The 576,716-nt window shown below is 41.7% G+C and overlaps 7 protein-coding genes, 2 long non-coding RNA genes and 1 pseudogene across 39 annotated transcripts; 5 read left to right on the plus strand and 5 right to left on the minus strand.

The window, feature by feature from the left end:
• Positions 1–3,458: 3,458 nt before the first annotated feature.
• Positions 3,459–4,422, minus strand: LOC123579710 (annotated as a pseudogene).
• Positions 4,423–10,557: 6,135 nt separating this feature from the next.
• AAK1 (AP2 associated kinase 1) lies at positions 10,558–181,560 on the minus strand. Of its 23 annotated transcripts, none has more exons than XM_045446324.1 (22): positions 181,363–181,558; positions 180,683–181,076; positions 102,454–102,572; positions 87,325–87,433; positions 85,428–85,570; positions 76,111–76,232; positions 74,718–74,799; positions 74,081–74,213; positions 69,905–70,008; positions 67,368–67,447; positions 63,064–63,218; positions 61,920–62,233; positions 58,648–58,926; positions 54,210–54,442; positions 52,771–52,946; positions 50,701–50,805; positions 44,363–44,458; positions 32,124–32,225; positions 31,002–31,103; positions 29,493–29,603; positions 27,643–27,753; positions 10,558–17,687 (listed from the first exon to the last, which is right to left on the minus strand). In XM_045446324.1, exons 2-22 carry the CDS (start codon positions 180,843–180,845, stop codon positions 16,558–16,560), a joined length of 3,969 nt encoding a protein of 1,322 aa, XP_045302280.1. In that variant the 5' UTR covers positions 180,846–181,076; positions 181,363–181,558; the 3' UTR covers positions 10,558–16,557. The 23 variants fall into 23 exon arrangements, with proteins under 23 accessions (XP_045302280.1, XP_045302281.1, XP_045302283.1 ...); XM_045446325.1 differs by having other exon boundaries at positions 54,210–54,439; positions 181,363–181,527; XM_045446327.1 differs by having other exon boundaries at positions 52,771–52,928; positions 54,210–54,439; positions 181,363–181,526.
• A 43-nt stretch (positions 181,561–181,603) lies between these two features.
• ANXA4 (annexin A4) lies at positions 181,604–345,593 on the plus strand. 2 transcript variants are annotated; one of them, XM_045446349.1, is made up of 15 exons: positions 181,604–181,871; positions 182,565–182,723; positions 250,276–250,349; positions 308,414–308,468; positions 317,072–317,159; positions 322,388–322,482; positions 324,651–324,764; positions 325,888–325,978; positions 327,931–328,010; positions 330,116–330,172; positions 336,021–336,114; positions 340,099–340,194; positions 340,727–340,785; positions 342,001–342,123; positions 344,521–345,593. In XM_045446349.1, the coding sequence occupies exons 4-15, from the start codon at positions 308,466–308,468 to the stop codon at positions 344,578–344,580; spliced, it is 960 nt and encodes a 319-aa protein (XP_045302305.1). In that variant the 5' UTR covers positions 181,604–181,871; positions 182,565–182,723; positions 250,276–250,349; positions 308,414–308,465; the 3' UTR covers positions 344,581–345,593. The 2 variants fall into 2 exon arrangements, with proteins under 2 accessions (XP_045302305.1, XP_045302304.1); XM_045446348.1 differs by lacking the exons at positions 181,604–181,871; positions 182,565–182,723; positions 250,276–250,349 and adding an exon at positions 282,639–283,184.
• Positions 345,594–349,963: 4,370 nt separating this feature from the next.
• GMCL1 (germ cell-less 1, spermatogenesis associated) lies at positions 349,964–387,863 on the plus strand. Its single transcript, XM_045446351.1, has 14 exons — positions 349,964–350,494; positions 357,086–357,209; positions 359,008–359,104; positions 360,709–360,806; positions 363,144–363,256; positions 363,901–363,966; positions 365,994–366,078; positions 368,247–368,337; positions 369,438–369,575; positions 371,952–372,021; positions 375,613–375,688; positions 380,495–380,640; positions 382,610–382,697; positions 386,732–387,863. Exons 1-14 carry the CDS (start codon positions 350,235–350,237, stop codon positions 386,858–386,860), a joined length of 1,581 nt encoding a protein of 526 aa, XP_045302307.1. The 5' UTR covers positions 349,964–350,234; the 3' UTR covers positions 386,861–387,863.
• A 6,462-nt stretch (positions 387,864–394,325) lies between these two features.
• Positions 394,326–405,630, plus strand: SNRNP27 (small nuclear ribonucleoprotein U4/U6.U5 subunit 27). The gene is made up of 6 exons (XM_045446352.1): positions 394,326–394,443; positions 395,451–395,571; positions 397,335–397,447; positions 398,482–398,561; positions 403,588–403,652; positions 404,663–405,630. Exons 1-6 carry the CDS (start codon positions 394,410–394,412, stop codon positions 404,715–404,717), a joined length of 468 nt encoding a protein of 155 aa, XP_045302308.1. The 5' UTR covers positions 394,326–394,409; the 3' UTR covers positions 404,718–405,630.
• Positions 405,631–408,192: 2,562 nt separating this feature from the next.
• On the minus strand, positions 408,193–408,768 carry LOC123579711. Its single transcript, XR_006702910.1, has 2 exons — positions 408,668–408,768; positions 408,193–408,610 (listed from the first exon to the last, which is right to left on the minus strand). It is a non-coding gene; the product is annotated as an uncharacterized LOC123579711 (long non-coding RNA).
• Positions 408,769–415,338: 6,570 nt separating this feature from the next.
• Positions 415,339–440,986, plus strand: MXD1 (MAX dimerization protein 1). Of its 2 annotated transcripts, none has more exons than XM_045446353.1 (6): positions 415,339–415,675; positions 416,420–416,519; positions 421,652–421,681; positions 436,366–436,480; positions 438,092–438,251; positions 438,485–440,986. In XM_045446353.1, the coding sequence occupies exons 1-6, from the start codon at positions 415,603–415,605 to the stop codon at positions 438,670–438,672; spliced, it is 666 nt and encodes a 221-aa protein (XP_045302309.1). In that variant the 5' UTR covers positions 415,339–415,602; the 3' UTR covers positions 438,673–440,986. The 2 variants fall into 2 exon arrangements, with proteins under 2 accessions (XP_045302309.1, XP_045302310.1); XM_045446354.1 differs by having other exon boundaries at positions 415,356–415,675; positions 438,488–440,986.
• Positions 440,987–457,652: 16,666 nt separating this feature from the next.
• Positions 457,653–459,262, minus strand: ASPRV1 (aspartic peptidase retroviral like 1). The gene has a single exon (XM_045446355.1). The coding sequence runs from the start codon at positions 459,026–459,028 to the stop codon at positions 458,249–458,251; it is 780 nt and encodes a 259-aa protein (XP_045302311.1). The 5' UTR covers positions 459,029–459,262; the 3' UTR covers positions 457,653–458,248.
• Positions 459,263–502,232: 42,970 nt separating this feature from the next.
• On the minus strand, positions 502,233–564,526 carry LOC123580916. Of its 7 annotated transcripts, none has more exons than XR_006703528.1 (8): positions 564,066–564,526; positions 563,163–563,251; positions 560,466–560,616; positions 546,087–546,269; positions 537,018–537,156; positions 533,538–533,733; positions 524,843–524,953; positions 502,233–502,277 (listed from the first exon to the last, which is right to left on the minus strand). It is a non-coding gene; the product is annotated as an uncharacterized LOC123580916 (long non-coding RNA). The 7 variants fall into 7 exon arrangements; XR_006703529.1 differs by lacking the exon at positions 502,233–502,277 and adding an exon at positions 509,043–509,057; XR_006703530.1 differs by lacking the exons at positions 502,233–502,277; positions 524,843–524,953 and adding an exon at positions 517,752–517,764 and having other exon boundaries at positions 564,066–564,523.
• A 559-nt stretch (positions 564,527–565,085) lies between these two features.
• On the plus strand, positions 565,086–566,868 carry PCBP1 (poly(rC) binding protein 1). The gene has a single exon (XM_045446356.1). The coding sequence runs from the start codon at positions 565,412–565,414 to the stop codon at positions 566,480–566,482; it is 1,071 nt and encodes a 356-aa protein (XP_045302312.1). The 5' UTR covers positions 565,086–565,411; the 3' UTR covers positions 566,483–566,868.
• Positions 566,869–576,716: the final 9,848 nt, after the last annotated feature.

The following is a 576,716-nucleotide window of genomic DNA, read 5'->3' on the forward strand; positions in this document are numbered from 1 at the left end:
TCCTGACACGTCTATAAGCAACAACACCTGAGGTCAGCAGCCTAGTCTGTTCTACCTAGAACAGGAATGCTCAAGCATTTCTGGGGGCCAATGTGGCAAGTTCCAGCAGATAAATGTTTACCTGAGGCATTGGAAAGCCTGCCAGGAAAGAATTTGTCCTGGGAAAGAATTCCTCTCTGGGAAAAAGTCAGTATTCAAAAGTTTGATTCATGGGGCACCTGGGTGGCTCAGTTAGTTAAGCATTCGACTCTTAATTTCGGCTCAGGTCATGGTCTCATGCTTCGTGGGATCAAGCCCTGCATTCTTTCTCTCCCTCTCTCTCTCTCTCTCTGCCCATCCCCAGTAGTGCTCTCTCTCTCTCTCTGTCTCTTTCTCTCTTAAAATAAATAAGTAAACAAACATTTTTTTAAAAGTGTGATTCAAGATCCGTGAACCTTGCTGTGCAGACGGTCTTTGGTCTAACACCCATGGACGCTGCCTGAGGCCCAGGAAGGGGGCTTGAAACCAAGGTGACACACAAAATAAGAGAGCTGCTTTGTTAAAACATCCAAGACTGTGTCCAAGACTGTGTGAGCCTTGAGCCCTGGGTCATGCGGCTTTATTAGCAGGCTGCAGCAGCCCGTCTGGACAGGAGTAGTGGGAGGATTCTACATGGTGGGTGCCTTGGCCTTCTGGGGCTGATTTGCCAGCAAGTTGCAGAGCAGTTGAAGTAAATAAGTAAATGATAGTAGAACAGAATCTGTTCCAAGCACATGTGATCCCAGGAATAGCTGGAAAGAGATGCAGGTCATTAGAGTTTCTACAGAGATGGTAGGGACAGAGAAATATTGTAATGTGACCCTATTTTTACCCAGAGATTGATTAAAGTTTCAAGAAATGTTGAAGAGGTAACAACAGAGATGATGCCATCTCCCCCTCCTCTTCCTCACACCCCTCCTCCTCCTTCTTCTTTTTGGAGATAATACCTTCTAATTATCACTCTAATTACATATAGCTCTCTCTACTCTCTGGTTTGTTGCTTAAGAGAAAAAAAAATCTGTTCCTTTTTCTTAAAAATTCTAGAATACACGTTATTTTTTTATCTTGAGAGAGTGGGGAAGGAGCAAAGAGAGAAAGAGAGAATCACAAGCAGGCTTCTCTCACAAACCATGAGATCGTGACCTGAACCAAAATCGAGAGTTGGATGATTAACCAACTGAGCCACCCAGGCGCCCCTGGTATAAACATTTTAAAAGCAAAAGTCGTACTACTTTCGAATTTCCCCATATCACTATACAAGCCTTGGAATTCCTCTATTTTATGCTCAAAGGCTTATACCAACAGCCACCTGGGCTTCCTTTATCATACTGCACCTGTCTGCTTTCATCTCCAAAGCCAGGAAAGTGTCCTTAGATTTGAGATCTGTGAGGAAGAGAAGACATGTGGGTCATTTGGGTTTGTTGCTGTGTATATGTAGCCATAGGAGCTTGGCTTCTGGCCATGCAGGTTGTGCCCTGTATAATAACCCTAGAGGCCACGGTAACATAGGCCTCAATGTGAATCACACCCCCTGAAGTTGTGCACCATAATACCCTGTGGTACAGGGTATGGTCTGGGACTTTTCCTGCTGTTTTAGAGTTTTGGCTAAAGCCTCAAAGTCAAGGACATTGGATAATAAGGGCTCCAACATTTTAAAGTGATTAGAGACAACCCTGTGGACTTCCTAAAAGACGCAGAAAAATGGTGACCACCCCCTCAACTCATCCTGGCAGGCCAACTGAAAATCATTTCATTTCATTTATTTATTTATTTATTTATTTATTTATTTATAGCATATTTTTTGTAATGTTTTATTGATTTTTGAGAGAGAGTGGGGCGGGGAGGGGGAGAGACAAAGGAGACACAGAATCTGAAGCAGGCTTCAGGCTCTGAGTGGTCAGCACGGAGCCCAATGTGGAGCTCAAACTCACAAACCATGAGATCATGACCTGAGCCGAAGTCGGATGCTTAACTGACTGAGCCACCCAGATGCCCCTGAAAATCATATTTTAAGGCCCCAGGGTGTCCACAAGGAGTGTGATGTCTCATCTACTGGCTGTAGGCTTCCTGAACTATAGGAACTCTGGGTCTGCCTCTCCAGTTACTTGGGTAAAACATGGTGAGGGAGTCTTTGGAGTATCCCCAGGAGTTTGGGGGGTGAAGCCTAAAGATAGGAGGCTATCTAGAGCCTCCCACAATGGCACAGCAAAGAGGGAAGGAATAGGGGACCAGCTTGCACTCCTGACATTTGGAGGGACAAGGATGCAGGACTTGCCATGGAACAAGGAGATGCTGCAGAAGTGAGCCAGGTTGAACTCCTGCTCACGAGGGTCCCCAGGAGGGCAAGGGGCTCCAGCTTGCTGCGTGGGTTATACCACCAGTGGCAGAAGGTGAGGGGAGTGGGTTGCAAGAGTGAGTGAAAGCAGGGCTCAGCAAACTCATCTGTAAAGGGCCAGAGAGGATATATTTTAGTCTTCCTAACCATATAGTGTCTACCACAACCACCCAACCCTGCCATTATAGAGCAAAAGCAGGCATGAGCAATACATAAATATATGGGTATAACTGTGTCCCAATACAACTTTATTTACGGACACTGCCATTTTCGTTTCATCTAACTTCATGTCATTAAATATTACTGATTTTTTTCCAGACATCAAAAAATGGAAAAACCATGCTTCTCTGCTGCTCAGATTTGCCCCGTAGGCCATTGTTTGCCAATGCCCTGAGCAAGAGGGTGTGTCACCCTGGACAGGAACAGGGCAGAGAGCCACGGGCAGCCCCAGCCAAGGAAAAGGATGCTGCACCTTGATCCCAAAGCCCCTCCTTCTGCCCCAGCCATAGGAGGCAGGTGTAGAAAGAGGAGGCTGGCTTCTGAGCCCAACCTAGGGAAAGGAGGGAAGCTCTCTGGTAGACGGAAAATGGAAGGTGTAAAGACTTAGCTAGATTTCTTACCACTGGAGAGGACTGTGGGAAATACGATCATGTTTAAAGCTGAAGGAGACCAGAAAGTGACGGCACCTGCAGGCATTTCATCAAGGAGGTGGGAAGATCACAAGGACCATAGTTAAGCCCTTTCCTGAACTCTTACCTTATCTTACTGAACTGAGTCTATTCAAAACAATGGTTGCAGATATTTTAACAATTCCCTTTACTAGCTACTCCGAACTTAACCCCTTGTGTCGTCGTTCTTAGCAGATTTAAATAAATTAAAAAAAATTTTTTTTGAGAGAGAGAAACCGAGAGTAAGCAGGGGAGGGGCAGAGACAGAAGGAGACAGAATCCAAAGCAGGCTCCAGGCTCTGAGCTGTCAGCAGAGCCTGACCCGGGGCTTCAACCCATGAACTATGAGGATCATGACCTGAGCTGAAGTCAGACACTTAACTAACTGAGCCACCCAGGTTCCCCACCCAATTTATTATTTTTTAAGTAAACTTTTTATTCTTTTTTTTTTTTTTTTTACTGTCCTAAATTGTTTATTAGGTAAGAATTTTACAAACATTACTTACATTAGCAGTAATGGCGGACCTGGAGAGTACTGTGTCTTCTCCATGCCACACGGTGAGAACCACCAAGAACATGGTGGAATTTGTGGCCCTTTTCAAGGCCACATTCTTTTTTTTTTTTTTTTTTTTTTTTTTAACATTTATTCATTTTTGAGAAACAGAGAGAGAATGTGAGCAGGGGAGGGGCAGAGAGAGAGGGAGACCCAGAATCCGAAGGAGGCTCCAGGCTCCGAGCTGTCAGCACAGAGCCCGACGCAGGGCTCGGACCCACGAACTGCAAGATCACGACCTGAGCCGAAGTCAGACGCTCAACCAACTGAGCCACTCAGGCGCCCCTCCAAGGGCACATTCTTATGGCCAGGACATGGCAGCCCTCACAGCTCCCTGTGCTTGTGGACTGGTTTGGTGATTCACTGGGCGTCAGGATTTTTTCTGATAGCTTCACGGAATGGATCAATGAGAATGACCTCAAAGAATCTGTACGTGGAATCTTCACCAACCCGGGACAAATTCAAGACTCTCAGAGCCCCACAGTGGCATCTAGCTCACTCCTCTGTGACAGACTGAAGGCTTCAGGCAAACTTCAGCTGGTCAACACCGTGATGGACAGGCTTGCCATGGGAGGCGCCCTGAGGAACTGGGTATCTGCGGCCACTGCGTCGCACACGAATATGATATGTGACATAACCTTGTTTGGCCTTGTACCCCAGTCTGTGAGCTTTATTGAGCCGGACTGGGTGGGTGGCCCTGTGGAGCACAGAGAGCTGGCATTACTGCCAGCAGCACACTCTGAGAAGAAAACGCATCGCGTGGGACTGCTTCTTCCTCCATAGCTCCTGGATGTCATAGTAAGCGCCCATCTTGGCTTGCCTTTGAGCTGATTGCTGCCAGCAGAGAGAAAGCGGTAAACTTTTTATCCCAAAGTCCTATTAGATTTACAGAAAAGTTGCAAAGACAGTACAAATTGTTTCTATCTGTCCCTTAATCGGCTTCCCCTGTTGATAGCGTTTTATGTTACAATTATACATTTGCCAAAAGTAAGGAACCAGTATTACTAATTATTATAACTAAGGAACCAACATTAACAAAACTCCTCCATGGTTTATTTGGATTTCACTACTTTTTCTTTAATTCTTTTTCTGTTCCAGGATCCTATCCAGATATATTACATTTTCTCGTCATAGCTCCTAACATCTTCTGGCCTGTGACAGTTTGTCAGACTTCCCTTGTTTTGGTGACTTGGTGACTTTTACCAGCTTTGAAGAGTGCTGGTCAAATATTTTGTAGAATGTCCCTCAGTGGGAATTTGTATGATATTATTCTCTTGGTTAGACTGGGGTTATGGGTTTTGGAGAGGAAGACCACAGAGGTCAAATACCCTTCTTATCACATCATGTCACGGTTGTCACAACAGTGTCATAACATACTGCTGTTGATGTTAACTTTGATCCTCTGGCTGAGGTGGTGTTTGTCAGGTTTTTCCACTGCAAAGTTACTCTTTCCATCTTCCCTTTCCAACACTATGTTGTCCATAGACAACATTCAAAGTGTGTGGAATTAAGCTCTACTTTGGAGGCAGGGGAGTCTACACAAATTAGTTGAAATTCTTCTATGTGCGATATGTCTTTTCTTCCCCCATTTATTTTTTCAATGACTTTTATATCAGTATGGGCTGATATCAGGTTGGTGCCTGTGTCTCTGTGACTTTTTTTTTTTAAGCACTTCTTTACTTTCTGGCAATACAAGGTGCTCCGAGTTCACCTTGTATATTTCCTGCCCCCAGCCCTAGAATCAGCCATTCTCTGTGGAGTCTTGGTTCCTTTCATTTAGAAACCAAGATCTGGGTGTAGTGCTGAGTGTGCTTGTCCATTTACTTTTCACTCTCTTATTCCTTCATCTTCATCTGTTCCTTCTCTACAGGTGGTTTCTCCTTAGCCGATAAGGAACAACCATATTCAAGCACTTCCCCCATTAATCCTTCTTCATCCATGTCCCCCACTGGCAAGCTCCCTAGCTCTCTTTTCATTTCCATTCAAGCTCATAGCATGGTCACATCTTATATGAATTTGAAAGGGCTACATAAAAAGAGTAATAAAGTGTCACCTCATATGCAAAATATGAAATAAATGCAAATATTAAAAATTGTCAGATAAAGCACAGCTTCGGAGCTGGTAGGCTCAAGGGAATTGTGCCATTACCACATGGTGGTGCCACCAAAGCTGGTGAGTCAAACAGAAATCAGTAATACTGAATGAGCACTTAAAATGGGCCACTCTTCTAAGTACAACTCATAACAATCTGTGATGTGGGCATTAAATGTTATCCCTGGTTTACGGATGAAGAAACAGACTCAGAAGTTCAGTGATTTGTTCAAGTTTACACAGCTAGGAAGTGATGGACAAGGAACGTAACCCTAAGCAGTTTAAACTTGTGTTCACCTCCACTCCTCAACACAAGGTATCCGTTGCCCTTTGTCAGTAAGAACGGTGCTGTTATTAACTTGTCTGAGAACTTTGGGAGTAGCTTTAGTGACTAGATTAGTTTCCTACTACTGCTATAACAAATTATCACAACTGGAATGGCTTAAAACAGCAAATTTATTCTCTTATAGTCTGGAGGTCAGATACAGTCTGATACAGGTACAGGTACATCCTGAAGCCCATTTTCACTGGACTAAAGTCAAGTTGTTAGCAAGGCTGGTTCCATCTAGAGGCTCTGAGGGGAGAATCTGTTTCCTTGTGTTTTTCACCTCTGGTGGCTACCTGAATTCTTTGGCTTCCTACATCTTCAAAGTATCACTCCAGACTTTGTTTCTGTCACCACGTTGCCGTCTTCTCTTTTCCTACATCTTTTTTTTTTAATGCCTCTTACCCATTGAGCCCATCCCCCCTCCCACAACCCCTCAGGCAACCTTCTGTTTTTTCTCCATATTTAAGAGCCTCTTATGTTTTGTCCCCCTCCCTATATTTATGTTATTTTTGCTTCCCTTTCCTTATGTTCATCTGTTTTGTATCTTAAATTCCTCATATGAGTGAAGTCATATGATATTTGTCTTTCTCAGACTAATTTCACTTAGTATAGTACCCTCTAGTTCCATCCACGTAGTTGCAAATGGCAATCTTTTGATTGCCGAGTAATACTCCATTGTATATATATACATTTTCTTTATCCATTCATCCGTCAATGGACATTTGGGCTCTTTCCATACTTTGGCTATTGTCAATAGCGCTGCTATAAACATTGGGATGCATGTGCCCCTTCGAAACAGCACACCTGTATCCCTCGGATAATTACCTAGTAGTGCAATTGCTAGGTCATAGGGTAGTTCTATTTTTAATTTTTTGAGGAACCTCCATACTGTTTTCCAGAGTGGCTGCATCAGTCTGCATTCCCATTTCCTGCATCTCTCTTGAAGCTGTGATTACGTTGGGCCCACCTGACTAATTTAGAACAGTCTTCCCATTTTAAGACCCTTAATTTAATCATCACATGTGCTAAATCCCTTTGGCTATATAAGGTATCCTTCACCGGTTCTGGGGGTTATGACATGGATGTAGGAGGCATTATTCAGCCTACCATAGTGAATACAGTGTTTTGTTTTTAATGTTTATTTACTTTGTGAGTGCACGTGCACGCTTACACAGGGAAGGGACAGAGAGAAGAGAAAGAATCCCAAGCAGGCTCTGTGCCATCAGCACAGAGCCCAACACATGGCTCAATCCTGTGAACGATGAGAGCATGACTTGAGCCAAAATTAAGAGCTGGACGCTCAACCAACTGAGCTACCCAGGTGCCCCCATTTTTTTTTTTTAAATTCACTGATATTATAGTGTAATTTTCCTTTTCTATCCTACAAACATTCTGTGATGTTATTAGTATGAGAACTGGAGGGAAAAAACATCCAAATCAATGATATTGGAATGCAAGTTAGATATAATAAGATATGGAGAAGGCTATTAATTTAAGAAGGATAAATCTTTTAAGAAAAAAAACATATAATGTAAAAAAAAAATTGGGGACCAGGTTGCTCTCCTGGGGAAAAGAACAGTGCAGCTGTGGTGCCCTTAAATTGTGGGTTATTATTTATACAAGGTCCTTGTATAAAATAGAACCACCTTGTTCTTTAAAATATATCCTTCCTTCTTTACAGCCCACTCAGTCCTCAATGCACTGCAGTCTGCCCTATTTTACTGAAATTGCTCTTGCTTGAGTTCACCTCTGACCTCCAAATGACAAATCCAATTAACATTTTTCTATCTCTTTTGATCTCTCTGTGGCATTTAAAAACTACTGACCACTTCTCAGTCTGGAAAAGGTTTCCTCTCTTAGCTTTGGTATCCCCCTTCTGTTCGTCTACGTTTGTGACTCAGTTTCCTTCATGGCTTTGTTTCTCCACCCGTCCTTGAAGTGTTGTCATTCCCAAAGGGTGTTGTAAATGTTCCTCTCATTCTGCATTCTCCTCATCCAGGACTCACTGATAGACTCACTGATGACTTTCCTCTACCAGCAGTCAAGACTTCTCTCCTGATTCATACTACTAATGGCCATCTGGACTTTACTTCAGCAGCCCATGTGCAGGCACAAGAAAGACATATTGAACTACTGTGGCTGTTTCATCTTGTGTTTTTGAACACGTATTTTAACTGGGCTAGCATTGATGAATTTTCATCAAGAAATTCTTCTAAGAAATCCTACTAACTCTATTAGGCTAATTTAATTTTTGATCAATTTCCTAGGCAATGTATTTCCAGAGATCCAGTCTTTTCTTTCTTTTTATTTTTAATGTTTATTTATTTTTGAGAAAGAGAGACAGAGCATGAGCAGGGGAGGGGCACAGAGAGAGGAAGACAACGAATCTGAAGCAGGCTCCAGGCTCTGAGCGCAGAGCCCAACACAGGGCTTGAAACCACAAACCACAAGATCATGACCTGAGCCAAAGTTAGATGCTTAACCGACTGAGCCACCCAGAAGCCCTGGGATCCAGTCTTTTCTGTATGCATTTTATAATGGAGACTTATTAGTCAATTTTTGGTTCATTTCAAATTTTACCAATGTACCTTCTGCTACTAAGTTCTCTTGTGGCTACTAAACCTACTAAATTCAAATTTCCTGAGTCAAAATTTTCATTCAAATTTTGTCAAAATTTCATTCTTCCATCAATTTTCACTGATGCGTGGTTTTAACTGATTTGAATTTTACTTGAACTGGATATTTCTACTAGTAATAGTCATTAGAAACTGAACAAAGTCTGACAGTTTATATTTAATTTTTGGTTACTCCATTAGAAAACTGTGATCAATTCCCTTCCAATAACCTAGGGTTCTCTAAAGAGTAAAAACAGAGTCTGTTCTTGGGTTAAAGGTCCTGCTCAGAAACAGGATGAGGCTGGGGAGATCAGGTAGAAATACTAATTTCACCATATGTGACTTCACCATATTCTCTCAGTGCTAGAGAACTGAGCTGCCTCGGAAGAGTATACTTGGATTCTTTTGGGCCCTCCAGACTTAACTTGCATAAAAGGTTGAGGAATTATTTGTCTTCTTCCATGTAAGCTGAGATGCTAACTGAGGCCCTCTAGACCTTACCACCCCAATATAAGGATAGATAAACTCAAGGAAAAATTCTTGTGATGGAAGGAAAAAGATCTCTGTCTCCAAATCCAGAGAGACGGGTCTAAATTATCTGCTCGCGGCTTTTCTCTGGGCCTCACTCTGGTTTTTCCCACTTGGTTTTCGATTAGGGGGTAATACTTCCCTGGCTGGTCTCTTATTAACCAGTCTCAAAGCTAGCAAAAGTAAGCCACCAAAGGGTGAATGCAAACGATAGCGTCCTGTGGGAGCCAGAGTGTCTAACTCTGGCTCTCCCTACAAGGAAGGCAGAGCTAAGTCACTGCAGGTGAGTCGGTCCACATGTGCAGAAGGCTCTGATTCCTGCATCTATCTTAGTGGGAATAATGCATCTATCTGAAATGGCTTCCCCCAGAGCAGTCCAAGTCACAGACAAGGAAGATTGTACTCTTGGTTAATGATAACTTGAAATAGAAAAAGCAAAGGAACTTCACACTGTAGAACTAGGCAGGACATATATTTAAAGACAGGTGAATCAGATGTTAAATGAATCTTCAGAAAAAGTAGGCACCTTTGGTTTTACTTATATATATTATACCATAACTCTCTGGATCCCTGGATCTTCTTTGAACCATTATCAGTTTGAATTCAGAACTGAACTCAGCCCTTTGCCAATTCTCCCTGAATGATGGATGTCAAACTCGTTAAAGCTCAAATGTTACTATTATTTTCTCAAATTTGGAGAGGAAACAGGCAGGCGGTTTCTCTCCCACAGTATAGATTTAGAAATTCTTAGGAATAACTCATTTCCCCCCAAGACTTCTGTGTGTGTGTGTGTGTACTTTTTAATGTTATTTTAATTCCAGTATAATTAATGTACAGTGTTCTATTAGTTGCAGGTGTACAGTATAGCAATTTTACAATTCTCTACATTACTCAGTGTTCATCATGGTAAGTGTACTCTTAATCCTCTTCACCTATTTCACTCAGCCCCCCACCAACCTCCCTCTGGTAATCACCAGTTACTTTTCCATAGTTAAGACTCTGGCTTTTTTGTTTGTTGTTTCTGAGACTTCTTTCTTTGTTATGTTAACGCTGGTGTCTCTTAAGGGATTTTTGTGTGTGTTTTTAAAGACTGAATATTGATGCCGGTCATATTCAAATAACATATTTTAGGAGCTCACAATAAAGTTTACAATAGCAGGGAGCTCTGTGGTTTTTCTAGCTCAATCCATATGGCCCCATTGTCTTGTATTATTTCATTTACGTCTCCATGGAACATCTAGAATGGAAAGAAGTTGTCAGGAAATAACAATGTTGGCATTGGAAACCTAGCAACCAACCAACCAAAAGTTGTCCTTTGAAACTTAAAAACATAAAACGAGGCTTGCTACTATAAAAGGTGCTTATGGAGCCCTTCAATCCTAGGAAGATCTGGCTTAAGAAATAATACAAAATATAAGTCATTTATTTTTATTAGGTCCATTTTAATAAAGTGTATAAGAGTTTACAACTCAAAAAATTATTCATAAAAACTATCAGATACAGAAGATAGATCACACGAAGAGTGCAATAACATAAATCCAATAGTCTGCAAATAAGAGGTATTGCAAAAACTGTTAAGATTGACTTTATAAATGTCTTTTTCCCTTCCTTTCCCATGTTCACAGCCCTTGAGATTGCATGCACATATTGTCTTCTGAGGTCTGAGAACTTCAGTATTCCTTATAGCTGGGTCGACTTCCTCATTCAGTCAACTCAGAATGTTTTGTCAGCAGAGGGGTTCGCCTCTTCTCCATGGAATGAGCATGGTCCTTGGCCTTTATTTGGTTTCTGTCCCCTAACAAATGGCATCAGACACTTTCTCTTTCAAAGGAACATCTTGCAGGCCTTGTGCTATCTGGTCACTGTTGCCAGTCCAACACCACACATGAGCCAAGGGTTCAGGTCAAACCCTACTGAGTTTCATCTTTGTGGATGAGACGAGCATGCTTACTGTGGAAACAGGCTGAGGCAATGGCTGATTTTCCCACCTTTATCTACAACAACTCCAGTTCTAACTCAAGAGTTGTTGGCCAATGGGACTAAATTTACTCAAGCCAGCTACCTACTGTCACCACTTGGTATTCTTTGGATGCCTTCATAAGGAGGTCTTCACACCATGGCAAAAAGCATGAGGACACACTCACACACACACACACACACACACACACACACACACACACACATCGACACAGACACACACACCCTTCTCCATTCACAATCCTCAAATAGGAGTCTTTGGTAGACTCAGAGAATACAACTGGATTTGCCATTTCAGAGTGAAAAGGCTACATTGTTTTCTCTCACTCCCAAAGTCTCATTTTAACTGACATGGTTAAAAAGCATTTCTGCAATTCCTTGCCAAAAGGAATCAGACAGATCCCTTTAACACATATATGCAGTTCTATTACAACGCAATGCAGATAATATTGACTTGATTTCAAGGACAGAACACTGTTACTATAAACTCAAAACAGTGCCACCCATACTGAGACTGCTGGGAAATAGCTCAGACTACATTTCTTACAGAATTATAAATTACGGGAATCCTGGACTAAGCCACCCGTGTGCTGGTAAGCATTTAGCCATTTTTTACAAGCTATTCCAGAGTCCCTTCACACCTAAACTTGCCCCTGCATTCTGGAGCGCATTGGGCCTGTGTTAGATCATGGTGGAGAGATGCCTTTGGGTTGTCTCCAGAGTAAAGCTGGACTTCTGCCAGCCTTCCTTCATCTGTTCTTCTAGTCCATAAGAAATGGGGAAGGTGAGCCATTTCATTCTTATTTGGAATTATTCCAGTGTGGTGAGATTATCATAGGTTAGGCTGAAGCTTAAGAAACTGTTTACAGTAACAAAGGCACATAAAAATTAACATGATCATTTGGTCCCACCTCTCTTTCATCCACTTATTGGTATGGTCATAATAGGGTAATGTTAAGTGAGGAAATGAAGGGGTGGGAACAGGTACAAGGAAGGTGAGCCAAGAAGATTTGCAGGAATAAAGAAGCAGGAAAGAGCTGTGTCTGGCTGTGTCTTAGTGATAGGATCTTGGATACCACACGTGGGAGGCCTGTTTCCTAATAAAGGTCAAGGTACAAAGGAGGCAGTAGAACAGGAAGTCGGAGAGGAGGGTGGCACCTCGGGAATCAAGACACCGCCAGTGTGGATTTTCACATCTAAGCTGAGGCAGCTAGTTGTTTGCAGCAACCTAGAAAATTTATTTTTGTAGGAAAAGAACACAAAAACAATTCCCAACCAGATACTACTTTTATTTTCAAGCATCTTGAAACCCTTAAGTGAACTTCACAAGTTTGCAAATATTCTGATGGTTTAAAAAAACAAAACAAAAAACTCCAAAACCACAAGTAGTAGTTCACAAAGGGACTGAAAAATGAAGAATTTAAATGACATGATTCCATTTAAATTCTTCATGTTTACTCCATCAGGCAGGATGGGAGGACTGGAACCCAGGAGTGACTGCAGGCATTTACAAAGCACTTCCACCTCCTCAAAAGCTGCGGTCTTTCCAGCGGCTCTCCTATGTTTCCTTTATTAAAATAACCCGGGTTCTAAATTTCTCAGCTAAAACTGCACCTGTGTGACCAGCAGCCATTCCACAGTTGACTGGCATGTGTTTTCCAATTTCAGTTCCAAAGACACAGCAGAGAATGACATCTTCCTTTATGAAAGGCACCCAATGACTCCATTCTCATGCTGGAGAATGAGTTGGCTCTCACTCTTCTCCCGTTTCCTATAAAATTTCCTATTTGATAAAATGCATACAAATTACATGATCTATGTTCTGATGACGTTTCCTTATGGTATCAAATACAGCATGATTCAATTTCTATTGTCAGATCACTCTGGCGATTATATTTATTTTAAATAAAACTGAGATCTGCGACTTTATGAGTCAGTGAAATATCCACCAAATAGCTGAAAACACTGATGTACATGTACTCTAAAACTTACTAAATCAACAACGGGCAAATAAGATGCCGATATTTTTCTTGAAAGTTTAGAAAGAAACGCCAGTCACCAGATTAAACTCAGACCTAATGTGGCCACGTGAACATGTACACACCAGTCCACACATAGGAAGTTTTCAACTCATTAATAATGAGTGAGCCCAAAATGAAATTGAGTTTAAGATCCAGGTTCCCTTAGGCTCTGCCCAGCATCTGCTTCCACATCAAATTTTGTTCATTCCACTTCCCAATCTAACAAGGACTGGGAGCCTAAAGGGTCATATGTAGCTCAAGAAACAGCTATGTTAAATATTTTCCACCACACATAGTAAAACTTCATTAATTTAATAGCGACTGTTAGTCAATTAACATAGATTCTTTAAAAGTTCATCAGTGCATGTTGTGGTTCAATGCTTTACATCTAAATATATTCTGGCTCATCGCGCTCCACTGAAATGAAAGATCACAAGTTCCCGCATTCCCTAACAAATGTGTAAAAGCAAATAACACATAAAAGTAGAAAGTACAGTATTTTGTTGACTATATATCTTCTTTTTCTCTTTAATGTTAACCTGTTGCAGTATAGTTTTTGGAAACATGCATTTGGTACTAACTCAAAGCACCCTGAGCACTCCTAATTCCCTTAATGCTAAATTTTCTAGAATTCCAGATTCAGAATGGCCTCTGGCAAGAATATTTTATCTTTATTTTTTTAAATGTTTATTTATTTTGAGAGAGAGAGAGAGAGAGAGAGAGAGGGAATGAGCAGGGGAGGGGCATAGAGGGGAGAGAGAATTCCAAGCAGGCTCTGCACTGTTAGCATGGAGCCCGATGCAGGGCTCAATCCCACGAACCTTGAGGTCATGACCTGAGCAGAAATCGAGAGTCGGACACTTAACCGACTGAGCCACCCAGGTGCCCCAGCAAGAATGTTTAACCTTTAAATGATGCATTTACCCTATACGATCCAAAGATCAGTGCAGAATTTACTAGTTATTAGCTAATAATTAATGTAATTTAGTCAAACAATTTTCATGCATCACTCAATAAAAACACAAAAGTAATTTGCATGTTTTTACATTCATTTCCTATTCAAAGAATGTATTTAGAGTCTCCACCCACAATAGATCTCCAGTGAGAATAAAAAACATTGCAAGCCCATGCTTGACAAATGATTCAACTACGTGATAAAATCACCATGATTTTATCTATTTTACCTCGAGAGCTAACATGGCTACTTGATTAGGAAGAAGTGATCAAATAACCAAAGGAAAGACATTTTGCAGGGCTATTACGGAGGTAATCCTGAATATCTGGAAGAGTGAGTGAGAGCGACCTTCTCCTTTAAGAGTTTCTGACATGGGGTGAGTGCCTCCCTGAATATTCCTATCCTCTTAGCTCCTGCTTTTGAGGCCTTTAATTGATAATGGCCAAGGGAAGAGTCTGGGGTGCAAAGTTCCATATGCATTAGCTCAAACTACTTATTCAACTGAAAAAATGATTTTGCATCAATTGTTACACAGAAAAATCAGAAATAATCACTGGGAGAAAAGCAAACTTTTAGAGGGAACATTTCGCATTCCCCGAAGTGAAAAAGACTGGTGTGGCTGAAAACTCGGTGGAAAACCACTGCTGATAGCCCTGATCCAGTGCCAATGATCAAAGTTTATCTTTTAACATGGACATTTGAAATAGGTGGAGACTACACTAGAAAAAGTCTTGAAAGTTGCCATTCATATCCTACCACCAAGACCCCTGAGCTTCAAATTTAAACAGTGTGATACCTAATCAACTGCAGTATGAGTCTAGCATTCTGGCTTGAATCTTGGATGAATTTCGAACTCTTTTACATCATTAATTTGGTTTGGTAAGTAACCCTCCCAACCTCTCCAGCTAACAGAGACATCACTAACATCTATTATTACAAGTAACAGGAAGCTTTTGGGTTGAAACATGGCCCAGCAGCTCTTTCCATTAAATTGAACTTCCTCAGCAGAAATCTTCCCATAGAGACACGAATTTCACCTTAAGGCACTATAATAAAGGGTATGAAAACAGCCGGGAATGAGTCAGATCTTTCCAGAAATAGAAGACATTTCAAAACCACAACTCAGTCACCTACCTGGCCTACTTCAACATCTACAGAGGACAGAGAATTGAAAGGTTTTCATGGCTAGCTGATTCAGCTCTTTTCTCTTCTTCCAAACTGACTTACATGTCTCAGATTTCTATTTCCTCAAGAGGCAGTGGAGAAAGAAAGCAAGGAATTGGAAAAAACAAATAAGGAAGCAAATCTAGTTTGTAGCCTAGTCTCATGATGAATTCCATAGTGACAGCATGGAGTGCTCACAGGTTTTTAAGTAGTTAATAAAATATTACTAACACCATATACCCAATGGTTAGAGCTGTAACAAGGTGCTCTTTTCTATCGTTCTGGGGGGCGGGGAGAATTATAAAGATAATTAATTTTTCAAGACCATGTACAGGGAATTTGTTAATAGCAAATAGCACATTTTGGAGAAAGAAAAATCTATTCTAAAGCCTCAGTTGCAGTAGGACTTTCCTACACATTCCAATGAATTCAATTTTGCCACAAGAAAAGAACTAAATAAAAACAGGGCTCAGATCAATTAGGTCAGGAGACAAATGCCAGTAAATGAGTGATTGTGGAGGTAGGTATAGTATGACAGGATTTACCTAAAGGAAAAATGCTCCCTGTGCACACACACATGGCACACACATACCTGTGCACTCCTGGTGATTTAAAAAGCGTGGGCATGGGAAGGCTCAACACTGTTAGACATGAGCACAGATATCTCATCTGTTTGCATTTCTATGTAGGAAAGGATCTGACACACGTTACACACCCACACTCATATGTGTGAGAGGCCAGCCTGGCTCGCACAGACTCAGAAACAGATCCAGAGAATCCTTGTAGAGTTGCTGGTTTTACAGGAATGATTAGTATCTGCAGGATCACACTTCCTTTTGATTTGCAGGATTTTTATCTTGCATTTCCTTCCAGAAATATGCCCTTTGCAAGAGCATTAAGTCAAGTCCTGAAGGGACTAATCTTGCATCCTCCAATGGACATGACTCAGAACAGAAACTGCAGGAATAAACCTTGCAGTAACATGGCCCCTTTTGGTTTGGGGTGAAGTATTTCTAGATTCAAGCAGTTTTGGGGCAAACAAAGAAAGCAGAGTTCTGGGTGGAGGTGGAGATGGAAATGCCTGGAAGTCCAGAAATCAATATAAACAAAAGAAATGAGCATAACTTAAAGGGGTTTCAGTTAAGTATCACTGCAACGGAGTTTGTTGAGCACACAAGTTCTGCTGATACGTGGAACTGAAAGATAATAATTGGTGTATTTCTTGAGATAGGCTCAGCTGGGAGTGACGTGGTAGGTACTGAGGGTGGGGTAAAGACAGACGCCTAAGGCTCAGGTTATTGCTCCTAAGGTTTCTGCTTGCCTGATTTTGAAGGAAAGGGTGCTAAAGCAAAAGGATCTGCAGGTGGCAGCTCCATAGTCCTGGAGGAAAGGGATGTGATGGAAACAGAGCCAGCTATCGACTGTTTGTTGGTCTGTGAAACAATTTTGTAGGCAGCAATGGGCTGGGCTTCTGGATTTGGCTCATCTTCTGGGCTATAGTGACGGGAATATTTGGATAAAGACTGGGGGCGGAATGGTTTGCCAGCCATGGGGCCTGAGACAGCTTCTTTCTGGGGCTGAGGTCCTTTGTTTCTGTCGTTAGGATGACCCCCAGGTTCCAGGGAGGATCCCCTGGGAGAGATGCTGTCTAGATGGTCTGCTGCTTGTACAGAATGGGAGGGGTGGTTAGACTGTTGGACAAAAGCAGCCATGGAATACTGAGCTCGGACGGGGGCATACGCTGCCCTCTCTAGGCCTGGGAGCAAAGGAACATCGTCAGTCTGGTTGAGGAGACTGGCCTGCACGGGCAACTCCTGGGAGGCGCTCTGGGCAACTGCTAATTCCTCCATGCTCTTCTTCTTGGTAAAAGGAGCTCTCAAGAACACGTCCGCCTCCTCTGGCTGGGAAGGAGCCACACTGCCCTTGGAGACAAATGGAGCTTTGGAGAAAATATCCATGTCATCAGTTGGAACCCTTGAGCTCCTGAAGGGAGCTGTGGCAAAAACATCTGGCTCCCCGAGACCATCAGTGGTCGGTTGTGTGAGGGCTTGGAACTGGTTCTTTCTTCCACCTTGGCCTGCTTTTGCTTGCTCAGTAGAGACTTCTGGCTGGGTGAATGGAATGGCTCCTCCCAGTTTCCCTTGCGGAGGCTTGCAGCTCTCATCCTCTTCTTCAGACTCCATGAGGAGAGGTCGGGACCCACTGCAGTCTAGCATGTCCCCCTCGAGATCAGTCCCTTCCTCTTCGCTGCTGTGGAATGAACTGTTGCTTGAAGGGCCATCTCGGGCCAAGTAGTCAGATTCTAAATTGTTCTGAGTTTTCATGCCAGGTACTCTGGAGGGATCTGGATACAAGGGAAGGCCTTTAACACCCGCTGAGTCTTTAAAGTGCTCTACAGTTATTACAGGACAGGGATTGGGCTCTCTCTGGAGACCTAGAAAAGCACAAAATGCAGAATTAATGCACAGATCAGTCCAACTCTCCTTGGAACATTTAACGGTCAACCCGCGGCAGAAACATTGTGGGACCAAATAATAAAGGTTGAAAATGGAAAAGGAAAAACAGAAAAATAAAAGTCAGGCAAGGAAACTGCACACAAACTGGAACACAAGCAATCACTGTATCACATTTTGGAACATGATCGGCACAATGTACAGGAAAGGAGATGAAGATGTTAGGCACACAGACATTCAGCATAACTATGAGCTGCTCCTACTCGCGGGGCCAGACACGGACACCTGCTCTACCTGGCACTGGCTCACGATGGAATGAAAACAAACCCAGTCACTCATGTCCACATACACCATGGCAGTTCTGCATTATGTAGAAGTACTGTCTGGGGACAAATGCAATTCAGTATCTGACATGTGGTCATCTGCTCCATGCTGCCTGTATCTGAGGACAGATTCCTCCCAAACCACCCCTTCCCCGCCCCCACCACCACCCTGGAAAAGCAGCAGAACACGGCTGCTTGATAAATACAAGATTTACATCATAAGCACTACTCAAAGAGCACAAGAGTGCCCCAAATACCAATACTGAAGGCACTTTCTAAGGGGTGGAGACATAGTCAAACTCATATTAAATAAATCACCTTCAGCTGGAATTGCTCTGGAATTTTGTTTTCAGTCTTCTAAGTTACCAAAGATCTCCTCTGCTTAAATGAATCTATGATAAAGTCCTTTAGGCAGAAGGAGTAAAATACAAGGATAATTACAGAAATATTTGCAAACTCTAGTCTACCAGTCTACTTCTATCTAGATAGAGGTGCCTCAGGGTGCTCTGGCTTTTAAAATCAAATAGACAATTATCAGAATGCAAGACAGCTTACCTTCCAAGAAATATTAGCAGGTTAGAAGTATGTCATTGGGCACATGTTAGCAAGAGGGCAGGAAAAAGGCATATGTAACTAAGCAAGAAGAATCCAGAGAAAGGGTGGTTGGGGGTAAAGATATCATTTCATCATGGGTTTCCCAACCCACCAGGCATTTGGTACAATGGTTTGGATTCTGTAGACGACTTGGAACCTCTGTACAGAGGTAATTCCATCATCCCCTCCCCACATTACCCTCTCCCCTTCCGGGCAAATCATTAGCTAGTAGAAACTTCTGCTAACAATTATCCCCTGCTAAGGTTTCTGCTTGAATTAAGCACACAGAACACAGCAGAAGCGGCATCAAAATCAGTTTATTGGGAAACCAGTCACTTAGAGGCATTACATTGTATGCAAAGAGATGTAGAGAGAGATCGGAACATTTTAGAAGATACGGTACAAAAATACTCGTTTCTCGGAATTCTATTAACTTTTTAGCAGTGCTTCTTTTTAAACAGCTCTGACCTTAAATATCGTCTTCAGAAATAAAAAAAAGGTGGGTGCCCCCCTCATTTTCTAAGAGTTCAAATGCATTCAGTGAATTCCTGATTAGAATCTTTAAGTAAAATTCTGTACTGGTGCCAAATGGCTTTCTGAGTAGTGTTTGAAGAATATGATTTTGAAGAGGATAAGTTTTTTCTTTGAGCGGCAGCTTTAGTATGTGTACCTACACGGTGACTTGAAAGCATTAGTCAGCTGACAGGAAGTAAACGGAACACCTTCTTTCTTGCATGGTCAAGCTAATAATGGCATCATAGCCATCAATAATGAAAACTGAACAGTTTGACAGGAGTTGGTGTTTTGGGGAAATTTAAATTGAATTCCGTCAGATCAGTTTGTGTGTAGAGAATGCCAAAAAGCAGCTACCTATAGAACCAGGGGCATTTCGGATGCCTGCGGTCTTAGATTACATTTCAAGAACTATCAGGTACCAAATAGAGATGCCCACGTCCAGAGCTGGACAGGATGGAAGAACATGCTTAACCTTTCTAGATTACTTAAAAAGTGGGTTCTTGGTCGACTGGAAACCTGGCACACTAGCATATTCTAGGATTTTGATGGTAATAGGAAAACTACACCTAAAACTTCAAGAACTTTTAAAAATTCACAAGCACAGTCACAAAACCCCTATAACATTGAGTTTGCAGGGAAAACTTACTTCCTGTTCTTCAAAACAAGGCCAGATCCATTTCTATTTTTCAGCATTCTTCTGCCTTCTAGGGTTGGAAAACTAATTTAAAGGATTTTCCTGAGAAGGCCAAGTCTCTTAACCGCTTCATTCTTTTTAGAGAAGGTGTGGTGTGACTACAGCAGAGAGCAACTACCCTTTGCAGCTCTCCAAGCCGGGCATTCTGGAGACCAAAGAATGCCGGTGGGTTTGGGGATGCACAGATATCCACGCTCTCTCAGCGCAAGAAACAAAATGGTCAAGAGAAGGAGAGGTTCTAAATAACTGTGAGCAGAAGATGGACATTAAGTCTTTTTGGCAGTTACAGGTTCTTTCTGGAATATGAGTGTGTTCTAGTAGGGTAGGGAAAGCACATGTTTTCAAGGTGAACAGTCCTTGTAGATGAGGATGGCCTTGCACTATTAGGAAAACATGTTTGCAGAGGTCTGGCTACTAGCAATGAAGGATTTGCACTAATTTAACCTCACGTCTTGGCCCCGTTCCTCTGGTAACCAACCATGCATAGCAGATGCCCCATGACCACAGAGCTCAATGAAGTTAGCCCGTTGTCCCTGAGGGGCGGAGGGCTTAAATCCAGGACATGGTCCTACAGTCTGCACAAGGGTCTTTCATATCATAAAGCCTAAAGTAGGGCATTTTGTTCTCATTCCCTCAAACTGTGTTATGTCTCTTTTCACTGTGGTTTTGTGCGTTAAATTAAGCAAGAAGGCAAGACACGCTTCTTTTTCTTGCTCTCATGTAGGGCTGTGTGCAAAGTTAAGGTTAAGCACAGTTTTTGAAACTTCTATCAGGGATAATGCCATTTTAGTCTATTTTGAGGCTCCAAATTGTATAGATTTCCCTAAGAGTTCATATGCTTGACAGAGTAGGAAAGAAGTCCCCAAAAGTATCTGATGACTTAGCAACTCTCCTCACTAACTGCCTATTAACTTCCAAAGCAACCATCAGTGTTGAGTGATTTGGGGTACCGGAATTTTATCTGATGAACACAGTGAGAGGGTCATCAGAGTGCTTTCAAAAAAATCAAAATCTGAAGACTTAAATTTTAGGCTGGATACTCTTTAGTGCTATATATCATGCACAATCCAGCATTTTTCTTTCCTCCATACTACAAACTGAAATAACAGGTACAGGGAGTATCAAAGACCTAATTCTTGCTAAAAACAGAAAAATGAAGACTTGGGGAGTACTGAGAAACCTTCTCATACATTTAGCAAATAGAAAGCAAAATACCCCTTCATAAGAACGTCAGAAATGCAGCACCAATTGAAAGTCACACTCTTAGAGCCAAATCAGGGAATCAAGAGGTGTACATCAAATTAATAATTTCCACGACCTTTTAGCTTCGATAATAAAATTAAGGGTTCTACCATATGTTGTGCAGTGGCATTAAGACCCATGACTGGGGAATAGGGATTTGACGGGAGCCAGCATGGGCCAGTGATGCCGTGCCTCTCAAGCCAGTGGAGCAATTAAATGAGATTTCTCCCTGGGCATAAAACTGCTGTTGCCAACATAAAATGTTTAATTAAACTGGCCTGGGTATATTAAAGATTAAATTAGAGGAGGATAGCTGCAAATCTGTGCTCCGTTTTCAAACCCGCATCTCGTCATATCAAATGCAGGCTCACAAGGGTTTTATTCTCCCTGACTCCATGGTAGCCATGATTCATTAAAATGTCCTCAGCAGGTGTCCGCACTTTCCTTGTGCACAGCTACTTACTGCCACTCAACAATGGGTTTAAATCCTTTGTGCAAAAGTAGGTTTTCAGATTAGGAAAACAGCAGCTATTTTAAGTTATTTACATCTGTGAACATCAGGCTCCTGGTTGAACAGATAAGTCTTTATTCCCCTGTATGTTTACATAATAAATTGTTTACAGACTTTTTTTATACAATATTTGCGTAGCAGTGTTTAAATTTCATATTTTTACTGTACAAGGTAGCTTCGTGTACCTGTTTGCTTTGTCTTCTTAGGGAGGACATGATAAAGACCTGTGGTAAATATACAACCATGTGATAAGGCGGGGGGCGGGGGGGGGGAGGTGCAATAGGGTAGAGCAGAATACTCACAGGAAGAAGAGTAAGGTCAGGATACTACCATCAAAGTGGGAACCAAGGAAGTGTCTTCCATTCAAGCAACTACCACCATTTGGCAACTCTGCATAAGTTAGCATTACCCAAAGAAACTCCTTCCTCCACCTTGGTGAAAGGAAACCCGGGATAAACAAAGTAGTATCTTGTTACAGATTATTTGAAATGGAGGCCATCTGGGATTCATTTTGACTCAAGAAACCCAAGTACATCCAACTTCAGGAACATGACTAGGGTGGAAAATGAAAAGACTAACTTTGTGTTGGTAAAATTATAGTCTCTAGAGAGGAATAAAAGACAGTTTTATATTATCTGGAGTGTTTCAGTAAAGATTTCATTTTAAATATCCCTCTGCTAGTATCTCTGTTCTGCCCGGCATCCTCTAATTCACTTAATTCAGTACTTTGGGCAATCCTATCATTTTTGTCCCCAAACTAAGTTAGTGGCTACACGAGCCTGGTAATCTTACAGTCAGAGAAAGTTAAAGACTCCTGGAAATTTAGACAAACATCATCATGGGAGACTTTACTTTGGCCCAAGATACCTATAGTGTGCATTTATTCAGGTGAACTCAGATCCCTCCATACTTCTGGGCTGAGGTCAACCCAGAAGGTCCTCCCCTTCCCATACAATTGCTGAAGGCAGACTGTTCCTGACTTGGGGAAAACTGTGTTAGTTCGAATCAAAATGATCAATTACCTGTCAGCAGAGCAGGAAAAGAGTATTATAAACAAAACTAATTATTTCATCTTGAGAAAATTTTTCTTGAGTTTGTTTCCCTGTAATTATTAGCAATCCAAGTTCTATAATTCTACTTCAGAAAGAGCCAAGTCCAGTGTCAAATGACACTGAACAAAGTGACAACCTTTCGGAGGTATTTTAAAATTCACATCTTTCCATTTTCTAAACTACTAAAGACAGGTGAAATTATGGAAGTTCCCTTATTCAGAGGATCAAGGAAATTAAGAATGATAGTTGTCGCTTTCCATTATAAGCTCCTCTCTGGGAATTTTCTGTGGATTATTCCTTTTACTGTCTTTAATAGTAACCACATTTCATCTGAGGTGGGTGGGTGATTTTGCTAAATGTTACCCTAAACCAGGAGTCATGGAAAAAGATCAAGAAAGAGGTGCTTCCAGATGCTGAAAGCAATACTAAATGGATAATAATTCAACTGATTTTCCTATACCTTATTACCTTCCTTGATGGTATTTCTAAAGAGAGGAGTTTCAAAAATAACTTAAATGATGGCAGCATCATTAGAGTAAGTATTAGCTTCCCAAGTAAAACCAGATGCCTTTGAATGGAACAACACTCAATTAGCTGTCAAAATTCTGGTATGTCTGCTAAAGAAGTCATTAATTATGATCATAGTTAGAAGTGTCTATTTAAACCTTATCTCCTCCGAGTCCCGTGTTTTTAGAAACACTGGGACTTGAATTTGGTGATCTAGTTATTTGAATGCTTTAAAGAAAAAAAAAAAATACGCCAACAATTTGTTCTGTGTTCTGGTATAGTTACTACTCTTACACAGTTGGATTAAAGCAAATCAGAAACATATGCTTATAGTATCTGCCCATTTTTAAGTGTCAGATCACCGATTTTATGTTTTAAAAGAATTGAAATCTTCTGACACTGTTTTGTTGGAATAGGTAGGGGTGTGTGAGTGATATTAAAAAAAAGAATCTATGTCCCAAACTGTCCAGTAATGTAGGCTTCTATTCAGTTAACCAAGAAAGAGCAACCCAAGTTAGTAAAAAGTCCATTATAATTCTCTAAAATGTAAATACTGCTACAGTAACAGTAAGAACTACAGAAGGTAACTGAAGAACATCCAGATTATACAAATCCTTCATAGTCCTTCCAAAGCATAATAGTATGTGCGTAGAAGTCTAGAATTCCATAAGCTTAAAGACCATCTAGTCCAAACTCATCATTGTATAAAAAAGGAACAATAGCTCTTAGAAGTGAAGAGCCTGCTGAAGGCTGCTTGGCCAGTGACCGGAAAAGGTCAGGGAGAGATCCCAGGTGACCTGGCCTGTCCTGCCCAGGCCTCTTCAGCTGGCCCGGCCTCAGGTTCCATGTGAAATGAAGTGGATGGACTAGAGACTGGTCTCTCCAATCCCTCTTGTGGAGTTTGTATGTCTATCAGTTATCAGCATATCTCACTCATATCAAATAAACCCTTTTAGCTTAGGGATGAAGCTATAAACTAAGGGAGGTCCCATTTGCTGAGTCACTCACATGGATACCTTAGCAGAAAAATAGTTCTTCTCTATGAGGCCCCATTCCTAAAGAACAAACCCAAGATGATTTCATGTCATTATCTCCCTCAGACTTCCTCCATCCAGTCTCTGGCTGCTAGTCTGTTCATTTTCATTAACAGTCTCCATTAAGCTTTATTGAGCCAGATGACTAGATAATATATCTCAATGTGATTACGGGTAATACATGAAAGGAACAATTTAGAGATACCTAATTTCTAAACTGTACTCTTCATGGTTTCAATTAAATTGAGAAACTAGATATTTCATTATATTTCTAACATGTATATGTATGAAAAAAATCAAATTGAAAAACACAGGCATAAAACATTGTTCTTATTTAAAAATAAACATTTCCTTCATTAGATTATACATTCTTTCTATGTCCAGGAAAAAGAATACAGTTTTGATCTTCAGTAATATTCCTGTCCACAAAGGTGCAAACCGAGTCCCACTTTCACTGCTATCCAATCATGGAGAGCTCTTCAAGATATCTTTTTTTTTTTTTTTTTTTTTTTTATCTTCAGCAGGAAGGTGGTGCCTCCCTCAATTTTGGAAATGATCCATTATCCTAATAGAGGGCTTTACTTAGCTCATCTAGTTTCAGCTGGCACAGGAAGTATTTAAAGTCAGGAGGAAGACTGAAAGATTCAGACTTTTCCTCCGCTGCCTTTCAAAGGCTGCTCTCACATTTCTGGGGTCAAAGCTTGACCTCCAAAGTGCAGTGTTTTGCAGGCTGTTGTTGCTGCTCAACTCCCTTCCGCCCCCCCCCCCCCCCCCCCACTAAAGTGCAAACGTGAAGAAGGAGAAACAAAAGTACTAGATAGAGAAACAGGCAAGTGGGCTTGGAATTTTATTTGTACAAATCTGATCAACTAAGAGTTTCCCTTCTGATCATGGAAAACGGCACTCGAGGAAGAGAACCACAGCGGGTTGCTCTGTGCCCACCTCTTTTTCAAAAGGGCAATTTTATAAAATTGCTTTCTATGTAAGGAAAAAAAGATACACTTTAATGAGTAAGTACATATACAGAGGGTGACCATGAGGCATGTTGTCATGTCAGTGCAGGGTCCTTTATTTATTTTATGAACAATATTCTAAGGTTAGTGAGGAACTACGCTTTGTTTTGTTTTTTAATCTAGGAAGCCAAGGAAAACCAACTGAACATATTTCATTGGCTGCATCCTTCAGTTCCAACATCAGAGAGAAAGAAAGGTAAGTAGCCAGAGTCAAATTGTGCCCAGCTTGTAGGCACACTTATTTCTGATTATCTGAAAATAAACAACATGCTTATTCTACAAAGACAGAGGACCTGCTGAAAGCTTAAAGCAACACACAAGTCTACTCAAAATGATTCCATATGTTACACTGTAGGATTGCTGTGTGGTTATACAAGGGAAAGAGGTCAAAACCCTGTACAGACACCTGATATCAGACTTGAAACGCCAAGTGGAAACAGAACTATTCAGCGTCTTCATTTATACACAATTTACAATATTTGATTCAAAATAAAAATCACAAGAAAAATACATCTGTTTCTGCTACAATTCCTTCCCCTCCCCCATCCACCCCCCAGTGAAAAGTCTTCTAATAAAAGGTATCATATTACCACCATTGTCTTGTTTTGGTCTAATTCTGAGATCCCGGCTTGGGACAGTTAACATGAAAAGGAATGGCAATACTTGGGTTTTATATAATGTACACATTTTATCCAAGGATCTCAAGTACTTGCAGTCACGTCTCCAGATCTGAGAAATCACGGTTCAATGGAAGCCAGAATGCTGGATGAATGCTGGGCAGGTTGCATGGGGTGTAAAATCCCTTGGCTAAGTCTATGATCAAACAAGGTCAAAGCTGGTTGGCTAGAGCTGGGCTCAATTTCTCTTTTCAAACATATCCCATCCGTCAGTCAGTTTTACCCTCTCTTAAATCACACACTCATCTCCAGGCTACTGCCTAGAGTTAAGACCAACTGAAGAAGCCATGTCCTCATGATAATGCAGCAGCGTAAAAAGCAAAAACAGAGAAACACATTCATCAGCATCTGGCCAAAGGAGACAGGGGTTGGGAGGACTGGTGTGGGAGGCCATTCCTAGCAAGAATGAGACAAAGGTGTCAGTTCACTAGTTTCAGTTACAGTTAAGCTTTTGGTGGAGTTGATTCCAGCAGAGGTGAAGCTCATGGCATCTAGCGCTTGATTTAAGATAATGCTATTGAAGAGGGGTAATGAGAAAACACAGCAAACTAACAGGGAGGAACTGGCCAAGGAATATCTGGAGGGCCAAAGTGATTTTCTTTCCTTATCATTTCTACAGGAGAAGGCAAGGGGTAGGAGATAAGGGCTGGAGGGCCCCTTATTAGCAGATTTTTTAAAAAATCATTTTTCTTATAACTCCGTAATGAAAATGTATATTACGGTATGAAGGTTACAGAACTGCATCTGCTACTGGGTCACGGCTACAGGTCTATGAGCTGATCCACCAGCAGTAAAGACCTGGCTAGGTTGGGAAGACTGGACTCAGAGCTCCCACTGCTGTTTCTAGAGTGCCCACCTGGAAGTGGAGAAATAGGAGTTCAGTACAAAACACAGAGGGTTAAGGTTTAGATGTGCAGAGCAAGCAAAGGAGAAACAAAACAAAACCCTGGAGAAGCAACAATTTACATCTGCAAACTCTTACGTGTTGATTTTTAAACATATGAGTCGGATATGCGCCACCTCCCACCAGAACTTCAGGCACTGTGTGCACACCATACCACAGGCAGAACACCTTGCAGAGAGGATGCTGTTTTCAAATGCCTATACATTTTGCCTGAGAACTGCTGGCTGTACACTAACTTCCTCATGATATCGACTCATCTCCCTGATAAAGTAAAAATCAACAGCTGTTGCTTTGGGGAAAAATCTGTTATTAAGACCACCGCGATAGAAACATGCTTTAAGAAATATAGAGATGGTCCCATGGTAATTCAGTGTCTCATGGCACATTCAAATGGTTATAATCCATCAAAGAGGAAAAAAGATGCTCCACAAATGTCCAAAAGATACAAATGATATCAAAGCACCATGCTTAATCTCTTTGGGAAGAATATTTGTTATAGATTATTCAAATCATGCTAAAAAATGTTCAGTGCTTTTTTTTTTTTTAATATATGTATATATGACTTCAGGTTTCTACTGACTAAAGGTCACTTTATTTTTGGCTTGCCACTTTGTAAAACCGGGTTTTAGTCAGAGTTAAATACTCTTCTTCTCTCTGAATAAACACCACAGTGACGTGTTAAGGTAACTACATCTCCATCTGTATCTGTGTCTCTATCTTATACTGGTCCAGCCCCAAGGCCTGTCATTACCCCAGTTCCCTTCACTAAGTGTTGATGCTTTCTTCCCTCTTGCAGATTAGGCACATTACTATTTTGTAAACAGCTGTGATGCCAAGTTCTTCTCTTTTCCCCATCCTCTCTTTCTTACCTTGTGGGTTTTTGGTTATCAATACAGGAATAGGGTCAAACTCATCTTCTGCCACCTTGTCCGAGCCCTCAGGGACATCAAAACCTGAGATGAGATTACTATCTTCTGCAGCTTAATACAGAATGCAAGTACACAAGCAGAAACAACAGAGGCAGAGATTAGCAAATGAGAGAACATGTCAGAGGCATAAAGTTCCACCTATACAATCACTGTTGTTTTTGAAGATGAAAATGCTTATTTTCATGAGTGGAAACAAAGGTAGCAAAACTGAAAAATAGGGAAACAGAAAAAAAATGGTTTCAGGCTGGCCATGTTAAGACTTTCATAAATGATTAGGGAGAAGGGTTATAGAATGGTCTCCACTACCATTTTAAGACCTTTAATTGTAGTTATTGTGAAATCTCTCTTCAACGTCAGTAATTCACAAAGGCACAGGAGTTAGTCATTTATCTTCCTTATTGAGCAAACAGGGGCCTGACTAACAAACAATATTCAAGAAACTCAAAGTTAGGGGCAGGGGGGAGGTAATTAGTAGTTACTGCTGTATCCAAGGCAAACAAAATCTTTCTGAAAAGACTTGCTGTCCTATGATTGGGAAGAAAGACTTTCCAACAACTCTGATGCCTCAGGGAATGTTGGGGCCCAAGATCACATGCACTGAGATTTCAAGCAGAAGTCTGTTGGATATCCTTCTCCATTTTGATAAAGACTATCCTACCAGCACAAGCGCTAGCTGAGCACCTATTCTGCAAATGCTGCTTCTCTGTAATTACACATTACTGCTGACACACTCCTGCCAGACATAATTGGTTAAAAACGCATACTGTATAAAAACATAATCATTTTAATGTTGTCAAGGGTAAAAACAAAACCTCAGCTCTTACCACTGCAAACCATAAACTAATTTTGTTTTGTTTTGTTTTGTTTTTTAAGTAGGCTGTATGCCCAGCGTGAAGCCCAATAAGGGGCTTGAACCACAGCTCTGCGATCAACACCTGAGCTGTTATCAAGAGTTGGACACTTAACTGACTAAGCCACCTGAGAGCCCCAAACTAACTGTTTTTTAGTCATCTCAGGGAGGCTTACTTCTTGAATCTCCTTCAGAAGAAACTTACATTGTTCCTCTTCTATATATGTGCTCCTTCCAGAAAACCAATTTCACTACCCAAGTACAGAAAGAAGGTTAGTGAATGCCTGCATAGAGTAAGCCAGGCTCTGTGCCTCTCACTTCTACGAACAACTCACTGAAGAGAGCCCAATTCAAGCTACTTCTGTCCAGGAGCATTTCACACCAGTATTAACCCAAGAGTAAGAAGTGAAAATGGTAGATCAGAAAGAGAAATCTAGTAACCAATCATGACTCAAAATTCGCAACTTTTATAAGTTCAATCTTTGAAGACTGACTTTGAGGACTTGGCCTGCTTCTTTAACATAGCAATCCCTACTCAAAAACTTTAAATCGGATTTGATGAAACAATTTTAAGGTCTCAGGCTAACAAGTATCGTATTAATTAATACTAAAAGGGAGTCAGTGGATAGTCAACGCAACCATCTACATGCGCGGACCGCAAAGGTACGTAGCTCTGCCTTTAATGGAGACCATGGACTATGTGCATTCCAGGAGACTGCCAGAAAGCAATGCCTACACCAACCTGTTGTCTAAGCCTTATTAGGTACTCTTCCTGAGAGGGATTCTAACACAGAGGCTAAGAGTACAAACTCAAGTTTTCCATATAGAGGAGGGGGCTAAAAAACTTCACTGCCAAAGACTTTTGGTAAGAACAATTCTCAGAAATCATTCAGATCTCCTTTAAGGATACACGTGCCCCAGAGGACAGGAAAGCATTTACCTTTATGGGCTGGAGCGGATATCGCTATGGGGGCAAACTCTTCCAGCAGGTCAGTAGTAGGGTTAGAAAGCAAGGAGCAATCAATCAGGGAATCTTCCCCGGTGAGAGAATCTGAGTCCAGATTAACAGCATCCCAGGTCAGTGATGGCATTAAATGGCACACACAATACCATGAGATTAGATCTTAGCCTTTAAGTTACTGCATTTACATGTTATACATATAAGCCAAGGCGAGAAAAGAAAACCAAAAGTAACATATTAAGCCCGCCGAATTTTCATCTATAGTAAGATATATTTCTAGATTCTCTTAACATTAACATATAAATATGGAATAATTCTTTGCTCAGAGGTTGCTGGGTAAGCAAGTATGTGATTTGGATGCCAATAAAACTTTAGCAACTTAGTTCGCAGCAAATGCTATTTGGGAAAAAGGACTTTGCAACTAAAGAGTTTCATTTAAACTTTCCCTAAACATTTATGGGAAAAGGTATTATAGGATGAAGTATCTAAGTTGACTAGGAGGGGATTGTCCCTGACTTATTATTAGCAGAATATGACACGGTTAAACAATACTTTCTAGAACTCAACTAGATCCCCATTTGAAACAAAACAATCTTGCTTCTTACTAGTATTCTTTAAATTTGAATTGCTCCTCTGGACACATGACTTTCACTTTTAGTTAAGGAACAGAAGGAAGGCAAAATTCAGAGTTCAAGTATTTTCACATACAAATTGTTCTCTGGGAAAGTTTTCTAAGAGAAAACAGTCAAGTACGCACAAGAGAAAGGAACCACATTATCTTTTATGTTCATTTTTTTCCCACTTAAATGTAAGTTTATTTTCACAGTTCCTAGACTTCCAATGGTTTCTGTTCCAAGTTACAAAATCAGACTCTTTTACCAAGGTTGACTATGGACTCGATAAAAATGCAGGTTATCAACTCTGTATTTATGGGCCGTTGAGGAATTCTATTAAGAGCGAATTTTGAAATTCGGGTGAAAGCAATGCTGAATCCAGGGGAAGATTTCAACTCTGCCTACAATTTAACAGCAAACCACCTATCTAGGATTAAAGCACTGTGCTGAGGACAGAATGTCAACACACAGAGCAGTAGCTCCGTGAAGTCACTGACACGGTTGTATAGAAAGACTGAACAGACACCTTAGCGGAGTTAAGGCCATCCTTGTAGCTCAACAGAATTCTTTGGGGAAGGAGGTGGAGGGAACCTGCCACCAGTGAAAAGAATCTTGAATAAATAAACACTGTAACCAGAGAAAGCCCAAGGACCACTCTATAAAGAACATGGCTCCAAAAAGCACTCTGCTCTTTAGCAAGTAAACACGTCACTAAACAGTGAGAAGCTGGGGCTGTAACCATACAGAGCATCCATTCTAGGAGGAACTAACCAGGCTGCAAACTAAGCCCAGGATCATCTGCTACAGGTGGAAAGGCTGGCTCCGAGGGCCACAACAATGACCAGTCCCTGCAGCTGCAGGACACCTGACTGACCTGTGCGGTTCGAGGTCACAGATTCCGTCTGGGATGGAAGGCGCTGGGGTACCGGGGGCTCCAGTCCCGGTATGAGACTCTCAACAGCAACATCGGCTTTTTCTTTTGTGACAGAGCATTAAGAAAGGAGAACAGATGGTAAGGTAAAAGGAGTCAAAACGTTCTTCAGACAATTCTGTGAAGGCTTCCTTCTACAGGTGTCTAAAATGCCAGTCTCAGGCAAGATGGACAGCACAGTAAGTTACTTTATTTCTGCTGCTTTGAGTGTCTGGGCTTCACTGATTGAGCAGGCATGTGCAAGGTTAACCACTATAACTAATCTTGGTGAGTTTCAGTTTTTATAGATAAATGTAGAACATGAGTCACCCAGCAGATTTCTTCCATGTCAGAAGACATAGGCTGAAAGGCACCATAGTATCTTCTGGTAATTTTGCTTTTCTTAAGGGATAAACTTGGGGGCAGACATCCTCTGTGCCTGGCGAAGGTAACTAGTCCATTTGAAATCCCACCCCATGATGTGGCCGGGAGGTATTCTGCACTGTGTCACATCCCGCAGCTGAAGGCCCATCTCTACAGGGTCATGGCTTTCCTGGGTTCAAGGACTATGTGCCCTGGAGTACAGGGGCCCTGCACATCTTGTAGTTCATGCCTGCCTTGCTGTAGAAGCACAGGGAAATACCAAACTGAGCAGACTAAGCCCCTGTCCCAGACTCTACTCATGGGGCTTCACCACTGGGCAAGTGTTTTCTGTTACTGATACGGGGCACATACAGAGGCCTTCTAAAGAAGTATCTGCTAAAGGTAAGGTCCCAGCTTGAAAGCAACTTCTTTCATGAAGCTTTTGTAATTAAATGTGAATTTTTCCATTCCTCCTCATTCATAAGAAATTCCTTTTGGAAATCTGAGGCTATCAAGCAAAGCAAAAATAACAGTGTGGTGCCCCTGGAAAGGCAGGGAAAACACTTCATTTGGGGCGATAACAAATGAGATTAAAGGAGGCTTTGGGGCATTTCCACTCCCCAGCAGGGCCATTCAATAGGGATCTGTTAACCAGGTAGTTATCATTCTCGAAACAGACACATAGATCATGCAGGGCTGAAGAAACAGAGATGATGACTTTACCAATTACAGCATCGGAAGTGCTACCAAAAGGGTCTGTCATAGGCAAGAGGTCAGGGAGCAGGAGAGAAGTGTCAGGAGATTTGAGTCCCTCAATTAGTTTTTCTAGGTTGGGCAGAGAGGTAAAGAGAAAGCAAAAATGCAGTGAGATATTAAAGCAAGCTGAACATTTATCATTTTCTATGCAAACACATTTTGGGGTCAAAATTTTGTATAGATTCATCATAAAAATAAATACTGTTAGTATCTTTTACTGTTAATCACAAATAAGCTTTCAAAGTTCAAAGTTTAAAAATGATTATTTCCCCAACTGAGGTTCATTTTGTAAGTCATTCAAAATACTTCCCTAGGTTTGTTTGTTTTAAAGTTTGAGATATAGGGGTGCCTGGGTGGCTCAGTCAGTTAACCGTCCGACTTCGGCTCAGGTCATGATCTCATGGTTCGTGGTTTTGGGTCCTGCAGCAGGCTCTGTGCTGGCAGCTCAGAGCCTGGAACCTGTTTCAGATTCTGGGCCTCCCTCTCTCAGCCCCTCCCCGCTTGTGCTCTGTCTCTCTTTCTCTCTTTCAAAAATAAATAAACAGTTTCAAAAAAATTTTTTTTAAAAATAAATAAAATTTGAAGTATAAAAATTTACCCAAAGGATACAAAGATACATATTCGAAGGGGCACATGTACCCTGACGTTTATAGCAGCACTATCAACAATAGCTAAATTATGGAAGGAGTCCAAATGTCCATTGACTGATGAATGGATAAAGTAGATGTGATGTGTGTGTGTGTGTGTGTACACATATATACACATACATATGTATATATGCATGTGTGTGTATATATGTATATGCATATGTATATATGCGTGTATATGTGTGTATGTATATATATGTGTGTGTGTGTATGTATATATATAAACAAACAATGGAATATTACTCAGCCATAAAAAGAATGAAATCTTGTCATCTGTAACAATGAGGACGGCATTAGAGTGTACTATGCGAAGTGAAATAAGTCAGAGAAAGATAAATACCATATGATTTCATTCATATGTGGAATTTAAGAAGCAAAACAGATGAACATAGTAGGGAAGAGAGAGAGAGAAAGAGAGAGAGAGAGAGAGAGAGAGAGAGAGAGAGAGAGAGAGAGAGGCAAACCATAAAACAGACTCTTAACCATAGGAACAAACTCAGGGTTGCTGGAGGGGAGGTTGGAGGGGGATGGGTTAAAAGGGTGATGGGTATTAAGGAGGGCACTTGTTGTGATGAGCACTGGGTGTTGTACATAAGCGATGAATCCCTAAATTCTACACCTGAAATTAATATTACACTGTATGCTAACTGGAATTTAAAACTTGAAAAAGAAAAAAATTTTTTGAGGTATAATTTATACTGAATAAAAGTCAACAATTTCAAGGGCACAATTTGCTGAGTTTTGACAAATATACACACTCATGTAAGCACCACTGAAATGATGTAAAACATTTCCGTCACCCCCCAAAATACCCTTGTGCCTTATTCTGGTCAGTGCCTTCCTTTTACCCACAGGCCCTGGCAACAACTGATCTGCTTTCTGTCCCTACAGCTTTGCCTTTTCTAGAATTTCCTATAAATGGAACCATGCAGTATGTCGTCTCTTCGGTCTGATGTCCTTGATTTAGCATAATGCTTCTGAGACTTCTCCCCGGTGTGGCATGTATCGGTAATTTGTTCTGTCTTATGTGGTAGGAGTGTTCCACTGTATGAACGTACCACATTTTATTCAATCATTCACCAGTTGATAAGACATTTGGTTGTTTCTAATAGTTTTTAGCTATTAAAAATAAAGCTGCCATAAACATATCCATGTAAGTATACGTTCATACCCCTTCCTTAGTTGTGAACATTTTTTTTGGACTTGCATTTAGAAATGGTTCATAACTCAGCAAGTGAATCAAAATATGCCTAAATTAACTTCAACCATCACTTATTGTCTGCCAACGGAGAGTGTGTGACAGGCTGGCACTCTTATCATTCTATGGTCAAATCTCATGAAATTCACGTACACCTGAAGATGGATTACTTTTGATGTCATTTGGCTAAGAAACAAAAGGACGTAAGAAGCCATCAGATTTGTCACACCTAATAACTTAATGTGTGATAAGTGCACACATTAAGATTCCTTCACGATTCTTTCAGCCTTGATCCATCAATAAATCTCTATTTACCTTCAACTTATTAATGGTAGAGCATTAACTTGAAACAAAATAATGAGTCGTCGAATCTTACAGAAAGAAGGGAATTAAGGTCTCTAACCTCCTTTTACTTGCAAGGAGGTTAAGGCCACATAAATTCTATAACTTGCCCAGTTAAAGCCTGTTGACATTTTTTTTTTCTATCACAGAAATACCATGCCATTAAGATAAAACTAAAATTAAAATGTTTGAGAAAAAGAAGTGACTTAAAGTTCAAGTATGTGTATATAACGTTTTAATGAATCTGCATTCTTCCAGGCTATCAGGAATCAAGTAAAGATGAAATTGATATTCGTTGAGTGACTGAAACTGAAATTTAGGTGACCTGTAATTTAAGGTGATCTATAACTACACAGATGAAACAAAATAATGGATTTTAGTGTCTTGGCAAGGTAATTTGCTTTCGTCCACTTAATATACTGCCGGAAAAGGTATTTTTATATGTGAGACCAATTTACCATCTTTGGAGTATATGGCATGTAGGTTATCTTTGAATTAAATGACAATATGCTACATTGCTCATTTACACCTGATTTATATTGAAGAAAGGAAGGAAGGAAAAAAAACAACTTTTCAACAGCAGGGAAAAAAACCCCAGGGTACTAACCAAGTATACCAGTCTAATCACATCAGCATTAATCTTGCATCGTGCATAACATTCTATTAGCAGACAAGATGTTAAAAATATCTGACAATTTTTAGCATACTGGCAAAAAGAAGATGTTTCCCCAAAAAATTCAAATTTTGATTATTCTGAACACCAGCTTTTGTTTTATTCCCAAAAGAGCCTCTTTCACATACAGAAAAGTAATTATTTGCTTCTTTCACTTTCAGCACTCATATATTTGCAATCTTATGAAGCAACAGATAAAAAGCAATGACCCCAAATTACTTGCTTATCTTTCATACAGCAGTTTATCCAGGTGCAAAACCTTAGGCTAGCCACACTCAGAGTGTGAATTCTAGCCACTCCAGTGACTGGTTGTGACCGTGAGGCTGTTCCTTTAACTTCTGTCATTACCTCAACTGTAAAATGGGAGATACCTCCCACCATCCTTCTGTATTGGTCACTCAAGTATCATCTCTTCTAAGCCTTTCCCTGTCCTCCCTGCCACATCAGGAAACTTCTGGAGCCCTCTTGCACTCTCTTCTCTTGCAGCCCTTACAAGGTGACTGAAGGCAGAGAAGGTATGCTATTAATCTCTGTATCCCCAGTTCTCGGTTTCCTCTCATACCCTATGTCACATGTCTGTGGCCTCACTGGGGAGGTGGGGAGAATGGGCGATCAAGTGGAAAGTCAGGTACCTCAGCAAGAATCGACTATTTTCATTAGCCGTTAGCAAAAAGCTGATGTGAGGGGATAAAAAAGTGTGTGTGTGCATACATGTGTGCATGTGTTGTGTGGTGAGACAGAACAGGGTGGGGATGGGCTAAGCTGCCAAATGTAGAGAGGCTTATCTTCTGACCAAACAGTAACATGCTATTCACATGGATGATCTGTGATGACACTCGAATACTGGAATGTGGGAAGGAGGAGCAGGGACAGAGCAATAGCAGACAGAGAACTAGGAGTGGGAGCACAGAGCCACGGCCTAAGTAAGGTGGACAGCATGTACAAAACCAGCCTGTCCCACCCTCAGCACTACTGAAATGACAGAAGACTCTCAGTTACTCCGTGCGGGTGCCCAGGTGCCACTGGAACTACCGTCATCACTTCCATTTGCAGTTCAAGGTCAAACATTTTCATTCATTATTCACAAAACACCCTGGGTGTGGGAATACTGATAGAGTCGAGAAGAATGGACATAGACACTGTGAGAATGTGTGACTTGCCCAAAGTCATAGATGGGACATGGTAGAGCCCGCACTTGATTTCACGGTTTCCCTCACGTGCTGCCTACAGGGTGTGCCTGTCTCCATTGACACAGGAGAACAGGTCTTCACATAGACATGGTCCCATGCCCAACGGCCAAGTTATCAAAGACACGTTGGCCCTGGAAGGAGTCTCGGATCTTATTCAATTAGCCTTCTCATTTACAGATGAAGAAACTAGCTCCAGAAAGGTGAAGCCACCTGCCTGAGAGCTAACAGCGGGTCAGCCACAGAGCTAGCTAGGACTGTGGCCCAGACCTTCTACACACTAGAGATTCAGTCCTCTGGCTTAACTAAAGCTTTGGTTGCTTCAAAATGTAAAGCCATTAGAAGAAGTCACACCTCAAGCTATTACGGCTCATTTTTGGTCACTGTAAATGAAGAACTTGAGAACAGGGTATCATGGGATGCATGAGAAAGGCTACAGGAGGCTGAGAGTTTATAGCCACAGCCTGCAGGCCTCACACGTGAATCAAGGGCCAGCCTTGATATCACTCGTGTTAGGACTTCCGTTTTATGAAGACACTCTGAGACTATGTGGCATGAAGGGGATGGGTGGGGAGGAGCAGTGCAGAGAAGAGAGTGGTAAATTTAGGAACGTGTGCAGGAAGCATTAAGATCCCAAACCTTAAACAAGTTCTCCACAGGCATTTTGCAACCTGTTGATATCTAATGGAGCCACAGATGCCTGGGATAACACTAGTGAGAATGGGTGAGATTCCAGGTTTTACTCAAATGCCTTGGTATGAGACCAGAAAAAGCAGAATTCCTTGAATAAAGTGAAATGTGAGAGGAGGCAGCATGGTCCGCCAGACAGAAAGAAAAGGCACAAAGAGACAGAGACCTGGGCTCTGCACTAAGTTGATGTGACACTTTGGGCAAACCATCATTGTTCTCTGGATCTAAGTTTTTCTTATTGATAATATGATAAAATGAAGATACACTTAAAGGTCCTATCCACCTCTAAAAGCCAATCGTCCAAGGGAAAAACAGGGAGCAGGAACTAACCAGCTACTTAGAAGACGGACTGCTTAGAGAAGAAACTGGAGATCTGAACTGGCAGCGGCTGTGGGGAAGGACCCTGGAGGGCACCGTGGCAGAATGGGCAGGAAGGAAGATGACTGCCCCAAGACAGCTGTTCAACACACAAACTCAGCCCAGACACCCATGGCCAGGGGAACAGGGTGAGAAGGTGGGGGAATATTTAAGCTAGATCCTCATTTGAAACAAAGAATGGATGTCTTAAAAAAAAAAAAAAAAAAAAAAAAAAAAGCAAAGGGAAAAAAAACCAGAAACCAAGAAACAGAATCTTTAATTTTTTTTTAATGTTTATTTATTTTTGGCAGAGAGAGACAGAGCGTGAGGGGGGAGGGGCAGAGAGAGGGGGACACAGAATCTGAAGCAGGCTCCAGGCTCTGAGCTGTCAGCACAGAGCCCAACATGGGGCTCGAACTCACAGACAGCGAGATCATGACCTGAGCCAAAGTCAGATGCTCAACCGATTAGCCACACAGGTGCCTTGCAGACTCTTAACTATAGAGAACAAACTGATAGTTACCAGAGGGGAGGTGGGTGAACTAGGTGATGGGGATTAAGGAGTCCACTTGTGATAAGCACCGGGTGACGGAACTGTGGAATCATGATATTGTACGTGTGAAACTAATGTAACATTGTATGTTAACTATACTGGAATTTAAAATAAAATTACAGGGGCGCCTGAGTGGCGCAGTCGGTTAAGCGCCCGACTTCAGCCAGGTCACGATCTCGCAGTCCGTGAATTCGAGCCCCGTGTCAGGCTCTGGGCTGATGGCTCAGAGCCTGGAGCCTGCTTCCGATTCTGTGTCTCCCTCTCTCTCTGACCCTCCCCCGTTCATGCTCTGTCACTCTCTGTCCCAAAAATAAATAAACGTTGAAAAAAAAAAACTAAAAAAAAAAAATAAAATTACATTTAGAAAAAAGGAAAAAACACATGTTTCTTGTTTGATCCCTTATTACAAAAGTAATACATGTTTATTGTGGAAACTTGGGAAATACGGAGAAAACAAAGGGTAAAAGTAAAAACGACCCATAATCTCACTTCGAGAGATACCCGCTATTAACAGTTTTTAGAGAATACCCTTCCAATCTTTTCCTCTAAATTCTGATTGTTTGATAAATATTTCAGCATACCCATATTTTCTCAGAATAATATTTTAGGAAAGAAAAGAGAAAGTAAACGATTAGGATCTGAGTGTAGTCCGTTTTATCACACATTCATCAAGCCCAAGGTGGTGGGGTCTTCATTCTTTACCAAGCTAATGGCAGAGGTTATGGCATCCCATTGTTTCATAATTGGCTCTTCTTGGATTCATCATAATGATGAACTTTAAAATATATATCTATATTGTTGGTAATTTCTATCTCTTCTTTTATGAAGAATATCTACTCATATTTTTCTGTTGGTGGTATTTCTTATCACATCCCCATTACTATACTCGGTTCTTTCTCAAGTTTCTAGGGTTCCCAAATAAGAATGAGTCAGGTTAAGAGCATGGAGTTGGGCTGAAATCACAGTGAAAGGACCGAGAAGGTGGACCCGTGAAGCAAAGTGGGCACAGAGTGAGTTAGCCCGGCCAATGGAAGCTGAGAATGCTTTTCAAGGAGAGGGTTGCTAGTACTTTGAAAAATTAAGAGCAGACTTAGAAAAAGGATCTTTTGAGCACCTTCCTCTCTCCTCTCAAGCATAATAAGTCAAGTGGCATTGGGGACTAGGGAAGAGAGGAAAAGGTAGGAATCAATCCACTCCAAAGTCTTCTCTTAGGTTTCTCTCAAGACTTACTGAAAGTATCAACCACAAAGCAAGAAGGTAATAAATCCTTCATAAAAGCATCTAAGGTTAGATAATCAAAACTGCTTCCTGATGGGAGACTGGAATATAGTACAAGTTGTGAGCTTTCTCTCTTTCCAAACATCAAAAGAGAGGACAGGTATCTATTTAGAGGCTAAAAAGGTTAAGGGTTTGCTCAAGAGCCATTCCAGGCCTAATGAGGAATTTGACCACGAACAGTAAAGCAGGTTGATCTAATGAACAGGAAAAGCCTGATGCCAGTCCCCATCAGAAAAGATGATTTGGCAGCTACAGCTTTGTGGCTTCGGAAATTTACATCTTGTCTGAAGTCTTGTGATGAGAGATGCTGTTTTTAAAATGCAGTCACTCTAAATAGTTCCTATCATTGAGAAACTAGACACTAAACTGTCTGTAACATCTGCAAGATGGAAGCAAAAGTCAGCCACCATGCCCCATTCCAGGTTCATTTTAGGGAACTGAATCTGCGGAAAGAGAAACTTTCCAGAGCAAAGACACATAGGTGATCAACCTTGGACTTTTCAATATCATGAAATAGCAGTTGGAAGTGAGGAATATGCCAGGAAGATAGCTCTGAGAGGAATGCTTATCTTCACAACAAACCACTAAGAAAACACAGCTTCTCCTGTGGACTTTTTGAGAGATGATGAACTACCATAAACCAGGAGGTACATTTTTAAAAAGCTGTTGATTCTAGGAAGTGGCACTTATGAGGCAACCAATGCCTGCTTGCTGAGTCTTGTGGAACACTGATGTTGAGAAGTCAGCATTAAGGAGCTGCTATGAAAATCTTTTCCTCAAACTCTAGTGCTCTGCCCGTAGGGATGTAAAAAGATGTAGTCGCTATGGAAAATAATATGGTGGTTCCTCAAAAAGTAAAAACTAGAATTACCATAGGACCTGGCAATTCCATATCCGGATATATACCCAAAAGAATCTCGGGTCTTGAAGAGACATTTGCATACCCATGTTCATGGGAGCATTTTCACAATAACCCAAGTGAAGCAACCCAAGTGGCTGTGGAAGCAACCCAAGTGGCCAACAAAAGAGGAATGGATAAACAGAATGTGGTGCACATATACAATGGAATGTTATTCAGCCTTCAAAAGGAAGGAAATTCTGACATATTCTTCAACATGGATGAACCTTGAGGACATTATGTTAAGTGAAATAAGCCAGTCACAAAAAGACAAATACTGTATGATTCTACCTATATGAGGTATCTAGAGTAGTCAAATTCAGAGAGGAAGAAAGCAGAATGTGGTTGCCAGGGGCTGCAGGAAAGGAGGAAGGAGAGTTACAGGTGGAGAGTTTCAGTTTTGTGAGATTAAAACAGTTCCGTGGATGGATGATGATGGTTGCAAAACAATGTGAAGACTAAATGCCACTGAACTGTCCACTTTAAAACGGTAAATTTCGTGTTATGTGTATTTTACCAGTTTAAAAAAACAAAAGATTAAATCCTTCAGCCAATTTTCAGAGAAAATTCCCCATTCTCTTCTACTGTATTTTAAATTTGGTACCACCTATAGCTTATCTAACACAAAGAGAAGGAAAAATAAACACACAGCATATGAGCATCAATGAAATACTTTGAGACTCACCAGAGCTAGGCTTCATTTGGCAGCTCTGTGAGCACACAAATGCTCATGGCTGTGATTTTTTTTAATGCCAGATTTTCTAAGAAAATGTGTTTTATGATGCTTTGGAAAATAGAAATGGTCCTAAAAAAAATAAAACCCAAACAAATCCAATTACCCAATGCCCCTTTACCCACAGTTTAATAATCATTATATCAAGGAAGTCTATTTCAATGGCTCTCAGTTGTGCAAAGGTCAAAGGTTATAAAGCATGTTTAATTTCTGTAAGAGAAAAACATTATTGTCTAAGACTTTTCATAACTAGGACTGCCCCATGGGGAATAAGGGCTCAGAACCAAAGTCTACAACATTTCCTATCTTTATACTAATTTAAAGTTTACAGAGCAATTCCAAATACATGCTTCCATCTGGCCCTCACAAGCCACTCCATGAGGTAGGTTTTAAAATAGTTTTAATTTTGAGGAGAAGAACACAGAGTTTAAGTGATTTGATCAAAATCACCAAGCCACTATGTGGGTAGAGCCCAGGTCTGAAAAGTTCAAGCCCACTTTTGTATTTCCCTAAACCTTAATTTTAGCTTTGCAGTCGAAGGCTTTATTGACCCCCAGACAGGGAGGTTTCACTGGCTGGGGCCTGGGGCCATTAAAAGGAATGTGTGCAGCAGCACAGTCCCAACAGCACCAGTGTATCACCTTCTCACCCGGAACATGAAATTATTACTTGACAAACCTACCAGTCAATCTTCTTTGTAGAATCAGAGGAAATTACATGGGAGGGCATTTTAAAAGCATCAAATAAAATGTTAAGTCATTAAAAGGCATAGAGTGGTCAGGAGACGAAGATTTCATGACTCTTTTATCATCAGGAAGGTAGAGTGTGGAGGGAAGCATGTATGCAAAACAAACAGCCCTAAAAGCGTGACTGGTACCCACGGTGGTCTGGAAGTAGTGACAAACTGGGTGTTTTAGGGGGGCAGGAAGAGGGGAGAAAAACTTGCAGTTTGTTGAGGTCCCAGAGCCCTCCACTCTCAGGCCTCGCCTCAGACATTTCAAGATGCTAAGGAAGGAGGTAGGGTAATCCCATCCATATCCTATCGATGTCCTTGGATTAAAAGGCTACAGAATTGAATGGTGTTACAGGCAGAACATTACAGTACATACATTAATCAGACACAGCTGCAAGACACCATGCTCAGCCCAGATTCTGGGGGGCTCGACAAAGGGCTGGAGGTGAAGAATCTTCTAAACCTAGCTACTGCTTTCACTCCAGGGTTTGTGAGCTGTACCTTCATTTATTCACCCTCCGAGAGTGGGTGAGAGGCCTGGCTGGGAGTTGGCAGAGGCCCAGGTAGAAAACTATGAAGCCAGTAGTCTGGTGTTTGGGAGTTGGGGACACAAATGGAGAGCAATGGGGCTGCCATAAGCCTTTCAGCCTCAGGTTTTACTTTGTTCATTCATCCAATCTGCAAATATTCATAGAGTACCAATCTACCCGCCAGTGTTCTTAGTGCTGGCAAAGCAGTGCTGGATCAGACAGCAAGGTCGCTCCCTCAGGACACGGACATCCTGGTGGGGAAAGACAGATAATGGACCAATGAAAACAATGTCATGACAAATGCTATGAAGAAAAAAGCCAGGAAGTGTGACTGAGAGTGCTGTGGGATCACGACAGGCCTGAGAAGATAGCATTTAAGCTGAGACCCAAATGTCAGATGATAAGAAGGAACAGATACAGAGAAAAAGCTTTCCAGGCAGAGTATCAGCACGTGCAAAGGCCCTGAAGTGGGAACAAGCTGAGACTGTTGGAAGAAAGACTAAAGAAAAGAATATTATGAGCTCAGGTTAGAGGGGTGGCCAGAGAGCTAATCAGATTAGTTAGGGCCTTTTAGGTCTTGGTAAAAAGTCTGGATTTTACTCTCAGTGATATGGAAATTCATGGGAGCACAAAGGAGTGACATATCTAATTTATGTTTTCAGATGAGTCTGGTCTGACAGATCATAAAACAAATAAGATACCCCTGTAATTCTCAATTAGAATATTCCATTAATAGATCTCTTATTAAAATCCAAGAGGAGTCATGGCTTAATTGGTATGAAAGTGTATACCAGTATCACTTTAGCAGGAATCTACCAGAAAAAGAGAAATATGGAGGATCAGGAGACAGGAAAGATAACAATGTAGAAGGCAGGATGGCAGCCGGCTACCTATGGTGCCTCCCAGGCTTATCTTTACAACTCATCTCTACAACTGGGAGTTGATATCCTGAGCCACCTTACGTCTGTGCCTGGCTCGTCATCCCGATCCAGAGGGCACCTGTGACAGTTGTGGGGGACAGCTACCTGCCTGTGGGCCCTCATCTTCTGTGCCAAGAGGTGTCCCTTCCAGCGTCTGCAGCCCACGGGCCATCTGGGAAAGAGCAAGGCAAGAGCCTGAGGGGTATCAAAGGGAAAATGCCTCAATAACCCCTTTCTTTGTCTGATCCCATGACTGCCACAACAGGGAGGAAAAAGAGGCCAGTGGGCTCAAGCCTGAGTTCACAGCCCATACCTTTCTAGCTTGAAAATGGCTTGTCTAGGTACTGCCCAGCATGCCTGAATGATACAACAGAGAAAAGGACCTCTACTTGATTCCTTCTTCCCTTTCCTTTAACCATCCTATACTGAATCATTTCTCAGCGACCTTAGGTATTTTTGACCTACATCCAGCTCCAGCAAGCTATGAAGTTACACAATACTACTTTATCAAGGCAAGTTTTTGCTTCCCCTAAGGAGAGTCAACAGATTGCCTAAAGAAATAAAAACTGTCATGGTACCCTTGCTGCAGTCTGTCTTAGTACATAGATGATACAAACGTCACAATCATTTCCAATCTTGAATCAAATACCTTTAACATTCTGGGAGAGAAGAAGAACCAAGCAGATCCTATTAGTTTAAAACCAAGAGAATAGGCAAAGGTAAGAATAAGAAGAAAAACTACCAGAAACAAAATGACTGGTAGATGCTTCTAAAGAGTTGGATCTATTCAAAAAGACTGGTAGAGAAAAGAAAGGGTGGCTTCTGTGTCTCACATCATGCTCCCCACCCCCCACCCCTAAAAGGATGGGGAAGAGAGTAGGGAGAGAAATCACTGGCAGTCATGAAATGCTAGTATCCAATTGGCAAGTATCCAATTATTTTCAAAAGCTATCTCAATCAGAACACACTAACAATTTCTTCCTTTTTTAGACTGCTCACTTAAAAATCAGATATGGTAGACCTAAAGCGATATTCGAACTCATGCAGTCCAAATTACTTCACTGATGAAGACTCAAGTCCAGAAGGTTTTCAGATAGGTGAAGTGCCAGGAAGGGAACCTGGGTCTCCTGACTCATATTCCCTTTAACTTTTATTACGTATTTTTATTTAGAAAATAAAAGCCCATTATAGGAAAATCAGTACCGGCCAGGAAATTATCATATAACCACTATTGGCATTTTGTTCCTTCTATCACATGCTTACAGGTCCCCCTCGACATGTTACAATCATATTAGACTAATGTTCTTTCCAATACACAGGCCCTCCCATTACCAAAAAATATACAATAGAACCTATTAATAGGCCTTGGAATTCGCATCCTTTTCATGGAGTGTTTAAACAACTCTCAAGAAACCCTGGAACACAAGAATCAACCTGCTTAGGCTCAGAGCAGCTCTGTTTACCTACCTGGTGCATCAGGTACTTGAAGAGGGATAAAAGGATCAGATACACTTAGAAGTGGGAGGCTAGAGTCCACAGTCTGCCCACCCTTCCTTTTTTCAGCTGGAGTGGGTTGGAGGGGAAGAAAGGGTCAAGGAGAGAGAAAAAAAAAAAGGGAAAAGCAGAAAACATCAAGTAAATCTAGATGAATTTAGCATCTATTAACCCAACAGCTCAAATTGCAGAGTAAATCTAAACTTAGAGGCAGAATAAAGATGGATGAGCGGATATAATCCAGGGGAAAGGCAAAATATGTATGAGATATATAATCCAGTCCTTGCAACATACTCAAAGATGTAATTAATGATAAAACTAGTACTATATTCATACCCCTGAAATTCTACTTCTTTGTGTGGAAGCCTATGGTGGTCTCTTCTAGAATTCCTGTAGCAATTATTATCCATATCACACATTTTGGCATATAAACAAACACTGCCTGTTTTGTAATCTAGCACATATGTATACATACTTCCAACGTGCCCTTTACCCTCTTGAGGTCATGGTATCACCAAATGTCTAGGCATGCTAGGCAGAAAGACAGAAAGAAACAGCAATAGACTTCCTGCCTGTTGCAAGCCCTAACCTCTGGACTACATCTAACATTTATTGACATTTATTCTGTATCTGGCAAACTCACAGATTTATAGAAATCTATACACCGTATGGGATATCAGGGCTTAAAGGGATCTTAGGATTTTCTAGCACAATTTTCTTCCTTTACAGAAAAGAAAACGAAGCCCAGAAGTTAAAAGACTAGCCAGAGGTCTATCAGCAAACCCAGGATCAGAACACAGGTTTGCTGCTTTCTACTTTACTATTCTTTACGCTGCATTTTGATATTCAGTTTGCTCAGTAATTAAAATCTCTATAGAGTGGGTTTTTCAAAACTTTTTATTTTCAAATAATTATGAAATCATAGGAAATTGCTGTACATAGAGTCCTGGGAACCTTCTTCAACCAGTTTCCTTCCATGGTGAGATCTTTTACAACTGTAGAACAAAATCGCTGACATTGTTACAATATTGTCAACTAATTTTATTCAGTTTTCACATACACTCGTCTGGGTGTGTATAGTTCTTTGCAATTAGACCCTATGTATAAATTAGCATAGGCACCACCACAATGATATAGAATTGTTCCATCAAACAAAAGGACCTCCTTGTTGTTCTCCTTTATAGTCACACACTCCTTATTCCAGTCCCTACCTCTTGGAATTCACTAATCTGTTCTCAATCTCTATAATTTTGTCATTTTGAGAAGGTTATTAAAGTGGGTTTTTAAGTTGCTTTAAAGGTAGGTGGAGGAAGACAGGGATAAAATCACTGCTCTTGAAATCTCTAAAAAATTTTTTAAACGAGGGGCGCCTGGGTGGCGCAGTCGGTTAAGCGTCCGACTTCAGCCAGGTCACGATCTCGCGGTCCGTGAGTTCGAGCCCCGCGTCGGGCTCTGGGCTGATGGCTCGGAGCCTGGAGCCTGTTTCCGATTCTGTGTCTCCCTCTCTCTCTGCCCCTCCCCCGTTCATGCTCTGTCTCTCTCTGTCCCAAAAATAAATAAACGTTGAAAAAAAAAAAATAAATAAAAAAAAAATTTTTTTTTAAACGAGACACAATGAAATATATTAAAAGAAAAAAAAAACAAATTATATAACTGGATACATTCATCTTCAAAAAAAGTATATATGTGTAGAAATAAAATTATGGACACAAATATTGTAAAATGTCAGCAATGTTCTCCTCTTGGAGTGGGACTGTGAGTTCTTTTATCTTGCTTCTTTGGGCTTTTAGTCATTTTTCCAAAATTACACTAACGAATGTATATAACTTAACAGAAAAATATGTTAAATAAAGAGGCACAATGTCAAGTTCCAGATGTCTGTTGCAACATATGGACACAGTTCATCAACATTTTTGCAGCTTTTACCATAAAAAATGTTTAAAATAACCCTTCTGCCATCCTCCCTGACTTATGAAATTTCCTGTTTATTTCCTTCCTTGTTGATCAGATGGTTTAAAATCAGTGAACAGTCTGAGCTTGGTTAGAAAACTTGTAGAAAATGGTGCTATCCTATATTTCATACAAATGAGGACATATTAATTTCTGGGGTTTAGATATAATTTTCTTTCTTTAAAAATTTTCTTTTAACGTTGATTTATTTCTGAGAGAGAGACAGAGCATGAGCAGGGGAGGGGCAGAGAGAGAGGGAGACACAGAATCCGAAGCAGGCTCCAGGCTCTGAGCTGTCAGCACAGAGCCCGACGCGGGGCTCGAACTCACAAACCATGAGATCATGACCTGAGTTGAAGTTGTATGCTTAACTGACTGAGCCACTCAGGAGCCCCTATAATTTTCCTTCTTGTGTAAAGAATGAAAACTGTCACAAACACAAAAAGTTTATACCACAGACAAGAAAGAAGGAAAAATACCACATGTTCATTTAAAAAGACTGGATAAGATGAAAAAAATATGAAGATGTTTTATAATGTTTGTAAAAAGCTTAGTGTCACTGATTTACAAAGGTTCTTGAGATATGGTTATGACTAGAGCTGTTGGACTGGGCTGTTTGGGTTCAAATCTCTATCCTGTCATTCTCCAGTTGTGACCTTGGGCAGGTCACTTTAATTTCCCATGGGCTGTTTTAAGGGTCACCTGAGATAATGCATAAAAAAGCACTTAACCAGTGGGCTTATTAGCACGTAGCAAGTGCTCAGTACATTTTCACTGCTGTTACCGTCGTAACTCTACTCAAATGTGTTTAAGGTGTTTAAGTCCCTCAAGAAAAATATGGCCATTTATAGACTACAAAGTAAGCATAAAGGGGAAGAAGACGCTACAACAAAAATAAAAACTGTCTTAAAAACAGTTCATACAGGGGCACCTGAGTGGCTCAGTTGGTTGAGCGACCACTTCGGCTCAGGCCAAGATCTTGAGGTTTGTGAGTTTGAGCCCCGCGTCGGGCTCTGTGCTGACAGCTCAGAGTCTGGAGCCTGCTTCTGATTCTGTGTCTACCTCTCTCTCTGCCCCTCCCCCACTCATGCTCTGTCTCAGAAATAAACATTAAAAAAAAAATTTAAAAAACCAGTTCATACAGACAAATGAACAACAAAACAAACAACAAAACGTGATAAGTAGGAATCAAAGGCACTGAAACTGGGAGCAGATGGGAAATGTGTAGGGGCCTCTGCCATTAACAGTGGTAAATCCAAGCTCCTATCCTTTGGCAAAAAGTAGCTTTTCATTCATTCAACAATCTGTATGGAACCAAACACTATACTAAATGCTAGGATTCAACAGCAAAGAAGACTTTCCTAAAGCTTACTTATTCCATGACCCCCTTTCTGGGGAAACTATATTCTACCCAGTACCATAGCTGGACATTATTGTGATGCTTTATCCCAAGGACAACAGTCAATGCTTCATACATTTGGTACATTTAGGCAACTGTGTGGCATATCAAACTTTAAGCACTTTAAACCAGATCAAATTATTAGTGCATTTAAAAATCACACAGGCAAGGGGCGCCTGGGTGGCTCAGTCAGTTAAGTGTCCGACTTCAGCTCAGGTCATGATCTCATGGTCCGTGGGTTCAAGCCCCACATCGGGCTCTGTGCTGACAGCTCAGAGCCTAGAGCCTGCTTCAGATTGTGTCCCCCTTTCTCTCTGCCCTCTCCCTCTCATGCTCTCTGTCTCTCTCTCTCTCAAAAATAAATAAACATTAAAAAAAAAAAATCACACAGGCAAGAGAACAAAGCTGAAAATGGAAAATAACACAAAGAATTTTAACTATTTAATATTAAAAAGCACATCCCCCAAAGAAGTCCAATGTGTATTCCAAAATAATAACATGAGAATATCATCTGAAGGCTTACAGGATACGGTTAAAACTCCAGTTTTTTTCCGACGAGGGAAACACACACCTATTAGAAAGCACTCTCAATAATCAGTTTAATCTTCAAAGGTCAGGGTGGGGTAGGCAATTAAAGAGAGGAGAAAAGAGAATATTGAAATATCTGTGGAGAAGTCTTCCTGCAGATTATAATTAGTCTCTCTCCCCACTCTCACGCTGGTTGAAAATCACTGCTATAGTGGGAGAAAAACTCTAAACACTTTTATTATATTTTTAAAAATTTTACTAGATGTTCCTTTTAATACTGGCAAAGCAAACCTAAGAAAAACAGGGATCTGTAATCAAAAACAATAAAAGTTAAAGAATTAGAAGACAGAAAAACGGGAGATTTTATAAATCTAAGAGCTGTCTCTGAAAGATACTAAAACAGCAAAATCTCTACTAAAGTTACTAAGTAAAAGAGAAATACAAATACATACAATTAAAATTGATGTATACAAATATTATAAAAGGTTTAAATGCACTATCTTATTTTACTTAAAAAAATTTAAACCTGCAGATGATTTTTAAAAAAGATATTAGTAAATTTGCCTCATTCTGTGGCAGGAAACTTGAGAGAGGAACTTCTGGAGCCAGAGGGTTGGTGTCCCAGCTCTGTCACATCCTAGCTCTGTGACCCTGGAAAAGAGACTAGACTGTGCTCAGTTACCTCAACTGTGACTAATGTAGAGATGGTGTTGAGGGTCAGAAGAGATAATAGGGTTGTTGAGAGGGTCAGATGAGATGATACTTGTGTAGGACAAATGACAGGCTGGGGAAAATGTTTACAATATAGGACATAGGAAGAGCTCTTACAAATTAATAAGAACAAAATGAATACAGGACCAAAAAAAAAAAAAAAGAAAAAGAAAAGAAAAGAAAAAAAGGCAAAGGACATGAACAATACATATCCCAGAAGAAATAAAAATGGCCAGTAGATACTGTCCTCTGTGTACAGCCTCTGAACTGGGCTGGGTGAGGAAATGGCAGAAAAATTACTCTCATTCACTATTGATCAAAATAAAATTTGTACAGCGTTCCCAGAGGCCAATTTAAAAGCAGGTACCAAAGCCTTAAAAGACACATATCTTCTGATTGAATAAATAATCTCCTACAAGTTATCTTAAAGAAACTGTAAAGGATATTATGTAATGACAGCCAAAGTTCCAATAAGAAATGTATACATGAAGTTAGAAAAACTACACACCTAAAGAAAGCAGGAAGAAAGAAAGAATATATAAGGTTAAAATCAGAAATTAATCCATATAAGTAAAATGATCAATTTCAGAATTATATCACATTCCATATGTACACAGAATATATATATACACATATACATATATACATACATATGTACGTACAAACATATATATATATATACATACATATACATATACATACACACACATACACTCAAAACCTCACACCTGCCACTGAGGGAAATATAATAGTAAAACACTGAAAGCAAATTAATGTTTAAAAAAGAGGTTACTTGGTTAAATACATTAGGACAAATGCATATGAAGCAATTTAATGCAGATCTTTTTAAAATTTAAGAGCTTCTTTAATGATGTGGGAAATGTGCCAGATTTAGTAAGTGAGAAAATTTGGTTTTAAAATAGGACGATAAAGATGTACATTAGAGTCTTAAGCTGAGGTTAAAAACTGTGTACAAAATTGTGGTCATGTATTTTCACGAAGGAGAAGATCTATAACTTTCATTAGATTCACAAGATATCTGTGACCCTAAAAATGTCAAATGCCACTAACAGGAACCAAAATGGTATCCCTGAGCTGTTTCTCAGTGGTGAGATTATGGGCATTTTAACTTTCTTCCCTATGCTTTTCTATAAATATTACTTTTATATAATAAATATGTATCATTTTTTTAATTTTTAAGAAATGTTAATCGAAGTATAGTTTACTATGTATAAATTCTGTTAATAAAGGAGAAAATTAATTTTTTACTATTGCTTCTTTAATTTAAAAAAGGCCTAATTTTTTAAAAAAGATATCTCCCTCTCCCCATAAACACACACACATGCACAAAAACACAGCTCAGTAGAGTCTTGGATACAGGATAGAACATCTAATTCTTAGAATTCTTCAAGTCATTCCACAGAACCTAAATAACTAACCTAAAAGAGATTAACAGAATGATGTTCTTAAATTTAGAAATATTTGCTTAAAGTATGTATGTGAACCAAAGAGAACAAATCCTGTATATTACTGACATATCATCCTGTCATTTGAATTCAAGTGATTCCAGATTTTTTTTTCCCTCCAATCTTTAATATTGGAAATCTTGTGAATAAAAGAAAACATAAGTTAACACCAAGATTTGGGGCTCACTGGTGTGCCAGAGTTATCTGTGGAGGTTAACAACGGTAAGCCCTGTGTTTCACATGTTTGCTATACTAACCTGTTCCAGCAGAAAATGAGGGAGTGGCAAAGGCATCACCTTGAGTTGGTTGAAAGCCTGGGATCAAACTCTCAGCTGAGCCTCCAAGCTTCTCAGCATGTTTGCCTGGAGAGACAAAATACCACTCAGTTCATTCCAGCAAAATCCCATGATGTGCACATACATGCAGGAGATGAAGGGCACCTTCTGAAATGACTTCTAGACTTTTTTTTACTGCATTATGGCAACACCTCAGCTATTCAAAGGTCTCTGTCTAGTCACTGCAATAACGGAGATAACAGTGAGAAAAGGAAGGAAGTTTTAAGAATCAAAGATCGCACATTGGTTTTGCAAGGCAAAAAAGAGTTCTGGAGATTGGATGCACGACAGTGAGTATGTAACTAACACTACTGAACTGTACAGTTAACAATGGTTAAGAAGCTAATGTTTATGTTATGTATATTTATCATCACTAAAAATTTTTTCAAATAAGTAAGTAAAAAGCCACAAAAGAGATGGCTGGAGCGAAAGCCCGAAGGTTCAAGCACCTTACTCAGAGCAGGATGCCTCCAGTCCTTATTCCAAATCCATTTATTTTTATGTAATTCTAATGAGTTTGCCAATCTGTTTTCTGTGGTGGAAACAGTTCAGGAGTGGACATGAGAAGGGGGCGTGGGGGAAACGGCGGGACTGAGACATCACAAGGGACAGGAACAATGGTAGCAGTTCAATGTGACAGAAGAGAGACAGGAAATTATTAAAAATAGACACAAGAATTTTAAAACCTAGGAGTCTCTTTTTTTTAATGTTTACTTATTTTGAGAGAGAGAGAGAGAGAGAAAGAGAGAGAGCAGGAGCAGGGGAAAGTCAGAGAGAGAGGGAAACACAGAATCTGAAGGTTCCAGGCTCTGAGCTGTCAGCACAGAGCCTGACATGGGGCTCGAACCCACAAACCACGAGATCATCACCTGAGCCGAGGTTGGATGGTTAACCAACTGAGCCACCCAGGCAGCCCTAAGCTTGGCAGTCTTTTAATCGAGTGCAAAAATACTAGAGTTTTCAATAGCCCATGAAGGTATTTCTGTTATTCTAGAACAATAACTGGCATACATAACAATGAAATAATTTGACAATGAGTTAGTTGTCTGTCAGAGTTAAATCCTATACCCTATCTTTGGCTTAAAAGGATAAGAAGGCGCACGTGGATGGCTCAGTTGGATAAGCATCCAACTTTGGCTCAGGCCATGATCTCACCGTTCATGAGTTTGAGCCCCACATCGGATCGTCTGCTGTCAGCTCAGAGCACACATCAGATCCCCCCTCTCTGCCCCTCTCCTACTTATGCATGCATTTGTGTGTGTACTCTCAACCCAAAAATAAATAAATAAACTACCAAAAAATAAATAAATAAAAGGATAAGAAAGTAATACAAATTTTTAAAAGATATCTATAAAATAATAGCTAAAGTTAAAATGTCTGGTCAAAGTCCGTATCATTCACTCGGTTCTGATCATTCCTTTACCCTGTGCTCTTGTCTAATGCTGAGGTACTCTTCTCGAAGGGTTTTCCCAACGTGCTGTTGTTTTCCCAAAGCGCATGTTGCAGGCCTGTGTGTGTATCTGTGTCCTGCCTTCCAAAACAGACTGTGGGTTTTTGAGAGTAGAAATGGTGCCTTCTATTCATTTGATTGTCTTTTCGCAGTCAGAATTCTAATCATGGTGAGAGATTCAATGTTCACGTGAGGGCAGCACTCTCTCCTGGGTGAGCAGTAACAACTTTCTGTGACAATAAACACACGTAGGACGAGAAACCCATCACACTTGTCTGAGGAGTGACCGTGCTTGACACTACCATCCTGAGCTCTGCTACCAAGTCCTTCCTAAAAGAGTCCCGCTCTCCGTGCCCCTGCCTGCAACAGGCCAGGAGTTCCTGAGGATGGAAAGACGTCAGTGCCCTGGTAAACATACCAGTTTGCACACGTACTTCAAAATCAAGCCTTTGAGGGAAAGAAAGAGCCAACCCTCCATTTTCACAGGCATGCCCCTCTGGAGCTAGGGTTTTAAGAATCACAGAAAGACACCAATCGCTCACCTTCCCCCAGCTTGGCAAAGTCCTTGTTCAGTAGTTCTTCAGCGGTGAGTTTGGAGAAATTGTCGTCATCGAAGGGATTCCACGTAGAACCTTCTGAAGCATTATAAACATTTTGCTGGGAGGTCCGAGGAGAGCCTGATGGAGTGGTGGTTGCAGACCTAGGTAGGTTCCCACCCCCACGAAATGAAAAAGTTGAAAAAGGGTCAATCTGCTGTCTCTGTTTGAGATCAATTTGTTTTCTAGGTCCAACCGTTATTAGCAAGCGCTTTCTCCAGCAATCGGACACTTTCCACAGATACTTTTCTCACTGTGTGAAATGAATGTCTCCCGTTCCTTCACGATCATTTATCTCCCACTACTTCTTTTATCTCTTGCTTAGATTTTTGGTCTCATCTGCAAGTCCTTTCAATCCAGAATCCCAAAGCAACCTGTTCTTAGGCTTGTGCCTTCTATGGCACCCACTGTAACATCCACAATAACTGACCCCAGAGGGGCCAGGACTGGTGTCTTTTCAGGTGCCTCCCATCTGTCAGGATCTAGCCCGCAGAGAATGAAGGGCCACCGTGAGTGGTCATCATCACAGTTAAAGGGAAACAAAGACGGTTATCACCATCTTGTGGTATCATTACCTAATTTTCTTCTAAAGTCTCTCTTGAGACTTTGCATTTAATTAATGACTTAAAGATTTTTAACATTAGAGTGCATGATTCCAAGAAAGCTGAGGGTCTGAAATTGCATTTTACCTAGCGAGCACTCATTGCTATCTACTTTATTTCAGGCACAAAGCCAGTCACTGGATTTACAAAGGTTAAGACATGGTCCTTGTCTTGGAGGAATTTACAGGCTAGATCAGCTGGATATACAAACAAATAATGATGATACAATGTGATGCATGCTCAAAAAAGGTTGAGACAAGCTTATATATGATACCAAGGGGTCAAAGAAAAGGTCATCTCTAAATGGATCTTGATGAAAAAAATAAGCATTTCCTAGGTGGACAAGGAGGGTAGTGGCAGTCTGGGGAGAGGGCACAGGATGAACAAAGTGCTTGTGATGATGGAGAGTGACAAGTCCACCAATGTGATACAACAGCCTTTGGTCTGTTAACCAATGAGTTCAGATATAACCCACAGGCAATGGGGAGCCAAATGAGAGATTTTCAGCATGGAGATTTGATCAGACTACAAGTTTAAAAAATACTCTGTGGAACATCAAATGGGTGAGAGAATAGAAAACAGTCAAGCAAATGTGAAATTATTCCTTAAGATCAGTATGGTCTACGTACTACAGGCAAATTCAGTTTCTTAACAAACACAGACACCTACCATTATATGTACATCTACACACATCGACACGCAGATGCCAAGAATTACACAGCCCTGGCATACAGCAGCCCTGGCCCACAGCAGTAAGAAAAATAAAGAGGAAGCACCGCATACTTGGACTTATTGAGGCTGGCCTCAGCTGCAGCTGCCTGGAGCAGCTGGGTTGATTTGCTGGCAGGGACCCCGAAGACCGCACTATGGGTTACGTCACTGAGAATCCGCCTGTGCCCAGCACGCTGGGTCTTGGGGGATGATGGAGGAGTGAGAGATCCGAGTTTCTGTCCCTGGACGGCAGGAGGTGGGGTTGTTTGAACTTTTGGCTGTTGTCTTACTGGGGCTTGAATCTGCTAGGAAGAAAAATGACAAGTGTTCCCCACCCCCCCAAAAAAAAGTGGGGGGGGGGGGAGGAAAAAACAAATAAACAGACAAGCATAATAAAAAATCCCACATGAGAGCTACTATGGGATTCAAATGGCTGAATTTACCAATAACAACCAGAAAGAAAGAAACCCAGTTTTTGACAATCTGAGCTTTAACTCTGGGACTGATACCAACATGCTATTTATCTGATGCTTCTATGTAAATTTCAGTGTTCATCAGCAATGATATCCAGACTAATCATGCATACAGTCCAGAGCATAAGACTGCAGAAGCTATTTCTAACTCCAAAAATCGAGAATGTATCAGCTTCCAAGGTCACAAAGGAACTCATTCAGAATGCCTCCAAAGAGCGTGCATGTTTTAAACAATCTACCACCACGGTCAGAAGCCAATGACGGCACACCTCCCGCTAAAACACATTTGAGCTAAATAATTCCTGCTAAGAGACCCCTGACTCTGATATAGCTCAGACTACTGGTTAGGAATAAGTTAGGATTCCACTGTGATTCATAAATGGTAGTGCTTTTTTTGTTCATTTTGTTCTTAAGCCTCTTTATTTCATTGATAAGGTGGGTCTACACGATTCTATTTCTGTGCCTCCCCTGAGAAAATGTGTACAGCATCGGGGTAGTAGGGTTAACCTGTTCCACCCTTCAGTTTGGAAAAGGCACTGAAGAACCAGGTAGATAATATTAGTAAGAAATAAAAAATTTGAAAAGCGCTTGATGATAACTGATCTAATAACACAAGGAGTCTTGAGATTTGGGCCATTTTCAGGAGGTAGAACAAACCATCACCACAGAAAACCCAATAGGAACATCTTTGTGGCCACTTGGTTACACTTGAAGCCTAAGTCACAATCTACAAAGTGCTATTATCAATAAGAGGAACAAAAAATAGTATTAACAAGGCCACCTAACCCTTTAATTTTGTCAGTCCAGAGACAGAATTATTTAGAATCTTGAAGGCCCCAGGTATTTCACTATCGCTTCCCTCTAGTCCCTCATCTCAGATTAAGATGCCCCGTCCATGCTATAGCTCAGTTTTCACATTCTGCGTCTTCGAAGGTAGGTCCTGAGAGAGAAAGGGAACCAGAGGGTCCAGCTACTTGGGTCAGGATGCTGACCAGCCCGGGACTTTCTGTCCTTATATTGATTCAGAGTCTGAATTTTACTGAGGTAGGTGATGTGCACGTTTGAGTACACAATCACCCACCAATTGAATGGATGACAATATAAAGGTCAAACATCAGTCAAACGAAGGTCAGAGGGTAAAGCAGCTGAGGCACCTCTGAGGGAGAAGCAGAATGCCCTGTAAAGATCAGAGCTCTGGCTCCAAAACTTCCTTCAGGGGTTTAGGATGTGCCTGCAACAGCCAACCTTAAGCCAGTACCCACGGAGACCAGAATGGCTTTACAAACAGAACTGGATTAGCTTATTTTTTGGAGGTTAAGATAATTCATTGCTTTGAGAAAGGTATACTTAACTGTTGAGTCTCTTTATTTTGAAGAGTCCAGACTCCCTGGAGAACACTGTCCCTTCCTCTTACCTATCCCTGTATGCAGCACACTGAAGAACAGAGCTTCTATTGTCAGGACACCTTACCTATCACAGCAATCTATGAATACAAAATGACTCCAACCCATTCAGCTACTCCTCCCAACAACCATGTCGGGCAGACAGGTTTTTTTTTTGTTTGTTTTTTAATTTTAGAGAGTGCACAAGTGAGGGGGGGGGGCGGGGAGAAAGGGGGAGAGAGAGAGAGAGAGAGAGAGAGAGAGAGAGAGAGAGAATCCTAAGCAGGCTCCACGCTCAGCACAGAGCCCAACACAGGGCTCAATCCCAGCTGCTCAGAAGCAACTGGCTGAGCCACCCAAGCACTCCCAGGCAGAAAGTTTTACTGCCATTTCAAATCTAAGAATGTGAGAGTCAAAGGGACCTTGGAGAGCACAGATTCCAACTCCCACACTTCAAAGGAACCGAGACCAAGGCACCCTAAGGCTATGTGCTTGCTTGTTCAAGGTCACAGGGTCAACCGGGGACAGAATCCTTGTCTCCTTACTAGGCTCAGGACTTTTTTCTTCACCATCGTGTCTCCGCCAAAGATTAGGAAGCGGGAGGAGGAACACACAAACCACGGTGGAAGGGGAAGTAAAGCAGACTCAGACTCAGATGTCGGTCTTGCTAAAGATTTTTTTAAAGAACAAAATATGTAATTATACAAGGAGTACAGTCAGATCTAGGAACGCAAGAATATATACAAAAGGGGGAAAAACACTCCGACTTCCATTCCACAATTAGTACTGTATTCTACTACAACTCTTCTTATCTTCTTGGTATCTTATATTTAAGTCTCTTGTCAAGTACATACTTTCCCCACAATTTCAACATTACCTCATGAGTGCGTTCATACTGTTGTACAGACTTTATAACCATGATTTTTAATGGCTGCACAGTTGGGTTCTTGAACAATTAGGTGACTTTCATTCTTTTGGCTATTACTAATAAGACTGCAATAAAGTATCTACGTTAGGCTGCCATTTCCCTTTGCAGATTATTGCTTTAAGGTGGCTGCAGGGTATCTTTTACATGCACTCACTTGCTTCTCCAGGGAAGTCCTGCCAAGGGTCACTGGAGAAAGGCAAATTTGGGAAGCTCTCTGGCTCCTGGCTAGAAGCATGCTCTGCTCCCGTTCCTTCTTCGTCCCCTCAACAGAATACTCTCAAGCCAAGTGCTCAAAGTATGTTTTCAGCCAAGGAACATGGAGAAGGTTCATAATTTCATTCCCAAAAGAGGGACAGCAAGGGGGAACCTTATAAGAAGTGTAGTCAATGGCTGTTGATCATTTCATCCCCCTGGATGAGCATCTTTGCTATTATCCTTGAACGCAGATCAGGATTCTTTGGTTCCTTCCCTTGCTCTGCTGTTGTCAGTCTGTGTGTCTTGAGTAATCCCTTGCTGGCCTGGGCCTAGTTTCCAATTCCATTAAACAAGGGGATTAGACTAGACAATTAATATCTCAACTACCTACATCATATAATAATTTTTTAAAAACCCTTTTTTCCATTAACAAAAGGAACTTTAGGTCTTGTTAAAAACACAGAGAGTGGCTGTCTACCACACGCCTGCAGGAAGACTGTGCTGTTTTGGAAACGAAGGTGTAAAGACACTGAATACACACTTAGCTGAGACTCAAAGAAGATAATCTATTTACGGTACTGCTTCCTTTTGAAGGAATAAAGGTTTTTTTTGGTTTGAGATGGGCGACGAGACTATTGGAAACCAATCCTCAGAAAGATGGCTTCTTACTTTTCTTTCATTTGTCTAGTAGCTGGGCTTCCCTGGGAATAAGAGAGTAGCTGTGATACTCTATTGGCTGGATACATAAAGTGCCTTTTTTCTATCACCATGATATTTTCTTCACTATCACTCAGAAATATGTGGGTACAGAATTAAAAGCACTTAGTGGAGGCCAAACACCATGTGCCTGAGAATGCCGAAGCTGTACAGATCAATCAGGAGAGGAGGCAGGGGTTCTGATGCTGTAGTCAGGCAGTCTCTAGAAGGGGACATGCCCAGTTTCTAGCATGACAAGGCGGCTCAAACAGTACTCAGATGCCTAGAGATCCAGAGGGTTAGGCCTCGGTCAACAGTCCCAGCAAGGAGGCCCCCGAAGGCGGCTGCACAGTAGACTTCAATGAGGTGGCGGGTAATGTCATCCAAGACAAAGAATAAATAAAGCACCCTCAGGACTCAGGGTAAAGCTGGGAGCCCACACCAACCTCCAGAGATTGAAAAGGTCACGATGGCCAAACTGGCCCTCGAAGGGAAAGGGGTTAGCTCTAATCCTACCCAGGTCCTTGACTGCTCATCAGTGGCACTGATAGAGACAACATGGAACTCTTTCTGCCAGTCTAATTTTAGAATTACAAATAAAAATGTTCACTTCATCAGTGGCCTAGGATCATCTTTTTTAGAACCTCTATCTTCTACAGAATACTTCATCATGACCTTGTAAAATATCAAGAAAAAAAAATCAAATATTTGAACTATAAGAATGGGGAAGAGGCCCAGCCGAAACAGGGGCCCCGCCCCAGCCCCCCGCCAGGTTTCCACCTTCTCGCCCGCCCTCACTGGGTGCTCTTCTGCTCTGAGCCCTGGCTGGCTCTTACCGCTGGCTCCTGGGCCGGTGGTGGCTGTGGGGCTGCGGCCGGCTGTGTCTGGGGCTGCTGTGCTGCTGCCACAGCACTCTTCTGCTGCAAGGCGGCCTGCTGAGTCAGCAGCTGCTGCTGATGCAGGGTCGTGGCCAGCTGCTGCTGCTGCTGCTGCTGCTGCTGCTGCTGTTGTTGCTGGTAGAAGTTCTGTATCAGCTGCTGTTGAGAGCCTCCTTGGGACACCACAGGGAACTGGGCAATTGCTGGTTGCTGGGCTGCTGGGTGTACTGCCTGAAACTAAGCAGGGGGAGCGGCAAGAAAGCGGGAGGTGAAGAAAGCCTGTCTCTGAACAATGTTCCGCAAGACACAAATGTCTCAGTCACAACTAAGCCCAGTCCGAGGCCAAAGGCAAGGGTGGGCAGAAGTCTTTTCGCTTGGCCTGACAACTCACGAGGGGAACCTTGGGGCATTACAATGGACCCGGCGGCACTTTCCACTGCCAGGCTGCATCCACTGCACGGTGCTGCCTCCTGCACTGCACACTGGCTTCCGGGTGGGTTTCTACGGCGAGCCTGAGGGCTTCCATTTGACTGGGCAGCTTGTGACTCCCCATGCTGGAGTGTAACAGAAGCTAATAAATCATCTCCCAATCACAGAGGTAATCCCGCTTATAAAGGGATTTGGGAGCAGCCACGATCAAAATGCTTCGTGAACAGGATGAAGCAGTGATGACACCGAAAAGAATGACCTAAATCCTAGCCCAGCTAATAGAGTCCTTCCAAGCCCTTCTGAAAATTATGTCCCGACGGCTCTATCTTACTAACTCTTCCACCGTTAAACATTCAAAATGTTCAGTACACTCTACCGCACTTACGGATATTTGATCTCACACTGATAACTAATTGTTTCAAGTTATATTCTCCCTGCCTCAGGATACAGATACTTCTTATCCCGTCCCTCTACTCTGCACTGCTAAGCACTGTGTGCTACACACACACACACACACACACACACACACACACACACACACACACAGAGTAAGCATACACGCACAGAGGTCAAACAAGGGCCTACTGGTTAACGAAAGTCAAGATCTTGTCTTTGAACTTCCCAAACACTGTTACTTAGTTGTAGAGTTAACTGAGAGGACACTGTTTGCCTCCTGGGGCAAAGGTAAGAAGCTGATGTCAATAAATAGCTGCCTGTTTATAAATGCAAAATGCTGGAAACAACCAAATGTTTATCAACAGGGGACTGGTTGAATAAACCATGCTATGTGTCTTTAAAAGGGAATACTCTTAAGTTGTAAACAGGAATGAGGGCTCTCTCTATTACAGGATGGAGTGGACAGAATTCTGTAGATTTAACTTTGAAATTCTGTTACTGTTTTATATTTTAATGAAACAAAATTAAACCAAAATTCAGCAATAACTATAAATCAAAAGCAAAATGAAACAAATAAACCTGTATATCAAATTTATAGCCAAACTCTGCAGAAAATAATGAGCTAAACATTCTAAGAATGAAAAAGGCAAAGAAATCTTAATACCATGGATTCATGGTGTATATTCTATTAACAGAACAAAACGAACAAAATACATTTCCCAAGTATCCACTGAAAAGGCTTAAAAACAATAACCAACCTATTAGCAAATGAATATCTTTAGTAACAAGATTGTGGTCTCTAAATACGATTTCCATTAAAAGGAAATGGAGCTCCTTCAGAGAAATCCAGGTCGAGGTCAAGGGCAGAGTGACCCTGGAAGGGCTTGTTACACTAAATAGCAAGGAAACCATTAAAGACGGCTGGGTCACCACCAAAGGACCCAAGAGTCAATCTGAAAAGACTTCCACTGGCCAAAGCTGGGGCAATTCAAGCATCAAAATAAAATGTTTAAAATGGCAATGCATGGAAATGTATCAAATATGTTAAAATCCCTGAGTTCATGACGATGCTAAAACAGAACAGAAACCTCTTTGTTCACCATCAGATGACACTAGGAACAAACCCATTCTGAAAACTGGTAAACACAGGGGAAAAGAATCAAGCATTTTTTCTACCTTTTCTGTATAAACAGTACTTCAGGGTCATCAAGTAGTTGAGAAAAATTCTTCACAGAAAAATTCCAGCCCCTCAGGGAAGAGGGGGAAGGTTAGCATACCACCAAGTTGCCATCCCTAAGGAGTTAATGGACTTAGGAAATGATCAGCAGTGGCTGCTAAACTGATCAGGGGCATTAAATGAATGGATCAGACAGACACCAAACTCACTGACTGATCTTAATATTAATAAAAGAGAAGACAACCAGACTTTATACGCCTCCTGATGTGACACAACCAGAAGAACAAAGAATGAGTCAACTGAATCAAATATGGAGCAAGCCTCAAAAAATGACCAGTTTACACAGAGGATGGAGGAACATATTAAGTGACCACACAGATGCATCAGCCAAATCCAGAGATGGAAAATACTACAGGACAAATGACCCAGTTTCTTCAAAAAACTGAATGGCAGCGGGGGGAAAAAAAGAGGGAGGGAGATGGCATATGTGAATAAAAGGAGACTTAAAAGATATGTCAATTATTATAAAATGAATACGTTCATAGTAAAAAAATGTAGAAAAGATATATGAAAAGATAATGATAGAAAAAAGATATATCACAACTAAATATAACATGTGGTGGACCTTGTTTGGATCCTGAGTCTAACAAGCCAACTTAAATCATGAGACATCAGGAAGAGTTAAATGTTACTGGATATTTTATAATAAGAAGAAATTATTTTAGTATGGTAACGATACAGTTGTATTAGAAAAAGAAGAGAGAAGAGTTCTTAAAATATTTCCCTTGAGGGGCACCTGGGTGGCTCAGTCAGTTAAGTGTCGGACTTCGGCTCAGGTCATGGTCTCGAGGTTTGTGAGTTCGAGCCCCACATCAGGCTCTGTGCTGACAGTGCAGAGCCTGCTTTGGATCCTCTGTCTCCCTCTCTCTCTGCCCCTTCCCTGCTCATGCTCTTTTGCTTGTGCACTCACTCTCTCTCTCTCTCTCTCAAGAAATATCTCCCTTGCCGAGGTTCCTCCATCCACGCGAAGAGAAAGGGGTGTGAGTGTCCCAGTGACGGCTCCACTACTCAGTGTTTTCTAGTATTTACCTCTGGGAGAAGCAATGATGTCATGTCTAGTGGCTCTCTGTCTTCCCAGGGCTTCTCAAGGAAGATGCCTGTACCTACTGGGCCTTTTCGCAGCACTGTCTCAGATATGCCAAGCAAAAGAAGACGGTGAACAGCTTACCTGTTGAGCCTGCTGAGCCTGCTGCTGCTGCTGCTGCTGCTGGTAAAACGTGCCTGCAGGCTGCTGGGAAGATGGCGGTGGCTGCTGCTGCTGTGGCTGTGGCTGCTGTTGCTGCTTGAGGAAGAGTTGCTGCTGGTGCTGGGGGGTGGCCTGGGCTGGAGTGGGCAGAGCCTGGGCTGGAGTGGGAGGCGTCTGCTGTGGGGTGGGTGGAGCCTGTGGCTGCTTGGGCTGAGACTGCGGTAGAGGCTGGCTGGGTTGGGGCTGGGTTTTGGGTTGGGGAACACTGGCTAAAAGGCCAGGCTGATTGCTGGATCCTGCAATGAGAATAAACTCCATATAAAGGCCCAAAATTCTTCCAGACGAAAACGGCTTGCTTTCTCTCTTGCCAAAGCAATAAAGAGGGGGGTGATAAGTGGACCAACAGCCCCAAGATCCACGCGCTCCTGTCTTCGCACTTCTTCTTGCTAAACTATGTGCTTCATATTTTTCAAAACAAGGTTCAGTAAGATGCCCCTGCACACAAACATGATCTTTGCACTTACTGGCATGCTTTAGGACAAAAGCATTCTTTGATGTAAGTTATGCAACCCCAGTCTAGATGCCTGGCTATAAGCAGATAACTACCAAATTCATCAAAAACAGCTTCCTAATAGGGGAAGTAATGACTAAGTTCAGTTACTTGATAATTTAGATCCTCTAAACTAAGTTATCTTATTAGAACCAGAATACCAAAACAGAGTGGTAACAGATACTTTAAGAGACAGAACATTAAAGAAACAATTCCTCTGTCAAAAAGAAGAGGGTCTTGTTTCTTTAAAAGCAAAGAGAAATATAGGAAATAAAAAGGAAGGCATGGGATGAATGGACCAAGCCACAAAATGAGGACCAAGACTAGAAAAAATGAGTTATCAGGCTTCAGTGGTCATGGAGGTCCCCCACAAAATTCAGTGAGAGGATTCTCCTTTGGACAGCCACTTGCCATATAATTTCAATGGGAGTTCACCTCTTGTTCCTGAAGGCAAACCATTATTTCTTTTGTGCCTCTGAATTCCATTCCTGAAGCAAAAGTAGGCTTCCCAAGACTTGTGTAATGTCCAGGATAACAAAGAGGTATACCAAATTTCAAACCAACCTAGTTACTGACCTGCAACCTGGGGCAGGGGCTGAACTGTGGCCCTCTTTCGAGGTGTCAAAGCTGGCTGGATGGGAAGGATTCCCGGGTTTGGCTGAGTCTGCCCAGCCTTAGGCCTCTGACGTGGTGCAATTGAAGTCTCTGTTGTGGGAATGGGATCTGTCAGTCTAGGAAAGGAAAGGGGAGAAAACAGATTCATGTTAAAGTGTGGGAAGGTGGGGAGGGGTAGACAGAGTACTTGACAGATTGATTGGCTTTCCCATCCACACCTATTCAAATCTTCCAAATCTGCTTAATCGACATCTGCCAAAGGGTGTTCCACAGGGTATTATGTATTACAAGATGTTATGAAGAAAGGTTTGGTGGGAAATAAGTTTTAACACACTGTTCAAAATATACCAAGCAGACTTCTTTCCAGAAGAACTTTTCACCTGTGAATGTGTATGCAGAACTTCAAAGACAGCACTATACAGAATACAATGTTTCTCTAGCTAATCTGACCTTGGGACCCTTCTAATACCATGTCAAAACAGTCTCTCTACCATAAAAAGCATGCAAATGAGTGAATCCAATAAGGCAACTAAAAGGAATAAGTAAATAGTTTAAGATAAAGGATTTGGGGAATATGACACATATCTATTTCCTCCAATACACGTGTTCTTCTTTCCAGGGTAATGAAATGCTTAGCTCTTGTACACATTAAATTTATACAATGTTATACGTCAAATATATTTCAATTAAAATTTTTTTTAGCTGGGCACCGGGCCACAGAGTAAAAATCACATTGCCTAGCCTCTCTTATAATCAGGTGTGGCCAATGCATCTAAGTTTTGGCCCTACATGGGAAACCAGATTGTTCTATGGTAATTTCTAGAAACCTTAAGAAATAAGTAGTGTATGCCATTTGTCTCTCTTCTTCTTTGGCTATTCCTTCATCCTGTTGCTTGGAGCAGGGATGCTACCATCTTGGTCTGTGAGGTCACGGCCACAATCATAGAGATGGCATGGACTACTTACCTCCAGACTTTGCTTACTTGAAAGAAAAGATAAACATCTATCTTATATGACCCACTATCATTTTGGACTTTCTTTAACTCACAGCCAAATCTAATCCAAATTAATACAGGGAGGACTGCTGTATGGTCTACTTGTTCCTGATGATGGTGCTCAAGTTCAGATGGTAACTTCCATTCATTTAGAGCAGTCCAGGCAGCTGGCTACTACCTAACTCAGATCAGAGTAGTTGACATTTTTTTTTTTTTTAACATATTTTAAATTAAAAACATTTTTATTTTATTTTAAAAAATTTTTTAAAAGTTTATTTATTTTAGAGAGAGAGGGAGAGAGAGAGAGACACAGAGTGAGCAGGGGAGGGGCAGAGAGAGAGGGAGACACAGAATCGGAAGCAGGCTCTAGGCTCTGAGCTGTCAGCACAGAGCCTGACATGGGGCTCAAACCCACGAACCGTGAGATCATCACCTGAGCCGAAGTCGGATGCTTAACTGACTGAGCCACCCAGGTGCCCCTCCAAGAATATTTTAGAGAGAGAGCATGAGCAGGGGAGAGGGGGAGAGAGAGAGAGAGAGAGAGAGAGAGAGAGAGAGAGAGAGAATCTTAAGCAGGTTCCATGCTCAGCATCCCAATGCAGAGCTTGATCCCACAACCCTGGCATCATGACCTGAGCCAAGACTCAGGCATTCAATCAACTAAGCCACCCAGGTACATCACAGTAGTTGTCTTTTGAAAAAGCACTTTAGAGTATCACTAAAGTTAAGGCCAAAAAAGCTTCATGAATATTTCCAAAATATGTCTGGCACAGCCTCCATGAAATGCAAAGCAGGAAGCAAAGCAGCCGGCCCCATGTCCTTCCCTATGACATATCTCCATTGTGGACCCTGAGGCTTTTCCTCTGAAATCCTGCTAGAAGGATGTTCTTGTACGGGGTAGAAAAGTGATAATATAAAAGCTATTTTATTTAGGGGGGCTGTAACCTGGGGAAGGGTAGGAAGGAAAACGGGACAGATTTGGAGAAGAGGAAAAAGGTGTAAGAAAAATACAGCTAAGGGTGAGAGAGTCAAAGAGACTTCTATAGAAACCAAATACTAAGAACCTCCACACTGGATGGATTTCTCTTAAGGGTAACATCCTAGAGATAAAGGGATTTGGAGTCCAACAAAACTGTATTTGAGTTTAGCTCCCCATTAACTGTGCAATAATAGGTATGTCATTTTACTTCTTCTTGCCTTGGGTCCCTTATGTGTAAAAATGAGAAAATAATACATCATGAGGCAGATGTGAACATCAAATGCATCAATGACTGTAAACCTGTTCTTATGAACTGTAGAGTACTCAAAATGTTAGTCTATATGACTTCAATGTGCTGTGAAAAAATGCAGACCCTGAGGCCAGAAGCTCTGGCTCTACGTTGTCCTATCTATGTGCTTGTGAACAAATCACTTAACGTACAGAGCAGAGTATGGATGCTGAAGTTCTGGGTTTCTTACTAACCACATTGATTAACTGCCTTGGGCAACTTAAAATTCGGAGTCTGTTTCCTCATCTGTAAAATGAGAACAACAACAATAACTCATAGATTCATTTCAAGGAAAATAAAGTCATCTTATTTACATAAAGAACTTGGTATGGTCTGGTACACATGATGCCTCAGTGAAGAGTGGTTACTTCAAAACTAGAGTTAGAAAGAAAAACTCACCTCTCGGGACTGGGGAGTAAATATGAGAACACAAATGAAATCATTGTAAATTATAGATAACCCAAATCTCTTGGCTGTAAGGTCTGTGTATTCTCGCAGCATTACTGAATCCATACAAACCAACAGCTTGGGCACTCTACAGCTTATAGAACAGTTTCACGGGACTGATGCATTTGCTGTTCACATCTGCCATATGATGCAGGTATTATTTTCTCCATTTTACACTCAGAGCACCACTCAAATGGTAGGTTACTGTCATTGTTATAAATGTGTGGGCTTTGCGGGAATGGATCCTTGCTTAGCCTCAGTACCCACCATATTTGGGCCTGGTGAAATATGCTCATAAACCCAAATGCTCAGCTAATCAAATCAGCCCCCAAAGAAATTTCCAGAGGTGAGTACGGCAGAGTTAGGTAAGAAAGACTACAAAATAACAACATGGATATAGTTTGCTAAGTTTGTTAAAAAGAAGTATTTTAGAGCCACGTCAGCATTTATATTTATTCTATAAATATTTAAGAATGTTTTAAAACGTAGAAATTATTTTACTCTTCTATGAAAATTCACATATTCCCATGTAAGGTACCCTGTTGATAGTTTGCTGGTAATGTTTCCTTGGCATAGGAACACGGTAGAAAAAAAAAGGCATAAAACGTCTCCTCGACTACCCTCAGCATTTGCCATTTGGAAGCATGGCAGCCATGAGGATATGCCCTGCAGACCTTCAACATGTAAGGGGTGCAAAGACCATGTGCCCCAGCTGCTGTGCTCCTGAAATCCACTGCCATGTTTGCTCTGAGGCCATGCTTTCCACAGGCTGCTGTCAGCCTTCGCACCCCAGTCACAGGGACATTAAGTTGGCCTGTGTCTGGAACACCGGGACTCCTCTGGTAGCTGACCTTGGCTTGAGGATTCCCGGACACCTTTGGTGAACCTTCTGTAAATTGTGTGGCAGTTTCTAGGTCACTTCCACCCAATCTTCCTTCCTCTCTCTGGTCTAGACTTCCACTGCCTTCTGATGATTCTCCCAGCCTTCTGTGGCTCCCTCCCTAATTTCTCTCACAGCCAAATAAAATCCTAGCTTCTTCAATCCTCTCTTGGCATTTGTTTCTTCAAAGACCCCACACCCCATGGTATGCGATTAACTAAGCTCCACAAGCTCTCCTGCTGTTGTTCATGGAGTCAGTGCCTTGACCTGCACTCTCCTGATATGGCCAGGGCCACAGGAAGTAAGAAAGAAGGGGAGGTGAAGGACTAGGGTGGTGAACCAGGCTACACGAGGGTCAGGACACACGTCTAGGACCCTCTGGTACTAGCAGTATTTAAAGTCAGCTGTTGCCTCATCTCTGAATGCCCCTGTGCCTCTTCCCAAGCAAAAGAAACAGCTGCGGAGTTCTTGATTCTCTTTCAAATGTATATCACTGTGTTTCACTATGTTCCTCCCTGCACTCCCACAGAACAGTTTCTGCCTAGAAGAGACAGAACTTGCTCTCTTGCTCTGTGTGGCCTCGGGCCGCAGCAGAGTAACAGTCACAAGGCACCTTCCCTTGCCACTGTGGCAGCGGGTGCAGGACATGTGCATGCTCAGGCAGGCACTTCTTACCTGGCCTTTGGCTGGGTCTTTTTTGCAGCTGCCTCACTGGCTTTCACTGGTTCAGGAAGCTTTGCAGGAATGGGAGAGTTCTAGAAAATTGAAAGGAAACCAGAAAAGGACATTGCAGATTTCTTTATAAAAGAATAACCAATATGACTGGGCTGATGGAAATACATGTCAGGGTGTTCCAGAGGGGCTTCCAGACCCTGATGTCTATTAGAGGGAAGGGAAGTCAACCAAAGGTAGATCGCACCAGACTCAGCCCCACTCAGGGAGGCAGCATATCGGAGAGGAGTACAGAGCAGCCTGTGTGCAGCGCACTCCACCCCTGCCTCCTCCCAACCTTCTGGACCCTTCGCTTCCTTGTGCACAGCTTAGAGGTGATGTTACGAAAGGAATGGGAAAGAGATGTCTGTAACCTGTGTTAGCATTTAAGCTATCAGCTAGACCTTAGAGAAGTCAGCGCTAACCATCAGTGCACCCAGCCGGGGTTCACTCTGTCTTCTGCTTGAACGCTGGGAGAAAACCACGGCTATGACCCATCTGGTTGCTGAGCCAGTGCCTCTCACGGTGCGTGAGGCACCCCTCAACCCACAAGGCCAGTAGAACTCCTCCCAGCTGGATTCTGCACTGGCCACCTAATACCGGCTCTCAAGGGAGTCCTATTGTCCCTGACCACATGACAACTGCTTAGCACTGCTGAGAACCAAATGGCCTGAGACTTGTGAAGCCTTTTCTTTTTTTTTTTAATGTTTATTTATTTGAGAAAGAGAGAGACAGTGTGAGCAGGGGAGGGGCAGAGAGAGAGGGAGACAGAATCTGAAGCAGGCTCTAGGCTCTGAGCTGTGAGCACAGAGCCTGATGCGGGGCTTAAACTCATGAACCGCAAGTTCATGACCTGAGCTGAAGTCGGACACTTAACCAACTGAGCCACCCAGGTGTCTCACGCAGCTGACTCTTTAAAAACTGGTTACTTGGGGCGCCTAGGTGGCGCAGTCGGTTAAGCGTCCGACTTCAGCCAGGTCACGATCTCGCAGTCCATGAGTTCGAGCCCCGCGTCGGGCTCTGGGCTGATGGCTCAGAGCGTGGAGCCTGTTTCCAATTCTGTGTCTCCTTCTCTCTCTGACCCTCCCCCGTTCATGCTCTGTCTCTCTCTGTCCCAAAAATAAATAAACGTTGAAAAAATAAATAAATAAATAAATAAAAAATAAAATAAAATAAAAACTGGTTACCAATCTGAATGCTTTCAATTATGTTTCAGGTTATTTAACTTTATGAATGGGGAAGGAGGACAGCAAAAGAAAAACAAGGCCATGTTGGGTTCCTGTACAGGGTTCCTCATTTTAACCTGGAAACCCAACAAATGGAATACTAGCAATAGTACATATTTAGGCTTTTAGGAGGGACCACCCATTTCCTTCATGTTTCCAGGTGGGGAGAATTTCTGCTAGAATATCTCTCCTTGCTTCTCTTCCACTCTCCAAACATTCCTCTCCCAAGAGAGGAGCATAACTTATTTGACTGATAGGACCGGGAGAAAAAAGTGAGCTTGCCTGGCTCACCTGTGTGCTCCCTCCTTTAGGGTAGAGCCTTCTCTCCAGAATCAGGCACTCCCAGCTCAGTCATGTGGATCTAATGTTAGGGAGCCTGACTGGTCAAGCTACATTCTCTGACTCAATCTTATTAGTAATAAAGCCAATATTCTGAGTTCCGTCTGAATGATTTCCACATCTGATTCCAAATGTGGGAGTGAAAGAGGAGTGTTCTTTATCAGCACCCTCAAGCCCCCACAGTGACATCAAAAGTTCATTATTGGGAAAATTGAGAAGATAATTTCAGATTAGAACTTATTTATTACGGCAGCCATTAGTAAGATGTTCAAGGGAGCTGGATCACAATATGACATGAAAAATATGCTAAGACCATAAAAAGGGTGTTTGCAAGCACTGTACTCTGAAAGCTGCTGAGTGTAGAGCTTAGGACTACTAAAGTGTAGAAAACATTCCTATGGCCTGATGTGTGTGGGGAGGGTGGTGGAAAAGGAGTGTCTTATAGGTGGCAGACAACAGAAGCAGAATCAAGAAAGTTCTGCTGCAATAAAGGAGAAAAGGGACAAGGGACAAGAGGCTTGCGTTCCAGTAGGTATGTGGGCAAGTCCAGAGTCCTGCCTCAGGAAACCAGCCTGCCTTACTACTGCTAGGTAAATACAGTAGGTACTTGGATCTTAGTGAACTGAGGAAGTTGACAAGACAGTAAGTTGGTCAATCTTCACCCAAAGTGTTCAACTCAGTCCTGAGGGAGCTTTCTCTTTTTTTTTTTTTTTTTTTTTTTGGTGTAATTGCCTTAGTTTAAATTGCCATAGTTAAATTCTATGGGAAAATTGGGTTCTCTTTATAGTAATTGCTTCCTACTTAGCTTTGCTTGAACACCTCCTATCAGATAAAACAAAGGACATCTATAATTGTTAAGCAGCTGGTTAACACCTCAGGAATTTTAAACAACAATTTGATAATGTTTACTTCCCCTAAAAAGCATCTTTCACATACCTGTACATTAGGAATTGGGCATTCTTTCTTGAGTAGTTTGAATGAGAAGTAGGACACCTGGTAAATATCTGGCCTTTTGTCAGGGTCTGGTTCCAACATATACCCTAAGGCAAACATATGTGAATTTACTTAATAATATTCTAATACTTATTATATTAGCTAGGAAGTATAATTTCTGTTACCAAATGTTATTTTCATTTTTATTTCTCATAAAAGTCAGACAGTATAATTAGCTCTTTTCCTCCCCTCTCAGAAATGAAAGCTATAACTTCCCGAACATTTGTAACATCCACAAGAAAGTAACAAAATTTCTGAACTGTAACAAAGATACCTGAAGTTCACCTTCTGTGACTTGTGCAACAGGGACTCAAGCAAACTCTCAATATGAAAGTTACCACCTTCATATTCTGGTACCTAGGAAGTTATGGAGTCTTGCTTCTGCCTTCCTTAGTTCATGATATCTTGCTAAACAAATGATTATCCTTGATAATTATAATCAAAACTCAGTGGGGTTTTTTTTTTTTTCACTTTCTTTTCTTCTTCCTCTTCCTCCTCCTCCTTTTCTTCTTCTTCTTTTAGTAATCTCTACTCCTTATGTGGGGCTAGAACTCACAGCCCTGAGATCAAGAATCTCATGTTCCACTGAATGAGCCAGTCAGGTGCCCTTCAAAACTCAAACTTTAAGAACTGACTATAGACATTGGGGTACAAGTGCCCCTATGCATCAGCACTCCTGTATCCCTTGGGTAAATTCCCAGCAGTGCTATTGCTGGGTCACAGGGTAAATCTATTTTTAATTTTTTGAGGAACCTCCACACTGTTTTCCAGAGTGGAGTTTGCATTCCCACCAACAGTGCAAGAGGGTTCCCGTTTCTCCACATCCTCTCCAGCATCTATAGTCTCCTGATTTGTTCATTTTAGCCACTCTGACTGGCATGAGGTGGTATCTCAGTGTGGTTTTGATTTGTATTTCCCTGATATATACACAATGGAATACTACGTGGCAATGAGAAAGAATGAAATATGGCCTTTTGTAGCAACGTGGATGGAACTGGAGAGTGTTATGCTAAGTGAAATAAGTCATACAGAGAAAGACAGATACCATATGTTTTCACTCTTATGTGGATCCTGAGAAACTTAACAGAAGACCATGGGGGAGGGGAAGGAAAAAAAAATAGTTAGAGAGGGAGAGAGCCAAACCATAAGAGACTCTTAAAAACTGAGAACAAACTGAGGGTTGATGGGGGGTGGGAGGGAGGGGAGGGTGGGTGATGGGCATCGAGGAGGGCACCTGTTGGGATGAGCACTGGGTGTTGTATAAAAACAAATTTGACAATAAATTTCATATTTAAAAAAAAGAAAAAAAATTTAAGAACTGACTTATTATTCCTTTGTTGGAGATATTAACCGGTTTCCATTCTAAAAGAAATTACAAAATAATAAACACATCTCTACTTTTACATGATCTATAGAACACTTGTTTATTTCCAGGTCCTTTAAGCTTCTGCCCTGAAGCTGGAAAAATCCCCAGGAAAAAATCTTTCTGAAGACACAAAGACAGACACATGCATACACACCAACAACAATGCAAGGCAATTTACTGTTTAAGGAATCAAATGAATGGTTTGAACACCAAGTGCAGGCAAGACTGATGAGGCTGCAGTCTTGCAGAGGACTTACAGAAGAAGCAGGGTTTGGGCTGGGCCTTGAAGGCAGGAAAGAGTTTAGTCAGTCAGGGGAAAGAGGAGAAAAAGATATTCTCGATGAGAGAACAGTCTGTCTGGCAAAAACAGACTTGAAGGAAGGCAAAAGAGTGCCCTGTTGTGAGGAAATGCAGGTGCCAGAAGGACAGAACAGATTTCCTTGTCAGGGAACACAGGGAAATAAGGCCGGGTGGGTGGGGGTGGGGAACCAGAGCATGAAGGGTCTGAAATGCCACGCTGAGAAGCTGGGCCCTACTGTAGGACCACTGGCAAATCATGACGTTTACTAATAGGGACCTGACAGGGTGGCATTCTGTAAGACTGATCTCATGGTGAAGCGGTGCTCGGACGACTGAGGGAGGAGGGAGACAGCTGGCCAGTCCACCAGTACAGGCATGAGTTGGCCAAGTCTCTATATACCGTGGTGACAGTGATGGGAACAGAGAATGGGATGGGACCAGGAGAAACTCCAAAGAAAGAATGCTGCTTAGAAAATGGCTGACTCTTTACTCTGTCTTATGAGCCAGACCTAAACCTTAAACTTCAGTTATCCAGGCTTGAATGGTGACACCACTGATAGAAACTGAAAACAGAGGGGAACTGTGTATTGGGAGTAAATGGGCAATCACAATAAATTTTAGAACTGTGACGTTAGAGAGACCATGGAATCTTCAAGTAGTTTGTAAACTGAAATAGGTCAGAGCTTGGAAAGATGTCAGTGTCAACTTGCTTTTCCCAGTATGAACGTGCTGTCCAAATGTGAAAAAAAAAATGTATTACAAAATTATCCTACCATTCTAGCATCAAATTTGGCCATTTTCTTATCTATCTCCTTCCAACCTTCATTTACGAAGCTGCAATTCTAGAACAGTAGTCCCTCCTTATCCATGGGGGACACGGTCCAAGACCCCCAGTGGACGGCCTGAAACTGCGGATAGTACTGAATCCCATATATACTATGTTTTCTCTTCTACACACACACCTATGACAAAGCTCAATTTATAAGTTAGGTACAGTCAGAGATTAACAACAATAATAAAGTAGAGCCATTATAACAATATGCTGCAATAAAAGTTATGTGAATGTGGCCTCTCTCTCTCTCTCTCTCAAAACATCTCATTATACTGTACTCACCCTTCTTGTGACAATGTGAGAGCACAACATGCCTACGTGGTGAGATGAAATGAGGTGAATGACACAGGCACAGTGACATAATGTTAGGTTACTACTGACCTTTCTGACTAGATGTCAAAAGAAGGATCATCTGCTTCCTACTGCAGTCAACTGCGGGTAACTAAAACCATGGAAGGCCAAACCACAGATAAGGAGGGACTACTCTAATGCTTTACCTCTGAAAACAGTTCAACAACCATTGAATGCCATAGTCCATTTGTTTAAATACCCTCTCCCTCCTTTTTTTGGTTAATAAACAGAAGAAACTGATTGATAAAATTGGCACTGTGGAATAGGTAGTCATCTCAAAGCTGTAACTATGTTTTTATTTTGGGGGTTTTTTGTTTGTTTGTTTGTTTTGAGAAAAGCTGTAACTATGTTTTTATTTTGGGGGTTTTTTGTTTGTTTGTTTGTTTTGAGAAAAGCTGTAACTATGTTAACTTGGGTAAGTTACCTATACTGTCTCAGCCTCAGTTTCCTCATTTGTATAACGGGGATAATTATATTTACTACATAAGACTTGAAGAATTAAATAAGGTACAAGTAGGCCCTTAACAAATGTCAGGTGCTCCACCCCACATTTGCTTCTGTTTTCTTCAGTACAGCCCCACCCAGGACCCAAACTGGGTCACTCAAGATTTATAACCCATAATGGTTAAAATTCAGATGCTGAATCCCTCGACCAATGCAAAAAGATGACAAAATATCTCTTTCACATTTGCGCACAAGGGCTTGTGCAAAGATTGCTTGTTCTGCCATCTGGTTAATGAATTAGTACATATGCTTGCTGTGACGATGCAAAAGAGTGGGGAATCTTAAAAAACATTTCAAACAAAGCGTTGAGCTTAAATGCTTGTTATCAAAATCCAGGGATTAACCTAAAGAGAGAAAAAAAACCTAGTCCCACAGAGTTATACAGTCTTAATTATGTATTCACTCCAGCCAACGCACAGCAATCATTTCAATTTGAGTTGCTTCCAGTTTTGCAGAGATGAATTTCTTATCACTTGATAGGAGTCAGCTGGACTCTTTCATACTGACTGCAAGAGAACAGAGCGGTACTGTACTGCTCAAAGCACTGTTAGGATTTCTGCTCAAGCCTAAGAGAGTTTAGATTTCTAGCAAAAAGACCTACCACTCTAACTAGACACTGTGGTATTATCTTTGAGTGACCCACTATTATCGACTTATCTATCTTTGCATCCAACCCATCACTCCTGGGATCTAATCCCTTTGTCCCCCCAGTTCATTCCTAGAGATTGAAGATAAAAATATGAAACCAGAAACTTGAGATACTTACTAATTAGGCAGTGCATGTCTTGGGAATATCGAGAGTTATCAGGAATTGTGAAGTTTCCGTCACAAATTGCCACCTGACTCTCTCCAAATGGCAAAGTGAAGTAGCATAATTTATACAACAAACATCCAAGAGCCTAAAAAAAAATAAAGCAGATTGCTACGAGTGGTTTATTTACCATAACTGCAAATGGGTCTACTGAGACATACTGGCATCATCCACACTTACTAGCAGATATAAAAGCTACGTACTATTAACCTATTAGAAGAAACCTGAATTTAGAACTCAGTACCACTATTTAGCTGCTGAGTTACGATATTTCTACCAGCGTTACCAAATGGTGTTCCGAAAAAGAACAAGTATTTCAGTTATTTTGCTCTTAGGAACTAGTAACACATATATGAAAACCACCTAAATAATGGGCAGGTCACCTGAATAATTTTCACAGAGCTCTAAAATAATTTCCTTTGACATGCTTCACGGAGCAGTGGCAGGTCACCCCGAGAATAACTCTGAGAGATAGGAAGACAGTGATATGGTACAGTGGCCACGCTTGCTATGGCACTGCCTGGATTAGACTTGGGAATTTACAGTCAAGACTGCTGGTATCTGAGATGCGGATAGGTTAGTTGACACCTACCCAAATGTCTGCCTTCGTAGTGATGATTTTGCCACTGTACAGGTTGACCATTTCTGGTGCTCGATAGGACAGCGTTGTGTATCTACAATCAAGAGATTTGGTTTTTGTTAAATATGTCAATGCTATCGTTAAAAACCAGGGGTAGCAGAAATACCTTTTAAATACATTTATGTTTCTATTAATAAAGTCTAGTTCCCTGGGAGCAATCTGCAGAAGAGAGTAGGAAATAGTAGTGTAGATAAAATGAAAAGCTGTCCTGGGTACACACCCATGGCCCTTTAGAAGCAGCCCTTCTATCTGAGAGCATGTGGCAACCCAGACGCTAAGGCACTTAAATAAACTCTAAAAGCAACTTTTCTTGGGTCCTCAAATGAAAAAATCTTCTTCTGCAAATCCTTACTGTTCGATATCATGTCTTGCTGATTTGTTTTGAAAAATAGTAATTTCCTTAAGTGTGGCTCAATGCTGATGTGTAATACTGGCTGAGACACTGCACAACAGCGGAAAGAATAGCTGAGGTGGGAGGTGGACGAATCTCTGCTGCCGGAAGAGGAATGAAGCAAGAGTTTTCCCCTTATCTCTGGCTCAAGGAAAGAGGAGTACAAGCTCCGCTTCAAAGAGCGTCTTGGTGTGGCCAAGCATGTGACTTATGCTGCTTGAGTCTCTAAAGCCCACAGGGCACCGTGCTCTAGGTGTCCACCAGAGCCTTGGACCGGAAGTCTTCCCACCCCAGGCTTGGCTGCCAAGAGTGATGCAGGAAAGGAGACTGAGGGTCAGGATACAGGTGTGCATACTAGACTTCTGGATTATTAGTAGTATTATGGCCTGTGAACAATCTCACACTCTTGACAATAGGGGAAAATGGGTCAGGTTCTTAACTGGAGCCAGAAATTTAAAGAAGCTTTTTCTCATGGCAGTCAGTGATTCAGTATCTGTAGAGACTTCACATTCCTACTTACCATTAATTCCATTAGATTGGTGACCTCCTTAGGAGCAAGAAGGAATACACAGCAATGCGGGGTTCAGTGAAAAGCACCTCCAACCGACTGATAATGTCATAGTTGTTGTGATTCCGCTTAAAAACATCACAGTACCTCTATGGTTTGTGTACCATTCAGCTTTTTAAGGGCTGTGTGACTTAAGTCAAAATATCTATGTACAGTGACCACTGGTCCATTGATAAAGCGCTGTATGATTCCTTCATTTTACGCAAACCACTTCCACATCCTCCTCTTAAAATCAAACAATCCCACTGCCCAACACGATGCTCTGAGACAAGGGGGGCCATGACTAGCACCCTGGTCTTTCCACCCTGACCTTCTCATCCAGAAGCTGAAAGTAATGTTGCTGATCTGCAAATGGACGAAACTCCAAGAGAAGAGGAAAGGCTTACTTCTTAATCTCATCTTCTACTGCATTGACTCCCTCAGTTTGTGGATTCTGAAATTTGTTGGTGGCGCTTCCAAAGTCACACAGGACGTAGTGGCCTCGGTCATGCAAGAGGATATTTTCAACCTGAAAAACATTCCCCAACCACCCGATCCAAGATATTATTTAGTAATGCATATGAAAATCTGGTTCATAGTCACATAAATATTCTATTTCTGATAATCCCACTAATATGCACAGGAAAGTTCTTCCCCACCAAGTATCTCGCCAGGGGTCATCCCAAGTGAACAAAAAGAAAAGCACAGTAACAGGGTAAAATGAGAGTAGAGGGGGTAAATAGAGGAAAGTCCACAATGGGGAAATGAGTCCCACTTACCTAGATTTCCAGCTACATTTCTCACCTTGGCAGAAACAGTCCTAATACTTTTAAGTCTCTGTATCTTTTTTCATGCTTTTCTCTCCATCTAGAACACTCTCTATGACCTCCACCCCCTTAGCCAACTATCAATATCCCATTCATCTTCCGAACTCCAGTTCAGATGCCACGTCTTCTTTGAAGCCTTCCTCAAGCACCCAGACAAATGTCACTCTTTCCCCATGGCCCTTCAGTACTTCATTCTTCCTGACATCAGTGATTTCACTTGAGTCTTATACATGCATATATCAATTTCTTTACTACAGTAAGTTAGAATTTCCAGAATTAATAAACATTTGCTGTATTTTAGTTACTTCTCAAAGTGATTAAAGGCCTGTGGGCAAATGTCCAGTTTTCCTGTTGAAGTATTACCTTATCTTTCTGTAGATGAATGCTTTGGGCAGCGAGTTAGCAGTTCCAGGTAGAAGGGAGCTTACAAAGACCAGAATCTACAGAAATCTCTGGTATCAAAGGAGTATGCCAGTGCAAGAATAACTCCAAAATAGTGGGCACTGCTGTACTCAGGATGTACTGAGTCATTTTTGGTCTAGGTGAATTGCGTTGACCGGTATGTTGGAGGACAGACCTAGCTATGCGTGGGCAGTAAAATGGCGGCCAAAAAATCTTGTTAGGCCAGTAAGTCTATAGTCTCCATTGTCTTTTGTCTTCAGCCTTCCAAAGACTGATCACCTTCGGAAAACAAAGGCCAGAGTCTACTATAGGCTCCTTAAAGACAAACACCATCTCGGGGCGGCTCAGCCACCCATCTGGGTGGCTCAGTCGGGTTGGGCGTCTGCCTTCGGCTCAGGTCATGATCTCACGGTTTGTGAGTTCGAGCCCCGCGTCAGGCTCTGTGCTGACAGCTCAGAGCCTGGAGCCTGCTTCAGATTCTGTGTCCGCTTCTCTCTCTGCCCCTTGCCAACTTGTGCTCTGTCTTTCTCTCTCAAAAAATAAATAAATGTAAAAAAAAAAAAAAAGAAAAAAAGACAAGCACCATCTCTTCATTGCGTTTGTAGTCTTCTCTGCCAGTGCCTACCATTGTGCTTGGTACAGAAATTTTGGTTGAATGGTATAAGTTAAAAAAGAGGAACACATTTAATACTGTGTTTGTGTGTACGTGTGTCTGTCAGAAGCAAGATGGGAGCCACCAAATACCCAGACCCTATTACTGCATATATTGGTTCTTTAAAAAAACAAACAAACAAAAATCTGGTCAACTGTGATAGTCTCTTGTTCCAATACTCGTTTCTACCTATACTTGCTTTAATTCTCCTAAAAATTACATTATGTATTATAAAAATGTTTATAGTTTGTATCTGCTAAATCTAATACCTAAAGTCTTTGCTGCAAACTGATTCTTTTATTTGTTGTCTCTTACTCCTACTGAGTCTCACTCCTGGTACTGTTATGAGGGGTTTTGTTACTGTTGCTGTTAACTCATGTTCCTTGGAATTCATCTGGGGGAAGCCTATGAGGCCTGAGTTTAAAGTCTATTGTTCTTCCAGAAAGGATATGCTTTTGCACCTGGGGCACTACTAACCTACAATCACTTTAACCTAGAATTTTGACCTTGGGATTTTTAGCCACATAAGGCAGTATGAACTACGGCTATCATCTCTCATGGATACGCTCTTGTTCTCCAGAGACAAGGCTAAGGGAAGCAAATATTTCTACCATCTACAGCTTTTCAAAAACTCATCAGTTTAACCTATTTACACAGAGTAAAACAGTCAAGCTATCCTGAACATATACTCGCTTTAGGAATCCAAAATAATTCCGACAAAACAATACTAATATTTCTAATCTACTTTAGAGGTTATAAACAGAACAGCTACGATTTCCTGAGCTTTTACTATTACGAGTACTACTGTACTCATCACTTTACATGGATTATCCTCATAATAATATAATAATATCCCTGTTTTACAGATGTGGAGAGTGAGACTCACAGTGATGAAGCTGGGAAGCAAACCTAGGCAATTTAATTCTAGAGAAAGGCAGGTAATTACCTTTCTGCCAGGGTAGGAAGCAGATGAATTACTCACAGTCCCCACCCATAAGTATCCACCAACTGAGGTGGGTATGATGACTATATTTGCCCAGTGTACTGGATACAAGCTTAAGGACAGGGCTGCCTCGGTCCTTTATGTTCACAAATATCCCATAACAGGAATCTAGTCAATGAGGAACCAGGTGTCTAACCACTAGCTAGGCTGCTTTGCTCAGTGTCTCATAAACATTCCCTGTATCTCCTGGTTTATCATTTTATTCAATTGCTCATTCTCTACCTGTCAAATCGTAGCCATTCTTCAGGGCTTTGCTCAAGTCGCAAGTCCTCAGTAAAACCTTCCATGGTTATCCTACAAAATCTGCAGAACTTACTGTCCATAGGAGGGGCTGCCAAATTAAGACCTTTGGGCCAAATACAGCCATGCCCATTGGTTACTTATCCTCTAGTCTATGGTTGCTTTTGAGCTCCAGTGGCAGAGGTGAGTAGTTGTGACAGACTATCTGGCTGACAAGCCAAAATATTTACTATCTGGTCCTTTGCAGAAGTTTGCCAACTTCTGGTCTATAATTACACTATGCCTGTGTGTCTCCTGCAATACCCAGTCAAGTATTTTACATACACCAGATACCCTTCCATCCCTTATTCAGTATCCATTAGCAGTGATCTTCCTTCCTGGTCTCATGTGAAACCATGCATCTCCCATTATATGTGTTTAGTCCCTTCCCAAATTAGTTTCTATTCTTCTAATGCTAGATTGTACATTCTAAAACACTGTTAAGTGAGTTCACGTCAAAATACAAATAAGGTAGTTCCAGGGACCAAAATCACTGGGTTGGGCCAGAGGCAGTGGGGGTGGGGGTGAGGGGGTCAGCGGGAAGGAAAACTGAGTAGACAAAAGACAGAATAACGATGAGGCACATAAGGGTTTTTGTCTTGTTTTTATCCCCCTCACCTAAAAAACTCGGTTTGTATTTCTGGTTAGCTCCAGAGTGGCAGCACTCAGCAGTTATACCGTTATCAACCTTCCCATAAAGGTAACATTGCACAAGACTGGATTTGCAGGAAAAGCAGTTAAAAAGTAAAGGTGTGTACAAAAGTGGACCTAAAGCCAGAAATACCAACGTAGGGGAAAGCCTTATCAATATCAAAGAAATACTAATGCAGGTAAGAACCATAAGCCCTGCTCCGGTGGCTCTGCAGGTTTGCTGGGAGGATCATGAGACTGCGAAGGTGAACTCGCTTAGCAGCAGCCACCTCAGCAGCGGCCACACCCTCTGCGCCTTCTCAGTTTGTCCCTGTGACTTGTAACACCCATGGAAACCTCCAAGATCGAGCTGGCCGCTGCCGTTCGTCACCACCAGCACACTTAACACAGAGCCTGGTGCGCGGCAACCACATTGGACCTGGGGGTCAGAAGAGCTCAGGGACTGTTTAGATGTCTGACCTTGGACAAACCTTTAAACCTCTTTGGGCTTGTTTCTCATCTGCAAAGTACAGCTAATACTATTTCTATCATGGTTTTTATGAAGCAAGCAAGAGAATGTATGTTGAGAGCAAACTATAAGTCTCCCTATATAAACCTAAGAAGTTATTACCACTCATTTTAGAGAGACACACACACATTTGAACTCCTACTATATGCCAAGTAGCTTCTGGAGATAAGGTTATGAACAAATCCAAGTTCAGCTGCTCGTGTCGTGTAGAGTCTAGTGGAAGAGAGTAAGGAAGTAAGTATAATTGCCAGGTGGTGATAACTGTTATAAAAAAAAAAAGCCAACAGGTTAAATATATGTAAGGGGAGGAGGGATGCTACTGCAAATGGCACAGTTGGAAAGGTCACTGGGATGAGGGGAGCAGAGACCCAAATGAAGGGCAGCCACAGACCCCCTGGGGGAGGGGCACTCTCAGAGGAGAGGAGGGAGCAGGTCTGAGGCATCTGAGGCACAGAAGCAGGCCACCTTGGCTGGGACAGTACTGTGCTGGGCACCGGTGCCACAAAGAAAACTGAGGACATGGGACTGGGTATACTAAGGGCTAGAGCCCTTGTGAATGGGGAGGCCGGATACTGCTGGGCCTTGGGGAAGTGAAGGACTTAGGTGAGTGAAACTCATAATAGAACCAAAGGCAGAGAAGCAGGAATGATGACAGTAACAATAGCAATACAATAGTATCAGCAACTAGCAGCACTCACTAGGAGGCACTTTTACCTACAGGATTTCATGAAATTCTTACAAATTCTTACAAAGTCTTATTGTCCCCAGTTAAGAGATGAGAAAATGGAGCCCAGTTACCTAACATGCCTGAGGTCACTAGGCTGGTAGGGCAGGATGGGGCTCAGTCTGCCTGCGTGCTGAAGCTACACCCTCACCGCTGCACTGATACACATCATGCCATCAAGGAATGAGGGCAGTTCACACCGGCAACCATGAAGGGAGAAAGCGAGAGGACCAGAGCAGCTGACAGAGGGCAGACTGAGGAAGGCCACTAGGGAGACACTCAGCAGATGGAGAGAGGTGTTTTAGGAAGGTTAGCATGGTGAGAGAGGAGAAGGGAGAACACGAGGGCGGGTGCAATTGTCTAGAGGGGAGGCGACTCAGGCCAGGTCTAGAGCAGGGCCCAGAGGAATTAAGGTGGACAAGGAAGGGAGACAACCAACTGGACATTCGTGTATCATCTTCTGGAAGCTCCAGAGAACTTTCCCAGTGATCTGTTTTTGGCAAAGTCCCTTAGGATGTAAGCCTAATGGTGGTGACCCTGCTTACAATCCTACAGTCTTCCAGCTCTTTGAGGGTTTAATGCTGCTGACCTTATTTCCCAACCCATCGGCTTAAGAGGGTTATTAAAGCTGTCACTCCCAAACTCTGCTTACAGCTATAGCTAAAAGGTCTGGAAAGCCACCTCCTACTGACCCTTCCTCTTCACATTATTCCAAACAGATATGGCATTCAGGCATTTCAATCACCAGAAATTTTGGAGGATTAGATAAATGTAGGTGTTCAAACTTGTGATTCTAAAAATGGGACAAGAATCTTCATCCTATTGTACTTCACGAAATCAAAATCTCTTTTCTGACGAAAGAGGACACATTCATGACTTTCTCAATCTGAATGCACTTATTAAATCTTAACCCCTTCTTAAGTGCCTGGACAGACAGCATGGTGTAACAGAGCAAAAACAAACAAACACCAAAATGGGGGGTAAAAACCCTTGGTATTTGTTCTAGTTTGACCACAGAATTAGCTGTGCAGGTCACAGCCTTTCTGGACAGAGGATTCCTCATTGGTAATAGGAGAGGGCTGGCTTAGGTGACCTTCCCAGCTCTATGACCCCATGATCTGCAATGATCTCTTTCTTTCCTCAGGGAAATAAAAATTAAACAAAAACAGGGAAATGATTAATATGCTAAAATATCGTATTTGAAGAAAGACCTCCAAGAACGAACAGAACTTTGGTAATGGTTATTTTTATAACATAAGCTGCTTCAGGATAGGGACCGCTTTCAGTTTATTTCCCACACATAATTTGAAAGAAAGACCACACACGTGGCAGGCAGGGCAAGAGGGGCTTTTTCTCTGTTCTGCGTGTGAACAAGCAGACCCAGGGTGGCACTGACTCCACAAGGGGATCTGCAGCTGGCCTGGCCTGTGCTCTTTTCCATGTCGTACTGACTTTTGTTCAAGATGGTGCCTCCTCACCAAATGTAAATCTGCTTAGAGAAGCAACTACAGATCAGCAACCAGCACCTCCTCTAGCCAACAGGAGAATTAAGAACTTCTAGGCTCTGGCTACCGCTAGGACTGTAGTGGCTGGACATGTAGCTCAGAGTGTCCGAGACTACGTGATGGCAAACAATAGGTACACAGGGACTTTTTGGTCAGGCCTTAGGAGGCTGGCAGTGTGGGAGGCAAATGGACTGACTGCCCACCGGGCACATATTAGTAGAAATCAATAAAATCTAATTTGCTAACCAAAACAGCTATACGGCACAGAGTATAAGATATGGGGAGTCTGGGAAACCTTCAGTCAAAACAACCAGGAGTCAATAACTGCAATTAACAGCCACAGGACTTTTTTGGAACAATCACAATCGAGGCCTCCTCCCAGGGGCCCCTATTTACACTCCCTATTTCCAAGGTAGAGGAGAAATGGAAACAAAGTCTCCTGAATCACTCCCGGCAACCCAGCAGCAGGCCTCACCGTCTTCCCGATGCATTAAAACACAACTACAGAGCCCCAGAGCGTGTTGCCAGCACTGTGCTGACTTTCAGGAGCACCGAGGAGGGTCAAGGGGTACAGGGCTACGGATGAGCTGGGAACCAGCGTGGCAGCCTCTCCTCCAATTCCACTTTGCTCCATGTTCTTCTGCTAAAATATCTCATGGACCATTCAGGGCAGCGAAGAAAGAGTCCGGGGCTCCTACTCCCATCCTACTTCCTGTCCCCAGGTGGACCCTGAGCTCCGTACTTCAGGCTCCTATCACTGGACGACACTTAACCAACCACCTCACAGCAGCATTGAGATGCTGGGAATGTGAAAATTAGGTAGGTGTTATTTACAGGTATGAAATGATTCATCATTGAGGCCTCATTTAATCCAGTTAAAATAAAGGAAGATTCTGTTCGAGAACACGGGATCAGCACTCTCTGCAAGGATGCTCAGTGGCCCTCTCTACCTCCTTCCTTTGCCCTCACCTTCATGCCCTGGCAGGCACTTGCTGTGTCACAGGTGTGCCTGGAGACAGACACGCATGCTCTAAGGCCTCCTTGTCCCCTTCTCTAGGTAGCCCTCAGCATCTGCTCTCTGCCTGACATGTCCTTCGTCCTCTTTGTGACTACTTAAATCCCGCAAGCCTGTAAAATCCCACTTTTCCAGAAGATCCCAACTTCCATTACCTGGGCCCGCGATCCGATCGTACGTTAAGCAGCTTGATAACTCTGCTTGTTCGTCACTTTGTTCTACAAAGTTCTGTATTTCACCTGTCTCTGTTTCAAATCTAAACGTTTCATTTGTTTCATTTATATCCTGTCACCGATACCAAAGCATCTGGGAAGTAGGAACCATATTATACCGTGTTACTGTACCCCGTTCCACAGAATTATGTACTTGTACTCTGCTAGGCTCATAATACTTGCTGAAATGTATTCTCCCTTTCCTACTAGAAAAAGGGCTGACTGTGGGTAGAGGGACACTGGAGGAGGCTATCTAAGGCTTTTGAAGTTATGTACCTATCTTCCCTTAAGCTCACTGCTTTACTACAGAAACGCCGGGATGTAAGTACCACTTTACACTAACCGGGATGGCTAAAATAAAAAAGGACGGTAAGGGTTGGTGAGGATGTGGAGAAAACGGCACCCTCATGTGTTGCTGGTGGCATAGAAACAGCACAGCCACTCTACAAAACAGTTTGGCAGTTCCCCAGGGAGTTAACCGTAGTTACCACACGACCCAACGATTCCACCTCTAGGTAGATGCTCAAGAGAACGGACCTGTGCCCGCTTGAAACGGGTACACAGGTGTTCACAGTCTCGTTCGGAATATCCAAGGTCAAAACAACTCAAATGTCCATCAGTGACCAGATAAACAAAATGTAGTCTATCTACACTGTGAATATCATGCCATGAGAAGAAATGAAGTGGTGCTACACGCTGCAACACCGATAAGCCTTGACAACATCATTACGTTAGGTGAAAGACGTCAGACACAAGAGGCCTCTTACTGAATGAGCCCGTTTATATGAAACGCACAGAACAGGCAACAGAAAGCAGATTAGTGTTTGCCTGGGGCCGAGGTGAGGTGGGAGTAAAGAGTGACTGCTGATGGATACACACGGTTTCCTTTGGGGAGACGAAATGTTATGGAATCAGATAGTGTGATGGTTACACAGCCTGGTAAATACAGTAAAAGCCACTGAACTGTATGCTTTGAAAGGGTGAGTTTTATGGTATATGAATTATATCTCCATTTTTTAAAAAAAGCTAAGAAGAAAAAAAAATCCCTCAAAACAAATGCTGGCATGCCCCTTGTGTTCCTCAAACTTTAAAACACACAAAACCCACCCAGGGCGATTATTAAGCTATGAATTCCTGGGCTTCCCTGACACCACCATAAAAATTATAGCCCAACAGATTCAGTACAGAATCCAGTAGCCTGCACTTAACAAGTACACCAGGGGCTGCTGATATAAGTTATTAGCCATGAAGCATGTTTCTCAAAACACAGGGATAATGAAAAGAAATTGTAATTTAGAATCAGAAGAGCTAGCTTCACATTCTGGTGCTGCTCCTTCCCGGTTGTATGACCTCAGTCAAGTCATGTGACCTGAGTTTCCTTGACTATACAATGTAAAGAAGAACATCTTCCTCCAAAGAGTGCGCATAAAGCGTCTAGTAGGGTACATGGCACGTGTCAGTGAATCCTAACCGGGTGCCAATGCCATTCAACAAACGCTGTCAAATGACTAGAATAGGAAAGGCCAGCTACAAGGAGATGGTAATTAGTAGAACAAAATTTTTAAATAATCACTTAATGGATTTTGCAAAATACGAGAGAGACTTTAAAAACCAAGCATCACTGTTCACAAACCATTTAAATGAGCGTATTATTTTCTATAACCCTGGAAAAGTAAAACTGGGACTCTATCAGGAAAAACAAGAACAGCATGTATTCAGGCAGTTGATGATTATAAAGAATTTCTAAAGGCTACCTAAGTAATAAAAGTGATACCTGTTTTATACTTTCTTTATTTTAATTTCTATTTTCTCTCCCCAGGCAGAATGTAAGACATGTAAGGTTTCCATACCTGAAGCTTCTCTCACATGCCCAAAGCATCTCCCCCATCCCCGGGGCAGATGGAAAATACCCTGAACACACTTCATGAAACAGTGCGGCCTGTTACCTTCAGGTCACGGTGGATAATAGGAGTTTTGCACTGGTGCAGGCGGGCAACGGCTTCACAAGTGTCACAAAATATCTGGAGCACTTCATTCTCTGTAAAACCTGTCTGCAGGCGCTGATTCATCAAGTTGACCACCTGGCCTCCTGGAGGGGACACAGAGCAAGGGAGAGGTTAGAAACACTCAGACTCACGACTTACCCAAGACAATGAACGGCTGTCCACAGAGAAGCAACCTGGCCCAAGGTATCAGAGCTGATTGCTGGCTGAGGCACCCAAGTGTCTTGGTTCCCGGGCCCATATTTGTCTTCTTGCGATCCAGTGCCTCTTCTAACGCATCAAAAACAGTCTATTTTATAAAGCACTCCAGACGTGAGCTGCCTTCATTACATCTTCAAGATTAGTAGAAGCGACAATATGGTCCTGCTATAACCGCTTGGGTCTACTGTCCCCATTTGTATGAGATGAGGCCCCAAGGTTCAACCTGTCATATCTTTTAGTAGGAATCAGACTACATAATAGACTCCAAGAGCAAGAAGAAGACAGCTTTTTATTTATTTTTTTTATTTAAAAAAAAAATTTTTTTTAACGTTTATTTATTTTTGAGACAGAGACAGAGCATGAATGGGGGAAGGTCAGAGAGAGAGGGAGACACAGAATCTGAAACAGGCTCCAGGCTCTGAGCTGTCAGCACAGAGCCCAACGCGGGGCTTGAACTCAAGGACCGCGAGATCATGACCTGAGCCGAAATGGGATGCTTAACCGACTGAGCCACCCAGGCGCCCCAGAAGACAGCTTTTTAGCCTGTGCTTTAGGAATGGCGTGGTATCTCTGGCTTCACTAACTACTTGCTGCCAAGAATGTAGAAATGCTACCCCAACATTTATTCTCCAGGACAGTAAGATTGATGACCTCACTTACAAAATTATCCAGATCCCTGGATGCTCCTACTGCCACGTCTCTAAATATTTTAACACCCAAAAGGGAATGGACAGGACGAAACAAACTGTCAAGTTCAAATTTGGTAGTATTTTATAAAATCAGCTTAAGAGTTCTTACAGGACAGGCTAAAATTATTGGTTAACATCACATTTTGAGGGTTAACAACATATTTAACTTACGGACAGTATCTTTAAAGGCAAGGAAAATGTCAGTGGAAGTAAGGATGATTATAAAACAGGGCACCAAACAGGAGACAGTGACCCAAGCCTATAAGTGGCAGCTGCTTAAGCCAAAAAAAAGTCAAACCTCCAGGCTGGCTGTTTGAAACGCAGTCAAATCTGAATCAATTCATGCTACAGTCTGGATTTCCGGAGATAAATGTGGCTTGAAACTCCAAGCTTTCAACTACTTAACTCTACTGGTAACAGCAGCATCGTTTGAATGGAGCCTTACTGGCAATTACAGCTTGCAAGCAAGGAGAGGAAAGGTCATTTCCATTAGACGAAAAGGATTATGTCCCACCCACCCCCTCCCCAACACAAGGTGGTGTGGGTGGAGAAGAGAACACAGGAGGGAGGGAGTTGAGACGCTGAATCGTTTCTTCAGTCCATCTGGAGTTGGGTCTTTATTATGTGCCTTCATCACTTGTTTTAAAGCATCACAAATAACACATTCATTCTCCCCCTCAGCCTTTCTCATTCATACACAAGCACTAAACCTTCCTAAATCTAACAAAAAGGGAGTTTTGTATTATCCACCATTTCAAACTGTTTGCCACCATAAGAATAACCAAGACGTGACAGCATGCTCTGTATCTTTTAGCCTCACAGTTTCTACATCTTTAAAACCACAACAACATACATTAGGGCACAGTGCACATTAACTGAAATGATCCCCATGCCCTTGACAATCAAAGTTCCAGAGCAATGCGAGCTTAAGGTATGGGTCATATACTCACCCCTACAGAAGTCCATCAGAATGAGCACTTCCCATACATCACCACTGCTCACGTTGTTGATACTGGAGTCAATGTAGCCCACAATGTTCTTGTGCCCCGACAGGTCTCTCTATAAAGAAGAGTAGAGAAATATAGTATTAGTTACAGATACCAATACAGACAAAATGAGCCAGTCAGTTCCATTAGCACAGATAATTTAAATACAAAGAGGGGGAGCCTGGGTGGCTCAGTCGGTTAAGCATCCGACTTCGGCTCAGGTCATGATCTCACAGTCCGTGAGTTCGAGCCCCGCGTCAGGCTCTGTGCTGACAGCTCAGAGCCTGGAGCCTGCTTCAGATTCTGTGTCTCCCTCTCTCTCTGCCCCTCCCCTGCTCATGCTCTGTCTCTCTGTGTCTTAAAAATAAATAAAAACATTTAAAAAAAAAAATTCGGGAAGAGGGGAGTGGAAAAAGAGGTGGTTCTGTGAGTCACCATACAAACATGGCAGTTTAGACCATAAAAACGGTAACTACCACCACACTAACCAGAGATTTGGCTGCTTAGAGTGATAAATAAAGTCTCTTTTAATTTGAAATTATATACCAAGACAAGAAGAAATCTCATAGTATCAAATGAATATCCTGAACTCTGAGCATCAAAGTTAAAACTCATTAGAACTTTCCACTGAGTGAAGGAGTAAGAATGACTGTTGCCTCAGAAAGGTAGACAAAAACAGAAATGTGACACTGGAACTAACAGTGGAAAGTCACTGGAGCCCTATGAGAGAACAGTTTCAGAGAAGGGATGGGATGGCGGTGGTGGGGAGAGCAGAAATGGACTTGCAAAGAGTTGAGCACATAGAGCTGGTGACTACAAATCAGTCCTCTAGAACATCTCGTGCTTCAGAAAGGAACAGCATGGAGGGAAGGAATTCTTAGGATGGGAAAGAAGTGAGCCTGGGAGAGTGGAAGCAGCCAGGAGCAGAAACCTTTAGCATACAGGAGAGGACAAAGGATAACTGCTGGAACCAAGTCCTGCAGGAAGAAGGGGCAGGGACTGAGAGCACTGTTAAAGGGACTGGTCTTAGAAAGAAGAGCAGGAAGGAAACAAAGATGGATATGCATACTGGTTTACAGCTGGAGAAAAGGGAATTTCATTGAGTTCCGATCTATTGTTCTGTTTTTGGTAGAGAGCAAGACCACGTTTGCAGTGTAAGGGAATGAGAAAGAAGCTTGATGAGAGAAATAAAAGGCTTCGAGCAACTACTTTGGATAACAGACAAGGGAGATGATGAAGCAGAAAAGCGGTCTCTCTTCTTCAACTTCCTCCACAACAGAAAATGACTTCAGGGTTCATGTCACAAGGCCTGTTCTTCCCACTGCTTTTCAGTCTCATCGCCAACTCTTCAAAAACTTGATTTCGTTTACACAGTCTGGGAAGTGGGAAGAACTGGAGAGAAGTTTTTGAAGCCAAAATAGAGCAGAAGATCATGTTCTCCAAATGTTCACAAGACGAATGAAAAACTAATGTTTCCACATTAGTAATTCATCTACATTTAACTGTTTGAAAAAGAATCAGCAGTGTTACCTCTGATTTGTCTCACCCCAAGAGGAATAATAAAAAATCAGGAAGGAAAAAAAGCATTTGGTAGAGCCAAGAGGAGGTCAAGAGCTATTAGAAGACCCAAACTGGATAATTAACATCTGCAGATGGCATCCTAGAACAGTTGCCAAGCTGTCTGCTGATCAGTTCAAGCCCAAATTCCTGTTCATGTCTTCTGCAGAGTTCCTGAGATATGTCCAAGCAGAAAAGATCTCCTCTTTGGAGAGAGACGATGGAACTCACTTTTAACGACTTGATGATACAGCAGCATCTCAGATTTTACAGTAAAACCTCACTAGTCTGTAACTGATGGAGAAGATCAATTTGAATGGATGTGAAATGCAGAAAAGGTCAGGAGAAAAATCTTACCGCAAAGTGAGACTGACTCACACAGGGGGTACACTGCTCAGTTCTCCATACTAATAGGCCAGAGGAGGTCCAAGATTCCCCGACTTTCATTACAAGCCCGGTCCTAGGCTTGGAGAACAGAAATGGACATAGAGGTATGGGATGGAACCCACATGGTATTGGAGCTCAAGGCCTCAGGAAAAGACAGGATATAGAGAAGATACCTTGATGCCCTTGGCTACAATTATTATTTGTGGTATTGAGATAAAAGTCTATATGATGAATCTAAGTCAAAACCTGATTTTTAGGGGAGTGGGAAATGTTCAGTTAAATTACAGATCGGATCAGTTTATATTTTACAATTTAATCAGTGATAAGTCTAAGGAGTTTGAGTTGTTATTTTAAACCTTATTTTTAAACTAACATTATATAGGGAGTTCCTGGGACGCTCAGTCAGTAAAGCATCTGACTCTTGATTTGGGCTCAAGTCATGATCTCATGGTTTGCAGAGTTGAGTCCTGCATCAGGCTCTGGGCTGACAGATTCTCGCTCTCCCTCTCTCTCTGCCCCTCCCTGGCTCACTCATGCTCCTTCTCTCTCAAAATAAATAAATAAACTTCATATATATAATGTATGTATATATGCATATGTACATATATGTGTAATACGCACACACATATATATATGTGTAATATATACATATATGATATACATACATACATATAATACACACACACACACATACATAAAGAATGGGAAAAGAAATATGTGCAAATCATACACATGATAAGGATCCAGTATCCAGACTATAAAGAAGCCTTAAAGCTCAACAATAAAAAGGCAACACAATGTAAAAACTGGTAAAGGATCTGAATGTAAATTTCTCCAAAGAGCATATACAAATGGCTGATAGGCACATGAAAAGATGCTCAACGCCATTAATCACTTGGAAAACACAAATCAAAACCATAATGAGATATCACTCTACAACCACGAGGATGACTATAATTAAAAACAGAAATAATAAAAAATGTTGGCAAGGATGTGGAGACTGGGACCTTCATACATTGCTGATAGAATATAAAATAGTGCAGCTTCTGTGGAAAATGGTTTGGCATTTTCTCAAAGAGTAGACTTACCACTTGACCCAACAATTTCACTTCTGTGTATATACCCAAGGGAAATGAAATATCATATTCACACAAAAATTTGAACGCAAATGTCCTTAGCAGCATTATTCATAATACCAAAAAGCAGAAACAACCCCAATGTCCATTAGGATATACAAAATGTTATATATACATAGAATGGAATATGACGTCGCCAAAATGGGCTAAATATACCCACTTTCAATGTCACGTTTTTTAGTTGCATCACCATTTTGGCTGCTCCCATTTAAATGCTTTGCTTTGTCTATATCCATTTTATAAGCATGGCCCCAGTTAATACTCCAGGTGTCGTTGGACTCCTGCAGAGTAGATGAGTACTATCACCTACTATTAATTTTATTAATGTAGCTAAAAATGGTATTCTTTTTCTTTTGGCAGCCACATTACACTACATATTCATACTGAGTTAACTGACCACTAAAATACTTGAGTCTTTTTCCACTTATGCTGCTTTAAATCTCTACCTTCCCAGAACTATGCTTGTAAAGTTGTTAAAATAAAATAAAAATCCAAGTGTATGACCTTGCCTCGTTATTTCATCTCATTAGAATCACTCCATTGCTTCAATTGGTAAGGATTGTTTTAGACCCTGATTCTATTGCCCAATGTAGTTGTTATATTTTCCAACTTTGTATTAGGTACATAATTGATAAGTATGTCTTCTACCTCTTTAATCAAGTTCTTTATTAAATGTAAAATAACATAAAGCTAATGGTAAGCTGCAGGGCTTTTTTCTTAGAAAGTTTCTAAGATTAATATCAAATCACTGGTCAGAAATCATTATACACAGTAGCTATTATTCCTGGCATCCAGCCTAGACTCTCCAACTTGCTCACAGATCTCTGGTGAGTGTCCTTACCCAAATGATACGATCCACAGACACTGGACCTAGTGCACAATCCTGAGCTTCCTATCCAGAAACCTTCCCAGAGAAACCATGATGTTGATATGACATGGCCTGCTCTTATCCAACCTGAAGGCTCTTTGGATCCCTGCTTATTTACCCAAGTGACTACAAAATAACTTAAAATTTTATTTTATTTTAAAAATAAAATATATTGGGGTGCCTGGGTGGCTCAGTCGGTTGGGCCTCTGACTTCGGCTCAGGTCATGATCTCACGGTTCGTGGGTTCGAGCCCTGCATCAGGCTCTGTGCCGACAGCTCAGAGCCTGGAGCCTGCTTTAAATTCTGTCTCCCTCTCTGACCCTCCCACCCCCCTCATGCTGTCTCTCTCTCTCTCTCTCAAAAATAAATAAACATTAAAAAATTATTTTAAATAAGTAATACATTAGCATTCAAAAAGAAAGAAATATATAGTAGGAAATTATTTTCTTTTCCAATACTCATCCCCTATAAGGAACCCTCCCTTCCTCCCTTTTACCCTCCCTCTCTCTATCTCTCCTTCTCCCTCATCTTTTCAGTGTTTTGTTCAGGCAAATCCAAACAGTATGTATTACGTATGTACACAGACACACACACACCTTTTCTTACACAAAAAATAGCATCAAAGCATCTTTTTTTTTTTAATTTTTTTTTAACGTTTATTTATTTTTGAGACAGAGAGAGACAGAGCATGAACGAGGGAGGGTCACAGAGAGAGGGAGACACAGAATCCGAAACAGGCTCCAGGCTCTGAGCTGTCAGCACAGAGCCCGACGCGGGGCTCGAACTCACGGACCGCGAGATCATGAACTGAGCCGAAGTCGGCCGCTTAACTGACTGAGCCACCCAGGCGCCCCTCAAAGCATCTTTTATACGTTCCAGATTCTTGTCCCCCATCTATCTCGATGTCCCTACTGTACGCATTCTACCTTTCTCCCTTTTAGGAATATGGAAACATTTTCCTGCCTCAAATCTTTTGATATCTCTTTTGTTGAAAGAAGGTCTGCAAACATGACTGGTGGCACCTCAGTGTCCTCACTATCAAGCTCGCTGCGGATGTAATCCATCTGGGCCAGGAGATGTGAACACAGAACAGCACTTGATCCATCTTGAGCTAGAGATCTTATCCCTTTAAGTCTGAAGATAATTAATCTTTTCCTGCCTTTAGGCAAAGGAACCTGAAGCCCAAAACCCAACTTCCAACTGTTCATCAGAAACCAAATCTTTTTGATTTCATCAGGGCACATATCCCAGATGTACCCAAAGACTCATACCACACTCTGGTAAATGGCACATAGCATTTGTCAAAATTAAATGTCTCTAGTGAAACCACTGATCATTCTTGAGTTTGGGTGAGATGTGGGTATATATCCTTACTCTGGGGTAAGTGCAGAGAGGACTCTGCTTCTTCGATCATTAACACATAAGCTTTAGCATGTTATAAAGCACATTATCCCTTCCAACTCCTTTCACAATCCTGACACCATTTGAGAGAGGAAGGGCTAGGGTATGGCCTATATTGCACAGAAGTCTGAGCCTAGAGGGTTAAAGATATCACGCGGGGCTTTTGATTAAAAATGGTAGGAAAAAAACTGTAAGTAAGTTGAATACTTGCTTTAATCTCTGCTTCCTTCTAAAGCCTTACTAAATGTTGTAATGAATTTGTTTTTTAAAAAGCATAAACTGAAGACTTCCATTTCTGGGAAAATGGAGATGTATTTTCACCTATTCTTCCTTCTAAGAACAACTAAACACTCTGGACACTAGTATACATTTTAAAAAGCATAACAAAAAGGGTCTGAAATGTGGACAGAAAGCAGACAGACTAGAAACTTTGGAACCCAAGGAATGAGATGATGGTGAGCTCTCTGTGTTATCTTCTTGTCCCATACATCCCAGACGAGAAACTGAAGAAGCCGGCTAACTAAGAACATTAATGGGCGTAGATAAAAAAAAGCCCCAGTAAAAGCCTGCTCTCTCTAGCCAAACCCAGGAAGGGGGCAGCCCGGCAAGACAGAAACGTACAGCCACTAACTACTCTACTCCAGCCAAAACCACAGAAAAAACTGCAGCCCCTCCCCACAATGTGCCAGCAAAACCCAAGTGCAGAGCCTAGACTTCTGTCTTCGCACAAACACACGGTATATGTATAAAACATTAATATATAAAAAACATACATAAGTACATATTACATATAACACATATATCTAATATCTATATTATATATAACATTAATTAGAATAAATATTTAAAAGTTTTACAAAAAAACGGCTAACAAGTATAGGAAAAGATGCTCAACATCACTAAGCATCAGGAAAATGCAAATCAAAATCACAAGGAGAGAACATTTCATGCCTATTAGGATGCCATCATTAAACAAACAAAAAATAACAAGTGCTGGCAAGAATGTGGAGATATTAGAATCCTTGTGGCACTGTTGGTGGGAATGTAAATTGGTATAGCCACTGTGAAAAACAGAAAATTAAACACAGAATTACCATATTACCCAGCAATCCCACTTCTTGGTGTAAATCCAAAAGAATTAAAAACAGGATCTTGAAGAGATATTTGCACACCCACGTTCATTACATTATTCACACTAACCAAGGGGCAGAAGCAGCCTAAATGTCCATCGATGGATAAACGGCTAAAGAAAATGTGGCATATACATATAGTGGAATATGACTCAATCTTAAAAGAGAAAGAAATCTTGTCATTTCTACAATATGGATGAACCTCGAGAATATTACAGTAAGTGAAATAAGCCAGTCATAGAAGGACAAATACTGTATGATTCCACTTACATGAAGTATATAAACAGCTGAACTCATAGAAGCTGAGACTAGAATGGTAGTTGTCAGGAGCTGGGGCGGGAGGAGAAACGGGGAATTGCTATTCAATGGTATAAAGCTTCAGTTATACTAGATAAATAAGTTCTCCAAATCTGCTGCATAACACTGTGCCAACAGTTAATACTATACCCTTAAAAATGGTTAAGTTGCTGGGCACCTGGGGGGCTCAGTCAGGTAAGCGTCCAACTCAGAATTTTGGCTTAGGTCATACAATTTGATAGAGCCCCGCATCAGTGCAGAGCCTGCTTGGGATTCTCTCTCTCCTCTCTCTCTGATCCTCCCCCTGCACTCACGCACCCATGCTCGCTCTCTCGCGCTCTCAAAATACGTAAGTATTTTAAAAAACGGTTAAGATGGTAAATTTTAAGTTGTATGGTTTTGACCACAATAAAAAAAAAATATTTTTAAAAGTTAGAGTAAAATTAAAATAAAATAAAATTTAAATATTGGCTTACAAACAGAAAGATCTTCAAAATTGAAATAATAATTCCTTAGTTGATAATCTATGAAATATATCCAAATGAGTTGAAAACTTATACCCACACAAAATCTGCACACAGATGTTTATGACAGCTTTATTCACAATTGCTAACACTTGGAAGCAACCAAGATGTTCTTCAACAGACCAATGGATGAACTGTGAAATAACCATACAATGGAATATCATTCTGCTCTACAAAGAAATGAGCCATCAAAGCATGAAAAGACATGGAAGAACCCAAAATGCATATTAAGTGAAAGAAGCTAATCTGTTAAGGTTACACACTGAATAATTCCAACTACACGATGTTTTGAAAAAGGCAAAACTAATAGGGCAATAAAATAAAAATCAATGGTTATCGAGTGTTGGGAGATTTGGTGGAATAAACAGGCAGAGCACAGGAGATGTCTGGAGCAGTGAAACTGTCCCATATGATACTATAATGGTAGATACATGCTATACATTTGTCAAACCCCTAATACAATTCCAAACTCAATGTACAATACCAAGAGTAAACCTTAATATAAACTATAGACTCTAGGTGATAATGATATGTCAATATGTCAACTCCCACCTCAAGTATCTAGGAAAAGAAGAACAAAATAAACCTAGGGCGCCTGGGTGGCTCAGCTGGTTAAGCATCCGACTTTGGCTCAGGTCATGATCTCGTGGTTCAGGAGCTCAAGCCCAGCGTTCGGCTCTGCACTGACAGCTCAGAGCCTGGCGCCTGCTTCAGATCTGTGCCTCCCTCTCTCTCTCTACCCCACCCTCACTTACTGTCTCTCTCTTTCTCTCTCAAAACTAAATAAGCATTAAATAAATAAATAAATAAATAGATAGATAGATAGATAGATAAATCAACCCAGAGCAAAAAGAAAGAGAGAAATAATAAATATAAGAATAAAAATCAATGAAGTAAAAAATGAAAAAATAGAGAAATCAATAAAACAAAGAGATGGTCCTTTGAAAACATCAATTGGCAAATCTCTAGCAACACCAATAAAGAAAAAAAGAAATACAAGATATAAGTTATCAATAACAGGAATGAATCAGGGGATATTGCCATAGACATGGCACACATCAACAGAGATAATACAAGAATATCACTAACAACTAACTCTACATGCATACATTTGACTTAAATGAAATGGACCAATTCCTCAAAAATACAAGCTATCACAACTTACCCAATATAAAATGGATAATCTGAATAGCCCCATAACTATTGTTTTTGTTTTTATTTTTGTTTTTATAATTTATTGTCAAGTTAGCTAACATACAGGGTGCTCTTGGCTTCAGGAGTAGATTCCTATGATTCTTCACTTACATACAACACTCAGTGCTTATCCCAACAACTGCCCTCCTCAGTGCCCATCACCCATTTTCCCCACCCCCCATAACTCCCAACCCCCATCAACCCTCAGTTTGTTCTCTGTATTTAAGAGTCGCTTATGGTTTGCCTCCCTCTCTGTATATAACTTATTTTTCCTTCCCTTCCCCTATAGCCTTCTGTTAGGTTTCTCAAATTACACATATGAGTGAAAACATATGATACCTGTCTTTCTCTGACTGGTTTATTTCATTTAGCATAGTACCCTCCAGTTCCATCCACATTGTTGCAAATGGCAAAATTTTATTTTTTTTCATCGCTGAGTAGTGTTCCATTGCATATATATACCGCATCTTCTTTACCCATTCATCAGTTGATGGACATTTGTGAATAGCCTTATAACTATTAAGGAAACTGAATTTGTAACTTAATAACTCCCAAAAAAGAAATCCCCAGGCCCAGATGGTTTCACTGGAGAATTCCAACAAATGCTTAAGGAAGAATAAACACCAATTCTACAAAATCTCTCTTCCACAAAACAGAAGAGAAGGGTACACTTCCTAACTCATGTTATAAATCCAGAATTACCCTAATACCAAAACCAGAAAAAGCTGAATAAAACCAAAAATCTGCATGCCATTATCCCTCACGATTATAGATGTAAAAATCCTAACCAAAATATTCACAAATAGAATTCAAAAACATAAAAATAATTATAGGCCATGACCAAGTGGGGATTATCACAGGGATGTAAGGCTGATTCAATATTTGAAAATCAGTCAATACAATGCCCTATATTAAAGCTAAATAAGAAAAATCATGAGCATATCAATCAATGCAGAAAAAATATTTAACAAATTTCAACTCTCATTCATGGTTAAAAAAAAAAAAAAAAAACCCTTAGAAAAATAGGAATAGAGGGAAACTTCCTCAAATTTATTTTTTTTTTAATGTAATTTAAAAACTACAGGGGCACCTGAGTGGCTCAGTTGGCTGAGGTCATGATTTCAGGTCAGGCCATGATCTTATGGTTCATGGGTTTGATCCTTGCATCAGGCTCTGTGCTGACAGCTTGGAGCCTGCTTGGGATGCTCTCTCTGTCCCTCTCTCTCTGCCCTTCCCCCAGGCGCTCTCTCTCTCTCTCTCTCTCTTAAAATAAATAAATATTAAAGAAAAAATTTTAGGCATGCCTGAATGGCTCAGTTAGTTAAGTGTCCGACTCTTAGTTTCAGCTCAGGTCATGATCTTGCAGTTTTGTGAGTTCAAGTCCCCCACTGGGCTCTGTGCTGGCAGTATGGAGCCTGCTTGGGATTCTCCCTCTCTCTCTCTGCCTCTCCCCCACTCATGCTGTCTCTGACTCTCTCAAAATAAATAAACTTTAAAAATAAAAAAAAAAAAAAGAAAGAAAAATTTTTAAAAACTACAGCTAACCATATGCTTAATGGTGAAAGTCTTCTTTCCTCCTAAGACTTGGGAAGAAGACAAGGATGTCCACTCACCATTGTTACTCAGCATAGTACTGCAAATTCTAGCCAATGCAATTAAGGCTAGAAAAGGAAATTAAAAGGATGCAGATTAGAAAGGAAGAAATAAAACTGCCTCTCTTTGCAGATGACACAATGGTCTATATAGAAACTCCTAAGTAATCTAGAAAAAAATTCAAGAAGTAGTAAACAAGTTCATCAAGGTTAAAGGATATGATAAATACAGAATAATCAATTGGTTTTCTACATACTAGTAATAAACACAGGGACACCAAAATGAAAAATCCAATACCATTTATAATCACTCAAAACAAAACAAAGAAAACCTATGTATAAATCTAAGAACATGTACAAATCCTACATAACACTGATGAAAAAAAATCAAAGATGCAAATAAGTGGAGAGATGCACCATGTTCATTTATTGGAAAACTACAGAGAAAAGATGTTAATTCTCCCCAAGTTCATAAAAAGGTTTAATGGATTTCCTATCAAAATACTTGCCAGATATTCTGTAGATAAAGATTATTCTAAAATTTATATGAAAAGGCAAAAGAACGAGAATAGGTAAAACAATTTTAGAAAGAAAAAAAAAAGAAGTAGGTGGAATCAGTCTGATTTCAAGACTTATTATAAAGCTACAGTAATGAAGGTTGTGTGGTACTGGTGGAGGGACAGACATATAGATTAATGGAACAGCATAAAGAAGGGTCTGGAGATGGACCCTCACAAATACGCCCAACTGAGTTCTGACAAACATATTCAATGGAGGAAAGACAGCCTTTCAACAAAGGGTGCTAGGGCAAATGGAGACCCATAGGCAAAAAAAATGAACCTCAACCTAAGTCTCATACCTGCCATAAAAATTTATTCAAAATGAATCACAGACTTAAATGTAAAATGTAAAACTATAAAACTTTTAGGAAAAAAACAGGACAAAAATCTTCAGAAGCAAGGGGTAGGCAGAGTTCTTAGAAATGACACCAAAAACATGTTCCACAAAAAGGAGAAATGATAAACTGCATTTCATCAAAATTAAACATAAAACAAAACAAAAACAAACACAAAGGTCTTAAACATTTTAAAGCCTGATAAATAAAAAATTCAACGGCATGGCTGTAAAGCTGAGGAAATCACCAGAATGTAGAGGGGGAAAAAAAGAAAACAAAGAAATGAAAAATAAAAGGGAGAAAATAAGAACATTAGAAAATCAATTCAGCAAGAACCAACATCTGAATAACAGCAATTTCAGCCAAAAGGAAGACAGAAAAGGAAATCACCAAATGAGACAAACTAAAATTCCTCACAGTGCAAGGATGGGAGTCTCTGGACTACATGGGAACACCACTTATTAATAAATAAAAAGTGTATACAGCAAAGTATATCATCAAGATATTTCAGAACACTGTAAACAAAAGGGAAACTGATAAATTTCTAGGGAGAAATTTCTAGGGTCACACCCAAAGGGCCAAATATTAGAATGACTCAAGACTTCCTATGTACAACAATGAAAGCTAAAATATGGTACAGTAATGCTTCCAAGAAATATCTAAATGAAATGATTTCTAAGCCAGAATTTTTTTTTTTTTTAAATAAGATTTCACATGGGATGCCTGGGGTGGCTCAGTCAGTTGGGCGTCCAACTTCGGCTCAGGTCATGATCTCGCAGTTTGTGGGTTCGAACCCCACGTCGGACTCTGTGCTGACAGCTCGGAGCCTAGAGCCTGCTTCCAATTCTGTGTCTCCTTCTCTCTCTGCCCCTCCCCCACTTGTGCTCTGTCTCTCTCTATCAAAAATAAATAAACGTAAAAAATATATCTATTTTTTTAAATAAGATTCTACATGTGTGAGCATAAAATAAAGACACTTCTAGACCTTGAAGGTCTCAAAACTTTACCTACCATGCATAAGGAAGCTACCACAGGATAAGCTCCACCACAATGAGGAAGTAAAACAAAAAACGAGTCAGGAAATCTAACAAAAAAGTGAGGCAAAGGGAATGACTAAGAAATTCCAAGATAAGACTGTAAATCAGGCCTAGAGAGCAACCAATTCAGATTTCATGGAGTTAGAAGACAGATTTCTTCAAGAAGATAAAATGGGCAGAGCACATAAATGCATTTAAAAGTATTAAAAAAAATGATTTCGACAACCTAGAGAGAGTTTGGGATTAAACTGCTGAAAAGTACACAGAGAAGACAGACAAAAAAATTGAAAAAGATCGTTAATTCCAATGGAAAGAGAGTTATATAGAAAAGGGATAGTAATCCTAGTCCACAAGAAGATTCTGCAAGAATAGTGTTTTCTTACATGTAAAAACTCATACTACTGTAACTAACACACTGCCAAAATTTAACTGCTGTTGTAGCAGAATGGAAAATGAGAATGACTGCAAGGTATTTGGGGAAAAGGGTATACAGGGGATGAAAACGCTAAATATTTACATTCCATACCATATAATACCTAAAAGGGAGAAAAAAAAATCAGGAGCTGGCAATATCAGCATGTTATTCAGAAACATATCAAATAAATCAACAAAAAGGGGTTGCCCCTGGAACCTTGAAATGACAGAGCAGGGCCCCTCAGGGAATTGCTTGAAGTTTTTAGTAATAAGCTTAGTTCATCTATTTGAGTATTTAAGTCTTGAAAAAAATATAAACTAAAAACAACTCAAAACAGAATCTTTCACAACTATTATATGGCTGGGCCAGAACTTGAACATACATATTTGTGAGCTCTAAGGGGCCTGTGTCTTCTTAGTTCCTCTATTCCAAAGCCTGCCTAGCACAAAGCCAGCTCTCAAACATGTTTCTGAATGAGTAGGAGAAAGTTAAAGAATAGGATTACTTTCATAACACTAGAAAATGAATGAGAAGGGCACTCTAGGCAGAGGAAATAGCAGAAGCAAAGACAGGAAATGGAGTGTGTGAGAGCTTAGCAAGGCAGGGACAAGGGGGAGGAGGGACAAAGAGAAGCAGCCAGAAAACCTAATGCTACTGAAGGGAGATGCAGTGAGGCTAGTCATTTGGAGTCGTGGGGTAGGGAAGTGGGCGCTCACTGGTGCCTGTGGACAGATCCATGTGGCCCTGAGTATGTACTTGGGGTCTTGGGGTTTTTTGTTTCGCAATGATGACAGCAACACTTCCATCAGCAAATGGTTTCTTCTCAAATGGTTTCAGCTTTTTGAAATCTAAAATAGTACCAGACTCTGTAAAATCCTGAGGTCTTTTTCAGTAGCCCAACTACAGTACAGCTAGTTACTCTTAAGTAGCCCCTGAAAGGTCAACCCCACAAGGGATGGACAGGGCCAAGGAAAGCCTGATGAAATTCCTACAATGGCACCTCCACCCATTTTTTTGGACCTCTTTCTTCTCTTTATAAAAGCATTAAACTCCAGGGCATAGAGAAATCATCACCTCTAGGTGAATATATGCATCTGATATTACCATTATTCATATTCATTTCATCCAAAGCCTACTAAGTACAGTTAACACTTGAACAACATGAGTTCAGACCGTGCAAATCCAGACATGGATTTCTTCCCCTTAAATACAGTACAGTGTGTAAATGTATCATCCTTATGATTTTCTTAATAACATTTTCTTTTCTCTAGCTTACTTTATTGTAAGAATACAGTATATAATACATATAACATACAAAATATGAGTTAATTGACTGTTTATGTTAAGACTTGCAGTCAACAGCAGGCTATTAGTTGTTAAGTTTCGGGTGATCAAAAGTTAATATGCGGATTTTCAATGGTTCAGGGGACAGCACCCCCACCCCCGTATTGTTCAAGGATCAACTATATTATGTCACACAGTCTGCTGGAATGTAAAGCTCCCGATTTAAAATGAGTTACTTTCTGATGGCAAAATTACTTATAAGATTACACATAGGCAATATAAACAAAATTTTGCTTTGGTGAAAACAAAAGTATTTTGTGGAAGCAAAATGGAATAAAAGACTATTTAAAATTTTTATGTATAATGTCAAACAGAAGTGAAAGTGAGAAACTAACTCCCACATACCCAGTGATCTGCTTCGATCAGTAACCCTTTGCCAGTTTTGTTTCTCTTCTATATCCACTCATCAACTTCAAGACATCATCTTATTTCATCCGTAAATATTTCAGCATATATCTCTAACAGAAAAGTACTTTCTTTAAACATCATATGAATATGAATTGTGAAAATGAAGTTTTTAAGATATGAGGTACAATTAACATATAATAAAATGCACAGATCTTAAGGTGTTCAGCTGAGTTCTGACACTTATATGGTCCTGGGTAACCACTACCCAAAACAAGACATAGAACATTTCCATGGCCCAGAAAATTCCCACATGCCCCTTTCTGGTCCATTTCCCACAGTCAGATGACCACTTTCTGATCTGTTACCATAGATCACTTTTGCCTGTTCTTGGACTTTTATATATGGGATCGTAGAGTATGTGTGAATAAGAGGTTTCTAGTCCAAAAAAGGAGAAAACCATTCCAGGAGGAAAGAACTACATGTATAAAATATAAAAGTGTAGAAGGATACATTCAAGGAATGCTGAAAAGCTCAAGATGGACGAAGACCAGGTTTGGGAACTGACAGAAGACAAGACTAGCAGATGAGGCTCACTGGAGAGCTAGGGTTTCTGGATTAAACCCCATACTTCATTCTGGGAATGAATTTATGAAAGAAATGTTTCCCAGTGCCCAAACTTCTTCCTCTGACCTAAAAAATTGGTCAACTGCTCTCAATATGCTCCTTTCTCTTCAACCCTCCAGCTAAGGGTGACCAAGATGGGAGAAGCATGTTGCACCCCACGACTCTTCATTCTCATCTTGTGTGAGGCTCCTCTGCCATCTCAGGGAAGGGAACAAGACCCACTGCCCCAACACACACACACACACACACACACACACACACACACACACACACACACACACACACCTTTCTTATCGGAGGGCACATTTTAAACAAGAAGTCCCAAGTCTGAGGGGCAGCCTTACCATTATCTGGATTTCTCTCTTGCACACCTGGAGATCATGCTCATTGTTGACAAACATGCGTTTCAAGGCACATTTCATTCCATTGCTTGTCCTCACCAGAAACACGATAGCAAATCCACCTGTGAAGGAAACACACATACAAGCTCTTTTGAGTGATGTTCAAAAAGTCAAATAACCACAGTGGCTATAGCTTTCTGCTGTCACTGTTAATGGTACTGATGCCATCATCAGCTAGACCTAGGGCTTGCCTGGGCTAGAAGGCACTCTTACATTCAAGGGACTCAGAGATATTACCACGGGATTGGGTGGCAAGAGTCAGAAAAATTGTTCCTGAACACCTATACCAGGAAGAAGGAAGAACAGTAATTATCTTCCAAAGTACCTACAAATAAACAGATAAAAGAAAAAAGAACTACATTCCAATCACTGTCCTAGGCACTTTGAGCTCTTATTTAATTCTTACTACAATCCTATGAGGCTGGGTATTATTTTTCCCTTGTAGACGATTATTAGCTAGAGAAAACAGAGGCCCAAAGAGATTAGATTCAACCAAAAACTTAAAAAAAAAAAATTGTAAGTCCAGCACTTAACCAGAGAGGCCTGGAAGTTATTTTAATAATTGTTGTAATAATAGTTGTCAATTTCAAGAAGCTTTTTCTTCCTTCCTTCTAATCCCTCCTCAGATCTAACAATCGACCCTGAGGATTCTTCCTGCCTTTCCTACTTCACAGGCTGTTGAGAAGACACAAAATATAGGTATGAAAGGTTCCTCGACACAGCAGACACCAGGAAAGTAGAACTCGATTACAGGGCAGATGTTTTAATGTCCACACTAACCTTTCTCTTAAAGAAAGTCCAAAATTCATTAAAAAATTTTATGTAACTCCAACAGAAATTCTTAAATGCTCTGGATTGGTTATATTTTAGCGTTTCACAAATTCTTACAACTCCTTACTTCAATCTCATCCCCCAAATGCTGTATGAGGTGCTCAGTACCATTGTTAACAGGGGTTACAGATAGATAAGGTGCAGGAAAGCTGTCAAAGCTGAAGGCTTCATAAGCAGTATAAGCAGTGAAGGCAGTGTAAGCAGCAGTTATACTGGGCACTTTGTCCATCTACTTGCTCATACACCATCATAATTTAGCTTGAACTATCCTGTGCAATGACCCTGGGGACCAAAAAAAAAAAAAAAAAAAAAAAAAATTCTTTTGCTAGGCTATTATTTGCATATAGGTGATGACTAATTGGATGAAGGTGAACACAGAGGGAAGTCCCTAGTGTGGGAACTTGAGCTGAGGCTGTGGCATAGTGCTAAGGCTAGCAGCCACATGCAAAATTGATAGAGAGCAAAGTAGTGATTCTAGAGACTTCACACCCGAGACAGAGACTTCAGCCCTGTTGAATCTCTCTGCAACCTCTGAGGCCCAGTGGCACTTCAGCAACTGTCTGCTGATGTCCATAGCATTTCCTCGTGTCTCTTCACAATGTTTACTCTTTTTCAAGTCTGCTTGGATAGGTTTTTCTGCTCCTTGTAACCAGAGAGCCTTAATCATAGAGCACTATTGTATGTTTTCATACAATACACACAGAATTCTGTTTAAAAAAATGTTAATGGACTCAAATGTTCCAAGTGTGCATTTTGATAATGATTTAGCAGCCATTGCATGTTTGTGTATCTCCTGCCACACTGTCCTTCTTCAGTATTCAGATAAACACTAAAATTTGCCATGAAGTCTTTTTTCCACTGTCATCTTGAATCTTGTATCTCAGTAACATTTTCCATTTTCTTATAATACTTTAAAGTCTACTTGCACTGTTCAACTGTCAATTTAAATTCTAGAAATTTACTTTAAAAATACGTTTAAGGGTGCCTAGGTGGCTCTGTCGGGTGGGCGACCGACTTTGGCTCAGGTCATGATCTCACCATTCGTGAGTTCGAGCCCCGCATAGGTCTCTGTGCTGACAGCTCGGAGCCTGGATACTGCTTCAGATTCTGTGTCTCCCTCTCTCTCTACCCCTCCCCTGCTCACGCTCTGTGTCTCTCTGTCTCTCAATAATGAATAAACGTTAAAAAAATTTTTTTAAATAAATAAAATAAAATAAAATAATGTTTAAACCCCTACCACATATTGGCTAGCAGAGGTCTTGTAACACACACACATACACACAAAGTCTCAATGTTAAGATGCATATTTTTTACATTTTAATTTTTAGGATATCAGAATTTTTCTTGTAATAAGTATGTACGTTTAATGCAGTAGTATTTAATCTTCTTTTCCCCAAAAAGCTGTTAAATTCATGATGTGTCTTATTATCAATCAGAAGTGTTAATTATAAAGTTTCTATGTGTATTCATAATTATTTTGTAAACAGTTCAAGTGAGTATTCATTTTATAGGTATTTGAATTTGTTTAAAGAATCACAGAACTACAGACTTTGTACCAATATGCTCTTAGAGAGCATTAAATCCAAGCATTTTGCTTTATGAGTAGAGGAATGGAATGAGGCTTAGGAATCTCATGGCTAATTATGTAGAACCTGGAATGGTGTCACTCTGCTGGCTGTCCACAACATGTCCTTCCCACTTTACTTACCTTAGAGAAAACCTGTGTCACACCCCATTTACATAATGAGGAGACACATGATCGGGCTGCAGAACACAAGTTGGGAATGACTGTTTCCTACAGTGGAATGCACAGAACCACTAAAGGACAGGGCAGCCCTTTCAGCAGGCTGATGATACAGCAATCCAAGATACCTGCCAGCAGATGGGAGCAGTACAGTTTTCTTTACCAGGTAGCAAGATGACCTTTCCAGCCTGCACTCAAGAAATGAGTCAGATGCCTACCACACAATCCAGGCAGGCACAATGGGTTGAGAAGGGCCAGCCGAGACTCTCAAAGCCTATGACCATCACAGATCTAAAGGCAAAGCAATGAACCTGCATTATCCCTAACACAGATGGAACCACACTGTTTAGCATCAATGCCCATAAAAGAGCTTATGTGCAGATGGGACGCATTTAAATCACAGGTCCTTGATCATGAGACAAAATTCAAAGTCTGATAGGATTTGTCAGTTTAAAGATATTGGTCACTATCAATGTGTAACTGACCAACTGGAGATGTAAATAACCCAGTTAGAAAGAAGAGGGCATACAGCACCACTCGAGATACTTCTCTGGCACAGGCCCATGTCCACCAGACAGATCAGGGTATGAAGATTCTCGGCCACACCTAAACAGAGTTTGGGCTGTTAGAGAAGAAGGCAATTATAAGACTGTAAATAGAGAGGCTTATTTCAGATTGAGTTGCATCCCGAGATCTGGATTAAATGGAAAAATCTAAAGCTGAGCTTGGCATAGTTTGGACAGAGGTAGAAAAGCTAATATTCACTAGAGCCTGTGCCAGTCTGCCCACTGGAACCTGGGCCAGTCCTTTCGCCTACCTGCATGTTTTTTTGAAACACTAAGATAGGGGCATCTGGGTGGCTCAGTGGGGTAAACGTCTGACTTCGGCTCAGGTCATGATCTCGCAGCTCGTGAGTTCCGGCCCCACTTTGGGCACTGTGCTGACAGCTCAGAGCCTGGAGCCTACCTTGGATTCTGTGTTTCCCTCTCTTTCTCTGTCCCTCCCCCATTTGCATCTGTCTCTGTCTCTCTCTAAAATAAATAAAAGCATTAAAAAATTTTTTTTGAAAAGCTAAGATATTCCCTATGATTTCCCTGGAATCCCTTTTGGGGGAAAATTCATGAATTTACTGAACCACAAAGGGAAAAAGGATTCATTCCATTATGTGAGGTAAGCAAGTAAAAAGCAATGGTTCACGTAAAGGAATAGCCACTCCACAACTCCAGATAGGCATAATAATTTTGACACAGACACACTTTAGCCTCTTAAATATGTGGGAACACTTTTTTATTTCCGCAAAGAAACATGCTTTCTCCCACTTTCCCTCAAATACATAGCACTCTTGGGTCTAACTTTATCCCCCTAATTTTTAATGATATGGATGGGTACTTAACACTCACTATGAAAGTAGAGATTTTGTCTCTTTAGTTCCCCTCTGTACCCTTATGCCCTAGAATAGTGCCTAACACACAGTGGGCACAGTCAAAACTTAATTCATTTTCCTCTCCTTGTTACTACAGAGAATAGAAAAGGTTACAGACAGCAGGGGAGACCACAGAAAATAAAGCAATGGTTCACGTAAAGGAATAGCCACTCCACAACTCCAGATAATGGGTGCCATGGGAATACGGACCCAGCTTTGTCAGATGTGCTAGTATCTAAAAACAAGCTGGAAACCCAAAATTTTATGTGAAATATCTAGATGTAAACACTGGCAACAATCGCATTTTAAATTAACACTGGACAGGCCAACACTGCAGAGGCTAAAGGAAACACATCTGAAAGGCTGAGTCTCTGAGCCTACAGTTTCTTACTCTGATCTAATCTAACACCTCATCTTACTGAAGGCCAGGGGATGAAGTGCCACAGCCAGTGGTACACAAAGTGAAAAAATATATACACATATATAAGCTCATACACTGGTTGTCACAGTTCTTGACCCTCTTCCCTGAAGTGAAGTTTTTGGAATTTGCCTCCACCCAGCATTTGTATTTGACTTTATACTTTTTCAAAGGCATTTCAAAATAGGGGCGCCTGGGTGGCTCAGTCAGTTAAGCGTCTGGCTCTTTATTTTGGCATTTTGGCTCAGGTCATGATCTCATGGTTCATGGGTTTGAATCCTGCATCAGGCTCTGCACTGACAGTGTGAAACCCGCTTGGGATTCTCTCTCTCTGACCCTCCCTCTAACTCTCCCTCTCTTTCTCTCAAAATAAATAAGTAAACTTTTTTTTAAAAGGCATTTCAGGTGCCTGGGTGGCTCAGTCAGTTAAGCATCCGACTGGCTCAGGTCATGATCTTGCAGTCCATGAGTTCGAGCCCCATGTCAAGCTCTGTGCTGACAGCTCAGAGCCTGGAGCCTGCCTGGGATTCTGTGTGAATAAATGCAATCATACAGTATGTATCCTTGTGTCTGGCTTCTTCTGTATAATATTTCTGATATTCATCCTCATTGTTACATGTATCAGTAGCTGGGTTGTTGGCTTTTTTAATTGCAGACTAGTATTCCATTATATAAATATTCCATGATTAGTTTATCCATTCACCTGTTGAAGAACATTTAAATTGTTTCCAGTTTGGGACTATGACAAATAAAGTGTTCATATAGACGTCCATTTTTTTGTAGATATAAGTGTTTATTTCTCTTAGGTAAATAAGTAGGAATGGAATTTGCTGGTATATATGGTAAGTGCATATTCAGCTTTATAAGAAACTACTAAATAGTTCTCCACAATAGTTATACCATTTTGCATTCCCAACAGCCACACATGAGAGTTCTGGTTGTTCCACACCCTCATCAATACTTAGTATGGTTAATACAATTGTTAATATTGTTTCCTTTTAGGAACGCCTGGGTGGCTCAGTCGGTTAAGTGGCCGACTTCGGCTCAGGTCATGATCTCGCGGTCTGTGGGTTCGAGCACCGCGTCGGGCTCTGTGCTGACAGCTCGGAGCCTGGAGCCTGTTTCAGATTCTGTGTCTCCCTCCCTCTGACCCTCCCCTGTTCATGCTCTGTCTCTCCCTGTCTCAAAAATAAATAAAACATTAAAAAAATATATTGTTTCCTTTTAGCCATTCTAGTGAGTGTGTAATGATATTTCATTACGGTTTTAATGTGCATATCCCTATAGATCCTTCAACATTTAAACTCCTAGGATTAGCTGCTTTCTAACACTTTCCTGCTAAAAGGCTATTAATAAGGGCAGGATCACAGAATTACTGATGAAACTACTGCGGTAACTTGGACTTCTATCTCTCAAGCAAAGATGAGAGAAGTGCCTAATTCTCTTCTGCAAGAGGCAGACAAGTGAGATTTGAGGGGGAATTATATAATCTCTAAAAACTCAACTCTGATATCAACAAGAGATCATGGTACTCAATATCATTACCATGGCTGACCCTTTTTAAGCAGAATGTCGTCAGGAGCCTAAGCGTGATGTTCGACATCAGCAACGGGGCTTTTGAGGAACTAAGTGTTCCTCTCCTGGCTTCGTCTCAAATACTGAATCATGCTAGATAGCACCAGGCCCCAGGGGCTGCTCTGAATGAATCAAGACACGAGTGGCTTCCACTTAGCAAAGAAAAGTGAGGGATGGGGGCAGTAAGGTAACAGGGAAGAGAAGAAAAACACCAAAGCGACAATCTCCATAGCGGTGTGCGCACAGATGGGGACCAGCTGGGCAGACAATGAGCATGATTAGACCCAGGACTGAGATGCAAAAGAAGCCCCGCATGGTGCTGAGACAGGGTTTCTGGATTTGCTGCCAAAGAGGTTTGGGTGGATATTTTAATATCGGGCACAGATTCTAGCCACTAAAAATCTGCTACCTGCTTATTTCCTACAGGGGAAGGAAACTTCATTTCGTAACTTAAGTCCCATCTACACTTTTAGGAATGCCTTCTACTTGTCTCAGATGAAAGGAGACACAAACCAAAGGAACCAGAGGGTACTGAGAAAAACCTCGTCCGGATCCATATTCTGCTCCTGTCTTCCAGTTTTTCGCCCCACAAACTCTTGTTTCTCTTCTAAAATAAGATTTAACCCAATGAATGCTGTTGACTTAATGCAATTTCTCTCCAAATGATGAGGAAGAGAAAATAAGCATACAACAACCTTCAGAAGCTGGTCTAAAGAATCAGACAGAGAACCCAGTTAAAGTGGAATTTATCCAGGAGCTATAAAAGAAAGGGCAATACTAGACAAGTTGCTAGATCTCTTTGGCCTGTTTTCTCAATTGCAGAAATTAAAACTAAATCAGTGGTTTTTAAACAGTTCCTCAGAGCCTTAGGACACAGGAGGTACTTCCAGTGGCCCCAGGAGGAAAAAAAAAATCCATTTATTAAGGGTGGGATGGTCCACACAGCTTCCTTTTATCTGTTTAATATTAATTCTGAAAAAGACACTGGGGAAAAAAGCGGGGGACTCCTGCTTTAAAGGAGAAGGAGAAAAGTAGTTCTTTATAAAAGAATGCTCTATAGTTCTATATAAAAGTATTTTATAAAGAAAAAAGGACTACACCACTACTAGTCCTACAACGGACCCTTCCTTGCCTACATGACTACTGCAGATAGAAATACGTACAGGCAGTTCTGGGGCGGGGGCTGTGCCACTACATCCCCCTGCCCCCCACTTACATTGAGATCACATAGTATTCCTTTTCAGTCCAACGGGTTAGGCTCAAACAGGCCACAATCTCCATGAAGCCCTGTCCTCACATCTGCCGAGGGTAGCTGATATCCACCTCATACTTTAGGGGAGGATTACATGATAAACAGAGCACCAAGCACAGCAAAGATATGTGATGAATATTAAAGGTTCCATCTCCCCCCCGCCCCGCCCCCAACACCAAATCCTTTGTATTTGTATGATACCTAATTTATCGTAAAGTTCTAAATCTGGAATATCTTCTGGAAATCAAGGGCATAAATCCAAACGCCAACAGGGGCCAGGAGATCATGCAAAGGAGGGAAACAGTCCAGGTATAGCAAAATGTATAGACAGAGTCCAACACAGACTCACTGTCATAAAGATGATGAAGAAGCATGGGGACTGCACAAACCAGAAAGTGCATGCCCCAGCTCACAGGCAGCCACTCCTCAAATCCAGCCGATAATTGCCATGGAGGAATGTGGGCTGAGGGTTGCCAAGTTTTTTTTTTTACTTCCAAGAAAAGCTAGAGTTTTCTCTGAAATCTCCTGATTTTTAAATCCGGGCAACAAACTTTAAAAAGAAATCTCTTAAACCCTGTGCAGTGAAGGAACTCTATTTCTGGGCTAGGACTGAACTAGAGAACCCTGCTTTGATCTTTGGGAGCCTTGTGAAGTAAGCAGGGCATATATTACAATCTGCACTTGACCGGCTAGAAAATTGAGGCATAGAGAAAAGCCTAGGTGGTTTTAGTTTTGCCACTTAGTGGCAGGGCCAGGGCTAAAATGCTGGTGTGCCAGCTCCTGGCCCTCATCTCAGTCTACACTCTCCCCTGCCACCATCCCCTCCCCGCAACAGTGAACCACGCAGGCACACCTCCACTATCAGGGCAGGGGAGGGAAAAGACACAGGAAAGGCCAGGGGGCCTCTCCAGCGGACCAGGCAGGAGAGAGTCCTCTGTTCGGGAAGAATTTGGGTGCACAGTCTGCAGTGTATGTGAGCTCCCGCAGGGAGTGACAACCAAGAGGCCAACAAACACCCATGTATCGAATATTCACATTGAGGACAACTTTGTCAAAAGTTGCAGGAGGAACAAAAATTTTCACAGCTCTGTAACAGATGGCAAAGAGCACAGCAAAGATTTTATAAGAGAAAAGGCCAGTCTGCATCATTTGTCAACACTGATTTCAGTGGGGACCCGGGGTTTGTTTTTTAACGTCAATCTCTCCTCACTTGCTGCAGATTAAAAACCACCATGTGCCAGCTCCTTCTGGGGGAACATGTCTAAGCAGTCCTTTCCCCAGGCAGAAAGAACACCCAGATGGGGGAAGACTAGAGACATTCACCTCCCTCTCCCATCAGGAACCATGGGCACAAAGTCAGAGACTGGCAAACTCTGGCAGCGGCACTGCAACAGCAACCGGACCCAGTAAGCCCACAGCCCAGGCTGAATGTGGGGCAGCTCGTATTGGCTCTTCCTTTCCAGGACTGGGACACTTGGAGAGCATCTCCAGTTCAGGCGGTTCTCTTTAGGGGTTTGGCAAGAGTCTTAAAAAAAAAAAAAAAAAAAAGACATTTCTAGGGACGGTACCTGTCTGCCTGGGAACAAAAAGTTAGAGTTCAAGAAATCAAGTTGGCTCACACACACCACAGGCGTGTGAAGTACTGCACATAGGACCAGAACCAGAGCATGTGGGGCCTCATCTGTCACCAGCTCCAGCCAACCAGAAGAGAGCCTTCCCAGAGCTGCCCGGCCCCACCTTCGCTGCAGTGTCACCACGGGGTTAGCTCTCGGACAAAGGGTGAGAGACATCAGTAGGGCCACATTCTGTGTTCACTTAAATCCACTGAGCAGCTTTCCTGGGTCAGAATGAGCCATTTCCTCTTCTCTATACCACAGCCAGGGGGATGATCTTTTAAAAACAGAAAGTGAACTAGCTAAATGCTAGCATTCCTCTGTTTGGAACTCCCCAGGGGCTTACTGCCCCTCTGAATAAAATTCCAAACGCTGGCTCCAGCCCGCAAGGCCCTACATGAAGTGACGTGATCTCTCCGCAGCCTCACTCACACACCACAGCCCGCCACTGCTCACTCTGGTCCAGCCCTGGTTGCATTCTTTCTTCCTCGGTGTTGCTTATACTCCACCCTCCCTAAAGATTTCTGTGCCTGCTTCACCCTTTGCCCTGTTCGTTCTTGGCCTGACCAGCTCCTACTAAGCATTCTTTAGGTTTCAGGCTGTGACTCCCGATGAGGCTCCCTTGATGCCCTGGCCCCACCCCCTTCTTCTGATTTAAATTAAATCCCTTGTTACTCACAGTACCCTCTACTTTTCCTTTGGGACATGTCAGGAGTATAATTAAATATTTAGGTGGTGATTCCTGGTTTGATGTCTTCTTCCCCCCAAATCCTATAAACTGCACAAAGTCAGGGACAATGTCACTGAGTACCATGGTGCTGTCACCCAGTACCATGCCCACCGCATGAAAGATACTCAAGTGCGTGTTACACACTGTGTTTGCCTAGCACCATAAAGGATACGCTCCCCACCCCCCCCCCCCACTGCCGCCAAAAAAAAACCACAACAACAAAAACAAAACAACAGAAAACATTACATGGTCCTAGGCTTTCAGAAGGTTAAACTCTAGTTTGGAATAGAAGGGACACATTGGAAGAAAAGGGGTAAAGTAGTCTACCCTAACGGGAAAAGCCCTGAATGCTCAGCCTAGCACAACCGAGAGCTGTGTGAGACTAGAGCCGACTAGACACTTAGGTCCGCAGCATGCTCACAGTGCGGCGTTATGGAGAGTTGTACAGAAATCTCTGCTGTTACAGAGTGACACTTAATTCTGTGCGCTGTCCCTTCTTTTGAAAGTAGCACTTGAGCTGGAAACGAAAACCCTCTTCAGTTAAGAAGGAAAAGAAATCAACACCCCCCTGCTCCATCCTGCGTCATCCCTCACCTGAAGAAGTGGAGAGCCTCTTGGGCCCGAACCGTCTCACTCCCTCTAAGCCACTGGTGCCAGCAATCTTCTAATAAGTGGTGTGCAACCAGAGCGGCTGAGGTCAGATCCGCCAGCCCCTGCCTGCACACACCCAAGCTCCGGCTCTTAATCATCTCCACCAAGCCGTGATGTGTGTTACTGGTCCACACTCTCCAAAGGAGAACTGGGGTTTTTGGGAAAGGCAAATATGGCTGACATTCTGTCAGCTCCCAACTGTTCATTCTAGAGCATTCCATCTTAACTTCATGCTAAAGCCTTTTCTCTGAGGTTAAAGATTTCTGAATGTACTACCCATCACCGCATAGACCAGCCCCTAGGTCGTGGTCCCTCCCCCAGGACTTGTGCACCAGTTCACAATTTCCTCCTCATCCCAACTCCTGCCATCACCAAGTTGATTTCACTGAGACTTAACAATTCTATGCCCTAAACTTCCTCTACTCCATCCTGGGTGCTCCTTCATACTCTCCTTTTTTCTTACCAAGAGAACTAAAATAGAATCCTCAGCTTCTGTGCCTTGGACCTCTTTCTCTTTTAAAATTCACTCGGGGCGCCTGGGTGGCGCAGTCGGTTAAGCGTCCGACTTCAGCCAGGTCACCATCTCGCGGTCCGTGAGTTCGAGCCCCGTGTCAGGCTCTGGGCTGATGGCTCAGAGCCTGGAGCCTGTTTCCGATTCTGTGTCTCCCTCTCTCTCTGCCCCTCCCCCGTTCATGCTCTGTCTCTCTCTGTCCCCAAAATAAATAAACGTTGAAAAAAAAATAAAAAAAAATAAAATTCACATATAAGAACTCCCCTTGAAAGTATTCACTAGTTCTCCAAAGCCAGAATAAACACCAAATTCTTCACACAGTAGTATGTAAGAACCTTTATATTTTCCCCCATTTTATGAAAAATGTCAAACATACAGTAAAGTTGAGATCATACTTCCAATAGCCACATATCCACCTCCTAAAGTGTACAAATGTTAACATTTTGGTATACTTATTTTATCACATATATATCATCCATCTATGTAAACATAACTCCTCTTACTTTTGACCCATTTCCAAGTAAAGTGCAGACCTCAGTGCTCTTCACCCTAAATGCTTCAGCATGCACATCTTTAACTTGTGTTCAGAGTTCACAGGTATTTTGGTGGGGGGGAGGGAGAGAAGAAATAAAAGTCTATTTACAGTGAAATGTACAAATCTTAAGTTTATTATTGGATGGGTTTTGATAAATACATTTATTGTAACCCAGACCCCTACAGAGATATCAAACCTTTCCATCACTCAGAAAGTTGGCTCATTACCCCTTCCAGAGAATCCCATCCTTGTATTCCCCCTAGAGACAACCACTGTTTTGACTTTATCATCTATTACTAGTTTTGTGAACTTTAAAACTTCATACAAATGGAATCATACAGTATAGGCATTTTTTGCGTAAGGATCTTTTACTCACCATAATAGTTTGTTGAGTGTATCAGTATATTACTTTTACCTCTGACCTGCTTATCTTTTTCCTTACAGAAAGACATTGAGTTATTTCAAATTTGGAACTATTATGAAGGAAGCTCTATACACATTCTTCTGTAAGTCTTTTGTATCATAAAATAAATATTTCTCTTGGGTAAATACCTAATACTCAAGAGTGTAAGTGCTGGACCACCAGGCAGATACATAATTAATAGGAAATTGCCAGAACTTTTCCCAAAGGGGTTATATCATTTTATACTCCCACCAACAACATATGACAGTTCTAGACTCTTTAGAATCTAAAGACAGCCCTGCCTCACCCAGCTCCATTTCCCAATGCTCTTTCCTCCTCCATCACCACGGTATCAGAACTTGAACCTTTCTGTTGCTTTATTCCCGGGAGGTTTACATGTGCTATTCCCTCTGCCTGGAACATCCTGTCCTAATCTTCTGCTTGATAAAAGGAGTTGAAGATTGTCAAAATAACACCTCTTCTGTGAAGTCCTCCCTTTCCCTGACAATCATCCCCAAGCTTTCTTATTACCACCCATTTGGCCATTACCTCCACTGTCTTACTTATCACAATGTACTGTGATTATCTGTGAGACGTTAATCTCTTCACTAGATAAGCTGAGGTGAAGAGGGAGCCACTCTTTTCTGCCTTGGTAGAATAATGCTTGTTATGTTATCATAATGTTTTGTGACATACTAAATGATACTTTGCAAAGCATTTTTTTTTACATAAAGTGTACTATTTATACTTTATGATACTTTAATATTATCATTAAACACGAGTTTAAGGACTCTGAATACTGTGAAATTCTAAGGACAACATTCTACATTGTTTTCCACAGGTGGGACGCTTGAAAAATGGATCACCAAAGAAAATTAAAATGGCAAAAGAACTTCTTGGAATCCTCAGGACTAGCACAATGCTTGGTACATGATAGATGATTAACAGATGTCTCATAAATAGCAAATCCAATAATGTTGTTTCCGTGCTTATAATTCTCTGCTAGCTCTCAACCAGCTGTGAGATCAAAATCCAAGTCTTCATGTGGCATACAAGGCCCATCATAATCTGCAGCCCACATTGAACTGAGTTGCCTGGATAGCATCCTCTGATGCCTCTATGCTTTTTCCTTATATTCTCTATCTGGAAAACCTGCCTTCTGTTTATTAGTAAACTTGTAGCTGTAAGTACAAGCGTCGCTCAACCCAGGACTCCTATGTGAACGTTCACCTCACAGAATGTCCATCTTCGCATTATTTTCTTACCCTGATTATATCCCACTTGCTTGCATACCAGTCTGTCTCACTAGGACTATATTCTCTCAGACGGCAAAGATTTTACTTTATTATTATGCATTGTAAAAGAACAGTGGTCCGGCTTACCATACTCTTCAACCCATGCTGAAATAATGATTAGATATGTTGTATCAAGTGACCCCCTTCTCCTAGCCACACCAAAGTGGACCAGGAGTGGGCAGCTGTTGCACATTCTCCCTTGAGCGCCCAAGGCAAGAAAATGGCTTCCAGTCATGAAATAAATAAGTTATGAGGATAAAAGATATAACACAGGGAATGTAGTCAACGGTGGTGTATGGTGACAGATGGTAGCTACACTTGTGGTCAGCATTACACAATGTACAGACTTGTAAAATCACTATGTCGTACACCTGAAACTAACGTAACATTGTGTGTCAGCTATACTTCAATTAAAAAAAAAATTCTGTAAAAAAAACAAAAAAAAAAGCAAGAAAATGGAGCACTTATAAGAAGTTGCAATCCAAGACTATGTGCCTCCAAGGGGAAAGAAACCGACAAAAGAGCCATCTGATAACTTTCCGACACTCATAAAATCCAGCTTCATTTCCTACTGTTGGATTCTGTATTTATCCAATAAATTCCTTGTTACTTAATCTAATGTGGATTAAATTTCTGTGTCTTGACCCTGATGACCCAAAGAAAACTTGTACCAATATGATTATAAAATACACGCTCTGGTACAATCTAAGTTTTAATCATTTTAACCAATTCAGGCTCCTTTAACAAAAAGTATCCAGAAGAGAATGTTAAAACAGAGTACTGAAAACCGCACTTGAAGAGTGAGAATGTTTAAGTTAAGACTACATTTACATTAAAGTAGAACCTGCAATCATACACAAAGATCTATGGCAGAAAGTGGTCAAATCTATTTGGGAAAGGACAGCCACAAGGAATTTGAACAGGGGAACATGGTCTGCATTATAACCTTTGTTGGGCTCACAGATCAGGGTCAGGGAATAGGGGACCCTCCGCTCTCAGAACACTTATTAACCAGGGAAGCCAGGAAGATGGTTTTTACCTGGGTTTATCAGAAAGCAATCATAAACAAGAGGACTTAGCTCTCCAATGAGAGGAAGGAAACAGGGTGGAACCTTTCGTATCGAGTGAAGAGAAGAGCTCCGGCATGGACAGCCCCGAGAGGCCTGTCAAAAGATCAGGTGTAACCAGCAGTGACTGACGCACTGAATTACACGCAGAGAAAACTTCCTCTGCTTTGCTGTACAACCAGGGTCGGGACCAGGATGAGCAGAGAGAGACACATGCCATAGACACAAAAGACAAAGTCCATATTGATGATTTTTCCTTTCCACTCAGGCTGTGGTATGGCTGGACACAGCAATGTTATTAAACTGATCCTGTATTTTAAACTTGATACTTGGTTCATTATTGCATTCACTTTTATTTCTTTAACGTTGCATAAAATATTACTTAGGCTGATTACTGAGTTTTAGGGTGCCCCTAAATTCTGTACTTGACATAAGCTCCTCACTCTAGTCTCAGCTCTACATGAAACTGCTGTCTGCATGGGAGAGAAATCTGCTCGGGCACCAGTGTCCACGCTGTCCTTGCACTCTACTCCACAGCAGATCTCAGAGGTCAACACAGTAGCGGGGGAGGGTAGAGAAACTCAGTGAGTGACTCTAAAGGGAGTGGGGGCTGGGCCACAGGAAGAAACGCTGAATTGTGGAGTCTGTTTCTGGCTCTCTGTGGGAACTACCGTGATGCCGTAGAGCTCCAGGGACAGCCTACTCCCAATCCCTCTTGGGACACCGTGGGGATCAGACCTGACTCAGGCACCAAACAAACATAAAGAAACCAAGTCTCGCTGAAGCAGAGGTCAAGTACTAACAGCCCAGATACCAAATGTGTATAAGCTCATGGACTAGACTAATAACAAATGAGTACCAATCACAGCAGAACAGAGAAACGTAAGTTAGGGAGAAAGGTGGGTGTTCTAATAACAAGCCTCTTTTAGCTCTCAACAAAGGGTTGAAGAAAGAGGCTACAGGGTCGAGTGCAACCCGAAGCTTACAGAAGAAATATCTGAAGCTTCATTAGGGAAGTGTTCACTCTCTCAGGAACCCACACAGGGCACTAGCAAAAACCAAGACGTCACAGGATTCCAAGAGGTTTATGCCAAACAAGGAAGGAAGTAGATCTGAAGACCAGAGGGTCCCACCCGACCTGGAAGAGGAGGACAAGGATCCAGTACTCCTATAAAGAAAGTTGAGGAAAGAGTTCAGCACTGCCTGAGCTACATCAGCGAGCAGGGCAAGTTAGGCAGTCATACTTTCTAGTAGGAATGGCAGCTGGCATGTGGCTAAAAGGCAACATGGAAGTAGCATAAAAAAACTTGACAGATCTTTTGACTCATAAGTTTCATTTCTGGGGGCACCTGGGTGGCTCAGTCGGTTGAGCGCCCAACTCTTGACTTCAGCTCAGGTCAGGATGCCAGGGTCTTGGGATTGAGCCCCATGTCAGGTTCTGCACCTAGCATGGAGCTTGCTTAAGATTCTCTCTCTCTCTCCCTAGGCCTCTCTCCTCCACTTGTACACATACTCTCTCTCTAAAAAAATTAAAAATTAAAATTCAGAAGATTAAAAAAATTTTCATTTCTGGTAATCTTTTTAAAGAAATAATCTGAAATATATTTTGTACAAAATGTGCAAAATGTGTACAAAAGTGCTCAAGACAAAAAAAAAAAAACATGAGAAAAGAACATTACCTAAATGTCCAATAAAGAAAAATTTGGTTAAAAGATTAGTTTGGTCAGACACAAAAACACTGTATAGCTATTAAAATATTTACCATTAAAAAAAAAATTTTTTTTTAGTTGATTTATTTATTTTGAGAGAGAGAGAGAGCAGGGGGAGGGGCAGATAAGGAGAGAGAATCCCAAGCAGGCTCCACACTGTCAGTGCAGAGCCTCAGGTGGGGCTCCATCTCATGAACCAAGAGATGATGGCCTGAGCCGAGATCAAGAGTCAGACGCTTAACCGACTAAGGCACCCGGGCACCCCTATTTAACATTTTTAATATGCTAGCATGTACACAATATAGCAAATTTAAAAAACAAGATAAAAAGTTCTTTGTTGGGAACACAACTATGTGAAAATGCATATGTGGAAAAAAAAAAAGAAAACACATACGTATAGCAAAAACACTAGAAGAAAATAAAACGAAATGTTATGACTAAAACACAACAAGATGTTATGACTAAAACACGCAAAAATTTTCCAAGACTGAGTTGCCTATAGATGATGGGGTTACAGATGATTGCTTTCTTCCTTATCCTTTTCTCTATTTTCCAAATTTTTTTATAATGACCACATATTACCTTTCTTAAGTTATTAAAAAAAAAGAAAAAAAAAAAAAAAACAACTTCTAGTTGTTTGTTTTTAAAGAAAAGCCTGCCCTCCAAACCTGGGGAGGCATGTTGAGAAGCTAAGTCTCCAAAAAGGACCAGAAGCACACCAGCGCCAACCGGTGCACTAAATTACCTGTGGAGAAAATTTTCTCTGTCTTTGATGTAAATCTAGGGCTGGGACTAGGATACGGGGAGAGAGGCACCTGCCTGGGGCACAAAACTTAAGGGAGTGCCAAAAAGCTCTGTATTCAAAGTAAATAATCCTTCCCTCCAGCGGGCGCTGCTGGTCACATCGCTAGTCACCAGATGAAGTGAGGGGCTCACCCCAAGGCGGCCTTAGCTTCCTTGAAAGGACGGAGCACCTCAGCAGCGGCTGAGAAAAGCTCAAAGTAAATAATATTTTTAACATACTTTGTAAATGAACATTAATGCAAAAAATTCACAAGTTTCAATTTTTTTTCAGGTTTCAAATTTTTCAATAAAGACAGGGTCAGTGTTTATTTTTTTTCCTTCTGCCTCAGGTTCCAACATGGCTGGGCACAACACTGTTATTGATCCTGTCTTATTTAAAAGTCCGACGTTTTGCCCATCAGGGATACTTTGCATTAATTTGTTTCTACACTTACGGTAGTCCTGACTGGCTAATTTCCTAGGAAATGCTTCCACCCCTCCGTCACGGTAAGGGCAGTGAGGTGGACCAGTGCCTATCTGGTCTGATGGCAGTACTAAGCAGGAACACAAGAGTGGTGATGGCCTTGAGGGGAATAATCTGGTCCAGAGTGCCCCACACACTCTCCCAGGTTCCCCTGACTCAACTCTAATCCAGTCTCTCTCTCCAGTGATATTCTGGGATCAAAATAGAAAATGCCTTTCTATTAAGAAAATTTACAATACACAATGACTGACACCCCCATTCAATTATAAAAGGAGCATCAGTCCTTAACAGAATGCTAGTTTAAAATTTTGCATGTTAAGGGAGTGCCTGGGTGGCTGTGTCGGTTGAGCATCCGACTTCCGCTCAGGTCATGATCTCGCGGTCCATGAGTTTAAGTCCCATGTTGTGTTCTGTGCTGACACTGCAGAGCCTGCTTGGGATTTTCTGTCTCCTTCTCTCTCTGCCCTCCCCTGCTCACGCCTGTCTCTCTCTCTCAAAAATAAACATTAAAAAAAATTGCACATTAACAATTATGCTTGAGTCTAATGGTGGTATAAAAACATGATGCACAGATAAACATCCAGGACGCAAGGGAATGACGATGAATTATAATAATGAGCTCAACTAACCATGCTTATGAGAAGTTTATCAAGGCCTGGGTCCTCATGGTGACAAGCAGAGGCACATATCTAGATGAAAATGGCCTCCAGAGCTCAAGAGCTCCAGTCAATGATCACAGAAGCCCCATCACTCTGGACAGCAGTCTGAAAAACTGCTCTGCCAAATATAATGTGACTATAAGGGAAAGAAACATACACCCAATATAATGTGACATGGTCTTTTCTCCATCAGACCTTCACATCTTCCAGCTACTTCATAGCACATCTGTTTAGGACACATCCAGAAATAGCACTACTGAGATTCAGCTCTGTGCCAAGCACTTTCACATGCATCATCTAATTGCATCCTCATGACAATCCTGTGAGGCTAAGTATTATTATATGCATTTATCCAAAGGGGAACCACAGGTTCATTCTGTGAGCAGCAGGACCCCAATAACCTGGGCATGTTTGGGCCCAGTGCCCTGGATCTTTGCCTCATAGGCTCATTTCTCAAAGCCGACCTACAAAACGGGCTTCCAAAGCACCCCCCACCCCAGCATATTCTACTCTTCACCCACTCAGGGACTCAAATCTCATTTCACCAATAAAGAAATGTGAGACACAGCAAAGCAGAAACAATTCACTAAACATTCTATGACCTGACCCCTGGTACCATGCACCTAAGAGTGGGCCACTGTGCTGTCCTGAGGAACCAGGGGGAGTGGGATTTACTCCCCCCCTGTAAGAAATGGTGCCCTAACACTCCCATCGGGTTCCATTCTAGGTAAAAAACAAAAAGGAACAACAAAAAACCCCACACCCCATCGCAAGGAGAGCTGAGTGACAGTATGGGAGAGTGCCAAGTCACTCCTGGTGCGCCAGCTTTCAGCACATCATCTTCTACCTACCAGCATGGTGGAAGAGATCATTTTCCTGGACCTGCTGCACAAGCAGACTGTGGGAGGGACTTGAGCTACAAAGCTTCGGTTACATTCTGTCCTTCCAGGCCCTAACCCCTCTCCTCCTGCCCTTTGTATTCACTCTAACAGCAGGAGGCCAGGTACTGGCAAGAGACCTCTTCTCATCTCTACCACACTTGTTTCCACAGGAGACATAAGAGACCCAGACCCAGCAGCAGCAGCACCTTTGGCTGGGGACTAGCATTTTAGGTGGGGAAGGTAGTGAGATGGTGAAGACGCTAATCGCATTCTTAAATTCTACTTCTTTTCACCGGCCTTGAGTATCTCTCTCACCTTCACCTTCACTAAGGCTCCCTGAGGAATGCAGCCTCCCTGGGCAATGTGGTCTCAGTTGAAGGAGAAGGCCTGCGTTCTCCTCCTCCTCCTCGCAGTTCTTCCCTCCAGCTCCCAGGGCTGTAGAGGGAAACGGGGTGCCTTACCCCTCCGCTTTCAAGCAGTAATTATGCCAAAGTCAAGGGTTTGGGCTGAAGTAAAAAACAGCGTTAGACAAAATCAGAGCATACACCTCCCAATGGGCCTATATTAGTTAAGAGTATGTGGGGCTGTGGGAACTATTTCCACTGAAATTTTGAACAGATAAAGAAGCCTTTAGACTTTTCTCTGAATGCTGAATATTAAGAGATGCTGACTGGTCTGAGCCTGCTTCATTGTAATTAGTGATTCAATCCTAAGGAAACCGGAGAATCCAATGCTGAGCGCATCTACAACCTGGCTCAGATAAGAGTTCAAGTGCAAGGAGATCCTACTCCCGGGTGTACTACCTTCCCCCCAACTCCCACTGATCTATGCAGCATAGACACCCACTTTCACTTCTAAAATTATTCTCTGGGTCAAAAGCATCATTTAAAAAAAATCTTAACACTGAAAGGGGCCTCAACTCCTCCCTTTCCACCTCCCCAAACTACCAACAGTTCTAGAGTCCCCAAAAGTCCTGAATCCAGCCAGTGTCCTCGACTTTCACAACCCTCCCTCTTCCAAGTTCCTTCCATCAGCCAGCCTGCCTCCATCCCTCCTCCTGTCTCTGGAGCCCTTCGCTGTGTCTTTAAGGATTTCTCGCCAGGGGCGCCTGGATGGCTCAGTCAGTCGGGCTTCCAACTTCAGCTCAGGTCACATTTTCACAGTTTGTGGTTCGGTTCATGGTTCAGGCCCCGCGTCGGGCTCTGTACTGACAGCTCAGAGCCTGGAGCCTGCTTCTGATTCTGTGTCTCCCTCTCTCTGGCCCTCCCTGGCTCATGCTGTGTCACTCTCTCAAAAATAAAATAAAAAAAACATTAAAAAAAATTTAAGGATTTCACTCCAGAAACTGTCCCTCCTCTCCTGTATTTACAGTGGCTCCTCTCCACTGCCTCTTTCCCACCAGTATTTAAACATGCTCTAAGTCTCTCTGATCTTAAAAAGAAAAAAGGAAAAAAAACTCTTCGCCCCCCCCCTTTTTTTTTTATTTTTGAGAGAGACAGAGCACAAGCGGAGAAGGGACAGAGAGAGAGAAGAGAGGGGCAGAAGATCCGAAGCAGGCTCTGTGCTAAGCCCAATGTGGGGCTCAAACTCAAGAGCTGTGACATCATAACCTGAGCCGAAGTCGGACACTCAACCAACCGAGCCACCCAGGTGCCCCCTTCACCCTTTTCTTTTCTTTTTTTTTTTTTTTTTAATTTTTTTTTTTCAACGTTTATTTATTTTTGGGACAGAGAGAGACAGAGCATGAACGGGGGAGGGGCAGAGAGAGAGGGAGACACAGAATCGGAAACAGGCTCCAGGCTCTGAGCCATCAGCCCAGGGCCGGACGCGGGGCTCGAACTCACGGACCGCGAGATCGTGACCTGGCTGAAGTCAGACGCCCAACCGACTGCACCACCCAGGTGCCCCCTTCACCCTTTTCTTAATCCAACTAGCTACCACCTCTTTCCTCTTTTACACTCAGACATTTTTAACGGCCTAATACTCTTCTCTCTCTCCACATTCCACTTCCCACTCATTCAAAAGCCTCTTGTAATCTGGTTTCTGCCCTTTGCAAGGCCCTCTCCATGGCTCAATCAAGCACACTGCTTTTCAGGCATTGTCTCACATGTCAGCCACACAGCACATTTCAGTGGCGACACTCTTGAATCATGCACTCTTTCCACTGGGCTTCCAAAAAAAAGGACATTACATACTCAGCTTTCCTCTTACATCTCTGTCCACTTCTTGATCTCCTTTAGAAGTCCTCATCTTCAGGGTGCCTGGGTGGCTCAGTCTTTTAAGCGTCTGACTTCAGCTCAGGTAATGATCTCATGGTTTGTGAGTTTGGGCCCCGCGTCGGGCTCTGTGCTGACAGCTCAGAACCTGGAGCCTGCTTCGGATTCTGTGTCTCCCTCTCTCTCTGCTCCTCCCCCGCTTGCACTCTGTCTCTCTCTCTGTCTCTCTGTCTCTCTCTGTCTCAAAAATAAACAAACACTAAAAACAATTAAAAAAAAAAAAAGAATTCCTCATCTTCCTGCTTCTTAAATGCTATAGTGTTTCTTCAGGGTTCAGTCCTGAGCCATCTCTATTCACTCTATAAACGCTCCCTGGGCAAGCTCACCCATTAAGAATCCTTTAATTACATTCTTAATATTGACAACTCTCCCCAGAGGTCCAGACCCATACATTTTTGACTTACTCAATTAACCTGACAGACATTTCCACCTGTAATTTTCATAGGCACTCTCAACTCAACATATTTAAAACTGAAATCAAGCCCCATATGCCCCCCTCACACCTCCCAAGCCCTCCTTCCTGTTTTCCCAGTTACTGTGAATGTGACCACTCCCTACCCCATTTCCCATCTTCGACAACTCCCATTCCCCAATATCCAATGCCTTACCTCAGATCATTCTCATTTTTCCCCCAGAATACTACAATTTATTAGTTGTACTCTCAGAAAAAATGTGGGGTATCTGCCCAACTCAGTGACTCACCTTCCTCTGAACATTCCCTCTCCTCCATCAGTCATGTCTGACTAAATAATACCCTCACCTCCACCTCGTTACAGTTGATGGAACCAACTGACCCAAGCTTGGATCAATCAGATTCTTTCTCCCACAGAAGTGGAATTATTGGTATAAGTCTAGGCAGGCAACTTCAAGTGTAAGTAAAAGTGCAAGGTGTACAGTAACCATAGTGAGCCACATGAATGAATGAACAGAGAAAGTCCACCTGCAAGAGAGAAAAGACCAACACAGAGGCACAAAAAGGCAGAGATGAGAGAGACAGCCAGCCAGCCAGCCAGACAGAAACCCCTGAGAGCTTTCTTGTTCCTAATCTCTTCCTAAGGGTCAGTGACACCCCTGCTCCTAGGTTCCAGAACAGACCCCTCCCTACCTTATCTTTTTATCATTTTCCTTTTTAAATGTCAGCTAGTTTAAGTAGGTGACTACTATGTGCCTATTAAGCTCCTGACTAGGGGCGCCCGTGTGGCTCAGTCGGTTGAGCGTCAGACTTCTGCTCGGGTCATGATCTCACAGTTCATGAGTTCAGGCCCCGTGTCAGACTCTGTGCTGACAGCTCAGAGCCTGGAGCCTGCTTTGGATTCTGTGTCTCCCTCTCTCTCTCTGCCCTTCCCCTGCTCATGCTCTATCTCTCTCTCTCTCTCAAAAATAAATTTTAAAAAAATTTTAGAAAGTCTTAATACTTTTGGATTAACTTACTCTTCCTTCCTGGGTCTTAGCTCCCCCATTCATAAAAGTAGAAGACTGAATTAGATAAGCTTTATGAAGACAGTAAACATTAACATGCTACAATTTTCATATTCAGTCTATGTACAAAATCATGGACAACCAAATGAATATTTTAGAACTCTTTCTTTAAATGTTTATTTATTTTTCAGAGAGAGAGAGAGAGAGGACAGTAGAGGAAGGGCAGAGAGAGAGGGAGACACAGAATCCAAAGCAGGCTCCACTCTCTGAGCTGTCAGCACAGAGCCCGATGTGGGGCTCAAACTCATGAACTGTGAGATTGTAAGCTGAGCCAAAGTCGGACGCTTAACCAACTGAGCCACCCAGGAGCCCCAGGATTATGCTTTTTAATAATCAAGTTTTTAAAAGATGTGCTATTTAAAAGCAAATAAAATATCTAATTTAACTCAAAGGAAGTGTTTTATTTGTGTCAATTTTCTACCTATTTATCATAAGTGTATTTTAAAATTACTTCCTTTTTTTAAAGCCCTACATTAAAACATTTCTCTGTACTTTAGTGGAAAACATTTAGCACATTGCAGGTAGCCCAGTCCATTTTCAAATGGCCCAATTCAAAAGATATTTAGAGAATGATTTCACTATTCATTCTTACATTATTGCAGAAAAAAATAGATTCACTTTACAATGCCACATTGAAGTGCACTAAGTGTTCTAAAAAAACAAAACCTTTTGTCCTCCCAACAGACTCTAGATAAATTTGTAAGCCACGTATTAAGTACCCAATATACAAAGTACACCTTACATCACTGATAACGTACTTGGTAAATAGCTAAATGCTGATAAAGAGTCTGATTCAGTAGGCCTGAGTAAGGCCCTGAGATCTATTCTTTTTCTTAAAGCCTCCCAGGCAATACAGATCATCTGCCATTTTGGGGAACCACTGCCCGGGATCAGAGGCATTTCAGATCTTTTTGAAATAAGTAAAAACTGCAGTATACTATGAACACTTAGGACAGAATCAGAGTAACTCTTTATTTGAAAAACGTGTGTGTGTGACCAAATTAAGTAAAGCCTATCAGTGGTTTAAGGGTAAGAGAAGTGGCAAGGAAGTCTGACCATGCTGCCTGTCTTTGTGGAGGAAAGGAAGCTAATGACTGCAAATTTCTGTTCTCCTGAAGAGATCTGCCACTGGAGAAAACAAAATATACCATAATCTCCATTTTACATAGCTATTCAAGATCCTACAGAGAAACCTCTTTGCTGGATGTTTGCTCAAGCTCAAGTTTGAATGCTAGGAAAGTCAAGCAAAAGAGAAAGGCTATCCCAAAGTTGTTCCAGAAACAGGGTCTGACAAGAAGTGGTGGTCAAAGGGAAGATGAGAGGCAGGCTTAGTTGTGGAAATAAAACTTTCTGCTCCAAAGTCTTGGCAAACTCATGGAAAAAGAATGCTGATGTTCTAGCACCTTAAAAGTCTTTCCCGCTGGGGCGCCTGGGTGGCTCAGTCGGTTAAGCGTCTGACTTCAACTCAGGTCATGATCTCACAGCTCATGGGTTCACGCCCCATGTCGGGCTCTGTTCTGACAGCTCAGAGCCTGGAGCCTGCTCCGGATTCTGTGTCACCCTGTCTCTCCGCCTCACACCCCCTCTGTCTCTCTTTCTCAAAAATAAATAAACTTTTTTTTAAATTAAAAAAAAAAAAAAAAAAGTCTTTCCTGCTGCTCTGAGAACTGTGCTGGAAGTTGAACCAGTGAGAGCCCTCATAATGTCCAAAGGGTTATGTCCACAGACTGTGAGTGATTACATACTCACTGTGATCAGGTGTGACTGCCACCGCCACAGAAATCCTGGCAACATTTCAAATAAATCTCCACGTGAGAGATACCAACGGGCAACAGAAAGAACAGGCTAGGAGTCAGGAGACCTAGTTGTGGTCCAAGTTCCACAAATGACAAGCTATGACCTTGAGCAAGTCACTACACTTTTCTGGGCCTCCACTTTCTCATCTGTAAAATAGAAATGTGGCACTGGTTTAAAAGGATATGAAAACCTCTGACCCTGGGAGGTGGGTGTCTGCCATATTTTGGTGATTCTTTAGGGATAGAAAACACATCAAACAACCTCCTCAATTCTGTGCAGGACTTTGAATTATTATTCTTTAGAGGACAACATTGCTTTCATATTGGAGGGTAGTGGGTGGAGCAGAAGAAAATAAATTTTAAAGAACTCTCTGATAGGTGGAAGTAGGGGTAGGGATTGGCAAAACATTACTTCCTCTGGGATGTTCGCTACAATCACTTGCTAATCGTCCTGACATATGCACATTTCTTAAACCTGAAGGCAAAGAGATTTTCTGTTAAAGATTGTCCTAAAGAGTGTTTGGAAAGTTTGATATTTAAGACAAAAAAAAAGTCTGAAATTTTCCCTATATGTCTAGTATACCAGCAGTGTGTGGATACCCTCCTGGGTCTCAGCCTCATGGCTCATAGTCCAAAGACTCCTTTCCAGCTGAGCACAATACCCACAGCAGGCCCCAAAGGCACACTCCCTTCACCTGACACCTTCCTGCTACCTGCATGATTTTTTCATTGATTCTTGGACCTAAGTCCCTTCAGAAGCAACTGACTCATCAGGTGCCCTGAGCACAGTGGTTTACATTTCAGTTCTATATTGAATATTTTTCCTATTTTTCCAGGATCCTGGATTTAATGTTTTTACCCCTAGTAGGAAACCACCCACTGAAAAAACAGCGCATTTTCCATTCTTTCTCCTTCATAGAGAAAAATGTCTCGGTTGGTTCTCCAGGTAGACTTGAGGTCTCTGGCCACATCCTGACAGCCACCTTCACCTGACTGCCCCTCCCCTAATATGTGGAGCCCCTTCTACAAAATAATTAACCTTCCACTAGTGTTCTCTATGCTTATGGGTAACATCTGCTTAGAAGCCCTCCAAGGCTGTTTCGACTCCCTCCCCCCAACAACCTACCAACCTCCTTCAAGAAAAGCATTAATATTTCTAGTGCCATTTACCTACACCACACACACACACACACACACACACGTATACACACACGGCTCCCTAAACAATCTAGCATCCTCCTTGAAAAACACAATCAGGGAATCCTAAGCAGACAGGCGTGACTCCTAAGCAGATGGCAGGCCTCATAATTAGGTCATTACATAATACCTCTTCTCTAACCAGCTTCTCTACTCCACTTGGAGACCCTGGGTTGATGAGCTTTACACTGTGTTACTTTAATTATAATTCGCTCTTGAAAACATAGTAATACCATGTTTTGATAAAAGAAAAGAAACAGGGTGAGAGAGTGTGGGAGACGGTAGAGCCAAATATTGCTTTTAGCTTCAGCTTTGAGTAGTACAGACTTACATAGATAACTGTCTTGGTACCTCGGTCTTCCAATTTGTCACAGAGACTCATGCCAATCCCCAGTTGCAACTGGTTCCACTACAAGACTCACATATAAATGTTATAGTACATGATTCAATTTCTATAGGATACTCCAATACATTTAGGTATAATGTCAGGCTCTCAACAACTCATCACTGAGCTAAAGACTGCACAAGATGGTGTCCACAAGCACATGGCAACAGCTACTTGGAGTAAGACCCCAGGTCAGCATCAAATCAGGTTAAGTCTTTGATCTCCCAAGACCTCCAACTCTAGGCACTCAGAGATCTTATTTACAGCCCCTCCACCCCCAGGAAATCTAAAGCTTTCCACCCCACCCCCAGTGCAGCTTCCCACTCTGGTTTTGCTTCTCCTGGAGTATTCACGCTCTAAAAATTACTTCTCCCTTCACCCAATATCAAAACTGCTGTCCTTACCAGTCTGTTAGTTTTTAGGGAAGCTGGGGTCTCATACCTGGTATCCGTATGGATAGTCTACAGTTTGCAACAATCATTCACATATATGTTCTCATTTCCTCATTACAATAAACTTGAATTATTTTCAATTAAAAAAATTTTGTTACTGTTTATTTCTTTTGAGAGAGAGACAGACAGTGCCAGCGGGGGAAGGGCAGAGAGGGAGACGCAGAATCTGAAGCAGGTTCCAGGCTCTGAGCTATCAGCAGAGAGCCCGACGCGGGGCTTGAACTCACCAATGGTGAGATCATGACCTGAGCTGAGGTCGGACATTTAACCGACTGAGCCACCTAGGTGCCCCTGAATTATTTTCAAGATTCAAAATTATTTCAGATACAAAAACTGAGAGCCAGGTAAGTATTACCAAAAAAAGGCAGATATGTAAAAAGTCAAGCTATAATTTAAGAATAAAAGAAAACACTATTCTATTAAAGGAGAGATTAGTGATCTCTGTTTGGCATAATGTGTAACAGGAGATACTTCTGAGATGAAGGCCCATCCCTCCACACCACTACCCCAAGGCCCTCAGCCTAGCATTTATGCTTTGGTCACAATGAGTATTCCAAGTTCTGACACTGGCCTGTGAGCATGGCTCTGTTGGCCCCTGGTTCTGATGGACTGGCTTGTGGACTCAGTGTCTAGCCTCACCGCAATTCTCAGACTATGACACCTAATGCTACCCTGTCTGGAGTCCGGTCCCAACTACTATATCCCTCCTGGACTGTTAAATCAAAACCTTGATTTCTAAAACTTACTGAGGATATCAGAAATCAAATTTAGAGTCACTTATCCAAAAAGTAGGTTTGGACTAGAGTAAAAGCTTTACATACGATGTGACATGTGGTATTAAGGAAAAGAGCATGACCCTTAGGCCAGAAGCTTCTAAGGCTGGATTTCTAGCAACAAAACTTGTTTACATAACCTTGAAAAAGTTACTGAACTCCTATAAGGCTCAGTTATTGTCCCTATTTTGCAGATACAGAAACTTTCTCTGCCAAGGCTACTGAGAGAAAAAAAGGGCTACGGAAGAAAAAAAAAATACACAGAAAAGAGTCTAGCACAGTGCTCGGCACACACATTGCCTTCCTTCCCCCTTGCCTCCCCAGTGACTGGGGGTAATGGCTCTCTGCCCTCTGCTGTGTTCACTGCCCGGAGAGGTCTGGGGAAAACTCTGAAAAACATGCAGCCCACAAAAACACTGTAGGATGAGTCAGATGACTGTGAACTAATTAGAGAGCACAGCAAAGAGATCAGGATGACCACCAGTAGGGCAGGTTTCATCCAAGCATTGCATTTCTAAAATAATCATTCTGCAGCTTTTCAGGCCTTTTCCAGGTGAGACACTTAAAAATGAACCAAGAACAAAGAAGTCAACTAAAAAGCTGTGGGCTTGTGAACCTAAGGCAAAATGGGTGGTTGAATACCAGGCTGGTAATGAGGCAGAAAGGCAGGCAGGAGACTTCTGGAACAGGGAGCCATGGGCTTTGGAGGCCACTTACCACAGTGTTAACGGGAACCATTGACACAGCTTGGAGGGATCTCAAAGAGGACCTGGCAATGATAATATTCAAAAGGCTTTGTAACACCAATGAAGTCAGGAAACCTGGATTCCAAATGTGGCACTCCATTCATCAACTGTGTGGCCGTTAGCTAAAAACTCTTCAAAGGCAGAGAAAGCATTTTTTCCTTGTTTTCTGAAATCACCTAAAATAACAAACAGTTAATGCTGCGTAAGTGCTATACTGAATAAAGAAATATCTGGCTTCTGAACTCTCTGGGCCTCAGTTTTCTCTCACAAGATTGTTGGAGATATATCTCCAGGATCACTCCAGGGCTCATAACCATTTCATCGTTCTCCATACATAAACATTTCTCAATCCTAAAAGCACAACAGAATCACCTTGGCAGTCAGCCCCACATCCAGAAACCACTGAGATTCAGAATCCTCGGGGTGGTGGGCTTCTGTTTTTGTTTTTTGAAATCTCCATAGGTGATCCTAACAGCTGGTGTCTGAAACTAACGTACCCTGCTTTCAAATGCAGCAATCTTTACGAAATGAGGGAATTCAGACTGAGTCCTTCCTATCGCCCGCCTTTCTGCCAAAATCAGCAGCTTTCATTTTCAAAAGCAATCCTGCCTCATTCTAAGGAGCAAGGGTTTGTCGTTAGATCTAGAGTCAAAGCCCAGTGCAAACACTCCACAGTAATGTGACCTCAGCCTATTTATACAATGAGGAACCACCAGCTACTCCACTGAGGTGTTATAAAGATTATATAAGATAGCATCATAAAGCACGTAGCACATGTCTAACCACAGAAAACAGCCAACAAATGTTCATCCCTATCTCCCCTAACCCCTTCCTTCCTAAATAATGTCCATTAGGTGCATGTCTCACCCTGCCTGCAGCCTTCAGTAAAACTCTGGTTACAGGAGTTTTGCTGATATAAACTTTGCTCCAATTTCAATATTTGCCATGAGCATCAGTTTCTCTATTCCTTGTATTAAGAGGGAAGTCTAAATGACTCTCGATATATTATACTGGTTTGTTGTCAGTAAAAGATGGCTTCGAATGATGCAAGCAGTCAGAAATCCAACTCTCTGAATGGTCAAGATGAGGCCTCGTACTGGGTGGCTGCGGCATCTGAGCATCTGTGAAACGTCCTTGGTGCTGAGCTGTGCAGTTTTGTGACTCCTCAGTTTGACACCCGTTTTATACTTGCTACCACGGCTACATGCTTTTTTTGTTTTTTCCACACAAGTTTTTATGACGCTTCCATTAAACAGGCTAGTTTTATTGAGTTCATATACATTATTTATTTTTATCAAATGGCACAACTGATCTGTGGATCAAGGTTCACTATTGTTAGTATATTATATGGAAGAAAATCTTATAAAGAGCTCAACCTGGATCTCCAACAGAATAAATGAAAGAACTGCTACCAAAAAAGGCACCTTCTGATTTTCTGTTGCTTTTTAGGTGTCTTTTAGAAAAGGCAGACTCAGTCTTGAGAAACATATAAGCAATATGCTCATATGGTATACAATACGGGTCAGTCTCATAACCCAATCACAAAGCCATCACTAGTGTCATCTGGGGTCAGAGTACAGACAGGAAACCAGAATTTTCACTGAATGCCTTGGTCAAGATTGAGGCGCAGAGATGTACCAGGTTGTTAAAGAGTTAAACAGTTCTTAGACTAGTTAACGCCAGTTGGGAGACCCGTCAAGGTCAGGAATAAATCAAATAGAGCCCAGACAATTAGCTAATTGTATGCTGAACAGGGCAGATGATCCAATTACTGGACTCCGAAGCTGGCTAATGGTTAAGCACTGAGGTACTGATCCTAGACCTAGAAAGAAAATCAGCAGGAAAAGGAAGCCTACGGGATGTGAACAGAATAGATATACAATATTCAAAATTAAAGCAAAGGAATATCATGTCAGAGAAGCTAAGGGTCCTTGAAAGCAGAAACAATCTCTAGGCATGACCCATCTCAGGCATTCAAGTACAGATAGCAGAGCACCTACACTGGGTAGTTCAGGCACATGGAAGTTAGCAGCTCCTAGTTTGTTTCAAGGTAGCTTCCATTTTATCTCACAGAAGGAAGCCAAGCAATATGATTTAAAAACAAAACAAACAAAAAAAGCACTGCCCAACTGGTTTGGATAAAATAATCTATACAAACTAGCTCTGCCAGGCCACAGGAATAAGTCAAAACCTCTACATGACTCTGTTCAATGCATGAGATGACCAACAACAGAGGTCAGACATGTAGACAAGCTGGGAGTTTCATTCTCCATTCTGTGAGCTGAGCTAAAAACAAGGCTTCATCCCCTTACACCAGCAGAGCTATTCTCTGTGGTTTCCACACTGGTTGAGGCATACTAACTTCCTGGTCAGGGCACACTGGAGCCTGTCCCTAAAACACTCGGTTTTAGCTGGTATCATCACAAAGCTATATCAGTAGCAGCAGAAATGCTGAGGATTAAAGCAAAGGACATTGGGGACTTTGGTCAGCAAAGGTGCCTGAAAACAGGAAAGAGCACACCTTCCAAGAAGGCTTTATAGAGCAACTGTGGTATGATCAGACTCTGCGTACCCACCCCCAGATTGCTATTCCGCAGTGCCTGTCCTTCGTGGAGGACACAGCCAGGGCAGGAGTGATTCAGCATAAGCCATCCCCACTAACCTTGTACACAGCCTACTTAATATAGCAGGCTTAGATGTCTCAATACTTTAACAGGCAACACTAAGATTCTGTACCTTGCAAACATAATGGCAAATCAAAAACAGTTTTTAGGTTTGAACAATTTTTCTAGTTAGGAATTCTAATACCTAATGGGTACTACCCTTGGTTTAACCAGCTATTAACTGGATAACGTTGGATAAGTCTTGACTTCTCTAAAACTCCATTTTCACAGTTGTAAAATGGGAATAATTATATCTGTTCTAACAATCTTACAGTAGGAAGATCAAATGATATAAAGTATTAAAGGGATTTAATATTGCATAAAAATGTGATGTCCCTTCCAATTCCCACTCCTACCTCCCTAAAACAAAAACAAAAACAAAAACAAAAACAACTTGCAGTTTTGTTGGAGAGATAAGACACAAAACATTGAGCAAAAAAATGTAAGCCTATGGAAAGACCCATATTAGCTAGAACTGTTAGGGAAAGTTTCTTGAGAAAAATGGAACTTTGGATGAATTCTGAACGACTGGTAAGATTTGGAAAGGCAAATCCATTTTGTATGTCCAGATTTCATAGAGCATTTACTCACACTGCAGTTCGACTATTTATAGTTAAGAGGGTAACATTATAAATATCACTGCAATTTTATTATTCTCAATGACTTTGAGAAATAGGTAGATTTAAGGCATAAAGTAGATAAAGGACTCAATTCAAAAGGTCACAGTCGCAAAGCAAAAAATGAAGTCCGGTTCAGCAACTTATGTTACCTGGCTCAGTTAGAGCATGAAATAACTGGAAATCATCCGAAACTAGTAAGGTCTACTGATCATCCACACCACCACTCTGATCCTACGTGAGAGATTCTACTGTGTGCCACCAGAGTATATAAGTACTATTCCTCATAGTGAACCAAGGCAGGAGAAATAAGACCATGTTTGAGGAAGTCTGTGTAAATGACTTATAAATCACTTTAATCTGGAACCAAAAGAGTTAGAGTTGGTTCTATATTTCAAACCACAACAACCACAGACAGTTTAATGGAGCTTAAATAGGAAAGTTGGGGCAAGATGTCATCAAGGGATCTTCTGATAACTTTCCTAACATTTTATCAATAGCTCCCAGTTACCCTCTCCTGGTTCTCCTATTCCACAGAGGGGTCAATAAAAGAAGATGAGGAAGTGACTCGGGGAATCCACAAACTGGGACAAAAGGAAGACTATTCCTCCAAATTCCCAGTTCCTCCAATCTCTAGACTAGAACACAATTCTCAATAAATGGTCCATTTGGGTATTCAACGAGCCAATGAACTAATCATATGTCCTGCCAGTATTTCTAGTTCGGTAGTGCCTAAACCCACTTCAAGATCTGTCACACCACTGTTTCTCAAGAGAGGGCTACTTTGCCCGCAAGAGGAGATATTTGCTAAAGTCTGGAGACATTTCTGATTTGGGGGGCATGGGGTGGGTGGGAGGGTAGTAGGGACCTACTGGCATCAAGTGGGTAGAGGCCAGGAATGCTGCTAGCATCCTACAATGCACAGGATAGCACAACACAACAAAAAATTATCCAGCCCTATATGTCAGTAGTCTCAAGGTTAAAAAATCCTGCTCTAGGGGCACCTGGATGGCTCAGTCAGTTAAGCATCTGACTCTTGATTTCAGTTCAAGTCATGATCTCAGGGTTCATAGATCAAGCCCCTTGTCAGACTCTGGGCTGATAGTGTGGAGCCTGTTTGGGATTCTTTCTCCCTCTCTCTGTGCCCCTCCCCCATTTGCATGCATGCATATTCTCTCTCTCTCTCTCTCTCAAAATAAACATAAAAAAAACTTTAAATAAAGAAAAAAAAAATCCTGCTCTAGGCAATGTTCTATCACATATATATCCCAGAATCACAAAGCCATTACCTGTTAACTCATAAATGTTGGCAGTGACTAGGACAAGCAGGTAATAACTATTTATAAAAACTGAACATATACCTTTAAAAAAAATCCATCAGAGAATTTCTACAACATGTAACAAATAGGTACGTTAAAATGCTTTTAGGGGTTGTACACACTTCTGAACTTGTCATGGGGATAAACTTAGAGAATTTATTTATCCTTCAAAAGTTTGTATTTAATTGATAATGAGCTTACAGATATTTAATAAGTTAGAAAGAGCTCATTCACACTACATCACTAAAGAATGAGTTGTTTTGAGTTTTTCAACTGACTCTTTCAAAGAATGCCAACATATTTGTATTTTAATTATTTTGATGAAATTCTTTTTCAAATTTATTAAACCTATTTTGGAAGTTTAAGTCAATGAGGTTCAGCTGGAAGAAAAACTAAAGAGAGAAATACTGAAAATGTTCAGATCAAATTTCTATTACTTACAGATGATATGGTTGTCTACTTGGAAAACTCAAGACAATGAGATCAGAAACAACTAATAAAAGTTCAGTAAGAAAACTAGTATAGAGGCACATGGGGTGACTTAGTTGGTTGAGCGTCCAACTTCAGCTCAGGTCATGATCTCCCAGTTGGTGAGTTCGAGCCCCACATTGGGCTCGCTGCTGTCAGCCAGTCAGTGCAGAGCCCCCTTCATATCCTCTATCCCCACCTTCCCATCCCTCCCCGCCTGTGCTCTCTCAAAAAAAAAAAATATTTAAAAAATAAAGAAACAAAACTAGTTATAAAACCAACACCAACACAAAAAAAAAAAATCCATAGCTTTCCAAAAGTAAAAGGCTGACAATCCAAGAACTTGGTGAGAATGGACAGCAATAAAAACGTTCATACATTGCTAGCATTAATGTAAAACCGTACAACTTTATAAAAGACTATTTTTCCAAAGTTAAATGTACACTTACCCTATGAACCAGCAATCCCACTTCCAGAGAAGGGAAACAAATAGTCACACACAGACTTGCGTGAGAATGTTAACAGCCAAAACTGGAAAAATTCAACTGTCTTTCAAAAGTTGAATGGATAAATAAATTGGGGAATATCAACATAATGAAATACCACACAGAAATAAGATATCATATTGATACTGAGTCCATGGGTGAACCTCAAAATGTGTAAAAGTAGCCAGGGAGAAAAAAAAAAGTACATGCTAAACACCTCAATTAAAATGTAGAGATTGTCAGACTGGATAAAAAATAAAGATCCAACTATATTATGCCTATAAGGAACCCACTTTAAATATAAAGATACAGATAAGTTAAAGTAAAAGGATAAAAAAGACATGCAATGCTAACACTAATCAAAAGAAAGCTGAAGAGACTATATTAATATCAAAGTAGATTTCAGAGCAAAGCTAATACAGGGCTATTTCATAATCATAAAGAGGTCAATTCACCAACAAATGTCTACCTAATAACAGAAATTCAAAGTACATGAAGCAAAAATTAATAGAACTACAAGGAGAAATGAACAAATCTATAATAATAGTCAAAGATTCTAATACCCTGCCCTCAATAATTGATAGAACAAATCAACAGAAAATTAATATGGATATAAAAGACTTGAACAACACTACCAACCAACTTGACCTAATAACCATCTTGACCTAATTGACATTTATAGAACACTCCATTTAACAACAGAATACATTGTTTTCAAGTGCCCACAGAAGATCAGGATATGCCATATTCTATGGCTATAAAAGAATTCTCAATAAATTTAAAAGGATTTAAATCAAAGTATGTTCTGTGACTAATATGATCTTAAATGGAACTAAATTAGAAATCAGCAACAGAAAGATCTCTGGGGAAAGCCACAAATATTTGGAAACTACTTAGTTTCCAAATACTCCTATAACTTATGGGTCAAACATGAAATCAAAAGGGAAATTAGAAAGTATTTTGAACTGAATGAAAATTAAAACTAAAATTTCAATAGGTTACTTTTGTTTTTGGGTGAAATTATTCAAAATTTCACCTAGGAAAAAAAATGCACTGGAATACTGACATAGTCAAATGAGAGCAGGGGTGGGGTCCCACCAGACATTAAAATTTAGAAACATATAATTTAGATATAAAATTATAAAATGTGATTGCTGCAACAACAAACAGAAAAATGAAAAGACCTCAAGAACATGTAAGAATTTAATATGTATGGGAATTATCCAATAAAAACTGTTGGTACCATTAACTAGTCACTGGGGGGGGGGGGGGGGGCGGAATTTCAAGTCAATTCCCTCTATTACCCAAATACCAAAATAAACTCTGGATTAACTAATTACGGGTCACAAACTCAAATGTCTTTAAGGATCATGTAAGTAAAATAAAATGTTCAAATCTAAATATGTGAAGTATAAGACAAATAAAGCTGTGAGGACTGGGACAAATTAGAGGATAATCCCAACTGAGAAAAACACTATGGGGGCAGGGGGAATCAACAACCCCCACCTCTTCTAACCTGTGAAATTCAACCTATTAGAAAAAAATGTTTGCAATTTCTGACATAAATGTAAAACCTGAAACTACATCAGTACTAAAAGGAAATTAAGGTAATACTATAGCCTTGAGATAGGGAAAGTTTTCTACAAACATACTATGAAAGGAATAACCAAAATTTTATTGATTTCCCCTCATTAAAATTTGAAATTTACTTGTGGTGAACAAAACACACTAAGAAAGGGACACCTGGGTGGCTCAGTCCATTTAGCATCCCATTCTTGATTTCAGCTCAGGTCATGATCTTGCAGTTCATGAGACTGAGTCCTGCATCAGGCTCTATGCTAACAGTGAGGAACCTGCTTGGGATTCTCTCTCTCCCTCTCTCTCAGCCCCTTCCCTGCTTGCTCTCTCTTTCTCTCTCAAAATAAATAAACATTAAAAAAAAAAGTTAAAAGCAACAGAAAAAAAAGTTTTACCATAAAAAAGTTACACAAAAGTCAATACATCCTGGGGCACCTGGGTGGCTCAATCGGTTAAGCCTCCGACTTCAGCTCAGGTCATGATCTCATAGTTCGTGAGTTCAAGCCCCACATCCAGCTCTCTGCTATCAGTGCAAAGCCTGCTTTGGATCCTGTCTGCCTCTCTCTCTGCTCCTCCCCTGCTTGTGCTCTCTCTCTCTCTCCCTGCCTCAAAAATAATCATTAAAAAAAAATCAATACATCCTATCTTGAGACCCACCCATTTGGGTTATGAGAATTAGACTCACTTAAACCTCTTCTTCAAATTCTGAGGCATTTCTTCTCATTCATGAGGACTGGTTCAGATTTTGTATACTCCAAGAATGTATGTCTGAAGACAAAAGTTACCATGCTTGTGCACTGAGGAGTTAATCTGTTAAATTCTTCTTGTAAAGAACCAATAATTTGCTAGTTTATAAACCATAATAACCTCATGCATCCCAGTCCCTAAAATGCATTTTTTCTAGGGGTGCCTGTGTGGCTCAGCGCGCCCGACTTCGGCTCAGGTCAGGATCTCACAGTTTGTGAGTTCAAGCCCCACATCGGGCTCTGTGCTGACAGCTCAGAGCCTGGAGCCGGTTTCAGATTCTGTGTCTCCCTCTCTCTGCCCCTTCCCCGCTCATGCTCTGTCTCTCTCTGTCTCTCAAAAATGAATAAAATGTTTAAAAAGATGCATTTTTTTCTAACTGACTTCTTTAGCTTTTACTCCTGTTAGCATATTTTTTGGCATGAAAGATAGTATTACATAAACACTGATTTAAAAGAATTCTAACATCAAATACTGGCAGGAATACAACAAAAGGGGCCCTTAAACATGGTGATAAAAGTGCAATCTGTCAATATACATTGGAAGTCCTGAGAAAGTCCACATCCATTAATCCAACAATTCTCCTGGAACTTTATCTTGATGAAAGGTGCAGTTATATATATTTACATATATGTATGTATATGTAATGCTTTATGCAGCATTAATATCCAAATCGGAAACCTAAATATTTGACAATAGGAAATTAACTCAATTACTGTACATCCACACCCCTTCAAAAATGAACATCTGTACTCACGTATGGGAAAAAGTTCACACTATATTGTTTAGCAAAGGAAAGCATACTTCGCACTGTGAATATTGTTAATACTACTAAACTGTACACTTAAAAACAGTTAAGAGGGTATATTTTACATTATGTGTTTTTTACAATTTTAAGAAGAAAAAAGAAAACAAAAGCAGGCCTCAAGTTGTCACAAATTTGGCATAAATATCTATTACATAATATATAGTTCCTATATAATATAAAAATACATAATATGTTTTATATTTCATATATTTATACATAGAAAAAGGCTAGAGAGTTAAATACTAATATGCTGTGTAGTAAATCTGTGGATGTAAGATGTGGGCTGTTTTTCGTATTTTTTCTTTTTTTAAAAAATTTTTTAATGTTTATTTATTTATTTATTTTTTTTTTTTTAATTTTTTTTTCAACGTTTATTTATTTTTGGGACAGAGAGAGACAGAGTATGAACGGGGGAGGGGCAGAGAGAGAGGGAGACACAGAATCGGAAACAGGCTCCAGGCTCTGAGCCATCAGCCCAGAGCCCGACGCGGGGCTCGAACTCACGGAGCCGCGAGATCGTGACCTGGCTGAAGTCGGACGCTTAACCGACTGCGCCACCCAGGCGCCCCTAATGTTTATTTATTTTTAAGAGAGAGAGCATGAGTGGGGGAAAGGCAGAGAGAGAGGGAGACAGAGGATCTGAAGTGGGTTCTGCACTGACAGCAGAGAGCCGGATGTGGGGCTCAAACCCATGAACCATGAAATCATGACCTGAGCCAAAATCAAGAGTCGGACACTTAAGTGACTGAGCCACCCAGGCACCCCAAGCAGTGATATATTTCTGAAGTCGAATCTATTGTAGCCCAGCCACTCAACTGTCTTCTACCATGATACACATGCCCAATAACAGTCACAAATAAGACATACACCCCTGGACATTCACACAAGGGCTAGTTCAAGCAGGAACATCCTGTAGGCTGTGTTTAACTCCTAAGGGGTAAAAGCTGTACCTCCACATCACCCTTTGGTACTCAAGAGAAGTCAAAATGTGAGGGACAGTCAGGTTATGGAAGGGATAACCTTGAATTTACTCAGGTGCCTATACATGACTGTGTTTCAAAATAAACTATAAAATAATTATAAAATAAAACAAAACAAAATTTGGTGTTTTGTACCTAACAACATGACAGAGGTGTGGGGTGACACCATGGCAGAGAGCTGTGTTTTCAAGGTCACATCTATCAGGAATGTGGCTGCTGAATACCATGGAAATTAATCATATCTTCATTGATGTCTCATGAATAGAAGTCACCAGCTTTCCCCAAAAGGACTCTGGTCCTGGTGAGGTCAGAAACTTACAAATTCTGAGAAACCGCGCTCTAAAAAAGGGTGAGGTAGCTTGTTGAGTAAGTGCATGCGTTTGAGGAGGGAGTGAGGCAAAGAAACCAACTTTCTTTGTCTCAATCTGCAATATAACCTCTGGTTCAACTAAAAAGCTGGAAAGCACTACAACCAGAAACCAGAAGCAGTGTGGCTGTTACAAACGCCTGCAAACTAGCACAGAAACAACTAGCATGTGGCTTTCTGAATGTTCCTGGTGCTAGAAGTCCACCAAAGGGAAGTACTACCACTCTGCCTCAGCCCCCTACTTCTCAGCTTCTGGTTCAGGTGTGCTAGAAAGGATGGATTCCTCTCCTCGTGTAGAGGCTGCACATCCCTACCTTAGTGCCTTTTCTCACATCCCTACCAATCTTATCATTCAAGGCTCACTTTCCCCAAGGAGTCTGCCTTGGGTTATTTTTGCTGCACTCACCTTTCTCTTAACTTCTACAGCATCTAATTGTAAGAACCGGAGGTTAATTATATACCACATGTTATCTTTTAAAATTTCTCCATATTACACTTTATATCTTGTGCTGGACTCTAATGTACCAAAAACTGGCTTCTGTGACTCATACAACTTCAGCCTTAGCACAGCATGGCATACATAACTGGGGCTCAGAACATAGTTGTCTGATTAGAAAGGCCTGGTAGGGGCGCCTGGATGGCTCAGTCGGTTAGACGTCCAACTCTCGATTTTGGCTCAGGTCATGACCTCAAGGTTCCTGGGATCGAGCCCCTGTGTCAGGCTATGTGCTGTTGGCATGGAGCCGCTTGGGATTTTTTCTCTCTCCCTCTCTCCCTGCCCCTTCCATGCTTACGCTCCTTCTCTCTCTCAAAAGATATAAACTTAAAAAAAAAAGAAAGAAGAAAAAGAAAAGAGGGGAACCTGGGTGGCTCAGTTGGTTGAGCATCTGGCTCTTGATCTCAGCTCAGCTTGTGATCTCACTGTTAGTGACATCAAGCCCTGCGTCAGGCTCTGCATTGACAGTACAGAGCCTCCTTGGGATTCTGTCTCACCCTCTCTCTGCCCCTAACCCACTTGCTCACGCGCTTACTCTCTCTCTCTCTCAAAATAAATAAATGAACTTTCAAAAAAAGAAGGGAAGGGAAGGGGAGAAGAAGGGAAGGGAGGGGAGGAAAGGGGAGGGAAGAAAGGTCTGGTAGTCAGAAGCAATGCTTGTTCACAAGTGATTCAACACATAAGCAATTTACTCTGGCCTCCAACTGATGGCATCTTAATCAGATGCAATGATAAGGGGTCAAAGACCGAATAAAACCATAGGCCAAAGACCCAAAGGGCACTTTTGACCAAATTAACTGGTTGGATGGATCTTGGGCCCTGAGTGACCAAACCAGGAGCCCAAAGGTTATAGGTTACAGCCAACCACTTATTCTCAAGACTATCACTAAAGTTAAATTAACATATGTAAAGACAAAACTCAAACACAGAAGGCAGTGGTTTAAAAACAAAACAAAACAAAACAAAACAAAACAAAACAAAACAAAACATGGCTGATCTGCCTAACAGACTGAATACGTCACTTTCTCCTGGCTTCACTTTAGCTCCAAGGGAAGCAAGTCAATATTCACTTTGAGCATCCTTGCGTGTTGCCTCAAAGATATTTTGCATGCTAAAAATTACTGAGTGAAAGTTTGGTGAGGAACAGGATATTTATAGTCTGTAAAGTACTGTACCACAAAATACTTATTAACTACAAAGTAAAAAATAGTAACCTCACAGTAGAGAAGCCTGGCAGATAGCATTTAACCAGGTGATTAAAGTTAATCACCAGTGACAGGACAAACAGACATCGTGTGTCTCTTGATATGTTGCAGTGAGAAGGACACAATGACCCTGTGGTATTCCAGCCAAAAACACATGACCTGTCTCTAATCATAGGAAACATAAGACTTAGCAAATTAAGGGACATCTTACAAAAAAGGAACTTATCTGTACTCTATAAAAATCAAATCATGAAAGCCAAAGCAAGATTAAGAGCTGGCCCAGATTTAAAAAGATTTTAAAAGATTGAAGAGACAGGACAAGTAAATACAATGTTTCATCCTGGATTAGATCCTGGACTGGGGGGCGAATGTTTTTCTTTTCCTATGAAGAACATTGGCAGGACAACTGGTAAACTTTGAATAATTACATAACAGTATTATATCAAAGTTAATCCCCTGATTTTGACAACTGTACAGTGGTTCTTTTTTTAATTTTTTTTTCAATGTTTATTTATTTTTGAGAGACAGAGAGAGACAGAGCATGAGTAGGGAAGGGGCAAAGAGAGAATCTGAAGCAGGCTGTCAGTTGAGAGCTGTCAGCACAGGGCCCAACGTGGGGCTCAAACCCATGAACTATGAGATCATGACCTGAGCCAAAGTTGGACGTTCAACCGACTGAGCCACCCAAGCGTCCCCTGTTTTTTTTTTGTTTATTTGTTTCTTTTGCTTTTTTGTTTTTTCTTAATAAAACAAAAAATGAAGTACTTAGGGGAAAGGGATATATCTGTAACTGTCGGATGGTTCAGAAAAAAAATGTATGTATATATAGATAGAATGAAAAGCAAAGGTAGCAAAACGTTAGCCTTTGGTAAATGTGGGTAAAGGGTGTATAGGAATTTCTGCACTATTTTTAAACTGCTTCTGTAACTCTGAATTATTTCAAAATCTGAAGAAGGAAGGGAGGGAAGGAGGGAAGAAGATGGAGGGAGGAAGGGAGGGAGGGAGGAAGGGAAAGACAGAAAGACAGACAGACAAGGTGTGTTAGAGACCAGGCCTTCTGAGCACAGAGACCCAGATTCCAAGACTGGCCTTTCTCCTTTGTTGTGGGCAGCAATGATGAACTGGAGGAGTACACAAATCTGGGTCTAAGCACTCTGCTTTGCACAAACTAAGCTTACAATAAATGATATTTACTATTTCAAATTTAAAAATAAAACAAAAAATGTAAAGTGCTGACAGCACTTTTATTTTATGGGAGCAAGTATGTAATTTTACAGAGCAAGAAAGTAAAGCCTTATTACCAAAACTCTGGCTTTCAATACAGGAAAAAAAAAAAAAAACCTACACATTACCCATTTATGAATAAAGATGCAGAGATACTCAATAAAATGCTAGCAAATTGAATCTGACAGTATGTTAAAAGAATAATAGACCATGGCAAAATCAAGTTCGCTCAGAAAGGTAAGGTTGGATGGATGGACAGATGGATGGGTAGATAGATGGATGGATGAAATCAAGAAATTCATAAAAATAATTCATCATAGATGTAAAAAAAAAAAAAGGAAAGGATTTATAGATTTCATAAAGAGAAATTCTCAATATTTAAACATCTTTTCCTGGTTTTTAAGTGTTTATTTTTCCACTGGGAATATCTGTAACTTTTCTGATTATAAAAGTAATTATGATTATTATGAAATTTTTCAAATAATGCAAAAGCAGGTAGAGTAGAAAGTTTTCTGACTAGTCCATGATAATGTGGAGTAAGTCTTTCCAGTCTGTGGAAGCATATTTATAGGTAGATAGCAAGCCACTGAGCAAGACAGAGAGAAAAAACCCCATTCTGAGAACAAAACATGGACCCTGACCCCACCAATTACTCTGTTAGAACTGGGGCTCTCAAGAAGAGTGCCACTGATAAAGCAGAATCCCATATCCTCCCGCTTCCTGCCTGACCAATCACCATCAATCCAGACAGTAGCAAACTACCCATGAGTCATTTCAGGGAAGCGCTCATCACAAATAGGTCCCCACCACTGTTACTAGCCATCCTCAGTTATCAATGAGTTCTGTTGTAAAAAGATAAGAGGATGAAGTTAAAAAAAAGAAAAAAAACTTTTTTTTAAAAGAGAGAACATTTAGGTATAACATTTAAAAGTAAAGATGGAAAAATTTAAAGCATTAAGGAGATCTTGTATAATAGAACCCAAGCTAAAATCATCATCTTCATTGTCATCTGCTTTGGGCACTACACAGTGTAAAAAGCATATTATTCTGAGTACACTTGTGTTTCAGGAATAGGAGGTAGTTTCTCAGAACTCAGACAACACACTTTATCATTCAAGTCATGGGCAGAAGAGGAAGTGGTCAGGGGAGTAGAAGCCCCAGTCACTGATGCTCTTCTCTATCTGTGGCCACAAAATAAGGCATTTCCCAATAATAAAAGGCACAGCATCCAACAGGAAGTATACTACTCACTCCCAATTCCAAATAACTTGCCCTGCAAAAGGTGAAGAGCCTTCTGGAACCAGGGAAGTTAAAGAGTCTGATCTCATCCCTTCAGAACAACCAGAGCTCAAGGTCACAGTAACTTAACTCCCCAGTATTATTTTGACGAACTTCATAAAAACAAAAGCTGCCATTGATACACTTCAACGCCCAGCCACTGCACCAGAGAAGCAGATATTAAAAATTAATCCAGCTAGCAAAGCACCATTCAATGTCAGGCAGCTCTACATAGGAGATGAAGCTCCAAATAGGCTTGGACTGAATACTGATCGTCCGTTGTCAAGAACTTCTACAATTTAGACCATGGCCTACTTCTTCTCCTCGTATGTCTACTTCTGGTTGGTCAGCTCTGCTGCAGCTGTGCAAGCAAACTTCCGTTTGGCCTCACTACTTTCCTGGTTCTTCCACTCTCCCACTGCTCATCTTCCCTAGGGCTCACCACCTCCAAATGCAGGCTGCTAACTCACCTTCTCTTCATGCCCTTCTGCAGTATCCGTGGCAAAATTCACACACTAACAGAGTGCCAGCCATCACCCCTATCCTGGAGTAGACATTAATGGGAGTAGGATTTTACTATATGGGAAAGAAAGACAGGGAAGGACCAGGCCAACAGAGACTTAAAAACCATGCTGAGGGTGGATGATTGAGGAAGTAGCAAGTGGTTCAGCATGGATGCAGCTTAACATCTAATACATCTCCACCTCTAGGGTCTGCTTGTCCTGAGCATCACACAAAACACCAGGCTCTCCGCATGGGGTTCTTCAGATACCTCAAACCTAACATATTCTTGCCCAAACTTTTCTCCTTCTCTACTCTAAATCTTGGCTAATAGAGCCACCATGCATTCAATCAAGCTCAAAACGTCAGTCATATCTTATCAGACTCTTCCCTCTCTGTCCAGAGTACATCAACAACTGGTGTCGATACTATTCCAAAATGGTTGTGAATCTATTCCCTGTCGCTTCCTACTACCACTAATTTTAGCCATATCTTTCACCTAGACTACTGTAGAACCCAGTGTGTGCTACCCAAACTCCCACTCTTCTCTGAATCCACTCTGTCACTGTGTCACTATGAAGCCTTCCTCACCACCAGCAGTTTGTCCCTTTTCCTTGCTTTCATAGTGCTTCGTCCCTATCTTTACCAGTACAAAACCAGAACATGGTATGATCATTATTTAAAACATGTCTGTCTCTCACAGAGAGGAAGGGAGGCAAACCATAAGAGACTCTTAAATACTGAGAACAAACTGAGGGCTGATGGGGGGGGTGGGGGAGAGGGGAAAGCAGGTGATGGGCACTGAGGAGGGCACCTGTTGGGATGAGCGCTGGGTGTTGTATGGAAACCAATTTGACAATAAATTATATTTAATAAAAAAAATAATAATTAAAATAAAATAAAATAAAATAAAATAAAATAAAATAAAATAAAAAACATGTCTGTCCCCTTCGCTCAATAAATTCCTCAAGGGTAGGCACCATGTTTTATAACTTCTCAAGCATCTTACGTAGTATCTGAACATAGCATTTTACAACAAAATATTATTAAATAAATAAAAAAAAATCCTAATCAGTCTCCCTGCTCCAGCTTCTCCTTCATCAAATTTTCCTTCTTATACACTTTTTTCTAACTTTTTACTTTGAAATAATTATAGATTCATAGAAGTTGGAAAAATAGTACAGAGAGGACCCATGTAACCTTCATCCAGTTTCCCCCAAAGGAACATCTTACATAACTATAGTATGATATCAAAGCCAGGAAATTGACATTGGCATAATCTTCAGACCTTATTCAGATTTTACCAATTTTTACATGTGTTAATAGCTCTGTGTAAACTTACTACGTGTATAGATTCACATAACCACCATCACAATCAAGATACAGAATTGTTCCATTGTTCTATCACTACAACGATCCTTGTGCCTCTTTACCGTCAATTCATCCTACTCCCTACCTTCCTCCCACCCCACCTTTGGCACCAACCCTAATTCCCGACAACCACGAATGTTCTCTACTTTCACAACTAACATTTTTTGTTTGTTTGTTTTTTTATTTGTTTTGGGAGGGGGGAGAGAGAAAACAGCAGAGGGGCAGAGAGAGAGGGAGAGACAAAATCTCAAGCAGCCTCCACACTGTCAGCACAGAGCCCAACACGGGGCTCGATCTAACAAACCTGAGATTATGACCTGAACCAAAATCAATAGTCGGATGCTTAACCAACTGAGCCACCCAGGCGCACCTCCAAAACTGACATTTTTAAGTGTCCCACTGCCTACAGAATAAAGTTCACAGATCTCAGCATGGCATTCAAGGCCTTCATGATGTGGTCTGGATCTACTGTTCCAGAGTATTCCTCACCTCCACTCCTATGAAATCACTATTCCAGCAAGAGAAGACAACACACTCCCTAGGAACGTGCTTTGCACTTTCCTGCCTTTGTATCTTTGCTTGTGTTGTTCCTATGCCTATTCCGTTCCCTCCCTGGTTTTTCCACTCAGAAAAAAACATTTCCAAAGGCTCAGTTCAAATGTCATATTTACAAAAAACTCTTCCTGACCTCCAACATCCCCAAGCAATTGACTTTTCTCTTCTCTGTAATCCCTCTGTTATAGAACTCAGAGCACAGAATTGTTGTGTGTCCATGTCTTCCCCTCTTTACCACAACCCAGCTAAACACAAGGGATATGGATTATTCATTTCTGTCTTCAAGACCCAGTGGTTTGGTTCAACAGACTTTCACAAATCCTTCCTTTGTGCTGTCACTAGCAGCACTTAGTACTGGAAATGCAAAAATAAATATGCTTTATAAGGGGCTAATGAGCTGGTACCTCAGTGCCTGACTTACTGAGGATATACACCAAAAACTTCTGGAATGAATGAATCCTGAAAATCTGCAGATCAACTGAAAACACTTTTAAGACACAGTGACCTAGAGTAGGCATACATCAGCCATGATCCTGATGCCAAATGACACAGAAGCCACTAATCACTGATCATTCAATAAATGCTTACTGAGTGACTATATGTCAGGTACTTTTCAAGGTACTGGGGACACACAGTCAACAAAACTGACAAAAATACCTGCCCTCATGGAGTTTTCAAGTGCAGGGATACAGGAAATAAAATACATATATAAATTTAAAAGATTAGATTGTGGTATGGAGTGTTTTGGAGAAACACAAAATATGAAGGTTGACAGGGGGTTATGTATGTTGAGGGGAAGGTGGACAATTTTAAATCGATGGTCAGGAAAGGACTCCCTGAGGTGACAGTTGAACAAAATCATGAAGGAGGTGAGGGAGCATGCCATGAGGCTACTTGGGAGGAAGACTATCCCAGGCAGAGGGAAAATCAGGCAGGAGCACATCGATCATATTCAAGGACTAGCAAGAAGGCTCACAAGTGTTAGGAAATGAGCTCAGAAAGGAGGAGGATTGGGGGGTTGGGGGAAAGGGAGAAGGAGGGGATATCATGCAGGACCTTGTAGGACAGAGAAGGACTTTGCCTTGATTACTGATGACACTTTAACTCTTTATTCTTTTCTACTTGTTATGTCTTTGCTATGTAATTTGGCTACTCTTTCCTACTCCCTCAAGCCCCCAAAATAGCATTCAGTGGGTATAATAATTTATCAAATACAGATAACAAATACTACTAGCTACCAGCATGCAAAACCTATTGGACATGGCCATCAAAAGGTGAGAATGCATCATCAAAGCCTCCTAGATTAGACTTACACTAAATCAGCCCATTTCTAAATTCAGTAATTCTTTTCTTTTAAATTTTTTTTTTTTCAACGTTTATTTATTTTTGGGACAGAGAGAGACAGAGCATGAACGGGGGAGGGGCAGAGAAAGAGGGAGACACAGAATCGGAAACAGGCTCCAGGCTCTGAGCCATCAGCCCAGAGCCTGACGCGGGGCTCGAACTCACGGGCCGCGAGATCGTGACCTGGCTGAAGTCGGACGCTTAACCGACTGCGCCACCCAGGCACCCCTCAGTAATTCTTTTCTAAAAAAAAACATTATTCCCTGAAATACTGGAGTAATACAGTAGAAGCTCTCTCTTCTACAATTAATCAGTGCTTGAAATCATTGAAGGTGTGGGTATAGCAGAGACTAGACATCATGACCCCTCACTCTGTTGTGAGCAGTCATGCATTTTACAGAAAGAATGAGGGGAGCCTGCTAATCTCATCATGTGGATTACTTAAGAGAACTTCTATCTAACAGAACGTCTGGGCAACATGGTAACAGGAGGCAGGTGTCTCCTGCCCCCAGTTTCCTATAAAATAAAGGAACACAAAAATTAGAGAGAAACCTGTATCTGAGCTAGAAACCAGGAAAAATGCCATCCTGCCTCCCCAGAACATTGAGGAATTTCTGCTAGATATTGTCAAGATGGAGCAGGAGCAAAGAAGGGCTAGCAACCTCTTATGGAGAAACAAGTGTTCTGGCAACAAATGTAGGCAACACCAGCAAAACACACAAGAGGGCAAGAGCAGCACACACAGAACTGCTACGGCATTGGTCAAGGCCCACACTCAAGGGCCTCTCTCAGAGCCTTGGGCCTGAATTATTCCACCCAGGCCAGGAAGTCTGGCAGAGGGGATAGCACAAAAGGGCATGGGCAGCCCCCAAATAAATTCAATCAACCTAAAATGTTCCTTTGTTCCTTTACTTGGATAGACAGACACTCAGTTGTCTGTGTAAGAATCCGTCCCTCATGAGATTATGGTGATGGTTGCAAAACTCTGTTCATAGTAAGATTTAAAGAATCAACGTAACTATGGTACTAAAGTAAACTGTTACTTTATTTTTTTTTTATTTATTTTTTTTTGTATATTTTTTTTTTCAACGTTTATTTATTTTTTGGGACAGAGAGAGACAGAGCATGAACGGGGGAGGGGCAGAGAGAGGGAGACACAGAATCGGAAACAGGCTCCAGGCTCTGAGCCATCAGCCCAGAGCCTGATGCGGGGCTCGAACTCACGGACCGCGAGATCGTGACCTGGCTGAAGTCGGACGCTTAACCGACTGCGCCACCCAGGCGCCCCGTAAACTGTTACTTTAAAAGGAATTTCTAGGGGCACCTGGGTGGCTCAGTTGGTTGAGCATCTGACTTCGGTTCAGGTCATGATCTCGTGTTCACAGGTTCGAGTCCCACCTCTCAGGCTCTGTGCTGACAGCTCAGAACCTGGAGCCTGCTTCAGATTCTGTGCCTCCCTCTCTCTCTGCCCCTCCCCTGCTTGTGCTGTCTCTGTCTCTCTCACAAAAAAATAAAAATAAAATGTTAAAAAAAATTTTTTAAAGAATTTCTAAACCAGGAAAGACCGAATGGTACTTAAAACTTTGAATGCCATGGGGCGCCTGGGTGGCGCAGTCGGTTAAGCGTCCGACTTCAGCCAGGTGACGATCCCGCGGTCCGGGAGTTCGAGCCCCGCGTCGGGCTCTGGGCTGATGGCTGAGAGCCTGGAGCCTGTTTCCGATTCTGTGTCTCCCTCTCTCTCTGCCCCTCCCCCGTTCATGCTCTGTCTCACTCTGTCCCAAAAATAAATAAACGTTGAAAAAAAAAATTAAAAAAAAAAAAAAAAAAAAACTTTGAATGCCAATTTAAACAGTCATAGAGGAAAGGAATACCAAATTGAGAGCTATAGAAAATCAAATTAGTAAAGTAAAACTTAAATTCCTCAAGAACTCAGAGAAGTTAAAGAAGATAAAAATGAGGTAGGAAAATGTTAAAAGGACAGGATAGGGAAAGAGCACAGCATGTTAAAAGCCTGGGCTCAACAAAAAAAAAGGTTAAAACTAATAAATCCATTAAAGTTGCAGGATACAAAACCAACATGCCAACATCAGCTATATTTCTATACACTAACAATGAACAATCCCAAAGCATATTAAGGAAAGAATCCCATTTATAATACCATCAAAAAGAATGGAATACTTAGGAATGAACTAAACCTAAACAGTCAAGAAGGTTACAGACTTATAAGCTGAAAATGGTAACACAATTCTGAAGGAAATTAAAGACACAAATAAATGGAAAGACATCCTATGTATGTGGGCTGGAAGATTTAATATTGTCTTCCAATAGATTTTTACATGGGAAAGTCAATATTACCCAAAGCAATCTACAGATTCAATGCAATTCCCATCAAAATCCCAGTAAAACAGAAAAATTTATCCTAGGGGCGCCTGGGTGGCGCAGACGGTTAAGCGTCCGACTTCAGCCAGGTCACGATCTCGCGGTCCGTGAGTTCGAGCCCCGCGTCGGGCTCTGGGCTGACGCTCAGAGCCTGGAGCCTGTTTCCGATTCTGTGTCTCCCTCTCTCTCTGCCCCTCCCCCATTCATGCTCTGTCTCTCTCTCTGTCCCAAAAATAAATAAAACGTTGAAAAAAAAAAAATTAAAAAAAAAAGAAAAATTTATCCTAAAATTCCTAAATATTCTCAAGAGACTCTGAATAGCCAACACAATCTTCAAAAAGAACAAAGTTAAGGGCACCTGGATGGCTCAGTTGGTTAAATGTCTGACTTCAGCTAATGTCATGATTTTGCAGTTCATGAGTTGGAGCCCCACATCGGGCTCTGTGCTGACAGCTCAGAGCCTGGAGCCTGCTTTGGATTCTGTGTCTCCCTCTCTCTCTGCCCCGCCCCTGCTCACGCTCTGTCTCTCTCAGTCTCTCAAATATAAAAAAAAATAAACGTTGAAAAAAATTAAAAAGAACAAAGTTGGAGCTCTCACACCTTCTGATTTCAAAGCTACTATAAAACTATGGTTAATAGAAACAGTGTGGTACTGGCATAAAGACAGATACAGAAACTGGTGAAATAGACTAGAGAACCCAGAAATAAACTCACATATACAGTCAAAGAATTTTTCAACAAGGGTGTCAAGACAATTCAAGGGGAAAATGACAGACTTTCAACAAATGGTGTTGAGAAACTGGTATCCACAAATCCACAAGAAAAAAAAAAAAAAAGAGTGGTGCCTGGGTGGCCCAGTCAGTTAAGCATCCATCCATCTCAGCTCAGGTCTTAATCTCAGGATCCAGAGTTCAAGCCCAGCGTTGGGCTCTGTGCTAGGCGTGGAGGCTACTTAAAAAAAGAGGGAGGGGGAGGGGGGAGGGGGAGCCTGGGTGGCTCAGTGGATTGAGCATCTGACTTAGGCTCAGGTCATGATCTTGCGGTTTTTGAGTTCAAGCCCCACATCAGGCTCTCCGCTATCTTCTCTCTGCCCCTTCCCTGCTCTCTCTTTGTCTTTCTCTCTCTCAAAAACAAATAAACAAAAAAAATTTTCTTGAAAAAGGAAGAAAGAAAGAAAATGGAGACCCTTACAACATATATAAAAATTAACTCAAAATGGAACAAAGATCTAAACATAAGAGCTCAATCATAAAACTTTCAGAAGAAATCATATGGGAAAAGCTTCATGAAAGTGAATTTGGCATCAGGATCTTGGGAATGACACCAAATGCACATAAGGAAATATAGATAAATGGGACTACATCAAAATTAAAGTTTTTTGCATCACATGACCCTATCAACAGAATGAAAAGGCAACCCTCAGAATGTGACAAAATATTTGTAAATCATATATCTGATTGAGTTAATATCCAGAATATATAAAGGAATCTTACAATTCAACAATAAAAAACCAAACAACCCTATTAAAAAATGGAAAAGGGACTTAAAAATACATCTCTCCAAAGAAGATATACAAAGATATACAAATGACTAATAAGGCACATGAAAAGATCCTCTACATCATTAGCCTTTTGGGAAATGCAAATCAAAATAACAATGACATACTATTTCACTCCCAGTGGCATGGCCATTAAGAAACAGCAACACTTGAGTGGCTCAGTTGGTTAAGCATTTGACATTGGCTCGGGTCAAGCCCTGCATTGGGCTGTGCTGACAGCTCGGAGCCTGGAGTCTGCTTCAGAGCCTGTATCTCCCTCTCTCTCTGCCCCTGCCCTGCTCACGCTCTGCCTCTCTCTCTCTCTCTCAAAAATGAATAAATACTAAAATAAATATTTTTAAATAAAAAAAAAGCAACAGAAACACTACACACACACACACACACACACACACATACACACATGCACACAGAAAATAACAAGTATTGGCAAGGATGTAGAAAAACTGGAACCCTTATGCCTTGTTGGTGGGAATGAAATGGTGTAGCTGTTGTGAAAAATTAAAGAAAAATTAAAGAAAAAAATTAAAGAAAAATTATCATTTGATCCAGCAACCCTACTTCTAGGTATTTACCAAAAAGAAGTGACAGTAAGGACTTGAATAGATATTTGTATATTTGTGTTCACAGCAGCATTATTCACAATAGTCAAAAGAGAAGCAAGCCAAGCGTCCATCAACAGATGAATGGACAAACATAATGTTGTACATATGTACAATGGAATATTAGTTAACCTTAAAGAGGAAACTCTGATACCTGCTACAACAAGGATGAAACTTGAAGACATTATGCTAAGTGAAATAAACCAGATACAGATATCATATGGTTCCACTTACAGGTGGTACATAAAGCAGTCTAATTCATAGAGACCGAAAGTGGAAAGGTGGCTGCCAGGGGGTAGGGAGGGAAGAGGAAGTTAGTATTTAATGGGTACAGAGTTCAGTTGGAGAAAATGAAAAAGTTGTGGAGATGGATGGTGGTGATGGTTGCACAAAGGGAATGTACTTAATACCCCAGAACTGCACACTTAAACACAGTTAAAATGATTAATTTTACAGTATGTGTTTTTTACAACAGAAAAACAAAAAACAAAAAACAAGCCTTGGGCTTAGAGTCGGCAGTCCCTTTACCCACAACAGATAACTCTGCCGCCTCAGGCAAGTTGCTTAACCTCTCTCAGATGTAACGTGAGGTAATATCAGTACCTACTTCATAGGGCTGAGATAATTCCAGTAAAGAACTCACCACGTAAGCACGAAAAGTCAGCTCCTAGTATTTTAAGATGACCCTGAGGGTGGCACCGCTGACTCCTGGGAGTCTGACCAGAAAAGGACTGTACATTTCTGAGTCACTATCGAGGGAAGGATGCTTTCATTCTTGTTTGGTATTTTACTGATTAAGATCCTTTGACCCTTGCCCCCTTCACCATTCAACCCTTCTAGGATTGAACTACATCCTGTATAATTTTTACCCAGCAAGCCTCAATGTTGCCTAAGGAGGCAACACATTCCTCAGAAAAATTAAGAACTGGCACCTTCATACCACAGCGGAAGATATGATCCAGTTTATAAAAAGCAACTCAGTGATGATTTCCAAGCTAAGCAAAGATTTCAGATCCTCTGTGTCCTCCACTCTACCTACAATGTCAACTTTATGGATTTGGCAGTGTTTTGTCAATCTTAAAGTGTTATTTGGAGAAGTGCTGACTAGGTTTTTGACCTTTAGAATAAAAGTAGTATCATCCTTAGAGGAGATTTGCATTTAACCATATGTGATGGCCAAGCTCTGGAAGGGGGTAGGGGGGTTGGAGGGGCAGGAAAATCTAATGGAAGTGGGTAATTCAAGGTCTCTGGAGGCCCATCCCCTCCCCAAATTCAATGGCTCTTTTAAGAAAGGTACTCTTGTCAAGGGAAGTGAGATGCAAACATCTGAAGGCACATGCTTTGTGCAGTCCCAATAGCTCCTAGAATCACATCCCAAATTATGTGGCCAAAGATCAAGACCCTAGGAAGGAAGGCTCTAGCACCATCATCTGCTCAGTGAGCTCAGAAAACAAGAAGCAGAGTTACTTAGTAAACATTAAAATTGCTAACATGCACACTTCTGTTTCATTTATCAACCATGATGAAGACAGAAAAGTATCAAAGGAAAACAAAATACCAGAGAAAACACCTGGCAAGGAAGGAAAGAGAAAAAAGGAAGGGTTCAAAGAAGACAGACATAAGGTCACAAGGAGACAGGTTCAGTAGGTATGAGGCAAGGTCTAATAAACTACCTCTGGTGAAGCCAGGCCTAGTCAGGCTGCCACAGTCCTTTCCCTGTGGAGCTGACATTTCAAGCTAAGAGCTTCCAGGGAGGGTAACAGCAATGTTGCAGTAAAATATGCCACTCACCATCATAACCTGTCTCCTTCTCTACCAATCGGGAAAACAAGGCTTTCCTGTATTCCCACAACCTTGTCTCCTTCACCCTTAGAGTGAGATGAATGAGATCCATGTCCTAACCCTAAAATCCTATAAATGTGACCTTATTTGGAAGAAGAGTCTTTACACTGTAATTAAGTCAAAGATCTCAAAATCAGATCATCCTGGATGATACGTAGGCCCTAAATCCAGTGACAAGTGTCCTGAGACCAAGGCACTTAGAGGAGAGACACAAAAGAGAAGGTCATGTGAAGACAGGAGCAGAGATTGGAGTGATGCAACCAGAAGCAAAGGAGCCACCAGAAGCTGCGAGAGGCAAGGAAGGATCCTCCGCTCGAGACTTTAGAGTGAGGAAGTGTGGCCCTGTCAACATCTCAGTCTCAGGCCTGGCCTCCAGAACTATGAGAAGGTAAATCTCTGCTGTGGTCATTTGTCACAGCAGCCCTAAAAAAATAATATGACCCCAAGCATGGGAGAAAGAAAGACAAACACTATGCTGTACTCCTTCATGAGCACTATCAAAAGTCTTCCTTCCGGGCAATCTTCACTTACGTGGTCTAGCAAGGAAATTCCATGTTCATTGGTATTGTGCTTTCCAGGTGGACTTGGACCTTGGCTTCGCCTACGTCCCAGGGACCTCCCAGGGGAAAGAAACTCCACACACTAGAACAGTTCAGTCCTGCCAGGCACCTAGCCCACCACATCTCACCTGGACTCTGATCCTTACAGAAGACACAGATGGGGAGAGGGGGGCGGGGTATGCAATTCTGCTGTGAAACCAATTCAAAAGAAAATAAGATTGTCCCGTCTATACTGGCTCAAAAGGTAAAAGACAGACCACAGTGGAAGATGTTCTAAGAACCAGCTTGGGGAGTTTCTAAAGGAATGTGAAACACAGGAATTTCCCAGCAGACTATGGGGCAGGGACAAATGCCACTGCACCAGCCCTCCTTCCTCCTCACTGCTGTGTCTTGTATTTCTCTTCATTTACTTTTTCCCTATGTCTTGTATACTCTGAATATATGAAAGGATCGACACACGCAATGTGGAAACCAAAAAATTGTGACAGTCAAAACTGATGCAGTAGCTACACCTAGACTTTTTGCTGAAACCACTTCCAGGATTTGACAGTTGGTGAGAGTTCACTAAAGTCTTGCCTGTTCAGGGCCCATACCTGTTCTGCTCATCATAATTTAAGCAACATTTGCCCTCATGAATAAGGCCTCAAAATATGTTTGTTGAATGGCCAGTCTGTACCATAAGGTGAAATATCAAAATGGTAAATTTTATGTTATGCATATTTTACCACAATAAAACAATTTACAGCCACAACGAGATACTACTTGACATCTAGGCTATTATCAAAAAGTAAAATCAAAGAACAAGTGTCGGCGAGGATGTAGAATCATAAGAACAACCGTGCCTTACTAGTGGGGATGTAAAATTGTTCCGCCGCTATGGAAAACAGCTTGGAGGTTTCTCAGAAAGCTAAACATAGAATTACCATCTGACCTAGCAATTCCACTCCTGGGTATGTATTCAAAATAAATAAAAAAGAATTTTGTTTTTCAAACAAAAACACGTACACAAATCTTCATAGCTACATTATTCACAATAGCCAAAGGTGGAAAACAACCTAAATATCCATCAATGGATGAACGGATTAACAAACTGTGATATAACTATACAATGGAACATTATTCAGGCATAAAAAGGGACAGACTACTAATACATACTACAACATGAATGAACCACAAAAATATTATGCTCAGTGAAAGAAGCCAGTCACAAAAGACAATCGGATATTGTATGATTCCATTTACATGAAATATCCAGAATACGTAAATCCATAGAGACAGAAATCAAATTGGTGGCTTCCAGTGGCTGGGGAAGAAGGAATCGGGAGTAACTGCCTAATGGGTACACGTTCCCTTTTACGGTGATGTGAAAATATTTTGGAACTAGACAGAGGTGTAGGTGCACAACACTGGGAGTGTACCAGATGCAAATTATTTAATTAATCATTAATTAAATAATTAAATGTGGGATGCCTGGGTGGCTCAGTCAGTTAAGCATCCAACTCTTAGTTTCAGCTCAGGTCATGATCTCAAAGTTCGTGAGTTCGTGCCCTGCATCAGGCTCTGCGCTGACAGTGTGGAGCCTGCTTGGGATTCTCTCTCTCCCTTTCTCTCTGCGCCTCCCCTGTACACATGCTCACTCTCTCTCTCAAAATAAATAAACTTAAAAAATTTTTAAATGATTAAATATTATATGAATTTCACTCCAATTAAAAAAGAATAAAAAGAAAAAGGTGAAATAAATCCAACTTTGCCATTTAACCACAGAATTCAAAGCAAAGAATACATACAGGGGCGCCTGGATGGCTCAGTCGGTTGAGCGTCTGACTTTGGCTCAGGTCATGATCTTGTCGTTCTCGAGTTAGGACCCCGCGTCAGGCTCTGTGCTGACAGCTCAGAGCCTATAGCCTGTTTCAGATTTTGTGTCTCCCTCTCGCTCTCTGCCCCTCCCCTACTCATGCTCTGTCTCGCTCTCTCTCAAAAATAATAAACATTAAAAAAATTTAAAGAAAAAAAAAGAATACATATAAAACATCTGTTTTAATGACTGAAGTAATCATCAGGGTTTCTCAACCTGAGCACTCTTGGCTTCGGGCTGGATAAATAATTTGTCATGAGGGGCTGTTCTGTCGACTGCAGGAGGTTCGGAAGCATCCCTGGCCTCTACCCATCTGATGCCAGTAACACACACACACACACACCACTTGCCAAATTGTGACAACCTAAAATGTCTCCAGATATTGCCAAATGTCCCTTGGCAGGCAAAATAGCCCCCGCTTAAGAAACACTGGTCTAAATGGAAAAAGGGCTCTCCCAGCAATTACTAAGAATTTGTTCTTTTTCAATCCCCTGTCAACCTGCCAGTGTGACTCACTATTTCCTGCCAACCCTACCAGCCACAAATGACCTATCTATGAACTTCTGGCACCTGATTATAATGTCCTTTCTTCTAATCCCAAGTTCCCCCAAACCACTCACAAGTGCCCCAGATATGCTGCTTTCTGTCTGCCAGGCCAGAGATTATCCAGTACCCTCGACAGGTTCCCAGTGTATGGCTCTGGCCTCCATGAGCACCCCTGAGACAGAAGGGCACCCTGAAGGTTCAGGTCAGGGAAAAAGCAAACCTACCAGTTTTACAAGTAGGACAGAACCTTCCTGCATCCAGGCCCTCATCCTCCAATCTCAGTAGTTAATTAAAGAACAATGAAAGTCCCACCCATCATCCCATCCCCCAAATAGGGTGACAGGTGAAATGAGGCTGACAGGTGAAATGAGAAGCTAAAAGCCCCTAACCCTAGGAGATATGATTAAATTTTCAAGAAGTTCAATTATCTCTAGCTTTGGAGAACACAATCAATTTAGGCCTAGTTGTTCTGACACTAATCTTTTAGAAAGCCCCAAACCCTGAGAGGAGAATTGGATTCTAATTCCATCTGAATCTATGTAGTTTTGGACAGATCACTGAATCCTCTGGGCACAGTTTCTCCTTTGCAAAATGTATGAGTAAGGTTGTTTGAATTCTAAGGGTTTTTGTTTTTTGTTTTTTAATGTTTAGTTATTTTTGAGAGAAAGAGAGACACTGAACCTGAAGCAGGCTCCAGACTCCGAGCTGTCAGCACAGAGCCTGACACGGGGCTTGAATTCACGAACTTCGAGTGGCTCATGACCTGAGCCAAAGTCGGATGCTGAACCGACTGAGCCACCCAGGCACCCTGAATTCTAGGTTTAATGCATTAATTCAATACCTACTTACTAAGTATCTACATATTAAAAGCACATAAAAGATGGAAAGCTAACCACATCTTTTAGGGGCCCAAGTTGGGTCGGGGTGGGTGGAGAACAGCTTAGATGACAGAGAGATAAATAAATAGAGTATGATGGAACAAAAACTAAAGAGATATATGCCAGGCACTCAAGTGTATGAAAGAACAAATACTGGGAACAACTAAACACATGTAATATAAGTCAACAGATATTCTCAGGAGCACCCTTGATCTGTGCAGAAAGTGAAGTGAGGTGCTTGAAGTGTTAGGGGTATGGGGGAGGCAGCATTTAATGGAGATTTGTCAGCTAACTATTTTGGTTCCTGAATAGCTGGAAATATGCAAGATACCATTTCTAACTCACAGACTGAGCATTTTTGCTGACACAGACCTTTTCCTTTATCTAGAGGCTGGCAAAGACTCAGGGAGAAATGGTCCTTCATCACTCAGCAACCTCTGAGGTAATGGGCTCCCATAAGAGTTAATCATTAATCCAGTGCAACAAAAGAACCAAGTGGCAACCAACCTGACCAGGAGGGCCGAAAAGTTAAAGGTGAGCAGAAAGTCCCAGCAATTTGCAAAATACAAAAGGTAAGTACTGAGGTATCTCTATAGTGACCATGACAAGTCTTTTTTTTTCCCTCAAAGTCAGGACCCAAAGGAGAATTTTTTTTAATTTAAATATAAGTGCATATGTAAATAAAGAAAATGTAAGTAAAAAACAAGTTTATTCCTTTTAATGAGAGGAAACACAAAGCTGTCAAATAAATGCCATAAACAACAACTTAGTTCCATAACCTGGCCAAAAGATACGTCATCCAAACTGCTCTGGCCTGCTTCCGCACCAGCCAACGTTGCTTGCATCACCAGTCCTCTCATGCCAGATTTTTCTACACCTCACGAATCTCAGGGCAGGAGGTCAGGATTTTCCTTGCTCTCTTAATTCCAGATCATTAGTGCTTCCAACTTCCACTCTCATATAAAACTTCCTGCCCCTCTGGGCTCTTGCCACCAGGCCCCATGGCTTCCACTCTGCCTTGCCTCTGTACCTCCAACCTTCTCCTCATTTCCTCAAATTCACTGAAGATTTGGCATCTTGGCTTCCTCTCTGCCATAACTCTTAACATCATCTTAGATGGTTTCAAAATCTACAAGGATGATTTACTCCTATACTTTAAATTTCTTCACTACAGTGACCTTTGGTCGTTTCAAACACCTACATCCATGGCCACACCTTAGACCTTGTCAACACAAATCTTAAATGTCAGTTGTTTACTTTCTGACACACCTTCCAACCCTTCTGATCTCTCATGCCTTCACTCTGGTCTGATGTGTTCTTCAAACTTATCCATCCTCCAAACTCTGACTCTTTCCATTTTCTCCCATCAAACAACCTGCTTTTTAGACAGTTTTCTCTCCCCATTCTTGCCCCATGGTTGACAATGTGGACTGCTCCTTTGATTCTTCTGTACCCCTGGCCTCCCATCACATCTCTCCAACCCTGGATAATGTTAAATCCACCTACTCTGCTCCTAACCCCAGTCTCCTGAGTTCTACCAGAGAAAAATCACACAATCTTGCAGAACTATATGACTATCAATTCATGGTCTTCATCGTGGCCTAGGTCCTTTACTTGTCTTTGGATAGCTCCCAGTCCTATTCCTCTCAATGACTAACCCAAACCCTCAGGAGTCTCCTCAGCCCCACACTCATCACTACCCTCTGTGGACAACCTTGCCTCCTTATTCCAGAAAAGTGAGGGCATCTGCCATGACTACCTTCAAATTCCTATCTCCCCCACACAACCCCAGCCTTCCCACTACAAACTTAACTACATCCACACTGATTCATTTATGTCCTCCTGTCTCTGAGGGTGAGATTTCCTCCCCCTTTTCCAATGGCCAGCCTTGATCCCATTCATTCATTTACCAATTTAATCAACAAATATTTACTAAGCCTACCCTGTGACAGCCTGTGAACAAGGACACACTCATGAAGCTTACATTCTAAAGAAGGAAGACAATAAACAAATAAATAAATTACAGACCATATAGAAGCAGGGAAAAGGAATAAAGAGCTGAGGGAATGGAGGCTTACGATTTTTAATAGAATAGTCAGGGAATGACTCTCTGAGAAAGTGAAATTTAAACCAACAGGTAAGGGAGAGCAAATTTTGGGGTTACCTAGAAGAAGAGTATTGTAGGCAGAAGGAAGAGTGAGTACAAAAACCCTGAGGCAGGGCCATGAATCTACCCTGCTTTAAGGAGCCATGAGGAGGCCAGGGTGAAGACAGTGCAATAACCAAAGAGAAAAGTAATAAAATAGGAGACAGGAGAAGCAATTGTGGGCCAGAGCAGAGCACTTTCTAGGCCCATGTCAGGATTTGCAGTTTTGCTTTCAGTGAGATGGGTAGTCACTGGATGGCTCTGAGCAGAGGAGTCACATGAAATGATCTGCATTTTGAAGGATCATTCTGGCTACTTCAGTGGAGTAGACTGAGGAGGCTCAGGGAGAAGTAGAGACCAATAAAGAAACAGCTTGTGCAATCCAGGCCAATGACAGCTTGACCCAGGGAGATAACAGGTGAGGAAGTTAGAAGTGGTTGGGTTCGGGGATGTATTGTGAATGGCAACCAGGGTTTTCTTAGAAAGCAGATGACAGATAAGAGGTTTGGGGCCTGAGAATATGGAAGGACCCAGTTAGATCACTGGAGGAAATGTTTTTGACCTGAATAACTAATAGAATAGAGCCGCAATTCAAAAAACTGAAGACGTCATCTCCACCAGTCTCTCCTGGAACCTCATTCCAATAGGCAACTGCCCTTACTTTTGTTTTAATCTCTTTCTCTCTCCCCCTCTGCCTCCCGGTGCCTTCCTATTAGCCTATTACCATGCTCAAGGATCTCCCAATCTAGCTACCACACAATCTGCCCTTTTGTCTTCTTATTCACACTTCTTGAAGAAATAGCATAATCTTGGTGCACCCACCCATCAACTCACCATTCTTCTGAAACCACTCTTGTGGAGGTCAAGGCCATCCCACCATCCAATCTGGAGGACACTTGCCAGTCTTTATCCTAGCCGACCACTGTAGGGGCACCTAATCCTCTTATAGACTCCAGTTTTTTACCTCTATAGGATCCCATGTATGCAAGACACTGCAATCCACTGATTCTCCTCAAACTTCTCTGGACATTCTCAGTCTCCTTTGAGGGCTTTCCTTACCAAGCTATTGCTTAAATCTTGCTAAACCTCAATTCCATTTTCAGCTTATTGGTCTTCTCACTCTCTACTTTTCAAACTTGAGCACAAGTATCTCCACATGGACAACTCCAAACAAATAAATTTCATAATATTCAACTTGCCTAGGTACTCTCTCCTAAAAATGATTTGCCCAAGTTCTCCAAGGCCCTTATCCCACTTTACCAGAAATAAATAAACAAGCAAAATTTTTAAAAGGCACACCTTCACTCAATTCTCACTGTGGTACATCCCACAGAGTGTAAAAAAACACCAGAGCTCTGTGTATAAAATCCATAGGGTTTCCCATGTTTCTCTAACATATATATTTTTGTTAAGGATACAGCAGGGTGTTAGAAATGTGATGTACTAGTCCATGTTGGGATATTCTGAATCCAGGTATAGAGTGGTAGGAGTAAAGACAATTAAAAAAAAAATTTTTTTAATGTTTATATTCTTGACAGTGACAGAGACAGTGCCAGCAGGGGAGGGGGCAGGGAGAGAAAGGGAGACATAGAATCCTGAGCAGGCTCCAGGATCCAAGCTGTCAGCACAGAGCCCGACGCAGAGCTTGAACTCACGAGCCTTGAGATCATGACCTGAGCCAAAGTTGGACGCTTAACCGACTAAGCCACCCAGGTGCCCCAGGAGTAAAGACAATTTCAACAGATCCCAAATTAGATGAGCAGAACCCCCAGCAGAACCTCAGCTGAGCTCCCAGTCAACCTACAGAATCATGAAAAATCATAAATCGTTGTTTTAAGTCATTGGATTGTAGGTAGTTTGTCACACATCCCAGAAAACCCAAACACACCCAAACACAATGCAAACTGATCATATTAAACTCATTATCTCCCTCATTAAACCTGTGTCTTCCCTCTTTCCACCATTCCTCTCTTCCTGAATAATACAGCTCAGCTAGTGCCACTTGTGTCTCATGTACCTAGGCACTCAAACTAGAAGCCTAGAATCATTCTTGATTCTATACCTCTCTTTCAACCTCTAATCCAATCAAGTACCAAGTCCTGACAATATGACCTAAATATGTCTGCCTTCTCCTCTGTCCTGTTACCATTCTGCCACTTAGACCCTCACTGCCTTTAACCTGGATCATGGCAACAGCCTCCCAGATGCCCTATACTCAGCTTCTCCATGTCATCCTCCACAAATCCAACTAAACTACAAATCTGATCACGATATCCCCTCTTAAAACACTGACTGGTTGACGCACCTGGGTGGCTCAGTTAGTTAAGCGTCCGACTTTGGCTCAGGTCATGATTTCATCATTTGTGGGTTTGAGCCCCACTTCGGGCTCTGTGTTCAGAGCTTGGAGCCTGCTTCAGAATCTGTCTCCTCTCTCTCTCTCTGCCCCTCCCCCACTTGTGCGCGCACGCTCTCTCTCTCTCTCTCTCTCAAAAATAAATAGACGTCAAAAAATTTTTTTTCAATTTGACTGGCTTCCCTACTGCTCAAAAATAAACTTCAGACACACAGAGTCCCTGTCATCTAGGCCCTATCTTTCTCCTCAGGCCTTTCCAAGTATGACTTTAGACAAAAATCATAAAGGAAAAGATCGACATACTTGATTGCACAAGAATTAAAAATATTTACAAAGGGGCACCTGGGTGGCTCAGTTAGTTCAGCACCAGACTCCTGATTTTGGCGTGGGTCACGATCTCACAGTCATGAGATCAAGCCCCACATCGCACTCTGCACTGAGTTTGGAGCCTGCTTGGGATTCTCTCTGCCTCTCCCTCTGCCTCTCCCCTGCTTGCACATGCATGTGCTCACTCTCTCTCAAAATAAATAAATTAATATATAAATGAATAAATAAATCTACAAAATCCCACTTTAACAGAAAGTAAATGACAAAATGGAAAAAAAGGCTGCGATGTATACATGTATGAAAGGATTAACATCTTAAATATGTAAAGAACTGTAAATTGTTAAGATGAACACTCTAACAGGAATATGAGCAAAGAAACATAAACAAAAAAATCACCACAGAAAAATATAAAAGACAGATAAAAAGACATACACACAGATGGAAAGAAAGAAAACATGTCCAACCTCATAAAGAAGATACTTCTTATGGGAGTACGTATTGATTTAATCTTTCTGGAGGCTGTTTTATTATATGTATCAAAAGTTAAAATATGCGTATCTTTTAATCCAGCCATTTCACATTTAGAAATTTATCCTAAGGAAGTAATAGAACAAGTGCCCAAAGGCTTGAAAAATACTCATCGTGGTTGTTCTGTAATAGCTATGAATAACTTCTAAATCTCTAATGTAGATTGGCTAAATAAACCACAACACATTCACATGATGAACTAAAATGGATGATGCAGACATTTAACACAAAAAAACAGGTATACTACTAAATGAGAAAGCAGATTATAGGGGATAATGTGAAATATATTCTTAATTTTATAAAAATACACAGGTCTGGAAGGCACACACCAAAATGTTAACAATGGTGATCTTTAGGGTTATAGGTAGTATTTTCTCTCTTAGTCTGACTTTATCTTCTAACTATTCTCTTTATGGATTAACATGTGTTAAAAATATTTTAAGACTTCATGATAGCTTTCTTCCATATCAACCACAGATTATATATGGAACTTGTGTTCGTTTCATTGTTTCAAGTCTTCCAGCCCCCAACAGCAAATACCAGTTGAGTCTCCAGTAGGACCCTTACTGAGATACAAACATATAGCACTGAACACTGAATTATAATCCTGGAAACTTTTCTACGGTTTCAAGTACATGGAAACTGAATGACTGGAATAATGTTATAATGGTGCCTAGAACGTTGCCTTACATTGGAAGTGTGGAGAAGGGATTTCTGTGTATGAGGAGGGCAGGTGGGAGAGAGGAGAAGAAAGGATAGAAAGTGAGAAGGAAAATGGAAATAGGTTAAATCCCTATGGCATTGATACTCAACGATACTCATTTTCAGACAAATGCTTATAAGCACATTTAATTAATAAGAAATATCAAGTGGTAACTCGTCATCTCTTCAGAACTCAACCTTTCTGGAACACAAGGCACAAAAAACTAATTTCTGTGCCAACAGGAGACAAAGCCCATGGTCAGCAGCTCATGTCCCTTAATCACAGACAAGACCCTCAAATTCTCACTAACAGCCTCTTCGTTGTTGCACACAGTTCTAGAACAGGCTTAGTCATCTAGTTTCCAAGTCCATACAGATTAAAAGCAGCAAATTAGAGAAACACTAATTCAGGAAGGCACGCAGATAGCAGTGAGAGGTAACAAGGGACAGTCTCATAAGAAAGAAACCAGAAACATGAAATTCACAAACACGAAATTCAAAAAGCAGTGCAAGTTTATTCAGGAGCAAACTGCCTAACCCCCATCAAGCAAAGATCCTAAGACCTCTAGTAACAATGTATTTGAGAAATAAAGGATGGTGAGATGTTACTCTTGGAAAGAAACTTCATCATCATCTCGTTTTACAGAACAAGGAACATGATAGGCAGGGTGGGGAAGCAACTGTCCAGAGTAAGGCGTAGGGGTCACCAGACAGGCTCTGATCAGGCATATTTTCTACCTATATCATGCTGCCTCTGTGACATATAATCTAGAAGACAGGAAATATATAATGTGTTTCAGAAAAAGTCCTATCCAGGGACGCCTGGGTGACTCAGTCAGTTAAGTGTCTGACTTTGGCTCAGGTCATGATTTCATGGTTTAGGAGTTTGAGACCCGCGTTGGGCTCTTTGCTGTCAGCACAAAGCCTGCTTCAGATCCTCTGTCCCCCTCTCTCTCTGTCCCTCCCCCACTCACTCTCTCTCAAAAATAATAAACATTAAAAAAAAAGAAAAAAGAAAAAGTCCTATACAAAACAGTACATTTCCAAAATCAATAAACCCTCAGGGGTCAGGAAACCGGTCTTCCAATGGTGACTTATCTTGAATGGGCTTTCCAAATGACCAGGCCACTTTCCTATTTTATCCTTTGTTAGTTCTTCTCTTCATAGACTTAAGGAAAATTCTCCCTGTCCTTCCTTACTCTCTTTAAAAACCCCAATTCAACTCCCACCCCACAGCATTCAATAGAAAACAAAATCCATGAGGCAAGAACTCCTTCAACCTGTCAGACCTTACCAATTTCTTATCTTCTGTATCCATTCTTTCTCCAGTTCCTTCCAAGTCAGTGAATGGAATGCCCTTTCTCTTGTTCAAAGTCCTCTCCTGCACCTGAGTTGAGGATTCTATCCATGACCTGTCACCATGTTCTCAGTCCTATTCTATCAATAATCCCCCCTATATTTCCAACCTCTTTCTACTAGCTACTTTTCTGCTTAATGTGCTCAAGACTCTGCCACCATTAAAAATAATAAATCCCTCCATGACTCAGCATCCAACTGACTTCCCATTCTCTCATTTCACTGCCTCCTGACTCCACTCCACTCTACCACTCCACTTAAACTGCTCTAACAAAGCTCATGAATAATCTTCATGTTTCCAAATCCAATAAATATACTTCCATCCTTATCATGACCTTACTGATTGCTAACACCCCAAAGTATCCACACCCTCCTTCTTTTAAATCTACTTAGTATTAATTGCCATCACTTATTCTCTCCTGGTTCTATATCTATATCTCCAATCATTCTTCTGCCTCCTTCACCTGCTTACTCTTTCCTTCAACTGGCTTTCACTGAGTTCCTCAGAGGTGTCAGGCACCACACATGGAACAGGGGATATACAAGTAACAAGTCAATGAAGGTCTCTGTTTTCATGATGGTGATATTCTTGTGGAGGGAGATACACAACGAGCAAGAATCAACTGACACAGGCCAGCTGGCAGAATAAAACATGATTGAGTTCCTTATATTGGATGGTGAAGGAAGGTCTCTCTGAGGTGAGTCTTAAGTGAGGTCTGAATGGCAAGAAGCAGCCAGCGATGGAAAGATCGGGAAGAAGAACATTCCAGGCATTAAAGACCTAAAGAGACCTCAAACTATAAAACTCCTAGAAGAAAACATGGGCAGCAATTTCTTTGACATTAGTCGTAGCAATATTTTTTCTAGATAGGTCTCCTAAGGCAAGGGAAACACAAGCAAAAATAAAGTATTGGGACTACACCAAAATAAGAAGCTTTTGCACAGTGAAAAATCTTTGTATTGTTTCATACAAAACAAAAAGACAGCCTACCAAATGAGAGAAGATATTTGCAAATGATATATCTGCTAAGGGGTTAATATCCAAAATATATAAATATCTTACATAACTCAACACCAAAAAACCACAAATAATCCAAGTAAAAAATGGGCAGAAGACCAGAATAGACATTTTTTCCAAAGACAACACACAGATGACCAAGAGACACAGGAAAAGATGGTAAAAAAAAAAAAAAAAAAAAAAACTCAACAGCAAACATCACTAATCCTAACGCAAATCAAAACCATGAGATATCATTACACCTGTCAGAAAGGCTAGAATCAAAAAGACATGAAATAACAAATGTTGGCAAGGATAAGGAGAAAAAGAAACTTTTGTGCACTGTTAGTGGGAATGTAAATTGGTGCATGCACTGTGGAAAACAGTATGGAGGTTCCTCAAAAAAATTAAAAATAGAAATACCATGTAATGCAGTATTTCCACTATTGGGTACTTACCCAAAGAAAACAAAAATACTAATTCAAAAAGATATAAGTGTCCCATGTTTATTGCAACATTATTTACAATAGCCAAGATATGGAAGCAACCCAACTGTCCATCAACAAATGAATGGATAAAGAAGATGTGATATGTGTGTATGTATGTGTATATGTACGTATATATATATATACGTGTGTATGTATATATATGTATACACACACACACACACACACACAAAATGGAGTATTACTCAGCCATAGAAAAAAATGAGATCTTGCCATTTGCAACACGGATGAACCTAGAGGGTATTATGCTAAGTGAAACAAGTCAGGCAGAGAAAGGCAAATTTCACTCATATGGGGAATCTAGAAAACAAAACAAATGAACAAAGAAACACAAAAAAACAGACTCTTAAATACAGAGAGCAAGCTGGTGGCCGTCAGAAGGAAGGTGGGTGGGGTTGAAACAGATAAAGGGGATCAAAAGGTACAAACTTCCAGTTATAAAATAAACGAACAGCATAGGAAATACAGTCAATAATATTGTTATAACATTGTTGGGTGACAGATGGTGATTACACTCACCACCAGTGAGTGAGCACTGAGAAATGTACAAAATTGTTGAGTCACTATGTTGTACACCTGAAACTGTTAATTATACTTCAATAAAAAATTAATTAATTTTAAAAATAGATTTTAATATATTTTTCTATCCAGGTATCTTTCTTCCTTCTCTCTTTCTCTTTCCTTCCTTATTTCATTCCTTCCTTTTGTATTTCCTTTGTTCTTTTTTCCCTTCTTCCTTCATTTCTTCCTATCTTAAAAAAAAAGAAAAGAAAAGAAAAGATTCCAGGCAAAGGGACCAGCCAAGCCTAAGATGCCAAAGAGGAAACGATGTTAAATGCTCAAAAAAATAAAGGGGAATCACTGTTGCTAAAGAGTCACAGGTTGAGGTGAAGAGAGATACAAGTTCTTGCAGGGGTTTGCAGGTCAGAGTGAGGAGTTTGGATATCACTCCAGGTGTGCTCCTCTTCCTCCACCTCCCCACAGCCCGCTTCTCTCTTTTTCCACACAGTCTCCTTGTGAGATCTCATTCCATTTCACTTTACATTAATATCATGTGGTTATAGAACAACTCTCACCAAACTTTTCTCTAAAATCCAGGCCAGTCCTATCCACCAGTGTCCTAAACCATATCCACACTTGGATTTTCATTGGTGCTTCACGCTAAAAAGTCCTAAACCAAACTCATCCTCTTCCCCTCATACACTGTTCTTTCTTCATTCTGTTGACACCATTATCCACCCAGTCACTTAAGCCAGGATTCATCCCAGCTTCCTCTCACCTCCAACATCTAATTGTGAACACTGATTTTTCTAGTTTAAAGGAAAGATATGGAAAAAGGTAAGTAGAAAAGGAATGGGATCTTTTGCCTCACTGATATTGACACATCCAGCATGGCTCATACATAACCCAAGGTTAACAACCCATCTCAAGAAGGTTGTCTTAGTCCCAGCTACGCAAGTCTAACACTTCAGCCTAATCAACCCCATGTCGCCGTCCCTCTCAAATGGTCTCAACAGAAACTAGAGAACTTAAACATCATGTCTTGCAGTTAGAAGGTATCTTTGAGGTCATCCAGCGATCTCCATATTTATATAAGGAAAACCATAGTAGCGGAAGGGAACCCACATGTCCCAGATCACTGAGAAGGAGACTACACAATCTACTTTCCTTACTTTATACAGCTCTTTGTTCAGATGAGCTAAACCTAAAACCAGAACTTGAATATGCATAGACCTGGACATTATTCTATCATACCACCTTCAAATCACTTTAAAATCGCTGGCTGAGCCACTTATATGACCCATTTTATGTTATGAACATAACATTAATATTCTAAAACTATTATTTTAAAAGAGAAAGAAATACTTCATTTTCTGCGAAAGTTTACCTTATCCAAAGTAACTTTTTTCAAGTGAATTCTCATCATTGATCAGAGAGCCACCAAGATCTGATCTTTCAACAAGGTCACAGAACTCACAGGGCAAACCACCAGGAAAGGCTTAAGGACGAGTCCCCTTTTCACTACTCCTCTCTGAAAGCAGCAAGAACAGGGAGAAATGAGTTCCTATCTATGTTCTAAGAGCTACATATAGTGACCAGTTTTAGGAACTACCTCTCTAGACTCAATTTATAACTGAGCTGCTAGTGCCATACCTACAAGCCTTTTAAAAACAATATGCTCTCTGATAAACATAAAAGTCTCATATCCTCTCCCTCCCCCCAGCGCTTAAGACTACAATGTGCCTCTTAAGAGGGTATACCACCATTCCCCATACTATTTGAGGTCCCTCCTTTCCTACCTAGGCCTGGGGTTAGTATGTGCTTTTTCAGATTATATATTCCTTTCCTATCTGTCCCCTGCTCCCATGCCCACTACCCTAAATGTAAGTTGAGAATCACTATCCTAATTTACCACAGGCCAACAACCACCACAAGCTAGAAAATTAATGCATGCTTTGCTTAAAGAGAAATTTTAGTAACTTCTGGGTTTTTGATACTTGACCTAATCTTCTCCATCTTTACAATATAGCACTGAAATCGTTTTAGAATTCTTTTATATAGTTAAGATACTTGTACTTTATATCTCTACTTTTGAGATTGATAGAATTAGTCATCCATAACTGAATTGAATCAGTAAAGAAATTTACACAATTTTCAGGAAGTCTGGAAGGTGTTCTATTTTGCTTTGAATTTTGTTATTTTTCAACTTTACCAAAAACCTAGATTTGAGAGCTCTTATCATTGTATTAAGGTCCCAAACATAGATCTGTTATATTATTGGAATAGGAACAGGGAGGTCTATATATCTCACATCTGTCTGGTCTGTATTGCCTGCCCAGTGAATGTGATTTAGTACTGATTTACTGTATTATTTCTTCAGTTAATTTATTCTCCAGTACCCTCTGTTACAGTGTTCAAATTTAAGAGTCCTTAATTGGATACAAAATAAACCTAAGGTTTACACCTTGCCTCCTAAAAATTATCTAACACTAGAAAGTAGATACAAATGAAGTAAATAGCAAAACACAACTTTGGGATTATGGGCCCAAACAGTCCACAAAGGCAGCAAGTATGGCCAGCACCCACAGAACAGAAGGAGAGAGGGATCAAATGTGGTAAGTGCTGCGGTTAGGTGGGAGTAAGGTAGGTGAGCAGGGCAGAGCAGGGGATCCCAGGTACAGGGAACGCTACGAGGAAAGCACTGGAAAGAACTAAACCCATGATTCATGGGAGAGGAGGAGTGCACAGGCCTGAATGAAGCAGACGACCTATATTAGAGCCTAAGAATGTGAAGCTGGATAGGCAGCTGGGATCAGGTGTTCCTCAGGGGCAGAGAGGCAGAGGCCCTTCATACTAATCGCAACATGACAGGCTGGGGAAATTTTCCAACACACAGGTGGCTTTCAAGCATGAAAAAAAAAAAAAAAATCAAACCACAACATTCATCTGAGATTCTCTTTCTTATCTTTATTCCTCATCTGTATCTATCTACACAATATAGCATTTATTTAAATAGTTTGAGTCCCTGTATATAGTTAAGACACTCATACCTTACATTTCTACTTTTTAGATTAATAGTTATATATATATATTACTAACATTAGTTACATGTGTATATATATATATATATATATATATATACACACACGCACACACACACATATATATATATCTACACATACATATACATCTATATGTGTATATATATATCCATGACTAACTTCACCAGCTTATTCACACAGCAAAGCAAATACTGCCTGATTAAAACAAAATTCATGCACTCAAATGTTAAGAGTTACCATTTGCAGACTGCTAACTATATGCTAGGCACTATGCTAAGTGCTTTACGTAATTTCATCTAATCCTTACAACCAACCACAATATTACCTGCATTTTATAAATGAGAAGCCTGGATGTTAGTTGCCCAACATCACAGGGACAGGTCCAGGATTCAGTCCAAGGGCTGCCTACCCCCAATTCCCATGCTTTTAAACCACCGCACATGGGTCTAACCTTGGAGGTCTTCTGAGAAGAACATCACAGTGTTCCCGTTATTCTGGGGGACAGGGAAGGAAAGACAGTACTGGATAGCAGGTTTTCCCCAATCATTACTGAGTTACTCCTTCTGATCAAACCAAGATTATTCCATAGCTGAAAAGCCAGTTGGAATTATTTCTCCCAACACTGCCCACTCTCCACCACCAAGAGGCCCAGGCTTCTAAAACTAGAGGACAAAGGTCTGAGGAGAAGGACTAGGCAAGTGGAAATTAAACAAAGCTAACAAACTGGTAAGATAATCAGCACTTCCTGAACAAACAAGATTTCATGAGCAGGGAAAATGATGACTTGAGGGTCCTAGCAGGAGACCTGCCCCCTCTGTAAATGCTGCTCAACCCTCAGTCCTCCAGGAGGGGACCAGCTGACAAGGCCTGAGTCCTCTCCTTTTTTTTTTTTTTTTTTTTTTTCTTGTTTCTGAAGGGTAATAAAGTCTCCGTTTTGTTCTCAAATTCATGCTCAGTAGCACAGGGACAACAATCTCTCTCTTACCCTAAAAGTCCCAGTACAATAGCTGTAAGCATCCTCAAAAACAGGCAGCAAGCAAAATTACATGGCATTATATTGCTTTCTCTAAGATTCAAGTCCTAGATGAAAGGCATCATTATTTAAGATCATTATAATTACAAATGATAATCTAACATCAATGCTATGCTATGCTAGGCCTTCTATAATAATAATGTGCCATAAACTCTTGCATCCAATAAATAATCTCTCAGCTCTTCAGAAATCATAAATAACAAAGCTTCAATTGGCATTGCCATCCACTGTCTGCCAAGGTTAACTCAGGACCCAAGGAGAAAACTGACCATGGTGTTCAAGCTGATTCACTCACAGCAGCCCTCGAATGAAGCTCCAGATTTGCACTCTTTCAACTTTGTTCCAACTTGAAGAACTTGCCCTCTGCCAGGGTGGAAGTCTCGTTCATAAGAAGGACTCCTCTTTCCTAACAATTGTTCATAACTCAAAAGAAGAACTGAGATTGTTTGAAGTATATATAATACACTAAAAATAAAGATAGCAAACTGGTAATAATAAAGATACCGGAGGGGGGAAGGAGGCACAAAATACTGCAGCCAGTATTGCTGAGTGATTCAAAATCACATGGAATAAAAAGGCTTTTTTGCTTTCGTTATAAGCACAGAACATATGATTTATTTATGTAGGCAATTTTGTTCCTCAAAAGAAACCAAAAATGTTGCAATACTTACTTCAACTTTACTAAGAATATAACATATGCAAACGTGCAGAACTAGATGTGTTCCCTAAATAAAACAAGGTTACTCGAAGAAGGGGTTCCGGAGAAGACTCACAGTTAAGAACAATCCAGCTTCACAAAATCTTCCTAACCAATTCAGTCCTCACTACTCTCTTTCCCCTCAACACCTCCAGAATTTAGAGACTACACCACCCACCCTATTGTCTTATAGGGCGTTTTTGTTTCTTGTGTGTTGGTCACATTATGTCATCAAAGAGGGCAGGAGCCAAATCTTCCGTTATTTTTCTATGTGTCACAGCATCTTAGAGCTGAAAATACCATAGATGCTCAATAAACCTTGCTACTCCTGGCTGGCAGGGCAAGCTGTCTCATGCACTCTACATTATACCTACATCCTCTCAGAGGAAGAGGATGTTTATTATAAATGAGGGACCAGTGGCTCCTATTGGTTAAATTACTTCCCCAAAGGCATACTGGCAAACAGAAGTCAAACAACTTGAACCCACTATCCCTAATTGCAAGTGCTAGACTCTTCCTGAAAATTCTTCCTTGTACAAAGGATTATCTACATCTTCCCTCACAACATTCTGATTTTTAATGACCCTTCCCAACTGAACCTCCCTGTGAGCAATTGAAGTCAGAAAATGCTTCCACAATATTTTGGGGTTGCTCAGATATGAGCAATGAGAACATTGGGAGAATTTTCTAAAACTCATAATCCATATTCAGTCAGTGGTAGAGCCTACAAACCCTTGCCATTCTACCTCCTTTAGTTTACTGATTTATTTCTGGAAGTAGCTATTTTACACAGAAAATGACATAAAGATTTTCAACCATATTAGGTTAAGAAAGATTACTGCCTCACTGATCCTAAGAAAATGAATTTAAAAATTAAAGGATTTGCCTAAAGTCAGATTAGACCCTTCCGAGCCATCTCCGACTCCTCTCTCTTTCCCCACATTGGTCAACACATCACGTTGTGCCACCTTGGCACAACTGACATTTTGGGCTAGATAATTGCTTGTTGTGGTGGGGAGGGAGAGCTGTTGGGTATGCTGTAGGATATTCAGCAATATCCTTAGCCTATACCCACTAGATGCCAGTATTACCTCCCACCTGTAACAATCAAAAATGTCTCCAGACATTATTAAATGTCACCCGGGATAATCGCTGTTGGGTGAGAACCACTGCTCAAGACCAGTGGTCTCCAGAGGGCCACAAAACAATCCACTGGGGAAGAAAAAAATATATATGAGACTCTGTACTTATATTAATTTCCATCTTAGAAAATAAGATTTTATCTTTATTTACTAGATGGCCCAACACTAGTGCTGCCATCCAGTCTCTATATCAGTCACATGTCTCCTATGAATCTGATGGAATCATGAGGAAAGAGTGGAAGCTCCAAAGCACAGGCTGCACAGTTCATGTGCTTAGTTAAGTGGATTTACTGATTACATCTCTTTTAAGTGAATTAATCTTCATAAAGCAAACAAGGGGCAAAGATTCCTGCAAAGATATATTGGATTAAAGATAATAGGAGCGCCTGGGTGGCTCAGTCGGTTAAGCGTCCGACTTCGGCTCAGGTCATGATCTCACGGTCCGTGAGTTCGAGCCCCGCGTCGGGCTCTGTGCTGACAGCTCAGAGCCTGGAGCCCGTTTCAGATTCTGTGTCTCCCTCTCTCTCTGCCCCTCCCCTGTTCATGCTCTGTCTCTCTGTCTCAAAAATAAATAAACGTTTAAAAAAAAAAAAAAAGATAACAGAAGCATACATGAACAACAAGAGAACGGTAGAGCCTCAATTCTATTTGTGGTATACTTAACTCTCCATCAGTCACATTACGATGTACAAACAGTCACAATCTAATATGACAAAAAGTTTACCAAAACCTATCTAGAGGACTTAAAAGACAGATTTGCATCTATGATCAAAAATGATGAATTTCATTTTACGTATATACTGTGCCTTTGGATATTAGTTAATGACAGCAGGACATAAATAAATAAGCATGTATATAATGAAGGAATTAAATGTTTAACTGATAGTGCCATTCTATCCAAAGAGTTTAGAGACTATTGCTCTAAATCAACACTGTCTAATAGAACTTTCTGTGATGATGAAATATCTTCTATCTGTGCTGTCCGAAATCATAGGCACTAGCCACATGTGGCTATTAAGCAACTGAAAAGTGGCTAGTGTGCCTGAAGAATTAAAGTTATATTTTAATTTAGATAATTTAAATTTAAGCAGCCATATGTGGCTCTGGCTACTTTATTGGACAATGTAGCCCTGGACCACTAATAGATTATGCTATCTCAACACATAAAGCTCCCAGCAAGCAGTGCACTTCCCTAACTTTTGTCTTGGGCCATGTTATTCTGCCTAGAAAATTCTCTCAATCTTTTCCATCTAGTAATAAGTTCTTGTTTCTGAAGACATACCTCAAATATCCCCTTTCTTCAGCTTTTCCTGACTATTCCTGACCCCACAAAATTCATGGCTGCCTCTTATCTGTTCCCCTCCCCTTTTTACATCCTTCCATTATTGCACTTGGAGGTATCGGCTCACGTACCTGAAGTGCTATCACTGTGAATTCCTCAAGGCAGTCTTATTTCTCACTGGCTGATGCCCAGCACATAGTGAGGGCTCAGCAACAGTTACTGGATATGGCAATGAACGAACCACCAAACCTTGACCTCCCCACTTATACTACAGTGCCCCTTCCACCACACCAAAAAATGGCTCCAGAAAAGCAGACTGAAGGCCACTCTTTGCTACTTCACAGTGCCAGATGCTACTTCAATAGACAATACCATTTCTATTATTATCACTGTTTGGCTCTTTCAGATGCAGATGTCACAGTTATTTCTTCAGCAGGCTTAGAAAGCATTTATCCTTGCAAGAGTACAAGATGAAGGTACACGGTGGTGTTAGTCCCCTTTCTGAGATGTCAACTTTCAAACACTGCAACGACTGCTCTGATGCCGTAATGTTCCGTATGTACTTTATGAATGTTTATCAAGCTGTCCCCATGTACTCTACATGCAGCTTTAGCTACTGAGGTACAAGTATATGTCTCCCCTCATCATCTCCCACTCAAAACCCACGTGAAACTGTTTCTCTTCATCATCTCTCATTAAATGAGTGTGACTTTGGTAGACCAAAAGAAAGGCTTTGACCATGCAACTAACTGCTTATTCTGGATTTCATTTCTGAATTCCAGATTTGGCTATATTTAGCAAAGCTATAACCGTCATCATGCCTGAAGCCAGGAAGAAGACACCATTCACAAACCACCCCCTGAAAATCTGCAGTTGCCACTAAAAAACCAGACTTCCCAGCAGGCAAAGACATCTGAAGTGGGAGGGATCAAACTGGTGTCTGCGTCAGAGAAGACCTCAGGTGCTTGTAACTAACTCTCTGCCTGGCACTAAAGCTCTCCATAACCTTATTTCCTCTTTTCTCTCCAACCTACCTTCTGCTCTGGTCAATCATCGTCATTATTTCCCCTGTCCACTCTCTTCTGTAACACTGGTCATCCCTCTCCCCCACCTACTTCTCCTTCAAGCTGCCTGCCTCTCACGGAACCTTCAGGACCATCCTTCTCCCAGACACTATCCCCTCCCTTGCCCCACAAATAGCACAGGGTTGAGGCACACAGGGTAGCAATGCATAATGGAGAGCTACTCAATGGTTACTCAAAAAACCCAGCAAGTGAAGAAAGTGAACAGCAAGGGAATAGCCAGGGAAAAAATGCAGAATTTCCTTCTACCATTCTATGCCCTTCTTTCCTTGATTCTGGAAGGGAAACTTGTGCTAACCCAAATGATAACACTGGACTCGTCAGTATTCCTGAACTCATCATACTGTTTCACCACTCCACACTTGCATATGCTCCTCTTTCTGCGGGAAAGGCATTGGGCAACCCTCATCTGGACCATCTGCTGGGCAATTTCCATTCCTGTTCAAACCAGACATCATCTATAAACCCTCACCCTCAGGCCCTCTCTTTATCACCGCATAACATCTTTTTACCATCTAGTATGTACCAAGAGCCATGCTAAGTGCTGGCCACTGATCTTGGGGTTATTTGTTGGTCTGTGAGCACCTGAAGACCCAGGCCCACATCCTGTTCTTCTCAGTAGCTCTGGAACCTAATGCAGTGCCTACCACAAAGGCCTAACGAAAAGTCACTAAATGAGTACATGTATGTATCACATCAATACCAACACAATAGAATTATGCTGCACATGCATGTGTATACACATACGTACATACACGTATACATATGTTTGTTTTAGGTCGTTTCACACACACTTTTAAGCCTCACTACCTTGTGATGTTGGGAGGAGAAATCGTCAGCTTACTGGTATGGAAACTCACTTAGTAGTTCTTGTTAACTCTAGACCTGGATTCCTTTAGTATAAGTAAGGAAACTGCTCTGCAGGGGCACGTGACCCACCTTATACAGAACTGATGCAGTTCTGGAATGTGGTCTTAGACACAGTAGGAATTTGACAAACATGTACTGTTTAAAGCTTAGAACGTAAGGCCTCACATAGCTAAGGATGTATGACAAAGGCACTACTCTTCAGTCCTTCTCTGAGCACTGCTCCTATTTTCCCATGGAGCTTATTCTGGAAGCTTAAACCAAGTCTTTCCTTGACATCACATGCCCATTACCTTAGACATGATTAGGAAGTCATCATGGCATCTTTACTAAGGAAGCTAAAGAGAAAATATCTCCCTCTACACCCAGCCTAGAGATAGCCATATCCTTCTGAATTCATGGTGTAGAGCCTTCACTTCTCCCAAACAAGCCCTCAGTGACTAGTTAGTGAAAGCAGATGAACAGTGCTGATGCTGCTGATGGAGACGGCAGCCCAGACGTTCTCCTTTATTACTACAGCAGCTCCTCCTCGGTGTTCCTGCATTCCTCACTATAAAGCAGAGACCAACACCCACATCAGAGAAACAGGGGTGATAGGTGGGATGTGGTGGGAAAAGAGTCTATGTTTAAAGCCCACCCTCCCCATACTGCCTGGCCACTGTCCTGGGCGCTCGCACAGTTGTCCTTGGACAACTCTGGCTGGGACTGGTGGTTAGGGCAGCACCTGGACACTCAAAAAGGAAAGGGTACAGGAAGGAACATGGCTACCCAAAATATCTATTGACCCTTGACGGAGCTAGTGAGGCTTCTGCAGAAAAATATCTGACTCTGTCCACCCACAATAGGGAACGGGATGGCTGCAGATCGCTGTAGCCAAACTAGCCTTCACAATGCCCCTTCACTTCCCCTGAACTATATATATAGGATGTAATGTTGCTGGCAAATAATGGCTGCCGCTCGTTGAACACCTGAAAAATGTTAAATAATTCATATACATTGCTTCATTTAATCTTCACAACCACTCCATAGGACAAGGGTTCTTGATCTTTTGCTTGCATCAGAATCTCTCCAGAAATCTGTTAAAGCCCCACACTCTTGGTTTATGGGGTGAGGCCTAATTCGCATTTCTAATAAGCTTCCAGATGATGCTGATGCTCCTGATCCAGTCTCTACACTTTGAGAACCACTGTCATAGGGAAACAGATTTGAGAGAGGCTTGAAAAGTCTTATCCAAGGTTTCAAAGCTAGTAAAGAACAGATGCAGAATTCGAACCTAGATCTGCCTGACTACACAGACACTGCTGGTAACCATGCTGTACTGTATGTGTGAGTGTCTGCCTTGTCTTCCCAAATTGTGACAGCTCCTTAAAAGCAGACATCACCCTTTAGAACTCCCATATCCCTCTCAGAACCTAGCAGTGCCTTTTTACTTAGTGGACGCTACATAAATACTTTGTATACTGACTCCTACATAGCTATATACTTCTAAGAGCCACAAATGCAAAGTCTCAGTTAAAGAACATAAAAAGAACAATATCACCAGACCCAGTTTTACGTGAGACTCTCTCCTGCTGCTCTGAGTCTTTGTCCATGCTGTCTCCACACTTGGATAACTCCTACTCATTTGGTCAGTCGCTTCCTGCAGAAAGCAATCCTTGGCTCTCTAAAACTGAGGGCCGCTGCACCCTAAGCTCATCTCCATAGCACATATCACTCTATTCTAACTGGCTGTTTTCCATCCCTCAAAGTAGTTTGTAAACTCTAGCATCTAGTTTTATGTCATACCTCCAGGGTCTAGCACAGTGCCTGGTACATCATAGACACTCCATAACTGCTTGTTGAATGAACAAATAAATGAATGCAGAGCTGCAAGCCCTAAGTTCCACTTAAAAATATCATAATGCGTGATGTGCAATTCTCAGGGATGAATTCCAGGGAAGAGGAGGACAGCCTAGATGACAAAGACCAATTTTCTTTTTATCTTCCCCATCATTCAGATTCTGAGAACAGGTACTGCTTAGGGTAGCCCCACGTACAAGGAGACAATATCCTAGCTGAACCAGATGCTCCCGGGCTATAAAGTCAGCAGAGGCCATTCAAAGAGAAGGAAAGAGCTCTGTGCCCCTCATTCCTCCTGATTTCTCTCTCACACACTCCTTCTCCATTTCTCCATCCCACTGCAGTCAAGGGCTTTGGCACGGGAATGAAAGAGACAGATCAGACTCAAGGGTGCGGATCTGGCAGCGGGCACAGAAGCATCTCCCATCCTGCACCAAAGCCCACAAGGAAAGATCCAGAGGGACAGTGACTCAGGCCCCGGATTAAGTCCAGCTAGAGCAGTGCTGAGAATGGAAAAGAGCAACAATTTCACAAGGACATTAATTGTCAGATCTTTTTGTTTCTAAAGTGCTTTTAAAGTAAAGGCTTCCACCCTAACCCCAGAAAACTGGGCCCGGTTGAACCCAGTACTTGCACGAGCTGAGAGTCAAACACAGCTTTTTCCTCCTCCTAACCCACCCGCCCACAACACTCACCATGACAGGGATCTCCCAGGCCCAGGTTGGGACCCTTGCTTCAACCTTAGCTTGCAAAAAAGGCTCCACTCCAGCTAATAAACTGTCCCCCCACAGCCACCATGTTGCAGTAACAGTGGCATCCCCCTTCCCCAATCCCCTCTCAACCGATAACACAACCTACAGCAGGTTGGCCCCATTCAATTAGCTTGAATAGCTTCATGCCAAGGAAATCGCTGCTTTTATTAAAAATAAAAGCACACAAGGCAGGCAATGGGCTGTGAAAAGTATGAGTCTGGTGTAATTATGAAGGTCGAGGTTAAGGTTACCAAAAGAGACATGCAAAGATTTCCAGAAAGCCTGGAGGATAAAAAACATATATTTACATATCTATAGATACGCAGATGAACACACATGTAGGGAATTTACACAGCAGATCTATATAACATCTTCTCCAACAGAAGAAAAATAAAAATCAGATGTCACTCTCAAGTAATTCTTTTGGCTAAAAAATAAAAACTAAAACAGGAGGAAGAGGGGCCTAGTGGACTGGTTTCAAAATAACCACATTCATCTCGTGTAATTTCTGTTATCTTAGCTACATCCTGGGGACCTGATTACAGTTGGGTCAGGAAACAAAACTAGTCAAATCCACCAAGAGCCTTGGCTATTAGAAAAACATATTCCCATTCTTTGAAAATCCTCTCTTCCTCCAGTGCGTGCTCATGGGAGTGGGAAAGTTGGGTAGAAGGAGAAACCCCTCTCCCTTCTTAAAGGTACTCCATCTCCACCCTTCAGCCCTCACATCAATATTTCAAGTTTAAGGAGGATGACAAGCCCAGCACCCTACATTTGATGTGAAGCTTTACACTTTCACACCTACGTTTTCCCTCTGATCCTTGTAATTCAGTGAGGCAGACAAGAATTGGCTTGTCAATTTTTAAAAAATAATAAAAGGTCACTGAGGTAAACAATTTCCAGCAACGTCCTTCCACCCCATAAGCCCTGTCACTTCCAAACCTCAGTTTTAAATTTTTCAAGGACAATGATTCACCGAGCAAGGGAAGGGGGAAGGGGGAAGGGAGGGTCAACTGGTCAAAACCCATTCATACACTGAACAACTAGAAACCAGTCTTGCTGCATCAGCACAAGATTTTAATTCACGGCGCACTCAAAGAGTCCCACCATACCTTCCGCCAACACCTCGTCCACAGTGACCTGCTGTCGCCCAATGCCAAAGACCCTTCCGATGTAGCCACTGCCCAGGCCCGAGGTGCTGCCCCCACCTCCGCTGGAGCCAGAGCCCAGGCCAGAGCCGCCCTGCTCTCGCCGGGAGTCGAAAAACTTCTTCATCTTGAGAATAGGAAGCAGTAAAGCAAAATACCGAAGGTTTCTGGATTTTTTTTTTTTTTTTTCTAAGAAAACAAGAGATCCAAGGATTTCTTCTCGGATTTCAGCTCGGAGAGGAGCCACCCGAATCCGGCCGTGGGGGTGGGGGCTGAGGGAGGATGCCAATAGGAATATGCGTGTCAATCGCGCCGCGGTCCCCTCCTCCTCAAGAGAGCGATTCGCGTAAGTTTAAACCTGTGATGACAGAAGAAGAGAGGATGAATCAGTAACACACTTACGAATTCAACCGCTGAGTCCTAGAGGGAGCAAAAGCCATCATCCCGGGGAAACGCTTCATGCATTTTCCTAGCGAGAAAAATTCTGGTGCTGAAATCCCGGCAGAGCGCCGGACCCCGTCCCCGCGGCTCGGAAAAAGGAAGGATCTGGCCGCCTCGGGCAGCGCCGACCCAGCCGATCACTGCCTTCCCCTCCTCCTCGGTCTCCCCGCCGCCCCGCGAGGCAGCATCCCGGCGGCACCCACTTGAGAAGGCTCGGCGGCTGGCGCCCAGCTACCAGCCCTGCAACATTGTCACGGCCGCGGGGCCGGCCTGCGACGCGGAGAGGAGGCGGCGCTGCAGCGAGAGCCGGGGCCGCGTTCGGCGCCCGCCCGCCCGCCAGCTGATCCCCGGAGCGCCCAGCGGAGACTGACCCGCCGCCCCTCCCCCGCGCGCGCTCCCGCCCGGCTCCATCCACCCAACCAGGAAGTGAACCGCCGCCGGAAGTGCCTCTCGGGACGGCGCGGCGAGGGGCCGAGGCCCTCCTATTGCTGCCACCCGGTCGCGACAGACGAGAAGGAGTCGTGGGAGAGAAGGGGACCCAGGAGGGGGGTGTCTCAGTGTGTACAGAGTTTTGTAAAAGAACTTTTATCACCCGATCCGCAGTGCACCATGGGAAAGGTAGTTCGGCGCAAGCCACCGGCTGGACTACAACTCCCAGGATGCCCCTGACGGAGCGAGCAAAGCGGCTGCGGTGGCCTCCTTGGCCTCGAAGGTGGTTAGTGGGGTGGTGCATTTGTGGGGATTCGGTTATTTAAACATATCCGGTAAAGAAACCGCCAAGGACTAGGAAACTGCTGTGTGTTCCACCCTTTTGAAGCCATCTTATTTGCGGTTTGACCTCCCTGCACAAGGGATTCTGGGGGTTGTTGTTTCCAAACGGATCGAGAGGCTGACACCTGAAGGACGCGGCTTAACCGCTTAGCCTCTGGCCGGTCCTGCGGGGCTTACCGACGTCACCTGGGCAGAAGGTGGAAGACGAGGGGTAATCGGAAGAATTTTGCTGGCAATTGGTCCGAGGCCACAGTCGAACGCCAACTCTGAGTAGAACCTGTGCCCTTCCGCCGCCAATCTCAAAAAGCCGTTTTTGCTCCCAAATGTTGTTGAGAACCGCTCGGCGGTCAGCTCTGAGCTAGGCGCAGTGAGAGCGCTTAATAAGACGGTGTCTAGGCTGGGAATCTACAGGCAGGACTCAAACCGAGAAACTTAAACGTTGTGTTCAGGGCAGATTCTAGGGTACCAGCAGATCCAAGCCGTTGGCTGTGACCCCAAACTGGGGCTGGCTCGTCTGCCGACAGTGACCCTCAGTTCTTCCACGTTTGCTGATGCTGTGGGTGGGCCTTACCTTCACATATCCCCTCACACAAGAACCCAAGACTGATCTGTTGTTATTTCTTTTTCACTCAAGATTCCCTCCTTCCTTGATGCTGATTTTTACCCTGATACCGCCTGAGTGCCAAAGTCCACTTGGCGGACAATGTGATTTTCATCTGCCAAATGCAGAAGACTTGGAAGGCCAGTTACTACCCTTCTACATCCCTAGATTTCCTGATGGACGGTGCTTAAGGTAGTTCCAAATCCTTGCTCCCTCCCCATCCATGATTTTTCTAACTACCCGAATATAGGTTCTTTCTCACCTCCACCTGCTCTCCCTAATTCTCCGACCGCGTTCTTGACTTGTACTTCGTCCCAGAATTTTTCGACAAGCATTTAAGGAGAGGAGAAAAGGGTACTCTGGGGGGGAGTGGAGGCCGGGGGCGGGGATGGTTCTTGTTTTCTCTAATCTGAATATTGAACTGTGCTGTGACTGGGTTGGCAGCAGCGTTGCTGTGCTTTCTCTTTTCCTTCTTCCTCTCCTCCTCCTCCTCCCCCCCTCCTCCTCTTCCTCCTCCTCCTCCTCCTCCCCTTTTCAAGTAGTGCCTTTGCAGTTAAGCTTCCTGTGTAGAGACAGCATTTCTTCTTCCAGAGGGAGTCAATGTTGTCACCTCAGTTCACAAATTCATGCAGCCACCTCCAGGGTGGAATGCAGCACCTGCTAAAACATTCCCTGAAAGGAAGCCCAGGGAGCATTTCTCTGCACTTGCCTTAAAAGGCTAGATTTTGTCTTAAGGAAGTTTGGAATAGACCTTAAAATAGATGGGAAATCTCATTTGGAATTAGATTCATTGACCTCCATCTTTCTCTACATCTATTGATCTTGACTGACTTTTTAAGTTTATTTATTTATTTTGAGAGAATGAGTGAGTGTGAGGGCTCTGGAGCAGGGGAGGGGCAGAGAGATGAGAGAGAGAGATAATATTCCAAGCAGGCTCCAAGCCCAGTGTGGAGCCCAACGTGGGGCTTTATCTCACTACCGTGAGATCATGACCTGAGCCAAAATCAAGAGTCAGTTGCCCAACTGACTGAGCCACCCAGGTGCCCCTTGACTGACTTTTTTGAAGAAATTCTGTTGGTCCTAGAATCTGTTTCTATCTCACTTTTTACCTTCCTAGACTTCCTGTTACCAGACTAGGCCAGACTTAGGCAAATTCCAACTCTCACTTCTGAGATACAAAAACTTGTTTTTATCTGATAGGATTAAGGTAGCTAACAAGCAGCCATCTGGACGATTTAAGGACGTTTTTAAAGAAGCAAAAGAAAGAAAAAAACATTAGAACACTGGATTTCTTGCTTTCCATTCTCTCAGAGACTAATAGCAATTATAATGATAAAACTACAGTTTTTCATCCTTTACATATAACAAGTTATTTGTTGGTAATGTTGAAATAAGGTAGTATTGTTTTACTCATTTTTTTTAAATTTTTTTAATGTTTTTATTTATTTTTGAAGGAGAGAGAGAGAGCATGAGCTGGAGAGGAGCAGAGAGAGAGAGGGAGACACAGAATTCTAAGCAGGCTCCAGGCTCTGAGCTGTCAGCACAGAGCCTGATGCAGGGCTGAAACTCACGAACTGGGAGATCATGACCTGAGCCAAAGCTGGACACTCAACCGGCTGAGCCACCCAGGCGCCCCTGTTATACTCATTTTATAGATGGGGGAACTGAAGCATAGAGATAAATGACATGCCCAAAGTCACACAGATAGTGACTGGCAAAGCCAGGGCTCAAACCCAAACATTTTGGCTTTAGAGCCCAGTGCTTAACTAGCTACACTGAACTGTCAACTTAGAAAGAACAACTGTAAACTGATTAAAAATACTTTAAAATATTTAGAAACAGCAACAGACCAGGAAACAGGGAATCTTTGCCCTCCATAGCTGTGCCCCTAGACCACTTATATCTCTGGACCTATTTTCTCAGCCATAATACCAGTGCTGTCCTGCAACTCTTAGTAATTCTCTTGTTCCTGAGTGTAGAATAATCAGATTTTTTAAAAAATCAAAGATCAACCACGATAATCTCAAACTCCTACCACACTTGCTGTATAATTTGCCCCACCCTTCCTTGTGTTCCTTCCTATTCATCTTTTCATGTATATTGTCACCTCAAGTACTAAAAGAGAGCAGTCTTCTACTTATCTCCACTTATCTCCTCGAACACTCAATACAGTAGTTTGTATCCTTACCAGTTCTTAAATAAGCCAAGTAATTGACTTCAAATGAAATGTGACATAGAAGAGAGCAATCTGATTAAGGTAGAAAAAATTGATTTGAAGTAGTCTGAACTAGGTAAGCTTGAACTCAGTCCAGGAGATACTATGGATAAATAATCAAAAAGAAGAGGGAAAGAGACATTACCGTGTATTTTCCATATGCTAGTTACTGTATTAAGCACTTAAAATATTATCTTGTTTAATCCTCATGTATGCATCTCTTGTGAGGTAGATACTATCTATTACCTATTATTAAAGTAGATGCGGGGCGCCTGGGTGGCGCAGTCGGTTAAGCGTCCGACTTCAGCCAGGTCACGATCTCGCGGTCCGTGAGTTCTAGCCCCGCGTCGGGCTCTGGGCTGATGGCTCAGAGCCTGGAGCCTGTTTCCGATTCTGTGTCTCCCTCTCTCTCTGCCCCTCCCCCGTTCATGCTCTGTCTCTCTCTGTCCCAAAAATAAATAAACGTTGAAAAAAAAAATTTTTTTTTTAAATAAAGTAGATGCTATTATACTATTATCCCCAGTTTTATAGATGAATGGTGAAGATTTTATTAGTAGCAGAGGGATGTGTATGGTTTGTGAGGTTTGCAGAAAATTATTTGTTCTGTGATGTGGCTAACTCATGTCACAGTAAACCCAGTTATGGCAAATGTGTGGTGCATCCTTAGAGGAAATCAAAGGGAAGAGGACCAACATGATTTAACTACCTTAACTAAGGCCCCCACTGTGTTGGATATTTAATTATATCATATCGTAATACACCTATGAGGTGTTCATTGCTTTTATTTTGTCAATGTGGAAACAGGCTCAGTGGGGTTAATGTATGTCAACTGTTGCTACATAGAGCCTATAAAGGGCAGAGGCAGAATCAAAACCTGACTCACCTCAAAACCTTTGTAATTTTCACTATACCATGTAGCCATTCTATATTGCCAGCTTTTAGTCCAATGGAATTTATTAGAAATGCAGATTATCAGGCCCTACTCAGATCATTAACTGATTATTAAATAATGAACTAATCTAATGCATCACTTAAGGGAAAGAACCATATACATTTTTCTCCACTTTTGGTTTAGCATTTTTAAAAACTTTTTTAAATTTAAATGTTTGTCCTGTTCAACTGAAGCATAATTGACATATTTATCATCGTTGTCTTTTCTCCAGCACTAAAAATGATACACAGGGATACAGTTTTCAGAAATTCATTTTCAGCAATTCCTTAATGCTTAATATGAGAGCAGAGGGTTAAAAGTGAATAAAATATAATCCTCACTTTCAAGGAATTTCAAATATCCTGTAAAATTAAGTGTATTAAAATGATAGAGGGAGGGGCACCTGGGTGGCGCAGTCGGTTAAGCGTCCGACTTCAGCCAGGTCACCATCTCGCGGTCCGTGAGTTCGAGCCCCGCGTCGGGCTCTGGGCTGATGGCTCAGAGCCTGGAGCCTGTTTCCGATTCTGTGTCTCCCTCTCTCTCTGCCCCTCCCCCATTCATGCTCTGTCTCTCTCTGTCCCAAAAATAAATAAACGTTGAAAAAAAAATTTTTTTTTTAAATAAATAAATAAAATGATAGAGGGAACTAACTCTGGTAAGAAAGGCACAATCAGAGTTAAAACAGCTAGAATATATTTATGTAGGGACAGGGGCAGTAATCCCCTTTCACCAACCATCCAGGTGATTCTGATTCATATTCAAGTTTGAGAACCACTGTTTAGCAGAAGGGAAATTATGACAACCATCTTCCTCCTTTGAAAAGGACATTCATTGTTTTTTGTTTTCTGGTTAGAAAAGTAATTACATAATCATTGAAGAAAGTAAGTCAGCTCAGAATAAAAATCACTCAGAGATAACTGCTATTGACTTTTTTTTTTTTTTTTTTTTTTTTTTTTTGCATTGACTGATTTCGTGAAGCTCAAATTTTTCAGGGACTTTTCAACATATCCAGTCCAACAGCCTATTGGAGGTCTTAATCCCCTTTCTCTTTTTAGTTGCCCTATAAATCTTTCAGCTATTCCTCCTGCTGTGTTTTGCTACTTACTGTTACTGCAGAACTTTGAATGTGCCTCCATTATAGCCCAAATCAGTTTGTACTGTCATTGTTGGTTAACCTGTTTATCCCTTCAGGATTACATTACACTCATCTTTCTTTTTTTTTTTAGATTTTTTAAAAATGTTTATTTATTTTTGAGAGAGCGAGAGAGAGACAGAGTGAGAGCAGGGGAGGGGCAGAGAGAGGGAGACACAGAATCTGAAGCAGGCACCAGGCTTGAACTGTCAGCACAGAGCCCAATGTGAGACTGGAACTCATGAACCCCAAGATCACGACCTGAGCCAAAGTCAGAAGCTTAACCGACTAAGCCACCCAGGCGCCCCCACATTCATCTTTCTGTCCTAAGCAATGGACTCACACATACGTAGCAGATGTTTAATAAATATTTTGAACAAATGAATTAGTAACTCAATGGAAAAAAATCTATCAAAATACTGAAATGTATTTAATGCTTCTTAGCAGCGTCCTAATTAGATTTGAGCTCTAATAGTCTAATTAACCACAGAAATGTTCTTTTAGAAGAATTTTTTCTAAAACTTTCTAGACCTGAAAGTCCACGTTTAAGATCAGTAAATCTCAGAGAATTAATAAAGAAAATGTATGGGTTATTCAGTCCTCCCTAACAACATAAAAGGCACCTGAGACGTTCTAGGTCACTCATGTTTCTACTTTCTCCAGCAGTTTATTTCGATGTCATTAGTTTAATATCAATTTACCTTGAATTTTCATTCTCCTCCAGCAACTACTGCATTTTTCTGCACCTCTTTCCAACAGAGTACATCAGTGCAACTGTCTATCCTTGCCATCTCTACCAATTCTCATTACTACGTCCAATAAGCAGTTCTCAGTCCCTTTTTAAAGAATTCATTTTATTTAAGGGCGCCAGGATGGCTCAGTCAGTTAAGCGGCCAACTCTTAATCTCAGCTCAGGTGTTGATCTTAGGGTTGTGAGTTCAAGCTTTGTGTTAGGAATCTATGCTGGATGTGAAGCCTACTTAAAAAAAAATAAAAATAATTTTAAAAATAAAAAATAAATAAAAACTCATTTCAATTTATTTAAACAAACAGACAAAAAACCTTGTTCACCGATTTCTCCCACCCGTCACCCCCTGCCTCTGGCAACCATCAATCTGTTATCTGTACCTATGAGCTTAAAATATATGTTTTTTAGATTCCACATGTAAGAAAGATCATATGGTATTTTGTTTTGTCAGACTTATTTCACTTAGCATAATGCCCTCGAGGTCCATCCATGTTGTTGCAAATGGCAAGATCTCATTCTTTTCTATGGATGAATAATATTCCATTGTATATATACCACAATTTCTTTATTCATTTTCCACTGATGGACACTTAGGTTTCCATATCTTGGCTATTGTAAATAATGCCGTAATGAACATGGGAGTGCAGATCTTTTTGAATTAGTGGTTTTGTTACCTTTGGATAAATATGCAGAGGCAAAATTGCTGGGTCATGTGGTATTTCTATTTTTAATATTTTTGAGGAACCTCCACACTATTATCCATAGTGTCTACACCAACTTACATTCCCACCAGCAGTGCATAAGTGTTCCTTTTTCTCTACATCCTCACCAACATTTGTTATTTCTTGTCTTTTTGATATTAGTCATTCTAACAGGTGTGAGGTGATACCTCATTGTGGTTTTAATTTGCATTTCTCAGATGATTAATAATATAGATCATCTTGGGGCATCTGGATGGCTCAGTAAGTTAAGCATCTAACTGAGGCTCAGGTCATGATCTCATAGTTCATGAGTTTGAGTCCTGCATGGGATGAGCTTGAGCCCCACATCGGGTGAGCATGAGCCCCACTTTGGGTGAGCCCTGCTCTCTCTTTCTCCCTCCCCTCTCTTTCTTTCACCTGGAGGATTCTCTCTCTCTCTCTCCCTCTCCCTCTCCCTCTCCCTCTCTCCTCCTTCCCCTCTCCCCCTCTCTCTCCCTCTCACTCATTTGCTCCCTCTGTCTCTCTCAGGAAAAATAATAATAATAATATAGAGCATTCTTTTATGTACCTATTGGTTATCTGTATGGTGTGGTTTTTTTGGAAAAATGTTCAGATCTTCTGCCCATCTTTTACTTGGATTGTTTGAGGGTTTTTTTTCTTTTGGTTGTTGTTGTTTTTTTGATTTTTGTTTGTTTGTTTGTTTTTTGCTACTGAATTGTATGAGTTCTTTATGTTGTGGGTATTAGCCCAGTATCAGATATATGATTTGCAAATATTTTTGCCCATTCAGAAGGTTGCCTTTTCATTTTGTTGATGATTTCCCTTGCTGTGCAGAAGCTTTTTAGTTTGGTGTTTATTTTTGCTCTTGTTACTTGTGGTGTCAGATTTTTTAAAAAATCACCTCCAAGATCTATGTCAAGGAGCTTATTACCTCTGTTTTCTTCTAGTTTTATGGTTTCAGTTTCAAGTCTTTAATCCATTTTGAGGTAATTTTTGTGTATGATGTAAGATAGTGTTCCAGTTTCATTCCTGCATTCTTATGCATGTTTTTCCAACACTATTTATTGAAGAGAGTTTTTTCCCCATTGCATATTCTTGGCTTCTTTGTATTAAATTAATTGGCCATATGTGCATGGGTTTATTTCTGGGCTTGCTGTTCTGTTCCAGTGATATGTTTGTTTTAGCTCAATACCATACTGTTTTAATTAGTATAGTTTTGTAACATAGTTTGAAATTAGGGGGCGTGATGCTTTTGTTCTTCTTTCTCAAGATTGCTTTGGCTATTTGGGGTCTTATATGGTTCCATACAAATTTTAGGATTTTTGTTCTATTTCTGTGAAATATGCCATTGATATTTTGATAGTGATTGTCCTGAATCTGCAGATTGCTTTGAGTAGTATAAATATTTTAACAATGTTAATTCTTCCAATCCATGAGCATGGAATATCTTTCCATTTATTTCTGCTATGACATTTTGATCAATTTCCTTTTAGAATTTTTTTCTGTATAAAATACAGTTGGGTTTTGTTTGTTTTTTTGCCATATTGAATCCCATTGCATATTTGACATATTCTGTTTTTTCATTTAATAGTTTCTCACTTCATTATATATTCCACAGAAACATTATTTTTAATGAATGCTTAATGATCAGTTCTTTACTATTGAATATTTTGTTTTATTTTCAAATTTTTACTATTTTATGTATATATTATGTATATGTATATTACATTTACATATTATATTATATATATTTATATATATGTATTTAATTATGTTTCCTCCAGGAAAATTATACTGATTTGCTCTCCACTCTTTGATTCAGTTAATATATATTAAACACTTACCATGGGTTATACCCCAGAAATTTTATTGCAATGAACAAAATTCACTCCTTGACCTCAAGGAACTTTTGGTCTGAAAAGAAGACATTGAATCCTAGGTATTCCCATACCCTTGCAAAACACTGAATTTGTACAGTGAAAAGAGAAATCTATCCCATTTTGATAGGTAGAGATGGTGCTCATTGTTTTAATTGCCATTGTTTAAGTTAGTGAGCTTGGACACTTTTTCATTGACAGGGACTCTCTCTCTCTCTCTTTTTTTTTTTTTTTTTCCTAATGTTTATTTATTTTGAGGGAGAGAGACAGGGTGTGAGCAGGGGAGGGGCAGAGAGAGAGAGGGAGACACAGAATCCGAAGAAGGCTCCAGGCTCCGACTGTCAGCACAGAGCCAGTTGTGGGGCTCAAACTCGTCAATCGTGAGATCATGACCTGAGCCAAAGTCAGACACTTAACGGACTGAGCCACCCAGGCACCCCAGGGACTCTCTCTTTAACCAAACTTAAGCCAAGTTCCTCTGAGTCCTCTTTTTGACTAGATCTGGACCTTGGGCTCTGTGCTTGGCCCACTTAGTCCAGATTTAGCAAGAAACCTGCTGAGTCAGTTTAGAAAAACTCCCCCACCCTTGATATCTGATCAGATTTCTCATCCCACACTCTCCATATCTTATCACCTTGGCCTGCCTTCAGTAAGAATCCTATTGAGTCTGTCTAGCAAGAATCCCCCTAACCTTGATGTTTCTCCTCATAGTAATTTTCTATCCACTGACCCCCACCCTTGACTATAAATCTATACCTCTCCTGGTTGAATTTGGACTTGAGCTCCATCTCTCTCCCCTACTACAAAACCCTTATTGCAATAGTCCCTCCTGAATAAAATCTTCCTTACTGTCTTTGACAAGCATCATGAAAGTTTTTTCTTTAACATCATACTCACTCATCAGTTGTTTAAAGTGCCTGTTACATGCTAGGAGTTGGAAACATGATGATAAATAAGGTAAATGTATCCCTTCCCTTACAGAATTTATAGTCTAATACTCATTGGATGTGTATATTTCTTCATTTTAAAATTAAATCCTTTTCCATTTTTCTATTGGAGCATTTCTTCTGAATAGTTGATTTGAAAATGTTTTTTATGTATTCAATTCAATCAGTTTACTCAATATTGAGCTACTCCAGTGTACAAGGCACTGTTCTAGGTTTAGAGAGGATGATAGGGTACAAGATAAACAAGGTTTCTTCTTGTAAGAGAGTTTACATTGGGTCAGAGTGAGAGGAACACAATAAGCAAACAAGTCAAGGAAAATGTTAGATAGGATTGAATGCCATACAGATAATTAGACTAGGGTGATGTGATAGAGTGTCTGAATGACTACTTCAAATTGGATGTTCAATTCTTTATATATTAAAAAAAAAATTTTTTTTGTTAATGTTTGTTTATTTTTGAGAGAAAGAGAGACAGAGCATGAGCAGGAGAGGGGCAGAATCCCTCCCCTGAGAGAGAGGGAGACAGAATCCAAAGCAGGCTCAAGGCTCTGAGCTGTCAGCATAAAGCCAGATGCAGGGCTCGAACCCACAAACCTTGAGATCATGACCTGACCTGAAGTCAGACATTTAACCAACTGAGCTACCCAGGCGCCCCTCACCTTTTTATATATTAACAACATTAATTAAAACCCACTTCACATAAATGGGAAACCTTTTTCCCCAATTTGATCATAGGCTTTTTTTTTATAAGTTAAGACTTTTTCTAGTTATAATACATAATCATTTTGTAAAATGATTGGAAATATAGAAAAGCAGAAAGAAGAAAATAAAAATAATTGATCTTATTATTCACAAGTAAACCCTACAAGAGTCAGATGGATATCCTCCTGTCATTTTCAGTATGCATATAAATTACCTATGTACTTGTGTGTTAATAGTTTTGGAAAGAATATACTGCACTACAGCCTGCTTTTTCCACCATGCCAAGGACCTCTAACAGGCACTGAAAAATTTTTAAGTGATAAAATGATAAGCAAAATAGACGTGAGGTTTACATACTTAAAACATTATAAATTTTTCAGTTTAGCTTAGATAGAGTAGGCAAGAAGATGGTTGGGCTATAAATGTTAATCAAACAAATAAATGTGAAATTTGAAGGTAAAAATTTTATCTCATTAACCACTCTATCCTCAGCACATAAAATAGTTCTAGGGAATCAGTGGTTTATTTTCATTCATTTGTATTTTTCATTCTCATGAGTATAAAAATATTCTGTCTCTTTTTTATTATATCCATTTCTCTTTCCAATTTTGTATGTTTATGTTTTCTCTCATTTAATAATTTATCAGACCAACTGTGTTTTCAAAGAAACTGGTAGATTTTTAAAAATCAACTGTGGAGAGTTTTCTATTTTCTAATTCATTATTTTCTACTTTTATATATGTTTTTCCTTTAGCTTTACTTAGCTTTATTTTGTTATGTTTCTAATTATTCAGATGGATATTTGGTTTATTTCCTTTTTTCTTATTTCAAAATAAAACCATTATAAGCTCAAAGTTTCGTTCAATCAATATAGCTTTCATGTGTCACAGAAGTTTTCACTTGTCTCTCATCAAATAAGTTCTAGATACTCTGACGGTGCCTGGACAGTGCCTGAGCCCCACATTAGATGTAGAGATTACTTAAAAAAAAAAAAAAGTTAAAAAATAACACACACACACACACACACACACACACACACACACACACACACACAAGAAACCTGTGGATGTGTCTTTGTTGCCCTTACAAGTTAGAGAGAAGATAACATTGGTTAACTATAGAATTCCTGAACATATTTTTTTCCTTCAAATCTTTAGAAATTTCCCCATTGTCCTCTAATGTTTATTGTTACAGAAAAGTCTAAAACCTTCCCCTTTTTTGTTCCTTTATAGTAAATTTTACTGTGGGATTCTTTATCCTTAAAATTCAAAACTTACAAGAGTAGGTCTAGGTAGTAGTTTCTTTTAATTAACCATGCCTGTAGATTCAGGTGTTTTTTTCTCCTTAAGGAAGTTGTGTTCTATTATATATTAAAATACAATCTTTGATTATTTGCTTTAATTTTTTTAAGTTTTTATTTATATCAAAGTTATATTTGTCATAGTTTAAAGAGTCAAAGAGTTCCCTCTGGTTTGTTGTAAAAAACAGGAGTCCCCCATTCCCTTCCCTCCTATTTCTCCCTTCCAGGAAGTAATTATTCTCACCTCTCTTGGCTGATTGTTTTGGTGTTTGTATTTAAATAATATACCTTTATTGCCACATTTAGATTTTTTAACTTTTTGTCATAATCTATTAATTTCCCACTCTGGTAGAAAATAACTTTGCTTCCTTTTTTCTCCAGCATCCACCACATTCAATTACCGTTCCCATGTCCATCTTGCAATATGGCTATATCATAATTATGGTTAGATTAGTAGTCCGTGTTTACATTATCATTAATAAGTAAACATTATTCACAGCTGAGCCACAGGGTATGATTATTTCTTTTCTTTTGTCATATAATGTTTTGGTTTTCCTGGAGTCAATAACTGTCTTCTTTTTTCATTTTCTTAGTTTTCTATATACTTTTTACTAATTCAACTCTGAACTCTTACCCAGTTGTCAAGATGATCATTCACTTTAGGTGTCCTATCAATTTCATCTTTCTATATATTTCTAGGGGTCTTCTGACTGCTTTAGTTTGGCCTGCTTGCCTTCTGAGCCTGATAGGCAGTTGACATCCTATGATTTTCCTTCACCATCATCTTGGGAATTCCCTTTGCCCTCCTCCTATGCTGGAACCTCTGTTTTCTGTATCCCGTGTCTTCTTCCTGCTTCATCCTCTCATTTTGATGGAGCATACCCCCAGTACCTTCTCTAGAATAGTGTACAGAAGGTAAATTTTTGGAAAAATACTATGTTTGACATGTTTTTATTCTACTCTGACATCTAATTATTTGGTTAATATACAATTCTCAGACAGAAACAATTTTTTGCAGAATTTTTAAGGCATCACTCTGTTATCTTCTAGCTTTCAGGGTTGTTCTTAGGCAGTATAAAGCCATTCTGATAACTGATTCTTTGTAAGTGAATCTTCCGCTCTCTCCCTCTCTCTCTTTCTTTCTTTCTCACTGCCTATAGGATTTTCTATTTGTCCCCAGTATTATTCTAGAAATACATATCCTGCAGTTTTGGAAATTTTTCTTAAATTATTTCACTGATGATTTTTACTAATCTCTTTTTTTCCTTTTTTCTTTCTTTCTTTTTTTTTTTTTTTTTATTTTCTCCTCAATTTTCTATCTTTCTGTTTAAAAAGATTTTTTTTTGGTGGGGCACCTGGGTGGCTCAGTCAGTTAAGTGTCCAACTCTTGGTTTCGGCTCAGGTCATGATCTCATGGTTCATGATTTCGAGCCCCACATCAGTCTCTCTACCGAGAGTGAAGATCCTGCTTGGGATTCTCTCCCTCTCTCTGCCCCTCCCACACACACACTCTCTCTCTCAGAATAAATAAACTTAAAAAATGAAAATATTTTTGTTTGTTTTATTTTACTTGTAGAATAAGTTCTCACCTTTACCTTCCAGTTCTTCCATAGAATATTTGAGATATTTATCATATTTTTAATTTTAAGAACTCTTTCTTATTCTTTCCTTTTTTATATGATTCAGTTCTTATTTCATGAATATAATATCTCCTTGAGGATTAATGATTTTTGTTAGTTTATTTTCTTTTCCTTAGGTGGTCCCTTAGAGAAAGATCCTTGCCTTTTTCTATTTATTTAGCTGACTCCGTCTCTTTATTTCATATCAAGATTTTGCCTAACATGTGATAAACCTTGACTGTGTATTCAGATTTAAGACTGGGGATTTGATTAGCTGACTGGAAACTGAGTGCTTAGATAGGATTTGTTGACTGTAATCAACACTACAGGGTAGCTCTAAAGTTCATTTCTTTCTTTTTTTTTTTTTTAATTTATTTTTTTTCAACGTTTATTTATTTTTGGGACAGAGAGAGACAGAGCATGAACGGGGGAGGGGCAGAGAGAGAGGGAGACACAGAATCGGAAACAGGCTCCAGGCTCTGAGCCATCAGCCCAGAGCCTGACGCGGGGCTCAAACTCACGGACCGCGAGATCGTGACCTGGCTGAAGTTGGACGCTTAACCGACTGCGCCACCCAGGCGCCCCTAAAGTTCATTTCTTTAGACCTAAGCTGGTCAGATATCCCCAGAAAAAATGCTTCTAATATACTGCCTGGAGGCAAAGACCAAGTCATCTGTGTTAGAGAACCCCATCAGGGGAGAGACCGAGAGGAGCCAGAATGCAGCGTACAGTTGCTTAATCTCAGCATCAGTGCTGTGCTTTGGTTTGTCAGAGGAGAGCTCCTCTGTTTTACTCTTTTCAGAGAAAAACTGTTAGTCTTTTACCAGGACTGGAGAGGGCAGTCACTTGGCCACTCAAAGACAGGGGGAAGATCCAGACTGCTTCTTAAACTTTCAACCAGTTCTTCCACAGGTATCTTTTACAGCCAACTCCAGAGTCTTTTGGAGACTCGGTAGTATACATAAAGTTTATTGTCAGCTTTCTCCACTGCTGCCTTTGGAGGTACTCTTCCCTGGTCTGCTAAAGATTTGCTACTCTTTTATTCTCTCAAAAGTTTAGTGCTGTTGTCCCCTGTACTTTTTTGTCTTGCTGTTATGGGTTTATGCCCCTAAAATCTCATATTTTCTTTGCAACGACTATGTACATGTCAGATCTCCATTCTCTGTCCTTTTGAGTCCGTGATCTCATCTCTCATCAGTGTCATGCCTTTGTTCATTTCCTCTACTTTCTCAAGTTTGCCCAACATACCATTCAGCTTGTTATTGCTTCTAATGTAGCTTTAAATTGTACATTTTAGTTTCCTTATAGATTCCCCTTACCTCATCTGCCTTCCTTTGATTCTTACCTACCTGACTCCCAGCTCCCCCTTTTCATGTCCATTTGTATGTTTGATCTGTTATCTCCTTTTTGTGTGTGTCCACTTCTTTTGAATTTTTATTACAAATATAAAGTCGATGCTTTTTTAAGAAATTGCTTTTAGTAAATCTTGTCAAAAGGTAGCCTTCTACATCTTGAGTGCTGAATTTTCCTTTTTTATGTGGTAGAATCCTTTCATAAACCTATCAGAGGTTTTTTTTCCTGTTTAGTTATCCTTAGATAAGCAATGTTATTATGAGTCTTAATCTTTTTCTGAGTCGCTTAAGGTTGTTGGGTGAAGCTAATGGCCATCTACCTGGATGCCTTCTTAAATTGGGACTCAACCTTTTCACTTTGGAAATTTGTTGCATTGACTTAAAAAGGCACAGTAAAGAATTGAACTAAGATGTACTTGTTATAAGTGATATAAAATGTAAACTGAAGTTCCTGAATTGGTCAGGGATGAATGTCCCTGGCCCATCCTTAGTGAGGCATGTATTCTTGAGATCTCTTTGCCATCAGTCCATATCCTCTTAGTTAGACTTTGAAGGTGAATGGTCTATGTCTAGGGAACAATAGGAAGCTACCCCTCATCCACATGGGCATTAAATCTAGGACTCTGGTCTAAATGCTTGAGCACTATTTGCCTGAATACTCATTGAACACCAGCATTAAGGATGTATTCCTAGGCATCTTATTCTGACTGCTTAGAATTGTGATACTGAAAGTGTGGTCTGTACACTAGTACCACCCCTTTAATCCTTCCTGGTGGGTCCACAATGAGATAAGCCCAGGAATTGATAATCAACACTTATAATATATACATTACACATAATTTACAATATCACCAATGTACATCACCAACACTTTGGAGATGAAAGGGGATATGATTCTGCATCCCCAGTTCTAGTATGTGGTTTTTTTCCCCCACACCACTAATTCTCTGACACCAGCTGGGTATCCTACAGTTTTACTCAATTCTGATCCTATTTACCTAGAGATAGCATCGGGTCCCACAGGTTATGGGCTCAGTCCTACAAGACTGCCCACCCCTTCAGATGCCAGTCACAAGCCGGGTTGCCCCCGTGCATATGACTGACTGATTATAAATCGGAGGTTACAAAGACCCCCCTCCTTGGTTCCATTAGTATGTTAGATGGGCTCACAGAACTCAGAGAAACATTTTACTTTCAAGATCGCCATTTATCATAAAAGGATATAACTCCAGAATAGTGAGATGGAAAAGATGTGTAGGGCAAGGTACATGGGAAGGGGCACAGAGCTTCCATGCTCTCTCAGAGTCGTTCTCTTGGCATCTCCACATGTTTACCAATATACAATCTCTCTAAAGCCCGTCCAATTGGGTTTTTATGGAGGCTTTGTTACATAGGCATGATTGATTAAATCATTGGCCAATGGCAATTATTCAACCTCTGGCCCTGAGCCTATCCCAAGAGGTAAGGGGAGGAGGGCACTGAAAATCCCAACCTTTCAGTCACATGGTTGGTTCCCCTGGCAACCAGCCCCAATCTTTAGGTGCTTTCCAAAAGTCACTTTACTGACAGAAACTCAGGTGTGGTTGAAAAGGAGTTGTTAGGAATAAAGACACCTTTATCACTGCTATCACTTTGGAAATTCCAAGGGTTTTAGGAGCTCTGTGGCAGAAGCAGGGATGAAACCCAAATACATATTTCTTATTATAAACCACAGTATCACAGGGGACGATTAATACTTATGCCAGAACAGTAGATATCATTTGTGCTTTCCACGCAAACTGGAATATGGTTTCTTCATCCTTAGATTTTACTAGTGGTGGAGCCCTGTGGACACACCTATCAAATGACCTCCTGAGTCTGTCTTTTCCTGAGTGTAATATACCCTAATTCCGAAGTGCCAGACCCCACACACTGATAATATAGCCCCACAATTATACTTAAACCCCTTATGCCTACCACTTCCTAAACCATTCCTGGAAACTGACTTGATTGGACACTGGGCCTTGCCCACTTGACCCAAGGAGAGATTTTCTGCAGTGACTGTCCTTCCCCAAGAGGTATCTTTGAGGCTCTAGTCCTTAGCCATACCTCAATGAGGAGTCTTAATATATCATTCAAGGTCATGACCTTTGAATAAACCATTGAATGTTGCATTGACCTCAATTCAAGTGCTTCTCAGCAAATATTTTCCAAATAGTTCCTTTTGGACTTGGTATAACAAGAGAGCAGATTAGACCATGTTGAAATCTACAGTCTTTCAGCTGGGCCTCTGCTAGGAATATCTGTGAAATATCATGCAGTACTTGGGAATTATTACAATGTTCTTCAAATGTTTTCACTGACATAATCACTAATTTCATTTATTTATTTATTTTTTAACATTTATTCATTTTTTTAAAAATTTACATCCAAGTTAGTTAGCATATAGTACAACAGTGATCCCCAGGAGTAGATTCCTTAATGCATCTTACCCATTTAGCCCATCCCCCCTCCCACAACCCCTCCAGTAACCCTCTGTTTTTCTCCATATTTATGAGTCTCTTATGTTTTGTCCCCCTCCCTGTTTTTATATTCTTTTTGTTTCCCTTCCCTTATGTTCATCTGTTTTGTCTCTTAAAGTCCTCATATGAGTGAAGTCATATATTTGTCCTTCTCTGACTAATTTCACTTAGCATAATACCCTCCAGTTCCATCCATGTAGTTGCAAATGGCAAGATTTCACCCTTTCTGATTACCAAGTAATACTCTATTGTGTGTATATATATATATATATATATATATATACCACTTCTTTATCCATTCATCCGTCGATGGACATGTGGGCTCTTTCCATACTTTGGCTATTGTTGATAACGCTACTGTAAACATTGGGGTGCATGTGTCCCTTTGAAACAGCACACCTGTATCCCTTGGATAAATGCCTAGTAGTGCAACTGCTGGGTTGTAGGGTAGTTCTAGTTTTTGTTTTTTGAGGAACCTGCATACTGTTTTCCAGAGTGGCTGCACCAGTTTGCATTCCCACCAGCAGTGCGAAAGAGATCCTCTTCCTCCGCATCCTCACCAACATCTGTTGTTGCCTGCGTTGTTATGTTAGCCATTCTGACAGGTGTGAGGTGGTATCTCCTTGTGGTTTTGATTTGTATTTCCCTGATGATGAGTGATGTTGAGCATTTTTTCACGTGTCGGTTGGCCATCTCGATGTTTTCTTTGGAGAAGTGTCTATTCATGTCTTTGGCCCATTTCTTCACTAGATTATTTGTTCTTCGGGTGTTGAGTTTATAAGTTCTTTATAGATTTTGGATACTAATCCTTTATCTCATATGTCATTGGTAAATATCTTCTCCCATTCCATCGGTTGCCTTTTAGTTTTGCTGATTGTTTCCTTCACTGTGCAGAAGGTTTTCATTTTGATGAGGTCCCAATAATTCATTTTTGCTTTTGTTTCCCTTGCCTCTGGGGACATGTTGAGTGAGAAGTTGCTGTGGCCGAGGTCAAAGAGATTTTTGCCTGCTTTCTCCTCGAGGATTTTAATGGCTTCCTGTTTTACAGTTAGGTCTTTCATCCATTTTGATTTTATTTTTGTGTGTGGTGTAAGAAAGTGGTCCAGGTTCATTTTTCTGCATGTCGCTGTCCAGTTTTCCCAGCACCATTTGCTGAAGAGACTGTCTTTGTGCCATTGGGTATTCTTTCCTGCCTTGTCTGTGGGTCCATTTCTGGGTTTTCTGTTCTGTTCCAGTGATCTGAGTGTCTGTTCTTATGCCAGTACCATACTGTCTTGATGATAACAGCTTTGTAACACAGCTTGAAGTCTGAGATTGTGATGCCTCCAGCCTCAGTTTTCTTTTTCAAGGTTGCTTTGGCTTGGAAATTAGGGATCTTTTCTGGTTCCATACAAATTTTAGGATTGTTTGTTCTAGCTCTGTGAAGAATGCTGGTGTTATTTTGATAGGGGTTGCATAAAATCACCTTTTTTGCACCAAAGATGTCTTCAAGAATTATTTCTTGGGCTCTGGAAATCCCCACCACCACTCTAAAACCTCATCAATTATATTTCACTACAGCAAAATAAACTTAAGTTTTTAATCTCTTATAAGTTGAAATCTCTTAAGTGTTAAAAAATTCTTCTGGTTGGCTTTTCTGTATATCATGACAATTTTTAGCTTGTACAATTGGTTAAAACAACAAATGTAATACAAATTTTAGTAATTTGATAAAAAGCAAAAATATTTTGGGAATGCACTTCTTCACAGAGTAAATGAGCTTTTTAAAATTTAGTTCATTAATTCCATCAGTTCTATGCCTGTTTTTTATTTTTAAGATGCAAGCCCTGGGGAATTTTTTTTTTTTTTTCTTTTTTCTTGAGTAGGCTCCACACTGGGGCTTGGACTCATGACCCTGAGATCAAGACCTGAGCTGAGATCAAGAGCTGGACACTTAACCAACTGAACCACCCAGGTTCCCCAGAAAAATTTTGTAAATACATAAATGGATGAGACTTGAAGAAATTTTCCTTTAGCCCTATCACTTATTCCTTTGCATTCCTGAGATATTCACACACACAAAATTCAACAGGATCTACTCTCAAAAATTACTTCTAACAATATATCAACTTTAACTTAATTAGTTCTCTTAAAATTTGACCAAAAGCAGAAAAATAGAAATTATCACTTGTGGAAATTTGTTATTCAGTCATTGGAGCCACTTTCTTCCTCCACTTCTGGGAAATAAATAAAGATTTTACCAAGATTTAGCACAGGACTGCTATTTCTTTCCCTTAGAGATATCTTGTTTAACCTAATATTCTCAAAAAGTGTTAAGAAAATAGAAGTAATGTTAATTTCTTTTTTTTCTTTATCCAGAAGTAATATTAATTTCAAAGCACCTTTGCCAATACAATATTTCTTAATAAGATGCTATTTTTATAAGGTGATTTAAATATATTTTTGTTAAAACCATGGATATAAATTTTACTCATTTAATTTATGAAAATATTTGTCACATAATCTAACTAGTGAACTCAGTCCTCTTTGTCAAACCACAAGGTAAGTCAGACTTACTTTGTGAGTCAAGTCTAGCTTCCTTTTTTCCCCAACTTTATTTTCAATACAAATATGTGTTTAAATGTATCAAAAAAGATTATAAAGCATTGAGAAGTAAATTATAGATAGTATCTAACAATATTACTAAAAGTAATCAAGTTTAAAATAATATAGGTCTACTATAGCTGGCTTTCCATTTTAGGTTAAAACAAGATGAAAAGAGTACACTATTTCTTTGTTACTATTTTGAAATAATGAACTAAAATGTGTAGCTAAAGTTATAAGTAAGTCTAGTTAACTAACTAGAATTTAAAGTAAAATTTTAAGGAAAAAAATAGACATTAAAAAAATTTTTAATTAAAAAAATTTTTGTAATGTTTATTTTTGAGAGAGACAGAGCATGAGTGGGGGAGGGGCAGAGAGAGAGAGAGAGAGAGAGAGAGAGAGAGAGAGAGAGAGATACACAGAATCCAAAGCAGGCTCCAGGCTCCAAGCTATCAGCAGAGAGCCTGACGCAGGGCTCTAAATCCCGAACCGCGAGATGATGACCTGAGCTGAAGTCAGACGTTTGACAGACTGAGCCACCCAGGTGCCCCAAAATTTTTAAATTAAAAAAAATTTTTTTTAAGAATTTAAAAAATAAAAATAAAAAATAAAGTTACAAGTAAGTCATTTATTAAGCAAGGGGTAGGATAAGAGGCACTGCATGCATTTTGTTAAATTTGTGGAATGTATGAAATATGTGTTTAGCTTTTCAGAATAAGAATCATGTATCAAACTCAGAAATAGCCCTGTTAACTCTTTAGATATCATGTTGAAACTTTGTGTGTATTTAACAAGAGAGAAAGGTTACAAACTAAAAAATTATAGGCCTGGTAGCTAGCATACACTTTAATTTTCTATTTTAAATAAGAGATAGAAAATATTAAGCATTTAATTGGATGAAACAGATATTTCATTGTATTTATAAAATAGATTTTAATTTATAGAATCACACTGAATTTTTTTTAAATAAGTTTTTCATCAAAAATCATATATAGTAGTCCCAGAAAACACTCAACTTATATTTAAAAGAGTTAGTGTCACCAGCTTATCCTGCTTATTCAGTATGAAGATGCCTTTCTTTCCAGCTACTGATGTGTCCTAAGGATGAGTGTTAAGAGTAGCCCAGTGGAAGGGGCACCTGGGTGGCTCAGTCAGTTAAGAGCATCCTAGTGGATGGGGCGCCTGGGTGGCTCAGTCAGTTGAGTGTCTCACTTCGGCTCAGGTCATGATCTCACAGCTTGTGAGTTCGAGCCCCGCGTCAGGCTCTGTGCTAACTGCTAGGAGCCTGCAGCCTCCCTCAGATTCTGTGCCTCCCTCTCTCCCTGCCCCAACCCACTCGCATTCTGTCTCTGTCTCTCTCAAAAATAAATAAACATCAAAAAAAAAAAAAAAAAGGAAAGAAAAGAGTAGAGTAGTGGTACCTGGGTGGCTCAGTTGGTTAAGCATCCAACTCTTGATCTCAGCTCAGGTCATGACCTCATGGTTCATGGGTTTGAGCCCACATCAGACTCTGCTGGCAGTGCAGAGCCTGCTTAGGATTCTGTCCCTCCCTCCCTCTCTGCCCCTTCCCCACTTGCGCTGTCTCTGTCTCTCTCAAAATAAATAAAAATAAACTAAAATAAGAGCAGCCTAAAAGAACTGCTTATGTTTAAAAAGTTCCTTATAGCCTTCAGTATTTTTTACCAACACTTTGTTTTTCCTTCATGGGACTCCTCAAAAGTGATGCCTCCTTTGACAGTGGTGGGGGTGTGGGTAGCAGAGGCAAAGTCATTAAATACAAATTGTCATTACTCCTCCAGACTCATACTGAATTAGGTACTTCCCAACATGAACAAAATATTCCTTTTCTAACCTAGCTTCACCCTTGAAAGAAATAAGTGTAAAATACAAAGCCTTCAAGTATAGTTTTGGTGATTTGATTAGTAATTAAACGATGCTTCCTGTATACCAGTATTTCCCATCATCCTTTTGTTTGGCTGTCTGGAGGGTTTTGCACAACGAGATAAATGATGACAAGTATGCCTTCCTTTTTGTAAAGTGAGAAAGGGCTATTTTGAAAGGGAAGGTGGGACAGAGTCAACATAAACCTTTATCACAGGTCAATTTTAGGATACAATTCATATGAAAATGGAAACAAGTTAATTCCCCTAAAATTATATGCTCGTGACCCCCTTGGCTTACAATGTATGCATTCGTCCCAACTTTACCACAGTTAATGTGTTCCTAAGACATTTTTCAGAAAACGTAGAAATTAATAGGTGCCGATGGTTCTGGAAATATGGAACATCTCCCATTATAAATACTTAGAACTGCTGGATAAAGTATAAGAAAAAGTCTTTAAATAGACAGCTGAGCTTGCAAGAAAGAAAAGCTGCAGATAACAGAAAGGAAGCAGGTGCTGAAATCTGAGGGAAAAGGCCCCAGCTACCATTGCAGTTTCTGGGGGTGTAGAGGGGTGGGGAGTGTTGCCATAAGCTAGGGACTTTAAGGCATATGCAAGAATAAGAAACATGGTCTTGGACCTGCTCTAGATAGGGAATTAGAACAGAAGTCTCTATGAGAAGCTAGAACTTTCAAACAGTGACATCCTCAATGAAAAGGTAGTAAAAAAAATCTCACCAGCATGGGGTGGTGACAAGAAAATATATATTTCTTTACCCATGCACAGGGTAAGAAACAATTTTTTCACTGAAACATCAAAAACCCAGGCCTACTTCTCACATTGGTTTTGGCTTTGACTTAACACTACCCTTGTAGTCAGGAATCCCTAAATTAAGAAATTAACATAATAATTGATCCCAAGACAATGGAAAACCCTGAGGCACTTATAGAAGCAAATGTAAAACCATTCTGGAAGGGTGCTCCTTCACAAGGTCACATGAGAGTCTCAGGTAATAAAACCAATCCAGGCCAAAAAAAAAGAGTTTTATAATAAAAAAAGCATAAAACACAAAAAGAAATCAACCGTGAGCTCAGTTAGGAGACATAAAACATAGACATAAAAGGAGAGATCAAAACCCTAAGATTAAAGGAAAGACCTTATGAAGAAACATCAGATGGATGTAGGGAACCACCAAAGAGAAAATTTAGAAATGGAGGGACAAAATCCTAGAAATTTAAAACAACTGGTTAAACAGCAGATTACACAAAATTGAAGAGAAGTACTAATTAACTAGAAGCTAACTCTGAGGATCTTAGAAGGCAGCAAAAAAGGATATAAAAAATATGAATGAAAAGTTTAGTCATGGAGAAAAGGTACATACTTATAATAGAAGACAGTAGGGAAGAGGTGCCTGGGTGATTCAGTCTGTTGAACAACGGACTTCAGCTCGGGTCATGATATCACAGTTCATGAGTTCAAGCCCCGCATCACGCTCACTGCTGTCAGTGCAGAGCCTGCTTCAGATCCTCTGTCTGCCTCTCTCTCTGCTCCTCTTTGCTTGTACTGTCTCCCTCAAAAATAAATAAAACCTAAAAAAAAAGAAGAAGACTACAGTAGGGGAGACACTATCTTTAAAATGATAATGGCTGACAATTTCCAGCACTGATAAAAAGATGTAACTCCGCAGATTCCAGAAGCACAATAGGTCCTATAAAGTAGAAATAAAAGTAAATCCATATGTAGCTACCTTCAGTAACAAAGACCTAAAGATTTAAAAACTCAAAGAGAAGAAATAATTATCCCCCAAGACACAACAATTAGAAGACTATTCACTTATAAAAATTAATCCAGAATTATGTACCCAGCTAACGCATCTTTCAAGCATAAGCATGAAATGAAGGAAACTTCAGACCAAAAAAAAAAAAGTCTGAGAAAATTTGTACTTATAGACCTCCCCCTAAAAGAGCTACTAAAAGTTGTATTCAGAAGAAGCAAATTAGTCTCAGAGAAAGAAAAGGGATGTAAGAAGGTGATTAAAAGAAAGCAGATTAGGACTTTGCCTTTGTAGATAGGCACAAACACCAAAGGAAAAATAAAAAAGATTAATTGTACTTCATCAAAATTGAAAAGTTCTTCAAAAGACACTATTAAGAGAATGAAAAATAGCCCACAGAATGGGAGAAAACATTTGCAAATTATATGTCTGATAAGGGACTTGTATCCAGAACATATAAATAACTCCTACAACTCAACAATAAAAAGACAACCTAATTTTAAAATGTGCATAATATCTGAATTGTTATTTCTTTTTTTTTTTTTTTTTTTTTTTCAACGTTTATTTATTTTGGGGACAGAGAGAGACAGAGCATGAACGGGGGAGGGGCAGCGAGAGAGGGAGTCACAGAATTGGAAACAGGCTCCAGGCTCTGAGCCATCAGCCCAGAGCCTGACGCGGGGCTCGAACTCACGGACGGCGAGATCGTGACCTGGCTGAAGTCGGACGCTTAACCGACTGCGCCACCCAGGCGCCCCAGAATTGTTATTTCTTCAAAGAAGATATACAAATGACTAATAGATACATAAAAGATGTTAACGTCATTAGTTATTAGGGAAATGCAAATAAAACCACAGTGAGATACTGACTAGTAAATGAGACAAACAATAACAAGTGTTAGCAAAGAACCCTCATATACTGCTGGTAGAAATGTAAAATGTGCAGCCAGTGAAAAACAGCTGGCGGTTTCTCAAAAGGTTAAACATAGCATATATATCCTAGCAATTCCACTCCTAGTTACATACTCAAGAGTTGTATATACATCTGTATACAAAAATATACATGAATGTTCAGAGAAGCATTATTCTATATTATACTATATATAGTATATAATAGCATATATAATATACGTTATAATATGTATTATATATAATATAGTACATAACAATATATAAGCATATATGCTATAAACCAAATACAGTATATTAGTATATATTGTATATTATGTAAATTAGTATATAACATATTAGTATATTATACCAGCCAAAAAGTGGTAACAACTCAATGTCCATCATCTGATGAATGAATAAGTAAAATATAATCCATACAGTGGAATATTATTCAGCAATATAAAGGAATTGACATGCTATTGACATGCTATACTGTGGATGAGCCTGTAAAGCATTATGCTAATTGAAAGAAGCCAGTCAGTCACAAAGGACCACATATTCATTCAATATATATGAAATATCCCCAATAAGCATATCTATACAGGCAAGAAGTAGATTAGTGGTTTCCTAGGGCTGCAGTTGGAGCGTTCTGTTGGAAGGAAATGGGGAGTGGCTGCTCACAGGTACAGGATTTCTTTTTGGAGTGATGAAATGTTCTAAAACTGATTGTTATAAAGGATACACAACTCTGCAAATATACTAAAAACCACTGAATTGTACATTTCAAATGGGTGAGCTGTGTGGTGCATGAAAATCTCAATAAAGCTATTGAAAAAAAGTCCCGTGAGAGTGTTATAGACTACAGGGCACCTGGGTGGCTCAGTCCGTTAAGCGTCTGGCTCTTGATCTCAGCTCTGGTCTTGGATCTCAGGGTCATGAGTTCAAGTCCCATGTTGGGCTCCATGTATCATAGACTAAGATTTAGTCTAATTTACAAAGTACTCCAGCCTGTCCTTAGAGAAGAGGACAGAATATTCTGTAATGTGATGTCTGGGAATGCTGTGACAAAATTTATATAAACTCTCTCTCCTTTTTTGTCTGTTGGTTTTCTCCTCTCTACACAGCATATTATTTATTCTTTGTTGTATCAGTTATCCCTGGACACAATAATCTGATGATAAACCAACCTGAAGACTTATTCTTGTTTCTCACATGTCTATGGTAGCTAAGCCATTATCTGATCTTGACTCATTCATGTGTCTGCAGTCAGCCATTGATCTTGGCTGGGCTCTCCCACATGTTGGAGATTGGCTGGCTGTTTTCTGGACTAGGATGGTCTCTGCTTTTCTTCACCTCTCTCTTACATCCCTCAAATGGACAAGCTGGGGCAGGTTCTCATGCTGAGGCAGAGATGCAAAAGTGAACAAGTTCAGTGCACAAGAGAGCAAGCAAAAATGCACAGGTGCTTTTCAAGCCCCTGCTTGTTTACGTCTGTTAACATTCCATTGGCCTAGATAAATTACATGGCTGAACCCTTAGTTAGAGGGTAAGGGGACTACAAAGTTACAAGGCAAAGGGTATGGAGACAAGACGCCCTTAATGTGGGCCATTAATATAATACACAGTTTGTGTTTGTATAATTTTTGCTTATCTGTTTAATAAACTCAATATAGTTGGGGCACCTGGGTGGCTCAGTCGGTTAAGGTCAGATCTCATGGTTCATGAGTTCAAGCCCCACGTCAGGCTCTGTGCTGACAGCTCAGAGCCTGGAGCCTGCTTGGGATTCTGTGTCTCCCTCTCTCTCTGTCCCTCCCCTGCTTACACTCTGTCTCTCTCTCTCAAAAATGAATAAACATTAGGGGCGCCTGGGTGGCGCAGTCGGTTAAGCGTCTGACTTCAGCCAGGTCACGATCTCGCGATCCGTGAGTTCGAGCCCCGCGTCAGGCTCTGGGCTGATGGCTCAGAGCCTGGAGCCTGTTTCCGATTCTGTGTCTCCCTCTCTGTCTGCCCCTCCCCCGTTCATGCTCTGTCTCTCTCTGTCCCAAAAATAAATAAATGTTGAAAAAAAAATTAAAAAAAAAATGAATAAACATTAAAGAAAAATTTAAGTAAAAAATAAAAATAAATAAACTCAATATAGTTTATTTCACATTGTGAATTTAGTCTTGAAGTAAAGAATTATCTCTTGAAGTAAAATTTCTTTTGTTGTTACTTGTTATTACAGAAGTATAATGAACAAAGAAAATATAGAAAAGTGAAATGAGCATAAGGAAATGTGATAATTTCCCCTACCTATAGCGACCATCTCTCTTGATGTCTATTCTTCCAGATCTCTCCTTTTCCATCTCTAATAAAAGTTACATGTTCATTATAAATTTTCTTGAGAAATGAAAAATAAGTATTTAATTTTTTATTAAACCTGAACTTGCTTTTTTTTCCCCCTTGAGCTCATTTTTGGCAAAGAGCTTGTTGCACAAAATAAAAGTGTTACCAAATAGTAACCTAAAGAATGGTTTATCATCACCATACAATGAATGACAAAATCACTGTGCCAAGAGTGTCCAGTCTACTTTCTATATACTTTGTTGCAGCGCTGTTCAGCTTCTATTTCTTGTGCATAGTTCACATGATCTCACCTCGAATTTCCCATGTTTCCCACTGACTGGTGGCCCAGCAGGACTGGCACTACTGCACGGTGCACCAAATAGTTGTCAGGGGCAGCAACCTCTAACACTTCTATCCCCACCACCCAAGATCACAAAGAGTTCACTGTCCTCGCCTTTTTAGTCATTTCCCAGCACGTTGTTGAAGGGGAATTAATAGGTATCTTAACTCTGGAAAGGGTTGGAAAAAGACATACAGATTATTGCTGGTTATATTTCTATTTTAACCATGAGTTACAGAGAGAATTCTGTTTGCTGCATATGTCTCCCACACTAGAGATGGCAGAAGCTGAAATATGAAGTGGAGGTTTACCAAGTTCATTCTAGCATATTACAATGCAACTATTAATGATGGTATGTGGTTTTAAAAAAATGACAAATCTGAGACAAATGCCAAAGCGGATGGCAGCTGGACCTCAGTAAGCCTGAAGTATTGTTGCTCTAATGATAAAGCTGTAGAAATTAAGACAATGCAGTGTGGGCACAGAGACAGACAATCAGGCCATTGGCACAATCGAGAGACCAGAAACTGACCTACAGATAAATGGACACGCAGTATATGATAGATCTGTAGGGAAAGAGCAAATGGTACTGGGAAATTTGGTTATTATATGGGAAAAAATGAAGGTGGACCTTTACCTTACACCAATCATAAAAACAATTCAGAACGGACTCAAATGTGAAGGGCAAATGTTTAAAATATTTAGAAAAAAAAAATGAATAGAAGAGCTTTATGACTTTGGGGTGAGAAAGAATTCCTTTAAGGAAAACTAAGGAAAAAAAGTGATAAATTTGACTACATTAAAATCAATAACTTCTGTTCATGAAAAGATACCATAAAGAGCAAAAAGACAGACTACAAACTCAAGATATCTGCAACTCAGGTAACAGAGGTTTAGGATCCAGAATATGTAAAGAATTCTTATGAGTGAATAAGAAAAAGATAACACAATAGAAAAATGCACAAAAATACAAGTGTCAATCAGAACACAAAAAGATGATTGACCTCATTCATAGTTAAGGGCATGGAACACAAAACCATAGTAAGATATTTTATCATGGGGCACCTGGATGGCTCAGTTGGTTAAGTGTCTGACTTTGGCTCAGGTCATGATCTCACGGTTTCTGGGTTCAAGCCCAGAATTGAGTTTTCTGCTGTCAGCACAGAGCCTGCTTCAGATTCTCTGTCCTCCCACTCTCCGTCCCTCCCCAACTTGCATTCTCTCTCTCAAAAATAAATAAACACTAAAAGAATTTTTTTTAAGATATTTTATCAGATTGGCACAAAATTAAAATGTCAGAAAATGCCAAGTGTTGATGAAGATGAATGCTCATTCAACTGTTGAGACTGTACAAGTTTGGAAAATAGTTCGAAATTTTCTGCCAAAGATACACAAACATTATGACTAGTGATTCAATTTTATGGTTATATGTCCTAGAGAAACGTTTGTACATGTGTAACAGAAGACATGTGGGAAATGATCTAAGTGGGGTGCCTGGCTGGCTTAGAAGAGCATGTGACTCTTGATCTCAGGGTTGTGAGTTCGAGCCCCACATTGGGCATAGAGAGAACTTAAAAATACAATTTCTTTTTAAAAAAAGGATAAAGAAAACGATCTTAAAGTATTGTTTTTAATAACAAACAAAAATTATCGGAAGCGACCTACTTTTTATAGATTGGAGACAAATTGTGGAATATTCTTAAACTGCAGTTACATGAATCAACATGGTTGAATATAAAACGTACTACTGAGTAAAAACAAAAAAGTCTCAAAGAAATAAATAATAATTTAATTACACTTTTACAAACATACATTTCAGGGGCACCTGGGTGGCTCTGTCGGTTAAGTGTCTGACTCTTGATTTTGGCTCAGGTCATGATCCCAGGGTCCTGGGATCGAGCCCTGTGCTCCATGCTGAGCATGGAGCCTGCTTAAGAGTCTCTCCCTCCCTCTCTCTCTGCCCCTCTCCACTGCTCATGCACTCTCTCTCTCTAAAATAAAAAATTAGGGGCGCCTGGGTGGCGCAGTCGGTTAAGCGTCCGACTTCAGCCAGGTCACGATCTCGCGGTCCGTGAGTTCGAGCCCCGCGTCAGGCTCTGGGCTGATGGCTCGGAGCCTGGAGCCTGTTTCCGATTCTGTGTCTCCCTCTCTCTCTGCCCCTCCCCCGTTCATGCTCTGTCTCTCTCTGTCCCAAAAATAAATAAAAACGTTGAAAAAAAAATTTTTTTTAATAAAAAATTAAATAATATACATACATTTCAAAGACAGCAAAAGCAATATCTTTTTTCTGCATGGACAGAAAAGTTTAAAAGCATACTCATGGGGCACCTGGGTGGCTCAGTCAGTTGAGCGTCCAACTTTGGCTCAGGTCATGATCTTGCAGTCTGTGGGTTCGAGCCCCATGTCAGGCTCTGTGCTGAAAGCTCAGAGCCTGGAGCCTGCTTTGGATTCTGTGTCTCCCTCTCTCTCTGCCCCTCCGCCGGTCATGCTCTGTCTCTCTCTCTGTCAAAAATAAATAAACATTAAAAAAAATTTTTTTAAAGCATACTCATGAATAACACCACTTTCAAAATCATAGTTACCCATGGGGATAGAAGTAAGGAAATGGATTTAGGACGAAATTAATACACTTTTTCAACTGTGGTATTACTTTATTTCTTTTTCAAAAATTTGAAGCAATTATGGGAACAATAAAAGATTTGATAAAGCTAGTGGTAGATATCCGATACTCAGTGCATTATTTTTTTTTTCTATACAATCAATTGATATACATAATAAAAACGTTTTCCAAAGAACAAAATGCAAAAGGAATAGCACAGACCTGCTGTCTCCTTCATTGGAAGCTGACTTTCGCACCATCTCTCTCCTTGGCCCAGCTGGCCCCCACACCTAGCACCAAACATGACTGAGCTGGAAGGACCCCTTAGGATTCTTTTTTTTTTTTTAAGTTTATTTTTATTTATTTTGAGAGAGAGAGCGAGCAGGGGAGGGGCAGAGAGAGAGGGAGACAGAATCCCAAGCAGGCTCTGCACTGTCAGCGCAGAGCCCAACTCAGAGCTCGAACTCACGAAACGTGAGATCACGACCTGAGCCAAAGTCAAGAGCCAGGCACTTAACCGACTGAGCCACCCTCTGTTCTGGGATTCTACCTCCTTGCAGACTAAGGCACAAGGCTGGACTGAATCTAGCGTACCTTGATATTCTGAATTTTTCCCAAGGGTAGCCAGCGGGGCTTAGAGGCTTGAAGGAAACTGGCTTTCCACCATACTTTTTGCACTATGCCTGGCACCAAGGAGGTGTCCAAGATGTGTTTTTTGAGTCAACCCGAGGATCGTCAGCACTTCTGTGAGCAACTGGTAGGACATGAAAATAGCTATATGATGAAGTGGTGTTTACTAGCGTCTGTCGCGTTTGCCTACCTCTGCCAGCACTCTCGCTAACGTTCTCCGGGAAACCTGCCCCATTTGCAGGAGGCTGACAGCAGGTATTCAGAATTTTTAGGATTTGGGCTTAATTTCAGAAAAGCAGGACAATCTGGGCTCTATGCCAATGAGAAGCAGATTCTGCTGTCTTTTCCTGCCTTTTTAATATTTCAAGCCAAGTTCTTACACCCATCCATCCATATAAAACTTTCTTGTTCAGAAAGTCATCTGAGTAACTGGCAAAAGCACCATCTCAGAGGTTTCTATTTTTATCCCTGTGTGTAATCAGTGGGAACATAGTGTGACAAAAATGGAGAATTATGAATTGATAAGAACAAACTATTCACACTTGTTTTTGTTCCTGGGCAAGCTAACAAAGGAAAATGTACCTAATGTGTAGAAGTATAATGGATATTATATGGGTCAGCCTTTCTACAGATATACCCGGTGATTTCTGTGTCTATTTTCAGGAAGGAAAAAAATATATATGCTTTCAACATTCAAATTGGTTAGGCTTGGAAAAAGTTTTCACAAGAGCTGATTTTCTAGAAACATTAAGATATAAGGTACTATTAGTACCTCTAAATTATTAACCTGTGATTTCAGTTATCTGATTTCTGCCATCCTCTTATAATCAAAAAATATCTGTTCTCCAACTTGATAACACTATTGATAATTTTTTTTTAATCTCATTTCAAAAATTGTACCACTTTAAAAATAAGCCATGTTTATTTTCCATGGTCTTCCTTTCCATTCTTGCTCCATACAAAGGTATTCCTTTTACACAGTGCGATCACAACATGTAGATTTGTCTGCTATTTCATTTAGGTGGATAATTTGACTTCAAAATAAAATGGCACACAAACCTCATGAGTTTATAGTCATGCTGACATATACATTCCCATAATATAGATAAAAATTTGTATATTTTTAAGTATCTATGAATTTTATTATATGTAAGTATCACCTTTGTTTAAAAATTTTTGGACTTTTTAAGTTGACTCTTTCAAACTAACAATATTCTCAACCAAGATAGAGAAGAGATTTATTTAGGGCTTAAAACTGAATAGGGGCACCTGGATGGCTCAGTCACTGATTTTGGCTCAGATCATGATCTCACAGTTCGTGAGTTCAAGCCCCCAGTCAGGCTCTGCACCGACAGCATGGAGCCTGCTTGGGATTCTGTCTCTCTCAACCTGTGTCTGTGCCCCTCTCCTGCTCATGCATGTGTGCACTCTTTTCTCTTTCTCAAAAAAAAAAAAAAAAAAACTGAATAAAGTTGAAGAACCTAGAATAGTGAAATCATAGAGATGGAAAGTAGAGTGGGAGTGGTGTGGGTGGCAGGATGGGGAGCTACTGTTTAATGGGAGTTTCAGTTTGGGAAGATGAAAATGTTCTGGAGGTTGATGGTGATGATGGTTGTATAAACATGTGAATATACTCAATGCCACTGAACTTTAAAATGGTTAAAATGGTAAGTTTTATGTTTGTATATTTTACCACAGTAAAGGATGTTTAAAAAAAAAAAACCTAAACAAAGTTAATTGCCAAATAATAACATCTGCTGCCTCATATTTATTTTGAAATGTGACAATATGTAAATAATACATTAATGTTAAAATGCATTGCATTTCAGAATAATAGGTTCAGAAACAAATGAATAAAGGAATTTAACCTTAAAATTAAAAATTAAACAGATATGGTTTGTAGAGGCAGGAGAATTGAAGAAGAACTTTGAAATTGTGGGAGGCCCAGAATGGATAATTAATTCACTTGTTCAAAATCTTAGTCCATTCAGGCTGCTATAACAAAATACCAGAGTCTGGGTGGCTTATAAGCAACATAATTTTTTTTTTTCTTTTTTGAGAGAGAAAGCGCACACCAGTAAGGGAGAGACAGAGAGAGAAGGAGAGAAACCCAAGCAGGCTCCACACTGTCAGCGCAGAGCTCAATGCAGGCTTGAACTCACAAACCGTGAGATCATGACCTGAACTTACATCAAAAGTCGGATGCTTAACCGACTGAGCCACTCATTAATTTGTATCTCACAGTCCTGGAGGCTGGAAGTCAGAGACCAGGGTGCCAGCATGGTCAAATGAGGGTTCTTTTCTGGGTCACAAACTTCTCATCGTGTCTTCACTTGGCAGATGTGGGTAGGCAGCTCTGAGCGATCTCTTTTATAAGGGCACTTACTCATTCCCCAGGGCTCCCGCCTCATGACCTAATCACCTCCCAAAGTCCCCACCTCCAAATACCATCACATTGCAAGTTAGGAATTCAATGTAGGAATTCTGGGGGGGGACACAAATATCCCATCCGTAGCAAAGTCTAACCCTTTGCGAATGACAGAGAAGTGAAAATCCAGGCAATTTTTACTAAACGGTAAAAAATGATTAAGATTTTTAATACTGTCATAGATACAGATTTTTAAATGTTGTTTTATTGTGTTTAAATTTGTTTTTAAATTCATTAAATATGTATTAGCTTCAATATGTTTGTAAAAAATTATTTTTCTTGGGGCGCCTGGGTGGCGCAGTCGGTTAAGCGTCCGACTTCAGCCAGGTCACGATCTCGCGGTCCGTGAGTTCGAGCCCCGCGTCGGGCTCTGGGCTGATGGCTCAGAGCCTGGAGCCTGTTTCTGATTCTGTGTCTCCCTCTCTCTCTGCCCCTCCCCCGTTCATGCTCTGTCTCTCTCTGTCCCAAAAATAAATAAACGTTGAAAAAAAAATTTTTTTTTTTAATTATTTTTCTGGTTATAAGAGTATATATGATCTTTGTGGAAAATTTGGGAAATGAGAAAATTTAAAAAAAATTTTTAAATCATCCATACTCCCCCCCCCCCAATAGGTACTTGTTAATATTTTGGTATATTTTCTTCCAGGCTATTTCATATACATAGCTGAAATTACTGTACATAAAATTTTGTGTTCTCTTTTTTTCACTCAATATTATATCTTTAGCTATTAAAGCATCTTTATAAATATAATTTTAAACATCTTCAACATGTTCTAACTTATGGCTGCATCATACTTTGCTTACTCATTCCTTTATTATTGGACATTTAGGCCATTTACAATTTTGTGTTATAAATAACATGAAACGCTTCTTTGTGCCGAAAGGTGTTATCTGCATTTCAAATTATTATTTAGGAGAGAGTTCTAGAAGTAGAATTACTAAGTAAAGATTATAAATATTTTTAAGATACTTGGCTTATATTGAGCTATATTTTATTTTTAAGCCATTTTAAGTGTTATTTATAAATCATTAGTTGCCTATTTTTCTATTGTGAGTTACTGTCCTTTTTGGTTTATATGAGCTCTTTATGTATTAGTACATTAACCTTTGTCATATTTGCTATAACTAATTTACAAGTTGTTTCTTATTTTTTAATTTTCTTTATGATATTTTATCTTTCTGTGTTATAAAAACTATCGAGTTTTACTTTGTAATTCATCCTTGCTTTTTAAAATGTTTGATTTTATTAATGGTTCAGTAATAATAAAGCTACATCTTACAGGTCTAACTCACTATTTCCATACACTATTTCAAGCTTTTGCAGTAGGAACAACCAAACCAGATTCTTGTGCAAATGTGTTACTTTACATAACTTTGTATTTTTTACATAACAGTTCTTTTGAAGCTTAAAAAAGTTCCTTCTCAACAACCTATATTTTCATCCATATGGAATTGACTAAGTATATGGAACAAACAAAATAAAATGGAAAACTACAGATCCTTTCAAAGTCATGCAATATAGCTATATTTGGTGACACATAAAGATGTTAATGACACTATTGAGGAAGAAGGAAGAATATAATGCAGGAAATAAGGAACATGCCACTTGTGTAAAATTAAACATATAAACACACAGAAAAATGTCTGGAGAGACTTTACCAGAAATCTGTCAATGTTTATTTCCAGATCATGAGACTTCAGGTGATTATTTAATATTTTCTTTGTGCTTTTCTGATTTGTTTCAATATTTTACAATGAGCACGAATAATTTTTACTAAAACAACCAAGTTATTTTTATTTCTTAATTTTTTTATTATTTTTTTAAATGTTTATTTTTGAGAGAGAGAGAGTAAGCAGGGGAGGGGGCAGACTGAGAGGGAGACACAGAATCACAAGCAGGCTCCAGGCTCTGAGCTGTCAGCACAGAGTCCAACACGGGACTCGAGAGCATGACCTAAGCTGAAGTTGGATGCTAAGCTGACTGAGCCACCCAGGCACCCCTAAAACAACCAAGTTATTTTTAAAAGGGTGTACAAAACTTTTTTACCTACAGAGGGACAATAATATCTCCCTATTTTTTTCCCAGTCTTTAAATATTTACACACACAAATAACATTTTCCTTAGCATTTGAGCACCTTTCAGAAAGGTATATACATTTCTACGCATGATCAAATATACACACATATCAATAAATACATTTTCTGAGAAACTTGGGACTTCTAAATATTAGATAAAACTTCTGAATAAAAAGAACTCTTAGGTGAACTATTCTTCTAATCTGAGACCTTCATACTGCATAATTCTCTGAATGATGTCATACAAACTTCTTCCTGCATCTGGGAATGTTTCCAGTGGCTACACGTGGGAGCTTCCAGTTTTTGTTCTAAGGAGTGATGTTTACTGGAAATGAAGGTGCACTAACGAGATCTCAGTTGAGATTGCTTTGTGGGTGCAGGAAAGAATGATTGTGAGGTGAATTTGGCCAAAAACTTTTACTTTCTCCCTTGTCATTATCTTGTTTTGATAGGTTGACTTAGTTTTGTTTTGAAATTACCTCTTGTGAAAAACCTAGGAGGAATGGAGCTCCTGGGTGGCTCAGTTGGTTAGGTTTCTGACTCTTGATTTGGGCTTGGGTCATGATCTCACAGTTTGTGAGATCAAGCCCCACCTCCTGCTCTGTGGTGATGGTGTGGAGCCTGCTTGGGATTCTCTGTCTGCCCCTTCCCTACCCACTCTCTCTCCTTCTCTCTCTCAAAAACAAATAAACATTTTTTTAAATGCCCTATGAGAAAAGAAAAAGAAAATCCTTTGGAGGAATATATTCTATGCCTAAAAAGAATCATTAAAAAAAATTAAATGAAACCTAGGAGGATTATGGGCTATATTCCTCCCCCTCCTCCTCCTTCTCTCCCTACCAAGACTCTCAACTCAAATCTTTCTTCCCCATTCCTCCATAGAAAACCCAGACGCTCATGTCAAGTACAGAGAGTACATGGTGATGTCCCAGAACCGACAGACAGGATAGCTGGGTATTTTACTGTTCTCTTAGAGATGAAAGGGACTTACAACAATAATTAGATGTGAACAAAAGAGGGGTTTGTCCAGGATTGTACAGTTGAGTGGTAGAACAAAGTGGAAAACCTAGGTTTCACATTTCTTAGTTCAGGGCCCATAAACATTGTTAGCATTTTTTTTGGAACTGTGAGTAAGGGCAACATAGAGAGTTTCATGTAAAAGAATGCTGTATAACAAGAGTTGCTTCTATTAAGAGGTTTTATGTTAAAGATCAGCTAAGTAAAATTAAAGACAAAAGCACCTAAATATACTGAGTTCTTCTATATTTGCAGGCCCCTTTGATTGTGATTTTGTGATATCAGAACTACCTATAGTTTTTTGTCAAAAAACTTCAAGATAAAAAATTCCCCACACCAAATTAATTACATTCTAAAGATTAATATATACAATGCTGCACTTTAGGAAATGAGGAGCTTGCTGCAAATTCAAACAAGGATGTGATTTCACAGCTTCTGAAAAGGTCATGAATCTCTTATCAAATATCTATCCTACCATCAAATTGCCATGATCTGTGCTGGACTATCCATGGGACACATTTGTAAGTATCAGAGAGGCTAAAGCTGCGAATAGCTCAAGTTATTCCCAAAGTACAACTTCATCAACTTCATGTTATGTTATTTGGGTGTTCCACTGCTTTTAGTGAAGTTTGAGGAATAACTTCAAGTAAAGGACAGACCTACACCTTGGGGCCCACAGTCAAAGGGAAATAGAGAAAACAGAGCTCTTCCATTTTCTTGTGTTACTGATTTTCAGGGTGAGGACACTTCTCCACATGGAATGAGTAAGGTGAAGACGAATAGAAAAATGGAATGAACCCAGACTTTAAGCTGTATTACAAAGCTGTCATCATCAAGACAGTATGGTACTGGCACAAGAACAGACACTCAGATCACTGGAACAGAACAGAGAACCCAGAAATAGACCCACAGACGTATGGCCAACTAATCTTTGACAAGGCAGGAAAGAATACCCAATGGCACAAAGACAGTCTCTTCAGCAAATGGTGCTGGGAAAACTGGACAGCGACATGCAGAAAAATGAACCTGGACCACTTTCTTACACCACACACAAAAATAAAATCAAAATGGATGAAAGACCTAACTGTAAGACAGGAAGCCACCAAAATCCTTGAGGAGAAAGCAGGTAAAAATCTCTTTGACCTCGGCCACAGCAATTTCTCACTCAACATGTCCCCAGAGGCAAGGGAAACAAAAGCAAAAATGAATTATTGGGACCTCATCAAAATGAAAATCTTCTGCACAGTGAAGGAAACAATCAGCAAAACTAAAAGGCAACCGATGGAATGGGAGAAGATATTTACCAATGACATATGAGATAAAGGATTAGTATCCAAAATCTATAAAGAACTTATAAACTCAACACCCGAAGAACAAATAATCTAGTGAAGAAATGGGCCAAAGACATGAATAGACACTTCTCCAAAGAAAACATCGAGATGGCCAACCGACACGTGAAAAAATGCTCAACATCACTCATCATCAGGGAAATACAAATCAAAACCACAAGGAGATACCACCTCACACCTGTCAGAATGGCTAACATAACAACGCAGGCAACAACAGATGTTGGTGAGGATGCGGAGGAAGAGGATCTCTTTCGCACTGCTGGTGGGAATGCAAACTGGTGCAGCCACTCTGGAAAACAGTATGCAGGTTCCTCAAAAAACAAAAACTAGAACTACCCTACAACCCAGCAGTTGCACTACTAGGCATTTATCCAAGGGATACAGGTGTGCTGTTTCAAAGGGACACATGCACCCCAATGCTTATAGCAGCGTTATCAACAATAGCCAAAGTATGGAAAGAGCCCACATGTCCATCGACGGATGAATGGATAAAGAAGTGGTATATATATATATATACACAATAGAGTATTACTTGGTAATCAGAAAGGGTGAAATCTTGCCATTTGCAACTACATGGATGGAACTGGAGGGTATTATGCTAAGTGAAATTAGTCAGAGAAGGACAAATATATGACTTCACTCATATGAGGACTTTAAGACACAAAACAGATGAACATAAGGGAAGGGAAACAAAAAGAATATAAAAACAGGGAGGGGGACAAAACATAAGAGACTCATAAATATGGAGAAAAACAGAGGGTTACTGGAGGGGTTGTGGGAGGGGGGAATGGGCTAAATGGGTAAGAGGCACTAAGGAATCTACTCCTGAAATCATTGTTACACTGTATGCTAACTAACTTGGATGTAAATTAAAAAAATAAAATAAAGTAATTTAAAAATAAAAAGGGGGGGGGGAAGAAAAATTAAATGAACCTTGGTAAGGGAAGATGGAAGCCCAAGATGGAGTAATAGAATGTGACAAAGCTCAGAGCTGCTCCAAGTGAGTTCCAGTGCTCAGCTCTGAGGAATAATGTCATAGAGCCCTGAGAAAATGTTATTATGGGATCACCAAACAATTGTCAGTGATCTTTGGGCTCCATGGAGAATGTGATACATATCAGAAGACTGGAGACAGTGGTATATTCTAATTTTCAGAAAGAGAAGCCAGAGCCAGAAAAATTGCAGTCACTTCAATCTCAGGCAAGACTCTACAATGCATTACTAGAGAAATAGTTTCAGGCACTACATGAAGAAGTAATGATTAAGACCCAGAATGAATTCACTAAGAACAAGCCAAGGCTAATTTATCAACTTCCCTCTTTGACAGGGTTATGAGCCTTGTAGCTTTGGGAAAGCCCATACACAGAGAGTATTTTATCATTGGTTAGATATTTAATGAGCTTTTAGGGGTGCCTGGGTGGCTCAGTCGGTTGGGCGTCCGACTTTGGGTTAGGTCATGATCTCCCATTAGTGGGTTTGAACACCGCATCGGGCTCTGTGCTGACAGCTTGGAGCCTGGAGCCTGCTTTGGATTCTGTGTCTCCCTCTCTCGCTGCCTCTCTCCTGCTTGTGCTCTGTCTCTCTGTCTCTCAAAAACTAAAATAAAAAATGTTAAAAAAAAAAAAAAAAAGGATATTTAGTGAACTTTTTATTACATTCTTTAGGAAAAGAAGGAGAAATATGAATTGGACTCTAGCATACTGGATAGATTAGTAACCACTTGATTATATGCTGACTAATGAATGCTGACTAATGAATTGATACTGACTACAAAGAAGTATATAATGATGAGTGCTAGGGCTGTGCCCTTCCTCTGCCCCTCATAAATGCTTTCGTAATAAATACACAGAAGATATGCTCATCAAATTTATAGGTAACCTGAAATTAGAGGGATAGTGAATACTTGGATGACAGAATGAGAATCAGTGACTTGAATCTACAAGGATGCATTTAAAAGCAATTAATACGAAATCTAAGGAATTAATTGTATCAGTAAGAATGGCTTATACTTGCTTAACAGTAGCTAAGAGCGTTAGCCCAATTTGAGTCAAAAGTGTAATGTGGTTGCCAAAAAAACCCTAAGATTTTAAGCTGTATCCAGTGGTAAATGTTTAACAACTGGCTCTCTGGAGGAAAAAGGCACCTTGATTTATAGCACTTGCCAATTTCTGTCATGTAATTACTTTCATCATGGCCAATTTCAAGCTACCAACATAATGTCACTGAACACGGTTTGGAAGAGATTCTTAGTAGCACACCATTATATAGTATTTCCACTGCACAAATGCAATAAATGCCAATAAGCTCAAGAGAAGAGATGATAGGAATATGTAGTAAAATATTAGGAAGTGATGAATTTTAAGGAATATAAGGAAATTTATATTTATTTCCTTTGTTTTTAATAAAATGTATGTAACTGTAAGTTTATGTAATTTAACTTTTAATAATTGACTGCATTTAACAATTGGTTCAAAGAATTCTTGAAAATTTAACACTCAGCTCTTGGAACTTTGTTTATGCATGCCCCAGCCCGTGGTAAGAAGAAATGCCGTAACTGGCACAAGGGAGGCAATAGCCCTGTTGTTCTCTGCAATTGTCAGGCCACACCCAGATCTCTTCATTCCAGAACACATAACTTAGAAGTCAAACTGTTCCAAGATCAGAGCAGCCAGGATGACAGGGGACCAAAGTCATAGGTCTGTGGAACAGGGGACAGAATGAGGGCTGGAGCTCAAAAGCCCTGTGTATGGGATTAGGGGGAGAGGAACAGGTGAATGCTGTTTTCAAATATCTGAGGGACTGTTTTGTGAGGAAGGGCCAGGCCTAAAATCTATGGGTAGAAGAAAGATACAGGGAGACAAATTTCTGCTCAACATAAGAAAGAACTTTCAAAGCTGTCACAGGGGATGGGCTGAGGGCAACCCAGCGGAATGTGGGAAACAAACTTCAGGAGCAATGGAGGGATGGTTCAAGCCTTGGAACTTCAAACTTCAAACTTCAGAGTCTCCCTGAAGTCTATGATTTCCTGATTTTGATCAACTGCCCTTTCTAGGTACATGCAAAGAGGCATCCCCCACTCCTGGCTTTCTTGGCTTATATTAGAAGAGTGGCACTGTGCACTTTAAATAAAGACTTCTTATTAAGGAAAATAAAAGAGTAATATAATGAATTCATCACCATGTTTCTACAAGTATCAATTTATGTCTGATCTTTTACCGTCTATACCCACACCCACCTCCTACCCTGGATTGTTGTGAAACAAATCCCTGACATCATGTCATTGTTGCCATGAATACTTCAGTATGTTCTCTAAAATATAAAGACTGTTTGAAAATATACCCATAATACTTTTATCACATTGAAGAAATTAATTTTTGTTTTTTAGAGAGCGAGAGGGCACAAGTGAGTGAGGGACAGAGAGAGAGAGAGAGAGAGGGAGAGAGAAGTGGGACTCGTACTCACCACAAGCAGGGCGTGAGCTCACCCAGAGCGGGACTTGAACTGACAAACCATGAGATCATGACCTGAGCTGAAGTCAGATGCTTAACCGACTGAGCCACCCAGGCACCCTGAAGAATTTAATATTGATTCCCTAATATCATCTAATATCCAGTCAGTGTTTAAATTTTACCAGTTGTCTCATGAGTTTTTATTTGAATTCGCTCAAATCAGGATCTAAGGCCTACAGATTGCAATTGGTTGTGTTTCTTGAGTTTCTTTTAATCTATAGGTTTTCTTTTCATTATTTTTTCCCTTTTCAATTTATTGAAGGTGCTGAGTCGTCTATCCTCTAGATCTTCCCTATCTGGATTTTTCTAACTGCATTATCATGATGTGTTTAACATGTTCCTCTCTCCCCTGTATTTCCTGTGAGCAGATCCATGTTTGATTTGGGGGAGCAGAAACACTTCGTGGGATGGTATTGTTTATTTCTCATTAGGAAACAAATAATGTCTGGCTCTCTTTTTGCTATGTCAACAGCCACTGATAAGTGTCTAGACCCATTAATTAATTAGGAGGTGATATTCTAATTCTATCATTCCTTTGTTTATTAAAGTACTTCTGTAAAGAGAAATACCTGTTCCTCAACTATTTCTACCCTGAAATGCATATTACACAGGAAACATGAGATAAATGCTTATTTACTAATTTTCAAACTGATGCATTGGTTTCCTAGTATCTGCCAAACTTGACCAGTGAGGTATTTGATTTTTTTTCGTGTGTCCATGGTGTACTTATCTCCTGACTTGCTTTATTTTTTTTAATTTTAATTCCAGTATAGTGAACATACAGTGTTACATTAGTTTCAGGTGTACGATACAGTGATTCAATAATTCTATACATTACTCAGTGCTCATCAGGGTAAGAATATTCTTAATCCCCTTTACCTATCTCACCCATCCCCTCACCCACTTTTCCCTCTTTAGGATCCTCCCCATCTTCCCTGGAAGTTGGTATTTGATTTTGTTTTAAGTATCATTATGAACTCACGGATTTTTTTTTTTAATTTTTTAACGTTTATTTATTTTTGAGAGAGAGAGAGAGCACAAGTTGAGGAGGGGCAGAGAGAGAGGGAGACACAGAATCCAAAGCAGTATCCAGTCTCTGAGCTGTCAGCACAGAGCCCGATGCAGGGCTCAAACCCACGAACTGTGAGATCATGACCTGAGCTGAAGTCGGACACTCAACCAAGAGAGCCACCCAGGCGCCCCTTGTGGATTTTTTTTTAATACTTATTTATTTATTTTGAGAGAGAGAGAAAGAGAGCAAGCATGAGTGGAGGAGGGGCAAAGAGAGAGGGAGAGAGAGAATCCCAAGCAGGCTCCACACTGTTAGCACAGAGCCTGAAATGGGGCTTAATCCCATGAACTGTGAGATCATGACTTGAGCTGAAATCAAGAGTTGGACACATAACCAACTGAGCCACCCAGGTGCCCTGTGAACTCATGGATTTTTAAAAATGTATTTCAAGCCATTGCTATTTTTATTCTTATTAATATTCAACTTGTGCCATCTTTGACCAGTGGGAGTTTATTCATATTGGCTCCTGAGTATTTTTAACAAGATCCTAGTAATTTTCTTGACTTCTAGTATGAAAGATTCCTTATATTCTAGACTCAGTTTATGTATTTTCTGCCTCAAATCTGAAATCAGCCATTTCTCCAAGGAAATTCTTTTTTTTTTTTTTTTTTTTTCCAACGTTTATTTATTTTTGGGACAGAGAGAGACAGAGCATGAACGGGGGAGGGGCAGAGAGAGAGGGAGACACAGAATCGGAAACAGGCTCCAGGCTCTGAGCCATCAGCCCAGAGCCCGACGCGGGGCTCGAACTCACGGACAGCGAGATCGTGACCTGGCTGAAGTCGGACGCTTAACCGACTGCGCCACCCAGGCGCCCCAGGACCCCAATTCTTTTTAATGGGAAATGAGATTTAGAGATAATACTCTGGACTCTAGGGTTGTCAGGCCACTGAGTTTATCATAGTTTCTAAGCCATTTCAGTACAAAGAGTTGGGAAATACTTTTCTTCTCTACCTCCTCCTTTTTCTTTCCTTTTTTTTTTTTTTAATGTTTATTTTTTAGTGAGAGAGACAGGGTACAAGTGGGGGAAGGGCACTACCTCCTCCTTTTTCTTTCCTTTTTTTTTTTTTTTAATGTTTATTTTTTAGTGAGAGAGACAGGGTACAAGTGGGGGAAGGGGCTGTCAGCACAGAGCCCGATGTGGGGCTCAAACCCCACGAACCATGAGATCATGACCTGAGCTGAAGTCAGACGCTTAGCTGACTGAGCCACCCAGGTGCCCCTTCCTCCTTCTTTATCAAGAGAAAATACATAGTGAGTTCACATGACGTTTTCAAACAGGACTATAAGATGCCTCCTGAACTTCACCAATGTTGCATTTATATTTTCTTTCTCCCTTATCAAAAATCCCAGTTCTCGGGGCGCCTGGGTGGCTCAGTCGGTTAAGTGGCCGACTTCGGCCCAGGTCATGATCTCGCGGTCCGTGAGTTTGATCCCCGCGTCGGGCTCTGTGCTAACAGCTCAGAGCCTGGAGCCTGTTTCAGATTCTGTGTCTCCCTCTCTCTGACCCTCCCCCATTCATGCTTTGTCTCTCTCTGTCTCAAAAATAAATAAACGCTAAAAAAAAAAAAAAAAATCCCAGTTCTCAAAGACATTAGCACCGTTACTTATTTGCTTTCTTTCACAATAAACATGCAGCAACTGTCTTAGAATAACTGTTCCAACACCATCACTAGTAATATGATTACTGAAATCCATTTAATATTGTTATGTAGTTATTTTTATTTTTAGGGTTCACAATAATGAAAATCCTATTAAAGTCACTTGAGGTAGTTGCTGTGTGGTTATCCCATAGACTCAGAGTATACATTTCAGTTCATTGGTTTCATTTTGATTTTGGTTTTTAGGAATTGCTTTTTATATTTTTTAAATCTATTATTATTTATTATATTATATTATGATTTTTGAGAGAGAGAGAAAGAGCACGAGTGGGGGAGAGGCAGAAGGGGAGACAGAGAAAGGAAGAGAGAGAGAGAGAGAGAGAGAGAATTCTAAGCAGGCCCCACACTCAGAGCAGAGCCTGACACAGGGCCAGATCGCATGACCCCAGGACCATGACCTGAGCCAAAACCAAGAGCCGGACATTCAATTGACTAAGCCACCCAGGCACCACTTTGGGAATTGTTTTTTTTTTTTTTTTAATTATAAAATTATGTAAAATGTTTACAAGTTTCCAAATCTATGATACCAGGGGTGCCTGAGTGGCTCAGTCGGTTGAGTGTCCAACTTTGGCTCAGGTCATGATCTCGAGGTTTGTGGGTTTGAGCCCCACGTCGGGCTCTGTGCTGACAGCTCAGAGCCTAGAGCCTGCTTCAGAATCTGTGTCTCCTTCTCTCTCTGCCCCTCCCCTGCACTCTCTCTCTCTCTGTCTCAAAAATAAATAAACATTTAAAAATCTTTTTAAAAAATCTATAATACCAGGTGTATTCAGAGGAGTGTGTTTTCTACTCTAATCCTCTCCACCTTGTTCCTCCTCTTCCACATGGATAATCTTTTTTTATTTTATTTATTTATTTTGAGAGAGATAGAGATCAGGGGAGGGGCAGAGAGAGAGGGAGAGAGGGAGTCCAAGCAGGCTCCACACTGTCAGTGCAGAACCCGACACAGGGCTCAAACTTACGAACTGTGAGATCATGACCTGAGCTGAAACCAAGAGTTGGATGCTTAACCGACTGAGCCACCCTGCCCTCCCCCAGATATTCTTTCTTAAAAACAAAGTTTTATGGTTTATTCCTTCATTTAAAAAATAAGCAAATATTTTCATATATTGAATATTCCTTCCTTAGATACAGGAGCACGCTATAGATACTTTTATCTACTTTGTTTTCACTAACCATATGGTTTCAGGATTGCTCCCTGTAGTCCTAATTCACTTTACAGTTGTGTAGTACTCCATTGTGTGAATCGAACATAGTGTTATTTGAATGTTAGACACATTTAATCAAACTAGAAATCTAAACCATTTTAGCACGTAGCGTGGTCTGCTGAGATAAAATTAAGGCACCCCTTGAAATATGCCCTCAGTTTCTCGCTCCCACGTGTTTAGAGGCCCTGCTTTTTGTCCAGTTCCTATACCCTTATCCCTGGAACACTCTGTAGCCTGAGCAAATGTCCTATATTTTTCAAATAATTCTTGCAGGCATCTAAGCTAAGCTTTCTTTTTTGTCCATCCCCTTAAAGTCCTGCTCTTTTTCAGGTGACAATGCATGCTGAGGAGTTCATTTAAAAATAACTCCTGCAAAAGCTTTACCCACTTAATGAGTCACCTCCCCAGGGTAACATGAGGCCTTGACTTCAAATGTGCATATGTCAGGGCATCACTGGTTGCTTTATTAAGCACCATATTTTAATTAATAGTGCTTTATAAACAAAGTAACTCACAGTGAAAATTATCCTACAACCTTATTGGGCACAAACATCCTGAAATAACTGATAAATAACAATAATAGTAAATTACCAAATGGTACATTATGAATGCTGGGGATGGAGGTTGTAGCAGCTATTTTTCTGGCCTTTAAATATGGCAAGTTTTTTTTTGCCTTATGTAGGTAACAGAAATACAAAGTTTACTAATCCTCTGCCCAGGAGAACCACCGCTCGGAACTTCATTTTCCTAGTGTAGTCTTTGCACTGGAAAACAGGTGATCCGGGGTGCCTGGGTGGCTCAGTCGGTTAAGTGTCCGACTCTTGGTTTAGGCCCAGGTCATGATCTCATGGTCCCTGGGACTGGGCTTGTGCTGACCGTGCAGAGCCTGCTTGGGATTCTCTCTCTCTGTCTCTCTCTGCCCCACCCCTGCTCTCTCCCTCTGTCTCTCTCTCTCAAAATAAATAAACTTAAAAGAAAAAAGAAAAACAGATAACCTACCACAGGATAAAGATGAGAGTTTATTCTGCAGACAGAAGAGAAAAGGGAACTAGAATAAAAATTAGAGGCTCAAAGTTAAAATATGAGAGGCCTCAGTGATTTTACACACGCACACACACAACCATAAGCTACTTCATCAGAACCAGTCACCAAACCCTGAAAGCTGCCATTGGAAGCCAGAGAGCTGTGGAGTACAATCTGGATAGGCCTGGGGCATAGGGTCTGGAGTAACCCTCCTGAGACGTCCAGACATCGCACTAGAAGGACAGAAGTTAGCAAATAGGATCAGCTAGCAGGGCAAAGCTGCTTGGCTACCATGGCTGGACTTCTTGGCACATGTAAACCTTAAAGGGAAATGGGATAAGTTATGATCCAGTAACTTGTTTTCCTTAAGAAAAGCCCAGACTGTTACCTCAGATGGAGCCACTGTATGGAGATTTAAGACATATGGAGTTCTATATATTAACATATAGAACTCTGAATTTAAAAATATAAATTTGGGCATGATCATTTGTATTATGCAATTTACTACAACATGTATAAAATTAAGGAATTTAGACCTAGAAATGTCTTAGAAAAATTTTGTGCTTTAGACCTCTAAGCGTTTATACATTCTGTGTACTTAGCTGGGAATTCCCTGTCCCCATATCTTTTTGTCCTAACAAACCCCTGATCATACTTTAAGACCCAACTTAGTGTTACTTCCTCTCTATTCTCCCATAACACTTAGTATATATCTCTTGTAACAGTATCATATTGTATTACAACTATTTGTCTATCGCTCATTTTCTACTAGACTGTGAGTTCTTTTGGAGGAGGAAACTGTTCTTTACACCCTAGTGCCTGGCTAAGTGCCTGGCTTAAAAAACACTGAGTATTTATTAAGTGGCTTTAGAGACCAACTCAGGACCAACTAATCCTCTAAGTATAAGAAGCTGAGACCCAAAGAGTTTCTTTAAATTCAGTAATGCAGCAAGTATCTGCTGATTATCTACCTCCCTCCTAGTTGTAGAGGCTAAATGTCTTTAGTGTATTTTAAATGTGATTCAAAGTAAGCTTAATTTCTACTTGTCCACAGATCAAAAGGTAAATGCCAGAATCTTACAAGTCCTCAAGGAAAGATTAAATTATATTCAGAATTGGTTTATATCAATTTATTATATTCTAAGTAAGCATGACCCAAGAAGACTATTGCAGAATGCTGTGTGTGTGTGTGTGTGTGTGTGAGAGAGAGAGAGAGATGGGGAGGGGGGAAGGGTGAATGCCCAATTTAATTTAGGAAACACTGGGTTAGTTTCTTCCCTGAACTTTCAACATACTTAATAGCAATTTATTAAAACCCCAAGAAAAACATCTAATTTGTGGTGTTTCCCAAATTCATTTGACTAGGGAATCCCCCTCTTTGTTGTTGTGCTTATTAATAAACTCCAGAAATGGTGCTCTGAAAAGCACAGAGCTGTTCTTTGAAAACTGCCCATCCATGGTTAGTGAGGACCTGAGAGGAAAACAGGAGCTGGAGTCAAAGGGCTGATGATAAAGCTCTAGGGTAGAAGGCAGAAGGTGGCTGGAGAAGGGGAGGTTTACACCAGAGGCAGGGGCAGGGAGACTGGGGAGGTAGCTGGTCCTATCTAGGGTCTGAGAGAGGGGAGAGACGCCACAAGCAGACATTTAAGAAGCTGTTTTCTTGCTGAGCTCTGTGAAGGATGTGAGGCACAAGCAGATGAACTCCAGGACGAGATCTAAAATGCGTCACAAAGAGAGCCCTTCTGCAGGAACATGCAGCATGACTCCAGCCCTCTGAGGACTCCAGAGGACATAGGCACCTTGCTTGTAGCTCCCCACAAGCTGCCACACATCCCAGCCACGGTGTCTGTCTGTGGGGACAGGAGGGGAAGGAAATGCAGTGACACAAAGTAGATGACCAGGTGATTTTCATGAAATCTGTGAAACCCACCCACCAGGGAGCTAGCTGCCGGACAGAATTGGGGTTGGTTTTAACAAGGGGTTGTCACACTCAGATATCACCTCATGCCAGTCAGAGTGGCCAAAATGAACAAATCAGGAGACCATAGATGCTGGAGAGGATGTGGAGAAATGGGAACCCTCTTGCACTGTTGGTGGGAATGCAAACTGGTGCAGCCACTCTGGAAAACAGTGTGGAGGTTCCTCAGAAAATTAAAAATAGACCTACCCTATGACCCAGCAATAGCACTGCTAGGAATTTACCCAAGGGATACAGGAGTGCTGATGCATAGGGGCACTTGTACCCCAATGTTTATAGCAGCACTCTCAACAATAGCCAAATTATGGAAAGAGCCTAAATGTCCATCAACTGATGAATGGATAAAGAAATTGTGGTTTATATACACAATGGAGTACTACGTGGCAATGAGAAAGAATGAAATATGGCCTTTTGTAGCAACGTGGATAGAACTAGAGAGTGTTATGCTAAGTGAAATAAGTCATACAGAGAAAGACAGATACCATATGTTTTCACTCTTATGTGGATCCTGAGAAACTTAACAGAAACCCATGGGGGAGGGGAAGGAAAAAAAAAAAAAGGTTAGAGTGGGAGAGAGCCAAAGCATAAGAGACTCTTAAAAACTGAGAACAAACTGAGGGTTGATGGGGGGTGGGAGGGGGGGAGGGTAGGTGATGGGCATTGAAGAGGGCATCTTTTGGGATGAGCACTGGGTGTTGTATGGAAACTAATTTGACAATAAATTTCATATAATAAAAAATAAAAATAAATAAAACAAAAATAAATATTACAAAAATTTTAAAAAATCCATCCTAAAAAAAATAAAAATAAAAAAATAAAAAAAATAACAAGGGGTTGTAACAATGGGCAACAAAAGTAGATGGAACCAGAGCCAGGAAACAGGATTGGCTACAGAATTTGCAGGGCCCAAAGCAAAACTGAAAATGCGGACCTCTTGTTTTTACGTTAAGAATTTCATGACAGCCACAGCGGGGAGTCACAAGCACAGGGCCTGTCTGAGTGTGGAGCCTACGTGACTGCATAAGTTGTTCGATCACAAAGCTGCCCCTGCCAGAGAGTTATCGCTGGTCCTGTGACCCCATTCAAATCGTCTGGCTAATGTGGCCTGGAGAAACCAGGTTACACATGTGTTCTGTAGAAGGTAGGTTTCCTTCTCTCAAGATACTCGATTATCATGGAAACCCTATTTACCAGTCATGCTGGGTAGGCTTGACTTTGCTGCAAGATCAATCCATGTACACATTAAATTTCAGGCACATATCTAGTGCAAAAATCCATGCACATCGAGGCTATTCCCATATATACTGCTCACATCACAATATCATTTTTTCTCATGCCAAGAATAAAGACAGCTTTACAGCTGCATAGTAGAAATGTACAACCTTTGACTTTGTCCTGGGGTTAAATACCAGTATTTAGTAGGTGCTGAGGCAGCACTCAGCGCCATGCTGCGTTCGCTCAAAATGAAAAACAAGCTCAGGTGGAAAATCTGGGCAAGCAATGTCATTTGCTATTTTTGGAGGTGGGGGAGAGAAAGTTGTGGAAAGTGTTATAACAAACAACATAGAGCAGCACATCATGAGTGTGAAATAAAACAACACCCGCATGCTCTTCCTGTTGATTGGCTGGAAGCCACTGAGTTAAGGAAAAACCATCCTGGGAGAGCTGGTATCTTCTCATGAGTGGCCACTGGCCTCTCAAACAGTGGAATGAAAGCATGACTCACCTGACCCTGTAAGATTAATCTCCAACTAACGAGCAACCCTATCTCTGAGATAATTCAGAATGTCCATTGGGGAAATAGTGTGGGGCCTTAGTGGGCATTAGGACCAGCCCCCCAGGGAACCACTTCACACTGAATGTTTTGGGACTGAAAAGCTGCCTTCACCTCCTCTCATTCATCTCCTTTACACCACCTTCCACCTGCTCCTCCCCATTGTTTCTGCACAGAGAGCTCCAGCTGGCTAAGAGGACAGGCTCTAGTGTAGTAAGCCAGAAGGTGCAGTTACTGGGAGAGGAGAAGGAATGCCTGTGAGCCTGGGAGCTGGGGGGTGTCACCTATAGAGAGGACAGATCCTAGGGACAAACTGAGTTGTAAGCTCTGACTAGGTAGGGCAGGGCAGGCCTGGGTGATGGGTAAGCCTGACAATTTATTGCCCATAATACAGATGGCCCCAGACTTACGAAGGTTGGATGAACAATTTTTTTTACTTTTTAACTTTACCATGGTGCAAAAGCAATACATGGTCGGTAGCAACCCTACTGAATTTTGAATCTAGATCCTTTCCTAGGCTAGTAATATGCAGTAGGGTCCTCTCTCATGATGCTGGGCAGAGGCAGCAAGACACAGCTTCCAGTCAGCCACGTGATCACAGGGTCAACAACGCATACACTTACCCCCGTTCTGTACCCATACCACCATCCTGTGTTTCACTTTTCAGTACAGTATTCAATAAATTACATGACGTATGCAACACTTTATTATAAAATAAGCTTTGTGTTAGATGATTTTGCCCAACTGTAAGCTAATGTAAGTGTTGTGAGCATGTTTAAGTTAGGCTAGGTTATGATGTTGTGTAGGTTACTTGAATTTTTTGAAATGTTTATTTATTTATTTTGAGATAGAAAGTGAGAGAGAGCAGGGGAGGGGCAGAGAGAGAGGGAAAGAGGGAGAATCCCAAGCAGGCTTAGCACTGTCAGTGCAGAGCCTGACATGGGGCTTGATCTCACAAACTATGAGATCATGACCTGAGCCAAAATCAAGAGGTGGATGCCTAACCAACTGAGCCACCCAGGTGCTCCAAGTAGGTTACTTGCATTAAATGCATTTTTGACTTAGGCTATTTTCAATTTATGATGGGTTTGTTGGGACATAACCCCACTATAAGGCAGGAAAGATCTGTACGGTGATGGACCGGAGGCCCAGGGACATCAAGAACATAAATGGTAATATTAGAGTCTGTTTTAGTCCTTGTTCCTCTAGGACTCATGCTCTTTCTGCCGTATCGAGCTTTACCCCTACTTTCCAACACTGTAATGTAAGCTACAAATGATCTGCAAGGGGTGGTTTTGAGTTGTAATTTCAATTAAGAGTGGAAAGAAAAGATAGAAACTAGCTTTGTTTTTATGACTTGAAACATTGAATAAAGGAGTCAGCATCAAAGGAGTCAGAAGGAAATAAGAGGATAAGAAGAGAAATCAGGGAAAAAATGCTAAACAACAAATTCTGGAAAATATACTGTTCTGATATCTCAGAGAGCTAATGAATTAAAAGAAAGACTCTGGGGGTGAGGAAGATACCCCAGAATAAGATATGTATAAGTTGATGGGTAATAAGTTGGTGACCACGCTGGGACTAAACTTTGGTCTGCTGGTTCAGTGGTCCAGGGCTCTTTACCTTGCTTATCCTGAGAAGGGAGCTAACTCACCAAAGACGTGGGAAACCATCCGTGAAAGGTTAGAGGATGCCCACACACAAAGCGGTGTAGGCTTACCACTTGCAGTGAACATGACACTACTAAAAACGGAGGGGGCCCTGAGTGAAAAGAGGTGCAGGGCTAAGGTGCCGGGAACAAAGTTTCAGGACTACCGCTTGGAGGCCTTCAAAGCAAAAGCACCAAGAAAAATTTATTTTTCGAATAGGTATTGAACTTTCAGTACATGCTATGCATGTACTGGCTGTAAGGAGAGCTACAGAAAGTTCGAGACAGCGTTTCCAAAGACATCCCAGCACAGCGTCTGACAGCCACAGGCAAGGTGGTAGTTAAGTTTAGACAGGGAAGTGAGCACCCAGGAGTAATGGAAGGAGAGAAGGAAAAACAGAAGAAAGGTATTGCCAGTCAAAATAATGTTCAACATTATGATTTTGAAATTTGGCCTTTTTAATAAGGATGGTTAGATAAGGCACTCAGATGGAAATACATCTTGCAAACCGTATGCCAAGACTCAGCATCTGAGTACAAAACGTTACGTTTCATTTATACTTAGAACTAAAAACTAATACGTTCAAATGGGGGAGGGGGGAATCCACGCACTACAAAAAGGTTTAATGTTCAGTCTTACTGTCACCTGGACCACCATCACTACCCTTCTCCCCCAATATTATTTATAATTGCAGAAAACTATTTTACGGTTGTATAAAATTATTATGAATAAATCTCACACACGCAGAGCACACATGCTTTTAAAAACGTGTACACATGGGCCATACAACACACACTCTGTGGAACTCTATTGCCTTGATTACATAGTTACATATTCCAGAATTCAATCTACCTTTTAGAAATCTCTGCAGAGGTGCTGTAACATTTATTTAACCAGCTTACTATTGTTGGACACTTAGGCGGTTTGAAATTTTTGCTGTTGGAATGGGAATGAAATACTTTGCATATTTCTGCTTTCTAACATAAGGTAAATGTTTGGAAGTGAAACTGCTGAGTCAAGGGGTATTTTTTTTCCCAAATTTTAAAAATTGTGGCAAAATACGCATAATGTAGAATTTACGGTCTTAAAGACTAAGTGTACAATTCAGTGGTATTAAGTACATTCATACTAATCTGCAACCATCACCACCATCTACTTCCAGAACTCCTTTCCTCTTGCAAAAACGGAAGCTCTAGATCCATGAAACAGTAATTCTCACCCATAAATACAGAGAATGCACTGATGGCTGCCAGAGGGGAGAGGGATGGAAGGATGGACAAAGTGAGTGAAGGGGAATGGGAGATACAGGCTTCCAATTATGCAATGAATAAGTCAGGATGAAAGATACAGCATGGGGAATATAGTCAAACTTTTGTAATAGCATTGCATGGTGACAGATGGTTAGCTGCACTTGCAGTGAGCACAGCATAAGGTATAAACTTGTTGAATCTCTATGTTGTACACCTGGAACCAATGTAACATTGTGTGTCAACTATACTTCAGTAAAACAAACAAATGTAACAGCAACTCTCTATGACCCCCTGCCTCTAGCCCTAGCTACCACCATTCTGCTATCTGTCTCTATGAATCTGACTATTCTGGGTCCTCATAGAAGTAGAATCATATATCATTTTCCTTTTGTGTCTGGCTTCCTTCACTTAGCATAATGTCTTCAAGGTTCATCCATGTTGTCTTATATGTCAGAATTTCCTTCAACTGTAGGACTGAATAATATTCCATTATACATATAGTGGTACGTGTTTTAACATGTTGACATATATTGTGAAATTGTCTTTTTAATAGGTGGTACCAACCTACACTCCCACCGTAGTGTGTAGGTCCAACTATCTCCCTCCTATACCAATACTGCTTTTTATCAAAACTCTTCATGTTTGCCAGCTTGCTAGGTGAGAAGTGGCATCTCGTTACTGTTTTCCTTTGCATGTTTGAGTGAGATTGATCATCTTTTCTCAAGTTTATTGGCTATTTTGTTTCCTTTTCATTGTTCTGCCTGTTGATATTTTCACCCACTTTTTTTCTTTTGGGTCATCTTAGTGATTTTTATGAGCTCTTTATAAATTAAGGCATTAGCCCTTTTAATATCTTATGCTGCAAATATTTGTTTCTAGTTCATCTTTTAAATTTGTACATAGATTTTTTTTCTTGCCTTTTTTTTTTTTTTACTTTTTATTATGGAAAAAATCAAACGTAAAAAAGCAGGTAGAAGAGTACCTCATGTACTAATTACCAAGCTTCAACCCCAAATTATTCTGAAGCAGATCTCAGATATCATCTCATTTCATCCACAAGTATTTCAGTATACACCTGTAAAGATAAAACCTTTTGTAAAGCAATTATAGTATTAGCACAAATATGTGTCTTTTTAACATAAAAACTGCTGATTTCTATGCAAACGCATCAGTCATTTTTCATTTGACTTGTGGGTTTTGGCTTAGAAATGTCTTTATGAAAAGATTATAAACGAATTCACCCATTTTTTCTTCTAGCATTTTTTAAAGTTCATTTATTTATTCTCAGAGAGCGGGCACGCAAGTGGGGGAGGAGCAGAAAGAGGAGAGTCCCAAGCTCTGTGCTAACAGCACGGAGCCCAACATGGGGCTCGATCCCACGAGCTGTGAGATTATGACCTGAGCCGAAATCAAGAGTGGGACACTTAACCGACTGAGCCACTGGTCACCCCTCAACCCAAAAACAATATAGTAAGTTTAGAGTGATTATCCAGGGCATGCAGAGTCCTCAGTTCTTGGAAAAAGGCAGAGTCATGGAATCATCAGAGCCAGGAGAGGTTAATCCCTTTTCTCCCCGGCTCACCTATAAATTGTAACATCTGCTTCTTGAAAACATAACATTATAACATCTGTTTCCAGACCCAGCTCCAGTGTCCCTGACCTAACACCTGGGGTCAGAGTCCCCTGTGGACTCTCCAGTCTCTGGGTTCTTTCTTCTTCTCCTTCTTTATCTTCTCTAAATGTAAGTTTTATTGAAATAGAATTGACATACTATTAAATTTGCTGTTTAAAAGTGTACAGTGCAGGGGCACCCGGGTGGCTCCATCAGTTAAGTGTCCGATTTCAGCTCAGGTCATGATCTTGCAGTTCCTGAGTTCCAGCCCTGCGTTAGTCTCTGTGCTGACAGCTCTGAGCCTGGAGCCTGCTTTGGATTCTGTGTCTCCCTCCCTCTCTGCCCCTCCCTTGCTTGCACTCCATATGTCTCTCTCAAAAATAAAGATTAAAAAAAAATTTTTTTTAAGTAAATAAATAGGGGCACCTGGGTGGCTCAGTCGGTTGAGCGTCTGGCTTCAGCTCAGGTCATGATCTCACAGTTTGTGAGTTTGAGCCCCGCATCGGGCTCTGTGCTGACAGCTCAGAGCCTGGAGCCTGTTTCAGATTCTGTGTCTCCCTCTCTCTCTGCTCCTCCCCCGTTCGTGCTCTGTCTCTCTCTCAAAAACAAATAAACATTAAAAAAATTTTTTTAATAAATAAATAAAAGTGTATGATGCAGTGGTTTTTGGTGTTTCCAAAGTTGTGCAACCATTGCCACTAATTTTACAGCTTTTTCTTTACCCCCAAAGAAACCTCATATACATTAAGCAGTCATTCCCCATTTCCCTGTCCCCCCAGCCCCTGGCAAATCAGTAATCTACTTTCTCTATGGATTTTCAGGACATTTCCTATAAATGGAATCATACAATATGTGGCCTTTTCTATCTGGCTTCTTTATTGCCGGTACCTTTGTTAGTTTCGTTTTAACATTTTATTACTTTCCTTTGGGAATTTGCTTTGATGAAATGAGTGGGGTTATACAGCTTAATTTTTTCCCCTAAATAGTCCCAACACTGTTTTAAATAATCCATCTTTTCTCCCGTGATTTGGAAATGTCACCTATCATCTACTAAAATCTCATGTGTATTTCAGTCTATTTCTGGATTCTCTATGTTATTCCATTGATCTATCTAAATTTTTTCTAGAACCAAATTTTTTAATCTAGTATCTTTAAAATTCATTTAAGTGGGGCGCCTGGGTGGCTTGGTCGGTTAAGCGTCTGACTTCGGCTCAGATCATGATCTCACGGTCCGTGAGTTCGAGCCCCGCGTCGGGCTCTGTGCTGACAGCTCAGAGCCTGGAGCCTGTTTCAGATTCTGTGTCTCCCTCTCTCTCTGACCCTCCCCCGTTCATGCTCTGTCTCTCTCTGTCTTAAAAATAAATAAACGTTAAAAAAAATAATAAAAAATAAAAAAAATAAATAAAATGCATTTAAGTATCTAATCTGACCACCTTCTTGCCAATATCTTTCTGTTCAGATTTTCCTGTTTATTTCTACAGATAAACTCGGTATCTTTTTTTAATGTTTAAATTTTTTTTGATTGAGACCACACTGAGTTTATAGATTAATTTATCAAGAAATAATATCCTATAATAGAGATATTACATTTTCCTTATTTAGGTCCTCCCTATTTCTGGTTAAGTTTATTTTCAGATAAATTGGTGGTAGTATTGCTATTGTAAATGAGATCTTTTCTTCCGTTGTATTTTCTAAGAGTGTATCAATTCTGTGTATTAATTGTACAAAAAGAAACCAACCACTTTAATAAATTCTTAAATCGGGACACCTGGGTGTCTCAGTCGGTTAAGCGTCTGACTTTGGCTCAGGTCATGATCTCATGGTTCGTGAGTTCGAGTCCTGCATCCAGCTCTGTGCTAACAGCTCAGAGCCTGGAGCCTGTTTCAGATTCTGTGTCTCCTTCTCTCTCTGCCCCTGCTCTGCTCACACTCTGTCTCTGTCTCTCAAAAAGTGAATAAACATTTAAAAAAATAATAATAAAAATAAAAAATAAACATTTTTAAAAATTTAAAAATTAAAAAAATAAACATTTATATAATTTCTGTTCCAGTTAGCTTTTGCTGCATAACAAACCACCCCAAAGTTTAGTAGCTTCAGATAACAAGCATCTGTTATTTCTCTCACCTCTGTGAGTCAACTGTTGTTCTTCTGGTCTAGGCCAGCTTGGTTTATCTCTTCAGTCAATTGACACCTTAGCTAATATAGCTAGTCCAGGATGGCCTTACTCATTTATGTGTTTAGTAGTTGGTTCTGTGTCCACTGGGCCTGTGGGGTGACTTAGCCATATGTCTCTCACCACCCAGCAGGCTAGCAGTAGGCTCAATTCACAGAATAGTTGTTTTGAAGTTCCTTAAAATGGTTAAAGAGGGCAAGTTCCATTGCATAATAACTTTGCAAGTTTCTGCTTGCATCATGTTTACCAATGTTCCATTATCCTAAAGAAAGTCAATGGTCCAGCTCAGATTCAATGTGTGGAGAAATAAACTCCACTTCTGAGAAGAGCTGCAAAATAGTGTAGCCATTCTTGCAATTTCCCACAACTTTCTAGGATTTCTTTGGCCTATTCTCTTCAGATTTCTAGTTATTCTTTTATATCATTTCAAATAATACATCTTTCTTACTTTAAGAAGTACTTTACCTCTTAAATTATTTCCTTACTGAATTATGTTGGTTAGGATCTTCAGAACACTATTAAGGTATGATATCTTCTTCCTTACTTTCATGGGAATTAAAGTATGATGCCAGATTTTTATGATGGAAAAAAAAAATCTGGCTATTCCTAAGATACCAAGACTTTCTGGGTTTTGTTTTGATTTTGGGTTGTTTGTTTAATCAGGAATGGATGTTCCATTCTGCTAAGTGGCTTTTCAGTATTTACTGAGATGATTGTATTGTTTTTCTCCTTTGATCTATTAATTCAGTGGCACATTAAAATAAATCCCAGTAATGAGCCAGACTTGCATTTCTGGAATGACACTTGCTTGAGGTGTGTTTTTCTGTTACAACTGGGGTAGAAAACTTTTGTTTCAGTGGATCTGCCTATTCTGGACACTTCATATAAATAGAACCATATAATTTGTGGCTTCGTCTTCTTTCACTTAGCATAATGTTTTCGGGGTTGTTCCATCATTCTTTTCCATGGGTGACTAATATCTCATAAATGGGAATAATAATCCACTTATGTGTGGTATGGATCTGTACTTCTGTGTTGTCTACTGAGTGGTGATCATATCATCTTCCTCTTTTATTTTGCTTTTCCAGTGGATTGCATTCTAGGTATTCTGGTGTTGAAACACCTTTTCATTCCTGGGATAAATCTTTCTATTATTACCATTTTCATATGTTTTTTTTAGAGAGGGAGAGAGGGGATGGGGGAGAGGGGGAGAGGGACAGAGAGAGGATCTGAAGCAGTCTCCATGCTCAGCAGAGAGCCTGATGCAGGGCACAATCAATCCCATGACCCTGGGATCATGACCTAAGCCAAAACCAAGAGTTGGATGCTCAACCGACTAAGCCACCCAGGTGCCCCTCATTCCTAGGATTAATCTTATGTGATCATAATTATGATTCTTTTAATGAATTGCAAGTTTTGACTTGAACAACAAGGGAATTAGGGGTGCTAACCCCTGTGCAGTTGGAAGTCTGTGTATAATTTTTGACTCTCAAAAAACTTACTACTAATAGCCTACTGTTAACTGGAAGCCTCACTGATAACATAAACAGTCTATTGAAACATATTGTGACTGCTATATGTATTATATGTTGTATTCCTTCAATAAAGTAAGCCAGAGAAAAGAAAATGTTATTAAGAATATCATAAGGAAGAGAAAATACATTTACAGTACTTTACATATATTTATTGAAAAAAATCCCTGTATTCGTAGACCCATGCAGTTCAAACTGATGTTGTTCAAGGGTCAAGTGTATTTTATTTAGAATGCTGGGATCTTTTTACAAGTGAGCTTAACTTGTTTTTTTAATTTCTTCTGATTTTCTTATTTAGTTCTGTTATAAGATGATGCCAGCACAGGAACAGTTGTATAAGATAGGAAACATTTGTTCCTCGAAAGTTTGTTAGAATATAAAATTTTTTTTAACGTGTATTTATTTTTGAGAGAAAGAGACAGAGCGTGAGGGGGAGAGGGACAGAGAGAGAGGGAGACACAGAATTGGAAGCAGGCTCCCGGCTCTGAGCTGTCAGCACAGAGCCCAGTGCGGGGCTCGAACTCACAAACTATGAGATCGTGACCTGAGCTGAAGTCGGATGCTCAACCGACTGAGCCACCCAGGTGCCCCAAAAGTTTGTTAGAATATAAACGGGGATGTCTGGGTGGCTCAGTTGGTTAAGTGTCTGACTCTTAATCTTGGCTTAGGTCATGACCTCATGGTTCATGACATTGAGCCCCCATATTGGGCTCTGCTCAATGCTTGGGATTCTCTCTCTCTCTCTGTCAAAAATAAATAAATAAACATTAAAAAAAAAAAGAATCTAAACATAGAGCCACAAGATATGGTTCATTTTAGGAAGTAGATCTTTGGCTACCATCTTCTATGGTTATTGGTTTACTCAAAATTTTCTCTATCTTCTAGGGCCCATCTGATACACAAACAGTAAAGTCTATGAAACAACTTGCTGACATTTCACAAAGCAATACCCAGATCAAAAGCTCCAAAATTGCCAATGCTCCAAAAATCCCCAAAGTCATTGCTCCCAATCAGTATTTCTTTTCTTTTCAAAGATAATTATAACCTTAACTTCTGTGATAACTATTTTCTTGCTTTTCTGTATAGTTTTATCTTCTAAGTGTGGAACCCTAAACAGTATTTTTTTTTTTTTTGCCTGTATTTAACTTTATATAAATAGAATGATGCAATATATATTCTTGTTGATCTGGTCTCTTTTATTCAATAATATATTTTTAAGACTCACACAGGTTATGTATAGCTGTTGTTTTTACTTTGCTTAATAGCATTGTATTATATGAATATACATGCTCTTTGTTTATTCATTCTTCTGTTGATGGACTTTGAGGCAGTTTCCAATTTGAGATGATTACAAACAGAGATGCTATGATCATTCTTGTATATGTCTTATAGAGAACATGTATGCATATTTTGTTGGGTATATTTCCTATCAATGATATTAGTATTTGTAAGTTAGATGTAACTTCAATTTTATTAGATACTATCAAGAATTTTCTAAAGTATCATGGGGCGCCTGGGTGGCGCAGTCGGTTAAGCGTCCGACTTCAGCCAGGTCACGATCTCGCGGTCCGTGAGTTCGAGCCCCGCATCAGGCTCTGGGTTGATGGCTCAGAGCCTGGAGCCTGTTTCCAATTCTGTGTCTCCCTCTCTCTCTGCCCCTCCCCCGTTCATGCTCTGTCTCTCTCTGTCCCAAAAATAAATAAACGTTGAAAAAAAAAATTAAAAAAAAAAAAAGAATTTTCTAAAGTATCATACTAACTTACACTCCTGTAGCAGCAGATAAAACTATTCCTTGTTCACAACTTCAGTTGTGGTAGGGCTGGTCTTTTAATTTTAGCCATTCATGGTGTCTTGTTATATTATTTACATTGCCCTGATTATTAGTGATGTTAAGTATCTTTTCATATGTCTGTTATCCATTAGCTATCCTTTTTTTCTCCCAAAAAATGTCTGTTCAAGTCTTTTACCCATTTTTCTTTTGGGTTGGCTGTCAGTTTCTTATTGGTTTGTAGAATTTCTTTAAATATTCCATACTTGAGCTCTTTGTAAGTTATAAGTGTTACAAATATCTTATCCATAGTCCATATCTTTTAATGAATAGTTCTTAATATTAATGTTAAATTTATATTGTTTATAATGTTAAATAAATGCCAAATTTATCCACCTTTTTCTTTATGATTAGTTCTTTTGTGTCCTATTTAAAAAGTTTTTTCTTATCTTTAATGAGGTTTAAATTTTTAATGTATTCAAATGTATCAATCTTTTTCTTTATGGCTAGTACTTATTAAGTAATCTTTCTCTACTTTGAAGTCCTTTTGTTTTATATAGCCCTCTAGAAGCTATATTTGCCTTTTGCATTTATGTCTATGATACGTCTAGAATGAATTTTTATGTATGGTGTAAGGTAGGGGTCAAGATTCCCCTCATAATTATCCAATTGTCACAGCACCTTTTATTGAAAGTTATCTTTTCTTTACTGCTTTGCAGTGCCTTTTTTGTTTTTGTTTTTTTTTTTTTTTGCAATGCCTCTTTTGTCATTATTAAAATATCCACATATACATGGATCTCTTTCCAGATTTATATTCTGTTCCACTGGTCAGTATGTCCATCCTTGTGCCAAAATTATTTATAGTACATATAAATATCCAGTAGAGGAAGCCCTCCTATACTTTGTTCTTCACAATTGTGTGGGTTATTCTTGGCCCCTTGCATTTCCATCATAGCAAGCTTCAAACAAAAAAAAAATCTTGGTTAGATTTTATTGGCTAACAAATTTAAAAAAAAATAAAGCAAACCTCTACTAGATCTTCTGAATAATCATTTAAATATCATTTCTTGTTTTCATGGGTGACTCATCAGCAAACATATATACTGTGCCTGCCTTAGGTAAAGCAACTGACCAGGTTCAAAAATATCTCTGCTATGAGCTGATTCATTGGCCTCAAGACATATTACCTTAGGAAATTGTCTTCTGACATCTGAGTTCCTTCTTCTCAATAAACCCAGTAGTAAATGTACTTTCTTTCCAGGCTTCATAAGATAACAACTTCGGAAAGAGAAATGAAAATGAGTAAAAAGTTACAAATTATTTACAGGCTAAGACTTCACAGGGGTAAAATGTATCTACAAAGTTCTGATTCAGAGTCTGAACTTTCTCAGGGCAGAGACCTGTTTGCTTCCATTCTCCATTCTTTCCTCCATTTCCTCTTTCCCCTCCTGTCTGTCCTCTTCTTAGCTCCAATATCTTCTTCAACCCAAGCTTTTCTTTTTGCCTATACTGTGTTCCCTACAGCTCTCTGGGTCCGCATCTCTTTGGTCTTGTTCTCTATTGACAAACACAGATTTTCTCTCTTCTAAGTATAAAAAAAAAAAGTCATGTCTGACTGCTCAAGGTCTTCCCAAGTCATTGAACATAAGCTCAGGAAGGTTTGCATATTTTAGAGCACATACTTGGGAAGCAGTTCCTCAGAAAGCTACAAGGCAACCTTGCTAGATACTTCACAGTTCTGAATCCCATTTTAATTTTTTTTTTTAATGTTTATTTATTTTGAGAGAGGGAGAGAGATTTAGAGAGACAGAGTGCGAGCAAGGGAGGGGCAGAGAGAGAGAGGGAGACACAGAATCCGAAGCGGGCTTCAGGCTCTGAGCTGTCGGCACAGAGCCTGAAACAGCGCTCGAACCCACGAGCCGAAGTCAGAAGCTTAACCGACTGAGCCACCCGGGTGCCCCCTGAATCCCATTTTAGATGGGAAAGAGAACTGCCTAGAGTTCAAGGACAGAGCTGGAATTATAGTTCAAAGCTCTTGGGCAGTCTGTGAAGCAATTAACAAACTCACTTGGTACTAATGGTATCACAAATCATGCCAAAATTCAGGTGAGCTTGTAAAGGAAGTGTGAACCACTCCTTTAACCATGTACTTTATGAGATGCTTTTCCTTTTAATTTAATTTAATTTAATTTAATCTTATTTTATTTTATTTTATTTTATTTTATTTTATTTTATTTTAGTAGGCTTCATGACTAGCGTAGAGCCCAACACAGGGCTTGAACTCACAATCCTGAGATCAAGACCTGAGCTGAGATCAAGAGTCAGACACTTAACCAACTGAGCCACCCAGGCACCCTGGATGCTTTTCCTTTTTTAACTAAGGCATGCTTCCTGTATAAATCTTGAAAAATATAGAAAATGAGACTATCATTCTTATTATTTCAGCACATACTTCTAGGCTTTTCAAATGCATGGCTGATATTATATGTAATTTTATTTTCTGCTTAAAATTATATCAAAAAGCAAGTTTTCAAATCTTTACAATTGTAATATCATTAAATGACTGTAAAATATTTCTTTGAATCATAAGGAAGCAGACAGGCTTCATTTTATTAGATTGTAACTTGCTTCCAATTTCATCATGATTGTAAAGAACATTGATGGGAAAAAGTTGTTCATGACTCTGTATTTCAGGTTACTTTCATAGGCAAAATATGTATCTGATAAAGGACTTATATACAGAATATGTAAAGAACTCTTACAAAATCAATAATAAGAAAACAAACAACCCAATATTTAAATGAGCAAAGAATCTGGACAATTTACCAAAGAAGTTATACTTAAGACAAATGAGCACGTGAAAATATGCTCAACAACATGAGTCATCTGGAAAATATAAATTAAAAGGACAATGGGGTAATACTATACCCCACAAAATTGTAAAAATTTTAAAAACTGATCATATAAAGTGTTGACAATGATATGGAGCAACTGGAAGTTTCATACATTGCTGGTGGGAATGAAAATAATGGACTCCCTTTGAAAAACACTTTATTCATGTTTTATAAAGTTAAACTACACTTACCATCCAACCCAGCAATTCTTTCCTAGAAATGAAACAAAAATTCTACTCCCAAGAGAAGTGAAAATATATGTCCATGAAAGACCTATATGTGAATACTCATTGCTGTTAATTCACAATAACCCCAAACTGAAAACAATGCAAATGTCCATCAACAGGTGAATGGATAAACAAACAACTGTGATGTTTCTGAACAGTACAATGTTTCTCAGCAATAAAAATGAATGAGCTACCAATACGTGCAACAACATAGACAAAGCTCAAAAGCAACATGCTGAGAAAAGAAGCCAGACACAAAAGACTACCTACCACTTAATTCCATTTATATGACATTCTAGGAAAGGCAAAACTGTGGTGATAGAAAGAAAACTTTCTGGAGTGATGGAAATATTTTATGTCTTAATTATACTGATGGTTGGGGCGCCTGGGTGGCGCAGTCGGTTAAGCGTCCGACTTCAGCCAGGTCACGATCTCGCAGTCCGTGAGTTCGAGCCCCGCGTCAGGCTCTGGGCTGATGGCTCAGAGCCTGGAGCCTGTTTCCGATTCTGTGTCTCCCTCTCTCTCTGACCCTCCCCCGTTCATGCTCTGTCTCTCTCTGTCCCAAAAATAAATAAAAAAACGTTGAAAAAAAAAATTAAAAAAAATTATACTGATGGTTATATAACTACATACATTTCTGGAAAATGAGTTAAGCTGAACACTTAAAATGGGCGAGGTTTTGTTACAGGTAAATTACATCTTGATAAAGCAGATTTTAAAAATAAGGAATGATTCTGAGTTTTTTAGTTTTTGTTTTTTGGTTTTTTTTTTTAACTTAGGCAGCTGACCTAAAGTGGAACCTGAGAACAGATGGAATTCAGACAGAGAAGTAGGACTTGAGGGCAGCGGATGGTGTCAGGATAATGACTTCTGGTTTTGGAAGTGTTAATGAGGTTGAGTTAATGAGGGCACAGAGAGAGAAAAGAGATGTATAGAAATGAGAAGGGAAAAAAATCCTGAATTCAGTAAAAAAGGAAAAAAGACAGCATGAAATTGAGAAAAGGAAAAACTTGGGTTTTGTACATAGGCTTTTCCATGTTGCCTATCTTCGTCTCAGTTTATTTTCATTTTTTCCTTCTTTGTTCTCTTGGTCTTTCCTTTTCCTGGGGTGTGTGTGTCTGAGGTTGGGGGGGGGGGTGTTACACACCATGTGTTACCACTGTGTGCTTCTAAAGTCTGTCTCCCTCTAAACAGACCGCATATAAGCATTCCTGTACACACATACCCACGTGTGCCCATGCACACACGCACACACACACACACACACGCACACACATCAATAATACTACCAAATGAGAATAGTAGGAGGAAAGAGTAAATCGGGCTTCTGGGTGGCTCAGTTAGTTAAGCATCCGACTTCAGCTCAGGTCATGATCTCACAGTTCATGAGTTTGAGCCCTGCGTCAGGCTCTGTGCTGACTGCTCAGAGCCTGGAACCTGCTTCGATTTCTGTGTCTCCCTCTCTCTCTGCCCCGCCCCACTTGCTCTCTCTCTCTCTCTCTCTCTCTCTCTCTCTCAAAAATGAATAAACATTTAAAAAAGAGAAAGAGTAAATCAAGAAAACAAAAAGGTAAAGAAGTTTGGCACCTGCCTTAACATGCATTGGTAGGGAGGGTTCACTTTTGGTCCTTCACATTCTGTGGAGAAAAGCAATAGAAAAAAAGTACCGGGTTATTTAAACCAGCTTACCAACTGTTTAAACTCTGAGTAGGAAAATAGCTTTAACAGTTCCATTAGGATCTGGGCCAAGGACTTTTCCTTTGGATTTGTGGTGAATAATTAAAGGTTAATGGTGGTATTTTTCTTTCAGCCAAGGAAAAGCAACCACACCAGTCATGATCCTAATTTAATCCAACTGGGAAACTCTAGAAAACCTCAGTAACAAATTTGCAATGGTTAAAAGGTTCTGGGCCTCTTAATTTGTATCCACAAAAGGCAACGAGGCTGTATTTTTATTTCCATCCTATGGATGAGGAAATTAAAATTCAGAAAAGCCATGGGATCTACCAACTCCCTCATTAAGAAGAACCAAAGACATTAGGAGCAGGATCTCCACTTTGGCATTTTGTTTTTGGATGTGCCTGGAAAAGAGGCAGACAAGAGAACTTCTTGGGCTTTTGAGGCCTGAGTTCTGCACGAATTGTCAGGCTATCACCTGGATCTATCCACATTTCTGTGGACAACTACCACCATTCAACACAGTGGCTCCGAGAAGGTATGGGCAGGACGGGCTGCTTGGGACCTGACAAGACTCTCTGAGAGAGGTGATGAACAGAGCATATCATGGTATTTCTCATTCTAACTCTCCTCCACTTTATGCAACATCACATGGAGAGTGTGAGATCTAGGTTGCAAACCCAAATTCTGTCTGACTCCAAAGCCGTCCTCTCAACTGCCATACCCTGCTGCCTTCTATTCTTTTCTAACATTTCCAGTATGTGTGAGGTAAAAAGGAAAAAGAAAGGAAGGAAGGACAGTGGTAGGACACCCTCTATCTCCATCTCATTTGTTTCCAGGAGGAACCTTCCAGTCTGCTTTTTAGGAGAGAAGCACTGTTAGTGATATCTCCCACCCCTGTCACTCATTCTCCCCAAGGAAGGAGCCATTTACCTGAAGAAGATTGGGAAAAGGTCACTCTTGCTTTGGTTTGCAGGTAAACGTTTAGCCAACAAGCTTTGGGACAAGGGCGGAGCCCTGACTTACAGCCAATTCTCCACCGTTGTCACTTCTTCCCTGAAGGCATCGCCTGTGTCTCCCCTTCCCCTGAGGCATCTAACTCTTTAAGGAGTTTAGGACTTTAAGAAGTTTAGCCTTTATACACAACACCCCCACCCCAAATAAAAAAAAAAAAAAAGTGTTTTTTTTTTTATTTTTTTTTTTCAACGTTTTATTTATTTTTGGGACAGAGAGAGACAGAGCATGAACGGGGGAGGGTCAGAGAGAGAGGGAGACACAGAATCGGAAACAGGCTCCAGGCTCTGAGCTGTCAGCACAGAGCCCGACGCGGGGCTCGAACTCACGGACCGCGAGATCGTGACCTGGCTGAAGTCGGACGCTTAACCGACTGCGCCACCCAGGCGCCCCCCAAAAAAGTGTTTTAGCAGCTTTTGCTTTCTACCTTAACAGCACAACTGCACCTGATGAAAGAACACAAGGGCCTGGCTGCTTGCCTTGAATAGGAGAAAGAGACAAAAGACCCCACTTCAAAAAAACTTTATTTTTCACTGCTCTCTCTTCCACTAAAAAAAGGGGGTATAAACAGTCTTCAGTCCTCATCTCTGTCCCAAATGAAGTCCTAGTGGGACAGCAGTGTCTGGTGGATGACATCTCTCCAAATTTTTAAAGACACCTGACCCTGGGGCACCTGGGTGGCTCAGTCAGTTAAGTGTCCAACTTCCGCTCAGGTCATGATCTCATGATTTGTGAGTTCGACCCTTGAATCGGGCTCTGTATTGACAGCTCAGAACCTGGAGCCTGCTTCAGATTCTGTGTCTCCCCCTCTCTCTGCCCCTCCCCTGCTCATGTTGTCTCTATCTCTCATAAATAAAGAAACTTAAAAAAAATTTAAAAACAAATTTAAAGACAACTGAGACTAGATTCTGAGCATGTTTCTCCCTCTTTTTGAGACTTCTCCTTCAGGTCTGCCTTCCTATAAGCCCTGGCTCTTTCCTGCTTTGAGGCTGGGGTCAGGGTGGATATGTGAGAACATTGTATTGTCAGCCCCACTCGAATCCCATAGACTTTCTCCAAAGGAGGGGACTATTCTGTTTCCAGGAGGAAGGAAGGATGCTGTGGAACCCAAGGCACCCACCCCAGGATTCAGGTATAAACAAGTCTGTACAATGTAAGCACATATTCCTGAGAATCAAAGCAGGAGGAAGCATAAGAAGACTGGATACTGTGGGGGTGCCCGAGTGGCTCAGTCAGTTGGGCATCCAACTTTGGCTCAGGTCATGATCTCACAGTGCATGAGTTCAGGCCCCGCGTCGGGCTCTGTACTGATAGCTCAGAGCCTGAAGCCTGCTTCAGATTCTGTGTCTCCCTCTCTCTGTCCCTCCCCCGCTCACGATTTGTCTCTCTTTCTCTCTTTCAAAAATAAATAAACATAACAATTTAAGAAGACTGGACACTGGGGCTGAAGTGAGGGCATGTGACTGAGACCTCTCACAATACTCAAGCCTCCTCCAGTGCCAGTCTGCTGTCCATAGTGTGTCCACCCCCCCCCCCCAACCCACTGCCACCCCTGTGGACACAGGCTTTATCAAATATTAGTATTTTATTTCCTGAGACTCAGGCAGGGTTGAAAGGCTGGCTGGGTTCCCACTGAACATCCTGTGTTGTCTGCTCAGCTCATATGCATGGGAGAATGTTTACACTGGGTAAGGTCCCAGGGCTGGGACATAATTTGTGATGAGATGTCCTGAGAGGACAACCATGGTTCAGCTTGAGCCCAACCAATAGTCAGGCCATTGGTATGATGCTGTGTCTGCTCCAGGTCTAAGTTCAAAACTACAGCGCTTGGATTTCCCAGGGCTTGTTCACAGCGCCCCCTGCTGACCATTTTTTGTTAACCCTATGTCTTTGGATCCCTGGTCAATCCTGTTCAGGAAATCTAATTCAGAAAGGAAGAAAGAAACGAAGGAAAGAAGGAAAGAAGGAAGGAAGGAAAGGAAGGAAGGAAGGGAAAGAAAGAAAAGAAAGAAAGAAAGAAAGAAAGAAAGAAAGAAAGAAAGAAAGAAAGAAAGAAAGAGAAAGAAAGAGCCCTCTGGGATAGCACAGTAAAATCAAGTAATAGATGTGAAGGTGCTTTGGAGAATCAAAAAAAGAAGACTACATAAAAATGGATCATTATTATAAAGCCAATATTGAGAAGGATAGAACTAAATGGCTCCCTTATCCTCAAAACTTGCCTTATCATACATGCCTTTTCAGTAATGTCTTGGGCAGAAGTGAATTCTAATGGGCTGAATTGTGTCCCTGCAAAATTCACATGACCTCCAGTACCTCTGAATGTGACTGTGTTTGGAGATAGCACATAACACACATGGAGGGAAGACCATGTGAAGACATAGAGAGAAGGCAACCATCTACAAGCCAAAGAAAAAAGTCTTCAGATGAAACCAACCCCATCGACGTCTTGATCCCAGACTTCTAGCCTCCAGATCTGTAAAAAATAAATCTCTGGTGCTCAAACCACATAGTCTCTGGTACTTATAGCAGCCCTAGCAAGCTGACACACAAGTCTATGACATATTTGAGCCCTGCTAATATAATTGAGTTTCATTGTACCTAAAACAAGGCCCTGCCTAAAGTAATTCTTGGGCTAGAAGGAGGAGATGGGCAAATACAATTAAGTGTTACAAGTATTAATAATATTGGTACCTGTTGTGTACCAGTCACTTTGCCTTTGTTGTCTTTAATCCCCACAACTATCCTAAAATACTGTATAGATGAGAAAGTAAAGGCACAAAGAGGATTAAAACTTTTCTCAAGGTCACACAGTTACTGTAAAGCTAATAATTGAATCTATGTTTGACTCAGAAACCTGTTTTGTCTCCCATTGATTCCTCTGCCTCTGCACAGAGGACAATGGGAACAAGAAAGGAGAAAGAGGGAAGGGTGAGAAGGTGATTATAGGTAGACATCAGTGGTCTATTCTGTTTTCCTGATAACAGTACTCTCTTTTATTGGAGAATGCCTCCACAACAAAAAGAATACACATTCTCCCTCCCCACGTCAAGAGGAACAGTCCAAGTCCTGGCCAATCATAATGTTTTCCCTCCAGCCACAGGTCAATAGCTGGGTACATGTCTACAGCTAAACTAATCTTAGATTCTCCCATAATTTTTATAAGCTGAAACCAGGGGGAAAAAAGACTTCATTCTCCCCTGGGGGTGACCGAAGTGTATGTAAGCCTGGATCTCCCTTGACCACATTTTCCCCTAACAAGAGAGAATGAAGTCAACTCATAACAAGAAGCCAAAATATGTCTGTGTGTGTGTGTGTGTGTGTGTGTGTGTGTGTGTGTGTGTGTAGATGAGACAGAGAGAGTGATAACAGCTTCATTTGAGTATCTGGATCCAGCCATTCCTGAGGCTGCCTCCATCCAGTCCTTACTTATATGAATTAATATATCCCCTTTTAAAAGAAGCTAGTTTGTGTTGGGTTTCTATCGCTCAAAATCAAGAGTCTTGAGAAATACAAATACTGGTCAAACAAGTTTTCATAGATGAAGTGACCCAAGAAAGAAGGGATTCACCAGAAAGGTAAAGCGGAAGAGAGGCAGAGGCTGAGGAATGTAATAGCAGCTACACTTGGAACGGCAAGCAGCTCAGTATGGCTAAAGCTGAGACGTGTGGAATGGCTAGAGAGGTGGGCAATAGCCACATCAGCAAAGATCTTTGTGCCCCGCCAAGATAATTTGGGGTCTGTATATGGGGTCGATAAGGATCTGCCGAAGAGTTTTAAGCAGTGGTGTAACATCAAACTTGGGTTTCAGGTCACTCGGGAGATGAATCTGAGGGAGAACACAACAGGAGGCAGTTTCAGCAGGAGTTTGCTACAGGAATCCAGGTGAGAGGTCCTGGTGGAAAATGGCTCCCAAGGTCTTGGCTTAGCCATTGGCTGGAGGGAAGGGCAGGCACAAAAAGAATTGCAGTTTGGTCATTTCGAGGTCGAAGTATCTGTGAGACATTTAGGGGGAATTGTCCAATTGGTATATCAAAAGAGGTGCCTGAGTTGGAGATTTAAAGAAAATGTTTTTGAATCATCAATGCAACTATTGACTGCATGCCTACTACTTGCCAGGCACTGTGCTGAGAAAAATACGGTCAGATCTCTGCTCCCCCAGGGTTACACTCTGGCAAAGACAAAACAGATAATAAACACGTAAAAAATAAAGAAACAAGGTAAGTGCCTGACAGACAATAAAGCAGTGTCGTGTGGTAGAGGCCGTGGAGTAGGGGCCTCCATTAGTTTGGATGCTCGGCAGATAGCAGATGCAGAGGCCCTGAGGGGGACAGAAGCAGCCACAAGATGAATATTCTCAAATTCACACAAATATAAACACATCCATTAAAAAATTCCATCTGTTTTGTGAAGTTGCCTTCTCTGCCTGGTCATGCCCTCAGGGCTGGCCAGGACGTGTGAGAGGCTTCAGTGCCAAAAGCTGAGGCTGGTACTTGGGAGACACCTACCAGAGCTCCTTTGTTCTTACCCAGCGCCTTTCATCCCACATTCACAAAGCCCATCCTGGCATCCATGCTGTCGGGCCTGGTTCATTGACACAGACAGGTGGCTTTTGATCATTATCCCTGTGTCATAAATAGGGGCAACAAAGGTCTGAGTTTACAGAGCACTGGCCAAAATTATTTGATGAGTCAAGGAATCTTCCTTTGAGTTGGGCCAGTAATACCTGATGTCTGGGCCTTCCAGCTTCCTGAAATTGCCAGCTGCTGCATCTTTCTATTACAGTTGTTTTCTCTTTCACTCCATGCATCTGACTAAAACCTTAGTTTTTCTTCAAGGACCCTGAAGTCATGTTGCTTTATTCCACCTACCCCAGGCCTGCTACTCAAGCCAATCAGCTTTTCTCCCCAGAATACCCTTTAAATTAAAGTGCTATGTAAAATTCTAACTATACATTATGACTTACTTCTTTTTTTAGGGCCTTCAGTATGATGGCATAATTTACATTACACTTATTTTTTTATTTTTAAATTTATTTTATATATACGTGTATATGTGTGTGTGTGTGTGTGTGTGTGTGTGTGTGTGTGTATTTTTTTTTTTTTTTGAGAGAGAGAGAGAGAGCGCAGGAGGAGTGGGGGAGAGGAGCAAAAGAAGAGAGAGAGAGGAGAATTTTCAGCAGGCTCTATGCTTGGCACAAAAGCCCAACATGGGGCTCAATCCCACGACCCTGGGATCATGACCTGAGCTGAAATCAAGAGTCAAATGCTCAACCAACTGAGCCACGCAGGCACCCCACATTACACTTATTATTTTTTTTAAGTTTTTTATTTATTTATTTTGAGAGAGAGAGAGAGCATGCATGCGCAAGCATGGGAGGGGCAGAGAGACAGAAGGAGAGAATCCCAGGCAGGCTCCATGCTGTCAGCACAGAGCCCGATGCAGGGGCTTGAACTCAGGAACCATGAGATCATGACCTTAGCCAAAATTAAGAGTTGGACGCTTAACTGACTGAGCCACCCAGGTGTCCCTACCCTTAGTTTTTAAATGTACAGTTTTTAATGTATAGTTTAAATATTTTTAAGTGTTCAGTGTGTTTTAGTACTTGTGTATACCAACATAACCACTACCTCATTTAGAACATAGAAAATATTTGCAGTCATATATTTGATTAGAGTCTAGTATCCAGAATCTACAACTCAATGGTAAAAAGACAAATAACTTAATTTTTAAATGGGCAAAGGATTTGAATAGACATTTCTCCCAAGGACATATATAAATGGCCACTAAACTCAACATCATTACTTTTTAGGAAAATGCAAACCAAAACCATTTGAGATAGTACTTCACACACACACATGATTAGAATTTTAAAAAACGGACAATAACAAATGTTGGCTAGGATACGGAGAAATTGGAAGCTTTGCATGTTGCTGTTAGGACTGTAAAATGTTGCAGCTGCTGTGGAAAACAATATGGCAGTTTCTCAAAAAGTTAAACATAGAGTTAAAACATGGCCTAGCAATTCCACGCCAAGGTATATATGCCCAGGAGAATTGAAAACACCTGTCCATACAAAAACTTGCACACAAATGTTCACAGTAGCATTCACAATAGCCAAAAAGTGGAAACAACGCAAATGTCCATAATCTAAGGAATGGATAAATAAAATGTGACATATCCATACAGTGGAGTATTATTCATCCACAAAAAGGAATAAAGTATTAATAAATGCTACAATTTGGATGAGCCTTGAAAACAATATGCTACACAAAAGAAGCCAGAAACAAAAGGCTGCCTGATATTCCATTTATAAGAAATATTTAGAATAAACAAATCCATGGAGACAGAATATAACTTAGTAGTTCAGGGGATGAGAAGGGGAAGGAATGGAGGGTGACTGCTAATGGGTAAACGGTTTCTTTTGTGGATGATGGAAATGTTCTGGAAGTGGATAGTGGCAGTGGTTTTACAACCTTGTGGCTATACTAAAAAGCATTTAATTGTACACTTTGTTTTTTTTAATGTTTACTTATTTTTGAGAGACAGAAAGAAACTGCATGTGCATGTGCATATGAGCGGAGGGGGCAGAGAGAAAGAGAGAGAAAGAATGACAAGCAGGCTCCGTGCTGTCCGCACAGAGCCTGATTCGGGGCTCGTGTGAGATCATGACCTGAGCCGAAACCAAAAGTTGGATACTTAACCAGTTGAGCCACCCAAGTGCCCTAACTATACACTTGAAAAGGGTGAAATTTGGGGCTCCTGGGTGAGTCAGTCGGTTGGGTGTCTGATTTCGGCTCAGGTCATGATCTCACAGCTCACGGGTTCAAGCCCGGTGTTAGGCTCTGGGCTGACAGCTCACAGCCTGGAGTCTGCTTTGGATTCTGTGTCTCCCTCTCTCTCTGCCCTTCCCCGGCTCATGCTCTGTCTCTCTAAATAAATAAATAAATAAATAAATAAATAAATAAATAAATGGGTGAATTTTATGGCATGTGAATTATATACTGATAAAAAATAGTTTAGGGGCGCCTGGTGGCTCAGTTGGTTAAACGTCTGATTTCGGCTCAGGTCATGATGTCATAGTTCATGCGTTGGAGACTTGCATCAGGCTCTGTGCTGACAGCTCAGAGCCTGAAGCCTGCTTCAGATTCTGTGTTGCCCTCTCTCTCTGCTCCTCCCCCTCTCACGCTCTCTCTCTCTCTCTCAAAAATAAACATTAAAATATTTTTTTAAATAAAAAAATAGTTTAAAACTTTGCACTTCAAAAGACATCATTAAGAAATGCAAATACAGGGGCGCCTGGGTGGCTCAGTAGGTTAAGCAGCCAACTTCGGCTCAGGTCATTATCTCTCGGTCCGTGAGTTCGAGCCCCGCGTCAGGCTCTGTGCTGACAGCTTGGGGCCTGGAGCCTGTTTCGGATTCTGTGTCTCCCTCTCTCTGACCCTCCCCTGTTCGTGCTCTGTCTCTCCGTGTCTCAAAAATAAATAAAACGTTAAAAAAAAAAAAAAAAAAAGAAATGCAAATACAAAGTAGATTGGGAGAAAATATTTATGCAGCATATATCTGATAAAGAACTACTATCCAGAACACATTAAGAACTACAACACAATAACAGAAAGACAAACAATCCAATAAAAAATAAGGCAAAAGACTTAAGTAGACATCAGAGAAGATACTCAAATGGCTAATAATCATATGCAGAAATCTTCTACAGCATTAATCCCAAAGGAAATGAAAGTTAGTACGACAGGGAACTACAGACTCACGAGAATGCCTGTAAGCAAAAAGACTGAAAATAAGCACTGGTGAGATTGTGGAGCAACTGGAACTCTCAGACATTCCTGGTGGGAATGTAAAGTGAGAATTACTTGGGAAAAGTTTGGTATTTTCCTAAGTTAAATACAAATACAACCTAGCAACCTAATACAACCTAGCAATACAAATACAACCTTTTATGTATGTATCTAAGAGAAATGAAAACACATGTCCAAATAAATACTGGCTCACAAATATTCATAGTAGCATTATTCATAGCAGCCTCAAACTGGAAATGATCCAAATGTCCATCAATTGATGAATAAACTGCGTGGTATATCTATACAATAATATATATCTTAGCAATAAAAAGAGACAAATTACTGACGCATGCAACAAATGTATGAACTTCAAAAATATCATGCTAAGGAAAGAACACAATGATTCCATTTGTATGAAATTTCTAGAAAAAGCAGAACCATAGAGATAGAAAGCAAATCAGTGGTTGCCTGGAGCTGATGCCGAGAGGGAACTTTTTGGAATGAGAGAAGTGTTCTAAAAGCGGATTGGGTGGCTCAGTCGGTTAGGCATCCCACTAGATCTCAGCTCACGTCTTGATCTCAAAGTCAAGTTCAAGCCTCACCTTGGGCTCTGCACAGGGCATGAAGCCTACTTAAAAAATAACAATAATATAAAAGTGGATGGTGGTGATGGTTATGCAACAGTATAAATTTACTTAAAATCAATGAACTGTTAACCAAAAAGAACAACAACAAAAAAAATCACAAGGAAATGGACACAGAGAAGCTTTGGGATAAAGGTAATATTCTTTTCCTTGGCTTGGATGGTAGGTGGCTATTTGGATGTGTTCACTTGATGATAATCCATATGCCTATATATAAATTTTTTTCTCAAATGTATGATTTATTCCCTTTATGTATGTAATTCTTTTAAAAAGTTTAAAATAAAAAATTAACCATTCAGACAGTCTAAGCGATTCATTGATGAAAGAAAAATCAGGATGAAGTTTAGTGTATTGCTGATGCCTAGTGGGCCTGATTTGTGCTATCAAAAACAGCCAAGATCATCCATTCTACCCATAAATTAACATTAACACATTTTCTACCCATGGTGTCTGTTTACTCTTCTCTCAGGGGGTCATCTCACTACATTTTTTGCTTTATTTCCATACCTACTGACTCTTACCTGTTCTGAATCCTCTAAGAGAGGAGAGAGGCAGATGCTTCTCACACAGATTTGTTTGTTTTGGTTTTTGTTTTTAGATATAACTTGTAGACAATAAAGTGAGCAAATATGACATGCACAGCAAGGTGAATTTTTATGCATGTATACAGCTGCGTAACCATCCTCTCTATAGAAAGTATTTCCAACACTCCAGAAACTCCTTTGTGTCCCTCTCAGTCAGCAGATCCCCACCAAGTGTAACCACTGAATACCCAGACCCACCAAGTATAACATCCTGACTTTTGTTATCATAGGTTACTTTTGCCTGTTTTTGAACTTCATTTGAGGATCGAGACATGTTCGCTTCTGACTTCTTTCATTCAACTTTATGTCTGTGAGATTCATCCATGTTGCTGCATTGTAAGAATAGTTCACTCTTTTATATTGCTATGTGGTATTCTATTGTATGACTAGGTCACAACTTACTTTGATGGACATTAGGTTTTTCTAGTTTTTGGCTTCACAGATAAAAGTGTGCGTATCTTTTGATGGATATAAGCACTCATTTCTGTTGTCACCTAATGATATTTTATACTAGGTTTTATTTTGTTTTATTTTATTTTTTACACCAAGTTTTAATAAAGTAAGGTGCAGCATCCAGATCAGAGTAGGTCCATGGCATTTGGACTTAGAATACCTGATCTCTACCATGTAAGAGTAACACCAAAAGGCTACAAATGGCGGTAATTTTGAAAACAGAAATAATACCCATATCGCAAGTCTATATGAGATCTAAATAAGAAGGAAACTGTGAAGATCCCAGCACAAATTGAAATCTGTCATGTCTTTTCTCAGCTAGTATCTAAGACTTATTGCTTCACTAGTGAGTGAGCCCAAGACTTCTCCGCTAAAGAGGAGGGACAAAGACAATGGATTTAATAATGACTCAGGTATCGGTCAGTCCTAGAGAAAATTGTAAAGTAGGTTAGGTGCCTTTAAGGACCTTCTCCACCCAAGCTTTCCTCTTCTTTGGAATATCTTCTCCCCTGTGACCCCCTCCTTCCAAAGCCAGGGTCCTTCCTAATGCCAAGGTCATAATGCCCTGGACTGGTACCTCATCCAACCAGTCATCTTAGGTGACTCGTAAACTCTGAATCTGCCTGCAACCCTACAGCACACACCTTTGGAGCTTGGCTTCCTACCAGGTGACAGGAAATCTGAGAAACTTACACCATCTATGTGATCCCTTTCCTCTAGGATATTTCAGTAGGAGTCATCTAGGAAGAAAGCTAGAATTTAAAAGAGCTGTTTTAAGGGTGGACAATCTGGCTGGGGATAAGCTCTCATGGGAACCACAGGGCTGTGTGTCTAGCTGGCTAGCTCAGGCATAGCTCAGCAGGTCCTGCATTTCATTGCAGATGTTTGGTTTGGAAAGTCCCCCAGCTATTTGGCTTCTGGAGTCCTTTCTCACCATGGGGCTCCTCTGTGGGAGGACAGAACTCATCAGTCACATTCCCCAAATGTCAGGCTCCTGCTGTGTGACCCCAGGAGAACCTTGCTTCCCATCTACATAACAGAAGCAAGGACTCTGCAAGTTTGAACTGTTGGGCAAAGGTCCTCCCTGATGGTTAGAGTTCCCAAACAAGGTGACTGTTGGGAGATAAATTGCAATATAAATGTCACCTCCATCCTCTGACTGTTTGTCATTTCACCCTTCCTCCTTCTCTTCTCTATGGTCTCTTAAGACATTCTTGGGGAATGTCTCACACACACACACACACACACACACACACACACACACACACCACACAGACCTGAGACTTCAGCTTGTCCCTCAGGACTCAATTAAGCATTATCTCTTTGGTAAAATTTTCTCGGATATCCCAAATCTGAGCTAGCTTCCCTTTCTCCCAACCCTTTGCACAGTTTTCTTTTTTCTTTTTAAATATAATTTATTGACAGGTTGGTTTCCATACAACACCCAGTGCTCATCCCAACAAATGCCCTCCTAAATGCCCATCACCCACTTTCCCCTCTCCCCCACTCCCCATCAACCCTCAGTTTGTTCTCAGTATCCAAGAGTCTCTTATGGTTTGCCTCCTTCCCTCTCTGTAACTTTTTTTTTCCTTCCCTTCCCTTCTCCCCATAGTCTTCTGTTAAGTTTCTCAAGATCCACCTATGAGTGAAAACGTATGGTATCTGTCTTTCTCTGACTGACTTACTTCACTTAGCTTAATACCTTCCAGTTCCATCCACGTTGCTGCAAGTGGCCAGATTTCATTCTTTATCATTGCCAAGTAATATTCAATTGTATATATAAACCACATCTTCTTTATCCATTCATCAGTTAGTAGACATTTAGGCTCTTTCCATAATTTGGCTATTGTCGAGAGTGCTGCTATAAACACTGAGGTACATATACCCCTATGCATCAGCACTCCTGTATCCCTTGGGTAAATTCCTAGCAGTGCTATTGCTGGGTCATAGGGTAGTTCTATATTTAATTTTTTAAGGAACCTCCACCCTGTTTTCCAGAGTGGCTGCACCAGTTTGCATTCCCACCAACAGTGCAAGAGGGTTCCTGCTTCTCCACATCCTCGCCAGCATCTATAGTCTCCTGATGTATTCATTTTGGCCACTCTGACCGGCATGAGGTGGTATCTCAGTGTGGTTTTGATTTGTATTTCCCTGATGAGGAGTGATGTTGAGCATCGTTTCATGTGTCTGTTGGCCATCCAGATGTCTTCTTTGGAAAAGTGTCTATTCATGTTCTCTGCCCATTTCTTCACTGGGTTATTTATTTTTTGGGTGTGGAGTTTGGTGAGTTCTTTATAGGTTTTGGATACTAACCCTTTATCCGATATGTCATTTGCAAATATCTTTTCCCATTCTGTTGGTTGTCTTTTAGTTTTGTTGATTGTTTTCCTTTGCAGTGCAGAAGCTTTTTGTCTTCATGAGGTCCCAATAGTTCATTTTTGCTTTAAATTCCCTTGGCTTTGGAGATGTGTCAAGTAAGAAATTGCTGCGGCTGATGTCAAAGAGGCTTTTTCCTGCTTTCTCCTCTAGGGTTTTGATGGTTTCCTGTATCACATTCAGGTCCTTTATCCATTTTGAGTTTATGTTTGTGTATGGTGTAAGAAAGTGGTCCAGTTTCATTCTTCTACATATTGCTGTTCAGTTCTCCCAGCACCATTTGTTACAGAGACTTTTTTCCAATGGATACGCTTTCCTGCTTTGTCAAAGATTAGTTGGCCATACATTTGTGGGTCCAATTCTGGGTTCTCTATTCTATTCCATTGGTCTATGTGTCTGTTTTTGCCCTTTGCACAGTTTTCTAATCATTGATGGATTTTCCAGTCTTAACCAATTGGCAGTAAACCCCCTAATTGTGTTTATAGACCCAACATGCCAGGCACACAGTAAATGACCAATAAATATTCGTATAGTTGAATGAATAAACAGCTTGTTACTGCTACTGTTGTATTCTGACTCTCATTCTGGTTAAAAATGAACCTCCTCCCTAGTTTGCCATTATTCCCAACAAGAAGCTTCACAACAAGACACCAGGGTATGTCATATCTGATGAAGCAGATTCAGAGAGGCCCGGTGAGAGGGATCTCATCAAGCTGCAGGAGGAGAAGAGAGAAAGGAGGGATAATTACAGATCTGAGGTCTCAGCACTGGATCAGGAGATCATTGAAGTAGATCCTGACGCTTCAGGAAATGTTGAAACTCTCAGACCCTGAGAGTCTATCTGCAGGTCAGTCAGCCTGCAGCTGGAATGAATCTCAAAACACCACAGGGAGCCGATGAATCTTTCTGCTGTGCTGTAATATCTTTAATAAACCTTGGACGATAAAAAAAAAAAAAAAAAAGAATGAGCCTCCTCCCAAAATAACCCAGCAGCCTAGAGAATATTTTTCGAAAATATAATTCAATTGTATTCACTTCAATTCAGAATTTGCCACATATACTCAAGGCTCGGCCCTAGAGGATTGGGAAAATAGCAATACTAATTATAATCTCCGCCTTTAAGAAACTTGCCATCTTTGGGGCGCCTGGGTGGTTCAGTCGGTTAAGTGTCGGACTTCAGCGCAGGTCGTGATCTCGCAGTTTGGGGAGTTCAAGCCCCACATCGGGCTCTGTGCTGACGGCTCAGAGCCTGGAGTCTGCTTCGGATTCTGTGTCTCCCTCTCTCTCTGCCCCTCCCCTGCTCATGCTCTGTCTCTCTCTCTCAAAAATAAACAAAATTTATTTAAAAAAAAAAAAAAAAGAAGCTTTCCATCTTTTTGAGGATGACACTAGTGTTGGTCTCCTCCCTATACCATTTCAGATCCTCTCACCTGCCCCCCTCACCCCAACTACTCTCATGCAGGCTCCTCCAATTGTACATATTCCAAGGCTCATGGGTGAAGGAGTACAGCATGGATCTTCAGAAGTTCAGGGCAGCTGAAATAAAGTGCATTCGTAGTGGGGAGGAGCAGAGATGATAGGGAGAGATGAGGCTGGAAGGCTCAGCAGGGGTCAGAGCTTAAAGGACCTCCCAATCATGCAAAGTAATTGATCCTGATGTTAAGGAGCAACCCGGGTAGGGTTTTGAGCAGGCAAGTGACTTGATCAGATTTATGTTTTAAAAAGATTCCTCTTGCTGCAGTGCAGAAAATTAACCAGAGGAGGGCAAAGCTGGAGGCAGAAGTCTGGTTGGCAATTACATACTGTCGATCCTGCCTTACATGAGCATCACCTGGGGAGCCTTAATGATAAATATCTAGAAGTGCGACCCAGGCATCACCTTTTTTTCCTTCCAGCTCCCCAGTAATTCTCACATGCAGCCAATGTCAAGAACCACTGCATTAGAAGTATTGGAAGATGTCCAGCAGGGTCAGAGAATAGAGGGACGTAGGCCAAGACAGGAGAAACATGCGGGGAGAGAGCTGAGGTCCTTGTGCCCTGTGGGTAGCATCTAGCCTGTTCCATTTTCTCGGATTCACATTCATTTTGGCTCAGCTGATTTTTATTTTATTTTAATTGTTATTTTTTACAGTAGGCTCCATGCCTGGAGCACCTGGGTGACTTAGTCAGTTAAGTGTCTGACCTAGGTTCAGGTCATGATCTCATGGTTCATGCGTTCCAGCCCTGCATCAGACTCTCTGCTGACAGTGCAGAGTCTCCTTGGGATTTCCTCTCTCTCTCTCTCTCTCTCTCTGCCCTTCTCCCACTTGTGCTTTTTCTCTCTCTCAAATAAATAAACTTAAAAAAATTTACCTGTGATCTTTAAAATTTGGAACACCCATCAGTAAATCAGAGCCTTCGTTCACTCTGCAATATAACAATGTTAGACATTTAAAATGGAAGCATCAAGTGAACATACCAGTTAATAATACTTTGCAGTGTAGTTTAGTTAAGTGCTCTGACGACCATCACTTCTTAGCCGTTTCAAATCTCACTCCTCAAAAAAGCAGCCACTGGACCTCTTCTACTTTCTGTGTATTCAAAACATAAGGCGTTATGGTTGCCACAAAATATGTCAACAAAAGAAAGCAACTGTTACTTACTCTTGTCCAAGATCAGCCTTAGGAAGAGGACAGAGTTCAGACACAAATCACTTGGGTCTTTCAGAAAGGTGGTGGCTGGATTGGCATGTTTTCCTGGTGAAACACTGAGAGGCAGAGATGGAGACACCCAAAAGCGTCAGCCTGACACTTTCCACTGCGAGATCCCCACCACTATGATAGACACTGTCTCATGATGGGGCAGATGGAGACAAGAGCTGGCTAACCTGTTAGATTTCTCCTGCACTTAACTTCTCCAACAGAAAAATGAGCCCAGAAAGATGAATCTGTCAAGTATTCTACTTTAAGAGTGTTTGTACCTATTTTTAAAGTAAATAATATCTGAAAATATACAAAGACCTTGTTCTGTCCTACCCGAGGAGTGAGGAAAGTGAACAGCTCTTTGGACCTGCTTACTCAGTGGAAAATGCTAGAAGACCTCCCCTTTGGCTATTCTATATCCCTTGGATACTGAATGTCTTCTCTATGGTACATCTTTGCTTCAGAGGAAACAGAAATGGCAGAGAAAAAAAATGAGGTTTAAAATGAAACCTAAATCTTTCAGTGCCTTAGAAGTATTTTGAAGAGAGCTTTGTTTGATGAGAGTACTCATTCATTATATAAACTTAAAATCTGAATTGTATTCATAATGAAAGAAATAATTCACCTGATTGTTAATGATTAAAACAAAAAAATTTTTTTTTTTTTTAAAAGTAGGCTCCATGCCCAATGTGGGGCTTGATCTCACGACCCTGAAATCAAGAGTCACACACTCTTCCAACTGAGCCAGCCAGGCACCCCAAGCCCAACTAGGTTTTTGTTTTGTTTTGGTTTGTTTTTTTTTAATTTTTATTTATTTATTTTGAGAGAGAGGGCAGGGGAGGGGCAGAGAGAGAGAGGGAGAGAGAGAATCCCAAGCAGGCTCCATGCTGTTAGCACAGACCCCTATGTGGGACTTGATCTCATGAACCATGAGATCATGATCTGAGCAGAAATCAAGAGAGGGATACTTAACCAACAGAGGCACCCAGGTGCCCCCAAGTGGTTTTTAAATTTAAATTAGTTGCACAGAAGATTTTAGGGGATGCTATGTCCACGTAGATTCATCAATTATAACAAATACACCACTCTGGTAGAGGATGTCGATAATAGGGGAGGCTGTGCATGAGTGAGGACAGGAGGTAAATGAGAAATCTCTATACCTTCCTCTCAATTTTGCCGTGAACCTAAAATACCTCTAAAAAGTAAAGTCTATTAAAAATATATAAAATTCACACAAAATATCCAAATTTCTGTTTCTCTAAGAAGTCTGAAGATCTGGCCACACTGGGTCTGATTGCCCCCAGGGCAACACACCAAATACTGGCTGACTGCCTTAGAAGTAGCCCAAGTGAGCCAAGCCATCCCAGTCTCCACCACTCGCTGTCCGTTCCCACCATTGCTGCTGGGTGTCAGGGGCTATGCCACCTCACCCCCCAGCCAGCCCACTCATTTAAGTGAATTGCCTGGTCCCTCTCAGGATTGGAGTTTAGAATTTAAGAGCTAGACTCTACAGAGTGGGTAAACTGGTTAAGGTTTGTGTTGGTGTTGTTGTTGTTGTTGTTGTTGTTGTTGTTGTTTTTCACCTTGGGAGCAGTGTGAAGCCGTTGAAAGGTTTTACAGGAGGCAATGACACAATCAAATCTGCAGAGTTAGACGATCAGTCTGGATTGTTTAAATTCCAAGTACAGGAACTATTTTACTAGGGAATGAGGACAAATCAGGACACCTCAGACTCCCCTGCTCTTTTACAGACAAGCCTTTATCACGTTCAGGGTATGGGCAATCAATTTTCAGTAAAAATGGAGGTTTTCCACCAGTGATTTGTCCAAAATAATAGGCAAAATAACAAGACAGAATGAAAATAGAGTTGAGCTAGGAGGCAAAAGACCTGGCTTTGAATCATAAGCGTCTTAGACACTGATCCTCTTCCCTTCACTGTCCTCCTCTGGAAAATGGAAACAACACAAGCAGATTCTCCTACATGCTTCATAGGGTGAAGATCAGAGTAAAAAAAAAAATGATACTTTATAAACTGACACATGATTCATAAATGTAAAGAATTATCATTATTCATTTATTTATGAAACTCATACCCCTTTCTACTGTGGCCTTGCTAGACCTGGGGACACAAAAATGAATGGGACAATCCCTGGGGGTCTGTGGTCTACTAGAACTACCAATGATATAAAGAGGTAATTATACATATATACCCAAAAGTATTAAAAACAAAGATTTGTTGTATGCCCGGGTATTAAAAACAGAGATGCTTGGGGCACCTGGGTGGCTCAGTCGGTTGAGCATCCAACTTCGACTCAGGTCATGACCTCACGGTTCATGAGTTCGAGCCCCACGTCGGGCTCAGTGCTGACAGCTCAGAGCCTGGAGCCTGCTTCGGATTCTGTGTCTCCCTCTCTCCCTGCTCCTCCCTCACTCATGCTCCCTCTCTCTCTCTCTCTCAAAAATAAACATTAAAAAACAACAACAACAAAGAGATGCTTGTATGCCAATGTTCATACCAGCATTATGCACAATAACTAAAAGGTAGAAACAACCAAAGTAGTATTCATCAACAGATGAATGAATAATCAAAATGTGGCATGTACATACAAAGGAATATTATTCTGCCGTGAAAAGGAATGAAGTTCTGATACATGGATAAACCTTGAAAACATGCTAAGTAAAACACGAGAACAAGCAGTGTATGATTTTACTCATGTGAAGCATCTAGAGTAGACAAATCAGTAGATACAGGAAGTAGGTAAGAAGTTACCAGGGGCTTGGGGTGAAGATGGGGCTGGGGACTTACTGCTTAATGGGTACAGAGTTTCCATTTGGGGTGGTGAAAATTTGGGGCAATAGTAGTGACGATGGCACAACATTGTGTATTTAATTAATGTCACTGAATTGTACCTTAAAAATGGTTAAAATGGGGGCGCCTGGGTGGCGCAGTCGGTTAAGCGTCCGGCTTCAGCCAGGTCACGATCTCACGGTCCGTGGGTTCGAGCCCCGCGTCAGGCTCTGGGCTAATGGCTCAGAGCCTGGAGCCTGTTTCCGATTCTGTGTCTCCCTCTCTCTCTGTCCCTCCCCCATTCATGCTCTGTCTCTCTCTGTCCCAAAAATAAATAAACGTTGAAAAAAAAAATTAAAAAAAAATGGTTAAAATGTCAAGTTTTATTTTATATATATTTTACTACAGTAACAAGGAATGAAAGACTGACTGACAGACTGAGTGAGTGAATGAATGAATGAATGGGTCAAAGTTCAACTAAAGACACCAGAAGAACAACAGAGTAAATCTAAAGAGAGTATAATAAAAGAAATAATAAAAGTAAAAGAAAAACGAATGAAATAGAAAACAAACAATAACGTCAAGAGACCAAAAGCTCATTCAAAGGTAGAGTAAAGCTAATAAAATAAATAAACATAAACAAGTAAAATAGAAGTAACTATATTATGATAAATGCTAAAAGAGATGCACTGTGAAGAAGTCCTAATTGGAGGGGAAAGTAGGAGAGGGCTCCACAAAAGATATGCTTGTGGAGGTGTGAACTCAGGAGGGGAGAGAAGCGGTGTTCTATAGCACAGAGTTGGGCTGGTGTGTGTGTGTGTGTGTGTGTGTGTGTGTGTGTGTGTGTGTGTGTGCTGGGCAGAAGGACTCCTGTTGGAGTCACCATTGTATACCCTTCCTAACCTGGTGTCTCAAACCAGGGTATTTAATAAATGTTTGCTAAATGTATAAATGTCCCAGTGTCATATTCTACAGTGTGCCTTTTATCTGTTCATGGGTTTTAAAGTATAAAATTCCCTAAGCCCTTGATCTATCAATTATGGATTTGGGCACTCCATGCTATACTCTTTCATGACAAAGCTATGTGATGTTATTCTCCTTAGAGGCTCCCAAACTTTTCTTTATTTCACCTGAAGTGAGTCCTTTAACACATAGGCCTGAATAGAAAGCTAAGATTGACAGCGACTATTTAAAAGAAAACTGAAATTCAAGTATAACGGTGGCTGCCCAAGTATGTATCTTAAGGATGCACATGATGGTGGGATGTGTCTATCTTCTGCCCCAGTTTTTAGGTATTAGTGATTGCTGTGGGCATTTGAGGGGCCAGGAGAAGGTACTGTTGTTGCATCAGGGATGCAGTGCATGGTTGTGCAGGTTGCTCACTGCACAAGAACTCCTGGTAGAGGTGGGGAGGAGGGCTGAAATGTAGCCTATTTTCCACTTAACAAGCCATGCAGTCTGGGGCTTTGTCCATCCAGATGAAAGAATCCTTTTTTTTAAATTTGGTACAGATGTGTCAGGGAGTATGGGAAAATTGCAGCCCTGTTGCCCTTGGTCGTCATCACTATTGCTGCCCTGGTTGGGAGAAGGGTCGGTGCCTGAGAGTCTCCCATCTGTCCTTTCAAAAGAGTTCCCTCGATTCTCTTCAGCTTCTAAGCATCTCTTCAGATCTTTTCAAGCGCTTTGGTGGGTGACTAACCCATCACTGGTAATCCGTAGATGGAGAATTATCTTCTTCCAGGAGACCTTGTAAGTTCTGTAAAAAAGCAAAGATAGGGGCACCTGGGTGGCTCAGTCGGTTAAGCGGCCGACTTCAGCTCAGTTCACGATCTCGCGGTTTGTGAGTTCGAGCCCCGCGTCAGGCTCTGGGCTGATGGCTCAGAGCCTGGAGCCTGTTTCCGATTCTGTGTCTCCCTCTCTCTCTGCCCCTCCCCCGTTCATGCTCTGTCTCTCTCTGTCTCAAAAATAAATAAAACGTTAAAAAAAAAAATTAAAAAAAAAAAAAAAAAAAGCAAAGATAAGCTCACTTCCCCACGCTGCTTTTGGTCCTGTCCCGCCACTAGATGGCAACCTCCCCCAGGTACTGGAAGATAACTTTCCTGAAGACTAAACTGGGGAAGCAGGAAGCGGGGAGGCAGGGCTGCCTGTATAGAAAGGACTTTAGTTTGATCTCAGGTTTCTTAGTATGTGATTTGGAAATACATGATCATTCTGTCATTCAATTTTATTAAATTGAATACCAGTTTTACAGCACTCATCAAGCTCATATAGAGCCTCTTCTTGTTCATCTGACTGTTTCAAACTGTAGATGTTTAAATGCAGGAGACACAGGGGCACCTGGGTGGCTCAGTCAGTAAAGCCTCTGACTCTTGGTTTCACCTCAGGTCATGATGTCTCAGGTTGGTGAGTTCGAGCCCTGCATCAGGCTCTGCATGACAGTACAGAGACTGCTTGAGATTCTGTCTCCTTGTCTCTTTGCCACTCCCCTGCTTGTACTCTCTCTCTCTCAAAAATAAATGAATAAACTTTAAAAATAAATAAATAAATAAATTAGAGGGACACAGGCCAAATTATAGAGAACTCAACTCCCTGAGAACTAATATTTCTGGGAAATACCGAAGGCCTTATTAGTAACATAATGGGGTATTAGTTAAATAAATTCTGACTCCAGGCAAAACAAAAGCTATTAATTATTTTTAACATTCTTCTTTTTTATTTTACTTTTTAAGCTTTTTTGAAAGTTTGTTTATTTACTTTGAGAGAGAGAAAGAGAGAGAGTGCGAGGGAGAGGCAGAGATAGAGGGAGAGAGAATCTCAAGCAGGCTCTGCACTGTCAGGGCAGAGCCCGATGCAGGATTCGAATTCACGAACCGTGAGATCATGACCTGAGCCAAAATCAAGAGTTGGACACTTAACCGACTGAGCCAGCCAGGCGTCCCTCTTCTTCTTTTTTAATGGGGGCATAATTTATGTTACACTCGAAGGTGTAATTTTTAAGTATACAGTTAAGTGAGATTTAATAAATGTATACACCAGTGTAATCACCACCCCAATTAGGACACAGAAGTTTTCTGTCAAAATGGTAAAATCTCTTGTCTGCCTTCAAGTCAATCCCCATGACCTGAAGCAGGCTCAAGGCCCAGAGGAATACAAACAGTTGGTTGAGCAGGGAGTCTGTAGCCTTGAGGATAATGTGCCCTGTAAGAGGCTAAATACAACTCGTAATTACTCACAGCTTTTGCGCTTTTGTGTTTTCCTGGTAAAATCAACCATTTATTTTTAAGCAAGAAATGACATTTTAAGAATCAGTTTATTTTACACAGCATTTTATAACATAATTTTCTTCCAAATAGGTAAATACACAAAATTCGCAAAAATATGCTTAGTCCTTGCTTCATGGTTTGTTTCTTATGAAGTTTTTTTACTTTGCAGTTGTTAGGCTATGGCTGGGAAGTTTATCAAAACCATTCAGTGAGACTATTGATTTGTTTTAAAGGTCTTTTTTCCTGAAGAACCAGTCAAAGCATTCTTCAGTCCAGGAGTTAAATTTATTTGTCAGCTTGCACCAGACTGTGGCTTTATTACTATGCTACAGAAATGCAATGATTTCTCTTTTATTTTTTATTTAAATCTAAGTTAGTTAACACATAGTCTAATAATGATTTCAGGAATAGAATTTAGTGATTCATCACTTACATATAACACCCAGTGCTCATCCCAGCAATTGTCCTCCTTAATGCCTCTCGTCCATTTAGCCCATCCCCCCAACCAGCACCCCTCCAGCAATCCTGTTTGTTCTCTGTATTTAAGACTCTCTTATGGTTGTCTCCCTCTCTGTTTTATCTTATTTTTACTTCCCTTCCCCTATGTTCATCTGTTTTGTTTCTTAAATTCCACGTATGAGTGAAATCATATATTTGTCTTTCTCTGACTTTGCTTAGCATTGTACACTCTGGTTCCATCCACGTAGTTGCAAATGGCAAGATTTCATTCTTTTTGATAGCTGAATAATATTCCATTGTGTGTATACATATATATGTATATATACATATACGTATACGTATACGTATACATATACGTATACGTATACCACATCTTCTCTAACCACTCATCAGTCAATGGACATTTGGGTTCTTTCCATACTTTGGCTATTGTTGATAGTGCTATTATAAACATTGGGGTACACGTGCCCCTTCGAAACAGCATTCCTGTATCCTTTGGACAAATCCTTAGTAACACAATTGCTGGGTCATAGGATAGGTCTATTTTGAATTTTTTGAGGAAACTCCGTGCTGCTTTCCACAGTGGCTGTACCAGTTTGCATTCCCACCAGCAGTACAAAAGAGATCCACTTTCTCCACATCCTTGCCAACATCTGTTGTTGCCTGAGTTGTTAATTTTAGCCAATCTGACTGGTGTGAGATGATATCTCAAGAAATGCAGCGATTTCTACTAAGAGATTCTTCCTTTATTGTCGACTTCTGATGGAAGCATAGCATACATGCAGAAAAGTGCATAGCTCCATGAACTTGCATAAAATGAACACACCCATGTAATCAGCACGCAGGTCAAGTAACAGACTAGTAGAACCATAGACTTCCTTCTAATCACTCCAGAGGTAACCATTACTTTGACTTCTAAAAGCATAGATGCATTTTACCTGCCTTTGAACTTCCCATAATAGAATCATATATTAGGTGCTGTGTTATGCCTGGCTTCCATCACTCAGTGTTTTATTTGAGAAAGACATTCATATTGTTATGTTGTAATTTGTTCTTTCTCTTGCTGTGTAGTATTCCATGGTGTCACCATCCCACCACTTAATTATCCTTTTCATATTGATGGACGTGTATATTGTTTCTGGTTATTGGCTGTTACAAATAAAGCTGCTATGAAAAAATTTTAAACACCTCTCGATGCATATTACCTACATAAGGCTGGGATCTACATTTGTTCAGCTTGAACTGATGCTGCCAAAGTGTTTCCCAGTATGGTTGTACAAATTATACTCCCACCAGCAATGCACGAGAATAGTAGTTGTTCCATTTTGACAACATTTGTTATAACTAATCTTCTTCATTTTAGATATTCTGGTATGTAGAGTGATATCTCATCAGGGCTTTTCTCTGAAACTAAAGCTGAACACTTTTCTCATGCTAGATTGGCTATTTGTATATCTTCTTTTGTAAAGTGCCTGTTCAAGTCTTTTGCCAACTTTCTGTAAAACACTTAAATGGGTACTTTACATATGTTTTTAATTTCTCTTTCATTTTAACTTTTCATTGTGAAATAATTTCAGACTTTTGCAAAAATAGTACCAAAAAATCCTATATTCCCTTTACCTAACTTCTTATCTCCATATCTTGCATGACTTTATAATCCGCTTATCAAAATCAAGAAATCAACATTACTCATCTATAGACCTCTTTAAAGTGTCATCAGTTGTCTCTCTAATATCTTTTTTCAGAACAAGATTCAATCCAGAATTACACATGGCTTTTCATTGTCACATTGTCTTGGTCTCCATTAACCTGGGATAGTTCTTTAGTCTTTGTCTTTAATGACTTTAACACTTTAAAAGAATATTGACCATTATTGTGTAAAATGCCCTCGATTTGCATTTGTCTGATGTTGTCTCAAGATTAAGTTCAGGTTATGCATCTTTGAAGGAGTGATGCTGTATTCTCAGTGCATGGTAGCAGGAGGAACATGATGCCAATATATCTTACCAGTGGTGATGTGTACTTGACCACTGGGTTAGGCTGATGTCTGCCAGGTGTCTCCACTTTGAAGTTACTGTTTTTCCCTTTGTAGTTAGTAAATATCTAGTAATGCATTAGGTGCATATCCTGTTTCTTGTCATTCTTTTGCTCTACAATGTTTTTAATTTATAGTATTCACTCATGTCTTCTGAAAAGTTTGTTTTTCCTTTCATGTTTGGATCTACAGTTCATCTGCAATCGATTCTCTTTTAGGTAAGTATCAAGATTTATTACTGTCTCATCTGATATCAAATTGACCTGGCACCATTGGTGGAAAATCCATCCTTTTCCCATGGTGCTGCCACCTTTGTTACAAATCAGGTGACTATATGGGTGAAGGTCTCTTTCTGCCCTCTCTTGTTACATTTGTTCATTTGTCTATCTTTGTGCGACTACCACACTGACTTAAGAACCATATTGCTAACTCTTAATATCTTCACATTTCTGGCTTTGATCTCTTTCAAGACAGACTTGCTATTTTTGGCCTTTTTCATTTCAGTTTAAATTTCAGAATCCGTTTGTCAATCTCCACGTGCACACCATAAACCTCTGATAGGATGATTTGGATTGTGTTAAATCTTTAGGTCGTTTTGGGAGCATTACCTACTTACAATATTGAATCTTCAAATTTCCAACGCAGTACTTCCCTCCATTTAATTAGATCTTTATTTCCCTTAATGTTTTATTGTTTTCGGTGTAGCGGTCTTGCGCAGCTTTCATTGATTTTTTTCTAAATATTTGAGGTTTAACAATTAATTTTTGAAATATGACTACCTGAGAAGAGAATAGCATAGATCAGTGGTTCTCAGTGGGAGGTGACTTTGCTCCCAGGACAACTCTGGACAACTCAGGACAACTTTTGGTTGTCACACTGGGGATAGTGCTACTGACATCTAGTGGGTAAAAGCTGGGGATGCTGTTAAACATCCTACAAAGCCCAGGCCAGTCTCCCACAATGAGCCTGTCATACAGCCCAAAATGTCAAATAATGCCACTTTCAAGAAACTTCAGTATAGAATTAAGAAGTTCCAGAAAAATGTCACTTAAGAGTCATTATTTTTTATACATTGTTTATGGATTTTTGTATGTCACGTACATAGCGATCTACAATGACGGTTTCATCATATTAAAGTTATTCTTTCCTGCTGGGGTGTGAATAAAGCTTGACAGTTTCAGAACTTTATGAAAAGAGTTTTATAATTGTTGGGAGATAATTCTCCATGGGTTCTGGGTTTCCACACATTTTCTGAGAGAAAGACATAGGCCGTTTTTTGTTCAAAGATGTTTGCATAACAGACAGCCTTAGAAACGTAAAGACAGGGGTGCTCTCTAGAGAGTTGGAGACAACTCTTCCTGGAGATATTCCAGGGTAATAAAGCTAGAGACCTTGTCCTTCCTTCTCTGGAGATTATTTGCTTACACTCTAGGGTAATAAAAGATAATACCCCCTCCAGGGAGGATAGGCAGGTTTGTTAGCAGCCCCCCATATAAGATTATAAGGGGTTTCCTGGGCTCACTGTTCCTCAGCTATGTCACAGATCCACAGTTTGCCCAGCATCACCTCAGCCTACCTCTCCATGGCCCCCATGGGACTTGGAGGCAAGGTGGAGCCCATGCTTGCCTGCTGTGCTGTGAGTAATAAAACTGTCTAAATCTATTTGGGCTGGTTGTCACTTTACTGGCTGAATCTAGCAGGCCTAACTAGAAGCTGCAGTAATCTTGGCTGCATAGGGATTGCTGGATAAAGTCCCATTAGCAAGGCTTACCACCAACGTAGGAAAAGGAGGAGGCACCGTTAATGCCATACATGTATTTTCTCTCTCTTATATGATGATAGGGAGTTGGCAGTTAAGTAAGGCAAAATCATCTCCATGAAGGGTTCCCACGATCTGCCTTTTAGGTAGATGGGTTTGAGGTGCTGGTCCTGAGACAGCCACAGAAACAAATAGCTGCCATATTACTGTCTCTATTCAAATTCACAACATAGTTGTTGTCATCAAAGGCCTACCTGTGTCTTCGAGGATGCTGACGGTGACAGTACAAGGCTTGGTTTGATCCCACTCAGTATTTTGGACTTATTTCCTAGAGGCTGGGTCCTAGTTCTGTTCTTGGGGTCCTGATTCCCCTGAAATGACCAGGTCTTTGTTATTTACTTAGATTCACCATGGCCCCTTTTTCCCTCTTGCACGAGGTTTCTCGGATCTTTGGTGGACTTTTCCCACCAATTTGCGACCAACCCAGACTTACCTGAACTTACCAGTGGCCATAACCTCAATTCAAGCTAAAAGCCTAGCCTCTACCAAAACAGAACAAAACAACACAAAACAAACATACTATATATATACATATATAGTATATATGTATATATATATAGTGTGTGTGTGTGTGTGTGTGTGTGTTATCATAGTAACCCTCACCTTGTACTATTTATTTGCAGCTGCTGTGTTTTTGTGAACGCTAACTTAACTGAAGTTACATCAGGGCTGTCCATATTCACTTGAATATTTGCAAAAACAAATGAGACCATGCTGATTACAGCTAATTTTCTAATGATGGTTTGATTTCACAAGGAATATACGGAGCTATAGGACAGCAGCAGGAAAGGTCCAAGTGAGAAGAACAGACGTTAGAAGTCAACATTCTTTTTTTCTTTTTTTTTAATTAAAAAAATGTTTATTTCTTTGTTTTGAGAGAGAGAGAGAGAGAGCTCATGCAGGCAAGAGTGGGGAAGAGCCAGGGAGGGGCAGGGAGAGAGGGAGAAAGAGAGAGAATCCCAAGCATGCTCCGTGCTGGATATGAGGCTCGAACTCACGTACCATGAGATCATGACCTGAACCAAAATCAGGAGTTGGAAGGTCAACTGACTGAGCCACCCAGGCAACCCAGAAGTCAACATTCTTGAAGTCTTCCTTCTTCTGTAGCTGCCATGCATCTGAAGGGGGTGAGGGGTGGGGGCGGGGCAGTGATCTGCAAAAGCATTGTCATTGGATTATAAATCTTTGTGAAGTTTCTATTCATATTATGCACATGATTAACCTCCATGTGATCAAATCAGGTTTCTATTTTGGTTGAGCTGTAGCAGCTTGTGGTAACCAAAAGAGGTTTTAGAGAAGAAGGGGAAAAAAAGGCATTCTTCTTTGGAAGAATGGAAAAAGGAAAATAGCCAATGTTGCTACTTTTTATTAGATGTATTTCCTATAGAATATTAGACTACTTCTTGATGAAGAACGGGGTTCATAGAAGATTGACTGCCTTTGCTCATGCTGTCAGCAAACACAAATTCTGAGATCCTAACATCTAACAGTGCAATAAATTGGGCAATACCTCTCTCTAAACACCAGTGAAGTTTCAGGTATACAGCACAATGATTTGATATTTATATACACGATCACCACAGTAAGTCTGATTAACATCTGTCACCATATATAGTTACAGAAATTTTTTTCTTTTTCTTCTTGTGATGAGAATTTTTGATCTATGCTCTTTTTTTTTTCTTGTGATGAGCAACTTTTAAATATGCAGCAGAGTACTATTAACTATGGCTAATAATGCTGTACATTACATCTCCATGACTTAGTTATTTTATAGCTGGAAGTATGTACCTTCTGACACCCTTCACGCATTTTGTCCCCAGTCCACTCCCCACCCCTGTAGCAACCACTGAGCTGTTCCCTGCAGTGAGGTTTGTTTTTTAGACTCCACATATAAGTGAAATCATATGGTATTTGTCTTTCTCTGTCTGATTTATTTCACTTAGCATAATGCCTTCAAGGTCCATCCATGTTGTCACAAACAGCAAGATTTCATTCCTTTTCATGGCTGTATAGTATTCCTGTGTGTGTGTGTGTGTGTGTGTGTGTGTGTGTGCATCTGTGTATGCACGCGTGCACATATGCCACATCTCTGCATTCACCTATCAGTGGACACTTAGGTTGTTTCCATATCTTGGCTATTATAAATAATCATGCAGTGAACATGGGGGGGTTCATATGATATATCTTTTCAAATTAGGAAACACAGATTTTCTGCATGAGCATCCCTCTTGCAAACCTTTCATATACTGTTTTTTAAGCAAGCCTAATACACTGCTGTGGCCTGTGATTGGGATGCCCTGTTACATAACCTCAGGAATTGGTGGATATTATGGTCCCCGGAGGGGTTTGTGCCTGAAGCAGTACTAGTTGCCTGGCAGAAAGATGGAGGAGAGGAGATGGAACACTGCTGTTCTTGTTGGAACATGCCTTGCAGAACTATTTGCCTCTTAAAATTCTGTATGTTTGCAACTTTGATAAAAATGAAAGCTATCTTTTAAAAAAAATTGGTAGATGGGCTGAATAAAATGGACAGAACTGAAAATGGAATGAGTGAACATGTAAGGTTAATCCTAGTCTCTCAAATTCAGAGGTAAAGGGATAAAACAAAAATGAAAACAAAAGAAACAATAACCAATAAAAGAAAGGTTAAGTGACATGGAGGATAAAGTCAAAAGTTCCTACAGCATCAAACAAATTCCTGACCAAAAGAATGGAGATAATGGAAGAGAGATAACATAATAAAAGACCTTTTCTGAATTTGGAAAAGATTCAAGTCTTCGGAGTGAACAGACCTACGAGTGCCAACCAGGACTAGAGAAACAAATCCCACTCCTAAACACATTCTTCAATGGAAAGGGAAAAAAAATCTTAAATTTTTCTAGTGAGAAAAACTAGATTACCTACAAAGGAACAAGAATCAGTTTAACATCAGATTTTTCTTTGATCCCAGTGGATTCTAGGAGACATGGAGAAATATTTTGAAGGATGGTGTCAAAATTTGTTTTCTCTGGAGTCCCCAAACATGACATTTATATACATTTTAGGTAGTAGCAAATACTGTTGATTGAGGAAGGGACTCATTCATTAAAAGTTTTGTTATTTAAGTTTTATTTAGCTCTGATCAGATAAATAGCCAACACCAATATAAAGCTTATAATGGACTAAGAACTCTAAAAATTTACATATATTAAGTCATTTAATTCTTATGACCCCTATGAGTTAGGTACTATCATTATCCTCATTCTACAGATGAAAAAACTGAGGCACAGAAAAGATAAGTGACTTTCTTTTTTTTTTTAATGTGGTGTATACATACAATGGAATATTATTCAATATTTTTTAAAAAAATGTTTATTTATTTTTGACAGAGAGAGAGAGAGAGAGAATGAGTTGGGGAGGGGCAAAGAGAGAGGGATACTGAGGATCCGAAGAGGGTCTGTGCTGAGAGTGGAGAGCCCGATGTGGGGCTCAAACTCATGAACCATGAGATCATGACCTGAGCCGAAGTCAGATGTTTAACCAACTGAGCCACCTAGGTGCCCCAATAAATGACTTTCTTTAGGCCTCCAGCTAATAAATGGTAGAGCTGAGATTGAAACCCTCATTTTATTTTGGAATTTAATGAGGTTTTCCTTGCAAATAAATATTTTGTCAGTTTTTGTAAATATACAGTAGAGTGTGGGAAGGAAGGTGCTTTCTCTGTAGAACATGTAGTCCAGTCCAGCCCATAACTATTAATTCTACATCATTAAAATATTGTTCAGATTACTGCTATGTTTTTTGGTGTGTTTTCTCTATCAAAGTCACAGCAGAGATAGTTTAAAATTTATTTCTGCTTCATATTGTAAAAACACTTTTTTAAGTTTCTTCTTCTACCTCTTAGATGCTGTTTTCTTTTCTACGTTCCAGAATTTTGTCATAGTTCTAAATACTTTTTTTGTGCTTACTCATCCTCGAATGTTAAAAGTTGTATATATGCTTTGCATTTGTTCCCAAACAGGATGAGCTAATTCTTCTTGGCTCCCAGCCTGTCTATTTGGATGCTGTTAGAATCTTCTTCTCATATCTTAAGCTGAAGGATTGGTTACCTTCTGGCAGCCTGAAGAGATTGTGGAGGGAGCCAGCTGGCAAGGAATGTCACCCCTGCAGGATTTCTTCCCAATGTTCTACAAAGCCACTGTCCCAAGGGGCCAAAGGTTATCTGGCCTTTGTCCTTGCCTCTTTCCTGGTTAACAGCCAGACTGAATATCAGAGAAGAGCTTGCTACTCAGGGTAAAAGTTCTCCCTTTTTGCCTTGGGCCACTTCAATAAGTATTGGGAAGGGAGAGTCAGAAGACTGGCCTAAACCCCACTCTTATCTGGAAGTGTTTTGGTTATCTATTGCTCTATAAAATAACACCAGCAATCATTTACTATTGTTACCCCTCATGATTCTGGTGAGTGACTGGGCTCAGCCAGGTGGTTCTTATGTAGGGTCTCTCAGTTGACTTCCATGAGACAGAGAAGATGCTGGAGTCATCTCAAAGGCTCTTTCATCCACATGTCTGGCACTGGGACTGGGGAAGTTCAGACTACTGGGGCTGGAAGAGCTGGGGCTTCTCTGTCTCTCTTCATGTGGTCTGTCCATGTGCTCTCTGCAGCATGGTGACTTCAGGGTGGCTATACTTGCTACACAGCCACCACCCAAGGGTCCTCAAGCATTTGTTCTGAGTGAGAGAACTAGATGGAAGCTGTATCACTTTTTAAGACCCAGCCTTGAAAGCCACATAGCGTTACTTTTGTTCTGCACTCACAGAAGCCCACCCAAGGAGCCCACTCAATTTCAAAGAGACCATCTCTTGACTAGGGGTGGGGGGGGGGCAGGGTATTAGAAGAGCATGTGAGACTGAATATATTGTGACCAATTTTGAAAAATACAATTTGAGGGGCGCCTGGGTGGCGCAGTCGGTTAAGCGTCCGACTTCAGCCAGGTCACGATCTCGCGGTCCGTGAGTTCGAGCCCCGCGTCGGGCTCTGGGCTGATGGCTCAGAGCCTGGAGCCTGTTTCCGATTCTGTGTCTCCCTCTCTCTCTGCCCCTCCCCCGTTCATACTCTGTCTCTCTCTGTCCCAAAAATAAATAAACGTTGAAAAAAAAAATTTAAAAAAAAAAAAAAAAAAAAAGAAAAATACAATTTGTTACAGGAAGTTTAATACAATTTTGTTGAATTAGTAAGGGATTGTAGGGGCGCCTAGGTGGCTCAGTAGGTTAAAAGCCTGACTTTGGCTCAGGTCATGATCTCATGGTTAGTGAGGTCAAGCCCTGTGTCAGGCTCTGCACTGTCAGTACTTAGGATTCTCTCTCTCTGCCCCTCCCCCACTTGCGCTCTCTCTCTCTCTCTCTCTCTCTCTCAAAAATAAATAAATAAACTTAAAAAAAATGATGGTATACCATCCATAGTAATACTTATTGGCACCTACTCTATGCAAGCATCTAACTGATAAAGCTGTGAGAATTAATTGATTAAAACTGTATATCTGAAGTACTTGGAATAGTGACTGTCACATGGTAAGTGCTTATGTAAATGTTAGCTATACTCTACAGTTAAAGAAAATTAGAGCTCAATGACTATAGTGTCAACTGACCACTCTTCCCTGCCATTCAGTTTCTGTTGTCCAATCCACTATTCAAGAATTTTTTTAAAAAATCTTCTTGGTTTACCTCCTTATTTTGATGGAACATACCATCTGAAAGCTTCTTAAGAAAAGGCACATGGGAGGGGACCCTCGGTGGTTCAGTTGGTTAAGTGTCTGACTCTTGATTTCAGCTCAAGCCATGATCTCATGGTTTGTGAGATCAAGCCCCACATTGGGCTCTGTGCTGACAGTGCAGAGCCTGCTTGGGATCCTCTCTCTCTCCCTCTCTCTCTGCCCCTCCCCCACTTGTGCCATCTCTATCAAAATTAATACATAAACTTTAAAAAATAAAAATAAAGAAAAGGTGCTTGGGAGATCAATTTTTTGAAATCTTGCATGGCTGAAAATATCTTTATGAACCCCCAGATTTGACCAATGGCTTGAGTGGCTATGAGAATCTATGTTGGAAATTGTCTCTCAGAATTGTAAAGGCATTATTCCATTGTCTTTCAGTTTGATGTGTTGCAATAGAGAAATCTGATGCCATTCTGGCTCTTGATCCTTGGTTTTGTAGGGGTCAATGGCAGGTTGCTCCAAAATGGGCTGCTTTGGCATGAACATTATTTTCAGTTAAACAATCGAAACCCAGGAGATTGAAGAAAAGCTCTTTACCTCCCCCTCAACTGCCTGCCTGTACCAGGAAGAGAGCTATTAACATATTCCTCTTTACCCAAGAAACTTATCCACATAATAGGGCAACTTTTGTTTTCCAAACACCTCCTCTCACCTTCCTGCTAATGGTCTTTCTCCCCTTTGTATCCTCAGACCCCTACCCCTCTTCTTACCTCATATAAGTGTCATATAACACCACTGTCTTTGGAATTTCCATGTCTGTGTGGATTTTGTGTATGTATGCTACTAAATTTGACTTTCTCCTGTTAACCTGTCTCATGTTGATTTGATTCTTAGTCCACCTAGAAGGACCCTGAAGGGCAGAGGAAATTCTTCCCCCCTTACAGTACGTAATCTCATTTTTTCCCTCTGGGTGCTTGTAAGATCTTCTCTATATCCCTGGTCTTCTGAAATGTTATCATGATGTACCTTGATATGATTCTGGTTTTTTTCCATTGTGTTGGACTCAATGAGCACGTTCAATGTGGAAACTCAATTTGCAAGCAGAAAGAATTAGGGGTCCTCAGAAAAAGACAGAGAAGTCATTTTAGGCCCCCTACCATCTTGTGAAAGAATGTAAGATCAAACAGCCATTATCAAGCCAGGAGATAGGCTAATCACATCAGGGACAATAAATCAGTGGTAAAACTCCCAGGGCTGATTCAAAAGTAAAGACTGACCTGATGTAATTCTTGAGTTAACTTTGTAAGCTCTTAAACTCCTTTGAGGTCTCAGATACCAGGCCAACTGGAGCCAGAGAACTGATGATGTTGACCCTTGCCAGCCTTTTTGTGACTTTGAGTTGGACTCTATTACCCAAAGATGACTTTTGCCGAAATTCCTTGCTGAATGCATCACTGCATAAGCCCCTTCTGAATGTCTATGAACTCTTAGCTTAAAACTTCCCCAGTGTTGTTCAGGGACACACTACTTGGTGAAATATTCCAATGTTCTCCTTTACATGTTACAAGTAAAACACTTCCTTTTCCTATTCTTTGACCTGGTTGTGTTTGTTGGCTCCACACTCACCAAGAGGCAAACCCAGTTTCGGATAACAATACCCTGTAGTTTTAAAAATATATAATTGAATTATTTAATTGATTTCTTCTCTGTTTCCCAGATGTCTTGGGCTGGCTTTCAAATTTTTTTATCATTTCTTACTTCTTTCTCTTCTTTTTGCCTTTTTCTGTACATCCTAGAATATTTCTTTATCTTCCTACCACTCTATTGAGTTTTTCGTTTTTGCTAACATATTTTTAATTTACAAGAGCTCTGTTTGGTTCTCTGAGTGTTTCATTTTTAGAGAATCTGTTCTATTTTTATTCTCATTCTTTTTATTTCTCAAAGGAAATTGATAATGGGTTTTTTAAAGTTTTCTTCTCTCTCTCTACTCTGTTTCTTCAAAGTTCCTTTTTTCCATTCTGATTTATGTCAGATCCTTCCCTTAAATTCTGATGACCTTCAGTTGTCTGTTCTTATTTAAGAGTGTCAGAGCAAAACAAAACAAAACAAAACAGGACACCTAGTTAAATTTGAATTTTAGATAAAGGACATACTTAGAGTAGATATATATTTAAACTTTAGTAAAAAGTTTTTGATTGTTTATTTGGAATTCAATTTAACTAGGTGTCCTCTATTTTATCTAGCAACCCTAGGAGTGAGATCTTAAATGCTACCTGGAGGCTCTATGCATGCAGGTAGGACTTCGCTAAGGGAAATTCACTAAAGGGTTGTTCCGGTTTCATTGAACACCTGATGACAATCTCTTTAGGTCTTTACTCTCCCCAAAGAAGAATATTCCAAATTCTGTACTCTGGCTACCAATGCTGTAGGAGCCCTTTGAAGGAAGAATACTGACAAGTTCAATATTCATCATATTAAGTTTCATATAGATCGTCAATATCAGTACAGTTTCCCTAGCTAAGTATGGCCGCTGTTAAATAGAAAACCACAGGGCCAAAATGGCATCATGTAGGACAAGGCCCCAAGTCATTAAGCCAAGACTTAATACCTAACTGGACTGCAGTTTCCAACCTCCCAGGAATGTAACCTTTAACCAGTCATGGAATTTCCTGGTCAGCACTAAGAAATTTACTGATAGACCCTTTCTGTTCCCCTTAGGAGGGCAACCTTGTCTAAAACAGTGGACTCTTTGCTAATAATTTCCTTTTTTCCACTCCCTCCCTACCTTTAAAAGCCTTTCCTTTTCTGTGGGTCTTTGGAGTTCCCCCCTACTTGCTAGACAGGATGCTGCCTGATCCGTGAATCAATTAATAAAGCCAATTAGATCTTTAAAATTTACTTGGTTTAATTTTTGTTATTTAACATGGCAAATCCATTCAGGGATGGAGCCTAATTCGCCTTCCCTTGAATCTGAGCTGGCCTTAGTGACTTGCACGAATTATAGAATGCAATGGAAATAACATTCAGGGGCTTTCAAGCCTAGGTAATAAGAAGCCTAATAATGTCTGCCTAGACAAAGGATCTCTTAGAGTATCCTTTCTGGGAGCCCTGAGCCTCCCAGTAGGAAACACGACCACCCTGAGACTGCCATGTGGAGAGAGCATGCTTAGATGCTCTGGTGGAGAGTGCCAGCTGAGATCAGCCTCCCAGCTCACTTTGCTATGATACCAGACACGTGAATGAATCCTCCAGAATGGCCTATCTGCCAGCTGAATACTGCTAAGTGACCTTTGCTGATGTCATGTGGAACAGAAGAGTTGCCCAGCCAAGACTTGTCCAGATTCAGACCTGCAAGAACATGAGATACAATAAAATGATCATTGTTATAGGTTACCAAGTTTTGAGGTACTTTGCTAGGGAAACTTAAATAACCAGAATAACTTGACTATACCTGGTATGTCCCTTTCAAGAGATCCTCTGCTTTATGCCCTCAAGAGAATATATTTTCAGTCTTTTGCAGAAGTATGAGAGGGGCAGTGGCAGCTGTGCAGTACTAGGGATTCTACAGACTTAGAAAATATACAGTTTTTATTCTTAAGTGTATATCTACTTTCAGAAGCACATGGTACATCAGTACGTATCCTGAGAAATTCTGAGAATCCTGAAATCCTGAGAAATCCTGAGAAATTTCATGTTGCTTCTGTTTTTTAAGTTTATTTATTTTGAGAGAGAGAGAGAGAGAGAGAGAGAGAGCGCGAGCATGAGTGGGGGAGGGACAGAGAGAGAATCCCAAGCAGGCTCCACACGGTCAGTGAAGAGCCTGACGTAGGGCTCGAACCCACAAATTGTGAGATCATAACCTGAGACAAAATCAAGAGCCAGAGGCTTAACCCACTGAGCCACCCAAGAGCCCCTCTCATGTTGCTTCTCACGTTTACCTACTCTGGGCTTGAGAATTCTTTTTCTCAGGTCTGCTAAGTCAATTACCACATGTCTATCTGCTTTCCAGCTTCCAAAGTTTTGTTCTTTTTCCTCTCTTGTTACCTTGTTCTTGTGAGATTTTTGTTTTTAATCTGCAGTTGCTTTAGTTGGATTTCAAGCGGGAACTGAGGCAAATGCATGTGCTCATTCTGCTATCTTTAAAGTTTCCTTCCAATCTTTAATTTCAACAATTACATTAATTTTTAAAATACACTATCTTTGGGGCGCCTGGGTAGCTCAGTCGGTAAAGCTACTGACTTCAGCTCCCATCATGATCTTGCGGTTCATGAGTTCGAGCCCTGTGCTGACAGCTCACAGCCTGGAGCCTGCTTCAGATTCTGTGCCTCTCTCTCTCTGCCCCTCCCCCATTCATATTCTCTCTCTCTCTCTCTCTCTCTCTCTCTCTCAAATGCAGAACAATTTTAAAAATTAAAATAAAATAAAATACATTGTCTTAGATTAGGCTCCCTAGAAGCAGAACCTGAGATGAAGATTCTTGTGTAAGTGCCTTACTCAGTAAGGGAGCACTCTCAGGAAAAACCTGTACTTGAGACAAGCAGGGTAATGCAAAGGAAGATGCAGAATACAGGTGTGGTTTCTGCAGAAATTTAGCCCAAGCCTAAGCCCACAGGAGCTCTTGAATATGAAGGGTATCACAAATGTATTCCTGGCCTTTTGTACCCCATAAAGTTAGCTTTGACTATGTCTCCTCAACCTGATGTGAGGGCAGTTATGGGAGAAAGGGGCAGCCGTCAGTAAAGGTGATTTTGGCAGAGTGCATCAGCTCCATTCCCAACCTTTTACTTTTTTTAGAGTAGCCTAATTGTTAATTTTTCAGGGATGCAATAATCTTCTCTAGTCACTCATGAAATGAATTATCCCATTTCATTCTTTTTCCTCCTGATTTTGTTTCCCCTAGGTTAGTTCGGAAACGGAAGCTCAGAAACTTTAAGTTATCAAGCAGAGAAAAGGATCAAAACCAGGGCTAGAATCTAAACCAGTCTGATCCTAAAGCTCATTTCTTAACCATGTTAAACCACGTCCTTTTGGTACATCTTAATGAAATAATTTAAATGTTACCTCTCCGGCTTTAAGGGTGTAATAGTCACTTGGATTTGGTCTACTGGATAGCAAACACACTCACCAAAGCTACCTACCCTCTGTCAAATAGAATCCGTATTTGCCGGTAGACTCAAAAGACTTATTCTGCAAACTTTCACTGAATACCTACTATGCGCTAGAAGCCACACTAGGCGTGTGTGCAAAGACGACCTAGACTCAGTTGGTGCCTTCAAACAGCCAGTGATAACTCGAGGAGGCAGATACGAGCGCACGTGAAAATGTTTTTACAAGGCGTGAGCGCGGCTCCCCGGCCGAACCTAGAGGCTACCGACCGGCACCAAACCTGGGAATTTACCGGGGAGAAGAGATGGGTCTGGGGGTGCTCCGAACTCCTGTTCCCAAAGGTTTCCCCAAGGAAAGGGAACTCCGTTTTCTTCAAGGGAGATGTGGAAGTACTGGGAACTTTTTGGGGTATTCGTTTGAATGTGCAAGAGGGAAACAAAATGTGCCGCTGGGCTTTCACTTCCCACTTTTCCGGCCGCAGGCTGGGCGAGAGAAAGTGCAGTTTTCCGGGGAGGGAGCTGTGATTGGCGGCGGGACTCCGGCCTCTGCGAGCGCGGGGAGGGTGCCGGAGTAGCCCGGGGGCTCAAACCTCCGAGAGTGTAGGGGCGCCCGGACACCGCAGACCCGGAGAGTCCAACTGCTCCAAGTCTGCGGGGGCAGACTTGGAGCTGGGCGGTGCCAGGCAGAAGGTGCGATCCGGGCGGGCGCCGAGGCCGGGGAGCCTGGACAGCGAGACCTGTCGCCGGCGGGGTGCGGGCACGTGCCCGGTGCAGCCTCAGGCCTGGGGGCCAGATTGGCCCCTCGCTGGGCCGCGGGGCGCGGCGGCGCTGGCCCCTGGCCCCAGGTGCGCTACGCCCCCCGGAGGATTTTCCGGTCCCGTGTGCAGAGGGAGGACCAGGAACTCGGGCTCAGTCTCCACCCCGAAGTGGGGCGGGTCCGCCCGGAATAAGACCCGCTGTCCGGCCCCGGCAAGGGTGTGTTCTGCGCGGCCTCAGAGGACGAGCGCTTCCCATTCTCGGCACTAGCGGTAAGGGGGAGCCACGACGGGGGATCCTGGGCTCGGGGAAGGGGGCGCAGCAGCCTCGGGGAGCCTCGCGGGGACAGCCCTGCGCCGCGCCCAGGAGGGGGTGCCCCGCCGCCGGCCTGCGGGCGGGGCTCGGCGGCCACTGGGTGGAGCTGGCGCCGCCGGGCCGGGGCTCGCTCTTGGTGGGCCAAGCGGAGGCAAACGCGGCCCACATCCACCGGTACCTTCCAGAAGGAGCAGTTTATGCGGCTCAGAAAGTAGACCAGAGACCACAACAGTTATTCATTGTGCCAAGCACTGTGCTGGCTTTGGGAATTAACTAGAAAGGATTGAGTTAATACTCCCTGCAGCCGACTCCATCTCATACCTAAGTTTTCTTTTGAATTCTTTCTTTCCTCTTTTTAAGAAACTACTCCCTTTCCCTAGTTTCTTACCCTTTTCTTGTCGTGTATCTAATGCCCCCAGCATAATGTCTGGCTGGCACATGGGAATCAGTTGTTATTATGAGATACATGACTTGAGCCTGAGAGTGGCACGGTCTCACTCTTTTGTCTTGGCTTTGACTAGCGGGAGATTTGGGGCCCAAGAGGCTATTGCTTTTCAACAGTCTGCCCCACTTGAAGTGTTTCCCAGGTTGATGCAAGTCTGTGAGGTGTAACGAGTAACCCACACCTTTTGTGACAAGTGGCCATCTGCTCTCTCCCGCTGACGGTGGGAAGAATGGATAGGGTCCCTCCCCTCCAAATTATCCATCCCACCTCCTCCTTACATTGCAAGTAACACGACTGATAGCCAAACCCTCGCTCTTTAGTTGCCAGGGAATTGTCAGATGACAGAGAGGCGAAAGAGCAAGCAGGAGAGGAAGAGAACAGGAACGAGAAAATGGGTACTCACAGCCACCCGAAATCTGCTTCCTTCCTTCCTTGCCAGAGCCCAGCCCTATGTGGCCAAGGCCAGATCCCTTACATTCAGCTCAGGCCAGATTTCTCTTGTTTTGGGGAAACACACGCACACACACACTCAAGCACATGACTATTAGATCTAGGGTGTCTATGACTTTCCCTCCCAAATATTTTTACATTTGGCTAGGGATCGTTTTTCTCTGAAAGCAAGTTAGAGAGTAACATGCACAGTCAAGTCAAACCACACCAGCCCTCAGCATCTTGAAGAGTGAGCCTTCTGGTCATCCATAGACTCATATCCTTTGGCCCATTTCTTTGCTGATGTCTGGCCACTCATTTGTTTTCCCCATCTTGATCCTCTGCTTGTAGACTAAGCCTGCTCCTCTTAGGGGGAGGAGGGGGGATGGAGGTGAGTGTCAGGCACTGCCAGGGAATACTAGAAGCTTCAGAATAAATAAGGGGGGGAGGGTTCCTTGGGTGTCAACTTTACCCAGACATTTGAGGTTAAAATACTTTTTATGCTAAAACAATCATATATTTTGGAGTAGAATTCAGAATTTGTATACTTTTTAAATATAAAACAGGAAACTTTAAAAAAATTCTTCTGCTTGGGCTTTGGGCTGTGCTTTGGCCCAAAGCTAGCCCTTGAGGGTTTCTTTTCTTTTTTCTTTTTTTTTCTTGAGGGTTTATTTTCACTGCAGTTAGGGCTACAATGGCGGCAATTTGATAGGCACTGTGATGTCTTCCCTGGAGGGACTTTGAATAACAGTCATGCTTGGTTAATAATTTAATCTTCATTTCCACCTGAGGTAGGGTTAGTAACCTTGTGTTACAGATGAGGGGGGCGTGGAGACACTTATTAATAATGCCCCTACATTCTTGAGGGGCTTGGCCTGCGGATGAGAGAATAAACTCATTCATTGTGGCGTTGGGCAGAGCTGGGTTGGATGGTAGGTTCTGTTGAATTTAAGTTGTGGCCTTTGAAACCCCTAGGCTGGGTGGGCTTGGAGACAGAGAGCTTTCTCAGCAGAGGTGTCTAGGCAGGGGCCTGGTAACCCCTTTTGGATGGGGCTGTGAAGGGCAGTAGGTTAAACTAATATGACCTCTAAAGCCATATTTTTCACTTCAGGGTCCCTCAGAATCCCTCAGGAAGCTTGCATAGCATACAGATTCTTGCCCTATTCCCCACAATTCTGATCCAGTATAACAGGGTTGGGTCCAGGAAAATGCATATTTAACAGGTTCCTTGGATGATTGCGATTCAGGTGTTTCTTGGACCTTGTTTTGAGAAACTAAGCTTTGGAAACACTTAAATGAATGTGCGTGCCTGATAAATTGAGTAAAGCATTAACAGAAACTCAGGACTTCAGGGAACTTAGCCTGTCATTGTGCTGCTGTAAACTCTAATAATGTGGTAAAAGCTGGAATTGTCCCCATTCTCAAGGACAGCTCTTTATTATACCTATTACATCAAATTCACCCCATAGTCTTCCAGTGCTTGACACCCCGAGACCAAATAAAGGGTCTAAACTAAAGGGGTTTTGTCTGCTTGTTTTTAAGCTTAATTGAAACTGAGATGGATTATTATATTGAGATTATTTTCCCTAATAATTTAGGATTTCTAAGGCCCGTTGCTTGTTTAAAAAAATTTTTGTTTAATGTTAATTTATTTTTGAAACAGAGCACAAGTGGGGGAGGGGCAGAGAGAGAGGGAGACACAGAATCCCAAGTAGGCTCCAGGCTCTGAGCTGTCAGCACAGAGCCAGACGCGGGGCTCGAACTCACGGACCGTGAGATCTTTTTTTTTTTTTTTTTTTTTAATTTTTTTTTTCAACGTTTATTTATTTTTTTTGGGACAGAGAGAGACAGAGCATGAATGGGGGAGGGGCAGAGAGAGAGGGAGACACAGAATCGGAAACAGGCTCCAGGCTCTGAGCCATCAGCCCAGAGCCTGACACAGGGCTCGAACTCACAGACCGCGAGATCGTGACCTGGCTGAAGTCGGACGCTCAACCGACTGCGCCACCCAGGCGCCCCCACCTTGCTTATTTTGAAATTAGGAGTGACATGTTAGTGTTCAGTGTTTGAATTGGACTAAGAGCTTTTGCTATGGGAACCTGAAGCACCACTTTGGAAGAATTCTTTTTAAATGTTCAAGATACTTGAGGTCAGTAAATTGCCATACTGCTTCTTGGTCTGTTTTGCTAGGCATAAGAACCCAAGTGAATGTTTGCACTAGAATGAACCATAACAACAGCAAGAGGGGAGAATTGCAGCTATAGGCCAGACTGTAAATTGCTTTGGAAAACGCCTTCATCCACCCTACTTCCCCCTTCCCCTTTAAGACGTAGATATAACACAGCATAAGCAGGCTGACTTAGAGCAGGAGGCCCGGAGAGTGCCCTTTGTCAGGTCAATAGAAAGACCTCCCTACCCAGTCACTGTGGATTCATTCCTGGGTTGAGGCACTCACCTCACTCCTCCTAAGAGGTAACATTAAATTATTACCGGAAGCTAACATAGAAGGATTGGTTTGTGAGTGGGAACAAGTTCTCCTAATTTATGTGTAATTGAGTCATCTCCCCTGGAGGAAGTCCTTAATAGATATAAGCCTGTTGGTATAATCAGTCCTCAGCATCTTCCCTCTCCTCTCCAGGGGGCTCAGAAAGTTTCTGGGTCCTGCCTAGCTTTAACTTCTGCTATTGATGCTTTTTGGTGCTATACAAGAATCTCTTGACTCAGTAATTCTTATCCTTGTTAGTTAGGACCACTTTGAGAATCTGATTAAAGCCATGAAGTTCTCTTGAGAAAAAGAAACACATATTTGACATAGTTCATACAATTTCAAGGGGTTTATAGACATCTGTCTAAACTCAATCATGGATACATAGCAGTTATGTAGGTATACTGTTCAGAATTGCCCTAAAAGTTGTCATTTTGTCAAAATTTTAAAAATGGTTTTGCCTTTGTTCTGGCAATTTGAATTCTGAATTTATCATAAAGATATACTTGGATATGTATGTAGAGGCATGTGTATAAGGATATATATACTGCAGCCTTATTTGTAGCAGCAAAAGAGTGGAAATGAACTAAATATCTATCACCAAGGGGCTGGTTAAATTATGGAACATCCATTCAGTGCAATACCATGCAGCTATTAAAAAGTGATGCAGGTTGAGGGGCTCCTGGGTGGCTCAGTTGGTTAAGCATCCATCTCTTGATTTTGGCTCAGGTCATGATCTCGCAGTTTGTGAGCTCGAGCCCTACATTGGCCTCTGCCCTAGCAGTGTGGAGCCTGCTTGGGGTTCCCTCTCTCTCTCTCTCTCTCTCTCTCTCCCCCCCTCTCTCCCTCTCTCTCTCCCTCCCCCACTCTCTCTGCCCCTCCCCCCCTTTTTCTTTCTCTCTCTCTCTCTGCCCCTCTCCCTGCTTGTGCTCTCTCTCTCTCAAAAAAAAAAAAAAAGAAAAAAGTGATGCAGGTTGATAGGAACAGATACAGATTGATATTGAAGATACATTTTTTAAAAAGCAAAATACAGGTGTGCATTGTATGCTGTTTCTTTTGTAAGAATGATGGAAGCTATTTGTAGTCTATATGCTTGTTAATGCATTAAATATTTCCAATAGTATGCACTATAACAGTGGTTGCTATAACTAGGTAGGGGGTAAAGTTCATCCAGATTTACCACTTTATACCTTTATATATTATTTGAATTTTTATCATATTTTTTTAAAATAGAGAGTTACAGCTATCATCTACCCATTTAACATTGTTTGTGAAGAGGGAGAATGAAGTAGAAATGAAAAGTAGGTGAGCCAGGTGACTTAGTTAGCTGAGCGTCTGACTCTTGGTTTTGGCTCAGGTTATGATCCCAGGGTCGTGGGATCAAGCCCTGCGTTAAGCTCTGTGCTGAGCATGAAACTTGCTTAAGGTTATCTCTCTCCTCTGCCCCTCTCTCCTCTCCCTCTGACCCTCTCCCCAGCTCCTGTGCTCTCTCTCTAAAAAAAAAAAGTATATTATCAAATTTTTCCAACCTCAAAATTAATACATGATCATATACTTTCTTATTTGTATACAAAGAGCTAACATGCAATTATGCTTCATTTTCCAATGAGATGTAATAGCAATTGCTCATTCTTGTCATACATTTCAGTTGGATTAATTATTTATTTGACTTCACTCCAGCTAGTTCCAAAAGGAATGTAAGGTGCCTTGAACTGCATGGTGGAGAAAGCTCTGATTTAAATGGTCTGATCAGTTTCATGTGTGTTTAGCTGCAGAAGCAGAGAGAGGAGGTAGATGGAATATGTCCCAGCTTGTAGACTAGATAGACCAGCTTGCAGGGCCCTAGGTCGAAGTCCTAGCAGTGATATCAGACCTTGGCACTGAGGGGCCCGGCCTTGGCTCCAGAGCCTGGACCTCGTCTTCAGCCAGATGTGTCTTAGTCAATGAGGGCTCTGCCTCTGCATGTCAGAGCCTCCGTGTCACAGATATTAATAGGTAATATTCACCAGTGTTTCCTATGAGCCTGACCCTGTGCCAAACAACTGGCATGTTATTTATTAAATTTTCATCCATATTATGGGGGTGCTACCATTATTGCCCCATTCTATAAGTGAGGAAACTGAGGCACAAAGGGGTTGAGCAATTTGCTGGAGGCCACATACTAGCAAGTGGTAGAATCAAGATTTGAATATAGCAGTCTGATTCAGTATTTTGTGCTCTATTACTCTTTTATACCATATAATGGATTAAGAATGGGGAATCAGCCTGAATAGGCAGGGCTGGGACATTAAGATGACTGTGGGGCTGGAGCCTTTCAGAGGGGAAGAGGTAGAGCCTGTGTCCATACCACTTGTCCATGATGAACTCGATCCTAACCTTGTAAGTATCCAGGGGGTCCCATGTGATAGATGAGTGAGGAGTGTGACAGGCGCGGACCAAGACAGTGTGCTGCTCTTGGTTCCATAGGCCCATCCATGTGGTAGCAACACTTGGGGCAGCATTTAAAGGTAGGAGAGATAGGTCAGCACTTTGGGGAAGGGTCGTTAGGTGCTAGGCAGGCTGTCGGCAGCCCCTGCCACATGGATAAAGTTTCACTTATTTATTATATAATGTGACAGGCACTAGAGATTCAAAGATACAGCACACAGACTCCATCCTTAGGGAGATAAACAAGCAAATCAATAATCCAATACTCCTAGGACTGCGTGATAAACGATTTGATACACTATGCACAGACTGCCGTGGAACAATAGAGGAGGTGTACCTAACTCCATCCATCGCGGGTGGTCAGAGAAGGCTTCCTGGAGGTGGGTAGGAGAAGAAAAGTTTATGTACAGGCTTGAGGATGACAAAGCAAGACCATTATTCACTGGAGGTGTGGCATATTGATCGTAGCTGGTCCCAGATGGAAGAGTGAGAGGGCGCTCAGAAATTAAGGTCATTCTGTAGGCCTGCGGGAGCCGGGACCAATCAGTGTTGGGTGACAGGTCCTGGAAGGTCCAAGGATTCCATAGTTAGAACTTCTGTCCTGGATTGTAGATCCCTGTTTTCTTTCACATCTGTTCTATTGCTTAGTACAGTTATCTTTTTATTTTTTATGTTTTAAATGTTTATTTTTGAGAGAGTATGCCAGCAGGGGAGGGGGAGGGGCACCGTGACAGGGAGAGGGAGAGGCAGAGAGAGGATGGGGACAGAGGATCTGAAGCAGGCTCTGTGCTGATAGCAGACTTAATCTGGGTGAGGGGCCTCTCCATGCTCCTGTCTCTCTGTGATTCTCCTATCACAGGAACGGTCACACCTTATTGTGTCTAATTCTAGGCCTGGGCCGACCCCTCAGCTCTGAGCTCCTCTGAGGGCAAGAACTGTACAACCTCCATCTCCTGGCCTAGCATATAGTGTGTATTACTGTGTGTGCTGAGTGAGTGTATGATTTCCCATGGCCTGGAAAATTTAGTCCAGCTTCCAAGCTCACAGAACGAACCATTTGTGAAAATTCTCTCTCCGGCCTTTGTCTCCCACCACTCTCTCCATGGTCTAAAGCTCCGGCCCCACCCTGAATGAAATATTTTCCAAAGCATAGCTGAAGCTTCATTTTTACTATTCTCTCTCTGCCTGCAAAACTCTTTTGTCGTTGGAATCCTATCTGTCCTTGGAAGCGTAAGTCACATGAGAGCATTTGACTGGGGAGGGGGCAGGGTTGGGGTGGGGAGCTTTGTCTTCTCCCACCATGCAACTCTAATAAGTTACCACATGCCGCTTTGTCTTTGAATTGGCTATGTATCGGTTTATTTCTCATACATGCTCCTTGACAGCAAGATACTGTCTCCTCTGTCTCTGTTTCTGTCACAATGCCTGGACCTGATGGGGCAAAATCAGTATTTAAGTAAGGACTATGAGTGCCTGCATGCATGGTGAGCGACAGTTTTGGAACTGGGGTCTCACACAAGGGACCACCTCTGTGAGAAGCAGGGCCTGGAACAGGATTTGAGGAGAGTAACCAGAGGTGCTTATTATAACTAGATTCAATAAGGGCTTTGGGCCCCACCCAAGATTTACTGACTCAAGCTCTAGAATACAGCAGCTCCCAAATCTGTATTTCTAAACACTCCCCAGGTGATTTTTGTGCTCACTAAAATTAAAGAATTTTTTCCTAGAGATCATGTTTGGTGCTTTACAGTGTGTATTATAATTAGGATCCTTTTGAAGCCATAGCTACAGATGCGGTGTCCCGACATCATCCAAGGCCAGAAGAAAGGAGGAAGGTGGCAGGCTAACTTTGTCTTTTTAGCCTGGGGGGGAAATCTTTCTCCAAGCCTCTTGGTAGGTTTGTTCTTATTTCTCATCGGTCAGAGTGGGTCACGCGGCCACTTGAAAACTGTTTGTTGCCGTTGGAATGGGGTTGCCTTAGACCAATCATTATTTCTTTCCTGGTTTTCCAAGCCCAACCACAAACCCATAAAAGTTCTCTAATGAGGAAAGAAGGTATGATGGGGATTGACATTATTACTAATCCTCTCAGAAATCCTGCACAATAGTCACTACTATGTCAAAATTTTATGCCAGAATAGAGTAGCCGTCTTAGGTGAGGTTAAATCTGGAGGGCAGAGCAGAGACTGGAATTTGGCCCTTGTTCTGGATTCCCAGCCTGCTATGTCCAGCACAGAACGAGCTCCATTACAGCCTCTGCCAGCATGTGGGAAGAGAATTGAATTCAGAGTTTCACAGATATCATAAAATAACAGATCGGGTCTGCCAGGAGTAATACATGTTGGCAGTGAATGTTTTTGAGAAGTCTACTATTTAAATAATCTTGGTCGAATACATTTCCTGAGTCATATTTATGCAGATATTTGAAAAAAATGTTAATGTTGGGTGCCTGGGTGGCTCAGTCAGTTAAGTGTCCGACTTGGGCTCAGGTAATGATCTCATGGTTTGTGAGTTCTAGTCCCTGCATGGGGCTCTCTGCTGTTGGCACAGAGCCTGCTTCAGAGCCTCTGTCTCCCTCTCTGGCCCTCCCCCTGCTCATACGTGCTCTCTCTTTTTCTATCTCCCAGAAATAAGTAAGCATTAAAAAAAATGTTACTTTATGACTTTTCCCTCATCGCTATAATTTTTCCTGTTTTTACCCCCATTCCCTTATGCTTGATGTATGATCATGAATGGGAATCTATACTTAGGAATGACCATGAAGCATTTTGAGGACCTTTCTGAGCATCAGTAGTTGGAATCTAGAATCATTACTATAGGGCAATAGTTCTCAAGTTTGAGAATGCATCAGAATCACCTGGCGGGCTTCTTCAAAACCATATTGCTGGGCCCTGCCCTCAGAGTTGTAGATTCTGTAGGTGTGGTATTGAGTCCAAGAACGTGCACTTTTAACAAGTTCCCAGCTTATGGTAACATTGGTCTGGAAACCACACTTTCATAAACGCTGAGTTATATGAACTTCTTTTAGATTGAAATACTGGTCTGGTATTTATTGAAAAGATAACACAATGAGATTTTAATTGTGCACGTGGAACATTCTATTCTTTCCAGGTTCTCTTGAGCTCCCTATTATAGCTGCCCTGGGGTCTCCCCACTGAGGCTGTGTTTTGGACAGACTGGACTCCCCAGATTTTCTGTGGTTTGGTGAATCTGTGGGAGGCTTATTCCTTGGAAGTGAGAGGGTGGAGTGTCACCCACATGCCCTCCCTCCAGGGCAGACATGGTTGTGAAATACTCGAGACACAGCAGTGGAATATGATATGGTTCCACATATGAGATACCTAGTAGCCAAATCCAGAGACAAGAAGTAGAATGATGGCTAACAGAGGCTGAGGTAAAGGAGAAATGGGGAGTTACTATTGAATAGGTACAGAATTTTTGTTTGGGATGATGGAGAAGTTCTGGAAATGGATAGTGGTGATGATTGCATGACATTGTGAATGTAATTAATACCACTGAATTATACACTTAAAATTGGCTAAAATGGTAAGTGTCGTTATGTATATTTTACCACAATTTAAAAAAATATCTTGCTTTCGTTACTGTCTCCCAGTGGTCTGCTGGAAGGTCCTTGTATTAGCCTATTAGAAGTGATTGTTAAATTGTCAGAGGTTTGTGACCTGATGGTTAAATATAGTCACTATTTAAAATTCAATTATATGAATTTAGGAGTAAATAAATTACATTAGGGGCGCCTGGGTGGCTAAGTCCGTTAAGCATCTGACTTCGGCTCAGGTCATGATCTAGCCGTCTGTGAGTTTGAGCCCTGCGTCAGGCTCTGTGCTGACAGCTTGGAGCCTGCTTCAGAATCTGTGTCCCGCCTCTCTCTCTGCCCCTCCCCTGCTCATGTTCTGTCTCGCTCCCAAAAATAAATAAATAAATGTTAAAAAATTTTTTTTAAAGTATCTCTTCCCTGGGGCGCCTGGATGGGTCAGTCAGTTAAGCATCCAACTTCAGCTCAGGTCATGGTCTCATGGTTCATGAGTTCGAGCCCCACAACAGGCTTCCTGCCGTCAGCACAGAGCCTGCTTTGGATCCTCTGTCCACCCCCTCACCTCTCTCTCCAATATAAAAAAGTAAACATTTTTAAAAAATGAATAAAAGTATCTCTTTCCCATTGCTAGAACAATCACTTTATTTTATTTCTACTAGTTTTTCTTCCACCCTTTTCATGTTCCAATTGAGGGCACTCCTGCCCAGGATGTTAAAGTAACTCATTTACTATATGACTCATTTTGTTTCCCACCCACTCAACTTAGCCACAACCTCTTCTTTTCTGTGCACCCCAAAATACCCAAAGGCACGGCTGTTTGGAAAGGGCTAGAATTCAATTTAAGAAAGTTTCCCTGGAAGATCCCAAGTAGCTGGTGCATTATTCCTACAAACGTATTCCAATCCTGCCCCACCAGAAAGATATGGTATGGCCAGCAGTTTGCTGATAAACTGAACAGGTGGGCCTCCAAAGGAAGAAAACCCTGATTTATGGCCATTTCTTTGGCATAAATGCCAACATAACTGATTTCAAGTTACCCATGTTACGTCACTGAATTTAGAACTGGAAATAGGTAGTAGTACACCATTATATTGTGTTTCCAGACAAAATAGATATAAGTAATCACAAGAACATATATGATAATAAAAGGTAGTAAAGTAATTAGAAAGTGATGTGATTTTAAATATAACTTATCTATAAATATTTATATTTTAATTTTATTTATTTATTTATGTTTATTTTTGAGAGAGAGAAAGAGACAGAGCATGAGTGGGGGAGGGACAGAGAGAGAGGGAGACACAGAATCTGAAGCAGGCTCCAGGTTCTGAGGTGTCAACCCAGAGCCCGATGCGGGGCTTGAACTCATGAACTGACTCAGGCTCCAACCGACTGAGCCACCCAGGCACTCCAAGAGATACTTTTAAAGAAAGTTTTTATTATGGACGTTTTCCATCATATACCAGAGTGAGAGAATAGTAAAATGTATCTATTCATCACCAAGCTCAACAGTTACCAATCTTTCACCAAAAAAGAGACCTTCCAACTACTGAAGTAATAAGAGGGAGGAGTACAAAGGAAACAAATGGCTAGATAGATTGAAAATTTTCTTCCAAATTTTGGCTGTACTGAATTAAAAGGATAATGTTAAATTGGTAAAATACTTAATAATACATTTAGATATAAAATATTAAATTTTATAACATAATAATTTCTATAAATGTTAGTAAAGAACTAAGATGCTAAAAATGGGTGAAAAATGCCAACAGATAATACACAAAGAGGGATATGAGTTGAAAAAAGAGAGAAAGATTCAGTGTTCCTATAACTAATCTAAAAAGCAAGTTAGGGGCACCTGGGTGGCTCAGTTGGTTAAGGGTCTGACTCTTGATCTCAGCTCAGGTCTTGATCTCAGGGTTGTGAGTTCAAGCCCTGTGTTGGGCTCCATGCTGGGCATGGAGCCTACTTAACAACAAAAAAGCAGGTTAAACCAATAATAAGGTTTAATATTATACCCAAATATTATGTTATAAACACATAAATAAAGCAAGCAAGCATATGGCTGGCTGGGCTTTGGATACCCTTGTAAATTTGGAGGACAAGTGGAAATTTTCATAAATATCAGATATCATAAGAAATAGGTCAAAAGAAGAATGAAATATCTTACAAAGATAATTATAAAGATTGTAGCCTTGTTTATATGTGTGTGTGTGTGTGTGTGTGTGTGTGTGTGTGTGTGCATGTACTATTTTAATATATAAATATATAAAATATGCTTCAGGGGCACCTGGGTGGTTCGGTCAGTTAAGCATCCAGCTCTTGGTTTCAGCTCAGGTCATGACCGAGCCCTGAGTCAGGCTCTGCACTGAGCACAGAACCTGCTTAGGATTTTCTCTCTCTCCATCTCTCTCTCTCTCTGTCTGCCCCTCCCTTGCTATCACATGCTCTAAATAAATAAATAAGTAAATAAATAAATAAACATATCTATCTATATCTACATATATAGATATAGATAGATATACACTTCCCAGCATGCATTTGTGCGAAGGTTCTTCTCATTGGTCACCTTTCCCTGCATCCATTTTGCCACGACTGTGTCCACCTAACACCTCTTTGCTCATTTGGAGGTGAATAGGGTCAGTAACAGACCCATCTCACAACTCCTCAAGTCGGATTGGTGGGCTGGGATGAGGTTTTCTGGATGGATCCCCTTATCAGACAGAGCTGATAGGGAGTTATAACCCATCTCCCCACTATCATGCACACACATACAAACACATACACATACACACACTCTCCATCTGTCTTAAATTAGTTTCTATTCCTCTTGGCTTCTGACATAATCTCATGTCAGTCCTAGGCTTTTCAGTTTTGCCAGGAGTTTCTTCCTGTGCTTCCCCATGCCTTCATCGGGTTTTTAATGAAAAATTGGGAGAGGCTACGTCAGAAATAGCAAGTTCCCTATTTGAATCAGAATCCACTGTGGAAGAATTTGAACAGTTCTGTTTTTGTATTCTTCTGCCAGAGTCAGCTTGAATTCTGGCAAGATTTGGAAATAGAACCCCGCCCTGGCCCACCGAGGGAGTGGCTGCTCCAGGGGCTGTCAGCTGCCCACAAACTTGCATATTTTCAGGGCATGGGAGGTGACAGGAGAAAATGTGACATTTAAGAGAGCAGTGTTTATTCTCTGCTCACTTCCAGATCTCGGAGGCTGAGCCACTGTAAATCTACGAAGGAAAACTCAAAGCTTTCTCTGTGCATCTGGGAAGAGAGTTTTTCTTCCCTCCTGGGCAAAAAGTGGTGGTGTTGATAAGGAAAGGATTGGGCTGCATTGTACTCTGTTTTCCTACCTACAAATAAATAAAACCAGCCAGACAACACGGAGGCTGGCTGCATGTCTGGTTTCTCACTGACTCCTTCTTTCCTGTGCTTCAGTTTCTCATTCAGATCCAGATGTCTGTTCCCTTCCTGCATCGCAAGGCTTTTGTAAAGAAAGATGGAGTGGATTTTAGTTCTCTGGGAAGGAGTATAAGAGAAAGAGTAGATGCTAGATTCAGGGTTCTTTTTTCTGAAGAGGTCCTCCTCTTGCCTTATCTGTAAGACTCATGCTTGCTGACACAAGAAAAGATACCAAGACCTTGGAATCTGGGTCTTGGGACATGGCAGCCTGAACTATGATTCACAAGGAGAGGCCGGGGTGACCCATGAAAACATGATGCTAGAACAGACCAGAACTGGAGATCAGTGCAGGAGCTTGTGACCAGTTGCGGTTTCTGCATCAGATTCTCACTTGCCTGGAATAGTTTATTTCTGGTATTTCTGAAGAAGGAACATGGAATAAAGTGACCATTCGCTTTTCCTTGAAGTCCTCTGATTCCAAAATAACTCTGAAAATGGGTCAGTAAACATAATGTAACTTGTTGGCAAAACCTAACCACAAGGAACAGATTTTCTCTTTAAATAATTGTTATACCTGAGGAGACATGATTTTGCCCATAATGCTGTTCAAAAGCTATATGGAATTTTAGGTTCCACAGAGTGAGGTTTTGCCTTAAAAGTGGGTATTGCTAAATGAAAGGTAAGAGCAACGTGCTTGCCCTGAGAGGGTACTATCAGCATACAAAGCTGAGACCTTGGCCTCTTAAGCTGTATAGATGTATATTATTTTATTGAGGTATAATTTACATACAATAAAATGCACAGGTTCTTAACTGGTTAGTTTAGTGAGTTTTGTTTTTTTAACTTTTTTTTAATGTTTATTTATTTTTGAGAAAGAGAGAGAGCATGAGCAGGGGAGGAGAAGAGAAAGAGGGAAACAGAATCTGAAGTGGGCTCCAGGCTCCGAGCCATCAGCACAGAGCCCAATGTGGGGCTCAAACCCATGAACCGTGGGATCATGACCTGCACTGAAGTTGGACGCTTAACCAACCGAGCCACCCAGGTGCCCCTAAGGAGGTGTTTTTTTTTTTTTTTTAAAAGAGTTCACATTTTGGGGCGCCTGGGTGGCGCAGTCGGTTAAGCGTCCGACTTCAGCCAGGTCACGATCTCGCGGTCCGTGAGTTCGAGCCCCGCGTCGGGCTCTGGGCTGATGGCTCAGAGCCTGGAGCCTGTTTCCGATTCTGTGTCTCCCTCTCTCTCTGCCCCTCCCCCGTTCATGCTCTGTCTCTCTCTGTCTCAAAAATAAATAAACGTTGAAAAAAAAAAAAAAAAGAGTTCACATTTTAAAAAATTATTTTTAAAAATTTTGGTAAAATAGACATAGGATAAAATTTACCATCTTGACCATTTTAAGTGTATATAGTTCAGTGGCATTAAGCATGTTTACAGTGTTTTACAACCATCACCACTGTCTAATCACAGAACTCTTCATTTTGTTAAACTGAAACTTTGTACCTGCTAGACTATAACTTCTTATTCCTTCCTTCTTTCACCACCTGACACTGCCATTCTACTTTCTGTCTTATGAATCTGACTTCTCTAAGCACCTAAAATAAGTGGAATTATATAGTATTTATGACTTTTATTACTGGCTTATTTCACTTAACACAATGTCCTTAAGGTTTATCAATGTTGTAGCACATGCCAAATTTCCTTACTCTTTAAGGCTGAATAATATTCCATTTTGTGTATATATGTACCAGATTTTGCTTATCCATCCACCCGTCAATTGAGACATGGGTTGCATGTGGTTCCACCTTTTGGCTACTGTGAATAATGCTGTTGTGAACATGGGTATACAAATATTTCTTCAAGGTTCTGCTTTTCAGTTCTTTTGAATACCTATGTACCCAGAAGTATATATATCTAGAATATATACCCGGAAGTGGAATTCCTGGACCTTATGGTAATTATTCTATTTTTATTTTGGGAGGGGGAACTGCCATACTGATTTTCACAGTGGCTGTACCATTTCACATTCTTTTTTTTTTTTTTTTTTTTTTTTTAAGTTTTTGAGAGCGTGAGCAGGGGAGGGGCAGAGAGAGAGGGGAACAGAGGATCCAAAGTGTGCTTTGCACTGACAGCACTGAGCCCAGTGCAGGGCTCGAACCCATGAACCGCAAGATCATGACCAGAGCTGAAGTCGGACACTCAGCTCACTGAGCCACCAAAGCACCCCTGTACCGTTTTACATTCTTACAATAGTGTGCAAGTGTCCCAATTTCTCCACATCTTCACCAACACTTTTTTCTCTGTGTGCATTTTTTATAGTTGCCATCGTAATAGGTATGAGGTGAATTCAGTAAGTTTTGACGAATGCATACAGCTGGGTACTATTGCCTCAGTCGAGATAAGGAACATTTCCATCCCCACCTAAATTTCCCTCTCTCATGCTTCTCTACAGTTAGTATGCCCTCTGCCTCATCACCACCTCCAACCCCTGGAAAGTGAGGGCCCAGGATGGAAATCTGGTGAGCAGAGTCCAGGGGTGGGGTGCTATCTTAGAATTCAGACAGCTGTGAGGACCATGATCTTGTCAGAGGACAGACACACACAGACTTGGTGGCCAAAGGAAACATGCGGGAAATCTGGTTTGACGTGTTGGTAGACGTGAAAGCCGAACTCTGTACCTCTCAGGTGTTTTTAATAAGGGTAGAGTTAGTAACCCATACCTTACACAGCTCACTATACAGGTAATGCTAGAATATGTAGATGTGGCAGTAAAGGTTACTTGGAGAGAATAGAGTAATAAAAAGAATAGCTAACGTTGTTGAGTACATAATGTGTGTACCATTCTAAATATTTCATATGATGTAATGACTTGATTAATCTTTGCAACAACCCTATAAAGTAACTATTGTTATTAATTCCATGTTGGAGCATCTGGGTGGCTCAGTCGGTTAAGCCTCCGACTTCAGCTCAGGTCATGATCTCATGGTTCGTGAATTTGAGCTCAGAGCCTGGAGCCTGCTTCAGGTTCTGTGTCTCTGTCTGTCTCTCTTTCTCTCTCTCTCTCTCTCTCTCAAAAATAAGTAAACATGAAAAAAATAATTGCATGTTACTAATGAGGAAACTGAAGTGCAGAGAAATAATAACTTGCCCCAGGTCAAATAGCTATGAGTGTGTTTAGGAGAGTTATAAACCCAAGTGGTTGGGCTCCAGGCTGCAGCCACTTTGCGATGGAGGAAATATGACATGGTCTTTGAAGGAAGAGTTCCTGCCTGTCTGAAGGCCATCATGTAAAATTAGCAGTTAGACCACGAGGCTGGCTACACCACCCTCAGTGTGGACCTTCCTGTTCTGTCTCTCGTCAGAAGGATGGCATGGATTCTCCCGTCCTCGGGGGCACCCGTGCTGCCCACCTCAGGTCAGAAGAGAGAACCCAACCCATTATTACCGTGCACATTACCCAGAAGCCAGACCCACCACTTACGTGTAGACAGGGCTGTTTCCCATCTGCAAACTGAAGGGGTGGGCTGGGCATTCTCTGAAGTCTTCTCTACGCTGACAGTCCTACACTGTCAGGAATGAGCTCTTTCTGGAGGCAAGTGTTTCCTCCCATTTCTGCTCCTGCTTTCTTTGGGCACTTATATCTCAACCTTGAAATTACTCTCTCACCTGTGGTTTGGTGGACATTTTGACCTGAAATAGGGGAGAATCAACTCTGGAAGATCGAAAAAATACTTGTTTTGAGTCTAGAGGGTCACTGCCATAGCACATAGCATAAGTAACTGCCATCTAGGGCTTGAGAAAACATGTCATAGCTGTGCCAAACCCATCTTAGGCTTTAAATGAAAGCCTGTAATGTTTTTGGTTCATAGCGTAAGCCAGAAGAGCTATTTCTGGCATTCCTTTTTTCTCTCTACTGGTATGTACTGGATAGTCTTAATATTGCTGGCATTAGGGAGGGTCTGGGTGGCTCAGTCGGTTGAGCATCCTATGTCAGGCTCTGTGCTGACAGCCTGGAGTCTGGAGCCTGCTTCAGATTCTGTGTCTCCCTCTCTCTCTCTGACCCTCTCCCACTTGTGCTCTCTCTGTCTCTTTCAAAATTAAATAAACATTAAACATTTTAAAAATATTGCTGGCATTAGGATACACATAACAAAATGGGGTCATTATTTCTAACCTCCTTTGATATTCAATTCAGACTACTCTAAGAGCATGATGCATCCGTCTCTGGCTCTGGGGGGTGGGGAAGGTGGACACAGAAGGTGCCTGGTTGGAATCCTTATGTCTCTCCCTAGGGATGGCGCCACTTTGACCATGTGTCTGCTCTGAGAGATGTTATCACAGAGCTGTGTTGAGTTATTCTCACACCAGAGAGGCTGGGTGGGTGAACTGGGCAGGGGCGTGTGGGTTAGAAATGTGCTTTCTCTCCAAATAGCCAACAGTCTTGTACAACACTTTGGACTGGGGGTTGTCTGCCAAAGGGTAGCTAGTTTCCACCAGATAAGTCTAGGAGAGGAGTATTTTTGTTGTTACTTTGTTTTGTTTGATTTTGTTTTGCATCCAGCTTGTTAAAGATATAAAGACCAAGAAAGCACTTAGCCCAGCAAAAATGTGACATTTCAAGTTTTTAATTCCACTGTTACTCTAAAAGTTTCTAGCATTGCCACCTGCCTATATACACATGCACACCTGTGTGTGTTTGGCATGGTATAATATAAAGGTCTCTAGAGTCAGGCAGATCTGTGAAAAAACAACTCGTACCACCTACTACTTAAATGATCTTAGGCACTATGCTTAACTTTTCTGAACTCACGTTATCAGGCCCAATTCACTGGACAGTGAAAGGGCAAAATGATACCATTTGGATAAAAGCACATAGGGACTCAATGTAACTAAGTGGTCAATAAATATTTATCTACAAATAAAGTCTCTTTAGCTCCAATTCACAAAGTAAGGAATACAAGGCTAGCTTTCCTGGTGCCGAGCCACCCGCAGTGGCAGAGCCCACCCCGTGGCAGGTGAGCCCCATGACCAGAAGAAGGATGACTAAAGGCTGGAGGTGACCATTCAGGAACCTTTTGTAGAGAGTCCCTGCAATGGGAAGCAAGTCCAATGGAATTATCTCTAGCAGCCTCCAGGATTTCTTTTTAAATGATAGACTACTCTTGAATAGGCAGAACATAGGGGATATTTTCTGCCTGCAGGGTATATAGGTGGAAATTAAGATATGCCTTTTAGCACCTAAAATGGTCTCTGGAATGGGGCAAGCATTCCAATAATGTTTATTGAACGAATGAATGGACAAATGTGCATGAAACATCAGTGAAACTATCATGTAAGTCCCATGATTATGAGCAATAATCAGCATTGTCAGTACATCAACTTCTTGTTGCTATGTTCACTGCCCCGAGACCAGGGGAGTTCAAACAGTTTGTTTGCAAGTAAAAGGCATAAGAGTTAGAGAAAACAAAAAAACACTGCCACCAACAAAAGACCAGCCAGTGAGAATGCCAAAGGTCCAGTCCACAGGTGGGACTGGGAGTTGCTCAGATAACAAGAAGAAAATCACTTAGGAAAATCCGAAGCCTTTTACTATGCAGGCTAAATACACTACCCAGAGAAACAAGGCAGGGGAGCTACACATTTACAAAGTTTATCAGAATTTGCTTTGATTGTGCCCTACTCGAAGCTTGTGCCTGGGGAAACTGAGGTATTATGTGAGGTACAGAGACATTTAGCAAGGCAAGCATTGAACTAAGAGTACAGGACCCAGCCAGTCTCCCAGCCAGCGCTTAGGCCATCTCAGCTGCCTTTTTATTTTTCTAATCTTATCTCTTAATACAATATAGAACTCACCATAGGCAGCTTTCATTATTATGTCATCCAGCTGGATTGTAAAGTGGAGATAATAATCATGACTCCAGGGACACCTGGGTGGCTCAGTCAGTTAAGCGTCCAACTTTGGCTCGGGTCATGATCTCTCGGTTCAAGAGTTCAAGCCCCACATTGGGCACTGTGCTGACAGCTCAGAGCCTGGACCCTGCTTCAGATTCTGTGTCTGCCTCTCTCTTTGCCCCTTTCCTGCTCGCACTCTGTCTCTCTCTCAAAAATAAACATTAAAAAAAATCATGACTGCAAAAGTTACTGGGTAGATTAATTAAGATAGTGTAAAGGAGTATTAATAAATGTACCTTCCTTCCCCCTGCCTTTTGGACAAAGCAATCGTTGGAGTAGAGAAAAAACTTTAATAGACTTTGGCATGATGTGGAAATGGTAGAGGAGTGGGGATGTTTTAAATTCAATGTAAAACATGTGTTTTAAAATCATTTGCGGATTGAAATTACTATTATTGTCCCCCACAGTGCTGTGAATAAGTGGCTAAAATTTGGACAAAAGATGTCAGTAAGTTATTTGCCAGGTCCTGGGTTGGAATAGATTCTTCCTCGAGATTGCTTAGCAGACAGGTTTCCAAATTCACCTGCCTTCATTTAGCTTAACACACTTTGTTTTTGATTAAATGTTTGAAAATTCTTATTTCTCCAGACTCAAACCCCATCACGGCAACAAGACTCCCTTTAACTTTAGAAGGATCTAAGTTCCAAGGGAAAAGGGTTACATTCATTTTCCTATTTCATGGACAGTTTTGAAAGCCCTTAGTGCTAGGGCGGGGCCCAGTCACACCCTTCACAAATCCCCAGACTAGAAGTTTAATTTTGTCCTGTGGCATGTAAAATGAAACCACGTACCACAGAAAAATGATGAGTGACTCACTCGCATGTGATCTTCCAGGGAAGAGAGGGATTCAGTAAGAATGTGCCACAAGGACAGCAAATCCCTTCATAATGGACGTTCTGGTTGCCTGTCCTGGGACTGGGTCAATGTCATGAATCTCAATGGAAGCCACCAAGTTAAGGTGGGGTCTCAAGGGGAGCATCCAGCACTGGGGTGAGTTCGTCACTGTGCCACATCCAGCAAGACCAGAGCAATTGCATTCATCAGCACACTAAGAAAGGGTTCAACTCTCAGGGGCAGGTTCATATTTACAGGCCCACCACACACATGCCGTCAAATGCAGACACACACATGCTGATAATTTATTTGTTACATTGAGAAATATAATTGTTACTTAGAGATACCCTGTACTTTGAAGACAGGTCCACATGGGAAGCCAAACTCTAGTCCAGGGGTTGCTTTGCAATCACGGAATCAGAGCAAAGGGTATTAGATCTGTAACAGAGCAGGGGGAGATACCTGATTCTGGACCATTGGTTCCTAAGGCCAAGCCACCCTTTCCTCAGTACAGGGCTTTGATGAATATTTCAGAGTAAGCCTCTCAGGATTTTTTTTTTTAATACTCTATGTTTGTTTGTTTTTTTTTTAAGTTTATTTGTTTTTGACAGAGACAGAGCGCGAGCATGAGCTGGGGAGGGGCAGAGAGAGGGAGACACAGAATCTGAAGCAGGCTCCAGGCTCCGAGCTGTCAGCACAGAGCCTGACGCGGGGCTCAAACTTACGAACTGCGAGATCATGACCTGGGCCGAAGTCGGACATTTAACCGACTGAGCCACCCAGGCGCCCCAAGCCTCTCAGGATTTTGTGTGGCATTTGCATTGCCTATGGACACAGTCTTTGTTTAAAAAGGCTAATACTTTCAGCAAGCCGGCTTTAGTGCAGGAGCCATTTTTTCTCATCGAAATAAATTTGCATATCTTTGTTGTGATGGTTATTTGCTCATTTTGCTAGTCTAATGCTCAGGAAACTAATTTGCCTGTTTTCCAAATTGTGGGTGAGTGGGGAGGAATCCACCACACTGCTGTCCCCATGAACGGCCTACTGAAATATTACATGAGATCAGAGATCCTTGTTCCATGCACCTGCATCTGCCGTAAGGACATAAGAATCTGGCAGTTGATACAATAGGGCAGTTTGTGGGATGGTGTAATAATTTCCTTTCGTACTTCCAAGCAGAAAACTATATGGATCCGTTCTCGACATATCTAATTTTTCATTAGGAACCCATCATAAATTACTTCTGCAAATTTTTGTAATCTTTCCTGAAGTAAGTTGGACTCATTTACGAATTAGTGTTCCCTTACGTAACTGCTCTTGGGATAGGTCTCTTCCTTATTGTTCTTTTAACGTTTATTTGTGTTTGAGAGAGTGCGGGGGAGGGGCAGAGAGCGAGGGGAAGAGACTCTGAGGTGGGCTCTGTGCTAAGAGCAGAAAGCTCAATGCAGGGCTCAAACTCACGAGCCCTGAGATCCCAGCCTGAGCTGAATCAGATGTTTAACCGACTGACCCACCCAGGCGCCCCTCCGGGGATAGGTCTCTTATGTTTAGTTCCCAGCTTTCTTTCAGTTGCTCTAAAACTATGTCTTAAAAATTTCAGGGGCCCTATCATGAGCCCTAGTTGTAGAGTTCAGATAATTATAAAGAAATTGCAGTTTCCCACCCATATAGTGCATGACCCTTAGATTTTTTTCAGGTATCACTAACATATGGTCCCTTCAGTCTTCATCTTTCCATCTTGAAGAGTCCTCAAGGTGGAAGGTCATTTGAGCCATGCCCCGAACCTCAGGGTTTGCCTTTTTACTAAAACTGCAGCACAGTTACCAATTATTTTGCCCCGCCTATGAGCAGCAAAGAAGCTTTTAAAACCCCAACACTAAGTCTGAGTCCTTGTGAACCTGGTGATATTATTCAGTTTATGGACTTGCAGGCTGGCCTTCAGAGAGACTGAATGAGTGAATCAAGGAAGCTGAGGCAGGAAAGGGTTCCTGTAAAGAGTCCTTGGCTCTGTGGGCTGGAGGAAAATGTGGGAGGAATTTTAGAGGTTGAGCTCGGGGAAGAAGGGCCTGGCACTCTTTGGGAGCTGATCATTTTGTGCTGTTAGGAAGAGGCCCACAACTATTCTGTACCAGGGGAACCTAAGTGATTCCTTCCCCTCCTTTCTGCTCCCCGCCCATCCTTGCGGAGAGTTACTCACACCCCACAGGTGCCAGACATGCTAGTGAGCGTTTGTGTGGGTTCACTTTACACGTATTTTCTGATATCTAATGACAGAATCAAGGGGTACCATTTTCTGCATTCATTTCTATAATCGACTGAGAAACTCGTTTGGTACTAGTGAATAATAAATATACAACAGCTGTCTCTTTGTAAATGGACTTATGCTGTGTGCTGTCCAAGTTTCAAAATAGACTGTCTGGCTAAAAGTACCCTGTTTTCAAGTATGATACATTTTTTTTTCCTTTAGTAAATTATTTCTAGGTCATTGAATAACGGCTCTCAGTATTTCCATAAGGTTTTGCTCAAGCATTTTTTCCACCTCTTGCTGTGGTCAGAAGGACTGGAAGTATTTATATTAAAGGCTGGCTTTTTGAGGAGGTGTTTCCCTTCCCTGCCCCCTTCCTCACTGCAATTACAATAGTTCCCCCTTATCCACGGGGGATACATTCCAAGAACCCCAGTAGATGCCTAAAACCACAGGTAGTGTGGATCCCTATATATGCTGGTTTTTCCTATACATACAGACCCTATGATAAAGTTTAACTTATAAATTAGGCACAGTAAGAGATTAACAGCAAGAACTAATATTAAATTAAAACAATTATGTTGATATACTGTAATAAAAGTTACATGAATGTGATCTTCCTCGAAAAATATCTGGCTGTACTGTACTTACCCTTCTTCTTGTGATGATGTGAGATGATAAAGTGTCTACGTGATGAGATGAAGTGAGGTGGATGATGTAGGCAGTGAAGTAGCATTAAGCTACCACTGACGTGATGGCAGGAGAATGACCTCTGGACTGTGATTGAGCAAAACCACAGATAAGGGAGGACTACCTTAATTCCCAAACCCCATAGAAACAAAGGGAGGGCACTTGCTTCTTAAAGCTGGGTCTGCTAGGTTGTCCACAGATTAGCAGAAGCTCAATCCAACTCACATATAAATTATACTTAATGAGAGATATGGGCACATTTTGATTATTCATAGGATATGAAACAAGACCTCCAGACAAATTTGAGGCTAAGCTTCAAAGAGCCCTGCTCATAGCTTCCCCTGGCACATTCTGGACAGACAAGAAATACCCCTTCCTGTCCCCTATAGTCTTGTCTCTACTCCAACCCCATCTCATGCCACTCTGGTCCTTGTTCATGATGCTTTTGCTCATTCCTCTAACACAGTAACTTCATTGCTGCCTCAGGGCCTTTGCATTAACTGTTTCTTCTGCCTGCAATAGTTCTCCTCGAGCACTTTGAATAGTGAGCCTCTTCTCCTCATTCAGGTCTTAGCTCAAGTATCATCTTCTTGAAGATGACTTCCCTGGTCACCCTGTCCAGGCTAGCTCCTTCTCAGTAACCTGATCACATCATCTTCCAACCCAGGATTCAGCAAACTTTTCCTGTGAAGGGCCAGGTATTAAATATCTTCAGCTCTATGAGCCATGTAGTCTGTCACAAACTCTCACTGTAGCCTGAAAGCAGCCATAGATAATATGTAAATAAACGGGTGTGACCACGCTCCAGTAAGTATTTATGAACACTGAGATTTGAATTTTATATTATGTTCATGTGTCATGAAATATTATTCTTTTAACTTTTTGTCCACCATTGAAAATGTAAAAACCATTCTTAACCTGTAGGCCATACAAAAACCAGATTTGGCCCATGAGCTGTGGTTTGCTGATCCCTGTTCTATAGCATCGTCCCGTTGTATTTTCATCTTACTGATCTGAAATTATCCTATTTATTTGTTTGTCATCTGTCTTTCCTTGAAAGCTCCTTGAAGTCACATTCTTTGTCTTATTCACTATATTATCTCTGTCAACTAGAATAGTGCCTAGAATATAGAGATACTTTATGAAAGTTTGGTGATTGAATGAATAAATTCATATAGCCCGTGAGCCACAAAATCCAGTACAGAATTTCTTCCAAATATTTTCCATATATATCCTGTTCCAGGTGCCACACCCTGCCCGGGCCTCTAACTCTGTCTGTCTGTTCCTTAGCGCTTTCTCAAGATTTCCTGACCTTCCTCTCACTCCTGTCTACCCTGTAGAATAGAGCCTTGCTGAAGCATGCCTTTTGTTATATCATTGCTCTGCAAAAACCAAAACCTTTCCACTATTTTACTTACCATTACCTACAGATCAAGTCTGACTCCTCAGTTGGGCATAGGAGGCCTTGCCTAATCAATCCCCACCTGCTTTTCCAACCTTATCTCTGAACCTTCCCTCAAATGAGACCTCTGCTCCAGCAGCCTCATCTCTTCATTGTCCCTGAGGCCACTGCTCATTCCCTCCTCTGCACCTTTGCTCAGGCTGTGCCCCAGAAGTTGGCATTCTCCTCAGGAAGGAATTAAGCCCCTATGTAGCTGTAAGGGAAGTGTGCAGTGAGTGATGGGAGACAAGGAAGAATGGTGCTGAGCCTCAGGAGAGCTGCAAGATAAGAAGTGAAGGTGAACAGACCTGACTCAATTGGTAATAAAATGGGTTAAGCAGGATTTAGTTATTCTCAGGGAATAATTGAAAAGTGCTGCTTGGTAGGGCGATCTAGGCCAATGCTTTTCAAACTACTGTGCAGACAGGTATTGGGGGAATTTTGTTAAAATGCAGATTCTGGCAGTAGGTGTGGAGTGGGGGCCTGAGACTGCTCCCAGATGATGCCCATGCTTATGGTTCCAGGATGATTCTTTTGAGGATCAGGGAGCTAACAAAATGCTTAGGAAAGAAACCTTTCCCATAGGACTCAGATATGGAAACAGGAAGTCAGTTGGCCTATCCCTCAGAGACCTGCCTATCTATCATGAGGCCAGGACTCGTAGCCTACAATCAAGGCCCTCCTTGCCTTTTAAATGACTGAGTACATGTGTGAAGATCTGAGCGACCTTGCTGAAGAGAACCAAGCACAAAGCTGAGTGTATAGGGAAGAAGCACCTGTACGTCCTGAAATAGTGGCAGGGAGAGGTCATCTGGAAATGACAAGCGTAATGTTGGCTGGGCCACTGGCCATCACACACACGCACACACACATACACACACGAACAGAGTGTGGGTTGGAGTGCGATACTTCTCCCTAATGCAATTGGATTATCTTTTCTCCAAGGAGACACCTCTTCTCCACTAGAGCTTACAGTTCAGAATCCAGGTATGGCTTGAGTACAAGTAATATACTTCATCCTAACAAACAATAGCAATCACTTCTGTAATGTGTTATCTCCAAACAGAAGAGCAGGTAGGGAAGTATTTTGTCGGAGTGATACATTTGCCTGTTTGAGCAGTTTGTCTTTAATTATTACCCTGACCTTTCTATCTTTGGCTAATCAACAGCTGGCCTTCTGATGAAAGTGGATGCTATTTCCTAATTGTTTAACTTTGTGTAAACTACAAATTATCCTGTTTAATGATTTTAATGCTAAATCTCTCATCACAGTAATTTCCCCTCTGCTTTTATCACAGAGGAACTTCTGCTTGGGTGACTGAACTCTGATCCTGATCTAGAGTCACGTCCATGGTAAGTTGAGGAGTGCCTCACCCTACCTGGTGCCAGGCACAGACAGGTACAGGATGTGTATGCAGGGACTGTTGACTTTACAGAGGATTGTTTGCTTAACAGAGGGGAGAGAGAAGGAAATGAAAAGGCAGTTTCTTTCTTTCCTTTTTTTTTCTTTAAGCACTATTTTCATTTCTTTCAGGGGTGGTGAGTCATTTGACCCTGAAAATTAATTCAAAAGATAATCCATTTAATCTGTCTGACATCCTGAGATACAGAAATAAGTTGTAGTTTTATCTCTGCGGGGGTACTACATGTTCATTTTAGGAATTTTCTGCAAATAAAAAAGAAAAATAAAAACCCCACAGGTTCTACCTTTGGGAGACAAGTGCCATTCACATTTTGGTGTAACCTCATCAGGCTTATCAAGGGTGTTTGTTAGCCATATGGTCTTGTCATCTGCCTCCTGTTTTTGGCTGTGACTGGACTCCTCAGAGTTTCATTATCTGATCTTTGGGACAGGCAGGGAATTGGATCCCTTTGAGAGTTCCACAAAGTTCAATGCTGTTGTGGAAGCTGAGCCTCCTAGCTGCAAATAGGCTCTACCTGAGGCTGGCCATCTGCTCTCCTTCTCCCACCCAAATAAGGTTATCTGAACAGGCAGGTGGTTCTGGTTCCTGGTCTTCTCAGCAGAAATAATAGCAATAGAATCTTACACCTGGACAGGCCCAGAGTTTCCACCAGCGTTAAATGGCCTCCTTTAGGAAGATAGACGTGTAAACTATCTTGAACAACTGGTAATATACTCATAACATTGTTTTACATTAGACATTCTACAATTTTCTTCATCATCCCTGACAGTCAAAACCTTGCTCATATCTACTCCAAATCTCTATGCATTATTTTAAAATTCATTTCCTTTTAGGGGTGCCTGGATGGCTCAGTTGGTTAAGCGTCTGACTTTGGCTCAGGTCATGATCTTGCCGTTGGTGGGTTCGAGCCCCGCTCTTTGCTGACAGCTCAGAGCCTGGAGCCTGCTTCAGATTCTGTGTCTTCCTACCTCTCTGCCCCTCCCCCACTTGCTCTCTATCTCTCTCTCAGAAATAAATAAACATTAAAAATTTAAAAAAAGAAAGTTTTACGGTGTCCTGACTTTGTGCCAGATGTGGTACTTGGCTCAGGGGACTCAAAGTTAATGGGACAGTCTTTCTGTCTGCAGTAAGCTCACAGGCTTCCGATATGCAAAGCCTGTAACCAAGTGACCTTTTAGTGTGCTTTCCACTCGAGGAAAATTACCTCAATTGCTCTCATCTTTCCTCCTAGGGCCTGTTTTCCATCATCGCTGTTATTTATTGGACAGATAAAAGATTTTTTAAAGAGTAGGAAAAACACAACATAGTCACAATATTGTAATTCCCAGTTGTTTTCCATCATTTTATTTTAGACCCTACTCACATGTATAATAATTTTCAAACAGTAGTAATAAGCATAAATAACATTTATGTATTCATTATAATCTTCACTTTGCTAACATGTTTATATTATATTTTGTGGCATATTAAAATCATTTATTCTAGATGGTGGAATTATGGCTGTTTTAATTTTCTTAATTCTTTTTTTTTTAATTTCCCAAATCTCTACAATGACCATATGATACATTTCTAAAAACAAAATGTTTTTGTGTTTATCTATTTTATTTTTGAGAGAGAGAGCATAAGGTGGGGAGGGGCAGAGGGAGAGAGCGAGACACAGAATCCAAAGCAGGCTTCCAAGCTCTGAGCTGTCAGTGCAGAGCCTGATGCGGGGCTAGAACCCACGAACCATGAGGTCATGACCTGAGATGAAGTTGAATGCTCAACTGACTGAGCCACCCAGGTGCTCTGAAAATATATTTTAAAAGCTACCAGGGGCTCCTGGGTGGCTCAGTCGGTTAAGCATCCGACTTTGGCTCAGGTCATGATCTCGCGGTCCATGAGTTCGAGTCCCGTGTCGGGCTCTGTGCTGACTGCTCAGAGCCTGGAGCCTGTATCAGATTCTGTGTCTCCCTCTCTCTCTGACCCTCCCCCGTTCATGCTCTCTCTCTGTCTCAAAAATAAATAAACGTTAAAAAAAATTTTTTAAGCTACCGTATTCAAATATTTAAAAGATTTTTAAAATAGATGTTTAATTTACATATAGTGAAATGCACCACTCTTAAGGTTATTGGTAGATGAGTTTTGACAAATATATGGACCGTATAACCTACTCCTCTATCAAGATAGATAGAACAGGGGCACCTGGGTGGCTGAGTTGCTTAAACATCCAACTCTTGATTTCAACTTGGGTCATGATCTCACGGTTTGTAGGACTGAACTCTGCATAGATCTGTGCTGTCATTGCAGAGCCTGCTTGGAATTCTCTCTATCTCGTTGTCTCTCTGCCCCTCCCCTGCTCATGCCCTCCCTCCCCTCAAAATAAATAAATAAACTTTTTTTTTTTTTTAAAGAAGCTAGAACATTTCCTCACTCCAGGAAGTTCATTTATGCCTCTTCTGAGTCAGTTCCCGTGCTACCTCCACTCCACCCCAGAAATGTAACCTCTCTTCTGATTGTTATTACCACAGATTAGCTTCAACTGTTCTAGAGCATTCTATCAATGGCATCATAGAATATGTACTCTTTTACGTCTGGCTTCTTTTGCTGGGTGTTATATTTTTGGCAATCCATCCTTGTTGCTGTAAGTATCAGCAGTTTGTTCCTTGATTCCTTTTTTTATTGCTGATTAGTATTTGTTGGGGGATCATCTTCAAAAAAGACATGACCACTGACTGACCCATAAGCTGGACCTGGCCAATCGAAGGCTCCTCACTCCTTCCCCTGCTTTTAGAACGTGGGTCCCACTTATGCTCCCAGAAGCTGCTCCAAGGATATAGCCCTGAGATGGCAATGTGTTGAAGACAGCTGCACAGTGTATGTGACTGAGCCCATTTAGGACCTCTTTATAAAGTTTTAAGATTTGGAGGATGAGTGCAGGGATCAGTTTGTCTTGCTGCAGCCCAAGACTAGCCTCATATGTAAGTTCCTTTTGCTAATGTTAAAAGGGCCACCTACAGACGTGGAGTGGCCTGCCTCTTTCTTCAGTCTCTGCCTGCTCTCTGCCTGTGGGGCTAGGTTTCAGATTATACCCAGAAAGCTCCTGAGGAGGTTGTGAACCTACAATATTCCAGTGTATTGTATTCCAGTTTTTGACATTATTACCTTCCTGATTATTGTAATAACTGAATAATATTTCATTGATTGTGATCTAACACCTGTTTCTAGCTGCTCATTTTTGTTATTCTTTCCTACATCACCCCTGTTTCCTTTGCTGCCACAAGAATCCCTCCTGAGACTCCTTTGGCTTCCCAGAATGGATAATAGTACATTATGCCTTGGAATTTGATCAATACAGTGACTTTAGGGCTAACCAGAACAAATTTTCTCAGCTTATCTTTTTCCGGGAAGAATGAGTCACTAAGAATGTTAATTGATAAGCTGAAACATCTTTGCAAATCCCTCCATCGATTCATCTTGTTAGATATTAGTTTTAATCCCACAGTAACGTCCCTCAGCAATGCAGTTTGTGTTAAGGTCGACTGCAGAGTTTGGGCACCATCCAAAATTTTTTCAATACTGAAGCTCCAAAAGAACCCTGTGGAGTATTTCACTCGGAAAGCTGTCTCATAGTGGAGCCAGCGGCTAAGTTAGGCCATGTTGGAATTTTGACAGCAAATCACCAGTTTGCTTGTTGCTACTGATACACAGTAGAAGAATTAAAGTACCTGTATTCATTTCCTAGGGCTGCCATAACAAAGTCCTACAAACTGGGTGGCTTAAAATAATAGAAATTGGATGTCTCACAGTTCTGGAGGCCAGAAACCCAAAATCAAGGTGTTGGCATGGTCAGGATCCCTCTAAAACCTGTAGGGGGCCTCTTTCTAGCTTCTGGTGGTTTGCTGGCAGTCTTAGGCATCCTTTGGCTTTCTGCTGCTTAACTCCCGTGCATGTCGTCATGTGCCGTCTTCTTTTTTTTTTAATCTTTTATTTTTTTTATGTCTACTTATTTTTGAGAGAGAGCGAGCGAGCATGAGTAGGCAAGGGGCAGAGAGAGAGGTAGACACAGAATCCGAAGCAGGCTCCAGGCTCTGAGCTGTCAGCACAGAGCCCAATGTGGGGCTCAAACTCACGAGCCATGAGATTATGACCTGAGCCGAAGTTGGACGCCTAACCAGCTGAGCCACCCAGGTGCCCATGGTTTTTTCTTTTTTCTTTCTTTTTTTTTTTTTTTTTAATGCCTTCTTCTTATAAGGACACCAATCATGTTGGATTAGGGGCTCTCCAGAATGACCTCACTCCAGAATGACCCTACTCCAGAATGACCTCATCTTAATTTAATTAATTACATCTGCAATGACCCTATTTCCAAATAAGGATACATTCCGAGATACTGGGGTTAGGACTTCAACATATCTTTTGGGGAGGTTACAATTCAGTCTGTAATAGTGCCCAAGGAAGTTAATTTCATTGATTTCTACTTCCCTCTGTCAGGTGTATAGAGGGAGGTGACTAAGTATTAGATTCTGATTATATTAGATATATAATATATCTAGCATTTTACCTAGATATCTAGATAAATATAATAGGTGAAAGTTTGGATTTTCAGCAGATAAGGCCCACACTCTCTGGTACCTAAGGCCTTTGGATGGACTTGATGTAAGCCACAGTGATCAAAGTCTGACTTACTAGAGAACCACCCTAAGGGCATAAAAATCTTTTATTCCTTTATTTTTTTTAAATTTTTTTAATGTTTATTCATTTTTTTTGACAGAGACAGAGCGCAGTGGGGGAGAGGCAGAGAGAGAGGGAGACACAGAATCCAAAGCAGGCTCTAGGCTTTGAGCTGTCAGCATAGAGCTGGATGAAGGGCTTGAACTCACGACTGTGAGATCATGACCTGAGCTGAAGTCAAACACTTAACTGACTGAGCCACCCAGGCACCGCCTCTATCCTTTTAGATGGTCGATGTTGTATCTTTGGATCAAATTAAATCATCAGAGAGCCTTAGATATATTCTACACTGTTTTTGCTACCCGTACAGATGCTCGATTCTGGATTTTGCTTTGGCATCATTGCCACATAAGCTTACGTTAAGAGATATTGTCAGAAATAGATATAAGAATCTCACTCTTCTATTTACTGTAGAGATGTTGTTGAAGTCATATATTTTTTTTAATGTTTATTTATTTTTGAGACAGAAAGAGACAGAGCATACACGGGTCAGAGAGAGGGAGACACAGAATCTGAAACAGGCTCCAGGCTCCGAGCTGTCAGCACAGAGCCCGATGCAGGGCTCGAACTCACGGACCTCGAGATCATGACCTGAGCCGAAGTCGGCCGCTTAACCGACTGAGCCACCCAGGCGCCCCTAAGTCATATTTAATAATAGTGGTGATGATGATAGCCATTGAGTTTGAGTTTTTGTTTTAGGGTATTCTGTTTGCTGGACTCTATGCTAAGTGCTTTGTTATATTATTCTGCTTCATTATTACAACAACTGTGTGAGTGGATATCATTATTCTTAATGTGCAGGTGAGAAAAATAAAACTTCTCCTATAGACAACATAGCTAGAAAGGGTTGAAGCCAAGACTCAAAGCCAGGTCTATCCCCACTCCGACGTCTGTGTCCCTCCTACTAAGCTTTACTACCCCTCACTGTAGCCCACGGTGTCCCCTTTGCAAAGTACCCACAAATGAAATCTCTCCCAATATTAGAATTCCCTTTGTAGTGTTTGTGACCCCCAGAGTGATGTAGAAGAGACAGAACTGTCTCCATGAATATTAGATTTTACTGGATCATGGGCACAAGGCTATGGGTACATTTTAACCAAGGCTTATATGAGATGTAATACCCTTCTCCCTTTGCAATAATTCATATCATCTCCCTGTTCTGTTGCCTCCCATCACCATAACATCCTACCACCATTTAACAAAAGGGGCATTATCAGGAAAGTCAGGAAAACTAGACTTACTATGTGACCTGAGCCCTAAATTTAGCCTTGGCTATCTCTTCTTACCCTCAGCTTGTGAGCTCTTAGCATCTTAAAAGCACATAGCACCAGCTAAGGACAAAGGAAGGTATTTATCTCAGTGTAAACTCTATTGACATCTGGGCACCAAGGATATCACTTAGGGTTGCCTGGGTGGCTCATTCCGTTGAGAGGCTGACTCTTGGGTTTGGCTCAGGTCATGATCTCATGGTTCATGAGTTAGAGCCCCACGTCCTGTTTGGGATTCTTTTTCTCTTTCCCTCTTTCTCTGCCCCTCCCCTGCTTGCATGCATGCTCTCTCTCTCAAAATAAATAAATATACATTTTTTAATTAAAAAAAAAAAAAGAATATCACTTAGATCCTTCTCCATTGCAATCTAAGCCAATCAAATGCACACCATAATGGCAGACACCTGACAGATTAACTAAAGGAAAGGAGATGAGGCAGAACAATTTTAGTGCTGTTATGAGTAATTAGGTCATTTAAAAATTATTGCATTTATTTATTTTGAGAGAGAGAGCAAGTGGGAGAGTAGCAGAGAGACTGGAAGAGAGAATATCTGAAGCAGGCTCTGCACCATCAGCACAGAGTCTGATGCAGGACCCGAACCCACAAACTATGAGATCATGACCTGAGCCGAAACCAAGAGTCAGACATTTAACCAGCTGAGCCACCGAGGCACCCTAATTAGGTCATTTTTAAAGAAAAGAAAACAGAATTCAGAATATCAAAACATAGGTTGCTAAAGGCCTTTATAATGCTTAGTGTCAGACACAGAGGGAAAGATATATTTAAAACCAAAGCTAGTTTGATTCTACCCCCTACTGCTAAATCAGGGAGCCCAGAGAGCTCTAGTAATGCAGATGTCCTCTCTGTAAACTCAGTACAAAGAGAAGCTGGGCGTTTCTTGGACAACTGGTCTCTTTTCCTTTTATAGACCCAGTGAGTCTCATTGCTGATTACAATTCCCTCTTACTCTGGCTTCTGTGCAGAAAAATCTGTGGCTTCCCTCTAACAACTACACAGGCTCTTAAGGTTTGCATTGTTTTCCTTCCCACCTCCCTAGTTTTACCTTAGTTTTCTGTGTTTTATACCCTGTCACTGAATTTCCACAACTACTTATTTATTTTTTATATTTAGTTATATGTATTTCTTTACACTACCTTCCACCACAGAAATCACATATAAATACATCAGTAAATACATTCACAATATCCAGGGCACCTTGATCAGTAAATTATCTCTAAATCATAATCCAACTGAGATGGTCCCTACTGGTCATTAGCCTATGTTTTGTTTGCTGATGTTTTTAGTTTTTCATTTTTATTTGAAGAGGGTCAGGCTAACTAATTTTTATTTTTTATGTATTTATTTTAAAAAATTCCAGTATAATTAACATACAGTGTTACATTTGTTTCAGGTGTACAATATAGTGATTCAACAATTCTTTACTCAGTACTCATAATAATAAGAGTACTCTTAATCCCCTTCACCTATTTCCCCCATCTCCCCCCCCCCCCCACCTCCCCTTTGGTAACCATCAGTTTGTTCTCTAGAGTTAAGATTCTGTTTTTTTGTTCATTCATTTGTTTTGTTTCTTAAATTCCACGTGTGAGTGGCATCTATAGTATTTGTCTTTCTCTGACTGACTTACTTAACATAATACTGTCTAGATCCATGCTGTAAATGGCAAGATTTCATTCCTTTTTTATAGCTGAGTAACATTCCATTGCATTATATATACCACATCTTTTTTATCCATTCATCTATATGGATGGACACTTGGGTTGATTCCATATCTTGGCTATTGTAAATAATGCTGCAATAAACATAAGGTGCATATATCTTTTTCAATTAATATTCCCATTCTTTGGATAAATACCAGTAGTGGAATTACTGGATCATATGGTAGTTATATTTTTACTTTTTTGAAGAACCTCCAAACTATCTTCCACAGGGGCTGCACCAGTTTGCATTTCCACCAGCAGCAATGAGGGTTCCTTTTTCTCTACATCCTCACTAACACTTGTTGTTTCTTGTGTTCTTAATTTTAGCCATTCTGATAGGTGTGAGGTGATAGCTTGTTTTGGTTTTGATTTGCATTTCCCTAATGATGAGTGATGTTGAGCATCTTTTCTTGTGTTTGTTGGCCATACATATGTCTTATTTGGAAAATGTCTATTCATGTCTTCTGCACATTTTTAATTGGATTTATTGGTGTTCTGTTTTTGTTTTTTGTTTTGTTTTGTTTTGTTTTGTTTTGGTGTTGAGTTGAATAAACAATGTATATTTTTTGGATATTAACCTCTTAATAGACATATCATTTGCAAATATCTTCTCCCATTCAGTGGGTTGTGGCTTTGTTTTATTGATGGTTTCCTTCACTGTGCAAAAGCTTTTTATTTCGGTGCAGTCCCAGTAGTTTAATTTTGCCTCATCTCTCACGCTCACTGCCATATCCCCAGCAGCTAGAATAGTGTCTGACCCATGGTAGGTGCTCAGCAGGTGTGTGCTGAATGAGATGATGGCTCTCAGTCACATCTTTCTCTGTGTGCTCAGGCATCCAAAGGAGGCACCGTCAAAGCTGCTTCAGGATTCAGTGCCACCGAAGATGCCCAAACCCTGAGGAAGGCCATGAAGGGGCTTGGTAAGTGTCCCATGGGGGTAAACACTCTCTTGTGTGTTGTATATCACAGAGTCACACAAAGGGTGCTGTGTCCACTGGCAAAAAAAATGAGTAGGTCTCTAAGAAAATACAGTGGGAACAAGTTGGCTTTTCAAGACAAATGGGACAGGAGGACATTAATTACTCATATTACAGAATTTAACATTTAAGGCACTCATTCTGGATTGCCCCAATTATTTAAATCTGTTTTGCATTACAACCATCTGAATCTATATGTAAAACTTCAGAAATGTATTTGTTTTCCAATTAGTGCCGTATATGTACAGTGCCGTAAGGTTTGCAAAGCACTTTCACAAATATTATTTCAATGGGTATACACAACAACCCAGTAATTTAGTGAAAGCGGCTATTGCTATTGTTATTTTCACCCCATTTCACAGATGTAAAACTGAGACCCAGAGAAGTTAAGTCGTCTAAGAAGTGGAACGAAGCCACAGCAGGCAGAGGCCTCTGGTGGGTGTAGTCATGTGGGCATACCGCAGGCTGCCCTGGGTTAGCCTCTTGCCTGGGTGGACATTTGGCCAGAGAAGTGCCCATGGTTTGTATCTGCTATTATAATCTCCTTGAGATATTTGGATAAAAACATTTGGTCACACAACTTTATTTCCCAATTTTTCTCCTCCCAAAGAGCTCATTTTAGTTAGCCCCAGTGTTACTAACAGCAACATTGACAACAACAATAATAGAGAATGTTTATTAAATTCTACTATGCATCAGACACAATGCATTACATAGATTATCTACAAACACATTATGGGGATTATAACAATCGACAGTTTGTTTTACTGACGGGAAGTTGAGAGTTAGAGAGGTTAGGTAATGAGGTTAGCTAATGTGCCCAACATCTCGGAGCTAGTAAGTGTTAGAGTCAGGATTCTAGGCAATTCCAGGCAGTCAGACCTAGGCAGTCTGACTCCAGAGCTGTAGTTTACGTCACTATACTATCCTGCTGCCCACCTCTGGACAGATTGTTGTTCTGAATCTAACGTCCTTCTCATTTTCCCTTCTTCATAAATAAGATGGAAAATGTCCATGGCCCATCCTTTTTCCATGTTATCCTGCTTCTTTGGTATATAGCAAGAACACTATAGTTCAGAATGTGGACCACATGGCATTCAGAATTCTCAAAATAAAAGTCAGGAGACATTTGATAGCCAATTCTTGTCAGTGTCTGCTGTGTGGACCAATGCAAGGCAGACAGTTGGAGGAGACAAGCATTTTAAAACCTAGTCCAGGGGCGCCTGGGTGGCTCAGTCAGTTAAGCCTCTGACTTCAGCTCAGGTCATGATCTCAGTTAGTGGGTCTGAGCCCCGCATCAGGCTCTCTGCTGTCAGTACAGAGCCCCTTCAGTCCCCCTCTCACTCTGTCCCTCCCCCACTCATTCCCTCCCGCTCTCTCTCTCTCTCAAATAAGTAAATAAAAACTTAAAAAAAAAAAAAAAAAGAACCTAGTCAGCTAGTCCATGGATGCTAGATGGGTAAGGCATGCATGGAAACAACTATAATAATATGATAATAGCTATCACAATATGATAGTGATAGGAGGGGTGCAAATAAGATCCCATTAGGTTCAGAAAGGAGATCGTATTTAATTTGGGAGCATCAGGGGCGCCTGGGTGGCTCAGTCGGTTAAGCAGCCGACTTCAGCTCAGGTCATGATCTTGCGGTCCGTGAGTTCGAGCCCCGCGTCGGGCTGTGTGCTGACAGCTCAGAGCCTGGAGCCTGTTTCAGATTCTGTGTCTCCCTCTCTCTCTGACCCTCCCCCGTTCATGCTCTGTCTCTCTCTGTCTCAAAAATAAATAAACGTTAAAAAAAAAATTGGGGAGCATCAGGCAAAACTTCTTGGAGGATGCAGAATTTGAGAGGGACTTTGGGAGATAAGTTGTTTCAGTAGAGATAAAAGAGAATGTGTTTCGGGTGAGTGGAATAGCATAAGCAAAGGGCATGGGGTGAGTGTGAGCACTGTCCCATTTTCCACTTTAGCTGAGGCTTAGGGGGAGTCACAGTAAATACACAGAAAGGTGGCTTGTGGCAGGAGGTATTTGCAAAGCAGGAGGTGGCTGCTACCAAAGGGAGGTCCTGGGGTTGCTACTGAGAAGACCATCTGTAGAATCATAGGCATGGGGGGGATGGCCCAAAGGCACTGGCCAGGAAACCAGTGCCACAATCATGACACTACGTGGAACAATTAGGGAGACATACAAACCAGTAGACTGAGAATGAAGGAGGTCAGGAGAAAGGAGTGTAGTACAGTTGGATCAAGTATAATAATTGAAGAGCTAGGTCTGTGAATTTGGCTGCCTGGTATCCTTTCGTGTGGATAGTTACAATAGCGAATGGGATATTGCAGAAAGTCTCAAATGCCAGACTGCCATTCCTGTAGTAAATCCAGCAGACAGTGGGGAGCCCTTGTGTATTCCTGAGCAGGGGAGAGACACCATCAGAGTTTTTCTTTATAGGAAAATGAATCTGACAAGACTTTGGAAAGACCAATTAGAAGGGAGGTAAGAATACCAGTTAGCAGACTTTGCAGTTGTCTAAGACCCTAAAATCCTGAATTGGAGTGGTAGTGGTAGGAATCAAAGAGGGGGCAGATGCAAAAAAGATTTTAGAGTTAGATTTTGTATGTCTTGGCAAGAAATTTGAATGTGGAGGATGAGAGGGCAGTAAAAAAAAAAAAAAAAAAAAAAAGCTATGGAGCGCCTGGGTGGCTGACTCTTGATTTCATTTCTGCTTAGGTCGTGATTTCACAGTTCATGGGATTGAGCCCCATCTCAGGCTCGGTGCTGAGCATGGAATCTGCTTGAGAGTCTCTCTCTCTGCCTCTGCCCTTCTCTCCTGCTTGTGCACTTGCTCCTTTCTCTCCCTCTCAAAATTAAAAAAAAATTAAAAAAAAAAATCAAAGCTGTTTTGAGGGTTCAAACTTGACTGACTGAAAGAAGAAAAATGGTGTTTTTTACAGAAACAGGGGTGGGCATAAAATGGACCTTTTCCCGCTGAAAGTTCTGAAGGAGACCAGGATGGTTGTATGTACTATACCTCTTCTCCTTCTCCTCCTCCTCCTCCGCCGCCACCTTCTTCTTCTTCCTTCTTCTTTTTAAGAGAACAGAAAGTAGGTCCCTAAGATGTGTAAACAAAGTTTTACAGCTTCCTCCCTATAGCTTGCACTTTTCTGGATCTCTAATCTTGCAAAGAATGACTCTGGTAAATCTATATTTTTTCATTTCTCTCTGAAATATCCCAATAGAAGTTCTTCTCTAGTCCATCACAACTCCCCATACAGGATGAACCATGGGGAAGCAGAAAACTCACCCAACATACATGAACATCTAGCTGTTACTAAGACGAGGCACCAGTTTTGAAAAATCAGAATAAAGCCCCCCCCCCCACCCGAGTCCCCTGGTAAAAGCTGCTTCAAGAAACAGGCAGGCAAAATTTAAGCCATTGAAAACTTGTAATTTGCATTATAAAGTTTTGATAGAATATTGCATGGTGGGAACTCATCAGCAGTTATAAAAAAGGGAACCATCTGAGGTCAGGAAAGAGAGCTTTGAAATGAAAAACACATTTATGGATCTCTAAGTACAGTGCATGCAATGAGCAGCCCATAAAACCCTGCACGTGCCAGGTGAAATAGGTGAATGGGATTAAGAGTGCACTAGTGATGAGCACTCACTGATGTATGGAAGTGTTGAATCACTATATTGTACACCTGAAACTAATGTCATACTATATGTTAATTATACTGAAATTAAAAAAAAAAACTGCAAAGTGCTGAGTGAGAGTCTGAATTGTTTCCAAACTCAGAGGAAATGATAACAAGATTAAAAATAAGGACAGTGGTGCAGGCACTCTGGAAAACAGTGTGGAGGTTCCTCAAAAAATTAAAAATAGACCTACGCTATGACCCAGCAATAGCACTGCTAGGAATTTACCCAAGGGATACAGGAGTGCTGATGCATACGGGCACTTGTACCCCAATGTTTATAGCAGCACTCTCAACAATAGCCAAATTATGGAAAGAGCCTAAATGTCCATCAACTGATGAATGGATAAAGAAATTGTGGTTTATATACACAATGGAGTACTACGTGGCAATGGGAAAGAACGAAATATGGCCCTTTGTAGCAACGTGGATGGAACTGGAGAGTGTGATGCTAAGTGAAATAAGCCATACAGAGAAAGACAGATATCATATGTTTTCACTCTTATGTGGATCCTGAGAAACTTAACAGAAACCCATGGGGGAGGGGAAGGAAAAAAAAAAAAAAAAAGAGGTTAGAGTGGGAGAGAGCCAAAGCATAAGAGACTCTTAAAAACTGAGAACAAACTGAGGGTTGATGGGGGGTGGGAGGGAGGGGAGGGTGGGTGATGGGTATTGAGGAGGGCACCTTTTGGGATGAGCACTGGGTGTTGTATGGAAACCAATTTGACAATAAATTTCATATATTGAAAAAAAATAAAAAAATATTAAAAAAAATCTCGTTACATTAAGCAAAGTATAAAAAAAAATCAATAAAAATAAAAATAAGGAGAGAAGGGGCAACTGGGTGACTCAGTCACTTAAGCTTCCAAGCTCAGCTCAGGATATGATCTTTTGGTTCATGAGTTCAAGCCCCATGTCTGGCTGTGCACTGACAATGTGGAGTCTACTTGGGATTCTCTTTCCCTCTCTCTCTGCCCCTCCCCCACTTGCACATGCGTGCGCTCGCTCTCTCAAAATAAGTAAACTTTTTTAAAAAATGAGGAGAGAAAAGGCAAGAACATAGAAGATCCAGGAGAACCAAAGACATGAAGAGAATTGCAGAGGAGGGGGAAAAGCCCGATCCCAGTCAGCATTTAGTGAATATTTAGTAACTGTGGGGCATTGTGCTAAGGAAGTCACGTGCTTGTTTTATTGACCGCTTGCAGCAGCTCTGTAAGGGAAAGTGCTATGATCACTTACGTTTACGGGTAAGGAAACTAATGCTCAGACAAGTTAGCTTCTTTGTTCACTGGTAAAAAGTTGATTAAAGGAGGGCTAAGACTCACATCTAGTGTCTGGTTCCCCAAAAAAATAGACAAACCTACCGAACAAGGACCTCTTTTGTTAAAAAGGTGTAAGTTTGGGTAACGCCAGTGTCCTCGCAGGAACCTGTTTTCTCATTCCTCTCTCAAAGCACCTCACTCACTGTCCCCGCTCTCTGCCAGGCACCGACGAAGATGCCATCATCAGCGTCCTTGCCTACCGCAGCACGGCCCAGCGCCAGGAAATCAGGACGGCCTATAAGACCACCATCGGCAGGGTAGGCCGCAGCCTCTCTGGGTCTCTTCCCGATCTAGATTCTTGAAGTGGCCTTGTGTTTTCAAAAGGTGGACCCTTGCCTCATTTAAAGATGTTCTTAAGAAGAAACAGTTTCAGCATGTTACCTCCACTGTCCTTAGCCAGGAGTGATTTCTGGGAGCCCTTGGTTCCCAGAGCTCAAGGCAACCTTGGTGTCTTCCCACCCAGCCTCTTGTAGGGACTTGGTTGCTCGGTGGATTCCACCACCGCCCTTGTGAGCCAGGCAGGGCTGAGCCTCCAGCGTTGCTTTCCTGATCCTGGTCAGCCTTCTTTTAGGCCACGGTGGATAAAGCAGTATTTAAATCTAGTTTGTTTTGAATAGGCTGTCCTAGGATTTAGTCTATTTTGACTCTTCCACATAAACCCATCATTCCTTTGATGATTCTCAGTTGGGGGACACCCCCTCAAATTCTAGAATGGGGTTGTGACTATGTATATAATTTGTTAGCTTGTGGATTCACGGGGTGTTCACTCACCCCTTCTGGTTTGAATCCTGCACCCCCGGGGAACCCTATTTCAAACTCTTGTTTTCAATAACTCACTCACCAGAGCCATTCCACCCAATCTTTCCTCATCACTGACAACCTGTCTGTGTGGTGAGTCTTTTTACTGAGTGAGGAAATGTTATCAATGAGTGTTCTAGGTCTCAGAGTACAGTAACTCTGATAAAAATTTCTATCCTGGAGAACCTTACAGCCAGTCAGACTGCAGCTGTTTCTCGAAGACTGGCCCTAAGCTCCTGGCTGGGACAGAGCTGGCTCAGCATTCCCCAGCACATCTGCAAGCAAACTTTGGCTGGGACCCCAGTAGGGAGTGGGATTATTCATAGCTCAGACTATCTTTTGAGCATTTAAAACTCTTCTCCATCCCAGATTCCTTTAATGAGCATAAACGAGTGTGACCATGCATGTAATGCGTGAACTGGAATAGTTAGCCTCAGAACTAAGCTAATCTGATGACAATTTGTTAAGATGACCAACATTAATGAGTTGAGCCCTAATTTATTTGTTCATTCATTCATTCATTCACTATGTGTGGATGTGACCTAAAAATATGCACAAGAGATTTAAATATAGGGAGGGCTGTGCAGTCAGGTTTGTGAGAATCAGAGATCTGACTTAAACGGTATCTCAGCTCCTTATTTTGGTTGATCTTGAGCAGGGTCTTAAACTCTCTGACCTGTTCTAGGAGGAAATGTAAATGCACATCTTTAGAATTTGGTCCTTTGTCCAAAGAATTACATTTCTTTTTAGGAACTGAATCTTAAGAAATAATCATGAATGATCCCAAAGATATAGCTAAATGCGTGTGTACATAATGGCACAAAAATAGAAACAAGGGACTGATTAAATAAATTATATTGCATCTACATATAGAAATTTCAGCAGCTGTTAAAAATGTCATATGTGATTATTGACTTGGAAATATATTCAAAGTATATTGCTAAGTGAGTGAATACATTTAAGTCAGTGTCTACAAACTTTTTGATCTCAAGACCCTTTTACACTCTTATTGAGGACTTTTTTTGTTTTTGTGGAATATATCTATTGATATTTACCATACTAAAAATTAAAACTGAGGCATTAAAATATGTATTTGTTAATTTATTTAAAAAACTATACACATATTACATATTAATATAAATAACATTTTAATGAAAAATAGCTATATATTCCAAAGCATTAACATTTAGTGAGCAAATTGGCATTCTTTTACATTTTGCAAAGTTCTTTAACGCCTGCTTTAATGGAAGACAGCTGGATTCTCATATATGCTTCTGCATCGTTTGTTGTGATACATGGTTTTGGTTGAAGTATAGGAAGAAAATCTGGTCTTGTACAGATATGTACTTGGAAAAGGGCATTTTAATAGCCTTTTAGCAGAATTGTAGAAATGTAGATATGTCAAGTAGCGTTTGCAAAACTCCTCTGTACAAATGGGAGAGAATGACAATCAAAAGGCAAATAATGTCTTAGTGTTATCATGAGGAGAGCTCTGACCTTGCAGGCCTCCTGAAGGAGTCTGGAGACCCCAGGCATCCCGGACCACACTCTGAGAGCTGAGAGCTGAGAGGCCGGGCTGGTTTAAGTTAGCATGGCAGTTAAACAGAGCCATTTGCTTGCCTTGCAGGACCTGATAGACGACTTGAAGTCGGAACTGAGTGGCAACTTTGAGCGGGTGATCGTGGGAATGATGACGCCCACCGTGCTGTATGATGTGCAGGAGCTGCGACGGGCCATGAAGGTGTGTGTCCCTCTTCTTCTGCAGCCACGGACCAGCTTCCTCAAGAAAGTGACAAAAACCCTGTGGGAGTGGGGAGGGAGAAGTTCAGGAGAAAGATTTTCCTTCACTGATGACAACTCGAAAACATGACATTACATTATAGCAATTGTAAACTTCATAGCTGTTCTCCATAAAGTTATGCAATCATTTGCTCTTTCCTGTGGCTCCACGGGGAGTGGTTAGAGTTGTGCTTGTGGTGCAGCTTCAGGACCGTTCTTGTCATGTTAGCTGCTTTTGAGACACGAAACTTCATGGCTGACACAGTGGAGCCTCTGGGGCTGCCAGAGGCTCACTACTGGCAGAAAGGGTTCTCATCCTCCCTCAGTGCTAGATCCACTGTGCCTTAGCCCTAGGCTGACTGTTTTTAATGACCAACTACAAAATTCAAATACAGTTACCCTCCTCCCCGAACATGCCAGTAAATAGCCTTGTGGAAGGTTCTCGGCTAGGCTCTGGGAAAGCAAAGAGGTAACAGTCTTTGCCAGAAGATTCTGCCTTTCAAAGGAAAAGTATGGGGATGGGGGAGGCAGGCAACTGGGGGGCTTAGTCAGACTCTTTTTAAATTTTTTAATGTTTATTTTTGAGCGAGAGAGAGAGAGTCAAACGCATAACAGACTGAGCCACCCATGTGCCCCAAGCATTGGACTCTTGATCTCATCTCAGGTTGTGAGATTGAGCCCTGTGTCAGGCATGGAGCCTGCTTGGGATTCTCTCTCTCCCTCTCTCTCTGCCCCTCCCCTGCATGCACATCTGCACGGTCTCTCTCTCAAAACAAATAAATTAAAAAAAAAAAAAATGTACAGGGGAAGTCAAGGAAAGATTAAGCCTCTAGAGGGCAGACACTGCCCATAACCTGGCAAGATAATCAGCTGATAGAAACAGCCCATAAATGTTTGTTATTATTAAAAACAATTATGGTAAACATTGGAATTTGGGCAGGACAACTTAAAAATTAGCAAATCCTGTTGCTAGAACCCAATAGGTTGCTTTTTTCTCTGCAGATTCCTGGTTATATGCCTCTGTGTCTGGGATTCAACATTATAAACTGACTCATAGCTCCCTCTTCTCTGGGTTTCGTGTTTAGGGAGCTGGCACGGATGAGGGCTGCCTGATTGAGATCCTGGCCTCCCGAACACCTGAGGAGATCCGACGTATAAACCAGACCTACCAGCTTCGTATGTAGCATTCTCAGGGGCCCCACTGAGGTTTCACTGTGATCTGAAAAGTAAACTAGCAGTGGGTAGTTACCTACTGATTCAACTTTCTTCTTAGAGGGGCACCTGGGTGGCTCAACTCAGTTAAGCATCTGACTTCAGCTCAGGTCCTGATTTCGTGGTCTGTAGTCCATGGGTTCAAGCCCCATGTCAGGCTCTGTGTTGACAGCCTGGAGCCTGCCTCAGATTCTGTGTCTCTCTCTCTTCCCCTTCCCCACTACACTCTGCCTCTCTCTCTCTCTCTCTGCACTCTCTCTCAAAATGATACATAAACATTAAAATTTTTTTTAAAAAATACTTTATTCTTACAAACACTGACCATGAGGGATCCTTAGTTCCAAGCTCCACTTCCTGTCTAGGCAAATGACAGTCTGTTTGCTTCTCAAGACTTCTTAGGTGAAGATGCCACTCCCAGTGCAGTGTTTTATTACCCTGAAAGTTGTTCCTTATTATCAAGCAGAGAATCAAACATGTTTGTTCAAAAGTGGTGGCACCAATGAATCTTAGCATTTCAGGGAATGCCCTGGAGGGGCTCTCTCGCCCAACTTCTTACCTCCACACTGGACTGTATACCCTCCAGCCACCTAAGAAAGATAGCCATTTATTCCTCTCTTAAAAATCTCCAGAGGATGATGTTTATGAAGAGTCTTTAAAAGATAATATGCCTTTTTGCCCTAAGAATGTAATAAAAAAAAAAAAAAACTGCTCAAAGGTTTAGATCCTATAGTGCTTGCTTGGTATTGTTTATATTAGCTAAATATGTCCATCAGTAGCAGGTTGACTAAACAAAATATGGTGCACCCACACAATGGAGTATTATGTAGTCATCAAAATGTATATTGAAGGATATTATTAAATTCTGTTAAATGGTATGGTATATGGATAAGTGAAAAAGACAGATCATAAAATAGCATGCTATGATGCCATTTTTTTAAAAAAGAAAAATAACAGGGGCACCTGGGTGGCTTAGTCGGTTAAGCATCCGATTCTAGATTTCAGCTCAGGTCACAATCTTGTGGTTCATGAGTTCAAACCCTTCATCAGTCTCTGCACTGACGCGTGGAGCCTACTCGGGATTCTCTTTCTCTTCCTCACTCTCTGCCACTCCCCCGCTCATGCTGTCTTCCCTTACCCCAATAAATAAACTTAAAAAAAAAAGAATAAAAGAAAAATAACATACGTATATAAGGAAAAATGAGGAAGGAGACTCACCAAGGTGGTATCAATGATTATTTCTGGGTGATTATATTATGGTGGAGTTTTGTGGAGTCTTTTTCCCTCCATTTTACTTATTTGTTTTTCCCTGAGTTTTCCATGTACTACTCTGGTAGAAAGGAAACAAAACAGTAACAGTTTTGGTAAGTGTTCAGGGCAGGAGATACTAAACCTTGGGAACTTCCTTCGAACACTCCAATCCCCGTGTCTGCCAAATGGATCTTCTACCCAAGGGCTGTGAAGGGCTGCAACTTCTCTGGGGAAGCTCTTGGTGGGAAGCTGCTAGAATTTGGGTCTGACAGCCCCCTGCATGTCCCCAAACACAGGCTCAGAAACTCTGCTCTGTTTGCCTTTCCATGTGCCAGTCAACAGTCACCGTTCCTTCCATCACTGAGAACCACGGTGGGGGCAGACTCCTGGACAGTAGTAACTGCAGGAGGAGGAGTACAGCCCCAGCCCTCTTGACCTTTCATTTTAAGGACCAGGAACATATTGTTTCTACTATAATGACAAGCTAAACTTGCCTTGACCATTTTACAAGAGTTCAGTTTTGGAAAAACTGTGTGTGGGGTTGAAAACCCTCATAACAAACTGCTTCGGTAAACCGGCTGATCCTGGGGAGGACAGATGGTTCTGGAGCATGACGCAGCGCTGGACAGGACTCTACTCTGATGCAGCTAACTTTGCTCTCTTGCCAGAATATGGGAAGAGCCTTGAAGATGACATTCGCTCTGACACTTCATTCATGTTCCAGAGGGTGCTGGTGTCTCTGTCTGCTGTGAGTCGCGCCCTCAGTGGGCTGCTCCTGATGGGGGTGGAGTTCTATCGGGATGCTTGCTCCAAATCCCCTTTTCCAGCCTTGCTCACCCTTTCATCCTGCCAGATGTGAATATTCCCCAAGTGTTGTTCATGGGCCTCTCTGCTGTTTTAATCCTCTCTCTTTTAGAGACTCTAGCTACTCACGCATGCCCATTTATTCAAATTTATATATATAAGTACCTAATACATGCCAGGTACCCTTGCTACTCAGTGCATTGAGACAACTTCTAGGCTTTAAAAGTTTATGTTGTCATAAAGGAATATATCAGGTACACAGATTGCTATAATAAAGACATGAAAAGTGCCAAAGGAGGAGCACAGAGTAAAAGGAAGTTTCAAGGAGAGAGTCTGGTTGCAGAAACAAAGAGCAGCCTTCATGACAGAGGTGCTGGTTCAGAGAGGACTTGGAGGGCACTAGGATTTCAAGAGGCACAGATATAGGTGAGTGCGTTACAGGCAGGAAGAACAGCCAGAAAGAGGCAAGGAGGCAGGGGACATGGGGTGTGGGGTGTGTTCAAGGAATTGTTGGCTGAGCAGTTGGTTAGTGATTCTAGGAACAAGGTGGAAAGATGAACTGAGATCCCTTGTTGGGAGAGCAGTAGGGAGCTGCTAAAGGTTTGGGATCGCTGGAGTGAACTGCATTTTTAGAAGAGTAATGTAACAGTGATGTGTAAGATCAGTTGAACTGGAGGGTGGGAGGCCTGGTAGGAAGTTACCTCAATATTCCAGATGAGAAGTAAAGCAGGACTGGGCTAGTGTGGGAGGAGGGGTACCAGAAAATAGAAGATGCATACATGTGACATTTCACATGACTTCCCAATTTTGTCTTTATCCTGACGTCCTTCCTGAGTGTAGGACTCTCATTTCTCACTGCTTTTTAAGGTGTTTCCTTATAGTCTACAATCACCTCAAATCAGTCCTCCTAAACTAAACCTGAACTCATTTCCCCCCCAAACCAGCTCATCTTCCTGACTTCCTGTTTCTGTTAATATTGTAAAACAATAATACTGTTTCTGTTAATATTAACAAGGCAGGACCCCAGAAATCATCTCCAACCCCACCACACTCTGCCTGTGATATTTACTTAATAATGCTGACCTGCTCTACTTGTTTCCTTATTTTTTCCTCACTCTTTATTTCTTAGCATTTCTTAACCCATTTTGTTCTTTGCCTTTCAGATTTAGCACTCTGCCAAGCCATGCCTAGACCATAGAATATTGAGACAGCATAACCATAGAAGTAGTCTAACAAGGGGTGCCTGGGTGGCTCAGTTGGTTAAGCATCCAACTCTGGATTTCGGCTCAGGTCATGATCTCACAGTTTATGAGTTTGAGCCCTACATTGGCCTCTGCACTGACAGCTCAGAGCCTGCTAGGGATTTTGTCTCCCTCCCTCTCTGCCATTCCCCATGCTCTCTCTCTTTTCTCTCTCTCTCTCTGTCCCTCTCTCTCTCTCTCTCTCCCTCAAAAATAAATAAATAAGCATTAAAAAAAATAGTCTAACAGTCCAGAGGAAAGTAGCCTGTTACTCCTTACCATTCCTCCCAGACTTCAACCCTGCCCTTCCCATGAGCTGATGTTGGTGAGGGGTGAGGCATTTTCACATGCTCCTTAAGCCCCACTGCTGGTCCTAGACTCTTGATTCTCCTTTGTTCCAAGCCCTTATTTGGCAGAATTGATCAATGTAGATTTGCCGGCTAGGAAGGCCTTGAATCAGCTGGGAAGACATAGGAGTGGGGTGAGCTGGCAAAGGGAGGAGACAGCAGTGGAGGGAGCAGTCAGCAGGCAGTGTTTCTCTGCTTCCCCTTCTGCTGGCAGAGACTGCCCAGGCAGCATGAAGGAGCTGCTGGCTCTGGTTGGTCATGTTCTCTAGGCACAGACCAGAGCCACAGGAATAATGCAAACACATTCAGAGGACATCTGCCCTCTCTCCCTAGGCTGGAAGTGTGACCTCTGTGGGCATTCTAATTACCATGTCCTTGGGTTCCCAGACATTCTGTCCTAACAGTGTGCCCCACTACCATCTTCATGGATACTCTCTCATTCTCTGTTTTGTTTTTCTCAGGGTGGCAGGGATGAAGGAAATTATCTGGATGATGCTCTCATGAGACAGGATGCTCAGGTTAGTAGAACTGAAATTTCTTTCTTTTCTTTTGCCAGTAAGACATGCCTTAGTTGGTGGATCCCCTCTTATATTTCAGTGTATATTGCCTGGCTGGGATATATTATAAAAAAAAAAAAAAAAGATTCCCATAGATAACCTTTAATGCAGAAATTTCTTGCAGAGATACTTAGGGCTTGAGGGTGATACAGGGCATCATTATATAAGCCTCCCTGTGTTCTTGACATTTGGGACCATGGTATGGCCACCCCAGAGAACCATGGAGCATCTTTGGAATCACTTGAAAGTGAAGGGACCTGCCTTTGCTTTATTTACCTTGCATTTTTACTTCCCCAGAGAGAACATTTGACAACACCTGTGTTAAACAGCTTGGCGCAGTGTGTACCCCATTGGGGTAAAATTAATATCAAACCCCAAGAGGCAGTTGTTTCCCTGGTGTCCAGCCCACTGATGCTGCCCTGGCACTGATGCCTGATCTGTTTACTGCAGCCAGGTAACACTGACAATAAGAACTAACAAAAAGTGGGTCCTTACCAAGTGCCAAACACTGTTGAGCTCTTGATACAAAGTATGTCATTGAATCCTTGCAGTAACCCTGTGAACCAAGTATTGCTATCCCCATTATATGGACAAGAAAATTGAGGCTTACAGAAGTCCAGTTCCTTGCTCAAGTTCACAGATAATACATGGCAGAACTGGGATTTTAACCTAGGCAATTTGGATCTAGATCCTGTACTCTCAACCATTATACAACCATGGGGAAGAACTGTTCCCATTCATTATGCAAGGTATGAACCACTATGGATTCTGCAGGAAAGAACCCGTTGCTTTCACCAAGAGGGAGAGGGGTGTGTGTGTCATAAGAGTTCTGAGGATGCAGGGAGGCCCATCCCATACTAGAGAAATAGGAAATTGCCTCTAAAACAAAAGCTTTGAGGAGGGAGAAGGTATTGAAAACGCTGAACTCCTGGTTGCTTACATGAATTTCAGCTACCTCAAAGACAACATCTTTGGGTATGTTGGAAGGAGCCTCCGTAGCACAGGTGTATCTCAAACTAAATGAAGAGTTAGCAAGCAATTTATTCCTGAGACATTATAGCCACTGTCAATTGTTGGTGCGTTTCTTAGATGCCAGGCATTGCATGAACTGCTTTGCGCTTTTTCCTCACAACACATCTGTGAAGAAGATATTTTTACTTCTGCTTTAGAGATTAAGAAACTGATGTGGAGATTTAAATAACTTATCCAAAAAAATCATTCCTAACTACGGTAAATGATAAATAAATAAATAAATAAATAAATAAATAAATAAATTTGTCCGAGATCTCATAGCTGGTAGAATTGGGCTCCTTGAATCCAGGTCTGTCTGAGTTTTTTAAACAAATGCAGTTCAATCAACTGTTTTGAGGGCACTTCAAGGAGCCTCTTGGAAGTGATCAGCTGAAAGGGGTTTCCTACCAAGTTTGGGCTGGGAAAGTTGGACGGAGGAAGTAGAACTCAGAGTAGGTTTTCTGGATCCTTTGCCAAGAGGTGAGGAATTTAAGACCAATGCCCACTGATATTTCAGCTCTTGTAGGATAAGACAGTAGGAAAACCTTGTCAGCCTTTGCTGTGGCTTGTATCAGCAGCAGGGGGAGTGGTTGCAACCACTAGGTATTATAGCTGGATTTTGAGGAAAGTAAATGAGTTTGAGATGAGAAGAATGATCAGGGCAGGTGGAATCAGGTCATGGTAACTTACAAAAGGTAGAAATCTTAAAATTTAAAAAGGCTGTTATCCAACGAGTCCAATTTCATCTGTTCTTGGGATGAAACTGGCACTGAAGGACATCATAGGGAGTGCTCAAAATTCCTACTTTAAAAAGAAACTCATGGGGCGCCTGGGTGGCGCAGTCGGTTAAGCGTCCGACTTCAGCCAGGTCACGATCTCGCGGTCCGGGAGTTCGAGCCCCGCGTCGGGCTCTGGGCTGATGGCTCAGAGCCTGGAGCCTGTTTCCGATTCTGTGTCTCCCTCTCTCTCTGCCCCTCCCCCGTTCATGCTCTGTCTCTCTCTGTCCCAAAAATAAATAAACGTTGAAAAAAAAAATTTAAAAAAAAAAAAAAAAAAGAAACTCATGGGGCGCCTGGGTGGCTCAGTCGGTTGGGCAGCCGACTTCAGCTCAGGTCACGATCTCGCGGTCCGTGAGTTTGAGCCCCGCATCGGGCTCTGTGCTGACAGCTCGGAGCCCGGAGCCTGTTTCAGATTCTGTGTCTCCCTCTTTCTCTGACCCTCCCCCGTTCATGCTCTGTCTCTCTCTGTCTCAAAAATAAATAAGCGTTAAAAAAAATTAAAGTGGCGCCTGGGTGGCGCAGTCGGTTAAGCGTCCGACTTCAGCCAGGTCACGATCTCGCGGTCCGTGAGTTCGAGCCCCGCGTCGGGCTCTGGGCTGGTGGCTCAGAGCCTGGAGCCTGTTTCCGATTCTGTGTCTCCTCTCTCTCTGCCCCTCCCCCGTTCATGCTCTGTCTCTCTCTGTCCCAAAAATAAATAAAAACGTTGAAAAAAAAATTAAAAAAAAAAAATAAAAAGAAACTCATGATATATTAAAACTACCCTAGGGGCGCCTGGGTGGCTCAGTCAGTCAAGTGTCCGGCTTCGGCTCAGATGGTGATCTCAAGATTCGTGAGTTTGAGCCCCACGTCAGGCTCTGTGCTGACAGCTCAGAGCCTGGAGCCTGCTTCAGATTCTGTGTCTCCCTCTCTCTCTGCCCCTCCCCTGCTTGGGCTTGGTCTCTCTTTCTCTCTCAAAAATAAACATAAAAAAGTGTTTAAACTACAGTAAAAATGCCCTTCAGAGCTTTGGCTGGATGACACATTTTGGTTCTCTTCTCCTGAAAAACAAACCAGCAAATCTAAAAAAGGGAAAATCTGCATCAACACTGGAAACTATGGAGGAGGGCCATTAAAATGCCAGATGGGCAGCAAACCTGGGCCAAGGATGCAGGAAGGACATTTCTGCCACAGAAAAGAGGCCAATGCCCCCAACCTCAAAGCACAGTGGCTTTGTGCGAACAGGAAGAAATTCCTCAGGGAACTCCTGTGTCTCAGCAGCCCTCCGTGGACTAGCAACTGGTGCTCCTGCTGGAACTCCATCCATATAAAAAGTGAGGAGCTCCGAGAAGAATCCCCTCACCTTGTTCTGGAGGAAAAGAACAGATCTGGATAGACTGCTCATCACTTAAAAATGAAAAAGCGTGACAGTCAGCAAACCCTCAGCTCAGACACTATGTGGCCTGTGAACAAACAGAAGCAGCAAGGGAGGCAAACAGGGCCACACTGTCAGGAAGAGGCAGATTTCACATGGCTTTGGACCCTAAAATACACAAGAGAAAAACAGGTTTCAATGAAACAAGAGCTAAATAAAAAGGTAGTGAGAAAAGAACAGAGATGAAAACGGAGCCAGATGAAGGGCAAGAAAAGATAAAGGAGCTAGATGAGCCGACAAGAAGTGATCTTAGACGAAACAGGAAAATCTGAATTTTAAAGCTTATTACTTTATTACTTAGATGAACTCTTCGTGCCCTCTGAGCTTTAAAATTCCATGGTTCTGTGAATTGACTCTAAAGCAGTGAGGAAATTAGACAAAGAAGTGAAAGAATAGATGAGTAGATGGAGGGAAGCCCAATGAGTGACAAAAATGTGTCAGTTAAGGGCATTTTGAGAAACTTAACAAGCCAGCTGCTGATTTATAAACAGTAGGGTTTTAAATTAAAAAAATATAAAAAAATTTTTAATAAATGTTTATTTTTGAGAGAGAGAGAGACAAGAGTGTGAGCAGGGAGAGGCAGAGAGAGAGGGAGACACAGAATCTGAAGCAGGCTCCAGGCTCTGAGCTGTCAGCACAGAGTCCGACGGAGGGCTTGAACCCACGAGCTGTGAGATCACGACCTGAGCCGAAGTCAGACACTTAACGGACTGAGCCACCCAGGTGCTCCAAAAACATTTTTAAAATAAAACACACATAACATAAAATTTGCCATCTTACCCATTTTTTTTTTAATTTTTTTTTTCAACGTTTATTTATTTTTGGGACAGAGAGAGACAGAGCATGAACGGGGGAGGGGCAGAGAGAGAGGGAGACACAGAATCGGAAACAGGCTCCAGGCTCTGAGCCATCAGCCCAGAGCCTGACGCGGGGCTCGAACTCACGGACCGCGAGATCGTGACCTGGCTGAAGTCGGACGCTTAACCGACTGCGCCACCCAGGCGCCCCATCTTACCCATTTTTAAGTTCAGTAATGTTAACTATGTGCATATTCCTGTGCAAACAATCTCCAGAGCTTTCTCACCTTGCAAAACTGAAACTCTGTACCATTAAACAACTCCTCATTTCCCCCTCCTCCCAGCCAGTGACAACCACTCTCTGGCTTTCTGTTTCTATGAGTTTGACTAGACACCTCATACAAGGTAATCGCACAGTACTTGTGTTTGTGTAACTGGCTTATTTCACTTAGCATAATGTCCTCAGGGTTCATCCAGGTTGTAGCATGTGCCAGAATTTCCTTCCTTTTTAAGGCTGGATCATATTCCAATGTTTGTATAGCCCACATTTTGTTTATCCATTCATCTGTCGATGGACAGTTGAGTTGCTTCTAACTTTTGGCTGTTGTGAACAATGCTCTGTGAATATGGATATACAGATATTTCTGTAAGATCTGCTTTCCATTCTTTTGGCTATATACTCAGAAGTAGTATTGTTGGATCATATGGTAATTCCATTTTTAATTTCTTGAAGCATAGCCATACTGTTTTCTGTAGAGGCTGCGTTATTCTACGTTCTCATCAACAGTGCACAGGGTTCCAGTTTCTCGACATCCTCGCCAACAGTTGCTATTTTCCTGTTGTTTTTTTAAAATAGCAGTGAGGTAATGGGGCGCCTGGGTGGCGCAGTCGGTTAAGCGTCCGACTTCAGCCAGGTCACGATCTCGCGGTCCGTGAGTTCGAGCCCCGCGTCGGGCTCTGGGCTGATGGCTCAGAGCCTGGAGCCTGTTTCCGATTCTGTGTCTCCCTCTCTCTCTGCCCCTCCCCCGTTCATGCTCTGTCTCTCTCTGTCCCAAAAATAAATAAACGTTGAAAAAAAAATTAAAAAAATAAAATAAAATAGCAGTGAGGTAATATGAATAGTAGTTTTGATTTATCAGTAATATAGTTAAAGTGGCCAGAGTCAAATTCTCATAGTCCTACCTGTTTGGAATATAAACAATTGCTAATGGGGTCCTGGTTCTACTGTGACACCTTGTGTAGCCTTCGGCAAATCACAGATCATTCTACAGTAGTGTTGTCCAGTAGAATTTTCTGCGATGCTGAAAATGTTCTACATTGGCACTGTCTCGTATGGGTGTCCACTGGCTAATTTTAATTAACTAAAATTAAGTGAAATTTAAAAGTCAGCTCCTCAGCCAGAGTAGCCACAAATGGCCACAGAGCACCTGAAATGTGGCTAGTCTGACTGAGGAGTTGACTTGTAAATTTTCATGAATGAAAATGTAAGTAGTCACATATGGTTAGTGACTTCTGTATGGTAAGCCTAGTCTAGGGCATTCCTTTCAGCTCTGATGATAGAACCATGTAGTCTGTATATAAGGAGCTGCTGCTGGTGCTTGCCCTCTCAAGGAGATAGTAAAAGGTCCTATTAGTCATATACCTAAGGAAAAGTCTCGAGTCATTGTTTGCCACTCACCAACACCACTTCCACCCTCATCACCAACAAAATAAAACGCAGCCAGCTCAGCTCTTTGAAGTTCTGGAAATATTTATATATTTCCTGGCACCTTCTCTGTGATGTTTTAAACTTGTGCTTTGTTTGGCTTCAGGACCTGTATGAGGCTGGAGAGAAGAAATGGGGGACAGATGAGGTGAAATTTCTAACTGTTCTCTGTTCCCGGAACCGCAATCATCTGTTGCATGGTAAGGCACTTGCCTCATCTTCCAAAGAAACTGTTTGAAAGACAGTGAAAACTATATTGTCCATAATTAATCTAGAACCTTTTCCCCTTTACTTGGTGCAAAGAACTGATTGCACTGAACTGTCTTAGATCTCTTACCTTGGAAATGTAGGAGTGCAACAGTGTGCATGAGAGCCAATTTCTGAAATATTAATGATGAATAATTAGTGGATATACAATGTATTCATAGGGGTTTGGCATTCCTGTTTGTAGGAAACCAACGTTCGCGGTCAGTCCTTTTTCTAAAGCAGCCCCATTTAATTTAAAAAAATTTTTTTTAAGTTTACTTATTTATTTTGAGAGAGAGAGAGAGAATGAGTGGGGTAGGAGCAGAGAGAGGGGGAGAGAGAACTCCAAGAAGGCTCTGCACTATGAGTGCTCGAACTCACGAACTGCAAGATCATGATCTGAGCCGAGATCATGAGTCGGACACTAAACGGACTGAGCCACCCAGGCACCTGCCCCATTTAAGTTTACTTACATAAGAAAAAATCTTCAGTACATCAGTGAGTAATGAAGTAGAATTGTTGGTTGATATTTATTCCTATTTAATATCCAAGTTGTAAAGCTAATAGAAATGATTTCTTTAGGGAGTATGTGGCATAATAGTGGATAGTTTCACATTTTATTTCCTATGTGTAATGTTTTTAATTTGCTTCTGGTAATGCTAGTCTTTGTAATGTGCTTTTAAACTTCTTTGGGAAAAAAATTGTGGAACATTTGTCGTCAGGTTTATTTTCTTGTAAACAGCAATAAGGATTAAATAGGATATTTCATCTTTTATATAAGCTCTTTAGGTCTTTATGTTGCAGTACAATTTTATAAACCCAACGTGCTGTATAATCACACACAATTTACAAAACCTATGGGAAATTTGAGGATGAGTTCGCTAAATTGAAAACATAAAGTAATTGAAAATTACAACACATTTGGAAGTTGCAGTGATTTCAGATATTCCACAGTGCTTAAAAATAGGTAATTACACCTATTAATAAATGTCACGGGCTACCATCAGATGCACCGACTTCTGACTCAGCTCCTAATTTCTTCCCCTTGCCAGATTACTAATTACATAAATCTCCACCTGGTGGTATTTCCCAAGAACTGCAGGTCTGCTAAAGACCATGCAAATACCTTTGTAACAATTTTCACTTCTCAGCACAATTGTCAGGAAGTTATAAAATATCTGCTTGGGGGCGCCTGGGTGGCGCAGTCGGTTAGGCGTCCGACTTCAGCCAGGTCACAATCTCGCGGTCCGTGAGTTCGAGCCCCGCGTCAGGCTTTGGGCTGATGGCTCAGAGCCTGGAGCCTGTTTCCGATTCTGTGTCTCCCTCTCTCTCTGCCCCTCCCCCGTTCATGCTCTGTCTCTCTCTGTCCCAAAAATGAATAAAAACGTTGAAAAAAAAAAATATCTGCTTGTAAACGACTGGAAGAAAATCTAAGCACTATTTGGATAAAGAAAACTTCATAATTTTCTTAGCAACAAACAATAATAGTGAGGATTCAAATAACTAGGGTTTTATTAATTATCTTCCCAGTGCAGTGCTAAGCATATGATAAGCATTGTTTGTTGCAATATCCCATTGGAGCAGCCATTATTTCCCCCATTTTACAGTGGAGAAAACTGGGACTTTGAAAATGTGTCAATGAGATCTTTTGATTCCAAGCAATAGACACTGACTCCAACTTAAGTAAGAAGAAGAAATAATACAGAATGGGACAAGAGGGAAATGGAAAAAACTGGTGGCTCATAGAATCGAAGGAAGAGCTGAACAATTCCAGGAAGAACAGAAATCAAGGCAGTTCTGGGGATCACAGTGGAAGGGAGTCACATATTTTACTTGTAAGGCAGAGTTTCTCAGTCTGGTCTTCGTTGAAAATGCTGGTTCTTGAACCCCTACTTCAGACTGGCTGATTTAGAATCCCTGAAAGTGACATCCAGGACGTTTCCCAGGTTCCCCAGTTAATTCTTCTGTTCTCTGAGGTTAAAGCTGACTCAGTGCTTTTGGCCATTCCCATTATCTGCTCATTTATAAAACCCCCAGGAGGGGGAAAGCCTGGGTGGCTCAGTCAGGCATCAGACTCTTGATTTCAGCTTAGGCCATGATCTCATGGTTGTGAGATCGAGCCCCACATCCCACTCCATGCTGGATGTGGAGCCTACTTAAGACTCTATCTTTTTCTCTCTCTTTAAAAATTAATTAGTCAATTAATTAATTAAATTAAAAAAATCCCCAGGAGGGTAAGACTGGCTGTGGTCCGATGAACTGCCCACTGATTTGGTAGAGCTTATGGTGTATTTTGGGGGGCAGGGGTGTCTGTGGGTTGACAGCCCTGTGAAAATCACACTGATGGGGCCTGGGGCAATACCCCAAAGAGAGCAATGTTAAGAAGAAAAAACAGATATCCACTCTAAGAAGGCTCCAGAAGGAGACAGCGAGAGGAAAATAGGTTCATCGCATTTGAAAATACTTGGCAAAAAGTGAAAGAAAAACTAATTATGTTACAGTCTATTAAAAGAGGCAACCATTTGTGTCAAATGTGACTCAGTATTCAAAGGGTTGACTTACTCTAGTTTTAAGCCAAAAGGAACACACAGGTGATTGCCAAGGCCAGAATTACAAAAAGACATGTTCTGCTCATTAAGAGAACAATGAGAAAAGAAAGCACATCTCTCTAGATGGTATGTTCATTTTATGTGTGAGAAAACAGGGTCCCAAATAAGGGAAAGGACTCACCTGATCTCCTCTGAGAGTCACAACATTCCTTCATCCTCCCCTCGCACCCATTCCACTTGCCTGTGCCTCCTGGGTTCTCACTGACACTGCTAATTACTTTCTTCCTGAGGTATGCCAAAGAATAAATAGTGACTGCTTTGGATTCTGTGTCTCACTCTGTCTCACACTCTGTCTCTGTCTCTCAAAAATGAATAAACGTTAAGAAAAAATTTTTTTTCGGGGCACCTGTGTGGTTCAGTCGCTTAAGCATCTGGCTTTGGCTCAGGTCATGATCCCACGGTTTGTGGGTTTGAGCCCCACGTCAGGCTCTGTGCTGACAGCTCAGAACCTGCAGCCTGCTTCAGATTCTGTGTCTCCCTCTCTTTCTGCCCATCCCCCACTTGTGTTCTGTCTCTCTCAAAAACAAACATTAAAAAAATTTTTTTAATTAAAATAAAAAATGGGGGTGTCTCAAATGTCCATTGATGGATGGATGGATAAAGAAGATGTGGTATACATATACAATGAAGTATTACTCGGCAATCAAAAAGAATGAAATCTGGCCATTTGCAACTACGTGGATGGAACTGGAGGGTATTATGCTAAGTGAAATTAGTCAGAGAAAGACAAATGTCATATGACTTCACTCATGAACACTTTAAGATACAAAACAGATGAACATAAGGGAAGGGAAGCAAACAGGGAGGGGGGCAAAAACATAAGAGATTCTTAAATATGGAGAACAAACAGAGGGTTACTGGAGGAGTTATGGGAAGGGGGATGGGCTAAAAGGGTAAGGGGCATTAAGGAATCTATTCCTGAAATCATTGTTGCACTATATGCTAACTAACTTGGATATAAATTATAAAATTAAATTAAATTAAAATTTTAAAAAATACTTGTAAAAAAAAAATGGGGGCACCTGGGTGGCTCAGTCAGTTGAATGTCCAACTTCAGCTCAGGTCATGATCTCCCGGTCCATGAGTGCCAGCCCCACATCAGGCTCTGTCATGACACCTCAGAGCCTGGGGCCTGCTTTGGATTCTGTGTCTCCCTTTTCCTCTGCCTCTCCCCCACTCACACTCTGTCTCTGTCTCTCAAATATGAATAAATGTTAAAAAAAATTTTTTTAAATAAGCAGTGATCTCTAGAATGCTCATTCTCTCCATAAATTTCAGTTTCCTCTATTCTTTTTATTATTTATAATTCCATTTTGTTATTGTTTGTAGTGTTTGATGAATACAAAAGGATATCACAGAAGGATATTGAGCAGAGTATTAAATCTGAAACATCTGGTAGCTTTGAAGATGCTCTGCTGGCCATAGGTAAGTTGGTAGAGGGTGGGAAGTAGAGAAACAAATGTTTACCGACTTTTCTCCTTACTAGTTTGTTGTCATGGGGATATAGGTGTTTTCAGGGATTTTAAAAAAAGTTTCAGTCCCTCATAATGGGACGCAGAATTTTAGACAAGAAGTATTATATATGATCTGATCATTATTATATTATGTAGCTTTATATATTTTATATCCTCTGTGCCTTTATATCTGAATATACTGGAGAGTTAATCCTGTATTAGCTGCCTCTTGTAAGTCTATGGATGGTTAGAACTAATAACTGTTTCATATGGTAGACATAGTAATCATTTTGAAACTATATGCTGCCTTTTGCTTTAATTGCCTTTATTAATTATTTCTCCATGGTCTATGTTCATAAAACATAGACATTGGCTAAAATTCTTCTGACAAAGCAATCAAGAGAATACTACTTCATACCTTGTAGAAACAGAGGGAACAATTGTCACTTTTTTCTCATAGCTTTTATAATTTTTTTATTTCTTTTTTTTTTATCTCTTAACAGTAAAGTGCATGAGGAACAAATCTGCATATTTTGCTGAAAGGCTTTATAAATCTATGAAGGTAAATGGCTCATTTTTAGCATCTGAATGACTCCAACATGTCTTATGTCCACCTTCATGTTTACTTCTGTTTCCCATACAAATTAACCAAAATCAGCTTGAGATACTCAGTTCAACTCATCAAATACTTCACCGAGTGCCTGCTAATGATAATACTAGGTAATACTTATTGAGTACTTATAACATGTGATCACCATTCCTAATGCTGTATACATATGGATTAATTTTATCCCTACAACAGCTCTAAGGGGAAAGTCCTATTATTAACCCCCATTTTACAGATGAGAAAACTGAGACATAGGGAGGATGTGCAGTTTGTCCAAGGTCCTCAGTGAGGAAGTAATGGAGCAAGGATGCAAATATTGGCAGTTTGGCTTCAGAGCCCAAGCCCCTAACCATGCATCATACTCTGTGCAGAGACTGCTGGCTGGGAACCGTGAGAGGTACAGGAGAGATTGGGAGGTAGGAAGGGGAAGACACATGTGTGCAAAATACCAGTAAGAACAAAATAGAATATAAGACAGTAGTTGAGGATCCAAATATATAGGAACACAGAAAGAAGAGTATCTTCCAGTATTTGTTTAGGGGGTGAAGATCAGATAAGAATATTTAAAGAAGTTGATATATTTCAGCAGGACCTTAAAGGAAATTTTACAGGGGCACCTGGGTATCTCAGTCAGCTGAGCGTCCGGCTTCGGCTCAGGTATGATCTCACAGTTTTGTGAGTTCAAGTGCTGCATTGGGCTCTACACTGACACTTCAGAGCCTGGAGCCTGTGTCACATTCTGTGTGTATCTCTCGGCCTCTTCCCCACTTGTGCAGGCCCTCGCTCTCTCAAAAGTAAGCAAGTAAACGTTAAAAAAATAGATAAAGGGAGTTTTACGTTGGAGGATTTCATCTGGTAGGAAGGATGGTAAGGCTGGGGAAGGAAGGATGACGTTCAGTGGGGAGGAATCATTGCAGGTGAGGCAGGCAGTCTGAGAACAGCAGAGTACGTGTCTCGAATGGCAGAGAGTAGTCTCCTCTGGTCAGAACACAGAGTGTTGGAAAGGTAGGTTGTGGAAAGCCCTGAACACCATGGTGAGGAACAGTATTCCACAGGCTTCTACAGGCTTTCTGGTGCAAAAGACGTCATCAGGAGAGCCATGCATAGGCTTGCCTTGATAGGCTAAAGAAGAGCACTGAGAACCAGCATGGATCTTGTTTTCTTCCTTAGGGCTTGGGCACCGATGATGACACCCTTATCAGAGTTATGGTTTCTCGAGCAGAGATTGATATGATGGACATCCGGGAAAACTTCAAGAGGCTTTATGGGAAGTCTCTGTATTCCTTCATCAAGGTAGGTCATGAGAGCCCGGCCTTGGCCCAGGGGAAAGCTCTGAGAAAAGAAATGGGGTTCTGACCTAGGTATTCAGACACTTCTTATCTGTTCCCTGGCAGATAGCACCACTTTTAAAGATCTTACTCTAATTCAGGAATTTCCAGTTTCTTTCCTTTCACACAGATGTTTAAATCTCTGCCAGGTTAGAAGCTGGAAATGTTTGCCTTCTAAATATAGTAATTATGTTGACCCCGGACAGAGAAAGAGTATATTGTAATGAATACTTTTAAAAGTGTCATTTCCTTGCCTGCCTGCTTACAGTGGAAGATAAGCAACAAAGTCAGTCATCCAGAACCCTACCCAGGGCCAGCTAAGATCTACAGTGGGAAAGCCTGTTAGTTACCCTGGATTTCTGCCTTTGTTTACCTGGCAGCAGACTTCCCGGAGTCCTAACTGGGCATGAGAATGACAAGAAATGATTCACATCCAGGGGCGCCTGGGTGTCTCAGTCGGTTAAGTGTCTCACTTCGGCTCAGGTCATGATCTCACAGTTCGAACCCCATATTGGGGGCTTCAGGCTGACCGTGGGGAGTCTGCTTGGGATTCTCTGTCTCCCTCTCTCTGTGCCCCTCCCCTGCTCGCGCGCTCTCTCTCTTTCAAAAGTAAATCTTTTTTTAAGAAAGCAAAAATGACAAAAGTAAGAAAAATGTAAGTTATACTTATAAGGAACAACTAGAATACAGTGACATGTAAGCAGCTGTAAAAAAGAGGCCAGGGAAAAGAACATTATGCTATAAGGAAAAAGGGATTATGCTATAAGGAAAAAGAATTTAAGGAGAAAACACATTAAATAGGAAAAAACTGATCACTTTATATTAATAAAGGCAACTATTCACAACAAAGATTAAGTCATGAAACTTTTAAGTGCCAAATAAGTGTTGCATTCAAATCTATAAATAAGAAATTTGAAGCTCCAAAAGAAGACATTGATGGAAAAATATGCCAGATAGAATTTAACACATCCTTATTCTTTGGCAGGTTGATGAGACAAAACATAAAGAAAGATATATTAAGATTTAATTTAAGAGATACATATTAAACTTTGAATCCAATAGACAGAGATTCCCTCTTTTCTAGTGCTCATGAAGCACAAACAAAAATTGATCTAATAATTAGACCATAAAACATTATATGTAGAAATTATAGCACCTTTCTGGAAGGCTGTTTTGCAACATGTACCAAAAGGCTTAAGAAAATGCACAATCATGGGGGCACCTGGGTGGCTCAGTCAGTTGAGTACCCGGCGGCTTTGGCTCAGGTCGTGATCTTGTGGTTCCTGGGTTTGAGCTCCACATCGGGCTCTGTGCTGATATGACAGAGCTTGGAGCCTGCTTCGGATTCTGTGTCTCCCTCTCTCTCTGCCCCTTCCCCACTTGCATTCTGTCTCCATCTCTCTCTCTCTCTCTCTCTCTCTCTCTTTCTCTCTCTCTCTCTCTCTCTCTCTCTCAAAAATAAACATTAAAAAAAATGTTCTTTAAGAAAAGGCACCATCATTAATCTGGTAATTCTCATTTTATGAAAATCTATCCTGAGTAAATCATCAAGAAAATGCACAAAAATTTAACTGCAATTGCTTATTATAACAGTATTTATAATAGTGAAAAATTAGAAAAGATAGAAATATCTAACAGTGGGGGAGGGTAAGCAAATTATTTTACCTATATAAAACGGAATACTATTTAACCATTAAAGAATGATGTTGTAGAAGAACATTTAATAAATTAAAATAGGGAAATAATCTCTATTATGTAAAAAAGCAGAATACAGAATACTATACCCCCTCACATAGGAATCCATACACATAGAAAAAGGTCTGGAAGGATATTGCACACACCAAAATACTAAGAATATCTCTAGATGGTGGAATTAGGGTTTTTATGTTCTTTTATGTCTTTATTTCCTATATCGAACAGGTATTACTTTTGCAATAAAAAAATAACAAGTGTTTTTTTTTTTTTTTAAATACCTCTCTGGGCGCCTGGGTGGCGCAGTCGGTTAAGCGTCCGACTTCAGCCAGATCACGATCTCACGGTCCGTGAGTTTGAGCCCCGCGTCAGGCTCTGGGCTGATGGCTCAGAGCCTGGAGCCTGTTTCCGATTCTGTGTCTCCCTCTCTCTCTGCCCCTCCCCCGTTCGTGCTCTGTCTCTCTCTGTCCCAAAAATAAATAAACGTTGAAAAAAAAATTTTTTTTAATAAAAATAAAAATAAATAAAAATTAAAAAAAAATAAAATAAAAAATACCTCTCTGAGAAAAAGCCAGAGAAGACTGAAAAAGTTAACATGGTTGATTCTGAGCTGTGTATTCCTTTTGAAAACCCGCTCATCAGATTGTTCCTTTGCTTCCCTTGCCCCCAGGGTGACACATCTGGAGACTACAGGAAAGTACTGCTCATTCTCTGTGGAGGAGACGATTAAAATAAAATCCAGGAAGGATAGGAGGATTCCCAACACTTTGAATTTTTTTTTCACTTCATTTTTCCACACTGCTATTAGTATTATCTCAGAATGCTTATTTCCAATTAAACGCCTACAGATGCTCCTTAGGGTATAGACTGTATTATTATTCATCTATAATTACTCATTATGATGCTTTAAAGCTGTACTTGCATTTCAAAGCTTACACAACTTGAAAGGAGATTTTAAATTAGAAATAAAAATGTACTCCATGGTTTTAACAGATTTCTTCCTTGTTTGTGTTTCACAGATTGGAATGTATTAAATTTATTTCATGGTTTTGGTGAAAAACTATTAAAGCAGAAGACTCAAAGACTGCTGTAAAATCACTTTGCTTCCCTAATTCTGTTTTCAAAGTGGCTAGTAATTTCTTTATTTGAAATTGTGAGCATGTAGTTCTTAAGAATATCAGTCCGATTAGCTGTTTTACATGGTCATACTTTGAAAACATCCACTAATCTCCTTTGTTTAGATTTTGTCTATACTGTTAGTTGATCTCTACAAAAGTTTGCATGGGAGACTTCCTTTCTCACATCTTATATTAAGATTACTTACTCTCTCCAGGTTGAAGTATACCAAAATCACCAACTCGTCTGAGCAAATTAAATTCTAAGTGTGGTTATACAGGTCATATATGTCTGGTTAGCAAACATAAATGCTGAACATTCCACAATATTATGGTTAATGTCTTAATCCAGCTGGAAGATGAATGGAAAAAAACTAAGTGTCCAACCAGGTATTATACTGATGATGGTGTAATGTTCTGAATTTACTTTTATTTACAGGATTTTTTTTGTGCTAAAAGTAATTTTTTAAATATTTTTTCAATTTTGTTGATTTGTAGTAATTTACACTTGCACTGTGCCTTTCAACTCTAGAATTATTCTGAAGTTGTACTTGATTTTATTCAAAGGTTCAGTTTATATATGACGTGGAAAAATAATTTTAATAAAACATGGTGTCTTTAAAATGTCTTTAAAATATTCTTTCTCTAATTGACGTTTCCACTTCGGAGATTTTTCACCCTGGCTCTGAAAGAAGATATCTTTAAAAAACTTGTGTTAGTCAGTTTCTGTTAGAAACTACAACCTAAAGAAGACATCCAGATGGCCAACAGGCACATGAAAAGATGCTCAACGTCACTCCTCATCAGGGAAATACAAATCAAAACCACACTCAGATATCACCTCACGCCAGTCAGAGTGGCCAAAATGAACAAATCAGGAGACTATAGATGCTGGAGAGGATGTGGAGAAATGGGAACCCTCTTGCACTGTTGGTGGGAATGCAAATTGGTGCAGCCACTCTGGAAAACAGTGTGGAGGTTCCTCAGAAAATTAAAAATAGACCTACCCTATGACCCAGCAGTAGCACTGCTAGGAATTTACCCAAGGGATACAGGAGTACTGATGCATAGGGGCACTTGTACCCCAGTGTTTATAGCAGCACTCTCAACAATAGCCAAATTATGGAAAGAGCCTAAATGTCCATCAACTGATGAATGGATAAAGAAATTGTGGTTTATATACACAATGGAGTACTATGTGGCAATGAGAAAGAATGAAATATGGTCCTTTGTAGCAACATGGATGGAACTGGAGAGTGTGATGCTAAGTGAAATAAGCCATACAGAGAAAGACAGATACCATATGTTTTCACTCTTATGTGGATCCTGAGAAACTTAACAGAAACCCATGGGGGAAGGGAAGGAAAAAAAAAAAAAAAAGAGGTTAGAGTGGGAGAGAGTCAAAGCATAAGAGACCCTTAAAAACTGAGAACAAACTGAGGGTTGATGGGGGGTGGGAGGGAGGGGAGGGTAGCTGATGGGTATTGAGGAGGGCACCTTTTGGGATGAGCACTGGGTGTTGTATGGAAACCAATTTGACAATAAATTTCATATATTGAAAAAAAAAAAAAAAAAGAAACTACAACACTTGATTTCTGCTCGGTCATGATTTAATGGTTCATGTATTCAAGCCCTGCATGGGGCTCTGAGCTGAGTATGGGGCCTGCTTGGAATTCTCTCCCTCCCTCTCTGCCCATCTCCCCCCCCCCCCCAATAAATAAACATTTTTTAAAAAGAAACTACAACATTAAGAAAAAATAACATATTTAATCTTATGTGCAGTCACTGCTATAAAACTAATGTTTACATATACCAAACACTACTTAATAATATAAAATAATGTATTTAATTTATTCTCTGGAAATAAGTGATTCTCTCTTATAAGTGGAACATTTGTATTAAATAAGACTACTTGCCTTCTGGGGCACCTGGGTGGCTCAGTCAGTTAAGCATCTGACTTTATCTCAGGTCATGATTTCATGGTTTGTGAGTTCAAGCCCCACATCAGGCTCTGTGCTGACAGCTCAGAGCCTGGAGTCTGCTTTGGATTCTGTGTCTTCCGCTCTCCCTGCCCCACCCCAGCTTGCACTCGCTGTCTCTCCCTCAAAAATAAACATTAAAAAAATTAAGAAAAAGAATAGTTGCCTTCTTTTTTCCTTCTATAATATCTATTGTATTTTGATAGATGAAATACAAAGATTTTTTTTCAATTTGTTTTTACTTGCCCATTATGAGTGCTTGAGCTAATGGTGAAGGCTATTTGTACAAATACTTAGTCATTCCAATTAATTACAGGAAATAGTACTGCTGCTTTGATATGTACCTAGAAGAGTATAGAATCTCCAACTTTATTTGGCTTTGGAAGCATTACAAAATTTTAATAGTTTTAGCTTTAAATTATATATGATTTAACCAAATTTTTTAAAACAAATTGCATATGGTGACTGGATATTAACATTTGTTGACTGGAAGCAGGATAAAGCCACCTTGGAGGAATGTTTGTTTGTTGTGAAGAACAAGCATGACTTTGGAATATAATTATGAGGCAACTTTGTTCTTCTGTCCCATTGTTTATTTACATTTATTCATGAGTCTACTTCTCCTGTCATTAGATGAAAATTCTGATAGTGCTGGAACTTTTCTGGTCACCCTTAGGTTTTAAAAAGTCCTACTGTGCAGTCCCTTATGGTCATTTTAGTAATTAATATGTCCAGTCAAAATTCCAAACTTGATTTATAATTGAGGCTTCTTCAGTTCTGGCCTATTGTTCAGCTCTGGACTATTGCCAGCAGGAGTAAGGAATATGGTGGGTTTCTCTTCTTTCTCCACTTTGGTTTCCTTCCCCACACCCATCCCTCCACCACAGCCCAAACTTAGCCAAAAGAGTAAAGGGGAGCAGGAAAGTTCTTACCCGACGGTTCTTGCTGTGGTGATAGAGAATCAGTACTGTGAAACACCGGCAGATATTTGTTTATTTTATTTTTTTTTTTTGAGACAGAGAGAGACAGAGCATGAACGGGGGAGGGGCAGAGAGAGAGGGAGACACAGAATCGGAAGCAGGCTCCAGGCTCTGAGCCATCAGCCCAGAGCCCGACGCGGGGCTCGAACTTGCGGACCGCGAGATTGTGACCTGAGCCGAAGTCGACGCTCAACCGACCGAGCCACCCAGGCGCCCCAGCGGCAGATATTTAAAGCTGAATCTTAGGGACATTCTCCTGGGTGCATTTATCAATTCCTTTCTCAGCCCCTAGGAATCTGATAATACTTTCAGGTTCTTTGCTGAAGTCAGTTTGACCTTCCACCCAGGCCTCTGGGACAGAATCTAAGATGATCCCATGCTGGCTCTCTTATGGTGGCCCACACTTGCTCTATGGGAAACACGTGCGCGCACATCCCTTGTGCTGACAAATTCTAGGCATGAAGACTGATCCCCTTGCTGCCACCATTGTCTGCTCCCCCCACCTCCTGCCCCCCCCCCCCCCCCCCAGATTGCCTCAGCCAGCTTCTCCTGATTCAAATTTCTCAGGCATGAGTCAGACACCAGTCCACTCAGGTCCCCAAACTACATGTGGTGCTGATGAGAGTATAAATTGGTTTAATCATTCCAGAACACTTGGCAATAGCTAATAGAGGTGGAAAGTTCCCAGGAAATCTACTTCTAGGAATCTATTTGGTGAATCTTTGTACATGGGTGTTCATTGCTACTCTATAAGAACATTAAAGTAGAAACAATCTAACTCCCTCAAAAGATAAACAAATTGTGGATTAGTGACACAATGAGCAATGAAAATTAACTGGAGATTAACTGGATAAGTCTTAAAAGTAAAATTTTGAGAAAGAAGAAAGGTGCAGAATGATAGGTACAATATGATTCCATTTAATTACATGCCTAAATGTGCTAAAGAACATACAGTGCTTATGGGTATATGTTTAAGAACATGCATGGGAAAACGATAAACACTATTCTCAGGATAGTGGTCACCACAGTGGACGGAGAGACAGAGATGGACAGGGAGCTTCTATCTATAGTGTCCTATTGAAGAGAATGAATCAAAGCTATTTTATTTTTTTTTTTTAACGTTTATTTATTTTTGAGACAGAGAGAGACAGAGCATGAACAGGGGAGGGGCAGAGAGAGAGGAGACACAGAATCTGAAACAGGCTCCGGGCTCTGAGCTGTCAGCACAGAGCCTGACGCCGGGCTCCAACTCACGGACCGCGAGATCATAACCTGAGCTGAAGTCGGACGCTTAACCCACCGAGCCATCCAGGCGCCCCAAAGCTATTTTAATTTTAAATTATCATACGTGTGGTGGGACCATAGGTGTTTACCGTATTACTCTGAGTAATTCATTGTAAACACTTTATTTAAAAAGTAGCAGAATGGTGTCAGGGAGTGAAAGCTGGCTGTCCAAGGCAGACAGCTGTAAATTTTGCTCCGGCCTCCAGAAGGCACTGTAAGCCCTGCCAGTACTGGTACAGACCCTACTCAGACGTTTCACTGCAGCTAGAAGGGAAGCTGGGAAGTGCAGGGAACCTTTGCCATACCCGTCTAGGGCGGCAGAAGGCCGATATTTAAGAAACACAAAGGCCTAACGAAACTCCACATAGTAGGTCCTCCTCCCCGAGGAAGCCTTGCCAAATGCCCGCAAGGCGTGATCCCAGCTAGTGGTGAGCTCCTCTAAGGAAGAGCCCAAACAGCACCATCTTTTTTACCCCTACTTAGCACAGAGCCTACTAGGTATCCGGAACTCAAGGAACTTTTGCAGAAACAATCAATGAGCTGGAACTCCCGGTCGGGCTAATACAAAGGGGTGTGTGAAGTAACGCTAAAATCCAGATTGGCCCCAAATCTCTTGGTAGCGCGACACCCAAGCGGAGAGCAGGCCGCTAGCCGCCTACGCGCCGACAAGCTTCCCGGCTCCAACCCCCTTTACCTTTCAGCGCAGGCCCCACCCACCACGCACACCCGCCTTCCCCCGCCCCTTCCGGAGGCTCGCCGCGCGCACGCGCCTTCCGGTCCGCGCTTTGTTGCGATAGCGAGGGGGCGAGGTTCTGCGGTCCCGGCGCGCCGCGCGGCTGGACGCGGCGGGCGGGGCGGAGGATGGAGGCGGTAGCGTCCGCTGCGACGGTTGGGGCTGCGCGTGAGAAGGTGGCCGTGTAGGCACCTGGGCTGGGTGGAGGCGGGCGGCGGCCGGGCCATGGCGGGAGACCGCCTCCGCTAGGCTCCCTGAGGTGCGCTCCCTGAAGTCCTGGGGAGCCGTGGTCCATGGGCTCCCTGAGCAGCCGAGTGCTACGCCACCCGGGGCGAGCCCGAGCCCAGCAGGAGCCGGGTTCTGGGGCGGGGGGCTCGACCCGCAGGCCGGAGTCTGGCGGCGACGCTGCGGGCCACGGCTTCTATTACTGCCCAGGCAGCCGCAAGCGCAAGAGGAGCAGTGGGGCCTTCTGCTACTGTCACCCCGACTCCGAGACAGACGAGGATGAGGAGGAAGGGGACGAGCAGCAGCGACTCTTCAACACCCCGCGCAGGTACGTGGAGGGACGCGCCCGCACCTGTTGGGCAGCTCCAGGGCCCCGCCTGGGGACAAGCCCGGCGCCGGGTGCGCTTGGGGGTGCGGCGCTCCCCAGCGGGTGAGGAGCGGACGTGCCCTTGACCGGGAAACGTGGGAGCCAGCCTGATGCGGGGCGGATGGGGAGCGCCTCGGGAGGCGCCTGGTGTTCTGGATTATAAACCACAGACGCTGCCCGAGTGGTGTTACAGCCCCAAGATGAGACTGGCAAACGCCAAGACAGAGCTCACGCCTCATTAAACCTTAGGCTCCAAAGGCTGGCTGGCCTTCCGTAATACACCTTTGCCCTCCTCTCTGAGTGGGTGGCAGGAGAAGTTGTTTTGCATCCGGTTACCTTAAGGGGCACGTCCATCAGTGTAACGGGAAGTTAGTACACACACGAGAGTTCTCTTTAACTGTAAAGGTGAAATTTATCAGCAGTGTACATTTGTTCCTTATTGGGAACAAAGTTAGATCCTCTAGTACTTGAACGTTGACCGTGGATATGTGTAAGTCATTGCTGCAGCTTGCTTAACCTTTTTTCAAAGAGTTGAAACACAGGATGTTTACTTGTGAATTAGAAAATTAGAACGTAGTTTATGCATAGAATACGTTTCCACATAAAGCAATCTGATTGCCTTTTTTTTTTTTATTTTTTTATTTTTTTTATTTTTTAGAGGGAGAGAGAGAGACAGAGTGTGACTGCGGGAGGGTCAGAGAGAGAGGGAGACACAGAATCTGAAACAGGCTCCAGGCTCTGAGCTGTCAGCACAGAGCCCGACGCGGGGCTCGAACTCACGGACCTTGAGATCATGACCTGAGCCGAAGTCGGCCGCTCAACCGACTGAGCCACCCAGGCGCCCCATTGCCTCTTTTTTTTTTTTTTTTTTTTTAAGATCAGTGGGATAAATGCAGTATTTTAAATGAAACTTCAAAAAAAAAGATTGAAAAACTTTGCTACACAAATGTAGCATATTTATTGTGAAATGAAAGTATCATGGATAGCCTCTGTTAATAGTGTGTTATCTAAAAATCTTTCATAGAGTTTTATGTATGAATGCTTGTTGTTTATTTACAGAAATGAACACCACCCACCCCCACCCCTGTCAAATTCTTCAGTTACCTTTTTGGAGAGTCACTATAGTATAAAGAGCTCAGATTCTGAGCTTAATAGCCTTTTTTCCTCTTAAGTAAAATGGAGAAATTAATACTTGCCTTTTTTTTAAGTTTGTTTATTTTTTGTTTATTTGTTTACATATTTAGAGAGTGTGAGCAAGAGGGGGATGGGGGGCAGAGAGAGGGGGAGAGAGAATCCCAAGCAGGCTCAGTGCTGTCAGCACAGAGTCTGAGGTGGAGCTTGAACTCACAAACCATGAGATCATAACCTGAGCCCAAACCAAGAGTCAGATGCTTAACCAACTGAGCCACCCAGGCACCCCAATACTTGCCTTTTAGGGTCCATATAATGCACAGTGCCTGGTATTGAAGTGCTCTGTAAATATTATGTCTCCTTGATAAATGGACCTCCTTTAACATTACAAAATGTCTCTCTTTATCCCTGGTAATATTTCCACTACTACTTTCCACTACTACTGGGTGTTTAAAATGTATATCTTGGGGCGCCTGGGTGGCGCAGTCGGTTAAGCGTCTGACTTCAGCCAGGTCACGATCTCGCGGTCCGTGAGTTCGAGCCCCGCATCAGGCTCTGGGCTGATGGCTCAGAGCCTGGAGCCTGTTTCCGATTCTGTGTCTCCCTCTCTCTCTGCCCCTCCCCCGTTCATGCTCTGTCTCTCTCTGTCCCAAAAATAAATAAACGTTGAAAAAAAAAATTAAAAAAAAAATGTATATCTTTTCCATTGTTTTCTTTTTTACCTGTATCTTTATATTTAAAATAGGTATCTTGTAGAAAGCATATAGTTGGGTCTAGCATCTTTTTTAATCCATTAGGATAATCTCTGTCTTTTAATTAGTATTTAGACCACTTGCATTTAATGTCATTGAAATATATATATCAGGATCCATTCAAAAGAGAAATCATGCAGCAATTTGAAAAAGGAAAATGTAATATAACCATTAACAAGGAAAGGGGAATTAATTACTGAAGGTAAACTACTAAGGTAAAGAGATTTCTAAAAATGTATAGGAATAGAAGATAGAGGGAGCAGTTCACCACTTCTCAGACTGAGAACATCCAAGGAAGGAACAAATTTTGAATAGAGTCATCTTTCCCAGAGTGAGATTCAGATATTGGAGGAGGTAAGGCTGTAGCCCACTAGATGGTAGAGAAGCTGAGATGTGGTAGGCTAAGGCTGGTAAGCAGGCAGCTGCTCACTGGGATGCCAACAAATTTGCTTAGAGTCTGTCTGGCCCACAAAGCTGAAAATATTTACTGTCCAGACCTTTACATAAAAGGTTTGCCAACCCCTGAACTACATGAGTGGACTAGAATGGAAAGTCTTTAAAGCAAACCTTTATTAGAAAATACATGCAGAATTTAGGGGTGCTTAGATGGTTGAGCATCCAACTCTTCATTTCAGCTCAGGTCATGATCTCACGGTTTGAGGGTTCGAGCTTTGAGTTGGGCTCTGAGCTGACAATGTGGAACCTGCTTGAGATTCTCTCTCCCTCTCTCTGTCTCTGGCCCTTGTGTCAACATGGTCACATGGTCGGTCTCTCTCTCTCTCTCTCAAAATAAATAAATTTTAAAAAATTAATTAAAAAGAAAAGAAAATACATCCAGAATTTAGTGTGTTTTATATCAGTGGGAGAGGCCTGGCTATTCAGCCCAGTGTGGTTGAAGTGTGTAAAAAGATACTAAGACCTGGAAATTTGTGTGTTGACACTAATTATGCTCCCTGAGGTTGTTCTGCGCACTCTCCCACCTCAACCAGCTACTCCATGAAAAGTTTTGGCTACCAAGCCCACCTTCCATTTCATTCATACCTTTTGACAATTGCATATTTTACTTTTACATTAACATGACTGTTGAAACTCAGCTGTTCTGCAACCAGATCTTGGTTGTTTGCTGTGCCTTGGTTGTAAAATTTGAAACCTAGTAAACAGTATTTGTTATTATAACTATGTAAATATTGTTCACTACAAAGTCAAGTAGTGTGCTAGGATTATAAACCATACTTCCTGGATCCAGTGTCACAACGCTTTGTTTTTCTATTGGAGAAATTTTCTAACCTTGTAGTTAAATGGAATCTTTTTTCTACATTCCATCAAGTTTTCAAAGTCAGACCCTGTTTTCATTTTTATCTTTTTATGATAGTTGGTTTGTTGTTGTTTTTGTATTGCTTTTTAATTTTCCTAGAATTTCTAACTGCCCCCCACCACCATTGACAAAAGAATAATATCCCTTCATTATATATTCACGTTTTCCTATCTTTGTAAACACGCTTGCATGGTGTCCTCCTCTAAACCCAAGACCCCCCTCTTGGGTCCCTTCATCCTCCTGTTCCATTCTGGAACCATTGCTTTCTGGGTCTGTGCTTATCCTGGGGCTTACTTTCATCCCATCTCTAGGATTGGATCTACTGTTTTCTGTAGCTTGTATCTTTTTCTTTCTCACCCATTTTGGAGAACTGTATCCTCATGTATTTTACTCAGAAGGGATGCAAAAGGAGGTAATTTGTGCTTATCTGAATGTAAATTTAGCCTCTAACTTTATTCATCCTTTGAGTATGGAAATCTAATCTAAAATAACTTCATATCCTTTATGATATTACTTCATTGTTTTCTCGCCTACAGTGTTGATGAGAAGTATGATGCTGGTCTAACTCTCTTTTTAGGTGGCCTTTTTTTTTCCTCTGGAAATTTTGGAATTTTTTCATCGGTGTTTTGGAATTTAACTAGAATGTGCTTAAGTATGGGTTTTTTAATGGCCTCAGTACTTGGTTGATTCTTACAATCTGGAGACTAGTTTGGAAAAATTTCCTTCCATTAATTTCTCCATAATTTCCTTTTTCCTGTTATCTTTGTTTTCTCTTTCTTGGACTCCTCTTAAACCAGATTTTGGATTTCTTGGATTGTACCTCTTTCTCTTTTCTTTTTGTCCTTTCTAGGTCTTTTTTGCTTTATGTTCTAGGAAATTTCCTTAACTTTCTCAGTATCCTCTCTTTTGGCTTATTAATTTTAGCAACCATGTTTTTAATCTCGAAGAGCTCTTTTCTTTCTTGTTTCCTTTATCATAGTATCCTGTTGTTTTATAAATGTAATAATCTCAGATATCTATATCTAGATGTGCTAATTTTAGAGCGTTTTAAGTTCTCTTTTCCCTGAATTAATGTATTTCCTCTGGGTTTGTCTTTTTAATGGTCTCCAGATTCTCCTCATGTTGGGTGATCCTTGGTATTTAGAATGAGTAACATGTGCGTGCGTGCGTGCGTGCGTGCGTGCGTGTGTGTGTGTGTTTTGAGTAAATTAAACTAAGCCTTCCCTTTAAGTAGAAAGACTGATTACTAAATTGGATATGAGTGGGGCATGCTTCATTTTAGAGCAGAAATTCCCAAATTTTTTTTGTTCACAGCACCCTTAGAGTCTCAGTAGTTTTTTAAATGGTACTTCTGGTCCTAAAGAAATATCTCATAGTTAGTATGACTATGATAGTAGTAGGTAACATGGTATCTCAAAGATCTTGCTGTGTTTCCTTCAAATATAAAATATTCCACACACTTCCCTGAGTTTGGTGTGGTGCTCTAGGTGCTTTAACACATAGTTTGGGGACCATGATTCAGGGTGAATGGGTTAAGAGCTAACAGGCTACAGATTCCCCAAATGTCAGAATAAGGATTGCTTTGTGTGGGGTGCCACCACCTATACTAAAGTCTCAGCTTCTCCTGGTAGATTTGTCCTCTCTCTCCTTTCTAGAAGAGCATTGGAATCTTTATGCCTGAGTTGTCTGTGCTCTGGTTATCTGTACTCTGTGTTCATACATTGTGGAGGAGGCCATTAAAGGAACACATTTCCCCACTTTGTGCCTTACTTCTGCCTTTTATTACCCCTGAGATCTCTCCTAACCCACACACACTTCTGAAGGGCAGATGGCCTTCAGCCTTCATCCTAGACCTTCAGAATGTATTCTGGTCTCTTATCAGATGATAAACCCACGCTTCCTTTTTGCTACTGTGGGCTTATTCCTTTCTGTACTTTTAATGCAATCTGGGGATGGTGCTATCAGGAACTAGAAACTATATTGTCTCATTTGTTTCTCATAGTAACCCAATACAGTGCTTACTATTAATATTCTCTTTGCATCTGGAGTAACTGAGCTGTGGTGGAGCTGGGACTCAAACCCAAGCCTCTACTACCAAAGCATGTGCTGTTTTTACTGTCTGTTGGGAAGACATGTCAAATACATTGGTTCAAGACATCATCTGAAACAGTTACTTCATTTTTAAAAAGACTAAAAATTTTGGGGTGCCTGGGTGACTCAGCTGGTTAAGTGTCCAACTTCCGCTCAGGTCATGGTCTCGCGGTTCAAGCCCCACATCGGGCTCTGTGCTGACAGCTCAGAGCCTGGAGCCTGCTTTGGATTCTGTGTCTCCCTCTCTCTGTGCCCCTTCCCTGCTCGTGCTCTGTCTCTCTCTCTCTCTCTTTCTCTCAAAAATAAACATTAAAAATATTTTTAATTAAAAAAAAAGACTAAGAATTTTTAACTACTAAGAAAGCTTGTCAGGATTGGCCAGGAACACAAAAAGGTATTTATCGGCCTCTGCCTAGGGCTTTTCTTATTCATTGGACCATCTTGAGCAATGATTATCAAATTAAAATTATACATATGTGTATATATATATATGTGTGTGTGTGTGTTGTGTGTATATACACACATATATATACACACACATATATATACACACATGTATATATAGTTATCTTTTAAATGAAATTTTATGCAGAAATCCTCAAAATGTGATGCTGCCCTAGTTGAAGTTAGTGAGGATGTTCAGAGTTCACTCCTCAGCTATCCCTGGTGGCTCCTAAGACGTTTCTCCATTGAGCAAAGTTTTGAAAACCTTTGATCTAAGGCTGCAAACCATTTGACCAGTGAGGGTGAAAATGCTTTTAACGAGTTTAGGAATAGTTTGATACCAAAATAAGATTAGATATAAATTATTCTCAAAATTACTTGGATAGGTAAAATTTTTATTCTTGTTCTGCACTTTGTAGTTGCATAGCAGTAGCATTGAAGTTGTACTGAGATCCTCCATAGTACTCTTTTCTAAATGAGGAAATAAGCAAAAATCACGTGCTGACCTACAGGTAATTCACTTAGTTCAACAAACACATATTGTAAGAGTGTACAGTGAAAGGTTACCTGTACGTGCTATCCCATCTAGCTGGCCACTATTAACTCTCTTGGCAATAGAGTACCCTAGAGATTATTACTATCATTAGTTTCTTACGTACTAATGCAAATTTGAATGTATAATATCCCTCTTTCCTTTTACACAATGAATAACTTGGCTCTATTTAATAGAAATTGAACAAAAGAATATTTTGAGTTTTATGCAAAATCAGTAAAACACTCAGTTTTACACATATGTAACATTTGCATTTCTTTTAACAGGAAAAAATTAAAGAGTACATCCAAATATATTTATCAAACCTTATTTTTGAATGGAGAAAATAGTGACATTAAGATATGTGCTCTAGGAGAAGAGTGGAACTTACACAAAATATATTTATGTCAAGTAAGTATTTTATTTTTCTATTTGAGTAAGCAAGGTAGTCACTTAAAACTAGCTCAAACTCCTTCAAGTCCTGTTCTTTCTTACTGCATTTCACAGTAATTGTTTTGCATGGATAGTGGTTGTCTAAATCCTATCATCTCACACAGAGTCTTGTTTTATCAAAATATGGCACACTCTGTTAGTGAAAACTTAGTTTAGTCTAGAAAACAGATTTTGAATTTTCATTGTCATACCAGCCTAGCAAATACCTTTTTGTCATTACTTCAATAAGGTTCTTATTTTAGTGCCCTCTGCTGACAAGAGGGAAAAGGAGGAGGGGGGGGGGGGGGGATGCCTAAAATTAAGATTGTTGAATTTGTTTATTTTGTATGTAGTTATTTAAATTGAATAAATTTAGCTGAAATGTTCCTTTGTAGTTATGGTTGAATGGAAAATGCAGTTAACTTAAAGACGAGACCCAACAAATATGGACCAACTTATTTAGCTGATATACCTATTTGGTTTGTGTGCTGAAAATATTACTATCTGCCATCCTATTTTAAAGATTCAAAACTCTCAAAAGGAAAAAGAACTGTTGCTCTAATGACTCAAATATTTTACTCATTCTTTCATCAAATCTATCTATTCTTTCTTCAAATCATTGTTCTAGGCATTGGGAATAGAACAGGGAACAATTCAGTTTTTATCCTATGGAGTTTATATTTTCTGTCTTCTTCACTATTTGACAATAATTACTGGTAAGACAGTATAGTATAAGATTTTCCAGTAGAAGTATTTTAAGGGAACTTTTTCTATAACATTTTAATCATAATCATTATCATAATAGTCAAGTTTAATTTGGCCAGAGGTATATAGCCCAGGGAATATATCAGAATATTGCTCTCAACTTGAGAATAGGGTCCTGTTTTTAATCTCAGAGAGCACTTTTGTGAATTTAAGGATGAGAATGCCTCTGTGTAGGCTTTCACTCTCAAGAGAAACTGTACTGATTATAGGACAAACTACATGCTACAGTCTAATAAGCCCCCTGAGGACAGAAACCGTGTCTGTTTTGTTAACTGCTATATTCACAGTGCCTTATACATACTAAGTATTCAGTAAAATTGTTAATATTTGATCTATTCCAAAGTAATTCTAGTTATGAGAGGTGCTATCTAGAAAGTAACTAAAGACTTCATCCATTCTGGTACCTTTCCAAGAATCAGGTTCATTCTGGAATTTTCTGATTAGATAAAACTAGACTTTAGATTTATCCTGATATCTGGGGATCATCCCATTAATGCTGACTTCGGACTGGCTTGGACCCTTTACAGCCCGTAATACAGTAAGGATTCAATAGTATGAAGGTTCTTAGCCTTCTGTCTTCCCCAGTACATGATTGTGTATTCACCTTGTGTGTTGTCATATGTTCATGAGAGACTTAAATATATATTTTCTAAGCTTGAACTTAGAATGCCATTGAGAAGGAAAACATGCCTGTAATAGACTCAGAAATTGTTTTAACTAAGTAAAAAGCTAATGGGAGGCTCAAATAGTAATATAGGAATTCAGATAGTAATATGAGAATTTGGTTTTGTTTTCATTAAACTAATACTAAACTGAAAGTATTTTGACATACTTAAAAGTGTCCTTATCTTAATTTCATTTTTCCTGTAGACATATTTAGCAATTCTTTTTCTCCCAAAATAATGTGGGTTCATTTTGATAGAACAGTTGTTTGGAATTAGAAATGGGAAAATAATTCAGAAGACCCAGAAAGTACTGGATAATCATTTTGTTTTGTTTTGTTTTGTTTAAGTCTGGCTACTTTTCTAGTATGTTCAGTGGTTCTTGGAAAGAATCCAGCATGAACATAATTGAACTGGAGATTCCTGACCAGAATATTGATATAGAAGGTAACCACCACTATAATTACTACTATGCAAAAATTATAACATATCCTTTTTATTCTTTTGGTAGAAAATAAATATTTTCTTCTAACTTTGCAGGCTAGATAAAAGCTCCATTTAACACCCCAGCATGACAGCTTTGTACTGATTTGCTCCATAGTTCTATCAATTCTGTTCTTTTTTTTTTTTTTTTTAACGTTTATTTATTTTTGAGAGAGAGACAGAGCACAGGCAGGGGAGGGGCAGAGAGACAGGGAGACACAGAATCTGAAGCAGGCTCCAGGCTCTGAGCTCTGAGCTGTCAGCACAGAGCTCAATGTGGGGCTTGAACCCACAACCCATGAGATCATGACCTGAGCTGAAGTTGGACGTTTAACTGACAGAGCCACCCAGGGGCCCCTTATCAATTTTGCTCTACCTATCCTTAATCTACTTAGTCATATGGGCCTTATCGGTCTGTTTATTTACTGTTGTAAATATATCCGCCTGGGGTATTGAGGATGTAGGGTGAAGGAAGGAAGAGTGTGACTGTTTTTTAAAATTACATAGTTAAATGTAATGGTTTAAAAAAAGAAAAAGAGGGGCGCCTGGGTGGCGCAGTCAGTTAAGCGTCCGACTTCAGCCAGGTCACGATCTCGCGGTCCGTGAGTTCGAGCCCCGCGTCGGGCTCTGGGCTGATGGCTCAGAGCCTGGAGCCTGTTTCCGATTCTGTGTCTCCCTCTCTCTCTGCCCCTCCCTCGTTCATGCTCTGTCTCTCTCTGTCCCAAAAATAAATAAACGTTGAAAAAAAAAAAAAAAATTAAAAAAAAAAAAAAAAGAAAGAAAAAGAAAAGCGGGTAAATCGTGTTTATTCATTATTCCCCATGTATGAAGACTTTCTCTGGGAACAATAGGGTATGAATCACGTAATCAATGTTGTTTTAGAGCTATGAGTTCTTAGATGAAGAAGCTGAGGCCCAGAGGATTTAAGGGGCTTACATTCATCAGTCAGCCTGTACTCCTAATTTCTGTTCCAGTGCTCATTTTCTGTTTCCCTCTTTGATAACCCAAGTGGAAATAACCAGTACTCACCACATAGGCAAAGAGAAAAGTTAAGAATATTTAAAAACACAAGTGTGGCAGTGGAGAGAAGGAAGGGCAGGCCTAGAGAGCTGGGGTGACTGGGGGAGCATGTGGCGTGGATAGGAGCCAAGAGCTATTCCCCACTCCCCAGCAGTGAAGCACTGGAAGCACCAGGGTTAAGATATCATGGGGTCTGTGTACTTACTGATTAGTCTACTCAGAGGTATCTTTATAAAACTTTTTCCAAGAGTGTCTTAACTCTGACCACCAACTAATATCAAGATTAGATGTAGAAGAATCCAGCTCTTTTATTTAGCTAGAATAAATGGAAATTTATAACATTGTTATTAAACTAGCTCCATTAATCAGTAACCATTACTAACATTTTAATTAGTGTACTTCCCTTCTCCTGTTATGTACATCCTAAATTCAGATGCATGCCTGAATTTAGGCATACATCTGAAGAGTGGGAAGATGGTCATTGTTATTTTTGTAATAATTTATAGATAACATTGTATTTCATTCCATGCCTGTGCTTTTGCTTTCAGCACTGCAGGTTGCATTTGGGTCACTGTATCGAGATGATGTCTTAATCAAGCCCAGTCGAGTTATTGCCATTTTAGCAGCAGCTTGTATGTTGCAGTTGGTGAGTATGTACCTTATTCAAAGAAAGGATCACAGTTGGACCTTTGGTTCAAAGTATCTATTCCAAAAACAAGAAAAAGCTTAGCTCTTTACAGCTTTTAAAATAAAAATGAAGTATATAAACATGTCATTTGTGATAAGTCATTTAAAAAGCTTAACCAAAAAAATACTAATAAAATAAAATTTATTTTTTTCATTTTTTTTTCATTTTTTATTTTTTTAAATATATGAAATTTATTGTCAAATTGGTTTCCATACAACACCCAGTGCTCATCCCAAAAGATGCCCTCTTCAATACCCATTACCCACCTTCCCCTCCCTCCCACCCCCCATCAGCCCTCAGTAAAATAAAATTTAAAAGCAATTTATTATAGCTGAGGGGATCATCATGTCTGTGTCACATGAATGCAAGGTATTTGGATGTAGATACTGTAGAATTACTATAGTGTGGTAAGAATTTATTTGTCTAGGTCCATTTACAGATTTCAGTTCATTAATGGTTTATCTTGACTGTTAATAAGCAGATTGCTTTGATTACTAATTCATTTAGTTCATGGGTTTGAAAAACATTGAGTGCTTACTTTGTCAACTTTTTCTTAATTATGAAATAGTTGTGGTAAACCACATGAATATATATAATCTGTTGGTAGATTGACAGATTTGTTCATTCAACAGAAGTATATTGAGCAACATGTTAAACTTGCATAGAGATCCAAAGGTAAATGAAGATATAGTCTGCTTCAAGGAACTCATAATATAATGTGTGTGTGGAATGGGGGAAGGGAGGGTTGATACACAGACCCAGAGATAAAGTAAGAACTGTCCAGTGTATCATGAGTATGATAATAAACATCCCGTAGGATTTAGCAGATGAACAAAGGAGGGAGTGGTCAGTTCAACCTGGTGGTGCAAAGAAGGAAGTTGAGTCTTGAAAACTGGAAATGTATTTATGTTGCAAAGAAAGAAGAAGGAAGGAAGCTTTTTATAGAGAGCAAATTAAGACCTGGAGATGTGTGACATGGAGGCCTAGAGAATCTGAGTGGAACATGACGCTAGCACAGAAAAGAAAAAGGGTTGGAGAGAAGGAGGCAGAGTCCAGATTATGAAAATCCCTCTGTACCTTTTAAGAAGTTTAGATTCAAATGTAGGTACTTTTGAAAGATTTTAATCAGAAGAAAGACAGTTATGTTTTAGAAAGAATACTTTGGAAATAATGTAAAGGATGTATTGAAGGAAAGAGGAGTACATTAGAGACAAAAGCTTACTGCAGTAGTCCCAAATCAGAGTCTGAAGTAGGGCAGTAGCAGTAAGAATGGAGAGGAGAAACTGGATCACAGAAAGATTAAGCAGGGATAATCCACTGGACAGATAAGATGTTAAGAGGAAGGTAGAGGGGGCAGGAGATGGGTAGTCTCCAGTGACTTCCAGGTAAGTTTAAAATCCTAATGGAGTCAGTGTTTTATTTTGATCTTTAAAAAATGTTAATAAAGTTTCTTTTTATGTGACATTTGTATACTGATTTATTTGGAGTATTAGTTAATTGCTTGCTCAGTATACTTGGCTGAGATCATTTGGTTTTTTAAATGTTGTGATCCTTTCAATACTTACTTCCAACAAGTACACTTTGTTTTCTAACTTTAGTCCTTTTGGTTTTGTCCTAAATCCCATTTTCTGCATTACCTTTATGACTTAACTAACTAATTTAATAATATACTTGCATGATGAATATATTTCAGAAATTTAAGTAAAAAGTGACATTCTTCCCATATATTGAATAAAGTTCATTTGAAATCTTACATATAAACATTTTAGATTAATATTGCAGTGTAAGTTTAAAATAATGTGTTTTAGGTGCATCTCTTAGAAATTGATGAGTGTTTTATACTTTAATAAACACTTTATGATGATTCATACTGTTTACTTGCCTAGCTCCATCACATAGTCAACTGAGTATGTTAAGAGATCTTAATTTAAAAAGAACAGGCAAAACAGACAGAATGCCGCTTAAATTTGCAAAGGTCCCAGAGTGTGGAAGAATAGAAAAGAAAGAGAAAAGCAATATTCATCTCTACATTACTACCTTACTGCTTTTACCCCTCGCCCCCTTCCATTTTTAATTCCAAGTATTCAGTTGAATACTTGCTGGATTTTTTTTTTTTTTTTCAGTATTTTTACTGGACTTAAAAATTTAGGCTTGCTGCACTTAATGAGTTTTCTTTCTTTCCTTCTTTCTTCCTTTTTTTTTTTTTTTTTTACTTTTTAATATGTAAAAGCACATATTCAGAACTAATTTTTCCCATGTGAGATGGGCCTTTCCAGTGCTTATTTATATTTACAGGATGGTTTAATACAGCAGTGTGGTGAGACAATGAAGGAAACAATTAATGTGAAAACTGTATGTGGCTATTACACATCAGCAGGGACCTATGGATTAGATTCTGTAAAGAAAAAGTGAGTTACCTTTTTTATTTTTCCTCCCATCCCACTTTTTGGAATTTGGCTGCTTTGGTTTGTTAAGAGAATGTATAGCTATAAGAAAGAAAGGGGGGAAAAAAAGATCGGGGACTAGAATTTTGTTCTAAAAAGTCCCTTTTTACATTTGGATGAATTAGTAAATTCCTTGAAAGTGTTGTCCTTGTAAGTGACCATGAGTGGGTTATACATGTTTATATGTGGCTTATAAAAACTATGGCCATTCTTTACAGGGAATTTTCTATTAATTTTAAGTAGTAGGCATCATAGACATTGTATCAGTACAGTTACTGGCAATGTTTTTAACTCTTGAGAATTGCAGGACCTGTTTTCAAATTATAAAGAAGGTAATAGAAGTTTGTAAGCCCCTTCCTAAATGATTTAACACGAACTTGAAATGAGGTTTTCTTAATTAGAAATGCTCTTATTAATATAAAAGAAATATTTCCTTAATAACTGCTGACAAAAATAATACTAAATTTTCAGTTGTTAAATTTAAAACTTTGAGCATGTTCTAGCAAGACTAATATTCTGTTTTTATTTTAACTGTAAGTCCTACTAAGTAAGTCATAAATGCCTATTTATGTATCATGTGCTAAATAATTCCATGTTCTTAATTTCAGGTGCCTTGAATGGCTCCTGAACAATTTGATGACTCACCAGAATGTTGAACTTTTTAAGGAACTCAGGTATTTTAATTTAAAAAAAAATTTTTTTTTCAACGTTTATTTATTTTTTGGGGGACAGAGAGAGACAGAGCATGAACAGGGGAGGGGCAGAGAGAGAGGGAGACACAGAATCGGAAACAGGCTCCAGGCTTTGAGCCATCAGCCCAGAGCCTGATGCGGGGCTCGAACTCACGGACCGTGAGATCGTGACCTGGCTGAAGTCGGACGCTTAACCGACTGCGCCACCCAGGCACCCCAGGTATTTTAATTTTAAATAACTTTGCAATTAATTATCCTAAAGTAATATTTATTTGTTAAAGTGTTTGTTTCATACAAAAACATATTCCTTATGAAAAAGTCAACAATTTAATGAAAGGTGTCTTGACTGTATCTATGAACTAAAGAAATGCTTCAAAATTTCTTTGTCATAAATAACGTATATTATGTCTAGTATTTGAGCTAATTTCTATAGAAAAATTCACTGCTACTATAAAACCATAGAAGAAATCTCAAGTGTTACTCCATTTTTGCTGGGCTCTTAGAGAATGTACAAGTTTTATTTTAAAAATTATCTTTACCATTCATTGTAAAAGTAAGTTTGAGGAAGTTGTTTTAAACTTTTTGCAAAGCCTAATGAAATTAAATTCATAATCAGGTTGGCCTTTTGAATTACCTTTGCTTGTCCTTCCTTCCTTCCTTCCTTCCTTCCTTCCTTCCTTCCTTCCTTCCATAAACACTTCCTGAATGTCCACTGTATATAACAGTACTCTGTCAGGGGCTGTGAAGGATGCAGAGGTGATTATGTCATGGTCTCTGCCCTTAAAGGGATCATTCCTGTGATGTCAATTTTACAAATTATTTATTTATTTATTTTTTGTCAGGCGTGGGTGGGGAAAAAGATAAACATTTTTATGTTTAAATACAGTATGGAATATAGAGAATTCTGGAATATAGAGAATTCAAGTTTCTTTGAACCTTAAAGATGAAATACAAGAAGTAGTAGAAATGTTATTTTTATGGCTAGACCATCTCCTGGATTCTTGGATCCATTCCTTTCCTCTGCCTTTAAGAGGTCCTTTGGCAGAAAAGTTTGAGAAGCGTTATTCTACACAGAAAAAAAAAAATCATTTCCTAGTGCTATCAAGGTATAAATGAAGTTCTACATTATATTTGGTTTGGAAATCATTAGAAATCATTTTTCTCTTTTATAATTTCTCATTGAGCTTTTTCAAAAAGAAGGTAAATTATAATGGTCTTCTTAAAATCCTAGATGTTCTTCTGGCTTTTTATGGCTTAAAGGAAGGGGGAAAAAAACTACTGGTGATATCATTTCCACTCAATCTAAGTTTAAAGTAATATATACTTCTTGATCTTACTGTCTTTAATAGTAATAAAAACATAATTTATGATTAAGCAGTTCTCTTAAGCCTCAATGTTAAAGGTTATTTTGAAGATATAGATGATTCACTGAAATTTGACATTTTTTTTTTTTTAACCAATGAATGAGTAGGAAAGGCAAAAGAGGAACACTGCCACTTTATCAGAGCATACTAAAAGTTACCTTCTTGAGGGCCACCTGGGTGGCTCAGTCGGTTAAGCATCTGACTCTTGATTTCAGTTCAGGCCATCATCTCACAGTTTGTAAGATCGAGCCCTGAGTGGGCTCTGCGCTGACAGTGGAACCTGTTTGGGATTCTCTCTCCCTCTCTCTCTCTTGCCCCTCCCCTGCTCATGCTCACTCTTTATCAAAATAAATATTTATAAATAGATAAAAGTTATCTTATTGAGTCCTTGTTTTAACTTTGATTACTAGCAGATCAGTGTTCTTTGTTTTCCTATGAATTCAAGGAAAGACCTTTCATAGTATACTATCTGAATTAAAAGTGTTCAGATAGGTTATTTCTAAGATTCTTTGTCTTGAGCAAAAAGACTGAGGTAATTTTAAATTCCACATTTGTTTTTCATAAGAAAGACTTAAATTTTTTATTTCTACCAGGGTGGTTTAGCCTGTGCATGAGGAAAACTCACTACTATTTTATCTTTTCTAGTATAAATGTCATGAAACAGCTCATTGGTTCATCTAACTTATTTGTGATGCAAGTGGAGATGGATGTTTACACAGCTCTTAAAAAGGTATTGGCATAATATGTATGTAAGGGTATCACCTTAGCATTACTTATAATAGTGAAAAGCTGGAAGCAGCTAGTGTCCATTGATAAAGGAATAGTGTAAAAGTAAGAAAAGTAAAAGGAAATAGGCCAAAATATTAAAAAGTCTTTGTTTAGAGATTTGCTATCCTGAGTGATTTTAATTGCATTCTTTATACTTGTCAACTTTAAAAGTAGAGCCAGTTATTTTACCAACAAAATGGATTTATTTGTGAATAGCAGAGGAATTGCAATTTGGGACATGTAAGCTATGGCAAACCATAAGCAAGTCCAGATCTCAAAAGAGAGGAACATTACTTTGTAGAGAAAAGGAGGAAGTCGGGAGGGGCTGCTTTGAATGAAAGTTGGTTGGAGGAAAGTGAGTTCCTTGTTGTCTGAGTTGTGGTATTTTCTTGTTGGCTGATCTTATAGCTAAACTGGGAAAAATTCTTTCTCTTGCTAGACTAGTAAAGTAGGCCTCTTCTGGTTGGGAATGCAAGATACCTCTCTTCCTGTTGGGGTCTGCACTTGAGAACAAGCGGTGGGCCATGAGAGCTCCCATCCTGTTCCTTTATTTGGTTTCACATACTTTTCTATCCTAGGAATGTGGTCGTTTTTTTTTCCCCAGATTCTTTTCAACAACAAACATGTTATTATTATTTACATACAAATGTTAAATATTTTATATGGTTTTCAGAAATGTTTTCAAAGTTGAGCTTTAGTTGAATTAATGACTTTATGAGGAAATTTTCACACTTTTTCTAGAAAATGTTAACATTCTGGGACACCTGGGTAGCTCAGTCGGTTAAGCATCCGACTCTTGATTTCTGCTCAGGTCATGATCTCATGGTTCATGGGTTCCAGCCCTGCATCAGGCTCTGTGTGGACAGTGCGGGGCCTGCTTGGAATCCTCTCTCACTCTCGCTCCCTGCCCCTCTCCTGCTTCACGCTGTCTCTCTCTCTCTCTCAAAATAAATAAATAAACTTAAAGGAAAAAAATGTCGACATTCCTTGAAGACCTTATTTGCACTTCAGGTATATGTTTCACTTCATGCTTTTGAAAAGTTTTAACATTTTTAATGTAGTTTTATTTTCACAACTCTGAAGAGACAAATTGGCTATCATTCTTGTTCTATAGATGATAAGACTTAGAATTCTTATAGCTTTTAAGTGGCAGACTTGAGGCAGAACCCAAGTCTTGTGAGTCCTACTCTTACTGCTTTTCCCACTTAATAATTTTGCCTTTAACCCTTTGTCCCCAGCAGCAAAGTCTGCATTTAACACAGCTTTGAAATCTGGGAATGAAACACTGTCTAAGTTGTATCATGGCAATTGTTTGGTTTTGCGGTAGGAATAAGATTCTGTTACTGTTTTGTTTTGTTTTGTTTTTTCAAGGAAGTGTAGTAACTAAGTTACACAATCATTAAAGAAAGAGTAGACAGCCCATATCTATCTCTGAGCCACTGGTAGGATTCATTGTTTCCTGTTGTAATTGCTTTTATGCCAGTAATGATAAGTGCTTACTATGTGCCAGGCACTATTCAAAACATGTTACACTTGTTTTGTGTAACAAATTCTTTCAGTGCCCTCTGAAGTTTCATGCTCATTTTACAAATGAAGAAATTAAGACCCAGAGAAATTGGGTAATTGGCCCAGCTGTTGATTGGCAGGTCCAGGATTTAAAAGTCCATGCTCCTAACTACTCTGCATACTGTCTCAAGAGTAAGAAGACAATAATGAGACAATAAGAAACTCTTTTTTCCCTTGTTTAATTTATTTTTATAATCTTATACAATATTTAGCAAAATTTAGTTAATTAGTAGAATAAATTAGTGTAAAATTACTAATGTAATATGTATATTAAACCTTTTGATTGTATGAGTGTACTGTTTGATGCCTTAAATACTTTTCAGGAATTAGTTTATTCCTTCTCACACACTTTTAGTTCAATCATTAATCATTGGACCATGATTAATGCCATGATGAATTTAAAGCTTGTAAGTGTGTCATATGATAGTTCTACTTCTGTCAATTGCATGTACTGGAAATTAAACTTTTTAGATATTATTTTTTAAGGTGGAAGCAGTTTGAATAAAAAATCATAACCTGGTGAAATCTTGTAATTTTTTTCTTAAATTTACTTTTTCAACCTAGTGGATGTTCCTTCAACTTGTGCCTTCATGGAATGGATCTTTAAAACAGCTTTTGACTGAAACAGATGTCTGGTTTTCTAAGAGGAGAAAAGGTATGCCTGAAAACTTTATTTAGAACTTGTTTTAGGGGCCTTTTTAAATTGAAATTTATTAAAATCATGTCCTAACTTATTTGTAGACCTAGAGAATTTTAGGTCTGGAGAGGACTTTAAGCAGTTATCTTGAAATTCAGCCCCTAATTTACACTGAGAGAATTAAAGCTCGATAAGAAAAATGCTTTGCCAAATATTAACTGAATTATTACTCCTTGAACTACCACCATAGTTTGATCCCTCAAACTATTGTTTTTCCCATTTTATCACCAACATGTCTTGTGATTAGTTTACAGTAGCAATTCTCAACTTTTTTCTCCTATCCTAAATAGCAGCAGGACTGAGTATGCTCCCATGCATATACCTTGTTTAGTAGAAAACAGGCTAGAGCTTATGTACAAGTTCCTGTTTGATGATAGTAACTCTAGACCTTTCCTTTGCACTCATGAAAGCACATTGGAATGCAACTGAGAGTAACTGTTTTTCTAGAAATATCCTTAAATTCTCCCTAAAAGAAAAAATTCATGTACTTCATAAATGTGAATTCCTTTAATAATAAACACTACCCGTGTGTTGCAAATCAGTGGCTGCAGTGTCTTTGTATATTATTTTCTAGTTTGAAGAGGGTGAATGTGTTAACTAATGGTGTTCATCTCATGTAGCTAAAGTATAAATTAGATGAATCCCAAGAGACAAATCCATGTCCTGTGTATCTTATGAAGACCCTTCAGGTTGGCATTTGAGCTCTGGAGTTCCAGTGGAGTGCTCAGTCCCTAGGAGAGGGGATTCTGGAGAGATACCATAACCCAAACTACTATTCTCCAGCCTCCTTTCCCACCTTGCTGCACTGTAAGCTCCAAACCCCAGAAATAAGGTGCACAACTGAAATCTCAGTCCAAGGGTCACTTGGGACCAGAGTTAATTTCCTGGAGCTACTTCCTAAATCTCCCTATGTTTTTCTCCATACACCTCAAGTTTATATAATCTTTGAAAACTAGCTTACTTATTTTCTAATAGATGTGTGTGTGTGTGTATTAAAAACATTTAAGGATAAAATAAATAGATTTGAAAAGAATGCCTATTTAAATTGTATTTTGTAGATTTTGAAGGTATGGCCTTCCTGGATACTGAGCAGGGAAAACCATTTGTGTCAGTATTCAGGCATTTAAGGTTACAGTATATTATCAGTGATTTGGCCTCTGCAAGAATTATTGAACAAGATTCTCTAGTACCTTCAGGTAAGAGAACATGATGGAATTATGATTTTAAGTGACATCTTTCTGATTGTAATCGTACTCTACGTCATTGAAAAGAATAATAAATAGAAATTATCAGGGTGCCTGGGTGGTTCAGTAGGTTAAGTGTCCAACTCTCGATTTTGGTTCAGGTCATGGTCTCACGGTTCCTGAGTTCTAGCCCCTCATTGGGCTCCATGCTGGCAGGGCAGAGCCTGCTTGGGATTCTCTCTCTCTTCCTCTTTCTCTGCCCCTTTCCCCACTCCTGCTGTGTGTCTGTCTGTCTCTCTCTCTCTCTCTCTCTCTCTCTCTCTCTCATCTCTCTCTCTCAAAATAAATAAACTTAAAAAAAATAAGAATATAATGATGAACCTGTTTTATTTACTTTCATCCCATATTTCTCAAACTCACTTTAGCAGGGTTCTTTTTTCTCAACATTGCATTTGAACCGTGTTCTGTGGACTTCCTTTTGGGCTGCTGGATGAACTACCAGTGACTAGAAAGATTTCCGGTTCAGCTTTTTACTCATTTAGATTAAGGCAAGAAAAGGGAGACAAAACTACGTACCCATTTTTTTTAACTTGTTGAAGTGCTTTTAGTTCTAAAGGAGATTATTCAAAGGTTGTGAGAATCTTAAATTTTAAAATTAAATTAAAAAAATTTTGTAATGTTTATTTTTGAGACACACACACACACACACACACACACACACACACACACACAGTGCGGGCCAGGGGGAGGGGCAGAGAGAGGGGGGGAGACAGAATCTGAAGCAGGCTCCAGGCTCTGAGCTGTCAGCACAGAGCCCAACGTGAGGCTTGAACTCATGAACCATGAGATCATGACCTGAGCCGAAGTTGGATGCTTAACCGACTGAGCAGCCACCCCTAAAGTTAAATTTTAAGACATTTTCATGGGCTATATCTTACATGATGTTTGAGAATATATATGTATAACCCTTTCATTCCAATTTTATAAATGGATCATGAAAAACATTGTTTCTCTAGATCAATGCATTTTAAACTATAGGCATAACCATTAGTGAGTTGAGAAATCTATTTTAATGAGAAAGGATCAACTCTTCTTTTTTTTTATAAAATACATTAGAAAAGAATTTAAAAATCAGAATGCATTCCAGCAAGATACAGAGTATGTATATGTGTATACTGACTCACATAAACTTTACTTCTAGTCTTTACCTACTGAAGACAAATGATCTGTGGCCTAGATATTTAGCAGTTTTCTGCATAATAGCAAGGATATTTTGAGAGAAACATTCAAAGTGTGTTTTCTAGAGAGGTTTAAAGAGAGATACCAATAATTCAGTGCAAATCGTCTGGATACCTTTTTTGAGTAGAGATTTAGGAAGTGAAAATCCAGATTTTAATCACGCTAGGGTTTGCCTTCTTCCTTCATGTAGAGATTGAGAAATCATTTAACTTAAAAAAGTAGAAAAACCGTTCATTTGGTTGGGATTAAATAAGAATAGAAAACCAAATATGGTACTAAGCCAATTCTACCTATATTTTTAACAAATTTTTTTAAGTTTTTTTTTGTTGTTGTTTATTTATTTCTTTTGAGAGAGGCAGAGAAAGAGAGAATCCCAAGCAGGCTCCACATTCAGCATGGAGCCTGATGCGGAGCTTAAACCCACGAGCTGTGATATGACCTGAGCTGCCATCAGGAGTCAGGGGCTTAACTGACTGAGTCACCCAGGCGCCCCTTTAGTAAATTTTTTAAAATAAAATTTCAGTTTACCAAGACTTATGGAAAAAAATTGTATGCTCGTTAAAGGAAAAATATAACTTTTATTCCATTTATAATAACTTAAAATGTCTTTTTAATGAGTTACCTAAATCTGATATGCCAAAATTACTTTTGACTATGCATGATTGATCTGATAATTCAGAGATGGTTTATCTCCCATTAATTAGCAATTATTTTTAGGTAACTTAATAAAGATACAATTTAATATTCAGCTTTCTTCTATTAAAAGTTATATAAAAACAAAATACTACTTTAGATATGTTTCTCATAAAAATTAATATGAGCTATGAAAAAGAAACTATTAAATGCAAGAATCTACTTTCTTTTATCTACTTTAAATCTACTAAAGATTTAAATTCTAATTTAAGTGCATGTAATCTAAGCAAAGTCCATCTTAAAGCAAAGCAAAATAACATTTACCACTCTAAAAATCATTAAGCCATATTGTTATAGCATATTTGTAGAATATAAACTACCAGCTTTATTGCTTTCTATTTTAAACTTGACTTTAGAAGTGGTAATAATTTTATCAACTTCTTAAAATTTTTAAATGCTTTATGTTCTTCCACATTTACCATTCTTCTTTTATCTTTGTTTATTTTTGTATCTTAGAATGGCTATCTTCTGTGTACAAACAGCAGTGGCTTGCTATGCTTCGGGCAGAACAAGACAGTGAGGTGGGGTAAGTATATTAGATGATATCATTGTTCATTAAAAAAAAAAAAAAAAACAACTTCTGCTATGAATTTTTAAATGCATTTATGGTATTGAAAAATCAAGAGGTGCTAAAGTAGAGAAAAGATTATTAATCAACTTTTATTCTTACATTTCTATAACATCCATATTATTAATATCTTTCTGATCAATTGATGGAATGTTTGAATAGTCATTTGCTATATTTGTAAAAATTGAATAATTCATATACTTTGTTTCACCTAGTGTTATGATTTTCTTTCAACATACTTAAATATTGCTTAGAATAATGCTTTCACAAAGCATGATTTTCATACTTATATAATAGGTAAAGCTAGTTTCCTTATTTTGTGGTAGTGGGAAATTCTGATTAATTTTTAAATTTTTTTTTTTTTTTTAACGTTTTTATTTTATTTTTGGGACAGAGAGAGACAGAGCATGAACGGGGGGAGGGGCAGAGAGAGAGGGAGACACAGAATCAGAAACAGGCTCCAGGCTCTGAGCCATCAGCCCAGAGCCCGACGCGGGGCTCGAACTCACGGACCGCGAGATCGTGACCTGGCTGAAGTCAGACGCTTAACCGACTGCGCCACCCAGGCGCCCCTTAATTTTTAACTAATAGGTGTTTTTGAAGACCTTTGAGTCTGAAATGAATTAGCATAATCAAGTTACAAGGCCTCTGTTACTGTAACCCCAAAAGCATATGACACACAAAATATTTCTGTTTTCTTCATTTTAAGGGAAGCAGATTATCTGTTCTTTGAATGTGCTTTGCAGTTCATAGAAGTACTTCCACATTTATTATTTGATCTTTATACTTGCTCTCTGGTGTAGGCTGTGTGAGGAGACAATCCATCCATGAGTGTATATGGAAGAGGCCTTAAGTTTGGCCTTTTGGGGTGGCTGAGTGGCTCAGTTGGTTAAGCCACCAACTCTGAATTTTGGCTCAAGTCATTCAAGCTCCACTGCTGTGTGCTCATTGCACGGAGCCTGCTTCAGATCCTCTGTCTGCTTTCTGGCCCTCTCCCACTCGTGCTTTCTCTCTCTCTCTTTCCCAAAAATAAATAAACGTTAAAAAAAAAAAGTTTGAACTTTTTTGCTCCTGACTTCTTTTAAAACATTTTTTTTTAATGTTTATTTATTTATTTATTTTTGAGAGCGATAACTAGAGCAGGGGAAGGGCAGAGAGAGGGAGAGAGAGAGAATCCCAAGCAGGCCCGTCACTGTCAGTGCAGAGCCCTGTGCAGGGCTCGAACCCACAAACCATGAGATCATGACCTGACCCAAAATCAAGAGTCTGACGCTCAACCAACTGAGCCACCCAGGTGCCCCTGTTTTAGCTAATTTTTATACACCAAAAAACTTTCTAAAATATATGACCTAGTTATGTTTATATTCAAACAGTGAGTATATGAAAGTGTTACACAAACTCATGGTAATGATTATGAGGTTGTTATCCAGGACTCTTAGTTTCTATTTTATTTATAATTTATATTCCATCTTTCTCCATATATAGTCACAGCATACTTACCCTGCACAAATAAAGTCAGATTGTTGAAATAGAAATAACAAAAAAAGGAAGTTAACTATTTAATGGAATTCAGATTCAAAGCATTTTATAATGTATGAAATATTTTCAAAATCATCCTACTTCTTTTGTATCCAGTTTTGAAATGTTGAGTGTTCTTATTTTTCAAGATTTTCCTCATCTGTATCTTTACTGAGTTCAACATAGAGTCTGACCTAAGAGACTGAGCTGAAAAAAGTGGGTTTCCTCCCCTCAGAAGTGTATGTATGATTGTAGTAACCCAATGATTTGCTCTGTTTCACAGATACAGAGCATCTGCTCACTGCTGCAGGGCTACTAACATGAGGAAGACAGTGTATTTTCTGGATGTTAGGTTCTAATCTAATAAAGTCTATCTCCAGGGTTCTCCTCTTCCATTCTCCACATTTCCAACAGGTTATCTTTCTGAAACAGAAATACAATTGTGTCACTTCCCTGCTTAAATATGTCCAGAGATTTGATGACAGGGACAATTGTTATTCTTTGTGTGTGATATATATTATGTTAACGTATCTTAAAAGTCCCCATCTTTAAGAAATACATTCTGAGGGGTGCCTCGGTAGCTCAGTGGGTTAAGCCCACAGCTTCAGCTCAGGTCATGATCTTACAGTTTGTGGGTTCAGGCCTTACATAGGGCTGTGTGCTGACAGCTGAGCTTGGAGCCTGCTTAGGATTCTATGTCTCCCTCTCTTTCTGCCCTTCCCCGGTGCGTTTGTTCGTTCTCTCTCTCTCTCTCTCTCTCTCTCTCTCTCTCTCTCTCTCTCTGTCAAAAATAAACATTTGAAAAAAAAATACATTCTGAACTATTTACAGATTAAAGGATGTGATGTCTGGAGGATGAGCCTCAAAATGATCAGTCAGGAGGGATGTGGGGAATAGTGGGCTTGGAGTAAAATTGAAACGAGTACTGAAGCTAGATGGTGAGAAAATGTGGCTCATTATACTATTTTATTTATCTTTTGTTTGAAATTTTTCCTCATAAAATATAAAAATAACCCAAATATCTTTTACTTCATTTCCTCTCATGCTCATCTTAGGCTCTGGTTCATACATTTGGTATTCTTTTATGCTCCACATTCTTTTTACCTACTATTCCTTCTACCTGGGATGCCCTTCCCCTGCATAGAATCCACTTGTGATCTCTATGCCAACAAACTCTCTTCTCTGTGAAGATCTCCCCTCTAATCCCAGACAGTAAATCTGTGCTTTCTTCATGCTCCTAACATCACAACTCTCTCCGCATTATTGTAATTATTACTTATGCCTTTAGTTCTCTACTAGACTGAACTCTTGGGTGTTGAGGATGTGTTTTATTAGTTTTTTTTTTACATTTATTTTTTATGTATTTGTTTCAGTATTTTAATTTGATGAAGTTTCTAAGCACTTAATAAATGTTGCCTATGATGAATATATTGTATTACTTTTATCATTTGGAACTCCAAGCTAATAATAATGGCCTTTTCTTATCATAACTTGAAATACCAAGTTTCTCTTAGTTGCTTAAGGTTTTTAAAGTAGGGAACCAAGTAAAGATCAATTGATAAAATTCTACAGCTGTTAATATTAAATACTGAATTTGCATGGTTATACTGCATAAAAGATGGCTTGGATGTGAAGCAGTAATGTCCAGTGGTAGTTAATACCAAGTCACATCTTAAATAATAGATTTTAACTTATTTTGCTTAATAGTTAGACTTTTAAGTGTTTTATTTTCTTGATGAGCACAATTTCTTATAGATTCCCCCCCCCCCCCACCCCTTCTCTGGTTTAGCTGAGCCCTAATAAAAGTATTCTAGAAGTCAGGGCAATAAATGAAACATTAAAGTCTAATTTTTTTTTTTTTTTTTTATTTAGCAAAGGCAATGGACTAAATTTAATCAGTATATTCTAATTTTATACCACAAAAAGGTATTTTTTATATCTGTTAGCAAGTTTTTCTCTTCTTTTAATCTTATTCTTTATTTAAACTATTGCCTATTTTTGTGAGATTTCACATCTTATGTGTATTTCTAGGCCTCAAGAAATCAATAAAGAAGAACTAGAGGGAAATAGCATGAGGTGTGGTAGAAAGCTTGCCAAAGATGGTGAGGTAAGCATGGGCTAAGACTCTTAATATTTTCATGAAAATTGTGCTATTAGTGCAAAATACACTTTCAGTAACAATCATGACATCTGCCATACCTCAGAGCTTTTTGGTACAGTTTCTATACCATGATCTCCTAGGCAAGGAGTTAGGTGCTCAGTAGTAATTGATTATTCAGCCCTGCATGAGAATGTTGAGCTTTCTGTGTCCAGCTAAGAGGCCTAGAGAATCCCTAGGAATTACGATAAATAAGAAATTATATGGAAGCTTTTATGTAATCTTAAAAGTCCATTCTTTGTATAAGTACCCTAAATCAATGACATTCAATGAGCACTGGGTGTTGTATGTAAGCGATGAATCAATCATGGGAATCTACCCCCAAAACCAAGAGCACACTGTATACACTGTATGTTAGGCAACTTGACAATAAATTGTATTAAACAAAAATAAAAACAAAAAAAGACACTCAAATCCTTTGATTGCTACCCACATTTAGACTTTTTCATTTTTTTTTTCATTTTTTCATTTTTTTTCATTTTTTTCATATTTTTCATTACCATATGTAAGTGTATATAAATGAAACAAAAGTATTATGAAACAGTATCTACTGCTGCTGTGTCCAAAGATCCTATTTTGTATTTAACTTTTTAAAAAGCTAACTGTGACTCATTAAATTGATTTTAATAGGACATGAACTACATTTTTTAAAAATCCCACTCTAATTATAATTGTCATCTTAAGAAATCATTCAGCCTGGGGCACCTGGGTGGCTCAGTCGGTTAAATGTCCGACTGCAGCTCAGGTCATGATCTCACAGTCCATGAGTTCGAGCCCCGCATTGGGCTCTGTGCTGACAGCTCAGAGCCTGGAGCCTGCTTCGGTTTCTGTGTCTCCCTCTCTCTCTGCTCTCTCATCTGCTCTCTCTCTCTCTCTCAAAAAATAAACATTAAAAACATGTTTAAAAAAATCATTCAGCCTAATTTAGGTAACCATTCAGTTATTTTTCTCCCAGATTTTCCCTCATTTTAACTTTTTTGTTTTTAGAAGTTAGTTATTTTATGTTTGCATTCATAATTGTGATGTGTGAACAGCATATGAAAGGGGAATAGGTAGGTGTCTTCTTTATTCCTTAGTCTTCCTTGTTGCCTCTTCCAGACCTTGTGCCTCCCTCATGCCTAATTGAACCACAGCTCCTTTGAAGCATGCGCTTTCTACCACACTACTGACTACTTACTATAGCCATCATGCACTGGGCTATCTGCGTTTATCCCTGTTCTTGTTGTTAGTCTTGGTGATTTTTGACCATCTTCCCCACTGTGATCTTATGCTCTACCCTACCTCTGGCACCCATTTCCTGGAAGCATATCCTCAGTTTTTGCATTACTAAATAATACACCCCCTTCAAAATCACCTTTTCAAGTACACCATTTTTAGACTCCACCTCCTTTTATCTTTCTAACACTCTCTAGTACCTGGACTCCCAGCAATTGTTGAACTCCACAGGGATGTACAACACATTGTTCTTACTCCTTTTTTCCCATTATCCTCTCACCCCATCCCTACTTTCTTTACTTCATTTTATGTTCCATCTTAAAATTGGTCCCTGGCTAATAGTCTTAACTTCCCTTTTTACTCTGTCAAACTTAGCTGGCTAAACCCCAATTCTTGTTAAATCCTAACTTTCTTGCTTCCAGACAGATAAATATGATTAAAGAAAAACAGCGTACCCCACAGGTTTCACTTGAACGGTTGTAACTGTAAACTTGAAACAGGTCTTTAGTGTTGCATGGTGATCTTCATTTCCCTAGTGAATTTATCCTGCCATTCTTAGAGTACCTCTTAGACCTTCTCAGAAGGGGCAGTGCTACCTGCCTTATTCTTAATCTGATGACCTTGTTTCTTTCATCACTCAGAAAATAATAGCAATAGGAAGAGAACCTATCCATCCACCTACCAAACAGTTCTGCCAGTCTACCTGCAGCTGTACCTGTGTGCTGTGCTTTTCCTCCTATCAGAATGGATGAACCATCCATCCCCTCCCCTCATTACAAACTCCATCCCTTTTCACCTATTCAGAACCTTTCAGTTTTTCTCTTCTACTGCATCATTCTCACTTAGCATATAACATACTCTACCACCACCCATCTGGGACCACACCCTGACCCCACATTCTTTCCCCCCACCCCACCCCAGCGCTCCATATCTCTGCATCTCTTTTAAGCAAAAAACTCATTTAAAAATGTGGCCCATATTTGTCTATACTTCCTGTTTTTTGATGCTCTCTTGAATTCACTCCAATTCATTTATCCCAGTAAATTCCAGTGAAACTGCCATGCTGTTTGTTGTCAGTTATTTCCACATTGCCAAATAAGAAGTTTTAAAAGCTTTTTCCAAAAGCTCTGGGCAAGATGACATATCTGCACTCACTCTTGGGGTTTTTCTCTTATTTGACTTTCAGGACAGTGTGTTCTGCTGGTTTTCTTCCCAATTCATTGGTTGCTCCTTCTAAGTCTTTCAAGCCTTCGCCTGCATCCTTCTCTTTCTCAACAGATGTTGGCATGACTTGAGGCTGGGTACTTGGACTTCTTCTCTGTCTGTGCTCACTCTGCAGTGATCTCATCTACTTCCTATGACTTTACACTGATGACTTCATATAGCAGCTACCCACTTGACAACTTTCTCAGAATCCTAATAGCATCTTGAGTATAATAGTCCCAAGCTGAACTCTTTGATTTTCACCCCCAAACTTTCTCCTTCCCAAGTAATTCTCTAACCCACAAACAGCCCCTCTGTTAATCCATTGAATAAGCAAGCTCCAAACTTTGGATTCTTCTTTTTTTTTTTTTTTTTTTTTTTAATTTTTTTTTTTTCAACGTTTATTTATTTTTGGGACAGAGAGAGACAGAGCATGAACGGGGGAGGGGCAGAGAGAGAGGGAGACACAGAATTGGAAACAGGCTCCAGGCTCTGAGCCATCAGCCCAGAGCCCGACGCGGGGCTCGAACTCACGGACCGCGAGATCGTGACCTGGCTGAAGTCGGACGCTTAACCGACTGCGCCACCCAGGCGCCCCTGGATTCTTCTCTCTTAAATACCACACCTGGTGTTCATAAAAAGTTCCTCCAGACTCTACTTTTGAAATACATTGTAAGCATGTCTACCACTACCACCCAAGTCCAAGCCACTATTATCTCTTGCCTGAACTATTGTAGTAGCCTCACAACTGCTCTCCCTGTTTTTACTCTTGCCCTTCTACGTTCTGTTATCCTTACAACAGCCAAAGTCATCTTTTGTAAATGTAAGTTAGATGGTGTTACGTCCTTCCCCAAAACTTTCCATGAGCCTCTTACTGCACTGAGAAGAAATCCAGGTCCTTACTGTGGACTACTAAGCCCTACGTTTTCTGGCCCCCAGCTGACTCTCTGAACTCATCCCCATCTTCTGTCTACCTAAGTGATTGCCCTAGTCACAAAGCCCTTTTTGCTGTTCTTCAGATATGTCAAGCATGTTTTTATCTCCAGAGCTTTGTACTTGCGGTTCTCTTTGCCTAAGTCACTCTTTCCCCAGATAGTTACTGGTCTGCTCCTTAGTTGACTCAGGGCCTTGCTCACCTAGTATCACCTTAGACTTTCTCTGACCACCTATCTGAACCAGTAGGCTCCCCAGCTACAGGCTCCCCTTCTCTGTGTCACTCTCTCCTGACAGTCTATTCTGTTTTGTTCTCTTCCATTCCATTCCATCAATTCCTTCCACACAAACATATACACATATTAAAATACACATTTTCCAGGACAGAATCTTACTGCTATTCAGCCTAGAGCAGTACTTGGCACAGGATATGTGCTCAGTAAATATCTGTGAACTGTTGAATTAATGTTGTAATTCAGAGTGTCAACCAAATACTTGAAGCCCTAACTTTCCTTTGCTATACCATACCACATCACTTCATAGTCTCTCATTAACTATTAGGTGATAGATTAAACAAACAAACTTGTGAACCTCATGATGGTATTTAAAATAACTCAGTTGTGGGGTGCCTGGCTGGCTCAGTCGGAAGAGCATGCAACTCTTGATCTCTGGGTCATGAGTTCAAGCCCCACGTTGGGTGCAGAAATTCCTAAATAAACTTAAAAAAATAAATAACTCAGTCGTGACTCTGTTGGTTAGATATTTAAGAAATTTAGGGTGTTTTTAAAGGTAGATTTTAATGGGTTCTTATTACCTCCATTAACCTCCCAGCCCCCTAAGCTATTCCTACTTAGAGTTGCAGTGAAAAGTCATATTTCGTTATTTTTTTAATTTTTTATTTATTTTTGAGAGAGATAGCAAGCAGGGTAGGGGCAGAGAGAGAGAGAGAGAGAGAGAGAATCCCAAGCAGGCTCCGCACTGTCAGCACAGAGCCTGATGTGGGGCTCGAACTCATGAACCATGAGATTATGACCTGAGCTGAAATCGAAAGTCAAACACTTAACCAACTGAGCCACCCAAGCACCCCAAAAAGCTATATTTCTTATGATAGAATTACAGTGTGGAGAGAGAACGAAACAGATCATGAAGAGGTGATATTAGGAAAGTCCCTTAAAGAATGATGACCATAGAGCCTGCTTTTCTGTCTTTGAAATATCCTATGCCTGTGTGATAAGCCTTTATATATCTTCACAGATACATTCTGTGTGGTAAGCTTTAAGGGAAAGGGACCCATGAGAGAAATATTTGGAATGAGGCAGAGAAAGAAAAGACATTTTGAACTTCTAATTTGTGACTTGCTAGTATGATGAACTGAAGTAAATCTTTCTCTTTTATATTTCTTAGTACTGCTGGCGGTGGACAGGTTTTAACTTCGGCTTTGACCTGCTTGTAACCTACACCAATCGATACATCATTTTCAAACGTAATACACTGAATCAGCCGTGTAGTGGATCTGTCAGTTTACAACCTCGAAGGAGCATAGCATTTCGGTAGGATGAAATTTCCCTGCCACACTCCTCTAGGGGGGAAAAAATGAAATAAAACCTGACAATTTACACCAACAATAGTAGAGTTTTGGTAATACAATATATATGAATGTGCAAGGAAATAATAAAGCTCCATTCCTGTGAGGTGTTAGTAATAATCAAAATCAAAAAGTCTGGATCTAGTATGTCAGAAAGAGTAGGCTGGAATATGAATGATATGGGATTGATAACTAGACTTAAAGCTGTTACCTTGCTGCTGTTCTTGCAAATAAAAGGTCCAAACTGGAAATTCAGCACGGTATTTTTCCAGGAAAACATGTCTGGTATTGTCCTTCACCCTATGGGATTTCAAATATCCAACTTTGCTAGTTGAGCTGGCTGTCTTTCTGGAGAAGATGCTGACAAATTCAAAAATAGCTTAATGAACAGATTTTTTAAAGTCATATATTTATGCTTACCTTAACTCAAAATGGATCAAAGACCTAAACATAAGAGATAAACTAAAACTCTTGGAAGAAAACATAGGGGGAAAGCTTGTTGACATTGAATTTGGCATTGATTTCTTCAACATGACACTGAAGCACAGGCCACAAAAGAAAAAAATAAATTGGACTTCATCAAAATTAAAAGCTCTTGTATATCAGAAGACACTGTCGCCAGAGTAAAAAGGCAACCCATGAAATGGGAGAAAATATTTGTTAACCATGTGTCTGATAAGGAGTTAATATTCAGAATATCTAGAGAACTCCTGAAACTCCACAACAAAAAAATAAACAACCCCATTCAAACATGGACAGGACTTACACAAACATTTCTCCAAAGAATATATACAGATGGCCAATGCGCATTGTTTCATCTTTGAAAGATCACTAATCAGAGAAATACAAATCAAACCCACAATTAGATACTTCCAGACCCATTAGGATGGCTGTTACCAAAAACAAAGCAAAACAAGTGTTGATGAGGATGTGAAGAAATTGAACCTTTGTGCCTTGTTAGTGGAAATGTAAAATGGTGTATGCTTTATGGAAAATGCAATGACATTTCCTCAAAAAATTAAACAGAATTACCATGTGATCCAGCAATTTCTCTTCTGGGTATTTACCCAAAAGCAGGGACTGGGACAGATCATCTTCATACATTCATCATGAACCTGGTACATTCATCTTCATAGCAGCGTTATTCACAATGGCTAAAAGTTGGAAGCAACCAAAGTGACAATCAACAGATACCTGTGTAGATACTGTCCATACCTACAATGGAATATTATTCAGCCTTGAAATGGAAGGAAATTCTTAAACATGCTACAACATGAACCTTGGTGACCTTGTGTTAAGTGAAATAAACCAGTCACAAAAGAACAAATATTATATGATTCCACTCATGGTACCTAGAATAGACAGGTTCACAGAGCAAGTACAATGGTGGTTGTTAGGGGCTGAGGTAAGGGAAAATGGGGAATTCGTGTTTACTGGGTACAAAGTTTCAGGTGGGAAGATGAAAAGGTTCTGGAGATGGATGGCAGTGATGATTGCAAAACACTGGGGATGTATTTAATGCTGAGAACTCTCCACTTAAAAATGGTTAAAATGGTAAATTTTATGTATATTCTACAATAAAAAAGACATTTATAAATTATTTTCTATCTTAGATATGTATAATAGCACAAGCTTATAAATCTAAAGAGGATCAGTTTAGAATGTGAAAAGACTTAAAAATCTTTTATCATATAAAAGAATATGGAAGGTAAAAGTAAATATTAAAGTGAGGGGGAGGGCTTGTTAAAATTAATCTGTGGTTTTAAAAATCATGTTTAAGGGCACCTGGCTGGCTCAGTTGGTAGAGCATGCAACTCTTGATCTCGAGGTTGTGGGTTTGAGCCCTACACTGGGTGTAGAGATTACTTAAAACTAAAATCCTAAAAAAATCGTATGTTTATTTTTTTACTTGTGTTGTTTTTTTTAAATCCTAGATTACGCTTAGCCTCTTTTGATAGTAGTGGAAAACTAATCTGTAGTAGAACAACTGGCTATCAAATACTTACACTTGAGAAAGATCAGGTATGTCTGATTACTTTTCTGTTGTTTGGTTATAGTATTTGTCTTTTGAATCCTCTTTTGAAAATTCTTAAAGAATTAACATTTGATTTAAAAATCAGTTTACAGTTTTTTTGAAGGTAGAGATGGAAGCACCATGTTCACTTATGCATAATTTACTCCCATATTATTAGAAGTGTAACTAAGACTTGTAACTAAGTGTGAAAAAGAAAACTCAGTTTGATTTGAGGGGCAGGGGAAAGCTGATAATAGAGAAATAATTGTTTACCCTGAATATCTTCCCCCAGAAGTTATGAATTTTAATTGCTTTATCCATTTGTGCATAAATGCATTTATTTATACATTAGTAGCAAACACCATGAAGATAATCCAGTGTGTCTCCATAGCTCCTGTATGTTAAGAGAACATTATCCTCTAGCGCAATAGGTTTCTAAAGTAGCATCTGTAATTCTAAGTAGCATTCCAAAATTCTCTCTGAAGCCATTTGTTCCTTTATATATCACATGCATGTAGAAGTTTCAAAATGTCATGATGAGAAAGTAAGCCATTTTCGAAAAGTTACATGAGAGCTGTTAAAATATTAAGGAAGTTTACTTCGATTAAAACTAACCACTGGGGGCGCCTGGGTGACTTAGTCGGTTGAGCATCCGACTCTTGATTTTGGCTCAGGTCATGATTCCAGGGTTGCGGGATCGAGCCATGCTTCGGGCTCTGCACTGAGCCTACTTGAGATTCATATTCTCTCTCTCTCTCTCTCTCTCTCTCTCTCTCTTCCCCCCCCACCTCCCCTTTCTCTCTCTGCCCCACTCCCCCACTCTTACATGTGTGCACTCTCTCTGTCTCTCTCTGAAGTAATAAAAATTAACCACCATTCCAAGAGACACACTTTTAATAAAGGATTCAGAGCCTATAGTTCACATAAATTATTAGAAGTTAGCAGTTTTCCTCACACAGAAGAGACTTATAGAACATTAGAATTTAGCATTGCAAGGAACCTTGGAGTGATCATTCTGGCCTCACATACCCTGTATGAGAACTCCTTTAACAGCATTCTTAATGGGATCCTCCACTAGTTGTTGCAATTCAGGCAACAGAGAGCTCCCTCACATAGTAGGTAATATTTGAGAAGGTAGATATATAATAAGAAAGTTCAAATCTGTCTTCAGTAGGTCTCTCTGTTGGTCCCTCTGGTGCCCTCTGGAACTGCATGAACAATGGCTATCTTTACCTTCTACCTGGAACATCATAAAAAATACTGTCATGGCTCAAAGCCAGAGATTTTTTTAAAAAGCACCAGGCCAAGATAATAGTTGTATTCCAGGTGTTCCTTGAGTTGTTTATTCAGCAAACATTTGAGTCCCTACTGCATGCTAGGTTCTGTACTAGGAGTTGGGGAAATAAAGAGGAGCTTATGTTATATAGCTTAGGATAAGTTGCATGGTGGAGATGAGCTCAGAGTAGTGTGTAAAGTTGAAGAAGTCTCTAACCCTTACTGTGGGATTGGGGGCAGGTGTGGTTGTTGGGAGAGGAAGAGAAGGGACAACAGCTCATGGAAAATTCCCTCTCCTGGAAAAGTTGAAAAGTAAATGGATACCTGAATCAAGCTTCAGATGATGAGTAAGATAGAAGCAAGGGAGCACATGAGTCATTCAAAGAACTGAAAGAGATTTGTAAGAGTTCAGTAGGACTAGAGCAAGGGCATGATGGGCTGTGGATGGAGTTTGGACCTTTTCCCGAGATTCTAGTGATCTGTAGAGAAAAATTGCAGTGGGGAGTTGTATATGTGTTTTTTACATAGGTTATAGATATTTGTTATAGAAAAAATAGAAAATATAAATAAGCAGAAAGGAAAATCATATGTATCCCTCTTACAGACGACACCAAAATTAGATGTGTAGAGAATCTGACGGGACAGAAACCTAGGGGTGGGCCAAAAAAGGTAACCTGGTGAGACTTTCAAGAGCTGGGATGGGGAGTCAAAGCCAAATTGCAAGAGTGAATGTATAGATAGCCTATAAAAAAGGAGAGAAGAGGTAGAAGCCAGTAGCTGATGGTTTGAATTTGAGTTGCTTTATATCCAAGTGAGGATTTCCAGTAGACAGTTAGATTTATAGATCCTGGAATTTAGACCTATATGGTAGAATGGGGGGGAATAAGAGAACTATAGTACAGACTAGTGGTGTGAGCCTCAGAGAAGCAGGGATTGGTAAATGAAGATGGAGAAGTAATGGTCTGGAAGTAGAAATGGACATAGAAAGATGCCACCGCTGTCTGGTGCTGTGATATGTGGGCTCCTCAGCTTCCACTCTGTAGTGGAAGAAAGAAAATGGAACTTCATGGTGCTTCAATGCAAACATGGAGGTAAAGTGAGCCCTCAGGTGGAGTTAAAAGTTTAGTAAAGCTAGGATTAGATCTGTCTAGTTTGGGGACTGAGATTGGGAATTAATACAGTCTAATATTCAGAAATCTGTGTGACCTTTCAGCTCTCAAGTGATGTCCACCTGGCGCCCCTCTTTTCCCCAAGTTGGGAAAAGAACTACCCCCACCCCAGCCTTAACTATATTCAAATACTAGAATCTTCCTTGGAGTCTTTGTTTTGTTGTGGCACTGAATCTTGGTTTTTATCATCAAATATACCTATTGTCAAAGCATATGTCCTCAACAAATTTAGTAAGTGTGCCTTCACCTGGGTTATTTCTACAAACTTCGTCTATGCCAGGGTGACTCAACGTCCAAAGACCAACTATGTTTGATATCATTCCTCTCTACTAACCCTGTTAGTGCCATCAGCCCAGGTGATCACCTCACTTGACTCATCTCATCCATCTTGTTCACTAACATTTTTTTTAAAAAACACTATTTTCCCTGTTTGGGGGTATATAGAGATAATGTGTGTGTGGAGGGGTCACATTTGTATTCCATACCTTCTTTATCCAGTTTATCTGCTTCTCCCCCAACACACAAGCTGTGTCTAGTTAAGCCTACATCAGTCATTTAAATGTTCCAGTATGTTAGTTGCTCTTCATCGCAGGAGCATTTTCCTCGTGAAAAAAACAAAAACTCTAGGTTTAAACAGTGTTTAATAGTATGTTCTTCAAAATGTATAAAATAAGGCAAAGCTGATATATATTACTGCAGAGAATGTATCCCAGTATTTAAAAAGTAGAAGTTCCAGGGGCGCCTGGGTGGCTCAGTTAATTAAGTTTAATTAAGGGCCCCTCCCCTGCTCATGCTTTCTCTCTCTCTCTCAAAAATGAGTAAACTTAGGGGGAAAAAAGTAGAGGTTCCAGTGCTGTTCGTTTTAGTCTGAAGACTTATTCTGTTCACCTAATGCTGTTCATACATGGTTCCAAATAGAGATCTGTAGAATCAGAGATGGCTACATCTGTGTCTGTCAAGTATAGGATCAACTCCTATCTCTGAGATTTCAAGGCATTCTCATGTGTACTGATATAACTGAACCTGGAATTGGTTTTACATGATAATGTATTTTATATTCCAAGAGACAAATAATATATTTACATTAGAGACCGTGAAAGATCTAGACAAGAGTAAGAACCATGCTTGTAGGTGCTAATAGTGACTTCCACCTTCTTCTCAACCATTTGCTATATCTAAGGGCCATCAGGAAATGAAGCCAAATGAGAAGTCTATATTTCTGGACTATATCTGTTCATAAGATATGTAGGTACTTGATAGAAATTTTTCAGTAACGAAAATAACTACCATTATTGAGTACTTTGTACATGGCTGGCTTTGCTGAGCCCTCTATGTGCCTTTTCTCATTTAATCCTCACTATAATCATATGAGGCGGGTATTTTTACTCATTTTACAGTAAGGAAGCTGCAGTTGACAAGTCATTGACTTGCCCAAGGTCACAGCTAGTGGATTGGAGTTTTGAGATTTGAGTGGTGACTTTGAGACTTCAGATACAAGCTCTCTTAACCACCATGTGATCTCCTTCAGTTCACTCAATTCAATAGTTTCGTTTTCTGTTTTTTTGTCTTGTCATTAAAGCTACAAATTTGTTTTATAGGAACAAGTAGTGATGAACTTGGACAGCAGGCTTCTGATCTTCCCTTTATACATCTGCTGTAACTTCCTGTATATATCACCAGAAAAAAGAACTGAAAATAATCGTCATCCAGAAAATCCCGAAAACTGAGGATCTTCTCAGTTGGAAACAGTAGCACTTTGAAAACTTTATCGGCCAGCTTTAATGGCCCTACTGATATTCACATCTAAGGTGACTAACAATGACAAAGGCCTTATGAACTGTACAGATGATACAGAAGACTTTTCTTATGCTCATTACATTTCTATGCATATATGAAAAACCATTTTGAAGCCAAGAAAATATCTGTCAAACCATTTCTGTGATAAAGATTTTGACTCATGCTTTTAATTTAGCATCAGTAGAAAATTGCTGTAGGTAAATTTCACATTTCTCTGCAACCCAATATAGATTTAATTTTTAGTTTAAACTTTGATCTTACCTGATGTTAATGAACCTCAGTTATCTATCTGTAAACTTATTTTTATTTGGCTAAGACAATGCTGAAGGAACAACTTGGCCAGTTATAAATGCTCTTTCAATTGGTGCATTCAAAGCTGTCCTTTAATGTTTTCACCTGCTCTTTATGATTTCTCCTTATATTCTGATAATGCCTCCAAGCTATGCTTGTTTTTAATCATTAAATACTTTTTTGTGGTTTTGGAGACTAAGCTGGGGAACTTTTTATTTAATGTGAGCATTTTCATGCTATTTTATTTTGCTTTTAATTTAGCTTTGTTAGGATTTTTAACAAAATCAGCTTCAGACTTTCAAATGAACTTGAATGGGAGAGAAAATCCATTTGAATCTGAGGATATTCCTTTGCCTTACATGGTCATTTCTTTGACATTCTATACAACTTTATTCTTAGGTTATGGATTATTTATGTACCAAATATTACATTTTAAACATTTTCATTTTCTCTGGTCTTCGGAGTTATTTATGTTCAAATTTTGGTTGGGAATCCTATTTCCTACTTAAGCTCAGGACCTTATAACCTCTGAATTGAGTGCCTTTGAGTTATACATGCTAATAGAAATTTCATGGTAAATGTAAATAAAGTCGGAGGATCTCATATAGAAGCTTATAATAAAGCATTAATGTAAAAATTGAACTTATTTTTGTCAAACATGAGATGTATGGTTGTCATGATTTATATATGTTTGCTCCTTGTGTTTACTGCTATTTTGCAAATAGCCATGCACATCTTCTTTCCAGTCAGAGTAAGTGCTATTTGTGATTAATGTATATTTTTAGTATGTTTTAAAGAATGGGAATCATTTTTATGTATCTGTATAAATAAATACCCATTTGGAAAAAGAATAAATAAGTTCTTATATAAAATGGACAAAAAAATTTAGTTGAAAACAGAATTTTTTTTTCTTTCTAGTTAGATTTTTTTCCAATTAGATTTAACTTTTGGAATTTGATAGTTTTCTTCCCCGGTAATATGTCCACAGGTTCATAAATTGCTTTTGTCCTTTCAAAATTCATCCCCTTTGACTTACAGGAACCTTTTAAATGCCCCCCTCCCCCTCTCCCTAAGCTGTAGTTTAAATGTTTCAAATACAATAATGTAGCTATATCAAGAGGCTAATTTTTTTTTAAGTTTATGTATTTTGAGATCACATGTGCGTGCACTTGCGCGAGCTGGGGGAGGGGCAAAGGAGAGAGAGAGAGAGAGAGAGAGAATCTCAAGCAGGCTCTGCACTCTCAGCGCAGAGCCAGACACAGGGCTTGAACTCATCATCCGTGAGATCATGACCTGGGCCAAATCAAGAGTCAGATGCTTAACCAGGTGAGCCATCTGGCACCCCAAAGGGCTACATTTCTCAGTTTTATATTTGACTATAATTATATCTTTCATGAGATGCTTTTTTTTCTCTCATTCTAGCATCAGAGGTTCCTTGCTAAAAAATATAAGTAATCTTAATTTGAATTATGTGATTAATTGAATTTTTAGAAATATTGGGAGAAAGAGAAAGTTTGAATGTATTAGTAAAATTAACTATTTCATTTTATAAATTAACCAAATTGGAATTCTGTATGGTTCTTGTCCATTGGTTCTTTCCTAGCCAAATTGCTTACATCATCCGCAAACAATAACTACTTCTTCAATCACAAGTAGGTTGTGTTCTAATCTGAAAAACTGGTAATTGTCAACTAGTGGTAGTAAAGATCTGCTTTTGTTTTTGTTTTCTTAGCAACTTTTCATTCTTTCCAATAGGAATATTTTCATTGAACTATTAATAGTGTCAGCTGAAGGTATCATATAAACATTATATACAAAAGCTTTTGTGTTTGTCTGCCTTTGCCTTATAGCCTTTGCCAAGCCTTTTTTTTAAGCTGCCAAGGCCATAAAACAATATTTGCCCATTAATAATTGTTATCTAACTTGGTTATTAGAATCGATTAACTGGATTATCAGTAAAGAAGAGGTCTCTAAGAAAATATTCTAGAGTCTCATGCTAAATTATTTTTTTAAGTTTATTTATTTTGAGAGAGAGAAAGCACGAACAGGGAAGGGGTAGAGACAGAAAGGGGGAAAGAGAATCCCAAGCAGGCTTCTCACTGTCATTGCAGAGCAAGACGGCAGGCTCAAATCCACGAACAGTGAGATCCATGACCTGAGTCAAAATCAAGAGTCTGCCGCTTAACCAACTGAGCCACCCAGGTGCTCCTCTCATGCTACATTATTAGAGGACTATAAACGTACCCTTTTTAAAAAAATGGATTTGCCTTGGGGCGCCTGGGTGGCTCAGTGGGTTAAGTGTCTGACTTTGGCTCAGGTTGTGATCTCACAGTTCATGGGTTCAAGCCCTGCGTCGGGCTCTGTGGGGACAGCTTGGAGCCTGGAGCCTGCTTTGGATTGTGTGTCTCCTCTCTCTGCCCCTCCCCTGCTCATGCTCTGTCTCACTCTCAAAAATAAATAAATGTAATAAATTTTTTTAAAAAAATGGATTTGACTTGAAACTTAGCAAGATATAGGCAAAATTAAAAGAACAGCGGTAGTCAGTAGCTTTATTTTTTTTTAATTTTTTTTTTTCAACGTTTATTTATTTTTGGGACAGAGAGAGACAGAGCATGAACGGGGGAGGGGCAGAGAGAGAGGGAGACACAGAATCGGAAACAGGCTCCAGGCTCTGAGCCATCAGCCCAGAGCCCGACGCGGGGCTCGAACTCACGGACCGCGAGATCGTGACCTGGCTGAAGTCGGACGCTCAACCGACTGCGCCACCCAGGCGCCCCAGTAGCTTTATTTATTGAGTGTTCAGTGGCTGACACTCTATCACATTTTAAGTCTTTCAATGGGATTGCTATTATATAAAGATAATTTTCAATATCAAGTGCAAAAGGTTACCAAGAGTCACTGTGGCTATTTAAATTTAAGTTAATTAAAATTAAATAAAAGTTAAAATTTACTTCCTCAGTCACACTAGGCACACTGTGACTAGTAACCACAGGTAACTAGTGGCTACAATATTTCCACTAGTGGCTGCTAGTGGAAATATAGAATATCTCCCATCTAGTTGCAGAAAGTTCTGTTGGCCCAGAATATTGGTCTATTACAATATTTGTATTTAACGTAAGTTAATTATAAGTTAATATTGGACTATTTATGTTGAAACTGTATCAGTTATAGTCCCTTAAAGATGACCCATGTAAATAATAGAAAAGATAACAGACCCAGGGGTGCAAATGATAGATAACTTGTCAGTCACCTGAAATGATATGTTGAGTCATGATTTCAAGCAATGTGGACCTAAAACACAAAAGGCATAGTACATTTCCTCCCCAGCCAGAGAGTTTGACATTTTTCCCAAGGTCCAGGCATAAGAGTATAAAAGCAGAAAGCCTCAAACATCATCAGTCACTGTTAACTAGTGGCCAGACTGCATCTAATTAGGGAAGAGTTAGAGGACTTAATCAACAGCGTGCATCCACATGTAATGATAAAGTAGGATATTTTTGTAAAAGCTGGTGATTTCTTGTTAAATAAGATTAGCAATGCAAAACAAAATTCAACCAAGGCTAGAAAATAGTACATTTGAGACACAGATTGTTAATGTTGGTTCTAATGTAAGGGACATGTGTGCTTTAAATACAGTTTATTGAAAACTGTCTGGTTGGGGAGGGAACTTAAAAGTGTGATCACAGGTGTTGACCTGACCCCACTGAAATTCCATTAAAATGGAATGGGGGAACCTCAAACTATCAAAAATATAGAGGATTTTCTTCCAGATACTGTGCTGAAAGAGACACAGTGCTCAATAATCTACATCCTGAGAGAAGGCAACTTGATCAGTAAGGAAGCCCTGCTGAACCCAATTTCTGTCCCACATATTAAAGGGGAAGGAGCCTTTTGGAGACACCATCTCTTTTCCCACATAAGGTTTAGTCTCAGGACTGTCCCTTTAGGGAACTTAATCCTTTGGTTTTTTCCTTTTCTCTTCTGTATCTTTACTTTTTTTTTTTCTCTCTATACTAACTCACTCACATGAATACTTAAATGCGCTAAAATTTCTCCCATCTTTGAAAAAAACTTCATTTACTTCCACCCACTGCCATTATTTTACTTGCATCAGCTAAACTTCTCAAAGGGTTCTTCAAATTTCCATCTCCACTTCAAAAGCCATTCACAAACACTGAGTCAACAACTTTGTTGCTAAATTTTATGTTAGATGTGGTTTTTTTGTTTTTTTTTTTTTAACACTTAAAATTTACCACTTTTTGGGCACCTGGGTGGCCCAGTCAGTTAAGTGTCCAACTTCAGTCATGATCTTGCAGTTCGTGGGTTTAAACCCTGCGTCCGGCTCTGTGCTGACAGCTCAGAGCCTGGAGCCTGCTTCGGATTCTGTGTCTCCCTCTCTCTCTCCCCCTTCCCTGCTTGTGCTCTGTCTCTGTCTCAAGAATAAACATTAATTTTTTTTTTTAATTTACCATTTTGTCCTTAAAAAGGAGCCTTTTTTTAAACTTCTCTGACATCACACTCACCCAGTTTTCATTCTGTTTCTCTGGCCACTCCTTAGTCTCCTTTTGATGACTTGTCTTAGTCACCTCTGGCTGTCTCTAAGCCCTTTTCTGTCCTGAGCCTGCACCAGGTGATTTCATGCACTCTTATGGCTTCAAATGAACCTCTATATTCTGCTGATTTATTTTTCTGTAGTTCCAGGCTGGATTTCTCTTCCGAGCTTCAGATACACATCTAGTTGGCATCTCCTCTTGTGTGTTCAAAATGGCACCTTAAATTAGCTTGTCCGTATCTGAACATCCTCTTTCTCCAGAATTTATCATATATGCCTTATCTTAGCAAGTGATGCTACCGTCTATCTACCCAGTTGCACAAGCCAGAAACCTGGATGTCATTGTTGAATCTTCTAATTGGCTCATCCACTGTAGCCAAAATCATCAAATTTGTCCAGTTGTAGCAACTATTTCTCAAATTCGGCCACTTTCCACCTTACCTACGATACCATTCGAGTACATGCCACTGTAATTTCCGATCTAGATTATTTTGCCAGCCTCCTAATATATTCTGCCTCTAGTCAAGTATCCATTATCAAGTGTTCTCTGAATACTCAAATCTGATTCTCTCCCATCCTTACAACCCTTCGAAGATTCCCTATTTCCTTTGCCTCAGGATAACACTTTACCATAGATTATGAGCCTATTCTAGCCTCACTTGCCTCTCCCTTGCCCCTTATCCTTGCACATTCAGTGTCCTCTGCCTGAACAATCTCTTCCATTTCTCCACACAAGTGTCACCCCATTTCCCCTGGCTAATTTCTACTCATTTTTAAGATCTTGTTTGGACATTATTTCCTCTTGGAAACTTCTTGACAACCCTCCCCCTCAAAACCAGTTAGGGATCTGTCTCGTGTGTCCTCACAATATCTTGTTTTTCCCCTATCAATGCACTGTTCACACTGTTTACTTGTTTGTATCCCTCACTGGACTGCAAGCAGCTCAAGAGCAGACTTTTGTCTTTTCACTGATCAATCCTCTGCTATATAGGTGTGCAATAAATGTTTGGGTGAAAACTGTATTTGCCTTTTTATTTCTTTTTTGATGTTTTGCCATCTGGGGCCCTGCTGAGACTGCCCTTCTCAGGGCTAACTGTTCCTGGAGATAGCAAATGTCTCCTTCTAGCCAATAAAAGCCCAAACACTCTGACCACCTTCTTTATGAAACTTTCACAAGCGAAGGCAATATGGCTCTGCCCCAATGACCTCAGAGCCAGGTACCAAACAACTCCGGATAGCCCCAACATCTCAAAGCTGGCTGAAATTTTTCTAACCAATCTCAAACCTCTTAGTCAACTTACCTTGTCTCTGCTATTCCTGCCTGCAAAAACCACAATAAAGTCTCTCATCCATGCCTGGCCCTTGCCCCTTCTGGTTCTTGCCCCACTCTAGCGCTTGCTTGTGTGGACTCAAACTTTGCATATGTTATGTTTAGAATTGGTTTGATATAAAATGTTTTATGCATGTCGGGTCGCCTGCGTGGCTCAGTCGGTTAAGCCTTAGACTCTTCATTTCCGCTCAGGACATGATCTCACGGTTAGATGGAGCCCGGAATCTGGCTCCACAGTGCCGAGCTTACTTGCCATTCTCTCTCTACCCCTCCCCTGCTTATGGCACTCTTCTCTCTCTCAAAATAAATAAACTTAAAAAAAAATGTTTTATGCATGTGGACAAGAACAGGGAAGAAAAATGGGGGCGGGAGGAATAAGAACTGTATCGGGTGTAGGGTATTCAGCTTTACCAGGCCTTTCCATGGTATCTAGCACATTTTAACACCCATCGTGGACACAGAAGATGGGGAAGCCACTGGGAAAGTGTGGCTGGAGGAGCGGAGAGGACCATTCTCTTCTCACCAAAATCTTGTTACCAAAGTGGCAGGGCTTTTTTTTTTTTTTTTTTTTTTTTTTTCTTTTCTTTACTACTCAATACCGTTTGCCAAATAACCAAACATATTTGATGGCAAGCAAGTAATTTATTCAGTGGCCAGAGAATAGAGAAGGGGAGCTCATGCTCCAAAGTCACTTTTTCCCCATTTGGTCTGATGGCCAGGGTTTTATGGGGTTGGAGTAATTACGGGGCTGGTAAACAGCTGACCTGGAGATTTTGAGGGGAAGGGAGAGGAGTCCTCTCAGAACCAGAGTGCCAACTCTTTTCTTCCCCAGAATGGTGCCCTCGAATCTATCAAGGCACTGCTAGCTGTGCTTTTTGTTATTACGATTAGATGGTAATGATCCCGAGGCCATCTGGAAGGTTCCCAGGTAGGCTGCCCTGAATCAAATCGGTGGGTGGGTCACGGGGCGGGGGCAGGAGGCTTGTTTGTGGAGTTTGTGGCTTCCGGCATTTGGCCTTAGTTTCTGGTGGCAAGCAGCACCTGTAAGCAGGGCTCAAAAACTGGGCTTGTTTGGAACTCGTTAGCGAGTCCCTAGTGACAACCTGTGGGCTCAGGAGCCGTGGAATCCGGGCAGGCCGCTTGATTTCTGGGCAGGCTCAGCGCAGCCTGCCTTCTTCAGACGCCGGAACCTTCCAGAGAGACCTTTCTACGTTTTCCAGTCGGCGGTGAAAGCTCAGCGCCCGGCGCTCCCGGAAGTTGTTACGCAATCGTTTCTGGGGCAGGGTGAGGTGGAGGAAGATTCCCAATGGGTCGTAGCCGCAGCCGTTCTCCAAGGAGGGGTGAGTCCAGAAGGACTTGGGCTGGTCTGGGGCTTGGTCGGAGACGTGTCCCCCCTCTTTCCCTCTGCAAGTACGAACGCAACGGAGAGAAGGGCCCTTTTCTCCCGAGAAGAGTGAGAGTGGACAGGGGAACGAGGACCTGAGCCTTATACTCCAGCGGTTTAAAGGCAGTTCCTCCCCAGCCCCTAAGTTAGAGTTCGTGGACACCTTGTCATCCTCATACAGTACCTTGTTATATTTGTGACTGAGGGATTTGAGTCAGACCACGATTCGCTCAATTTCTGGTGGCATTGTGCAAGTCATCCATCCTTTCTGTGTCCGAATTCCCGTAATTGGACAGTGGGGGTGGGGGGTGGGGGTGATACTACCCACCTTTGAAACCTGACTTGAGAATTAATGTCACATGCCATAACACTCAGCACGTGATAATGCCTGGTTCTTGAATGTTCAATGTTAGTTTCCTTCCCAGTTTATATAATAGGAAAATCGACATTTAGAATTTTGCGTTCAAGGAGCTCACCTCGTAATATCTTCTGTCTCCCACCCCCATAAATGAAGCAGTGGGATGTAAAGAACCCAGGACTTCGATCAGGAGATCTGACTTAAACCCTTGATTCTCCCCCTTCTGGTTAGTTTTTATCACCTTCAACTAGTCAAGACTTGATTTTTTAAAAAGTTAATGAGGCCGCGATGCACATACGGCTATTGAGCACTTAAAATGTGCTCAATCCGAATTAAGAAGTGCTTTTTAAGTGTAGAATACACTCCAGATTTCCTATTTAATACGGAAATAAATGTAATATCTCAATTTTTAATATTGAGTACATGTCGAAATCATAGTTGGGATATATTTGGGTAAATGACGTAGTGTTAAAATTAATTTTACCTGTGTTTTTTTAATTTGACGATTAGAAATGGCTGGCATTATATTAATATTGATGGCACAGCTCTAGATATTTGAGGTAATATTTTGACTCTGCAAAAAGATTTTGTGTGTTTGTATTAAGAGCGCAGGCGGTCCCGGTCCACGTCTCGTGAGAGAGAACGCAGGCGCCGAGAAAGGTCCAGGTCCCGGGAGAGAGATCGTCGAAGGAGCCGCTCTCGATCTCCGCACAGAAGACGCTCCAGGTGAATGCAGAAAATAACCAGAAGTTTTACCACAAGTCCCAAAGAAACTAGTCGCTGCCCTTAATTTTGTTTTTTTTTTATCACTAATAAGGCATTTACAGTTTCATGAAATGAGGGGAACTTAAGCCCACCTTATTTTATTTTATTTATTTTTAATTTTTTTAATGTTTATTTATTATTGAGAGACAGAGAGTGAACCGGGGAGGGGCAGAGAGAGAGGGAGACAGAATCGGAAGCAGGCTCCAGGCTCTGAGCTGTCAGCACGGAGCGGATGTGGGGCTGGAACCCATGAGCCACCATGACCTGAGCCGAAGTCCAACGCTTAACCGACTGAGTCACCCAGGCGCCCCTTATTTTATTTTTTTTAATAATTTATTTATTGTTTAATTTACATCCAAGTTAGCATGTAGTGCAGCTATGATTTCAGGAGTAGATTCCCTAATGTCCCTTACCCATTTAGCCCATCCCCCCTCCCACAACCCCTCCAGTAACCCTCTGTTTATTCTCCATATTTAACAGTCTCTTATGTTTTTGTCCAACTCCTTGTTTTTATATTATTTTTGCTTCCCTTCCCTTATGTTCATCTGTTCTGTATCTTAAAGTCCTCATATGAATGAATTCATATGATATTTGTCTATATCTATAGATATATCTATTTGTCTATATCTATAGATAGATCTATATCTATAGATATATATATCTATATATATCTATAGATATAGATAGGTCTATATCTATAGATATAGATAGATAGATAGATAGATATAGATAGATATATATATCACATCTTCTTTATGCATTCATCCATCAATGGACATTTGAAGCCCACCTTGTTTTAAACCCAACATTTCCATTGGTAAAATTGGGTTAATAACACCCTGACCTAGAGTTGCCTTGAGGAGTAAATAAGAAATAGTACATGAAAGACATTAGCATTGGGCTTGGCAGGAGTAAGAAATAAGTGTATTGTATATTGGGGTGTTTCTTTTTTAATTTTTTTTTTTTTAATTTTTTTTTTTTTCAACGTTTATTTATTTTTGGGACAGAGAGAGACGGAGCATGAACGGGGGAGGGGCAGAGAGAGAGGGAGACACAGAATCGGAAACAGGCTCCAGGCTCTGAGCCATCAGCCCAGAGCCCGACGCGGGGCTCGAACTCACGGACCGCGAGATCGTGACCTGGCTGAAGTCGGACGCTTAACCGACTGCGCCACCCAGGCGCCCCTTTAATTTTTTTTTTTTTTAAGTAATCTCTACACCCAATGTGAGGTTTGAACTCATAACCCCAAGATCAAGAGTCACATGCTCCACTGACTGGGCCAGCCAGGGGCCCCTGTTTTGTTTTTACTGACTTTTGGGTATTAAGAGTTTATTCAAGTATATAGCCAAGAATGTGAGATCTTGAAAGAACCTTAGAAATTGACTCTTGATTCTTAGTAAGTGTCAGTTGCTGTTTTAGTCAACTTTTTGTGTGTTTGTAATTATTAGAAACTTTGTTACATTTTCTGCCTTAAAAAATTTTTTTTTTTTAGCCCTAGCTGATGATTAAAGCAGTAAACTATATTTTTGGGTTTTGGTTAACAATCACAGGGCCTAGGCAGAACCTTCTTCCTTATTCTGCTATGGGGAATGGACTCCTCATTCTCTGGAGCCTGGCTTTTGTTCAGCCTTTACCTTTTAGGAGCTCATGTATATCATTGCCAGTCAACACAAGTCACCAGGTATATCTCTCTGCTTCTGACATCTTTACTTCTTCAATATTAGATCCCCAAGACGGCATAGATCCACATCTCCTTCCCCTTCTCGACTAAAAGAAAGAAGAGATGAGGAAAAGAAAGAAACAAAAGAAACAAAGAGCAAAGAACGTCAGATTACTGGTAATGTTATTAGATAAATAACTGTAGGAAAAGCACAGCCTTGTTTAGATAACTTTAGTCATGATAAAATTATGTAAGTGTAATTTGGGCACATTTTTTTTTTTTAATTTTTTTTTTTTCAACGTTTATTTATTTTGGGGAGAGAGACAGAGCATGAACGGGGGAGGGGCAGAGAGAGGGAGACAAAGAATCGGAAATAGGCTCCAGGCTCTGAGCCATCAGCCCAGAGCCCGACGCGGGGCTCGAACTCACGGACCGCGAGATCGTGACCTGGCTGAAGTCGGACACTTAACCGACTGCGCCACCCAGGCGCCCCTAATTTGGGCACATTTTAATATTAAATTTTTTATATTGTTCATTGCATATGGTTTTGAGATTTTGTTATCATTTGTACCTTAGTGAATTCGTATTTAGCTGTGGTGCTCCTGAGATAGGAAGGACAGTTAAAAACATGAGAATATTATATTTTGGAAGTACCTTTAAAACTAGTGTCAAATCTGGTATTAAAGGCTCCAAATATGTCCTTTTAAAGCAGACCTCTCTGGTGGAGGATAGAGAGCACATTCCTTCTTAGCATCTTAAGTTATATTGTGTCCAGACTGAAGAAGAATTTTTTCCATTAGACCCAAGTCTTTAGCTAATTGTTTTGTGTATTCTCTGCTGCTGAGGTGGAATGACTATTAACCTATTGCTACCTTTTTATACAGATGTCCCCCTCTCCCCATACAAAAGTCAAGCATTCCTATGAAACCTTACTTAAGCTGAAATGGCATAAAGCAAAGAGTATCCCTTACCTTCTGAAAGTTTGTGATATGCCAGTTTGCTTTTACAAAAGACCTACATTAGCACAGTAATTGCTTTTTTCTTAAAATTAAAAATCCTCTTTGGGTGTCTTTTGGTTAGCGAAAATAAGTACTAATGTAGGTCTTTCATAAAAGTAAAGTGTTGTACCACAAACATTGGGAAGGCGGGATACCTATATATATAACGATGATAGAGTCTTCAAAAATATTTTTTCTCCGTTATTTTTGCAGAGGAAGACTTAGAGGGCAAAACAGAGGAAGAAATCGAAATGATGAAGTTAATGGGATTTGCCTCTTTTGACTCCACAAAAGTAAGTAAAACATGCAGCCAGTTAAACATTCTGATTTGAATTAATCTATTATTATTATCACATTTTCCTATATTCTTTTGCTGTTGCTTGTAATGTCTTCCATTGATATGAGTCTTGTCTTTAGAAGACATTAAGTATCTATGTGAAGAGCATTGAGAACACAAAGAAGGAAGCAATGAACTGCCATTAGAATTCAGGGACTGTTTGCCTGATATTTGATTTTGATCTTAAAGGTGATCAGATGAAGAGGAGGAAGATCATTTCAAGTAGAGGGAAGAGCTCCTAAAAATGCCGTGTAGGCATGAAGCAGCATAGTATATTGCAGGAATTTCAAATTCAGTGACTGGTAAAAGGGTGCTGATGGGATAGTGGCTATGAATGAAGCTAGAAAGAGGGATGAGGGGTGCCTGGGTGGTTCAGTCGATTCAGCATCTGACTTCTGTTCAGGTCATGATCTCACAGTTTGTGGGTTCATGCCCCACATAGAGCTCTCTGCTGTCACCGTGGAGCCCATTTCGAATCCTCTGTCTCCCTCTCTCTCTGCCCCTTCCCTGCTCGCTCGCTTGCTCTCTCAGTCTCAAAAATAAACATTAAAAAATATCTTTAAAAAAAAGAAAAGGGGGGCGCCTGGGTGGCGCAGTCGGTTGGGCGTCCGACTTCAGCCAGGTCACGATCTCACAGTCCGTGGGTTCGAGCCCCGCGTCGGGCTCTGGGCTGATGGCTCAGAGCCTGGAGCCTGTTTCCGATTCTGTGTCTCCCTCTCTCTCTGCCCCTCCCCCGTTCATGCTCTGTCTCTCTCTGTCCCAAAAATAAATAAACGTTGGGAAAAAAAAAAAAAAGAAAAGAAAGAAAAGGATAGGAAGCAAATCGTGGAAGGCTTTTGATACTCTTAGCCATGCTAAGGAATTTAGAGTTGATTCTTTAGGTGTTGAGGAGAGGAAGCAATGATTTTTAAGCAGGATTACATGTGTGTTTAGTTTATTTTTTTTTTCAAAGTTATTTTCTTTAATGTTTATTTATTTTTGAGAGAGACAGAGCATGAGTGGGGAAGGGCCAGAGAGAAAGGGACACATAATCTGAAGCAGGCTCCAGGCTCTGAGCTGTCAGCCCAAGCCCAACGTGGGGCTCAAACCCATGAGTGGTGAGATGACCTGAGCCTAAGTTGGACACTCAACCAACTGAGCCACCCAGGTGCCCCTATATGTGTGTTTAGAAAGATGAGCCAGGACGGGCACCTGGGTGGCTGAGTCAGTTAAGCATCCAACTCTTAATCTCAGGGTCATGAGTTTAAGCCTTGTGTTGGGCTCCAAGCTGCGTGTGAAGCCTACTTTGGGAGAAAAAAGAAGAAAGAAAGAAAGATGAGCTAGGACAACATGGAGGACAAATGGGAGACAGACGGTTTAGATTGGAGGCAGGGAGAACTGCTGGGTCATGCAAGTGAAAGATGATGAAGGTGTGAACAGAGACCAGAATATTGAGTCCCAGTCAGGAAGTAGAGGTGGGGGGGGGGGGGAGTGGAGTGGGTATGAGAGTGAGTAGTCATTGATGACTCTCAGGTGACAGGCTGAGAGACTGGGGGATAGGCTTAACCAAGAAAGGTCCTAGGAAGGGGAAGTGTTGTTAAGAATTAAATTTAGCTGTAGAGAAAGATGCCATTGGGTAGCTGCATGCATATCTCCTATCTCAGAAGAGAGGAAGATTAGAGAGTGAATGCTGTCTAGCCTTGATCATAACACTGGAGAGAATAAGGAAGTGGGGGAGGAAAAAGAAAGAAGGTTTGTGGAGAAGGAGATGAAGAGGGAAGGAGAGGGGAAATGGAGAGAGGATGTAGAAAGGAGAGAAGGGATAGAGAGAGGGAGCTAGTAAGAATAAACAGGGAGAGGCTGCCTGGGTGGCTCAGTTATTTAAGCATCTGACTTTGGCTCAGGTCATGATCTCACTGTTTGTGGGTCCGAGCCCTGCGCTGGGCTCTGTGCTGACAGCTTGGAACCTGGAACATGCTCTGGATTCTGTGTCTCCCTCCCTCTCTGCCCCTCCTCTGCTTACACTCGGTCTCTCTCTTTCTCTCAAAAATAAACATAAAAAAAATTTTTTTTTTAAATAAAATAGGTGAGAATTCATAGATCCCATAAAAATTAAGGAATACCATGAAGACAAATGATATCAGTTATTTTTGTAAGGACATCTACAAGGATGTTAATTTAGTTTGTATGCAGTTGCCTTTATGGCTGTCATCTATAAAGTCTGCTCCTTTGTGTTTTTCAGTAATGTTTTTTGTGACATTTCATCATTGATCTATCATGATACCTTTTCATATGCCAATGTATTCTCTTATTTTCCCTTTTATTTTCACATTCTGGAAAGCTTCAAAGTTTGGTTATGTTTATTAAATGATAATTTTCTATTTCAGCATGTAAATCAAAACAGGCTAATAATATACAACTCTGCAAATAGTTTTCAAAAGTCAGTAAGCCTTTAGGAAATGAACTTAGTAAAAAGGTTAGCATCGTTTACTTTTTTCTAAGCCAGTCTTTCCAAGTCATGCCTATTACCTATTCTTGGGAAGGCAAAATTATATACCTCAAGTAATTTCTCCCTCTCCCCGCCTCCCCCCCGCCTCCACACACAATACAGTGAAAACAGGAATAGAAAAATAAGACCAAGGGGTGCCTGGGTGGCTCAGTTGGTTAAGCATCCAATTCTTGGTTTCAACTCAGGTCATGATCTCATGGTTCATGGGTTCAAGCCCCACATTGGGCTCTGTGCTGACAGCATGGAGCCTGCTTGGGATTCTGTCTCCCTCTCTCTCTACCCCTCCCCTGCTCACTCTCTATCTCTCTCTCAAAAATAAATAAACATTAAAAAAATTAAAAGTAAGACCAAATATATTCATTTTTAGCTCCACCTCAAATATGTAGCTTACCTGTGCGTGCCTTTAGGCTAGTGGATAAAAATCCTGTGTAACCTAACACAGATACCTGGTAAGTGTGCTACACAGAAAGGGTATACTCTCACGAGCAGTAATGGGGGATGGAGGGAGTTGGAGGTCGCATGTGTTTATGCGTGCATGTGTGTGTGTGTGTGTGTGAGATGGCATTACCCAGTGATGTTCATATATTTAATAGTCATTGTCTGAGCACCTGCAAGTACAGTGGCCTAGGATGTGAGAATGCAAAGGTGACCCACATCCATATCCCTCCATCAAGGAGCTTTCAATCTCATAGGGGAAGTAACATCACGTATATATGCATCATGATAATGCAAGGTAGAAATGGAGGGTATTGTGAGGGAAGCACAGTTAACATTCTGCGGAAGGGTAGAGTGCGCTTTCTGGCAGCTGAATCGTTTGAACTGGGCCTTGAATGATGGCTAAGAACCAGATGGTTGGGGTTCTTGGATGGGGGTTGAGAAGGCAATTCAGGCATGAAGAACAGCAAATACTAAGTTAACTTGGCTAAATCAGAAGACCCATAAAGGAATTAGTGAAAAAGAGGGTAGATGCCACCTAAGAAAGGCCAAGATGTAAAGTGACACTTAACAGTAGCCTCTGTTACTCTGTCTTTAAAAAATTTTTTAATGTTTATTTATTGTTGAGAGACAGAGCATGAGTTGGGGAGGGGCAGAGAGAGAGGGAGACACAGAATCCAAAGCAGACTCCAGGCTCCAAGCTGTCCCCACAGAGCCCGATGCAAGGCCCGAACTCACGAACTGTGAGATCATGAACTGAATCAAAGTTGGACAGTTAACCGACTGAGCCACACAGACGCCCCTAATGTTTATTTTTTGAGAGGGAGCATGAGCAGGGGAGAGGCAGAGAGAGAGAGAGAGAGGGAGACACAGAATCTGAAGCAGGCTCCAGTCTCTGAGTTGTTAGCACAGAGTCCAACATGGGGCTTGAACTCAGGAACGGTGAGATCATGACCTAAGCCAAAGTCGCATGGTTAACCAACTGAGCCACCCAGGCGCCCCTCTGATTCTTTTCAAAAATCAAAATTTGGGGGCACCTGGGTGGTTCAGTTGGTTGAGTGTTTGACTCTTGATTTTGGCTCAGATCATGATCTCACTGTTCACGAGTTCGAGTCCCACATTGGGCTCTGTGCTGACAGCATGGAGCCTGCTTGATATTCTCTCTCTCTCTCTCTCTCTCTGTCTCTCTCTCTCTGTCTCTCTCTCTCTGTCTCTCTCTCTCTCCCTCTCTCTCTCTCTCTCTCTCCCCTCCTCTCCCTCTCTCCCTCCCCCTCTCTGCCCCTCCCCTGCTCGCACTTTCTCTATCTCAAAAATAAATAATACATAAAAAACTTAAAAATCAAAATTCCAAGGCTATTCAAGAAATGGGATCTCAATGAATGGTGACTATTCCAGCTGTGATTTGAGAATGCTATGAGCTAAAGTCCTAAGTTAAATTTTACGTGAATATGAATTTTCCTAGAGAAAATCTATAACTGGTATTTGGTTTCAAAGAATTCTTTGACCAAAAAAGGTTAGGATCAGGGGCACCTGGGTGGCTCAGTCAGTTAAGCTTCTGACTCTTGATTTCCGCTCAGGTCATGATCTCATGGTTCATGAGTTTGAGCCCCTTGTAGGGCTCTGGTTGACAGTGTGGAGCCTTCTTGGGATATTCTTTCTCTCCCTCTCTTTTTCTCTCTCTCTCCCTCCCCCTCTCCCTCTGTCTTCCCTCCCCCCTTCCTCTGCCCCTCTCCTGTTTGCTCACTATCTCTCAAAAATAAACATTTAAAAAAAAAAAAGGTTAGGATCTGTTACCCTATTTCTCTGCATGCCTTGCACATAATCTATACATCATGAATGTTTGTTGGCTTGAATATTTGAATATGTTGCATTATGTAACTAAAATTGTGAACAGAGTTGTAACACTTGAGAATTCATGGAATATCATCAGGATTTGAAAATTCTCACTACCTTATTCATAAATGGATTTTGTCATGTAAGCATGTCTATAGGATCTAGCTCTTTGAAGCACTTAATATGTCCTTTCCATTTTTTATATTTGTTTATTGCTTTTCTCCAGGGGAAAAAGGTGGACGGCTCTGTAAATGCCTATGCCATAAATGTGTCTCAGAAGAGGAAGTACAGGTAGGCTTAGCCCCCATTATTACATTTGAACTAATGATACAAATTATGTGCTTGAGAAAGAATTTATTTATGGGATAATCATGTTTGTAGGAAATGTACCAGTTTCCATATAGTCCTTTGTTTTAATATTCTTTGCTTCTATTCTGGTGTGTTAAAATAATTTCCAATTTATATGTGAACTAATTAACTATTATGGGGAAGGATAGTTAGCTTAAATGTTTTAAAGCTCTACATAGTTCTTCAAAACAGCATAATCTCAATTCTTTAAGCTTTAATTTCATTATAATTATAGGTTTAAAATAGATCCATCCTGAGTTATTTACCTAGATTGATTGTTTAAGGATTTCAACTGTAAATATATTTTTCTTTAAGTATAGGCATATTTTATTAATGCCACAGAACAAACGAGTCCATATGTGAAATCTCACAGAGTTCCTAATGAATTGAAAAGTTAAGACATTATCAAACATTGCCTTTCTCTTCTACCTTTACCATGGATAAAAGACTAATATTCTGATTAATTTAGAATATGCATAATGTAATCTGAGGATGCTGTGAGTTAAAGTGATGACCAGAATCATCATTAACTGTTCCTTGTAAAATTATCTTCAAATAGAGTCTTATGAGGAGAACTAGTACAATATGCAGTTGAATTTACTTGATGGATACCTATTTTGGAGCACTTCTTCATTTCTTACAACTAGGTGTTGATAGGTAACAACCTATAAATATGGGTAACAACCTATACATACGGATTTTTTTCAGTCTGTAAAATCTTTCCAAATAATTTTGAAAGTATGTTTCCATACTTCTATTTGGATTTTAAAGAAATCTGAAAGGCTTTAGATTATTTTGAAAGTGAAATAATATCCTTAATTTGAATTAAATAACCATGAATACTTTTTACCCTAGACTTTGCTATTTTAAAGATGATTTATGTTACTATTTTTTTATAAGAGGAGTTCAGAATTTTTTTTAAATAAACAATGAGTTTTCTCTTCTCATCATAGGCAGTATATGAATCGAAAAGGCGGATTCAACAGACCTTTGGATTTCATTGCATGAGAACTAAAATGTTAAAGAATGGGTTTTTTTTCCTCATCTTGCTCAGAAGAGTGGATTTTGTATTTCGTATTTAATATTCATAAAAAAACATGATCACAGTCTTTACTCCCTGTAAAAGTAAGAAAATGTTATTTATGATGTGTGCATTTCACTTACCCTGACTCAAAAAAAGAAAGGTTAATATTTTTTCCTTTTAGGAAATGTCATTTGGGGCAATCATCAACCCCAGTTTTTTGTTTTTATTGTTGTGGAAGCTGTGTATGTTTTCTTCTTGGATGCTCGTTAGGACTTTTGAAAACACATAAAAGTAATTTGGATGTAAGTTTCTCAAATAAAGCAATACTTCTACCCTTTTGTATTTGATAAATATTTTTATTACTAAATAAAATTATCCCCCTACACATTTTTTTTCCTACATAGATTTATATTTCATTAGTAATTTAAAAATAACTAGATTTTTGTATCTTCTGTGGTTCTTTCCCCAACTATTTACCCCATTTATTACCTTTCCCCCAGTTATTATTTCCTTCATTTATTTTTTCCCCTTTTCAAAAGCAGTACATGCTTATTATATAAAAACTTAGAAGAAACCAAAAACTAAACAGAAAGGCAAAAATCGCCTATAATCTACCCCCAGAAAAATCAATATTTTGGTATATGTCTTTCCAGCCTCTATGGTGTATATTTATTGACACCACCCATGATAGTGGAATTTATATGCTGTTCTCTTGCTAATCTTTTTTCTCCCATGTACTGTGAACATTTTTTAATATTCTTAGATGTTCTTTAGAAACTTTTAGTAGCTACTTGGTTGTATAATAATTTATTAACTAATCTTTTATTAGTAAACATTGGCTTCCCTCCCATGACTTGCTGTTTTAATTAAAACTGAGTAGTATCCCTGTTACATATATCTTTTTGTGCTTGTTGCATTATTTCCTTAGGTTCATTTCTTAGAAGTGGCATTGCTGGGTGAGAACAGGGGTGTATGTGCATGTTTTAGGACTTTTGAGATATATATATAGTTAGAAAGGTAACAACCAACTCTCACCAGTAAAATATGAGCATTCCCATTTCATATATGTACACCAATATTGGGTGTAATAATTTTTTTTTTTTAATTTCCAACCTGGTGGGTAAAATAATACTTGGTTTAATTTGCTCAGTTTCTAAGGAGGATGAACATTTAAAAAATGCGTTAGCCGTATATATATTTTTGTGGAATGCTAATTCCGAATCTTGGATCCACTTGTCTTGTGTCAAGACTTTCTTTTTCTCATTTGAAGGAAGCCCTTTTTATATTGAAGATAATAGCCACTACTCATTCTGTTTCATATCTTGCTGATATTTGAGGCTCTGTGGTTAGATTTTCTTTTATTTTGAGTAAATAATACAAACACATGGAACACAATTCAGATAGAAGAAACGGTATATAGTGATGAGCTAACTGTGTATCCTTTCAGAGATATTCCATATATATACAAACGTGTATATATCTTATTCAAATGTAAGCAGACTCTACACCCTTTTGCATCTCACCTTTTTTTTACTTACTAGTACATCTTAAGATAGTTTCTTATCAGTACATATAATAGCACCTCTTTATTAAGGGCAGGAGTTCTAGTTCATTATACGATGGACTATAATAGTCCCCACTGATGAGCATTCATTTTTTTTTAATCTTTTACTATTTTTTTTAAGTTTATTTATTTTGAGAGAAAGAGCACAAGCAGGAGAGGGCAGAGAGGGAGAGAGAATCCCCAGCAGGCTCCGCACTGTCAGCACAGAGCCTGATGGGGCTTGAACCCACAAAACCGTGAGATCATGACTTAAGCTGAAATTAAGTCAGATACTTAACCAGCTGAGCCACCCAGGTGCCTCCTTTTACTATTTTTAAAAATTCTAAATAAACCTTTTTTTTTAATTCTATAATCACTATCATATGTAAATTATTTTACAAGACTTTTTAGCTGGTTTTTTAAATCCTTATTGCATCTGAAATGTGACCGCTTACTGTAGTTCTTCAAAAACTTTCCTGACAAGTTCATTTCCTGTAAAGAAAATAGTAGTACAGGGGCTCCTGGGTGGCTCAGTTGGTTAAGCATCTGACTGGCTTAGGTCATGATCAAATGGTTTGTGGGTTCAAGCCCCACATCAGGTTCTATGCTAACAGCTCAGAGCCTGGAACCTGCTTCAGATTCTGTGTCTCCCTCTCCTATTTGTGCTCTCTCTCAAAAAATAAGCATTTAAAAATTAAAAAAAAAAAAAAAGAATAGTATGACTACATTACATAATATAGTGTACAAAGCACCTTGGTTTATATAATCCTTATAAGATAGAGCAGGTACCATGATCTCCATTTCCCAGATGAGAAGGCTGAGGCTTTCAGACCAGATATTCAGACTAGAAAGCCCAAAATATTGGCACTTATGCTACATAATGCCTTCAGTGCTTAAATATTTGAATGTGTTACATTAGTTGCACAACTTTTAGTGCCCATTGCACAAGTGTCACTGTCCCAGGTGGTTAGATTATTTTGCTTGGAATTTTTGCCAACTGAGCTAAATAATTACTACCCTACCCCTACTTACCAAAAAAGCTGTCTATCTCTAAATTATCCATGATAAAGACTATTTCTGACCACATTTGTGTACACTTAAGGAAGGCAAATCCAACTGTGGTTTTAATAAGGAAGCTAAAACTTCTGAGATAAAATAATATACCCAAAACCAAATTACAAGTTTTTGGATTGTCATCTTAGTGAGGTGTTCATAGGGATTTGACTTGAGATCCTCAAAGCAGCATACTTTGTGAAGTATGTGAGGGTTGCCTGGGTGGCTCAGTCAGTTAAGCATAGGACTTGGCTCAGGTCATGATCTTACAGTTTGTGAGTTCAAGCCCCTCACTGGGTTGTCTGCTGTCAGCACAGAGCCTGCTTCAGATCCTCAGTTTCCCTCTCTCTCTGCCCCTACCCTACTCGCATGTACATTCTCTCTCAAAAATAAACCTTTTTTTTTTTTTTTAATTGAAAAAAGAAAGAATGTGAGAATACCTGGTAGGTGAGTAGGTTTGCTGTCCATAGCTAACACCAAGAAGTGGAAGAGGAGGACATCTTTGAACATCCAGAGATAAGACACCTATGATCCTAAGGGAAGTCCTGGTTTAAAGGAACTTTTATCCATCAGATCATCTGATTCTGTAAGAATAACAAATAAGGAGCATCTTTGTCTTCCTGTAACAAGTTGCTACCTCTCCGAGACATAAATTGTGCCATATCTTCTGTTTCCAAGTATCTAAATATTGAAATTCTCTGGGACTCAATTCCTGGACTCTCCATTCTCTCCTTTAGTGAGTCTTCAGTGTGCCTTCAGATGTCTTCTGTTATGGCTCTCAAATTTATACTTCCAGCCTGGCCATTTTACTGAATTACAGGCTTGTATGTGCACCTAGATTATTAGGCACCTCAAAGTTAAGGTTAACTGAATTCTCATTTCCCTGCACAGCCTTCTCTGATGCTTCCCCAACTCAGTAAATGGCCCATCCATTCACTCCTTGGCTCAGACCAAAATCCTTAGGGTCATCTTTGATTTCTCTTTTTCCCGTGCCCTACATTTGGTTCATTAACAAACTTTTTGGCTCCAACCTCAGAGTATATATTTTGAATCCAACCACTTTTTTCCCCCCAATTTATTGAGGTATTATTGACATATAAAATTTTAAGAAATGTAAGTATGCCATCACAGTGATTTGGTAGGCATTGAATCCAACCATTTACTACCTATACTAACGTAAGCCATCTCTCTTGCTCGGAATACTGCAATAGCCTTCTAACAGCCTTCCTTCTTTTACCGCCTTGGTTTATTTGTATTCTCCACCTAGCAGCAGAAGCGAACCTTTTATTTTTTTATTTATTTTTTTTTTTATTATTATTTTTTTTTTTAGAAGCGAACCTTTTAAAATGTGCATCAGGTCACGTTGCTCCTGGCTCCAGTGGTTTTCTGTCATTTAAAGCCAGTCCTTACTGTAGTGTACAAGCCTATACGGTCTGGACCCTGGCTTCCCACAGCCTCATGCCTTGCTATTGCCCTTGGCCATCCTGCTGACCTTGCTGTTCCTTGAGAACAAGTGTGAGTCTACCTCAAGAGTCTTCCCACTTGCTCTTCCTCCTGGAATGTTCCTTTCTGCTCCCCCACCTCCACCCCAATTTGTGTTTGTAGCTTCTTTAGGTCTCTGCCCCAAATAAGGTCATTCCTGACCACCCTATCCAGAACAGCAACCCCCTTCCCTCTCTGCCTTTTTTTTTTTTTACTGTTTTACTTTTTAAAAATTACATTTAAAAATTACATTAAAAAAAATTTGAGATATACACATACCACAGAATTCATCCTTTTACAGTAGTCCCATTTCAGTGGTTTTTAGTATATTCAGAGTTCTGTATCACCACTGTCTCATTCCAAAATACTTCATCACCCCAAAAAGAGACCCAATACTCAATTAACAGTCACTCTTCAGCACCTGTCCTTAAACAGGTCTATTGATTCCTTCCTCAGGAATTTTGAAACTGGAACTGAGTGGAACACATCCTCTCTCTCTAAGTGGCTACACTATAAATGTTAACTTGGACACCTTCATCCCCCACCCCAGAAATCGCTAATGTACTTTTTGTCTCTAAAGATGTGCCTTTTCTGGACATTTCGTATGAATGGAATCATACAGTGCATGGCCTTTTATATCTGGTTTCTTTTACTTAACAATATTTTCTAGCTTTGCTCATATTGTGTCACTACTTCATACCTGTTTATGGTCAAATATTCTGGGAATATACCATATTTTTATAACTCATCAGTTGATGAGCATTTGTATTTCACTTTCTGGTTTTTATAAATAATAATGCTGTTGGGGTGCCTGGGTGGCTCAGTCAGTTGAGCATCCAGCTTCGGCTCAGGTCATGATCTCACAGCTCGTGAGTTGGGGCCCCGCGTCAGGCTCCAGCTCGGAGCCTGCAGTCTGCTTCAGATTCTGTGTCTCCCTCTCTCTGCCCCTAACCCACTTGCATTCTGTCTCTGTCTCTCAAAAATAGAAAAACATACAAAAAAAAATTTTATAGTAAAATAAATAATGATGCTGTGAACATTAGTATGTTTTTGGGTGAACATGTTTTCAGTTCTCTGGGATATAGGACTAACAATGGAATTTCTGGGTCAGGTATGGTTTGGCTTTTTGAGGCATAAACCGTTTTCCAAAGCAGCTACACTGATTTTCCATTCCCACCAGCATGTGTGAAGGTTCCAGTTTCTTCACATGCTGTGCGAGGTTTCCTTTTCCTTAGAGTACTTATCATTCACTGCCTGACACACTGTATTCATTTATTACAGTCTGGTTCTTACACTAAACATCCAGCTCTGAGGATTGGGACTTTTATCTTGTTTGCTGCTATAGTCCCAGCACCACACAGTGCCTGGCACCAGGTAAAGCACCCGATAAATATTTGCTCAATCCATGAAAATAGTTCAGTAATCTTTTTTTCTCTTAACCACTTCTTTTGATTTTTATGTTAACCCAAGTAATAAATGGACACATTTTTCCTAGAAAAAGTTTAAAACATGATGACAACGCTGAATCCCTTTTAACAGTACCCATAAGTCCCGGTCCTTTTGCCCCATCTTCACTATGAATCCTTTGCGGTGAATCCAGACCTTTGTCTATGCAGCTATGTATGTAACAAAGTTGCAGGTAAGGAAAATGCATAGTTTGGACTTTTTTTTTTTTTTTTTTAACATAAATAATATACTGTAGGAACGTTTTGCAGCTTATTTACTCAACACCGTCTTGGACGTCTTCCCATGCCAATATATATCTCTAGTTTTTTAAACTGCTACAATAGTGTTTTGTGTAATGTACCAGCACTATTTAGCTATTGCTCTGTTTTTAAAATCACAAATATATGTGGAGTAACCAATTTTTGGAAAGCAGAATTTTAGCTTTTTTTCTTTTATATTTATTCAATTTTTGAAAGAGTACAAACAGGGGAGGGGCAGACAGAGAGGGAGACACAGAATCTGAAGCAGGCTCCGGGCCCTGAGCTGTCATCACAGAGCCCAAGGCACCCCAGAATTTTATAGGTTTTTAAAGCTTAACATCATGATACTAGATCATCCAATAATATCACATGGGAGCATCCAAAGTAGCCACAAAAAGGGAATTACTATTATGAAAGTCGCAAATTTTGGTCCTGATTTTTACACGTCAAAGAATAAAATCAATTCCTCAGAAACGTATAAAACAAAATTCGCTATTTAATGTTTGTTTATTTTATTTTATTTTATTTTATTTTATTTTATTTATTTTATTTTATTTTATTTTATTTTATTTTATTTTATTTTATTTTATTTTATTTTATTTTTAAGAGAGAGCGAGACAGAGCGCAAGCCGTGGAGGGACAGAGAGAGAGGGAGACAGAATCAGAAGCAGGCTCCAGGTTCTGAGCTGTCGGCACAGGGCCCGACATTGGGCCCACAGACAGCGAGATCATGACCTGAGCCTAAGTCGGACACTGAACCGACTGAGCCACCCAGGCGCCCCTTAAACAAAATTCGTTTTAATGTCACAGTGGTTAGGTGTCAAACTCAGTTATAAATAGAGTTTTTTTGAATTCCCACAGTTTGGGAACTTTTTAGACATTTTGGGATTATAATACAACAGTTGTCTTCCCTGCCACCCTGAGGTACTCACTGAAGAGCCAGCTCAGCATCACAATCCCCGTAGCATTTTAATGGACCTGCCACTGGCACTGGCATTTACATACTCTCCTATGCTTACCTGGAACATAAGCCCCTCAAAAGAAGGAGGCTGTGTCTTAGCCTCCTAGAAGATGCAGTAAAGGTTATCTATCAAGTATATCTTCTGTGTTCATGCTTCCCCATTTTCAACATTTTCTTTTTCCTTCCCAATTCTATTAGTTTATCTTGATAGCTGCTTGAAAATGTGAACTATTGTTGGACAGCCCATGTTTATGCATAACTTTTTTTTAATATTTTTTATTTATTTTTGAGAGGGTGCAGGCAAAAGAGGGACAGAGAGAGAGAGGGACAGAGGATCTGAAGCTGGCTCTGTGGGCTCTGCACTGACAGCAGTGCGCCCGATGTGGGGCTTGAACTCACGAACCTCCAGATTGTGACCTAAGCCAAAGTCAGACACTCAACCAACTGAGCCACCCAGGTACCCCTATGCATAACTTTTTATTTAAAATTCTGGTCACAAAATGTAGGTTCAAACATTCTGGAATTCCCATTTTTTATTTTTGGGTTTGTGTCTCTTGGTCAATGCTTTTGTAATACCTTTGAGGCTGTGTGTACTGGGGGTCACCACTTATACTTTGTCTTAGGTTTTTCACTTCTTTCTTCAAAATCTGTACTTTTGGAGCGCCTGGGTGGCTCAGTTGGTTCAGCATCCACCTTCGGCTCAGGTCATGATCTTGCGGTTCGTGAGTTTGATCCCCACATCAGGCTCTGTGCTGACAGCTCAGAGAGTGGAGCCTGCTTTGGATTCTGTGTTTCCCATTCTCTCTGCCCCTCCCCTGCTCATGCTCTGTCTCTCTGTCTCTCTCAAAAATAAACAAACATTAAAAAAGAAAACTTGTACTTTTAGATGATCTTAACTGCACTGTATACATCTGTGTAAGATAATTTCTAGAAAAAGTCTTTGTTTTATAACTTACTACTTGATGTCCAGTAGATGGCACTAAATCCCTTTGAAATTTATGACACTAATTCCTAGTAGGTGTTACTGGCTAATGGATAACTCCTTCCACCACAGCCAGGGAACAGAAAGGGTCCATTCTTTCATCTAATTCTGTGATTGTTATATAACTTAGTATTTTTGTTCACAGTTTAAGATAAACCTGGTGATGGGCACCTGTTGGGCTCAGTCGGTAGAACATGCATGTCTGGATCTCAGGGTTATAAATTCAAGCCCCACGTTGAGGGTAGAAATTACTTAAGAATAAAATCTTAAAAAAAAAACAAAAACAAAAACACAACAAACGTGTTGGTATTTAAGTTATTAATTTACTATTTCTGACTCAGATTTCAACCTTTTTTCCTTTTTATGTGTGGTTTTCAATCAAGTTGATTCAAGGGGAAGGATCATGGTATTGAAATAAGACTGGGCTAAAGGAGTTGAGGATAAGAGAGAGGATAAAGAAATATGCTGAATATTCATGATAAAATCACAGAGAAAATATAAAAGTATACACAATCCAAATTTAAGATAATGAAATCAAAGTGTTTTCCTATTGTCAGTTTTGGTAAACTGACAATAAATACTTTAGTAAAATTGTATTCATTTCATTATGATTTTCAGATTTGTTTTACAAATAATTTGCAGTTAAAAAAAAATACTCATTAAGGGCCGCCTGGGTGACTCAGTTGGTTAAGCGTCTGACTCTTGATTTTGGCACAGGCCATGATCTTCTGGTCCTGAAATCGAACCCCACATAGGGCTCTGTGCTGTCAGCATGCAGCCTGCTTGGAATCCTCTCTCTTTCTCTCTCTCTCTCTCTCTGTCCCTTCCCCACTCATGCTCGTTTAAGTAAACATTTAAAAAATATATAAAATGGCCAGTTAAACTTGAATTTCACATAACAACAAAAATACTTGTAAAAAATGTTATATCTCCATTCTCATTTCTAGTTCTTTGTGCTTTCTTGAAAACCTTTATCTTCACTGTGTTCATTAGCTTTCATCAAGAATAACCTTTTAGATTCAATTAACCATTAAAACCAGAAAATGTTTCCTATGTGTCAGGCATGATTTACTACATTTATTCTACTTGTTAATTCTATTGAGTTCATTTAATTTTAATGGATTTGTCAAACATTAAAAAAAACACGTTTAAAAAATTCCCATCATGCCTACATGTGCATGTTTTTCGCCCCGCCCCGCCCCAGTGTTTGAGTGTCAGTGTTCTGTAACTCGGTCTGGAAACCTATTTCTTAACTCTTGTTTTTAGAACAACTACCAACCGAAGCATTGGTAGCATGGCCTCTAGGCGAAACAGACCTAGGTTCAGTCTCCATCTTTGGCAGAATGGATGACAAGGAAAGCCATTTAGCTTCTCTGGGCCTCAGTTTCCTTGTTTGCAAAATGTAGATAATTAACCTAATGGGGTTATTTGGAAGATTAGCTATAATGTAGGTGACACATAGTAAGCTATTATTTTCATGTATTAGCAACAAACTTTTTAAAAAAGCTTTATGAAATATGTTCAAGCTTACCAATACATTTCTTTTTAAAATGGTGATGTCCATATATTAATGTAACTTGGGTCTCCAGATAGTTTTCATCTCAAAAATCTTGATAGGCTTAGGGAATAATACTTAAATTTCTTAGTCACGGGGGGGAGGCTCCATGCCCAATGTGGGCTTGAACTCACCACCCTGAGGTCAAGAGGCCCATGCTTTACTGACTGAGCCAGCCAGGAGCCCCAGTTCTGTATTTTTATATTGGTACCATAATTTATAGTCTTGAACAGAGGAAGGTTTTTTGTTTTGTTTTGTTAATCTTTTCATCCAGAATTAGAAGGTAAGAAAAGACCCTGAACGAGATTTGGGTCAAAGAACCTCGGGATTCGACGCCACTCCGCAGGTACAGTAAGTTTTTGAGCTTTAAAGCCCCCTCGTGTAAGGGAGTGATTATGCCTGCACTTGGGGGTAGGGGTAGGGGGTGCCATTGAAGAGACGCACAGGACTGTATACAGCCGCCCGCGATTCCACTTTATAGGGAGAGAAAAAACGCTGCGCGGCAAGCATTCAACGAAAGCCAAGCTTTTCCCTCCTCAATCCCAACAGCCACGTGGCGCCCGAGGGCTCTCCGGGCCCACCAGCTTGCAGGCGTCGCTCTCCCTTCAGGGGGATTCGCCGCGGGGCCCACCATTGCCTAGGTCCGGGGAAGCCTGGAACCTCTGGGACTGTGGCCGCCACACCACGGGCTACAGCCCCGAACCCGATTGGGACAGAGCGTCCGGCGACGCGCGGTACCAGCCTTCAACTCTAGGGATACACGGCAAGCCCTCGGAACTTTTCCCCGGGGACAGGTCCCGGCAACAGGTCCGAGGCGGGGCCGGGATGGGCCGGATAGACCATAGCTCCGCGGCGGCCGGTGAATCAGCGCCAGCGCCCAGGTCAGCCCTCCCCAGCCAGTGCCAGATCTGGGGAGGAGTAGCGGCGCCGCGGATCACCGGCCACTTAGGGCTCGCCGGGACTGGAGAAAGGTGACGTCACCGTAGCTGGGTGGGGGGGTGGTGTTCAGCCGGCTCCACCAATGGGAAACAAGCAAAGTGGCTTGCTTTCTGTAGCTCTGAGCCAATACTAACAAAGCAAAAGGGGGTTGTCGGTATAGAACCAATGGAAAACAGGGAAGGAGCACGAGGCGGAGTTGCGAATCCTGTCACCAATTGGAAAGAGGGGGTGGAGCCCGGGCCTTGTCAAGCGCAGCCAACCAGGGAGAGGAGCGGACTCTAGGGGGAGGGGCCGTAATGTTTTTCCCCAATCGGACAAGGCCAGGGGCGGGGCATTCTCTAGGGTGCCCAATGAGGAACGCAGCCGAAGCGGGCCTGTCAAGAGAAGGGGCTGGGGGCGGGGGGATGGTGAGTCGGAGATAAACACTCCGCGGCGGTGGCGGCTGCTGCTCTTCTTCGGGTTCTGTCACGGTGTTGGCGGTGCCCAGCTCACCGGCCGGCCCCCCTCCCCCTTCCGGCGAGCGCGGTCGCCAAAGAGGCTTTCTCAACCCTGCTCTGCGGGGTCCACAGCAGGGTGCGGGTGTCCGGCGGCGGCGGCGAGCCCGTGGGCAGTGGGGGTTGGTCCCGCGGCTCCGGCCCCCGGTGCAGAATGGCGGCGGCGGTTCGGATGAACATCCAGATGCTGCTAGAGGCGGCCGACTACCTGGAGCGGCGGGAGAGAGGTGCACGGGGATGGGAGGGGTCCGTCCCGAGCCGGGGCCGGGGGCTTTGAGGGGCCCCGCCGCGGGTAGGGGCTCCCAGCCGCTCTGGGGGTGGTTGGAAGCGCGGAGAGCGCGACCGCGAGCGCTCCCAACCCCTCCAGCTCTCCCCACGCGCGGTCCGAAGGGAGGCCACTGCTGCCCCAAAGGCGATGAATGGAGGTGGAAAAGGGGCCGCTGCCCCCCGGGGTCCCAAGCTCCGTCCCCACCCCGAAGCGAATGGGGTGCCCGGGGTCCCCTCGGCCAGGCCCTTGGTTTACCTCACCGGGGCTCGTCCCGACCGGCCCCCGAGTGGGCCTGGCGTCCCGTCCCCCAGCCGGAGGAGCAGCGCCTGCCTTACGCGCCCCCTTCCCCGCCCTCTGGGCTCCGGGTGTTTGCCCTGCACCTTCGCCTGAGGCTGGTCCCACTTAGAGCACACCAACCTGCTGGACTTTGCCAGTGGGAAACCCAGGCACCACGAGCTTAGCGACTTGCAGTGTCTTTCTCAACAATGAGCAGCTGGAATGCTCCTTACACCTGCTCCGAACTGAGGGTATTCACACAATTTTAAAAAACAGTCATTGTTCTAAGAATTCCACCTTGCTTCGTTTATTTCTTTCCACGATATTCTTGTATTGAAAAATAAAATTTAAAAAGGAAATGCTGTGGAGGGGAGAGAGTATTGAATGTTCTAGGCTCATTCATTAACTGGATCCTTCGGTTTTCTAGAAGCTGAACATGGTTATGCCTCCATGTTACCATACAATAACAAGGACAGAGATGCCTTAAAACGGAGGAACAAATCCAAGAAGAATAACAGCAGTAGCAGGTAATTTGGTAAATATTTCTTTTTCTCTTTTAGATTATACTGCAGATGACACAAACTGCAGAATGGAAGTTGCCTGTTGTGATTATAACTCTGTAAATACATTAAGTAGCAATCATGATTCAGTAAGGCACACATGGTCTTAAGCCATTGGAGGAAGCAGCCCTTCTGTTTGGGTTGAGCGGACTGAAAAGAGTAATGGAAATGTTTTACATTTCTTTATGAACTTTTAAAATTAATTTTGCTTTTCTTCCCTTTTGGAACAAAAATTTTTGGAAACTTCCAGTGGGATTAGTTAACGGTAACCATATTTTGCCTTCAGAAGTTGCAGATTCAGGGCAAGTTTTCTGTAATTGAAAATGCTGGATATTATCCATTTCTTTTACTTTTCATAGTGAAGATTTTATAAACATGTTAAAGTATCTGATTTATCATAGGTGGTAGGATTTCATATTCAACATGTAAATTAAATGCAGTTATTTGTCTGATAATCTGTCAACATCTATTTATAATGGCAAAGAGGAATGGTTGACGTTGAAGCCTGCCTTTTTGGTGATGGAAGAACGAATAATATTAAAATATTAATATGCCACAGTCCTTTTAGGTTAGCCTTATAGTTCTTAAAAATCTGTGAATCTCTCTGGGGAGTATGTGGTTAATGTCCAGTGAAGTCACATTAAAGCCCTGAATATAGTTTTTCTTATTAATGATACTGCCCCCTTTTTTCCTCTCTTTCCCCTTAAAATATGTTAGCTAGGAAATCTTCTAGATCTGTTTAATTACACTTTTCATTCCAGTAAATTAAGTCATTCACATCTTCATCACTGATTTAGAATCCTTATTCCTCTCCCGTTGTCATGAATAACTCTCTGCAAGTAACTGTATTTGATTAGCCTCTGTGGCATAATACAGACCACTTAAACCTAAAACTTGTTCTTGCTGTTGCTTCTGTCCTTGATTCACCCCATTGTTGGTAAAAACACAGGATGCGAGCAGCACACATGTGCTGAGCTCTTGAATAGGAAGGCACGTGAAGGATGAACCTGGTAATTAACTACCCCTGTGGTTTTTCCTTTCCCTCCCATCTTTCACATTACCTGAAGGTGGTGCCCAGTAGATCTGCGTGTGGGTCCTAAGGGCTTTTAAGAAGAATGTTAATACTGATTTGTGCAGCGGTATAAAACAATTCAGCTGTCTTGCATTTTGTTACATTACTTTTAAACTTTTGGAAGAACTTTGAAGGCTTTTGGTTTATTTTTCGTCAAAAATGTAGCCCATTTGTTGCTTTTATGCTTATCCACCGGTAATTTGGGAGGAATTGTCCACACTAATAGTCAAGGTTTAATCCTTAGCACTTCCTTTTTCCCTAAGTTTCACAGGAAAGTTGGAGGAGGTTCAGTGGTGGGGAGAGGAATATGATGTTGTTGAAAGAGAAGGAGGCCGGTCCCAAAAGGTGATTAAGAAAGAAAAATAATGATATTAAGAATTGCAAGCCAAGAAACAGATTCGTTCTCTTTAATATCCAGCGTTATTATTGAAGAAATAGCTGTAACTTCTGTTTTGGAAAAGCTCTTTTCTTTTAATGAGCTTGGTTTGCTTTCCATGGTTATCACATGTTTCCCATATTCTTGACTAATCATGAATTAGTGTAATACCCTCAGTGGTGCAGGGATCTCTGAGAAACCATGATTAAACCTGGAGATGGCACCAAGCAGATGTGAAGCAAGAGCAGGTTGTTTTAAATGTGATCACTTCCTTCATGCCCTGTTTAGAATGACCCTTACTGACCAGTGAGACATCTCCCCAGAGAATGCAGTTTGACCCCTTGATTTGAATTCGACTTCTATTCAAGGCCATGTATGGTCAGGATTTTGAACTGAGGTGAGGGCTATGGAGAGATTACTTCTGGTTTACATAACCACTGGATAACAGTGTATTCTTGTTAATTCAGGTTGAAATGCTGTGCTCGTTGCTTGTAGAGTCAGGGGGCTACTTTTTTCTAGGACAATTAAAAAAAAAAAAAAGATTTAGCCACATATCCAGCTTCTTGGGAACTGAAAATGCAGATCTTAATCCAGTTTCTCTAGTTGCTTGTTTAAAAAACAAAACCAAATGGGGCGCCTGGGTGGCTCAGTTGGTTAAGTGTCCGACTTCAGCTCAGGTCATGATCTCACGGTTTGTGAGTTCAAGCCTCGCATCGGGCTCTGTGCCGACAGCTCAGAGCCTGAAGCCTGCTTTGGATTCTGTGTCTTCCTCCCTCTCCCTCCCTCCCTCCCTCTCTCTCTCTCTCTCTCTCTCTCTCTCTCTCTCTCTCAAAAATAAAGATTAAAAAAAACTTTAATAAAATAAACCAAATGAAATTTTGAAATTTTGAATATTGATTGTTTCAGAATCATCCAGAGAACTACTGGAATATAGGGAGGTGGAATCTTTTTCTTTTTTTTTTTTTTCTTTCCTACTGATTTTTGAAATGAGTTACTAATTATTTAGAATTGAAATCCAGAGTTTGTAAAGGTATATTTTGTTAAATTGGTCAAGCAGGCTTTGGCATTCATGTGAAAGAGGAAGTTCACACCTGCCACCTAGCTCTTTTACGCAACCATGGCCATATAGCTGAGCTGATGTGGAGTCTTTTTGAACCCAAGGACTTTTTCCTATTCTCATACACTCTGTAGTCTGGCTTAGTTATCTTTTTGTTAGAATATATTTTTAATGGTGACATTTGACCCCTACCAGTGATTTCAGAGTTATCAAACATCTTCAATAATCCCATGAAAAATAATCTTGACACAAGGTATCTATGTGTTCTTATAATGCTTTAATTAAAAATGTTTACCCATTAACAGAGTTGGCAAGCAATCTCTGGACTGAGGATTTTTGAAAGGCTTACTTTTATTAAAGACACTCCGTTCCAGTCACCCAAATGCACTTCAGTATTGCTGTAGGCATTAAATAGAAGTCCCCTTGTAAAAACCATGATGTGTTCAATACTCTTAAGTAATCGAATAAGATCTGTAGTTTCAAAAACTGTTCAAAGTTTGGAAGGAGTTGTACTTCCTATGGAATTTGTTAAAAAGTTTCTCTTGGGGATTCAGAATTTTTCTTATTTGTAAATATCTTCAAAGAATCCAGAAATTTTTGGTAAGAGTGCCCTGTGTGCTATTTTCTGTAATCAGAGATTCTATTTTCAAATATTCACCCTTCTCTGCCACTGTCCTGGGATGGTCCTTGTCTATAGTTAAACAGGGAAATCCTGACCAGCTGCTGTTATATACTTTAAAAAATCTGTCAGACTTTGAACTTGCTATTCCCTGTTAAAACTAAAATGCCACGTGCTTTAAAGCCAAAGGTTTGCGGTGCAGGCCTGACTCTTGTTAACTATGATATCCTGCTGGCCGTTGCAGGAAGTAAACCTTCAGAAAAATGTAACTGAAGAAGGCAGAGGGAAAACCAGGTGAATCAGTGTAAATCTTTTTTTTTTTTTTTTTTTTTTTTTTTAATTTTTTTTCAACGTTTATTTATTTTTGGGACAGAGAGAGACAGAGCATGAACAGGGGAGGGGCAGAGAGAGAGGGAGACACAGAATCGGAAACAGGCTCCAGGCTCTGAGCCATCAGCCCAGAGCCCGACGCGGGGCTCGAACTCACGGACCGCGAGATCGTGACCTGGCTGAAGTCGGACGCTTAACCGACTGCGCCACCCAGGCGCCCCAAGTGTAAATCTTTTAAGGCAACTAATTGTGAGGTCCTTTATCTAGAAAACAAATATTCTAAAACTTAAAATGTTGTCGTTATTTTCTTGGTTTTCTTCGTGAATAAAAATTGGTGTCCCAGATCCTTGTGGAAGAGAAGTTTTAGTGCTAGATTGAAAATTTCTCTTCCCAAGGCTGCAAACCCACATGTACACCCTGCTCCCCTTCTCTGGTGTGAATGAACTTGGCAGTGGTTGCCCACCTGATACAAATGAGTGGCTGAGTATTCGTGGAGGTCCTGTTTCTCCGTGATTACTGTGAGAAGTTCTCTGTAGGCCCAGTAAGGTTCTGATTGTGGCCACATAGAATTCATGTCCTGAGCCAGGGTGTTATCTCCTGAACTGGTTAGATTCCAGAGAGTTTCCATTAAGAAAGGTCAAGATTCAGCTCCTTTATAATGCTGGGAGGTTCCTCAAGCTTATGCTTAGTTAGGGAGGAGTTGTGTAAGGATAACACTGAAGTGGCCATGTTGACTGGCTTCTCGGGATTTCTGTGTAAACCTGTCCATAAATTCTTAGACCAGACCTTATATTCAAGGTCAGCTATAAACCCATTAATAATGGTATTTCACATTCACCACAGCTTTCGTCCAAAGCTCTCTAATCACTTTTACAGTTGCTACCTCATTGATCCATGCATGTTCAGTAGATAATTGACAGTAATTTTTACTCCCATTTTACAGAAGGGTTAACCAAGGACAAGATAGTAAAGAATGTTATTTCTTCTACAGTACTGGTCAGTGACAAAACTGGACTTCAGATTTCACCCTAACTGTTGCTTTAACCAGTCTATGCCATCTTTATGTTGAGCTGAGTTTTAGAAGCCCCTTCCTGAAATCATTTGGTAGCTAGTCATCAGTAGCATTTGTCGGGTTGTACGTGATCAAATAATTACGTCAGGGAGTAGAAAGTTTGAGGGAAGAGGTATTATTTTTATCCACTTAAAATTGTGTCCTCTTGTCACACAACTTAGCATAAAGTTTTGGCGTATATACCCCACCTAGAAAAAACTGCAGGACTAGGAGGGGGCTCCACCTCCACTGTTGTAACTGCAGCCTGAAAGCTTCGGTGTTCTATAACCCGAATTCGTATTCCATTGGGCAACTGCTTTCCTCTTTGTACGTAGAGACCCCTGTTATTTCCACCAGGGATTGCACACCTCTTAAGTTTGTCACTTCTCCTTGAACTCTATTTTAGATATTTACATTTATCTGACCCCTCAGAGGGACTAATTTCTTTAGCAGAGCCCACCGAGTTTTTCTCCCTTTGTCAGTTTTCTCTACTACCAACTTTGGAGAGAAAGAAATTAAAGAATTGTTCTGGTGTTGAAGTAGTCCTTTAAGACAGGAAGAATCTTACTCTTTTCTTCTTGTTCCCTCTTTCAGATCAACTCACAATGAAATGGAGAAGAATAGGTGAGTTGGGGATTTTGCGGGTGGGATAGGGGCCATTTTGATGTATACTCTGTTCGTTGAGACTTGGTTGCTTTTCTTGTCTTTTCCCACAAATAGCACCTGATACGAGAGTTTACTCAGGCCGTCTAAGCAGCACTGCCCATAAATCACTTAGGTAGATGAAGGGCTTGCAGGTTCCAATAGACCACACCCCACCCCTCACTCCTGCAACCTGCTTCTCCTGAGGAGTGCCTTTCCTGGTGACTGTTTCACAGGCCAGAGCATTTTAGGTCATGAGCAGTGTTTCACAAATAGTGTTTTTAAAAAAATTACATGCTACTGAATATAATTGGTAGTTCTGTCTTTAATCATGTACACACCCAGATATATATAAATACACATACATATGTATGTGTGTATTTACAGTTGTGAATAAAGATTCCAAAATTCAGGCAAATCTATGCATAGCACAAAATGGTGATTCACTAGAGGAGGCCTGCCACCCTCACTGGGATCCATCTGGCTGAGCCTGAGTTGATCTCTCTCACCTGGATTGCCTCTTTGCTATTTGTTTAAATCTTTATTTTCTAAATCAGCTTTGCCCCACCTTCAATAATGTAGCCTACTGGTTCTTGACTCTGGTCGTACATTAGAGTCGTTTGCAAAGTTTTTATTTTAATGTTTTTCTAAAAATATTTTTGGGGCGCCTGGGTGGCTCAGTTGGTTAAGCATCTGCCTTTGTTTCGGACGGATCATGATCTCGCAACTTGTGAGTTCAAGCCCCACAGCATGCTCTTTGCTGTCCATGCAGAGCCCGCTTCAGATTCATTCTCATTCTCTCTTTCTCTCGAACAAATAAATAAATAAATAAATAAATAAATAAATAAATAACTTAGGGACGCCTGGGTGGCTCAGTCATTTAAATGTCCGACGTCAGCTCAGATCATGATCACACAGTCCATGGGTTCAAGCCCCACATCAGGCTCTGTGCTAACAGCTCAGAGCCTGGAGCCTGCTTTGGATTCTGTGTCTCCCTCTTTCTCTGCCCCTCCCCTGGCACGCTCTGTCTCTGTCAATAATATTTAAAAATTTTTTGTAATGAAAAAATAACTTAAAAATATTTTATGTTAAATACATTATATATGCATTTATATATTTGGAGAGAAAAATTTTATTTCTGCTGATTTTATAAAATAACTTAGAGAAATTTTCAGACACATGAGAATGAATAATGTAATCAAGTCCTATGTGTCCATCACTCAACTTGAACAATTACCAACATTTTGTAAATCTTATATAATCAAAACCACCCCTCTCCATGGAGTATTTTAAAGCAAATCTTTTATCTCTAATAAAGACTTTAAAAAAAAAAAAGTAACCACTTGCTTTTACCATGCTGGGGGTGGAGGAATTAATGGTAATTCTTTGTAGAGCTTTTAAAAGAAAGAGAGAAACCAATGCCCAGACCTCACCCCTAGCAATTCTGATTTAATTGGTTTGTGTTGAGACTCTGCTCTAGTATTTTTAAAAGCTCCCCAGGTGATTCTCATATGCTGCCAGGGCTGAGAACCATTGAGCAAGCCTCATTCTGGTCTCTGAGCGCCCATCAATTTGAAATACAGGCTACCCGTTCAGACTGAGTGGCTTTCTCAATGCTCTGCATGAACAAGATGATGATGTGTAATAATGGCTCTGTAAATACATATGGTTATTTCATGCAAACCTTCTATGAAGAGGGGGGTCTGACTCTGAAAGTCAGGATCTGAATGACCTGTTTCGTCAGTGAAAGGACAGACCAGACTTACTAGGAAAGAGAATCTTGGAACAGAGTGAACATTTAGCATTCTTCCACTGAGGAATTTTGTGTGTGCACATGCGCGGGGTTGAGGAGTTGAGGGGTTGCATGTGCCTCGCCGCACATTTGCCTCTCCCCAGCCCTCTTCTTCCCTTTTAATTTCTCTGTGATTACGACTGACTGTTGTAAGTCAGAGCTTCCTTTATGCTTTAGGGATTTACATATCCTGAATTGGGAACTCAAAAGTATCTTTTAAGGTGGAAAAGTAGTCAAATGTGGCTTCTCTTTCTCTTTAGATTTTCTCTCAACTTTATGCCTTTGGGTGAACTGGGGACACTGGGACTCTTTGTGCTGAGAAGTCTTCCAGTTCTCCCCCATTCCCGACCTCTTAGGCATTTATTTTTTTATATTTCCATTAGGCACTTATTTTTATTATTACTAAGATTTTAACCCTTCAGATCAGGGCTCTTACACTTACTACAACTCCATGCCTTTTACCTCTGCAAGAATGTCACACGATGTCAGTCATAAAGGTCATTTGGACCTTTTATTTTAGCAGTTCAGGGATATTTCTTTTTTGCCTACAGTGTCTCAAGAAGTTGTGCTCCATACTAGGTACTAAATGAGGTCACGCTGGGGTATTAAATCAGCATGGTCCCCATCCTAGAGAAATGTAGTTTGTCTAACGAGAAAGACACAGAGACTGTTTCAGTGAGTATACTATGTGCTAAGATGGAGGTATGCACAAGAGGCTCTGGAGGCAAAGAATCTAGAAAACTGGAGTGGAAGTCACCGCTGGGCAAGCTGCTTTTAATTCAGACTGCTTCTGTATGACCAATCAACTTTTGCTTGTTGAAGGGTTAGATATCTGGTTTCCACATTGTCCTTTCTGTTCTGGAATTTGGTCTTTTAAAGTCTTGACAATTCCTTCTCTAGTCGAGAGCACATGAACAGAAAAGAAGGAAGTAAAGACTCAAATTTCTTTAACCAAGCATTGGTTGCTGCAGTCCAAGTGAAGAACAAAGTTATGAGGCTCTTCTCCCCTTATTAGTGTAGATGCTTAAGAATCTTCCGGTTTTGAAGTCAGTTGAATAGTTGCTCTTGTCGTCTCCCTGGTTTTAGTGGTTGATTCCTGTAAAAGAATCCTACCTAGCTTCATGCGTATACACTTTAGCCATTCTTTACCTTAAAACATCACATAAAAAAATTGACCTGTCTCTCAAAACCTTAGGAAAAGAACTTCTAACGATGGGAATTATTTTTCTCTTTGATATTGCAGAGTTGATTATACTTGGGTTAGATTTTTAAACAGAAACCTTTTCTGTGACACTTCAGACATTCTGAATAATTATATTTGGTGCTCCTTTGGACTCTACTATGAGAATATTAGACTCAGCACCACCATATTGATAACCTTTGCATTGGTGAGAAGATAAAAGCCTTCTAGAATGGTGGAGGTGGTGGTATTTTCCGTTCACTAGATTAGAAGATGTTAGAAGAAGCTGTGTACTAGGTGCTGGGAACACAGAACCGGGTGAAGACGAAACCCCTGGGGCGGAGGGTTCAGTAATATCACTATAGATATGAGTGCCTGTCCCTTAGCCTGTGTTTCTCTTAACCGTAACGAATTTTGTGGCTCTAGCCTCCTAAGGAAACACCCTTAAGTGAGTGTGTAGTGTTTTTCTTTGTAAAACTAATCTTCTAGAAAATTTTGAGAAATATAGAAAGTCTTTCTAAAAACAATTTATATCCTCCATAATTCTATCAGCCAGAGGAAACCAGTGAACTTTGAAGTGTATCTCAACAGTTGTTTTGGAAGATATAAAAATCACCTGTAATAGATCTTGGGACAGTTGACGACTGCTGACACTCCTGCTAAGTTCCATATCCATCTAGACTTTTGTGTATACTTTTTTTCATCAACATGGGATCATATAGTAAATATTTTGTATCTTCTTTTCAAGCTACATTATGAATATTTTCCAGTGTCCTTAAGTCTCCTTTTCTAACATTACTTTTAGCAAAGGCCAGTATTTACCTCAGACGGATGTGCCATAACTGGTATAACCAATCCCCTGTTTATGTTCTTCCCAGTATTTTGCTAATATGAAAAGCACTTCCTTAAACCACCTTGTAGATAAATCTCTGTCCAATATCATAATTATTTCCTTAGGGTAAATTTACAGTTGTGAAATTAACAGTAATATACATTGTTCTAATTTTTAGTGTTGACAGCTGGATTGTCCACCAGGCAAGTTATAGGCTGTATTTTCTGTATACTTTCACAAGGTGATACTCTAAGACCTTTATGAATTTGGTAAATAAAAAACAAAAACAGACAACTTGTTTTAGTTTGCATTTCTTACATTATTAGCATAGTCAAATAATTTTCATGTGTGTGTGTGTATCACCTGTTAAATAACATTTGCCCAATTTTCTACTCTGACATTTCTTTTTCCTTCTTATGAAGAGATTATATAATATAAACGATATATATGAAAGAGATTGCCCCTTTGCATATCACATAATTTTCTAATTTATCATTTCCCTTAACAGAATATTTTCTCACTGTTTTCTCTCACTGTTTGAAGTTGCTGCCTCTATTGTATATTAAATTCTTGTTTACTGCTGAGTCTGTTTCTAGACGACTACTTCTGTTCCACTGGCCATCTGCTCTTCCTGTGCCAGTGTCCATTGTTTTAGTCACTGAGGTTTTGCCATGCACTTCAAGATCTGGTAAAGCAAATCCCTACTCTTCCCTCCTCCTTTTTTAATTTTACCATGATCTTAGCTATTTTCACTAGTTTTTTTTTGTTTGTTTTTTTTGTTTTTTTTTCCCTGATGAATTTTATAGTCCATCCATCTCCCCATCCCTCAAATTCTTTGGGGATTTTCAAAATAAATAAAAAATTTAATAATTTCAATATAAATTAACTTTAAAAGTTCACGTCCACATATTAGCTCTTTCCATCCAGGATGTGATGTGTGTCTTCATTTAGATCCATTTTCTGTCTCTAATGTTTTATGGTGTTTCCCCATAGATCTTGCATATTTCTTTTTTTTTTCTTTAATTTTTTTAATGTTTATTTTTGAGGAAGAGAGACAGCATGAGCAGGGGAGGGGCAGAGAGAGTGAGGGAGACACAGAATCTGAAGCAGGCTCAGGCTCTGAGCTTATCCGCACAGAGCTCAACATGGGGCTCGAACCCACAAACTGTGAGATCATGACCTGAGCCCAAGTCGGACACTTAACCGACTGAGCCACCCAGGCGTCCCTTGCATATTTCTTGTAAAAGGTATTACTGCATTTATGTTTTTTAACTTTTATTTATTTATTTTGAGAGAGCGAGCCTGTGTGTGAGTGGGGGAGGGGCAGAGAGGGAGAGGGGAGAGAATCCCAAGCAGGCTCCACACTCTCAGCAAAGAACCCAATATGGGGCTCGATCTCACGAACCACGAGATCATCATCTGAGCCAAAATCCAGAGTCAAATGCTTTAACAGACTGAGCCACCCTGAAGCCCCTACACATTTTTAGATCACTACTGGATTCCCAATGTAATTGCTAATTAATTCTTGTTGGAATATAGGAAATCTTTGAATCTTTTGTTGTTATTATATGGCTTTGTTGATGATAATTGTATTTCCTTCTCTTAGCTGGGAATTCCTCTAGTCTGAATGCCTTTCAGTAGCATTTCAGCAAATGGAAACTGAGGGAATGTATATAAGCTGCAGCCAGTGGGTCAGGAGTCAGGTGCTAGAATGGACTCCCCCCTTCCCCCACCCAAAGAAGGCTCTGGTATCTTCTTTAATAATAGACACTCATTTTTCTGGAATGGTACGTATGCAGGCCTTGCTGGAATTAGGCAGCTGGTCTAGAGAGATTACCTCTGCTAGAGTCTTCTGAGCCCATGACAAAAGATTTTTGTGTGTGCTCTGTGGGGAGGACTCAGCAGCCTGATCTAAGCTATTATTTTCATTTGGTCTAACAGTATTTCAGTGGCATCTGGTCTGGCATGAGAAACCATTGCAATCAGGTCTCTTCTGGCAGGATATTGTAATTGATTGCAGATCCCTATAGTTATTTCTTTTGGGTTTTGGCTTTGCAAATGGCCAAGCTCCTTATATCAGAAGAGGGTAGGGGCGTAGCTTTTGCATCGGGTCCAAAGTTGTGGTAGGCATTGCACCATTCTTACTGCTTCTGAACTTTCTTGACCACGTTCAGATTGCACTCTAGGGTGTTGTAACAAATCCACATTGCTTTGTTGCCACATGGGGCTAAGGGCATGGCCCGGTTATTACAAAGAAGGGATGTAGTTATCAGTGTACAAATCTGGTCTGTGTTGATGGTGTGGAGGAGCCCCCAGATTTGTACCACTAGAATCTTTCTTTCTTGGACTATACCTCTTGAATAGATGGCATCTGCCCTTGGAAGAACGTGGGAGAAGAGACATATGCTGATTATTCAGTGCCTACTGGAGTACTGGGAGTATTCACTGACCTTTTTGTCATAGTCATTAATAGTCAAAGGGTGAGAGAGCTATAGCAAGTACTGACTATAAGTAGTATCCAAGTACTTGGATGTTTTTAAAATTGGGCTCCAGAAAGGAAATATTAATGAATATACTTATGTATTTCATACTTTTAGTAGAGAAATGATTTTATAGCTTTAAAATGTAACCGCCATGCTCCCATATAGCTATAGCACATATAACTACCTTTGTGTTTTTAACAAGGATTACTTTCACAATTATGAGAAAACTTCAAAACCTTCTAAGGTTCCAGTTAAGTTGGTAATAATGATGCTTTGGGCAATTATTTATAAAGGGATCAGTTTAGAGAAAGAAGGCGAATACTTTTTTACCTTAAAGCATGACCTGTGGTCTTCACGTGGACTTTTTGTTTAACCTGGCGAGGTTCTTTCTCAACCCCAAACCTGGAGAAAGTTAGTATCTCTTGTGACATAGAATCACTTTTAGGGTCTAATTTTTGACCCCTTAAGATTATTTATTTCTTCTTACTCTATACTAAGCCTGTTTTTCTCACTATATAGCTTATATGTACCAACTCTGAAATTTTTATTCAACCCCCAATTATCCTGTAGGATTTATGAAGCTATTTAATTGGCTGGATCTGTACCTACACAAAGATAGGAAATAAGATGGTGAAATTTCAGCGTTAAATAGGCTATTGTTTATCGTTTGGTGTATTTTTTCTTCTTCTTCGGTTAAGAATCTGAAGCCCGGGGGCGCTTGGGTGGCTCAGTCACAGTTAAGCATCCAACTCTTGATTTCAGCGCAGGTCATGATCTCACAGTTCATGAGTTCGAGCCCCACGTCGGGCTCCATGCTGATGGTGCAGAGCCTGCTTAAGATTCTGTCTCCTTTGCTCTCTGCCCCTCTCCTGCTTGCATGCCTGCATGCTCTCTCTCACAATAAATGAACCTTAAAAAAAAAAAAAATCCAGTCCAGTTTTGATGAAAAGTAGTCCTCAGTGAGGTCCAGTGTATTGTGTTTAAGTGGGGTTTTTCTCAAAGAGAAGGGGCATGAATTGCCTAAGATACCAGTTTCTACTCTTGGATCAGCACCTGCAGATGCATTGTTATTTCTAGGCTCCAGTGGATTAACAGGAGATAAAGTCTTGGTCTTTTCCATTATTTGATAACGAAAGAATAGTCAGATACATAGGAGGGCTGCAGTGTATGAATGAGTGAAGAAATGAAGGTGATCAATTTGGAAAGGGGAAGACAGGTGATGATAGTCTATGAAAGCTTGACAACCTTTGCGAAGAAGTTAAGTCAAACAAGATATGGGTGAGGGCAAAGAATAGGTTTGGGAGAGGGCCAAGAGGACCCTGTTCTAGAACTTTCAGTGGGAGCTGCTATTTGTCATGGTCTGAAGGTAGCTCAGATCAATAATTCTGCAATAATATGTTTACATGTTTGATCCCCAACTAAATTTTAAGAAGCTTCAAAGGCCAGGACTTGGTCTAACTCGCCATCATATCCCAGCACCAAGTAGCAGTGCATAGTAATCCTTTGGAAACGCTGTTGGAGTAAATGAATGAGAGAGCCAGGTGCGTGTCTCTAGATTTCCACCTATGAACTTATTTACTTATCTACCCTTTTCACTGGCTGCCTAGCCGTACACTCTGCTCTGACCTAAGTCATCTTTGTTTTCTGCCCTTTACTGTGAAAGGAGAGTGTTCAGTTATACCTTCAGTTAAAAAAAAGTAATCTCTGATAACCGTGTCTCCCTCACAACACAGACATGTGCCTGATTGGATACCATTCCCAATCGTGATCACATTCAAGTCAGGAAGGACTTTTGGGATAACAGCAAATTTAGGAGCACTGTCTGCAGATAGCACAGTCCACCTATAGTCTTAGTCTTGTCTCATTTATTCCCCAGTTTACAAATCTGCTGGCCTGAGAGGGAGAGAGACCCGGATAGAATTGAGGAAGCTGAAGTCTGGAGGCAGAAATAAAAAGAGCCGCATTCAGAGCTAAGGGCACGCCACCTAGCCCAGATGCCCTCTGTCTGTGCCAAAGCTCCAGTAGGAGGTAGTGCCTCTTCGTTAATGACTTCCTTTCACTTGGATATTTAGTTTCCCGTAAGTCATGGCCGAACAGAGTTAAGGAAAACTGACAACAGAAATTGTGGTATCCAAATATATTTTATTTATTTAAAAAAATTTTTTTAACGTTTATTCATTTTTTGATAGAGGCAGAGCGTGAGTGGGGGAGGGGCAGAGGGAGAGGGAGACACGGAATCTGAAGCAGGCTCCAGCCTCTGAACTGACAGCACAGAGCCCGATGCGGGGCTCCAACTCACGGACTGTGAGATTATGACCTGAGCTGAAGTCGGACGTTTAACCGACTGAGCCACCCAGGCTCCCCGACCAAATATATTTTATATTTAAATCTTTAATATATTTGGAATGGATTTTGATGTTAATCTCCCCACTCTATTTTCTGAATAATCCATTATTTTCCCAAGGACTTGCAGTGTTCTCTCTGTTATAGGTTCAATTCATACCTATTCTTAGGTTTATTTCTGGGAATTTTTTACTCTGTGCACTTGATTTGTATATCTATTCCTGTTTTAGTGTATACTGTTTTTTTTTTTTAAATTATTGAAGCTTTATAATACGGTTTAAGATCTGGTACAGCACATTCCTCCTCATTCTTCTTCTTTTTCAAAAAGTTGGTAATCCCTCACACATTTATTCTTCTAGATAAAGTTTAATTTCCCAGCATTAAGAACACTGTTGGGATTTTTTTTTTCTTGGAATTATGTTAAATTTGTGGACAAACTGGGTAACATTGACATTTTTACTTTTAGGTTTCCTATCTAGAAATGTGCTACTTTTTTCCATTTAGATTGTCTTAGATCTCTCAGCAAAGTTTCATGGTTTCCTTCCTAGACCTCCTTCCGAAGCTGTTTTAAGTTTATTCCTAAATATGCTATCCTTTCTTCTTGCTATTGTATGGGAGACATTTTAGGTTCTTTGAATGTAGATAGCACATTCAGAGATGTGCTTGCATTCCAAGGTCAGTATTTGCCCCTGTATTTTCCTTTGGCTGTTGCGGTGCTGCTGTAGCTGGGAGAGGAGTGGGTACGCTTCAGACACTTGCCTCCCAACCTTTGGGTCCCTTCTATCCAGGCCTCTACATGATGTGTGGCCATGAAAGAGTCTTTCCTTTCACATGAATTAGCTTTATAAGATCCTTGCTTATTTTTATTTTTATTCCAGCATAGTTAACATACAGTGTTATATTAGTTTCAGGTGTGTAATATAGTGATTCAACAATTCTTTACTCCGTGCTCATCATAAGTGCCCTCTTTAACCCCCTTCACCTGTTTCACCCATCCCCCAATCCACCTCTCCTCTGGTAACCACAGCTTTGTTTCTAGAGTTCAGAGCCTGGTTCTTGGTTTGTCTCTTCTTCTTCTTCTTTTTGTTTTCCTTCACGCGTTTGTTTTGTTTCAAATTCCACATGTGAATGAGGTCATATGGTATTTGTCTTTCTCTGACTTATTTCACTTAGCATAATACCCTCTAGCCCCATCTGTGTCATCGAAAATGACAAGATTTCATTCTTTTCTATGGCTGAATAATACTGTGTGTGTGTGTGTGTGTGTGTGTGTGTGTGTGTGTGTGTGTGTGTATACACACACACACACACACACACACACACACACCACGTTTTCTTTATCCATTCATCTGTTGATGGCCACTTGGGCTGCTTCTATCATTTGGCTATTGTAAATAATGCTGCTGTAAACATAGGGATGTGTCCATCCCTTTGAATTAGTGTTTATTTTGGGGGTAAATATCCAGTAGTGCGACTACTGGACCATAGGGCCGTTCTATTTTTAACTTTTTGAGGAAGCTCCATACTGTTTTCCACAGTGGCTGCACCAGATTGCATTCCACCAACAGTGTAATAGGGTTTCTTTTTCTCCACACCCTTGTCAACACTTGTTTCTGTTTATTTTAGCTATTCTGACAGGTGTGAGGTGACCTCTCCTTGTGGTTTTGATTTGCATTTCCCTGATGATGAGTGATGTTGAGCATCTTTTCATATGTCTGTCAGCCATCTGTATGTCTTCTTTGGAGAAATGTCCATGTCTTCTGCCCACTTTTAACTGGAGTATTTATTTTTGGCGTGTTGTATCAGTTCTTTATATGTTTTGGATACTAAGCCTTTATCAGATATGGTATTTGCAAATATCTTCCATTTTCTGTAGGTTGCCTTTAAGATTTGTTGATGGTTTCCTTCTCTGTCCTTGCTGATTTTTTAAATGTAAAAAATAGTACCTTTAGCATAAGCAAGCTCTGTATTTCCATAGAAAATAGGTTAACATTTTCCATTAAATTCCTTTAATGACAAAAGATAGCTTTTCTTTAAGGAAGAATTGGATTTTACCAGATAGCCTCTATCTACCTAGTGAGACACTTTGAGTTAACTATTGATTTTAAAAGGAATTATAGTGCTATAAGTATCTGTTTGTTCCTGGTAATTATCAGTCTACAGAGGAAGCTAGGATTGAAAGAATAACTGCTACCAGCTAGAGAGCACTCCTGTCAGACCCTGGCCAGGGGCTTCCATACCTTGTCTCCATTAATACACTGGCCCTCTCAGGTGTGGCCATCCTCTATCTGCTGCTGAGGAAAGTTGTTATCTGCTGAAGGTCACACAGGGAGTGAGTGAAAAAGCTGGGATCCTAAACCCTTACTCTTACATATGACACTAACACTCGGTTGTGTAGTGACTGACCTATTCAGAATACTAAAATAACTAAAAACAAAAAGGGAAATTGAGATCCTTTTCAAAACCTTACTGAAGAAAAGCTATAATTTATCTAACTTAGTTATCCCTAGTTATAGGGCACACTTGATTCTGAGCTTTAGTGATTATAGCTCAGATCAAAGATTGGCCTCTTTATGCTACCATAGACCAAAGGTATATCAGTCCATTCAGAGTAATTAAAGCGATATTTCTGAAGAGTCAGCACATGAAGTTTGTCAAAGTTCGTGACCTAGGTACAAAGCAGTTGGATCAACGTAAACAGAAGAGGCAGCTGGGAGCAGGAGGGAGCCAGGACCTGGCACAGCCCTCTTGTGCTGGGGTGGGAGGCTGGTAGGCAGCTCTTGGCAACAGGAGGAGGGCTGGCTGAAGAAGACGGGATGAGAGAAGGTCTAAGTAGGGATCAGACAGGAGTATCGAGTGGCCTCCTGTTAAGTCCATGTGGCAGAACCTCTCTACTGGTTCCCCAAAGGGGAGTTAGACCAGGTCCAGAGTAGGACATAAGCCCCTCCTGGAGGACCAGAGTCCCGGGCAGGGGAACAGTCAGGATTGGGGAGGAGAGCTGAGACGGGTGTTTGTGTTACTTGCTTTGGATCTCGTGCTTCATGGGTACTGTCAGACTTGGCTGAGGGATTCCAGATCCCAGGGTGCGCGCGTGTGTCTCAGGGTCAAGGAGCCGCAGAGGGGCTATTTGCTTGCTTATCTGGTTCAGGAATTGACTTTCACGACTATATGATAGAATTGAGACCGCCCCCGTAGACCTCACCCCTTCCCTGCATTGGCCTAGGTTCCAGCCTGTGGATGTCTGCAGGCAGGTGGCAGGTGGGCAGGGCAGCCATCGGGCTGGAGCAGCGAGGCGGCGCCGGAGGAGGCCAAGGCAGGCACTGCCAAAGACAGAAGTTGGCTCTGGATCGGGACAAAAATCCAGAAAAGGCTCTGGTCTTATTTTCATAGAACCAGGCCAGAGAACACTGAATGAACATGTATTACCCTTAGCTTGAATTATCAGATGGCTTATTTCTAGTTTCACAACTGGAAGTGTTCTTTGGAAAACCCGCATTTGGGTAGTGAAAATTACACTTCCTGGGCCAGACTCCTTGTGTAACTAGAAATGACGATGCATGGAAAGATGACTTTATTATTTTATTTTTATCAGTAGACAAACTTCCTAAAAAATTTACATACTCATATTTGTAGATAAACCCACATCATAAAATGACTAATAGGACCCTGTTCTGAATCATGAAGTCTTTGCAGATAACAAGCAAGCTGAAAAATGTCTAAATCTAATTTTAATTTTTAAACTTTTTTCCTAACTCGACAATTAGTCTATAAACTTTGGGAGAAATAAGTTGGGTAATTGTGTAAGTGACTAGTTCTACTTTCTCGTGGTGTTTCTAATATGATCTGTTTTCATGGCTCTTTTTGAAGAAGATATCATTCAAGGTGAACACGGACATTTTGCACACAGGTTCTGCTTTTTTCCCCTCATGTAGTAGAGGGAGGAGCAAACCTCTCTTGTGAGTCTTTGCTTGTGGCCATTCCACATGGACAGGTTTTTAGGGCAAGTGGAAGTCTTCTAAAATAGTCAGGCATTTTTGTCCCATTAAATCTTCTAGCTCAGGAGTGAAGGCTGTACTCCAGTTTGTTCAGGCTGAGCGGGCCCTTGGAGCGTCTAGGACAGCTCCTTCGAGAGCTAGACAAGGAAGGAGGCTTGGAAGCAGATGAGGCTGGGGGCAGAAAAAGATGTCTGATGCATCACTCGTTAGATCTACCTGGGGGGAACATCCTGAAGTCTTGATGAGAAGGGTGAGAATGGCCTTCCTTGGTCATTATCATGCGTATTGAGCTCTTAGAGCTTTCTGAAGCAGTTTTCTTCTTTTAGTCTGCATTCCCAACTTTCACTAATAGGTTCAAAAATGTTAAGGCGGGGGAGGGCAAATTAAGCTTTAAGATGGTCTCCCAGTTCCACTGGAGGGTAGCCTCGCAGGCTCCCAAGAGCCCTGGTCCAAGTGGTCGTGTATGGGCAGTGGGCATGTATTTAAAACCCCAGGAGCCTAAGCACTGTTGGTGGTGCAGGTGTAGAGACAGACCCTGTCCTCGAGGAGCTTACAGCCTAGTTGAATAGGTGACATGAGCCATTCAGCAAACATTTATTAAGCAGGTGGGAGGGAGAGGCCCTGTGGTAACTCAGCAATGATTAAGTGGAAGTCCAACTTTCTAAGGAGTTTCTAATGAATGGTTAAGTACCAAATACCAAACAATTCAGGCAGAACAGTGAACTTCCTGATGAGTAGTATAAACAAGTGCTCAGAAAGCAGAGGAATCAACTGTGGGTTGGAATGGCCCGTGAAGGCCTTAAGGACCCAGTAGGCTGAAGCAAAAGCTCTGAATTTTGGCCGTTTCTCCCATTCTTGGGATCTGCTAGGTTCTAAAAGCGCAAAGAAGGGTTTCAATGAAGTGTTAATTTCTAAAACTGGAGGGACTCTTGTGCTCCTGGCCAGCTTGCAGTAAAGGTTCTCTCTGGTGGCTTACTGCGGTTCCTGCTTCATGTGGCCTTGCTTTCTCCCCTCTGTCCCGCTGCACCATTTCGCCCACTCCAAGACCTGTGTGTGGTTGTCTCTAGCCGTTCTGTGTGCCTGTTAGTGTAGCAATGCCAGTGATGTGCATTTTCCTTATCTAAAAAAAAAAAAAAAAAAAAAGTAACTTTTTGAATAGCAGTTTACATAGTTGAAAAACCAGAAAATATATTCAGGAAAAATCCACTCCCTTGTCCCTGCCTATTCCCTGACTTCTCTCTCCCTGCCACTAAGTTTCTTATTGATCACTCCAGACTCTATGTTCACATAAGAGAACAAAAATATATTTTTCTTCCATTTTACCAATATACAGATGGCATATTGGATGCATGGTTTGATATCGTTCTTTTCCCAATATATCTGAGAGTTCTTTCCTCATAGTAAATAGAAAACCTTCTGCTGCTTGTCATGTATGTTCTTTGCATAAAGCAAGCTGCTTTTCATAGCTACATCATGACACATACGTGTGTCATTCACATGTATAAATACTCCATATAGCAGTGCTAGAGTTCTAGTGATCCTGAGTGGGAAAAGAGGAAATATGGGTTGAAAGGATTCTCACCTTGGCGTGTTCTGTCAGGTCACATCATAACCCAGAAAACTGGAACTAACCTGGTAAATGTGCCTCATAAGAGTAGACAGGAGTCCCTGCCCTAACACTTGTACTATAGAGACACTTTACAAAACCCGAGTTTTTGCTGCTTTGTGGCTTTCACCAGAGTTATCCAATTTCCAAACATGTTTGGCTAGAGATTTTTGGTGGCATTTGCTGTTACTGGGTCTGGGCAACCTCATACTCTTTAAAAAAAAATTTTTTTTTGTTTATTTTGCAAGAGAGAGAGGAGGGGGAGAGGGAGGCAGGCAGAGCAGGAAAGGGGGACACACAATCTGAAGCCGGTTCCAGGCTCTGAGCTGTTAGCACAGAGCCTGATGCGGGGCTTGAACTCACAAGCCACGCGATCATGACCTGAGCCAAAGTTGGACGCTCAATCTTAGTGCTACTGTGACCTTGTTTTCCTAGGCGGGCCCATCTTCGCTTGTGCCTGGAGAAGTTGAAGGGGCTAGTGCCGCTTGGACCTGAATCGAACCGACACACTACGTTGAGTTTATTGACAAAAGCCAAATTGCACATAAAGGTAGGTATATCCTTGGGATTCCTTTCAGCTTAACCTTCAGTGAAGGTTTGCCTGTTGATGCAGGATAGCAAACGTGTATCTCTAGGACAGTCCTTTCCCCTGAACTCCTCCACCTTGCCTCTTAGATGATTCCCAGGCATCCCAAACCCAACATGTCCAAGACCCCAACTGTTTCTCACTCCTATGTAGCAGAAATTAAATGGCCCATCCAGTTGTCCATTTGATTAAGCCAGGGTCACCCTTGCTAGCTCTTGCTGTGTAGCCACGGTGTCTAAGTCACCTCTAAGACCTAAACGTTTCATGGGCTCATTTACTTCCGTTTCACCCTGCCATCATCTACTGTGGTAAACTCCAGAGAAGCTTCCCTTTATTCCTCTGGCCACTGCTGAGCTAAGCTCCATGTTTCCCAAGAAGAATCCTTCGAAAGATCAAATCAACATGTCCCCCTTTTTCAGATTCTTCAGTGGCTCAGGACATACTCTGCAGCAGGCACACCCCAGGCTGTCCGACCTGGTCCTTACCTGCCTGTACAGCGTCTTGTGCCATAGGCCTTTTCAGCCCTTTGCACTTGTGCTGTCCTACACAGGGCCTTTGTATGTGCTGTTCCCTCTGCTTGCTAGGCTTTCCCCTCCCTTCTTCACCCAGTTCACTTCTTGTCATCCTTCAGACCTTAACATAGGTATCACTAGCTCAGGAAAACCTCTCCTGCCCTGCTTACAGGCTTCCTGCCCCAGATGGACCTATCGTTGGAGAGCGTACTCTCTCAGCGCTGGTCACAGCTGACATCTGACCATGATTTGTATGACCCTTTGGTGGTGGTCTCTGTTGTTAGAGGGAGGGGACCAGGTCTTTATGCTCACCTGCCAGAGGGTCTGAAACAGAGTCCTTGCTTGGTAGTAGCTTGAATAGCAAAGGGGAGGGGAGGGGTATTCAAACTCCTGAGAGCCACAGCCAAACTCACTGTTTAGCATGTTTTTGTAATCCTTTAGTCACTATTGGACAAATGTCACTTTAGTTGTGGTTAGAGTCCTGTATACATGACAATTGTGGGGGGCGGTGGGGGAAGAACCTCTATTCAGAGCAAAATAACTACAGTTAAATAGACTTGTAAAAACAAGTGGTCTACAGAAACGTGTTTAAGCTCTTATGTTGGACCGTTTGGAATCAGGACTTCAAAAGGGACCGTTTGGTAGCAGGAAACAAACAGAAGTTAATTGGGATTTGGCACGACTCAAAGTGTTTCTCTAATCGGAATGTGTAGCTGAATACCCGTACTTGTAAATGGCAGCGCCTCACGGCTGCCGCTGCACGCAGCGCCCCAGCTCAGAGAGGCGGTCAGGGCATCCCCCCAGCCAAGGGGAGGGCTGCCGGCCGTGCCCATCCCCAGGGCCCCGACAGTGCAGGTACCCGCGGCTGAGTCAATACGGAAGAGGTTAGACGAAGGCAGGAGTCACTGGCCAGTTTCCTGTCCTGTGAGAAGCTAGATAAGTGACCCCAAATGGCTTTGGGGAAAGGCTGACACACAGCTCAGTGCGAGAGGGGAAGATGCAGAGTCATTGCCAATTTTGAAATCTGCCCATGAGCTCCAACAGCTACCCCTTTGGCTTGCAGAAACTTGAAGATTGTGACAGAAAAGCCATTCACCAAATAGACCAGCTTCAGCGAGAACAGCGACACCTGAAGCGGCAGCTGGAGAAGCTGGGCATCGAGAGGATACGGATGGACAGCATCGGCTCCACTGTCTCCTCTGAGCGCTCAGACTCCGACAGGGGTGAGCCCCCCACCCTGCGTGTCCCCCGACCCGGCCCAGGCAGCGCAGGGGAGGAACTCGGAGCCCACGGGTGACTTAGACTCGTTGAGTAACGTGACATCCGGTAACAAGTCCCTCTTTCCTTTTTGCACTTAGGCACCAGGTCCAGAGAAGGGCCTGGCGGGGCTGGCTCGGATTTCCGGCCTGAGCTTTCAGAAGCATGGCTTCACCAGTGTCTCTTGTCCTCCCCACAGAAGAAATCGACGTGGACGTTGAAAGCACAGACTATCTCACGGGGGACCTGGACTGGAGCAGCAGCAGCGTGAGCGATTCCGACGAGCGGGGAAGCATGCAGAGCCTCGGCAGTGACGAGGGCTACTCCAGCTCCAGCATGAAGAGGATAAAGCTCCAGGACAATCACAAGACGTGTCTGGGCCTCTAAGAGAGCGTGGTCTCCTCGGCTGCCTCCCGATGGTTCTCTCGGCGGACGGGCTTAGGTAGTGTATTGGACCCGCCCACAGCCCCCCTGCACGTAAGCTTCCGTGTACCACCTCTACCAAACTCAGCTTTGTAAACGTTCTCGCGGAAGTGCTTAGGATTGTGGGTTTCTGATTGCATCCACTAGCTTCTCTCTCTGTCCCTAAAAATTCATCCGAGAGACTGTACATTCCAATCAATTTGAAGCACCCAAGAATTCTTAGACCGAATAAGCAACTTTCACATCTCAGCAGTTTCCCCCCTCTTCCTTACCATCCCCGTGTAGTCTAGCAAACCTTTCTTAGAGTTTTCTGGCTATGTTACTCACCTAGCAGAAATGTCCGAATGTGTCTTGTGCTTAGGAACCTGAAGGAAACAAACTTTTAAAGTCGAGATCCTGATCTCAGAACTCCAAAGCAAGCTTTGAAAGCGGCGTTTAAGAGCACTTAACTGTGGACCTCACCCCCCGTGAGGAGTCAGGAATACCTCCAGAAAACACCCCCTCACACACACCCTGCGCTGCTTCCCCGACCCGCGACCCGCGTGTGGATGGGAGCAGTACTTCTCACTTTAGAATGGACATCTTGATGGCAGGTCTCTGGGGCTGCACAGCTTTATCAGAGCTCCAGCGGCGCTCGTTCCCACCCACCAGACGGTACAATCTCTGCGATGTGCTCTGGGCCGCGCCGTCCACTGCTGTCCCAAGACCCGTTTTCCCCCCCAAGTTTGTTATGCTACTTGTCTCTGGAACATTTTTTTTTCCTACCTCAGAGATAAATGAGATCTCCATTTCCCACTTAACACAAAGCGATTATGCCTTTTTTTCACCCCCAAATAAGTGACACTTGGTCCAATTCTAATCTATTTTCCTATCTAACTTTCAGCAATAACTGAGCTTTGGCACTAGCTGAGCTAGTGTCCATCATCAGTGAAAGGAAAAGTCCACATTTCTACTCTGTTGCAGGTGAACAGGAGGGGAGGGTACAGTGTTATTAGAATTCCTCTCCTTATTTTTGGATACGCCCAGAATCTTCTTAATGGAGGCTTTTGGGTTGCTAGTTTAAAAGGCTGATCTTTCTTTTTGGTTATGATTTCCCCCTTAAGTGGTCTCCCACTTTGTAGCATTTTTATTTAAGCTAAAACAGAGCACATGTATATGTACATAAGACACATTAAATCTATAAATACTATTTATTCATTTTATATAAACTAATGTAATGGAAAACAAATTCTTATGACTTTGTGCTTTTATAGATGTTCTAGAAACTTTGTATGTAGGTATCTACAAAATTGGTTCGTTCCCCTTAATATTTTTGCATTCATATTTTTGACGTCGAGGTTTTCCACCTCTGACGAGTCTTTTTCATTGAATTTGAACCATTTGTAAACCCTGTGACGCTGAAACAGAGTGTGTGTCACAAAGTGACGAGAACATTCCTAAAATCCACAGACGCACTGCAACCTAAGGGCTCCAAGGCTGCACCAGCCGGCGGAGGGGTGGGGGGGCGGGCAGCCGCCCAGCGCTCCCCGCCGCCTTCGGTCTCTGGCCCCCTCCCAGCCTCACCATGCCTCCAGCGCCTCCGCCTTCCACACAACTCAGAGTTCAAACGTGCTCCACAAGGAAGCTCATTCTGCACGTGAAGAGCGGGCCAAACAAAGATTACTTTTGTTTTTTCATTTTAATGATTCTCTATTAAAAAAATTTTAATCGGAAGTAGTCGATTCCTAAATGCTTCCAAATTCATCTGTCATTCTTCTGTTTTTTTTTTTTTCCTTCATTTCAGCTTTGGGTGGGGGGAGGGGCAGGTGACACAAAGGATTTTTTTTAATTGGAATCTTTTCCAATGACCAGCTGAAGATTTGCACTGAAATACAACTTGTATGCCTTTTGCATTTTTAAAGCCTGCTTCCTGAATTTAAGCAGAGTGATAGTGTTGAAAGAGCCAGCTCAGCCTGTAACATGTTTGAAAAGATGTATCTGCACTTTGAGGTCCCTTTCGAATGCCATTCACAAGACCTCTCAAGCATTTTAATTGCTACATTCAAGCGCCTCACAAGTCCAAGATGCCAGATGCCTTAAGGCATCGAAAACTCAAGACTTTGGGCAAAGCTTGTGGGCTTGCATCGGGGGAGGGAGGGGAACAGAATTTGTGTATTTGAGTTCAAAATAAGGCATCTGAGAGATGCCATTATTTTCTGTGTTTAAGTTAAACTGCATTTTTGTCTTTTGGTTGAAATGTACTGTCCCAATATAAAACAGTCATTATTTGACCTTTGCACTGTTTGTCTGGTCCTTTTCAATTTGATTGCATATAGAAATGTGGAATTTGATCTATTTTTAATGCACTTGTGATAAACTGACACCAGGGTTAGACATTACTTTTCAAAGCTCGAGGTAGACCGAATCGGCGTGCCAGATAGGCCTCTAACCAAAACTGTAAATTCAGGACCAGCAAACTCAGCCCAAGGCAGCTAATCCTCTTCCCTACGAGGGTGATCGGCAGCCCTCATTTGCCAACCTACCCTCTCATTCACTGATCCACCAGCGTGACTGTTAAGAGCTATAAAGTCTTTTTGGTTGTTTTGGTTTTTTTAAGCAAAATGAAAAACCTTTCTATTAGGGTTGTTGGGGGGAGGGGAATGGGCAAAGATATAAACCCCAGCCTTTAAAACTTTGACAATTGTACGTAAATATAGATGTGTGTAAATATAGGCACATGCATATTTTTATGTAAAATTGATTTTTAAAAACTGAAAAGAAATCTATACTCTTACTGATACCATCGCAATGCAGATGGGAAGGTAAGAGTATGTAGTCCAATTTCATGCAGTGAGAAAATACCGGTGCGTGCTGTTAACATCCCAGAACACAGCTTTCCACGCCTGTTGGCTTAGAATGGCAGGTGAAGCACCCAGGGTATTTTGTTTGGGTTTCTTCTGCTAAGCAAAGATCTTGAATTCTCCAAGGTGCTGATAGTGACTGCTGACTCCTTTCTCTAGTCACAGACCTAATGTTAGTTTGTGATGCTCTTTGAATCACTTTTTTGAGCAGGACCTAAATTCTCCTCCCAATAAAACCCAAGACTCCAATAATGCCCAGGACGATTCAAAATTGAGCACTGCAATAGGCCCCTGACCCTGCAGTTGGCCACTTGAGTGGTTTTAGGTTTTAAAGGAAGCATTTTCTTTTCTCCTCTAAAAAAAAAAAGAAAAAGAAAAAAAGAAACAGAGTCCTTACCTGGGTTTCCTATGGGCCTCTCTGATCCGTCCCTTAAGTGGCCAAGAGCAAATGCTGGGGTGCAGGGGGAAAAAATGTCAACCTAGGATGGTGATGCTCAAGTAATGGTCAAGTGGAGTCTTGGGGCTCACTATGGGTATTATGGGCTTTTTTTCTTCTTGCCTCTGCCCCATCCTTTAAAGAAAAAACCTATTTTTAGACAGCATATACACATTATTTAGGCTTTTATACCATGCCATATTGGCAAGAATACCACTTTCATTATGCTTTATGACCTATTCCTGAATCTGTCTTCTCTTCCTCCTCCACTTGCTCCTCAAGCTTCCTCCTTTACCTGCCCTGAGTGTTGAACCCCAGGAAGTCAATGGCTGCAAGGTGATTTCCTGCAGGTCAATCTGTTTTTTGTGTGTGTATGTCTAACTCTTGGATGCAGTATGCTTAGGTAGCTGGCTACTGAGTTTTAAAATCCTTTCTGGGAGAAGATGACCCAAAGACCCTTTTAGAGGGGGGTGGCTTTTCTCATTCAGATCTCTGTGACTATGGGATATTTTGTTTGCAAAGATATCCGGGGGTGGGGAGGGGTGTGTGTACTATATGTGACTTATCATGATTTCTTCATTAATATTTATTACATGGATGATTTTCTTTTACTACATTCTTCTGAAAGAAGACGACACTGCCTGGCACTGCCTGAGTCAGCTATTAAATGGCTGAAGAAATTGAGTATCTTGGTCTTCTCTCAAAATCATAAAATGAGAATTAGTAAGGCACCCAATTCCAAGATTTATCCACATTTTTAAGTTTGATTTCTTACTCTATGGGGGGTGGTGACTTAATGGGACATTCTTCAGTTTAGCTTTTACCTGAGAACCAAACTTGCCTTTACCCCCCGTCCCTAGAATTGGTGCTCTGGGAATATTGCTGTTAACCATCAGTGTTGGGGGCCATCTTCCTAATGGTAAACACAGCCTACAGAGGGGAGCAGCAGATGAGAGAGTATGGAATTCTGTTTCCAGATGTTTATTTCTTTATGTAAATATGACGCCAATGTAAATCCTGTGTCAAGATCTAGAGAATGGTGCTTTTTACTACAGTTAGCACATGCATTTTTAGAACTACTACATGTTTTAGAGAATCTTTGCTGTGTATATGTAAACTTCTGTATCGTTCCACCGTTCACAAATAAATTATTTCATTATTAAAGAAATTTGGGTCTTCCTGTTATTTTGTGCCCTTTTGGGGTTTCTTTCTACTTCCAGAACTGAGTTAATCAGACTTTTTAATTTCATGGAAAATTCACTGGCCAAAAGTTTTGAGCGCTTAGGCTCTGTGAGAAGACTTCAGATTGTGTGGCTCGGGCTGACCTCATGTGTTGATCGGAACCGATGCTGGTGTAGCTGCCCCTCTTACCTGTTTCCTGTTCCACACTCGCCCTTGGGTCACTGGTTACCACGCAGTCACCTCTGCTGATGTGGGCGACCAAGGTGGCACCCGGTCTCTCCAGCCCACGCTCTGCTGGGAAAGACGGAGATGGAGTCACAATTTAATATCACATAGTTGTGGAATAAAGTTGGGCAGGGACAGTGCCATGAGAAATCACAGAGTTGGTGCCATTCAAGTTGGGCCCTGGAGAAAGTAGGTGTCAGCGAGGACAGGAGCCTAGAGCAAAGGCAGGCGTTAGGAAAAGGGGGCAGCCCCGCAGGGCTGGGGTGTGGCCTGGAGGCCAGAGCACGTGGCGAGCGATGGGACACGTGCAGGGAGGACAGACTGTGAAGGACACATGAGATTTACTGAGAGGAGAGAAGGCACCTGCTTTAGGGCATTAATTTACATTCATTCATTGATTCAACATATAGGGGTTGAGCACCCTCTCTGAGCTGGGCTCTGTCGTAGAGCTGAGGACACATCTGTGGACAAAACACAAAACCCCGACCTCTGGTAACACTTTCTAGTGTCACTGGCTCTGGACCTCAAGTCCCGCCCAGCTAGCCTGATTCTTCTTGCTCCCTCAAGAAAACACTTGTTCAGAGTCGAGTGGAAAGAAAAAGGTGGCTTTCTCCTTCTTTACTAGGGACCTCCTCTTCTTCAAACCACCTAAAAATTCCAGAAGGTTTCTGTGGGGCCCTGGAAGTTATCCATGATGGTGTACACTCTGCAGGGCTTATAAAAAAAAGGATCTTTCTGGTGTTTCTAGTTGGGAGAAGTAGCCTTTCTCTTCCGCTTTCTCCAAAAAGCATGGGCCGTGCCCTGGGCCGGTTTAGGATGTGAGATTCTAGAACCCACCTCTGTGGACAGACGCCAAACTGAACCCACCAGGCAGTGAACTGTCAGCAAATGGGCAAAAGCTGCGCTGGCCCACAGCACCAGGCCCCTGCTCACTGTGGCTGAGGGAGAGGAAGCTCTGGGCCGCAGATAATCACGGAGGCAGCTCTCACATAAAGAGCAGCCCCCACAAGATGACAAATCTTATTCGCAGGGTTTCCTGACTTTGCTCGCTCACAGCAGCCTGGTGAGTTGTCCTTCTTTCTGCCGTATGGGTCCACATCACCAAAATGGTCAACTCACGGGTCCTGAGGGCTCTGCCTCCGAGCCTCGGGGAGCTCCGACATCAGCTCTGCTGGTGACTGCGGCCACTGTCCCTGTCTCTCAGAAGAGGGTGCAGGCAGAGGGAGGGGAGGCATTTGGCCCCGAGTCCACAGAGCTGGGGGGCTCGAACACCAGAGCCCACCTTCCTTTGCCTCAATTGTTGCAAGAGCGGTGTCAAACTCTAATCAGTTTTCCATACATAGCATTTTCTTTTTTAAGCCTTTGGATGCGGCCGTTTTCCGAGAAGGGGCCTTAGGCCCCAGTTAATGAAGCAGAAACTGGGAACGCACAGGACAAGTGTGGATCGCCACTGCTAAGTCATCATCCTCACCTCCATCTTAACATCCCTCTCTGCCTCTTGTGAGGAATAACCCCTGACCCTTGAAACTCATGGGGGTCTTGTGACAATAACCCAGCATGCTCCTAGAGGAGGACATTCTGTATAGGACTCGAAGACATTCTTTCTACACCAAGTCTTCTTGGTTGTAGACCCTGTGACATCACTTTATTCAACTGTTATTTACTTAACACACTTCCACGTAGGCCTTGGAGTTCCCCTTAATCAAGTGCCACTTTGGTCCACCTCTTAGATGTCACCATGACCTAGATGAGGAGGAACACGGCAACCCTCTCTGTAAAGAGACTCTGGAGTAGCAGCTTCTTGTTCCCATTGCCCACTTGGGCCTTCCCATTAATTAAGGGCATTGGGCTTCCCATGGCTGAGGGCTCCAGAGGCCGGAACCCTGTAGGAAAGCACTGTTCAGGGCTTGACACGGACTAGGTGGCAAGTCGGCCCTCTGCCCACACTGTCCCATGTGGAATTCAGGGGACGTCCTTGTGGGGACCACACAAAGCAGATGGGGCTGCTCACTGACTAGGGGTGAACGCTCGCCCAGAGGAACAGGAAGCTGCATGCTGGAGGAGAGTCACTGACCCCCTTTCAGCAGACAGGGGGGCAGGCTGTGCCAGGCCACAGCTTCCGGGACCCTCTCTCAATGTGCACAAAGGCAGCATCTCTGGTGAAGACAGGCTCAGGATTTAGTGGGACAACTGGGGCAAGAGCTGGGACAGAGCAAAGGGTATAGCCCCAAGGCCAGGACGGGGCTGGTGGACTGGGGACTCAAGGGCTGGAGAGGTTCACTGAGGCGCTGAGGGAAGAGAGAGGAGTCTTTTATCAGATGCTCTCGGCCTGACCTGGGGCAGAGGTGAGCGATGACAATCACGGTAGGGAGCTCTGTGTCAGAAATAGGTCTACCTTTAAGGAAACCATGGGCCTGGGAGAGAAGACACGTGGAAGGGCCTAGAGGACAGAGGAAAGGGAGAAACAGTAGCCCAACCAAACTTGCTGGCCAGGCTGGATAACACCCAGCAGCAGTCCCCAGCCCTGCCCCAGAAGGTCTGGGAGACCCTAACCATCTCCTGGAAAGGTCACTTAGTTAAAAATGTCTGAGAAATTCTTGCCTTGCCTTACTGATATTCCTATCGCCCAGAAGGGATAGGATGCTGTTATCATGGAGCACTGGAATGAATTCTGATCAGCAGTGGAATGAGAGATCGTCTGGGGGAATAAAATGTCCTTTAGATACCCTGGATGGGGGGTCAAGCACACGGACTCTGGTCAGATGGATCCAAGGGCCAATGCCTGGGGCAATTGTCCTGGGCTCTATGTTCCCATTCCGTAAAGTAAGGATAATAATAGTATTTATTTCCTGTGGCTGTTGGGGGGATTATGTGAGACAGGGTATGGAAAGAACCTAGCCCCATGCCTGACTTTCAGGAGCATTCAGCACATGGGAGCAATCAGGATTATTTTACCAGCAAGGAGAGAAACCCCGCACTGCCAGAGACATAACTAAGGCTTTCAGAAGACGAAATTCTAACATTCAGAAAAGAAATCAGCCTGGAAGGGAAAATTACATGAGATGGCAGGGAAGTGTTCAAATATGTTGTTCTCACTGTGCTATTTAGACAACAAACAGCAGGCAGGAAGTGGCTAAACTGACAGGAGAGAGAGGAGAGTGACTCAGGGATAGAATATGGCCAGAGGTGGGGAAAGGGGCGTTTTTTTCAGGTTGTACCTCACCTAGATGCTGTTCAAAAAGTCAAAACAAATTCTAAAACCCCTCTAGCTCTGCAAGGCGGCTCAGAGACTCTCAAGGAGAGACCAGGAAGTACAGGACTGGTTAAACCAGAGACACCCTTGCTAAAATGCCTACATTTTGCAGGCACCTACTCAGAAGAGTGGGAGGCGCCTTAGAGACTAGGTCTGCAGGTGTCTTTCCAAAAGCAAATTTAGAACAATAGTAGTTAGAGTGCTAGCCAGTCAACAAAGCCTCCACATTTCGACTGTGAACTCTGCAACTGCCAGGGCTATGACAGTTCTCCACAACTTGGCAATTAAAAAGCTTTGGTCAAAGCAGCTGCAGGGCAAGCACAGACCAGCACAGGACACGGAACAGCATGGAGCCTAGAAGAGGCATTAGTGGAAACAGATGGCCAAGAGAGGACTTGGGTGAGGCACTGCTTTCTCTTTCCCACACTTTGATCCCTCAATGATGGGTGAAACCACTTTTCAGAACTCAGAGCAGGAATCTAATTGCTTTTCCTGAAGAATGGGTGAGTGTTTCCTCAGGGAAAAGGTGAATCATTAAATGGATCACCTTTCTCTTATTGCTTAGGCTGCCAGGAAGCTCAGAGCCAAATTCACACATTGCCTTTAGTAATTATGTGAGACCTTGAGATTTGTATATCTAAATTCCCCCTCGTCTTTTCCCTGACCTTTTTATTTAAAATTTCTTTTATTTTAATATATGTAATTTTGGAAGTCATTTAAGTTCACCTTTGCAGAGAATAGGGAAGACACAGTTGTATAAGAGTGCTACCTATGTACGATAATAATTTTTTTTAAATGTTCTGTTCCTCTCTTCAGCAAGCAGAGAGAAGGGAGGTTGACTAAGCAAAGGGTAAGGTTATTGGGGTCCAGAGTGCAGAGAGGGAAGGTTAGTATGGGGTTTTGTTTTTGTTTTTTTTTAAGCAATGGAAATAAACTTGCCAAAGGCTACTAGGGAGCTGCATCAAGGCTGAAAGCAATCCTTACTTGTCTGTAGGAACTGGGGCTCCTCTGGGGGTTTCCACAGAGGCTGGAGGCAGCGGCAGAGTTGGCCTGGGTCTGAGTCACCTGTCAGGAGCAGAAGGAACACCACCCTTTCTCCCTAACTCAAGAAAGTTCATTGAATTGCAAGTAAACGAGAAAATTGTTTTCACCCCACTAGCCTGGAATCTGCTCTGTTGTGTATTTCCAAAGAGAAAATCAGTATTCAGTAAATTTCAGTATTAAAAAACTCCTTGTGGTCCCACGGAGATTAAATTAGTGGACGCAGGTCTATCTACAAGAAGGCATCCAGTGGCATGAATGGAACATGTTCCCCAACCCTGTCCCATTCAACATGAACACAATAATTTGGACTCAGGTATGGATGACACGTTCTCCACATCGGAGGATGACCCCAAGGTGGCAAGATGGCACTCAGATTGCCTAACAGAAGCAGGATCCAAAACTTCTTGAGCACTAACGTGAGGGGGCATCTCAGATAAGTGCATTTGAAGAGATTAAGTGCAGTCCCCCACCTCATCCTTGGCTGTGGACATGCCAGTCCCAGAGGGGAGTGCTACCTACTGCCGCGGGTCAGAGAGGAAAGGGGTCTCAGTGGCCAGTGTCTAGAAGTGAAGGGGCCACCACAGAGTGAAGCCATGGGGAGGTCACTGGGAAGCTGGTCTCCCCCTGTCTGCCCCCAGGATCTCCAACAAACACCATTATCCTTTTAAAACAAACCTCAGATCCCAGCCTTCCTCAGTGCAAAAGGCAGCTGTGGAACTCTCTCAGTGGAACATTAGAGCCTCCTCAGTGGCAAGTACCCACCTGACCTGGCCTTGGCCACCCTCCTTGACCTCAGGTCCTGCCGCCCTGCCCCATGGGCTGTTCCCTAAACACCCCTGGCCTTTGCACATGCTACTCCTTCTGCCCAGAATTCCTTCCCCCGACACCTCCGTGGCTTTCCCCTTCCTTCACTGCACAGAGGTCACCTTATCCACGAGGCCCCTGACCCCCTCTGTATAAAACTACACATCCCTCCCCACTTTCTAACCACTATCCCTGTCATCCAGACTCATCTTTTCGTACCACAGGACATTGTTTTGTCTGTCTGATATTAAAATGGGATTCTACAAGAGCAAAGACACAGCTCTCCACACCGGTGGCGCCCCGGTACCTACACCCGTGCCTGGCACACAGCATGTTCAGCTGTCCACATTTGCACACAGATGGACAAGGAAGTGAATAGGAGCAGGAGACAGACTTCAAGCTCACAGCTGAGGCGGGATGAGAGACTCTGGGGCCATGTGGCCCAGAGGGCAGATGGTGAAACACGGTGAGTGAGGGGTTCACTACAAATGAAGGACTTTATCACGGGCGGGGTCGGACGAAGGAGGGCAGAGTGCCACAGAAAGTACCTGTGCTTTAGAATAATCCACACGACTTGGTCAAAAACAAAAGCAATTTGATAGAAAACAATCTGGTTTGAGAACAAGTTGGTAGGAGTGCGGGGAACAATTCAGCCCAAAGGACAATTCGGTGGAAAAAGATAGTCCACATTATTTTTCAAAAATTGGGATTTGGGGGTGCCTGGGTGGCTCAGTCAGTTAAGCATCTGACTTGGTTCAGATCATGATCTCACAGTTCATGAGTCTGAACCCATCATTGGGTGACCATGAGCCCCACTTTGGGTGAGCCCCGCTTATCTCTCTCTCTCTCTCTCTGCCCCTTGCTCACTTGCACCTGCTCTAAATAAATACACTAATTAATTAAATAAAAAGCTTAAGATCAACTTTTTTTAAATGGGATTTTGATGTAGAATGGAGGTGGCATGCATCATTTTGTACCATCTCAAGTATTTTGCCTTACATTTCTAGTTAATATTCTAGCAACCTGTCTTAATACTGTTCATTTTTAAAAATGTATTGTGAGGCACTCCTGGGTGGCTCAGTCAGTTAAGCATTGACTCGTGACTTCAGCTCAGGTCATGTTCTCAAGGTTTGGGAGTTCGAGCCCCACCATAGGGCTCTGTGCTGACAGCACATAGCCTGCTTGGGATTCTCTGTCTCTTCCTCTCTCTCTCTGCCCCTCCCCACTCTCTCTCAAATAAATAAACATTTTTTTTTTAATGTATTGTGAAAGGCCATGCACATAAAGGTGCAGAGAACATAAATGTTCTGATTAGTGAAGTATTGTAAAGTAAATGCCCACATAAACCCCCTCCACTCAAGAATCAAGACACTGCTGGCCCCCAGATGTCCCCAGATGCCCTTCCCGACACATCATCACAGCCACCCTGCTTCTATCGTAAGTATATACTTTCTCTTGCCTTTATAAGTCTGCCTCAATGTGTATCTCTACACACCGTGGCTTCATTTGGCCTATTTGTTTTGGATTATTATCTAAATGGAATCACACTGCACATGTTGGTGTCCGGCTTCTTCCACTTACCATTATGCCTGTGAGGTTTGTGTGTTCTGTGTGGCTGCTTTACATTCCAGTTCCTCACTGTGTTGTGAGGTTTGTAACGGCAAAATGTTGAAAACAATCTGAATGTCCAAGATAGGGGATTAGTTACACAAAGTATGGAGAAAATACTATGTCATCCTATTTTTGCTAAAAAGGAAGAAAGAAAAAATAACAGAGTAGAAGAATGAAGGAAAATGCATCCCTGTAAATGTCCATAATAGAGAAAGGTCTGGAAGAATAGGTCATGTCTGACCTTGGGAGGGGGGGTGGCAAGTGGGTATAAGGTCCCTCATGGAGTTTCTTTATAGATTTCTGGATTGACCTAATTTTCTGGTTTTCCCATAATGAACACTCACTCCTTTTGTAAAAACACCAAAACCAAATTACTAAAAGGAATTTAAACAATGAAAAAAATTAACCAAACAAGTAACAAGAGGATCCGAAATTTGGGGGGGCCGTTTAGGGGAGTTCTTCCTCCCAGTTTATTCTCAGCCAATTATGTCTCTTCTACTTGTTTGGTAATTTTTATAAATTTTTACAAATTGGCAAAACAAAAAAAAAAAAAAGTTTTCTAACCACAGTGAACATGTTCGGAAGTTTCACAAATACCTTACATACTGTTTAGTTAACCAAGACCTATTTATTGAACATTTCAGCTTTTCACATTTGTTTCCTCCCACTTTGTCTTTCCTTGCTCTATTTATAATAGATGAAAACAAGTTCGTTTTTACCAAGTCTTTGTGTGGACTGCCCCAGCAGAATGAATTGAACATTCTGGAGTAAGGGGGGCTTAAACTCTAACTCAGCTCAGCTATTTACCATTTGAGCAATGTTGAGCCAACTAACCTCCCCCAATGTCAATTTTCCCATCTGTCAAATGGAGATAAAACGTACATTCCGGGGGGGGGGGGGCGGCGGGGGGGTTTGTAAGACTTAGAAAGAAACTGCCAAATCAGCAAACTGTGAGTTACCTCAGGCCAGTTTCTCAGCCTTGGCACTGCTGTTGACATCCAGGCCTAGAGGATTCCACATTGGGGGACCACTCTGTGCATTGTGGGAGGCTTAGCAGCAGCCCTGGCCTCTATCCACAAGATGCCAATGGCACTGCCCCCCACACCTCTCTGAAGTCTGTGACAACCCAAGAGGTCTTCAGACATTGTCAAATGTTCCCTGAGGGGCAAAACCACCCCTATTACCTCAGAAATTGGTCCCCCTTCCCCACTGACCCTGCTTATTAGCCTCTTCACCCTGTACCTGGGCCATTGCTGTCTCCCCAACAGACAACCCCTTCCATCCGGTCTTATGCCTGTGCCCCTTCCTCAGGATGCCGGAATGTGCATCAGAGCAGGACATGAAAACAATAGTGTGTGCTTTTGCTCCAGATTCTTCTCCTGACTCTTCCATCTCAGGCAAGTAGCCTGGCCTTATAGGGTTTGCTTATGTTCCTGGGCTAAAAGCCAGTGTTACCTGTAAGATATGGTACTTTTCCTCCCCAACTTTTGTATCTGCCTAAACCCACGGATGAGAATCTGTCCAAGCTCCCTGGACAGGGAGGTGTGGGATGGGCTCAGGTGCATATGAGATGAGGAAGACAGATGTGCCACAAGGGATGGATGGCGGTCAGTCTTGGCGTGAACAGGCACCCATATGTCATTCAGTGGCCTCACCCTAAAGAAGTGGCAGGACATCACAGGGAGGGGCTGCCTGGTGTCCCTAGGAATGCAAGACCTGAGACCCAGGCTGCTAGTACCCCTGAGCCTAGCACAGAAAACAGCACAGCCACGTGGCCTAAAGGGATCACGTGAACAGGACATGGGCATCTCCATGATAACAGCATACCAGGTGTCCATGACTAGCCTCCTCTCTCCCCACAAGGCTTCAATGCTGCATAAGGTTCTGAGAAGGCTCCCAAAATGACTGAGACTTCTCAATAGTCCAGATGTAGTCAGCTTTAATTTTGGAAAAACATTTTAAACTGTCATTTCCCACACATCTCTGTGTTTGTGAATTGGGGCTCAGATGCATCACTCATGGAGATGTCATGTTAACTGCCTCCCTATAACACTTCCACAGCTCCCCACTACCTAAGGATGAACGCCCTGATTGCACACAGTAGAGGAATCAGGTGCTCACTCTCCACGCTGGCTCCCAGCGTGTTCTGTCCCAGAACAGACATCACTAATCGATCACAGCATCTTTCTGGCTGTGTCTGAACACAGGCAGGACCAGGATGCTTTGCAGCACCACCCACCAGACAGCTGCACGGATCTGGTTGGTACTAGAGATGAAATCAAGTATTTTCTCTACCTTAGACCTACATCCACCACCACCTCTCTCTCTCTCTTTCTCCCTCTTTCACACACACACACACACACACACACACACACACACTTTACTGCTTCTTGAATTGGGATATACCATTGGCACATACATTTATGTTTTTTTCCAAAAATTATTATATTTATAATGTACTTCTTAACTGAGTGCATCTTAAAGCTGAAGGAATCCATCATCAATTATCCCTGGCCTTCTGGAGCCACCTCAAAAGTCATACAAGACCCTCCATGCCTGGTTCTCTGTCTCCCCATCCCCAATCACTCAGTTAGCCAGCCCAGACCCACTGGTCCTTGCTCCCTTTCCTCGCCCTCCTCCCTCCACCCCACTTCTTCTTGGGAACAGCCACTTGTCTTCAGCTTATAGATCTCCTCTGTGAAGCCCTTCCTGATCCCCACCATGTGACCTTGTGCTCCCAGCCCTGCACAGATGGGAGTGGGGAGGGCACACAGCACGGAGCCACTCTGAGGCCTGGGGTTCCTTTAAAGAGCTGCCTCCTTCCTCAGACTATAAATCCCCGGAGCTCAGGGCTCACTTTGCACACTTCCTAGGGTAGGAAGATGATCTAATAGGAGCCCAGAGAAGCAGGGCGAGGGGAGGCAAGGCTGGCTGAGGGCAAGCCTCACAGACGGCATGTGCTTTGGAGAACTGCCCCACTCCAGGCTGAGGGGAGGCTGGCCCACAGTATGTGAGCAGGCAGAACTTGAGAGCCAATGTGTGAACTCACACGGAAGAACACAGCAGCTAGTTGGAAGAGGTGGTAAGCATGGCCTGACCAGAGTTTGCCCTCCTTACAGCCCAGCCAGGGAAGCCACATTCATTACCTGGATTGCTTGGCAACAGGGGACTCTGGATAGGACAGTGACTGATGGAACTAGAGCGTGTGGTGGCATCAGCTGACAGCTGCCTCAGTAGCTCTTCAGTGGCTGGGGACCAGGTGGGCAGGCCAGGTGACTCCTCTGGGGCATGGAGGCCAGCTACTCCCTCAGCACTGCCACAAGACGTATGGCCTCCAGTCTCTAACTCCAGCTGCCCTAACAAACACCTTGTGTCCTCAAGACAAACTAATACCTTCAGGCTGACACATAGGGCCTCACACACCTGGGAGCCTTAGGTCTCCTTAAGATGACTGCAGTCTGATTTCATAATTTATTTTTCTTATTTGCTGCCAAGGACCACCCACACCTGAGTAGGTGATTAATAAGTGGTTGCTTGTAGGTTTGTTTTTCATAGTCATATGGGCTAACAATTCTGAAACTACTTTCTGGATATTCTAACACTAAGAAAGTAGGTCACTTGGAGTCAGATTTCTCATTGGAGAAAGAAGTTGCAAATGTGGAAAGGGAGAAGGTTAGAATAAGCCCTATGGTTCTGGGTTGAAATTGGAGGTATCAGTATGAACTCATTTTTAATACACAGATAGAAACACATAGAGATATACTGTTGGGTTTTTTTTTCCCCCTTAGATCTGACCACCCCAGTAGCAATGTAATAGAAGGGTATCCCAGTAACAAGGAACACACCTAGCATCCAGATCCTGGTTTCTGAATATCAGATTCCACCAAAAGGAACAAAGGCTCCTTGGAGAAATGGCCTATTCCAAGGCTGGTACAGCGAAGATAGACGATGAACCTGGAATATCTCATTACAGAAAAGAAGTAAGGGCCCAGATTATGATGGGGATATGGCCCAAGAAGACAGAAGCCAATTTGAAGACGTTCCCAAGGCCAAATCTAAAATAATTTGAGGGCCAAAATAATGGTAGTAACCGACCATAACTCATGGAATAAAATAAGAGTCTGAGTCTACGATGACATGAATAATAGACAGTAAGGGAAAACTCAGAGTTGAAGGACTGCATATAAATGTAGGGAGCAGAATTGGAAACATCATCGGCAGACGAAGATCATCCATGGATCTAGTGGTTAAGTCTGACAAGACAAGAAACAAGCTATTTGTATAGTCTCACAGGATCAACCCAGAAAACATTAATTATACACAACAAAATAGTCTACAGTGGATAAACTTGGGCAGACACTTTGACCAATGGATTTAAGTCATCACCAGTAATGAACCAACAGGCACCTCGAGGCTCCCGATGTGCACTGGGAAGGACACATCATCACTTTTCTGGGCATTCCCACCAAAAATGCATGACCCGAATCTAAGCCCAAGAAAGCATCAGTCCGCCAAAGGTAGATTCATGTTCTACAAAATAACTGACCTGGCCTCTTCATAAATGTCAAGGGCATGAAAGACAGACTGAGGACTCATTCAGGTTAAGGAGGCCAAAGAGGCATGGCAACAAATGCAGTGTGTGGCTGGACTGAGTCCTGGACCCGAAAACAGTGGTTTTCTTTTGCTATAAAGGTCACTATTGGGATAATTGGAAAAATGTAATAAGGTCTGCAGATCAGGTAAAAACAGTGGTATACCAACGTTAGTTTCCTGATTTTGATCACTGTATTGTGGTTATGTAAGAGAATCCCTTGTTTTTTAGGAAATAGACACTAAAATCTTTAAAAGTAAATGCATATCATATTTGCAATCTTCCAACAGTTTATACACATCGATACAGACAAGGAGAGAATGAGGAGATAAGATTAATTGGTAAAATGTTACTATTTGGGGAAACTAGGTGAAATGGATGGAAATTTTTTGTACTGCTTTTGCAGCTTTTCTGAAAGTCTGAAATTATTTCAAAACCAAAGTTTAAAAGTAGAATAAATGTTTGCTGGATAAGGCATGAGGAATTATGTAGCATAGTGTGGGGAATTAGTAGCCATTTAGGATGTGGTGGTCATTATTTGAGAAGCGGGTACCTTGCAGGAGCCATGAGTTGCCCCTTAACTAGATTGTTCTTGGCCAGAGCTTTTCAAACATTCCTGTGCATGAGAATCACCTGGCAAGCTTGTTCAGTGGAGGCTCAGGTGCAGGTCTGGGGGGATGGGTAGAGATTCTGCATTTCTAACATGGTCCGGGGGCCACTGATGCTGCTTTTCTGCTGGCCCGGGTGTCACCCTTTGGGTCACAAGGGGCATAGACAGGTGGGATGTAGACCACAAATTCTGCAGCCTGGATGCCCGGTAGGACCCTGAAGAACCAGCTTTAATTGGTCCTCCCAGGTGATCCTAATGTGCAGCCAGTATTAAACCTTTACAACCTTCCCTGTCTCCTTCCCATCATCTCAAATTCAGACCCTAAGTCTGAATAGTACCCTAGCTTCCAGAGCTATACTCGCCGCTGCTGCTGTACTCCCATCACACACTCAGAAGCTGGAAGGGTCTTTCTGATCCTCCACGGTTTAAATGTTTGTGTGCAGGTTACACACAAACTCCTCACAGGCACAAAGCCCTCTGCGATGTGCCCACAACCTACTTTTCCTAGCTGCTCTCCAGGGCTCCCCCCTTGATGCTCTTCTCCCAGAGGCTCATGTCACCGTCTTGCAGCTCAGGCCCCACCTTCACGTATTTGCATTTGTAACCACACACACAGCATTTGTCTCAGGTCTCTGGCCCCCAATCCCCGTCCCAGGTGAAGAGCCACCGCTTAGTTCCTTCCTCCATGGGAGCCTGTGCTTCAGAAGTCACCGATTTCCCCTCTGGCTGGACCCACCTTGGGGCTCATTTTTCTCCATGGGAGAGAGCTGGTGGCTCAGACCGGCTCCCCTCACTCAGAACAGGGGAGCAAGCATCTCTGCAGCTGAGATACAGGTTACCCTGTTCCTGTTCACATAGGACGGGGCTCAGCAGCTGCTGTACCTGGGGAAGGGCAGAGCAGGGACAACCTGGGTGTTGGCCGGGAGTTCCAACCTGGCACCCAACTCCCCATCCCCTGTCCACCTCCCTACCCTCCCACGGCTCACCCTCCCTCCTTCAGCCCCGCATGTGCCTTGGGATCTGAAGGACCTGAAGGAAAATAGGTCACAGGGAGGTGCCACCTGGGTTGTCCCCTGAGGGGAGGGCTTGGCCTAGGAGAGAAGCCACATTTGTTAGGAGCTGAAAACCAAACTTGAGAAAGGGACCTGGGAGGCACAAGGAGACCATCCCCTTCCCCAGTCCTCCTACCTCCTTCTGGAGTTCTCCCACCTCCACAGCCAGGCCTCTCACAGGGCACCCCCTCTCCAGGCCCCACCTCACCGGAAAAAGACTTCCTTCTGATCCAGCACCGCCCACCGCCTCACGTGCCCTGAGCCTGGAGCCAATTCCTTTTAATACGCTTGGCTGCGCAGGGATGGGCTGCAGTAATCGTGAGGATTAGGGCTGCACCTGGGCCTCAGTTTCCAGGAGAATCACAGCTGGACTCTGAGAAGGAAGCAAGCACCCCTGGCTCAGAGCAGCTTCAGGAGGGCCAGGGTCAAGTCCCCAGGGGCTTCTGAGAAAAAAGACTCATCCCTGCCTCTGGCTCCTGCTTAGCTATTTGTCTCTCCCCTGGGGACGGATGTCTGGGTGGAAACGTCCAGGAGAGACTCATCCCACCCTCATGAAGGGAAGACGGCCTTCATCTTCAACAGCTCTTGACGCTTTGCACCCTTGGTCTCCCTGCAGATCTTTTCGCCTGGGTGTTTCCAAATTTCCAACCCTACTGAGTTCCAAAGAGAGAGGCAGAAACCTGGGAGCAGATATGAGGTAGAGCCCTAAAAGAGATGAACACCCCATTCCCAGATCTAGGAATGTCCTCCCCACTTCATCCCATCTCTCTCGTTTCGGGCCCCAAGTCCCTCCAGGAAGGAGCTGTCCTCCTGATGCCAGAGTGCCCACTGCTACCTGCTCCTCTGTCCTCCAGACTCCCTTGGGCTGCCCCGTGCAGGTCAACACTTGTCCCCTCACCTTTCTGCCTCCAAGGCCGCCTCTGTTTCCCCGGTGGCTGTAAGAACTATTTGCCAGGCAGGTAGTTGCCCACTTGTTTACAATAACCATAATCTTCCTATCTCCAATCAGCACCTCACAAATAACTTTAGGGTCACTCTTGGGGATAAGAGGCAATTTGGATGCAAACATATTGGAGTTTGAAATAATTAGAGGAATTATGAAAGAAATAAGTAAAAATATTTGAAACTGAGGCTATCTTAGAAAATCCAAAACATATATACAGTCACTGTGTATATATTCTCTTACATCTCCAGGCTAGTCACTCACTGACTAGATCTTCCTTCTCTTTGACATTTTCTCCCTGTTGTACCCAGCCTCTCACATCCATTCCATTCATCCCCAGTCAACACATTATGTGGTTTTTCCATGAGTCAATTTTTATTGGTTTTTGAAGTAATGAATTATTGGCATAAGGCTCGATGGGTTTCAAAGCAATGACAGAAGGAAACTACATCATACAGGTAGGTGGGAAGACCCAACAGGAAAGAATCCCAGAGCAGCTGTGACCCTCATCCGCAAGCACTGGGTCTTGCCTGTGAGGATCTTGCAGCCAGGACCCAGCCTAGCTGAAATAAACTGCATGCACCTCAAGGTGACTGAGCCATAACTCAGGGGATCGATCTGACGGGGTGCCCCAGTTCTCTCTCCAAGACAATCACTTCTAGCCTTCTTGGAACCTTCTTCCAGCCTTAAATCTTTGGCAGCAATAACCGCTTGACCACCACGAGGACTCTCCCTCCCACTGAGATGGCCAGCCTGTTCTCCCTCACCTGTGCCTTTTCAGATAGAAGCCTCCCCCACCAGCGGCAGTTTAAGGCCCCTGCAGAAAGAGGAGGAGGCAAAACCCAGAGGGCTGGCAAAACCCAGTGACCCCAGTGAGGATATCTGCCCTTCCCCTCCATTGTGGTGGGTCTTCCAACCAATGTTTGGGGGGTAAAGAAAAGGGGGCTTCTCAGTAGGAGAGCTGCTGTCCCCCCTCCCCTGAGGAGGGCTCCTCCTCTATGAGCTCCAGGTCGAACTCATCTTCCAGGGACCCTCCAACAGGGAGGAGCCGGAACTTCTTCCCCTTCAGGGTGCACGTGCGATGCTCGAAGTCCAGGACGGCATTGTGGTCCTGGAGCACATCGGTACCAATGATGGCTTCTTCAGCACTTGCATTGGCCACTAGGAACTCTGCCTTCAGCTTCAGCTTGCCCAGGGACACCACTGTATCCCAAATGCCCAGGATCTTCATTTCAGCCCCATTGGCCACTTTTACCACATTCTCAAAGGGCCGCAGAGTGTCCAAGTCACCATCTGTGACCTCCTCCCACAAGTTGGGGTGGACCACAGAGACCTGGGCCCCCGAGTCCACCAGGAACCTCACGGGCACTTTGCCAATTTTCCCCTTGAGGTAGTAGCCCTTACCCATGCTGTTGGCAAAGACGATCTCCTTGGGCAGGTGGCTGTGGGTGGCCTCGGGCCCCCCGAAGGCCTTCAGGAGGGTCTCTTTCACAGCCCCATAGTCTTCCTGGTCCTTGGGGCTGAGTCCACTGTAGACCTCCAGGGCATCTCCCCTGAGGGACTCTTTCAGGAACCTTAGTTTGGTGACATGGTCCCAATGGTTGAGGTCATTGATGGCCTCGAAGCGGTGCAGCCAGAGGTGTGGGGCTACGTTGGCTCCATCAAAGGGCTCCGGGATGAAGGCATGCTCCCGACGGCCCTCCCGGCTCCTGGCTCCACTCTCAGCCATCCCTCTGCCCTCCTCTGGAACTGCAGCAGCAACCCACACCAAGTAGAGAAAACCACAGAGCAGTGTCGGCGCAATCACGCTGGAGAACAAGGCCTCTCTAAGCAGAGTGTTGTTTGGTGCCCGTCTGGGGCAGGCAGAAGGGACCGGCGCAAGCTGGCTGACTGACTGCTGGACACAGAGGCAGGCAGCTGCGATAGCCTGCTCACTCTGCAGAGCCTTTTTGATGCCTAGCCTGGGCCCCCAGGGCTCCCCATTCTCCTTTGTTCTGGAAGCCCCGCCCTTGCTCATCCCCGCCCTCCTGCCAGCATCCTGCCCGACGAGCAGGATCAGTGCCTCACCCTTCTGCATCCATCCTGGGACTGGTACAGGGCAGCCCACGGTGCAAGAAAGTCCATCCTCAGTCAGAGGGGACCTACTCAGGTACCCTCCCCAGCCTGTGTCCCAGAATATACAGATGAGGACACGGAGTATGTTATGACATCCAGGTATCTGTCCTCAGCTGGAGAGGGAAGAAGGAGGGGAGGCAGGGACCAAAGGCCCATCAGCTTCTAGGCTGGGGAAGCCCCTTTTCCCTCAACCCCAAGTGACCACTTTGATTGGCTAAAGAAAAGGCACATGCATTCACTAGGCTCCTACTTTGTGCACAGCACGGGGTGGGTAGGTGTTTTTCCTACATTCTAAACCAAGCTTGGAATCCCATAAAATTCTCCAGAGAGGCAGAGAGAGGACAGTCCCAGAATCAACAATGCACAGAGATTGTTTTTTAAATGAGAGGGACACACACACAAGCATTTGCCATGAACTCAACTGCTACAGTCATTTTCCCTCATTCATCACATCCGATCCAGAGTCAGCACTTTGTGGGGGACCAGACCTCAGCCGGAGCAACCTTGTTAAGGCCCTAAAGTGGGTTGGTGCCAACCCTGAACTTCTGGGAGGGTACACCGGGATCCAGATGGGCTCCAGCTCTGGGCAGACCCCATCCTCTATGCCACTAGTATTGTCTCCTCCCCTTCTGTTCCCTCTCACCTTCCAGGAACTTTCTAAGAGAGCCCCTTCCCCAAGTGCTACAGCCCTCCTTCTCCCCCCTCACCTGCTCATTCATGGAAAGAGCAGCCAGAGAATCTCACTCCCTTATGTTCTGAGAAGGGGAAATGTCCACCATGTTGGCAAAGCCAGTGGTGAGGTTCTGGAAGGCTTTGGATGGAGGAAGTTGGCTGTGTGATCTCTTGCTGAGGAGGGCAGGCTGCCTTGGGCCACCCCAGGGATTCCCAGAAGGCAGATCTGTGAGTCCTAGGGTTGGGGCCAGTCTGTGCAGAGAGACTGGGGCTATGGAAGTGGGGGGGGGGGACCCACTTTCATGACCCCACTCAAATGGTTAAGGGGTCAAATGACCCCTCCATGGAGTCTTCTACTCTGCCTCTCACATGTGTGCCCACTCCCGGCCAAGCATGTGTTGCCGTGCGGTGTACTGGGTCATTCGTAACTCTGTCTCCTGCAATGACGTGGAGTGTGACGTTCACAGAAACCAGACACATGTGACCATCTCCATCCCCCATAGAAATTTACTCTCAGGTCAGCAGGTGTTCCCTGCTGGTCTCCAGGCCTGGCTGAGTGCTGTCACCAAACAGGAGGGATTAAGACAGGAAAGGAGCAGGAACAGCAGAACACCTGTAGCTCTGGGCTGTTTTTCCTGGCCCAGAGCCTGTTTCTCATCGGCTCCCTGTACCATTCATCACCCAGTGTCTGGCTGACTCCCAGAGGACCCTGGCCCCAGTCCTGCCTCTGGACAGTCCCAGGGTCCCTGGCCATACAGAAAGATATGGCCCTGCTGCTCTCTCAGCCCCTTCCACCTGACACAGTGAGCTAGCAGAGAGGCAGCTGGGTCAACACCTCTCATCACAGCTGCCTGGCTAAGTAAGGTGGGGCCCTTGTACCATTCCAGAAGCCCAGAGGAGGGAGAGATGGAGTCACTGGGAAGGAGTCAAGTACAGGTGGGTCTCTGAGAAGATTGCACAATGAAAAACCTGCACCCAGAGAAATGGCCTGGCCACAATACCAGGAAGCCCCTTCTACAAGTGGACTTTTGTGGATAGATTCCCAACCCCTGGGATGGGTGTTGTGTTGTTCTGTGGTTCAGGGAACTGACCTAGTGGCTTCCTGGCTACCTGGTGTTCATCACCCTGCACACCTGGTCTCCTGGAAGTGGGAGTGTGTGAGGCAGCTGCATGTGACTGAGGGAGGGGAGAGGCAGGGTGGCTTGTCAGATGGCAAACTGCTAGATGCTCCAAACTAGGGCTTGTCAAACCATTGTGGTTGGCATGGAGTCAGACTTCCCCACTGCTCCAGATTAGAAATAGGTAGTCCCTGGGCCTTGGGCTGTGGCACTTCACTTGACTAGGTTTGCTGTTCACTTTGGCAAAGTCATTTCCCATCCATCACCTCAGCAGCATCATGGTAAGCCGCAAGGCTGACCAGCCAGCCTTCCCCCAGGACTGAAGCACAAGGAGCATGAAGGGCTAAATGGCCTGTCTCAAGCCTGGGCTCATGCACTGTCCAGTGCGTACATAACATTTTGCAATACAGCCAGGGAAGTGGGAGTCTGGGCTCAGAGAGGCATGCGGATGGGTCCTGGGGGCTTGTGTTGTTGACGGCCTCTGGTGGGGACAGTGAGCTAATGGGAAGTGAGTGAGAGCTGGCTGTTAAATATTCAAGAATTCTGTAAGTCAGTTGTTAAACCAGTGGCAGCTTGAAATTGGACTTGGTGGGAGTATTTACACCACAGACATTGGAAGATTCTTAACAAGGACTTTTTTTTTTTTTTTTCCTGGAAAGCCAGCTGGTCATCACACCCCTGCATGGGGGCCTTTGTCACTCCCTCTCTCTGGGGCAGGTCAAACCCCACGGCCAGTGATTAACAACTTTATCGAAATCTCTACTCCTGCTCAATCTCTTGGGCGGGAATCCCCTTTCTTGCCTACCTTGCCCTGTACACTTGCCCAAACAACCTTTACACTCCTGGGTCCTTTGGCTTAAGGCCATTGGCCTTCCTCAGGGAGGCCCTCCAGGCATTCTGTTCACACAGTCCCATCTGGAATCCCCAGGAGAGAAGACCACAGGAGTCTCATGGTTACTAGGGGAGCTGGAAGGGCTTGAGTTTAGGGACCGGTCTCTGGCTAGGATCAGGAACATGGTGAAGTAACTTCTCAAATTCCCTTAACCCTTGGGAGAAACCATACCTGGAATACCCCCAGGTATGAGTGGAATACCCCACTCAGGGACCTTGGAATTGCTATGCTAATGCTACAATGATGAGTTAAACCAGCTGGGGCAGGCCTGGTGCCATTGCCTCCTCCCAGAACCTAGGAAATCATCGCTAATTATTGACAAGTATAGGTATTGGGGCGGGAACACCCTCTTTATTATCCATTAGCATCTCCTGAGTGTGCTCTGAAGCAGGCACACCATACTTAACTGGAGAGGAGGTAAATCAGGGCAATAAACAGGAAGGACTTAAGGAGTCCCCACCCTCCACACCCCCTCACTGAGAATTCGGGGCTGTGAGCTCTGCTGCCCCAGTGCTGCTCCAGCAGCAGCTGATCCCCTTTGCCATCTCTTCCCCACAGGTAGTTGTGCTATGTGGCACAAGATCAGTAGAGGGCCCATCAGGGCTCCCAGGAACTGAACCCGTTGGTGGGCAGTGGGGGGTCTTGGAGGGGGCGTGCACATCCCCAGGAGACTATTTTTAGCGAGAAGCAGAGAGACACCTGATGGTACCCGTGATGAGGTCCAGACTGAAATGTAAGGAGGATCAGGAGATGCGCAGGCCACCTGCTATAGCTCCTCTCTGGGCTGCCTCTGGCTAGCACCATACACTCCCCAAATCACCCCAGGAACTAGATGGGGAAAGAGCAAAGGGATTCAAGGACTTACCAAGGTAGTAAAGGAAGGCTGAGGGGAGAAAGGAGGTGCACACTCTCCAGCCAGGGATCGTGGGCGTTCAACCTATAAAGTCACATGGGGCTGCGCGCTCAGAAAGGCCAAGCTCGGTTTGACGTGCTGCTGCAGCTGTCTTGAAATTCCCAGTAATTTTGAACAAGGGGCCCTATGCTTTCATTCTGCACCAGATCTTGTAAACTATGTAGCTGGTTTTTTCTCCAACTGATCTGACGGAGACTTCTTTTACATACACACACACTCACACACAACACAAACATACACATACACACACATACCCCTTACCTCACACCACACGTATACAGGCTATCCACAAAAAAACACTCCCTTCACCCTGTACACACATTCTGTAGTCCAAAACCTATACCATCCATACACAGTCACACTACAGTTCTTATTTCAAAACAGCTAAGAAATTGTGCAACTTGCATATAGAATTCAGCTCCCACCTTTCATTTCACAGATGTATTTGCACACACATTTACACTGAGTATTAAAATCATATTTATTAGAGGCATCTGCTGTTTATTAGCCTCTGGGCACACTTGTTAGCTCAGAGAACTAGACAGGTCCTCATCACCATGGCTTACAAGCTAATGAAAACAGGATACAGATGTTTAACAGCCCCTTTTGAAGAGTTTAAGACTGACATGTATATGCAGACTGACCATGTGAAGCAGTCCCAGTCACAGCCACGCCACTCTGAAAGTGGGTCATCCTGCCCTCTGCCTCCCCCTGACTGTGTGAGGCCAAGGACATGATGTCCTCCCTTCTTCCTCTCGCTGGGTACTCACCACCATGAGCTGGGCCCCGACTGCCTGCCCCACTCCTGCACAACCCCCCCCAGCCTAGGCTGAGGCCTGGGCCCTGGGGTTGGTGTGGGTGTGTGCATGTGTAGGGTGGGTGGCACAGCTCCTAGGAGCAGGGGCCACAGCTGCTGCTGGCATTCTGCTTCAGTGGGGCATGGCATCAGGTCTTCAAGCTGAAAAGAAGGGCAAAGATGTGAATTCTGCACAAAAATCTAACTAGGGATTCAGATCAGAGACCAAGAGGGTCTGGTGGGCTCTGACCAAAGCAGGGCATATGGGGAAACCCAAGACACCAGCAGGTTCCTATTTCCAAACCACAAACCCTCAGACTACAAACACCACTGTTCAGAGCAGAAACTACCCAGCACTCACACCAGTCATGGCCAAAGGTACTTAGGAAAGATAGTTTTTCCTTGACTGGTCCCCCTTCTTGGTCCCGCTGCCCTGACTAAACGGTACTTCTGCCTGTAGGGCCCTTCCCCAGTTCTCCACTGTTCCAGAACTTCTTTTTTTCCCATTTGAATTGCCCTCCACCCTCCTTTGCCAATCAGTTCAGAAGCCCTCTAAGAGGAAGTCACCCAGCTTAGCCCACCAGTTGAACCCACTCTGTCAACAGGCAGCAAGATGTCTGGTGCCAATCGTGGAGGGTCCCAAAGAGTTGTGGAGGTGTTTAGGGAACAGCCATCTCAGGCCCCAATGCTACTGCCAGTCCTCCAGGCCCAGGGCTGGGGCCAGGCCAACCGAGAGTTAGAACAAATTGCTGGCTAACTCCCTAGAAGTCCAACGTGCCAAAAGCGGTTCTTTCCCTGTTTTTATCTTTCAATCAAATATGAGTATCACTTAAGATGTTCTCAAGGCCTCCCTGCTCCCCTCCTCACAGCCTGGCCCTCCCAGTTGGGTTCCCACCTTCTTCCCAAGTCCTGACGTCCCCACCCTAAACCAAGCCCTCATCTCTTCCTGTTCTGATTTCTGCCACCCTCACTCTGGGCCTAGGGGTTCCACCTGGCCAGAGGGCCTGGCTCTAAGGAAAGACCCTCTGCAGACCCCTACCTCTTCTCCCATCTCCATGGTCCCCTTCACTTAATTGAGCGGGACAGTAGGACATGTAAGACAGTCTAAACAGCTCTGGGGGCATTGGCCCACTTGTGACAATCGCCCCTGAAATTTATGAAATGTTCAGGCAATCAAAATATACAGATTGGGTATTCTCCAAATACAAGTGGGCTTCTAATGACACCAGGAAACTTGGTTTAGAGCTAGATACATAGAGGACTTTGGTCCAACTTAAAATACCTCAAAGACAGCTTTGAACTGATCCTGAAATAGTTTTAATTACTGCTAATGATAATTGGTATTGTGAACAATGCAAAGCCTCAGAGCAAGGAACTGCTTCTCGTGAGTCCACTGCCAACTTAGATCTGCTCCCAACTTACAGAAGACAGGGGGACAAACAGGGGGCATGTTGAAATGGTATCTTTTCTTTACCATCTGGAAGAAGTAGGAAGTAGGGGGAGGCAGGAAAGGGAAGGAGGAAAAAACGGCAGAGCCCTAACATGTATAGAAATCCCTAGGTTATTGGTAGCGGCAGTAACATACATTTATTGGGCACCTATTGTATTCTAGACACCGTGCTGGTGGGTGTAAATTAATATAAGGCAAGAGTCTGCAGCATAGATGGGACTTGGCAATACCAAATAAATGGGCTGATTCAGTTCCATACATATTTCTTGAGGCCAGCTGTGCCTTACGTTGAGATGAATCAGCGGAGCCCTACCCTCAGAGAGTGCTCAAGTGAGTTGGGGAGAGAGGCTCAGACACAGATGTCCCAAATCCAGAGATGAGTGTGGGAGGCAGGCAAGATGGTGGTTCAAGGAGCACTGGACAACTCATCCCACAGAAATCAACCAATATTACCCAAGAAAAACAAAAACAAGAGGAATGTTAAGAGGAAACCTGAATTAGCACTGAAACCAAGGAATGAGGGCACCCACAAACCACAAACTTGGATCAGTTGTTGCTCTCTGCAGTCTCTATGGAGGGCTTCGGGGGTGAGGGTCCTGGGACTGAGCCAGTTCATATGGACACACCAATCAGGAAGGTTTTGAGGAATGGGGTTATTTTCTGGGTAAAAGAAGTCCAATTAAAAATATGTACATAAGGGGCACCTGGGTGGCTCAGTCAGTTAGGCATCTGACTTCAGCTGAGGTTATGATCTCGTGGCTTGTGAGTTCAAGCCCCACATCGGGCTCTGTGCTGACAGCTCGGAGCAGGGAGTCTGCTTCAGATTCTGTGTCTCCCTCTCCCTCTGCCCCTCACCAATTCACACACACTCTCTCTCTCAAAAATAAATAAATGTAAAAAAAAAAACAAAACAGTTATCTTTTAAAAATATATGTACATAAAATCACAGAAAAAAAAGACCGGAAGGAAATACACCAGAAGAGTGATAGTACTTACTTTGGGGTGGTAGGGTCATGAATGATCTTAATTTTCCTCTATATACATTCTGAGAATATATTCTCTAATAAGAAAAACATTATTTAAAAATAAAGAAACTTGTCCTTGCAATTTCTGTAAGCTTAAAATTATTTCCAAATAAAGTTTTCAACCAGGGATATATGGGAAACCTCTCTGTACCTTCTGCTCAATTTTGCTGTGAACCTAAAACTTCTCTAAAAAATCTATTAAACAATTTTTTTTCAAGTTTTTAAAAAAGTACTTACGGGGGGGGGGGGTCATACAATAATACTGACAACCATTATAATCACTGAAGTCTAATGATAAGAGGGTTCGTTTCCCACAACTTTTGGGCGTGTTTGAAAATCTTCCACAGTAAAAGGTAAATTAAGTAAACTAAAGCTCTGTGTCAAGACCCTCTCCAGCCTGGTCTGCCCAGTTCTCGGCCCAGAGCCTGCATTCTAGATGTCACCCGGTCCTGGGCACCGGAACCACTGGTCCCCCGGGACTGGCAGTCTCAGCTGTGAGTATCTCGGGATCCCTGCTCAGCTGCAGAGATTCTCAGCTGACTCTTGCCAGCAGGAGTGGCCTGCACACTGGGCCCCAGGCTGTGGGCTCAGCACACAGCCCTGCTCCTCCTCAGTCCCTTCCCTTTCCCCATGGCAACAACACCAGCCTTGCCCCTAGCACACCAGAGGCATGCCCCTTCCTGCCTGTCTGCCCACCTGCCCACCCAGCCTATTGCAGGTCTCTCTGTCTTGTCACGGGTTCCCCTCTCTCATCCAAGTCAACGTGCACCCGTGTCTCACATCTTAAAAAAATAAACCCCTCACGTGGTCTTGGTCTATGACCAAGCACTCTCCTTGGTCAATGACTCCTTCTCTCCTTCTTTGCTATTTCTGGAAAGGCTGGCCTACACTCAGGGCATTGGCATGTTGATGGTGGGGCACACAGGGCTGAAGCCCAGCCCGCATCCTCTGGCAAGGCCAGCATGCTGGGATGAGGGGGTTAATCTGCCTGGAGGCAGGGGACCCCTTTCTGATTTGCACAAAGGTGCAGCCCTGCTTCCTCCCTGCCTCACTGTGTTACCCCACTCTCTCCCAAAGCCTCTGGCTCCTGCCCCACCACCCACCTCTGCACCCTTGATGGTGCATCACTGGCCTCCCAAATGGCCACATCCCATGGCTCCTTCAGGGAATTTGGTTTTATGAAGCATTTGCATGATTGGTTTTCCCCCTAAGTCTTTTCTGCCCCATTGGCTCCTGGGACCCAAATTTCTGGATCTTGTGCCTCAAAGACCACTCCCCTCAGTCTCTCATGAGCTCCTTTCTCCCTGAGGCCCCCTTGATAGTGCTTTCTCCTCACTCTGCACTCTCCCCAGGCTGTATCCCTGGCCTAATCTCTCTGCTCTATTCCAGCTGTCCATTGTCATGCCCACCTATAGGTGCCATTTTCTTTTCTTTTCTTTTCTTTTCTTTTTTAGTAATCTCTACACCCAACATGGGGCTTGAACTCATGACCCTGAGATCAAGAGTCGCACACTCTACTGACTGAGCCAGTCAGGTGCCCCTTTCAACAGTGAACATGTTATCTTGTCCCTCGGACCCTCTCGGCCCCCTGTGTTCTTTTTCTGGGCAAAAGGTACCATCACCCAGCCAGTTTCCTGAGTCAGCCACAGTGGGGGTCACCCTTGCCTGCTCCCTTCTCTCAGTGCCCAATCCAATCACAGACGGGTGGCCAAGTTCTGCTGGCTCCTCCTGAGTCTCCCCCCTGCACCCCCACTGCCTTCCTTCAGGCCCAACTATTGCAGTAATGGTCCTGCAGGTCTCCTCTCCATTAATCTACTCTCCTCAGGCTGCCAGAGTCCTGAGAGGTAGGAACACTCATGTCATCCTTCTGCTCAAAATTTCCCCATGGATCCTCATCCCAAAATAAAATCTCAACTTACAACACAGCACATGAAGTCCTCCTCCCTAACTCATGCTCCACCTATACCAAGTGGCTCATGGTTCCCCAAACATGATGGGCTTTCTTGTGCCTCTTTATAAGATCCTCACTTGACCAGGCTTTTTCCACATGCCTGTTGTTCTGGCAAACCCCAACTCTCCTCATCTAAGGCACTGCCACCTCTGGGAAGTCTCCCTGATTTCCCTGGCAGACTTATGGGCTCTGTCCCCTAAGCTCCTATCACAGGTACTACAACTCTTATGCTATCTGCAAGTCCCCAGTGGCATGACCCAGGCCCTCTTGGAGTTGGACACACAATCTAGGCATGAAAGTCATGGTCTTTCTGACTTTGCTAATACTGTTCCCGCTGCTCATCCATAACCTGGACGTCCTCCAAACCCAGCTCACCTTTGCTCGTTTCCCAGGAAGCACTGCCTGCTCTTCCTCAGCAATCACTCTCCCCCTTACACTTGGAACACCAGGCCTGGCAATGTCATCTCTATCTGCAGACCAGTGGCACTCAAACATTTTTATTTACCGTGATCATAGAAAGACAGACATTTTCCATCATACGCTAGTACAAACATGCATTATAATATATGAAATATATAACTAAATGAAACAAAAATGTATTTACTACATGTAATATAATCTGATATCTTCTATTTCACTTGACTTCTTTTTCTTTTTTTTTTAACGCTGGTAATGACACATGTAATTAAGTTCCACAAACCAGTCCCCACCTACCATCTGAAACCTCTGCTACAGCCAGCAGGGATCACTCAGGGTTTCTAGCAGAGGAGCAATGTGATTAGAAGGATGGGTTAGAACAGTGCTTCTCAAGTGTTCTAAGGGGAAGGACTGATTTTCTAAGTTCCCAGTCTGCATGTACTTTATGTTTTAAAAGTACAATAAGAATGAGTTATTAGAAAACAAAGTAACGAAGAAACTTACAAAATGCAAGCCAATTCATTATCATTAGCTTTCAGTAGACACTGTGGAGTGGTGGCAAGAATGTGCTGGCTGGCAAACACCAGACGGGCCACAGGCTGAGGAGGCTTTGCCAGTACTTTTGATGCCCTGAAACCCTTGCCAAGTGGCTGGCCACACCTACCCTGCCGATCTCTGTCCTGAAGAGATTCCTATTTGCATAGTCTAAGGGGCTTTGCCAAGGAGAGATGTGCCACTGTGCAAGCTCCTGCCTTGTCAACAGAGCCTAGCTGCCTCAGTTTGCATCCTGACTCAGCCGCTAACTGGCTCTGGGCCTTGGATAAAGGACTTAACCCCTCCCAGCGTTGATTTCCTCCAGGATTGTCCTGGGAGATAAAATAGCAATCCTCACTGCAGGGCTTGGCCTATGGCCAAAATCTAGGTCACTCCCCCACCTTGTAACCCACATGGTTACAGTTCTGCCACTATGGTCATCCCCTGGCTTCCTGAGTCGGCCTCATCCTCCCAGGTCCCTTCTCTGTGTCCCTCACTGATCACTTGGGCCAAACCTTCACCCCGCCTCCGTTCCTCACTTGTCTGCCTCTCACTCTCAGGACACAGCTTGCATCCTACTTGGCAGAGGAAATAGTGAAGCCCAGCTGCCTCCCACCCCAGATTCTCCTCACCCCTGCATCCTTTCTCAGAACTCTCTACCCCTCCAGCCTAGTCCCTGTACCTAAGCCTCACTTACCCATCCCTCCTCTCTCCATTGATGGAAGCGTCTTTCCATCGATGAGTCCCTCCCTCTTCTGGGAATCTTTCCAAAGAGTCCAATCTGGTCTCTGGTCTCTCCTCAGCCTAAGGCAATTTGCCCAGTGGTGTGCTGGTAAATATATAACAACAGGCCCTCTGGAGGAAAAAATGCAGGCACATATGAGTTTATTGTAAATTTTACTGACATAAAATATGTTTAGCAATTTACAAGTAGTAGTAAAATATACAGTAGTCTATACTGTAAATCGCATATAGTAAATTGAATCTTACAGAATACTTCCATTGATTTTTACCAACCTGCTAAGTCCATAACTAACCTATAATTGTAATTGACAAATCAATATAGTTCTAACATGAATATTGGTTGATATTTTTGCTTGTGCCAACTTACTGGTTGAAACAATGAAAGTGAAACAATGAAGATACATGTTGCAACTTCACTCCTTTGTCAATGGTATAAGCAACTTCTTTACTGAATCAGGTAATATTTTTTGAATACTGGAAGAACATCTGCTCAATTTCTCTGTTCCATTCACAATGTAATAGCTACAGGCACAATATGTATATAAGTTCAATGTGCATATTAACATTTTCTCCATAATTTTAAGTCTAGACAGTCAACAAAATAATAAATCAAGCCCTGATGTTTGGTGTTTATCAATTTCCATGGTGCAAATATTCCTACCATGACTGATTTCAAACTACCAATGTGATGCTTCTGAATGCAGAGTTAGGAAGAAAAACACAGTAACACAACATCATATAGTATATTCATAGATATAACAGATGTAAATCATCTTAAAAGCATAAACAAAATACTCTGAAATCCTTAGAAGTGATGAGTTTCTGTTTTTAATATAATTTACTTAATTGTAATTTTATATAATTTAATTTTTTAAAAATAGCCAAATTTAACAATTGTCTCACAAAATTCCTGAATATTTAACTTCAGCTCTTAGGATCATCTGAGCACACTTGGATCTGACCCCATCCCTCCAGCTCTGACTTGAACTCACAAAGCTCTCCAAATCTGATGGTCCCTTCCAATGTACATTTTTCATGTCTTTTTTTTTTTTCAATATATGAAATTTATTGTCAAATTGGTTTCCATACAACACCCAGTGCTCATCCCACAAGGTGCCCTCCTCAATACCCATCACCCATCCTCCCCTCCCTCCCACCCCCCATCAACCCTCAGTTTGTTCTCAGTTTTTAAGAGTCACATTTTTCATGTCTTATAAGCAAAACTGAACTCATTCTCCTGCTCTCAAATCCGCTCCTCTCCAGGCTGCCATTTTGGTGAGGGGCTTCACCACCCACACAGGAACTCAAGCCAGAAACCATGGAATCACCATCCCACAACCCTCAAACCTCCTCTGACTGCAGGTCATGGCCATCTAAGCCCCACTGGAGTCTGCCCCTGATCTTTGTCCCTTAGCCTGCTGCTCTGCTCACACCCCCATCACCTTCTTCCCAGTCCCCCACAGCGTGGCACTGCCCACTCCTGTCCATCTTCCTCATGGCATCAAAAGCACTCACTATGTCCTGCTCTGTTCTGTACTCAGCAAAGTCAGGCTTCCGAGAGCCCAACAGTCATTGCCCCTTGTCCCATCTCTCCAGATCCACCTCTGGCATATCCTGCATACTCAACTTCTGCCCTAGCTGCAGAACTAGCTGCAGTTCCCTTAATGCATACCACTCTCCCAAACCTCCATGCCTGGCACATACCATTCCCTGTCCCTGAAATTAAAATTCCTGCTTCACAAATTCTTAAGTCATTCTTTTGGACTCACCTCAAATATTATCTCCCTAGTGAGCACCCCCTACTCCAAGCAGAATTCATTCATTTGTTCACTAATGCATTCCTTCATTACTAATTTTTATTTATCACTAACTATGCGCCAGATTCTACGCTAGGTACTAAGGATGCAGAAATGAGCCAGGCTCTTGGAAAACTCTAATAGGAGAAATACAACTAAGGCAATCAGCCCCTGATAGAGCTCTGTGGAGGGTTCTGGGGAAGAGCAGAAGGGGGACACCTTTACAAAGGCTCCTGGGAGCTGTAGCCCTTGATCTGAGCTTTGTAGGCAGGAGTTAGCTAGGGGAGGAATGTGAGAGAGTGCTCCAGGAAGATGGTGCAAAGGCCCTGAGGCATGAGAACACAGGCCACTATATGTGATTCAGTTTGGCTAGCCTTCAAGGGTCAAGAGAAGACCATGAAGGAAGGCAAGACCAGATCTAGAAGAGTTTTAACTGGCACATGGAGAAAGCTTGATAAATAGTGATTCTGACAGTGATAAAGGCAATGGGGAGCAATGGAAGTCTTCCCAGTCTAGAATTACAGGCCTTTCAGAAGGATCGATTTGAGAAATATAAGGGAGAGATACAGGGTACGAATCAAGACGCTGGGTGATAGAATTGGCCACTGGGTTCTCAGAGCAGCTGTGGTGGCAGTTTTCCTTGGAAGCCAAGATGACTGGACTGAGATGTGAGGAAGGAAAGGGGTGTTCTAGGTGAACAGGGGGGATGGTGAAGTGGGATCATGAGTGAGGCACACAAAGAGATCCCACTTACCCATCAAGAGCCCAACCTGCAAACTTGCCTTTCCTTTCTTGTCACACTACCTTCCCTCCGTTTTTTTCTAATGTTTATTTATTTTGTGTGTGTGTGTGTGTGTGTGTGTGTGTGTGTGTGTGTGTGTGTGAGAGAGAGAGAGAGAGAGAGAGAGAGTGAGAGAGAGAGAGAGAAAGTGCACATGCATGAGCGGGGAAGGGGCAGATAGAGAGAGAGAGAGATTCCAAGCAGGCTCCATGTTGTCAGAGCACAGCCCTGAAGTGTAGCTCAATCTCACAAACTGTGAGATCTTGACCTGAGCCTAGATCAAGAGTCTGACACTTAACTGACTGAACCACCCAGTAGCCCCTTCCTTTAGGTTTTTAAAGGGGCCTTGCTCCCTTTAACAGAGGGCCTTTGACCATGCTGTTCCTCTCCCTGAAGAGCTTCCCAGCCTCCTCCCCCATTCTTTAGGAAATTGGTAAGTTTGGAAAGCACCCAGAATTACTTGAGGAAAAGGATCTGTTTGCAGCAGATACATTTGAATTTGCCAAGAGACTTTACTACCAGTTTCACTCACTTAGAGACAGAAGCCAAGTCATGGTTTTCTCCCTGTGGCCCATGTCTTCATAAATAAAATTTGGGCCTTGTCCTTCACTGTGCATCACACAAAGCAAATGCCCAAAAATTATTTGCTGAATGAACAGTCAGATGAATGTAAGAGCCCGGCCAAGGCTGCATATATAATGTACCCCTAACCTTTTCCCCATGGTCAGCGAACTTGTTTTCGATTAGAATTTCCAGATGTCCTTAGGACCACAGGCATATATGTTGGAGACTGCACACCTCAGGACACAAAGGGTTACACCTGTTTTTGCTCAGAAAGTAGAGGAAGTTGCTAAATGGACCAAAAGAAGAACAGCATGCTTGCTGCTCTCCATCTCTCCTCTGGTCCCCAGCTGTTGCCTCATGGAGGGTCAAAACAGGCCAGATAAAACCTGTCCGACTCATAGCTCCAAAATAACAGGAGTTAGAAATGTGACCCAACCGAGGTTCTGTCCCACCCAGCCCTGTTTCTCCCCACTCTGCGGCCCAGGGAGGCTCTGACCCAGGACTGGCCACCTCAGGCCTGCCCCATTCCTGCACCAAGTTCCCCAAATTTCTGTTTTGAGACTCTATTCTGATCTCTCATAGATCCAAATCTGTGTTCACTTTTGGGTAGTGGGCCTGGTTTTCATCTTCTCTGACAAAAAGTCAGGTGTAAGTCAGGGAGGGATGGAAACCCATGATCCTCCCACCCCTGCTTCTCCACCCACTAGCTTCTCAGAGGAGCTACAGTAGCGGCTGTCCTTAAAAGCCAGACTCAGCCCCACAGTACCTCCCTCTCTCCAATCTGATCTTGGTGATGTAGCAGTGTAGATGAGCAGTCTTCACCCTCATCCCAACCCCAGAAGGCGGAACCAGCCAGGACTCAACCCCAGAGCCAATGAGGTGGAGTTGGGAGCCCTCATGCAGGCCATGGGACCTGAAGGAGACTGATTCTCTCCCATAGAGCAGAGACCAAACAAGACCTATCCCTGGATATAGAACACATCCTTTCTGGAACCTGATACAGGGCCTTTGCCCAGAGGTGATTTTAGACCATTATGTATCGAATGTTCTCCAGAATTATTTGAGTGAATGAATGACTGATATTGACACTGAGTCAGGAAGCCATCAAAGCCTGTATAGTTCTGGGTTAAGAAAGGGGCAGTGATGCAGACCCCCTTCTCCCTCCAGGTTCAGAATGTCACAGTCAGTAAGATGGCATGACATCTCCTTCCCACATGGGCACAAGTTACCTCTTCCCCATACTTCATTCCCACTTTCCTCGTTGTCACTGTGCCCTGTGCAAAGCATACATGGAGAGCCCTAACCCAGATCAACCTATGTGAAACTGTCTGAGGACAGGAAGTCTAGAATACCTCCCATAAAACACACACACACACACACACACACACACACACACACACACACACACACACTGTCTCTCTCTCTCTCTCTCTCTCTCTCTCTGAAAAAGCACAAACTGGGCAAAAATCTGGGAATTCAATTTCAACAAATCATTTTTTTAAGTTATGGGATTTCCCAGTCTCTCAAAAGAAAATTACACCCCCAGACAAACATATATAAGTAAAAAACATAAAGACACTGGCAGCAAGCCAGTGGGTGGGAAATCACCAGCAAGGGGATCTCTGTTCCCCTTAGAGTTCTATAATTGTTCCAAAGCCATTGTTCCTGCTCCTGCAACCAACCATACTGTAAGTTGTGTAAGACGCTGTCGAAAGAGCACAGGGCTGAAAGGCAGGAACCTCAAGTTCCAAACCCACAACTGCCCCAAGTAGCTGTGTGACCTTAAATGAGCTCCTTAGCATCTCTGGGTTGTCCTATTTCCATCTATAAAATTACGGATGTCCTTTAAATCTTCTGTCTTGGATTTCAACTATATTCACAGTTCCTGGCCCAGCGCCACCCAGGAAGCGATTAACAAGTACAAATGAGGAGAAATGGTCCAACACGATTTTTGCATCAATATAACCCCAATATGAATTAAGATACCATTTCCCAACAAGTTCATCAGGGAAGTTGCACAGAAGGCATCTTTGGAAGGTCACAATGTCTTGGGATTTTCTCCTTTTCCATAGCCAATTTTTAGCCCATGGCATGAAAAAGAGAAGTAGGAGTAACTCTGTGGGGACAGTGAAGGGATTAACTTTACAGAACCACTAAGGCAGAGGCTTACTTGTGTCAGTCTGAGCTGCACCACTCCAGGCCCTCTTGGACCTGTCTCTAGGTAATGAGCCCTAAATGTGGGTCCCTGCCGTTGAGTGGCGATGACAGTGTCATGTGTCTGCCCAGGGAGTGGATGTAAACCCAAACATCATCAGCCCCACCCCAGCCCAGGCTAGGGTACTCTCAGACCACTTTTGCATGAACACAACTAGTGCCTGTCCCAGCCACTGGAGAAAGGAAGACAGCCCTTTGCAGGGTTGGCATGCAGCCAGAGTCCTGGGCCTTAGTCCAGGTAGCGACCCCAAACTCAGAATACTTCCTCAGAATGCTTGCTCTCATCTCCAGAGAATCCTAGGGAGAGAGTCCTTGTGTTCCTCCCAACACTCTCTCCATCTCTTCAGCATCCAGGGAGACACAAGCACCTGGGAGTTGTTTGTTTCAGGGTGGGTTTTCCTAGGTTAGTTCTGAGGATGGTCACACAGTGTTCCCAGAACATTTGCCTTCTGGTCCTCTCTGCATCCCTGAGGGGACATAAGCCAGTGGGCTAGAAAGCTCGGCTTCAGAAGGACAGCTCTGCCCCTCACCTACCATGTGGCTGTGGGAAAGCTACTTGACCTCTGTTTCCTCTTTCATGAAATGAAAGTTATTTGGACTGAATGAGCACTCAGGCCAAGCCCAGAGCTAGCTCATATTTACTGTGATGATTACACAGAGCTACAAGAGAAACCCGCATAGATTAGACCAACAACAGGCCTCAGGGAAAATCCATCAGCAATGCTGCTAAAGGGGTCCTGGTCAGGTCACACGATAGGGACTGGGAAAGGTCAAGAATGTCAAAATAAAAGAAAACCTTGCCCCCTCCCAGGAAGACTCTGGGATGGTGAGTGTCCAGGGCTGCTTTAGAGCTTATGGAACCCATCCCCTCACTGCACAGCTGAGGAAATAGCCTCAGAGACAATGTATGGCATGCCTGAGGACCCAACACAGGTTTGTGACAGTATTTGGACAAGAGGACATATCTTCCAATTTCTTGCCAGTGTGGCCAGATTATTTTCTCAGACATTAATTTGTGTTTAGATGACTGCATTTTTTTCTTTTCCTTCTCATTGCAAGAAAATCTTAGATCTGTCCTCTTTTGAGTTTCAGAACTAGACAGAAGTCACCCTGGGCCCTTTTCTCCTTTGCATCTATTTTCCTGAGCCTGAGTTTCTTTTTTTTTTTTAATTTTTTTTTTTCAATGTTTATTTTTATTTTGGGGACAGAGAGAGACAGAGCATGAACAGGGGAGGGTCAGAGAGAGAGGGAGACACAGAATCGGAAACAGGCTCCAGGCTCTGAGCCATCAACCCAGAGCCTGACGCGGGGCTCGAACTCACGGACCGTGAGATCGTGACCTGGCTGAAGTCGGACACTTAACCGACTGCGCCACCCAGGCGCCCCTGAGCCTGAGTTTCTTGCAGACTCAGAGGAGTGTCTTGAAGGCCACCCTGGGAGGGAGAAAATGAAAGTAGAGAGGGAAGTGGGACCCTGAGGAATAGGAAGAGAATCCAGACCAGTGCCCTGCACCTTCAAGAAGCAGTGGGCCTCAGAGGTGGGGAGGTAGGGTCCAGGGCACAAAGCCTCAGGCATGGCCTGAGGGCAGAGTCTGAGCCTCTCAGGCTACCTGGGCCCGTGAGACACAGCACAGCCTATAGAAGTACCTCTTTCCTGAGCACCATGAGCCTCCTGGATTCTGGGGTGACCCTTATCAGGAAGGGGCCTATAATGATAGCAATAGAATTTCCTCCCCATCAATACAATTGGAGCTCAGGTTAGAACTGAGTCAATCCCAAGAGCATTTCTTGTCCTCCTGGGATGGTGAATTGAGATTCATACTATCCACATAAGGCACTGCTCAGTCCCCTTCATGACACCATTCCCTATAACTGTATCACCCACCAGTACAGTGCTTTACAAAGTGCTTCACAACAGTCCATTCAGTCCCTGAGATCCTCACCATTAACCAGATGAAAAAGAGAGAGCCCAGAAAGTGGACCAGATTTGCTCAAGTTCACATAGGTGGTAAAAGAACCAGGACAAAATCCCCATTCTCCTGACTACTGGGCAGAGCTCTTTATGTCACTGCCTACCCAGTACTGCTCTTTGTACACAGCTGGCCTCGGGTTACTAGCAGAGCTTGCTCTCTCAGAGAACACACCTCACTGTCACCCAGGTTCCATAGCTCAGGGCAGGCCTCTTCAGGAGAAACAAGGCCTGCAGGGAACATCCAGCAGTCCAACCCTTCCTGGGTGACACTGCCTTGGTGACTTTGCAGGATGCAGTGCTGACTTTCTAGATGCTTACCTGACATTGGCTGTATGTCAGCTTGAATTGAAGCTAAAAGCTTAGACATTGACAAAACCCCCTATCAATGATTGGGAAATCAAAAACAAAAAGTATAAGTGATTACCAGACAGATGAAAAGAGTCTATAAACCCACTAGCCATTAAAAAATGCTCAACTTGGATGCCTGGGTGGCTCAGTCAGTTAAGCATCCAACTCTTGATTTGGGCTCAGGTCATGATCCCAGGGTTGTGAGATTGATCCCTATGTCAGTCTCTGTGATGAGCATGGAGCCTACTTGGGATTCATTCTCTCTCTCTCTCTTCCTCTCTCTCTCTCCCCCCACCTTGGCCCCTCTCTCTGGCTCACACTCTAAAAAAAAAAATTTTTTTTTTAATTATTAAAAACATGCTCACTGGGTGCCTGGGTGGCTCATTTGGTTATGCGTCCAACTTTGGCTCAGGTCATGATCTCATGGTTTGTGAGATCGAGCCTCACATCAAGCTCTGTGCAAAGAGCACAGAGCCTGCTTCGGATCCTCTGTCTCCCTCTCCCTCTGCCCCCACCCTGCTCACACATGCTCACTCCCTCTCTCTCTCAAAAATAAACATTTAAAAAATGCTACCTTAAAAAATGGGCAGAAGACATGAAAAGACACTTTGCCAAATAAGACATCCAGATGGCCAACAGACACATGAAAAGATGCTCGGTATCACTCAGCATCAGGGAAATACAAATCAAAACCACAGTGAGATATCACCTCACACTTGTCAGAACGGCTAAAATGAAAAACACAAAAAATAACAAGTGTTGGTGAGGATGTAAAGAAAAAGGAACTCTCATGCACTGTTGGTAGAATGCAAACTGGTACAGCTACTGTAGAGAACAGCATGGAGGTTCCTCAAAAAGTTAAAAATAGAACTGCCCTATGATCCACTAATTACACTACTGGGTATTTACCTGAAAAACACTAATTCAAAGGGATACATGCTGTTTATAAGCAGCATTATTTACAACAGCCAAATTATGGAAGTGGCCCAAGTGTCCGTGGATAGATGAAGGGATAAAGAAGAAGAATGGATAAAGAATGGATAAATAAGTGTAATATTATTCATCCATAAAAAAGAATGATATCTTGCCATTTTCCATAATGTGGATAAATCTAGAGGGTATAATTCTAAGTGAAATAAATCAGTCAGAGAAAAATAAATACCACAAGATTTCACTCATACGTGGAATTTAAGAAACAAATGAACAGGGGCACCTGTGTGGCTCAGCTGCTTGAGTGTCAACTCTTTATTTCAGCTCAGGTCATGATCTCGCAGAGAGCAAACCTGCGTCCATCTGTGCCGGGCATGAAGCCTGCTTGAGATTCTCTATCTTTCCCTCTACTCTTCCCTCTGCTCCTCCCCCACATGGGTGCTCTCTTTCTCTCTCTCTCTCTCTCTCTCTCTCTCTCTCTCTCTCTCAACAAACAAAGAAACAAATGACCAAAGAAAAAAAGACAAACCAAAAACCAGACTCTTAACTCTAGAGAACAAGCTGATGGTTACCAGAGGAGAGGCGTGGGAGGGGATGGGTGAAATAGGTAAAGGGGATTAAGAGTACAATTATCTTGATGAGCACTGACTAACATATGAAATTGTTGAATCACTGTATTGTACACCTGAAACTAATATAACACTGTATGTTAACTATACTGAAATTAAAATTAAAAAAAATTTTTTTTCTTTTTTTTTTAATGTTTATTTTTGAGAGAGAGAGACAGATCACGAGCAAGGGAGGGCAGAGAGAGAGGGAGACACAGAATCCAAAGCAGGCTTCAGGCTCTGAGTTATCAGCACGTAGCCTGATGCAGGGCTGGAACTCACGAACTGTGAGATCATGACCCGAGCTGAAGTTGCACACTTAACCGACTGAGCCACCTAAGTGCCCTGAAAAAAATTTTTAATTAAAAAAAGAAAGAAAAAATCCAGAAAGAACAATATTTAAAATTTTTTTAAAATGTTTATTCATTTTTTGAGAGAGAGAGTGTGCGCACAAGTGGCGGGGGCAGAGAGAGAGGGAGGGGCAGAGAGAGGGAGACACAGTATCTGAAGCAGGCAGCACAGAGCCTGACGCAGGACTCAAACCCATAAATGGGGAGATCATGACCTGAGCTAAAGTCAGATGCTTAACCAACTGAGCCACCCAGGTGTCCCAGAAAAAAAACAGTACTTGAAAAGTGACAGGGGCACCTGGCTGGCTCAGTGGGTAGAGCATGTGACTCTTGATCTTGGGGTCATGAGTTTGAGCCCCACTTGGGGGCTTACTCAAGAAAATAAATCTTTAAAAATGAATAAATTCATTAAAAATTAAAAAAATAAAATAAAAAGAGTGACAAAACATTGTTTCCAAAACTGTATGCTTATTTCTATAGCTGGCATCATAGCATTTACATTACATTTATCATTTATGAAGTTTTTTAACTTCCTGCATATATGATCTAATAAAATATTCATATACTTAAAAAAAGAAAAAAGAAATGCCCACTAAATTCACACTATTATTGCTGCTGTAATACCTATTAGCTTGGCAAAGTCCTTCCCCTATACTACTGGTGGGAATATAAATTGACACAACCTTCCTACACAAACATCAAAAGCCTTGAAAGTATTCACATGCTCAAATACAACATGGTATCCCAGACTGGATCCTGGAATGGATAAAGGACATCAGTAAGAAAACTAATAAAAGTCAAACTCAGGGGGCACCTGGGTGGCTCAGTCGGTTAAGCATCTGATTCTGGGTTTCGGCTCATGTCATGATCTCGTGGTTTGTGAGGTCAGGCTCTGCACTGACAGCAAGGAGCCTGCTTGGGATTCTCTCTCCCTTCTCTCTGCCCCTCCCCCACTGAAGCTTAGTTAATAGTAATGTACCAATGTTAACTTATTAGTTTTGATGAATATACTCTGTCTGGTTAGATAATATATTAACATTAGAGGAAGCTGTGTGAAGGGTATGTAGGAACTCTGTACTATCTTTGCAACTTTTCCATAAATCTAAAATTATTTCAAAACAAAAAGTTTATTTCTAAAATGTTTATAGATTCTTTTACCTGGAAGTTTCAATTTTTAGGATTTTATCTCAAATCTTATCACAGATGTATGGAGCACCTGGCTGGCTCAGTCAGTAAAGCATGCAACTCTTGATCTTGGGGTCTAGGTTGGGGGCATAGAGCTTACCTAAAAAACAAACAAACAAACAAACAAAACCCTTGAAAAAACCACAACACCTAGCACATTAAAAAAACACGTATTAAAAAAAACCCACAAAACTTATCAGAGATGCAGATGGACATTTACATACAAAGATACTGCACCACCTGTGATAATCGCAAAAATGTGGAAATCATCCACATGTCCAAGAATAGCAGGTTAATTAAATAAATTGTGATGCATCTAATGATGACAGAATGTGGTCAGAAACAATATTACAATATTTGTTGACATGAAAAATGCTTACAATAGAAAGTAAAGTGAAAGAATTAAGACACAAAACTGTATCTATTTTAAGCTTAATACAATTTTTTAAATGATGTACATAAGATATGAAGAAATACACAATATATTAAAGGTAGTTATTAATGGGTTATATAGAGAATCTTATTTTCTTCTGAGTACATTTGTATACCTTGTAAATGTTCTACAATGAACATATATGGGGTTTTTGTTTGGTTTTTTGTTTCTTTTTATTTTTAGAGAGAGAGAAAGTGCAAGTGGGGGAGATGGGCAGAGAGAGAGAGAGTTTTAAGCAGGCTCCACGCTCAGCACAGGGCTTGATTCCACAACCCTGGGATCATGACCTGAGCCGAAATCAAGAGTTGGACACTCAACTGACTGAGCCACCCAGGTGCCCCATGAACATATGTTTATAATCCAGGAAAAAAAGGTATCAAAAATCCCCAACCCACAGCACTTCCTCAAAAATTTAAGCACAGAATTATCATATGACCCAGCAATTCCACTACAAGTATATATTCAAGAAAACTGAGAACATACATCCACAATAACACTTGTGCATAAATGTCCATAGCGATATTATTTATAATAGCCAAAAAGTAGAAACAATCTACACATCCATCAGGGTAAATAAAAGTGGTATATCCATACAATGAAATATTATTCAGCACTAACCAGAAATGAAGTACTGACACATGCTGCAACATGGATAAACCTTGAAAACATTATGTTAAGTGAAAGACAATAGACACAAAAGGCCATTTATTACAGGATTCCATTTATATGAAATGTTCAGAATAAGCAGATCCACAGAAACAGAAAGTAGACTAGTGGTTGCCAGGAGCTAGGGGATAGTCTGTAACTACTAAAGAGTCCAAGGTTTCTTTTTTGGGTCATGAAAATGTTCTGCAATTAGTGATGATGGTTGCACAACCTTGAGAATATACTAAAAAACATTAAATTGTATACTTTAATGGCTGAATTTTGTGGTTTGTGATTATCTCTCAAAAAAGGAAGGAAGGAAGGAAGGAAATTTCCCTATCCAAATGCTACATTTCACTGCTTCTCATAATTTTCTTTCAAAAAACTGTTTTCTTACCTTTAAATAATGCTCAGGCTGGTGGAGTCCAACTGGCCCACCCCCCAGGCCAGGCCTGTGTATGCAGAGCAGACAGCCATCCATTTATGTGGTGGATAGAATCCTCAGACAGTGATTGTAATTGTGAATCTCCCCCCATCAGTTCCTTCCTTCCTCACTAGTTCATTCACCTGTCTGTCCATCCTTCCCTCCCTCCTTCCCTTAAGCACTACAGCTATACTACCCAGGGGGCCCCCACAAGGAGGAGCTAATCCTTATAGTTACCCTCTGAAACCGACACTCTGTCCTTTTATATCTCCCCTATAAAATACAAGTTTTCTGGGATTTTAAATTTACCACAACTGTGGAAATTAACTGATCTAACATACAGCAGTCTGAAAAGACAAGAGATACAGAAAAGAGAAGCTTTAACAGGGGAAAGGGGAAGGGGAAGTCTTGCAGCAGGCCATACTGGAATACTTGGAATGGACAAGACTTGGTGAGGTATGAGGGCACCGGCGCTAGGAATCTTCCAGGAGAGAGGGGAAGACAGGGCACAAAGGCAAATAACTAATCAATCCTGAGAAGATAGGCCTGCTTCTTTCCCTTATTGGGCCTGAGACTGTTTGCCATGAAATCTTACACCTCTGAAGTGTGTCCCTCACACCTAGAGGCCTTTTAGATACCCCGAGTAGATGGCATTGTTGTGGAAGAATACTGGGAGCAGAAAAGAGGAGAGGAGGAAAGCAGAAAATACTGGCAAAGCTAGGGTGTCAGTCCCTCTCTGGGGCCCTGTGGAGGGCTCAGTACTTAAGGACACTTGGCAATTCTCAGTATTTGTCTCTATTTGTCTCAGTTGAGCCTTCTCATCCTACTGGAAACCCAAGATCTCCCAGCAGCCTTCCTAAGAACACATTTCTTGCAGGTCTGGGACAAGAATAAAGTAAAAAGAAAAATCAACATTGAAAAAGTAAAAGTAGGAAAAAACAAATGAAAATTTCAAAACTGACCGGAGGCTCTTTTCTGTAGGGTGTATAGAACTTTGTAAACAGCAGGTTAGGATTTGGGTCTGGAACTCCTGAGAAGGATTGGGGAGGAGGCTGGAGGCTCCGGAGCAGGGCAGCCCTTTGGGTAAAGATGCCACCTTCCTGCTCAGGGTGGGGCTGGGCTGGGCCAGCAGACAGTGTGTTGAAATTAAAAATTGATGGAGGAATTTGAACAAAGTCGGTGGGGGAAGCAGTAGTTTGGCACATGAGGGCTCACCTAGCAGGCCTACATACATAGACCACCAGGGTAGGGGTGGGCGCTGAGGATGGAAGGGGAGTCTCATGTATGATACTCAAAAGTTCTGCCTGTCTAGCAGTCTCCCCTCCTTTCTTCTGGATACAGCACCTCACTTTTTTCTTTTTTTTTAATGTTTATTTTTGAGAGAGCATGAATGGGGGAGGGGCAGAAGGAGGGAGACAGGATCTGAAGCAGGCTCCACATTGACAGCAGAGCCCAATGTGGGGCTTGAACCCACGAGCCATGAAATCATGACCTGAGCCGAAGTCGGATGCTCAACCGACTGAGCCACCCAGGCACCCCAGCACCTCACTTTTCAGAAAGAGAACTCCATCTCCCTCAATCCCCCACGAGACTGTTAGCACAGGATCCAGACCTGCCAATGAGACTGTCTCAATCACACAAAGAGGCTGGCACTGCCTCTACCCAAATGCAGCCTTCCTCTTCCTGAAAATCCAGGCCCAAGTTTCCTGGCCTTCCTGAAGCCTCAGAGTCGACCCTTTCTTCAAGGCTATGAGCTGGGATTCTTCAAATAAATGATCTTTTTTGGCTTATGTTAGCTGGACCCTCACTGACACAGCCTAAGATACATGATGCTATGGTACTAATAATTCTCATTATTTACTGAGTGTCTACCATGTGCCAAGAATGGCATGGGGCCTATCACATGTATTAACCTAACTCTCATTCCACAGATGCAGAAACTAGGACTCAGAGAGATTAATACCATGTCTGGTAGTTCTAGATTTAAAGGAGATGAAAAGGCGATTCAGGTCCACTTTGATCTAGCTTCCAAGTCCAGGTTCATTCTTTCTCCTTCCTTTCCCCTTCCTTCCTTCCTTCCTTCCTTCCTTCCTTCCTTCCTTCCTTCCTTCTTTTCCTCCTTCTTTTAAATTTGGATATTGGGGGCAGAGAGCTTAGTTAACCAAATTCCTCAGTTCCTGGCCCTTGAGCATCAATGATCCTCTCCCTGTTTCACTACCTAAGTTTTTCCCACCTCACCACGCTACCTTTCGAATGCCCAGCATCACAGCTCACACGTGATAGGGTCTGACCCCTCCCTAGTAGGCACTCCAGATATTGGAATTTGGTATTTTTTTTCTCCTTGAGGATCAAAATCTAGTTGGACCTGAGAAACTTTTCCAGGTGACTCTCCAGCACTCCCACCCAATAGCCAACCTATTAGCCTTATTATTGGTTCAGCTCTGGGCTAGACTGAAATGTGGGATTCATAAGAAAGGGGAAGACTCAGTCTCTACCCTCAAGAAGTTTAAAATTCACACATTGGTCCACTCCACAAAAACATATGGAGACCTGACCTCATGCGCCAGGTCCAAGGATAGAAGGATGAATGCAACAGTCGCTGCCCTCTGAGAGCTAAGAGTCTACTAGGCGAGAAGACAATTAATTAGACTTTTGTCACAAGGCTATGGTAGGGGAGATGCAGCAAAGCGGGACAGACAGAATCCAGACCTGGGCATGGCTCAGATAGTAACATTAATCCAAGAAATCATTATGAAATATAAATCCATAAGTACATTTATTTCTGCTCATTTGCCTCAGCATCTTGCAGCAATGGTGGATAGAATTTTCATCACTTGGGGTGCCTGGGTGGCTCGGTAGGTTGAGCGTCTGACTTCAGCTCAGGTCATGATCTCGCGGTCCGTGCGTTCGAGCCCCGCTTCGGGCTCTGTGCTGACTGCTCAGAGCCTGGAGCCTGTTTCAGATTATGTGTCTCCCTCTCTCTCTGCCCCTCCCCTGTTCATGCTCTGTTTCTCTCTGTCTCAAAAATAAATAAATGTTAAAAAAAATTAAAGAAAGAATTTTCATCACTTGGAGGGAAAGTGTGGGACGGCTAGAACTAAACTAAAGACAACAGTAAATTAAGTGTGAGGAGTTCAGGGAGACACCTCAGAGAAGGAAGCAGTCATCCTAGACTAGACCTGTGAAGACTGGGACAAGGGAGTCCTGCCTATCGAATGGGACACAGATGTCCCCATACATAGATACCTTCACTGGAGAAAACAAACAGGGTATCTAATATAAATCCCAATCAAAAGGCACAGCATAGGGGCACCTGAGTATCTCAGTCAGTTGAACGTCCGACTTTAGCTCAGGTCATGATCTCACAGTTAATGAGTTCAAGCCCTGTATCAGGCTCTGTGCTGACAGCTCACAGCCTGGACCCTGCTTCAGATTCTGTGGTCTCCCTCTCTTCTCTGCCCCTCCCCCACTCTCATCCTGTCTCTCTCAAAGATAAACATTAAAAAAAAAAAAGGCACAGCAGATGGGAGTCATGGTCGGGCTGCTGCCCACATGGGTAACTTTTTACACGGCCCAGGATAGGTGGCAGTGGGGGCAGATTAGCTAACAGTGGTGAATGGCCCTCCTACACAGCCCAGCTGCCCAGCAGGTAAGAAAGCAGCACTGAGAACTCCCACCACCACCTCCCCCATCAGGTTAGGCACAAGCGTGCCCAGGACAGAGTCTGTTCACCAAAGGCTGCCCCCTGGGGAGTAGGTCGAGGCCACCCAGATCAGCAAGTGCATGTGGGGACTCTAAAAGGTTCTTTAACTTGGGCCGTGGTATCCCCAGCCCAGCTGTGTTGAACAGCAAAAAACCCATACTTGTTAGTGGGATGACAGTTTCCCAGACCTCAACCAAGCAGACCTCAGGAGGTGGTTCTGACATCAGTCCCCAGCCCCTCCTCACTCAGGGCCTGGGGACCACTTGACCCAGATGATGAGGGACATGAGGGCCACGAGAAGCCCCTCCAGGGGCCTCACAGCTGGCCTCATGCTGACTTGAACACACTGATTGGGGCCCCTGCCATGTGTGTCTCTCACTGGGAGCCAGGAAAGTAGGAGGGGATTGTGAGGTCACTCAGTGGGGAAGCCTTTTGTCCTGTGCCAAACTGGAACTGAAGAGGGTTCCCATAGGTGCAGTGTCACAATACATGCCAGGAACACCATTCTTCCCACCCCTGCTGGTCACAGACAGTGCAGGGCTGGGCTTGGCAGGGATGGGAAGTCAGAAAGGTAGGGAAAGCCTCATAGTGAATATGGGCCTTCCTTTGGGCCTTGAGGGATGAGCCACCCTGGGTTAGGAAGAAAGAGAAAGGAGCAGGAATGATGTTCCAGGGAGGGCGAACAGCCTGGACAAAGATCTAGAGGTGGTCCAGTCTGAGTAAGAAGAAACCAGGAAAAGGATTCCTGATAAGACTCTCTTCCCCACTCCCAGCCCTCTGGCAAAAGATGCCAACGTTTCCCCAAGTGTCATATCCTCTAGGCATCTCCTGTTACTTCTATCTCCAACCTCAGGTCCAAACAGCCAAGCTCCAGGAAAACTAGGGTAGGTTTTCCACAGTCTGTCACTGCCTCCCTTCCTTCTGTTCCTCTAGACCTCCTGACTCTGATCTTTGCCCTGGATGTACTTTTCCTTTCGTGTAAAAATAAATAATTTCTCTCAACCTGTCTCTCTCCCTTTGTCTCTCTGTCTCTCTGTCTCTCTGTCTGTCTCTCTCTCTCTCACACACACACACACACACACACACCGCTACACCTGCTTAAACTCCGGTGGCTTCTCACTGCCCTTAGGATAAAATTCTAAATTCTTACTCTAGGCCTGTCCCACCTTGTTCCTAGGCCCTCCCTGAGCTGGCTCAGCCACACCCACCTCCCCTTCTCAGCTGCATCTTGTTCCAGGGTCTTCTGGGAGCCCATAGCCTTTGCTCATGCTGCCACCTCTGTGGAGAAGGCTCTTCACTTGCAGGTGGCAACTTAACCATTATTCCCTCACAGAAGCCTTCCCTCCTAGTCTAAACCAGGGTACCTTTCTCATAGGACTCTGTTATTTTCCATCACACTGCTCATGTCACTTTCTATAACCATTTGTCTCTGTGTGACTCTTACTTCATACCAGCTCCCCACACTGGGGTGATGGCTTCTCAGGTTTCATTCACCCTAGTTCCCCAGAGCCTAGTACACATCCTGACAAGTATTTGTCTTCTAAATATTCAAAAGACACCCCTCTGGCTGTAGGGTGAAAACCTAAGCTCTTGACACAAAGACCTTTTCATATCTGAGCTTTGCTTGCTCTTCTGCTCCATGCCCCCCAAATTGCCCCCCCCCCACCTCTGACCTCCTTAGGGACCCTGGACTCTGGCCAGACGAGGTTACTTGCCATTTTTTGAACATAATCTGCCCTTTCTCATCTCCATCCTTTCCCATAAGCTTTTCTCTTAGTGGAGAATAGCAAATTCCTATTCACCCTCCAAGGCTCATTCTGGCTCCTTCCTGGGCTCCCCTGGGCAGCATTCCCATCCCTCCATTCCCACCCTTTCTTCTTCTCCTACCTGTCTTCTCCATTAACTCCTGTAGGCACCCTCTATTCCTCTTCATCTCAGGTTCTAGCACACAGTGGGACTCAAAGGAAAGATCTGTCAGCTGAATGGTCTCCACTCAATAAAGGAGGAATATTCCAATGTTTCAGCAAACCCCCAAGCAGCATAAGTCTACTTGTGAGGCAATAAACTCCCCACCACAAGGGATTCTTTAAGCAGAGGCTGCATACCCTATCCAACAGTCTTTTTCAAATTCTTTGTGATCCATTACAAACATACATAAATATCACATTAAAAACAAAGTTTCACAAAACGATATTTACTCTTTCTTCCATGTGGTATACCCTGATATTTTTTTTCTATTTCATTTTTCATAAATGCTGGTTTTAACCACTAAAAATGGGGTTTCAGGAGCCACAAATAAGTTGAGACCCACAGTCTGAAAGACTCCCATGCTGGCCAGCATGTTAGATTCACTGATCTTCAGTGAACCATTTCCTCTTTGACACCAGTGGGCACATTTAGGTAACTTACCTCATCAAAAGAGTGATCCTCCTAGAGCTGAGAAGGGACTAGAAGGAAGTCTGTGTTGACTGCTTAATAGGTAGGAGGGCTCCCTGGTACAGCTGCCCAGAGACCAAGGCCTCCCACTCATTCAACTCAACAAATATTTTTAAGTCCCTACTACATGCTAGGCACTGTCCTCGTCTCTGGAGATACAGCCATAAACAAGATATTAAAAACTCCTGGGGCACCTGGGTAGATCAGTCAGTTAAGTGTCCAACTCTTGATTTCAGCTCAGGTCATGATCTCACAGTTTCATGAGTTTGAGCCCCACGTTGGGCTCCATGCTAATAGTGCAGAGTCTGCTTCGGATTCTGTCTCCTTCTCTCTCTGCCCTTCCCCTGCTCATGTGCTCTCTCTCTCTCTCAAAATAAACAAACTTTTTTTTAATGTTTGTTTTTTAATGTTTATTCATTTTTGAGAGAGAGAGCATGAGCAAGGGGGCAGGCAGAGGGGGGGGGGGGGAGACAGAGGATCCGAAGCAGGCTCTGACCTGATAGCAGCGAGCCTGACGCGGGGCTTGAGTTCACGAAACATGAGATCATGACCCGAGCTGAAGTCAGACGCTCAACTGACTGAGCCACCTAGGTGCCCCAATAAATAAACTTAAAAGGGATTAAAAACTCCTGCCATGATGGCAAGGCTGTAGAGAAATTGGAACCCTTGTGCATTGCTAATAGGTATATAAAATGGTGCATCTTCATGGACAATGGTATGATGGTTCTTCAAAAAGTTAAACATAGAATTATCATATGATCCAGCAATTCCACTTCTGGGTATATACACAAAAGAATTAAAAGCAGACATCAGAACACATATTTGTACACCGATGTTCAGAGCAGCGCTATTAACAACAGCCAAAAAATGGAAGCAACTCAAATGTCCATCAACAGATGAATGGATAAATAAATGTGGTATATACATATAATGGAATATTATTCAACCTTAAAAAGAAAGGAAATTCTGACACATACTACCACATGGATAAATCTTGAAGACATTATACTGTTTGATTCCACTTATGAGGTACCTAAAATAGGCAAATTCATAGAGACAGAGGAGAATGGTGGTTGCTTGGACCTGGAGGGAGAGAAGATAGGGCATTATTGTTTAAAGGGGTACAGAGTTTCAGTTTGGGATGATGAAAAAGGTCTGGAGATGAATGGTGGTAATGGTTGTAAAACAATATGAATATACATAATGCCACTAAACTGTACAGTCAAAAATGGTTAAAATGGTAAATTTTAAGTTATGTGTATTTTACCTTTTTTTTTTAACCTGGCACTTGGAACTTAGGTTCTAGAGGCACAGACTGGGAAAACAGCTCATTAATAGAGTAGCATTATTTCTCCCCACCTCAGAGCAGGAGCCATAAACTACATCTGGGTTCTGGAGAGTCTGCGTGCGGTAGTAGGAGGGGGTCAGGAAATGGGAGGCATGCACAGGTTTCCCCACAATCTCTTAGCACAGAATACTTCTCTTTGTATCTGTTTTCAATTTTAAGCATATTAAGATGAAATTCTATTTGGATAAAAGGGCCACAACACAGATTCATCAATTCTAACAAATGTATCAATCTGGTGGGGGGTGTTGATGACAGGGACAGCTATGCATGTTTGAGGGGCAGAGGGTGATGGGAAATCTTTGTACCATCCTCATAATTTGCTGTAAACCTAAAACTGTTCCCCCAAAAATAGTTTTTACAGGTGGGAAAGACCACTGCTGCCTAAAAACATGTTTCTAGACTACAACCTTCCTTTTCTAAAATGACCACTGGTTGAGAGATGTTTTCATGAAGAGTGGGCAAGGACCACTCTGCAGGAGGGGTCCCCTAAGCATTTCACAGGCAAGTGTTGGCTCTGTGGGGCGGGGGGAGGAGTGGGTCCCATGAATGGACAGTGATCTGAGGAGAAGACTGACCTGGAAGCGTAGGCCTCACAGAACCATTCTAGCCTTTCCCCTGGGCTGAGGTGGTCAGTTATTGGACCTCTGGCTCCATCTCCTCCCAAAGGCAGGTTTCTCAACTGAGTCACTTCCGGTCTTGCCCAGGGTGGGGTATGGAAACAGCACCCGATTTTGGCCTTGAAAACTTTGGCTCTAAGTCCTGGCTCTCCCCTTTATAAGACACTTAACGTCCCAGCCTGTTTACTTAGTTATAAAATGGGGATGACCTGATACCAACCATCTCCCAGGATATGATGTGTCATGACACCACTGGAGAACGCCCAGCACAATGCTAGGCACAGAAGAGACACACAGGAAGCTTTAACGTTTGGGCCCTGAAGCTCAGGAATGGTGTTGTAGGCCCCATCTGTGGGGCAGGGCCCCACACCCTTAGACCTGCCAGGCCAGCCTGGCCAGTCTTAGCACTTGCTCTGGGTGCACCTTGTGCACAGCCACCCCCACAACAAATAGCCAGGGAGAGCACTGGACTGACAAAGACAGCAGACCTCATGCCTTCAGAGCCAAGTCATGGTTTCAGGAGCTGGTTTCCAAGGAAGGAAGCCTCTGCCTGCCGCCCCGACCCACCCCTTTCCTGAGGGACCACACCCTGCACTGCCGTGAACTCATCACTACATATGACAGTTTCTACATTGGGCTGTGACTTCTTGAAGACAGGTGAACTTTGCCCCAGGCAGGGGTTAAGAATATTCCACTAACATCTCCTCTACTATTGGGTACTTCATTTCACTCCATATGATCTCTGTTGTTACTCCCCCACACACACACACCCCACCCCCCACCATTCGACGACTATTTTCAAGGACAACAAAGTTGGAAACAAATGGAAATAGGGCACTTTTTCTTTCTCTCTTACATTAACACTCTGTGTCTCTCCCTGACAGAGGGCCTGTTTTTGCCTCTTTGCCTGTTCATCCTCTTGCTCATAACAGACTTCAATAAGGAAGTAGACAAGCAACCTCTGTGCTAGACGGGCTTCCTTTACAATCACTGCTAATTCTGGACTTCGGTCCTTCTGGACACTCACACACAAGGAATCACATACATGTGAAAAATCAGTAGGAAAATCTAAGCTCATCTGTCTTTTGCTGCTGCTGCCCACCCTTCTCCCTGTTAAAATCATTTTAATTTCATCATAAGAATCTAATTTCCACTAGTTAGAATTGGGTGATTTTTCTCTACCCCTCACATTATATTCCTCCTGAAAAAAAAAAAAATAATTTTATTATGCAGTTTCTTAGAACCACCACTTGACCAAACCCTACTCCACTTCTGGCCTTGGGGACACATCAATGAATGGCTCTGCAAACCTCTGAAATCTTTTCAAAGACTTTTGATATTGTTATTTTAGTTTACTATTATTATTATTCTCCCCCATTAGGAGAAATGTTTCATCATTTTGTAATCAAACAGCATTTGCAAATATCAACAAGAGAATGTGTAATGTATTATGCACACACACTACATAACCATCTCTTGTTAAGACAGAAACCTCCTGGTGGTAGAACACATCTCTAACCCCACTAGCTTCTACTTAATGTTCGCTTTCTCAGATGGCGTGGAATAAATAAATAATCTTTGTCTCAGAAATACCTGGCTTTTCTCTGAGGTCCCCTCACTGATTGGAGCACCCTTGCAGTCATTCGGGGTGACTCACAGCAGCAGATCTGGGGACTGGGTGGCCAGGGAGCCTTGAGTGGACAGGCTACAGAAGAAACAGATACCTGGCCCTGCCTCAGCGAGTAGTCCATCTTCAGGCAAAGCAGTGAACAGGGTGGAATTGGTCTTCCAAGTCCATCCCCTGCTACTCTGTAAAAACTCATTCCAGACCAAATCCCAGTGGCTTTGTCCTGTCCTCTGGTCATTTAGGCCACTCCACCCAGGCCTGCCATCCCCAGGGAGTATCCATCTCAGAGTGTCCTCTCTATACCTATCTTCAGGGCATCAGGGAGCCACTATCAGCGAGCTTTCAGATGGGAAAGTATTTATGCACGATTTCACTCTGATGAACAAAGGAATCCAACAGTAACGGAGAGATTTTAGGCTGTGAAGCAGACTTAGAGCTGAGTGGGGAGGACGTGCTCTGTGAACCTGAGATCAAACCCATGAGGAGTATGGCTAGCCCTAATCAGGATCAGCTCGACAGCATTGAATTTATCCAGAATCACTTAGGTTCCAATAAAATACTTTTCCTAAAAAGTGAAGCTTCAATTGCCAAAACAGTATTTTAATCACTTGGAAGGGAAATGTTGCTAAAATATGGCTCACAGTCCCCTGGTGCCTTAAAAACTATCCTTTTCCCACTGAAGTTGTCATCATTACAAGCAGTCACTGTGAAACTAGACAATAACATGATTTTTGTTTCCTCACTCTTCCTCTGTCCTTTCCCATGGCTTTCACTTTCCTGTCATCTACATGTCTGTAGATGTACATGTACATCTACCACCACCACCCTTCCAGGCTGTTTCTTTTCTTCTGCAGGAGTCAGGAAATCAGATAGCCACTCTTGTCAGAATAGTGTGCTAACTAAGTGTCAACAGACTTGAGGCCCTCAGAACGTTAAAATACACCTGGTTTAGATGCAAGGATTTTGATGCAGTTATTTCTGCAGGTCCTATTTTCAATAACTTCCAGATCAGGGTGCGAGTCCAAAGAGAAATGAGGCTTCAAGACTTAATTCCACAAGGAATGTTCCTGCCATATATTTGCCATCCATCCTCTGGCTAGTAACATGTTTCTATGGTTGTGGCCTTGCATACAGAGCTCCATGTTTTGCTCTTACTCTAGTTGTTATTTCATAGCCCTACTAGGTGAGCAGCACTGATGAGCCCCACTAGGCCTGGAAGCTTTGCCTCCCTGAGGAGCTTCACCAAGAGGAATGAGATGTACAGCCCTGTGATACCTGACACTGAGCTGGCATCTTTCTTCCAGGTTTCTGGAGCACTTTACAGACTTCAGCCTCCTGCCACAGCACTGAGACAGCATCTATGACCATGGCCACTTTATGGTATGACCAACTGGGACCCTGGTCCACCACCAGGTAGACCACCACCACGGGCACGTGACTGCAAGTGCCATCATGTGTTGGCTCTTTAAGGAACCCAGTGGGTGATGTCTAGACAGGGTCACTTGGCCTGTGTTTGGAACAATGATCTCACTCTGCATTTTTTACCCTGTGGGTTGTGACCCATTACTGGGTTATGAAATCAGTTTAGTGGGTCACAACCAGCAATTTTCTTTAAAAAATAAATAGAACAGAAAATATCCAAGTGCATCACACACAGTGAGGGTGTTATTTTTAGAAAACTTATGCTTCGGTTTTATAGATCTGTATGTAGGTGTGTGTGGTAGCTGGGACATGAAATCTATTTCTCACAGGGAGTGGTGGTCAAGGAAGTTTGAAATGCAGTGATCTAACACACATCCATCCTGCACCTACATCTTCCTGACACCCACCCCTGCTACTGGCACCCCTAACGAAAAGCCTAAAAGAATCTGTTCAGGGTCCTAAAAATGGCCTCATCTGGAAGGCACCGGAGTCAGGAAAGCCTTCTTGGAGGAAGTGGGGCTTGCTGTGTCATGAGCAGGAATAGGGAGGGGGCAGCATGGCAGAAGGAAAGGCATGGGCAGTGTACTGTGGTAAGAAGGAATGAGGTGAACAAGGACCGGGGAAGGCCTACAGGGGATAGCTATAGATACCTGCCTTCTGAGGGAGGTAAACTGAGGGGCTGAAGCTAGAGGAGTGGAAGAAAGAAAGCTGATTTGATTCCAAATACCCATTTTCAAAGTTACCTTTGGGGGACATGTGATAGTGGGGAGTGAAGTGGCGTGTCAGGCCTAGTGCCCCTATCTCTCATTGATCCAGTGATAGTGCCTGCTTTCTTTTATCTTTGTAAATTTAACTTTTAATCATTAAAATGAAAAACCTTCAGTTCCTCAGTCACAATAGCCACATTTCAAACACTCAATAGCCACATATGACTAGTGGCCATATTCTATAACACAGAACATTTCCATCAATGCAGAAAGGTCTACTGGACAGGGATGTTCTAGAATGAGCAAATGATTAATCCATTCCAGGACTTCCTTCCCTCAGGAATCCAACAACTTCCATTATTTCTATTACACCCATACTTCTAAATGCAAATATCTTTGGGAGAGGTACTGGGATGGCTTGAAAGAGTAACTGGTTGATATTAACGGCCTGAGGAAAGCCAGAGTCTAAGAAGCCATCCACCATAGGCTGAGTATATGTGACAGACAGAATACGGGATGAAGGGATGTCAGAAGATAAGACACTGCCATAGCCAAATGTGCTGTCTGAGGATACTGAAGAGTAAGGATAAGCTCCTATATCAGGGGATGTGGAAAACTTAGAGAACTGTGAGGAAGTGACCCGCAGTTATTACTCATCTTCAAGTAAGAGTTTATGCCCCAATAGTCCTTGGCAAGGGGGTTATTGTATGGGAAACAAGCACTTCTCTACTTCTAGGGAAGGAGTAAGAAAAAGTGCATGCAGGCCTTCCCAGAGGTGGATGCCTATGAACTTGGCCCTCTTCTGCCCTCTGTATGTGCTCTGTGACCACGTCCATGGTTCTATCTCCTTTATACCAAGGACTCTCTGAAAAATATCACAGGCCCAGGCCTAGAGACCCAAATACTAACTTGTTATTTCTACCAGGAGCCTCCATTAGCAATCCCAATGTGAATTTTAACAATCTCTGGCCCACTGCCTTCCCTACCCCGCTTCCTGTATTCTGGCTTCTGGCTCACCCTCCACCTGCTCACTCCATCATCCAGGTCAGCACCCTATGAGTCACCCCAGACTCCTCCCTCTTTTTCTTTGCTCCCCACCCAAGGTCACATCTTGGCCACTTCTCCACTCTGCTGTGAATCTGCCCAGCTCTGATCCTCTCCAGCCCTCACTATCACAGGGACCACCCGCTGGTCTTCCTGCTTCCAGTCACAGCCACCTCTAGCCTAGCGTTTCTTAATCACAGATAAGCAACAGAATAACTTGGAGGCAGTTAAAATATAGATTCTGACTCAGTCGACCTGGCCAGGTTGAGCATGTGTATTTTGCGAAAGTGCTCCAGGTGATTCTGATTCATTAAGAACCACTGCCTCCTCCTCCTCGTTACTAATAACAACAAAAACAACAATTAACATTTTTTGTGTACTCACATGCACTGCCTCATGTAATCTTCATGACAACCTTGTGAGGTAGGAGCTATCATCTACTCCCATTTTACAGTTGTTGAAACTGAGGCACGAAAGTGTCATAGTTAGAAGCAGGACCAGAACATGACCCACCACTTCTAACCATTCTGCTCTCTACACCACTGTATAGACATGACTTGATATGTAGCTCCCTCCTTAGCTTGGGGACACACTCATGATACCCTTCTCCATCCAACCTCCCACAACAGCTCCTTCATGCAACAAGAAAAATCTTGGGGGGTGGCGGGGAGAGGGGAAAACGGGTGATGGGTATTGAGGAGGGCACTTGTTGGGAGGAGCACTGGGTGTTGTATGTAAGGGATGAACCACGGGAATCTACCCCAAAAAACAAGAGCACACTTTACACACTGTATGTTAGCCAATTTGACAATAAATTGTATTTAAAAAAAAAGAAATATCTTGATCATGGTGGTGGTTATAGAGTGTACACATTACAAAAATTCACTGAGATGTGTGCTTAGGATTTGTGAATTTACAGTACATTCACTACTCCTCAATAAAAAAGATCCTGAGGGGCGCCTGCAGTTAAGCATCTGACTCTTGATTTTGGTTCAGGTGTAAGATCGAGCCCTACGTTCGGCTCCATGCTGATAGCACGGAGCTTGCTTGGGATTCTCTTTCTCCCTCCCTCTCTCTCAAAATATATTTTTAAAAATCCTGGAAAAGTCACTTAAGAAAGGACTACAAAAATAAAAGAATAAAATAAAGGGGCACTTGGGTGGCTCAGTTGGTTAAGTGTCCGATGCTTGATTTCAGCTCAGGTCATGATTTCATGGTTGGTAAGATTGAGCCCTGCATGGGGCTCCATGCTCAAAACGGAGCCTGCTTGAGAGTCTCTCTCTCCCTCTCTCAAAATAAATAAACATTTAAAAAAAAAAAAAAGAAATAAAATAAAAAGAAAGACCCAAGCAAATGTGAAATCGGTAAAAACAGGCATGCACAGAAGAAACTAGGAAAAAGCCATCACAGTGCTGGTGATTATGAAGAATTCTTTCTGGAACAACACATTTAAGAACAGATTAAGAAAAGATTCCCAGAGCTAACCCACAAGAAATCCTTAGAGGAGACCAGGGTTGAAGACAGCACTACCTGGAGGCAGGATCCCCTGCAAGATGGACAGGAAAACCCCAGTATAGGATGGCTTGGCTACAGTGGGGAGCATGTGGCTAGCCACAGCAGCAGAGACACAGGCGCTCTGAAGGTCCACAGGACTGTCTTTGGGTCAGAGACTGGGGAATACCCCCAAGTAGAAGTCAATGGCAGTGAGGGGCTTCTTCCTTAAAGGACCATGTGATTTCTGCATCAAGAAGTCCAGCCCCATCAAATCCAGCTTCTGTTATGGTTGGATAAGGACTCCACTGGGATCACTCATGTTTCTAGCTCCCCTGTGCAGTCCAAGGGAGAAGGACTTGGCACACTGATTTTGAAGTCTATCCTAAAAGAACAAGGAAAAATCTGAGAAAAGAAGTGTGATGAAGTATACCTCACACTAGCACCTATTAAGATATATTTAAAGAAAATGTGATCAAAACAGACGGTAGGAACAGACAATTCATTGGAACAGACCAGAGAATCCCAGGTATACATGGAAATGTAAGATGCAATCAGTATTTCAGACCAGGAGGCTAAGAATAGGTATTTTAATTATTAGTGACCAGGAAAAAGAAGTTAAATCCTTAACTCTCACAATTCACCAAAATATGACAAATTCCATCTAGACTAAGAATTAAATGTAAATTAAAAAAAAAAAAGAAAGAAACCATTTAAGTATTGAGAATTTATGTGAATATATAACTCTGTAGCAGATAAAGCCTTTCTAAGCCTAACACAAAGACAGAAACACACGCCAGGCCTAGAGATCCAAATACCAAGTTCTCTCCACCAGGAGCTTCCATCAACAATCCCAAGGAGAATTATAATGATCTCTGGCCCTGTCCCCCACCCCTCCTTTTTCATGCATTCCCAATTCTGGCTCATCCTCCACCTGCTCACTCTGCCATCCAGGTCAGCACCCTGTGAATCACCTTACACTCCTCCTGCTCCTTCCTCATTCTCCCCCTTCCCAAGGTTACCACTTCTTGGCCACCTCTCCATTCTGTATTGAATCTGTCCAGCTTGATCTTCTCCAGACTGACCCCCACTGAGGGCCTCATCCTGCCACCCCTGTTACCAGCTCAAGGATTGCCCACGGGCCTCTCTGCTTCCAGTCACAGCTGCCACCTCCAGCCCAATGGTATGGAAAGCCTATAAAGACTACCTTGATTACATGGACATTTTAGATTTATGAATTCTTAAAGAGTGAACAAAACTAAAGGGCAAATGACAATCTAGGATAAAGTATTTGTTATATAAGAAAGAAGAAGAGTTAATAGCCTGAATATGTATCAAGTTCTCTCATAAATCAAAAAGACAAAAAAATAACATACACTAAATAATAAAATACTGCACAAATGAAATGAAAAAAAGAAAATAATATACCAGTAGAAAACTGCACATAATCAATTCTTCAAAGAGAATTACCAATGACTAATTGGCCTGTAAAAAGAGTCCAAGTAATAAAATAATTTTTTAAAAAGAAAGCAAAATAAAGAAGCAACAATGAAATACTATTTTTGCTTATCAAATTTGCAATTAAAAAAAATAATAATGCCTAATATTGGAGAGGATGTAGTCAAAAAGATGCTCTCATAGGACTGGGGTAAGAGCCTAAGCTGATACATCTGGAAGGCAACTGGGTAATATGTATCAAAATCTTTGAAAATGTGCATATTCTTTGATCTAGCAATTCTACTTCAAGACTATATCCTAAGGATAAAAATAAAGATGTACACAAAGTCAGTATTATGTATAAGCCACAGCTGTTAGGAACTTAAGGGGCAATAATAAGGGATTAGTTAAATGTTGGTAGGCACACAATGAAATACTACAGATCTTTAAGAAGTTTATTGCCAAGGAAAACCATTTACAACGTATTGTTAAGTATAAAAAGCAAGTCATAGAACAGTATGTACAATATGAACCCATTTATGTAATGAAATGTGTAAGGGTGTATACATCCATATACATGCACACAAAAGAGATCTACAGGCATGTAACTAAAACAGTAATAATAATACAAACCTTTGTCTAGTATTTTACTATGATTTCTTATTTCCGTCTTTGTTCTTTGTATTTCCCACTTTTATTTTTTTTAATTTTTTTTTCTAACTTTTTTTATTTTTGAGACAGAGAGAGACAGAGCATGAATGGGGGAGGGTTAGAAAGAGAGGGAGACACAGAATCTGAAACAGGCTCCAGGCTCTGAGCTGTCAGCACAGAGCCCAATGCGGGGCTCGAACTCATGGACTGCAAGGTCATAACCTGAGCCGAAGTCGGACGCTCAACCGACTGAGCCACCCAGGTGCCCGTATTTCCCACTTTTAAAAGAAACCCAGTGGTATAATATAGACCTCCTTCTCTACCATCCGCCTGGTATGGGGAATTCCTATCCAGCATTCCCACTTGACTCTGAGCATCTACATCCCTTACATGTGACATATATGGTATTTCTTGTGTTCCTGTTTAACTTTTCAAACTTTATCTTGTCTCTTCAATTCTCTAGACCATGGGTAAGAGACACCATGGGTGTCTTACAGTGCCTATACACAGCAAGTTCTTGGCAAATGGCCCAAGAAAGACACGTCACCTCTGTGCCCATGCCCCTGTGGACTGCCAGAGCATGGACTGGTTGGCTCCACAGGTGTGACATTCAAGCTCAGCTCCAGGCCAGGCTTGAGGCTGCATGTTGTGGGACACCTGTCAATCTGGTCCTGTTGAAGTTGCTTATTGTTGCTGCTAATTATTGTGGAGTGATGGGACTGTTTGTTTAAAGCATAGGCTGCTGCCCCCACACCCAGAGGCAAAGCCAATCCTATGGGCATCCTATAATTAATGAGCCAGTAAGTATTTCCTCTGGTGTGAAGTTGGCTTTGATCCAACAGATCCCTTCCCACTTCTTCCGCCACCTTCACCCCATTTACGACTTCCCATCTTGGCTGCTGGAGGCCTTCATTGGAGAAGCACCCCTTCATCAAAACTATGGGCCTAGTCAGAACAGTCCAGTGTCCCTGGTGTCCCAAGCTTGATTCACCAGCTCCTCCTTGTCCTCCTAGGTGACCAAGTTTGCTCTCATATCTAAGGAAATCTGTTACCCAAGCAGCCCAGCCTGTAGGCCAAGAAACCAAAAAAGCCCTGGGAGATTGCTGTAGGAAAGACACAGGATTTTTTCATGCATATTCAATAAGTCAACTTTCACAGTTGTCCACAATCTCTGTGATCAGTACTCACTTTGATCAAACTCTCTGGAGAAAAAAAATGCAAAAGCCATCAGACATGGAAGAGTCAGGATCTGGGAGAAAAGGCCATCAACTGCTTTTTTTTTTTTTTTCTCTCTCCCTGTATAGATCTAAACAATCTCTGGTGCTCCCAAGGCTCTAGAAGGAGCAAAAAGAGAGGTCCTGGATGGAGTGCTTGCCATGAGCATGTGTAAGAGGCATATGGAGACCAAGCCTAGACTGCCACCATGGAAACCTTGGGCTAGGTATTTTACAGCTCCATGCCTCAGTTTCCTCATCTGCAAAATGGGATGATAATAGTGGAACCTGCCTCACAGACTTGTTGTGAGGATTAAATGAGTTAATGGATATAAAGCACTTAGAACAGTGGCAAGCTACAAGTGAACAAGACGTAAGTGTTTGCCACTGTTAACAGAAGCAGGAGGAGTCATACGGTGACAGCCATATGCTCGGCACTGTCTGCTCTTCTGTACCTGATGGTTTCTCAGCCTCAACGCTATTAACATTTTGGGCTGGATAAGTCTTTGTTGTGAACAGCTGTCCTGTGCACTGTAGGATGTTTAGCAATATCTCTAGCCTCTCTCTACCCAATATTCCAGTAGTATCTCCCAGCTCTCCAAATGAGGTGAAAATGCCCCATTTCAGAACCAGTGGTCTAGTCCTATAAAAGCCACTGTCATGCGGGCACCCAGCTGGCTCAGTCAGTGGAAAGTGCGACTCTTGATCTCAGGGTCATGAGTTCAAGCCCCACACTAGGCAAAGAATTTACTTTAAAAAAAAAAAAAAAAAAGCCACTGCCATGGAGAAACTATGTCTCACACTCTGAGCAGGTCTGGTGTGGATCCAGGCCTAGAGGTCCCACAATGGAGCCCCTTGTGGTTTGATGCAGGAGCTGCAGGTGGGGAAGTAGAGAGCAGTCAGTTCTAGGTGGCTGCCATTTTCTCCCCTTGCAGATGGAATGGGAAACTAGGGCCTAGGCAGCATTCTATTTGGGAGGTACCTCACCCATGAGAGACTAAGAGGGCACAGAGAGAAAAAGAGTCGAGGAGCTGACTTCTTTGGCAGGCTGTGTCTATAGCCTTAATTAGAGGGAGCCCTGCTGAGTCCAGAGGGGAGAAGGCCAGATAGGATTCAGAGCTAAAGCCTTTGTCATGGCAGAAAACAATTCCCCTAACCTAGTGAGGCCTCTGGGCATAGGAGCCTCTGCAGTCCCTCTCTTCTCAGGAAACAAGTGGGCTCTGCACTTGGTTATGAAAAGAAATACACTGTTCCTTTGATAAAATAACCTCCTGACCATTTAGCACTATTAAAGCTTAACGTGCATTTATTTTGACCTAGGAGTTGCTACAAATGTATTCTATGGTTACATTAGCACAGATGCACGGCATCTCTGCAGGGACCTCACTGCCCCGTTCAAATCCCAGGGTTCAAATCCCAGATCTACCACCTAGCAGATACGGGACTATGGGAAAGTTATTGATCTCTTTGTGACTTAATTCCATCATTTCTGAAGCAGGGGCAATAACAGGACCTATGTCACTGGACTGTTAAAAGGGTTATATGAGCTACTATATGCAAAGAACAATGTGGTCAACAAATGCTAGTTATTATTGTGTTCACTGTGTCCTTAGCTGGTAATAGCTAAAAATTTGGAAATTTATGCCAGTCAACTGGTTAAATGCATGTGGCACATCTATTCTATGAAATACTAAGCACCATTAAAAGAAATGAAGTTGAGGGCGCCTGGGTGGTTCAGTCGGTTAAGCATCCAACTTCGGCTCAGGTCATGATCTCATGGTTTGTGAGTTCAAGCCCCGCATCGGGCTCTATGCTGTCAGCTCAGGGCCTGGAGCCTGCTTCGGATTCTGTGTCTCCTTTTCTCTCTGCCCCTCCCCCACTTGTGCCCTGTCTCTCTCTGTCTCTCAAAAATAAATAAATGTAAAAAAAAATGTTTTTAAAGAAATGAAGTTGAACTGTATCTAGTTACATAATAGAATTCATTTAATAAGATCAAATTGCTAAATAAAGAATCGAACATGTTACAGATAAGTATATACAGTTTGGGATTATTTGTATATAAAAAGAGCTATACAGAAATACATGTATGTCATTTTATCTACATAGAAAATTTCTAGAAGCACCATCAAGCTGTTAGCAATATTATATCTCGGGATTGGGAATGGAGGACTGGAGAACTTTTGCTTTCTCCTTTGGTACTGTTAAAATTTCCAACTATGATGGGGCACCTGAATGGCTCAGTCGGTGGAGCGTCTGACTTCGGCTCAGGTCATGATCTCAGGGCTCGTGGGTTCGAGGCCCATGTCAGGCTCTGTGCTGACCACTTGTTCAGAGCCTGGAGGCTGCTTCAGATTCTGTGTCTCCTTTCTCTGCCCCTCCCCTGCTCACGCTGTCTCACTCTGTCTCTTAAAAATAAATAAATGTAAAAAACAGATTAAAAAAAATTTCCAGCTACAAGCATGTATTTTGTTTAAATAATATTGTTTAATTTTTTAATGTTTATTTATTTTGAGATAAAGAAAAAGGGAGAGAACAAGTGCGTACATGAGGAAGGGGTAGAGAGGGAGAGCGAGAATCCCAAGCAGGCTCCACGCTGTCAGTGCAGAGCCTAACCCAGGGCTCAATCTCACAAATGTGAGATCAAAACCTGAGCCGAAAACAAAAGTCAGATGCCTAACTGACTGAGCCACCAGGCAACCCGAAAATAATGTTTTTTAAAAGGAACAAGATAGGGGTGCCTGGGTGTGTCAGTTGAGTGTCCAACCCTTGATATTTGCTCAGGTCATGGTCCCAGGGTCATGGGGTCAAGGCTTAAGATTCTTTCTCTCTCTCCCTCTGCCCCTCTCTGCTATTTGCAGGTGATCTCTCTCTCTTTCTGATAGATAGATAGATAGATAGATAGATAGATATCTACTGATGTGGAAACATTTTTAAGATACTGCAATTTTTTTTCAAAAGTAGAATATGAATAGCACAAGCCACAGGAATAAATCTCATTAATAAATTCAAGTATGCGGGAAACCAAACTTTAGTTTCTATAACTCAACTCAATGTTTATGGTAAGTTTCCATCGTGCCAACAGGAAAGTTAATTCTAGGTGTGTCTGAGTTTTCCAGAACACTGAGAAGTGCCAGTCATGGGACAGAGGAGGTGGCTGTGAGGCTGGCTGAGGCCAGATATAATAGCCTCCGCTACTCTGTGCCACCCATGGGCAGCCAGGAATCTTGCACTTGGCCCCACCATATGGGGCTCTCTGAGCTCTTACTCCTGCCTGCCCAGGTGATCTGCTAGAAGGCACGGTGGGACTCTGGACACCACAAGATCTTTCTCCCCTGTCTCTCCTGCCCCCACCCCCCAGCCAGTCTGGGGAGGGGAAGTCTACAAAGAGTTAGGGGTCTTTCCACTCCAGGTGAAATCCTTCTTCCATCTTGTCTCTTGCCAAGGTATTGAGTCTGTGTAAGAGAATCCTGTTTCTTTCTTTCTTTCTGCATATTTATTCTTGAAAGAGAGAGACAGAGAATGAGTGGGGAGGGTCAGAGAGAGAGGTAGACACAGAATCTGAAGCAGGCTCCAGGCTCTGAGCTGTCAGCACAGAGCCCGATGTGGGGCTTGAACCCACAAGCTGTGAGATCAGGACCTGAGCCAAAGTCGGACGCCCAACCAACTGAGCCACCCGGGCGCCCCAAGAGAATCCTGTTTCTTCACTGAGCTATTCAGCAAACCCTAAAGTTTTCCTCAGTGTGTAAACTTTTGGCATACAAGTGCCAGAGATACCTGAAACTTGATTCCATTTTCTAATCTGGGGAGCTAGCTCAGGAAGAAACGAGCTCCAAGAATGTGACAGTAGGAAAGGGGAAAATCCAAAGGGAGGAAAGAGATTTATTTCTCAAATAGTATGCCAGCCACACATATGTGTAAATGCAGAGCAAAAAGTCTGAATATTCCCATCAAAGAATTAATAGTGTCTACCAGCAGAGTAAGTTTCAAGACAGGGGAAGGGCTAGAAGGAGAGCTTTACCTTTTTATTTTACGTATTTCTAAACTGCTTTTTATGCTTTAAAGATGAAGTTCTACTGAGTATTGCTTATATAATCTACTATTTTAAATATATAAATACGCATATATCTTTTGCCTCCAGGCTGAAGTTGGAGGGTGATGCAGGTCACACCTATCTGGCCCACTGATGGGCAGAACCTTGGGGGGTGTATTTGCATGAAGAGTTGAGAGACTAATGTTAGGAAAAAACTCTTTCTAAGGGAAGAAGGCAACAAGCACAATAAGCTGACCCAAAGCCAAAACTTTGCTCAGTGGAAAGGAGGAAATAATTCTGAGCTAAAGTGGTAGTTGTGATGTGCACGTATCAGTGGAACCAAACCTCAAGGCTCTCTCTGTAAGGCAATGGGGGTGCCAGCAGCCTCACAGCCCTGCTCCTACAGTAGAGCCGGCTGACCTCATGCCAAGAGGAGTGTCAGTGGCTCCCAGCAGGCGTCGAGTGTCTGATGGGTGTGGCAATGTCCAGCAGAACTGATAGCTCCATAGGGTGTGGCAGGGGCAAAGGGAGGTTGCAGAGCTGGAGGAGGGGAAAAGATAGCTGGGAGTGGGAGGGTGTAGCTGTCTAACCTTATCCACCAGCACATGGGAGACATACACCCTGGGGACGCCCAGAATGCTCTCAGGGTGAGGGTGTGGGAAGTAGGCAAGACCTGGAATTCTACACTGGCAGGGAGGTAGGGGTAAGAGTCAGAGATACACGTGGACGAGCTATAATGATGTAATGAGTGCACAGGTGTTCAGGTGCGTGCACAGGCGGGGAGCACAGAAGAGGGAGCCACAAAGTCTACATGGGAGGGGGGGGTCAGGGAAGGTCTCCTAAGTCAACTGACGTTGGTAATTCAGAGTGGGTGGAAAGGGTGGAGGGCATGAGGAACTGTGTGTGCAAAGGCCTGGAATACAAGGGAGCTAGCTAGAGTTTGGGGGAACTAACTGAAAGCAGCTCAGACTAAATACAGGGGAGTGGTCAATGAGGCCACAGATTATGTTCCTTGGTAAGGAATTTGGACTTTATCCTGCTGGCAACAGTGAAACTCAGAAGAGGGCTTTATGCAGGGAAATTAGATGAACAAATTAGCAAGAAAGCTTTTCACCGCTACGCTCCCACCACTCCTAGCTAACTCCCCCTGGTCTCAGAGGGCTGCTTCCTCCAGTTAAGTGTTCCCTGACCACCTCTTGGACTCAGGCAGCCCTCAGCTCAGGCTTCTAGAGGTTCCCAAGCACCTCCTCTTTCCCTTTCCATTACACTGTGTCTTGATTACCTATGCCCTGTACGTTTTTCTCTCCCCTCATACACTGTGAGGGCTGGAAACCAAGAACTATGTCTATTGAGTTCTACATTGTATCCCCAGCACCCCACACAGTGCTTGGCATAAGTATTCCATATGTATTTACTTAATAGGGAAAAAGAAAAAAAAAAAAAAAAAAGCCTATGAGAAGATAATCCTGTGGTTTCCAGCCAGGGCTGCAGATTACAGGTTGGAAAGGGGAGACAAGGGGACCAGGGAGAAGGTTTTTGCAGTAGTTTAGTTAAGGAGTGATGAGGGCCTGACCTCAGGCGGTGGTGGTAGAACTGGAGAGCAGAGAGAGATTGAGAAAATATTTAGGAAGCAGCACTGGTAGGCTTGAGTGACTAGATGAGGGAAGTGAGGGGATCAGATAAGGAGAGGAGGGCTCCTGGGCTTCTGATTTAAGCAGTGGGTAGATGCCAGATTAACCAACAGTGGCTATTCTGGAAGAAGAGGCAATGTGTTGAGGAAGATGATGAAATCACAGTTTAGACATGTTGACTTTGACATGCCTGTAGGGCACACAGGTGGAGGGGTCCCAGGGGCAGCTGGAATCATAGCACTGGAGCCCAGGACAGACATGAGGACTAAAGATAGAGATTTGGGAGCTGTCAGCCTACAGCTGATTAAAGATCAAGGAGGGGACAAGATACCCCAGGGAGCAACAGAGAAGGGGAAACAACAAGGAGGATCCCCACCTATTAAGAGGTAGGCTCAGGGGGAGCTATGGAGGGAAAAGGAGACATGAGAGAGGGAGGGAGAAAAGAAAGCAGTATCACAGGGGAGAAGTGACTTTAAGGACTAGTAAACAGGGTCCAACAGTGTGTAGAAACTTAGAGCCAGCCCCAGCTCTGGTCTCCCTTAACAGTTGAGAAAACTGAGGTCCAAGGACACTGAGGTGTTCAAAGCCACAAGCTATTATTGCCCATAGTCACATACATCAGTAGCTCTCAATTATGATCCCTGGAGTCCGGGGCGGTGGGGGGGGGGGGGGGGGGGTGCGTCCCAAAGACCCTTTCAGTGTGGTCCAAGAGGTAAAGAACATTTTTATAAGAATACCAATACTTTTTTGCAGTATTCAGTTTGTTGACATTTGAACTGATAATGCAAAAGCAAAAGTGGGTAAAACTGCTGGGGACCTAACACAAACCAGTGAAGTTATATTCTTCACCGCAGGCACTCTGGTTTAACAAAAAGGCTAGCTTCACATAAGAATGCCCGTGATAGAATAATAATTACTGATTTTTTAAAAACGTGACCCTTGGGACACCTGGCTGGCTCAGTCAGTGGAGACTGTGACTCTTGATTTCAGGGTTGTGAGTTCAAGCCCCACGTTGGGTGTACAGATTACTTAAAAAAAATCTTAAAAAAAGAAAAAAAAACCATGACTCCTGAGTATATCTTGTTAATGGTCTATGCATAAAGCACTTCTGTTACATATCAGGACATACCAAAGTACTACATACATGTATGTGATTGTTTGCATTGAGAAGTGAACCACCTGCTTTTTTCATGAAACATCATTTTATTAGAAAAGCGACAAAAAGAAAAAAGGAAAGAGTGCTGACAAACTGTGATTACTCAGACTTGGGTATCTGCAGCCATTTTCTCAAAAATGAATGAAGTGAGCTTATCATGTCAAGGAAAACTGACAGTATTTTTTTGCCAATGATACAATTTGAGCTGACAAGTGAAAATCAGAATTATAGAAAACTTGTCCCCACACCATGAGCTTCACAGCTTCCTGGTACTTAAAGACTTTGCTGAGGAAATAAGTGGTAATATTAATGAATGTAATACTATGGATTGAAATGTGTCTACATTTGGAAGATCTGCATAAATCACTGATCCATTATTTTCCAAATGACTAATGCATGATGTCACAAAGAATGAACAAAAGACCCATTCAAACTACAAGACAGATCAATGGAGTTGAATATAGCTGAGGATGAGAAGTTCATTGATATACTTTCAGATCTCACATGGTGATTAACCTTTCAGAAACTGCCATTAGTCCTATTTTGGTGAAATATCAAAGAAGATATCCACAATTATCTGAAAAGTCTATAAAAAATAGCAACTACAGGGGTGCCTGGGTGGCTCAGTTGGTTAGGCGTCCGACTTCGGCTCAGGTCATGACCTCATGGTTCATGAGTTTGAGCCCCGTGTTGGAGCCTGGAGCCTGCCTCAGGTTCCCTCTGTGTGTGTGTGTGTGTGTGTGTGTGTCTCTTTCTGCCCCTCCCCTGCTCATGGTCTGTCTCTCTCTCCCCCCCAAAAAAATAAACATTAAAAAATTTAAAAAAAATACCAACTACAAATCTGTAAGAAGCAGGTTTTTAGCAATGTATCATAAAAGACTGGTAAAGAAGCAGATATGAGAATCCAACTGTCTTCTTTTAAGCCAGTCATTAAAGAAATTTCCAAAACTGTAAAATAATGACTCACTGAGTTTAAAGGTTTTTTTTTTTTAAGTTTTATTTATTTAAGTAATCTCTACACCCAAAGTGGGGCTCAAACTCATGACCTCGAGATCAAGAGTTGCATGCTCCTCAGACTGAGCCAGCCAGGTGCCACTGAATTTTTTTATTTTAGACGATATATTTTTATAAAAGGTATGTTGGGGCACCTGGGTGGCTCAGTTGGTTAAGCATCTGACTTCAGCTCAGGTCATGATCTCTGGCTTGTGGGTTCAAGCCCTGATCTCATGACTTGTGGGTTTGAGCCCTGTGCTGGGCTCTGTGCTGACAGCTCAAAGCCTGGAGTCTGCTTTGGATTCTGTGTCTCCCTCTCTCTATCTACCCCTCCCCACTCATGCTTTGTCTCTCTCTCAAAAATAAATAAACACTAAAAAACATACATACATATATATATATATGTGTGTGTGTGTATTTTAATATATAAAGGATTTATTACTGTTATTTTTATATAATTAATAAGTACTTCTAAAGCCTGTTTCTAATGTATGTTTCCATATTTGTATTGTGGTAAATATCTACAGCTACAGAACACATAAATAAAGGCATCTGAAGTCTTCATTAATTTTAAAGAGTGTAAAAGGGTCCCGAGACCAAAACATTTGAGAATGCTGATACAGACCACCCTTTCTTGCCTCCCAGTTCTTGGATCTTATTTCTAGTACACCCACCCCTCCCATGCATTTCTCCACAAAATACAGAATTATAAAAACTAAAAAAAAAAAAAAAAAAAAATCAAAAACGAAACTTAGCTGAGGAACTAAACTGTGAACTAAACAGACAATAAGACCCTTTCCTTCCCTCCAAAATAATGTTCCTTTAAGGGCCAGGTCCTGTTAAATATCCCTGCCAGGCTAGGCTGGGTTCCTCCAAAAACACTTCCTACTGCCACCTGTGGGAGAAGAAAGACTGGGGGCGGAGGGCTCAATGGGAGTTCAGGTGTCATCTCCTTCATGTTCAGTATCTGAACATGATGCCTCTCTTCCTCACTCAAGCCTAGAGGTCCATCAATCATTAAAGATGCATTATTTTACTTGCAACTAAGGTCTTCTCTTTAGTTTATAAGCCACATAGGTTTCTTTTTTATCTTCTGTTCATTCTTATGGGTAACTGGTCTTTTTATAATAATTTATAAGAAAAAGTGACTCTCCTACTTTTCAATTGCAAAATTAGTTTTAAAATGATTAAAAGTTGGGGCACCTAGGTGGCTCAGTCAGTTAAGCATCTGACTTCAGCTCAGGTCATGATCTCACCGTTTGTGCATTCGAGCCCCACGTCAGGCCCTGTGCTGACAGCTCAAAGCCTGGAGCCTGCTTCAGATTCTGTGTCTCCCTCTCTCTTGGCTCCTCCCCTGCTCACACTCTGTCTCTCTCTATCAAAAATAAATACACATTAAAAAATTTTTTAAAATAAATTTTAAAGAATGATTAAAAGTAAAATTAATGAAATAGAAGACAAAGAAACAATAGACATAATGCAAAAGTCGGTTCTTACAAAACAGACCTCTAACAAAATTATCATGAAAAAAGCATGAAGCATTAAATATGCAATATTAGGAATGAAAAAGGGAAGATAGAGTACAATATAGGAAAACAAGACTAGGAAAATTTTATGCTAATAATTTTTTTTTAAGAAAAATTTTAAATTACCAAATTACTTGACTAGAGGAGGAGAAGTAATAGCTTTACTAAGATTTATATAGTAGTAGTAGCAGTAATATCCTGGAGTCTCCTCTTAAATGCAAACCCCTCAGGGAAGTAAGTGCTAGTGAGTTCCTTCTTAGGTTGCCTTTTGTGACACAAAAGATGGGTCTTTGGAACCTAGGCCTATCTGGATGGAAGGAAAGAGGGTGCTGAGAATACAGAGAAGGTGCTGGCACTTACTCTTGTTTGACATCCCTGGTTGGCCTGAAGTCAGATTACCAGGTTATACCACGCTGCCAAGACATCCCCTGCTTGCTTCCACAAGACTCAGCACCTCAAACATGAGATTTTGCCTGCCCTGTCAGCCTACAATCCCCTCTTCCTTACCTGCTTCCTCCTTCCCTCCCCTCCTCACTCCTTCCTTTCTCCTTCTCTTCTTCTTCCCTCTCCCAACCTCCTCTCCCCCATCTTCTGTTGGAAGACAGAGTAGCTTCAGGTGTGGTTGGAGTCCTATCAGGTTCTGTACCACCTCTCCCCACATCCAGTCCTCTACCTATGCCCATCGCCTGGTACTTCTGGCCACAGGAGTTGCAGCAAATATGTGGAGGCCTGAAGCCTAACCCTCAGCCTGTCTTCGCCCATTCCCCAAACTCATTTCTGAGTCTGATGTCAGAATGGGATAGAGAAGGTATCCAAGGAGTGCGATGGTATGTGCAGTAGAGAAGTAGTTGTCTAGCTCTGAGCCCTGGTTAAAGTTGAAGTTAATGCAAGAGATCTATCATTTATATCTTATACTGTCTGTAGCTCAAATGAATGTCTGAAACATATAAGCACTACTGTGTCTCTAATTTGTCAGTTGGATGAATAAAAGTTAAATCTATTTAAATGTGTTACTCTGTCAGGGCACCTGGGTTGATCAGCTGGTTAAGCGTCCAACTCTGAGTTCAGGTCATGATCTCACAATTTGTGGGATCAAGCTTCGTGTTGGGCTCTGCACTGTCAGCATGAAGCCTGCTTGGGATTCTCTCTCTCCCTCTCTCTTTGCCCCTCCTCCACACAGTCTCTAAATAAATGAACATTAAAAAAATAAAATAAAAATGTGTTACTCTGTCTATACCAGCTTGTGACCACTAGCACTATCTTAAGCAACAGACTCTAGAAGCACCACCACTACTGTGTGTGTATGTGTGCGCGCACACGCGCATGTGCATGAGCACACGCATGCCCTCACATTGGCAGTGGAAATCCATTAAATATTTTAATGATAGAAAAGATGACCTCCTTCAGAATGGGGATGACCAATATATACAACATCGCTGTGGTCAAGTTGTGAGGTCATGGCAAGTAGGAGTGGGAGGAGGCCACAACAGAGAATTTAGTTTAGCTAGAAAAGGTTCCTTGGTGAACTTTGCAATGATTTAGTCTTGGATTGACCCTAGCCCCTAGCAGCCCCTAGGGCAGGTATCTCAATGGACTCTTAAACATTGCTCAAAGCCTCAGGGGTGGGATAGGATATGGAAGACAGATACTCACTGAGACCTACAACTTCTGCTGACTACCTGGGTCTTGAGTAGCCAGCCGGTCCAGATAACAGAAAACTGATGCTGTAGTGACACTGACCACACCCAAGGGCAGGACACTTGACCGCGCATGTTCAAGTGCATTAACAGACACAGTGAGTTGGAACAATTTAAAATCTGGACCATACCAGATGTTCAGTGGTCCTTACCAAAATCAGCCTCTGGTGAGAATGTAGATAGGAACCCAACAACAGAGAACTAAAAACCTACAGGAATAAGGAAAAGGTGCCACAACATGAGCACTTCCTAATCCAGATTGGTATTATGATTTGAAAGGCCCTAAGGAAGGTCCCCAAACCCTCCACCTATTTAGCAAAATGATGCCTAAAATCCCCAAATTAGAGTGCTCTTCCTTTCACTGCACTTCCACTACTTGGGGCAGTGCTGGGTGAAGCTGGGACCAGTGTTACTCTGAGCTGTTGGCACTCTTCCACCCCAGATCAGATGAAGATTCTGAGAAAGAAGTGTGATGGAAGTAACAATCAGGACACAACTTTCTAACATTGCCTGCAACTGATTCTATTGCCAATCTAGACTTTCAGGTCTCTCTCCCTAATTCCACCAAACCTATCTGAGTTCAATATTCACCAACATCAAGGTACTTCTTCAAAGTACCCAGCACTCCCTGCCACCTGAGACCTACTAAGTAGAGTGCTCTCAGCATGGGCTCTATGTGGGTCCAAGGGCTAGAAGTGAGTAACTCCAGACCTCCCTCTGCAGCTGCCTCCCTATCCAGTATGAGGTAGGGACTTTGGAGGTGACACAGTAGGAAGCCTGGTATATTTTGGTGTGATCTGTCAGGCCCTTAGAATAAGTCCCCCTTCCAAAAATATCCCTCCTTCTCCAGACCCACCTGGCACCTAATATTTCACCATTAGAGGGCCCTTAAAGTTACTCAATAAGTCTCCAGAGAAACACAGAGATCTCTTAACTTGGAGTGGGGGTGGAAGATTAGTGAGAAGTCACATAAAAACAAATCAATGATAGCCCTGGAATTCCTAGATGAGGGGTTTAGAGGTGGCAATCCAGTGGGAAGAGGAGTGAGGGTGGGGAAGTCAGAGGGTCGGGAGTATCTATAATAAAAGCATGTTTTCATAACAAATACAGTTTTTAATTACATCAAAACCAGTCACTTCCTCCCTGGGTCATTTTGCCTGTCAGAGGCAGGCAGACACTCAAGGCTGAGCTGAGGAATATTATAATTCTCTGCAAAGTCTCCTCCCTGGAGGAGGCTGAGGAAGGGAGTGCAGCCCCTTGGGCCAAGAATGGCAGGAAAAGAGCAAAACTGTAGGCTGGATTGCCTAGTCACATGATGAGATCTCACTGCTTCTTGTCACGTAATCTCTTTTTCCCTCCTCCTCTGGTCTCTCCCTCTCCTCCTTTCCCCTCCCTCTGCTCTGTTTTGATTTGGTTAAAATAGATGCAAACGCTGGTCTTTTCTATTTTTAATACCTAGCCATTACATAATCCACAACGTAATTGCTGACTTGAAAAACTACTGGCAAGAGTAGAAAATCCCCAGAGTTTTAAAACAGGAAAAGGATTATTACAGCACAAAAGCCTCTGGCAGTTTTACTGACTGGTAAACTGTCTGTAATCGTCACTGCCAGTGGAAGTCACATGGGCCCTGGGAAACACTCTTCCCACCCCAGGAAAAGCAGGCTGGGGGAAGGGATGAGCCACAACCTTAGCTAGAGGGAGGCTGCTTTTTGCAGGGGGGGGGGGGGGGGGGGCGGGCGGAGGGGGGTGGATCCTGGAGCTCCTACCAGCCCAGACACCAGGGCTGATGGAGTGAGCTTTAGGTTATCTGCCCTCCCCAGGACTCCATTTAACTGCTTTTGTTTCTTCCTAGAGAGTGAAGTCTCCAGCAATGGACATCCCTCATTAACTTCCTGGGCCTTCTACAGCCTCCAACATCCAGCCCCTGAGTGAGGGTGGACTATCCCAGTTAAATATATGAGTTTTTAAAGACAGAGGAGCAAGGAAGACTGCTTGTTAACCACTGAGACCTGACCCATTCCTCTGCTTTCCACATATTAGGCCAACCCCTATACTATTTAATTATTCAATAAAATGAACCAATAAAAGTATAATAACTAGAGACTTGGTAAAGGGTTGGAAGAGAAGATTTTGCCGCCCCAAAATATGTCTCTGGCATAAGGATTTTTCTGAGCTAAAAGTAATCAAAATGTGGGGCACCTGGGTGGCTTGGTCAGTTAAGCCTCCAACTTTGGCTCAGGTTATGATCTCATGGTTCTGAGTTCGAACCCCACATAGGGTTCTCCACTTGTCAGCCATATCAAAATTATCTCATTAAGACAAAACTGTCTAGGGGCACCTGGGTGGCTCAGTCGGTTAAGCATCGGACTCTTGGTTTCTGCTAAGATCATATCTCACAGTTTGTGGGTTCGAGCCCCACATCAGGCTCTGTGCTGTCAGCTTGGGGCCTGCTTGGGATTTCTCTCCTCCCTCTCTCTCTGCCCCTCTCCCACTCACACTCTCATACTCTCTCTCAAAATAAATAAACTTAAAAAAAAAAAGATAAAATTGTCTATGTGTGTTAGGGGTATGGCTATTGCAAAAGATACAAAGGGGACATGGATAGCTTTCCCTGATTTTGGCAATTCTGCCACAATCCCAACCCCAATAATCAAGGTCAGTCCAATTTAGGTACTTACAAGTGACAATTCCTTCAAAAAATGTTTGCTGAATGCCACACACTTGGACTAGTTGCTGTGGACATAACAGTGAGCAAAATCACTGCCCTCATAGAACTGCCAATTCAGGGGCACCTGCGTGGCTCAGTTGGTTAAGAGTCTGACCCTTGATTTCAGCTCAGGTCATGATCTCAGGGTCATGAGTTTGAGCCCTGTGTCGGGCTTTGCACTGACATGAAGCCAGCTTGGGATTCTCTCTCTCCTTCTTTCTCTGCACACCCCCCCCCCACCCCCGGACGCACATGTGCTCTTTCTCTCTTTCTCTAAAAATAAACTTAAAAAGAAAAAAAAAAACAAAAACCTACCAGTTCAGTGAGAGAGATAGGCATTAATCAAAATATTACATAAACATATCATTACAAACCATGATAAAGGCTTATGAGGGTAAAGTATAGAGTACTGGGGCATTTAGAACAGGGGGGCCTGATAGGGCCTGAGGGTTCCTAAAAGATTACCTTAGGGACCTCAGGGTCCTTTTAATTCAGCACCTGATCTTCCTTCCCTTCCCCCTCCACTCCCTCCTTCCTTGCTTCCTGTAGTCAGTATTTACTGGTTTTTTTTTTTTCCTATGTACAAAAGATAATGCTAAGTTATTTATTTATTTTTCAAAATGTTTATTATTTTGAGAGAGCGTGCACATGCGCACAAGTGGGGGAGGGGCAGAGAGAGAGAGAGGGAGAGAGAAAATCCCAAGCAGGCTCCATGTTCAGTGTGGAGCCCAATGTGGAGCTCAATCTCAGGATCACTTTGCTAAGTGATCTAATGCTAAGTTCTTCTTCATATGCATGGTCTCATTTGATTCCTACAACAAACTTACAAGTTAGCACTTTAAAAAAAAATTTTTTTTTACATTGATTTATTTGTGAGAGACAGAGAGAGACAGCATGAGCAGGGGAGGGGCAGAGAGAGAGGGAAGAGACAGAATCAGAAGTAGGGTCCAGGCTCCAAGCTGTCAGCACAGAGCCCGATGTGGGGCTCGAACCCACGAACCGCGAGATCGTGACCTGAGCCGAAGTCGGACGCTTAACCGACTGAGCCACCCAGGCGCCCCATAAGTTAGCACTTTAAAAGGGTCTGATGAGAAAGGCCAAATCATACTTTGTAATGACAGCTATATACAATTCATAATATGAATTAAGATTCTACTGGTGGCAGGTGACAAAATTCCAAATCACACTTTCAAAAATAAAAAAGGAGAGCCTGGATCCATATAAATGAAATGTCCAGAGTGAGACTAACATAGAGTACGGTTAGATCCTGGTACTCAAAAGAAGCCATTCAGGCTCCATCTCCATCTCGTAACTCAGCTCTCATCTGTGTTGGCTTCAGCATTCCCCTTGGGGTGGCAAGATGACCACTTAGGAACCTCAGAGTTATTCACATTCTACAGGCTTGGCAACCCAGTTGGAAAAAAAAAAGAGAATTCACTTAATGGTTCCAACAAAAGTCCAGAATCGTAACTGGCCTGAATTTGAGATCATGCCCATACCACCTGCTGTTCTCTGATTGGCATAGTCATGTGTCCTCCCTCTGGAACCAAGGGATGGACTCGACTCCACCAAAACCCAGTCTGAGAATGGAAAAGGACATGGTCCCCCAAAGGAAAATCAGTATGTTCTAACCTAAGAAGAGAGAAATCATGCTGAGCAGTCAAAGTCCACTAAGCACTATTGTCCTCAAAGTTTGGAATAAGAGTGGATTTTAAAACTATACTGTAAGTTCTTCCATCAACTGGGTCTTCCTCCCTAAGACATGAACATGAGTCCTCATTTAGTGTGACAGTGGCTGGATTTGCCATGGTCCTACTCCAGCTGTTCAGAGAACTTGGCTTCTTGCTCTAGGGCACTTATTGGAGTCTTAATAGATGCTTAAATACTTACTCAGAGCAGTCTCTAAGTCCCAATACTTCGTGGAAGACTTTTCTGCCTCCCTTCAATTCCCAAATGAAGTGCCCTACTCAGTGCCGCTGTGGCCAGCGAAGCTGCAGCTCTCTAGCCCTTTGACCAGCATCGCAGGGTCTATGTAAATTATGAGGAAGAAAGGGAATAACAAGTCCTTTATTGGGAAGTTCTCCTCCCCTTTTGGAGTCTGAACTGAAAATGGCTTCCACTGAGCAGAAAGGAATATCAGGGTAGTTCCTGAACTATCTAACAAATAGATCTCCATAAGAAGGATCTTGAGGGAGGATTAAGACTAAACATTCTATGAGTTGTACAGCAAGTACTACAGCAGCAATCAGATGTCAGCTGCAACCACTTTGTGAGCATGTTTTATTTTTTTTTAATATTTACTTATTTTGAGAGAGAGAGCACACAAGCGTGGGAGGTGCAGAAAAAGGGAGAGAGAGAATCCCAAGCAGGCTCCACACCATCACCACAGAGCCCGACGTGGGTCTTAATCTCATGAACCGTGAGATTGTGACCTGAACCGAAATCAAGAGTCAGATGCTTAACCAACTAAGCCACCAGCATCCCCAGGCATGTTTTAAAATCAGCCTGGATCCCCCCCATCCAGTGACCCTCCCACAATTTCTGTGAATTCCCAGCAGCTAATGCTTTTGGCTATGATTCCAGCTCCTGTTGGAGTCCTTTTTGGCTATGACTCCAGCTCCTGCTGGATTTTTTATCTCACTCACATCACACTTCCTGAGGCTGATCTCTTTCTTCTGCTCTGAGCTGTCCCCCCCAGAGGTGGGACTCAGCTCCCTTCTTCCATGCTTTATTGAAAAGAAAAAAATATGCATACACAGACAGACTTAAAACACTGTGTGTTCATCAGACTTTCCTAAATTTATGAAGAGACAGAGGGGTTTATTGTTATCATGCTTCTTGGCTCCTTTACCCTCTCCAAACATTGCCTATATTTAGGGGGGGTCTTCCCTTCCCTCAGGAAACCAAATTCCCCTTATATTATTCAAAGAGACTTAGCTCTCTATCCCCCTTCCTCTGACATCCAATGACCCATACCTGGAGTCAGCCCCACTGGGAACCATCCACTCCAGGTTCCACTCCTGACCAGCACTGAGGAACAAAAAGAAAATTTGAACTTCACTCTCTCACCACCACCATTCTGTACTGGTGTAGAGAATGGAATGACTTTTTTCCGCTATGAATATGAACTGGCCCACCTTCAGAACAGAACTGGCTGGAGTCAGTTTTGGTTTTAAATAGGTTTCTATTAAACCACTCTATGTAAACTCTCCAGCTCACAGAAAAACCTATGTTACAGGTCAGAAACAATTCCCATACACCCATACTGGGGTCTACTGACACTGGTAATGTTATTATGGAAGGCAGTGTTTCTGTCCCAAAATGTTGCCTGTCTTTGAAAGACAAAGAGGGGTTTTTGTTTTTGTTTTTGGCCTTGTGCCACCCTCTGATGGCATTCCTGATGCTTCCAAGCTAGAGTTCTAGAGCCTCAAATTCCAGGGAAATAGGTAAAACTATGGTGTCCACTTCAAGGTCTCCTTTCACCTAGGTTGGCAGGAGCCTGAGACGAAGATTAAAACTGGCTGAGAGGCTTCCCCAAAGGAGAGGCAAGGACAAATGCAAAGAGCAGGTTTCCTCCCAAAATTCAGGCTGGCTCTAAGTCTTGCCTACCTGGGCCGAAAAAGGTAATTTTCTGTTTTCTTCCAAGGTAATGAGCAAGCAAAGCCTCTCAAGCAGAGGAGGCCCCAGCCCTTTCCACTGCATCAGAGGCAACAGGCAGAGCGATTCTACAAGGCCATGAATACTAAAATGTAGCCAATCCTGGGAAAAAAAAGAATTCTGAGCTTTGAATTCCTTTGTTCCTCACACCAAGAGGTACAACTGCAGACACCATGGCCCAGTAGCCTCATTTTAGTTTCTGGGAAGGGAAAGGTAGTGAGGAGTCTCTAAATTCTTCTCAGAGGCTAAGATTTATAATACTAGATCAATCTTTTACATAAGAGGAAGACAAAAGTGGACATTTCATTCGTTAATGTTGTAATTAGCAAAATACAGCCTTGGAGTGCCTGGGTGGCTCGGTCAGTTAAGTTCCCAACTCGCGATTTTGGCTCAGGTCATGACCTCATGGTTCATGAGATGGAGCCCCACATTGGGATCTGCTCTGCACTGACAGCGAGGAGCCTGCTTGGGATTCTTTCTCTCCCTCTGTCTCTCTGCCCCTACCACTCCTCCATGCACTCATGAGCTCTCTCTCAAAATAAATAAATCAACATTTAAAAAATTAAAAAAAATACATCCTTAAATATTTTTTAATTCCAAGGAATCTTTTAATAAAATTTAAAACAGCATAAATACATGCCAAATCAAATAGGAATGTTTTTTAAAAATAAATGGGAACACTGTATTCATATTGCTCTGCACCTGCTCCTTTTGCTTATAAAGTTACTTCAAAGTTTTCACAGCCACACAGTATTACATAGCACCATATTAATGGATATTTACCAACACAGTGAACATTCCTATCCAGAGGATTCTGTGCTCATTTCTTAAATGAAATTCCAGTTTCATCTGGAATAGATGAAATAGATAAGCTTTTTTAGATGAAATTACAGTTTGCCCTGCTGTGTCTCACCTATTGTATTCTTCACCCATTTTCTATTGGGTTTGTTTTTTCCATTACTGATTTATAGAAACCTTTTATAGATTGTAGACATTAATCCATCATCTATTACATATATTGCAAAAATTTTCTCCCACTCTGTTGGTTGTCTTCTAACTTTGTTTATAATGACTTTTTTTTGCCAGACAGAAGTTTCTCATTTTTGTGTGGCAAAACCAGTTAAAAACAATTTAGAAAGTACTGCCATGGGAACAGTGCACCCTGAGCTCTGAGCCACACAGCCTCTTCTGCTGGGGGCCACACAATCTTGTTTGGGTTCCTGTGCTGAAATGGTTGATTGGGCAATCATTTTCTGAGCTGTTCACTTCTGGCCAGGGTGGTGGTGTAAATGAATCAAGTCAAGAAGGAGCAAAAAGAATTGCTAAGATTTGGTTTGTTTCCAGCTATTTGGAGGCCCTTTCTTAAATGTTTGGAATCATATACTAACAATGTCAAAAGAATCCTGAAACATCAAAAACCCAAAAACATCTTTATAAACAATAATCTGAGTGTTTCCAGACTCTTTTCAAACTGTGTGGGCTTTAGGGCATTGTTTGCTGTCACTGTGCAGGGAAAAATAAATTCCAGACCCCACAGGAACAAAAAGGCTCAAGAGTCTACTGACTCCTAGAGTTTTAAGCAAGAAACCATTAGTTTCCTTTCAGCCTCTCATAGATAGCACCGACTCAATCTGATCCTGAACAGTTCAAAAACCCCTCGTGGCCAAATAGGATTTTCCCTGCAAGCGTTCTTAGTCTGCAAACTCTGCCTAAAGGCCCAGTACTTTGTGGAGATTGTCCCACTTGGCCAGAATCTCTCTCCTCCCACAATTCCACGGTACTGAGGCACACAGTGCAGGCCTAATAGATGGTTCTGGTCTCCTTCCCCTATCTGGGACCTGGCATTCCTTGAGGAACTTGGTTCCAGGCAGTGAAGGTTCTGCCATAAAATCATTTTTCAGTACCCAGTAGTACCAAGAGGAGAAACAGATGGTCTGTCTCAATGTGGCTTCAAAGCCATTACACCTACAACCTTACCAAAAAAATCCTTTCTTTGCCAAAGTCTGTACCAAACAACCACACTCTTCCTCACTGCTGTCAGCTCCTGACCTCTTGGTCATCAAGACCTTTGACTCCTTGATCACAGTCTGCCTTTACACTCCAAGTCAGACCTTTTGCCTGGTAATGATCTCCTATATCTTTCTACATTTCTACCTCTCCTTGTCTTTACTTCTACAGCTTCATTCTTCAACTTCATTGAGATTTCCAGCCCCTTGACACCCAACCCCATCATTTAGTTGCCTATCAGTCCTTCCCTAAATTCAGTCCGTTCTCTAACCAACTGGACAACAACCACTTTATTACCAATATCCTAGACCCCCATTATTCCAAGTCTTCCACTTGCCCCACAAAACACAGCTCCCAGTTGAATACAAATGTCCTCTGCTTTAACCCTGCTGAATACAGCTAAAACCACGATTAAGTCATGAAGGCTGCTTCCTCTAAGAAGTCATTGTCTGCAACATTACCTAGACCTTCAGTGCTACTCAGCTATCCACCTACATGTCTTCAGTTCACTGTCACTGGCTCAACAGTTTTTAAAAACTAAGTCATTGTCCCCACTATACCACCTGCTCCTATCAGATGACTTTAATTTCTTCTGTCCAGAGAAAACAAAGCCAAACAGAAGGAAACTCCAACTTTCTGTCTCTCCCAAATCTCAACAAATCCCTCTGCCCCATCACATCCTTTGCCCCTATTAAATGAGACTAGAAAATGCTCAACGGAGTGCTAGCAAAAGGTAAGAAAGTTATAAATGGTGGTGATGGTGGTGATGGAGTTAAATTCAGTGGTAGCCTTTGTCCTTTCTTCAGTTCAAGTTTAATCTCTCCACCAGTGTTCAGGATATAGTAGACCCTTTCCCCCAGGGGCCTTGCTCAATTTTTTTTTTTCTCTTTTCTACCTTCAACTTCTCCCTCTCAACTGGCTCTTTCCCCCACAGCACAGGGACATGCTTGGATCTCAAAAAATAAATAACCCTCCATAGACCCTGTATTCCCCCTTCACTTTTCTCATTTCATAAACAAGCTTCATGTAAGACTGGCCTCCCTGACTGGGTCCATACCCTTGCCTCCATTTGCTAGCTGCAGAGGTACTGTCTAGTAAAAGAAAATGGACTGCTCTTATTTGCCAAAGGTCTGCTCTTTGGGAAACTGCTTTAGAGATTAGCAAAGAAGTACAGAAAATGCATTATGTTGCTATTAATTCAAAGTTTTAATAATATGAATAAAAATAAATTTTAATAATATAAATGAGAATAGACTTACCTTTGTATCAATACTACCTCCAACTAGAGTATAAGCTAGATTATTTAAAATGTTCTTTAAAACAAAGAAATCCTGGGATGCCTAGCTGACTCAGTCAATAGACCATGCAACTCTTGATCTCAGGGTATTGAGTTCAAGCCCCATGTTGGGCATGGAGTCTACTTAAAAACAGGATAGGATAGGATAGGATAGGATAGGATAGGATAGAATAGAATAGAATAGAATAGAATAGAATAGAATAGAATGGAATGGAAAAAATAAAATAAAATAAAATAAAATAAAATAAAATAAAATAACCTGTTTTCACAAAAGCACCCTGATTCTCTAAATCTAAAAACTAGAAACAATCTCTCCTCTGAGTTCCCACAGCACTGTCTGTACCTGTAATACCCTACCACTTCATCTTCAGTTATTATAGAACTCTCTGCCGTTATATATTTGATAAATTAATATATTTTACAAGTACCCATTATAGATCAGATAATTCTAATCAAATAAATTCAAATCAATCTAATCAAATCAATCTAATATTGCCTAATTAAATCAGCCCCCCTGAAGAATCTCTATTGACATTTTGCTAACTTAATATAAGGTTTTTTTTTTTTTTAACACATTGAATTTAATAAAGTTGCACTCAATCACTCACATCCTGCAATTTTTCACTTACTTAAATATGCCTTGCAAAGTCTCAAATACTGAGGTCATTATCACTTTGGGTCCAGTCTGAGAGGACAAAGGTAAAAGTCAGTGAGGTAGGAATTACCCAATCCAAAGGCTGTGAGTGGGGCATTCAGGGGGAAGGAATGCATTTTTCCTCTCCCTTACCTAAAAAATACCCAAGAAATGCTCCTCCTGGAGGGACTGAGACTTCCTTTCACACAATGTCTACTCCCTTCTGCTTCAATTACTTTCACATAATCTGAATGTCAGCTCAACAAAGACACAGCTTTGCCCTGCTGGACCTCCCAAAGTTTGCTCATATCTGAAATAAGGAAGTTTGTCTAGAAAATCTACAAAGTTTTTTATGTAAATAACTGCACATTACTTACAGTGTGAAAATCAAATTTTATTTTGAAAAGCAAGTTCAATGCTTAAAGAAACCCAGTTGTAAATTCTTTTGTGATACGGAAGAATCTTCACATCCACAACCACCCCCAACATAACTGTTAGATTATCTACATGAGACCAATAATTCTCCTAAAACAGGACACTGAGATGGGTATTAGGAGCTTCTTCCAAAGCACTGACATTCCCGCCCACACAGTCCCTCTGTAGAAGCCAGTCCTTAATCCTTACCAAGGCAGAATTATGGGCTTAAAAGACTGTGCTAAGGGTAAAAAAGGTAGCCAGGAATAAATGCCAGGAAGCACAGGGCAGGGCCAGGTGACAGGCTCCAGTCCCTATGGAGCCAGAGCCAGAACCTCCCAGTTTGCTTTACCCTTGCAGAGGGTGTAATTTCCAGCAGGGCTAAAAATCGCCAATGGCATACAGCCAGAGGGCAGGGCCAGGCTGGGTAAGCAAAAGTCAGCGATGAGCCAGAGAGACTCCAGATTTAGAATGTAAGCAGTAAAGAAGGGTAGTAGAGAGCCTCCTACAGAGGACTTATAAAGCAGCTGCCCTCTTTGGGTAGATCCAGGTTGCCAATAGGAAATCTCCTACCTCTATGGGCCTCATCACTTGCTCCAGAGACTTTCTCAGCAGCCTCATGTTTTTTAGAAAGAGATCAGCCTACTGATTTTAGAAACATCCCTCCCCTGTGGAGTCAACAGCTCAAGAGCAGAAACTTCCCATGGTACCTCTGTTTCCTCCCTCCCCAATACAAAATCCATGTGATAAGATTAATCCCAAAACTACCCAAGCCAACCTATAGTATCAAGCTGTCGGAAGATTGTTTTACACAGTTCAACATGCCTCAGGGATAAAGATTCCTTCAGTCCTTGACTTGCTCACTCATTCAGCCAGAGTTGTCTGACTGCCCACTATGCTCCAAGCACAGGGCTGCAAAGACACCTTACAGGATTCTTAGCAGATACCAGTCTAGCAATTACCCAAGAACCTCTCTAAAGTGGACTCTGTTGGTTCAGAATTTCTGACAGGAGATAACTTCTTTTTGTGTTTGTGCTATCAGGAAGGGGTTAGCAAAAATATTTAATTGCATAAATATGATTATCAGTTGGAAAACTGAAGTAACTTAAGAGAATTCTGATTTTCTACTCATTAAAGCACATCGTCTTAGGATCTCTACTAGTTAGTACATATATACATAAGTGAATTAACATGTGACTCCAAAAGTAAACAAACTTAATGACTTCACAAAAAAAATTTTTTTCCACATAATTAAAGCAGACAAGACCTTCCCTCATAGGTCTAAGTCAATACGCTTCTACTATATTTCTTTCAAAAGAATGAAGCCAGAATTCAATAAACTACTAAGTCACCACAACAACTTGGCTGTAACCAAATTGGCCAACCTTACATCCAAAACACCACCAGCTATTTGAAAAGATCAGGACTTCTTTTTCCCCCTTAAGTTCAATAGAACACCTGACATTCTCTGGTTTAGAGGAATGTCAGGACCTACAAGGGCCAAGAGGATAGGACAATGACCATGAGTAGCATGGTATCTTCCCTGGCTGTCTTCTTCCTCCCAACTCTTCACTGTGGCTGTCCCTAGCTCTAGGCTGCCACTTTTGCTCCAGTCTTTCCCTCCTTGGAAAATTCATCTCTAAAATGGAAAGTGGAGAATGAGAAACGGAATCTGAGGCCTCAATACCTGAGTTTGAGTCCTAATTCTACTCTCTGAGATTCAGTGTCCACATAAAGGAAGAAAAAAAATAATGCATAGCATACAAGACTGTGTTAGCCAAGTCACTATACAATGGCCTTTGTAAATTGCAGAGTGATCTCTAAACAATGTTGTGGCTGCTGTTTTACTATGGTGATTACTGCTCACTCCTACCTCCTCTCAAGCTCTACTCTCAGGTTCCAGTTGACACCAGTACCACACACTCCTCTCCAGAGTCTGTTAAGACTACCAACAAGAAAGGGAGAACCAACACAATACCACCCTCACCCAAACATCTCAAAAGGTCAAATCTAGAGTCCCGCTCATACTTATTACCTCTGCTTTAGAAGTACCTTTTTCTCTAAATGGGAATTCTTGGCCTACAGAATACTTCCTATTGGCCCTTGAAATCCAACTCCAGGAAACAAATTTGTCTCCCCCTTCTAGAAGAGTGGTTCTCCTTTCCAGCTAACCCCTTTTTGTCATGTCGAGTAATTTTCCAACTTCAAAGGGTAGACACACACTTTGACATAATATAACTAACTGTCTGGTTTCAACCAACCCACCACCTCAAGTCAGAATCTGTTTCCTTTTTCTTTTTTAAGATTTTATTTTATTATTTTAAATTTCTTAAAAATGTTTATTTTTGAGAGAAAGAGTGCAAACAGGCGAGGGGCAGAGAGAGGGGGAGACACAGAATCTGAAGCGGGCTCCAGGCTCTGAGCTGTCAGCACAGAGCCCGACGTGGGGCTCGAACTCACAGAGTGTGAGATCATGACCTGAGCTGAAGTTGGACACTCAACCAACTGAGCCACCCAGGCGCCCCTAAGATTTTATTTTTTAAGTAATCTCTACACTCAATGTGGGGTTTGAATTTACAACCCTGAGATCAAGAGTCACATGCTCTACCAACTGAAAAAGCCAGGCACCCCTATTTTTTAAGTGCCTTTTTTTCTGAATCAGAAAATTTCTGTTAACAATGTGTTGTATGATTTTTTAAATATATACACATAGCTACAGCTGTATTTATTTCAATCAAAACAGGTTCATTTGCTACATATTTTTTCCTGTATATACTGTAGGCACCTTTCTATGTCAATAATTATAGATTGGGGAGCCTCAGTAGCTCAGTTGGTTGAGCATCCAACTCGTGATTTTGGTTCAGGCGATGATCCCTGGGTTGTGCTGAGCATGGAGCCTGCTTGGGATTCTGGATTCTGTCTCTCTCCTTCTGCCCGTCTCTCCTGCTCATGTTCTCTCTCAGAAAAAAAAAAAAAAAAAAAAAAAAAAAAAAAAAAAAAAATATATATATATATATATACACACACACACAACTTATATATATCATATATATACATTATATAGTAATATATAATACATTTATTGTAAATATGTATTATATAATATATATTTTATCTATATTATAAATATATATTATATATAACATAAAAATATATATATTATATATATGTATATGTGTATGTATGTATTTACTTAATTTATCATTGTATGGACTTACCACAGTTTATTTGGCCAATCTTCTGATGGACATTTTGACTGCTTTATAAATTCTGTAGTGACAAATATCCTCATAAACATATCTCTGTACACTTGCCATGGGGATAAATACCTAGAAGTCAAATTGCTACTTTAAGAGTGTGTACTTCAAATTCGATACATACTGCCAAACTGAACTTCAGAGAGACTACATGAGTTCCAAACTGTAGTCAGTAATAAGTATTTTTTTTCTTTTTAATATGTGTCAATCTAACAGCTGGAAAGTAAGGTCTCATTTCTATTTGTATTTTCTATATTGTAAGTGAAACAGCCTTTTTCTATAAGGTTTTACAAGTCATTTATTCATCTATGACTTTGGTCCATTTCCTTTTTGTTTTTACTTTTTTCCTATTGATTTATAAGAGCTTTGTGCACACAGATATGTTGAAAACTCTTTTTAACCAGTTTGTCAACTACTTTTTATTTTGCTTACGGTGTTCGTTTTAATTTTTTTTTTTTTAAGCTAATACCCCACACTTTTTCTTTTATCATTTCTGCCTTGGGTGCCACACTAAAATAACTCTTTTCAAGGGGCGCCTGGGTGGCTCAGTTGGTTGAGCGTCTGACTTCAGCTCAGGTCATGATCTCACAGTCTGTTGAGTTCGAGCCCTGCGTCGGACTCTGTGCTGACAGCTTGGAGCCTGGAACCTGCTTCAGATTCTGTGTCTCCCTCTCTCTCTCTGCCCCTCCCCAGCTCACGCCCTGTCTCTGTCTCAAAAATAAATAGAAACATTAAAAATAAATTAAAAATAAAATAAAATAACTCTTTTCTGCTATACTTGTTACTTTAGTTTTTGTTAAGAACCTTTAACTGGGGTGCCTGGGTGGCTCAGTCGGTTAAGCGTCCGATTTCAGCTCAGGTCATGATCTCGGGGATTCACAGTTCGAGTCCCATGTCAGGGTCTGTGCTGACAGCTCAGAGCCTGGAGTCTGCTTCAGATTCTGTTTCCCCCTCTCTCTGCCCCTCCCCCCACTCACACTCTTTCTCTCTCTCAAAAATAAACAAACATTTTAAAAATTTAAAAAAAAAAACACCTTTAATCTATCTAGAATTTATTTTGCTAGAAAGTGATAGGGTTTTTTTTTCCCCGCCCAAATGGTTAGACATTTATCCTAAACACTATCCTTTCCCACTAAAACCTAGATCTGGACTTCCTAATCTACTTTGAGCTCTGCTCACCAAGAAAAATTCTTTTCTCCAGTTGGAATACTTTTTTCATCGCCCACAACAGGTTTTACGTAGGCTGCTGCCTATACACACATTGTTGCCCTTGCCTGGAACATCCTCTTACCTTCCCTACACAGTTCCTTCAAAACAAAACCATTTCTGAGATAAGAAGTAAATGCTGGGGTGCCTAGGTGGCTCAGTCAGTAGAGCATGTGACTCCTAATCTCAGGGTCCTGAGTTCAAGCCCCAAATTGGGCATAGAGCTAGAAGAAGAAGAAGAAAGGAGGAGGAGGAGGAGGAGGAGGTGGAGGAGGAGGAGGAGGAGGAGGAGAAAAAGAAGCAGTAGTAGTAGTAAATGCTATTTAAAACAAGAAATGCTTTCAAAGGAGAGATATCATGTAAAAGAACACATCAGATACTTTGTGTGGCTAAAGAAGATGAACTTTTTACTCAGCTGAGCCATTCAGTGGGCTTTGAACATACAGATGTGAGTTTGGGACAAAGAGTAGAATTCATTTATTTTGCATAATAGAGTAAGAAATATCTGGAATGTTTAGTGGCAACAGAAAAAGAGAAGATTTTAAGGGATCAAAACCATATACATGGGTGATATGAATAGTAGTGAATCCCTAATGGAGAGGTAGACAAATAAGGACTTTAAGGGACAAGGACAGCCAATATTAGAATTAAAGTTGCTTGCTTTGCTGCAACATAAAGTCTGCTACACACATAAAGGCTTTAGCTGGGAGATATTTGAGTTCTACATCTGGGTCAATATGGATGGAAACAGGTACAGCATGCTTGAGACGGTAAGACCATCTATAATCTGAACTAATTTGGTCAAGAAAGAGCTCAAAATTAAAATGACCATCAATACATGAGCTCCCAGGAATTTGGAGAATCTGGGTAAAGGAATCAGACCCTACATCTAGACTCCAGATGTAGAATGGCACTTTCAGCCAAATTTTTAAAGGAAAAGATAGCTCCTGCTAACTAATGGGTTACATAAGGATACTCAATCCTTAGAAGCTTTTAAAAAGAACCAAGTGAGTGAGGTTCAGTGCTGATTTGCAGAAGAAATCAGTGGGGGAGGAGCCAATTACTCTGCTTGCACAAGTAGTAAACTAAGGATTATACCCCATCCCTTTCTCACTCCACATGTTCCCATAGGGGTATTTTGGTCCCTACACCACTTAGGGTGTCCTTGGTCAACTCTCCCCTCTTCCATGAAAGTTTCTCCAAAGGTTTTAGCTCTCAGATGATTCCTTTCCAAAATGTCCATTTACTTAGAATCTGAACCTCAGTGTAACCTTTGTGGGGTTTTTTTTCTATTTGTTAACTTCTCTGTTGAATTCAGCTATAGATGCCTTGTAGACAAGAACTCCAACAAGAAAGAAAGAAAGAAAGAAAGAAAGAAAGAAAGAAAGAAAGAAAGAGGAAGAGAAGGAGAGAAAGGGAGGAAGAGAATGAGAGGGAAAGACAGAGGGAAGGATGGACATCTAAACATCTTCCATTATACTCAGAGCTTCCTTAATTCCTGGTGGAGAAATAGTGGAAGATAGTGATGTAGAAGTAAGTTTACTAATGACCATGGATGGTGATGCTCTAAGTCAAGAACAAAGGAGGAATAGGAATAGGAAGAAATAGGGGAATGGGGAAAGAGGATGGCATAATGAAAATATAATTTGGCTTGGGACATGCTAAGTTTAAAGTACCTAAGGGAAGTCTGAGTGGCTCAGTTGGTTATGCATCCAACTCTTGATTTCAGCTCAGGTCATGATCTAAAGGTCATGAGATTAAGCCCTTGTCAGGCTCATGATGGGTGTGGAGCCTGCTTAAGATTCTCTCTCTCCTTCTCCCCTTCCCCTGCACATGCGCTCTCTCTCAAAAAACAAAAACAAAAACACAAAACGATAATAAAATACCTTAAGAACCAGGTTATGATGGCAACTGTGTTTGGTCATCACGAGTCAGGAACTCAGAAGAGAGATTTACGAGTTTTTAACATATCAGTGGTAGCTAAAACTATAAGCACAGGTGACATCACCCAGGGATAGTATATAAAGGGAGAGGAGAGGGGGCTAAGGATAGATTTCTTAGGAAATGTCTTCATGTAGGAAGACTGTAGGAGAAAATAAGCCTTTGCAGTTATAGGAAGTTATGGTTATCATGTCTGTAAATAGTCATGTGCCAATATTTATAAATACCTACAGATGGACCAAATAACTGGCTCTACAGAACACCTCTAAAGGCCCATTGCAAGCCTTCTTTCAACCTTGCTGTGAGCCCACTCCCTGATCTTCACAGTTAAAACCAGAGTATTTCAGAGGAAGTGGCAGAATGGACAAGGGCCATGGACCAAGGCCTCCAGAGTGGGGCTTGTCGGTGGAAGATGCTATATTGGATGTTCAAAGATCATACCTAATGGCAGGATCAAAGCTAAGCCTTTGTGTACAGTTTGTTTCATGATTAGCTCATCCAACCGAGTTAAGATTGGTCAGAGATCTCACTCATGACAGTAAAGACACATCAGGGTCTCAAAGAAATTTTTTTAATCAGGAGTCTTAGTTGGGAGATTTCTGTTTCAAGCGGTCTTTTCCTGGTTGTCCTGATTGACAATAGCATACAGAGGAAGTGGCTAGCTTCCTCTTTGGTTACCAGCTCTGCAGGCTGGAGCTCCTGGCACTTGGTCACCTACCTGCCAGATTTAAATGCTCTCCACCTGAAAGACTGCCACTGCCCTGCCCACAGTGCATGGGTTTATCTCCACTGGGGAGATAAGGATTGGGGGAAAAAAAAATAGTCTGGCATGCCGATGAGCTATAGAGGGATTTCACAGGAAAAGCAGAAAATCTACAATGTCATAATCATTCTATCCCACTTGGCACTGATCCTATATGTGAAGTCAAAGTCCTGAACTAGCAGTGAGATTTGAGACTGACGCTAAGATGAATATTGCCAGAGTGGGAGCGAAGGGGTGTTCAGGAGTGCTAGAAAAATCCTTGAAGACCTCAAACCTGCGGAAAAAAGCCTTAGAGAAGCCTCCTTCCTTGGATCTAGAAGCTGATGATGGTAACACCCCATTCACTACTTCCTGTATCTGAAGGAGAAAGGAAAAAGATCCGAACATCCGAACTTGTTCTCCAAAAAGGAGAAAGAATGTAGAATCCTTACTCTTCCCCACCTTAGAGCTCTGCTCCAGATCAGAGCTGTCTTTATGCAGACACACAGTTAAGTAGTCAAATACATGATGTGATTCCATCAGAAAGACTGGTAAATAGTAGGTGCTCAGTGGGCATTTGTTGAATGAAAAGCATCAGGAGAGATTTACTACTCCCAAATAATGTTTTTTCACTGACTGTTCACATTACCTTCACCTGGAATTCCTCCCATTTGATGTCCATTCCTTTAGTATAAAGCCTCATACTTTCCAAAACTGTGTTCCACCAAACACCATATCCTGTGAGATTTTAATATTCCTTCAAAAAAATGGTCCTCTGGTTAAATAAGTTCGGAAAATGTTATATTCTCTATTTCCCTTTTGAAGCCTTTTTTTTTTTTTTTTAACGTTTATTTATTCTTGAGACAGAGACAGAGCATGAACGGGGGAGGGTCAGAGAGAGAGAGGGAGACAAAGAATCCGACACAGGCTCCAGGCTCTGAGCGGTCAGCACAGAGCCCGACGCGGGGCTCGAACTCACGGACCGCAAGATCGTGACCTGAGCCGAAGTCGGCCGCTTAACCGACTGAGCCACCCAGGCGCCCCTGAAGCTTTATAAATACATATTAAAAGCTGTTTTTGAGGCAGAGGCAGTAGGAGAACTTGAATGAAATTCAGGACAGGGCCTAAGCTAAGAAGCTTGTTCCAGAAGTGCAGCTGAGCAGACCAGCATGACATCCAATTAGCCCAAAGAGCAGTAGGCAAAGTTCAGGGTGGTCAACAACTGGGAGATCTGTGCATGGGCAAGACTCTACCTACCAAAGCCTAGATACAAGAAAAGTCTCAGGGCGCCTGGGTGGCTCAGTCAGTTAAGCGTCCGACTTCGGCTCAGGTCACGATCTCGCGGTCCGTGAGTTCGAGCCCCGCATCGGGCTCTGTGCTGACTGCTCAGAGCCTGGAGCCTGTTTCAGTGTCTCCCTCTCTCTCTGACACTCCCCCGTTCATGCTCTGTCTCTCTCTGTCTCAAAAATAAACAAACATTAAAAAAAAAAAAAAGAAAGAAAGAAAAGTCTCTAGTATCAGAGAAGTGACCTGACCTTAGAGAGGCTGGAAAGCAAAAGCCCCAGCCCCTGTTGAGGGGCTGACAGCAGAGTTCTAGTCCAAGATAAGACTAGGGGGTCAAGGCAGGACAACTGGACAGATCTTTGTCTTCTTAGGGAAAAGACAAAATAAAGGTGAGATGGAAGAGAGGCAGAGAGTAGTGGACATAGGTGTCGTTCACAGTATAGTAAACCTATCCAGGAGTCCCTCCCTGCTGGGGGCACTGGCTACAAAGTCCTGGTGATCAGCAGATCCTAGCTACATCACTAGATCTTCTGTATGGGTGTGGTGGTTGGGGAGGCAGGAAGGGGTGTGATATATCCAGACACTTCCACAGAGTTGCACTAATTTCACAAAGAAGAGAGGTCCAGACCCTGTCAAATTTCAGGAGGTGAGGGGTGGAGACCATTCCTAGAATAGCCTTCTGGGAAATGTGTTGGAAGGACCCCAGAGGCCTGAATGAAGCCAAAAGTCTGATCCAAAACAAAATGCTCTACACTTAAGGTAGGAACATGGATAGAGTAGAAGTTGAAGCAAGTGGGTGAAGGGCATCCATGAACCCAACTGTGAGGAGCTGGGGAAGCCATGAAGATTTAAGTTGCTTCTGTCGAAGACTCCCTGGGGGAGAAAAGATGTGAGAATTAGATTACTAAGGCAGTTTGAGAGCAGTGCTGGAAGAAAGATGATGAACAGTCAACTAGAAAAGCTCTCTTTGGAGGAATTCAAGCCAAAAAAGCTGTAGATCTGAATCAAAGGCTCTATGCTGGCAGCCTCTGGATTAGTTATTCTGGCTCCACCAAAGTTAGTGGACAAGGGGGAACTGCACCTTTGCATGGACACCCCAAATGCTTTGTCATTCCTTTTTATGTGGCTTATTTTGCTTTCTGGTAAAGCCCTATCTCAGCACAACATATTGGGAAATCAAGACCAGAAGTTGTCTGCGACCAGCAGCCTCTGAGGAAGTGCCCTGCCCATGTTGTCATCAGCAGCCTCTTTTGCGCCACCATTTTACATCACTTCTGGGAAGCTGCCTCCTACTTCCTAAGATCTATGCCAGTCTTGTCTGAGGACATCACAGCAAATCACAAACCATCACACTCCTTGTTACATTCTGCCTGTCAGCTATTCTCCAGACAACATCATGCCTAAATTCTTCATATCTTCGTTTTTAATAGGGTCTCGAAGACTTAAATTAAGGGAAATAAATTTCACTTGCTGAATTCCAAGCACTAGCAAAGAGCTGAAGTAAGTCTTAGAGGGGCAGGACACATTCTTGGTGCCCCTGAAATTATACCACTTGACAATCCAGCCTTGTTTCTTCTTATTCCATCACCTGACACACTCAAGCTGTCTCCTCTGCCAGCCCAGAGGCCAGGCTCCCCTGGACCTAAGCCAGCAACCACTGCCATCTGGTCTCCCTTAGAAAGGCAAAAGAGAGACACCTCTTGTTTACTCAGTAATAATTCACCGTAATAGTCACATAACAGGTGCCACCAGCTCCAGTACATACAGTAAGGGCACACCACACCCTCACCTCTGCCCCCATCATAGCTTACTCCTTGGGACACATCAATAAATGTTATCTGGAGAACAGGATAAGTGCCTCTTAAGCAGTAAACCAGAGTTACCAGTGGTGTTTTGACACTTGTGGATTACACTGCAATGAAGACCTAGAGGTAAAGAACAAAGACTTTTTTAAAATCCTCCCCTAGAGCCAATTGGTATCTTTCCCACATATGTAGTTGCAGCATCTCTATATATAGAACCTAGCATTCTATAAACAAGATGCTCTGGCTAAACACGTCTCAACAAGTAAAACTGTGAGGCAAAGAAAGATGGCATCTCTCCCATCTTGTCTGCCTTCCCTACCCTCTTTCCTTAAATCTTGTCAGAGACAGACAAGCTCTGTGAAAACAGCATGGGCTTTGGAACTGGACAGACCTGAGGAGAAGTAAATCCTAGCTCAGCCTTTTATTAGCTGTCTGACATTGGGCAAGTTACATAACTTCTTTGACTATCAGCTTGCCCATGTGAAAAAATGAAGATGATACTTCATTGGTTTCCATTATGATAATTAAGTAAGAAAACATATGAAAAAGAAGAAAAAAAAAAAAAAGAAAACATATGAAAAGCGTCTAACACATGCCTGGCTCTCCAGGGATAAAGAGTTTGTTCTCTCCCATCTAGTTCATCATGTACCTGGTGCCCTAATGTTATTCTCTAGCTGTCCAAGGCCAAGGTGTGTGCCCCACACAAACCTAGCCTTCTTTTCCTAAGCCTTATCAGTTTCCATCCCTTAGAACTGATCTAATCACACTATTAAAAGGAAAGCAATTCTGACGAAATGAATTCAAGTAAAATGTGGATGTTGCTAGGTTCCTATATTAATTCTGTGGGTGTAGGATTTCTACATTTAAAAAAAAAAGAGTTACAGAGGTGCTTGACAGGCTCAGTTGGTGGAGAGTGCGACTCTTGATCTCGGGGTTGTGAGTTCAAGCCCCACATTGGGTACAGAGATTACTTAAAATAACAAAAATCTTCAAAAACTAAAAAAAAAATAAAATAATAAAATAAAAATAGAACTAGAAATTCATATGAAAGGAAGGACACCTAATGATGAGCTTTTCTAGATCACAATGTCAGCCTCTCTCTCTACAAGCATGGCCCACCCACATCACTCTGTGCTGAAGATGAGAAACCATGAGAGCTAAAGGACATCATCTCCGATTGTCAAATGTCTCACCTCAAATCAACAGGTCCAGAAAAGAACTTGGGAGCCTTTGCTACCACATCTTCTCTGGCCACCATACACCACTTCCTTAGCCAAGAAGCTACAGTGGTGCTTTAATCCTATGATGTTTCCAACACTATTCTAAGTTCTTTTAAATGAAGCAGCAACAGATTTGATCATGGTTACAGCCTTAGAATAGCCTGTAGGAGGCCTGGGCTCTACTTCCAGAAACATACCTTGCTTCTCTGAATGGTTTCAACAGTCAGATTAATACAGGTGGCAGAGTGGGACTGTGTCTTGACTTCTTAGTGATCCAGAAAGGAGGACCACAGAGACACTTCTGGGCTTTCCACATACAGGATCACAGAAGCAGATTATTACAACTAAAAAAGGCCTAAGTGTAATCACTTGGCACAATGTACTATGCTGCCTATAAATCACAATTCAGTATGGGAGTTCTCTGAGGTACTCTTTAGCAATGTGCATGTTCTACTTACTTGACTTTCTTGGCAAGCCCCCAGGAAGCATGAGGCACTAGCATAGGCTGGGATTTCAGGAGCCGGATCCCCCTCTGGGGTGAAAGAGGCTGGCTGGCAACTTTAGCAGATAGAATAAAGAGGAAAAGAAGGTGAAGTCCAAGGTGAGGAAAGGACTGATCCAGGCAGGATTATCCAATAGCATGTGCTTAGAGAACTGGAAGAGCAGAGACAAAAACAGATATTTCAAATTATATTGATCTAATTAGTCATCATGGTAAAAATCAGAATTTTGCTGGATTTTCCTTATACTTATTTTGTGTTTAATATTGTTTCATTTCTTCATTCAATATACATTTCTTGAGGGGCTAGTAAGTACCAGGTTTTTCCTCATTCCTAGGATATAGCAGCAAACAAAACAAATATGGTTCCTGAGTTCCTGGAGCTCAGCCTAGTGAGAGTTAAGAGTAAGAGCAGGACCCAAAGCAAAAGGTCCAAATTGGAAAATAGGCAAAATTCTGCAGCCAGCAATGAGACGCTGAGGAAGGAGATCCCTTCTGGGATGCCAGCAAAAGAGACCATGGGCAAATAAGGAGCTGTTTAGGTAGCTGGGCTGGGCCAGAGAACATCCTTATCCCCCACTCACTTTGGCAAAGGACAGAGCCACTGTGGTATGTTCGGTTTATCAAAAACAGGTGACCAGGGCCCTCAGAGCCAATGTGGCCATGATGCTGCTCCTTCTCTGCTCACAGCCATGAACTGTGGTATGTGCCATCTGAGCTGTGTGTGATATCCTGAAGCTCAAAAACGAAAACAAAAAACCACACCAAGACTTGAGTCGTCTACTGACAGGAGTTCTAGGAAGTATAGCAGGCCAGAAATGGGAAACATAAAAACTGTTAGAAACTGAGTGACACTCCCCCCAAATGTCACCCACATTTCTCTAACACTGCATGGAAGTGAAAAATAGAAACCCAGGGGCACCTGGGTGGTTCAGTTGGTTAAGTGTCCAACTTCGGCTCAAGTCATGATCTCATGGTTCATGAGCTCGAGCCCTGCGTTGGGCTCCATGCTGACAGCACAGAGTCTGCTTCAGATCCTCTGTCTCCTTCTCTCTCTGCCCCCTCCCCTGCTCATGCTCTCTCAAAATAAACATTTAAAAAAATTTTTTTTAATTAAAAAATAATAAAAGCCTGGTATCACCTGGAGGAGTGGGGCTGGGAAGCAACCTGCAGAAATGATCAGGCTACAGTCAGAAGCCTCCTGAGAGGAGTTTCTGCTTTAGGGTGTGAAGAAGGCAAGAATGGGGAAGGGCTGTGGCCCGCTGTGTTAGAGGAGGAGCCATTCCTTCAGCTCAGCCCCAGCACTACCAAAAGGTGTAATGATCGTGGTGCAGAGCTAACAGCAACATGAGGAGCTTCAGAGTAAGTGCCCAGCCAGCACAGCAGTGGCCTATAGAGATCTCAAAGTATCTAACCTCTCTGGGCCTGTTTCCTTATTCGAAAAAGAAGATGATAAAAGAGCATGTTTGGTTTCTCAGGGCTGCTGTAACAAACACTACAAACTGGGTGACTTCAAACAAAAGATATTTATTCTCTCATTGTTCTGGAGGCTAGAAGTCCAAAATCAAGGTTTCAGCAGGGTCATGCTCCCTCTGAAGGCTCCAGAGGAGAATCTTTCCTTGTCTCTTCCAGCTTCTGGTGGTTGCCAGTAATCCTTGCCATCCCTTGGTTCATGGCAGCACAACTCCAATCTCTGCTTCCATCTTCATACAGACATCTTCTCTCTCTGTGTCTCCCTCTTCATATAAGAACACCAGTCACTAGATTAGGGCCCATCCTAATCCAGTATGACTTCATCTTAACTTGATTACATCTACAAGGATCCTACTTCCAAATAAGATCATATTTATAGGTTCTGGGTGGACATGAATTGTTGGGAAGACACTATTCAACCCACTACAGAACACCTATCTCATAAAAACTTTATATATGTAAAGTGCTTGGAACAGCTGCTAGCACATAACATATGCCCTGTAAGAATTAGCTACCCTTCTTCATCATCTTTAGCAGATGACAGCTGCCATGGGATATGTGAACACTCTGTTATATAAGACCCACTCTCCCTCCATCTTGAGTCAGAGGCAAGAAACTAGATGGAACAAGAGTTCCAAAAAGAGCTGCTCTACCTGAGGGCACAGGTAGAAGGCAATGGGTTCATTACCATTCAATACCCCCTATAAATACCCTACCAATACTCCGGGCTGGAGTGAGGAAACATCCACTACAATTACTTCATTTGTTTTTTGAAAGACACAGAATTTACCATTCCAAATTAACAACAGCCCCTTCAAAGCAGTCCTCAAAGTAGGACCTATTTAGAAGGAGCCTCCAAAGAAGAGCCAGCAGAGAAGCCTACACTAGTGAATGCAGCAGTCTCATCACTTAGAGTCAAGCTGTGAGTTCTGATCCCAAACTGCTTTACACAGCATATTCATCCCACAGCTTAGCAACTGAATGACTACTGAGTCCAAACATGAAATTCATTCTCTGAAATGGAGATTTGCTATCTCTAGGATATCTTACTTTCAAATTAGGGGAAGGAAGATTAAAGATTAAAGGCTGCTGCTCTTTCTTTTTTAATAAACAGGTTTGGGACAGTACACAACTGAAAAGAAATAGAGCCAGATATCTACTGCTATCTTCATATCAAAATAAATTCCAGATGGATCAAAGACTTAAAGATTAAGTTTAAACACACACACACGCACACGCGCACACACACACCCCAAGTATTCAAAGAGAATGAATAACTATTTTTATAATTTTCAAGTAGGGAAGCATGCCTTTTCTAAATATTGGCCTAGCAGTAGGAAAAACTATAAGAAAAGATTATTTTGACCACCTAAAAATGCAGAATTTCCCAACAACAACAACAAACTGCATAAACACAGTCAAAAGACAAATGACAAACTGGGGACAATTCTACACCATATATAATGGTCTACACTTTAGCTCTTACGAATTATTAAGAAAATAATACTGGAAAAATGTGCAAAGGACATGGATCAATGACTCAAAAAATATAAACGTCAAAAATACATTTGAAATGATATTCAATCTTTAATATACAAAGAAACATTAAAACATACTTAGTGAGGGGCGCCTGGGTGGCTCAGTCAGTTAGGCATCTGACTTCAGCTCAGGTCATGATCTCGCAGTTCGTGGGTTTGAGCTCTGTGCTGACAGCTTGGAGCCTGGAGCCTGCTTCAGATTATGTGTCTCCCTCGCTCTCTGCCCTTTACCCACTCATGCTCTCTCTCCATCTCTCAAAAATGAATAGATGTTAAAAAAAATTTTTTTTTAAATACTTGAGTGACATATCTCCATGACTATTTGAAACACTTTAGATTAACTGATTTATTCTTCATGAAATATGAGCTATTATTATACCTACCTTATCAAAGATGAAACTGAGGGATAGAGAAGTTAAATGACTTACCCAAGGTCACACAGTAAGTGGTTATGACCGAATTCAGGCCCCAGCAGGCTGGCTCCAGAATCATATACCATATCACATCACATCATATCAGAGTCACATTCTCAACCACCATATTTACAGTGACAAGACCACTTTTCACCTGTCAAATGGGGAAGATGAAAAACATACAACCCAGTATTACTAATAATGTGGGGAAATAGACAATCTCGTGTTCTGTTGGAAGAAGTCAACATTTTTAAAAAAATATTTGAGAGAGACAGACAGAGAGAGAGAGTGAACACACGTGCACAAGTGTGAGAAGGAGAGGGAGAGAGTGACAGGGAGAGAGAATCCCAAGCAGGCTCTGCACTGTCAGTGTAGAGCCCGAAGTGGGGCGTGACCTCACCAACCAAACTGTGAGATCATGACCTGAGCCTAAATCAAGGGTCAATCACATAACCAACCAAGCCACCCAGGTGCCCCTAGAAGTTAACATTCTTAAGGGCAGTTTGGTTCCATGAACCAACATTTTAAGTGTGTATATCCTTGGGGCACCTAGGTGGCTCAGTTAGTTAAGTACCCAACTTCGGCTCAGGTCATGATCTCATGGTTGGTGGGTTCAAGCCCTGTGTCGAGCTCTGTGGTAACAGCTCAGAGCCTGAAACCTTCTTTGGATTCTGTGTCTCCCTCTCTCTTTGCCCCTATGCTCTGTCTCTCTCTCTCTCTCTCTCAAAAATAAATAAACATTTTTAAAAAATTTAATAAATGTGTATATCCTATAAATCAGCCATTCTATTTCTTAGAATTCATCCTAAGAAGGTAAGTAGACAAGTGTACAAAGATTATGTACAGGGTGTTTATCACAGAATGCACATAATGACATAAATGCTGCAAAGAAGGCTCCTGGCTGGCTCAGTCGAGAGCAACGCATGATCTCGAGGTCATGAGTTGAAGCCCCATGCTGGATGCAGAGATTACTAAAAAACTGCAAATAAAAAGCCCAACAGGGGTGCCTAGGTGGCTCAGTCAGTTAAATGTCTGACTTTGGCTCAGGTCGTGATCTGGCAGTTTGTGAGTTTGAGCCCCACGCTGAGCAGTGAATAAAAAAAGAAAAAAAAATCTGTCTTCATGGAGCTTACATTCTAATGGAGGGTGGTGGGCAATAATAAGTAAGAAAAGTATGTACCAAATGGTGCTGAATGCTATAGACAAAAATAAAGGAGAGAAGGGAGAAAGGAAAGAAAGGGGGTTTGCTACAATTTTAAGTAAGGGGGTCAGGGAAGGGCCCATTGATAACAAATGAGATAAACATATTCAATACTGAAGAATAAAATGCATTATGGTACATCCATACAACAAAATATAATTTAGTGGGGCACCTGGGTGACTCAAGTGGTTAAGCGTCCAACTTCGCTCAGGCCATCATCTCATGATTCATGAATTCGTGCCCCATATCAGGCTCTCCGCTGTCAGCACAGAGCCCACTTCGGATCCTCTGTTCCCCCTGCCATGTCCCTCCCACACATGGGCCTGCCTGCCCTCCCTCTCTCTCTCTCTCTCTCACAAAAATAAACTTAATTTAAAAAATAGAAATATAATTTAGCCATTTATTCTATATTTATTTACATGATAAAGTGTCTATAACAAATTATAAAATGACTCTTACCACACACACACAAAAATAGGTAACTATGTCAGGCAATAACCATATTGTGATAATCATTTGTCAATTATATTTCAATAAAGCTGGAGAAAAAGTGAAAGAAAACTACAAAACAGTATAAGTAAGAAAAACAGTATTAAGGTATGATTCCACTGACATAAAATTACATGTGCATACACACTTATGCTTTAAAAAGGAGAAGAGAAACAACACAGAAAGAACATGATAATACTAAGCAGGGGTCCAGGCTGAGTGCCAGACAAGTGGTACCAGTAGCCTTTATTTATTCTCCCCACTCACTCACTTCCTCCTCATACCTACACTTCGTTCCAGAAAAGATTTAAGGACCACAAATCCACCTACCCCCCACAAGTTATTTAACTCTCCCCTTCCTTCCTCATCCTTTTCCCTCTCCTTTCCAGAAGCCAGGTCAGTGACAGGGGGAAAAGGATAAAAGCTTAAGATCAAGGCAAGTTGATGGAGCCTAAGAAGGATGAAGGGACACCCCCATACATCTGGATGGAATTCCTTATTTCAGCATGTAGGAGGTGATTCAGAGGACTGAGAGATCCTGGGAGGCACACTTCCTTCCTACAGATCTATAAGATCTGAAGCAAAGCTATCTGGGATTCAGATTTCCTATTTCATCTCCTACTAAATCCCAAATGTCTTGCAGGGCAGCCAGGAGTAAACCTGACTCTCACAACAGGCCAGAGCTCTGCCCCTGGCACACAAGTGCGTACACCTTCCTATAAGCAGAAAATTACAAAGAGTTGAGCCCATTTTGCTCCCTATTTTATCCCTTCCTCCATGTCTGCACCCAATAAGCTATCCTGGCTAAGTTAAACTCATGTTCAACCCCCATACATTCACCACCTTGCATGACCATCCTAGAGATTCGCAGTCTTCCCCACTAAGATTCTCAAGCCTAGGTACCTACCAAGAAAGTTGCCCAAGGTAACATTTTCAGTCTGGGGTAAGATTTTGAGTAATCTGGTGGACAGGGTCCAGATATATTTGCTCTCAGATATGTGGAAATCAATTACACTTCTTGCCTAAGCATAAAGCCACCAACAAGGAATCAGCAAGTTCCCAAAGGTGGAATCCATGATGCTATCTCCTATTTAGCCTGAGGGTAGGAGGCACAGGAGTAGAGTTAAGGGACCTGGGGAAAGACTTAACAGTTTCAAAATATTTCTCACATACTCTCTGTCACCTGTTGGAAACCTGCAGTGTGCAAAAGGCCCTGTGTTAAATGCTTTCATATACTATCACCAAAAATGACAAATCACTGTAATCAAACATTCCTACCATATGCTACTAAATTTAGGAAGCCAATGATACATACAGGTCCAAGTGGCCCTGCGGACAGTTGAATACCCAGGCTTGAAATTAGGAAGAGGTCAGAAATCTGAGATTCTCCTCAGGCCTGCAACACAGAAGCCTCATTACACACCATGGGGCCACAGCCTTTCATGCCCCATCTAGCTTCTGCTCTTTCCTGGGCTTTCAACAGGGAACATCCCTCCCACACATGCATGCACACATGCACACACATGCATGCACGCACACACACACACACAAACACACACTTTTTTTTTTTTTTTCAACGTTTTATTTATTTTTGGGACAGAGAGAGACAGAGCATGAATGGAGGAGGGGCAGAGAGAGAGGGAGACACAGAATCGGAAACAGGCTCCAGGCTCTGAGCCATCAGCCCAGAGCCTGACGCCGGGCTCGAACTCACGGACCGCGAGATCGTGACCTGGCTGAAGTCGGACGCTCAACTGACTGCGCCACCCAGGCGCCCCACAAACACACACTTTCATTACCTAATTAAAAACAAAATCTCTTTCACTTCAGTGTCTCTAGGTCTCTTTGGTTTCTTTTAGAGCAAGCAAGGTGGATTGAGTGAGGGCTCTACAGATACATAGGGGTTTGAATCTCAGTTCTAACCACTTCCAAGTTAATCCACCTCTCAGAGCTTTTGGTAAACCAAGGGCAATACCATCTATCTCTTACACAGATAAAATCACCACACAGGGCAAAAAGTCCATTTGAGAGGACCAAAGTGCTAACTCTATTGAACTAGCACTGCCTGGGGAAGTCAAAGACTTGCTCAGAGAAGTGGGAAAGGAAAAGAAAAAGTCTGACCAGCTGATGAGAGTAAGGGTGCTTCTGGCAGAGGCAACAACACATACAAAGGATGAGAGTTTGTGCAGAGCCACAAAGAACCCACATGGGTACTGACAAGAAGGTAAGGAGTAATTTAGTCATCAAATACTTCCTGAATGCCTCTAGGCACTGAAAATACAACCTCTAGCAAGAAGGTCGCTACCTTAATGAAATTTATAATCTGGTAGGTGAGAAAGACAAACTATTAAAAAAGCAGTAAGGGGTCTAATGAAAGCAAATGAGGTACTAAGAGAGTAACATGGGGTTACTTTGTATTGAGTGGCTGTACATTTTGTATAAAGGGGGAGGGGAGAGGGGAACAGGAGGGGCAGAGAGAATCACAAGCAGGTTCCACACTGTCAGCACAGAACCCCTTTCAGGGCTGAGATCGTGACCTGAGCTGAAACCAAGAGTCAGACACTTAACCAACTGACCCACCTAGGTACCCCTATTTATTTTTTATATTTTTAAAATGTTTATTTTTATTTATTTTGAGAGAGAGAGAGAGAGAAAGCAAGCAGGGGAGAGACACAGAGAGAGAGAAAGAGACAGAATCCCAAGCAGGCTCCACACTGTTAGCACAGAGCCTGATGTGGAGCATGAACCCACAAACTGCAAGATCATGACCTGAGCTGAAATCAAAAGTCAGATGCCACTGAACCACCCAGGCACCCTTATTTTTTTATAAGTAATCTCTACACCCATTGTGGGGCTCAAACTCATGACCCCGAGATCAAGAATCACATGCTCTTCCAACTCAGCCAGCCAGGTGCCCCCAGGAATTTGCATTTTTTTTAAGTAGGCTTCATACCCAGTGCTGAGATCAAGACCTGAGCTGAGATTAAGAGTCAGACACTTAACTGAATGAGCCACCCAGGTGCCCCAGAAATTTGCATTTTATTTATTTATTTTTAATGGTTATTTATTTTTGAGAGACAGAGACAGAGTGCAAGAAGGGGAGGGGCAGAGAGAGAGGGAGACACACAATCCGAAGCAGACTCCAGGCTCTGAGCTGTCAGCACAGAGCCTGACATGGGGCTCGAACCCATGAGCCATGAGATCATGACCTGAGCCAAAGTCAGATGCCCAACCAAGCCACCCAGGCACCCCGGAATTTGCATTTTAAGTAAGTATACAGCAACCTCCTCCTTTGCCTGCATGGGTAATTCTGATGCATTAAAGCTTCAAAATCATAGCTCTACGAACAGGGCTCATGGAGGAAGGCCCACACTTGAAGCTGACTGGCAATGTCAAAATTAGAGGACTATGTAGAACCAAGAATCAAGCTGGGCATGGAGTAATCTAGAAAGAAAAGTCAGAATGGATTATGAAATTTGAAGGTACCAAAGCAGAAAACAGAAGGCAGGCCATCAGAGCATGGGGCTTAAACAACAGAGGAGTCAAAGATGGGGAGGATTCCTGTGGGAATCACTAAGAGTGGCCATGATCTCTGGCCCTCTTAGGTTGGTTTTCCCAGCAGAGCCCTAGGAGGGGAATACAGATAACCCTGCCTCACACAGGCAAGGTGACTGGGCCTTAGACTGCCCAGGATGTGCACATAATCACTCCATCCAACTTCAAAAGAGAATATATCCCTCTTTAGTAAGTACTGCTCCTATCCCCGTGATTCTCCCCAGGTACCCACCGTGATGCCAGCTACTGGTCAGTCTGTAGAAGACTTCCAGGCCACACAGAAAAACATACAGAATGCCTCTAAGGGCTAATGACTAGCACCAATCACCAAGATTCTCTATTTGGCATATATCAGACCACACTAACACTGCCATACATTCAAAGACCATTCCAGGTCAGAAACTTTGAAGCCCACTGCCTATACAGCTTCAAACCTCACATCTATGCACACCCAGCCAGTCTTCCACTATTACTATGCCTCACCAACAGAATCTACACTCCCATGTCCTTCCTCACAATTCAGACAGAAATTCCACAGATTCAGGCTAGGCAGAGTCCTGAATTCCTGAGACTGCTGAAGCCAGTTCCTATGCATGGTTTGGTAGGAGGAGATACAGCCTGAAAGAGTGATCATTCTATGTAAAGGGAATATCCTCAGCCTACCTAAAGGGAGCACCAAGATTGCTACAGGCTTCTGTACAGGAAACTTTTGAAAATTAGCTAGTTAAACTTAGTGTATTTAAAAGGAGGGAGGAGCTCCTGGGTGGCTCAGTCAGTTAAGCATCTGACTCGATTTCGGCTCAGGTCACGTTTTCACAGTTCGTAAGTTTCAGCCCTGCATCGGGCTCCATACTGACAGTGTGGAGCCTGCTTGGGATTCTCTCTCTCCCCCTCTCTCTCTGCCCCTCCCCCGCTCATGCTTGCTTTCTCTCGCTCTCTCTCAAAATAAATAAACTTAAAAAAATAAAAAAATAAAAGGAGGGGAAGTCAGCTCTTTGGGGCAGAAACTGAAGTGTGGAGAAAGGTACATGGTTGGATTTCTGAGGATTTCACATTCAGGTAATTAACTTATAAAATACAAACTAATGTGAAATCTAGCTCAAACCTTTATATGTCAACTACCTGATTCTTCTTTTAATCCAAAAGCTGGTTCCACACTAAAGAGGTGAGAATGCCAAAAGATGATTTACGTAATCCCCAAGATTATTTATGGCCTTAATCTTGAATTGCTTGCCCTGTCCTTTCTTACACTCCACCCACCATCCTGATTCTCTAAGTTTCTGACTTAATGATTCAGCTTCCTGTTTCATCTTTGCCTCACCTTATCCCTAAGGCCTTTTGTTTCTTTCCTTGCTGAGGATTGCATTCCACTCTGTTGCTCTGCCATCAGCCACTCAAGAGTAAATAATCTGCCTACCCAGATCCCCAACTTTTATCCTCAGCACTCATGCTCCCTTCCATGGGCAAGTTCTCTGCCAGACCTACCCTGATTTTGTGAATATATCTGAGAGAGAGACAAGTGTACTAGATGATTCATCTCAAGCATGTTAGATGGCTCATTCAAGAAAATACTGGAATCACCGAAGATGGAATAAGGAGAATGACAATGAGCTAGGGCCAAATGACTAGACCTTACTCTGACATTCTAAGGCACACTTCTTAGCCCTCAAGTACTACTCTGGGTACTCCTACCCAGCACCTCATCTCAAGAGATGCTTCCAGCCCATAGCAGTAGCACTAAGAATAGATAGTAAGCAAGACCTAGGCCTTTGCCCAACAAAACTTACCATCTAGTAAGGGAGACAAATAATTACAGTATGTATAATTAAAGATAATGCACGTAGAGCTGGAAGACTAAGGACAGTCATGGGGCACCGGGGTGGCTCAGTTAAGTGTACAAATCTTGATTTCAACTTAGGTCATGATTTCATGGTTCATGGGATCAAGCCCTGCATCAGGCTCTGCACTGACACACAGTAGAGCCTGCTTGAGATTCTCTATCCCTCTCTTTCAAAATAAACAAACATTTAAAAAAAAAAAAAAAAAAAGACAGGTGAAGTTACACCTAAGCTGAAACTTGAAGGATGAATAGGAGATACCCAGGCAGTGGCAGAGCACTTGAGGAAAAGTGATCCTTTTTTCTTTTTTAAAGTTTATTTACTTTGAGAAGAAGCAACTGTGAGCAGGTGAGGGGCAGAGAGAGAATCAGAAGCAAGCTCTGAGCACTGTCAGCGTGGAGCCCAACATGAGCTTGATTTCACGAACCAAGAGATCATGACCTGAGCTGAAATCAAAACTGTCACTTAACCTGAGCCACCTGGGCACCCTGAGGAAAAGTGTTCTAAGTAAAGGGAACATAATATAAAAAATTCTTGCAGCAAGAAAACACATCTGAAGAGATGGGGGGGGGGGGGGGCGGGTAGGGAAGCCAAAGTAGAAGTGTTCTGAAGCAAATGATGCTGGGGAGACCAAAAAGGGACTCCTGAGACATGCGAAGTTGTTTTGTAATTCACTTAACAAGTATTCACTGAGTGCCTACAACGTGCCAGGCATTGTTCTAGGCATTAGGAAGAGAATAGCGAATAAAACAAACAATACCCTCATTCTCAGAAAATTCTTTTTTTTTTTTAATATAAATTTATTGTCAAGTTAGCTAACATACAGTGTATACAGTGTATTCTTGGCTTCAGGAGGAGATTCCCATGATCCATCACTTACATACAACACCCAGTTCTTATCCCAACAAGTGTCCTCCTCAATGCCCATCACCCATTTTCCCTGTTCCACCAACCCCACACCCCCATCAACCCTCAGTTTGTTCTCTGTATTGAAGAGTCTCTTATGAAATGCCTTCCTCTCTGTTTGTAACTGTTTTTTTTTCTTCCCTTCCCCCATGGTCTTCTGTTAAATTTCTCAAATTCCACATATGAGTGAAAACATGTATCTGTCTTTCTCAGAGAATTTAATTCTAATTGAAGGAGACTAGGGACGCCTGGCTGGCTCAGTTGGTAGAACATGCAACTCTTGATCTCAGGGTCATGAGCTCAAGTCCCACACTGGGTGTGGAGCCTACTTTAAAAAAAAAATTAAATAAAAAAAATTAATTGAAGGAGATTATAAACAAATACGTGAATAAGACAGAAAAATAACGTATTAATAAGTGTTATGCAAAGATTAAAAAAGGTGATGTGATAGAAAGAATAGGAATGGCTACTTTGGAATAATTAGGTGGTCAGGGGAAGGCCTCTCTGAGAAGATGACATTTAGAAACAGGTATATCGAAACAACAAACAAACAAAAAAACAAACAACCATGCAAAGACCAAGGAAAAAGCATTCCAGATGGGGGTGACAGTACATGTAAAAGCCCAATGGCAAAATCCCCAAAGTTTTTTTAAGCAGGAAAGTTAGACCATGATCATTTGTATATATTATAAAGATCACTCTGGCTACAATGTGCAGAATGGAACAGAGGTAGGGAAGGATAAAATCAAGACTGGAGGTAGATATGAGAATGGATTATGTACACTAAGATGAGAAGACCCCAACAACAACGGTGACGATGATGATGACAATAATCAATATTCACATAGCACTTACTGGGTGCCAATATATTGTTCTAAGCATTTTATGTGTGTTAATTTATTTAGTACTCACAAATACTCTATTTTATAAATCAGAAAACTAAGGGACAAAGTACCCGCAATGAAGAAGGAAAGAAAGCAACTGGATCCAAGAAATAATGGGGAGGAAAAGTCCTAGTGACAGGCTGGTTGCTGGCTGTAGGAGGGGAAGGGAATGACTACCAGGCTTTGGGCCTATCAAGAGTGTGCTACTTACATGTGATGAGGACAATGGATGAGGAGCAAGTGGGGAAGAGCAGGAGGCTGCATTTTGCCGAGTATGCAAAACATCCTTGTGATGTTGTCTACATGAGCAGTTGGATACTGTGGTCCATAGAAAGATCTGGGCATCATCCATGTGTAGATGGTTAAGTGGAGCTGTCAGAGAAGTTGAGATCACCTAGGAAGAGTATGAGGAAAAAGAAAAAAGAAGCCCTAGGAAAGAATGCTAACATTTAAAACACAACAAGAATCATTTATACCATCAAAATGGAAATACCTTAATGTCTCTCAATAGGAAAGTAGCTATACACAGTGTATCTATTATACAAAAAACTACACAGTAGCCAAAATAAAGGAGAAGTTATCTTTATGTATCAACATGAAATATTATCAAGGTACATTACTGAATCAAAGAAATACTGAAATAATACATAAAATGTGACCCCATTTGTATAAATAAACACAAAAATAACTCTTTTTCTGGGTTCATACACATGTATGTAAACACAAAGAAAAAAGTCTGGAAGCTACATTTCAAACACTAACAGGTTACCACCTTCGAGGAATACAAAAATAAGTGAAATGAGAATGGGAGGAGAACAAGAGAAATCAAAATGTCTACCGATTTTCATTTTTTTTAGATTATATTACTATATTCCCTATAAAATTAAAGATCAATTTTTCAAAAATAATGGGGATCTCAGGGTGCCTGTCTGGCTCAGTCAGTAGAGCAGGTGACTCTTGTTTTGTTTTTTGTTTTGTTTTGTTTTAAAGAGAGAAAGGGACAGTGTGCGCAGCAGGGGAGAGGAGCAGAGAGAGAGCATGTGACTCTTGATCTCAGGGTTGTGAGTTTGAGCCCCACACTGGGCATACAGCTTACTTAAAAATAATAATCATGGGAATCTCTGTTATCTTCCCCTCAATTTTTCTGTGAACCTAAAACTGTTATAAAAAAAACTTAATTTGTAAAAATTTTTTTATTTTTATTTATTTTGAGAGAGCGCAGGTGTGCAGAAGTGGGAGAGGGGAAGAAAGAGAGGGAGACAAGGAGACAGAGAATCCCAAGCAGGCTCTGCACTGTCAGCATGAAGCCTGACGCAGGGCTCAAATCAACAAACTGAGAGCTCATGACCCAAGCTGAAATCAAGAGTCCGACATCCAACTGACTGAGCCACCCAGGCGCCCCTTAATTTTTTTTCAAATGAGCAGATGAGGGAACCTACAAAGGATATCCTTTGCTTCAGATGCTAAATTTTCTCTGTCCCTTCCACCCCAGATGGCTCTGGTGTTCAGATCTTACAGTTTCCCATCTGCCCACATCTGAGATGTTAACACCAAGCTCCCTAATTCCACCGTCTACCCTGAGTCACTAGACCCAGGCCAAACCTGACCACCAATCCTCTAGCCTGGGCCAGAGTCCCAGGAGGAGAGGTCAAACGCTAAAATTTTAAACAAACATGGGAGAATGAGGGGCACCTGACTGGCTCAGTCAGTAGAGCATATAACTCTTGATTTGGGGGTTGTGAGTTTGAGCCCCACGTTGAGTACAGATGCTAACTGTACTCAAGGACAAGGATCAGGTAACCTTGCTGGCCAGCAGAAGTCTCAAAGGGGGAAAAGTATTTGAAAGTCCGGAAGCAGTTTTGCAGTGCTGAGGGATGTGGCTGGGGGACAGTCAGGTAAAATCAGGGGGAAGTGGTATGGGGTGAGTTACAGAAAGAGCCAGTACCACTCATAAAGATTCCAAGCAAAGTGCTATAGCATCATGGAAACTAGTTTCACAACAAAGGGAAAAGGGGAAGCTAAATTCTGTGAAGGGGTTGGGGCAGGGCATGTGTGTCTAGGGGTATCTAGAGGGGACACTTCACATCAAAGCAGCAATTCCAGGGAACACAGTATAAATATTTAGAAGCTGGAGCAGCAGAAAGAGGCCAAGGACTTGGCTCCTTCCTGAAAAGAATGGAGGTTCTAAAAATGAGGAGAAAAGACACTGAAATAAAACAATGTCTTTCCTTCTGTAGTAACCCAAGGCAGAGAGATCATGGCAGATCTCTGGTGACTGTACTCTTAAGTTTCAAGTGTCTGAGGATGAAAGACAACATATTTGGTCTACATGTTTTCCTGGTTACCCAAAGAAATGGCACTACCTGGGCCCTACCCAACAGGTGATTCACCATCAATTAGTATATATCACAGCCTGCTGAGCCTTACACTTCACACAGTCACATACCAGACTCTAGAAAAAAAACAACCTGGTATGAGCTGTCAAAGTTCTCTCAGTACCTGACCTCACCCGGTGGGGTAGGTTTCATTTCAAAACTGAAAGGGACTGAGGGCTGGGGAAATCCAAAGATCAACAGAGCCAGGGACAGGTGGTTCCCAGCAGAAAAGGGTCCCAGGCTGGAACTCAAAACAGAAACCAGACCACTGATAAGACACAATTTATGATGTCTGTCTCCAAGCCTTCAGATACTCATATGTTTTCCAATATTTACAATAGGGCATGACCATACTTATCCAACTCCTGACAACTAAGTATCTAGTTATCGAAGTGTTCAATAAACTTCCTGGCTTTATCAAGTTTTCCTCCCTTGCAAAACTAGCTTTATTAAGTTTTAGAGCTCTGGGTTAACTCCAGTAACTGGGATAACTTGTGAATTTTATAGTTCTTCAAATGGGTTACATTTTTATTTATTTATTTTGAGAAAGTCTCAGAGAAAGAGAGCTTGCAAGCATGAGTGGGGAGGGGAAGAAAGAAGGAGAAAAAGGAAGAATCCCAAGCAGGCTCCACACCATCATTGCAGAGCCAGAAACATGGTTCAAACCCACAAAACGTGAGATCATGACCTAAATTGAGATCAAGAGTCAGATACTTAACCAACTGAGCCACCCAGGAGCCCCCAAATGGGCCACATTTTAATCATAATTAATTTTATCATCTCTTTGTCCTTCTTCATGTCCCCACGGACCCTCAGCAAAATTCGTGTCTCACTAAAAAATTTCCCAAGTTTTTCATGTTGGCCCTCTCAACAGAGCAATATTCAGTACAATGAAAATATAGGTCATCAAAGAAGTCAAGTTATTTGCTTGAAGTTCATTTTTATCTAGCTGAGTGACCTTGAGTAAGTCACCTTTCTGGACAGTTTCTTCTTCTGTGAAGGTTGGAAACAGATGGAAACTTCCTTGAGTTAAGAAAAGACTTAAGTTTTTAGATCTAAAAAAGGTTAACAAGGGGCAAGCAGAGTTACTTTAAAAAGAAACACACCCAAAGCATATCATGATGAAATCTAAGCATGAAGAAAAGAATTTACAAACTTCCAAAGAGAAAGGACAGGTAATTACTTACAAGGAAAAATAATCCTATTGGCACTGGACTTCCCACCTGTATCACTTGAAACTGAAGACAGGAGAAAGCTGCATGTAGACTTTGTAGTGGCGAGAACTACTATTTGAGAATCCTAAACCAAGCCAAGACATCATTCCTACATTATGGTAAAATACAGGAGCACCTGGCTGCCTCATTTGGTAGAACATGAGACTTTTGATTTCAGGGCTATAAGTTTGAGCCCCACGATGGGTAGAGATTACTTAAAAATAAAACCTTTGAAATATACATATACAAAGCTGGGCACAAAAGAACCTTGAAAGTACCACCCAGGCTCCTTTTCTAAGATCACTCAGACAAAGAAGTACCCTATTCAAATTAATATTTAAAATTGGAATAAAGCTGGGAAAGACAAAGTATACACAAGACATGTTTCCCCTCCCCCCATCCCCAAAAGACCTTTTAATAAAGTTGTACCAAATGACTTCTGATGGCCTTTCCAACTACAATCTAAAACTGTCCTGTATACAACTGCCCCTGGAAGTCTGGGTTTGTGAGTTGTTCATCACCTAGTGGCCTGATGAAGTAAATGCAATTTTGTCAAATGCCCGGATAAACTTCCAGCCATTTTGTGAGCTCTAACAGTGTGTACAGGGCAACAGTCTAATGGACATTAGATTACAAGAGTAGGAAACTGCAAACCCTTCAGACTCATATACTATTGTAGAGACTCAGCTCACCATTTATTCGTTCTCCAAAGATGTGGAAAGAGCCCATACTTTGTGCCTAACCATAAGAAGTGAAGCATAAATCTATTGCAAGGCTGCACTTGCAAAGCAATAAAAAATAGAGACTGCTTTGTGCAGACCAATCCAAACTGAAAGCAAGTTTAGATGCTATGAGAAAACTACAAATGACTTATAAATAGGAAAAGGGTCTTCAAACATTAACAAGATTGGCATATGGAAGATGGATCATAATTATCCTAAATGGTTCCAGAAGACAGGCCTAAAACTGGTAAGTCATCTCAATTAGATTTAATTTCAAAACAAGAAATAATCTCTTACCCAAGAGAACAAGTCACATATAATGGGATTCCTCAAGAAGTAATGAGCTAGCTCCCCAGCAATGGAAGTATTCAAAAAGAACTTGGGTGATCATCTGTCAGGGGGATGATGGAAAGCGTTCCTGTAACCAGATGGCAGACAGTAGGCAAGGAGATTGACTATGGTAAAGGCTCTTTCCAACTCCAAGAGTCTACTATTCTAAAGAAAACAAAAACAGGGGCACTTGGGTAGCTCAGCTGGTTAAGTGTCCAATTTGATTTCGGCTCAGGTCATGATCTCACAGTTCATGAGTTCAAGCCCCACAATGGGATTCTCTCTCTACCCTCTCACTCTACCCCTACCCTGCTCACACTCTACCAAAATAAATAAACTTAAAAAAAACTTTAAAAAAACAAAACAAAACAAAACACCACCAATAAATAAAGAGTCCTCCCTTTGCTTTTTTTTTTTTTTTTTTTTAAGTTCCTACCAGGCAGTACAACATAGTGGGTTGAATACCACTTTCCACTTGAGCAACTATGGACAATTTAGCTCTATTTGCCTCACTTTCATTAACTGTAAATTTAGAATAGTACTTACCTCATAAGATTACAATAAAGATTTAAATAACAAACTCCTGTTAAATACTAATATATAGAAGTGTATCAAACTGAGAGCATGAAAAGGAAAGGTAGCTGGGGGAGGGGGGGGGGTGGAAAATGAAACCTAAATGTGCTGCTTGTTTTAGTTATCTGTAGCCAACTCTTAACCAAAGCATTCCTGACTGTTGCTGGCCAGAGGCTAGGTTCCCTAGGCAACCACCCTCAAAAAAGAGCCCAGACCTACCTTCTTCAGGAAAGCAATGTTCTCTGTCCTAAAATCTGGCATCTTCCCTTACACAAAGCAGACTCCCTAAAACCTCACAAATACCACCACTCCAAAATCAAGGAGTTGAGCAGGTGTTATTCTCCTCACTTCATGTGGTCAATCAGAACATTAAGAGTTAGAAGGGATCTCAGAGACCATCTAGAGTGACCCTTTTGTTTAATGAATGAGGACAATGAGGCTAAGAAAAGTGAAGTCCTGGATGTGGCAAGTTGGTGACAAGGTTGGGACAAGATCACAGGCCTCCTTATTTCTAGCCCACTAGTCAAAATCTTCCCATTTTTCAGATGGGAAAAATAGGACTGGACCTACTAAGCCACCTACCATATACTATATACTTTACACAGGAAAGAATAGAAAAAATAGAGTGTAGAGATCAAGAATGTGGACTCTAGAGTCAGACTGTGTATTCAAATCCCAGCTCCACCACACACACTATGTGAGTTTAAGCAAGTTTCCTAATCTCTCTGTTTCTATAAAATAGGGTTAGGAGTGACTACCTCATACGGTTACATTAAGGACTAGATGAGATAATCTATGTCAAATGCATGGCACATAAAGTGCTCAATGTAGGGGCTCCTGGCTGGCCCAGTTGGGAGGGGATGCAACTTTTGATCTCGGGGTTGTGAGTTCGAGCTCCATGTTGGGTGTAGAGATTACTTAAAAATAAAATATTTACTGGGTGCCTGGGTGGCTCAGTCAGTTGAGCACCCAACTCTTGGTTTTGGCTCCGGTCATGATCCCATAACCCAGAGTTGGGCTGTGTACTGAGCGTGGAGTCTCTGAGATTCTCTCTCTCCGTCTGCTCCCTTCCCTGACTCGCACAAAAGAAAGAAAGAGAGAGAGAGAGAGAGAGAGAGAGAGAAAGAATTTTAAAAATAAATGAATAAAATAAAAAATAAAGTGCTTGATATATACACTGCTCAGCTTCTCATCATTACCAGTTGTATAAGGAATAACAATCATAATAACAAAAGACACTAGACAAGCTCCTACTTAGGTCCAAGAGCAGTGGGTAAGATACAGGTGTTTATTCAGCTCCATTTCCTGGCCCCAGCCAGGGAACACTCAACCCCTCAGCAGACCATAAATAACCCATCACTCATTCATTTGTTTGGATCTAGGGAACAATCACTTCAGAGAATAACCAGTACATGCTACAGTGTTAAGAGCACAGATAAAGGGGTCCCTGGGTGGCTCAGTTGGTTAAGTGTCTGACTTCAGTTCAGGTCATGATCTCATAGTTCATGAGTTCAAGCCCTGCTTCAGGCTCTGTGCAGAGCCTGAAGCTGCTTCAGATTCTGTGTCTCCCTCTCTCACTTCCCCTCCCCTGCCCTCGCTCTCTCAAAAAATAAATTTAAAATGTTAAAAAAAAAAAAAAAAAAAGAGCACAAATAAAGCTTCCATAGGTCTGAACCCAAGTGTGACCTTTAGATCTATGCTCACCTCAATTTGGACAAAATGTGGTTCTTGTCCAGGCTCTCGCCCTCAATCCATAATGGCGGTACAATGTAATGGTTAAGAAACAAGAGCGCTGAATGGGGTGCCTGGCTGAATCAGTCAGTGGCATGAAACTCCTGATCTCAGAGTTGTAAGTTCAAGCCCCATGTGGAGCCTATTTAAGGAAGGAAGGAAGGAAGGAAGGAAGGAAGGAAGGAAGGAAGGAAGGAAGGAAGGGCAATGGAGTTTGACTTCCCAGGCACAAATTACTGTTCTGTCATTTATATTTGCTGTGTCACTAAGGCAAATTAACTTCCCTCTTTCTAAGCCTCTGTTTCTCCATCTACTTTTATTACAATAAAATTTGGTGAGCACTTTCTATATGCCAAGTACTGTGTTTTACAGGGCTTACATCATTTAATCGTTACAACCTCATGAAGCAGTTACTATTATTACCTTCATCTTACAGAAGAGGAAGAAGAGGCAGTTTTCTCACAAGACCACACAGCTAGTTACTGGCAAAGCTGTGAAGTGAGTATAGAAAGTTTGACCCCAGAGTCTATGCTCTTTACTCCTACACTGCTGTACTTCTCAAGGCACCAGCCTTCATGTGGTTGCTATGCTGTTAAATAAGACAATCTACATAAAGTGCCTGGTTCATCAGTTAGACACTACTATTATTGCTGTTGTTATCATCATCAATCCCTTTGAGCCTCTTCAAATAGTACTTCCTGACTCCAACTTCACCTAAAAGGAAATGGTTGTTTGCCTACGTAGACACCAGCTCACTGCGCAGCCTGGGGTGGGGTTCTAGTATTTCACTGCCCTTCTGTAATACAAAAGTAATTACCTGAGTAGAAACACAAGGAAATATTTTCTAAAAACCTGTTACTCTGTAAAAAACAATATATTAATGTATTTTTTTTTAATAATCATTTTTTTTTTTTTAACGTTTAACCCTAAAGCCCAAACCCAGGACCCTAACATCTTTTTTTTAAAAAATAAAATCTTTATGGGGCGCCTGGGTGGCGCAGTCGGTTAAGCGTCCGACTTCAGCCAGGTCACGATCTCGCGGTCCGTGAGTTCGAGCCCCGCGTCAGGCTCTGGGCTGATGGCTCAGAGCCTGGAGCCTGTTTCCGATTCTGTGTCTCCCTCTCTCTCTGCCCCTCCCCCGTTCATGCTCTGTCTCTCTCTGTCCCAAAAATAAATAAACGTTGAAAAAAAAAATTTTTTTAAATAAATAAATAAATAAATAAAAATCTTTATGGGGCTCCTGGGTGATTCAGTTAAGCAACCAACTCTTGGTTTCGGCTCAGGTCACGATCCCACGGTTTGTGAGATCAAGCCCCACGTCGAGCCCTGTGCTGACAGCGTGGAGCCTGCTTGGGATTTTCTTGTCTCCCTCTCTACTCTTCCCCTGCTCACACACTCTCTCTCTCAAAATAAACAAACATTTAAAAATATATATTAAAAAAAAATCTTCACTACTCTCGGTAGAAATGAAACATAAGCATATTAAAAAGTTTTTTGGGGGTTCCTGAGTAGCTCAGCTGGTTAAGCATCTGACTTTGGCTAAGGTCATGATCTCAGTTTGTGAGTTCGAGCCCCACATAGGGCTCACTGCTGTCAACGCAGAGGCCTCTTCGGATCCTCTGTCCCCCCCTCTCTCTCGGCTCTCTGCCCCTCCCAAGCTCACACTCTCTAAATAAATAAACATAAAGAAAAAAAAATTTTTTTTTCAGTGGCACCTGGGTGGCTCAGTTGGTTAAGCATCTGACTCTTGATTTCGGCCCAGGTCATATTCTCACAGTTTGTGAGTTCAAATCCTGCATCGAGCTCTGTGATGATGGTATAGAGCCTGCTTCGGATTCTCTCTCTCCCTCTCTCTCTGCCCCTCCTCCACTAGCACACACTCTCCCTCCCTCTCTCTCAAAATAAATAAATAAACTTTAGGGACACCTGGGTGGCTCAGTCAGTTAAGTGTCTGACTTCAGCTCAGGTCATGATCTCACCATTCACTGGTTCAAGCCCCACATCAGGCTCTGTGCTGACAACTCAGGGCCTGGAGCGTGCTTCAGATTCTGTCTTCCTCTCTCTGTTCCTCCCCTGCTCTCTCAAAAATAAATAAAAGATTAAAAAAAATTAAATAAACTTTTTAAAAATACTTTATAAAAAAAAAGGAAATTGTTCTCTCTTTCCCTTCTCTACTGCCCCACTCTCAAAATCAGTATTTACTCATTTCATCCTCATAAGAAGACAGACTGATGTTGGGGTGCCTGGGTGGCTCAGTCGGTTGGGCGTCTGACTTTAGCTCAGGTCATGATCTTGCAGTTTGTGAGTTCGAGCCCCACACTGGGTTCTGTGCTGGCAGCTCAGAGCCTGAAGCCTGCTTCGGATTTTGTGTCTCCCTCTCTGTTCCTCCCCCACTCGCACGCTGTCTCTCTGTCTCTCAAAAATAAAGATTAAAAAAAAAATTTTTTTTTTAAAAGAAGAAAGACTGATGTCATTTATCATTATCTCCATTTGACAAGTGCAGAAACTGAGGTCCTGAGAGGTTCAAGACCAAACAGTTAGTACATCGATGACCACAGTTTCTGGAAAAGAACTTTCAGATATGGAGGAAGGTAAAGATAGTAAACTCCTTCACTTATCTTGAAAAAAGTGACTGTGACAGAGGTTCCTAGAAGATATCTAAAAAGAACCAAGACTGATAGCAGGATTTTAAAGAAGCTCCTGCTCTAATAAGACAAAACTAAACAGAAATTATAATCCAAAAAGCCAGTAATGCAGTGAGCTATCAGCAATCCTGCCCTCCCAGAACCAGTACAAATTATTGATAAGCCTGATAAAGCAAGACTTCACCTCTGAAGAGATCCATACCCTTGCACACTAGTCCCTACCTCCACCTCCCCAATTCCAAAATGATGTAACACTTTATCCTGTTAGAGAACACAGTACTGTTCAGGTCAAAATAAGCATATTTTAGACTGAGCAACTTGAGGGCAGGAACAATATATTTATACATATCTTTCCCTCATTATCTGGTACACAATCCCCTATACATTCAATACGTTTTTGTTTAAAATCTGAATAAATGTATTCATTCAACTGCAAGGTGCTAGACACTATTCTAGGAGATGGCAATATAGCAACAAGCAAAACAAAGTCCTAGTCATCAGGAAATTTACATTCCAGTGGCAGGTGACAAATAATAAACAGACTATAGTAGAGAGGGTCCCCAGTACAGTGCTTGGCACATAGTAGGCATCCCTCAATAAATATGTGAAGAATGAATGAATGAATAGTACCTCAAACAGTGATAAGTTCTGTGGAGAAAAATACAGCAGGAAAAGGGAAGAAGGAATGAAGAGGGCAGGAGATGGCTTTTACTTTAAATAGGATGGTCAAGGAATGTTTCACAAACTAGGTGACAAGAGCAGAAACCTGAAGGAGGTAAGGGAGGAGACCATACTGGTAACTGGAAGAAGTATTCCAGGCAAAGAACACCACTAAGAAGTTCAAGGCTTGGCATGCTGGAGCAACTGCAAGGAGACCAATGTGTCCAGAGCACAAGGAGAAAGTGATAAAAGATGCGGTCAGAGCAGCTGGGGGAGCACTGAATATGCTACGTGGCCTCTTAGATCACTGTAAGGACTTTAATTTTTAACATGGGTGGGACCCAGTGAATAGTTTTCAGCAGAGGAGTGGAATGATTTGATATAAACTTAACAAAACGACTCTGGTCACTGTTCAGATTAGACTGAGGGAAGACAATCTAGAAGGCTATTCTAAAAGCAGCAGGGGAGGTAGTGAGAAGTGTTCAAATCCTGGATGTTTTTTAAGGTAGAGCTCATAGGACCTACTAGTAGATTAGATGAAGAGAGCAAGAAAAGGAAGAGAGTCAAGGGAGAGTCCTCCATATGTTCAATACAACTGAAACTAAAATGGGGAAGAATTGGCAGAGGTACATGTTTGAGAAGAGAAGTTCCAGAATTAATTTGCTGAATACGTTAAGCTCAAGAAGCTATTAAATAACCAAGTGGAGATGATATCTTGTAGGCAGTTGGATATGAGTCTTGAGTTCAAGGGAAGACATCCAAGCTAGTACTATACACTTGAGAGCTGTCAGGGTATAAATGGTATTTGAGGTCTTGAAAGAGAGCACCTAGGCAACGAGTATAAACAGAGAAGGGATGCAAGGACTAATCTGAGTACTCCTTCATTAGAGGCTGAGGAGATAAGGAGGAATCAGCCAAAAGGTGGGGGGGTGAGAAGGAGGGGCTGGTGAGGAGGGGGGAAACCAACAGAGTGGCATCCTGGAAGTCAAACGAAACTAATGTGCAAGGAGGGAGTTTCAGGTGCTACAGGGTCAAGAAGATGACTGAGAAATGACCACTGAATCTGTGTGCTATTTTCCAAGCATGTTCTTCCCTACTCTACATATAGTACTTTTTTTCTTTTACTCCAGGTAAAATCCCAGTATTGTCCAATCAATACACATAAGGTTTTTATTTAATGCAGCTATATCCATGTCCACAACAGATTTTACATAGGGAATAATGTTAAATGCTTTGTCTGGTTAAATTAACTGTCTAACAATGTTCCCTAAGTCTTGTTTGTGCTCAGTAGGTGAGATCAGAAAAATGAGTTTTAGGGGCACCTGGGTGGCTCAGTTGGTTAAGCGTCTGACTTTGGATCAGGTCATGATCTTGCAGTTCATGAGCTCAAGTCCTGCATCCAGCTCTGTGCTAACAGCTCGGAGCCTGGAGCCTGCTTCAGATTCTATGTCTCCCTGTCTCTCTTCTGCCCCTCCCCTGCTCCTGTTCTGTCTCTCTCTCTCTCAAAAATAAATAAACATTTAAAAAAAAAAAAAAAAAAGAGCTTTTTAAATGTATTTCTTTTGTTCTGCCATAAAGTAGCAATTATTCTTGAAATCCTTTCCCTCCCCCCTAACTCAAAGATCCTAACCAACTAAACAAAGACCCTAAACTTCCACACATACACCTCCTTAAAAACAAAGCAGAATACAATCACATCCAAAAGTTGGATAAGAAAGGGATATGCTGGGGCGCTTGGCTGGCTCAGTTAATGGTGCATGTGACTCTTGATCTCAGGGATTGTAAGTTTGAGCTCCACATTGGGTACAGAGATTAGTTAAAAATAAAATCCTAAAGAAAAAAAAAATGGCGGGGTGGGGGGATATGCTATGCCTTGCACCTTCTTTCCTTTATTGCACAGAAGTTTAATAACCATTTGCTAATTCAAAGACTGTGCTTTATTTACATTTTCTTCTTACAATCTATAGACCAGAAGTACAATTTCTGATATCTTCATCTTTTACAAAAAAAAATTTTTTAATATTTGAAAGAGAGAGAGCGAGCGAGCAAGCAGGGGACAGACAGAGAGACAGGGAGACATAGAATCTGAAGTAGGCTCCAGGCACTGAGCTGTCGGCACGGAGCATGACACGGGGCTTGAACCCACAGACTGTGAGATCATGACCTGAGCAGGAAGTCAGACGCTTAACTAAGCCATCCAGATGTCCCTCTGATACCTTCATCTTAAAAGAGAATCCTGCTACAAAATAAGGATTTAGACTTTTTGTGCTCTAGTAAGCATAATCAAGTCTCAATAATGTACACTTCTAAAGCAGTACAACAATCACGAAAAACTGGATCATGCAAACATCCCTCATACCTTCCTGAAGTGGCTTCAACTTCTGAATGGACTGCATACTCTCTGCCTTTGGGCTTTTGCTTCCCTGCCTGGAGTTACTCTTTCCTGCCCTCCACCTTGTAATCTGCCAACTTGGGACTCAGCCTAAATGTCACCTTCGCTAGGCAGTCATTCTGGATCCCCTCCAAGGCTGAATCAAGGGCCTTCTTCTAAGCCCATAGCATCCTCTGCTTACTTATATCCTAATACCTTAACGTATTGTACTGCAAATCTGTTTACTTGTCAGTGTCCCTTTCCAGATCATAAACATCTTGAAGGCAAGAACAGGCTCTCATTCATTTTTATATCCTTAGTGTCTGGGACATATCAAGCAATCCATAAGTATTTGCTGACTGGGGTGCCTGGCTGGCTCTGTTGGTAGAGCATGCAACTCTTGATGTTGGGGTAGTGAGTTCAAGCCCCACACTGAGAGTAAAATTAAACTTAAAAATAGTAATAATTGAGAAAAAAAATTGCTGACTGAATGAATAGGATAAAATTTGACCTGGAATACTTTAATGTGATTTTTATAGCACATTTTCCTTGATAAACCAATAGGACTAAGGCTAATATTGAAACTATTGGTGTCTAATCACATCCCCAGCTGATAGTAGAAACAAATTTTCCCTACTTGATATTAGAAAAAGAAGATTAAAAAAGAGACATGGTGCTTCAGATCAGTTCCTGAGTTCTCACACCAGCTGCTCTTTCTTGGTGCAAGCCTATGCTTCCCACATCACATAAGGAGCAAATGAACCTCGGAATTGTTCTCTTCATATCCATTCCATTGATCTTGTTTTCTCCTCTTTTCTCTGCCCTTGTCTTTTTCCTTTTCTTATCTTTTTTCCTTCCTCATTTTCTATACTTTACATTTGTACTCTGTTCTCATTTTTCCTTTAATTTTTCTCTGCACTCCATTCTCCATGACTTATTTCAGTCAGAGTAACCCTTGGGAATCCATAGGCATTACTTTCCCCAACCGGGAGAACTTAGACCAAGGATGTTGCTGTATTTCCTGGGCACTTTTGTAAGGCACACCAATATATTTCTTAAGTTTCTGAGAAAACTCAGTATTAACCCCATAACGGCAGCACAGGGTCACCAGTATATGAGATTATTATTATAACTATTGCTCCTATCTACAAAGTGGGTAAGAAATATTTCATAGGTTATACTTTGTAGTATCCCAGAAAGTGATAGGGTAAATATCCTCTCAATTTACTATAATTTCAAATAAAAGAAAAATGAGAAGCTAAATCTGAAAGAGTAAGAGATGAAGAAACCATGTTGGCTTTTTGTTTGTTTATTTTTTGCAAAACTGCATATTGGTAGGGCAAATTTAAAAAGCTGTAGTACATTTGCTGGAAAAGGTAGATTGGGGGGCGGGGGTGGGGGGGGTTGGGATGTGGTCCCTGCCTCCACAGCCTCATCAAGGAATAATTCCCACCACATCCCAAACCCATAAATGTAAACATTAGACAAAAAGAGGAAAGAGCTTTTCTTAAACCAAAAGAATCAGGAACCTAACATAAGTGGACTAGATGCTCTGGGACAGAAAAATAAAGGCTGGATTGAAAGCTTTCTGAGTTAAAGATAAAACTATTCCATGTGTCAAAGTCAGTGCAACTAGCATCAAAAGCCAAGGAGAGGAACAATCCACAACTAGAAGTCAAGAGACCCAGCTCAGGTCCTGACAAGCTGTGTAACCTTGGGCAAGTCACTTCATTCCTCTGATCTATAGATAGCTCTTCCATAAAACAGGCATATTTATACTTTCATGGCAAGGGTGTCTGTGATGATTAGTAAATAATGTGAAATCACTTTAAAACATTTCATAAACATGCCAGTGTGAGGTAAAAGGAAGCAAAAATCCCTCCTCTGAATGGAATATAAATCCTGTGGTTCAATTTCCAAAGTCTAAGCCTGACTCACCTTCCCAAACTCATTAAACCCCTTAACTAACCTGCAGTCATTCAAATGGGAGGAGAAGAGTCATGTGTGAGGCTCCAGGGGTGGGGCAGTGACTATTTAGTCAATTGTTCCATATCTCAGTGGCTTCATCTGTAAAATGGGTGGTGTGGAATTCAATCACGTATACACAAGATACTGCAGGTCTGAGGAAGGGAGGGGGAAATTTACCATAAGTAAAATATTTACATAATCCTCCTCCCTCCCAGAGATACCCAAGATCATCAAGTATCATCACTCCCTGGATAGAATTAGAAAAGATCATTTAATCTGTTGTTTTACACGTGGGAAAACCAAAGCCCAGTTTTGAACTGGGTTGTAGACTTCTCAAAGTTAGACAGTGGGAGAGCTGGAGCTAGGGGCCAGAGCCACAGATTCCCAAGTCCAATGTCCTCTTTACCAGATCTCTGGGTCACCCATGACATCAATGACCTGTACAACACACTATCAACACCAATGCAGATTACAATTTAATTAACAGCCAAACATAGCCTACAGGGGGGCGTGGGGGCTATAGGACTCTGGGGGAAACAGAGAGGCTGGGAAGGGGAAGTCTTTATTGAAGGAAGAGGTGAGTAAATCAGGGAGGTACTCAGATAAGAAGGAATTAATGGAAAATTTCAGGCAAAAAGGCTTTAAATAGACAGGAAGAAAGACCCAACGTATACATTTTTCTTCAGGGGAAATAAATATGTGACAGATATACAGACCAAAATATTTTGTTTTGTTTTAACTTTTTTTCACATTTACTTATTGTTGAGAGACAGAGAGAGACAGAGTGTGAGCAGGGGAGGGGCAGAAAAAGAGGGAGACACAGAATCCAAAGCAAGTTCCAGGCTCTGAGCTGTTAGCACAGAGCCCTATGCAGGGCTTGAACTCATGAACTGTGAGGTCATGACCTGAGCTGAAGTCAGACGCTTAACCAACTGAGCCACCCAGGCACCTCATACAGACCAGAGTATTTTGAATAAGGATATAACTCTTCATTACATAGAATTTCTCTTGTTGCTTCTTCAGTTTGTTTGTAACATTTACTAATAATTTTAATTCCCTAAACAACTCTGTCTCCCTTAAAGACAAGGCCATCTGCAGAGACCACATCTAGCTCAGTGGTAAATATACAGGCTCTGGGCTCAGACTGCCCAAATTCAAATCCATATTTTACTATTTAATAACTGTGTGTTAGACAAAATCCTTCACCTTTCTGTATCTCTGTAAAATATAAATTGCATCACTTTCATCTCAGGAGTTTTGTGAGGATTAAATGTGTATATTAATCATTTTGGTCACAACCTTATAACGGTTTGTCACTTCAGTTGTGATACACCTTTTTATTTCATGTAAATGAACAGAAATTACCAGAGTACACCACATACAGTAAAAATAAATACTGTTTTACAAAGATTTGGTTTCTGTTACATATGCCTATGCATATATGAATTATTTTGTAAAAATGTTATCTCTTGATGGCTTACTTTTAAAAGTAAGTTACTTTTAAAAGCACAGTTACTTTTAAAACTGTGCCTGGCTGGTTCAGTCAGTGGAGCACGTGACTCTTGATCTTGGGGTTGTGAAATCGAGCCCCACAATGGGTATATAGATTACTTAAAAATAAAATCTTAAAAAAAAAGGAGGGGAGGACTTGGGTGGCTCAGTGAGTTAAGCAACCAACCCTTGATTTTGGTTCACGTCATGATCTCATGGTTGGGTTCATGAGATCAAGTCCAGCTCCATGCTAACAGTACAAAGCCTGCTTAGGATTCTCTCCCTCCCTCTCTCTCTCTGCCCCCCGCCCCCACCCACACACACACACATACCCCTACCCCACTCAGGGGCTCACTTGCACACTAGCACACTCTTTCTCTCTCAAAATAAACAAACTTAAAAAAAAAAACGTGACAGCCACTGAAATGACATACAGAATAAAGCTTCAAACAGTGTAGTCACAAAGTTAGCACTTAATGCTAGTACTGCCATTGTTGCTATAATGTACCCACCAATTAAAGTTGGTTATAGAATTACACAAAGTAACGCAAAGGCACTTTGAAAACTATGATATAGGACATTAATGCAAGTTAAAAGAAGCAAAAAGCCCTTCTCTCCATCTCTAACATCCACACAAGTAGAGCCCTGTTCAGGCACATATTCCTTGCTTGACCTACAAGTTATTCGTTACACTGAAGAGTTCATAGACCATGATTTCCTTAACACTGTCATGCTCTGTCAATATTTGCAGAGAAATGGAGGCTTGGCGCCAAAGTGAAATTATTTATTTTTACTTGGTTGGGACACTGGGGTGAGGAAGGCGGAAGTCGTGCCCACGGGTAGCTAAAGGAAGCAAATGAGTCAGAGAAACTGCTTGCTCCCACAGAGCCAGGTAGACTTGAATGTGCCACAGACAAGGCTGGACTGACACATACTTCAGCCTTTGAGTTAGGGCTGAATCATTTCCCACTCCCAATTTTCACCCAGACACCAATTTTTTAATTAAAAAAAAAATTTTTAAATAGCATTTGAGCCAAGGTATAGTTCACACCAGGAAAAGCTGGGAATCCCCAAAAGATACAAACCGGGTGACTATGCACCAAAAGGTTACCTAAGAGGTTCTTTTAAATGACAAGCTCACCTAAACTTCAAATAGCACTTAAATTTTAAAACACTGACTTACAGAAAAATTTGAGAAAGTGCTCACCAATAAGGAAATCAGAAGGTCTGGAATCCATCCTCCACTGTGTGACCTTGAATTAGTCACTTCATCTCTCTGGGCCTAAGTGAATTCATCTGTTAGAAAAAGAGAGAGAAAAAGATAACACCTACCTCAGATCACTGTAAAAATTAAAGATAGTATGCAGTAAAATGCTAGCACAGGATCTTGCGCTGGTAAATGCACAATAACATCTGTCCCTCCATACTGAAAGTTAATACCACTTGTGGTAAACTTAGGTTCACCGGTCAGCTAGCTTCTGAAAATGGTCACAGGTATCCAAACTGCTTCATGGAAATTCTAAGAAATTTTATAAGACCATCTGTCAGTCTCTCCAGCACACCAGCCTGTGCTAGAGGTCTAGGAAATCAGTAACTTCCCATCTTATTTCTTAAAGCAGTGATTCCTAAATGCTTTGGTAACTGGGGGCCCAAATCATCCACTGGCACTGCCCCCCCATTACCCGTTAATAAACTTAAGACTATGAGAGACTCGGTATCACACCTACATTTTACAGTTATAAACATTCCCATTTCAAATTAATGGGGGAAATGCATTCAAATTCGGCAGCTTAGGTTTGGACCAGAGTGGTTAGAGCACTGGCTGCGAGAGAAAGGCGCTGGCCAACACGCACGGGGTGGGGAGGTGGGGGCATTTTGGAGCTTTCGGGTCGACCCCAATTTCTCGTTGGCAACGAATCCAGGCCACGTGTCGCCATTTTGTGTTCTGGAAACATGGCGGCCACCCCGTGGGGAAGGAAAGGGGCGGAGGGATCGCCACGTTAGCTGCTTTCCCTTAGGGATCCTGAAGCACGTTGTGCACACGTCTGTCTGTGTGCCTTTTCTGTCTGGCTTAGCCGAAGGAAAGGGAAAGGGCTAGAAATAAACGTACACGAGCCTCCCAAGCGACCTTTCTTTGGCGAGAGGGACGTGCGGTGGCGAACCGGCAAGAAAGGCCTTCCAAGATGGCGGGGCCCGACAGGGGCCGCCCCCAAGGGGAGCGGGGCGAGGCAATCGCACCAAAAGGGGAAACGGGGGAAAGGCCGAAACGCAGAAGCGGGAAAGTGAAGACTGTGGGGGGGAAATCGCAAGGATTCTCCAAGCACTAGTCAGCAACCCTGACTAAATGCGGTCCCAAAAGGAGCACACCATTGTCCTAAATGCCTGTCGAGACTGCCACGACAAAAACGACACTGTGGGATTTCTGTAGGTTCAACCGAAAGAAACTTGCAAAATGCAAACAAAGCATTATGTAAATGGACGCCATTCTTTTTTTAAGGCCCTGTTTCCAACACTTCCCAGAAGTCATCAACAGAGCCGCGACTCTAGCGCTGGCAGGGGTGGGTTTCGGTCTTTCTCCTCACCAGCTGCCGTGGGGAGACCAGGACAGGGGTGGGGGGCCTGGTACGGGGCGCGCGGACGCCTGGGGCGAAGGGGCCCCACGTGCCCACGCGCGCGCGCGCGAGCACGCGCCCACCACACAAGCCTCGCCTCGCCGCCCCTCCCCCCCGGAAGACCGCGGCTGCCCCTCCCGTCTCCCCACACCCTCGCGCACGCGCTCTAACCGCCTCACGCGCACGTTTTAAACCGGCGGCGTCCCAGCTGCCGCCTGCAGTTACCGCCGGGGCTGCCCGTGTCGCTCCGCATCCAAGCCCTTTTTGTAAGGCGGGAAAATAATGTGTCGCCCCCACTCACAACGTTAACATTCCCAAACATCTGCCGGTGCCGCTGGAGTTAATAAAATGTACGTTGGTTTTAAAACCTTGCCGGACTCACAGATTCTGCCCATCGTGGCTTTATCTTCAATGCTAAGCTGTTAAAAGAGTTTTTTTTAAACTACCATGCGAAGGTTGGCGCAATCTTGTGACCTAAAAAATACGGGTCCTCAGTTTTTTTCAAGGGGTCCTGCGCGGCAAGCACTTCCGGGGTCAGAGGGTACGCGGGGTTGAAAGCGGGCTTCCCGCCCCGCCCAGACCGCCGAGGCTGCCGCCGGAGTCGCCACCGCCGCGCCCTCGCCCACCCGCCCGCCCGCCGCTCCCGGCCCCGCTCGCCCCCTCCGCCGCCGCCGCCCGCCCCTGCGACGACGCCGCGGCCTCCCGCCCGCGCCCGCTCGCTCCCGCGGCCCTCGCTCGCCTCGCGCCGGCAGTTTTGGGCCTACACCTCCCCTCCCCCCGCCAGCCACCAAAGACTTGACCACGTAACGAGCCCAACTCCCCCGAACGCCGCCCGCCGCTCGCCATGGATGCCGGTGTGACTGAAAGTGGACTAAATGTGACTCTCACCATTCGGCTGCTTATGCACGGAAAGGAAGTAGGAAGCATCATTGGGAAGAAAGGGGAGTCGGTTAAGAGGATCCGCGAGGAGAGTGGCGCGCGGATCAACATCTCGGAGGGGAATTGTCCGGAGAGAATCATCACTCTGACCGGCCCCACCAATGCCATCTTTAAGGCCTTCGCTATGATCATCGACAAGCTGGAAGAAGATATTAACAGCTCCATGACCAACAGCACGGCGGCCAGCAGGCCCCCGGTCACCCTGAGGCTGGTGGTGCCGGCCACCCAGTGCGGCTCCCTGATTGGGAAAGGCGGGTGTAAGATCAAAGAGATCCGCGAGAGTACGGGGGCCCAGGTCCAGGTGGCGGGGGATATGCTGCCCAACTCCACCGAGCGAGCCATCACCATTGCTGGCGTGCCGCAGTCTGTCACCGAGTGTGTCAAGCAGATCTGCCTGGTCATGCTGGAGACGCTCTCCCAGTCTCCGCAAGGGAGAGTCATGACCATTCCGTACCAGCCCATGCCGGCCAGCTCTCCAGTCATCTGTGCGGGCGGCCAAGATCGGTGCAGCGACGCTGCGGGCTACCCCCATGCCACCCATGACCTGGAGGGACCACCTCTAGATGCCTACTCGATTCAAGGACAACACACCATTTCTCCGCTCGATCTGGCCAAGCTGAACCAGGTGGCAAGACAACAGTCTCACTTTGCCATGATGCACGGCGGGACCGGATTCGCCGGAATTGACTCCAGCTCTCCAGAGGTGAAAGGCTATTGGGCAAGTTTGGATGCATCTACTCAAACGACCCATGAACTCACCATTCCAAATAACTTAATTGGCTGCATAATCGGGCGCCAAGGCGCCAACATTAATGAGATCCGCCAGATGTCCGGGGCCCAGATCAAAATTGCCAATCCAGTGGAAGGCTCTTCTGGTAGGCAGGTTACTATCACTGGTTCTGCTGCCAGTATTAGTCTGGCCCAATATCTAATCAATGCCAGGCTTTCCTCTGAGAAGGGCATGGGGTGCAGCTAGAACAGTGTAGGTTCACTTATAACCCCTTTCTGCTGTTTTCCCATGATCCAACTGTGTAATTTCTGGTCAGTGATTCCAGGTTTTAAATAATTTGTAAGTGTTCAGTTTCTACACAACTTTATCATCCGCTAAGAATTTAAAAATCACATTCTCTGTTCAGCTGTTAATGCTGGGATCCATATTTAGTTTTATAAGCTTTTCCCTGTTTTTAGTTTTGTTTTGGGTTTTTGGCTCATGAATTTTATTTCTGTTTGTCGATAAGAAATGTAAGAGTGGAATGTTAATAAATTTCAGTTTAGTTCTGTAATGTCAAGAATTTAAAAATTAAAAAATGGATTGGTTAAAAAATGCTTCATATTTGAAAAAGCTGGGAACTACTATCTTAAGCTCTTTGTTGGTGCTTTTTTTTCCCTTCCCTGTTAGCGTTAGGCCTTTGTAGGGAGAAGGTTGGGCCCATCCTTGGTGTTCTTTCTAGCCCTTTTCACCTATTGGTAAGATTCCATTCCCTTTCTGTCCCAACAAAGGAACATGGCAGGCTGGGCCTGCTTTGGGATATTTGCAGAGACAGAGGGGCTCTCCCGGAGAGTGACATCCCTCCAGCCAAGTTCCAGAGAGAGGTTTCTGCCCATTTCTCTGGTAGAAAACCTGGGTTTTCTCTGAAAAAGTATGGCCATTCGGTATAAATTCTGATGAATGGCAGTGTGTCCTCCCCTCTTGCCAGCCCCACCCCCCACCCCAATCTCACTGGGAAAACTCTTAGCCAGGAACAAAAAACTGTTCTGAGGTGGGAGGAGCCTGGGGGGAACCCAGAGAAGAGGTGGGGGAGGGAAAAGGGCTGGGCTGGAGCTGGGATGGGAGGGAAAGGGGCAAGGGTGGGTTTGAGGATTTGGAAGAGGGCAGGGGTGGTGGTAGGGATGGAGGGGTCTTGGGCACCAGGACAAAATGGGGGATGGTACCAGCGGGGCACATGTGTCGAGCATGCACCTGTGGCAAGCAGCCTGTCAGAGGATGTTATTACACCTGCCAAGTGGTGAATCCAGAAACAAAAGAGGCCCAGCTTCTAACTCTTCAGCTGTGTGCAATGTTAGAGAAACCATACCAGGAAATAATCCTGCCTAAATGGGGCAGGCCTCACAGACAGGATTGTAGACAGATCCGTTGACTATAGTCTGAAATGGTGTTAAAAATGCAGATACCTGGGTCCCACCCCCCAAATCTAAACGGAAGACCATTTTTAACAAAATCCCGAATTGTTCTTAGATTTGAGTGCCACTGATTTCACCGGTGGATTAGGAAGATCTTGCTGCGAAGGCCTAGTTACCTTATGTCCACACCAGCCAGTAGGATTAGGCTAGACTTCATGAGATGAAAAATTCTCTACCATTAGGCAAAGACACGCTAGAAACAGCAATATAAGACAGTGAACGATTAGGTGCCAAAGTGATTAGTTCAAACCCCAGGCACTGTGAGAGATCACTAACAGCAAAGAGAAATTCCTGTGGGAGGGGAGTATTCCACACAATATTTGTTGAGGCTTATTCTCTACAGGATATCTGTTCTTTTTTTCTAAACTACAGACCTGGTTCCAAGAGTCCCTGGAGGTAAGATTGGGGCCTACCATACATTTTATACACAACTGTGGAGTCAGGCAGGCAGTTACTGAAGGGAACCCACATTCTGGAGTTAAACCTGAGTTCAAATTTGAGTTCTGCCTGTTGTGGCCTTGGGCAAATTAGTTAACCTCTATATAAAATAGAGGTGTTAAAACTACACATCTCTTGGGCTTGTGGAAAAAAATGAGAGCGTGTATGTAAAGCACAACACTGCTTACAACACAGTAAACTTCAATATACTTAAGACTAAAAAACCAAAGGCCCATTTCTGTCCACAGTGTCTCTGGACAGAAAGGACAAATATTTAAAAGTTAGAGAACAAACCAGTGTGTACTAAATGACAAGCCAAGAGAAGACCATTGGACTGAGGGATCAGGACAGGAAAGGGATGACCTAGTGAGGACCCAGAAATAGGTTCATTGTCCTCTGGAGATAATGAGCACAAATCATGTTTTCATAGAGTAGGGTGGGAGTGGATAATTAAATTAATCCCTCAAACCCAGGCCAAATGGTCTTTGAGGAGTCCCTAAAATTTGTTAGGTGAAGTGGTTTAAATGCCAGATCAAAATTAGGCCTCAAATTTCCCTCAATGTCTTTCCCCTCCCATCCATTCAAAGGCAAATCTGGCAATAATTTGTAAAATAATGAGTTAGGCTGCAAGGCACAGAATGAATGGCAACTTGGATGGACTAAAGTCGGGAACAGCAGTTAGAAAACTACCTCTAGATTCTAATACAGGTTGGGAAGTGGCATCACTAGGAATGCATGTAGAAAGGAACCAATGCAAGGGAGATTGAAACCGAATGTGGAGGCCAGGAGAGATCTAAGGAGGGGAGCAATGAATTGAGACCTGAGGATGGAAGTATTTGCAGGGAGGAATACTCAACAAGTAGCTAGAAATAGACAAACTGAAAGCTACATGGAGACCGGTAAAGGAGGAAGATTAAGCTTTGGGGTAAGGGACCTAGTCTACTTGTTCACCATGGTATTTCCGGTGCCTGTCACCATAACATATTAGCAGTATTTGTAGAATGAACATAGAAGAAGTAGCCAATGAAGAAGTAGTCAAAGCAGCAGGAGAAAAACCAGGGTAGTGCCCTTGAGAGGAGCCAAGAAGGAAATTTTCAATAATGTTACAGAGAGATTTAATAGATTTGATTGAACATTTACTTTGTACAAAATACTTTGACCTAAAATGATGTTTTGGTAAAATTGGAAGATGTGTAGTAGCTAATTAAAAGCATGGTATGTGATAAAGAGAGGGAAAAGGAGTAGAGGAAGCCACAAAATCATTTGAGGCTAAAATAGCCTTGAATGCCAGAATAAAGGGTTTGAGCTTTATCCTGAAAAGTCTTGAGCCCCAAATAGTCTTTAAGTGTACCCCTTCAGTAAAAAGTCTTTAGCATATACACTATTACATGTTTATTTCTAAATTACTATATGTATATTAGTCATGCTTACTTATAAACTTAATACAAGCATAATCCTAAATATTATATAGTTAGAAAGCAAAAATTTTATAACAGTTCAGGTAAACAAATTGAAATCTAATTTCTAATCATTTTTTGTGTTGTTTTTTTTTTTTAATTCCTTCCACTCATTTGTAGAGACCACTTCAAGGTGATACTGAGGAAGACACTTCCAATGTCATGGATATCCTTGGGAAGCAGAATGTCAGAAAATTGATGGGAAGAAGGCAGATTACACCAGGAGAGGAGGGCCTGGGAGTAAGGAATTGGAGACAGGAGTGTAGATCACTCAAATGCTGAGGGTGCAAGAGAGAAAGAGAAATAGTACAATAACTTGAGTCAGGGAGGATTGGGGAAAAGATTTAGGGTTGGCGGGGGGAGTGGTTTGTTGTTTTTGAAAGGAGCTTCACTAAAGGCAGATAATAAGGAACCAATAGGAAGCTGAAAATAAATCTAGGTAAGAAAGGACTATGGAGGGGCACTTGGCTGGCTTGGTCAGAGGAGTGTACAGCTCTTGATCTCGGGGTCATGAATTCAAGCCCCACATTGAGTGTAGAGATTACTCAAATAAATAAACCTTAAAAAAAAAAAAAAAAAAAGGACTATGGATAGAAGAGGGTCTTGGAGCAATGAATATCAGGTGCCAGGCCAGTCTATTAGAATTTAATCCACTTTGTCCCCTTTCCTATCAGGACTTGCATTTCAGCACTCTTCTCTTGTCTCTTTGGGGCAGTCTGAGCATGTCCCATCCTCTTCTGGATTGAGGACTGGAAATCAATAAGCCCCCTCTGCAGTTGCTGTGTTTCTTGCTGCAGCCCTATCCTACCACCAGCTGTTAGGCCACAAACACTGCCACAGTCGAGAAGACTGAACAGGTCAACAAGCACCTGTTGGGTCATAGCCATAGGAGTTGTCCCATGTGTTTAGAAGATTGGTTTCCCCCAATCCCCAGGCCCCTCTCTTGCCCCACTCAACATACACACGTGTGCACTACCACTATGTACGCCACCCCAGCCAGCAGTTTGGGCAATGAATCACCACTCAGGTTCACCCCAAGAGCAGCTACTTATTCTGTCACCTGGACAGTAACATTGTTGGCTAAGGGCTTGAGGTTTGTGAGTTGAACACACCTCACTCCTGCTTCTCATGGCTACCCTCAGTAGTGAACCACGCACTGTCCAGCATCGCTAGGGTTGTCACCTCCTGCCAATGAGGCAGCACCTAGCCAGACATATAAATAGGCAGTCACCACCAGAGAAGCCTTCCATTGCCAAGTCCTCTGGCCACCTTGCCTGGCCTGGCCACTGGAGGGGCCTTCCTAAAATTCCAATCTGACTACATCACTCCCCTACTTAAAGGCCATCAAGTCCCTCCTCCACCCATGGTCTACAAAAAAAAAAAATCCAAACTCCTCAGCATAGCTTATAGATCCTTCTGGATCTGTTCCCCCCAGCCTCACCAGTGCAAGGCCTGCCAGTCTCTTATCTCTGTCTTCATTCTTCCATAGAGAATGACCTGTCATTCCCCAAAGTCACTCTGTTTGGGCATCCCTGCACCTGGGAAATAATGGTTTCTCTATAATTCTAACCCTGGCTGTCCTCTTTGTTACCTGCCTGGGGTTCTGGGACACCTAACTGGGGCTCCTGCTCTTGAGCATCAACATTCTAAAAGGAAAATTACACTGTGGTAAGGATCAGGAGAGCTGAGTTCTAGTCTTGGCTTCGGCATCAACTCCCTGGATGATCTTGGACAAGTTTTATGGGTCTTTCTGGGTCTTAGTCTTCCATCTGGGAAGAATGAATAAGATAATATCCACAATTCTCTGGCTGCCTTGGGAAATAATACTGCCTTTGTGGGCACCCATCCCTGCCTTTGCCTCTTGCCACAGGGCTGACTTCTGACACACAGACCTTCTATAAACACTCTAAAAGAGAAAAACAGAAGTTAAAAAAAAAAAACAAAAAACTGGCTGCAACAAGCCCCAGCTTGGCATTTTGGGTAACTATTCATGGGAAATTGATTAAAGAGGAAGGAGGAAGGAAGGAACTACCAGGAAGATTTGCTTTGAATCTCCCAAAGGTGCTGTCACCTTTAGATGTTACCGGGAAGAGGAAAGGACAGTAGAGGGGAAGGCAAAGGGCACAGACAAGAGAAGGCTAGTCCCCCAGGCAAAACCCAAACTCCCTTCTCCTCTTTTCCCCTGCTCTCCTGCCCTAAATATAAGGGCTCTGTGAGGGGGCTCTGGCTCCCGAGTGCCCCCTGGACCCAAGTTCACTAAAGTAGGGAGACAGTGGCTTAGCTGTTCCCCTTCTCCCAGCAGCATTAGCACTCGAGACATCTGCCACCAGGCTAAATACACCTTGGTGGGGAGCTAAGGCAACAGTACTTTAGCAACAGCAAACATACTCACTACACCATTCACTCCTGGGTGGTGGAAGACATCAAATTAGTTATTCCCTGAGAAGTTCAACCATAGTGAGGGGACACACTTTCTTAAATCTTACCTCTACATAGATGAAAAGCTGTGCCTGCATTTGTTAGTTCACCTCTACTTCAAAAAGCATTTTCTAGGGACACTGGCTGACTCTCAGAAGAGCATGGGACTCTTGATCTCAGGGTCATAAGTTTGAGCCCCATGTTGGCTGTAGATATTACTAAAAAATAGATAAACTAAAAAAAGAGCATTTTCTATTGTGTATCAGCTATATTTAAAGTAAAAGATAAAATAAATATCAGGGGCACCTGGGTGGCTTAGTCAGTTGAGCGTCTGACTCTTGATTTTGGTTCAGGTCATGATCCCCCGGTTGTGGGATTGAGCCCCATATCCAGCTCTGCACAGAGCTTGCTTGGGATTCTCTCTCTCTCCCCCCTCACTCTCTGCCCCTCCACAACTTGCACTCTCTCACACACATACTCTCTCTCTCTCTCAAAATAAATGAAGATTTAAAAATAAAATAATAAAAAATAATTTAAAAATAGAAACGATAAAAACAAAATTCCCTTCTTAATTAATTAATTAATTAAAAATTTTAAAGCATTTTCAGAGTTTGTTTGTATGCCCACAAAAGAACCTTCTCTCACTGGCTCCTGACTTTAGTGCGGTTAAATGTAGTCATTCCCCATCCTGGAATCTGAGCCACACCAAGCAACATCTCCAGGACTGGCTAACATGTATGAAAAGCTTACTATATGCAAAGTGCTGCTCTAAACACTTTAAATGAATTAACTCTGATTCCACCAGGCCCTGTACAGTAGATATTTTGATGCCATTTTACAGGTGAGGAGACAGTCACACAGCAATTAGGTGGTATGTCCAATGTTACAGAGCTAGTCAGTAGCACAGCCAGTATTTCAACACAGGCAATGTGGCTCCCAAGCTGCTTTCTAATTTTTTTATTCCCCAAGCTGCTTTTTTAATCACTATTCTGGACTGTCCCACCAGGCCAGAAAAACTGCCCCTGGGAGAGTCTAAATGGACAGATAGTGTGCACATTATTTTGTCTTTGATAACTTCTATTACCCAATTTTCCAATTAAGATGGCAAAACATATTTTTATAGAACGTACATGAATATGTAATGCATATGAAAATCCATGCTGTTAACAACCTCTATTTGTTTTATATACTCATCTTTTATTTATTTTTATTTATTTACTTTTTTAGAGAGAGAGCAAGTGCAGGGAAGGGACACAGAGAGAGAAAGAGAATCCAAAGAAGGTTCTGCACTGTCAGCACAGAGCCCAACTCGGGGCTCCATCTCATGACACTGAGATCATGATCTGAGCGAAAATCAAGAGTCAGATGTTTCACCAACTGAGCCACCCAGGCTCTATATTACTTTTTAAAGTAACATATATATGCTACTTTTTTTTTTATAATGGGATAATACTCTACACACTAATTTGTATGGTGTTTTTCTTTTAATTGAGATATCATTCAGATACCATAAAATCCACTATTTTAAAGTGTGAATTTAGTGGTTTTAGTATATTCACAAAGTTGTGCAATCATCACCACAGTCTTACGCCAGACATTATTATCTCCTCAAAAAGAAACCCATATCCGGGGCGCCTGGGTGGCTCAGTCGGTTGAGCGTCCGACTTCAGCTCAGGTCAGGTCACGATCTCACGGTCCGTGAGATCGAGCCCCGCGTCGGGCTCTGGGCTGATGGTTCAGAGCCTGGAGCCTGCTTCCGATCCTGTGTCTCCCTCTCTCTCTGCCCCTCCCCTGTTCATGCTCTGTCTCTCTCTGTCTCAAAAATAAATAAAAACGTTAAAAAAAAATTATTAAAAAAAAAAAAAAGAAAGAAACCCATATCCATTACCAGTCACTCCTCATTCCTCATCCCCTCCATCCAACCCCATCCCTGGCAACCAATAATCTACTTCCTGACTCTATGGATTTACTTGTTGAGATATCATATAAATAGAACAATACGATATGTGACCTTTTGCATCTAGCTTCTTTCATTTAGCATGTTTTCATGGTTCCTCCATGTTGTAACATGTATCAGTACTTCGTTCCTTTTTTTGGCTGAATATAGTCCATTGTATAACTATACCACATTTTGTTTATCCATTCATCAGTTGATACACATTTGGATTGTTTCTACTTTTTAGCTATTATGAATAATGCTATTATGAACATTTGTGTACAAATTTGTGTGTGGATGCAGATTTCATTTTTCTTGGGTATACACCTAGGAGTAGAATAGTTGGGTCATATGGTAACTCTGTGTTTAACTTTTGAGGAATGGCCAGACTGTTTTCTACAATGGCTACACCATTTTCTATTCCCACAGCTGAGTATGAGTTTTCCAATTATTGTACCTTCTTGCTAATACCTTTTTTTTTTTTTTTTTGGTAGTTATCCTAGTGGGCATGTGAAGTGGGACCTCATTTTGGTTTTGATTTGCATTTCCCTTATGATTTGCATTTCATTCATTGAGCATCTTTTCTTGCACTTATTGATCATTTAGATATCTTCTTTGGAGATACATCTATTAAAATACTCTGCCCATTTTAAAAATTGGGTTATTTGTCTTATTTATTGTTGAGTTGTAAGAGTACTTTATGTATTCTAGGGGCACCTGGGTGGCTCAGTGGATTAAGCGTCCGACTTCAGCTCAGGTCATGATCTTGTGGTACATGGGTTCAAGCCCGGCATCGGGCTCTGGAGATGGTTTCGGATTCTGTGTGTGTCTCTCTCTCTGCCCCTCCCCCGCTCATGCTCTGTTTCTCTCTCTGTCTCAAAAATAAATAAAACATTAAAAAATTTTTTTTTGAAAAGAGTACTTCATGTATTCTATATACTGGATTCTTCTTTTTTTTTTTTAATGTTTGTTTATTTTTGAGAGAAAGAGAAAGCATGAAAGCAGGGGAGGGGCAGAGGGAGAGGGAGATGCGGGCTCTGAAGCAGGCTCTGTGCTCAAACCCATGAACCCTGAGATCACTACCTGAGCTGAAATCAGCTGCTTGACTGACTGAACCACCCAGGTGCCCCTGTATACTAGATTCTTATCTGATAGATGATTGCAAATATTTTTCCCCATTCTGTGGGTTGTCTGTTAACTTTTTTTTTAATCAGAATTTTTTTTAATTTATTTATTTTTTTTGTAATCTCTCCACCCAACATGGGGCTCAAACTCATAACCCCAAGATCACGAGTCACATGCTCTACTGACTAAGCCAGCCAGGCACCCTTGTCTCTTAACTTTCTTGATGATGTCCTTTGAAACACAAAAGTGTTTAATTTTGATGAAGCCTAGTTCATCTATTTTTTCTTTGACTGTTGTGCTTCTGGTGTCCTAAGAAACTGCTTAATCTAAGCTCATGAAGACTTATGCTAATGTTTTCTTATTATTGCCCCAACCAATCTCCTATTTAGACATTTAAGTTGTTTTTACATTTTGCTGTCTTAAATAATACAGCAGTGAATATACTTACAAAAATATTTGAGATACATCTATTTTCTTAGGACAAATTATTCAAAAAATGGAAGGCTGGATTAAAGGGTAACTCTATGGGGCACCTGGCTGGCTCAGTGGAAAGAGCATGTGGCTCTTGATCCCAGGGTCATGAGTTCAAGCCCCATGTTGGGTGTAGAGATTAAAAAAAAAAAAAAAAAAAAAAAAGGTAGTTCTACTTTCAAGGCTTTAGATGCACATAATCTCTTTGCTCTAGAGCAAAAGTTCTCAAACTTTTTGGTCTTGGGACCACTTTACACTCTTAAAAATTACTGAGGTTTCTCAAAGACTTTGTGTGGCTCATTTCAATCCCTATTGCCTGTCTTAGAAGTTAAGCCATGGAAAAATTTTAAACATTTGTATATTTACATACTCATTTAAAAATAACTATAGTGAACCATTAAATGCTAACACAAGCGATACATATTTTAATTAAAAATAACGATTTTCCAAAAGAAACAAAAATATAGTTAGTGAGAAAAGTACCCCTTTTACATTTTTGCAACTTTTACATTATTTGCAACAATAGAATATGCTGGAGTCTCATATCTGTTTTTGCATCAATCTGCTGTGACATCTCACTTCATCCAGATTCTGGAGAACTGTACTCTACACTAGTGAGAGGGAATGAAAAGGGCAAATAACATCTTAGTATTGACATGAAAATAATTTTGACCCCTCAGACCTCTTCAAGTCTCAAGGAGCCCTAGGGGTCCCTGACTGCTCTGAAAAATGTTGCTCTATAGAAAGAATTAACCAAAGTACACTCTCACCAATGTTTCCTTTTCCCTGCACCTTCATCAACACTGGGCATTATCATTTTTTTTTTTTAACATTTGTAATTTGTGAAACAAAAAGCGGTCTCTTTTTGGGATTTAATTTGTATTCTGTAACTTCTAATAATGTTGAAACTTTTTTTCATGATTTTTGCAATTTATGTTTTTCTTTTCTAAATTGCCTCTGTATCCTTTGCACTTTTTTTTTTTCCTGGGATGGGCATCTTTTTTTTTTTAAATGTTTATTTATTTTTGAGACAGTGCAAGAGACAGAGTACAAGCAGCCGGAGGGGCAGACAGAGGGAGACACAGAATCTGAAGCGGGCTCCAGGCTCTGAGCTGTCAGCCCAGAGCCTGATGCGGGGCTTGAACTCACAAACCATGAGATCATGACCTGAGCCGAAGTAGGAC

This window comes from Leopardus geoffroyi, chromosome A3 (genome assembly GCF_018350155.1).
Source record: "Leopardus geoffroyi isolate Oge1 chromosome A3, O.geoffroyi_Oge1_pat1.0, whole genome shotgun sequence".
Lineage (NCBI taxonomy): Eukaryota > Metazoa > Chordata > Mammalia > Carnivora > Felidae > Leopardus > Leopardus geoffroyi.

What these genes read in the sequence shown, in the direction of transcription:
- MXD1 (XM_045446353.1), top strand. Translation starts at nt 415,603, where the DNA reads ATGGCGGCGGCGGTTCGGATGAACATCCAGATGCTGCTAGAGGCGGCC. An exon ending in CCTGGAGCGGCGGGAGAGAG is followed by an intron (nt 415,676 to 416,419) that starts GTGCACGGGGAT and finishes TCGGTTTTCTAG; the next exon opens with AAGCTGAACATGGTTATGCC. An exon ending in AATGAAATGGAGAAGAATAG is followed by an intron (nt 421,682 to 436,365) that starts GTGAGTTGGGGA and finishes TTGTTTTCCTAG; the next exon opens with GCGGGCCCATCTTCGCTTGT.
- PCBP1 (XM_045446356.1), top strand. Translation starts at nt 565,412, where the DNA reads ATGGATGCCGGTGTGACTGAAAGTGGACTAAATGTGACTCTCACCATT.
- AAK1 (XM_045446324.1), bottom strand. Translation starts at nt 180,845, where the DNA reads ATGAAGAAGTTTTTCGACTCCCGGCGAGAGCAGGGCGGCTCTGGCCTG. An exon ending in GGACGAGGTGTTGGCGGAAG is followed by an intron (nt 102,573 to 180,682) that starts GTATGGTGGGAC and finishes TTTCCTTCACAG; the next exon opens with GTGGATTTGCTATCGTGTTT. An exon ending in AGGCTCAGCAGGCTCAACAG is followed by an intron (nt 58,927 to 61,919) that starts GTAAGCTGTTCA and finishes CCCCCTGCTTAG; the next exon opens with TTTCAGGCAGTACACCCAGC.
- ANXA4 (XM_045446349.1), top strand. An exon ending in ATAAGACCACCATCGGCAGG is followed by an intron (nt 322,483 to 324,650) that starts GTAGGCCGCAGC and finishes CTTGCCTTGCAG; the next exon opens with GACCTGATAGACGACTTGAA. An exon ending in CTCTGTATTCCTTCATCAAG is followed by an intron (nt 342,124 to 344,520) that starts GTAGGTCATGAG and finishes CCTTGCCCCCAG; the next exon opens with GGTGACACATCTGGAGACTA.
- ASPRV1 (XM_045446355.1), bottom strand. Translation starts at nt 459,028, where the DNA reads ATGGCTGAGAGTGGAGCCAGGAGCCGGGAGGGCCGTCGGGAGCATGCC.
- SNRNP27 (XM_045446352.1), top strand. Translation starts at nt 394,410, where the DNA reads ATGGGTCGTAGCCGCAGCCGTTCTCCAAGGAGGG. An exon ending in CCGCACAGAAGACGCTCCAG is followed by an intron (nt 395,572 to 397,334) that starts GTGAATGCAGAA and finishes CTTCAATATTAG; the next exon opens with ATCCCCAAGACGGCATAGAT. An exon ending in CAAAGAACGTCAGATTACTG is followed by an intron (nt 397,448 to 398,481) that starts GTAATGTTATTA and finishes TTATTTTTGCAG; the next exon opens with AGGAAGACTTAGAGGGCAAA.
- GMCL1 (XM_045446351.1), top strand. Translation starts at nt 350,235, where the DNA reads ATGGGCTCCCTGAGCAGCCGAGTGCTACGCCACCCGGGGCGAGCCCGA. An exon ending in GTTTTCTAAGAGGAGAAAAG is followed by an intron (nt 368,338 to 369,437) that starts GTATGCCTGAAA and finishes TGTATTTTGTAG; the next exon opens with ATTTTGAAGGTATGGCCTTC. An exon ending in AGATTCTCTAGTACCTTCAG is followed by an intron (nt 369,576 to 371,951) that starts GTAAGAGAACAT and finishes TTTGTATCTTAG; the next exon opens with AATGGCTATCTTCTGTGTAC.